This window comes from Drosophila arizonae, chromosome 4 (genome assembly GCF_054131065.1).
Source record: "Drosophila arizonae isolate 15081-1271.41 chromosome 4, UAZ_ARI_1.0, whole genome shotgun sequence".
Classification (NCBI taxonomy): Eukaryota; Metazoa; Arthropoda; class Insecta; order Diptera; family Drosophilidae; genus Drosophila; species Drosophila arizonae.
Window position 1 is genome coordinate 10,528,210 of NC_142924.1, and position 469,164 is coordinate 10,997,373.

At 40.6% G+C, this 469,164-nt stretch overlaps 59 protein-coding genes, 3 long non-coding RNA genes and 1 pseudogene across 145 annotated transcripts; 28 read left to right on the forward strand and 35 right to left on the reverse strand.

Annotated features, from left to right (window-relative positions):
* Nucleotides 1-18,316: 18,316 nt before the first annotated feature.
* On the reverse strand, nucleotides 18,317-20,908 carry LOC149269101 (uncharacterized). Its single transcript, XR_016269800.1, has 3 exons — nucleotides 20,345-20,908; nucleotides 19,354-19,750; nucleotides 18,317-18,633 (listed from the first exon to the last, which is right to left on the reverse strand). It is a non-coding gene; the product is annotated as an uncharacterized LOC149269101 (long non-coding RNA).
* Nucleotides 20,909-55,325: 34,417 nt separating this feature from the next.
* Nucleotides 55,326-57,145, reverse strand: LOC108612276 (mpv17-like protein). 2 transcript variants are annotated; one of them, XM_089469285.1, is made up of 4 exons: nucleotides 56,832-57,145; nucleotides 56,634-56,722; nucleotides 55,836-55,948; nucleotides 55,326-55,754 (listed from the first exon to the last, which is right to left on the reverse strand). In XM_089469285.1, the coding sequence occupies exons 1-4, from the start codon at nucleotides 56,961-56,963 to the stop codon at nucleotides 55,486-55,488; spliced, it is 603 nt and encodes a 200-aa protein (XP_089325411.1). In that variant the 5' UTR covers nucleotides 56,964-57,145; the 3' UTR covers nucleotides 55,326-55,485. The 2 variants fall into 2 exon arrangements, with proteins under 2 accessions (XP_089325411.1, XP_089325410.1); XM_089469284.1 differs by having other exon boundaries at nucleotides 56,634-56,725.
* A 900-nt stretch (nucleotides 57,146-58,045) lies between these two features.
* LOC108612277 (uncharacterized) lies at nucleotides 58,046-59,527 on the forward strand. The gene is made up of 2 exons (XM_018005152.2): nucleotides 58,046-58,736; nucleotides 58,818-59,527. Exons 1-2 carry the CDS (start codon nucleotides 58,219-58,221, stop codon nucleotides 59,374-59,376), a joined length of 1,077 nt encoding a protein of 358 aa, XP_017860641.2. The 5' UTR covers nucleotides 58,046-58,218; the 3' UTR covers nucleotides 59,377-59,527.
* A 61-nt stretch (nucleotides 59,528-59,588) lies between these two features.
* LOC149269102 (dynein light chain Tctex-type) lies at nucleotides 59,589-60,372 on the forward strand. The gene is made up of 2 exons (XM_089469288.1): nucleotides 59,589-60,023; nucleotides 60,091-60,372. The coding sequence occupies exons 1-2, from the start codon at nucleotides 59,726-59,728 to the stop codon at nucleotides 60,348-60,350; spliced, it is 558 nt and encodes a 185-aa protein (XP_089325414.1). The 5' UTR covers nucleotides 59,589-59,725; the 3' UTR covers nucleotides 60,351-60,372.
* A 91-nt stretch (nucleotides 60,373-60,463) lies between these two features.
* LOC108620330 (DDB1- and CUL4-associated factor 13) lies at nucleotides 60,464-62,129 on the forward strand. Its single transcript, XM_089469276.1, has 3 exons — nucleotides 60,464-60,684; nucleotides 60,743-61,457; nucleotides 61,512-62,129. Exons 1-3 carry the CDS (start codon nucleotides 60,615-60,617, stop codon nucleotides 62,062-62,064), a joined length of 1,338 nt encoding a protein of 445 aa, XP_089325402.1. The 5' UTR covers nucleotides 60,464-60,614; the 3' UTR covers nucleotides 62,065-62,129.
* A 95-nt stretch (nucleotides 62,130-62,224) lies between these two features.
* LOC108620329 (sugar transporter SWEET1) lies at nucleotides 62,225-64,891 on the forward strand. Its single transcript, XM_089469283.1, has 3 exons — nucleotides 62,225-62,564; nucleotides 63,898-64,303; nucleotides 64,376-64,891. The coding sequence occupies exons 1-3, from the start codon at nucleotides 62,395-62,397 to the stop codon at nucleotides 64,490-64,492; spliced, it is 693 nt and encodes a 230-aa protein (XP_089325409.1). The 5' UTR covers nucleotides 62,225-62,394; the 3' UTR covers nucleotides 64,493-64,891.
* LOC108620328 (deubiquitinase OTUD6B) lies at nucleotides 64,801-66,113 on the reverse strand. Its single transcript, XM_018017233.2, has one exon. It carries the CDS (start codon nucleotides 65,973-65,975, stop codon nucleotides 65,052-65,054), a length of 924 nt encoding a protein of 307 aa, XP_017872722.2. The 5' UTR covers nucleotides 65,976-66,113; the 3' UTR covers nucleotides 64,801-65,051.
* A 91-nt stretch (nucleotides 66,114-66,204) lies between these two features.
* On the reverse strand, nucleotides 66,205-68,731 carry LOC108620327 (uncharacterized). The gene is made up of 4 exons (XM_089469289.1): nucleotides 68,224-68,731; nucleotides 67,856-67,961; nucleotides 67,272-67,390; nucleotides 66,205-67,204 (listed from the first exon to the last, which is right to left on the reverse strand). Exons 1-4 carry the CDS (start codon nucleotides 68,273-68,275, stop codon nucleotides 66,939-66,941), a joined length of 543 nt encoding a protein of 180 aa, XP_089325415.1. The 5' UTR covers nucleotides 68,276-68,731; the 3' UTR covers nucleotides 66,205-66,938.
* Nucleotides 68,732-68,806: 75 nt separating this feature from the next.
* Nucleotides 68,807-69,553, forward strand: Z600 (protein). The gene has a single exon (XM_018017231.2). It carries the CDS (start codon nucleotides 69,187-69,189, stop codon nucleotides 69,451-69,453), a length of 267 nt encoding a protein of 88 aa, XP_017872720.2. The 5' UTR covers nucleotides 68,807-69,186; the 3' UTR covers nucleotides 69,454-69,553.
* Nucleotides 69,554-69,684: 131 nt separating this feature from the next.
* Nucleotides 69,685-70,744, forward strand: gdl (gonadal protein gdl). The gene is made up of 4 exons (XM_089469287.1): nucleotides 69,685-69,966; nucleotides 70,025-70,061; nucleotides 70,121-70,415; nucleotides 70,478-70,744. Exons 1-4 carry the CDS (start codon nucleotides 69,846-69,848, stop codon nucleotides 70,619-70,621), a joined length of 597 nt encoding a protein of 198 aa, XP_089325413.1. The 5' UTR covers nucleotides 69,685-69,845; the 3' UTR covers nucleotides 70,622-70,744.
* A 209-nt stretch (nucleotides 70,745-70,953) lies between these two features.
* Nucleotides 70,954-72,990, forward strand: MsrA (methionine sulfoxide reductase A). 5 transcript variants are annotated; one of them, XM_089469278.1, is made up of 4 exons: nucleotides 70,954-71,113; nucleotides 71,927-72,120; nucleotides 72,254-72,514; nucleotides 72,577-72,990. In XM_089469278.1, the coding sequence occupies exons 1-4, from the start codon at nucleotides 70,955-70,957 to the stop codon at nucleotides 72,809-72,811; spliced, it is 849 nt and encodes a 282-aa protein (XP_089325404.1). In that variant the 5' UTR covers nucleotide 70,954; the 3' UTR covers nucleotides 72,812-72,990. The 5 variants fall into 5 exon arrangements, with proteins under 5 accessions (XP_089325404.1, XP_089325405.1, XP_089325408.1 ...); XM_089469279.1 differs by having other exon boundaries at nucleotides 71,927-72,108; XM_089469282.1 differs by lacking the exon at nucleotides 70,954-71,113 and adding an exon at nucleotides 71,155-71,360 and having other exon boundaries at nucleotides 71,927-72,108.
* Nucleotides 71,926-76,270, reverse strand: LOC149269105 (uncharacterized). Its single transcript, XM_089469290.1, has one exon. The coding sequence runs from the start codon at nucleotides 76,199-76,201 to the stop codon at nucleotides 75,863-75,865; it is 339 nt and encodes a 112-aa protein (XP_089325416.1). The 5' UTR covers nucleotides 76,202-76,270; the 3' UTR covers nucleotides 71,926-75,862.
* Nucleotides 76,271-77,355: 1,085 nt separating this feature from the next.
* Nucleotides 77,356-78,438, reverse strand: mex1 (midgut expression 1). Its single transcript, XM_089467427.1, has 2 exons — nucleotides 78,109-78,438; nucleotides 77,356-77,647 (listed from the first exon to the last, which is right to left on the reverse strand). Exons 1-2 carry the CDS (start codon nucleotides 78,159-78,161, stop codon nucleotides 77,452-77,454), a joined length of 249 nt encoding a protein of 82 aa, XP_089323553.1. The 5' UTR covers nucleotides 78,162-78,438; the 3' UTR covers nucleotides 77,356-77,451.
* Nucleotides 78,329-79,599, reverse strand: LOC149269107 (uncharacterized). The gene is made up of 2 exons (XM_089467426.1): nucleotides 78,762-79,599; nucleotides 78,329-78,701 (listed from the first exon to the last, which is right to left on the reverse strand). Exons 1-2 carry the CDS (start codon nucleotides 78,827-78,829, stop codon nucleotides 78,506-78,508), a joined length of 264 nt encoding a protein of 87 aa, XP_089323552.1. The 5' UTR covers nucleotides 78,830-79,599; the 3' UTR covers nucleotides 78,329-78,505.
* An 801-nt stretch (nucleotides 79,600-80,400) lies between these two features.
* On the forward strand, nucleotides 80,401-84,143 carry yellow-k (L-dopachrome tautomerase yellow-k). Its single transcript, XM_018017436.2, has one exon. It carries the CDS (start codon nucleotides 80,401-80,403, stop codon nucleotides 81,448-81,450), a length of 1,050 nt encoding a protein of 349 aa, XP_017872925.2. The 3' UTR covers nucleotides 81,451-84,143.
* On the reverse strand, nucleotides 81,578-83,082 carry LOC149269108 (BAG family molecular chaperone regulator 2). Its single transcript, XM_089467408.1, has 4 exons — nucleotides 82,835-83,082; nucleotides 82,358-82,378; nucleotides 82,150-82,292; nucleotides 81,578-82,085 (listed from the first exon to the last, which is right to left on the reverse strand). The coding sequence occupies exons 1-4, from the start codon at nucleotides 83,080-83,082 to the stop codon at nucleotides 81,709-81,711; spliced, it is 789 nt and encodes a 262-aa protein (XP_089323534.1). The 3' UTR covers nucleotides 81,578-81,708.
* A 175-nt stretch (nucleotides 84,144-84,318) lies between the features above and the next one.
* LOC108612278 (putative chitinase 10) lies at nucleotides 84,319-85,358 on the reverse strand. Its single transcript, XM_089467407.1, has 2 exons — nucleotides 85,190-85,358; nucleotides 84,319-85,120 (listed from the first exon to the last, which is right to left on the reverse strand). The coding sequence occupies exons 1-2, from the start codon at nucleotides 85,212-85,214 to the stop codon at nucleotides 84,336-84,338; spliced, it is 810 nt and encodes a 269-aa protein (XP_089323533.1). The 5' UTR covers nucleotides 85,215-85,358; the 3' UTR covers nucleotides 84,319-84,335.
* A 1,225-nt stretch (nucleotides 85,359-86,583) lies between these two features.
* LOC108612279 (uncharacterized) lies at nucleotides 86,584-87,659 on the reverse strand. Its single transcript, XM_018005157.2, has 2 exons — nucleotides 86,935-87,659; nucleotides 86,584-86,875 (listed from the first exon to the last, which is right to left on the reverse strand). Exons 1-2 carry the CDS (start codon nucleotides 87,538-87,540, stop codon nucleotides 86,666-86,668), a joined length of 816 nt encoding a protein of 271 aa, XP_017860646.2. The 5' UTR covers nucleotides 87,541-87,659; the 3' UTR covers nucleotides 86,584-86,665.
* A 13-nt stretch (nucleotides 87,660-87,672) lies between these two features.
* Nucleotides 87,673-88,356, reverse strand: LOC149269109 (uncharacterized). Its single transcript, XM_089467422.1, has one exon. The coding sequence runs from the start codon at nucleotides 88,256-88,258 to the stop codon at nucleotides 87,710-87,712; it is 549 nt and encodes a 182-aa protein (XP_089323548.1). The 5' UTR covers nucleotides 88,259-88,356; the 3' UTR covers nucleotides 87,673-87,709.
* LOC149269110 (uncharacterized) lies at nucleotides 88,346-88,992 on the reverse strand. The gene has a single exon (XM_089467423.1). The coding sequence runs from the start codon at nucleotides 88,961-88,963 to the stop codon at nucleotides 88,445-88,447; it is 519 nt and encodes a 172-aa protein (XP_089323549.1). The 5' UTR covers nucleotides 88,964-88,992; the 3' UTR covers nucleotides 88,346-88,444.
* Nucleotides 88,993-89,332: 340 nt separating this feature from the next.
* Nucleotides 89,333-109,648, reverse strand: obst-H (obstructor-H). Of its 10 annotated transcripts, none has more exons than XM_089467417.1 (3): nucleotides 109,632-109,648; nucleotides 89,790-92,310; nucleotides 89,333-89,726 (listed from the first exon to the last, which is right to left on the reverse strand). In XM_089467417.1, the coding sequence occupies exons 2-3, from the start codon at nucleotides 90,351-90,353 to the stop codon at nucleotides 89,523-89,525; spliced, it is 768 nt and encodes a 255-aa protein (XP_089323543.1). In that variant the 5' UTR covers nucleotides 90,354-92,310; nucleotides 109,632-109,648; the 3' UTR covers nucleotides 89,333-89,522. The 10 variants fall into 10 exon arrangements, with proteins under 10 accessions (XP_089323543.1, XP_089323538.1, XP_089323535.1 ...); XM_089467412.1 differs by lacking the exon at nucleotides 109,632-109,648 and adding an exon at nucleotides 108,895-108,993; XM_089467409.1 differs by lacking the exon at nucleotides 109,632-109,648 and adding an exon at nucleotides 108,633-108,943.
* CrebA (Cyclic-AMP response element binding protein A) lies at nucleotides 97,239-114,661 on the forward strand. The gene is made up of 7 exons (XM_089467398.1): nucleotides 97,239-97,372; nucleotides 98,065-98,291; nucleotides 109,687-109,900; nucleotides 111,185-111,777; nucleotides 111,843-112,319; nucleotides 112,405-112,548; nucleotides 112,620-114,661. Exons 2-7 carry the CDS (start codon nucleotides 98,235-98,237, stop codon nucleotides 112,812-112,814), a joined length of 1,680 nt encoding a protein of 559 aa, XP_089323524.1. The 5' UTR covers nucleotides 97,239-97,372; nucleotides 98,065-98,234; the 3' UTR covers nucleotides 112,815-114,661.
* Nucleotides 114,662-114,782: 121 nt separating this feature from the next.
* On the forward strand, nucleotides 114,783-119,229 carry AGO2 (Argonaute 2). Its single transcript, XM_018007837.2, has 8 exons — nucleotides 114,783-115,058; nucleotides 115,143-115,184; nucleotides 115,558-116,480; nucleotides 116,545-117,240; nucleotides 117,309-117,662; nucleotides 117,727-118,386; nucleotides 118,447-118,817; nucleotides 118,892-119,229. The coding sequence occupies exons 1-8, from the start codon at nucleotides 115,043-115,045 to the stop codon at nucleotides 118,980-118,982; spliced, it is 3,153 nt and encodes a 1,050-aa protein (XP_017863326.2). The 5' UTR covers nucleotides 114,783-115,042; the 3' UTR covers nucleotides 118,983-119,229.
* LOC108613986 (T-cell immunomodulatory protein) lies at nucleotides 119,002-121,217 on the reverse strand. Its single transcript, XM_018007839.2, has 2 exons — nucleotides 121,031-121,217; nucleotides 119,002-120,867 (listed from the first exon to the last, which is right to left on the reverse strand). Exons 1-2 carry the CDS (start codon nucleotides 121,215-121,217, stop codon nucleotides 119,270-119,272), a joined length of 1,785 nt encoding a protein of 594 aa, XP_017863328.1. The 3' UTR covers nucleotides 119,002-119,269.
* Nucleotides 121,218-121,346: 129 nt separating this feature from the next.
* SCCRO (defective in cullin neddylation 1 domain containing SCCRO) lies at nucleotides 121,347-122,615 on the forward strand. The gene is made up of 2 exons (XM_018007840.2): nucleotides 121,347-121,488; nucleotides 121,714-122,615. Exons 1-2 carry the CDS (start codon nucleotides 121,486-121,488, stop codon nucleotides 122,554-122,556), a joined length of 846 nt encoding a protein of 281 aa, XP_017863329.1. The 5' UTR covers nucleotides 121,347-121,485; the 3' UTR covers nucleotides 122,557-122,615.
* A 218-nt stretch (nucleotides 122,616-122,833) lies between these two features.
* On the forward strand, nucleotides 122,834-132,249 carry dop (microtubule-associated serine/threonine (MAST) protein kinase dop). 9 transcript variants are annotated; one of them, XM_089467352.1, is made up of 11 exons: nucleotides 122,834-122,987; nucleotides 124,614-125,566; nucleotides 125,635-126,152; nucleotides 126,214-126,770; nucleotides 126,837-128,124; nucleotides 128,190-128,586; nucleotides 128,662-128,981; nucleotides 129,049-130,209; nucleotides 130,277-130,601; nucleotides 130,662-131,654; nucleotides 131,719-132,249. In XM_089467352.1, the coding sequence occupies exons 2-11, from the start codon at nucleotides 124,786-124,788 to the stop codon at nucleotides 131,886-131,888; spliced, it is 6,510 nt and encodes a 2,169-aa protein (XP_089323478.1). In that variant the 5' UTR covers nucleotides 122,834-122,987; nucleotides 124,614-124,785; the 3' UTR covers nucleotides 131,889-132,249. The 9 variants fall into 9 exon arrangements, with proteins under 9 accessions (XP_089323478.1, XP_089323479.1, XP_089323481.1 ...); XM_089467353.1 differs by having other exon boundaries at nucleotides 122,840-123,070; XM_089467355.1 differs by having other exon boundaries at nucleotides 122,840-123,070; nucleotides 124,617-125,566.
* Nucleotides 132,250-132,618: 369 nt separating this feature from the next.
* Nucleotides 132,619-134,637, forward strand: Ufsp2 (UFM1 specific peptidase 2). The gene is made up of 2 exons (XM_018007747.2): nucleotides 132,619-132,750; nucleotides 132,809-134,637. The coding sequence occupies exons 1-2, from the start codon at nucleotides 132,712-132,714 to the stop codon at nucleotides 134,606-134,608; spliced, it is 1,839 nt and encodes a 612-aa protein (XP_017863236.1). The 5' UTR covers nucleotides 132,619-132,711; the 3' UTR covers nucleotides 134,609-134,637.
* A 198-nt stretch (nucleotides 134,638-134,835) lies between these two features.
* On the reverse strand, nucleotides 134,836-136,760 carry mrn (general transcription factor IIH subunit 4 marionette). Its single transcript, XM_018007750.2, has 2 exons — nucleotides 136,265-136,760; nucleotides 134,836-136,202 (listed from the first exon to the last, which is right to left on the reverse strand). Exons 1-2 carry the CDS (start codon nucleotides 136,639-136,641, stop codon nucleotides 135,005-135,007), a joined length of 1,575 nt encoding a protein of 524 aa, XP_017863239.2. The 5' UTR covers nucleotides 136,642-136,760; the 3' UTR covers nucleotides 134,836-135,004.
* An 85-nt stretch (nucleotides 136,761-136,845) lies between these two features.
* On the forward strand, nucleotides 136,846-139,452 carry LOC108613937 (U3 small nucleolar RNA-associated protein 14 homolog A). The gene is made up of 2 exons (XM_018007746.2): nucleotides 136,846-137,382; nucleotides 137,439-139,452. Exons 1-2 carry the CDS (start codon nucleotides 136,987-136,989, stop codon nucleotides 139,347-139,349), a joined length of 2,307 nt encoding a protein of 768 aa, XP_017863235.1. The 5' UTR covers nucleotides 136,846-136,986; the 3' UTR covers nucleotides 139,350-139,452.
* An 896-nt stretch (nucleotides 139,453-140,348) lies between these two features.
* On the reverse strand, nucleotides 140,349-185,721 carry MYPT-75D (Myosin phosphatase targeting subunit 75D). Of its 16 annotated transcripts, none has more exons than XM_089467374.1 (9): nucleotides 185,619-185,721; nucleotides 184,400-184,534; nucleotides 147,249-147,917; nucleotides 143,077-143,782; nucleotides 142,871-142,996; nucleotides 142,730-142,805; nucleotides 142,542-142,662; nucleotides 141,954-142,459; nucleotides 140,349-141,241 (listed from the first exon to the last, which is right to left on the reverse strand). In XM_089467374.1, exons 3-9 carry the CDS (start codon nucleotides 147,392-147,394, stop codon nucleotides 140,610-140,612), a joined length of 2,313 nt encoding a protein of 770 aa, XP_089323500.1. In that variant the 5' UTR covers nucleotides 147,395-147,917; nucleotides 184,400-184,534; nucleotides 185,619-185,721; the 3' UTR covers nucleotides 140,349-140,609. The 16 variants fall into 16 exon arrangements, with proteins under 16 accessions (XP_089323500.1, XP_089323499.1, XP_089323496.1 ...); XM_089467373.1 differs by having other exon boundaries at nucleotides 185,602-185,705; XM_089467370.1 differs by having other exon boundaries at nucleotides 185,541-185,701.
* On the forward strand, nucleotides 178,958-179,751 carry LOC149269112 (uncharacterized). Its single transcript, XR_016269816.1, has 2 exons — nucleotides 178,958-179,223; nucleotides 179,650-179,751. It is a non-coding gene; the product is annotated as an uncharacterized LOC149269112 (long non-coding RNA).
* A 300-nt stretch (nucleotides 185,722-186,021) lies between the features above and the next one.
* Nucleotides 186,022-188,217, reverse strand: bora (aurora kinase A activator-like protein bora). Its single transcript, XM_018007748.2, has 2 exons — nucleotides 187,778-188,217; nucleotides 186,022-187,718 (listed from the first exon to the last, which is right to left on the reverse strand). The coding sequence occupies exons 1-2, from the start codon at nucleotides 188,083-188,085 to the stop codon at nucleotides 186,311-186,313; spliced, it is 1,716 nt and encodes a 571-aa protein (XP_017863237.1). The 5' UTR covers nucleotides 188,086-188,217; the 3' UTR covers nucleotides 186,022-186,310.
* Nucleotides 188,218-189,880: 1,663 nt separating this feature from the next.
* Nucleotides 189,881-191,776, forward strand: LOC149269113 (uncharacterized; annotated as a pseudogene).
* Nucleotides 191,777-192,204: 428 nt separating this feature from the next.
* On the forward strand, nucleotides 192,205-194,645 carry LOC108613940 (uncharacterized). Its single transcript, XM_018007749.2, has 2 exons — nucleotides 192,205-192,354; nucleotides 192,483-194,645. The coding sequence occupies exon 2, from the start codon at nucleotides 192,837-192,839 to the stop codon at nucleotides 194,511-194,513; it is 1,677 nt and encodes a 558-aa protein (XP_017863238.2). The 5' UTR covers nucleotides 192,205-192,354; nucleotides 192,483-192,836; the 3' UTR covers nucleotides 194,514-194,645.
* A 266-nt stretch (nucleotides 194,646-194,911) lies between these two features.
* chb (CLIP-associating protein) lies at nucleotides 194,912-202,296 on the forward strand. 5 transcript variants are annotated; one of them, XM_089467362.1, is made up of 3 exons: nucleotides 194,912-195,157; nucleotides 195,213-195,775; nucleotides 197,610-202,296. In XM_089467362.1, exon 3 carries the CDS (start codon nucleotides 197,671-197,673, stop codon nucleotides 202,147-202,149), a length of 4,479 nt encoding a protein of 1,492 aa, XP_089323488.1. In that variant the 5' UTR covers nucleotides 194,912-195,157; nucleotides 195,213-195,775; nucleotides 197,610-197,670; the 3' UTR covers nucleotides 202,150-202,296. The 5 variants fall into 5 exon arrangements, with proteins under 5 accessions (XP_089323488.1, XP_089323487.1, XP_089323490.1 ...); XM_089467361.1 differs by having other exon boundaries at nucleotides 194,913-195,775; XM_089467364.1 differs by lacking the exons at nucleotides 194,912-195,157; nucleotides 195,213-195,775 and adding an exon at nucleotides 196,429-196,555.
* A 1,674-nt stretch (nucleotides 202,297-203,970) lies between these two features.
* On the reverse strand, nucleotides 203,971-214,902 carry LOC108612283 (uncharacterized). 2 transcript variants are annotated; one of them, XM_089467388.1, is made up of 5 exons: nucleotides 214,305-214,902; nucleotides 210,684-211,991; nucleotides 206,388-206,653; nucleotides 205,157-205,531; nucleotides 203,971-204,657 (listed from the first exon to the last, which is right to left on the reverse strand). In XM_089467388.1, exons 2-5 carry the CDS (start codon nucleotides 211,759-211,761, stop codon nucleotides 204,199-204,201), a joined length of 2,178 nt encoding a protein of 725 aa, XP_089323514.1. In that variant the 5' UTR covers nucleotides 211,762-211,991; nucleotides 214,305-214,902; the 3' UTR covers nucleotides 203,971-204,198. The 2 variants fall into 2 exon arrangements, with proteins under 2 accessions (XP_089323514.1, XP_089323513.1); XM_089467387.1 differs by having other exon boundaries at nucleotides 205,157-205,534; nucleotides 214,305-214,818.
* A 1,178-nt stretch (nucleotides 214,903-216,080) lies between these two features.
* Nucleotides 216,081-218,124, reverse strand: park (E3 ubiquitin-protein ligase parkin). The gene is made up of 6 exons (XM_018006335.2): nucleotides 217,717-218,124; nucleotides 217,477-217,660; nucleotides 217,072-217,417; nucleotides 216,577-217,021; nucleotides 216,423-216,519; nucleotides 216,081-216,360 (listed from the first exon to the last, which is right to left on the reverse strand). Exons 1-6 carry the CDS (start codon nucleotides 217,969-217,971, stop codon nucleotides 216,251-216,253), a joined length of 1,437 nt encoding a protein of 478 aa, XP_017861824.1. The 5' UTR covers nucleotides 217,972-218,124; the 3' UTR covers nucleotides 216,081-216,250.
* A 155-nt stretch (nucleotides 218,125-218,279) lies between these two features.
* Targ3 (Terminal ADP-ribose protein glycohydrolase 3) lies at nucleotides 218,280-219,036 on the forward strand. Its single transcript, XM_018006353.2, has 3 exons — nucleotides 218,280-218,568; nucleotides 218,624-218,798; nucleotides 218,855-219,036. The coding sequence occupies exons 1-3, from the start codon at nucleotides 218,447-218,449 to the stop codon at nucleotides 219,008-219,010; spliced, it is 453 nt and encodes a 150-aa protein (XP_017861842.1). The 5' UTR covers nucleotides 218,280-218,446; the 3' UTR covers nucleotides 219,011-219,036.
* Nucleotides 218,947-225,633, reverse strand: Targ1 (Terminal ADP-ribose protein glycohydrolase 1). Of its 3 annotated transcripts, XM_089467419.1 has the most exons (4): nucleotides 225,489-225,630; nucleotides 224,568-224,597; nucleotides 219,274-219,614; nucleotides 218,947-219,212 (listed from the first exon to the last, which is right to left on the reverse strand). In XM_089467419.1, exons 1-4 carry the CDS (start codon nucleotides 225,523-225,525, stop codon nucleotides 219,054-219,056), a joined length of 567 nt encoding a protein of 188 aa, XP_089323545.1. In that variant the 5' UTR covers nucleotides 225,526-225,630; the 3' UTR covers nucleotides 218,947-219,053. The 3 variants fall into 3 exon arrangements, with proteins under 3 accessions (XP_089323545.1, XP_017861839.1, XP_017861841.2); XM_018006350.2 differs by lacking the exon at nucleotides 224,568-224,597 and having other exon boundaries at nucleotides 225,489-225,633; XM_018006352.2 differs by lacking the exons at nucleotides 224,568-224,597; nucleotides 225,489-225,630 and adding an exon at nucleotides 219,708-219,848.
* Nucleotides 219,812-225,630, reverse strand: Targ2 (Terminal ADP-ribose protein glycohydrolase 2). Of its 2 annotated transcripts, none has more exons than XM_089467402.1 (6): nucleotides 225,489-225,630; nucleotides 222,313-222,412; nucleotides 221,892-222,206; nucleotides 220,769-220,930; nucleotides 220,394-220,696; nucleotides 219,812-220,328 (listed from the first exon to the last, which is right to left on the reverse strand). In XM_089467402.1, exons 3-6 carry the CDS (start codon nucleotides 222,195-222,197, stop codon nucleotides 220,062-220,064), a joined length of 1,038 nt encoding a protein of 345 aa, XP_089323528.1. In that variant the 5' UTR covers nucleotides 222,198-222,206; nucleotides 222,313-222,412; nucleotides 225,489-225,630; the 3' UTR covers nucleotides 219,812-220,061. The 2 variants fall into 2 exon arrangements, with proteins under 2 accessions (XP_089323528.1, XP_089323529.1); XM_089467403.1 differs by lacking the exon at nucleotides 225,489-225,630 and adding an exon at nucleotides 224,568-224,597.
* Nucleotides 225,634-225,992: 359 nt separating the features above from the next.
* Nucleotides 225,993-231,102, forward strand: LOC108613107 (uncharacterized). Of its 2 annotated transcripts, none has more exons than XM_018006342.2 (3): nucleotides 225,993-226,185; nucleotides 229,674-230,623; nucleotides 230,699-231,102. In XM_018006342.2, exons 1-3 carry the CDS (start codon nucleotides 225,993-225,995, stop codon nucleotides 230,855-230,857), a joined length of 1,302 nt encoding a protein of 433 aa, XP_017861831.1. In that variant the 3' UTR covers nucleotides 230,858-231,102. The 2 variants fall into 2 exon arrangements, with proteins under 2 accessions (XP_017861831.1, XP_017861832.2); XM_018006343.2 differs by lacking the exon at nucleotides 225,993-226,185 and adding an exon at nucleotides 227,018-227,341.
* LOC108612284 (uncharacterized) lies at nucleotides 230,915-234,093 on the reverse strand. Its single transcript, XM_089467399.1, has 3 exons — nucleotides 233,780-234,093; nucleotides 232,536-233,411; nucleotides 230,915-232,476 (listed from the first exon to the last, which is right to left on the reverse strand). Exons 1-3 carry the CDS (start codon nucleotides 233,960-233,962, stop codon nucleotides 231,913-231,915), a joined length of 1,623 nt encoding a protein of 540 aa, XP_089323525.1. The 5' UTR covers nucleotides 233,963-234,093; the 3' UTR covers nucleotides 230,915-231,912.
* A 101-nt stretch (nucleotides 234,094-234,194) lies between these two features.
* On the forward strand, nucleotides 234,195-240,378 carry LOC108613114 (uncharacterized). Of its 7 annotated transcripts, none has more exons than XM_089467396.1 (10): nucleotides 234,195-234,719; nucleotides 235,686-235,800; nucleotides 235,993-236,139; nucleotides 236,213-236,379; nucleotides 236,597-236,977; nucleotides 237,354-237,607; nucleotides 237,675-237,880; nucleotides 238,146-238,672; nucleotides 239,416-239,550; nucleotides 239,613-240,378. In XM_089467396.1, exons 1-10 carry the CDS (start codon nucleotides 234,637-234,639, stop codon nucleotides 239,815-239,817), a joined length of 2,220 nt encoding a protein of 739 aa, XP_089323522.1. In that variant the 5' UTR covers nucleotides 234,195-234,636; the 3' UTR covers nucleotides 239,818-240,378. The 7 variants fall into 7 exon arrangements, with proteins under 7 accessions (XP_089323522.1, XP_089323516.1, XP_089323518.1 ...); XM_089467390.1 differs by having other exon boundaries at nucleotides 236,077-236,139; nucleotides 237,675-237,891; nucleotides 238,199-238,672; XM_089467389.1 differs by having other exon boundaries at nucleotides 234,196-234,719; nucleotides 237,675-237,891; nucleotides 238,199-238,672.
* On the reverse strand, nucleotides 240,133-240,886 carry Trmt112 (tRNA methyltransferase subunit 11-2). The gene is made up of 3 exons (XM_018006356.2): nucleotides 240,669-240,886; nucleotides 240,510-240,611; nucleotides 240,133-240,441 (listed from the first exon to the last, which is right to left on the reverse strand). Exons 1-3 carry the CDS (start codon nucleotides 240,744-240,746, stop codon nucleotides 240,247-240,249), a joined length of 375 nt encoding a protein of 124 aa, XP_017861845.1. The 5' UTR covers nucleotides 240,747-240,886; the 3' UTR covers nucleotides 240,133-240,246.
* Ilk (integrin linked kinase) lies at nucleotides 240,876-243,431 on the forward strand. Of its 2 annotated transcripts, XM_018006340.2 has the most exons (6): nucleotides 240,876-241,015; nucleotides 241,075-241,170; nucleotides 241,471-241,636; nucleotides 241,698-242,099; nucleotides 242,161-242,304; nucleotides 242,363-243,431. In XM_018006340.2, the coding sequence occupies exons 2-6, from the start codon at nucleotides 241,082-241,084 to the stop codon at nucleotides 242,921-242,923; spliced, it is 1,362 nt and encodes a 453-aa protein (XP_017861829.1). In that variant the 5' UTR covers nucleotides 240,876-241,015; nucleotides 241,075-241,081; the 3' UTR covers nucleotides 242,924-243,431. The 2 variants fall into 2 exon arrangements, with proteins under 2 accessions (XP_017861829.1, XP_017861828.1); XM_018006339.2 differs by having other exon boundaries at nucleotides 240,920-241,170.
* A 695-nt stretch (nucleotides 243,432-244,126) lies between these two features.
* Nucleotides 244,127-293,553, forward strand: Eip78C (Ecdysone-induced protein 78C). 2 transcript variants are annotated; one of them, XM_089467369.1, is made up of 7 exons: nucleotides 244,127-244,730; nucleotides 247,443-247,645; nucleotides 258,340-258,620; nucleotides 258,675-258,816; nucleotides 288,441-289,054; nucleotides 289,130-289,405; nucleotides 289,503-293,553. In XM_089467369.1, the coding sequence occupies exons 1-7, from the start codon at nucleotides 244,636-244,638 to the stop codon at nucleotides 289,878-289,880; spliced, it is 1,989 nt and encodes a 662-aa protein (XP_089323495.1). In that variant the 5' UTR covers nucleotides 244,127-244,635; the 3' UTR covers nucleotides 289,881-293,553. The 2 variants fall into 2 exon arrangements, with proteins under 2 accessions (XP_089323495.1, XP_089323494.1); XM_089467368.1 differs by lacking the exons at nucleotides 244,127-244,730; nucleotides 247,443-247,645 and adding an exon at nucleotides 252,912-254,213.
* LOC108612206 (chitin-binding domain protein cbd-1) lies at nucleotides 282,093-288,432 on the forward strand. Its single transcript, XM_089467420.1, has 2 exons — nucleotides 282,093-283,759; nucleotides 283,815-288,432. Exons 1-2 carry the CDS (start codon nucleotides 283,750-283,752, stop codon nucleotides 284,354-284,356), a joined length of 552 nt encoding a protein of 183 aa, XP_089323546.1. The 5' UTR covers nucleotides 282,093-283,749; the 3' UTR covers nucleotides 284,357-288,432.
* Nucleotides 292,305-293,616, reverse strand: LOC108613109 (inositol monophosphatase 1). Its single transcript, XM_018006348.2, has 4 exons — nucleotides 293,397-293,616; nucleotides 293,205-293,338; nucleotides 292,778-293,146; nucleotides 292,305-292,718 (listed from the first exon to the last, which is right to left on the reverse strand). Exons 1-4 carry the CDS (start codon nucleotides 293,463-293,465, stop codon nucleotides 292,454-292,456), a joined length of 837 nt encoding a protein of 278 aa, XP_017861837.1. The 5' UTR covers nucleotides 293,466-293,616; the 3' UTR covers nucleotides 292,305-292,453.
* A 223-nt stretch (nucleotides 293,617-293,839) lies between these two features.
* On the reverse strand, nucleotides 293,840-295,942 carry LOC108613103 (uncharacterized). The gene is made up of 3 exons (XM_018006334.2): nucleotides 294,802-295,942; nucleotides 294,360-294,731; nucleotides 293,840-294,295 (listed from the first exon to the last, which is right to left on the reverse strand). Exons 1-3 carry the CDS (start codon nucleotides 295,764-295,766, stop codon nucleotides 293,914-293,916), a joined length of 1,719 nt encoding a protein of 572 aa, XP_017861823.1. The 5' UTR covers nucleotides 295,767-295,942; the 3' UTR covers nucleotides 293,840-293,913.
* A 49-nt stretch (nucleotides 295,943-295,991) lies between these two features.
* On the reverse strand, nucleotides 295,992-297,082 carry LOC149269114 (inositol monophosphatase 2-like). Its single transcript, XM_089467404.1, has 3 exons — nucleotides 296,928-297,082; nucleotides 296,337-296,842; nucleotides 295,992-296,265 (listed from the first exon to the last, which is right to left on the reverse strand). The coding sequence occupies exons 1-3, from the start codon at nucleotides 297,072-297,074 to the stop codon at nucleotides 295,992-295,994; spliced, it is 927 nt and encodes a 308-aa protein (XP_089323530.1). The 5' UTR covers nucleotides 297,075-297,082.
* A 21-nt stretch (nucleotides 297,083-297,103) lies between these two features.
* LOC149269115 (inositol monophosphatase 1-like) lies at nucleotides 297,104-299,387 on the reverse strand. The gene is made up of 5 exons (XM_089467406.1): nucleotides 299,205-299,387; nucleotides 298,642-299,144; nucleotides 297,939-298,583; nucleotides 297,634-297,873; nucleotides 297,104-297,566 (listed from the first exon to the last, which is right to left on the reverse strand). The coding sequence occupies exons 1-3, from the start codon at nucleotides 299,316-299,318 to the stop codon at nucleotides 298,310-298,312; spliced, it is 891 nt and encodes a 296-aa protein (XP_089323532.1). The 5' UTR covers nucleotides 299,319-299,387; the 3' UTR covers nucleotides 297,104-297,566; nucleotides 297,634-297,873; nucleotides 297,939-298,309.
* A 142-nt stretch (nucleotides 299,388-299,529) lies between these two features.
* AcCoAS (acetyl coenzyme A synthase) lies at nucleotides 299,530-311,947 on the reverse strand. Of its 2 annotated transcripts, XM_089467397.1 has the most exons (7): nucleotides 310,891-311,030; nucleotides 302,994-303,143; nucleotides 302,075-302,813; nucleotides 301,853-302,007; nucleotides 301,611-301,779; nucleotides 301,360-301,549; nucleotides 299,530-301,300 (listed from the first exon to the last, which is right to left on the reverse strand). In XM_089467397.1, exons 3-7 carry the CDS (start codon nucleotides 302,684-302,686, stop codon nucleotides 300,852-300,854), a joined length of 1,575 nt encoding a protein of 524 aa, XP_089323523.1. In that variant the 5' UTR covers nucleotides 302,687-302,813; nucleotides 302,994-303,143; nucleotides 310,891-311,030; the 3' UTR covers nucleotides 299,530-300,851. The 2 variants fall into 2 exon arrangements, with proteins under 2 accessions (XP_089323523.1, XP_017861818.1); XM_018006329.2 differs by lacking the exon at nucleotides 302,994-303,143 and having other exon boundaries at nucleotides 310,891-311,947.
* Nucleotides 311,948-312,090: 143 nt separating this feature from the next.
* ppl (glycine cleavage system H protein, mitochondrial) lies at nucleotides 312,091-313,130 on the reverse strand. Its single transcript, XM_089467424.1, has 3 exons — nucleotides 312,823-313,130; nucleotides 312,432-312,710; nucleotides 312,091-312,369 (listed from the first exon to the last, which is right to left on the reverse strand). Exons 1-3 carry the CDS (start codon nucleotides 312,938-312,940, stop codon nucleotides 312,269-312,271), a joined length of 498 nt encoding a protein of 165 aa, XP_089323550.1. The 5' UTR covers nucleotides 312,941-313,130; the 3' UTR covers nucleotides 312,091-312,268.
* Nucleotides 313,131-313,628: 498 nt separating this feature from the next.
* LOC108612286 (uncharacterized) lies at nucleotides 313,629-317,976 on the reverse strand. Its single transcript, XM_089467401.1, has 6 exons — nucleotides 317,662-317,976; nucleotides 317,509-317,602; nucleotides 316,882-317,170; nucleotides 315,588-315,919; nucleotides 314,301-314,380; nucleotides 313,629-314,241 (listed from the first exon to the last, which is right to left on the reverse strand). Exons 1-6 carry the CDS (start codon nucleotides 317,712-317,714, stop codon nucleotides 313,920-313,922), a joined length of 1,170 nt encoding a protein of 389 aa, XP_089323527.1. The 5' UTR covers nucleotides 317,715-317,976; the 3' UTR covers nucleotides 313,629-313,919.
* Nucleotides 317,977-318,580: 604 nt separating this feature from the next.
* Nucleotides 318,581-322,651, forward strand: pzg (putzig). 2 transcript variants are annotated; one of them, XM_089467367.1, is made up of 3 exons: nucleotides 318,581-319,532; nucleotides 319,667-322,064; nucleotides 322,134-322,651. In XM_089467367.1, exons 1-2 carry the CDS (start codon nucleotides 319,016-319,018, stop codon nucleotides 322,003-322,005), a joined length of 2,856 nt encoding a protein of 951 aa, XP_089323493.1. In that variant the 5' UTR covers nucleotides 318,581-319,015; the 3' UTR covers nucleotides 322,006-322,064; nucleotides 322,134-322,651. The 2 variants fall into 2 exon arrangements, with proteins under 2 accessions (XP_089323493.1, XP_089323492.1); XM_089467366.1 differs by having other exon boundaries at nucleotides 318,582-319,604.
* Nucleotides 322,652-324,905: 2,254 nt separating this feature from the next.
* Cpr78Ca (Cuticular protein 78Ca) lies at nucleotides 324,906-325,949 on the reverse strand. Its single transcript, XM_089467425.1, has 2 exons — nucleotides 325,734-325,949; nucleotides 324,906-325,672 (listed from the first exon to the last, which is right to left on the reverse strand). Exons 1-2 carry the CDS (start codon nucleotides 325,770-325,772, stop codon nucleotides 325,316-325,318), a joined length of 396 nt encoding a protein of 131 aa, XP_089323551.1. The 5' UTR covers nucleotides 325,773-325,949; the 3' UTR covers nucleotides 324,906-325,315.
* A 2,073-nt stretch (nucleotides 325,950-328,022) lies between these two features.
* On the forward strand, nucleotides 328,023-331,229 carry Cpr78Cb (Cuticular protein 78Cb). Of its 2 annotated transcripts, XM_089467689.1 has the most exons (3): nucleotides 328,023-328,599; nucleotides 328,818-329,628; nucleotides 329,720-331,229. In XM_089467689.1, exons 2-3 carry the CDS (start codon nucleotides 329,617-329,619, stop codon nucleotides 330,128-330,130), a joined length of 423 nt encoding a protein of 140 aa, XP_089323815.1. In that variant the 5' UTR covers nucleotides 328,023-328,599; nucleotides 328,818-329,616; the 3' UTR covers nucleotides 330,131-331,229. The 2 variants fall into 2 exon arrangements, with proteins under 2 accessions (XP_089323815.1, XP_089323814.1); XM_089467688.1 differs by having other exon boundaries at nucleotides 328,023-329,628.
* A 730-nt stretch (nucleotides 331,230-331,959) lies between these two features.
* On the forward strand, nucleotides 331,960-339,160 carry LOC108620363 (uncharacterized). 5 transcript variants are annotated; one of them, XM_089469207.1, is made up of 10 exons: nucleotides 331,960-332,105; nucleotides 332,487-332,736; nucleotides 333,590-334,390; nucleotides 334,455-334,577; nucleotides 334,632-335,591; nucleotides 336,150-337,121; nucleotides 337,202-338,163; nucleotides 338,228-338,330; nucleotides 338,396-338,568; nucleotides 338,898-339,160. In XM_089469207.1, exons 2-10 carry the CDS (start codon nucleotides 332,682-332,684, stop codon nucleotides 339,009-339,011), a joined length of 4,263 nt encoding a protein of 1,420 aa, XP_089325333.1. In that variant the 5' UTR covers nucleotides 331,960-332,105; nucleotides 332,487-332,681; the 3' UTR covers nucleotides 339,012-339,160. The 5 variants fall into 5 exon arrangements, with proteins under 5 accessions (XP_089325333.1, XP_089325330.1, XP_089325334.1 ...); XM_089469204.1 differs by having other exon boundaries at nucleotides 334,632-337,121; XM_089469208.1 differs by lacking the exon at nucleotides 338,396-338,568.
* A 410-nt stretch (nucleotides 339,161-339,570) lies between these two features.
* LOC149269118 (uncharacterized) lies at nucleotides 339,571-340,612 on the reverse strand. Its single transcript, XR_016270136.1, has 2 exons — nucleotides 340,262-340,612; nucleotides 339,571-340,182 (listed from the first exon to the last, which is right to left on the reverse strand). It is a non-coding gene; the product is annotated as an uncharacterized LOC149269118 (long non-coding RNA).
* Nucleotides 340,613-340,704: 92 nt separating this feature from the next.
* On the forward strand, nucleotides 340,705-344,185 carry Hn (phenylalanine hydroxylase). The gene is made up of 5 exons (XM_018006341.2): nucleotides 340,705-340,872; nucleotides 342,370-343,042; nucleotides 343,251-343,513; nucleotides 343,598-343,827; nucleotides 343,893-344,185. The coding sequence occupies exons 1-5, from the start codon at nucleotides 340,843-340,845 to the stop codon at nucleotides 344,053-344,055; spliced, it is 1,359 nt and encodes a 452-aa protein (XP_017861830.1). The 5' UTR covers nucleotides 340,705-340,842; the 3' UTR covers nucleotides 344,056-344,185.
* Clk (circadian locomoter output cycles kaput protein Clock) lies at nucleotides 344,156-358,998 on the reverse strand. Of its 5 annotated transcripts, XM_089469219.1 has the most exons (9): nucleotides 358,111-358,998; nucleotides 352,256-352,581; nucleotides 351,800-352,140; nucleotides 348,663-348,823; nucleotides 348,399-348,580; nucleotides 348,120-348,336; nucleotides 347,722-348,060; nucleotides 347,073-347,659; nucleotides 344,156-347,004 (listed from the first exon to the last, which is right to left on the reverse strand). In XM_089469219.1, exons 3-9 carry the CDS (start codon nucleotides 351,835-351,837, stop codon nucleotides 345,391-345,393), a joined length of 3,138 nt encoding a protein of 1,045 aa, XP_089325345.1. In that variant the 5' UTR covers nucleotides 351,838-352,140; nucleotides 352,256-352,581; nucleotides 358,111-358,998; the 3' UTR covers nucleotides 344,156-345,390. The 5 variants fall into 5 exon arrangements, with proteins under 5 accessions (XP_089325345.1, XP_089325342.1, XP_089325344.1 ...); XM_089469216.1 differs by lacking the exon at nucleotides 352,256-352,581; XM_089469218.1 differs by lacking the exon at nucleotides 352,256-352,581 and having other exon boundaries at nucleotides 358,086-358,998.
* A 2,423-nt stretch (nucleotides 358,999-361,421) lies between these two features.
* LOC108612289 (LON peptidase N-terminal domain and RING finger protein 2) lies at nucleotides 361,422-393,955 on the reverse strand. Its single transcript, XM_089469221.1, has 7 exons — nucleotides 391,079-393,955; nucleotides 383,499-385,197; nucleotides 365,390-365,508; nucleotides 365,190-365,327; nucleotides 364,632-365,133; nucleotides 363,438-364,324; nucleotides 361,422-363,364 (listed from the first exon to the last, which is right to left on the reverse strand). The coding sequence occupies exons 2-7, from the start codon at nucleotides 384,655-384,657 to the stop codon at nucleotides 363,110-363,112; spliced, it is 3,060 nt and encodes a 1,019-aa protein (XP_089325347.1). The 5' UTR covers nucleotides 384,658-385,197; nucleotides 391,079-393,955; the 3' UTR covers nucleotides 361,422-363,109.
* Nucleotides 393,956-394,102: 147 nt separating this feature from the next.
* On the reverse strand, nucleotides 394,103-457,171 carry Pdp1 (PAR bZIP family member Pdp1). 19 transcript variants are annotated; one of them, XM_089469225.1, is made up of 8 exons: nucleotides 453,320-457,171; nucleotides 421,237-430,139; nucleotides 419,093-420,669; nucleotides 403,274-403,315; nucleotides 401,354-401,499; nucleotides 400,172-400,397; nucleotides 399,423-399,679; nucleotides 394,103-399,359 (listed from the first exon to the last, which is right to left on the reverse strand). In XM_089469225.1, exons 3-8 carry the CDS (start codon nucleotides 420,426-420,428, stop codon nucleotides 399,273-399,275), a joined length of 2,094 nt encoding a protein of 697 aa, XP_089325351.1. In that variant the 5' UTR covers nucleotides 420,429-420,669; nucleotides 421,237-430,139; nucleotides 453,320-457,171; the 3' UTR covers nucleotides 394,103-399,272. The 19 variants fall into 19 exon arrangements, with proteins under 19 accessions (XP_089325351.1, XP_089325350.1, XP_089325349.1 ...); XM_089469224.1 differs by having other exon boundaries at nucleotides 401,345-401,499; nucleotides 421,586-430,139; nucleotides 453,320-457,163; XM_089469223.1 differs by having other exon boundaries at nucleotides 401,345-401,499; nucleotides 419,093-420,646; nucleotides 453,320-457,163.
* Between the last annotated feature and the right edge of the window lie 11,993 nt (nucleotides 457,172-469,164).

Here is a 469,164-nt window from a genome sequence, read left to right on the forward strand (position 1 = left end):
CCGAATATTAGCGTTATTTCTAACGCGCCGCGTCTGCTGAAAGCAGCACAACAACAGTTTGCCTCAACCTAGATGCCAGATAACGAAAATAATAAAGAACTGTAGTAAAAATAAAGACAGAACCTTTCAGATCTCCGACCGAAGATAGCCAAGTAAATTTATTTATCATGCAAATGTGACAAACCAGGCAAAAACCAAATTTGAAAGACCAACTGACAGACAGAGAGAGAGAGAGAGTGACATGAGACCGCCCAGGCATTCCACAACTGTCAGAGTAGCGGTTCTATCAGTCAGTACGTCAGTCCATCAGTCAGTCGTTCATGCATTCATGCATTACTTTAGTCGAGTCAGTTGAAGCGTGATTCGTACCGCGAGATGTTTATATCAAAGTGCTTCGCTTGTTAACTTTTTTAAATAACAGCGAGCAAAAGTAGATCTGAACAAAATTGGAGAGGGTTTGACCTGAAAATATCATGTAGAAGCAGTCAGTTCTTCTACTTCTACTTCTTATAGCTATCCCATATTTTTGGATAGTGATATATGATTTAATGAATTAAAATGAAAGTTCCATAGACTTAGAAAGAAAGTTTTGATAAATATTACTGATTGCAACTATCCTATAATCAAAGATATCATATCGATTATTCATGATGAATATAATTTAGCAACAGCGATGACATAACTATATAAAATATTATATTGAAATATCAGTATCGATACCATTATCATTTCACCTCTTTTAATTTGTAATTCTAGTCTATAGATAACTACCATTATCATTAATCGGCTAAAATCGATAACTTTGTGAACAACAAAGCTGATTAAATTTATAAGGAATGGCAATGGATAAATGAGATGACTAAATTAAGCAATCGCCACAAGTGCCAATAATCGATTAGATCGATAAATACTTTTCAAATTAATCGAATATAGAAATTTTGTCGAGTTTTATATAGGATAGATGCCTATGATTTTCAATATGTCTATGTTTTCTGTTTTCTCTCTACTCCCTATGGCCATTTCACTATTTACAGGGTATAATTAAGAAGCAGCAGCAGAAGGCGGCCCCAGCAGCCCAGCGCTGAGCATACAAAAGCTAAAATGTGGAGCAGAGCAAACTGAAAGTAAAAGCGTCGACAGACTGAGGACTTGCCACACGCAAGTTGCAAGTTGCAAGTAGCAAGTTGAAGCTGAAGCAGAAGATCAAGCTGTAGTTGCTGCTGCTGCTGCTGCTGCTGTTGCCCGTGGCCAGAATTGTCAGACGGAGCAGCAGCCAGGGTGCAGTTTAAATTGAAACCCAGAAGGGAAAAACAAACTGGAATATTTAATGTGTTATGCAAAAATGCGTTCACCGTTCAACGTACTCGGGGGAGTTGCATGGGAGTGGCATGGCAAGTGGTAGCTGCAGCAGGAGGCAACATCAACAGCAGCAGCAGCAGCAGCACTACCAGCAATACGTTTAAAATAACAGCAGTCAGCAACAACAACAATGCCCCGCAACATACAAAAGCAACAACAAACAAGTTGATAGCAATGCAAGCACTGCTGTCAGCGAGGTGGCTTTGACAAGTAGTTGGAAGTTGAGATAAGCGTAAACTACGACCTTATGATAAGCAAATGGAAATTGTAAGAGCTTCATTCACAAAACTTTCATTTGTCACTGCAACACAATTGCAAAGAGTACTAAAGACGTTTTAATATTTTTAGATTTTTTTTTTTTTTTTTTTTTTTTTTTTTTTGTAAAGATTTAGTGAGGAGTTGCTGTCTATGCTTCTTTATCAGCTAGTGCTGATGCGACTGCTCTTTCCAAAACCTCTTTCTAGGCTCTAAGAATATATTTTTTTTTTTATTGATTTACAGATAATTCGAAAGTAGTTAATCTCAGAACATTTAAAACTCTGCAATCCTTTAGTGCCCTATCTATAATTTCTACTTCATGCTCAAGCCAAATGCTACGCTCCTCATATCTCTACTCTATTTGCATACCCTATAAACTCCTACAATAACTTGTCCAACTCTTCATGCCACCCTCGTTACAATTACAATTGGGCTGTCACAGTTTCGGCAGCTCTATCAGTCACTTTTGTGCGCCTGTTGCCCAAACAGCTGCAGATCCACATTTGTATACCCATTAGCCAGGGCAAGCAGAACTCATCAAGCTGCTTCATAGGATACTCAAAATCAACTCAGCTACTCTATACTAGATATACCAGAATACATATGTGTGTATATAGGTAAACTGAAATGCAAGTGATTAACTTTGTTTACAGGGTATCGTGCGGCAGTTTGTTTGTAGTTTTAGCAGCTGAAACAACAACAGAACTTCAGACAACAATCACGTGGGACTCGTTGAACAAGGCAAACACACGCACACACAAATACAATCACACACATACATACATACACATGCACACTATATTCCCCTGTCCCTGCTGCATTAATAATTCACATGCAAAATTGGAAATAACTGATGGATGCCGTCAAAAAATGTTGCGCCACACTCAGCCCACTCAGCCCACTTTGCCTCAATTGCAAAAGAAATTGGGAAAAAAAAATGAGAAAGAACAAAATTTTTAAAATAAAGAGCGGCTTGTGGGCGTGGCAAGCAGCACATAGCTGACATTAATAAATCGATGTATGAAATTCCAGTTGCAGCAGATCCCAGACTAGCTGCAACAGCCGGCGGGTCACTTTAGGCCGCCCATTTGACAAAAGCATGCCACAACACACACACACACAAACACACACACACTCACTACTCACATGCACACATTTTTAATTAATTTCATGCAATTTGTACGAGTCTAGGCACATGGCTGGGCGCTGGGTGTGGCGGGGCGGGGCGGGGCAGCTGCAGAGCTGTGCAATTTGCCCGGGTTAAGCCGATAAGTGCATTTTTAATGTAACCCAATGAATTTTCTATTACATTTTAATTTAAAATAACAAAAAGCGCAAAGAATGAGAGAGAAAGAGAGAGAGAGGGAGACGAACAGCAGGAATAAAAGGGATAGCAGCAGACGGTCTGGTCGGTCGCGCTTTTTGGTCAACGTAATTTGATTAAAGATTTAGATTAATCGTTTTTATTGAGATTTAATGGCAAATAAATCTCTTTGCGCCAACGCATTTCCACAGCTGCAAATCAATCATGTCGGAAAGTTTGCACTCGATTTTCCACTTTTTGCCATGTTGATTGAGTAGAATGGAACAAAAAGTAAAGGGAAACGCAAATAAGAGCAACTATCCATTAGGCTAAATGCTTTGGTTTGAGCCTTGCAAACAAGTTCCAGCTCAAAGTGAATTAGTTAATGAACGAAACGAGTGAAAAATCATTACAGTTTTAAATTTAAATAATGGCTACTCGAATATAATTATAATAATAAAATAGGAGTCAAAGCTGCCTTCAGCTATACAGACAAATCTCTATGTTTTCTTTCATTGACTTTATCAACTTTTATTTGGGTTAATTTTTTGGCAGACTTAAAGTCACTTTGAATGAGTTTTCATTATTGTTTTATTGACTTTTATTTTTAATTAATAATTAAGTTTACTTTTCTATATAATTGATGCACAATATTTTCATATATCAGCTCAACTTTTCCCAAATGAATTTCTCTATATTTCTCCACAGCTTTCAACGCATCAAAATGCAGCTGCTTTTGTTATACAATTCGCATTGCTTCTTCTTGATGATGAAAAATGTAATATATACGCATTCTGGTTAAGATGCGATTGATGTATATCTGCATAAAGGTTATCTTTGCTGGGCACTTGGAAAATTTCGCCGTATCTGGGCACCAATCAAAAATTTGCCTGCGTGTTATTACCGATTCATAAAAATCACACTTAACTGCTGCTGCTGCTGCTCCTGCTGTTACTCCTACTCCTACTCCTACTGCTGCTGTTGCTCCTCCTCCTGCTGCCGATTCAATACGTATTTCTTTTGCTTTTGGCGCCGCTTTGACTGCAAAAACAAATTCATCAAAAAATGCGTATACTTCATTTACGGCTAAACAATTTTTATAACCAATTTTTACGAGATGGCGCAACATCAACAGCAACAACAACAACAACAACAACAACAGCAGCAAGCATAACAAAAAATGATGTAAATTTTTTTTAAAAACGCCAACTTGTTTACAAATAAATAGCCTGGGTTTTTCGTGCAAATATTAGAGGAGCGCGCGTTCCAAAGCGGAAACAGCTAAGCAAAGTCAACAGAAGCAGAACGAAAACAAAAGCAAACGCAAAAACAAAAGAAGCAAATGAAAGAAGAACAAAAATAAGTGAAATTTTAATCCGAGCGAAATGGCAACACTCGACTACAGTGGAGCCTCGACTGGAGACTTGCCCCCTGCCTAAACAGATTTATCTCGCTTAATTTACCGTTATTTGGGCATCAGCTTTGCCAAGGTGCGCGGGGCAAAGGCAAGCGAAAACGAAAACAAAATGTATATAAAAATAAACCTTCGCATGGCCCATAAAATTTCATTAGCGTCATATTTTCAAATAATTTTCTCTTCTTACTGCTGTGCGCTGCCTCTCGTACCGTGACCCGACTGACTGTACCGCCCGAGCCTCCCGATCTACCTCTATTATAGAGTGTCCCTCGAGTCGTTCGCCTGTTGAATTGTTGCGGCTGAGTGGGCGTGCGCCAAGGTATAATCATAATTTGAAATTGCTCATTCGAATCTTAGATTGGATTAAGTGCGAATTAGAACATCAATAAGGAGATGGAGATGTAGGCGACGACGGAGACGGAGACGACGGTGAAGGCGAAGGAGGTGAAGGAGGCGAAAGCGTAACGCAACACTGACGACAATGCGGCAAAAAGGGATCAAAGCGGATTTGCCAACACATATTTATTGTGCGCTATGGAGAGAGGCAATAGGTGTAAATGTGATAAACTGTCTGAGTGTGTGTGTGTGTGTGTGTGTGTGTGCAGCAAGGTGTTCAAGCAGGCGACTTAATGAGCGCTGACTATTAACTCCAAATGCGATGGTTGAAATTATGCAGCATGGAAATATGAAATATCCTAGCTTATTAAATTGAAATAACAGGATATGCCAGAATTCAAATGAGAGAGATATGCTGTATTCCAGAAGGAACTAAATGTTGCTAAAAGTTTACATTGAGTAAAAAAAAAAATAGAGAATTGATACAGGGTATATACATATAAATTACAGTCATTTATCAATTATATTGAATATACATATATCATATCATATATTAGCATTCATAAAATATATTAGATATTAACAGTTATTTATTATATTATCCACTATTTATCAATTCACGAACTCTCACTAAATACAGGGTATTTCAACGTATTGTAACAAACAAAAATAGATTTGCTGCTGCACTTCATAAAGCTTCAACTCCAACACCTCTCTCCCTCTGTGTCTCGCTCTCTCGCGCCTCCCTGCCCCGCTCTCGGCCTAACAATTAAAATGTTTGAAATTCTAAAAGCAAAAGCTGTGAAACTTTTTTAGCTCATCAAGCTGGAAACATGCGACAAAAGCCGCTGGGCAGTGCCCACACAGAAGTTGGATACACTCGCCGTCCCTCCCCCTCTCACTCTGTTATCAAAAAATGTTTGGAGCGAAAAGTTTGGGCAACGGCATTACGCACATTGACAGCAGCACAAGCCTTTGGGCAGCATTCGGGATAACATAATGCAGCTGGCTCCAGCTGAGACAGTCAACTAACAAATTATCTCTGCATGTGTGCATCACTCAAATGTCTACAACTCTAACACGCTCTACCTTTCCCTCTCCCTCCCTCTCTCTGCCCATCTCTGTGTGTGTGCGCGGGGGCGTAGAGCTGGAACTGATGCCATCTCAAGCATGTGGTCAACAGCAACAACAACAACAATGATGCTGATGATGAAGGCAAAGCCATCAGCTCAACGCTGTTGTCTGGGAAATTAAGAACAATCCCGAGCAATTTCCGGTACGAGAAACTCGAATATTGTTCAGCTTTTAGGTCTGTTCAGTTCTGTCAGGGCAAAACTTTATAGTTTTTAATGCCCTGCAGCGATTAGATGAACGGAAGTCGTTTGAAGCCAAGTCCTTACTAGATTGTATTTATTTTTGATGACATTTCTCGATAATGAATCAATGTTGTAGGGTATCGGAGATAAAGTCAATTGCATTTCTTTAGAATTACATAAATTAAGTTTTAGCTTAGGCTTAATATATATTTGAAATACTTTATAAACTCTTTACAGATTCAGTATGAGACTATTCGATAATATATCGATAATCCATTGAGTTACCCTATGCAATCTTAAATCACAAATCACTACCTATCATGCATATCGAAGTAGTACTTAAATTCAAAGATTTTTATTAATTCACTAATTAAACTCATTTCAAACGTTTCACTACATATTCTTCTCTTCTTCCTCTTAAGGGACAAAGCCTTACTCTCATTTTATTTTACATGTCAATGTCCACTCCCAAGTCTCTACTTGACTTCATTTTACATTCCTTATGTTACTTCAGCTATTATGCCATTATCGATAACAAATCGATCAAATATAAGCCCATCTACCATCTTCCCTCGCCATTGTACCGCATTTGCATGTCGTCTAGGCTCAGGCTCTGCATATGTCTCTTGGGCTCTGGCAAATTTCAATCCAACCTACTCAGTTCTGTGCGCAAGCTTTGAGCTGATTTATTTTTCATTCAAAGTTAATTTATTAGAAAATAGCTAGTGAAGTTATTATCTAACCGAAGACCATATCAGCAGCAGCAGCAGCAGCAGGAGTAACAGCATTGGGTCTTAGCCTAAAGCCCGGCAAACATTTTGCGACAGACTTTAAATGAAGTAGAAACTCCCAGCCATAAAATTACGCGCATCGTTAGTGACAATTTGCACCGGACGACAGCATAGACAAAGCCGTAAAGGCCGGACACTGCCAGTAGAAAGAGACGGAGAGGAGTGAGAGAGTGAGAGAAGGAGAGGGAGCGAGACTAAGCTATGTAAATTAAGGCGCATAGCTGTATAATGTGTAAAATCTTTGCTGCAGAAACTTACTTAAATTTGTTCAATTCATTTAATTTAGTTGAGAGGCCGGCATTGTCCTTGATGGAGCAAAAGTCAAGGGTATGGCTACGCCCCAAAAAAAGAAAAGCTTTAAATTACCAAAGCGCACAGCGAGAGAGGATGAGAGAGAGAGACAGAGACAGAGACAGAGATAGATAGATATATACCTATAATGAATTCAATGATTTTATTGACTTTTGTGTTGTAATTTATTAGTTGGAATTCGTAGCTAGCCACGCCTACTTGGCGCATGAGTGGGCGTTTGCCTTGGGTTTTTGGCAACGCTGGCTATTTGTGTCTGCTTCTTGGAATTTTTTTTCTCCTTTTTGGCAGAGCTAAAGAAATTAATTAACCCAACACTGAACGCAGAGCCCAAGGAGCCGCTGCAGCCAGCACTCAATGCCACCTTTGACCTTTTTCTCTCTGGTTGTTGTTGTTGGCAACCTCAAGAGAGACACCTCACCGCCCTTGCCCCACCCTCCACGTGGCCCAAACGACCTTGTGTGCTTTCTAAAGCAAAACATGTGTCGTCATCTTCTCTCCCATCTCAATCAAATGCTGCAGCTGCCGCAATCAACTTGAAAGGGGCACAAAATATATTCAACACAAATAAAATCTCTACCCCTCTCTCTCTCTCTCTCTCACTCTTTAGCTAAGTATATAAATTAATTGAAATTCTTTGACAAACAAAATGTAATTAGCTTTGCAGACGTCGAGCGCGTTTTTCGATTTGCGGTTAGGAGAGCTCAATTTGTGTAAACAGCAGGTAATATTTGATAATGGACGCAACATTTTGATTGAATGCGTTCCAGGCAAAAGCAAACAAGAGCTCGACTCTGAGGTCTAACTAAATATTTATCAAATTGAACTTGAGGGCATCTCTTTGCTACAAATTTAAGACAAAATAAATCTAAATGCTTAACTAGTTTCTTTGGCTAGTTTATCAAATCGATTCATATACCGTAGCCAAGTCAAAGTCAACTGCCATTTTAGTAAGCACTTTGGCAAATAGATATTGATGTTCGATGTTGTTGTGCCCACCCCACGCCTCCTGATGGATTTACCCAACATATACATATATCGCCGTAATCTGCAGTGCATTTGCCACACCTTGGCACCTTGACAATTTGTTCGACAACTCAACTCGCTCGAGTTGTAAACAAAACCGAAAAAAAGGGTAAATCGCTAACATGCAATGCACATTTCTCAAATAGTCGCTGGCAAGCAACATCACGAAAGCATTACCCACTAATATACCAGCAGAGATGCACACACAGACAGACACAGATACAAGTGCACCTATAGAAATAGAGATACAGATACTGAACAGAAGCACAAACAGATACAGATACAGATATAAAGTTGTAATTTAAGAAGAGCGTGCACAAATTTCCATTTGACGTAACTGAGAAATGCACTTTTAAGCTACTGCTGCTACTCCTTCTGCTGTTGCTGCTCCTGCTGCTACTCCTGCTGCTGCTGCTGTCTTTAACTGCAGTAATCCGTCAGCAGCGTCTGTTTGGTTTTGTATCAATTCTCAATGCCAACACAAATGCCAAATACTTCAGTTGACAACGAATTGAAAGTACCCTTAAATATGTTTATAATATATTTTAAGAATATTATTACTAATTTTTAAGTATTAAAGAAAAAGTTTTTATTTTTTATGAAATTTCTTTACTTTTTTATTTTTCACTTTTTTAATATTTTTTGATAAATATTCCTGTTTTAATGCTTAAATAATCATTTTTAGATTCAAAAAAAAAAAAAATGTAATAATTGTGTAACATATTTTTTAAATATTTTTTAAATATTTTTTAAATATTTGTTTTCGTATGTTTAAATCTGCGTGTTGTTTTTTTATTTTATTTTATATTAAAATTTAAATGTTTCCATTTTTTTATATATTTCATTAAAATATATATTTTTTCTCCTAATTTTGTATGTATACAAATTACTTCCTAGACTTTACTAAAACAACAAATCTTCAAAACTCAGACAGAGCAACTAAGTTCTTATATAAATTTTGGCCTTGAATGAAGCACAACTTAACTTAATCCTCATGCTCGCTAATTCTAAGCGCAATAGAGCATATTAGTTTTATAAAAAAATAAAAATAAAAATAATAATAAAAAATTAAAATATATGAATGATCTTTTATACCAAAGGACCTGTAAGTTGAATATCATAAATTGTAATATTCCATCTCAAGTGTGATATAAATTAAAATAGAACCCATTCTCTACAGTAAAATAAAGCTTGGATTTGATATTAAATATAGAATTAATATCAAGGCTTACTTCTTAAAATAAACGCGCATTAGACAGTCTGTTATACCCTTGACAACGTAGTTTTTTGGGTCTTGGCAAGCTGTCAGACAACTGACGCCTGGACGTATGCAATGTTTTTTATTTGTTTTACCTTGCCTCTGCTCTGCTATCACATTTGTGACTTTGACTGAATTGCAGCACACATGAAGTTAGAGCTGCGTGGCAAACTTTGCACTGGCTTTAGCTACTTTTTTACTCTGAATGCTACTAACAACAGTTACTTAGGATTAGTGCATAGCGCAGAGCGCAACTAAAAGCAAACGCCATAGCACGTAGTAAGCCGAAAAATCCAAGTGCAAATTCCAAGACACACACACACAGAGAGAGACATAGACAGAGAGATGACTGAGGGAGAGAGAGCGAGAGCAAAGTAGAGAGCGTCCCTTGATATATGCGTCTTTGTATTCGTTGCCGCATGTCTGAGTACATAACCAATAGCAACAGCAACAGGCAGAGATGGCGTAAGGCAGGCAGGTGGAAAAGCAGCACCTGCAGCGTTGACCTCAGCATCGACAGCTGGAGCAACAAGCAGCACTTAACAAATGGTAAAAGCATCAACAAGCTTCCGCATCCGCAACGGAACGCGCTGCCAACGCAAAGGCACAGATAAAATGTCTTAGCTGCTGCCTCACCTGCCTCTCACTCTCTCTCTCTCTCTCTCTCTCTCGCTCTCTCTCTCACTCTGGCTCACTCTCGCTCTGTGCTCTGTTGTTGAGCGATTATGCCAAGGAGCTGTTGCCGGTTGCAGCCACTTGAATGGCGTAGAGCACGTGTAAAGCGTTTGGAGTGCGTCGGTATGGGATTAGATGACGAGCACAGAGCTAAGTGGGCACCAAGCAGGTGGAATGCGAGTGTGAACTAGCCGCCCAGGCGACAAGCCGACACACACTCGCATTCATTGTAAAATTATGTGTCACAGTGTGTCTGTGCGTGTGTGTGTGGGCAGGGAAGAACGGAATGCGAGTCTTTCATATGACACAAGCTATGCACTGTGATATGTTTGCTGGTGATAAAACATGAACAAGACATGCAGATATTTTGCTGAAATATGAATATGAGAAATATGGTTTGTCGATAAGGAAATTATACTGAAATATTGGTTCAACTAAGGACTAAGCTGCAGAGCAAAATCAAATCTTTATACAAGACTAACATTTTGTGCCTATCATAGCAAATATATATAGTTCAAGTTAAAAACTTTTGATTGAAATACTCTACATATATTTAATTAATTATTATGATACTATTCATATTAATATTATTTTGTATTATTATTAGCATTTTCACATTTGTCTCTTACTAGCTTTGTATTGAAATAACAATTTCCAATTAACTTAATTGTCGAGTCAACACTTTAAATAAACAACACTTGTGCAACACTTGAGTAAACCATTTCCGACACACTTGTCGCCTGGCAAGAGCTTAATTTTTTTTACCCCGCTCAAGTGCAAGTCAAAGCGTGTGATGTGAACTTTACACTAAGCACAAGAAGCAAAGAGAACGGCAAACGACGACAAATAGAAACTGGCGCAAAACAAAGCGCACCAAAAGCACCGTTAAAATGCTCGCGTTTTGTTTTGTTATGTAATGCATGTTTATGGTTGCTCATCATTAATTTGTCGATGAAACTTATGGCAATATTCCCAGGCAATGTTTGTTCAAGCTGAGAGCTTTTTTGAGCATGTGTGAGTGTGTGGGTGTGCGTGTGGGTGTGTGCAAATTTTTAGTAGCATTTGGCGCTTTTCTGGGTGCGTGTTATTGTTTGCCAAAGTTTTTGCATATTATCAACGGCAGCAGCAGCAGCAGCAGCAGCAGCAGCAGCAGCAAAAGCAACTGAATGCGTTCATAAAATAATGTAATCTGTTTAAAAACAAACATGTCCTGAGCAATTTCGCGAGGCTAGGGACATATTAAAATGGTACTGGCTGCCGCCACCTAAGAAAACAAAGTGGAGAGCGTCAGCCAAAGAGCCGTTAACAAGAGTAAGTTGACAAGAAAACAGAGGAGAAACAACAAAAACCAACAACAACAACAAATACAGCAGCAACACGAACGTTGAGTAGAAGTCGACTGGATGATAACCTGTAATCGTTACTTAGGAGCTTTGTGTGCCACACTTACGCATACTCTTATACGCACACTCTTATATCAGCTTGAGTGTTGAGTATGGCAATCTAGATTAGAATGAAGCTAATGCTTCTTATTATACATACACACATACATACAATTCCATTTACCATAATACTCTCTATTGCACACTTTCGCTACGTACAGGGTATGACGCACCCAACTCAAGCGAAGTTACTCGCCTGCCTGGTGGAAACAAATTTTATGCCAAGATAAGTAAGACAACGACTGCGACTGCGACTGCGACTGCGACGGCAACGGCAACGGCAGATAAGAACTTTGCTGCTTCGGCTGCTGCAATTTTAGCGAAGCTCGCGTCAAACTTTGCGAAAATTCATGATGAAAACTAAAAGTATACGACGCGAGGCAACGGCAGACGTGCAGGAGGGCACTGACAACGGTGAGCGCGTTTGCTATGGCTGCCCAGAAATTTGAGCGCCTGGCGACCAGCACTCAACGACTGGTTATTGACAACCTATTAAAGAGATAACTGAGCGCACTATTAAATCAAAACAGCTCCACAGCGAGTAGAGAAGGCGGAGTGAAACGAAATAATTGTAGTGTCATATATTTGCTGTGGAAAATACAAGTTGAACTGTTTATAAGAGATTTCCCTGTCTGACAGCTGTAAATGAACAGAGTGCCATAGCAAGCAGAGAACGAATGCGAATAGCTCTGCGTATGATCGCTGTCTGTTGCTGAAAAATATAAGTTGTGTTTAGATTTTTATAAGAGTTGCTGGCATTGGTATACTAGTATTATGAGATTTTAGAAGAGTATCGCTAGATACTCTGAGTGGCATTCGTATACTGCTCTTATATGCACACAATCATACTAAAAGAGCAAATGACAATAACTGTCATACTTTCGAGCTTCTTTTATAGATTTTATAAGAGTTGCCATTACTGATATTTTAAGCATGCTGTTGCTCACTCTTAGAAAGAAACAGTGAGTGAAGGAATGGAGGGAAATGAATTCAAGTGTCTATTCGCTTTATAAGAGTGCAAGTCATTTGGAATTCATTGGAATATCGTTATCGTAAGTGATGCATATTCAAATTCAAATTTAATGCAATGCAAAATGCAGTTTGACATTGACTAAGAGACAATTATAGCTTAGCAGCCACTTTGCTAATGCAATTACATTTCAAGTAGCCGAGCATTTCACTTACAATTCATATCCCACACTCGGCGCAAACAATAAGCTCTTTGTTGCAACATTGGCATAGACATGTCTCTGCAGACCCACTCCTGCTCCTCCCCCTGCTCTTGCCCCTGCTTCTGCTGAAGTTAACTCTTCCGTGCAGCTTTGTTGAAGCGTAACAGTAAGCAAGAAGCTTCCTAGCTGCTTGCCACTACTTAAAATATGAGCACCCATTTCCTCTGGTCAAGCAATTGAAAATGATTTGGGGCAGCAACAGCAACAGCAACAACAAAGAGGCAGAAGCAGAATCAACGACGACAAAGTCAAAACAGACAGAATTTGTCCGAAAATTTGCTGTGAACAAGCTGAGGACAAAGTGCTGCACATCGCCAGGCAAAAAGGATTACGTCAAGCATATGTATTATATGGGTGGGTGAGTGGCCCCAAATCCATGCCGACCCGGCAAACTTATACGTTTGCCGTCCCTGGCTGACTTGAAGGACACGAACTGGAGGAGCGCACACAGATTTCAATTTTGCGATACGAATTCGATGGCAATTGTCCTGGCCATCCCCGAAGCTTCCTAATATGACATTTGAAGTGATTTTTATGTGAATCTAGCTGCTGTTGCTCGAGGGCTTCTCCAGCTTTCCGTTTTTTTTTTCTCGCTTTTTTACGACCAGCGATTGTCCGGCGGACGCGTGTGTGTGTGTGTGTGTGTTTGCAATACTCATGCTATGCGAAGCGCGATAGAGACAAAGACCACCCAAACAAAGTAGACAAAAAAAAAACAACAACAACAAAAAAACACCCTTGAAAATTTCTAATCTCTTAATGGATGACAATCTGCGTTTTAAATGGTTTGCACGAGTCCTGGCCAAAATGGAGCCCCATCAAAAATAAAACTAATTCCATCAGAGAGCGAGACAGAGACAGAGACATAGCGCGGGAGAAGGATAGAGAGGGAGAGGGAATGCAACGTGGCCATTGTTTGGCTAATGAAAGAACGCTGTTCTGGCAAGTTTTTAAAGGATTTCATTTGATATATATGTATGGAGACAGCCAGAGAGAGAGAGAGGAAAAAATGGGCGAGAGAGTGAGAGAGAGAGCAAGAAAAATGATTTGGAAAATTGACATAACATGTCAGAGCTAATCACACGCTTCGCTGCGAGTCAGTTAGACATTCACTCAGTCAGTCAGTGAGCGAGTCAGCCAGTGAGGCAGTTCATAAATCATTGTGTCTATAATCAGTAAATAAATCTCGCGTAGTTGTCAAATATTTATGTTGATGGGTCCCGCAAGCTGAGGCAACTAATCAAATTATGTAACGAAAACCTCAAAGGCGCAGGCTTTCTCGCTCTTAGCCTCTTCAACATGAAAGGCATCTTTGGCATCTGCGGGCCTGCCTGAGCCGGAGCAGCGCCAGCCACCAGACATGCTGGCGACACAAACATGTCATCGATGCTGCGCCCTGGGTAATGGGGACTACGCACATCGTATGCCACTTCAATGCCCGCAGGATAATCTTGAATAATAAAGCGAACAGAACAGACCAGCCCAACCCAGCCCAGCCAGGCGGCAAGCAAACTGAGATTTCGATTCGCATGCGAATAGAGATGGCAATCGGAATCGATAGTTAAATAGTTGCAGTAGTAGCTAGATATACAAAGAAGTGGAATGATCTTTAATAGTTTTTAATACATATTGTATATATACACATATATAATGTATAAAAAAAATATATATATACATATATGTATTTGAAATAAAAAGGTACAATATGTATTCTTGCTATAAAATTTAATTTATTCTTATTAAAACATGACCTAAACATACTAGTGGAAGTCTAATACTAATACTGATAACTCTAATAATGCTCTTATAATAAATCTTATACTAGCTTATAACCTAATGGAGGCGTCTCCAAAATGAAACTCTCAATTTTTTATCATTTGTTTAGCATTTATTTACACAAATACATACATGCACGTATAAACATACAGCTCACACATACTTGTGCATTCGTGAACTCTTATAATACTCTTATAATAAATCGTATACTATTCCATATCTTAATGGTTGCCTCTCCCAAATGAACATTTGCTTAGCATTCATCTATACACACATACACATACACATACAGCTCACACATATTTGTGCATTCGTGAACTATCGTGATATTATAATCGCAACTATCAATCGGCTGTGCAATCACGAGTGCTTTAAAATGCAGAGATCTAAGAGCAGCGACTGCGACAGCGACTCCAACAAATAGAATTCAACACACTCAACACAGCGGAGTCGCACTCACTCACACACACACTTCGCAGACTCACTCAACCAGTCGCACTGCCTAGCCTTGTCTCGCTCACACCCGTGTAGGTAAGGACTAACTGTTTTTACACGTCTATGCGCCATTTTGTATGTCGACGCGCCATTTGAATATTTAACAGCAAGCAAAGCCGAGCTCGTCTAGCTTTATATCTATATATGGGCTCTATAGAACTGTCTGTCTCTCTGTCTCTATGTTTGTCTCTCTGTTGTGTCTGACTGTTTGGTCGCTTTTTAATTATAGCTTTTAAATGCCACCATCCTAACGTGTATTTTATTTATTTCACAGCTGCGGGTGGCTCATCAAACAATGTGCCGGAAAAACGCGTCATGTTGTGGGCGTGGCGTGGCGTGGCATGGGACGAATGGAGCAGCATTGGCTGTATGCAAACTTCCGTTTCCGCTACGCTAACCCCAAACCCAAGCCCCCATATATCTATATCGCCCTGTGGCCCGCCATGTGGGAGCGAACGCTAAAATTACTCGGGCGCTTTTAATTTGATATGCAAATACAGCAAAAACGAAAGCAAAGTCGGCAAAGGTTGATGTGATGGAAATGTGAAAAGTGAAATGCAGACACGGGACCCAACCGGGCGCCCAACCAGACTCCCAATCAAACACCCAGCCAGACACCCAATCAACCCAGCTGCCAGCTGCAATCCTTCAGCTGTGGCAAAACCCAATTGCGATGCCAACACGTTCTCTATTTGCAGTTCAAAGACTCAAATGAAGTGCGGCAAGTGGTACAGGCCTCACTATCACTACCAATTACAGGGTATGGGTAATGAAAAAGAATCTAACATGATGCCACAGCTCCCGCTACCACACTCCCTCCTGCTGCTGTTGCTGATGATGAGCTGGATGATGGCAAAGCATATAGCAAATGCCAGTTTGCCAATGATGGCCATGGCTGCCATAACGGAAGCCAAAGAGACGCCTGGCGTTGCCACGTTTCTTCTTCTCTTTTTTTACGAGGTGGCTAAAAGTTGGCGATAGTCTAAGCTGACTTATCCGTTGCCAGGGCAATTAAAAATGTGAAGCTTTAACTGCGTCCCAAGCTGTTGATAGGCCCTTAAGTCGACAAGAAATCGTCGAGCGTCGAGCGTCGGTCGTCGGTCATTGAGAGTAGAGCGCGCCAAAATCCAACGGAAGTGAACTCAGCTCAGCCGCAACCCAAACCCAACCCAACCCAACCCTCAACTGTTATGCCTTTTTATAGTCGGCATAAAGTGGGCACTAAAAAGGCTGTGAAGGAAACTGTGGCAGTTGTGAGAACTAGGAAACTATCTACAAGTTCAAAGAAAACCCATGAAGTTTTCATTTAGAAACAATTGAAATTTCAATTAAACATGTGAAGAGGCTCTGAAGCAAACTGAGAGAATTACGAGAGTTGAACAAACTCGGAACATATAAGACTCTTCAGCTATGTCTAGCCAAGCAATCTTATGTTAGAAATTCAATAAGCTGGGCTAAAATGCTGTGAAGAAATTGAATTTATTTACAAGAAATTATTAATTGGCCAATTCTATAACAAAAGAGCTGAGGTCCACATATTTAATAAAAATTCATATATATTTGTTTTTATTGATTTATTTATTTATTTATTTTTTTTTTTTTTTTTTGTGAGGTATCCAATGAAACTTATTTATATTCAATTAAATAATTTATTATACTATATACTAGCCATTCTCTCTGTTTAACCGTCAATAAATGCTCTCTAACTAAGCAATTATTATATACTTAAAAGTATACTAAATATAATATAATTACTAGAGCTTTTCACATTATACAATAAATATTGCATAATTTTCTAAAACTTGTGCTCTGCCAAATTCAAATTATCTATTTAAAATGGTCAAATATTTAAGTGGTTCAAAAGTATTGCCTTTCACATCAACCCACTCGAAATCTGTTTCTGGTTTCAAATCAAAGTTTCCATGCATTGAACAGCCACCCCATGTGCATGTGCATAATCAAGTGTCGGCTCTGATCCGCTGGCCTAATCGTGTTGACACCCGGAATGTCAATTGCCCACGCCCCACGGCTAAACTAAATGTAACTCGATACCATTTTTTCATGGATGCGCGCATTTATCGAAAAGGAGCCAACGAATTAATCGACACACGCTCCGCACTAATCGCTTTATGAATGCAGCGCACAGGCTAACGAATGCCTAACTGATGAGATGTGCAGGCCACGTGCAGCAGCCGCATTCCACCGTGCCCTGCCCACTCGGCAGAGGTGGCAGCAGCATCATCAGCAGCATCGCAATCGCTGTGCACTCAATCACATGCCGGAAATCAAACGAAGCGGATATCCGTTCAAATGGTCGCTGGGCTAGCCGCAATGTGAAATCGAAAGTCCGCTGATTAAAACTCGACTCCAGCAGCGGCAACACCGTCATCATCGTCATCGTGATGAGCATCATAATGAACATCAATAGTCGCCATCGTGTCGTCGGCTTTTCCGGAAATTTATGCATGTCAATCAGCAAATTAAGCGTGTAGCACGTCCACAGCATCATCATCATCTTCTACAGCTTCTACTGCTGCTTCTTCTTCTTCTTGCTCATCATTGCGTCACATTTTTAACTGTTATGGAAAGCGTTCTCTGCAACATTCAAGTTAACTTCAAACATTTATTGCATTCTGAAGCTGTTGTTGTCCGTAGATATTTCGTATTCCGTATTTTTTTCTTCAGTTTTATTACCCGGACTCGCCAGACTAAAGTCCGGCGCCAGCTTCCCCATAAACAGAGAGAGCGACAGGGTTAGAGGGGTGGAGGTAAAGAACAGACATACATATACACACATCCAAATACATATATGTATGTATGTGTGCTGCCCGATCCCCAACAACTGCCTGACAGAGGCCACACCCAACCACCCTGACCAACTCCTGGCTCCATCTTCCGCTCCCGCCTCCTGTCTGTCTGACCCCTTCGCTGCTCTCGCTAACCCTTTCTACAAGTTCGCACTTTTAGTCGCACGTAAGTTGAAAGTAAAAGCAATAAAAAATACAAATAAAATTTGGGACTACTGCAAACGCTTTCTCGTCTCCACAAAGACAAAGTCCAACTGTCAACTCGCTTTGCATGTGTGAGAGGCCATCGCTAGAGATGGGCGTGTGAGGCGTTAGGGAGTTGACATGGCAACTATGTGAAAATTGCATGTTCCAGTTGTCAATGGTAACAGCTTAAGGGATTCTGAAACTATTTCAAATACATATGCATCTAATATAATAATTTGGAAATACTTATGATATTATTGTTTTCCTTCCTCTTTCTTTTTTCCTCGCCTAATAATTTATATATCTTAAAACTTACTTCATTTCGCTCTATGTTTATCTCTTTCTCTCGCATTTCTAATACAACAAACTCATCCTCTGTTAGACTCACCTCGACTCTCTTGTTTAGGCATATAAAATCCATAACTCTTACACCATCCACATAAAAAAATCTATTGGAAACTTTCATCACAGGCACAGGCATCATCACAAAAAATCTGCCTATCTATCGGCTCACGAACTATGCCCATCTCAAATTCGATTGCTCCGCAAGTGTTTTCTTCGCATAGTTGGCCGCTTTTATTGTTTATTCGTTTTCGATAAGGCAACGGAAATTGCAAAGGACCCCACTTTGACGTTCATTGGGTTTCCTGAAACAGAAATGAATTAAAGCCAGATAGTTGAGACAGATAGACAGACAGAGATAGGCAGATAGAGTGAAACATGGAGAGACACACAGAGAGAGAGAGAGAGAGAGAGAGAGAGAGAGAGAGAGAGAGAGAGAGAGAGAGAGAGAGGGAGAGAGACAGCATTGAAATGAAAAGAAAAACAAAGTGCGTAAAACTGACAAAATTTTCTTTTCTTTCTTTTTGTTGTTTTGAACGATTCGTGTTTTCGGGGCAAAGCGATATTTGAGCTGGCTCTTTGATAGGCTTTTGTGAACTTTCTGATTTGGCAAACAATTAGAGAACCCTTGAGCTGCAAGCAGAAGTGGAAATAATGAAAATATTGTACTTCGACTAGAGCAGCAGCAAAAATGCTCAGATTGAAAGCAAATACGTAAATGTGGGAAAAGGTATTCCTGCTCAGGCCGTTTTCACAGCGTATTTATTGGACTCTTCATGCTAGGGCAAAGACATGGAAGCCTTTGAGAAGAATTGCGATTAAATGAGACAAAAGGCAATTTAGTTTGAATGCGAAACAACAAAGCTTACAAATTCAAAGGCTTTATATATAAAGCTGTGGCTAGTAGCGACATTTCTCTCTATTCCTGTCCTTCTCTCTCTCTGTCTCTCTCTCTCTCCCCCTCTCTCTCTCTCTCTCTCTCTCTCTCTCTCTCTCTCTCTTAATCCCTCGTTCACTCTGCTTACCTCTCTTCCTTCATTCTCTTTCACTCACAGTCTTCATCCATTTCTATCTCATTCTTTCTCTCTCTCTCTCTCTATGCATCTCTATTACTCATTCTGTCTATCTCACTCTTTCTTTCGCTTGCTCCCCTTTTCTTCACTATTCTTCAATCTTCTCTTTCACTCAATTTCACACTACCATTCTCATTCTCGCCCTTGCAGTCTCTCTTTCTCTTTCCTTCTTCCCATGAATCGTCACATAACTGTCAGCATAGTCCTGGCACTGGTCCCGCCACAAGGACATTCATTAACTGGCATAGCGAACGGCCCATTGAGGGGCAAAATGCTGTTGCATAACGCTAATTACGCATTTTGTAACCATTTCTAAACGCTCCCAACGCATGCTGCATGGCTCCTGCCACTGGCCAACCAGGCGTATGAAAAAAAAAGAAACAGGTACAACAGAAAACGAGCAAAACTCTTTACACTGAACTGGCGACAGACGACAGAGCACAGAGGACGGAGGACAGACGATGTGGCGACTTTGTAACATGAAAATCGCCAGGACAACAGCACGCGACGTTGCCACCTGCCTGACTGGCAACCAGACGCACCACCCAGCCAAGCAGCCAAGCAGCCAGCCAGCCAGTTTGCAGTGTGCCGCACACCTGACTTTATAGCCTGCGCAGCAGAGAATTTGTGCTGCATAGACACAGAGTATTCGGAAAATTGGTTGCAGCACAAGCGCCTGACGACTGTCTGCCTGCCATTATCCAAACGAATGCGAAACCAAATTCCTGGCAGAGGAGAAACATGCAACGCATGCTGCGTGACGCTGTGACTGCGACCTCTAGCTGTGACTGGGAACTGTGACTGGGTAGCGGCCGGCGAATGCCTTCAGGCTGGCAGTCGAGGCATGCAGCAGACAAAGCCTCACGTGCCACGCACATGTTGCAAGTTGCGAAGCATCTAATCCTATTTCAGCATATACATATAGTAGCCCGATGAGACTCACTTAGTCATTTATCTCTTAGCTTCTCCATTTACCACTCATTGCTGCTAAAGGGTATCTCTGCGTCTACACCACTTTGAGCAGTTCCATTCGGCGTCTCTCTTTTTTTGCTGTCGCCCGCCCAGTTGAAGTAGTGTAATTGAAAAATTCTAGGAAAGTCAAGTCCAAAGTGAGAGTGACAGCCGGGCAGGCGGAACGGAAGGCGTCTCCAAAGTTACGCTGCAGAAAATGCGCCAATGTGCGTGAAGGAAGGTGGCGCCATCCAGCGGCAGGCAGCGGTGCAGTGAAACATGGCCAAGTTGCAAGTCAACTCAACGGAGCACAGGCGCTGCCTGAGTATTTTCTGTTGCCTGTTTTAAACGCTTGGCAACAACGATTCCCATTTCATGGCACATTATTTTGCGGCTTTTGTTTCGTCTGCGCTTCCAATAGCTATCTGTCTCTGTGTGTGTGTGCGTGTGTGTTCCAGGCACGTGCCTGGGCAATTTTGTCTGGCTTTGCCTTCACATACTATAATATGAAACAAAACTTGGCGTATTTCTAATGCTTATTTATGAAAATTGTGTCTATGAAATAAATATACAAAATAAATAATATTTAGTTTTTATTCTCTTTATGGAAAGGCGAAACGTGCAAACTAAATACAATATTCCACTCTGGAATGCAAATGCTGAGCTTCCATTCGATTTGCAGGCAACACTCTATAGAAATCAATTTAATTAAAAGAAATTCGAACTTTTTCCAGCTTTTAAACAAAATGCACTAAAACAAGCCGAGCTTATTCAATGAGTCAAAAAATAAAGCAACCATGTTAAAACAACTCCTAAACACGTATTGACCATTCCACCATTCCACCATTCCGCTCATTGCGCTCATTCCTATCCACCCATTCCACGCCGCCCCTTTTGAAACTGCAAGACAAAAGCATCCAATTTGCAATATGAACTCTAACTCTGTTATTCCATTTGAGAGCCTAACAAACCACACACACACACACAGAGAGACACACAAGAACTCTCACACTCACACACACGTGAGTCATGACCTGCTGCTCCAACTTTAAATTAGCTGATTAACTAAATAGTAAAACAAGCTGGAAACGTACAGGCGCAACGAAGTGAGCGTGAAGGCATGAGTCAGTGAAAGAGAGAGTAAGAGAGACAGACAGAGCAACAGATTTCTACTACGTAGATTTTGTCTGCAACGGCCACTTCCAACAGCAACAGCAACAACAACAGCAACGACTGCAGGAACACCGAACGGAGGCAATCACAAAATACCGAAAATAATATTTTTTAGCGCTTCGCTGCATAAAACAAAACAAGCTACCTAAAAATAAATAAAATAAAAAAATGCCAGGCAAAACAAAAAGAAACAAAAGTGAAGGGAACGAAATAAACAAAACAAAACATTGGCTGGCTAAAAAATCAGCAGCTCAACAAACAGAAGAAAAAAGAGCGAGGCAGGAGTGAAATAACGGAGCAACTGCAGCAAAACTGTAACCAGGCTGGGCAAATGAAAAACGTATTTTATCTTTCCACTGGCGAGGCGAATGAGCAGCGCAAAAGGCAGCAAGAGCAGGAGCAGCAGCAGCAGCCGCTACCGCGAAAGCTCCAGCAGCAAGATGATAAAAGAGTAGACCATTTATCAAAAAATACTCACAGCGCCCAGCGAACGAACGAGCGAACGACCACCAAAAATATATGAACGCACACTGGTGCATTAATTGCTAAAAATAAACAACGCCCCAATGACGAAGCGAAAAAAATGAATGGCTACACACATTGCCTCCACTTAGGCTGACGCTGTCATGCTGAATGCGAAGTCGCCTGGCTGCCTAATTTGCGTATTGCTTTTTGCGCCATGCTAATTGAGGTTGCACTCTTGTTATACCCGTTGCCACACTGTGCGCTGCGGCGTCTCTAGCAACGGCTGTTCGCTGTCTATGCCCTTTAGCTCTGACTTTTATGTTTTCGCCGCGCAGATATAAAAATACAAAACTAACTCACACACACACACACGCACAACGAGCAGTCGAGAATGAGCGACAGAGAGTACGAGAGGCGGAAAGATAGCGGTACGTGTGCGGAACCAGGTATTGATACCCTTGCAACGCAAGTTAGAGCCAGTGTTGCCGAAACTTTTTCAGCAAAAGTAGCAAAATCGAAGGCTGAAAGTAGCTAAAAGTAGCCAACTTTCTTCTAAAATAGCTGAAAAAGTAGCAAAAAAGAAAACAGTGCCGTTTTTTTTTTCATAAAAAGTCAACTTTATTAATTTAATTATTATATCTCATCTATGACCACCAACTCGTCATTTTCACCATTGTCGCTTTTATAATTTGCCTTTTTAAGGTAGTTGGGTGGAACGCTATACTCATAGAAAAAAAAAAAAAATAATTCTAGATAAAAAAAAGTTATCGGATGAGTTATCGAAAAAATATGATGCATGCCAAATTTCAGCTGCGATGATTCCTTCTGCCCGTTACATACTTTTTCACAAAACCATTCCCATTTTCAATGGGTTCAGGGTATAAAAACTGATAAGAAATGAAATTTGCATAACATTTTAGAAAGCTTACCTATTATATATATATATTTGAAAATAGCCAGATTTGTAGCTAATAGCTGTTTGAAAATTTGTGTAGCAATCGGACTCAAGAAGTAGCCAGATCTAGCTACAAAATAGCTGATTCGGCAACACTGGTTAGAGCTTAGAAGTCTTCAGCGTATAAGAGTCTTCCCGCCAGACTTTATAAGAGATGTAAATGCCAGTGCGAAATAGACAGAAATGTAATTTACTACTCTTGAACATATAGTAAATTATATAAATATTAAAATTTAAAGTCAATAATAATATAAATTATAAGTACTACACATTTATTGATAAACTGTCTCCAAGAGTTGTTTTAGTGCATAATCTCATATGAGCAATTTATAGGGTATTTCAGCTGTGACTCTTCGCTGATAGCATCTTCCACATTCTTATTACATATTTTTTCGCTATGGCCGAGCCAAAATATTTTGTACGCTCAGAAAAATAACAGTAAATGTGGCTTGCTAACATTTTTGGTGAAGAGCGTGTGGCGAGAGAGAGAGGATGGTAGGGAGAGACGAAGCAAAGCCGGGATAAAATAAAGCAAAATATGAAATGAATGAATTTTTGTTACCCACTGACACGATTTATTTACGAGTGTCCTGGCATTGTACGTATATGTTTCCAACATGTGTAGTCTAAGCTATTGCCTGATTGTAGTTGTTGTTGCTGCTGTTGTTGTTTCTCTTCGCAACAACAATAACAATTTTTTATTATCCCTTCTATAGCGTTGCCCGCACTGTGTACATCATTATACAACAATTGAAATGTTGTTTGGCGTCGCCTCGCCTCAGATTGCGGCGACGACGGCAACGAATGGCGCCCCCTATAGGCGAGGGGGAATTCCATTGAAGTTCTGGGCTTTAGCCAGAGCTTGACGAAAAGCACTGTCAAAGCAGCCAGGGGGAGTAATACAGGAACTTTGCCAAAAAAAAAAGTATATACACACACAGAGGCGGCTTTTTCAATTACCAGCAAAATATACGAGTTCTGCCTGTTGTCATGACCTTTGGCGAAGTTCCACATGTGGATTTGGATTTGCTTGGTGGGCGAGCATGGGCTGGAGCCAGGTCAGAAGTCTGCGCGTTAGGTGATATATATTAAAAATTTATGATACACACGACTTGGCCACTTTCCTAATAAGGAATTAGTTTGATAAACAGCACAACAACGAAATGTACTCTCATTTATTACATTTTCCTTGGTCTTATCGAGAATAGATAACCGAACTCCGTATAAATATAGCTGGCCACTGAGATGAATTCGCGGAAGTCACTTGGAATTGATAAAGTTAGCAACAGAAAGTGCAAAGTTGTGGTATTAATATGAAATGTTTCCAGGAATAAAGATTCCTCAGCTCCTGGATGAAAAATAACAATGAAATCTCTCATATCCCAAAAATATTCTCAACTCTTTGCTATTCACATTCTAATTCAAAAACCCTAACTACACACAAGCTTCCCACCTTAACATATTTTCCGACTCGTCTGCTTCGGAAACATTCGTTAAAATTCAAACAGCAAAATTGACGAAACATAAAAAGTTAATTTAAGTTTCACTTACAAATGGAAATGAAACAGAAACGAAATGAAATCCATAGACAGTCCGTACTCAAAAACAGTGCCCAATCATCTAGAGCAGGGTGACCCAAAATAAATAATACACAAAAAAACAACAACGAGAACAAAAAGATGAAGAAAATGGAACTAACAAACATGATGCGGATCCAGACGCCTCGTCTGGCGTGCTGAAAAGGGTTGCAAACTGTCTCTCTGCGTCTCTCTCCCACTCCCAGTGGCTCGCTCCGACTGCCGCCTAATAGATTCCGCATAAATTTATGCGCCCCTTTTTCTGAAATATGAGCCCGTCGAGTTCACGACATTTGTTTAGACAGCAAAAGTTGCGACATGGGCGGGTTCTGGGGGCTGGCGGGGTTTCATGTTTTTCATCCATCTATTTGCACAAAATTAAACACCCGACGCGTAAAGCAAATAAGTTTCTCTGTGCTGAGCCAAACAATTATCCCTTGTACAAATTCATTTGCCGCACTATTGTCTCTTGTAATTAACACGCCCAGCGACGAATGAAAATCCGATTTCTGATAACTGCTCCCAGATAACACCGACGGCGTGAGCGAGAAGGAGACGGCGAGCGAGAGAGGCGATCGTTACTTTCGGCTGCTTTACGGCTTTGGCATAATTGCGACGTCATTGTCGAGTTGTCAGAAATTGCGAATTTCACAAGCTGCGAGCCAAAAAGGCGAATTTAGTTATAAAAAGCAAATTGCGTTCGCAAATTAGTTGCCATTTAAGAAGCCAGCCATCGTTGTCAAGAGCAAAGCCATAAACATGAAGTAGCAGAAAAAAAGTCTACACGCTCAACGAATGAGATGTACTCTTCTTACATTTGTGTGAGTTATTGGAAAGACGGATGCATAAGCTCTCGAATAGGAAATCACGTAAGCTGAAAAGAGATATGATCAAAATTAGTATTTGCATGTGTGCAAGAGAGACAAATAGCTGAACTGAGCTCCTCCATGTTCAATTCGTAAAAGTATAGGATGGCTGCCTAAGTTGCTTAAGAGAAATGAGTGTCAACAAATTACATCTCTCATTGCCTTATTTTCGATCTACACTGATGAGTGCAAGAGTGGGAGAGAGACAAAAAGCGAACTCTCTTTGTGTAAGAATACGTATGCATAAGTGGGAATAAGGCGAACTATGTGTATGTGTATATGCAAGATGGGAATACAAAGAGTATAATATAAGACCATGAATAAATTGAACATAATCTAATATAAGAGCAACAAACAGACTGGCAAAGCTATATTACCCGCTTTCCTTGCGACTGTTATAAAAACTGCACTCGAGACGGTAAAATTCTTTGAGCAGTTTTCGTTGTCGGGGCAACAATGTGACGAGACCATAAAATTTTGATTTGACAAATGCATGTTTGAGCGCATGCAAGCGGGGGCGGGAACGAGCAAAGGAATTTGTAGATAAAGGATCTGGGAATTGAGTGAGCTACCTGCCTTTTGAGTTTTTTGAGTTGTAAACAAAGTTTGTCGCGTTCTACGCGTTGCAAAAAGTTAGCAGTTAATGCGACAAAAGGGATTTACGTAGCAAAGTTTTGCGGCATTGCGCAATGCAATCTGCAGTAGCCGCAACCACAGCAGCAGCAGTGGCAGCCTCTTCCAGTGCCTCTGCCTCTACCTCTGCCACTTTCCCCCTTTGGTATATTAGCTGAGGCAAAGGCTCTTGTCAAGAGCTGCTGCACATGTTGAGGACTTCGCTGACAAGCGTGGCTTGGGAAGCGGCAACACCCTCAGCAGAATAAAGAAAACGCACGCACGTCACGCCGTCGGCTTTGGCGCACTGCAAGGCCCCAAGGCTGTGAGGCAAGTGGAGCGGCGTTTGCCACGTATGCTCGATTCCTCGTGCGCCTTACAAAAGCCACATTGTGCTGCTTTAATGAAATGAATGGCCTAAAGGATGGCGTCCTCAATTGAGAACTTTGCACGTTTCCAACGTTGCAACAATCAAAAATTAAAGCTGCTCTAAGATGCAGATGCACAGCTCCAGCTATGCCGCAAAGCACACATGACCTACAATCAATCAAAGCAGGCTATGATAATAAAGCGGAAATTTGCTTTCAATTGACTCATCAATTTGGCTATGCATTTTTCATATTTCCATTAAGTACTTGAGGTGCTTGGAAAGTTGAGAGAGAGCGCGTATAAGAGTTATAATGTATGCCAAATACAGTGGACAGAGCAGTGCAGCTATATATGACTCCTTTAATATGCAGCAAGTAAGCGTGGGGGAGAGAGAATAGGAAAAGCAAACAAATCATTTTTTAGGCTGTGCAATTCTCTCTGTAATTTCATTGGTCACAATTCAAGCAAGCCTGTAATAGTCCCTCTTGCGCTCAATTTTTTGTGTTTTATTGAAAGACAATAAATATATATGTTGCATACTTTCAGGTCGATGCAAAAGTTTCATTGTATACACTTGTAATTCTACTACATTTTAAGCTCTAAACTTTACACAGTTTTCTATAGGATAACTACTTTAGCTAAGTACCCTTTTATGTGTGCTTAAACGGCTGTTAATTATAATTTTAAAACAAAGTTTAATCAGTATGCACTGCCATTACAAAACTTTGAATTAATTTTATTACAACTCTCAGGAGTTACGTTGGAAAATCTACGTGGCTTAGCTGCAAATGTCTAGACTTTGCTTGTTTATGATTTTACCTTTATGACTCGCCGCAAGTCGAAGACAGCTAACGGTTAAGTTGCGTGCAACGCTCAAAACTTCCCTCAAATATATATATATACATATATATATATAACTCTATAGAGCCCAATTTCCCGCACTACCACACGCAGAGCTCTGGCCAACAATGCGCTTTGACTGCGCCTTGCTAAATTTATAACTATGCGCTTTTTATTATTATTATATTCGCTCTTTCTTTTACTTGCTGTTGCCTTTTATTAAAAACAGTCAACAGCAACAACAACAACAACAACAACATGGAATGGCCAAAGCTAAAAGGCAAGTAAGCCACAAAGTAGAAAAGCAAAATGCCAACTCCTTGCCAAGAATGAGAAATCGCAAAACAGAGCAGAGCAGAAGAAGAAGAAGCAGAAGTCCTCACGCAGCGGAGTTTAAGTGGCACAGGAGCTGCTCCCCTTATAATATTTTTGCATACGTATTGCAAAAAATAAAAAATAAACCCATTTTATATGCATATCTCTTTCTCCCTCTCTCTCTGTTTCTATCTTTCTCTCTCGTTCTCTTTGCGCGTCACGAATTGTTTTCCTTTGTTTTTTTTTTTTTTCTTTCTTTTTTTTCATTTCTTTCTTTTTTTGGAGTCTTGGAACGAATGACTTTGCATTCTGTGACAAATTAAGTTGGCAGCAAATAAGAAATTTTTATATACCCTCGCAATGAGTGAAATTTTTAGCAATTGCTCTATAAAGACTTAAATGGTTCATTACCAAGCAGCAAGCTGCATTATAGCTCACATTCAAGCATGGTCCATAATTACGGGCAAACAACTTTTGACTTTTAATGCCATCGACTTATTGACTCCTTTTACTGGCAGCATTTCATTTGCCTTTTGTCTGTGTAGAGCTAAGCAAGAGTGTGTTTTGATGCAAGAGCTCTGAGTGGAAAAATACATTCATTAATGCTACTCTCATTTAATATTCCTTCTAGTCGTGATACTTGTATACCCTATTTTCTTTTTCTAAATCTCTCTTTGTTCTTGTGCCAGTCTATTTGTTTATCGTTCCATCAATATATTTATGTATCTATACTACTTTCTATTTCTATCTCTATCTCGCTTTACAATCCCATCTCACTCTCTCTCTCTCTCTCTCTCTCTCTCTGCCCCTGTCAATTTTCTGAGTCTCTCTACGCAATTCTCATATTGTCAAATATATATTTTTTCAAATTATTAAACTTTTTCCATTTACAATATTATTTTATAAAATGTATTAAATTGTTTAATGACCCATTTGAAGCTCATTAAACTTTTAGCTTTTTAAAATTCCATTTTATTCCCTCACTTATTTCGTACTTCACACAAAATTTGCACAAATTAGACGTCACAAAAGGAAAAAAAAAAAAAACAAAAAACAAAAAAACAAAATGTTATCGTGCACTTTTACCCGAAAAAGTTGTAAGATTTTAATCAAATTTGCCAAAGTGTGTCTAAATTGGCAAACATTGAGAGCAGCTCACCCCTCCATATCTGAGTTAACCGAATTCGCTCTCGGCCCCCTCTCTCTCCCCACGCTTCTCTTTCTTACTCTGGGGACCCCCTTTGCATATGTCGTAATTTGCGCCAGCCAATTTGCATGAACTGCACACACACACACACACCTATATACGCTCGTGTGTGTGGGTATTCGCTTTTTTCTTGGCCTTAGCCTTTGCCTTTGAACTTTGATCAAATTTTAACCCCTCCGCGAAACGCTCGCCGTGCGCTCTGCCAACTTTTTGCAGCTGCGAGAAAAATGATAAGATGACAGCATATGAAGCAGCAGCAGCAGAAGCAGCAACAACAAAAACAACATCAGTAGCAGCTACGAAAAAAATGGCATCACATTTTTTTTTTAATATTTCGGGGCAGACAGTTGGTAAACAGCAGCCAAGTGGGCAAGCGCGTCTGACGAAGTTTTTTATGAAAGGGGTAGGGGAAGGAGCGAGGGAGAGGGAGAGGGAGAGAATGAAGGCAGCACCTGGCTGAAAATTCTTGCGGCAGAAAACACAAATTTAGACGTGCCAAACATGCGGGGTAAAAGGGTGGAGAGAGGGATACAAATACAGATAGTGTGTCTGAGTAAGTGAGAGTGGGACAGAGAGAGAGAGAGAGCGTGGGGTATATGAACACCTAGCTGCTGTATGCGACACGTAGCCTTTGGCATTGGCCTCTCTAATGAGCGAACACTTTGAGAACACGCCTTGGCAATGAAATTGTGTGTGTGTGTGTGTGTGTGTGTGTGAAGGTGTGTGTATGTGAAAGTATGTAAAAGGTAATGCTGATGCAGCTGAAACTTGCGTGGAAAAAAAGTTGCTGTCTAGCTAGTTAGCTAGACTAGCACAGACACCAAATGAGCAATGCAATGACTCAATTTTGGCTAGAATAAAGAAGGAATGTTGTAATGCAATAAAGAGAAAAGGAGAGAGAGAGAGGGCGAGACAGAGAGGGAGGTAGATAGAGAGCGTAAATATGATATCTGCAGGGCTCAATTTCAATTGAAATGAGAGCAAAAGCTGTTGACAATGAATGCTCATCAGTTGGTCAGAATTCTAGCTAGAAAAGGCATTGACATAGCTCCAAGGCTTGTTTGTCAAATCAAGCATATTTCTACATATATAAAGAACTATATATGTATCATTGCCAGACAAGTCTCTGCTCAGAGAACTGAGCTCTATTTGCTAATACGCTTTCAATCGAAAACAGTGCTCACTTTATTAATCTTTCCAAGAATAGGAAGCCTTGGAATCTTACCAGGCTAGCTACAAGTTCAATTCGACAATCGCATAGGACAACAGTGCTTGATAGGTCAGTATCAATATAGGCTTTTGAGAAATGAAAACAGCAACTGAAACTTGGAATCGTCTGTTCCTCACTTCATTTTCAGTTGGGCAAAACTCTATGAACTGAGCCTTAGTTCATGCTCAATTCAATAAGCGAACATGCATACCAATACAAACACAAAAGAATTTTGGTTACGATCAGTTGGTGAAAGAGCTCGGGAATACCCGATGCATTCGGTTGCTCTCTGAGTTTGTTTTGTTTTAAGTGTGAGTGTGAGGCAATTCTTCAAGTATTGGATTAAAGAAAGGCAGCTCAGCTCAAGCTGTAATAATAATTTTGTAACTGATTAAATCTAGCTACTAAAAACCTGGCCACATATAATGTATTAGATAACTATATCCACACATATATGTATATACAAATAGAAATATATAATTGTAGCATTACCTTTAATATATGCATAGATTTATATGTGCCAACAGTCACTTAACAGCCTAAAGGCTTCACTCTGTTAAATAAACCAAAACTTTAATTGGTTTTCCGCATTTCGAACCCTATTTTAAATATATTCCGTACACAAATGCGTTAGCATTACCAATAAAGCTTCAAGTGCCAGCTGTCACACGTAGCTCCAACCCAACTTGCAATGCTCTACCAATCCCCCTTTCCAGCACTTTTTCACTCTTCCTCTTCCTCTCCCTCTCCCTCTCTCTCTATATATATAACGCATAAATAATAAGGCAGCTGTCCAATATTCAATTTAAACTTCAATTTCGTAACAAGACCAAAAATCGATGAAATTACTTTTACCATAGCAATCTATATACATATAGACATACATACACATATACGTACCTACATACATATATAATTGCAAAAGCAAATCGCCAAAAACGCCAGAGCCCGGCTTTAGCCCATTAGCGCTTAACGAGCAAAAGGCTTGGGCTCTAAGCCCCCAGCTCGCAGCGGCTGTTGATTGGCTTTATAAACAAAAGTTTTTTGTAGTCATTCGGAATGCTCTACTCATCAAAAATTAATGCAAAAATAAATAATAAAATAATACACCGTTAAATAATCCGAAAACCAACACCATTAATAAAGTGCAAACGCGGGCAGCAGGAGGCGGAACGTCGGGCATCGAACGCCGGACTTGGGAGGAAAGGACGTAGCTCGCGAGCCAGCCACTCGCCAACACAATGAAATATTGGCAAATAAAACGATTTTGACGCTGAATTTAAAACAAGTGGCACGTAGCAGACGAAGCGCCAGGACGAGGCGGCAGCACGAGGCGCAGGACAAAGTGCGAGCAGGAAATGCGAGAAGCAACCCCCGAAAAAACACAAGCCTCAAATTCAAAATCGCATTTATTATACTTACATTCCAATGGAGTGGAGTAAGGGTGCAGGAGGGGTAGCGGTAGCTGGAGCTGAAGCAGGAGCTGGAGCAGGAGCAGGAGCAGGAGCAGGCGGCGGTGGACTGTGCACAGTGCCGTGCGTTTGTCAAATATTTATTCTTTGGATTGGATCGCTGGATTTACTTATTAGCATGCGCGCGCGCGCGAGCTGAAGACCGACCCCAAGGACCAAGGACCAGCCACGGAGGACCAAGCGCGCCAGGACGCTAACGAATATAAGTGCAGACACTCCAACTCGATGTCTGTCTGTCTGTCTGTCTGGCAGCGGAAGGGCCACTCGCCGGGCACGGAAATAGGCTAAAGAGCGCGTGAAAAAGTGCGCCAGGTAGTCGAGACACCTGAAGTGTTTGACGTGCCAGGACACTCGCAAGGATGCGATGTGATGCGCTGTCAATCGTCGCTGACACAAGCCAAAATCAATTGTGGAAGGGCAGCAAAATTACCAATTAGTTAAATGGCAAAATGACTGAGAGCTGGAGCATGAGTTGGAGTACGAAGAGTGTGAGAGAGAGAGAGAGGGAGAGTGCTGCAGGTCTTGTGCCTGGGTGTCAGCATTCGCTGGCATTTGTCGTTCAACTCGAGCTCAATGCTTATTTAATTATGGAAGCATCTGTGCGCGTTGCAGGTTGCTTTGATTTCACGCTCCTCTGCGCATTTTCCACATGCCCCTCTGACACACCTCCACACTCTTGCGCCTTATTTGGTTTGCCCTTCACTTGGGGGTTTGGATTTTTTGCCTTTCTTTTGCTTCCGTCTTATTCGCGTTTGGTTCGTTAATTTCATTGTTTTCGCATAATTTTCTGAGAATTCCTGAAGGATCCCTTCGTGTGAAACAAAATATGGCAAAAATAAGAAGTATATACATTTTTCAAATGGAAATCCCTTTAAATTTGCTGATTAAATTAAATCATTTTTAGTTTACGTTGGATATGAATCGAAAATTAAAATTTAATTATATGTGAAATGCTAAATAAATGAAATTAATATAAGCTAATTTGTAAATTAACATTAACTAAAATGTCAAGTAACATGACGCTAACATAAAATCAATTATAAAGTGCTTAAATTAACATTATTGCAATTGGGAAGTTTAATGATCTGATACATAAACTATTTTCCTAAAGTGTATTATATATTATTATATTTTTGATATCCTCAAGTTTATGATAATATGATATTAACATGATGTCAGCACAAAACTAGAATTATGAAACAAGAAACAATTTCAACTTAACCTCTCATTGTTGATTGTGATATCTGTTAACTTTTTATTCATAACTCCTTAATTCATTTTTTTATTTTTTATTTTGATATAATCATCTGTTATCATCTATCATATTTTGACCATTTTCTCATTAAAATTACTTAAACACAACTTAACCTCACTTGGGCAGGCAACTTAACCTTACTTTAATGAGCAATTCATTGCGTTTCTTTTAATTTATATATACTTATTTACTCGCTCATTCATCAATGTCAACGAAATCTTCACGATTAGCGCTTTAAACGCGCAGAGGAAAAGCAGGAAAAGTCAAAGACAACGCGACAGGCAAATTAAATTTTCCCAACTGACACCTCAATTCAATTGCATAGTGAAAGTACCGTTAGGCAGCCACCCAACCCCGCCCAGCACAACGCAGACAATGGCATATTTTGATATACTATATGTCAGGTGAGATCAAGGGCAGGTATTTGATTTGTTATGTGGCTGGCATGATTGACACAATGCCTTGCGTAATTCTCAATTCAATGTCAATCAAAGGCGCTTAAGACGTTAACTCAGCAGCGTCTCGAGTCTGCGGGAGATGGATAGATTAGGGTTAGGGTTAGGCATCGTCTGCAGATATCTCCCGAGCCCAATTTCCATGGGTTTTTCTTGGCAAATTTTTGACACAGGTTGGCGGAGCGCCTTTAACTAACGCACAGCCGTTGGTAATTTGTTAAAGCGTTTCTTAGCGGATGTCACGTGCGTGTTCCCCACTCCAGTCCCCTCCTCAAATAAACCTCATGTATATAGTGGGGCCGTCGAACGCTAGGGGGCGCCAGCGCATTAAAATCAACGTCGCGACGTTTCAGGACGATTTGACACGTTGATTGATCCGCTCATTGGCGCACAAAATGAAACCCAAATGTCCTGACTAAACTCCCGACACTGCGCCAAATCTGCATGAGCTGCCTGCTGCCACGCCCAGCTTCCTAAAGACCCCACCGCGCCACCACTGCTCCCGCCACATCCTCGTCGTTACGTCTACGATGTGGCATTAAACAAAGTAACAACTTCATGCAGCAAGCAGTATGGGAAAAAAAACAGTGATATGACCATTGCAGCATGACTAACAGATACCCTGTAATGTAATTTATATGGATGTAATTCATGTAAATGAGCTGATGTGGAAAGCTCATGATTGAGATATCCTTTATATAAAATATTAGAGATTGCATACCCTGTAAATTGTTTGCTTCTGATTATTCCTATCATAACTCAGCTTCTGTATCATAATATTTGCCCATCTGCCTTCATTCAATATTCCTTTCCTCAATAGTACAGGGTACTAAAATGCCATCACTATCGGCGAAATGTCTTTTTTCCAGCTCTGCCTAATTTAAAGGGCGTGCCAGCAAAAACCACACGCAAAAAAATGCTTGCAAAAATTCCGCAAAGTCGCGTCATGTGCAAAAATTATAGGGTAATTAACGACGAGCAAGAAACGAAGCAGCAGCAGCAGCAACAACAAGAAAAACCGTACAAAAAAGCGCAGCCAGACATTGGGTTGACTAAACGATTTCAGGAACTGGGAGCGTGCAAATATTGGACTTATCGCTGGCTCTGCATGTCCGGATAATTAATAGATAAATGATATAGAATGGCATGGCTTATGGCATGCCGTGCCATGGCAAGCCAATCAATTGGAGAGCATTCGACACTTTAAGCACATACAAAATTCCTTGAATACATTTCTGGAAAATAATCAACATGAAGTAGGGGCGCATGTAAGAGAGCAGGTAAGGTTAGCTGTGTGTACAACAGAATTTAGACTCCAATATGAATAGCTAGAAATTGATAATTTGAGTATTTTTTCGTTGGAATTCTCATGAACCAAATTTAAGGTTTATAGACTATTACTTTCTGTTTGATTAACAACTGAATAGGAAATTAAAGTTCTTGGGTTAACTTTATACTGAAGATTCTAGTATTGTTTATTCTTGTTTGGTCTGCTTAATGGTAAATTCTATCTCTCCATCTACTCCGTCCACCACTCCCCATCCACCTCTCTATCTCTCTCTCTCTCTCTCTCTCTCTCTCTCTCTCTCTCTCTCTCTCTCTGCCTGTCTATCTGACACTACTTAGCATTCTTTGACTCCTCATCTCTTTGCCTCTTCCACTTGATTTCCTTTCTCTATCAGCTCATACCTGATTCTTCCATTCTACTTTTAATATTTATATAAAAAGTCAGTTCTCCTGCTTCTTAGAAAAACTTTCACCTGTATAAATACAAATAAATACATTCATATACCCACACACATATATATATATTATATATATAAGAATGTGTGTGCTTAATACGAAATCCCACATATTTATTCGCATATAAATAATAATAATAAATATATGTAAAGCCGATGCAGATCAAATTCATTTTCATATTTTGACTTTACAGCAGCTGTGTTTATTTCGACATTTTCAATATTTGCCTCGATGTGTCGCTCAATGGAATACGAATACGAAACTTCGACATATTTGGAAAACAATAACAATGCCCATACACATAAACACACCCACACCCACATGCAGAGAGAGAGAGAGAGAGAGAGAGGCTGGAAAATCAAAACAGATGCGTTGCCAAGCACAAATTGAAAATTAGTCGGAAAAGAGGAACGAACGAACGCTTAATGCAACGAGTGCCTGGCTGGCTGACTGGCTGGTTGGCAGTTTTAAATAGGCTTTCATTACACAACCAATTGACAGTCACATGCCACAAACAAAACCAGCTACACACACACAGGCACACTCACACCCATTATGGCCAAAGCTGAGACGAAAACGCGGCTAACCACAGCTGCATCGACAACAGAAAAATTGGTTCATGCGAGCATTGTTAAAATATTGCAATCCATTTAGATCTAACTGGCTAACACACTATATCTCTCTCGCTCTCTCTCTCTCTCTCGCTCTCGCTATCTGCTTGTGGCCAAAAGAGTTGCCAAAAATGAACTTTGTCAATTAATTGTTCAGCTTTGCTATCGAATGCCCAATATTAAAATGCGAATTTCCAGCCCACCAAATGCACTGTACATGTATGCATGCGCGTGCATGCGTGTGTGTGTGTGTGTAAATTAGCAATGTAAATATACCAATTTAAAATGCCGTACAATAAATATGAATACAAAAGCGTCGCACAGAACAAAAACAAAAAAAAAAGAAAACAAACGACGATATCAGCGGCAAATAATTGAATTTACCCACAGTAAAACAACGCGTGGGCCAAAGCCCGCAGCAACACACACACCCACACACAGACACAATGAAACCTACAGACACACTCACACATAGACAATTGTACACTCTGGCAAATAGACAGACAGACAAATAGACAAGCCAACATATTGTGTGCCTTTGTACGAATCTAATAAACCGAATACTGCATTCGCATATATGTAGAGTTATATGCGCGAACACACACACACACACACATGCACACACACATGTACACATATACATATATGCAAAAATAACTTCAGCGTGTGTGGCGCTGTCTGTGTATTTGCATATATATGCGTGTGCCTCGCTTATGGATAAAAACACTAGACAACATGCGGCTCAACTCTGGAAACTATTTGAGAAAAATGTATGAAAAATTATAAGCAGGATTTTATATATCCTTAATATATAGAAAGTTAACTGATCTATAGTGAGATTCGGATATTTAAATTATTACTGATAGATATATGTGCCTACCATTCGATATGATATATTATATAGAAAAATTTATAGGATATATACATGTACGAATAATTTGCATGTATTTTGACATATAAATATGTATGCTTCTATGTTTGTATGTATATGCATCCTTCTAGCTTAACACGCATGCATGCATGTCTTTAGGTATGTAAGTATGCATGTTGGCATACATTTGTGTATGTATGTGTGTATGTATTTATATACATACATTTCAACTAGATTTCCATATATGCATATATAAATGCATACACGAATATAGGCATACATATGCAGGCATGCATGCATGTTAATCCCTTTCATACACTTCCAACTGCAGCTCTGAACTTATGCATTTATTATGTTGTCTAGTGTAATATTTAAGGGAGCGTTTGATTATGCCAGCTATAGAGCCAATACTCATGAAATATTGAAAAGCTGCGGGTCCGGGGCAGGTATGTGGGTGTGGCCACGGCAAGAGGCGTAAGTGTAGGGGTGTGTGTATAAGTGTGTGCGTGTGTGTGTGCGTGTCACGCGGCGCACACGAATGATGAAATATGCATGAAATTGACTTTTATGCCAAGCTAAAATCACGGCATCTGCATAGACGAGCCAAAATCCCCTCAGCTGGCGGGAAGGAGGAGCGGACGAAACCCCAAACATTGTTGTTTTGGGGTTATGTAACTTTAATTGAAATGTAAACTGTAAGCCGCACGCGACTCAAATGAGTAAAGCGACATTTTAATGTGCCAAACAATGGATCCTGCCCACAGTTAACGAGCAGCGAAAGCGACCCCCAATAAATGGTCCATTTTAAATAGCATTTATATACACATACACACACACACACACAGACGCATATGAGTATGTGTTTTGTTTTTTCACATGTTAGCGCATTTTAATTGCGTCAAAAAGTCAAATGAATATGCGAATGGTTCAAAAATGGTTAAGCACTGGCCAACATAGGCCACATTATGCATAAACATATCAATGTGTTTATGGCTCTGCTGCCCTCCCCTGGCTGCATAATGAATATGAAATGAGACCAGGCCTAATAATGTTAAATATATGCATTTTTTGCACTCTGCTGTGAAACAGTTAGCATGCGACTGTTTAAGCAATTTGTAGTTTTAAAGTGTTTAGTGAAATGTGACAGCAAGGAAACATATTTGGATTTATATTGTGTATATAAGAGAGTATAATTTATATATATTTGAGTAAAATGAGAAAGACTGAGATTCTACGAAATTGTTTTATACAGAATAACTCAGGTGATCGCTCTCTAATCTCATTCTATCCTAGCTAACTTGAGTTTCAGATTCTCTGGTGCAATAAATGAAGATTTGAGAATTGATATTTAGCATGAGCATAAACAATTCAAGATATATGTAATATATATGTATATGTAATAATATATTTACGTCCATTCGAAAAGTGTTAAGTCGAAAATACTATATCTTTAATTGATAACTTAAGATATATATACATAAGAACAACATCTTTGTTCATTTTGGATATGGCGATGCTGAACATACTACATTTATCTTCTAGAGATATTCTGCTAAACCTAAAACATTAAAAGCTTGAGTAACTATTGGCTCTCTCTTGAGATCTATCAAAGGAGTTTCAACAAAAACAAGTATTATGTAAGCATTTATACTGCATCCACTAAGATAGCAAAACAGGCCCTTCAAATCACTATAAATATCTAAAATATTTCATATAACAATTCCATGCCACTTCATTTGCTGCAACTCCAAAACCTTTGTAGAACCTATTAAGCCTGATGCAGAGCTATAACATTTTCACAAGCTGCTGCTGATCTCTGTTATCTTATATAAAATTTGAAATATAAGTCAACTTAAGGCACACTTTATATGCATACATATGCACATATAAATATGTATATGCAGTGTAATATATTGTTATATACATATACTTATGTGCTGAAAAAGTTGCAAGCCTGCTGCATACGGCCCGAAACAATGTCGCCTGTGTCGTAGCTGTTGCTGTTGTCGCCGCTAGATAATAAATGACCGGCCATTAAATTGCAATTAAAAGCTCATATGTGCACATAAACTTTACGCCAGGCAGCCCAAACAGACGTCGACAGACGCGGACGCAGGGACAGACAGAGAGACAGAGAGACAGAGTCAGACAGACAGACAGACCCAAACCGAGAATTTGCCTATAGCCCACGGACGAACGCATTATAATGAAAGCCAGAAGCATTCGCTAGCAGGATAATAGCCCGTATAATAGTAAATTTAACAGTTGGCTTGCTCCAGCCATTTTCCACTGCAGGAGCTCAGTGCTCAATAGTCAGCAGGTCGCACAACTGGTAAACAAATTACGCGCCAGCCAACCGCCCACCACCCACCGTCCCTCGCCCAAGGCCTCAGCACAGCTCTCAAACCCAAGCAAAGGCAAAAATCCCATGCCAAATGGCCATTCGGCTACTTTTCTTACATAATTGACATAACGTATACGTAATATGCAACCGCCTGGGCGCACAGCCTACTAGAGAGTGTGTGTGTGAGTGTGTATGTGTGTGTGTGTGTGTGTGTGTGTGTAGTCAATTAGAAAATGTGCATTGTACATAATTAAGATTTATACACACACATTGAACAACAGTCAATGCGAACAGTATTCGTATATCTGCATAGCAAAGTGACCAGATAGTATTTTAGGTCTGGCCACAATGAAATGCAAAAGCCCCTGCAGGGCATGCGAATATGTATATAGATAAGCGGTATATAGTTGGTAACACACATTAGTGTGTGCTGTAATCATAAATATACATATATATTATCATAAAATAATAAGGATACACCTCCCCTTACTATACCTTAACTCTCCTGACTAACAAAAGGAAATTAAACTCAAATACAGAAATATATTCTTAATCAGATTATAATAAAATAGAACAATTTTATCTTATATACAATACGTCAAAGAAAGTATTAATATACGCTGCCGATATCGATATTTATCGATAAACTGAGACTTCAGCATATATCCGAATAGCCAGCGCTGCTCAATCAAGTACAGGGTATCCCAGCTAGGAAAAATGGAACGCTTAGCGCATTTTGCGAACGCCACCGACTGGATGCAAATTTCCATTAGCCATGCAAACGCAAAACTAGCCGCCATTTATCTGTCCAACTAGGCGGGCTGTGGAGCCAGCAGCGGATAGTCATCGGCCTGGCAATAGTTAAAATTTACTGCCCAGTTACCAAACAGCAAGTGCAGAGGCAGAGGCAGAGGCAAAGTCAGCGGCAGCGGCAGCAACAGCAACAGCAAGTTGCAAGTTGGCAATATGCATACGCATTTTATGCGATGCAGCAAACGACGCGACGTCGCAGCAGAGAATGCAGAATGGAGAATGGGGCCATTTTAATGGAAATTTTTATTGAAAGCCAACAAAGCGCTCAATGGCCCAGCTAATGGCGTTAGTTGGCCAACTAGAGGAACCACACTAAAGTAGCTTAAAACTTCGAATGAAAGCAGCGGCATCACTCCCTCTCTCTCTCTCTCTCTCTCTCTTCATCTCTCTATCTTTCCTTTCTTCTTCTCTTTCCTTAGCTTTCAGATAAAGCGTTGCAATAATTTTCATGAATATATTATAAATATGCTTTGTAGCTAACTGTGACAGAGAACTAGCTGAAAGCATAAGGAATGCGTTATCGATCAGATGCTTTATATTCTTATATAATTAAATGCTTAATATGTACATAAGTAGTACTTATATATTGCCAAATAAAACACGTTCATATTTATAAATGATTTATTCAGTAGATTTAGTTAAGGGAAAATATTAACCGATGAAAAGTAGCAATTCGAATCAAAACGATATGATTTACAAATACTAATTTTTACACAACAAACTTAGCAAAATGATTAATCGATAACAAAGCAGTATAACTGAATCATTCTGCTAAAATAAAGCTATATATAATTATACAGCACGAACTCATCAATACTTTCTGATTGACTTGGTTTTACAAAAAATCGATTAATCGATACCAACCTACTAGGTAAAATACTGATACATTTAAAAAATATTACTAATAAATTATTATAATTTTTTATAATGTACTAAACAATTCAATTAACTCCACTCATTAAAATCAGGAAACAATTTATCGATATATATACCATATCATACCAGTTAGCTACTAGCTTCTATTTATTTCTTCATTATACTATATTCCACTTACCCTTCTTACGGAACAAAAAAACCCATGAAGCGATAACAGAATACACTTCAACTCAAACTTTCGATAAATATATTGAATAGCTACGTTAAACTTCATGAAGCAATTTCCAGCATACTTAACGGTAAATTTATAGAATATGAACGTTAAAAACTGTAAGTATATTTAACATTGCCCTTTATAACTTACTCAAGAAAAATCGCATTTTCAAAGAACTTGAAGCTAAATGGAATTTCATAGTATCTCCGTTTCTTGCCTCCTGGTAAAGAGCTCTCTGCATACATATTTATTAAAAAGTGCCTTTGTGTCTTTGAGCACAGCAGGAGGAAGGACAAAAGGAATGCAGCCAATAACGTTATCGTTTCCATTATTATTATAATTTTTTCTTTTTTTTTCACAATTCATTGCCAAGGGCCAAACAAATAGCTTGAGCGTTGAGTGGAGCAAAATTATTTGCTGCTCGTAATTACATGGAAATGTGCACGCATTAAAAATTAATAACTAACTGCCGCTGCGCCCACAATGCTGTGGGAGTGGCAAACAAACAAATATCAATAAAACAACAAAAGCAAAAGCAAAAAAAAAAAAAAAAAAAAAAAAAAACAAGCGTAGGAGACGAGACGCAGATTTAATAAAGTGTATGAAAGGAAAAGAGGCAACAAAGGCGACTTATTAAGTATACGCCGTGGCGGACAGACAGACAGAAAATAATGGCGCATACATATTGAAATTTTAATCGCAGATTATGTAAACTTTAAATTTATGAAAAATATGCAGAGGTTTAAATATTTCTTTAAATGAGTAATATATATATAAACTATTAATAGATACAATGAGCAATTTAAATTAATGAAAGCTTAAGTGTTCGATAGAGAACTTTGGTCAATGAGTTTTATTACTATATTTGGTTCTCTTTATTGCGTCACTCTATCTTCTTTTAACTACATCTCTTCGGTTTTATTTTGTACTCTTCTTTGCTGCTGATCTTACATCTCTGTTGAGTTCTTTCTTCTTCCCTTATTCATCTTTTCTCTTTAGGTCTCTTCTCTCCTATCTGTTCTATCTTGCTTTATATGTATTGTCTCTTTTCCCTATTCTAATCGCTTTCAGTACGCCACACTATTGCCTCTTTTATTTTTCTTATCTCGCTGATCTCCTTTGCTATTTCGACTTTGCTTCTTCTTCTTCCATCTGACATCCACCCACTTTCTCACTCCGATTTCCCGTCTCGTCTCTTCTTTTTCCTCAATTCACTGCAGTCTTTCCAGTTTATTCTCATATAAATTATCTAGTCTCTCTACTCTCACCTTTCTTCTCTCAGATCTGTTTTCTCTGCTCTCACCTCTCTTTTCTCATCTTTGTGTTCCCATCTATATTCACTTTTTACTCATCTCCCTTCCCTCTCATTTTCCCCTCATTGTGTCTCCGGTTGTCCTTTATCGTTCAAGCGATTGCAGTGAAACATTATCTCTTAATTTGATGATATGCAATATTTCGCCTTAAAAGTTATTAAATAAATTGCAAATATTTAAGCCCGAATATTCGGGCGCAAAAAGACATTCAATGCTAGTACCAAATAAACAGAACCAGAAAACAAAGCAGAGTGCAGAGCAAAAAAAAAAGAAAGCATTCCAAGTGAGCGCTCAGCCCACAGCCCCATTCAAAAATATTGCACAATTTCCATAAATCGCAAAGGGCGAAGAGAGAGCGAGCGAGCGAGAGAGAGAGAGAGGAGAAAAAGAGAAAAACTCTTTTTATCGATGAGCAAAGGCAAAATGCAGAAGCGAAAGCCTCACCAATAACAAAAGGCAGGCAAACTGCTGTTAAACTGTTGTTTAAACGCATTGCCAGTGGGAGCGGAGCAGGAGGCGGGAGGGGCAGGGGTAGGGCAGGCCATGGCAGAGGGGCGCAGAGTGAGGGCAACTGCAAATTGGAGGAGTTTTGTGGCCCATTGTGAGACGACGCCGGCACAGGAACCACAAGCCGCACACCCACAACGCAGCACTCAGGCCACAACAGCCACACACACACACACACGTACTCACACATGGCTAGCAATGTATTGGGTATTGTAAAATCCCTTTGATTTTTTGCCGCACCGTTGCAAACAGCAATTTGGCAAATCCTTTCACAATCAAAATCAACCGCAGATGAAATTTTCCCCAAAAATTGCTAGGCAAAAAGGGCGTGAGTTTGAACTGCGTTTGCGGCGCTCCATAACTGCGCCCATATGCCCGACGAAGATTAAATACACTAGCGAGATAAACGAAGCCAATTACACTAAGCTCATCTGGGCCACAATTCCATTTGCAACAGTTTCAAGCGCTCTTAGCCAAGCCGAAATCAGCTGGAGGACTCTAAACTTTATCGATATATAGATATATATTCATCAGTTTGTTACGAAATGATATTAGCTTTGTGCCAAGGGTATTTGAGCCAGGTTTTTCTTTCAGCATTTTCCGGCTGCACTCCAAAAATCATTCGACAGTTAAACGAAAAATTAGCGTTAAGTGTTGCGTTGCCTCAGAGTTTGGCTCTTGACGTGGCTGTCGTTCATTTTACCTGTACAGGTGCTTAAGCATTTTACGAGCAACTGTATTCAATTGGGAACTGCAGCTGCCAGACCCTGACAGCCTGACTGCCTGCATTACGCATACGCCGCGTGTTAACTGCGCTTAAAAGTCAGGCCAATAAGTTGCAGCTTGTAAATTGCCTCATCTCGTTGACTTGTTGTTGTTTTTGTTGTTGTTGTTGTTGTTGCTGCTGCTGTTGCTGTTTGTGTAATGAAAACTTTTACAACGCCATATGCAGGCTATTAAATAACAGCTCACACACAGACACGGACACACACACGCACACACACTCAGACGCACACGCACACGCACATGCCTTGAAATATGCAATCAAGCTCATTTATACTCATTAAGCGCTTATGTGCAAAGCGCATATAAGAAGAACAAAATGCACAGGAGAGGATGAGCATGATAGAGGGGATACATATACACATACATATATGAGACTAAAAGAGTATATGAGAAGAAGAAGATTGGGACGAGAAGAAGATGTGAAATACTTATAGCATAGTTCATAAAACATATATAGGAAAGGGCATAAAATATAAGAAAGCGAAAAGAGTTTATGTGCAGCTTAATAGCTAAAGTTGCTGCAAAGCAAAAGATTCAGACATCGTTAAGATCTAAGAGATGAGATTAAATAAGGAAGACTACGAGATATGATGAAAGGGCTAAGAGTTATAGGTAAGAGGTAAGAAGAGAGCTAAGACAGTTATAGACTTCACGCTAAGGGAATTCCACGTAATTATCATATCAATATTTTATTTTTAATTTTAATAAATTCTAGTATATATATAATAAATAACATAACATATATAAATAATAACATATAAACAATTTTTAATTTTTATTTCATAATTTAAGAATAATTCCACACAATTTCTTTATTATAAAAATATTAATATAACAAGAAACGCCATTTAATATGTATTCACTTATAAACAGAAAATAAATGACCGCCCCATCAATGAGTTAGGGCCCCTCGCCATATGGCGAACGTCCCTGTTGAACGGCGAAGCGATGCGATGCGTGTGCGTATTTTTCATTCTCTCCCTCTCTCTCTCTCTCTCTCTCTCTCTATGCCCGCTCTGATGCTTAACTCGACTTGCCTGCTAATCTGTTTCTGATGTCTTCCAGAAGGGGAAGCTGCGTGCGCCTTAACGTAGGCAACAGTTTGTGTTTTTTTTTTTTTACTTTTACTTCATAGACTGTGCTCGGTAGCTGCTCAGTCTGCTCGGTTGAGTCTTGGGCTCTATATGCTGATTACTTTGCTGCTGCAGCTATTTGGTATATGAATTTACTGCCTTACTGCTTGCTGCAGCGCACCAGCTTAAGTAATTAACAAATTAAAATATGTATGCGATAGAGGAATATTCTCAGCTCTCCACTCTGTTCCGGGCAGTGCTGCAGCTCGTTGACAAGGGTTGACTAAAGGGTGAAGACTTAAGGCAGCACTTGCATAAAAGGAGCACCGACGACTTAAAAGCATTTCAGCTTAGCATTGCCATTAACAATGTTACGTATACGCACTGTGATCTTTGGTAAAGAAGATGAGGCAAAGATAGTGTATGTCATGGGCAGAGAATATATAGTTGGATTAATATTATAAATTTGAATTTGTGGTAATTTCAATTTGAATTTGTGGTAATTTCAATATGCATTTAAGTCAGCTGCATATGTAGTCTATATATTGGATGATAGCTATACTACCCTGATGATGATGAGGTGATCAGCTGTCGGCCTCATATAATCAGTTATATTTATATATAAAATTCTTTATTATTTTGTTAACCTCACTAATTTTATTTTAAGCAAAATAAATCGATAAAAGTTCGATAAATATAGAAATCAATTAAGAATCAATAAATATTTGGTGATTACGATAAAATCTAGTCACGATAACAAAACTCAATAAAAGTTACTATATTCGACAAATTTTTAATTAATGCTCGATAGATACTCGATAACACAGCGAACGGAAATCGGTCGAAATTTTAATGTTGTATAAGCAATCAATAAAAATCAATTATTGTTACTTTCAACAACATTCGATAACTGTTAAAATAATATTCGATTAATTATATACAACTTATTCACCACCATTCATTATTCATGACAATTTATGCATAGAAAAGTCAACAACTTTAATAGCAATTTATCGAGGAAATATTCAAAACATTTCCATGAAAATGGCGCAATTTACACACGTTTAGCGACAGCTGCTAGCTTATAATAGTTTCTGGCCAATTCTGGAAATGTCAATGCCGTGTCTGTAACCGAAGCGACTGGCCAAAGCCAGTGGCATCGCATCAACAAAAGCCCCATAAATAATTTCGTTGGCAATTCAATTTCCAGCTAAATGCCGGCGTCACATTTGACAGAGTGTTGGAGTTATGCCTCAGCGAACACCCTCTTGGCCAATTTGGTAGTGGCAACTGTTGCAAAATGCGCACTTTTCACACCCGGGGCCGCAAATAGTATTTAGTGTGTGCCTGTGTGTGTGTGTGTGTGTGCTGGCAAATCGCATAAATCATACGCCCAGTTGTACACGAAGGATACTCGAATACTTGGATACTTGGATACTTGGGGCGTTAATTGTAAATAAATAACATATTAAAATTTCCAGTCAATAAGTTTAAGCCGTAATTAAAAGTAATAATGTGCACAGCAATACGAAGAAAACGTTCGGTCGACTTCAGTACCTGCTGGCAGGATGCCGAGCAACCAGTCAGCCAGCCAGCCAGCAGCCAGGACCTGCGAGAATTGCCCCTGCTGCTTCAGCTGTTGCTGCCAACGGCAGGCGTCGCAAACTTTTGCGAAAAAGGTCAATTAAACTGCATTAAGTTTAATAACTTTTGTGCAAACGAACGAACGAACGAACGAACGTTTCGTTCGAACGTACTGGCGCACTGTTACCATGTATCTGCAGAGCCAGCCCATTCCTGCCCCGCCCAGCACAGCCAGCCCAGCCCAGCCCAGCCCCGACCATATTAAAACGAAGGCAAAGGCTTTTGGCCAGCGGATTATGTACAAAACAGACATAGGGGTCCACAAAAAGAGAGAACACGCTACGAGTAGAACGCAACATATTGTGCGGCTGGCCACACGCAGCGTCGACAGCAACAATAACAAGTTAGACGGGCCATGCACAGCTATAGGGATACCCCGTGTTAGATAGAGAACAGAGATATATAGGATCTCTATGTATGTATGTATATGGAAAAGAGTATTTATAAGCAGCTCAAGTATGATACCTTATAAATTGCTTAGTTTCTCTAACTCGTTTTTCTTCCTTGCTTAGAATGATATACTCTGAGAGAGAGACTTAAGAAGACCTGACTCTCTCAATACCTCTCTGTTTTTGTTTTTCACACTCTCTTTTTCTCTGCAGTATCATTTATGTCTTTCTTTCTATCACGTTCTCCCGTACTCAGACGTAGGCCCTCTGTTTCTCTCCCTTGTTCACTATCTACTTGTTTCTTTCCTTCGTTGCCTGTTCTTCTTTCAGCCACTATCTCTCTCTCACTCCCGACTTTTTTCTTCTGCTTAGATTCAACGTCTTACGCTTTACGTTCTTTACCTTTATCTCTATATCAATTTTCCCAGTCGATCTCTCCCTCTCTCTCCCTCGATCTACCTCTCTCTTTGTTTCTCTCTTTCCATGTGATTCTTTTTCTGTAACCTCTGCACCTGTCTCTGTCTCTATGTCTATCCCTTTCTCTGTCTCTGTCTCTATGTCTATCCCTTTCTCTGTCTCTGTATCTCTCTCTTTCTCTACCTATTTTTCTTTCTGTAGCCTCACTGTTTTCATCTCGCCTTTTTTTGGCTCTCTTTATCTATCTTTTTCTTTCATCACTACCAGCTCTGCCTCTGTCTCTTCCGCTCTCTTTCTCTCTCTCTCTCTCTCTCTCTCTCTCTCTCTCTCTCTCTGATTTCATATCACTCAACCTATTCTCACAGCAAAAACTACATTATAAACTGCTTATGCAATTCAGAGGCTAAACCGATAACATCTACGGGTAAACACGATGATTCATTTTACGGCATCCGCATTCAGCTCTCCGTTTTTTTGCTGCACAGCTTTATTATACCCCTTTGACCTTGGTGCTACTTGCTGGGTATAGCAATAACATACATAGGTAGCAACACCTGTTTATGGTTTTTCGGCACAGCATTTTACAACTGCCAGGCCAAGGGAAGGATGCTCACAAACACACACACGCACACACACAAAGAGAGAGAGAGACAGAGAATGGTCGTCTGTTGTGTCGTTTGGTCGAGGCCAAAAGTTTTCGTAGCCAACTAATTTTTTCCTGTCAACTGCACAGACGACAACAAAAAAGCAAAAGGCGATGGCGACAGCGACAACGGCGTCTTGGCGGGAAACTCGCCAAAAAAGAAGCCAACAGGGCCAAAGAGCGAAAGAGAGGGAAGACAGGGCCAGAGCAGAGCTGAAGGTGAAATTAAATGTAAGCAGCGCAGGATATACGAAGGATGTGCATGTCTTGGCTCTTGCGTGCGTGTGTGTGTGTGGGTGTCTGTGTGTGTGTGTGCGTTGCCATTTGCTTACGCCTGATTATGCGTTTGCATGCACATAAAGGCAAAAGTCAAACAGGAGACACACTTCCTCGCCAGACCAACAGCAAACAGCAAACAGCAAACAACAAGCAAACAGCAGCCGTTCGTTCGCTTTGGCTACCTTTTTTTATTATCATTATTTTTATTTTTTATTTATTTACGTGCGCTTTTGATGGGCTTGACAGCAGGTGTTTGCTCTGTATGTGTGCGTGAACAAATTTGATGGCATTTTATGCCATTGCAGATCAGCTCAAAAACTGCCGACCAAGCTAGCCCCTGCCCCAGCCGTGCCATAAAAATAATGCGAACTTGGGAGCTTGCGTGCCGCTCAGCCCCCATCGCATCCTCCAGCTGCTCCAGCGAGTGTCTTGCTTCTTTCGCCAGTTCATTTGCAGCACATAATATGTATGAGGCGCTTGTGTCATGCAATCTTCGAGGCTTTCAATTGTATGCAAACCTAATCATGTTTAGGGGCAGTTAAGGCAGAGAGAGGCAGAGAGAGGAGAGCAGTCAGGAGGGTCTATTCCTTCAGTTAGTTTGTCATAATATATGATTATCTAGTATAATAATAGGTCCATGTATCATCATATATTTATATATATATATAAAAAAAGGAAATATAGGGGACGAGAGAGAAAAAAGAGAGAAAACTATACGGAATGAGAGATAGGCAATGTAATATATAACATATAAATATACATATATATAAAAAAAAATTTTTTTTTCTAGTCTTTCATTTTCCTTCTCTGTAACTCTGTCTTTATATATTTTTTGCTTTCTCTATCTCCTATTCTTAATGTATCCCTCTCTCTCTCTCTCTCTCTTTGTGTCGATCTTACATTCTCTCTCTCTCTCTCTGCTCTGGCTCAACTTCTGTTGCTGTCTCTCTCCCTCTATATCTCCTTTTCGCGCTCTATCTCTCTCTACCTCTCTATCTCTCTAGCTCTCTGTCTCTTTCACTCATTCTCTCTTACTCACTCTCTATCTTTCATTTAATGCCCGTCCAATTAATTTATATTTCCATATATTCAAGTTCTTCCACTAAAAAACTTCCCACTTTGTACATTATTTTATGTTTCAGTTGTTGTTGTTATACCCTGAACCCATTGAAAATGGGAAATCAGGGTATAATGGTTTTGTTAAAAGTATGTAACAGGCAGAAGGAGGCGTGGCAGACCCCACAAAGTATATATATTCTTGATCAGGGCGACGAGCTGAGTCGATTTGGCCCTGTCCGTCTGTCTGTCCGTCCGTCCGTCCGTCCGTCCGTCCGTCCGTCCGTCCGTATGTATGAACGCGTCGATTTCAGAAGATATAAGAGCTAGAGACTTCAAATTTTTTTTTAAATGTCCGTAATTACAGCGCGCATATCAAGTTTATCATTAAAAATCGATAACTCATCCCGATCTTTTTTTATCGATAAAAAACCTTATCGAAAACCAGTTATAAAATTATATCTTCTACACCCTTATTGCTAGAGTCTCCAAATTTTTAATGTATTCTTATATGCAATTTATACAATTTCGGTTTTTGTTAAAATTTACCCCCCATCCTTAAATTCACCCCCTCACCATCACTTTTGTAAAACGCGTATTTCAAATACTAGAGACTTGAGCATTGGAATATACACACATATTCACCATATGATTACGCTCTAAAAGTTTCATTAAGATCGTATGTCTACAAAAGAAATTATTTAACAAATAAATTCTCATAATATTGCCCACACTGCACTATGGGGAATTTTGCCGTTTTTCGGGTATTTAGTCATTTTTGCGAAGTATGAAAATTTATAATTTTTTTATGTTAACATCTTAATAAAACTCCAAACTTTAAGGTACTGTACCCAAAATGTTGAATAACAGTCCACTGTTAAGCCTAACAGCTGTTAAAGTCAGCTGTTATCTTCGAAAAGCATTTGCCTTCAGCTTACAATTTGTGTTAGCCGATTTTCAAATCATCGTTATTCAATGACCAGACATTATTTTTGAGAAATTTAAAAAGGATATGAATTTTTAGGGCTTCTACTATGCGTTGGCTTAAAAACCAATTGATGTTTGAACTTATTTTAATCATTTATTGTATAATTAGCAAATGTTGTCAAATTTCATTTCTTGTAAATAAAATTACACTTTGCAAAGACATATAAAACAGCCACAAGGGCGCACCAGTGTAATTCTAATTGCATGTTATAGAGTAATCAATTGGGATCTTAGTGCCTTTGTCTCAATGTGCACTTTTGCGCACAACCGGCGCAAATCAATTTTTAGCAGGTGACTATGAGATGACCTGTGTGATATTTGGCTCAATGAAAAAGGCAACTATAACCAAGAAATAGTAATTTAGATTTTTTTTAAGGCAAAACTAAATAAGACTAATATTGATTCAACTTATTAATGATATTAAAAAAGCAAAAGCCGCTTTTTTGCCAAAATATAAATGCCAAATGGAAGAAATGCAGCAGGAACAAAAACTAGCTGAGAACTATGAATGACTGCCTATGATAGCAAATGTTTATAAAATAATTGTTCATTTGAGGCAAATTATGGAAAATACTGTTCATCCTGTAGGCATTTTTGGCAAGGCAGCTTTTAATTTGCACAACCAGGTCTATAAATCAGACTAATTTCATCACGCATAGAAGGATAGCAGAATCCATAATTTCGCTGATGGTTGATAAAGCAATGGATACATCTGATCAGATTATTTCTTCAGCAAATCTTTAGAAACGAGTTTGAAAGCATATAGGTCGCTGTCTAATGAAGTTGTACGTCTTGTATTATGTAAAGTTGAAGGCACAATAAAATCAGTTGAAGAACCCGAATTTTTTCAGCGGATCAATATTTCTGGCTGATCTGGAACTCGAAACTGAAGAAAACTAATTTCGATTTTATGAAAGTTCGACTGTTTTCAATTAAAATTATTATTTTAAAGTATAAATAAGCAAAATTCTTAAAAAAAAAAAAAAATTTTTAATACAAAATTTTAATTAATTTTTTTTGGGTGGGCGGTGACACGCCCATTTTTCTAAAATATATTTCTGATGGTATACATATTAACAATACAAAAACCGGATCAAAAAATCTGGCTTAGTTTTCAAGTTATTAATTAATACCCGATAATTTGGATTTTTCCCCATAGTGCACTGCAGCGCAGCCCAAGCGCAGTCGCTGCTTACTGCGCAGTTAGCAGAGCGCAGGCTTATGCGTGCTTATGGATGCATGTGTATGTATGTGTGCATAAAAGAAGTGCAGAATGATTAGAATATCAGCTTGGAGGGTTCAGGGTATCTCCTAGTCGAGCAGTCTCGACTGGAGCTTTCTTACTTGTTTTCTTTTAATAATTTGTAGAGCGCCCACTCGAATGCATTTCGAATTGGCGTTGCCAACTCTCGCGGTCGGTGCTTTAATAGGTGTCATGCCAACAGTTATCCGCTTTTATTTGCTTTCCATTCTTTTGTTTTCACATTTCGGTGTCTTTTCTTTAATTATGAATACACAGTCCCACACTCAGGCACACACACCCATACACGCGCACACTTACACTCACACTTGTTATGGCCATTGGCCCATCAAATTGTCTGCAAGGTAACAGAGTATTAAGAATTTTTCAGCGGCAGCAGTTTTTTGACCAGCCCAACGAGAGTATGAGAAAGAGAGAGAGAGAGGGGGGAGAGAGACAGGAAGTGGCAGCTGGGCGGCGGAGGGGCGTGGCTCTATGGCAACGCAAGCCGCTTAACGCAACCAACTGCCAAATGTAAATATACTCCAACCCCAAGTAAAGACCAGCAACAACAGCATGGTATGAAAAAAAAATACTTATACTATATAAAACTTTCTTAATAATACAAAAATAAAAATAACAAAAAATACGTTCATTCAAGGCGCAGCAGAGCCGCAAGCGGAATGCGCATTGTTTTCAGCTTTTCGGCAGCAAAAGCAACAACAACAAGTGGGTAAATTCAGAACGGAACTGGGCAACTGGGAGCTGGGAGCAGGAGGCGACAAGGCAGCGCCGAGCACAGCGCAGCGCGGGATGCGGCGCGGCTTGAGGAACTTAAAAACTTTGGCCATATCCCGCAGCTATGAACAACAGCAATCAATTTTCACATGCCGGCGAACAAATGTGCCGCAACGGGCGGCCCATCAGCCCTGACTGCGACTCCAACTCTGGCGAGGATGGCGAGGATGGTGGGGTGGTAAGTTGGCCACCCTGCCTGCCACTGGGTATTTTTTTAAATTATAATGCGGCAGCGTGTGCGCGTGTGAAAATGCCGTCATGGCCATCATCAAACTGGGCAAACACACTGGACACCAGTCCTGTCCAGGCCAGTCCTGTCCAGGCGAGTTCTGTCCAAGCCAGTTCTAGCCCAACACACACACATATATTTACCAAGCGCTTCACATTACGTCCAGTTCCATCAAATCAGTGCGGACACGCCCACGCACACCACTCAAACGCCTCCATCGTGAGCGCGTCGCTGATTAATTTCTCGTTTTTGCGCCATTTTCTATTTGTCTTGGTCTTGGTAATTACAACAAGTTCCCTCGCACAAGATAAACACAGCATCTGGAGCAGCGGCAGTGGCAGTGGCAGCATCCGTGGCAGCAGCAGCATCAGTAACATCTGCCAGAGCCAACAGCCAGAAGCTGCCCCGGCGAGAAGTGATTCGCAGCTGGGTGAATGCTTCCGGTAATTGAATCAAATGAAGCAGCATTAGTAAGTATTAGCTTCTTATGCAGCCAGCCGCCGCTACACATTGCATAACTCTGTTTGTTTTTTTCTAAATTAATTTTTAATTTAATAAACGTGTTTAGAGAGCGCCGGCCAGCGAGCGATACGGAGCTCGACGTGAGCTAGTTTACCCGCAGCAGACGCCAAGGGGCGGAACGGCAAAAGAATTGAGCGTGTGTATATAATATATATATACATATAAATATACCATGTTATAGGACTTGATTGGCTGAGAGATGCTCTGTAAATGTGTAGGAAATTGTGAAAAATATTGAGTTTGTTTAAGAGTCCAAAAATAGTTACAGAGTCTTATAAACAACTTTGATTAACTTTGATCCTATATAGGATGTTAGCGACCGAGCCTAATCAACTTTAGTTTATGCGTGGCATGCTTGGCTCAGAGATCTGTTCTAATCTGCTCTGATCTGCTCTGTTATTATATATATGGGGATATTACTCAAAATTGAAACAAATATTGCAGCTGCTATGCTTTCAATGTTATTCAAATTCTCTATATATTCCACTCTTCTAGCTCACATACAGCACATTTACAGGGTATTAGAAAAATTTTATTTTTTTAAGTTCTCTAGACAAAAGCTTGCTAAAGTAACGTTGACTTAGCTCTGAGTAAACTTAAACATTTCTTTTTATTATAATTGTTTAACGGACTTCATTAATATAAGCAAAAAGTTGGTAAAACCTGCGCAAAACTTTTTTATGCCTCAGCAGATATATATATTATTCAGAAACTAAGTTAAAGAATGTAAATTGCACAGCGGACACTTAACTAGCTAAAAATAAAATATTATGTCGACTTAAGCCTAATTTGAAAATCTTAAAAAAACAAAAGACACAAAACAGAATTTCTTTTTTTTTTAAGATATCCATTTAGCTATTATTACGTCTAATAAACCTTATGACAATGTAATACCCTAATGCTGGTCTATGCTGGGACTTAAAAGTATATGAAGTACATAAATAGACGACGAGTTCGGCGGCTAGCAGGGGGCGTGGCAGGCAGGCAGGCAATTTCAGTTGGTCAGCAGATTTTCGCTGGTTCGCGAAGCCCAAAAAAAAAAAAAAAAGTAAAGAAAAAATGAGAGAGAAAGAGACAGAAAAACGAAAATAAAAGTAAAGCAACACAGCACAAAGCGCATCGGGCAGCAGAGGACATAGAGAGAAGGAATACGTTTTCCAAGATAAACGGAAACAAGCCAAGATGGAATTAATTTTCCGCTTTGAACAAACAAGCGGATGTAAATAAAAAGCGAACCAGCGAACGTTTTCTGCGTCAAAGTGAAAGCGCAGGGGGCGGGGCAGAGCAGGAAGCGCACCCAAAGGAGACCAAAGTAGACGGGCAGCCGCAATGGCTTAGACATACCTTACCGCCCACTGCCCCACCGCCCCCTCCTACAGCTGCTGCTGCTGGTGTTTTTGTTTTTGTTTTTCGTGAAGCTGTTTAGGCGCGCGCGTCTGCCAAGTTTTGGTCCACAGCGAGAGGCTGGCCCAAGTTATGTGCTGTTAATGACTGTACAAGAAGTTTAATTGTATGCCCAGCCTTAAGCCGAGCGAGTAGAAAGATGGGGCGATACAGATAGGCGCGACAGCAGGAGGGAGTGAGAGCGACAAGGCTGAAGAAAGGCGTGTGGTCGAGGCAGTGGGACAGAGTAGAGGGAATAGTGGACACACACACACACACATAGACAAATGCCTATTGACAAATTGCAATTTAAATAGACAGCAATAAGTTAAACAGACGCACATGGACATAGAGCAATTGGGGGAATATATGAGACAGGCATAAAGCACGCAACGTCTAATTAGTTTAGCTGCTCAGGCGATAGATGAAGATACAGCGCTAATAGAGATGGACGATAGTTTGACAATCGCTTGGGCATTTAAGTGAGCGCGCGAAGTGAGCAAGAGATGGTGGATAAATGAAATCTCGTAAATAGAATAGTATGTACATAAGTATGTGTAAAAAAGAGGGCAGAGACTGCAAATTTTGAAATATTGTATGTAACGACAAGCCTTCTAAGACGATTTGTGCAGTATGTAAATGTATTAAGATAATATATAAAAATATATGTATAAAAATATTTTAATATTTAAAAGTATACTTAACATATAAACAATAAATAATAATAAAATATTTGTATTATTATTATTATTATAAAATAATTTTATTATTATTATTATTTGATTTATTTTTTTTATTTATTTATTATTATTTTTTTTATATATATATATTACAAATAATAATTTATTTATTTTATTTTGCATTATTTTACATAAATACGCCCCCGTTTATCTCAATATATTATTGAACACTCAAAGATAAACTTTACATTTCCACAATTCCATTTTTGACATCCATTCATCACTTCCCAATTGCCTCTCCACTTGCCAGCTCACCCTGCGATAGTTTTAAAGTGTCATCCCTAGCTGATAAATGCATTAGGACACTATTTTTGTGGCTAACTTACTTACATGTATATATTATATTATATTCTATTCTATCCTCTATTCCCTTCCATTCCATTCCATACGATGCTAGCAGAGGGCAGAGCCGGCATCGTTTCTCTTGCTGTTGTTGTTTGTGTACCAAATATTGATGAAACATTTACGCACATACGCACACAATTAAACACGTTTACTCACGCAGCACACACACACACACACACAAACACATAAATAGAGAGAGTGATGAGCACACATATACACGCAGACTGATAGACATGTATACATACATACACACATAAGTAGTAATTGATGGGTTTCCTTTTATAACAACATCAATCATACGCACTGTGCTGCCCAGGTCAAATAATACATTTGTACGATTGTATATATGCATAAGTATGCGTGTAAACGTGCATGTATATAGCATTTGGAATGTATTTATTTGGCAAAGCATCTTCGCACTATATCAAATATACATATACATATATATCAAAATATAATCATATACATACATATATATATCTACGCTTCTGCATGTGTGTTAAGCTACTATCTAATCCAATCACGCCTAGACATTCTTGTTACTGTTGCTTGATTGTTGTCGCTGCTGTTGTTGTTGTTGTTGTTGTTGTTGCTGTTGTGGTCAGATTCTGTCGCTTTATGTAGCACAGTATGTTTACCCAAATCATGCCGCATATTCCCATATAGATAATACGAAATCGTGGCGCTATAAACATAAAATTCAAAGCTTGAGCCGGCAGCCAGAATATACAGGATCGGAAAAATGTAGGCACGAATTTTTCACGCAACTCCGCAAAGGGGTCCTCGGCGCCCTCCATCAGAGACATGCCTAGAATAAGAAACGGAAAAGAGAGAGGGATATGTATGTATGTAAACTCAACTATATTGCCATAAAAGCTCTGATTCCTACCCGTATAAAATATTGTCAGACAATAGGGTGTCAACACAAACTGGTCCAATAACAATTTTTTGATAATAGTTGATCTCAGTGTACCCGGAAATGTGCCATCTAGCCATTTGTACCTAAGATATACACATATAACACTAATTATTAAAACGCAAGCGAAACACAGGGAATATTATATACAGTGTGAAATGACAAGCAATTATGTTAATAGAGTGCTCTGTTTAAGTGTTACTTTGTACCATATACACATATACATATACATATACTGTATGTGCATATATATTCGTGAAGTTCGACGCTTTGTGTTTCATTTTGTTTGTAGTATGTCTGTGTATGTGTGTGTGGCTTTTATCCGACACTTACATATCTGGTGGATTAACGTGCACATATGCCTCGTTTGATGGTGCGTAGCGTGCTTGCTTGGAGCTTTATGCACAAAAGCTTTGCGCTCTTGCCGGTGCTGCTTAAGAGAGAAAGAATGAAAGAGTGATACCAAAAAGAACACAGAGAGAGCAACTGTGAGAGAGAGTGCATATGTGTGTGCGTTCTTCGACGTCCATACACGTGCTGGACGAAATGTAAATTGTAAACAAATTGATAAAAAGAATTGAAAGAAGCGACAAAACAAACTCATGCGACTTTTACCGTTACAAGAATGAATGAATATATAAGTATGCGTGTGTGTGTGTCAATTAAGATGCCTGGCACCCATACACATGTGTTAATATTATTATGCTATGCGAGTGTGTGAGTGTTTAGTTTTATACATATTTATTTATTTGTGGAGTGAGGGGCACGAACCAAGCGTATAGCGATGGGGCATAGAGAATGGTACCCATTACAGCATAGCGTCCTACAGTTGCATAATCGATATCCTCACGCTGCTCCGGCTGCTGCAAGACACATAAACACGTAAATCAAATTAGCCCCTGCTACTGCAATTAATTGCACTTATTCATATGCATACATATATACATACATATATGCATTGCCACTTACCGCCAGCCAGCGCTTGGAGACATATTGCTGTGAGAACTCGGCAGCCACATAGAGACTGCCATAGATGGCGCTGTTGGTTACGAAGGGATGGCGTCTGAATGCGCTTCGGGCGCTGGCAATGAGGCGTGACATTGTCTGGACAACTAATGGAAGCACCACAGCAACAACAACAACAGCAGCAGCAGCAACAACAAGTTCAAGTTTTGATTTATATAGATTTAATTAACAATTCCAATTGTATGTGCCTTGCCCGTGCAAGAGAGACAGCTGCCAGCGCCGTCAAAGCTTCGCAACAGAATGAAGCTCGCTGCTTCGGCTCAGCTGTTACAAAAGCTATGCCAACTGAAGAGAGCGAATCAACTTAGCTCGGCTTATCAGCATAATGACGTGAGAGCAAGTGAGCGTGAGAGAGCGCACTTTGGATATACGATTTTCCGGTTGTGTTTGATAAGCTTTATTTGTGCGCTACAACTGCAGCATAAATGAAATACATGAGATACATAGATGCAAATTGAGTTTGGCGAAAATTATTATTTACGCTTTGAGCTCAATTGTTTACCGTAGCTATAAAATAATAGTTGCAGGGCGAACAAATATTTTACTATCTGTGCATATGATTCCACTAGAGATAAGATTTGTTCATTAAAACTGTCATTTATTTATGAAGAGTGCTCATTAAACTAAATGGCAACAGAAGCGTATAAATGGAAACACCTGAACAAGAGATAAGCCAGATAAAAGAAATAGATTATTACGGGAGGTCTTAGATAATTTTGCAGGTGGATAATATAATAACAAATGTGATTTTTTTAATTTGATAGGAAGTGGATTAGGAACCAGTCTTAAATTAAGATTAAAAAATCCTTACCTACCATACAAATCCGCTTCCTTTGATCAAAAACTTCATCAATCAGCACGTCGGCTCTTGCCTTTACCATTTCAATCAAGGACACACACAAAAAACTTTTAACCATAAAAATGCAATAAGTGTACTTGCTAACTGTACCAGAACAGTCTACCCTATTCTGCCTATGACTTTCCCATTGCCTTTGCCTTGTGCTAACGGCAATTCACGCACGACTAACAAGCGACTGCAGCAAAACTTTGATTGAGTGCCAAAGGGAACTGTTTGTTGGGTGAGAGGTGCTAAAAACTGAAACCAATTTAAAAAGTTGGCCTAACCATATGGAGAGGGAGCCAGAGAGAGGCAGTGTGGAGCAGAGAGAAGGGAAGCCTTGGTTAAGCAAGCGGCGACAAGGCAGTCAAAGCTAACAGCACAACACAACAACAACAACTACTACTAAACAACTCGACTAAATATACCAACAGCAACAACAACAACTAATTTGCACACACGACAAACACTCGAACACTTCACATAGCAAGAATGAACTTTGGTGCATTGGCCAGAAGTCTCAGCCACAGTCTAAGACTCAGCCTGGGCTCTAAGAAGCGGCTCAGTGAGGCGCCCACAGAGAAGGACGTCTCCGAGGTATTGACGCCGTCAGTGAGCAACAGCAGCGATTCCAAAGAGGTGGAACAATTGAAAAGGGAACATCTCAACCAGACCGTCGCTCAGCTCAATGAGAGACGACAGCCGTATAGGGAAACAGTTGAGCTAATACTCGATAAGGTGAGCGAGTTGGAGCACACATTGTATGAGGATCAGCAGCAGGAGTTCAAGCTGCGCATGGCCTTGGAGCGTCAGACGGAGCGCATACACGAGCTCAACTTCTCGCTGGACACCGAAAAGCAGCGCAATGAGCGACTCGTGCAGCTGCTGCGCGGCGTCGACAGCGACTCCTGTAGCGAAAGTGAGCCGGAGTCGCAGCTGCTGAGCGGCATACGGTTTGACTCCAAGGGCGATCTCTATGGCTCCATAAGTCCAATGCTAATGCAACAGCGGTAAGGAGTAGCTAGTTGAAGGCCTTCCACTATAATGGAAGTTCATCTATATATACAACTCTCAACTCGATCTCTTTGCAGCTACGATGAGCTGCATTCGTCGCATCGTCAAGCCCATCGGCTGCTGGCCAAGAAAGATAAAACCATTAAGATGCTCAGGTGCGATCTGGAGGTGTTGCGCGGCAAATACGATTCCATATGCGCGGATTATCGCAACGAGCATCGACGTTTGAATGCGCTATACACACGCTATTTGCACCTGCAGCAGAAGAAGAAGCAGCAGGTATTCATACTCAAGGAGACGTTGGGCTACGCCAGCGATTGTATTCTGTACGCTCAACAGACCATTGATGGCTGCTCTAGAGGATTTCCTATTGATCCGCAGAATTTGCATAATTTCAATCAGAATTTTGAGTTCTTTATGCGTTCGCTGCGCAGCTGTTGCTGTCGTCGCCGATTGCTGGAGCTGCAACAGGAGCAGGGAGTCCAATTGGAGCAGCTGCAGCAAGAGCAGGAATGGCAACAGGACGAAGAGCAGCAGCAGGAGTTGTCCAAACAAGAGACGACGACCAATTGCCAACCGCAGCTGGAACAGCCAAAGCAAAAGCGTCGAAGCCATCGAAAACGTGAAAAGTATTGAAAATGTTTAGGAATTTCGCAGTTAGTTTCTTACTTTTCATAGTTATCTTAAAAGTTTTAGGAAACCTTGCAGAAAACTTAAAAAAAAAAAAATAGTTAAGTTTAGCAAGAAAATGTAAAATAATAAAAATATATAAATTTGTAAACGTAAACACAGAACATTTTTAGCGAATTTCTTTAATTGTTTTTTATATGTTTTCAGAAAGATTCAAAGTTAAGTTGAAAGAAATGAAATTTATTTCACATAGAAACTGAGAGGAGCTCAGTGATCGTTGTGTTGCTCATCAGAATGGGTCGACACTGAAAAAAATAGGACAGCAAATCTCTTGCATTATACTATCGAAGGAGAAATGTCGTCAATTAATAAAAAGTCGCCAAAGGGGTCCACTGTTCGGGCAACAGCTGGGGAAAAATCTCGTTCGTCCAATCGCGGATCAGATAAAAAGGCCGATGGCTCAGAAGTATCAACTATGCCGGCACCAGTGCTGAATGAGTCCGAATCCGATTCGGAGAGGCATTCGGAAGCACAGCCGGCTACAGATGTTACTATTTATAATGCTTACGATATGGGACCCGCTTTCGGTTGCAAGTTCCCAGTGCCATTCATACGATTTATGGTTGAGCGTGTGATGAGCGAGAAACTAAAAGGTAGGTGTGAAGTAAGGCATCTATTTGAAGCAAACTTTGTTTAATTTTACTTTAAATACCCTGTCAGGTAAAGTCTATCAAATCGACACTGCCGCCAAACTGACGCGCGATGTAGCTGATGGTGTGAATTTGAAAATGAAAGGCTTCTGTCTGCAACACCGTTACAAGCACGTGGTGAATGTCTGCTTATATCAGCAGACAGGTGCTGGTTTCTTCTATGGCTTTCGTGCAGTATGGGATACGCTTTCCGATGATTATATTAGTATGTCCATTGATGTGGGCTCCTTCATTTGCATTGTCTCCGTGTTTGGGTGTTATCAGTATTGAATTAAACTACGCACAACATTAACACCTGTTGCATTGTTCAAATTTATTTGCCCGCGCGCCGAATAACAGCTGTGGCAAAGTATATCGATATACAGTGCGCAAGTTAACAGCTTAACAGCTGTGAATCGACCACTATGCTTATCGATATATCGTTTTATTTTATGACCATATCTAACTAAGTGCGCACATGTTTTGGTGTTTTGTTGCTACTTTTTAAATAAATAAAGCATTAATTGACTGAATTCTATTGATGCTAATCACAGTATGAAAGTGAAAATGATAAGCCGCAACCCGGACAACTATGTCCGGGAAACCAAACTGCAGCAACATAAAAGTAAGATATTAGACAACTGTTGACTATGTATGTACATTAACTAGCTAACAAATTGCAGTTCCACGTAATTACGATCCTGCTCTGCATCCCATGGAGGGTCCTCGGGAATATGTGCGCGCCCTGAATGCCACCAAGTTGGATCGTGTGTTTGCCAAGCCGTTCCTTTGCAATTTGAGTGGTCATCGCGATGGCGTCGCATGCTTTGGCAAGCACCCCAAGCTGCTGTCCACGCTGGCCACCGGCGCCTACGATGGCGAGGTTCGCATTTGGGATCTGGCCAATCGCACTAGCCAGCGCAGCTTTGTGGCTCACGATGGCTTTGTACGTGGCATTGCGTATGCACGGAACGGCGAACGTTTGTTCACTGTGGGCGATGACAAGACGATCAAGGTGTGGAAAACCGAGGCACCGGATGTAGGCGAGGAGGAGGAACCGGTTAATACAATACTGAGTCGTCACATATTGCATGGCATTTCGCACAATCGCAAAGACAACAGCTTCGCCACCTGCGGCGAGGTCTGCGCCATTTGGGATGAACAGCACAACGATCCCATTAAGACTCTGAAATGGGGCGTCGACACGCTGCACACCATTTCCTACAATCCGGTGGAGACAAATGTGCTGGCGTGCTGTGCTAGCGATCGCAGCATCATTTTATACGATCAGCGTGAGGCGCTGCCGCTGCGCAAAGTTGTCCTGACCATGAAGAGCAACAAACTGGCCTGGAATCCCATGGAGGCCTTCAACTTTACCGTGGCCAACGAGGATTGCAAGTAAGCAGAGTCAATTACTAGATAGAAATTTATAACCAACAATCGCCATTTCAGTCTCTACAGCTTTGATACGCGCAAACTGCAGTCGCCTCTTAAGGTGCACTTCGATCATGTCTCGGCTGTCACGGATGTGGACTATGCGCCCACGGGCAAAGAGTTTGTCTCGGGTAGTTACGATAAGACTGTACGCCTCTATAATGCACATCTCAGCCACTCCCGTGACATTTATCACACTAAGCGAATGCAGCATGTGGTCTGCGTTGCCTGGTCACTGGACAATCGTTACATTTTCTCCGGCTCGGATGAAATGAATGTGCGCATGTGGAAGGCGAATGCGTCAGAGAAACTGGGCGTGATACGTCCCCGCGAACGGACCAACTTCAACTACCAGGAGGCACTCAAGGAGAAGTATGCAGCTCATCCACAAATCAAACGAATTGCACGTCATCGACAGGTGCCGCGTCATGTGATGAATGCACAGCGGAAGATGCGTGCGGTCAAGGAGAAGGAGCTGGTCAAGGAGGCCAATATACGCAAGCACTCGAAAAAGGGCAAAGTGCCCTTTGTCAGCGAGAAGAAGAAGCATGTCATTCGCGAAGATGTTTAATAATTGTAGATATTTTAGTTTTAACGTACAATATATAAATATACAATTCAAATTGCTACACACAATCGATAAATGCTTCTAGTGCCAGCGATAACGATACCAACATACAATTATTTAGCTCATTTCTGTTTATAAAAGGCTGCCATCTCCAGCCCTAGGTGCCAGTTGTAGAGTCAGTTGTTACGGCAGCGGCAATCCGTTTTGTTTGGTCGTTAGATTTTTGTTTCGTTTTGATTATTTCGCACATTTGTTTATAAACCTGCCCCAGCCAGTGCCTGCGCGTAGAACAAGTTTTCCTTAGAACATAACTACACAGCTGCGTGAAGCAAAATGGATGCACTTAGCGACTTATTGGCACCGCACAGTGAAACCATCGGTAAAATAGCCGGCACAATAACTACACTACAATTTCTATCCGGCATAGCGCTTTTAAATGATATACGCAAAAAGGGCAGCAGCGATATTTATCCCATTGGACCATTTCTAGGCGGTATAGTGCTGTAAGTGCTATAATTCTCAACAAACCATAAACAAAATAGTGCAATTTCACGCTCAACTGCACACAAACACATACAGAAACTAACATTAGAACACTAATATAGATAGACAAAAAAGTAGCATTTGCAGCTGTGTGTAATTGATTAAATTTTTTGAATTGTCGCCATGACGGTGCCAAATGGGTTAGAGAACGAGTGACATATGTGAGAGGTGGGAGTAGCGTAGTTCAAGGGTAAATCGAAAGGCTGCTTATATACATATATGTAGCTCGATTGAGCGGTCAATGACAATTGACGGTTACATAAAATAAACCCTCCGTCTAATTTCCCAATTAGAATTTCTTGACATTTTGAAACAATTCTCTAGTTGGACACATTCAAATCTCTTATCGCTTTAAGGGTACACCACGTACATCTTATCTACAAATACATAAGTGTAATATATAGGCGCTTCTTAATATGCGATAGACGGCATTTGGGAGAGTCGTTTCTGATTGTCTAAAGCTCCAGCTTAGCTAATCAGTGAGCTGGACAAGCCCAGTTGCTCGCAAATGTCGAGCTCGCCCACTACACGTGCTGCTTTTCCTTAATGAAATTGAAAATGCAAATGCGAAATGGGGCCAAGTGCTAAGCAACACGCGAGAATTTCCGCTAGATGCAACAGTTGCGTGTTCCTATACAACTACCTGAGTTGTTTTTTGTTTGAGGGGGGTGGACAGGTGGGCATAAAAGTGCTTTTTTGACTTGAGCCTTTCGTAAAGCTACGTGTTGAGCTTACTAGGTTGAGACTATAAAGATTTACTGATTTTGATAAAGTAGTTGGTTTAGTTTATATGGAGACTTAACTTGCTTTAATAATATTAATAATGTAGTACAATTTAGTCTGGCTAAGCTGAATACACACATTTTATTATTTTTTATTTTTATATATATATAAATGGGATTGGAAATAATAAACAAAATAAAGGGATATTAAATGGTAATCAAAAGGAATAGTTTTATATATATTTATATTAAAGAACTTTCATAGGAAATGGCTAAGTACCCGGCAATTATTATAGGGCACGTATTGTTAATGACTTCAGAAAAGCTTATCTTAAATCTTATCTATAAACTACCACATTCAATTTCAATAATTGCCTAGACTCAACATAGATTATTTTTGTGAAATTCTAATGGGACTACTGAACTTATAAATAACTATAGATACATATATGTATTTTATAATTGCTATATATTTATTGCTATATATATATTGCTATATATTTCAATCATACATTCATAGTATACACAGATTTCCATAGTGACATTGCCTCTTTGATCCTCTCACCCATAGAACCGTGCTCAGCTTAAAGTTGGGTCAGATTATGGGCGATCAGCCCATGATCAATGTGAATGTCATCGGCTTTGCGATCAACTCGATATTCCTGGTTGGCTTCTATTACTATGCCTCGAGCGAGAACAAATCCAAGATCTGGATCAAAATTGGCTATGCCTCACTGTTCCTGATGGCCTGCATAGCCTATGCCAACTTCGAGGATCCCAAGCTAATTGAGTTCCGCCTGGGCATGTTGATCACATCGATACTCGTCTGGCTAGTTGGCTCACCGCTGCTCAATTTGCCCGACATCATCAAGAAGAAGAGCACGGAGGGCATGCCCTTTCCCATCATCTTTGCCGGACAGCTGGTTGCCACTGCCTGGACCTTGTATGCAGTGTCCATACGCAATCATGTCATGGTGGTAAGTGCCCCGACTTATTCGATAGAGTCCAAAGATCTCTCTTTAAACTTCATGTCTATTCTAATTTTGTAGTATCAGAATTTGTTCCTGTGGGTCTTGGGTGGCATCCAGCTGGTGATGTTCATGATCTATCCCAGCACACCTGCCAAGAAGCCCGCTGCCAAGTCCGAGAAGAAGAAGGAGAAATAAATAACTCAACTACAAGTACCTAAATTAAATGAATTAAGAAAGCCAAGGAAGGCATCTGGCGTCCCTAACATCATCTAGAATTTTCGACTTAACTAATTATTCCAGTTTCGAACTCAAACGCTTCTAGTACAATTTTGACTTAACAATAATCAGGCAGGGTTCCATCTAATAATAATAATTAGCTAAGCTTCTACTCAGCAAATTCAAGTGTTGTACATATTCGATTTCTGATTACATTTTGTATTAATTATGATTATAAGCTATAAAAACTGGATCAGAATTTACATACTTATATAAATAGAGAAAGATATTTGAAATGCCTATTACTCTTCTTGTAAAGTAAACTAATTTAATGGTTATTTTTAAATAAATAACATTTGTACAAAATGTATGAAACTATTTGCAAATTTTGACAATAATTCAAATCTTCCAAATGCATATTTATATATAGTATATATGTCTATATATATATAGTAATATCAAGATATTAATTCAATAAACCATAAACATGTTGCAATTCATTTGGATTTTGTTTAATTTCGATGCTGAGCTCTTAGTGCTACTCCTCCTCCACTGGAATCGTGGAGTTGTAATGGGCGCCTAGTTGGTAAATATGGCGATGATAGCAAACGACTAGTGGCGCTCCGCCGAACTCCTCCTGGCCCAGCTGCGTCGAGGGGCCCTCGGCTTGGATGACCTCAATGGGCACACGCAGCAGCGAGGAGAGCGCCTTTAGCTCGATGTGCCCACCCCAAGCATGGGTGTTGGCTATGTCCTGGCAGTAGGCTTCAAATTGTTCATCAGTGAGAAGATCTCCTGTATCCGGATGGGTCATATAGCAAATGAGATCATCCTTGTGGGCGCGCACATAGTTGGCCGTCTCGGTTCGCAGCTCCTGGACACTGTGCTCGGGCAACGCGTGCTGCCGCAGCTGATGGCGTATCGCATTGTAGAGACAGTCACCATCTGAGAGTATCATGTGGAGCGCCAGCTGGCGATCTTGCAACTTAGCTGTGATTTGCTGCAGTTCAATTTGCTTGGGCGACAACACTTTGGCGGCGTCTTGCATAGCCTGGTGTATTTCCTGCGCGCGATCGCGTGCCTCTTTCTCCTTTTTGTTGCGACGCTTTTGAGCCTTGGACACGCGCTGTTGTGTTGGCTGGACAACATCCTCCTCCTCGTTACCGCTGTCCACCGCTGGCAATTTTTCAGCTGCTGGCTCGCTGGCAGCTGGAGCTGTTGCTACTGCTGCAGTGGCATCTTGGAGCTCCGTCTTTTGACGCTGCTCCAGCTCTCCTTCCAGGCGGGCCATCTCCTCAAGAAACTCTTTGCGTTTGCTTTTATTGTTCTTTGGTGCATTTTTCTTCATGGCCTGCAGCTTGGCTTGCAGCTCCTTGCGCTCCCGACGATGACGACTAGCCACATCCTCTAGCGTGGCCTCGCCCAGTCGAGCCTCCAATTCACCAATTGCTTCGCACGACATTTTCTTCAAATTTCAATAATATAGAAATGGATGTGTGCGGTGGCTCTCAGCTGTTCTCCTAACGATGACACAAAATGCTCAATGTTAACGCAACAGTGCTCATCGTAACGCAGCGCTGTGGCTTAATAGAATCGCCACTGTTAACGCCTGACGTTTCTCCCACAGAATTTAACAGACTGTAAATTCAAATTGAACAGTTCTTGTTTCCCATATTAATCAACAGCCAAGATTTTAACGGATTTTTATATTGCACTTATGCATCTATTTTAATTTTACAATCATTTCAATATAAACAATTTTAGATACACTTGTATTTTGTGCTCATTCTTAGGGTCAAGTTCATTTTCGCCATTTCAATTTGCCTTATTTAAGTATACTAGGAAAAATTTGTTTCCTATTGTAGTAACTAGTGTGATATATATTTAACATTTAAATGGTTTTCATATTATGTACCTACAATAAAACATATTTTGCTCGGCAAGTGTCAGGTGTGAGCTCAAAATATAGAATTGAATAATTCTAAAAGCTTTTCGTTGAACATGCTGTATACTTTTAAATTGAAAGCTGTTTAATGACCAGAGACGACTATTAACATATTTATCTCCTATATATGTATATGTATGTATCTATGTCTGTTGTATAACAAAAACTTAAAAAATCAATCTTAGTTTATATATGAAAGAATCATACAATGACTTTTGTATCGAATTATTTACACGGCCAACGACTGATACGATCTTTAAATTTATATTATATACTTAAGGAAGGGACAAAGAAAACTGCGGGACTTATCAAATTGCCATTTCAAACGGCTAATCTAGAATTGCAAAAATGGCCTCTTATCCGCTATTTAAATCTTTATATCTAATGTGAATTTGATTTGCAGTCGAAATTAGATGTAAAAATAATAGAAACGGAAGCACCGACTACTAAATTAACGTAACCCAGCGGCCAATCATCAGTCTATAGGCTTTTGGTAATGTTGTGGAACAAGCGACGTCCCCACCAAGACTCCAAATCGAATGGCTTGAAATCGTTTAGGGCTGGACTTGGAGGCTCTACCCAAACGGCTGGCGCTGCCGATGCCGACACAGGTGTATTGGCTATAATGCTATCCACTGGACTGGGTGTGGCCAAAGTAGAGGCGCTATTATTATTAGCATCGGCCTTACCATCGAGTTTCACTGTGCTGGAATCATACGGGTTTTGTGCGACCAGAATGTTCCACGCTGCAATAGCAGACGAGACATTGAAATTGACGAATAATAAACTAGAAAATTAAATGATGTTGCTTACAATCGTTTATGTAGCGTATTATCTCCTCGTGTTGCGGTGTTATCACTTCATCCTCAATGAGCTTTGTGGGCGCAATGCGCTTCGAAGCGAAGCTCTGTTGAAATACCGGACGCGGTATGCTAATAAATTCAAATAGAAATACGTTACATTAACATAAGAATAAGAAGATGCACTAACACGTGCATGTGCACAAGTTAAAATAAGAATAAGCAACAACCAACACACACACTCACTTAAGTTGAGTACTTAGGCAAACATACGTCACGCACATGGCGACTACGAAAATAAATCTCGTAATGGAAAATCTTTTGACAAAGCACTTTTGTGACGTAACGGGCAGAAAATGGCAGACAAAAGTCAATGTATCTCTGCTAGCAATAACCGAAACTGACCCACGTGTTGTGGGCTAGCCGGTTACTCTGGTTACTCAATTAACATGCTCCTGTTATATACAAAGGTCGACCTATTCGATGTTTTTTTGTGATAAAACGAATGATTTGAGATAAGCCACAGTGCAGCGCACATCGTTTGCATAAGCCACACACACAGTCACACACAAAAACACACGAACATCGCTCACTTACTTCTTGTTCTTCTCGGGACTGTTGAGATCAAAGTTGTTGCTGATGCTCCCATGCTTCTTGCCGCTCTCCTTAATGCTCTCGAACTTTTCAAAGTTTTGCGGCAGACCTGTGGGCATTCGTTTTGTTTGTTATTGTTTGAATGTAAATTTGGTTTACCGGCAAAAAGTACAAAACAAAAGGCAAAGAGCGCGAGCGTAAGCTAGCGCCTGTGAGAGCGCTCTGCGGGAGAGTTTAGCAGCGCTGCCTCTGTCGGCAGCGGCGGCACGTTGTGACATAACAGCAACACTTTTTGCAGGCGGTCGCCTTTCCCGTAGGGTTTATTGTACTTTTTACACCATTTACATATATTTCTTGTACAATTTACTTACCGCGTCGAGTTTTAGCAACAATTTTGCTAGGTCCCTTGTTTACTGTGTACATGTCAATTTTATGAAACTAATTTTTAATTATTATTATTTTCTGTTGGCCAACGATAATTCTCTTTATCTGATTTCTGCTTATGTTTATTTATTCGAGTATGTTCCTTTCTTTCTAGAAAATCATATGATTTGAGAAATTTTTTTAAAATCCAACTGTTGACAAGTTGCTCTCTTTTCAGTTGTTTTTGTTTTTCTGCGTTCTGCTGTCTAATTTCAAATTCATCTTCTCGTGGAAGCAATTACACAATATTCACAGTTAGCTTTGACTTTTATATCGATCGAAGTATTTGGCTAGTTGTTGCTGTTTTTGTTATCGCTTTCGCTATTGCTATTGATTTACTATTGTCCAAATCAATTGTTTGCATTAATTGTCAATGCTGAATTATTACTATTGCCAATTGAATGCTGAAGGGTTACCGACTGCCTTCACCGTTCGCGTAACAGAATTCTAATGAATCCCCCCACACTGCAATGGCAGTTCACACTGTGCTCTGACACACAAACACAGAGGCGCGCACACTCACTCACACACACACACGTGCACTTGAATTTCGAAAACATATGGTGCGCTGCCAGAGCCAGTGTGTACACGCCAGATGGTGAATTGTAAATTATTACCTGCTTCATTTTAAACTCATCAAACGGAGATTAGGCGCCTTTCATTGGAAATCATAAAATAATACTCAGTGTCCATTACTGTTACCTGTTAACACTTACACTAATCACAGACAGCTGCATCGATAGTTCTCTGAAAATTTGCACAACTTTATGACAGTCTATCAAATTTGCGTGGACGTCTACCGTATATAAAAGTCGGGATAAAATATTTGGAAATCTAGTTGCAAGGCAGCATCCGTCAACAGCGCGTAGACAGAGTCAGCAAATAAACGCAGACAAAACTAACGTTTAAACATGGCAAACATTGAGACAAATCTAATTCTACAGCGTCTGAACAGTCTGAAAATTGTCGAAACGCCAAAGCAGACGCAACGTGGTGATAACGGAAAACGCGAATGTTACTCGGAGGACTTTAAGTCTCATGTACCAGCTACACCCTGTTCTGGCGCAGTTGGATTTTTAACGGAGCTGAAGAAGCGACGAAAAGTCAAACTGAATCGTGTCTACAGCTATGAGACCGACCAACACTTTGTAAAAGCACGCAAATCGCTTAATTTTTAACACAATGAAATCGTATGGATGTAATCTGTAGAATTAATCATAATTGATTATAAATCAATATTTTTACCAAACCAAAACAAATATATTCTTTTTTTTTTAATCGTTTGTGATTTATTTCAATATGAACTACATTTTGTCTAGCATTAGGTCTCTAAAACTTTTAGCTGACTCCAATAAAAATTGCAACTAAATAATTTAAATTTAGATTTAGTTAACCTTTTCGATATACATGGGAATCGACATTCAGTCGAAAAACAGCTGGGGCTGCACTCACGCTGATGCAGCCCTGGCAAACAGCTGTCTGACTTTGATAATTGAATTGCTATTGCAGCTAGCTGAATAAGTGAACTTTTAAACTAGATTTATAATAATTAGCATTACCTGAAATAATAATGGATGACGTTCCAATGGAAAATGAAACGAACTCCAACAGCAGCGAAGCGTCTAATGCAACAGCGAATCAGCAGCAACATCCTACGCCAGAATTCTTACAACGAAAAATCTATTTTCTAAGTATGTTTCTTTGCTTTTCGCATATTTTCATATGTTTTAACTCATTGAATTATTTTAGTGGATCAGCTTAAAGAAATGCATTCTGAACTGCCAGAGTGAGTAAATGCAATTGTCAACTATTAAAAAATTGAGAGAGATTAAGATTTTTAATCAGGACCTTGCAGACACGAATATCCTACGACCTGCTCACCGAACTGGCAAATTGTGTTTTGAATGAAAGCATTTTCGATATAGTTAAAGCGCTCATGGAATTGCAACATGTAACGGAGAAGCACTTGATACAGATGCGTGCACAAGTGGAGAATGAATACGAAATCGAGGTGGCGGATTGGCGTGGCAAAATCAAAGATCCAGAGGAGTTGCAACACATACTGGGGCTTATGAAAATCAAGCATACGAAAAAACTATTGGAAACAGACAAGAAAATAATCGAAGTGTTAGATCAGAAGGTTAGTTGCAATAATACTTTACTCCCTCAATAAAAGTTAACACTGTTTTATTAATCATTTAGGTTTTCGACCAGCAATCTATGCTGCAAAAAGCGGGAGTGCCTGGCTTTTACAACACGCAGAATCCCAAGGAAATCAAAATTCAAATGTTTCTACTAGATTTCATTTTACGCCTAAGTCTGCTGAAATTCGAGCCGAACAAATAACAAACAGCCCAAACTTAATTAAATACAAGACTGTCCCAATGTCGTTAATTAACTTAATACCAATGACAAAATACTATTTTTATATATGAATAAAATTACGCGTAGCTAAATATTTAAAAATCACTGTAAAAGTTTTCTTTATTGCAAGCTTACGCTATTTGAGCTTTACAACAAGTATGTGAAAGCTTTGCTATTGAGCGCACGCTCATCTAGATTAACCGCATGCTCGAATGTTGCCAGCAACACTTTTACCAGCTCTCCCGCTCTCACTCACACTCACTCCCCTTCTCGTTGGACAAGTGTGTGGCAGGCATGTTATCAAGATAGTATTAAATGCTCTCATCGCCTGCGTATAAATTGAGTAGCGTCTTGCTGAAAGTCAACAGTTGCGCGCATTTCTTTAAGCAAAGCACTACAAATTTTCTTAATAAAAAAAGAAACATGTCGCTGACCATCACCAAAGATGTTTCCACTCCTGAACTCAAGGATTTGGTAAGCAAACGGGATGAACAAAGTGCTGTTCCAAGTGCCACAAGTCCAAATATCATGTTAGGGCGCGCAAAAATTTAAATTCAAATACAATTTAATTTCCGAGTGCTTTGAACTTTTGCCAAGGCCAATACAGCAATTTTTCGAGCTTCTATTGTCGCATTGTTATGGCCAGCTTTAGTTGCCGCACAAGCAGCGAAGAATTAGCAACAGCCGAAAAATGTTTGCTCGCCTCTTTCGTAATTTCAAAGCAAGTATAAAGTGATTCAAAGCAAAAATTAATTAGTATTCAAATTGAATGCCTTGCTGTGAAAATGGAATATTAATTCTATTAGTTTTACTACTACAGATTACTGCGCGTAACTTTCGATTTTATTCACTATAACTATTTTCGCTGCCTACATTGGCACTGACCTTGAGTCGTCGCTGCAGCGGCGCATCTGTGACGTCACAGCCGCAGCCAGCAAACAGCTGCTCTCTGCTCCGTCACTGCCGCCCGCTCTCAAACAGCTGAGCGGCGTGCGCCTGAGAGAGACGCTAATACATATCAAAAAGCAGTGAAAATGTAAAGAGCGTGAGCACAGTTATTTCAGTTGTCGGCAGAGCGCAGTTTGTGCTAAAGAACTTCAAAAAGCGACGTGCTGAAAGTTTCTACAGCAAAATCTCAACTTTCGTGCACAATGCGCTGTGTGACTGGCTTGGGCTACGGCCTCACCTTCCTGTTTTTGGTGCGCTGGCTGTTCGCAGTGCAATGAACTCTTCAGGCTTTAAGTCATCAACTAAATATCTTTCTTTATTTCTGTCTCTTTCCAACAGAGCACTGTGCGCAATGAGCAGAAGGAGCTGAATCTCTCGCCCGTTCATCACGTGAATGTGAGCTATGCCACGGCGACATTTGGCATGGGCTGCTTCTGGGGCGCCGAGTCGCTGTATGGAGCCACGCGTGGAGTGCTGCGCACCACTGTCGGCTATGCCGGCGGCAGCTCCGACTTGCCAACGTACCGTAAAATGTAAGCACTGTGAAATAGGACATCAATTGGGCTAACAAATATCTATCATTCTCTCCCTCTCTCTCCCTTGCCATCTGTGCCTTGCCTCTTCTTGATAACGCTTATTGCTTACTAACCGCTAAACTTTATGCAGGGGTGATCACACGGAAGTTTTGGAAATTGACTATGATCCATCGGTGATTAGCTTCAAAGAGCTGCTGCATCTGTTCTGGAACAACCATGAGTACGGCCTAACCAAGCCCATGAAACGCCAGTATGCCTCGCTCATACTCTACCACGATGATGAGCAGAAGGAGATAGCTGAAGCCTCCAAGTTGGAGGAGCAGGAGCGTCGCCTGCCTGAGATCATAACCACGGACATTGCGCCCAAGCTGAACTTTTTCCCAGCTGAGGCGTAAGTTCACTTAACTATCCTTCATCAATATAAATAATATATATTTTTGTTTGTCCGTATAGATACCATCAGAAATATAGACTACAAGGACACAAGGATCTGGCTGCATCGCTCAATCTTAATCCAGAACTGCTGCAGACCAGCTACGTGGCCACCAAGCTGAACGGTTATCTGGCCGGCGTGGGCGGCATCGAGCAATTTAAATCGGAGGTGGACACCATGGGACTGACGCCCACTCAGCGACAGTACTGCAACTACCATATTGAGCAGAACGAGGGCCAGGGTCTCTACTGCTGACCGGGTTACATAGATGTTAAGCGTAAATCTTATACTTAAGGGGGTTCATATGCTAATAGTCTTGAATAATGTCCTTGAATATCCTGTTTTCCAGTTTTGTGTAGCGCAAAACATGTATTACTTAGTGCCTAGAAAAACTTATTGATAATAATAATAAATATAAATACATATATAAATGATTTTATACACATTTTTCATTACTCAAAGTAAAGCGAAGATCTGATATTACAGTTGAAATTCAATATATATGTATATGTGGAGTTTTTTCGGTGAATTTGGGGTGGGCTAATTAAATAAATGCAATTTGATAGAAGTAGTGGACTATATCAATAGCCTAGATCTTGCGAAAATGCTTATTCACCGATTTGTAGTAAACATTCCACTTACAAATATGCTATTCACGTTCATAAATGTGAATCAAATGACTAGCATTTTATGATATATAATATATACCAAATGTTATAAAATCTGAATAGTCATCGGAAATTAGATTAGAAAACTGTTATGGGTTTTATGAATGCAACTTTTAGGGCACTTTGGCTTGTGCTAAATATAAAGATTGTTGGGTCATATAATGTCAGGCCACAGCTGTAAAGTTACCATATCCATAAAGCTCATTCGTAACCTATTTTATGGTAGTTTTACATGGATATATCAAGTGATGCACCAGTCAAATATTGTTCTTGATTAACCATTAAAGATTTAGCAGTACACATGCATTTTATATAATATTAGCCGTGATTGACGTCTGAATCCATAAACTGATATACTAAATCCATAAAGAAGAGTTGGGTTCATATAGATAGATATAGATAGAACCCAACTTTATTGTCACTTTTCTCTTTAAAGTCAAACAAGACTCAGTTATCTTAGCTAGATGTTTAATATACTCCTAAGATATCTTAGCTAGAGATTTAGTACAGTTCATTAGAGATAAGACATAACCTATATAAAAAGTTCGGCGAATGACCTTATTCCAAGCGTATACGTTTTTAATGAAGGAGAAGTATATGGAACTTAATAAAACAATATATTAACATATACACATATATAGGATATATAAATCTTGCAAATGGAAATAAATAAAATAAATATAATCTTATATCTTTATTAAGTCCATGCCTGATAGTTCCTAAAGCATCATAGTACTACATATTAGCCGTATACAAGTGCAAACCGATGGCCCATTGATCAAGTTCATCAAACAGTCGCGACACACGCCGTCTCAATGCACGCCCCACACACACCCAGAGAGGCAGAGCTTTCACACATGTAACATACACACATACATGAGTGTGTCAAGTCGACGCTCTCATCACACACATACACAAACAGTCATCAAATACATTTGCTGACCCTCCCCCCTAGATGGCGCTCTCTTGTTCCTCTATACATGGCTCTGTCTAGCGCGTCAGCCGGCCGCGTGTCTCATTGATGATAAAGTCAAAAGCGAATTCCCAGCGAAACTCTGAAATGTTTTTTGTTTACAGGGAATGGCACGATTTAAAATGAACTTCGTTAAATGATTTCAACATGTTCTTGCACATAGATTTAGCTCAAATTTAATACAGCCATAGAGTTGGCTGCGAAGTATCTAATTTTTTATGAATCATTAAAATCGGAGCAGGCAGTGGGGAGCTATAAACTTTTGCGATTTTAGGCAATTAATATAAAGTAAGATGTACAAATTTTGGATATATGATAGATGAAGGTCTATTGTAGCTACATACCAAATTTGAGCTAAATCGAAGCACTGGTTCGACGTCGGGGATTTTTACAAAAATTTGTGTTATGAGCTTTTCTGCAGAGTTCCGGCTCCTCACAAGATGCGAGGTAAGACATTCTGTTTGTGTATATTTATATACATATGTATGAATACTACTATGGACACAGATTGTAGATTGCTATACGTTAGGGAATCTGTGCAGAGTGCACAGCTCAGCTTTGTAGACTTGACGAATCATGTTGCTGATAGGGGTCAAGCGGGGCTTCCGTCTTAGCTGCAATCAAAATGATTTGCATAAAGTTTTATTAAATGCGTGATATGATTCTTATATAAGTTTTATTTGTGTTCATAAAGAAATCGAACTAACTGGCTGATAAGCGCTCCAATAAAATCTATTAAAATATTTGTGAAAGTCACGCAGCTGATAAAATGCTATCTAGAATTGGTGCAGTGAACTGACTCAAGGATTGCCAAAAATCGAGTTTTCAAGTGAAGGCAATCTAAGGAACCGCCGAGAGATAAAGATCAAGAAAGCTAATCTGGTGACTTAGCATAGCTAAATGAACGCTTAGACATGACTTTCGTCAAATCCTGTCATAAAAGAGGGAATTAAGGACTTAGAGAGATTTTGAGATCGGTGTAGATTCAGGTAAATGTACTATAATAACATCCAAGGCCACGACTTCTCTCTTTTTTCCAATTCTTATCAAACATTTTTATTAAGGCTAGATGAATTAAATGTTAATCAACAAACAGAGGGAGCATTGCTCCAAGCACTCACCTTAAATTGCTGTCAATTGGGCTGAAGATAGAATGGATGATAAAAGCAGGCTATTATCAAATATAATAATCTATGATATTATATATACATATAATATAAAAATCAAAGTGAGGTCTTGCACTTGAATTCCATCAGCTCACTATACATATATATATGTTATGATATCATAACATAGCATATACATACATATATAATAGATATATGTATAATCTCATAACCCTCTGCTGCCACTAAGCTCTCACTCATCAGAGCCCAACCATTTCTTTAGCTTTTCATGCGCTTCCAATCAGCTCAGCAATTTTCTCTCAGTGCACAGAAAACAATCAAAAGCTTTTGAAAGCTTTGATTTTTATAATTTTGTCTTAGGTTTTTGTATTAACTGTATTTGAAATCACCAATTGCATACTTAGCAGAACTTAGTTGACTAAATCTTAAAAAGTAGAGCATAAAATAGGGAAGCACTGCAATCGATCGCCAAATCGATTGCTTGATATATCGATCACATCAGCAGTAATTCAATGGAATTTTCCGCTCGTCGTCCCACTCAAATTCTCATTGTGAGGCGTCGCGTTGGCTTCTTCTGCCCAGCCTCCCAGCGCTGACGACGCAGACGCAGCAGCTCCTCGCCCTGCCGCTCCTTGCGCAACTCCTTCGAGCTGGGCGACAGATCCGTGGTCTTGGGCAAACGGCGATAGATGACGAAGTCGTCCTCCGTTTCCGTGGCAAACAAATTCTGTTTACGTATGCGCACTAGGCGCTTCGGTGTGGCTGTCAATGGCGCCTCGTTCTCTGTCACGTGCTCCTCCTTGCTGGTGTCCAGCACCAGATCCTTGAACATATCGTCTATGGCAGTGTAATACAAGGTGGCGTTGGAGCTGGACATGGCTGCAAGAACCTGACGCTTGGCTGGCAAACAGTGAACTGTGATTGATTCCGAGACGAGTCTCGAGACGCTGTTGCACCTAAAAATCCATGTTCAACCCTCGATTCTTTATTTTTTTCGACTACCTGACCAGCTCAGCCTAGACAAAGGCTAAATTTGTTTACCTAACAGCTGCTCACAGATGAGGGTAAGCCAGCGGGTCATTTATGCTCTCTCGCTCACTCTCATAGGTATTTCCGAATACAATTGAGGTTATACCAGCGGGATGTCTGCACTTTCTCTTTCTTATTCTCTCCCTCGATCTCTCTCTCTCTCTCTGTACTCCACCCTCTAGAAATACCCTCATAAATGAGGTTATTCCTACGACTCGTCATAAACATAGTATTCTTCCCTTTCCCTCTCTCAAGACATTCCCTCTGGAACTCACTTCCTGAGGGTTTGCCTAATTGCTTTTGCGATTTGAAAGATTTGCACTTCAACAATTTCTATCAATTTTAGAAGTGTTATAAATGCTAGTTCAGATTCGCTATATACCCAGATTCCCATGAATCTTACAGTAACAAAGCCTTGTTTTTATTGAGCTCCCACTCTCTAGGAATACCCTTATAAATAAGGTTAAAGCTATGATTCGTCATAATATCCAGAGTATTATCGCTCTCTCGACCTCAAGGAATTCCCTAATCAACACATTGCCTAGTTGCTTTTGCAACTATTACAAATTTTGAGGGGGTCATAAATTATGATTCAGAGAAGCTATATACCAATATCCATATAAATCTGATCATAAAAACTTTAAACTTTAAAAAATGTATCTATGTATATAAAATCTAGTTTACTTTCAGTTCCGTTTCATGATCTCTGCCGCACTCTTATATTAGTGTATTACGTAGGTCTTGTATAGTTTGCTAATTTGTGGTAATGTCTAATTGCTTTTCCAATAAAAATATATGTCACTTCCTATGAATCACTTAGCGTGTTATGGCAATGCTTATCTGACATGCAAAGCGAGCCAATCAAAGGCCCAGCCCGTTAGCAAAAAAAACCCCATATATATGAGCTATACCAACGATTCTGGCTCAAAAAGCGCAACAATATTGTTGATAAGGCCAGAAACCAATAATGATTAGATTATGTCCATGAGTGAAATGAAAGAAGTTGTTGTTGTTATCTTTTTATCGTTTTTTATTCGTCAACTAATTTAACTTATATTATAAATTCTTTGGGCGTTTTTTTTTTCTATATTATTAATTTTAGTATTCCCTACTAAAGTAATCGCGTATGCTTCTCTTCACAATGGGCAGCATTTTCTGGAGCTGCTTCTGTTTATCATCGTTACTGTCCTTGTTGTAGTAGACAGTGAAGTAGACGATCAATCCAATTATCACCAGGAGCACAATGAACGAGCAAATGATGCTCATTAGCATTTTAAAAGCGCACGAACAGCAGCTAGAGGAAAGAGGAAGAACAGCATTAGAAATTTATGTTTGAGTGGGTTAAGATTTAGATAAATATGTATGACAAATTTATGAAGTTTGATTATTAAATACTATGGAGTTTTTTGTAACCTCAAGCTTATCTGACTTTATTTATAGACACACATATCTTCTTTCCTATACTAACTACTGACTAACAAACTCATTAAAAGTAAGTAATTAATCCGAACTAGTCTATAGACTATAGAGTTCTGAATAAAGATTCTAAATCTAACCAAAACTTAAAAGCTCCAATGTATATATGTACTTGTATACCCTTAGAAGGTAGTAGCTATAGAGAATGTAACATGTCTATGTTCTTTTCGTCACCTGAATAAATATGCAAATGCCACTCACACCTATATTGTTCTGGTGATCGCCTGAGTCACAATTGTGAAATATATAGTATATACTATATAAATCTGAAAAACTTACCAGCAAACCACTTTGCCGGGGCACTTGAGGCATTCACACAGAGCGTTGCACATTTTCTATTTGTTTTCCGTTCACGTAGGCCCGTCAAAAAAAGATATATACAAGTATATCTATATATATATATTTCTCTGTATATAGTATATATTTATATATACACCGATTTTAACGATCCGTCGAGGGCCAAAACAAAATAACAACTGAAACGCACGATGTCGACAAGTCAAGTGGTAGCAGTTAGGCGTGAAAAGCTTTAATCATATCGGGGCACAATAGAAACACACACGCACACAGATAAGACGATAATGGTTAATCAGTGACCCAGCCTAACGGAAAAAAGCTTTCCAATGTGATAGAACTCGCTATTCCAGAAATCGTGGAGTTGTGAGTGTGCTCAAAGCTATGTGGCAACGGTATAATTGAGGGCCGTTAGATTGGCCCCAGCAATGTTGTCGCCTTGTTGCACTTCAGGTGGATTATAGGCCATGCGCAGGAACTTCGTCAAACCAAATATGGCCAAGCTCCCAGTAGTACAGAGGACTACTAATATCCAGACCACCCGACTGATAGCCAGCACAACTATCAGCTCAACAATGCTGCGAATATAAGTAGACATTAGATTATAATTAATATATTCTAATCGGCGTTCAGCTCACCCCAGAAAAAGTAAACAGAAACTTCGCGCTAGCAGATGCGATGTGTTCAGAACACAACGCAAACACATCGCAGTTAAAGTAGTTATGTTTCGGGTAATAAATGTATTACAAAAAAAAAAAAAAAAAAATCAATAAATTTTTAGCCTACATATTCAAAAATTTTCATGTGATTAATGTGGCATTGAATTATGTTCTTAGGAAAACTCTGGAAATAAACAAATGAATTGCGATGATTAATTGGTTAGACCATCACAGATAAGATTGCAATGAAGTACAACATCGAAATATTATATATAGGTAATATAGAGAGAGATACATAGAGAGAGAATTTTTTTGTACACACAAATAATATTTGGGGATCTACAAAAGCCCGGGAAACTTTTATCGCCAATAGCAAATAGAGCGCACGGGCAACTGGCTTGATTGCGTCAAAAGTTTGAAGAATAATTCAAATTGCTTTCGATTAGATATGAGCTTCATGACTGGTGCGCATAAATCAGGTGTGGTATATGATAAAAATAGAACAGTCATTAGGTTAGTAAATACAAGAGACTTGGGCTCGTGCTTCAAATATGCATAAAAGATGATAAGAGATAAGCATTTGTTTAAAGGAAATTAAGTTACGATAGCAAGACATTGCTAAATATAATAGAAAATAAGGTTATGATAAGAGGATATTTGAAAATATAATAGAATATACGGCTGGATTAGCTCTTTAATAGGTCTACGACCTAAGATTCTAGTAACATCCGAAAGGTTAAACTATATAAAACAAATTAATAATTAATTAAAACTAAAAGTAAAATTATATTTATATTATTTATATTATATATGAAATATATATAATTCTTTCATACACTCAACTTCAATAGAATTTGTGTTGCCAACAATTCGAAGCGATTTTTAATATATAAAAATATCTCACATATGGCCTAAAAGCGCTTCTGTTTGCCTGCCTCTGTATGACATTACAATTTAAAAATAATAATAATATATATAATAAGCTATTTATATAGAATATCAGTATATAACAGGTGGCTTATCTCTCCAATAAATTTATAATTTAATAGATGCCCTGTCAATAAGGAATGATAATGCCACTTGAAATGAGTCAGTGTCGATTGATGAAAAATTTCCGTATCTTAAAAATACGTAAACAGTATTGTCTTAGCAGTCCGTGAAGCACCGATGATTTAATACTCTACACCAAAAATACATTGCTTCAAATCGAGTTTCGCTCTAGATTTAATCAAACTTCGAACATGCTGTTTCCTTGGCAATTAGTTACTCAAGCTAAAACTCAATTATCAGATCATGTTTTCTACATATAGTCTCATACATAACTGTATATATCATGTCAACACATAACGACTGATCTATTTATACTGCTATTACAAATTTCATATTGGTATATTGGCTTTTTTGTGTGTTTTTTTTTTCGTTGGTCGAAATCGCCGGTTGCGCCGTCTTATTTAATTTGTCGGCTGACACACGATATGCCAAATGCTGAGCTAGACAAATTTGACGAATTTCTTAAACTGCCTTGACTTGGCCAATTTCCATGCCATTTTCATTTCCATTTACAACGTAAGCAATGGCCTGCTTAGCATAGTTCCAGTTGCAGTCCGCTCGCTATACAATGGACACACAAGCGCGGCTCCGTCTGTACTTAATACTAGGTTTGCTATTGAAGACAGCCAGCTCTGCAGGCTGGTCAATGTCGGAGGCGGGTCTCAACGACTCCAGCTATAATGTGCGTCACTTGTCCACACACTTTGCGCGCGTTTTTCTCAGTGTAAGCGTGGAACACAATGATTTCCCTACACTGATCGAGGCACAGTGGCCCGTCTCCTACTTGCCCATGCGCACAGCCATCTACCCCAACAGCGAAGTCCATGCAAACAGAGGACAGCTCGAGTCGGACTGCACGCGTCTGCAACAAGCGCATTGGTCGCAGGTGGATAGCTTAAGTCGGCTGTGGGTCATGGACGTGGGCTGGACCAACAGCGAGTGTCCGCCCAAGCTGTTCGTCTTCGATTTGATCAGGAACAATGCGGAGTTGCTGCGTATCGATTGTGGCCAGCACATTGACATCAATGCCTCTGAGAGCTTAGTAGTGCACCTGGGACCCAAGGCAAGCAACTGCGAACTGGAACGTCATATTTTCTTCATATCGGACGGTCAACCGCATATCGTGGCCTACGATATACTGGAGCAAACCTGGCATCGGCGCGAGCTGAAAAGCAACAAATATGAAAATATGAGTCAAACGTTTCCCATCAAACCAATTGACTTTACCTTTGGGCTGCAGGGCGAGCTGCTCGTCTCTGATCAAGATGGTGTGCTCTACAGCTCCACTAAAAGACTTCAATTGGAGGGCTCCATACCCGACTCCAACTCCAACTCAAACTCGTTGCACATACAAGTAACGCGACTGGGCAACTTGTTGGGTCCCAGTCGAAGCATGATAGTGGACTACTTCGGAGCGCTCTTCTATGTGATGCCCAAATTTGGCGCCGTTGTGCGTTGTGCTCAGCTGTCAAATTTAACCGCCGAGGGCAATGAAATTATATACCTAACTTCCAAAAATATACAGCAAATATTCTTTGGTATAGAAGGCTCCGTCTGGGTGCTAAGCGATCGTGTATTAAAGCCACAGGACATTTGTTATCCGGGCATATTAAATTAAGTTATCTTTAAAATAAGTAAAAAGTGAATGAAACTAACGGCATTTGCTCAGCTGTTTATGTTTATATGAACGGGATTCTTATCGATTGTTGACTGGTCAGACAATAAACATCGATAAGATGCATAACCATTTCAGATTCGATTTATTTGCGTGTCGGCATATTGTTTATATATTTTTTTGCAAATTTTGTTTTGGTTTATATCGTTATTGCCTATTAACATAATTTATATTGGCGGCATATTTGTAGCTAGTAATAAGTTAATCGGTAACAGTTTGCTTATTCAGATAGCCCATTAGAGCCTGCAAACGTTTCTTGATGTTCTTCTGATCGTCAAGAGTGCAGCCGAGAAGAGCACTTTCAAATTTCTTATCAATTGGCCCCACATCCGATTCAAGCACAGTTCCCATACGTCCGTTCGGATCCATTGAGCTGCTGCAGCAGGCATTTAAATACAGCTGACAACGTTGCCGCCCGATAACTGGGTCACCCATTTTTATCATTGTGTCAATTAAGGCATTAATCTGGCTGAGCGAGTCCTCCTGTGACGCATCCCTCACGGTGCGCACATTCAGATCTACAGTGGCCAGGCGTGCACTAACGCGCTGAATATATAAAATAATCTCTTCACGCTCTCCTGTAAACAGAAAATAGATTGGTATTATTTTCCTATAATACTCAATTCTCAATTGACTGTTTACCTTCGCTCATGTTTTGGAGCAACTCATTGCTCTTGATGAGATCCATGGACATTAGGAGATAGTCCTTCTTCTCCTGTAAATTCAGAGCATCCTTACGAAACTTCTCCACGCGCATATCCAATTGATCTAGTATTGTAACAAATCTATAAAGCAAGATATCACATTATTATCCACAAATTTCTACACATAATTATGTTTATGGTTTTACCGTTCATTTGCATTGAAAGGTCTGCCCAATGTTATTAAATGTTGATGTTGTGGTTGGTTATATGAAAAGAGAGAAGCAAAGTTATTGTTAAATGTTAGATTGTCAGCTTATAGAGAAACTTAATGATACTTATCGAGGCACTCACACAAAGCTCTTTTTGGGCATTGTGTGGGCGACAATCGAATTCAAATTTGGTCTACCACCGCTCTTATATATATATTAATAATATTATATATTAATAATATTATCATAAGACATTACCAAATATGCATCAAATACAAAAATAAATAAATAAGCTATTATCGTTCTACGTAAGCTGAATTAACTTAGAGCAGCACCGCGAAAATTTACGATAGATAACAACAAAAGACGACAAATAAAAAATAAAAAAAATTTTAAATTTAAATCGAGGGTTTCTGTTGTTGTGTTGACTAGAAGTAGATTTGTTTTGTTTTGTATGTAGTTTGGAATAACAACCTGTCCAGCGCTTTACTGTCGTCGACCAGTCCATAGGAGACGTTCCCGGTACCGCTCGAAACGCCCAGGGATGTAGAAGCCGCTGCATCCGCATGCAAGCCTTGCAAATAATCAAAATTCATCGATGACTCCGAATGGTAAACGTGTGACGAGAATGCGCTGCTGTTGCTGTTATTGAGTTGATTATCGATATCGTTGTTTTGATGGTGCTCCTGCATGCCAAGTGCAATGGGAGCATCAATATCCATTTCCTGCGGCTGATCCAGTGTGCCACTGAAAACTGCTTTAGCCGCTCGGCTACACTGCCAGAGCGAACTGTACGGGGAACAAACTTAAAAGCTGTTCGACGATACTTCACTTCTTCACTCCTTTAGTCCCGCACTTCAACACTTTCGCTCTCTTGCTCACGCTGTTACAGTTTCAAAGTTCCGGCCTTTTCAGTACAACTCGATCGGCACTTTGGCTATTTTTTGGAATGTGTTAAGCTTTTTTTTTTATCGAGTGTGTGGGTTTGTTGTAGCTGTTGTTGCTGTTTTTAGGCTTCTAATATTGTTTATACTATAGCGACTCACACAAGCACGCACTCACGCACTGGCACGCACGCATACACATACACTCACCAGCTGCTGCAAGAAGAGAGCAAAGAGAACGTTTATTAAGTAAGTTTTAATTACCTATCGATTTGCAAGTTGCTAATATATGCGCCTGTCCATTCAGGTGAGCGCGTATATTGCTCATCATTTTCATCTTCATTATTATCGCCGGTGTCATAATTCACATTCGGCTGGGTGGCCAGCCGAGGCTCATCGCAGCGTCGGCGTTTTCGAAATATCCCTAAGAAATTCTCCAGCATACCTCTTTTATTCTCTAACACGCACACAAAAACGCACACATAGACAAACAAGTAAACAACTAAAATTAACACTGATTTTGTTTTGATTTAATTGTTTGCAATTCAATGGCTAAAAAGATGTTTGTAGAACTTTCCAGCAGCATCTGGGTATCGCGCTCTGAAATTTTATTTCGTTGAAGAATAATAGCTGAAAGAATTTACCTGAAGCGTTTTAGCTGTTACCAAGTAAACTACTTAATTTTATAGTATTGATTCGGCTTTCAAGCGAGAATTTTCAATAAAATTGCTTCGTTCCTGTTTACTGTGTTGCTTGCCGTAAATGTTGTGTGCTGAGTTTTCGTAAGAACATATTTAAGCCATGCTGTTCCGATTTAATTTAACTTGTTACTTCTTGGTTTTACTATTCATTTATTTGCTGTATCTTATTTTACTGCGCTTCACAATTTAACATTTTTCTTTTTTTAACAAAAAAAATGGTATAAACAAGGGTCAGGTTAAAAACAGTGTGACCGTCTCATCGAATGTTCTGGTATTTTGGATGGCATGACATCACGACGATTAATCGATTTGACAGTTCAGATACTTAGTATCGATTAAATTCTACCGATACGGTCACTCTTTTGCGTTCGATATTGATTTACTTATGAGCTAATGGCGCGGAAAATTTAAATCTCGCACGCACAGCGCCGTGCGCGACCATTGACAGGATTTGGTTATCACATCGAAGAAGTAGTAGAACGGGCACTGCTGCAACGTAGCATGACCTTTGACACAATAAATGAAGAATTCACAGCGCTGCATATGCGGATATAGATGCTGTCCATAGGCAGGGCAATGCAATAGCTCACTCGTAATATCACTTGGTGGCCTCACGGGCAGTGTATTCACTTCTAAGGTACATTTCGCCCGCTCTGGCAGATCACATTTGGCTGTCACTGCATTCCAATGCAACTCCTCACTGCACTCCTGCAGTATCGCCTGTCCGTAGTAGCAGATGTAATACTTACTACAACTAGACGAGCTGCCCACATAGACGATGTGATCATTGCCCGCCTGCGGCGTTAAGGTAGCACAATACTTGGCCGCATCTGTGATCATGCTATTGAGATTCTGCTCATTGTTTGTGGGAGGAATGACAATATCCTGGTTCGTCTTATTCTGGCATCCGGCATTGGCGGCCGTATCGCAAATTTTGTTCAGCTTATTGTAGAACATATTTGACGGGCACGAGGCGAGCACGGCGTCTCCATTGTCCTGGCAGAGATAGAACAGCCGACAGTCATCCGGATGCTCCACAAAGCTGCCACTCGCCTGATTCCTACACAGTCCCAAAGAACTTTGCCTTATGCTAACCGAATTCGTGGGTTTTCGTATGCTCCAATGACTTCTCGCGGCCGTCAAACACGAAAGCAGCAACAGCATCCACAATTTGTCTAAGAGAAAAGAAAGGAAGAAAGTTGTAGTTTAGATATTGGAATTGTGAGAGAAATTTCAGGATCAACCTAGGAATTTGCTAATATACTCCATGGCTTTGATCCAATGTGTGTCAGGCTTCAGTAGACCTCAATTTTATTCTAATTTCGTAATGCGCCAAGAACTTGGCATATATTGCGAGCTCATAGCATCAATATCAGAAAATTAAAATTTTTCCATATCGTGTCAAAGTTTCGATAAGGCCTTCAACCAATACATTCGCTGCCGCCACCAAAATATTTCTGCACTATTTTTTGCCACACAATCGATCGACATGTTGATTCCCGACATGAAGCACATTGCTACGCGGCACGTTATTAATTCTACAAATGTCGATCCGAGAAGACACAAGACCCAATACAAACATCAACTAGAGATTAGCTGAAATAGATTGCGTCTTGCTACAGTAAAACTTCAATTAATTATGTTGATGTGCTGTTGCTGCTGTTGCTGGAAGAAAGACAACACACGATTGTCCTTGGGTTAGAGGCGTCTCATATCGGTCAATCGGAGCTTTATCTTTCTCTAGCGAAAACATATAGATAGCTGGCCCATTTCCAATATCTGAATTTCCTACACGCAGTGATAAAAATGCGGATGTGCGACCTTGAATGAACCCGTGATAAACTGAAAAATGTCTAGGATGGCGAAATACCAGGTGATCTTACCCAAAGTTAAACGTAGATTTCTGGCAACTTTTTATCACGCGTTGTTGGCAATGATTCATAGCTTTGAGGTGATCTCTCAATAACATGTTCTACAAAGTAGATATATGGGTAACTGTGGTTGGGAATTTCCCTTGCTCTAATTGAATTTATCAGAAAAAATTCGTGTAAACTAATTGAACATAGCTGATCAAGGATTTAACTTAGAGTTAAGTTCTACCAAGAAACTGATGTTGCCCTAAATAAGAACAATAAAAAGAACATGCTTACAAAAATTGCTTTAAATTAGTTGTAGATATTTAATAAACTGTTACAAACACATTTATAAATATGATGTGATTTTTTAACTTTCTTCTAGAAGCTAACTGATCTCTCTATTCTTTCTTTGTAAACATAAACAATAGATTAGATTTTTGTCAGAAGAATAGAATGTTCTCTTAAATATTTTTTGCTGATATCTTATCATGTTTTTTACATGTAGTAAGTTTTTTGACTCTACTAGAGAACGGAAGTGATGTTATGTATAATAAGAATATAACCGAAGGAACGCACAATACTCATGAATCATCATAGATAATGCATTTTAGGTTATTTTCGAGAACTTTAAAAGGAAAAGTAAGTGAGTGACCTTCAATTGGGTATCGTAAATTTAGTAATTTTCCTTTTCAACCAAAAGTACCATCAATATCTTTTAATATATTTCCACCGAAGCTAAGCCAAACCCCCATACAAGACCCCAATGCATTATCCTAGACCCACAAGAGGCAAGCGATTTTTCAGGGTAACATTTATATTTAAAGAATTTTCTATAAAACTTAAATTAGAGTTTTAGTTTATAAATTAGATCAGGAGACTCTGACGTCCAAAGCACTTGGCTTGTGCGATCGCCACACAGGAGCGCTTCTCATAGTCCCAGCCATAGAAGAAGGGGCACTGCTGCAGCATCAGGAAGCCGTTGCGGCAGTAGTAGAAGTAGTTGCAGTTGTCCGGATGCGGATAGATGTCCACGGTGTGCTGCTTGCACTGCTCGCGCACGCTGATCGTGGAGCGCTAAGAAGAAGACATTGATATGGTATATAGATAGATAGGGTATATGTCCACACACTCACCATGCAATTGACCACCTCGGCCTTGTCGCACTTGGCCGTGTGCACATTGAAGTGCAGCATGGCGGCACAGGTCATGGGCAGGGGCTTGCCGTGATAGCAAATGAAGTACTCCGTGCAGGATTTGTCGTGGGCCAGCAGCACGATCTGGTGGGTGTTGTCGGTCGGTGGGCATTCGCTGGCCACCAGGGTGACGACCTGCTGGCTGCTGGCACTGCTCGCCGCTGTGGACGCTGGCGCAGCGGCTGTCACAGTCTCCGAGCTCACATCGAGGGCAGTCGAGGCTGTGGTCACTGTTTGCGTGACAGTCACAGTCGCGACGGGCAATTCAGTGACTGTGATCTGTTGCACTTCGTTGGTCTGCAGGGGCAGGCCCGTGCGACAGTCCACCTCCTCCATGGGCTCGCACATGGCCAGGTGGGCATTGAAGTAGTCGTTCTCCTCGGGGCACTCGCCCTCGAACGAATCCTCGCCGCTGCAGTAGATGAAGTGGGTGCAGCTCTTGTTGGAGGCAATGAAGTTGTTGCGGTTGCTCTCATCGCACTCCTCAAAGACGTCCGCCGCCGCCAGGCCAAGGGCGGCCAGCAGGAATAATAATAGACATGACATCACGTTGATGCTGTTCCGCTCTGAGAGGTAGTCAAGGGTAGACTAAACGCCGCAGCTGCCGCGAGAGACGATTTTAAAGCGAAACCCCAGCATAAAATCGAGGCTTATCAGAAACTCATTTACGCTCTGCGCTTGTCATGCAAAAAACTGAACGCTTTTATTAGTACTCTTACAATTGATAAGACTTTGAGCTAATGCACTGCTGCTGGGCCGCGCTGAAGTGGAAATGCTGCGGGCACTGCTGCAGCAGCAGATAGCCGGCCAAGCACTGATAGTAATAGTTATCGTTCGCTGGATATGGATAGACGCCATTTTGAGCGCTGCTCTTGCAGATCGCTTGAAGATTGCCTGCAGTTGTGGTGCGAGTGGTGCTAGTAGTGGGAGTGGTGCGAGTGGTGCTGCTATGTGTAGTCGATGGTGGGGGCTCTGTAATCCCGCTGCTGCTAGCAGTTGACTCTGTTAACAACGTCGTAGTCCTCAAGGTCGTCTGCTCCGTCTCCTGCTCCGGCTCCTCCACGTTGTCATAGCAAACGACGGGCTCGGAGCAATCGCCATTGCAGTAGTAGGAGTCATCGCCATTGCAGTAGACATACTCGCTGCACTCCAGATTGGGGTTGGGTATGCGCCGTATGATGACGCCCTCGCATTCCTGCAGGAACACCGCCTGCGCCCACTCCAAGGACCACAGGCAGCTCAATGCCAAAAGAAGCTGCAACATAAAACGAATTGCGTTTCGCAACTGGCTAACAGCCGAGCTGGCACCGCCTGCTTTATAGTAGTAGCCCCAGTGCCTTAGATAAGGTGATTAGCTCACTGTTTTATTTTGTATTAATTGCTGTCATAATTGCCAATTAAAAGAACAACAGAAGCATCGAGAAATTGCCACAGGTGACAAGTGAGAGTCTTAATTGAAACATGTTCGCGGCAGCTGATCCGCGATGCGTCCGCTGCACGTGCCGAGCTGCTCGCTGTAGGCATAGCCAATGGGACACTGCTCCACAACCAGATAGCCATCCACGCAGTAGTAGTAGTAATTGCAATTACCCGGATACGCGTACTTCTGCGTCACACCGCGCCGGCACAGCCTGCGCACATCGGTGCCGGGTGCTGCAGTTGTGGTAGTGCTGGTAGTGCTGCTCGTGATGCTGGTAGTGCTGCTGTAGCTGTCAGTGTACTCAGTACTCGCATCATTCCCATCACAGGTATAGCTCAAGTCGCACAAATCCTCGCTGTCGCAGAACTGGGAGCTGTCCTCGTCGCAGTAGATCAGGCTGTGATTGCAGCTGGGGCGCGGATTGTTGATGTAGGTGCCGGCTTCGATGCCATTGCATTCGGGGAAATCATCGGCTGCGATGAGCCAAACGCTGCCCAGCCACAGGGCAACGATCAACGTTCGGATGTCAATGCCTAAAGATTTGCCCATTGTGTGCGACAATTCCCCACCTGTGCTTAGCCCTTTATATGTGGCCCCATCACAGATTGCCCGCTAAATTAGTTGTATTTAATTAGCCGGGTCATGTTCCTGCAACTTATCAATGGAGCTCTGAGCGCTTATCAGCTGGAAAGTTTCGGCATGTAACCCTACATACATACATACATACATAGATGTCTTCAGCCGTTACACTGTGCAGCAAGTTTGCAGTTTAAGAGGTTAACAAGGGATTCCAAGTTTTTAGATTTCATTTCAGCTTTCACTTTAATAAATCCATGTACATATATGATAATTTGATATCTTCTTTATATAATTTTTGTTCAAATTAAAAAAAAAAAATTTTAAATAATAATATTCATGTTGAGTGAAACTTAGGGCTTTATTAAAGGTTCACAAAACTTAAGCTAAATGCTTTTACTTAACTATAATTAAAGGGTATTTAACTTGTTCAGTCAAAAAAAGTTTTGCCTCGTTGAACAGTGTACATTTTTTGGGTTTTTCTTTTAAGATAAAGTTCTTGGTAATAATGTTGCCCAAGATTCCTAGGGCACTACGCACGCCTGGCATTGCCGTAGCACTTGGCCACGTTCAGCTGGACGCAGCTGCGCCGCTCAATGTCCCAGCCATAGTAGAAGGGGCACTGCTGCAGCGTCAGGAAGCCCTTGATGCAGTAGTAGAAGTAGCTGCACTTGTCCGGATGCGGAAAGAAGTCCGTCATGTGCGGCAGGCACTTGTGGGGGGCAAACTGGTCCAGCTGCAATGGAGATGCGATTAGTCAGGCCGCGAAAAGGTAGAGCCAGAGCTCTGCGAGACTTACAGGACACTGGGCGTTCTCGGGCAGATCGCACTGCCCCGTCTTGGCGTTGAAGTGCAGCTGGTTGGTGCACTGCATCTGCATGGCGTGGCCGTGATAGCAGAGGTAGTAGTCCGTGCAGGAGTCGTTGCTGGCCATGAAGATCACCTGGGTGGGATCGTCGGTGATCGGGCAGCTCGGCTTGACGACGGGCGCCGCCTGCACCACCTCCACCTGTGTGGGCGTTTCCATGGTGGGCGGCGTGGGATCTACGGCCGGTGTTTCCGGCTCATCGGTTTCCTCCTCCTCCTCCTCCTCCGTGGAGGGCTCGTCCACTTCGTCCAGAAAACACTTGACATTCTCTGCATCATCACAGGTGCCCGATTCCGGATCAAAGTATTGCCCGTCCTCACATTCACCCAAGATGGAATCATCGCCATTGCAGTAGACATACGACTGACAGTTCTGCCAGCTGGCGACGAAGCTCTCCGCCTCCGAATCGGCGCACTCCTCAAAGACTTCGCCCCACACACAGCCCAGGCAGGCGAGGACCACGACGGCGATACTATATAGGCACGTTCTATGCATCTCGTTTGATTGATCGATCGATCTCAACTATGTTATGCTAACTGAGCTCCGCTTGCAGCGATTGCCTCGATTTTATGGCCAAAACACATTTTGGCCCGAACATGCATTTCTTTTTAGCCTAATTGAATGCTCTGCTTATCAGCATGGCCTCAAAAAATCAAAAAATCAAAAAAAAAAATCACAGAATCAGAAATCAGAAATCAGTTTGCATGATTCACTAACTATCTATATGACATTATGTCATCGATTGACATTACATCTGTTTTGAGTGAGGGTGAGGGTGAGGGGGGAGCAGGCGATTGGTCCATACAGACTCTTCAAGTAGAAACACTCTCCGTTGTTTACATAAGACCAAACTATGCTTCTTCTGCTTCTGCTTCTGCTTCTTCTTTTAATTAATATTCAATATATGCTCGCCAAGTGTTTTCAGTCCTCTGCTTCTTCTTCTCTTTCGTCTTCGCTGGCCAAAGCCAAAAGCGTGAAATGAAAGAAATCATTGACCTCAACACAGCGAAGCATTTTGGCCGTATTTTGCTTATGTCGGTAGCCCGAAGACCAAAACGTGCCCCAACTTGTATATATGTATATATATATATATATTGTATATATGTATATAGGTATAAAGGTATATAATACATATGATGAAATATATATAGTTATTTCGGTACAGGTGCCTCGAGGGCTTTTACGTTTCTTTGAGAGCTTTAAGCCCTTAAGATATTTATCAGTGGTTCGGTTTATGGTTTGCAGGAATTGCCCATTACAGCGGTTCAATGTGTCCAAGAGCTTATTTACTTTATATTTCTTTCATTTGATTAGGACTCATTATTTTCATATACGTATGTATAAACAGAAATGCGTGACTTGAACCGGTTCGGCTTACACTTTTGGCAAATACTTTTTGTTAGCTCTGATACAGAGCTTAAACGATTCGAATCTGATTTAAGTTTCTTTAGATCCTTCGATATATATTTACAAAGATTCATTTATAAGTCAAGGCTGCATCAAATCTGGTTGCTTATTAACTTAAATATTCCAGAGCAAGCTTTTTAAAGATTATATATACATACTATACATATTTATACATATATATACATATATATATATACATATTTATACATATCTACAAAAATAAACTTGATTTCAAACTGTGAAAGTTCTTGTATTTAGTCTACGGTAAACTTAAGCTGAAATTCATTCAATTATTTTCTGGTTTCACTTCACATTGAATCATAAACCGTTTCAATGCGATTTCATGTAGCTAAAGGGCATCTAAAATTCGTTCAGTTTGCATCGAACTTTCTCGCTCTTCCCGCTGTTCGCTGTGATATAAATCACACAATTATGTGAATAGCTTTTTTTTTGCACCATCATGGGAGCAGGCCAAATACCATTCGAGTGGATGGCATATTGTTTTCAATACCCTACCAGCGAGCAGATGGGGTATATGTGCGATATGCAAATGAGTAAGGGAAGAGAGGGAGCTGGGGAGAGAGAGAGAGCGAGATAGTGAGGGAGAGAGATAGAGAGAGAGGGAGAGAGATGAAGAGAGAGAGAGAAAGAAAAGAACTTAACATTGTAATAATTTAACAAAATTAACAAAATATTAAGAAATCTTGTTTACCAGCTCTGATCGATCCACTTCGTAAACTTCAACATCTCTAAATGAATTACGATCTACTAAGATCTATAAACTCAGCTTAGTCTATAAAATTGATAGAGGCCGTTATGTGGCAGGGTATTACCCAGTCGAGCGCATCCACTTGATGCATTGCTGCTGCTTTTATTTTTGATTTCATTCTAAATTTGCACAAAATCTAATTTATTGTCAAGCATTTGGCCAATACGATAAGACAAGACCGTCTGCCTGCCTGCCTGGCCTGGCCTGGCCGGGCCGGGCGGTAGTTGATCGGTGGCTCTTGCTGCTCCGTTAGCTGACTTTATCACCTTTGTGCACCTGTAAGGCAAACAGAAATTAAAAATGAAGTCATGAGAGAGATGGAGAGAGAGGGGGAGAGGGTAAGACCTTTATATGTGTATTGCACGTGTAGTGATATTTGTTTAAACAAGTGCGAACGTAACCAATTTTGTTTCATAGATCGACGCTATGTACACATACATAAATATATTTACTTTTTATAAAATGCACTGACAGATCGGACAAAAGACACGATCGAGCCAACACAAAAGGCTGATCAATGCATGCGCTTTGTGGACTCAGTTGTAAAAGTCGACGGAGTCGGCAAAACGTCTACCGAGATCTGTTTATATGTTTACACACACAGACAGCAGGTATAAGGTGTACGTGTGTGTGTGTGTGCCATAGATGGATCGATCAGTGAACTGCATGTTTAATTTACAATACACATGTACATTTATTTACAAGCATGTGTTAATTTCATTGTACAGCTTGTACAAGACATTTATATTAAGACTGAAAACGAGCGTATGTGTGTGTATTATATATCCATATATATATATATATATATCTTTCTATATATATATTACCTAGCTGTTGACAATGACTATGACTTTAGAGCGAGTCCTGAGGGAGCCGAATAAAAAATGTCATTGTGTTCATAATGAAGTCATGGCTTATTATATGGAATGTATTAACAAAAGATCGGGAAACAGAACTGATCGAGAGACTAATAGACGAAGATGAAATGCTCTGCCAGGTTGGAGTAGATATGACAAATGTATCAAGATAAACAAAGAAATACAAGACAATTTAGAGAACAGAAGAAATATCGTAGCTCACGAGTTGACGAAGATTAAATACCCTATTATCTAATAGATAGATTAACTATATTTAACACACCTACTACAAGCAAAAACAGACATACGAAATTCACTAGAAGTTTTTAAAGAAGAGATCAGTAAAAATTGATCGGAATGTTAAATGGATGTAGATTGAATACACTGCTATCTAAATGATATATAGGGTGTATAAATAGTAAATGCTAAATATGAATTAAATAGAAGAAGCATAAATACCTATAAATAGCTGGTAATTATCGGAGAATAGCAATCGGCGAACAATTAGATTAAGATTGAATACCATACAATACATGCCGATAAACAGATATAAATATGACAAGCAAACATGGAATAAATAGTAGAACATGTAAATAATGTATTTATATATATAGAAAATGCAAATAAATTTTATATTGTTAACAAATTATCACGTAAAGAAGATCATAAATGAAAGGTTCCGTAAGGGAAGATCGTAAATCTAGCAGATGATGATCAAATATATAGTGTATATATACATATATGTATATAGAAGACAGTAAAGGTTAGTAGCTAAGCAAGGCACAATAAGAAGAAGAAGAAACAGGGAATGATTATCTATAAATGAGGCCCGTACAACCTAATAGCCCGCATATTTCTCTCAGCTCAGGGTAGCTTGAAGGCTCTTTGAAAGCATGTCAGTTGGTCAAATGAAGAACAATATGTGTTTGGGTCAAGGAAAAGAACTCAACTAAGAGAACTTATATAAAGAGATGTAGAATGAGCAAACTAACACAGAGTACTCATAGAGTGAGGTAAATGAAATGGGAATTTTTACTTTAAGGAATTTTGAATTTTGACTATGCTAATTTCTTATATTGCTGCGAATTAAAAGATATAGCTAAAATACCCAAAAATACATAGTCAAGAGATTAGGCTCTCTGCAGACAATGACAAACTATGTCAAATTTATAAAGCCCAAATTTTGTTTATTAATTTTTGTTTTCTTTTGAATTTTGTTATTTATTTTTTTTATTATTTTTTTTTTTTTTTAGCAAAAACTGAAGATAAAGTCTCCAAATCTTTATGAATCGTTATACTTAGTAGGCCAAAGCAATAGCTTTTATTAGTATTTCGGTAGGTTTTCCTTAGAGATCGTAAGTGTATCTAAAGGCAGATAAACATGCGTAAATACAAACATATTTTTAGCTGCTTGACATATGTTTCTTGTTTTTATTCTTTAGTATCATCAAATATTACACAAAAAACAAGAAAGAAAAATGAAAAAGCTGCAGACACAGCTGCGTTTCAATGCAACTAATTATAGGCATTGAACAGCAAAAGGTATTGTTTAAATAAATTTTCCATTTCAATTTCGATTTCAGTTCCAGAACTCGAAAAGAAGTCTCGAGTAATATGAAAACTAGATAGGTTTATCAGCTAAGTGGGCGCTGGCATTATCTTTGCGCCAGGTTGATCTATAGCTTCCTCAACAATTTTTGGCAAACTAATGAGGTTTTTCCCATGAACTGACATTTGTCGCCCGCAGCGAATAGGTAATGAAGGCACGGCTCGTAAATCAGCTGTCCTGCGAACCTTTTTGTGAGCCTCATTAGCTGTGGCTCACTTAGGAGATATGATAATTTCATATAATAAATATAATTATAAGCGAAGTCATATCAGCAGCACAAAAAACAATTAAAGAAAAATCAATTTCTATAACAATTCTTATAGATCGACAAATTGTTTTTCTAACTATCATCAAGGAAGTCATTAAATTATCACATTTTTTCTTCAATTTGGCATTTAAATCTAATCTAAATAAAAAGTTTATTTATTTTAGTTTTGTTTTTATTTAATTTTGTTGCTGTTGAATAAGTGAAGTACAGATTAAAATGTTGCTGCAGATAAACAACATGCGAATCGCAGTAAGCGGCAGACCAACAGACACCGACGGCCGCGGCGACACCTAAATTGCAACAACAATAACAACAACAGATACTGTATGTACGTAATGTATCTTGTTTTCCAGTGAAACCCAAAGGCAGATACACACATATACATATAATCTCAAACACTCATATACACACCCATATATCTACGGCTTTTTGTTGTGATTCACAAATCAAATAATATAAAATAATAATAAAGACTTGAGCGCTGCGCGAAAAATATTTGTGCCAGCCAAAGACTGTGTCTCTCGCACACACACACACACACACACATGCACACGCACAGAGAGACACACGCCCTCTCTTTTTTATGCATGCTTGTCTATACTATATAACTGTAAAATCCACTTGAAGCGCCAGCGCACGATCAGCAAATTGAGAAGAGAACGCGCGCGCGAGCGCACAAAGAGAGTTAGTTAGTTTGCTAGAGAAGAGCGTAATCAGCGAATGAGCGAACAAGCAAACGAAAAGGCGTGTGAAGAGCGCAAAAAATAATTTGATGTGTTTTTGTTGTTGTTTTTGGTTTTCGATTTGCTTTTTTAGGGGCGGTGTTGGGCCTCTGGCTGGGTTCGGGTTCGGTTCGGACTGGCAGCTATGCGGGTTCAAATGCGGCCAGCATGACGAATTATTACAGACATACATACATACTCACGCATACATATTTGCAGCTATAAAATGAAATTATATATGTAGACTCACGAATACAATGCACATTCTCAATGATTCGCGTCTGCATGTACTTACATAGCTCTGTGTGCGTGTGTGTGTACGTTAAATATTAAAAGATCTCTGGGCGGCTGGCGTCTTGCCCGAGCTATCAAAGCTCATTGATCTGGGCTAACGTCGACGCTCGGTTTGTGTGCTGCGCAGCGCTGCTTTGCTCTGCTCTGCGCCTGCCTAGGCACCAGGCTATATTTCCCGCACCCGGGAGAGGGGGACTTTTTAATTTTTGGTTATTTTCTCGTGCGATAATCACGAACAGGCGACCGGTTTTAGCTTGTAAGCCTGGCCAACAATTCGATATACATATGGGCTTTAGCTTTGTTCAAATACACAACAAAATTTGTAGCCAAAGCTCTCAATACGTAAGTATATACATATGTGCATATGTACATTTGTATGTATGTGTGTACGTACGTAAGTACGTATTTATATGTACATATGCATGTCTGTATGTGTATTTGTGCATACAAATGTATGTATGTGTATTGAGGCTCTGCCTCTCCATATGTATTACACAAGCATTTGTGAAAACGTCGTCGCCATCGCCGTCGTCATCATCGCTGTATCTGTGCCTGGCTTTAAACCGGATCTTTGGTTTGAAAGTACATTCACTTTATGCCACTGCTGTTGCTTCTGCTGCTGTCGCTGGCGTTGACGCTGACGTCGCTGCAGCCGGGCTAGGCAAACAGCCTTCAAATGACAAAAGCTAGCCAACTCGCTATGGCTTGGCTTGACTTGACTTGGCTTGGCTAACTGGCTAGCTGACTGGCTTGGCCAGCTAGACGTCGGCTGCACATGCGCATAGTTCAAATAACTTGGTCAAGTTGACAAGATCAGCAGCAGCATTTGCTGCAGGCGTCGCAGTCGACGTCGCAGCAGCCACAACCACAGCGCAAAGTGTTGCCAAGCGGCAGCGACGAAGCCGGCCACAGCGCTAGAGAGCTGCAGAGTGCGCTAGAGCATGAGGGGGGAAAACCAAATCAAATACCAACAACAACAAAAAAGAGTCTATAATAAAAAAAAAAAAAAACAGGTTAACAAATGTTGCCGCAACAGCCAACAGCAGCAGCAGCAGCTCCAGTGGCAGCTAACGTCAACGTCGGAAGAAACTTGTTTTGTTTTTTCCTATAAGTCTTGCCTTGACGTCAAAGCCGGCTTACGACGACGATGACGACGGCGACGGCGACGAGCGACGCCTGCTTACATTCACTTTACAATGAGCAAAGAGCGTGAAAGTTAAACTAAGAGAGCGGCGCAGCAAGTAAGCAAGCAAGCAAGCCGGCAACCGGCATTGTCAACGGCAACAATGTGAGCGCGGTTGAGGGAGCTAGCGAATGTACGTTAAGTCATTCACAGCGCTCTTTTGCTTCACTGTGTGTGTGTATGTCTGTGAGAGAGAGAGCGTATCTGCGACGACGACGTCGGCGATGACTGCGGCTGCTGCTGGCAGTTCGTTCGCATTCACAAGAATTTCACCGACATTTAGTTTAGTACCGTTTTTGGCTGCAGTCGCACTACGGACAATATTCTAATTGTGCTAACCAATCATACATGTAGATATACATACATATATACAAATCTATATATGTGTATGTGCGCATTGTATAAGTATGTAAATAGAAGCATACACAATTCAATTAAAATAGCGGCAACAGTTAATGATATTAACTACACATTTTAAATGTTATTATACATGGCCAACGCCAGCCATATGGAAAACGAAATCAAAATCAAAATCGAAATGCAAATGGAAATGGAAATGGAAATGTGCTGCTGTACCAAACACAAAAATTAAAATCATTAAATCTAAATACACACAACTACAAATAATCATTAACAACAATTTACTATGGAAATCTAGTGAAAATCGAATGTGTTTTGATTAAATGCTACACAATTTATAATTACAATAAATCTAAAAATAAAAAAAATAGAATAAATAAAAGCCAACAAAAGAAAATCCCCTGCAAAACGCGTGCAACAAGTTAAATCCAGCTACAAGTTGTAAACCAAGTTAGAACTACACTCACACATACACAGACGCGTACACAAATACTCGCTCGCTCAATACACACACACACACACACGAACACACATAGACTTTAACAATGTCAAGTGAAAACATTCTTTGGAAGCAACAGGTTTCGCCCTAATAAGTGTTATAAAGACGCGCGTCCAGAATTGCTGTCGACTTTAGCCAGAAATCTTTATATGTATAAACACAAACACACATATATCTATATATATAACATAGTTAATGAATTTATCAGTAATATACACCGATATACATACATATACAGTGTTTAAATACAAAGCAGAAATTGGGGAAAATAGAAAATAAGAATTTGTGTGACTGCAACCAGTTGGAACGAAAGTCGAACAAAAAATATATACATATAAAATAAAAGAAAAAACCTGAAAAGTTCTTAGAGCGCGAAATAGAAAAGAGACGAAAGAGCAAAACCTCAATATGGATTCGTTTTACGATGGCGACCTCAAAGATATATGGGACTCCGATTTAGATCCGGTAAGCGAAATGTCCAAAGCTTTATCAGCTTTTTTATATTTCATAATCAGATACGATAAGCAAACGATTTTAAATAATAGTCAGATATACATACAAACATATGTACATACATATATGTATATGTACGTACTACTTGAGTTGTTTACATAACTTTAAACTGTAGTAATAAAAATGTAAACCTCTTGACATTTGAAAAATTGTTATGTCGTCATGAAATTGCATTAACAAATCTTTTTTGAGTGAAAAAAGCTAAATTTTTTAATGGTATGCAGCTGGAAAATCTCGCAGCACTTCATGAGTATCACAGAGAGAGGTGGCAGTTAGAGAAAATTATTAAGAATATCAAGTACATACTTGCTGCTGATCCCTAAATATACTAAGTAGTTAAAGGTTTAGCTGAAATCTAGATACCAATATATGAGAATCATATAGAGAGGCAATTTGCGTAAATTGTATTCAGCGTCATTCGCGCCTAATCAATTAGTGTAATAATATTCAGGTTTAGCAGCTGGAAACTGTGCTACCAATACTGAGAATCGCATAGAGAGATCATTAACAATACGTCAGAGTTGCTAATCTAATACCCAAAACTTGTGCAGCTAGAAAACGTGCTTACATACAGAGGTAACATTAAAATTGCGTCCAGTTTGATTTGCCCTTTCCAAATACAGAATGATCTTCGAGCCTGCATATTAAACAGTTTCTATACTTAAAGACCTGACAAAACACACACACATACACACAGAGACAGAAACCCGTCTAATAAAACCACCTAATAAAACTGTCTGCCCGTCTGTCTCTCCGGCCGTGTGTCTCTCTAAAGTGCTGAGTTCAGAGTCTTGGACAGTCACCTGGCTAAAGGCAAATCTAATCGAGTCCCACTATATCGGGCCCTAGCTATAATATACGACAGCGCACGCAGCTCGCTGATCGATACACTATTATTATTATTTGAATTTGATTTCGAATGGGAACGTGCCAAAATTGAAACAAAACGAATGTCTTGATATGATATGATATGATATATATATGGCCTGGTATACTAGGCTAGGCAAGGCAACGCTCCAAGGTTTCTCAAGATATCTCAGCTATTCTCTTGCCTTAGCATCAGAGCAAACAAATAATGCTTTAGTGATTTCTTATGTTCAAAAAGCAATAACAACAACAACCACAACAAATATCATTTACATGGGGAAGGGCGATAAGGGGCTAGGTACATAGGTAGCACTATTTCTGCTTTTACGAAAGTGTCTCTGATAATGATAATTGAAGTTTTCCAAGAAATTAAAAAACAAAATGTCTAAAGAAATTTATCATTTAGCGAGCGAGCAAAAATATCATTTCTTACCACTTGTAGTTCGAATATAATGAAATATATATGTGAATGTGTACGTGTGTGTGTGTGTGTGTGTGTATTCTTCTGCTCTTCGTTGAGCCTCATTTGTGGAGGCCTGCTTATCGCTGCGGAAACAGTAATGAATACATGTCGCCGGCCGAGGAAGCGTACATTTATGAGTACTACGACTGACTACAAGACTCCAAACCTAAAAGAATCTATTACGGCATACATACACACAGAGAGCGAGAGAGGGAGAGAGAGACGGCGTCTGTGTGAGAGGGCGGGAGCTGAGGCGCTGCAGTGATAAGACGAACTGCTGCTATCAGCTGCCCCAAATGCAAAGTAACTAATGACTTTTTTTCTGTTATTTCTTCTGCTTCTATTCAACTGCACTTTAAACTGACAAAAACGTCCGACCGTGAGTGTCATTAAAGCCGGGAGATAATGCAGCACAGTACGAAATAGGCTCATGCTAAAAAAAAGCAAGTACAGAGGACAGTGAAAGACTAACAAATACCCTAAAGACCATATAGAGCTAGCACGAAACGGAGAAAGTTTCCAAGGAACTATTCCTGACTATGGTGGGTTCTCTGGTCCAAATTGAATGACTGTTGCTCTTTCAATGTACGAGATATGTTAAAATTGGATTGATGTGCAGAAGAATCTATGAAACGACCTTGAAAATCAGCTTCTATGATGTAGCAGATCATACACTCTGGCTTATTGACATCTTAGATCGAAAAGGTTAGATTAGGCGTCACGAAAATATACAATAGGTAGATATACCTGTTGCATTCCCTTGAATGCTGCCAATATACCCCATTACAAATCACCACGCTTGCAGAGTATAAAGACAATCTAAAACACAAACAAATTCCCGGGGAAAACGCGCGTGCAGTTTTTTCCCGCCGTAAGCAGAACGCCGTTGTGAAGACCCGGGGCGTGCGCCCTCGATTACGTCAGAGACTGCAATAGGCACACACGCACATACAGATATGCATGGGTTTGTGTGCGTGTGTGTTGGTTTGTGTACTATGTCTAAGGCACAATAAATATTTATAATATATTGGCCCATACGGGACCCCCATTTGAACTTCACTTTTGGCATTATTTCTATAAAAATTTCTATAAAATTTAAATTATCATCGTCTCAAGTTGACGTTGAAAATTTTGTTGCCCGCTTTTTGGCCATGTCATATCAAAAATCTTATCACAGGCCCATTTTGTAACCAAAAAAAAGCAAAAGGAGCCAAGTGTGAGATAAGGCCAGAAATAGTTTTGATTACGCGAATACAATAAATAAGAAAATGGGATATATATATATATATATATACATGTGTATATGTTTGTATTTGTATAGTAAATAAAGCTGCATTGGGACTTTTCCGCATGTTAAGTGGCTAAAACAACAACAACAACAAAATAAGTCCAGATAATCCACCTCGTCGGAATTACTTGGCAATAAAAGTGAAAACAAGAAAAATTAACAATGAAATTCCAGAAATATTGTTTTTATTTTTGTTTTGTTTTTACTTTTAACACTTTATTGAGATTCGCTCGACTAGGGTTCATCAGCGCAATCTGTCAATAGACTGCGCGAAGGGGAAAAACCCCCTTTGGGGATTATCATTTCTGCTTGATTGAAGTGCTCGCTTATCAGAGCTGTCAGTAACTGATCGTATTCTAGTATACACACACATAGAGATTACTTCCAGTATTATTGAATAATTAGAAATATTCTGAAAAAATAATTAGCATTCTTAGTAATTACGAGACAAAATACTAAGTTAACTCGAAGTGATTTTTAAAGGTAAAACAGAAACTAGTTAAATAAATTAAATTTTTTATTTTGAATGCTATCTAAAATTGAAATAAAGAGTTGACAATTTTTGTATTTACAAATTGACTTTAAATAATATAATAAAACAAATATAGATTTATTAAATAAGTATATGCAAAATTATATTATAATTAAAGTAAATATTTAAAATTAAAATGAAATCAAAATCGAACTAAACAAAAATGGTACATACATAAATAGTAATAAATATACGTACAGATGTGTAAAAATCTGACTATGTGATAAATTATTTCATAGTGGGCTCTATCTTTAAACCCAAGCGGAACTCTAAAAAAATAGTTTTTAATTTAACTAAACAACTTTTTGGATATTGTTAGACGAAAGTTGCTTCCTTTCAAAAACTTTGGAGCACATAATGCCCATGCCCATGCCCATGCGCGTAATTCATTATAGTGGTCCACTGTTGCTTGCATTGTATTGCGAGTTGTATTGATAAGGACTTAGACATATTGCTGCTGGATGCTAAAACGAAATTCTATTTTAACATTTCGTTCAACGATAAGGCCGTACATGTGTTGCTTGGAAACAAAAACGTTACGCTAGACAGCATTCCAAATTAATCTTATATATGAATATACATTCATGTATATGAAGATATGGATGTAGATGTAGGCGTAGATGCATACATACATTGTACTAGACTCTTTAGACATAGACGAATGCTACTACAAAAGGGTTGGTCACTTCTATGGAAAGTGGTACCATAGGTACTATATAACATATAATGTATAGCTTATATATACAGAAATTTATTATTTTAGGGCAATTTATGCTAGAGTCTGTTGTTAAATAATGCTGACAAGATAAAGATTGTAAAGACTGTTTATCGACTGTTAATACTTAATACTTAAATAATTAAATAATTGAATAGCTCAAGATTTGTTATCCATTGTTTGTCTAGTGAGTCGCACTGATTGCCCGTCTGTTCTATAAAACGGTAAAACCATTAAGATATTTTCATTTATCGAGCGTTCACCTTATGAATCACATTAACGGCTGTTCTCAATAAGAAACCAATAGAAACTAACTGTAGATATTTAAATAAAGGTATTCTGATAGTGCTCCTATTGAATCAAATATACTCCCTCAGTTTTCTACGCAAGAGCTCTGTAAGACTAGATTATCTATAGGATAGGGAACGAAACTATCTGCTTATCTATATTAAATATAGTAACTTGGCCGAACTTAGCTGCCTTTAAGGTCAGGTTTCAGCTCATTTAACAAATAAGAAATGAAAGAAATTTCGAGTTGAAAGCACAGTTGCAGCCAAAATCTACAAAGAAGAAGAAAATACTAAGTGAAGACGTTTCAGCATTCAATTAGCCAAGACTAGACTTGGTCTACAATTTCTTCCTCATTTTCTTAGCTTTTTTTTTTGACATTTTTTGGTAACATGCAGAAATAAAAACTAAAGAAATACAGAAAAATTATTACCTTGGCTTGACGAAAGCTTACAGCCAACAGAAAAAAGGCAATCGCCTTCACAAAAGAATGCTGACAAAAAAAAAAAAAAAAGTAGTAGAAGAAGAAGACAAAAAGCTGAAGCACAGACGAAAACTGTGAAGTTTTTTTTCATAAACCGTTGAGCGGGGCAAAATTGGTAAGACCAAAAGTCAAGTCGAGAAGAAAATTGCAGCATTAACAAACAAGTTCAAGTTAATAAGTCAGCAAGTTTATTTAAACACAGAGCTTACCATTATTTATATACATACAAACAATTATAATTGTTGTGTGTGTTTTTGATACAACTTTCGCTGATATAAGCAAAAAGATGGTAACAAATTTTTGCTAGCTCTATGAGCGTATATAATAATATTAACCATTTCATTTGACACCCTTAACGGAAACAGCAGCAACAACAACAGCAAGAGCCAAGAAAGAACAGTTAACAAATGCATGCATATAACGAGGCATGTGTGTGTGTGTGTGTGTCTGCGCGCGTTTGAGGTTATGTTGAGTTTTCTAACGGCTTAGTGCAGCGCGCCGCTATTTTAAATGCATACGAGAACCCACAAAACTGAAAAACGTGCTTGGCAACAGTGGCTCAAGAGACGGTTTGTTCAGCATATTTGAATAACTAGTTCGAGCTATGTATGTGCTCTGTGTGTGTCTGAGTATGAGTGTGTGCACGATACTTTCAATATGGCATAAAACTCAACTTTATATACATACTTGTATTTATGTGTATGTGAGTAAGTTTGTGCCTGTGTGTGCGTGTGTATTGCTTAACTTTGACATTTCCAATGAGCGTTGCAATCTGCAAAAACAGGTTAAAAAATCCAAAGCGAATGCCAAAAATAACAAAAGACATGCGATGATGGCAAAAGTGCAAATTTTGTGGCTTGTTTTGTGGCACATTTCTATGAAAAAAGTTCAAACATATGGCAAAAGCGCGCATAATTAAATTTGTATACACACATCAACACAAACACACAGGCACATATGCTGGCACATGCACATTTATAGTATCATCGTATTACAGTTAGAAAGAGAGTGTGCACAGCAAGAGAACGAGAGAGGACTCCCCCCACATCATTCATTGAGTCAACTTTCGCGTCCATTCATGCGAATTTTACACGCGCTGCGCAGTGCAGGATGCGCATTGCACAATTTACCGTTGTTGCTGTTGTTGTTGCTGCTGTTGCGTCTGGTAATGTTGTTGCCGCTGCTCGCTTTTCTGCTCTCTTTTCGTGCTCCGAGTGCAAAGAGCACAAGGCAGCCTGCTCTTAAGTCCATATGCTTACGATTTTCGTATGTGGGCGGCCGGCAGGCAGGCGACCAGCTGTTTAGTTTACTCTTGACGTCAATGTCAGAGCAGAGCAAGGAGTTGGCAGGCTCTGTGTGAATTATTCATAGATTGAATTTACAATACAAGCTGCTCGACTAGGTGGTAGGAGCGGATGTGCGGGGGGCTGTGTGTTGGAGGCGGTGGCAGTCTGTCTGACTATGTCGTGGGCGGCACCATATTGTTTTGTCTCCAATGTGCGTTAATGAAGTGTTATACGATAAGTGTAACACAGCAAGCGATGGCAACAAGTTGTGCAACAGTTGACGCTTATTACAGGGTGAAAATGGCATGTAAGGCGATATGTAGGGTTCATTAGCTATGTCAGCCAGTTGGCGAGGACTCAAGGGAACAGTTAAACAAGAAAAGGAAATTGTTATCGCAGCTTATGTATACTATTTCGAATATGCGAATTATATGAAGAATATTACTAACTGTAAATAGCTTGACACGAGGGTAGTGCGAGAAGTTTTATATTTTGAAAGTAATATATGTATGTACATAATTCATCTAAGCATTTATTTAAAAAAAAAGTTATAAAACTAAATGTAATTTGCATGCAAAAGAAGTCGGAAGTGTTACTATTTATGGGACCATTATATAAAGCCCATCGCAATTAGTAATTAGTTTCTGGAATTGAGCTTATCGCAACATTTTACCGTTTTCCCACAACATCAAGCCAATCGACAATGCTTATTGAAGTGAGTCATTCAACAATATTGATGATCCTAAGTGAGTCACCCTGTGTGTTTGCTAACACAAAGCTCACTTGATCAATTGGTTTTTTGGCGTTGATCTACATAAATTTGCTTCCGTCTTATTGGCTATCGATGTTTGAATTATTTATTTATTTATTGCTATTTCGCCCCTGCGTTTTTTCTGTTTTGTGAATGGCGTCAAAGTCAACCGCTTTAGCCACTTGTGTAGAGTATAGAGCAACCGCAATGCCGCAACATGCGATTAGGAGGACCCCACCGAAATGGTGGTGGCCATGGCTACTGGCTGGAGTCTTCACGCGTGGGTTGTGCGCCCATTCGCAACTTTCACAACATTTCCGTTTTGCGAATATTTTTGTTGTCGGAATTGTGGGGAATTGGTTAACTGGCGGGTGGCTTTTACGTCAGGGGCGCCTTACTGCTTGCGTACATTTCTCTTTACAAACAGACGCACACACAAACATACACGCACAGCTATATGTATGTGTTTGCCATTTGATAAGGTTAAACCCGCATAGGACGCACGCCCACGCCATATCGCACTAATTGTTGTTGTTCTTGTTGTATTTACTATTAATATAACAATTTGGTTATATTTATAATACGGTAAAAAAAATATCGTCACTTATGTGACTGATAATTGTTGCCAATTCGGATCCCATAGGGGTTGCCCGTGCGGCGTCAACTGTCCTAGAGAAGGTCAGCTGCCTTGTCGATAACAATCGTGCATATGCTATTTATCGATCATTATGTAAGCGTAAGCAAATTAAAAGCATCGATCATTTGGCGCTAGTTAATTAACATAGCCAAAAATAAACCATGCAAAAATATGTAAACAAAAAGAAGAAAAAAACTAATAAATAAATTTCGAAATTTATTTTTTGCAACATTAATTTGCAACAATAGCATTTGAAAGGCAATCAACAAACTTCGGCCAGGGTTGCCTTTTAGCATTCTTCTACTGTTTCGTCCACTTTCTTTTTGGGCCACTTTACATTTACCAATTACCATTTACCACGCTCTTTTCGACTGCCAGCGAAACAGGCAAAAGTCGAAACCAAAGCGCAAGCCAAAGCGTAGCAATTTTTCAAGTTAAAAAGCATTTTTGAATTGTGGGAGCACCTTTCACTTTACGCCGATGATCAACATCATGATGATGTTGATGAAGAAGAAGAAGAAGAAGAAGAGGAAGAAGAAGAAGTAGCAAGCAGCAGTAGTAGTAGCAACAGAAAGACGGTGAGACAGACAAGCATTAAAATTGAAAAGAAATAAAGAGCAGCTAAAAATGCTGTGCACAACACACAAAGCAAACCGATACATACATACATATGTCAGTTAAGTATGTGTGTGTGTGCCTACAAACATAAGTACACATGTACACAGACAGGCATACACTCACACAAGTGCATTTTTATAAATGTGAAAGGTTTTCGCTTGCTGCAACATTATTTAATCAATCCAATTTGTGGAGCAAGCGAAAAAAAACCAAATCGAAATATATATAATGACATACATATAGACAATACGAAACTAAAAAAAGAAGAAAGACAGAAAAAAAACTATAACCAGTTTAATTATTTTATGAAATTGTATTTTGTTGCTTTGGTTTTTTTTTTTTTTTTCATTTCTTTTTGTCATTTACACCCTTCTTGCTTTGCCTGAAACTACGAACAAAAAAAAAAAAAAAACAACAAAAAAAATCAGAAAAATAAATTTAAATAAAATTGTATAATGGATCGAATGCGATATGCTAATGTCTACCAGATAAGTATGTATTTACATACATACACATATGTGTGTACAAATGTATGTGTATATCTTAAATCCAAAAACCCTACGGCGGCTCATTTAGAGTTTTGTATTTGAATAGATTTGGAAACGTTGAAAATGTGGAAAACGTTCTCATTAAATGCATACGTCGCGTTGCACGTGTGTGCAACAGGTGCTCATTTGCATCGATTGTGGTTTGCCACCGATAGCCAAGCGTACAATCGATATATGAATCTGTGTGATGATCATTAGATGCTTAAGCTATTGCTTAAGCGCTTTTTGCGGCTTAAGTGTCCGCTGAACACTCGAGGGCAGGTAGCACTTGACTTCACCTTTCATCGAACCTGAAGACAGCGAGAGAGACAAAGAAAAGATCACATGAAACCTGCAGCAAACGAACTGTTCACCGATGCTCCACATCTTTGATTTGTTCGTAACTTGGCCCCCAGCGCCGCTTTGCTACGATCTACAGCATCAACAACAGCAAAAGCAACAGCAACAGCTGGGAAGCAGGGGGCATCGTGAAATGCCTGTGAGCATTTATTTTTTGCTGTCTCTTGGCTTTCTTTCATCATCAAGCTCCCCACAATATCTCTTTGTATATGTGTCTCTGTCTGTGTGTGTTTATGTTGCCCGTTTTGGTAACATTTTTCAAGAATTGCTAATTCTCAACAATTCCAAGGTTCGTTGAACTCATCATAAACATACACAAACACACATACATGCATATATACGCTAAAGGCACGCACAGCACACACACATACACACTAACACAGTTGTACACTTTATTTACGCTTCTCTGCTGCCGCTGCTACTTTGCCGATTCTTGGCCGCTGCAGAGAGTCGGCTAAAATATGGAGAAAGCACTTGTGCAGGGATATACAAACAAACGTATGTACATGCAAACGAGGGTGGATCATAAAATGTGGCTTGCGAAAACATTCCGTAGCTTTTCTTCTCTATGCCAGTGTGTCTCTCTATATTGGAATGCAATTATGTAGTTCAAGTCGAGAGTCATCGCCATTACATTGAGTTATCGATGCAGGTCTCATCACGAGCCGCATTTACGATCACCAAATGTCATCGCAATTGCACGTCACGTTCGCTAGTGTCGTTAATGCTCGAATACTTTTAAAGCCACCCTCGCGCATACCAGTGAATGCCTTTACATGCATAAGTATACATTTGTATGTATGTTTGTATGTACATAAGGCATATACAATGCACGCGTGCAAACGGTAATCAATGTTTAAGTTTATATGCCGAGTACGAATAAGTGGTAAGCTTGAAAGAAGACCCACACAGACAGACAGCGCAGAGAGAAAGAGTAAGAGACGAATAGGAGAGAGAGAGAGAGAGAGAGAGAGAGAGAGTGAGATTCATACCTGTAGCGGCACGCAAGCCGGCTGACACACAGGCACACGCACACACACACACACTCATGCATGTATGTATGGCAGTGCCCGCGACGACGACGTTCCCTTTTCTTATGGCCAAAACTGGATTTCCCATTTGAGTGTGGCTTAGAATGTGAGCATTTTTTGTCGAGGCAAAAAAATATATATTTTACATACTAATGGGCTTTTAAAGCCAAGCGTAATTACATGCACTTTTTATCATGCTACAATCACACATACATACATACGAATATGTGTATAGTTACAAAAACAATTGACACATACATACACTTACTCTCATGCAGAAAGTGTCGCATTTATATGGGTCAACAATTTATGGCCGTAGATTTGTTTACAGCAATTAAGTAAATTCAAAATGTCTTGCTTTTATTCTACATACACACACATACATGCAAATGTATATGTATCTCTAAGAGCGTTTATTTTGTCAAAAACTGGCACATTGAGATTACATCATCGCGGCCAATTTCGCATTCTGGATATTTTTATATTTTGGGAGTAGAAGAAGAAGCAAACTTGTTCCTGGCCAGCGGCAGACAACAAACAAACACTTGTTGCAAATCGCATTTGATGATGAGCATCCAGCTCTCGACATGCACATGGCTGTTATTCAAGGTTGTTTGGTTTTTTGCGACTAATCGCACTCACGGCACCATAAAATGCGATCCATTTAAATTTAATTTATTAATCTGTTACACATTTTTTGTATTTTACTTTTTCCATTAGCTTTTTGCAAGTGTCGCAAAATTGGCGATGAGAGGCGAGCAAAAATTGCTTGTAGAGTTTCATCGTTATCGATGGTTGTGTCCAAAGGACATGCAAAAGAGATAGAGAGAGAACGATAACAGCTAAAAGCTTATCGAAATGTCTGACAGAAAGGCGCACTTTTTAAGTAGTTTGCCAACGTTGACATAAATTTAAAAGAATATCGAAACAAAATTTCAATGCCCTGTCCACTTCAGTTCTTATGGATTGATAAAGCTTAAATTACTTTTATTTTGATTTTGTTTGAATCTATGAGAATTTCAAGGGTACGATAGTGCCGCCGTCGCCTTTGATAAGATTGACAAACAAAAATACAAATACAGACTTCGTAGACGTATGCAAGGCTGCCCATCTTTAAATTTGTATGTATGTGAATATGTGTATGTATATAATTTTAAAAATATTGTACTTATTATTATTGTACTGAGCTATCTGCATGAGTCGTATATCTGTATCGCTGCGTTTTTGGTTTTACGTGTGCCAGCATTTCGTGCGAATCGCTTTTTAAATTATTTTCAGGGTATTTGTTGTTGTATTCTTGTTTGCACAAATAAATGTATAAATATGTATTTGTATATATGTATATATTTCCACTTTTGTTCCTAAGTTATATAAGCGTGCGCGCTATCGCCGTGCAACACGACTGCGACTCCCCATGCCGTGTTTTTCATTCATTTACTAATTACCTTTGCTATTGTTTTTTCTTTTTTTCTGCTGCTCTTGCTGCGTTTTTTTTTACAGACGGAATCCTTGAAAATTAGCAGTGATCATGATATGCACGATTGGTTTTACGATCGTGATGTCAAGGATCCAGCTGTCATACTGCACGATAAGCTCATCTCCGATGCGCTGCTCAATGGCACGGGACCAATCAAAACGGAGCATTCCTACAGTCTCAACAGCGATGGTGATTCCCTGCCCGATTCACCAAAAAGCCTGCAGGCCAAAATCGATGGTATGTATTTGTTATCGATATCGCATTGGGATGGGGATTTCTGTTTAATGTATAAAAAGAAGAAGAATAAAGCAATAGATACTATCGATTATTTGGGATAACGGTTGAGTTAACGTTTTCTTGAGCTTTTCACGCTGTGGCTGTGTGGCTCTAGAGCCAAGACAAATACAGTTGCCAGTTGGTGGCTCTATTGTGAATTTAGGCCATGTACATAGTGAACGACAAAACATGACAACAACAACAAAAACACAGTTGAGCAGCTTCTGTGTTTTATTTTACTTTATTTTTTAACTGTAGCGGTAGCATTTAGCAATTTAACGCAGTACTCGTGCATGAAGTTTTGTACTTTGACGCGATATCAGTTATTGTTGTTGGTAATATTCCCGTATATATATTTGTATGTATGTATATGGGCGCAGGGTATATATAATTGCTGTTGGCCTGTTTTTTTTTTCTCTCTTAATTTTTATTATTTGTAATTTTATGGAAACTGTACAGCAACTGTGTAAATAAAATTAAAATTTATTAAAAAGAAGAGAACAACGTAACTGAAAAAACAATAGAACATTCATAGCTAGTATTAAATGCAAACACAAGTGGCATGCCACAAGCAGCTGCTGACGCGCGCGTATGCCTTCAGCTCGTTGATCCAAGTAGATCCAATGTTTGGATCTGTTTGCATAGTTACAGAGAACAATATCAAATAATTGTATAATATTTGCCAACTAGGCCAAGCCATAACAGAAGGCGAAATTCAATAAATTTAGGTTGCTCAGCAAAATATTTGTTCAGATATTATTTGATTTAACTTGTGATTAAAATACAAACGTAAGGTGCAAAGGCAAAATGTTGAATGTAGTTTTCCACTTGTGACATTAGAGGAATTTAAGAAAACCAGTAAAAAAGAATAGAATAGAATGAATAGTTCTTAAGTAGTAGACTCAATTTAAAATACATAATTTCATAATTGACATCAAATTTGTTGCCTTAGGTTATCTTGCTATCCAGATGAAATGATCTATTCAATTGTTCTACAATTCCCAATGCAATTTCGAAAGTTTTCACTAATCGGTTCTTCATAGTCTGTTCTGTTAGTCATGCCTTATGCAAATATGTTTTCAGTCTTAGTCTGATGCATTCACATTTTGCAGATGTTATTTTATCAAGTTGGCATAGAGAAAAATATGGTTTTTCTTTCCCAGTTCCCCCAGTTCCCTTAATTGTGGCAGACCTTTGATTCATGTGGAAAATTGTTAAGTGTTTTTACTGCTCATTCCTTTGCAGATATGGATGACGAGTGCTACTCTGGCAACAGTCGCATCACCATCGATCCCAAATGCCTAACACTACACCCGCCCGCAAGAAACAGTCGCAGCAGCGCCATGCTGAGCAGCACGAGTGGAGCCATCGCCAGTGCGAGCTCCGCATTGAGCACAGCCATCACAGAGTTGGCGGCGGCGAGCACAGCGCGAGCCACTGAGCTGAACCACCAGCACCAGCAACAGCAGCAACATCAGCAGCAGCAGCTCCACCAGCACCACCAGCCACAGCAGCACCAGCTTCAGCACCAACACGGCCAGAGCAGCAGCAGCAGCAGCAATGGGATGCACGTGACGCTGGAGCACTTTCAACTACCTCAACACTTGGCGGATATGTACGATGACAACGATTGCAGCTCGTCGGTGTCGTCGGCCAGAGAGGGCAGCATATCGCCGGACATCTGCTCGGATATTGAAATCGACGAGGCGATCATCAAGGATGAACCCATGTCGCCCGACTCCAGCTGCCCCGCCAGTCCAAACTCACAGAACAGCAGCGCCCAGCAGCTGAGCCTCAACCTGGCCAATTTACAATCGGAGCTGCTCTTCGACCAAAAGGTGAGACAGTTTACGAAAAAAGTCCCAAGTCGAGATCAAATTAATTCCTTTTCCTTTGCTTTCAGCATGGTGGCCTTTTGTTGGCCGCCAGCAGCCAGAGCCTTATCAAATCGCAGCAACAGCAGCAGCAGCAGCAGCAGCAGCAGCTCTTGCTTGGCCAGAGCAGCCAGAGTCTGATGCTGCCCAAGATCGCCATCAAGAGCGAAAAGCAAAGCAATGCCAGCAGCAACAACAGCAACAGCAACAGCAGCAGCAGCAGCAGCTCGGGAAAGTCACACGCCTATGGCATACCCCTTACGCCGCCCTCGTCGCTGCCCAGCGATGACTCCGAGGGCAATTTGTCGCCGGAGCATTTGTTTGCTCCACTATCGCCAAATGCCTCGACGGCTACCACCAGCGAAGTGGCGCAGACTTCAAGTGCGCGACGAACGTCGGCGGCTATGACACGAGCGGCGAGCAACAGCAGCAATGGAGGCGCCACCAGCAATGCCACGCCATCGACGAGGCAGCCCATACACACGCCTCTCATCAGCTCCCAGCCAGTAAGATAATTCGATCACCTATGCCACTATTGGATACTTATACAACTCTCTCTTCTCTCTCTCTCTCTCTCTCTCTCGCCCACAGAAAGGCTCTACGGGCACCCTATTGCTGACAGAGGAGGAGAAGCGCACGCTGCTGGCAGAGGGCTATCCCATACCACAGAAGCTGCCGCTAACCAAAGCCGAAGAGAAATCGCTTAAGAAAATACGACGCAAAATTAAAAATAAGGTGGGAATTTCACTAAAACCCCATATACTTTATTATAGATCGATAGTTAAATATTTTGCAACTCTTTTTAGATCTCTGCTCAGGAAAGTCGTCGTAAGAAGAAAGAGTATATGGATCAGCTGGAACGGCGTGTGGAAATTCTGGTTACTGAGAATCATGATTACAAGAAGCGCCTCGAGTCACTGGAGGATACCAATGCCAATCTACTTAGTCAGCTGCACAAACTGCAGGCCCTAGTTAGCAAGCACAATGTGAAAAAGTCCTAAGCCTGGATCGCAATGCGGTTCAAGTTTCGCCTGCCTGCCCGAGAGATATTTTATTTTACTTTAACGATTATTTCGATTCTTTTTTGTTTTTGTTTTCGTTTTTTATTAAGAATTTATCAGTTTATTGGCTTTTTCAGTTAGCACAAAGCAAACGCAAAAAAACATTCCCCCATTTTAAAGAAAAATTCAAATCCCAACCTCAACAACTCTTAGGAGTTATCAGTCCATAATGCCCATAACTGAGAAACATATATATATATATATATATATATATATATATATATATATATATATATATATATATATATATATATATATATATATATATATATATATATGTATATCGATAATTATCGATGATTAGCTACTTATAGTTTGTATTCTATATTATTATGATTAGTCATGCATTCCTGTTATATAAACTAATATTTGATAAATAGAACGTAGGCAAGATAAGCTCAAACATGTAGACTAGCCTCTAAATAGAAGCTACATAAAAACTAAAAGAAAAACTATTACACACACACACAACCAAAAAGGAAAATCGCAACCGGCATGAGCTCTAAAGGAACATTTGATTCGATTCTATTGGATTGAAGAGCGACACATATATATTATGTTTTAATAATGAATGCTTGAATGGTACGAGCTACTTTCAAAGCTGTTTCCCAAAAAACAATACTAATGAAAATTGAGGAAATAATAGTAAAACAGTTTTCGAATTTCATTTTGCAAGACTTTTGTTCCTTTATACGATATTTCTCAAAAAAAAAAAAAAAAAAAAAAAATATCAAATCTAAGCTAAAGCAAAATGTTTTATAGAAAATCTGTTCGAACGACAAACAATTCCATATATGAATTATAATTTTATGTAGTACATTTATATATGTATAACTATCTATATACATACATATATATATATATATTTGTAGTGAATATTTAACGAACTATGTCTTTATGCAGCATTTAAGAATACTTTTTTTTCGTTTACCAGATTGAAAAAATGCTTTCGATATTTCCGAGCCAATTATAAAAAAAGTAGTAGATGAAGATAATGAAAATATTGTTTGTTAAGTTTTAATTTAATTTAAGTGCATTACCACAACTACAACGACGACGACAACAATATGATTTACTTTGCAGCAAAGATTTTTGTTTGATTTATTATGATTTACAATTTGAATTTAAACATTTTATAGTGCAATTTTTTGGCATACCCTAAATATTTCTTGTTTTTAAACCAACAATCAATTATTAATTAATTATATTATAAATATTTGTATGAGTCATTTTTAGTTTTTAAAGTTAGTTGAATTTAGCACATGAATACGACGAAAGGCAAAACAAATCAATATGATGAAGGTTTACTTAAGCGGAAAATTTGTCACGTTTTATTGATTTCCTATCTGAGAAGATTCATATATATTGTATAATTACTTTAGCTATTTTAATGTACATAAATCACATGAGGACGAAGTTGTGCAATTGTTAGTAAAATTTTTATAAAAAAAACTAAAGAGAAAAACAAAAATCTAGACAAAATTAACAATTTGAAACAAAAGTTACATTTGTGCAATGGAAAAATTTGATTCGAATGCGTTGAAGCAAATTGAGAAATGCAAAATATATTTACACAAATATATGTATACACAAATGATATATGCATGATATATTTATATATAATGTGTACATATATAAATATGACCATACGTTATTTTTGGCTATAACATTTTTAGCGCATACAAAAGAAAAAAAATATATAATAAAAAAAATTGTAAAACATTTAATTGGGCAAAGTAAAAGTGCAATTCCAAATAAATTTGATGCAACCATAACGACAACAAAAACTTGTGTAATTTTACTTTAATGGGCTCATAAAAATGTTTGTATCTACTCCACACAGCCGAGAAAGGGAAAAAGAGGAAACGGAGTAGTCTTTGCAAACAATGTTAGATAATTATAATTTCTGATAAAAAATGCAATTCAAATTCCCGCTTTGCTTTTAAATTAAAGTATCGTAAGAATAAATCGATAGACAATACTACAGTAACAGCTCTGAGCTATCGATATATTATGGAAAGCAATACTTTTTAGGTCTGCAACATTTACTGTGCCAGCAACATTTGAGCAGTGCTCGATAACGCAAGTTATAAGAAAGACAGACGAAACTAAGCAAGGAAGCAGTGAAGCAGAACAAAGTAAAACATCAGAACTGTTTAACATTTAATATGGGAAAGAAAAACAGTACGTGCAGTCAATAATGCGATATGTATTGATAGCAATACACTCAAGTGCTATTAAGTTATATATATGTAATTTTATTTTCAGAATATAAGAAGGAAGAACCAGCTCCAGCGCAACAGCAACAAGGTAAGTTATTGAAAATTGTGAAATGCATTGCGATGTGCGTATGTGTGCATGTGTGTGTAACTATTTTGCGGTATATGTTCATTGTGTATGTGTGTTTGTGTAATTGTATATACTCGAAACATACATGTATGTATGCATTTATATGCAATAAGTCTAGAAGTTGCGTATTACTTTATTTTATATGTGGGGGAATAACACGATTATATTTTCTCTTGTACACCTACCAGACCTGCCATTAAGGCTACATTGTTATCAGAAAATTTTATTCGCGTTATCAGAATATGGATTGAAACGCAAGGGGAATCACAAAACTTGAACACAACAAACACGTCATCGGTAATTGAATTTCTTTAACAATCGTATTCAATTTTAGCTGCTGCAGATTCTGGACCTGGAGAGAGCACATCTCGGCTGCAAGCTGGTGATACAAGAGGGCCAGGACCACAACGTTCCAATCAGCCCGCACAGGGTAGTGGGCATCAGCGTCCTGCTAGCGCTCAACCATCGCAATATCGGCCGCAGCAGGCAGGACAACAAGAGCAAGGCTGGAGTAGGGCTGGCCCATCGGGTGCCCAGCAGCAAGGTGGTAATCAGAGTGGTCCGCCAAAACGCCCGCAAGGCGGACAACAAGAGCAAGGCTGGAGTAGGGCTGGCCCATCGGGTGCCCAGCAGCAAGGTGGTAATCAGAGTGGTCCGCCAAGACGCCCGCAAGGCGGACAACAAGAGCAAGGCTGGAGTAGGGCTGGCCCATCGGGTGCCCAGCAGCAAGGTGGTAATCAGAGTGGTCCGCCAAGACGCCCGCAAGGCGGACAACAAGAGCAAGGCTGGAGTAGGGCTGGCCCATCGGGTGCCCAGCAGCAGGGTGGTAATCAGAGTGGTCCGCCAAAACGCCCGCAAGGCGGACAACAAGATGGACCTCAAAGTGGCTATCAGCAGCGCGGCCCACCAGGCGGCCAACAGCAGCGTGGTCCTCCGGGCCGACAAGGGGGCTATGACCAGCGATCACAGGCTGGCGCCATGGGCCCGCCTCTGCCCCAAACAGGCAACATCAAACGTGGCACTCTGGGTCGCGCTGGTTTTGTGGACATCAACTATTTGGATGTGGACATCTCGAAGATGCCAGATATTGCCTATCACTATGATGTCTCTATTGTACCCGAACGTCCAAAGAAATTCTATCGCAACGCCTTCGAAGAGTTCCGCACAAAGCATTTGAATAACGCCATTGCCGCCTTTGATGGACGCAAGTCGTGCTACAGCGTGGACAAGCTCCAAAATACAACCGGCGAAGTGCAGGCAAGCGAAAACTATAGCTTTTATCTGATCCATTTATTTGACTACCCAACTTGTTTTTGTACAGGTTGTAGATCGTCATGGCCGCACTGTCCGCTATACATTGACCATCAAGGAGACGGATAATTCGGAGGTGGAGCTCAGCTCACTCCGCAGCTATATGAATGATAAGATTTATGACAAGCCGATGCGTGCACTGCAGTGTCTGGAGGTGGTGCTTGCCGCGCCATGCCATTCGACTGCCATACGTGCGGGTCGCTCATTCTTCAAGAACTCTAACGACGGCGAGCGTTACGAGCTTGGAGACGGCTATGAGGCTTTGGTTGGACTGTATCAGAGCTTTGTGCTGGGCGATAGGCCATTTGTGAATGTCGATGTCTCACACAAATCGTTTCCAATCGCTATGCCTATGATTGAGTACCTAGAGCGCTTCGCGCTTAGGTCAAAAATAAATCCACAATCAATACTGGGCAACACTTATCAGTTAATGAACTTCATAAAGGGCATTAATATCGTGTACGAGGCACCGGCCAGCTTTGCGACTGCACCGCGCGTCTACAAAGTGAACGGACTGTCACCACAGCCAGCCAACGAGCAAAAATTCAAACTGGACGACAAAACGATGACCGTCAGTGAATACTTTCGTTCACGCAATTACAATTTGAAATATCCCAAGCTGCATTGTCTCCACGTGGGCCCACCAGCAAAGAACATCTACTTGCCCATTGAACTATGCCGCATCGAGGAGGGACAGGCCCTAAATGTGAGTAATATAATGAAAACACACCCTGACATCCATCGAAATATATTTATCCTCTATTGACAATGCAGCGCAAGGATGGCGCAAATCAGGTTTCAGAAATGATACGCTTTGCAGCCACATCAACCGACGAGCGCAAGAAAAAAATCATGGATCTATTGAAATACTTTCATCACAATGCTGATCTGACTATCAGTCGATTTGGTATACGCATCAGCTCTGATTTTATTACGGTGAATAGTCGCCTGCTGACTGCGCCGCAGCTGGAGTACAGGAATAGTAAATTCGCATTTCCCTCAAACGGAGCATGGCGCATGGACAAATGTCAATTTTTAAAGCCAACGCCAAAGGCTCATAAGTGGGCCATACTCCACTGCGAGGGAGCACGTCTGCTCTATAACAAAGTTTGCGAATTCGAGAAAATGGTGAGAGTAGTCTCGGAGTAATGCCTGCAGCATTTACACACATAATCATATATATATTCTGTAGGTTGTTAACCAATGTAACGATGTGAATGTTAGCTTGGAGCCCAGAGCAGAGATTCGTACTTTCAAAGACGAACGCAACTTGGATGATCATTTCAAGGAGCTGAAACTCAATCGATTTGATTTAGTCTTTGTTATCATACCATCACGGGGAGCCACCTATGAAGTCATCAAGCAAAAAGCCGAACTGCAACATGGCATATTGACACAGTGCATCAAGCACAATAATGTGGACCGTCGTCTCAATGCACAGTTGGTTGGAAACATTCTTTTGAAGGTCAATTCCAAGCTCAACGGCATCAATCACAAGCTCAAGGATGATCCACGTACACAGCTCACGAATGTCATGTATTTGGGTGCCGATGTCACTCATCCTTCACCGGATCAACGCGATATACCCAGTGTGGTGGGTGTGGCCGCATCACACGACGCTTACGGCGGCTCATTCAACATGCAATATAGATTGCAATGCGGGGCCGGCGGCAGAGCAGCCGAGGAAATATTAGACATGGAGTCCATTGTAACGGAACACTTGCGTGTGTACAAAGAGCATCAGAAGCGCTATCCGGACCATATAATATATTATCGTGACGGCGTCAGCGATGGCCAATTCATGAAGATCAAGAACATTGAACTGAAGGGCATTTACGTGGCTTGCACCAAGGTTAAGCTCCTATTGGTTTAAAGTTGTCGACAAAGTTAAAGCTATTCTCTTGGTTTCCAGTTGGGCATTAAGCCAAAGATGTGCTGCATTATTGTGGTGAAGCGTCATCATACTCGATTCTTTCCAAAGGGGCAGCCGCATCCAAGAAATAAATTCAACAACGTTGAGCCCGGCACTGTAGTCGACCGCACCATTGTTCACCCGAACGAGATGCAATTCTTCATGGTCAGCCATCAGTCCATTCAGGGCACTGCGAAGCCCACACGCTACAACGTTATTGAGAACACGGGCAACCTAGATATTGATCTATTGCAGCAATTGACCTACAATTTGTGCCACATGTTTCCACGTTGCAATCGCTCCGTCTCATACCCAGCTCCAGCCTATTTGGCTCACTTGGCTGCAGCACGAGGACGCGTCTACATCTATGGGTGAGCAGCACAATAGATTTCAGACATGCTCATGTCACTAATTGTACTGTTTATTTCTTGATATTTAATGACAGATCTCGTCTATGCCGCTCGCCAGAGGAGGAATATAAACGCCGTCTGATTGTGCCCGATTTTCTGAAAACGAATCCCATGTATTTCGTTTAAAAAAAAACAAATTATCATATAAAATAACTCCCAAAAATATGCGTTATATTCATTGAATTTTCTTTTTATTTTATCACATTTTTTAAACTATATAAATTACATGCATAATCAGTTTTAAATAGAAGCAACTGTCTATGCGTAACTTGTTTTGTAATAATTAAAACAACTCTGGTTTGTGAAGCTATGTTAACAAATTAAAGAGATTATATATAAAATAATAAAGCGACTGCAATTGGTTCAATCGGAATTGCTAATATTGTTTTCTCTTTTTTTTTTTGCACTGCTTTTTACATCGCATCAAAATGGAATCTATGTGACTCTTGCAAGCGCTCCTGCCTGTCTTCGCGCTTCTCCTTAACATACAGAACCAATATGATGAGCACAATCACGAGACAAGTGCCGCCCAATGCGACAACGCTCATCAGGATCAGTTTGCTGGGCGTGACGAAGAGCAGCGCCTTCCAGTGCTGTGGCTGATCGAGCGGCTTAGGCACCACTATGATCTGCGAGTTGGGTATGAGCTGTGTCCAGCTGTGCCACTTGCCATAGAGACCCACGACCAGCTGATCTACAAAGTTGGGCGTGCGACCGAGGCCGAAGCACGTGTAGGGCAGCTGGAGCGCAAAATAGGATGATTGAGGAAGTTGGACACTGCTGCCACTTTGCTGATCGCCATCCTGCGTGGTTGTGTTGTACGTGATGATCGGACCAGGCAGATTGCTGCCATACGTGCGCTTCTTTCGACCCAACGGCGTGCGCAGTGTGGGATTTAGGACATTCACCAAACCAGTCAACACAATCACCTTCACGAAGTTGGCGTCGTAGTCGAGGGTGTTGCGGAACGCAAGTGGACGATAATTGCCATTCTGCTGCTTCTCCATAAGTATCACATCCAGCACACCATCCTGGTAGAAGTCATAGAAGGCACCAGCTACTGTATTATTGCCCATGGGCGCCAAAGCTGTCCAGTGCACTTCGAAGGTGCGCTTGAATTTCTTGCTGCACGTCTTGCAGGCGACATTCTCTAGGAGGAACGTTTGCATCACAGGCTTTGCCACACTCAACGGTTGAAGGGTGACAAGCAAATCGGGATAGCCATCAAGATTGAAGTCACCACTGCGGGCAGTGATGGTCTTCAAATACACATCTTTCGGGTCTGGCGGTACAAATCCCCAAGTTACGCCATGCGGATCCTTGAAGTTCACATGGACATCGTAGAACATGTGTCCATCGTGCACAAATATTGTCGAATTTTTGCAATTTTCCTGCACGCAAAACGGTACGACAATATTTTGCACGCCACGTAGCTCGAAGTCCATGAAAACTGCTTGGCCCACAACGTAGTCGTTAGAGCCCACCAGCTCGTAGGTGATGGAATTCTGATAGCTAAAGTTCTCCTGACCATCTTTCTCATTGATCCCATACCAAATCTCATAGGAGGTCTTCGTTTGTAGAAACAAATCAGCCAGATAATCGCCATTTAAATCCAAATATGCATTCGCGTTCGGGATGATCAGAGTTTGAGCTGTGCCCCCAGTGGGCATGGCTTGATGCACGACCTTTGGTGGCTCCCGTTTGCTATTAAAGATCCAGAAACTGCGCGTATCATTCGGATCTAATCCATACAGATCAATGATCATATCTCGATTGAAGTCGAGAGCCATTGCCTCGCCCTTTGTTTGGATAACGGGTTTTTTTGAACAATTCAACATTGTGGTGTTGCCCCAACTGATATAGACGTCATAGATATTCTTGCTTCTCTCCACATTGACCATAACATCCATCAAGGCATCGCCATCAAAGTCTCCAGGTGTAACGCTTACAATCCTTCTGTCATTAAAGTTGCAGAAAGGACCCAGACGCAATAGTGGTTCCGTATCAGCTCCTGTTGAGCATAATAATTATCAGACATTCATTAAGTTCAAGAATAATTTACTATAACATATTTCATTTATAAGAGCATCATCTATGGCATTGAGAATTTTCACAAATGATTAAACACAATTATATTACTTTCATAACTCTCAAATTGTGTAGCATATACGCACCATATAATATTTGTAGAATTTTTCTGTCATCTTGAATGACGAATATGTCAGTAAGTTCATCGGAATTAAAGTCACCAAAAGCTGCCACAACACCTTCCTTAACATTCCCAAACACAATATTTGTGATATCACTGGCGTGGATTACGGCTGCATAGAGCAGCACCAGAACCAGACATTGGGAATGCATCTGGTTGATTTTCCCTAATTTTACACTAAGGATTTGCGTCTGCTATTGTGTTTTTTTCTTATTATCTTTTGTTGTTGGTCTCTGAAAATCAATACTGAGTCAGATGTAAATTATCGATAGACATTAAAGTGTTGCCACTTGCGGTGCTGCCAAATCTTTACGAATAAATCGATACATAAGGCATCTCTGGGTTTCGACGTTCGGAACATCAACGCAGAGAAAACTTTGTTAATAACTAGTAAATAATAACAAATACAATATATAAACCATGGTAAGTACATAGCACAATGCTTGACTATAAATTTAGTCTCATTATTTGTGCATTTCAATGCAGACAAATGTTGTTTGTTTTTGTTTGCTGCTGCTTCTTCTAGCGGAGAAGCGCCAGCGCACGCACAAATTGTAGTTGGTGTATTTATGCAATTCGCATTTACATCAAATCTGTGTGAATGTATTGGTGGTTGACTAACAATATTCATATTGTTTATTTTTGCAGAACAAGCTAAAGTCAAGCCAGCATCGTGACAAGGTGAAGAAATTTATCTCACTAACACAGACAGGCGAACAGACAGCCATTTTCTGCCTGCAACAGAATGATTGGAAAATGGATTTGGCCAGCGATAACTATTTTCAGAATCCTGAATACTATTATCGTGAGCTCGATCGCAAGCGTATCGAGCAGCTATTTATGCGCTATCGCGACCCAACTGATGCCCAGAAGATCAGCTCATCGGGTGTCATAAAATTTCTTGAGGATCTGGAATTAAGTCCTGACTCCAAACTTGTGCTCATCATTGCCTGGAAATTCCACGCAGAGGTGCAGTGCGAGTTCTCGCGGGATGAGTTTATTAATGGCATGTGTGACTTGGGCATAGACAGCATAGAGAAGCTCAAGTCGAAATTGCCATTGCTGGAACAGGAATTGAATGATGCTGGCAAATTTAAGGATTTTTATCATTTCACTTTTAACTATGCAAAGGATCCGGGCCAAAAGGGCATTGATCTGGACATGGCCATTGCGTATTGGTGTATTGTGCTCAGCGATCGTTTTAAATTCTTGGGCATCTGGTGCAAGTTCCTCGAAGAGAAACACAAACGTGCAATTTCAAGGGACACTTGGAATTTGCTGCTGGATTTCGCCACCAACATCGATGATCGGATGAGCAACTATGACGCGGAGGGCGCTTGGCCCGTGCTAATTGACGATTTCGTCGAATGGTGTCAGGAGAACAACCACCTTGCCACAGATCAGACGCAGCCCACGCAGCAATCAACGTCCCAGAAGAACATATCAAGCGCTTACCAGACTTCGCATAGTACAAATATGAATTATGGCTAACGATTGTTGCTTTATGTATACATATATTCTCATTAATTATAATTTTTTTTTGCTTTTTATTCGGATTATTTTAAATAATGAAGATAATAAGCAATGCGAGTTAATTTACAATAACACTTCGATAAAAGGAAAGTAAATAAAATTAGTAAATGTAACCAGCAAATATTCATCTTAGAAGCTGTATTTAAGGCCGATACAATATTCAAGAGTATATCGATATGCAGCTTATCGATTTAATTTTCTGGTCTATCATCCCCAACTTTGTGTAGTTAGTGTGACCGTAACGTGCAAAAGACAATTGATATTGTAACAACGATTTTTCGTCGCTCTGGTCGCCTATTAGAGAATCTGCAACTATTTTATAGTTTGTTATAGCTTTGCGTGCGCTGCACGTAAGTGTGCGAATCCGCTATACTTGCAGCGTATATCATGTAATGTGCAAAAATTATACAAAGTGCATGTAACGTGTGTAACAATCAATTGTTGCCCCACACTCCCTGTGGTGTGTATGAGTGTGAGTGTGACCAAGAGTGCGTGTCTGTGCGTTTGTTTGCCTGTGTGCGTAAAAGGCAGCCAGTGGGCGGCTCATAAGGAGTCTACACCAATCATCACACACGCACACACAGTCAACGATAAGGATGTATTTGCCTTGCCGCTGGCACTGAGCTAGGTGTGGAGCACTCGGCGCTGAATGACAAATGTATGTGTCATTATCATTGTTGTGTTGCTGCTGTTGGGGCCTCTGAACGCAATTAAGTTGATTTTTGTGTTTCTATTGTGCGTCAAAATCCTTTAAATAGAACCCCCATCGAGAGCTGCCCTTGGCGGTTTAAGCAACCACTTGACAAATAATAAAACGAATTAAATTATCATGCGAATAAAATCCAAACAGATATACAGTGAACCTATACAAATACACACACACGAACACACGTATGCAAATGCAGAGGCAGACTTGTGTATATATGTATATGTATATGTATATGTGTGTGTAAATAAGTGGCACTAAACATATAAAAATAAATAAAAAAAAAAACAAACCACAACACTTAACTGATAACCGCAGAGCCAGCCGTCGACGTCGTGACTACGACAACTAGCGACGCACGATCGGCGCTACACGCTCTGTTTGTATATATTGTACATATGCCCAACTTGAGTTCCCCTACATCAAGGCCTAGCAGTTAACCCCACCCCATTGTAATTTCAACGGTAAACGTCGCCCATTCGATTTTAAGAACCATATTTATGAATACAAATATGTGCATCAATTTAATTTGTAAGCTGACTTTTATCACAGCACAGTGTACACTCGTAAAGAAGAACCTTCACAAGCTAGTAAACTGCAGATAATAAAACAGCCATTTGCACATACATATATATATATATATATATATATATGTACGATTTTGATAGTAAAAAAACTGTTTTGTTTTTATTTTTTTATTGCAATCTTAATCAAATAATAATACGAGTCTGTTTTTAATAAAATAAAAACTTTTTATTATATACATATGCGTATATATGTATGTACATATATGCCATGTATGTATGTTGTTAAGTTTTTATGCTGTTTTTTCATTCAATTTGAGCCTTACTTTATATAAAGTCGGTAAAGTCGGTTTATGACTTTTTTTTTTGTTTTGTGATAAGCTATAGAATTGAATAAATAATTTGCAACACGATTTCTTGCCTTGCACTTGTTAATTTTTAATTCAATAAAGATAAAAATAGCAACATGTACGAAGACTTCGTTAGCATACTGTATAGAGACAGACATACATATATGTACATATATATTTGTGATCACTTTTTTAGCAGGTGAACTATTTTATATGTACCATATACAAATACGTATGTATATATGTATTTATTTATAATGAAATTTTCATTGACGTGTGTGAAAATGAAAATTCAACAAAATTGTATTTCGATTTTTTGTTTGCCTGCGCGTGTGTATGTATATGTCTGAGTATATGTGTTTATTGTAGCAATTGCCAGTGCCTGGGGCAGCGTTGTCAGCTCCATGCTAATTATTGTTTTTTGGTTATTTACAGCAGCCACAGAAGTAGCAGCAGCAGCAGCAGCAGTAGTTGTATCAGCGGCAGCAGCAACAGCAGCCGCCATGCCAAGCCACAGCGAAAGCAACTTTAGCAACAACAGCAGCAACATCAACAATAACAACATGCAAGTCGTATAAGTACGCTGAGCAACCAACGCGTTAACATCATGAGCCGCCAGGAGAGCTTGGCTTCCAAGTCGTCGTCGATGGCAACAGAAGCGGCAGCAGCAGCAGCAGCAACATCAACAGCCTCATCAAAATCAACAGAAGCAGCAGCAGCAGCAGCAACAGCAGCATCAACTGCAGCAACAACAACTGCGAGTACAGCATGCATCAAGATATCAACATCAACACCACAAAAACGAGATGAGTCCACGCAGGAGCAACAGCAAGCGTTCATTGATCGTAGCTTGGCCAGTGAGATTGGTGCAAACGATGCCAGCGCGATATGCGATTCGTCCATCAACAGCAGCTGCAGTGACGCCAGTCCCGTGGCCAAGCGGCAGCTAAACTCTGCCAATTTATCGCGCATACGTCCGCAGTCCAGTTACTCGGCGCGTGTGCTGATTTTCGAGGACTCGGATCACGATGCAGCCGTTGCGGCTGCGGCGAGTGCGAATGCGAATGCTTTGACGCACGCTCATTCGACCAACACCGCCGATGCCAGCAGCGGCGTTGAATTGCTGCCTGCCTCGCCGGCCAAGCTGGGTGCCAATTGCAATGACAGCACCACCAACAGCAACAGCAACAACAACAGCAACAGCAATAGCAACAACAATAGCAACAGCAATAATGGCTCCTCACTAATACGCAATCTCAATTTAACCAAAAGCTCGTCGGGCGGCCTCTCGGGCAGCTCTAGCTCGCTACACTCGCGCGGCTATACGGCGCTGCTGCGCAAGATCTCCTATCAGCAGCATACGAACTCCCTTCGGGCTGCCGGCAGCGGTAAGAGTTGTCTCCCCCTTTCCCAAGCTCCCCTATAGCTCATTAATATTATAATTTGGGTTTTATAGAAGCGTCTAATTTGTTGCGTATGCGCCATTCCTCGCTGGGCAAATCTGCGCCATGCCTGACTGGTAATTACTTTCGCCATGAACTCAGCTGCGGTGGTCCAGGTGTTGGAGCAGTGTCCGCCGCCGCAGGAGGCGCGGGGTGTATGAATTCAACAGCTCCTGGTCTGAATATCTCACGCTCTGGCAGTGGCATTGCCCTGTCCAAGCACCATCATTTGCATGGCGTGGTCATGCGCGGCTCCACTTCGGGTGCTGGCAGCAGTGGATCGAGCGGTGTGGCTCATCATCGCTTGAGTCTGGTCACCAATGCTGCTGCCATGGCTGGTAGCTCACGCGCCCATTCGCCATATTCGGCTAGCCCGGCGGATAGTCCGCGCCTCAATTCGCCCATGCCGTTCGCATTTGCGCCCATCAAACGCATCGCCTCTTGTCGCGGCGTTGCCGATGGCAGACGTTGGTCGGTGGCATCGTTGCCGTCCTCCGGCTATGGCACAACGCCAGGCAGCTCTAATTTATCGGTAAATATCGAATTCGATGTTATTAATTAAATAGCCTCATGCCATTCGTTTTCCTGTGTAGTCGCAATGCTCCAGTCAGGAGGCGTTAAATCATTTGCCGCACAATTTGCCGCCTGGTCACGAGGATGCAGCCGCAGTGGCAGCTGGTGCCTGCTGTGCGGAACACTTGAAGCAGCATTGCCCTAAGCATTGTGCATTGTTGCTCGCTGCGCATAAGCCGCAACAACAGCAGCAGCAGCCGCAGCATGCACCAAAGCTCGCACAGCTGCAGCCACAGCCATTGAAACCACCGATCGCATGCATTAACTGTTGCGCCGATTTGAGCGTCGCCTGCAGCGGCAATGCTAATGCCAATGCTAACGCCGCTAATGCAGCTAATGCATCGACCGCGTCAATGCCGAGCGGTCGCATGTCGCCCTGTTTTCGGCCACGCTCACGTTCGCTGTCCAGTCCATCCCGTTCGCCCATTGTGGACAATGAGATAGCTGTGATGAATACGCTGTATAAGGAACGCTTCCCCAAGGCCACCCAGCAAATGGAGGAGCGTCTGAAGCACTTCATCAACGAGAACAAAAGTCTTGCGTGCAATAGTTTTCGTGACTCTCAGCCCATTGTGCGGTAGGTTTTTATTTGATTTAACAATTTAATAAATGTCAGAAATATTATTTGTTTACATTTTTGTAGCTTTGTACACCATCAAGTGTTGGAAATGGCTCGGGATTGTCTGCACAAATCGGAGGCTAAGTTGATTACGTCACAGTACTTCTACGAGCTGAGCGAGAATCTGGAGCGTCTGTTACTGGAGACCAAGGAGAAGTCCCCGGAGGCGGCTGCCGAGTTGAGTGGCGTTATCAAAAAGTTGCTGTTGATCATATCGCGGCCAGCGCGTTTGTTGGAATGTCTCGAATTCGATCCGCAAGAGTTTTACGAGCTGCTCGAGGCAGCCGAGGGCCATGCGAAGGCCATGCCTGTCATTAAGGCGGATATACCGCAGTACATTATACACAAGCTCGGCCTCAATCGTGATCCCATTGCGGAACTGCAGCAAGAGCTGCGCGAGACGCAGCAAATGTGCTCGGAGCAGGTGACGGCTGGCGGAGACAAGTTGCTCGATACGCAGCCAGCTGCCGGTGCACTGCTCCTCAACTCACCCTTGACCTGTGCGGCCAAGCAGCTGAGCAATCTCACATTGGACGGCGTAACATTGGAGACAGGTAATTCGGGTGGCAGTGGCACCTGTACGCCACAACCGAAATTACCGCAGCAGCCGCCACAGACGCCGGTAGGCTGTGATAACCAACCGACGCCCAGCTTTGCATTGTCCATTAGCCAGCTGAACACGCCAGCAGCTACTGCAGAGACAACTGCTGCACAACAGCAGCAGCAGCAACAACAACAACAACTGCAGCAGCAGCAGCAGCAACAACAACAACCGCTGCCGCATGAAAACGACTTCGAAATTGCCAAGCTGATCTCAAATGGTGCCTATGGCGCCGTCTATCTGGTTAAGCACAAGACAACGCGCCAGCGCTTCGCAATGAAGAAGATCAACAAGAATAATCTCATATTGCGCAATCAGGTGGAGCAGGTGTTCGCCGAGCGTGACATACTGTCGTTTGCCGACAATCCTTTTGTGGTTAGCATGTACTGCTCCTTTGAGACCAAGAAGCATCTCTGCCTGGTCATGGAGTACGTGGAGGGCGGTGACTGTGGCACGTTGCTCAAGAACATTGGCCCGCTGCCCGCTGACATGGCGCGCTTTTATTTCGCCGAAACAGTATTAGCCGTGGAGTATCTGCATAGCTATGGCATTGTCCATCGAGATCTCAAACCGGACAACTTATTAATCACGGCCCTTGGTCACATTAAGCTCACCGATTTCGGACTCTCCAAAATGGGTCTTATGTCGCTGGCCACCAATCTGTATGAAGGCTATATTGATTCAGAGACGCGACAATTTTCCGATAAGCAGGTATATGCAGATTCACAAATACATATATATTGACAGATATTTAAAGCTATTCTCCTCCTCTGCAGGTCTATGGCACTCCAGAGTATATAGCACCTGAGGTAATTTTGCGACAGGGCTATGGCAAGCCCGTCGACTGGTGGTCCATGGGCATAATATTGTATGAGTTTCTCATTGGCTGTGTGCCGTTCTTCGGCGAGACCGCCGAGGAGCTGTTTGCGCACACCGTCAACGATGACATCGAGTGGCCGGACAGCGAGGATTGGCCCGTGCAGGCGGAGGCAAAGGATATAATATCACAGTTGCTGCAGCAGAATCCGCGGGATCGCTTAGGCAGTCAGATTGGTGCTCTGGAAGTGAAGGAGCACGTTTATTTCCAGGGCATGGATTGGAACTCGCTGCTCCGCCAAAAGGCAGAGTTTGTGCCGCAGCTGTCGCACGAGGATGATACCAGCTACTTTGATAGTGAGTTGATTGCTTCTGTATTCTAGAGCTTTGTTCCTTTCATAGTATATTAATTACTTGTCCTCACTTCATTAGCACGCATGGATCGCTACAATCACGATTTGGCCGGCGACGATACCGATGACACCGACGATACGCCAGTGTTTGGTAGCTTCAATTCCTATACGCCGCAGTATCGTAAGCAGCATTACAGCTGGTCTCGCCATGCGACGGCGTCGACAACGGACAGCTCCAAAACCACGCCAACAACATTGCCGTCGCGTGCACAGGAAAATGCGACAGCAACAGCGACTATGGCCGGCACAGGAGTAATGCCCAAACAGATGCCTACAGCTGCAAGCCAGGAGGGCGTGGTCAATAAGTTCTTGAACACGCCGCAGTTGCGTAAGCTGGATGTAAGTAGCTAAAAAGGAATATTTGCTTCTCGTACCATCGATATATACATCTGTCTTTCACTTGCAGCTCTCATCCAGTTGTCTGAAGGTACCCTCCACGCCGGACAGCGAATTTTTGCCGGAACTGTTGCATAACGTCACCATTGGCAATGATGCTGAGCTGCGCATGCTCAAGCATTATTTACAGCAGCCAACGCCGGCGGCTGTGCGTCTCAATCAGCGCCACAGTATGCCACCGAATACAACGACCATCATAAGCACTCCGGCCACACCGCCGCCATCGACTCTGTCGTCCACAGCGACGCCGCAACCAACCAGCGTGGGCAGCATTTCTCGCAGTACGCCGGAGAGTTCGCAAACGGATAGCGATGATTTTTCACCGCAGATCAATCGCAAACGTAAGGGAGTTTGTGCGCGTGATATTTTGCCACGATTCTCCATCTCCATTGAGGATGAAACCATCAGCGCGGGCAGCTCCTCCACGGAGAACATGAATCTACGCGAGCAATCGCCACTGGCGCTGCAACACCAGCCCAAGTCTATGGACAGCAGCAGTGGACCCAATTCGTATGGGGCCAAGCATCATCGTTCACGTTCGATTGTAAAATCAGCTTCGGCCCTGGGGCTGTCGCTAATGTCCTCGTTCGACAACACGCAATTGGCGGCTCAGCTGTGTGGCATTCAGTCACCAGGCAGCGCTGGTGGTGGCGGCAATGGCTCGAGCACTGCTAGTTCAAGGGACACATCGCCTTGTCGCGAGCTGTCGCCGCTGGTGACGAATCTTAAACCGCCCATCATAATACGACGCGGACCACGTGGCTTTGGCTTCACTGTACACACTATACGCGTCTATTATGGCGACACCGATTTCTATACCATGCACCATTTGGTCATGGCCGTGGACGAGGGCAGTCCCGCTTTTGAGGCAGGACTCCGACCCGCCGATCTCATTACGCATGTCAACGGCGAGCCCATCCAGGGTCTATTCCACACGCAGGTGCTGCAGCTATTGCTGAGTGGCGGTGAGCATGTGACACTGCGTGCCACGCCTCTGGAGCACACAAGCATACAGAGCGGTGGTCGCAAGCGTGACCTCATGCAGAGCAAGCTGGCCAAGAAGGGCGTCAATCGCCAGAAGAAGCAGACGAAGCGCGAGCACGACAAGAAACGTAAGACGTCGCTGTTCCGGCGCATAAGCAGCAAGCGAGCAAATGCCGAAATGCAACAGGTGAGTGAAATGTGGGCAAAGAGATTATCAGATTATATATTCTTTATGTTATTCATTCTGTTCGTAGTACTCGGCGGGCACCAGTTCACCCACCACACCCTCTGCGCGCAATTTGTCGCCGTTGGACTCGTCGTATCACAGTAGCTGCTGTCAGTCGGCGGCTAACTCATCTTCGCAGTCCACTTCGCCTTCATCCTCGTCCCCCAACACGCCCACCGGTTCGAGTGGGGGCAATGGCGCAGGCAATGGCAACGGAGCCAAGTCTATTGCTGCACTACCCGTGACAGCTCTGAGTGTGCAGCTTCCGTTGCCCCCGGCCAGTCCAGTTGTGTTGTTGCCGCATGTGGGCGCCGTTGTGGGCAATAGTGCCACATCCGTGGGCAATGTGCCTGGTTAGTTCTTATATAATACTGCTATTATCAACTGATATTAACCATCAATTTCCTATTTAGTTTCACCCACGGGTGTTGTACAGCAGCTGTATCAGCGCCCTTCTACTTTGCATGGTCTTAAGCACAAGCTACATGCTGCATCCAGTGGCGCTGCTGGCTCAACTGCCAGTGGTTCCGCTGGCAGCGGCCTAAAGACTCTTCACACATCGAGCAGCAATGCGTTGCCCAATCGCCGCAAGTCTGTGGGTCACATACCGCTGTCGCCTTTAGCGCGAACACCGTCTCCGTCGCCTTTGCCATCGTCGCCCACTCGCTCGCCATCACCGTTGGCCTTTCCTCTGGTGGGTCATCAGCCTGGCGCATCCAATACCACGCAGTCGTATAGTCCAGGCAGCACACTGCCCACGCTGCAGGCGGCCGTGAGTGCTACCACCAAGAAGGCTGGCTTTGCACGCACTAAATCCGCTGAGCCCAGTTCGCCGTTGCTGCGACGCGCTCTGTCACCAGATCGACTGCATCCACGCAGCGCTGAGACAAAAATTTCGCCACTTTGCTGCTCGCCGCCCATTAAACAGCAAACGCAACACCATCAGCATCAGCGCGTCGTGGCAGCCACTTGGCGACCGGCTGGAGGCGCTGGTGTTGCACCTGGAGCACAGCAGCCACAGCAGCAGCAGCAGCCACAACAACAACAGCAGCCTCAACAACAACAACAACTACAACAGTTGAGCAGCATTAGCAGCACTGAGGAATCTCACAGGCAAACGAGCTCAACAACAGCTATAGCGTCAGCTGGTGGCACAGCCACAGCTTCAGTTGATAATCAAGCAACGAACAACATAGCCATAGGGAGCAACAGCTGTGAGCTCTTGCCACGCATTGCCGAAGAGAAGGATTCGCCCACTAGCACACAAGACAGTAGCAGTGCATCGGAGATATTTTTGCCAGCCATTGAGGAGCATGGGGAGAGCGAGACGTCGTCACCGTCACAGACACTAGAAAAGCCATTATCAAAAACCGATCATTCGGACAAGGCCAGGAAAGCTGAACTGGGTAAGTTTATCTTATAATGAAGATGTACTTGACGTATCACTGATTTAATTTCTAATTACATTAGGCAAAATCAGTACATCTAAGAAATCTTCGATTACAACGACTAGGCCATTAAGCGCCAGTGATTTTCGTAAGGAGTCAGCAACAGCAACAACATCATCAATAACAGGCAAGGGATCTGTAGCTTCGCCAACAACAACGGATGCAACTTTGGCTGCCAAGCAAAAGAAGTAGCGCCACAGAACTGGATGTTTTTGTTTTAACTTTAATATTTAGCTTATCTAAATGTTCAACCTAAAATATTAACAAAACTAAAGGAACGAAACGTAAGAGCAGTGAGCAATAACTAGCGACAAATTGAATTGATAAATGTATTCATGGGATTGTGTATTGTGTTGGCAAGCTCGAATGCCGATTTTGTGCAGAAACATATTTAAATAAGAAAAACAAGAAAGAAAAAATAATAGAAAATTGTGAAGAATATAGTAGTGTGTAGTATCTCGTAACTTACAAAATTCTTAATACAAATTGTAAATTAGTAAACAAAAAACTTGCAAAATATTCCAATTAAAAGGCGAATGTATTAGGAATGTAATGGCGGCAGCATGCAATTATCAATATTGTATTTGTATATAAATGTATAACATTGATAGAATTAAAGTCTTGTAAGGAAAAAGGAAAAGCCCAAGAAAACGGCTCGAGCTGGTAACGGCGTACTAAAAAGTAATGATAAAATGCGTAAATAACAAAAAAAACCGCTTGCTTGGTTAAAATTATTCAAGCCTTTTTTGCAAATCTATAATCTTTGCCGATATCAATATATATATATATATATTGTATTAAATAAATGTTATATGTGTGTGTATTCAAATGCTTCAAAACAAATATTTGAATGTCGATGTTGAGTGCGGTTACTGCAGTACGGTCACACTACTGTCGATTAAATGGTCTACATGCAGTTCACAGTCGATAACATATCTACGTCTATCGATGACATACTTGCCAGCTGTGCAGTTTGTACGTAAATACTAAAAATTCACGCCTAGTTTTCTGAAAAATGCTTCCCAAATTGAGAATATCTGCTTTTCTTCTCAAGGTAAGCTATTTATATGTATGCTTATGATCTCTGTGTGATTTTTTAATGTATTTTGAAGCGACTGGAGCGCGTTAAGCTGCAATGCAGTGGTTGTTTATACGGCGTATTTTATGGAGAGAGCACTTTGCTGCTATTGAGCTTTAACGTTGAGTCAAGTGTGGGTCAACTGAACTATGAACAAATACAGCACAAATTCCCAGCCGAACTGGATTTATGTGGTTTAGTCAAATTTGGGGACTGCACTGATACAGAAGCTCACCTTAACGAGATCATCTCATCGGTGGACATAACGGACAACCCGATCCTGCTTCAATGTCAACTGGGCACACTTGTGGGATTGCGTGCATCCTTTTTTATACATGGCAAACTGGAGAATGTGCCGTTTGAAGTCGTGGAAGCCGCGCAGCTGTACAACGACTTCTGTTTCACACGATTAAAGTGTGGTTTCTTCTTGCACACACTGCCCACGCCGGAGGCTATAGCCAAGGAGATGCACGCGCTCCGGAAGCGTGTGGCCGATGGCAATCTGGTCTTCAACGTGGCACAAACTAAAATCTATGTGAGCAGCAACAGTGGCATACAGCATCAGAGCTTCAACTGCGATTCACTCATTGAATCGTTAATCGCTGAGATTCCCACTCCGACAGAAGCTGCTAGCGGCGACAAGAAAAAGAAAGCTGCCGCACCCGATTTGGCCAAGTATTATGGCGCTGTTGGCTGTGCTTACGATGTGATCAATATTGATGTATTACGCTCACGCACACGCGATTTTGGAGCTGGGGATTCCCTGCCATATCCAGCATTGAGTGTGTGCATCACGAATGAGGATTCCGTTAAGCAAGAGGTGCCCTTGGAACTGGAAGCAATGGCCATACTCTGCAAGAAGACAAAGCTGCTGCGTTTGTACGATGTGCTTATAGAGAGCATATGCCGGTCGTTGCGCCTCTTTGAGCAATGCCTTATTGAACGACTTACTGAGCAGGAGACAACGTCGGAGGTTAAGCTGCTGACGCCACGCACTTATCATTTTTATCCACAGGAATTTGGGCATTTTTTGAGCTGTGCCTATCTGGAGCAACTGGGCGATGATGAGCCTAGTGTGCAGGAGAAGCGCAAACGACTCCATCGGCAATTCGCATTGCCTGCCACGCGACCCTACTTCAGACGGGCTAACCAGTGTCGCTTCCAAGATGAAATAGATGCTGTTGATTCGGCGACCTGGACACCGTTGCTTAATACGCACCTGGGAGTACGGCCCAGTGGCGTGACCGATGGCAAAGAATACCTGGTAAATGGGAACTATCATTACTATCACTATTTGCAACAGCAGGTGCAGGACAAGGGTTGGGGCTGTGCCTACCGTTCGCTGCAAACGATTTGCTCCTGGTTCCTGCTGCAGGGCTACACTGAACGTCCGATACCCACTCACCTGGAGATCCAGGAATATTTGCACAAAATTAACGACAAGCCGGCCTCTTTTGTTGGCTCGTCACAGTGGATTGGTTCCACAGAGCTGAGCATGTGTTTGCAGGGATTCCTCAATGTGGACTCGAAGATATTGCATGTGGCATCTGGTGCCGAGCTCTCGACAATTGCCTCAGAGCTGGCCATGCATTTCCAAACGCAGGGCACACCTGTTATGATCGGGGGCGGAGTGCTCGCACACACAATAATCGGCGTGGATTACTGTGTGCAGACGGGCCAGGCAAAGTTCTTGATACTCGATCCCCATTATACTGGGCCCGATGATCTGGCCACCATACAGATTAAGGGCTGGTGTGGGTGGAAGGGCTTGGACTTTTGGGATAAGAAGAGCTACTATAATCTCTGTATGCCGCAGCGTCCGATTTTATATTAAACGTTCCAATTTTGCATTTAAAAAATGAATATTTCCCAAGCTTTAATGTTTCGTAATGTTGAATGATTTTAGTGTAATTTATTATTATTATATATATATATGCTCGTAAACATATATATAATTTGTATAAACTGGATTAGTCGATGTTGAATTAAATTCCCAGCTAAATTCAAGCTTACCCAGTCAAACCTGTAGCTTAATTATGTATATGTTTATATGTGTATATATAGATTTTGATAGAGGTATTCCATTTTATTATTGAATGTGCCCGCAGCTGTCCTGGATAACAATTTGGATTTGTGCTTGTTACAAAGGGCAACTATGCTTGCAGACGCGCACTTAGCTTATTTGTAAAATTAAATGATTTGCTTAAATACGAAGTATAATTGTTTGGTGCTAGCCGGCGCTCTTTGAGTACTTCTTCCAATAGCGCTTGACATCGTCATGGCCATTCTTTTGCACGACCATGGTCCGGGTGCGCTCGTTTTGCCAGACCAACACATTCTGGGATTGGGCGTAGTCGCGCAGCGTTACGAAGTCATTCTGAGAGAGGAACTGATTGTAGACAACTCCCTCGGTGTAAGTGAAACGATTGCGTTCCATCTCCCACAGTTTGATTTGGTCCACGACGGTGGGTGGCAGGCAGGATTTTGATTGAATTGCAGATTCAACCAATTTCATGTTGGGATGTGCATACTGCTCCAAATAGCTGACTATTTGCTCGGCCGTAATGCCGCCTCGCAGCGCTTGACGCACAGAGTCTCGGGTGAGCACGCCCACCACGAGATTGGGAAATCGATAGAGCAACTCGGTGAAAAGGCCCAGCACAGCGACCTGCAACTGGGAGTCTGTGTAGGCATATACGCGATAGTTGGTCTCCACCACAATGTAGCCTCGCTCCTGCATGCGCTCTTCATCCACCGAAATGGATGCTTCTGCTGCTTCCTTGTTAGTTACATTTAACGCTAGTCGCGTGGGATAAAAGCGATGCTCTTTGCGTTTCCTTTGAAATACCAGACCGAACTCCCGCAGGTGCTGGAGAAACATCAGCATCTGCTTGTTCATGCCCTCAGAGCTGTAGTCGCGCCCCAGCGTAGAGAAGCTCAATTGAAAGAGCATTGACAGACACTCGGCCAAGACCAGGCCACGTTCCTGGCACGTATCTAAATACTGCAGCATGAAATGCCAGACCTGGGCTCGTGTGTCCAGCAGCAAGAACTGAAATCCTTGACGTGTGATGGTAATGCCCTCCCGCTCATCGCGCTTCATAAGATTAGCATGGAGTAGAATGCGTACGGCATCTGGACTGATGGCTTCAGTTTCGGTGTTACTTCGATTTCCCGTACCCACCATATAATGGAGCACACAACGCCACCGAGACATGGCATATGCGTCAAGGAATGCAACATCCCGTGGCTTGGAGTCCCTCTCGAGCGAATTGGTAATTGCCCAGGGCTTTCCCCCACCCAACAACACTTGGCGCACGCTCTTCTTAAATGTGGGGGATAGCTCCCAGGCAGCTAGTCCACCTGGTATGGCTGTCACACGCCAAACAGATAAGGCAGACAAGCAGTTGGTTGCCTCCAGTTGTTCCCTGGGAACAAAGGAGAGTAAATTCTGAATTGGTTCTGAGCAACAATTGTGTTCTTTACTTACTTGGCCACACGTTGGGCGCCCCATGAGCTGACAACGGCCTGTGGTACGGGTTGGTCAACGAATAGTATACGAATCACAAATTGTCTTGCAATTTCAGGCAACTCGCGGAAGACAGCTAGGCAAATGGGTGGATAACTGTAGAGCTTCTCCAATGATTCAGGTGTCTGGCGGGTGCGCAGATATTCCTGAAAGTTCTTGCACTCCAGGTTCTCGGGGCTCTGCACCAGAAGTGGAGTTGCAGCGCTGGTGCTCGCATGACGGCCGGATTTTGTATCGGCCATGGAACGATGCGCCCGTATTTGTTTAACTATTTCGCGTCTGTGTGTTATCGTGCCGCTAATCGATTTCTTGTCATTTAACTTTGATACACAATACATGGAGATATCGAGGTAGTGATGGTATCGTAATTAATATGTAAAATATTCTGATATGAGAGACTAAAAATGGAATATTCCAAATAATCTTAATGCTACAGGATGGTTATCAATCAAGGCAATTGTATTTATATTATCAAAATAACTGTGCGAAATATGTCAATCTCAATTTAACAGTTTACTCAACTAGCATACTTTTGAATAGAACAATATCGATAGTTTTCCATTGTGAATACGTTTGCTTGATGACAAACAGCTGATTCTGTCACCGCGTGTTTCGTAAAACAGCTCGGTTTAAATTTAATTTTTAAATAATAATAATAATAATTTTTGCCTTCCTTATCCAATATGAGTGACGATGAAGAACAGTATGATCCAATTGCACATAAAAAGCTTCTGCAGGCCGTTAGTAGCCTAGGCAATGTGCAGCATATCGGCAAATCTACACGCGACGAGCGCCAGCCAGAACAGAATGAGTTTCAGTTGTTCAAGAGTGCCAATGCAACAGAACACGCAGCTAAGGCCGTGGGTGTGAATGATTTGGTTCAAATCTTGCGCACTTCCAAGCACATTGAAACAGGCAAGAAGCTGAAAAATGTGCACAGCACTAAAAAGGTCCTTCAGAAGCCACTGGAGAAGCCGGTTGCTGATCGCATCAAGCGAACAATTGGCTACGAAGGTGTTAAGAAGAAACTTGCACGCTGGGATGCTGTCGTGGCTAAACAGCGCTCTGCCGAAACTCAGGTGAGATGAGATGATATAGATATGGTACAAAACTAAAGGCAGACGATTTGTTGCAGATATTTCCCATACCATCGGAAACGATTTACGTAAATACAGCGGCCCATTCAAACGCCATTAAGACGAGCATTAAATCCGAGCTAGGCAAAGAACTTCAAGCGAGCATTAAGAAGCTGAATGACTTACGCAAGGCACAGGTTGGGGACAACACTGATGAGCAGGAATTGGCACAAGAGGAAGAGAGGTTGTTGGCCCAAAAGCTAACTCGTGATGAGCTCCACGCACGACGTCGTGAGCTGGCCTATTTAAGAATGCGCGAGTCTCAGAAGTCGGCTAAGGCTCGCATGCAAAATAAGATAAAATCCAAGAAATATCATAAGCTGCTGAAGCGCCAAAAGATATTAGAGCAAGTAAAGCAATTTGAAATACTGAAGAAGACCAATCCGGAGGCTGCCCTGGAAAAACTAAATGCTTTGGAGAAGAATCGGTTGCTAGAACGCGCAAGTTTGCGGCACAAAAACACGGGCACTTGGGCCAAGAATCTACAGATGCGCGCCAAATACGATAAAGAGGTGCGCAAAGATCTTGCCGAACAATTGGCTGTGAGTCGCCAGTTGACGGAAAAGAAAGTGGATACGGATAGCGAGCATGAAGAGCAGACCACAGCCAAAATAGAAACAAATGTCGACGAGTCGATCGTCGATCCGTTCAATCCGTGGATGACATTGAAACAAACTGAAAATGATGAACCCAAAGCTGAAGAAGGAGAGGTCAGCTGGCGAAAGTATTGGACAGAGCGTAATCAAAATGAAAAACTGCTAACTGATCATAATGCTGAAGTGGAACAGGTCAAACGTGAGAAGCGGCAGCAGACTACGCAACCCATAAAAGAGTCACCAAAAAAGAAGAAACCCAAGATTTTTATGGAAAATGGTTGGCAAGTTGAGGAAGTTGAGGAAGTTGAGGAAGCTAATGAAGCTCCAGCTAAAACTAAAACATTGGATGAAATATTCCATGCTCAAAAGGATAATTTAAACAATCACTTAATCCATAAGTTAAATAATCTAAAAAGGCAAGCAGCATTGCTGAAAAGGCTGTCAAAAAAATCGAAGAAGCCGAAGATGAAACATGATGCACTGAAAAACTTAAAGGATTTAACATTCAAGAAGACTAAGCAACGTGTGGAAATCGATGAGCCACTCAATCAAGATGAAGTGGAACCTAAACAAGCCGTAAAAGCTATAGAAGCTGTTAACGATTTGCCAAAATCGAAAGAAGAAAAGAATTCAACAGCTGAAGTGGCAGATATTGATCCCGACAAGGTGATCTCCATAACATGGAAACAAAAAATGCGCCTCACTGATGTTGTAAACGATGCTTTGGCTGACGACGATGCAGCCGAATTCGATGAAGCCGATCCTCTGGCCGAGCGCCAAATGCTAATTAGTGAGGCCTTTGAGGATGATGATATTGTAGCTGATTTTAACAAGGATAAGAAAGAGGACTCGGAAGTAAAGAACAATGAACTTCAGTTGGCAATGCCAGGCTGGGGCTGTTGGGGAGGCAATGGCATATCCGAAAAGGTATTGGAAAGACGCAACAAGCGACTGCTTCTCAAGTTGGCAGAGCCCGAGAAGCGTCGCGATGACAACAAGGACAATGTCTATATAAATGAGGCGAGCAACAAACAAGCGCGCGCCCATCGCGTCTCAAGCATACCATTTCCATTCAAATCTCTGGCCGATTATGAAGCCAGCATTCGTACGCCTATTGGACGCGAGTTTGTGCCTGAAACAGCTTTCCGTATGCTCACACGTCCAGCGGTCATTACGCGCAAGGGTCAAGTTATTGAGCCCATGGATGAGAGCGAGCTGGTCAAGCCCGATCGTCGTCTGCGTCATGTGGTGGACAAGAGGATTAAACGCCAGGAGGAGCAGGCAGAGAAGGCTAAGCGTCTATTGGTAGACTAATTAGATGTAAAACATATTATAAATCTAGAATAATAAATGGAGTTTGGAGTTGTACTGTAAACACCTAAATATAAAAGAAAAACACAAATATTTTTTATTTTGACATTTCAGTTTTTTTTTTCTTTCTTTTTTGTTTTCGTTTTTTCAATTGTTTATTTTACAAAATTTTGCCTTGGACTAAATTAATCAAAGAAAGTCTCATTGCTAAATTGCGCGTTGTTTGCTTCTTTAACTGGAATTTCGTATACATACATACATCAATATACTACATATGTATATATGTTAAAAATTGTATAAATTATTTGTTTAAATAATACAATTTAACAATAAACTAAAATTCACATCACGCAGCGCAAAGAAAGTTTTGCAAATACCTAATTTAGTTCAAACAATTTATATTTATATAAACAAATTTAGTTCATTTTTTATTATTATAATTATTTTCAATTGGAAGTTGAATTTGTTTGACATTTAGATGTATAATGTACACACATTTATATAATATATGAAATGTTTAATTGTTTATTTTTAAATTGCTTGTTGGCAATTTGTCTATTGCTTTTTATTATTATTATTATTATTATTTTTGATTTCCATTTCATGTAGCTACAATTGCGCTAAGAGCATATGTTTTATTATTATCTTTATTTATATATTTATATGTATATTGTTTTTTATACTTTTGCATAATACTTTGCCTTTTTTATTTATTTTTTAAGCAAAAGTTAAAGAACTAGAAAAAAACAAAAGTTCTTAACATTAAAAACTACTTAACATCAAGTTTTGGGTTTACTTTCAATTTCGGTTCAATTTGTTGTGTTTGTTTATTATTTTTTGCGCTGTATTTATTTGCTGAACCTAAATCGTGTATATATATACATATATATACTTTACATGTATCGTATATTTGCTGGCTTAGGAAAATGCCACGACTTTGAGTCGTTTTCTTGTTTTCAGTTTAGTCAAATATGGAGCTCATAGAATTTTAATGTTTTGAACTGTTTGTTTTTTGTTTTCTTTTGTTTTTGTTTTTCTACTAAAATGCTAATAAAAGACACTTTTTGCCAGGCATTTCAAAATTGCTAATTTGTTTGTTTGATTTTTCTCTCTTTTCCCGCCCCCCATTTTCACACACACACATACATACATACATACAAAAACCAGACATTCTTTCTCTAAACTTTTACAGTTTGTTGGTAAGCTTAACCGGCTGGCAATTCATTGCAATAATACCCTGTTATCCGCTGCTGCATCGGCCGCCTACATTAGCACACAGCATTTGCGACTGGAGCTCGTGCTGTCGCTGACCACGTCGCCAGTGTTGCCACAGAACTTGTTAACCGAATTGGCGTTACCAGATGTGGCCACTGGCGCAGCTGACTCAAAGTCCAATAAGCTGGGACTCATTGCGCCCAATCCCAGTGGCTGCGTAGCGATCGGAACGGCGGCCATGTTGTTGTTGTTGTTGGCGCTGCTCGTGTTGTTGTTATTGTTGTTGTGATTAACCGTAGTGGCGGCTCCTAAAACAGAACCATTAGTTGTTGTTGTTATTGATGTAGCAGTGCTTGCATTAGCACCACTAGCGCCAACACTTGTGGATGAAAGCTCGAAATTGTTAAGCACATTGGCGGTGCGCGACAGCGAACGTTGCTTTTTCAAATTTGACAAAGTAACGGCACCCGCATCCATAGCAACATAGTGCTGAGAAGCATGTTGCTGGCAATGTTGCTGTTGCTGCTGCTGATGTTGCTGAAGCAGCAGCGCATGTTGCTGCAATTGCTGTTGATGTTGCTGCAGATGTTGCTGAGGATGTTGCTGCGAATGCTGCTGCGAATGTTGCTGCGGATGTTGCTGGCTATGCTGTTCTTGCTGATGATGCGTGCTGTTTGTGTCTACATGAGTTTGGGTTGTGTTGTGGGTGGTTTGGGTGGTTGGTTGGTTTATTTGTTGATGATGATGCAGGCAGGCAGACGACACAAAACGAGCGCAACGAGTCGAACACAAAAACAAAAAAAAAAAACATAAAATCACAAGCAAATGTTATTTAACTTTTTTTAACTTTCTTTTATATATAAAGCTAATGTCTTAGAACGAATTGTGTATACCCTGTAATTGTTATAGAGAGTAGTAGCTCAAGCTGTGTAATGTGCTGACTATGAAAGTACAATAAATAAGATTTTTTTTGCAAGCATTACCACTACGCTAATACCCCGTAGAGCTATATGATATATTAATATAATGTTAAGTTGTATATGATTTTTCTTTTTTTGCATTGCAATACCGATACACTAATACCCTTTAAAGCTAAATAATACGTTAACATACATTACAGTTAGTTACTCTTCTACAATATATACATTTTGTAGAGCATGCCGTAGTCGTGTTAGCCTAACTATTAGCTTGATTTTTGCCTTGACTTGCGTTTAAGTAGAGTCGTTAAACAAACATTAGACAGCGACATTTGACACAGGGGAGAAGCATTTAAGCGGCGATGCTTGATTGGAGCAAGCTGTGACTATGTGGGTGTGTGTGTATGTGTGAGTGTGCAGGTGTTGTATGTGTCTGTGTGCTTCTTTTTACGTAGCTAATGTTTATATTACTCACCTACTAGCACAGTGACCTGCACGTTGATCTTGCCGTTGTTCGCCGCCTTGGACGACTGAATCTGCAGCGCCTCAGCACTGGCCGCCGTGCCCTGGTCCGTCAATATGACCGCTGCGGCAGAGGTGGCGCGCTGCAGTTCGCCGCCGCCGGCGCCCGGATCGCCCGCCTTGAGCAGCTGCTCGTCGTTCTCGCGTCCGTCGGGCGGACGACGCGGCAGATAGGAATGTGTCGTTGTGAGTGTTATGTTGTCCACGGCATCCGCGGACTTGGAGTGCGACAGGCTGGCCGTCGAGGGCCGTTTCTCGGAGCTATTAATGTTATTGTTGTTGTTGTTATTGGTCGTGTGATAGGCATAGCCATTGGGCAGATCAGCGGCAGCTGTGGCCGCCGTGGTGCCGGAATCGGTCGCCTCCTGTGCCTGCAGACGCAGGCGAGCCTCCTCCACAGCATCCTTTTTGGTTGTAAGCGTTTTGTCGCGCAGGCTGGTGCGACGCACCGATTGGGCTCTAAGCAGAGAAAGAGAGAGAGAGGGAGTAACGATATTATACATACATATATCTAGATTTTATATATGTTGCTATAGCCTACCTGGTATTGTTGCTCTGCGAGCGCCGAACGCGCCTTCGTTGCGCCTCCGCCAGTCGTTTGCTCTCCTGTTCCGTCTTCAGCTGCTCGATGCGTTCACGTATCTCCGGATCCTCACAGATATCTGAAATAGTTGTTTGACATATTAAGTATATATATATGTAGGATTGGGGAGAGGCTTCTCAGCTTACCTGAAGGCGTTTCATCGTCTTTGTTGCGCACATTCAAATCAGCACCACATTGCGCCAGCATCTCCAGAACTTCCAGCTGTGAGAATAATGAGAAACAGGTTAAGGTAAGATAATTCCATATTCCATAAGCACCCCACTTACATGTCCCCAACATGCTGCTGCGTGCACAGGCGTCCACAGATCCTTGTCCATGGCATCCACATTGACGTGCTGCTCCAGCAAGAACTCCACGACGCGCACATAGCCATTGGCAGAAGCTATGTGCAGCTGCAAGAGAGAGAGAGGGAGAGAGAGAGAGAGAGGGATTGTCAGCATTCTTTTCATTCAGTTTGTTTCCTCTCACTCACCGGCGTGGCGCCTTGATAGTCTGGCTCCTCGAGATCCCCACCGGTGCGCGCCAGCTCCATTAGGTCCTTGAGCATGAGACGCTCCGTGGAGGAGCGCGTCTCGTCGATGAGCTCCTGGGTGACGCCCCGTTGCGCCATCTCGCCCTCAATGAAGTCCAGGGTGTTCTCATCGTCGCACAGATCATACGGCATATTGCCATCCGTGTTGACGGCCAACAGATTGGCATTGTGCCGTATGAGTATGCGCACCAGCTCCAAATGGCCGCAGGTGGCCGCCGCATGTAGAGGCGTCCATTTATCACTGTCCTGCGCATCCACATTGGCGCCATAGTCGAGCAGCAGCCGCAGCATGTCCACGTTGTTGTCGATGCAGCACTGATGCAGCGCCGTCAGGCCATCCTCGTTGGCCGCATCTGGTGTGATGCCATTCTGCAGCAGTGCCGCCACCTCGGGCATGTCGTTCCGCGACGCCGCCTCCAATAGCACCACGCTATTTTCGAACGATATGTGCCGCCTGCCACTGACCGTGCCCGAGCCATTGGCATTCCGAAAATGATGTGTGGTATCGCCCGAGCCGCCGTTCAGGACGGTGCCGGCGCTGTTGCTGCCGCTGCTGCCTCCGCTGCCCGTCTGGCCCTTGGCTCGCTGCAGCTTGAGCCACTCCTTCTCCTTCTGCCTGGCCAGCTTCAGCTGCTGAGCGCGCCTCCTGCAAAATGGAAGCTGCGTTAGTCTGCAAACTATTTTTATGGGCTACGCTTAAGTGGATTTATAAATGTTTAATTGGTTTCATATTTATTTGCTCTAATGCGATTACAACTACACGTATCTCGCACTCTCTCTCCCTCTAGACCCAATCAAAACTTGGTCTACAACTTTTCATTTCTTACTTGGAAGTTCGCATTGCTCTCGCCCCGCTCGCAGTCAAAGTTCAAATAGTGTGAGATTTGTCCTAAACAGATTTTAACTACATCGAGCGTGCGTGACTTTGTTCGTTGGCCTTGGGCCAAATGGAGAGATCATTAAACGCTCTTGATAGCAATTTCAAATTTCGAACTTCACATGCTTCCTATTCGCAAATAGAAAACAGTTTAAGCAGCCGTTTTAAAGCGTTCAATTAGCAAACTCTGTTAAAGTTCAGTCCAGCTTCTGGTTTATTGGACAACAGATTCGACTGTTTCTAGTGAACCTTGCTTCTATCGCAAAACTATTTAGACTGTTCTATTTTGGTTCTCTGAAAACCATTCTCCATAAAATTTATAAAGCTTCATCTGCTTCTGTTAATTATTTAATTGCTATGTAACTTTTAGGTGCGTTCAATTTCAAAGTAAATTTTCTGGAATTTAATGAATCAGGATTTCAAGCTTCCGAACTAAATTGCATAGTACATTTACACTTTTTAGCCGTGATGGCTAACATGGCCGATTCATTCATTCAACAGCGTAACGAAAGTGAAAACTTTACATTTTTATTTATATGCAAAGCTTTAATTATAGAGCACAGCATGAAGCTAATGACTGAGTAAACCATATCGAATGCTGTTGATTAATATTTATACAAATTTATTATTATTATTATTATTATTATTATATTACATTTGTTTTTTTATTTTTTCATGTTCATTTCCTTTCATTATTATTTTTATTATTAAATATTTCATATTATTTATTAAACAATTCTTATGATTTTTTTTGTTTATATTTATTTCTTTTAATAAATGATGTGATGTTTTTTATATTTGCAGTTTTTTTTTCTTTTATCTAATATATATTTTTTTTAATAAATGACATTTTTAAATATTTCTATATGTATATAATTTTGTATTTAAATTTAATTTTATTTATTTCTTTTAATAAATAACTTCTGTGATTTTTTATATTTGTGGTTTATTGTATATACTATAATTAGACTCATTCACGAAAGTGAAATGAGTATATTGGTTTTGTGCAATGTCCGTCTTGCTGTCCGTCCGTCTGTCCGTCTGTCCGTCTGTCCGTCTGTCCGTATGAACGCAATCTATTTCGGCGCTATTGAAGCTAGAGACTTGAAATTTGGAACACATACTCGTGTATATCTCCGATTTATAAAGTGTTAAAATTTTCCCGATCCGCCCACTAGGGGCGTGGCAAATCGGAAAATGCATTTTCCGATATACCAGAAATCATGTTTGTTGAAGAGCTAGAAAGCTGAAATTTGGTATGTAGGTCCGCGCCAACCACCCAAGATCACAAGCTATGGCGGATATATCTCCGCCCATTAGGGGCGTGGCAAATCGGACAAAACTGTATCTCCTAAAGTTATAAACCTAGAATGCTGAAATTTTGCACGTAAGCTAATGTTTTAATTCTATGAAGATGGGTGAAAAAACTATATATCTACGTCCCTTAGGGGCGTGGCAAATCGGACCTGAAGATATAGTGATTTTTCGAATTCTGCTATATTTTAGGCACTATTGATGCTAGAGATCTGAAATTTGGTATATATACGCGGGTTGATCACCCAAGTCCAACGAGCTATGGTAGATATATGTCCGCCCATAGGGGGCGTGGCAAACCGCAAAAGTTTATATCTCCTACAATTTAAGAGCTAGAAGCTTCAAATTTGGATAGTTAAGTTACTGGTAGCCTCCTCTATCGATGCCCCAAAAATAATTTTTAAGCCTCTTTAGGGGCGTGGCATATCGAAAAATACCCTGTAATTTTCACATTTTTTGAGCGTAAGAATTCAAATTTTGCATTTAGGTAACCGGTTACTCGTTCTAAGAACTGGCTAAAATTGAGGAGTCGACGGCCACTAGGGGCGTGGCAATCGGCATTTACAGTGCCCGTATCGCGACATTTATATGCGTCAGCCATCTATTTATGCATTTGTACATATAAATAAGCTTAATAGATATTCATAATACAAAAGGAAACATTTTTATGAATTTAAAAAAATTTAAAAGAAGCTAAAATAACAAAAATTTGCAATTTACAAAAAAGTGTTTTCCGCGGGATTTGAACTCGCACCCAACCCAAACAGCATGTTTGTCAAAATAGCTAAAATAATGGTCGTCGGCGCTTCAGCCTACAGCACCACCGCGTCGTTTCGATCAATAGAAGTTAAAACGAAATCACATTATTGTTATGACGCCACATAGCAAAGAAAAGCCAGAGTGGTGGCTGGAAATTCAAAAACAATGCAAAGACAAATCAATCGCAACGAGATTCTTAGAATATGCTAGAGTACGCATTTATGTGTGCATACATACACACATACAAATGAGCGCGTGTATAAGGCTGGAATGCTTGATGCTATGCGTGCAGACTTACATATATACATATGTATGTATTTGCATATACGTATTTGAGGGCTATTTAAGAAGAAACAAATTTAAACTTATAAAATTATTCGACTAAGAAAATGAAAAGTATTAAGTGCCATTCAGTCAAGCTCGCACCTTCCCAATAAAATATCTATTTTATAAAAAACGAAAAATGTATGAAAAAAAAAAAAAAAAAAACATAGTAGAGGTTCGAACCTCCCTACTCTAACGTTACTTGCGTCGCCCTTAGCACCCGCGCCATTGCTTTGCTCGAGCACTCAGCTGCTAAAATAGAATAGCTTAATAAGAGAGCGTCATCAGACAAAACTACAGTAACGGCTAGAAAGTCCAGAAATCAATCGAAATTCTAAGAATGTGAGAAAAGGCGCGCTTCTGTCTGTACGCATAGAATAGACGATGAGTGTGTGCACATGTATAGTAAAATCGCGCTGATCTGCTGCTAGCTTGAAGCCGGTATCCAATATATGGATATAAATACATGTATATTATTAAAAGTCAAAATTGTATAAATTATATACATATGCATGTAATTTGAATGCAATTATGCAATGATCATAGCAATAGCTATCGATGATTTTCCCATTTTAAATGGGATCATGCCCTGTTTTTTGTTGCGCACTAGACTTGAAAATTGCACTATATACTCTGGTTGACAGCGTTTGGGCTGTGAATGAGTCTTCTGCAATCGGTATCGCCCGACTGCAACGTTCTTACTTGTTTTTATATACATTTCTTTTTTAAATATTTCTATATTTATTAATTTTTATATTTTATTTCCATATATAATTTTGTATATATAATTTTTCATTTAATTTAATCAGAGTTTCCTTTGCTCCATTTATGTACTTACAGTCTGGCCAGTTGGAGTCTCTCGTGCGTGGGCAGACTCTCCACCGTCTGCATCTCGGCCACCAGGTCGGCGTGCTCCATTTTGAGCTGCTTTGTGTAGTTGGCATCCTCCTGACTTTTGCGCTGTATCAAAATGCCTTTGATCATCTTGACGTGGCCTGCTGGAGCTGAGCTGATGTTGATATGTTGTAGAATATAGTAGTAGTGTTAGTTAGTTATTCACACACACTTGGCAACTCTGGCCAAGGGTTGTTGTAGTTGCTGCTCTTGTTATCGTGCTTGTTGTTGTTGTTGCTGCTGTTCGTCTTCTGCGTCGTCTGCATGTAAATTGTAATTTGCATTTTTGAGTTTAAATCTCGTTTGTAGAGTGTCGCCTGTGGTTAGGTATTTTGTTTGTTATCATTGGCGCAGCTGTTGCTGCTGCCACTGCCACTGCCACTGATGCTGCTGCTGCTGCTGCTGCATCTATTATTATTAATAACAATATTATTGTTATTATTCTGTTGATTGCAGTTGTCGATGTTGCTGCAACGTCGACGCAGCCGAGGCAGCTCTCATGGCAGCAGCGCGTCCACAACTGTTGGCACCTTGCAATTTCACTTCTTAGCACCTCTGCGTTCGCTTTTGCCTCACACTTCTACAAACTTTTCAAACTTCTACAGCTGCCTGCCTGCAAGAGAAAAGCAGAAAGAGAAAGAGAGAGTTAGAGAAAAAACCAAGTTAAGTCACAAATCATAAAAAGTAACCCACGCAATTGATTAGTCCCACAGGAGGCTTAAAAATAAGTTCTCTCTAGCATATTTCCCAATAGTGCCCATTGCCCACACGAGCCAATTGTTTGTTAGACTCTCAGCACAATAAAGGTAAGTAAACAGGTTATAATAAGGCTATATATATATGTTTGTATATATACTTTCATTCACAGTCAGAAACTTCTGTAAGGTAGGTTCCTCCTTCTGTCTGTTTGATTCCTTCTATTTCCCTCTAGTCTAATTTCATTCTTAGCATACACAAGAAAGGAGCTATATGTCTTGTTATCGTTTAATATATAAACATAAACATAAATATAATAATATATACTACTACAACAACCTATTACAATTCTTATTAATAATAATATAATATTAATAATATAATATTCCTTCTAAAAAAAAATCCAGAGGAGAAGCACCGAACGTCTAGGCAGCAGCAGGTCAGAAATACGACTGAAAGTTGCCTTGCTGTTGGGTCGACCTTATATAGGTGTCAAAAGTTCACTCAAAATACAGACAAATTCAAGAGCGGAATGAGTGGAATTTTAGGCACGATCAGCAATGAGCAGAACGAATAACTCTCTTGGGAATACTAATGGAATGGAACTAGAGTAGAGGAAACTGGAAATGGACGGAAATCGAGCAAATAAATAGTAATAATGTTTCTAATAATGAAGATCATAAAATACATATAATAATAATAATAATAGCTGATAATAATAAAATTAAAAGTAATAATAATAGCATTGAAGATAAAAAAATATAATAAAATTTATATTTATAATAATAATAGTAATAATTATAATAATAATAATGATAATGAATATATTGATAGTGTTTCATACAAATAACATGAAGATAATCATGACAATAGTTATGCATATAGTTATGTTAAGGACAGTTGCTTTCATGATACGCTCTATACGCCGTATGCCATAACACTTTAATTGCATTTGCGTTATGTAGTTTTATTTTAAAATACTTGAAGTTGGTAGCTCGGGTTAACTGGCTAAAATGCGTAAGGCCAAAATCCAATTGCATGATAAAGTTTCGTTGGTCAGAAGAGTAAGCAAGATAAATTGATGCTGGCAGCAGTGCAGACACAGCAGATTGACAAGGGGAGTGAAGAGGGTGTGAGACAGAGAGAGAGAGAGACAGTGAAAATGAGAGCCAGAGGAGTAGCCGCAGCAACAGTCGAGGCAATTGTGCTAATGGAAAAGCTATCAACTAGCGCACAAACTGACAAACTAGACACATTTCGCTTTATATTTGTGTTTTGCCTTTTTGTTTTGTTTTTGTTTTTGCTTTTCTGGATGCGCTGAAGTGTATGAATAATGTCAGTGTGTTAGTCCTGCGAGTGCCTCGTCTCCATGTCCTTGCCAACTGAAGTGGTTCAATAGCCAACAAAACGAAGTTTTGGCAACACCAACAGCAGCAGCAGCAGCAGCAGCAGCAGCAGGAGCAGGAGCAGCAGGCGCTGAGGCATGTCGAGTTCATTTGAGTTGAAGATGAGCTCTGATGCGACGTTAGCTTCATTGCCACATCGCATCGCATCGCGTTGCCTCGCGTCGCCTCATGTTGCACGTGGCAAAGAGCATTTTTAAATGAACACAGCTGCTGCAAAGCCCTTTTAAAGAACTTCCAATGCTGCACACTGAGTCACTCATTTGCTATGCCCTCTCATTGGGGATACCTGTGCAAGGCCTTAAATAAACTGTCAAGAGTGTGTGTGTGTGTGCTGTGTGCCTCTGTGTGTGTGAGTAGGGATTAGTTATAAGCATAGCTGCTTGCAGCACTACATAAACTTCACAAATGTAAATAAAATTTCCATTCAGTTGTCCTAGCAAATATTTTTCTGCTCGGATATAATCTGCTCATAAAAGTTGCCATGAAAAAAATAAAAAGTTTAAAAGTTGATAAACATTCTTGATACATTTTTTATGTACTACATTTGAATAAAATACTAGTATAGGGTTTTAACTCTAAGCTTCACAAAACTTGCATGAACTTTTTCATAAATGACGCTCTTCTATGTGCTTCTCAAATATGCACGAATAGCGCTTTAATTTACCTAATGGAATGCTATAAAAATGTTGACTAAAGTTTTTTAAATATACTTAAACTTTAACGCTCCTCTATGTGATTCTCATGAATTCAGTCAGGTCTTTCATTTTGACTATTGTTCAATAAATTGTAATTGAATATTTTTTCTTGCTATTAAGCATTTGTCTCTAGAATTTCATTCAACATCCGTCTATTCCCTTCTATTTGATTCGGATGGCATTCAAGTAGGCTTCACAGGAGTCTCACTTTGGTGTTTTGGAATGTTCAATAATTTGTACTCGCTGACTGACTAGCTGCTTTTCCCATTCAATGAAACTGTCCTTCTATGCGCTTCTCAAACATATCGAATTACAGCCTTGTTCCCTTGTTCTATTGGAATGTGACTAGAAAAAGTTTTTGTTGTTTTGCTGCTGCAGTAGTACGTGTGTCATTAGAATTAAATTATATTGCGCTTCTATGCGATTCTCATTACAGCACGCAGCTTCCATCGCATGCTAAATGAGCGTGTTGTTTTTTTTTCTCCTCCTTTTTTTCGCAGCTGAACAACTACCGTTTGCCCGTTTGATTGATATCTAGAGCTCAACTCATTAAAAGTCAGCTATATCTCTGGGGACTCGTCTGAGTCTCGTTTGTGTATGCCGCATGTGGCAGACTCCCTTGGCGCGTGCATTGCCGCATTGTGTGGACTGTTGCCAGCACGTTGAAGTTTGCCCGTTAAACGCAAAACAAACTCGAAATTGGCACAAAAAACACCTGTGACCCTTTTTCTTCTGCTGTTGCTGTTGTTGTTGTAGTTTTCCTTGTGTGTGCCGCAGGAGACGTGCAGGGAGGGAGGGGCGAAACGTGGCGGACAATCAGCACTCGAATTTAATTTGCATGGCCAGCCATCAGCCAGAGCTACAGCTACAGCTACAGCTACTGCGAGTCCCTGTGGCAGCTCCCTTTGCGAGCTCCAACTCAGCTTGACTCACGTGCGCTCGCTTTTATTTGATTTTGATTTCATTTTTTGGGGCACACAGCAGGCAGCAACACCAACAACAGCAACCTGAGTAACAAACAACAACAATGAACTATAATTTACGTTGCCCTGCATTGCTGTGGCACAGTTTTTGGACTCCTCGCTGCCACAGAGACCCCTGTGCCAGCCCCTCCTCCACCTTCTTCTCCTCCTCCTGCTGCTGCTTATGCTTCTGCTTTTACTTCTGCTGCTGCTTTTAAGGAAGGCAACAATAACAATAGACCTACGCTTGGCCTCGCCAACGTCGTCGCCTCTTGGGCCAACGCTTAAAACTAACATCCTTAGCCCCACTTGCCACTTCCCACCTCCCGCCTCCTGCTCGCTTGCCAAACACATCAGCTTCGTGCTTCCTCCTGCTCTCATTTGCATTCTCATTGCGCTTCTCATCCTTATGCCAGACGGGTGCTAATGCACTCAATGCAAGCACATAATTCGCTGTCCTCGAGAGGCGGAGAGGCTGAGTGGCATGCAACACTTGTAAGCCACCAAGAGCTGGCCAAAGCCAAGCCACCGACAGCCCATCCACCGTTACACCGACTAAGCAAGGTTCTGATATTAAGTTATAATGAAAATGAACTGTAAAATGGGAGAATGCGAAAATTACGAATAAAATTATTAGGTGAGTTAAAGAAGATCTAGAGCTAGATACAGCGATAAGGAAGAAGAAGCTAAGACGAAAGGCAAGTTGAGTGTGTGATATGAGGACGGGGCGGGGTAAGAATGGGATGTGAGTATACATTTGATGGAAGAGTTCAATATGATGTGGATATAGGTAGAAGTTTTTAATAGAACTGGAAGAGAATAGGAGGAGAAAAGAAAACAGAGAGCTGGAGGAATATATAATTACATACAATAATTATAGTTAAGAGTTTATACTATATTCCTAAATCATTTACTGTTTAGGTATTTCTAATGGCACCTAAGTCTAGTTTAATATAATTTCATCATTTCATATACTCTAGTAATAATATATAGCCAGCTTTATTCAGCAATTTATTTGAATATATTTCACGTGATATTGTTTCTTTTCGTTGCTGTTTGCTGTTTCCACTGTGCCTCAGCTATAAGGGCACTCATTAGAGGGTCTTTCGCTGGAGATCTGATTTAAAGCTGCGACAGCAACGCCTGAGGATATATTGTATGTTTTTTTAACCGCTAGTTGTGGCCGTGCCCACTTGCCATTGTTTTTGTTGTAGCTGTTGCTGATGCTGGACTCATGTTGCACATTGCGCCTGTCGAGAGGCATTCAGCTTAGTGCGTCCCGTCCGTCCACTCGTCCGTCCGTTTGTCCGTGCCCTAGAGCAGGTCATCCTGGGCGCCGTCATCGTCACTTGCCTTGATGTTGAGGCCACTTAGTTTGAATTAAGCTTGAAGAGTTTTTCTGACATTTCTTCTTCCACTTTCGCTTTCGCTTTCGGCTTCGCTTTTTTATGTTTTATCTTAATGTCTTCCTTTCATAAGTTATTTGCTTATGGCTTACGTTATTTGGCTGTTGCATAAATCTACAGCTCAAGCAGCAGCAATATTAATAACTTAAGAAGCCAACGCACGCACAGGCATGTCACACACACACAAACACACACACTCGGCATGTGGGTGGGGGGTGGTAGAGCACATAACAAGGAAGCTGCCTGTTGGCTGACCAACTGAAAACACGCATACGCCCTGATGTACGAGAATGACTTGCCTTGAATATTTTCGGCATTCGATAGTTGCTGCAGCTGCCGGCTGTTGCTGCTTGCCACAATTTGTGGCAGGAGTATGTGCCCCCCTTTTGTATTGATAGACAACAAACATGCAGCAAGCTGCACACATAAATGGAAATTGTATCACAGTATCCTTGCTGGACCCCCCAGACCCCCGGCAACTACTTTCAATTCAATCGACCTTCGTCCAACTGCCACACGAGTGGACGAGCTGCCAAGGCTTATCGAGATGTCTCTAATTACGAGTTATAAGTTATTGCCATAGCATATTAAATGCAATAAATGCCTGTCATAACAGATTTCCAGCATTCTCCTAGTTCATTGAAATAGATTTGTTTATAGAAGAGATAAAATAGATTGCTTAGCCCCTTGGGAGCAGAGCGGTAAATACAGCTATAGACAATGCTCACTCAATTTATATTTATGTTTATTGCTGAATAAACATTATTATTTGGCTATTTCACACTGAGTGGGCAATGAAAATTATTATTAACAGTTCTATTCTTTATTTAGCTTTAAACTATTTATAAAATCATCTGGCAGTAGGTAAATCGCGAATTGCTGCTACGAGTAATGAATTAATTAACATGTTCTTATATGCTAATCGTTTACATGTTAACGAGCCGATTGTACATACCCCTTTAAGATACCCTATCATTAAGAGATTAATCACACTTTCTTGCCTTTTACATGCCGGCGACTCTTCCTTCCACTACTCTCTGCCTCTCTCTGTTCCTCTACTAGGCAAGCATTTGCTTCACACTCTCGCTCTATTCTGCCTACTCACACTCAGGGCGTGCCTTTTGCTTGCCTTTTACATATATACGACTCACTTGCTATCTCCCTCTCACGCGCCAAGCTCATATTAGGCAGCAGCAACAACAATGACTGAAAAATTTGCCATCGCTTGCGTTGCTGATTTCGACTGGCTGCTCTCCCCTCTCCCTCTCCCTCTCTCAGATAATGTATTTACGTTGCCGATGTGCTCATTTATGCCCATGCCATCCCTAAAAGTCAACTGTTCCACAACTGTTGGCATACAATTTAGCAGCCGTTTTGGTCATCTCCTTTTCAAAATTGAGTAAAACGTGTTAGGATCGCAACAGCACTGCCTGATGACAGACAGACACACGCACAAGCACACATACAAACACAATTACGCCCACACACACAGCGTGTGCTGACATTGTTATTGCTGTTGCTGTTGTTGTTGTTATCGCTGTCTTCCTTTTGGTGTTGTCATTGTCACTGGCTTTAAGCTGTGTCCATCATTTAAGTTGCTCTTGTTGTTGTTGTTGTTTTCATATGCTTAACGAATGTTTTTTTTAAAGCCATGAGTTAATTTCTGTGCGCTTTTCATTAAAACCGCGCCTGCTCTATCACTCTGTCTCTCTTTTTCTTTCCGTCTTTTCGCTCGCTCACACTAATTTGCGCCCGCTTGCCTTTTCGTTTTGCTTGCCGAGCACCTGCAGCGCCATCTAGCGTTCAATTGTTTGCGTATCGGTTTAATTATTGCCTTGCGCCCCTTTTTTCTCTCCTTTGCCACCCGCTACTTGCTCATTTATTTATATTCACGCCCACGGCTCATTTTCATTTGACCCACTGACAAGTGGCAACACCTACTGCTTGGCCATGGCTATGGCTATGGCTATATGTCTACCTGCCCCCCACCCTTGCTCCCCTGTGGTTTCATTCGTCCAGCTGGCTCGTGTCTTTTGTATTTTAAATTGCTGTTCCTGTTCACATTTTTGTCGCGCTGCTCTTTATTATTGTTTTTGCCGCTGTTGCTATTCTTGTTGTTGTTGTTGTTAGTGTGCGTGGCTGCATTTATTTATGTGAGCGCAAAGAGGAAAATTGTGTCGTCGCTTTTCGCAGGTGAAATATTTTTAATTAAAAAAAAAATCTTTTATTTAAGCGTCTGTCAGACAACGCCAAATGCATTATATTCTCTCACTCAGTCTCTCGCTCCCACTCTTTCTCTCGTTCTGCTTTTGTCATTCAGATTTGGCTTTGGATTATGTGGCATTAACTATATCTGAAGCAACACAAACAATTAAACTTTGTGTGCCAGAGGCAATTTGCTGAAATATTTCCTCAAATTATATATGTCTATATATACTATAGTTTAACTTATTTTACATACATCAAAAACTTATTTTTATTTTGTCTGGAATTTGTTTCAGTTGACATTCAAAAAAACGTATTTTCCTTAATTTTCTTTTAGTTTTAGTTATTTGTCTCGCATTTGCCGTTAGTAATTTATTGTTTGTTTTTCAGTTCGTTTGCTTTTGTTTCATTTTATTTTTATAGAGCTATTAATATATTACTTGTGTGCTTTTCGCTTAGGTCAGGTAGTTGGGCAATGAATTGTTTCGTATTCGAACATTTTAAAATAAATATATTTGGCTATATACTATATAATCTATCGGATTATAAAGATATTTGAAAATTTAAATAAAAAACCTATAAAAATATAAAAGAAAATTGCTTTGGCAATAAAAATTTAAGTATTTCACATACGGGAATTTATTGAGCTATGTGATTTATAAATATTTAAAAACATAATTCGTTTCTGTTCAAATTGACTAGATAAATTTTATCGAATATTTAAGCTCTTTACGTATTTTTTACCCATTGAAAACAGGAAATCCAGGTTTTGCTGTATTTATATGTAGTTATTTTATTCTCCTCTACTATTTATTCTCTACACTACTCTCTCTCATCTATTCTAAATACTCAGCTCTACCTTTAGTTAACTTTTCATTACCCACTTCAGTTCATTTTAACCACTTTTCCGTCTGCTCAATTGCCATCGCTTTGCCAGCTCCATTATATTCGTAATGCCCAATTTAATTATACTCATTCACGAAAGTGAATCAGTATATTGGTTTTGTGCAATGTCCGTCTTGCTGTCCGTCCGTCTGTCCGTCTGTCCGTCTGTCCGTCCGTCCGTCTGTCCGTCTGTCCGTATGAACGCAATCTATTTCGGCGCTATTGAAGCTAGAGACTTGAAATTTGGAACACATACTCGTGTATATCTCCGATTTATAAAGTGTTAAAATTTTCCCGATCCGCCCACTAGGGGCGTGGCAAATCGGAAAATGCATTTTCCGATATACCAGAAATCATGTTTGTTGAAGAGCTAGAAAGCTGAAACTTGGTATGTAGGTCCGCGTTGACCACCCAAGATCACGAGCTATGGCGGATATATCTACGCCCATTGGGGGCGTGGCAAATCGGATAAAACTGTATCTCCTAAAGTTGTAAACCTAGAATGCTGAAATTTTGCACGTCAGCTAATGGTATGATTCTATAAAGTCTGAAGATAAATTATAAGTCTACGCCCGTTGGGGGCGTGGCAAATCGGACCTGAAGATATAGTGATTTTTTAAATTCTCCTATATTTTGGACACTATTGATGGCAGAGACCTCAAATTTTGTATATATACTCGGACTGATCACCCAAGACCAAAAAGTTTTGTCGGATATATGTCCGCCCACAGGGGGCGTGGCAAACCGCAAAAGTTTATATCTCCTAAAGTATAATAGCTAGAAGCTTCAAATTTGGATAGTTGAGTTACTGGTAGCCTCCTCTATCGATTCCCCAAAAATAATTTTTACGCCTCTTTAGGGGCGTGGCATATCGAAAAATACCCTGTAATTTTCACATTTTTTTAGGGTAAGCATTCAAACTTTGCAGTTAGGGTAACGTTATCTCTTTCTAAAAACTGACCAAAAATGAGGTGTCTACGCCCAGTTGGGGCGTGGCAAATCGGAAAAACCTGTATATTCTACAGTATTAGAACGAAACTTAACTACTAAATTGTTGATGGGATGTGAATGAGTATTCCGCAGTCGGTAACGCCCGACTGCAACGTTCTTACTTGTTTTCAATTTTACTACATGTAAAATTTCATTGCATTATATTTAATGCTAGATTCGTATATGTATATGCATGCTCATACATGTGCCAGATAAAATATGTGTATTAGCCAAGTTTCCATCTGCTCAGCTGCATTTACAATAAGCCAAAGAACTTATTGCTTCCACTCGAGTATTTTCAGCTTTATGCTATTTGCTATTTGCTTCCTCTTTCGCTTCTTCTGCTTTTATCATGCCAGCTAATGCTGTTTGCTTGTCGGGGAATCCCCATCAAGTTTTTTTTTTTTTTTTTTTTTTTTTTTTTTTGTTGCCCGCTTGGAGCACTTTAAATTGTGATATTCGAGTGAAAATGTTTTCGCTTATATTTAGTTATTGTTGCACTGTACGCCAAAAATATTTCTGTGGCCCACCTGAAAAACCCTGCCCCATGTTGCCCATATATCTGCGCTCCACTTTTTAACAAGGTTAGCGAGACACACACACATACACACACATGCTTTGGGGAACCAAATTTATGTTACAAAATTTTGCTGTTGCTGCTGTTTTTTTTTTTCCTTTTTCGTTTTTGGTCATTTGCAATATGCGCGCCATTTAATGGAGCTCTACGTAGCCCTAGACCCCAGTGTCCCGCCCCCTAACTTTATCACCCCACCACTGCACTTACTTATTCTGGGGCTATTTGCGAAATGGTGTCAAACGGATATGCATGTTGATTTAATTTGCACCTTCGCTTAAACGCTCGGACGGACGGACGCAGCAGTAGCCGTAGCCGTAGCCATAGCAGAGGCGGAGGCAGTGGCAGAGGCAGAGGCAAAGCAACAGCAAATTATTTCTAGCGAGTAAATTAGACTGCTCTAGATTGGCTCGATCCGTAAAGCCCGAGCCACAAACAGCAGTGCGCTATATATCAAATATGCATGTCCTGTGCGAAAATCAACGCCAGCTAATTGCGCGATTTTTATCACCCAACAAACGAGGTCGTGTGCGCTTGGCCCCAAAATGAAATCAGCGAGAATCCGAAATTGGGGGCATGCTATACCCAGGAGATATCCTGGAATTATGACAAGACAAATGAGCTAAATATATACTATATGCTAGTCAAAACGAAACTATACTATGTATGCACCTAATAAATACCCTGTAGTGCTGACATTGTCGTAAACCATATGAACCGGCAAGCGAACTGGAGTGCATATACATATATCATATCATATACCTCATATATAAAATGTATAACAATCTATATATATGTATATATTTTTTTAAATATTAATATACGTTACAAAAAAAAATGTATTTTTTTACACATACCCCGGAATGTTATTAGATTTAATAAGAGAGTTCTATACAAACATAAATAAACAATCAAAATGGTATCAATATATATATCATAATTTTCTGAAAAATACCCTGTAATTATGATAAAACACTTTGTCATCGTTAAGCACTTTTGCTCTATTAATGTACGTAATTATTAAGGTCTATATGAAATTATATAGAGTTATTTATAGCCATGCTACATACACATACCCTGTAATTATGATATATAGATTGCACTCTATTAATCTTGTTGTAAGCTATATATTTACATTTACCATTGCCATCATAATAAACATTCATTTCTGTTAATCGATTTACTGCCCACATTTTCCCATTACAGGGTATACAATGGCATCATTTTTTTTTTAGTTTCTTCTTCTTTATTTGCTTGGTCTTTCGTTCTTTGGTGCTAGCGCTGATTAATTAATTTGCTTTTGTGCAAAGCGAACGATTTATCTCGTCGCGTATACGTAATATATGTTCCACGTTGCGTATGAGTAATGAGCCCAACTAAATTTAAGCACCTCGCTTTGGCCCTGTCATTGGCACTGGGCTTGGCAAGCAAGTTTATTATTATTAAATACGGTTCTCTGCCTTCGGAACTCCTGCAGGACACGGCACGTGTCCGAATGCCGCTATTTATTTATTTAGTGGCTTAATAATTGAGCACGTGATCTTATAAATGTTATGGCTTCGCATAATCCGGCACTCTTCATATATATATACGCTCATTTCATTGTCTTTCCCGCTGTCTCTCTTTCTCTCTCTTTGCTGGCTGCCTCCGTCACTTTCTCATTTCCGGTAACCATTTGAGCACGTAATTGGCTTTTGGGAGTACACAGAACGAACAAATTTGTATTAAATGTAGGTACTGAGCGAGCGAGTCAGTTCCTGTGTGTGTGTGTGTGTGTGAGTCCCGCACACAAAAAAGGGGTTTACGGGCAGCTTATGTGCGCTTAATACGTACAGCAGACCCGGAATGCCACCGACCACGGGCCCAATTGCGAGGCGACAAGGCTTGAAGCGCAACGGCACGTAGCGCCCAGACTGAATGCTATAAATGGCAGGCATTCGACTCGCATAGCTGTGGGCAAGGGCAGCTCCACTGTAACCACCCCGCCCACGCCGCCGCACACGCCCCAATTGGCATAGACCAACTCCGGGGGCGTTCAACTCCACTTGCCTGCCCATAATTGGATACTGTGTTAATATTTTTAGTAATAATCGAAAGCAAACAGAAGCTGAAACAGTTCAACTTAAGTTGGGGCATTTCATTTTAAAGGGAATTTATTTAATTGCTGCTTTTTGAGGGTAAGCTCATTATGATAGCGGAAATTGCAAAAAGAGAGATATATATTTTTAGCTGAGATGTAAAAGATATTGCCATAGGCATTACACACATTTGGGTCAGGGTAAAGCAGGTACTTAGAACTCAATTTTGCTATTTTTAATAACACGTTCTTTGACAGATAAGTCAAGAGATATGATTACAGACTTAAGAGTATGTTTTTGCTAATCAACTTTATTTATTTAAAGAAATTGAGCCCCCATTATAAGGAAACACCCTTTACCCTCTTCTCTTTTGATTTCGATGTAAGAGCCAATTCCAAGAGTTTTTAGCTAATGTCTCTTGAATTCTTAGAATATTTTTTGAAAAATTAAAGAGGCAAACGTTCATTTAAGTACGACTGACACGTCGCAGTCATTTTTTAATGCAGCCTCGCACAAAGTGTCAAAAATTTCGTTTATTGACATTGTGTGACGTGACTGGAAGAAAGTTAAGTGAAGTTCAGTGGCATTTGGGGCGTGTCATTAGGGTATATGAGTTCGCTTAGCACTCTAGACGAGCTGCCTTTATAAGTCCAGAAATAGCTGATGATCTAATCATTTAAGCTAAGCTAAAATTAGTATAAATCCCCAACACTAATACAACTTCATTCATTCATTACTATTTATAAACTCATCAGAGTCATAACACTATATATTCCGCACATCTGTACCCTAAAAATTTCCATTAAGAAAAAACCAGCCATAAAACTATTCTATTATTTATCCTATATTTGCTACGCCTGCAATTACATTCATTTGCGGTACGTTTCTGTGTGGGGTTTACCCTGTGTTTATGTAATAAACAATATTTATATCTGTTATCATCGATAACTATTTGCATATAACTGCGGTATATAACGCGCTTATCTTTCTCTTTATTTATGCATGACTATGTGCGATTATATATCCCACAAAATGTGCTGAGTCCAATATCTTGGTTGAGTGCTCCGGATTTGCTGTATTTTTAAAGTGGATTCCTTTGAATCGTTTATTCGCTTACCTTCTATTTTGGCTTAACGAGCTCTTTTTTGGCCACATAAAAATGGCTATCAACCAGGCGGCAACAAAAACGACTTGGCCAGCAACAAAAACTTGGCGCTGCACCACATGTGCTCCACCCAAACCTGGGCTCTAGTCCAACCTAGACCTGCACCCTGGCCGACAACCGTTGCTCGACATTCCACTTCGGTCGATGCTACGAAATGTCCTTTAATTTATTATGCATAAAAATCTAACTGCAGAGGAGTTCGACTTGATTGGCTTTTGTTATCTATCAGTGTTATCGATTAATCGATAATATGCAAATATGATGCGGCTGCTATGAAAATCACAAATCTCTTACTGCTATTGTAGTTTCCTAGGGGTATATGTTGTATAGCATATAAAATTTATCGATTAATCGATAGCGAAGTGCAAAAGAAAATATAGTTTTCTAATTTTCTAGTATTATATGATTTTTTGTTTGTTTATGAAACATAACTATTGTGCGATAACATAATTAGAATATACATATTAATTATATAGGGTATATCTTAGCCCATATTCTTTGCTATTGCATCTTTTTCTTGGTTTTCGATTTATTTCCCTTCCTTCCTCTTTTTTTTTTGGCGATTCCTTGTTATCAAACCTGTGCTTCTATTTCCTATACCCCGTCTTCTTCTTCTTCTTCTTCCTTTGTCACCTCCCTACCCTTTCCACTCATTTTGCTGTTATTCATGTCGTCAACATTTCTGCTTTGAGCTCTTAAATATACTTAGATACACGAGCCTACACACAAAAGCTGATGGGCATGAGTAAGCATGTGTGTGTGTGTGTGCGTGTTTTGTGTGTGTTTCTGCTTTAAAGGCCTTCACGCACACTTCGACAATTTCCAGTTCCAGTTTGAGTTCCGTTAGCGCCTCCGTACGTACAATGCACTAAAATAACTGTAAATAACAATTTGCAAGTGGGTGCAAAAGAGGAAACACATGCTCAATTGTTGAGGCGTGCCAGACGGAGACAAACAGAGCCTAAGCCAACGGCAGCGGCAGAGTGAGCGAGAGCGGCAGCGGGAGAGCCAAAGCATATGTGTGAGTGAGAGAGAGAGAGAGTGAGAGTGAGAGCGGATGAGTCTATAAAACTGCAAGGATGCAGCAATAAAATGTTGGCGTTGAAATGGCAAACAGGAAAAAAAAATATAACACTGAAGCGATGGCGGCGATTTAAGCGTTGACGCTGACGACAACCGCAGGCAACCAGCAGCAGGCAGCGGGTGCTTCAGTGGGCGGCAGTAGTGGGTGCAGGAGCGGAGGCTAGGTGGATGAATCTGCTGGCCATATGTGCAGCCCGCTTGAACGGCGCCTTGGCCAAAAGCGGGTCGTTACGTTGACAACACCCAACAATTGTGGTGTAGTGTGACCCACATTTGAGGCGTGTCGTGTGGCCCTTAGAGCCATGCCCCATGCACCATCCTCCTCCTACCGATCCAATTGCCAACACCCCCAACAGCCTACCGATGGCATGTCTTCAGCCTTTATATTGAAATTGAAAAATTTTTTTCTCACTCTGCTCTGTTTTCAATAAGCCGGCAAAAACAATGAGAAGACAGAGAGAGGGAGTCCTAAAGGCAGAGAGAAGCGACTCCAAAAGAGGTTCGCTTCGCACACAATTCGAGTGCAAAGTGTTTGAGTGAGATTATGAAACTCAAATAAATTTAGTGGAACTAACTTTTGCAACAAAAAAAAAACTTTTATTCATAAGCCCTAAGACACTTTTCTGTGTCGAACATAAATTTGGGCACTACTTGGGGGAACTGGCCAAACTTTATGTAAATTAAGCAGCTTTTGTTGAAATGAGTGTGGAATGATGATGTGCATAATGAAATGTATAAATAGACTTCTGGGTACTTTTGGGCACTATATTCAGTGAACATTTTTTTGATTGGCAAGGTCATTGGAGCAGGTCTCGTTTTTCTCTAAGCTTTAAAGGTATTGCTATGATGCTCTTCAGATCTACTATATATATCTCAGTTAGATATATATACAGGTCTATATAAGTAATTAACGCGTCATAATCTTAATTCATATCACCCTACTAAGGTCTTTGAAGAATAATAGAATATGAGCTTTCATTTGATATTCTAGGAATTCTAAAGCCGCTTACGAAAACATATAGAAAACGAATTCATATTTACTTATTTATTGACAAAATATGTAACACGCAAAGTGTCATTGGAGGACGCATCAATAATGCTTTAAAATAAATTATTTATAAATGCCAATCATAAAATCGAATAAATAAATAACAGAACAATAAATACAAACTAATTGTTGTGTAAAGGTAGTAAAAATATGTATATTCCCAATAGTCGGGTAGAAGCGACTGCATAATACACGCTCTACAGTGGACCAATACCAATACCAATTACCTATCGATATCTATCGATACTTAATGCCACGAGAGAGTGTAATCTATAACAATCTTATCTTAGCTCTTTGCTTCACTAATTGTATAATTGATATCAAAAGTCAAGTTGTTGCACACAACTAATATGCCCTTTACACTATGTAGGCGAGTACAATAAATGCCAGAAAAATATTTTTGCTGGCAATGCAGAGTAAATTACATTCCGTTTGGCAAATATAAAAAGCATTTACAAATTCCTGACACTTATTTAATATATTTTATATACTTCAGCTTAGAATTTGCTTACAAATAAATATATTTAAACATATACATATATACATATATATTTATATATATTTAAATATACATATATTTATGTATATGACTTTAAGTCTTTATTTGTAGACATTTTGTGGGTCTGTGGCTAGGCCTTTGAGTGGCTTAAAGTGGATTAATTTAAAGCGTTTTATTTGTTTATTGTTCTTGTTGCTGTTGTTATTTCTGCTGTTGTTTGTGCGATGTTGCGGCTGCTGTGGCATCACTTGATAAATGAGTTTTCCATGCGCAGAATTTGCCATTTTACGCAAAAATGATTGCCCGTGTGTGTGCCTGTGTATGTGTGTGTGTGTGTGAGCTTTTACACTTGAATAGCTTGCCGCTGCAGTCTGCTTAAATGTATACATATATAAATATGTATATATATATGTATATGTAAATATGTGCTCTTGCCAAAAAGTTTTGCATCATAAAAATCGGAATGTGAAATTGAGTAAAAAATAAAAAAAGCTGAAGTGAAAAGATTTTCGTCTTGCTACCAAGTTTTCTTGCCTGGATTATGGCTGGCCTTATCGGCTGTCAATTGGTTATACGAGATTGGCTTATTGATCATCGCTGGCGCTGTCACTTGATATGCAGCGTTCATAAGCGATAAACGATATATATCTATATATAAATATTGAGTCTACTTCTATATATATATATATATTGCAAAAGTTAAGTAGCTCGACTCATATTAGACTTGACTTAATGGGCAGACATATATACTATATGTGCACATACATACATATATCTATATAATTTCGGCTATTTTCTGACTCACACACACAGATAGAGAGAGCGAGAGAGTGACATGATTCTGAGCTTCCTTTAGGCCTGGCGCACACATGAGTTATTAATTAAGTTTTACGTTTGAATGCATTTAAGCTGCCCTTGAGGAGTCGCCAACTGCGTCTCCTGCTTCAAAATAGTTGGCGAGCCTCAACAAACTTAATTAATGGGCTCAAATTTGTATTTGTCTATTTCAGAAAGGCTAAATTTAGGGTTATCTGAGTTTGGTCAGATACAAATTAGGCTTAATTATGTCAATTTGGCTAGAACGCTTTAAGTTGTTGTTTTACTAAGACTTGTTGCATTGAGCTTTAATCAGTTGTGTAAGCACATAAACAATGGCAAACTAAGCTTTAAGCTAACTGCTTAGAATGTAACAAATTTATTAAAGCAGCTTTAATGTAAGTTAATGGAGTCTAAACTTCAATTAAAATCTATTATGCTGAAGCCCAACAATTAAGTTGTTTTTCATATTGAAAAAGTTGTCACTTATATGAACTTTAAATTCTAAGCCTGAAAAGGCTTTAACGTCATTGAATTAAATTATTATAAAACATAAGGCTTTAAATCGTTTTCAATTCCATAATTGATAAACAATTGAGTTATAAGCTTTAATGAGTTGATATGTTAAGCTTATATAAGCGGAAGCTTTAATGACTTAATATGTATAAAATTTATACAATATAAGTTTAAGCTCTACAAATATTATTTAACAGGCTTCCGACTATGTATTATTAGAAATTGATATATGAAAAATAAACTGATATATGAAATAAGTGCACTGAAATTCACTAAATTTTATTTATAACTATTGTGAATACTCAGCTTTCAGCTTAACTCTGTTCACTGAAATGTTTTACTTAATTGACTTGAAGCTTGAGCGTGAAGTTTAACCCGTTAATTAAGCTTTCAAATTGATTGACAAACTTAATTCAGCTTTAATTTTAGCAAAGTTTCTCTTAGGCAATACAATTACTGTTCAGGCTGTGTGAATTACAGATTGTTCAAGATTAATCCGCTCTTAATCGGCTCTCGGCTTCAATGTGAGAACACGTGTTGCTTTTATCAAAGCCATTTATTTTGAATGCAAAGCTGGCTTTCATTTAAATAACATTATTAGGGGCCTAGCTCGGCGCAGGTTGAAGGATGTGCTTCAGTTATTTGGCAAATCCGCATCGGGAATCCAGTTTATAGCACGTAGCGCCATAAAGTATGCTACATAAAATTCTCCTTCGGCTTGCTTCTGGCCTGTTGCCTGTTCGCTGTCGGCTTAAAAGCACTGCCTAAGCTGATCTACATAAATTTAACACAGCTAATTAGCGAAGCCCACAAAAAATTACGTCGCTACGCAAAAGTAGAAATCTCTTTGAATCTAAGCAAGGCGAGGCCATCGACCAAGGAGAAGGAGGAGAGGCATTTGCATAATGCCAGCCAAAGCAAACAAAAAAGTCAGCAATATGCAAAATAACTAAGAGCAGGAGAGAGGGTGAGCCAGAGAGAGGAAGAGCGAGGCCTATGGACAGCACTCATCAAATACAAATACATACAAATTTATATATATTTGTCTAAGCAGAGCGCTCTAAAAAAAAAAACAAAAAAAAGGATAAGCAATTGCTTAAAGCCTTTAAAGCTGACAGCTGGCCAACACAAATGGGGTCAACAAATTGGCAACAGATTAGCCAAAAAGACGAAAAAACGTAAAGCAGCACCGACAGCAGCGCCATTTGTGTGCCCATTTGTGGCCATCAAATTGCAACAACCGGAAACTGTCCCCGAAACTCTGTATCACAGCGCGCAATGTGTTTCCGCTTGGCCAACAGAGCAAACCAAAGCAGAGCCGAGCAGAGCAAAGCGAAAAAAACGCGCCAAATTTGTTAAGGGAAATTGTGACAGCAGTCTCTGCTGGCATCCACAACATCCCCACCTTGACCACCGGCTTATCCTGTCGATAGACATCTTTAAAGCTTTGCTTCGCAAATTTACCTGCTGCAAGCCTTGAGGCGACCCGTAATCAATAAGTGGCCCATAAATTTTGTGAGCTGTCAGCAGAAGTTGTCATTGTTGGTGTTGTTGTCTGGTGGCTGTTGTTGTTGTTGCTGTTGCTGTTGCTGTTAGTTATTGGTCACATGTGAATGATGAGTGCTTGGCACTTACAGCCAGTCACCAATACCAATACTCGCCCAATCTACGCCCACACGCATAGTCAATTGAAAACTAACAAAAAAAAAAAAACTTTGAGGCATAATTGACTGCTGAATACTCGCTCAAATTGTAAAAAAAAAAAAATTAATAAATAATTAAATAGTTTTAATACAATTTTCAAATCTTTTAACCTCAAGAGAGAAATAAAAAATATTTCACAGAACTTCAAGTTTTAAGCAGCAAAACAATATTTAAAATATATTAAACTAGAATAATTGCGTGCCAGGTATTATAAAGCATTCTACCTTACAAAATACCCTGTAAAAAAAATACAAAAACAAATATACTTCCTTGATTATAGACAGGCAGTTCAGCTCAACAAAAAACACTTGCTCAAGCTAAACTTCCAAGCTCTACGGCTGTCAAGAATATATATTTTATGTCAATTTGCCACGCCCCCAGTGGACACAAATCTAAGCAGTCTCTCAGCAGAGCTTATGCTGTAGGCTCTACAGCTGTCAAGCAGATATCTCGCAGCAGAGCCTATCTACCGTATATATCCAATTTTGAAAACATTTACCCGAAAGCCAATATACTCTTATCAAGACATCAACTATTGGCAACATAAAATGTTGGCCCTTTTGCTCTGTTGATTTTAAGCTAGTTTTTTGTTTGGCTTTGGTTTTTGGCAATTTCGCCTCGTTTTATTTATTGTTGTTGTGGCCAATTGGTTTCTGCAATATCTTTTTCATTTGGCTGGCATTTGCGACAAAAGCAAACACACTTAAAACTTTGCAATCAACTGAGACAAGTTCCAGCAAATGGAAGACTATAAAAATAAGAACCAAAGTGAAAACGAAAACTTTCAATGCGTAAATTAATTAAGGAAATTTTGATGAGAAACTTTCATGAGAACAAGCCTAAATCAAAGACAAATAAAATCAATGAAGGCAAAATGCAATTGTGGGGAGAGAACGACTAGAAAATGCCCCAAATTGGGGGAGAGATAAATGATTCTTGAAGCAATTGAAGCATGAAAGCATGATAGTAAAATGTATTTTAATATTAATATTTCTTAACATATTAATTTATACTCATAGAAAATATGTTTAAGATAATGCGGAGATAGAATGTCACAGGATACTCTGTAAACAGATCTGAGGCACAAAAACTATTTCAAACTAATCAAAACATTTGAACGTTAAGCAATGAATAATTCAATTTGTATGCTACCTAAAATGTATATCTATATAAATAATAGGCATAAAAAAACTTTAGCCTCGCGAGAAAAATAAAACACATTTCTAATAGCTTAAGGTGTGCCACTTAAGAATTTCTTGACGATAAGAAGCAAAACAGTTGAAAACAAAATGCTTAAATTAAGTTAAAGTAAAGTTAATCTAGAGTGATTGGCTAAAGGATACCCTGTATTGTAAACATATCCTTTAAAAATTCCAGCAAATATTCATAAATGAAATGTAAAAATGAACTCGAAAATTCATGCCCTATGCAAACTCATCTTTACAATTTTATTTTTGTCCATGGCAAAAAATATCTCTCTGAATATATTGCAGCAGCAGTATGCATTAAATAAATCAAAAATTAATTAAAATGTCAACAAAAAATTAAAATATGAGCAGCGGCTACAAATAACAGTAAATAATTATATTCTGTCGCTTTTTCATACTCATTCACGAAAGTGAATCGTTCGTATATTGGGCTTGTCCCATGTCCGTCCTGCTGTCCGTCTGTTTGTATGAATGCAAACCAGTTCGACGTAAATTGGAAAATGGATCTGATAGAGTTTAAGCTGTTAATAGGTACTCTGCAGTCGGTAAAGCCCGACTGCAATGTTCTAATTGGGTTTTAAACCAAATTATTGTGTTTATTAACTGGTATTATTTCACATTATTAGATTAGCTAGAAAACATATTTAATTTAATTATATTTATAGGCAAACAAAATGTACATATGTTTTATTTTCATAAGTATAAAGATAAACAACTATTAAATATTATTGTTATTCAAATCATGAAGTTGTATTTTACCTGTAAATAATATTATTGTTTTAAATAGTTTTTATTTTGGTTTGTGTTTTTTGTATATATTTTTTATCTGTAATCAAAACACTTTAGTTGCTAAACTACATTTTTATAAAATATAGTCATATGTTGCGCGTTTGCCTGTCCAAAGATTCAACAATCTATCTTGTATATATTTGTTGTTGACTTTTTTTTACCGTTTTTGCTTATCTTAGACGGCCGCGTATATCACGTGAAGAGCAACAACAACAACAGGAACAACAACAACTATACCAACAAAGTAGAAATGAACAAAGCACAGAAAAAATTTACAATTGAATTTTTACTACTTTTTTTGCGGTATTTTTCTTTGGGGTTTTTATTATTATTTTTTCCTTCTACTTTGTTGTTGTTGCTGTTTTTGTTTTTTGCTAATAATTTCAAATTGTTTGCCGCGTGCGCCGCCTTATCGACATTGATTTGTTGTTGTTGTTGTTGTTGCTCGAGTTGCTTTTGTTGTTATTATCGCTGTTGTTGCTTTATCTATTTGTTGTGTTCCTCGCCCGCTTGGCATTTACATTTTCATATTTGTCTCATATATTTTGCCAGCCTTGTGACACAAATCAACTGAATATTGCCCAAACAAATGGCAAATGACAAATGTGCAAATAGTAGCAAAAGGCAAATGACGATTGACTGGCACGCGGCGTATACGTAATACAAATTGAAGCGACTCAACACACACCAAAAAGAACGCGCTTCGAATAATTCTTTACCCCGACTCGCTTAACTTTTACGTAGCCGCTGGCGCACACAACGTAATGCACACACACACACACATCGACTGAGACAGAGACGGAGAGCGCGAAACGGCGTCGTCTGCCGTTTGTCCAATTGGAAGCGTCCGTTTTGTAGCTACCGCTGCAGCCACAGAACTGAAACTGAACGCAGTCGAAGCACTTGAAACATGGCCAAGCGCTGAACAGCCAAAGCCGTGGCCAAAATGCCGCAGCGTCGTTTTGCAGTCGTCGACGGCGGCAGCAGCAGCGACGGCGGCAAAGTCTCGTTGCCAATGGGCAATGGCAGTCGTCCGAGGACTGGAGTGGGCGCGGGGAGGAGGTGCTGGCCGCCAGTCTAGCTATGAATGAGTGAATGCCAACTGACAAGTGGGCGGCAAGTGTCAGACTGCGAGCGAAGATACCAGAATGAGTGAGTGAGTGAGTGAGCGAGTGCATACGAGAGAGCCGCAAAAGAAGAGAGCGCCACGAACGTAGCCGAAGTTGAAAACATCGCATATTCTATGTTCTCGGACACTGTCGCCAGGAACAGTAAAAAGAGCTTGAATTTCTTGAGCGCTCATTTGAGCTAGCAGATATTTATATTAATTCTTTGAAATTTAATTAACTGCAATTATTATATTAATTATATTATATTTAATAACAATTATATATTTAATAAATTTGCTTTTATAACATTTATGGCTGGGTATTATTTACTGGCTTCTTTAGCAAATTTGCACCACTGTGCGTATATGCAATTCGTTGCACTGATTGATAGCGTTGCGAATATTTTGCGTGGGCAACCGGCAGACGAAATGCGTTACTCTCTTTGCAATTGCGCTCTGCCTCTCTCATGCTCTCTCACACAGACGGGCACACACTGTTTGCTCTCTTACTCTGTCGCTCTTGAAGGCGCCAAGAAACAGCTGCTTTATGTTTATTTGTTTGTTTGTTTGCCTTTGCTGTACCGTTGCGCTGTCAAGACGTCTACGTCGCCGTCTATATCCAAGTAGCTAAGCCTTGTCTTCGCCTTCGACTTGTACTACTCAATTGCTGTCATAGTTCTTAGCGTGCCCCGCCCGACGCCCTCTTGTTGTTCGTTCGTCTCCTTTAACTGCCTGCCGCCACATCAACTTTTATGGCCTTCAAATTGTTTCCAAAACGCTGCCCCACCATACCACACTGCGCCACACCACCCAGCCCCGCCCAGCGGGAGGCGGTCGTCTGTGCAGCGCAGTTCGCCGGCTGGCAGCATTATCAATTGCCGCCGCCCACGCTAAAAGATTTGCTCCATTTCATTTCACTCTGTGCCATTTGCAGTCTGTTTTGTTTTGCTTTCTTGTGTTTTGTTTATCATTTACCGTTTGCTGCACATATATATAGATATATATGTGTGTGTATATGTATGTATATGTGCGCAGTTAAGGGACAGGTGCTCCTAGCACAACCTGCACGCCATTCTTCTACTGGTTTTTCTTGACTCTACCTTGCGCGCTATCACCTGCCATTGTTGTCTCTCTGTTTGGCCAGCATTTAGTTCACGGAGCAGACGGTAACTAGTTTTGCATCTCTTGTTGCCATTTGCCATTTGCCATTTGCCAGTTTCCATTTGCCGGCAGAGTTGTGGCAAAAGTTTACCTAAATTCTGCGCATCGTTTTCATTGTTTACATTTAGCTTGGTTCCGTTATTTATTTGCTTTTCCCAACAGATATTTGCCCTCTGCTGCTACTTTCAGCTGTTCTTTGCCGTTGGGTTTCCCCCTTTTTCCCGCCAGCTCCATTGTTAGACTAGGGTGAATTTTTTATGGCGCGTTGAGTGGCGCTTTGTTAAACAAATTTGTGGTTTCTGATAAACAACACCTAAGAAACGCATGAAAAATATATGAGATGGCATATGCGATCCGATAGGCGACATATCGATTATGATGGGAAGCGAATATTATATTAAAAGAGGATAATGATTGAACCCAAAATACAGGGTATATTTTAGTGCATTGATTTTTCAATTTTCTATAGGCTCGTATATTTATATTTTTATCTAGCCTTTAAGGGTGCAATCTATTATTATTATATATAGCAATGGGGTTTTTCCCGTTTACCCACTTTTTGCTATAATCATTTGATTCGTGATAAGCCTCGTCGCAATATTGTGTAATTTAATTAATAGAGTATTTCAAAGTTTATGTGCAGCTGAGCGCCTTTTTATGATATTGTCTTACGACTGCATTTCAGGCTGGCGGATGATAAGGAAATGTTCGTTTTCTTTTCATTTCGTTCATTTTTGTTTCTTTTATCAAAATCCGTGTGTTAAGTGCTTCAATGACTGCGCAAATTGCAATGACTGAATTTCATAGTTCATAATTTTCGCCATGCGCAGCTATTGGATATTCCAAATGTAATTGGATTTTCCTGTTGGAGCGGGCAAAAGCTAAAGGTTACAAATAATGTAAAGCTCTTAAATTTTAGACAAGTGTTGTAGAGCTGAGTAAATATGGCAACTATTTGAAGAACCTTATTTATAAGATCATATTTTATAAATCGTACAGCTATAGAACTTTAAAGTAAAGTTTATTCCCACTGCTATTGCCAACTGCCTTGCCATTATCAATGAAGCATAATCTACAAATTGTTTATATTATTTATGATTCCTTAAGTTTTTCACACACGCGCTTATCATTGGAATTTTATGTTATTATTATTATATATTTTTTGTGTGCTTATGTTTAATCTAAAAGACTTATTTGAAGTACAAATTTCATGAATCATGAGTGGAAGATTTTTTTGGGAAATTGTTATAGAATTTATATGTTTTTTTCATATTTACTTTTAAAAGTAGTAGTAAGAATTAAAATCGGTTAAATTTTATACCGAAAGCCTTTCCGATTTTTATCTGATTTGTAAAATGCTACTATTACAACTGCTACTATTTTAAGTCTACTGCTAATATTTTTACTACTATTACAACTTCTGCAACAGATTTTGCTACTATTTTTTTACTTTTATTATAACTACTGCTGCTAATTTTACTACTATTACAACTTTTGCAAAAACTACTACTTTTACTACTGTTTCGACTACTTTTACTACTACTATTTGAAGATACTACTATTATAACTTCCATGACTACCTCCACTACATTTGCATTTGAAATAGATTTTATTGTTCTCAAACATTTTGATTTAAATTACAGTCAAAATTCGAATTCTTCCTTAAATTCAATGCCAAAATGGCAGCAGTTTTGACTAGGAGAGGGGAGTTATGAATGTCGCAAATTAAGGAAAATCACCCTTGGCTCAAATCCCTAGAGTCAACATTGCAGAGCACTTAAATTGCTATTCAGCTGCATTGCTCGAGGTCCTTAAACTTTGCCCATGCACACAATTTCATTGCACTGCAGCGTCAGATTTAACGATGCTCTTGGCTCACAAATTGTCCAGAAATCGATTTACTTCAGCCTCATATGCCAATTGCTGCATACTCAATTCAGTTAAACAAGCAGCAAAGATTAATTTTCGCCTAGTTCAGGCTACTAATAAATCGCATCCTGTTCCGCCTAGCCAGATGCAGACACACGCAGATTGCTTATCAAATTGCGAAACCCATTAAAGGTGTATGCGTTGCGTGTGTGTGTGTGAGAGTGAGTGTGTATGTGTGTGTGTGTATGATTGCAAAATTTGCCCAAAATCTTTGGAGCGCAACATGTCGCATTGTTCCACTTTGTAGCTGCTGCTACAGTTGCTGTCTCTCTCACTCATACGCACACTCACACTCACACCCTACCTCACTCTCTCTTTTTGACCCTCTCTCTCTATCTCTCCTTCCTCCTCCTTACATGCGGCAGCTGGCCACCCATCAAGGCGTCTGCCATTGCCAGAGGACAGGCGTTTCACTTTGGTTTCCTCTACAGGCAACTTTGTCGCTGTTGTTACTCTTGTTGTTGTTGTTATTGTTGGTGTTGTTGCCGCAGCATCTCTGTTGTGCGTGGCTTTTTATGTTTTTCTTTTTTATTGTTTTTTTGTTTTTTGCCGCCATTACATTGTTTTCCTTTTGTTTAGCGGCGGTTTTTAGTTGTTACCCCGCTGCCCAGAGTTTAGCCACACTTCTCAAACATTCTCTCTATACCTAACCCAGTCTCTTGTCATCTACTTGACTATGCAGCTGGGCAGAAAACTTTGACTCTAAGCCCATTCAGTTAGGGTATCAATGCAAGGTACAATACATTCAGACAATGGCTTTGTTGAAGTGCGAACAAATTGCTGCGGAGTCTGTGTGGAAGCAGACATTGTTCGCTTATGTTATGCTTGGCTAAGCTCAAGAGTTAGATAAATGAGAGAAATGTTAATGAAAAGGGCTAATGTTAACGTAAGGCGAGGTGATAACAATAATTATAATGATAAAGCAAAGGTTAAGGACAACGATTAGGATAGAGATAATGGCATTTTTATTTGAATGATAATGATAATAATATTAGAGATAATAATAAGGAATATATATAAAATAATGACCATTACAATGGCCATTACAATGACAATCATAATGATGATGCCAATGCCAATGACAATGACAATAACAATGACAATGATAATGATAATGATAATGACAATCAAAATAATCATAATTAATACCCATGCGTATAATGACAATTGGAATAACAATAATAATGATGATGATAATAGTTAATAAATTTATAATAACAATGATCATGATAATACTACTAAAGACAATATTATATTTCTAATCATATTTATCACGATTGTAAATTTGGTATAAACTCTCGTACTCCATTTGAATTTAAGATATAAAAGGGTATTCCCTCCTCGTCATGCTGTTGGATAAACTCATTTAATTGAAATTGTTTATTTTGGCGCCAAGTTTTAGTACGTTTTTGGCAACAATGTTGCCAGTTAGCAGTGTGCGAAGTCTGTGGGTCTGAGGGAGACGGATGTTTTGCGGGGGTGCCAAATGCCGTGTGGAATGTGAAGTCCTAAAGTGTGAAGCAGTTACATGGGAAAATATTTGTACACGCAGGATATGCAAAAATATGCTGAGTACATGAACAGGTGACGCTGATGGCGATGATGCCGTTGTTGATGTTTGGAATGATGGCCATCATGATGATAAAGGCATTGCTAGAGCACGCCCTTTGTCTGCGCTTATGAATAGTTGGGGAAAATTTGTTGTGGCACGCGCTGGAAAATCGCTGTGCAAGCGTTTTTTTTTTTCTTTTTTTTTTTTTGCTGTGTTTCTTAGTGTGCGTGACTGAGTTAGTTGGGCAGCAAAAAAGTTTTCTAACTCCCAACACACTCTCTGTGAACTTTGAGCAAACTCTCAGCGATGGATTTTTAATTGCATTTTTCGGCAACTTTTCGTATGATTTTTTTTTTTTTTTTTTAAAGCCCAGTGGATCCCAAGCGATTTTTGGACAGACTTAACGTATGCATAGCGGACAGCATTTTTTCCACAAGCGAGTTTATTAAAGAAGTTAAGTAAATAATTGTGCGGCTTTTATACGCACAGATATTTGTTGAAAAAACTTTAATTGTTTTTTAATTTTTTATTTTCTTGTTTTTTGTATAGTGTGTCACATGCGTTTTTAATTGAATTTCATTTGGTGCTTTTATTGAAATTGCATTTTTAATGTTCGTTTTTTGCGGCATGAATAATAGAATAGAATTCTCGTTAGTCGCTCGGCAAATTGTTGATTCAATCTAAATATTTAATTATGTGCTTTACGACTGCCACTGGAAAAGGACCAACAAATGCGACAGCGGGAGCCACTGGAACGGACGACAACTGTTGACATTTGAATGACATTGAAAGGGCTTCGAATTGAGCAAAAAAGTTGCGTTTTTTAATAGGTCAAGAGCTCTTAACGCGAATTGCGGTTGGTATTCGAAATGGAAACCTTTGTAAACCAAAGGCATAAATGAAAAGGAACCTAAGTAAACAAATAAACGAAAAGAAATTCAATTAAATTATTAAATATGTGGAAAGAGCAAAATTGTGCGTCGCAAAGTATTTGAGAAAAGTCGAGAAACCCCCATAGTTTATCTTTATATAAAGATCAGAATCTATCATGTATGTTCCACATGGCTTAGGCACACTTTTCATATATTGGGATACACAAATCAGATTACAATAGACATACATTCCACATATGTTCCACATGGGCTCTACACAAAATGGTACATATGCAATATAACATGAAATCAAATACACCCATTTATATTACACAAATTAACATACGTTCCACATATGCTCCACATGGATTCCACAGCTTGTACATGCACTGCATCAAGAGATCAAGCCGTGCCTCTGCGTTGACAAATTGATTACACATACGTTCCACACACCATCCACAGCTTAAATCACAAATATCATATTGTTCAAAAGGTTTCTTTGAAGCCAGCCGCAACAATTGACACACATTCCACCCACAACCCACAAACTGTCTAGAAAGTGGAGAATAGAATTGATGAATCGATCTTCACAGCTGCCCAGAAAATGCTTCAATTTGCGTTCAAGTATGAATTTCTGAAGCACTCATCCAATTATTATTGTGCTCATTATTGGAAGCTGACCTCAATAGCAGTTTGAGCTACAATTTGTGGCACCAGATACAACTGGCCAGCTAACTGGCCAATAACTTTTAGCCTGACTCTTCAAGTAGAACTTTTCTTAACAACATTTGTTGCACGTTGCTCTGGTTGTTGCTATTGCAATAAGCTAACTAAAGCCATACGCCCGACCGCCCGCCCGCTCATTAATCAAACTTTTGCTCTTTTGTTCAATATTCCTTCTTTTCCGCGTTTTGTTATTTTCTATTTCTTTGGCTCTTGTTGTTTGTTATTATTATTATTGTTACGCTCATAAAGTTTTTAGCCCGAGGGCCGCAAGCCCAGTTGATGACCCCACACGCAATGCCTCTTTTGACCAGTCATGTGTCCCGCCTCTCTTCCTCACACTCTCACTCTCTCGCTTGTCTCTCTCTCCCTCTCTTTTATTCTCTCTATTGCTGTCTGTGCATATTTCGCTTGGCATATCAGTTAACGTTTTTTGTTTGACTTTGTGATTTGGCGATATGACGCAAAGCAAAAAGACTGTCAACAAAAAGCGTCTGAACTGAATAGAATTTTATATTTTCTTCTGCCTGAATTTAACGTTTAACTGTTTAAGCCATAAAAAGTGGCATATGAGCCATTTGACTATTCAAAAAAGAATAAGACTAATGATATATTCAATTTGTTCAATACACTTTTAACAAGTTTTGCATATTAAAATATTTTTTATAGGGTATGCTCTGCTTCTTCTCCTCTATCTCTAATAACTTTTTTTTTTGTATTCTTTGTCACGTCAGTTAAAACAAAAGGCTGTCTGTTCATTTTTGCCAGTTTTTCATGAGTTTTATTTTATATTTTTTGTTGAACATGCGAGACACTCGATTATTGGATAGCTTAACGCAATTTGACGCAATATTGAAAAGCGAAAAATAAATAAATAAAATACTTTAGCCAGCACGTAGAAATAAAGCGTTTTATCTGGAAATGTCATAATCGTCATGCGACAAATACCGGAAGGCAGTAAATGACCGTAACATAGTTCCACAGATAAAACGAAGAAATCGTAGAGTCTAACGATTGTAGAATAATTGCGGAGAGCTACGTGCATAGATATTAGGCAATAAAACAAAACCTGATAATGGAATATCAAATATGCAATGTTACAGAGTTTCGCAAACTATTTATGATATTGAAATACGCCTTACGGATCTTCTATAATATAGTAAATAAATAATTAATCGATATTTCAGATAGGTTCCACAAGCGAAATTCTTTCGTATAAAATATTTTTTAAATGAACTAATGCAGTTCATAATTCATGATTCATATTGTATTTATATGTTATGTTCCACAACCGATAGGTCTGTTTGAAAAGGATAAGTATGTTCCACTTGTGATCCACAATTGGGCAACTTCATATAATATTCCATATGGAATCTAATATGGAAATAAGTTCCACACGGGATCCACATAGAGTCTACGCGTATTATATGTAACCGAAAGTGACATCTGATCAATTCATTTATGTAGACATGAATACATTAAATACCATCCACATATGTACTAGTTTCTAGCAATATATAAAGCATTAACTTGGACTTCTTTGTTCTTCGAGTAAATTCATGAAAGTGCATACCACTTCATACAGGGAAGTATTGCTATTTAGAAATCATAAACAGTAACAATAACAACAGTAAAACGCAATCGATTGTCCCACACAACGTCAATGTTACCCACTGAGAAAAGCAATGCCAACTACAACAACAACATCAACAACAAAAACAACGACACCAACAACAATTCAAATCAACTTGTTTCTGATTAGATCATTCGAGCAAAAATATCAGTCAAGTTGCGTCAGGCCCGTTATGAAGAAGGTAGCGGAGGAGGAGGAGTAGGCGAAAAGCCGAAGGTGGAGCAGGGGTCGGTGTGGCCGGGGCCAGCTTATGGGGCAGTTGCCTCGTACCGGGCAGCGTCAAGTTAACCTGCTGCGGGTGCGATAATTAACTGAAATAGACCCGTGACTGCCAGCGAACAGAAACGAGCAACCGAACGGCAACAATAAAAAACAATAACAAAAAGCAATTCCAAATAGAAGTATTGCTCTATAATATGCTACAGCTGCACACACAGAGACAGAGAGAGAGAGAGAGAGAGAGAGAGAGAGAGAGAGAGAGAGAGAGAGAGAGAGAGAGAGAGAGGGAGAGTGGAGGAGTGGGAGAGAGGGAGAGAGGGTGCTGAGTAGTGTTCCATTTGTAAAGCTAGTTAAAAGAATTGTTAACGGGAAAAGCTCATAAAAAAGGAAGGCAAAACTTCAAGAGGCTGTCAAAAAAACTTTCCTTTGCTAAAAAGAAAATTATTATGAAAATACCCTGTGAAATAGACGAATGCAACAAGTCTGTAGCATACGCCTATGCATTCTTTTAAAAAAATAAAAATTAGTTGAGGATAGAAGAAAACTCTAAATTAAAGTCTAAATTCTGAGTTAAAATCCATTAAATAATTTTAAAAATAAATAAATAGATGGTATATATAACCAATGTGTGTCCTCTATCGTCATTCTAGATCTAGTTTTCATATCTAAACAAACTTCTGCTAATTACAGGGTATATGCTCTGCCTACAATTTATCTACTCCAACGGCGCAGGGTATATACTCTTGCGTATACTTCGTCAACTCGTCAACTTAGTTTCAAAAGAGTACTTCCACTTAGTTAAATAAAATATATACATATACTTCTATAAGAACGTCAGCAACGTACACCTGTAGACCGCATTTTGTATGGCTCAGTCCAGAGCACTTTCAATAGGCCACGATGCGGATGGATGGTGAGTAGCTAGCTATGTAGCTGTTAATGGCATTAAAGGCTCGCAGCATTGAAATGAAATGAAATTCTTTTGCGGTCTAAATTATTTGTATGTATGTATGTGTGTGTATATAGAAATTTGCAACAGTTTGCTGGCCAATTTAATGGTCAACAACTAAATTGGCTGCGAGTGGAAATTGTGCAGCCAGGCAAATTGTTAATTGGGTTTGAGATTCGCAAAGGAAACGCGTTCGATTTCAATGCGAGCGCACAGATTGCCCAAAAACTGTGGAATGTGGACGTGTGAATGTGTGCGTGTGCGTGCATGTGTGTGTGTGTGCGTTGGTGTGTGCTGCTGTGCATTGGTGTTTGAATTTCGGTTGTCCTAGACCGCAATACACACACACACACACACACACACACACACACACACACACACACGCATGCAGAGGCAAACAGTTTACGTTTGCCACTAATTGGCCATTAAATTGTTATAAATTTAATGCTGTTGGTTTTTCCGTGTTGTCGTTTGCCTCTGAGCCAATTAGTCACATAAATGCCACCGATCTCAATTTATATATTTCATTGGCAACACGTGTTACCCCTTTTTTTCAATGAACTCGGCTTATTTGTTCTTTTGAAAGAAGAAGCAGCCAACTTGTTGAAGCATTACTTTTAATATGATTAATGCCTTATTATAAATCCCATTTAGTTATGCTTTTTGTTTGCATAGGCACTTGTTCTTTTATACTAAAACTAGATATCGATAACAATCAATTATCTATTGCGTAGAAATGCGAATGGTATGTAGCAGTTGACATTTTAATATTCGCTGCATATGGTCACACCTTTTTTTTATTACAACAATGCATCAAAATGCCGATAAGCATTTGTTTTCTTATAAAATCCATTTGAACATACTTTTCTTTTGTATGCAAATTTCGCAACATATAATTTAAGTTGTTTCTATAAAAAATTGTATTTTTTGGGTTTATTTTAGTTCTTTATGCTAGTCTAAATTCAAGTCTAATAATGTAGATTTTGTTAAAGTTTCCTGATTAGCTATTTACTCAATAGATATCAGCTGATAATTGAACTGTTATTGTGTAAGTTTTCACAAGAAACCGTTATGTGTAAATACAAAAGTGAAAATGTATAAAAAAAACTATTCATCACTGCTGTTAGTTAAATAAATATAAACAATATTACAATTGATCTGTGCGTTTGTAGACTTTTGTACTTACAAACTGTCAAAGTAAATAAATAATTATATAGTTAAATAAACACACAAAAACAAATGGTAAAGAGTTAAGTCATATGAAAAAATGAACATATAACAATATAAATAATAAATAAATTATATAAATATATTTAACAGCTTTATATTCATATTTATATATATATATTTTTTTTTAAGTATAAGATCTGTTGTCAATTGCTTTTGCCATTAACTTATTTGGCTTGCATTTGCGGCTTACTTATGAAACCCCCTGAAAACATAATTCACAACAACTTTCAGAAGTTTTTTTTAGCCTTCGCAAAGCGCCCAAAGCCCAAGCCAAAAAAAAAAAAAAAAAAAAAAAACAAATAACTTTCGAGCTATTTAGCTAGCAATTAAAACGGCAAATGAACTTTCAACTCGACTGGGAGGAAATAAAATATGAAAAGAAAAATCGGAAAATAGCAAAAACAAAAACGGCAAACAAATTTCAAACTAAACCAAGCCAAAGAAAGTAAACAAACAAAACAGAATGCAAAAAGACAAACACGCGAAGCTAACGAAAAGGAAAAACACAAAGAAGAAGAAGAAGACGAAACAGCAGCAGAAGCCATCGTAGAATTAGCCACAAATTGGTAAACAAAAGCACAATTGTTATTGTCTAGCGTGTAAAAAGGAGGCGTGGCCAATGTGACACCCACAAAAATGTTCAAATAGAAAACTTTTTGTTTTCCCAACAATTTTGTTTTTTTCTATTATTTTCAGTTGGCTGCGAAAACGCAGAACAATGCGAGCTGAGAACTAAAAACTGAAACTGGCACAAAACAAATGCACACAAAATAATTTGCTTTTTCTTCTTCTATTTTTGCTTAAGATAATAAGCCAGGCCAAAGGCCGATCCAGTTAGCAAAAACCAAAAATAATGCAAAAAAAACTCTTAAAGAAAACGCTATAAAAACTCTAAGCCAGGTCGTGGTAACTACAAAGGTGTTAGCGATGGACAAATAATTGGCAGAGATGAAAGCGTGACTAATAGGAGATGGTAAGGGAGAAAGACAGTGGGAGGGAGAGGGAGAAAGAGGTAGAAGCGCATTGGAGTTTATGTGCGATTTGAATGTACTGGAATTCCATAAATAAAATATGAAATGTAGAAAGAAAGAAGAAAATTGAATTAGATTTGTCTAGCTGATACCGAATGATAAAAGGGAGCAAGCGAACGAGTGGGGAGGGAAGAGAGGGCGAGGGCTGCACAGAGATAGGAACGTAGAGAGAGAGAGAGAGAGAGAGAGTCGCACGCAGGACGTAGGGAGAGTCAGATGAAAGAGTAGACTTAAAAAGTGAGAAACTTAAATGCAATTTGAGATATATGGAATATATAAAATATATACGAAGAAGCTTTTCAATTTTGTATAATAATAATTTATATATTATTAAGTCCTAACTATATCTTTATTTCAATTGAATTTCTTCATGTCAAATTTAACTCAATTTAAGTTAAGTGCAACACACAATAAATTAGATTCTCAGTACTTTGTCGTGTAACCTGTTTTCCATCTCTATGGCAAGCACAAAGTGAACTTACAATAGCTTCATTATATCAGCTTTCATCCGACATCCCTTGGCGATCCCCCTCGCCCTATAGCGCCCCTTCCGCCGTGGCTCTAAATGCCCGTCATCAGATTTGGGCAAATAATTCACATGGCACTAATTGAATTAGTTGACTGACTTTTGAGGTTGATGCGGCTACAGCTGCTGCTGCTGCTGCTGCTGCTGCTGCTGCAGATGATGCTGCTAGTGATGATGATGTAGCAGCTGTTGTTGCAGTCACTAATGCTGCTGGGCGCCAAGGGAAATTTACCGTTACACGCAATGAACTCACAAAATAATGTAAAGTGAACAGTTAACAAGTTGTACTCGAAATAAGTTTGCCAAGTTCACTTTTGCTCTATTTAATCAGCTCAAACTTTTTTTGTTTTTGTGTGTTTTCAGCTCATTAATAGCAAAAGTCAAGACCTTGTTTCCGTTTCATCTGGTTAAACGTCTGGAGCTGGTGTCAGAGTGCGAAGGGCTTCTCCACTTTGCTCTCGTTTGCAATGTCTGAGAGAATTGTCAACAGATTTGTAACGATTCAACCAATTAACCTTTTGTTTTCGATCTCTTACGAAAGTTTGTAGAGTGACGGTTGCTCGTACTCTGCGGTAAGTATATAGAAATATGGGTAAACCTTATATTACTCGTTTAGCTATACATTTATTGTATGCAATTGTTTACTCTCTCGCTCCCTCTCTCTCTCTCTCTCTCTCTTTCTCTGCGTCTCTCTCTCTCTCTTTCTCTGTCTATTTTTCCCTCCATTTAATTGTCTCTTTCTCTATGATATATGTACATTTAAGCCTTATATTTTTCCTTTAGCGAAATGTTCAACCTAATAACTCTTGATTTCCATGGTAAGTGCATTAAATATTCGACAATCTGTCATATTTCTGCCCATATTTTCAGCATTGTTCTGCTCAACTTTTGGCTGGCGAGCACAGCTGTTGCCGCCAGACTAATAAACAGCTGTCTAAGGCGCCTCCTTGCACGCATTCCACAGCATTGAATTACAAAGGCAACCCGAAACGGAATGCCCAACATGTTTATAGTGTACATTACTACACATACACACACACACATGCCCGAATATTTATGTGTAAGCAAATGAACAGCAGTTGGCACCTCTAGAGCAAATATGGTTTTCATTAGGAAATTTTTATATTTCACTCAACTAAAAAGCCAATAAAAATGAGAGAGTCATAAAAATGTAGGCACGTTTATATGGCCAGCACTGTATTAGGGGCGAGTCCTTGACTGTCAATGCCCGGCAATTAAATCGTAACTGAGCTGTCGCCGTGATTAACTTAGACAAAAGGCAGCTTGATTAGTGAACGGTTCGATGTCAGCCAGGTAAATAAAATATTTAAGCAAATTACGTCAAGAGAAGCAAAAGATTTGCAAATCAATGCAAACAACTGGACAAGCAACATGTGTGGAAGAGGAAGACACAAACTGAGCGAGGAGAGAGAGGTGGTGGTAGAAGCTGAATAAGAAACTGAAAGCAAAAGCTTTTGTGATATTAATTAAGCAAATTTACGTTGAAAGATGTCAGTGTGCCACAAGGATGCAAAAACGTGTTTTGATTTTATATATTAGAAATTGAATTTGTATATATGTATATGCAAAGAAACAGGAAAAACAAGTAGACGATCGAGTGCTGAGCAGCCAAAACGAATTGCAAATGCTCTTGATTTAAGCAATTGGTATTCCAATTAGAGAGTGTGCAAGCTTATTTTTAACAGGATCATAAATGAGTTGGAATAACGTTATTGGAATGTAATACATATTTAAGTATTGGTGAACTATCGAACAGAAATGTAAATAAACAGCATTCCTATTAGCTTGCTTCCATTGGAAAGCTCAGCATTATAGAAACTAATGGGATTCATGGAATGTAATGTTTTCAGGTTTCCTAACATTGTTAGGAAATGTTGATTAACATTAACCCCAATTAGTGAGAATGACAGCAGTAAACAAATGTTAAGCATGCTTTGCATATGCTCCAATTGGATTGCTACTGTCGGAATTTTATGTACTGAAATTTAGAGCAGAAAAAGTTAGCAAAACTTTAAAAAGTTAAAATGTCTAGTCAATATACCCCATTTAATCTAGGGTATGCATATTTATAGACATATTCAGCTAGCTGGCTGGAGCAAATGTTTAATGAAAGTGCAGCAGCAGCTGGCAACAAGTTGCACGCATGCGCATTAGAGCGAGACAATGAGGCGGAGTGAAAGAGTCAAAGTGAGAGAGAGTCTGAGAGGGAGAGGCAGAGACAGAGGCACAGACGATAGTAGATAGACAATGTGCATATGGCAATGCTTTAGAATTTTACTAGCTGTTGTTGTTATTGCTGTTGTTGTTCTTGTTCAGTTTCATGATTTCATGTAACCGGTTTTTCGGGTACAACAGCATCAACAAGTTGCGACTCCCATGAGAGCAGCCTTTGCTGCTGCTGCTGCGGCCGCAATGGCTGCAACTTGGGTTCATTGTTTACACAGACATAGCTGTTATAGCAGTTTTGTTGTTTATTATTGTTGTTGTTATTATTCTTCGCGTTGTCGTTGTTGTTGTTGTTATTGTATATGTGCTTTACTCTTTGTTTGCTACCTACTTACTTACGTGCCAGCCTATCTAACTGCGCTCCCCTTTGCCGCTCCTTCTCTTGGTTTAATTACATTTTTTTCATTTCTGTTTTTCTTTTTTTTTTTCAACGAAACCACTTCACATATAACGGAAGTTGTACAAAAGCCGCAAGAGAGACCGGCTAAAAAAATAAAATAAATAATAAAAGGAATGAAAGACAGAGGAGTAAAGAAGGCAAAATAATATGGCCTGGCCAGAGCTGAGAAGTTGCCACAAGCGTGTGTCACACACAGGCAACGCGGCTCAAAGGGTCAAAATGTGTTCAGCTACGAGTTTAAGGTTTAAGGCCAAAACCGTTCAATTCTTTCGAAACTGGAAACTTTCAGAAGAAGAATATACTTCAATTTTAGGTGATGTGTTGCTATTTGTTATTTGTTTTTAAATTTGTATCAAAATGTTTTACTTTATTTATATTTTTGTTTGACAATACCCAATCAGCATATATACATATTGGTTTAATTGTGGAGGAGCTTAACAGTGATAAACCTGTGAAAACTGTTAATGATCCTAGCTTTCAAAATGTTACAGCTAGAAATATTCCAAAGTCCAACAGTTCCAATAAGAGAAGCTTAATAACATGGCTTTTGTCTGTTTTCTGATTTTTGTCGGCCTTTAAAGTTTACGCATTTGCCAGTGCTTACTACAATTGAAAGTCAATTTATATTATGTTTTTGAACGATTTGTCTACTTGAAATTGAATTCAAGGATTCGCGTAACACTGAACGCAGTTTGCATAATTTAGGAAAGTATTTCTATGGCTAAGCTTAAAAACTAGATTAAACAGGTAATTTATATACTTATAGTGCGCATTTGATATAAAAGCTTACCTCAATAACAAGTTAGAGCAACAAGTGACATTGACGCTGACGCCTGCTATTGTTGTTGTTGCAGTTAGATTCAATGTTGCATTCAATCAAAAAATATAATAAAAAAATCGCTCACACACATACACATAGATCACGCTGCAATTGTAGAAAATTGTATTTATTATATGAACACGTTGAGCACTTTCACGGCGCACAAAAAACAATTAATTGACTAGATTTTTTATTTCTTCTCTGCTTTATGCAGTTTGCCTATCAACAGCTGGCAGGCTGCACACATTTATTTTTCTTCTTCTTTTTTTTTTTTTTTTTTTTTTTTTGCACACTTTGGCGAGACAACCATAAAAAACTTTCGCTCAAAAACGGATGCAGCAGGCGGCTTCCAATAGGATTTGGCTTAACAGTGAGTGAACGAGAGAAAGACGAGAGGGGGATCTGTTAACAGTCTAACTGGTTTCTTGTAACAGGAATTCCAGTGTTTTCAGTGTTGCCAAATACATATATGGCATTTCATTTTATTCCATTTCATATCATTTCATTAAAGAAATAGCACACTAAAGAATTTATATCCGGTAATTTATACAATTTCATTTGCTGTTTTTTATTTATTTTTTTACCTGACACATTTACGCTTTCGCATGCTGTCGGCGTTCTAATTTATTTGTTGGCCTATAAAAATAAACATATTTTGTGTATTTCGTTGAATTGATTTTTCTTTTTGCACTTTCTTTGCTTGCAAGAAGTGATCTTTCTCTCTCTGCTTCCCTCTCTCTCTTTCGCCTATTTATAACAACTCACGCATACCACACACACACACGTGCGCGCATAGATGCCGCTACTCACACACATAGATGCCGACACTCACACATCGAAATAGCCAAAAAGCAGCCAAACGTAGCAAACTACAACAACAAAAACACAATACACAGGTGAAAATTAGTGCAGCAATTTTCGTAGTTTGTCTTAACTAAAGTCGCCCTTGTTGTTATTTTTGCTGCTGTTTGCTGATATTACAATATTTTTGCATGCGTACCACGATTAAATGCATTAAACAGCAAACGCGTATAAATTAAATGCAAACACGCATGAACTCAATATTTTTCGGTTTATTTATTAATTTCATTGTTTCCAATATTTCGCTTACAATTTTTTATTTATATTGCCAAAACATATATTCAGTTGGTAATTTTTGACTTCTCACTCACTTCCACGCGTTACATACCGACACGTTAACAGTTCGGCGGCAAAACAACAACTAACTTATTAATATTTGTTCTTTCGCATTATCTCTGCAAAATGTTTGAAAGAAAACTGTGAATTGTGCTCTCTCTATAATTGTTATCGTTTTACTGTTACTCTACTGTTAAACTCAAATTGGTTATGTTAATGTTTAAGTGATCTGTTACAGCACTGACCACTGTTCTTTAGTCAGTGGTTACAGCTAACATGATCTGCTGCCGGCTGTTAACTGACAAATCATTTTAAATGTTTGGCGGAGTTAGCTGTTTTTATATGAATTAAAATTTTTTAATAGCAATTTGTTATATTTTGTAGCAACACGAAATGTCTTTTGGCTGTTGCTATATTACCTGTCTGGAGAAAATTTCAAATTTAAAATAAAATACTATTTTTTAAATTGTATTTATTTGTAAGAAATAGAAATGTGATTAAAAAATACAATTAATATGAAATTGCAAACGATGACAACTTATTTAACTAGTTTGGCAACTACATGGACAAAAGTTATTTAAATTTTCTAAATAAGTTCACACACAAAATTAATAAAAAATGAACTAAACATGAACATGAAAGGCCTTGGGTATATACGGTGGGCTACATTGCAGTTCAGACTGATCCTTAACTAAATCAAGACAAGGGTTATTGCAATACGATTTCGACTTCATACGATTAATGTCAGGAGCGTGTCGAAGGCGTTGAGCAACAGACCATTGATACATCTAACGAAGTACTGGGCAGTTCCTGGGAACAGGCGAAATTCGAGGTGCTGTTCGTCTCATTGAATCCGCTGTCTGTGCGATAGAAGCCAGTGCGAGGTGCTGCATCTGCAATGTTCTCAACTTGCGGTGCCTCGACTTTGTCCGCCTGTTGCTCGGGCTCCACATCGTCTAGTAGATTTGCACCGAAGGATTGCGATAAGTTCTTTCTGTTAGCAGAGCGTCGTCGACAATGACGTGGCGTATCCGAATTGGAGCTGCAATTGAAGCTTTGCGTGGACAGCTGTGATAATTGCATGCCGTCTGTGTCGGCATCCTCGTCCTCATCTGTATCAAAGTCCACCTCTGTTGTTTCATCATTATCTTGCTCCACCAGCAGATTTGCCTGTTCCAGTACTGAAACATTGGGAAATTGCTTGATGCTATTCATATGCAGACGGCTCACACGCTGATTGATGCTGCTATCTGTTGAGTACTCTAGGGCCATCGGCGAGGAACTGCGATCGGGCGTAAATTTGCAAGCGGTTCGTGCCGTGGTCGTCAGCTCAGAGAGGGTCACGTGCTCGCTGCTGTTGCTGCTTTTGCTCCTGTGTAGGCGCCGGCTCAAATGCTCCGATGGAGCAATTGGCGAGGGCAGTTCCACTAGTTCTTGCAGCAGCTGTTTGCGCCTGCGCCCGCTACTTTCACCGGTGCCATCGTCCGGTGTGCCAGGTGGCAGACCGCAGAGATTCCTAATTGGCGATAGGCAACCAAAGCTACTTGAACCCTCACCGGCAGAATCAGAGAGGCGGCCAGCAATCACGGTCTGTTTGGCATGAGGACTGGATCCGACCATCTGGGCATGCTGCTCATCTCCCGAGTGTAGCTGCTCCTGATCGCGCTCCCCTAGCACAATGATATTTTGCAAATCAAAGAGCTTGCGACGCATAGAGCTGTTGAACATGTCCCCGCCGCTAGATGACTTACGCAGCTGGGAACCCGCCAAGTGGGGCTGCAAATAAGGACGCAGTGCCTCCTCCAGTGCCTTGGGCAGCACAGGAGGCAAACTGAGTTCCGTCTGCACCTCGCAGTCCCGAGAACGCTTGGATTTGTTCGATATGGGCGTATTCGCATTGATTTCGTTAAGTATTATGCGATGCTTGCGCAGCGGACAGTCCACGGGGCTTGGCACTATATGCGATTCCTTGAAAAAGGTGCTAATAGCCAATTGTGCCTTGGATTCCTGTTCGGGATCCGGCGAGTCATGAAATTGGGTCTCATGCGGCTCCACATCCGCGGGCTTCAGCTGGGACACCTCTTCGATGTCCCACTCGAATTGCGTGGAGGAGAGCTGTGGAGTGCGCGAACGACACTGAAAGAGTGAGGGACTAGGAAGAGCAATCAATTATTGAGAACTGAGCATAAATTCGTCCACTCACACACTCACCTGGCTATCAATGGTAAATGCAGACGCTCTGCCAGAGCGCCCTCAAAAGGATTTCGCACCTTCTGTAGTCGTTTGGGTGGCGGTGTGCACACCGTGCCGTGCAATTGGGGGCTGCACTTTGATTTATTCGATTTGCCGCCATTCGTAGGCGTTGCAGACGCCGCGGCTATAAAATGGTTGCTGCTGCTGATGCCGCTATTGCTGCTGCTTCGTCTGCCACTCGCTGTTACACGGCATTTGAGCTCATTTAAGCTGGCATAGCATCGCGTCTTGAGTGCTTGCGGCGTACTCACCTCATCTGTGTACATTTTTATTGACAAATATATTGAATAATTTTGGTTCTATTTGATTGAAAATTTATACAATTTTTCTTGCACCGCTGCCTGATGCAGGCAGCTGTCAGTATATTTCAAATGCGACAGTGCTGTAAAACGATTGCAAGCATTTATCGATAACGCCAGCTCAGACGTTGGCTGTTTGAATGGCAGAGCGCCAAACAAACTTAACAAAAAATTCTCATTTGTTTATATTGATAAATATATTAATTTAAGTAAAATTCTATTCATTTTAATGCTAAAACTTTGCAGGACTCCATTGCCTATGAATTACATTGGGTTTTATTCAAATGTTCACACTTCTCAAAAACCATTCGCCCAGAAAAGTGGAATAGTCGTGCATACGCACGTACTTCCTAGGGAATCCTTTGAAGGCCAATTGACGATGCCAGTGAAATGAGTGAAGATATTGTAATAAGTCAGAAATAAAATATGTTAAAAATATTTAAGTGGCTAAAATCAACAAAGTATGTTAATATTTAGTGATATTTGTTAGTAAGAATTGTTAATCGCTAAATGTTATCGTTATCGTAATTAAATGTAATCATTTTTCACAGCTGATAAATCGGCGCAGTTTTCAAAAAACGATTTGAGATACTTCAGTACTCTGTTAAAAGATTGTTTAACCTATCCAAAGAGCAGGATTTACTTTTAAGAAAGGGAACCGAAATATATAATTCCAATAACAATGTGTTTTGTTTTTCAGTTAGTTAATTAGTGATAATATTGTTAAAGAAAGCGTCACACTAATAACTTTACATAACTCACCATTACCATTAACCATAGAACATTACTCAATTTTGAACTTTGCTGTGAATTGTTGCCAACTATAGAGTATACTATTCTATACATATAGAATAAACTAATCAGATATACATAGTTTATATATTTTTTTTCTAGCGCACTTTGAACCTCCCTATCAATTAAAATGATTTACTCAACGTGCTAAAATTCAAATTTGATTCCGTATTGATGTATGTACCTTGTCCTTACTTTCCCAGGCTGATGGGAACGAAGCAAATATAAGCCCTTATTCTATATTCTAAATCTATTATTAATCTTAAGTTCAAATTGGTTAAGCCGAATTCAAAAATTCTCGATTAACTAAATATTATGTAAATTTATCGTGCGACTAATTTATTTAAGTTTTATTCGTACTCAATCTACAAATCCGGCTTTAATTCACAATTCACACTGAGCGAAAATCAGATGTCAAATACGAAATTTCCATTCATAAACTACATGTTTATTTATTTATTTATTTTTTTTTTAAGGTTTGGTAGCAAGCAATTAAAACAACATTTTTATTTACACGTTATTTTATATTCTTAAAAAAATACATCAAATTTAAGTAATAAAATGTGGTAGCTAACCGAAATAAACTGATTTTATTATTTTTGCTTTAGTTTTTTTTAACTGTGTGTTTAGGTTTTGTCGAAAAAGAAGATGCGCCGACTGAAAGATACCCTGACATCTTCACCTAGTTGCTGAAATTATTGGTAAATCATAAACATTTGCTCTTGCTCACATCATCACGAGCGCCATCTATCGTTCAGTTTATGCAGATCGACTTAGATCTTGCATAACTTCCCTTCTAGTTGTATGCAAAACGCATACATGATAACTATATGAAATTTTTATAGGGTATATATACCCTATATGTTAACCCTTCACTCTGAGTGCCTTAATTTCTATTTTCAAATTTAACGAATTTAACGCTTTTTTAACAATTGTTTGGGATCGTTAAATTACTAAATTAGGCAAAAAAAAAAAACTAACAAGGGCGAAACTCACTGACCAATTTGTTATAAAAGCGGCAGTCGAGGCAGCTGCTCGAGCAGATGAATCTGGCTACAGGTGTAAAGATATATTATTACCTGATTCAATAGTTTAATCTGAACGATCTCAACATGTGCGGCATCTTAGCCATATTCTCGGCGAACGGAGAAGCGATTGGAGCAACAAATTTTCAGGGCAGCGAGCACAGTTTGCGGGAGTTGGCCTATCGGCAGAGTGGGAAGCAACGGCATCGTGGACCCGATGACACGGGCGTCCTGGTTATAGAGGAGCAGGGCGTAGCCTTGGTGCATGAACGGCTGGCGGTCATTGGCGTGGGGACGGGCCATCAGCCGCAGGTGTCGCAGGACGGCAACATTGCCCTGATTGCCAACGGCGAGATCTACAACTATGTGGAGCTGGCCAAGCAGATTGGCAAACGCTTGCCCGGCTATCGGCCCAGGAGCGATTGCAATGTGATCATCGAGCTGTACGAGGAGCACGGCCAGGAGTTGCTCCAGCACATCACAGGCATGTTCAGCTTTGTGCTCTACGATCGTCGCAGACGTCAGCTGCTGGTGGCCCGCGATCCCTATGGCATTATTCCTCTCTACATGGGCCAAGATGCCCAGGGCAACTTGTGGTTCGCCTCGGAAATGAAATGCCTGATGGGCGTGTGCGAGCGATTGCAGATCTTCCCACCTGGCCATCTGGCAGCGGGCACAGTGCAGCAGATCCAGCCCGTGCGCTACCACAATCCCAGCTGGCGCCAGTTGACGCCCACGCGGCCGGTGAGTCTTCAAGAGCTGCGCCACCAACTGGAGCTGGCTGTGCGCTCGCATTTGCAGTGTGACGTGCCCTTTGGAGCGCTGCTCTCAGGTGGCGTGGACTCCAGCCTGATAGCTTCGATAGCTGCCAAGATCATGAGGGAACGGGACGCTAACTACAAGCTGCGCACCTTCTCGGTGGGCATGCCTGGCTCGCCAGACTTCGAGCATGCACGCCTGGTGGCCCAGCACATTGGCAGCCAGCACACGGAGATCAGCTTCACGGTGGAGGACTGCCTGGATGGGCTGCGCGATCTGATCTATCACCTGGAATCATACGATATAGCCACTGTGCGCTGCAGCCTGCCCATGTTCTACCTGGCCCGCCATGTGAAGAGCACCGGCATCAAGATGATCCTCTCGGGCGAGGGCGCAGACGAGATCTTTGGTGGGTATCTCTACTTCCACAAGGCGCCCAACTACGATCAGTTCCATGAGGAAATGGTCACGATCTGCGAGCGGCTGCATGTCTCCGATATATTGCGTGCCAACAAGGTGACCATGTCCAAGGGACTGGAGCTGCGTGTGCCCTTCCTGGATACCCAGCTGGTAAACCATGTGATGAGCATACGTCCGCAGGACAAGATTCCAGGTGCTCTTAATGAGTTTGCGGGGGAACGAAAGTGGCGCATTGAAAAGTTTGTGCTGCGCGAAGCCTTCGCTGGAGATTATTTGCCAGATGCTGTGCTCTGGCGCCAGAAGGAACAGTTCTCGGATGGCGTGGGCTACGCCCTCATCGACGCCCTGCCAGATTTTGCGGCTCGTCATGTGACCGATGCACAGCTCCAAGCGGCAGAGCAACGTTTTCCCATCAATCCGCCCAAGACTAAGGAGGCCTACTACTATCGCTGCATCTTCGAGGAACAGTTTCCTGGCAAGGCAGCTGCCAACACTGTGGCGAAGTGGACGCCACGCCAGGATTGGGGTTGTCCAGAAGATCCGTCAGGGCGGGCACAGGCGGCCCATAATCAGGCCTATGGCAAGTGTTAAATATTTGTATTAATTGTTTTCCATTTTTCAATACATAGTTGTTTAAAATAAAAATAACAATTCGAAAAATATCAATATATAAACTAATTCTAAATTTCTTAAGAGCATCAATAAATATGTTTATAATTTTTTCCCAAAAGAATAATCTACAATTAATAGTGAGCTTTCACACGCGAAAAACAATTGCTCTTGAACCTGACTGAACCGAATCAATTGATTAGAAAACGAATGCAAATTAAAAACAATTATTTAATTTCCGCCCCACTTTTGCATTGTGTTTCGCACGTGCATTCAATAAATTGAAATACATATAATTCAATTAAGCTGGTCAGTGTTTTGATAAGAGTGAAGAGAGGCGGAGGAGAGATGGAGAGCGATAGAATACATTGTCAAAAGACTAAGTAGGTTAAAAGCATTAATAGTGGCACTCGCACTGTTAGCTAACAGCCCTTGTTTGACGTCACATTTTCGGCCTGTGCTCTTTCCGAACCACTAACAAGAGTTAGTGTCTCAGCTGAAGCGCGTTAACAGTGGCTGATGTAATAGTGAGCCACAATTGAGAGATGATAAACATCAATAGTGATAAATTATCTTTCTCATCTTCTATTTTTAATAAAAAGCACAGGATTTAGATGTGATTGCAGTAGATGTAAGTAACAGTTATATATATTAATGCACCTTAAACGTATTCTGCTTTTGAATATTTCAGAAGTTAGACAATTAAACATTATTGAGATAAAAGTTGGTAAACTCTTTCCATTAATTACTCGTTTGCAGCTCCTACATATTATATATAAAAGAAATGATTGACCATTTTTATGGTACTTGCTATTGAAATTTGAAATAATATTTACGGACTTGCTTTCGAACACTTGCTGGATCTGTGCTTAAGTGCTCGCCAATTAATTTTCAGCTGTGCTAACAGAACTGTTAGTTAACATTGAAAGGTACGAAGCTCTTCTGAAATTGTGCTCTTTTAACAGTCGACTGATGCAATCATCGAACTCTATAAATCATGCGAATTGAACGAACTATTCCGTTAGTTGAATTTGAGCAGCGTTAGTGGACGGGCGTTTGGCAAGAGATATTACATAACGTGGACCGAGTAACGGTAAATTAAATTTGAGAATCATGTGTGGCATATTTGCAATATTCTTCAGCGATGGATCGCCCATAGAGGCACAGTGTTTGGATGGCTGCAAGTATAGTCTTCGCGAGTTGGCCTATAGGCAGAGTGGCAGACAGCGACATCGTGGACCCGACTCGACAGGCGTCCAGATTATACCAGAACACGGAGTGGCCATGGTCCACGAGCGACTGCGCATTGTGGGAGTCGAATTGGGCGACCAGCCATTTGTGTCGGATGATGGCAATCTATTGCTGGTGGCCAACGGTGAGATCTACAACTATCTAGAACTATCTGCACAGATAGCGAAAAGACGTGGCGGCTATAAGCCAAAGAGTGACTGCCACGTCATATTGGAACTGTATCAAGATTACGGCGAAGAGCTGCTGCAGCACATCACGGGCATGTTCGCGTTTGCATTGTACGACAAGACCACCAAGGAGGTGTTGATGGCACGTGATCCCTTTGGTATTATACCCATGTACATTGGCGAGGATGCCAAGGGCAACATATGGGTGGCCTCCGAGATGAAATGCCTGACTGCCTGCTGCGAGAAGTTGGAGACATTTACGCCGGGTGAGGCGCGCTACGGACGAGTGGGCAATATGCATCGCTGGCGACACTTCGAGCAGCCCTGGATGAAGCAGATTCCCAGTTTGCCCTGCGACTTGTCGCTGCTGAGGACCAGCTTGGAGTCCGCCGTGCGCACCCATCTGCAGTGCGATGTTCACTTTGGCGCGCTGCTCTCTGGCGGCGTCGACTCTAGTCTGATAGCATCGATTGCCACCAAGATTATGCGTGAGACCAATCCGGACTACAGACTGAAGACCTTCTCGGTGGGCCTCAGAGATGCACCGGACTTTGAGGCAGCTCGACAAGTGGCCAAGTACATAGACAGTGACCACACGGAGCTCGTCTTTGAGATTGAGGATGCACTGGACGGCATCCGGGACATTGTCTATCATCTGGAAACCTACGATGTGACGACTGTCAGATGCAGCCTGCCTATGCTGCTGCTGGCCCGTTACATTAAGAGCACCGGCATCAAGATGATCCTCTCTGGCGAGGGCGCAGATGAGATCTTTGGCGGATATCTCTACTTTCACAAGGCGCCTAGCTATGAGCAATTCCACGAGGAGCTGGTGAAGCGTGTACAGCAACTGCATTTGTCCGACTGCTTGCGCGCCAATAAAGTGTCCATGGCGAAGGGCGTGGAGCTACGTGTGCCCTTCCTGGACACGGAGTTCGTCAACTATGTGATGAACATACGGCCACAAGATAAGATTCCTGGGCCCCTTAACCAATTCAATGACGAGCAGAAGTCCAGGCTGGAGAAATTTGTGTTGCGCGCTGCTTTTGCCGAGGACTATTTGCCGGATTCAGTGCTCTGGCGCCAGAAAGAACAGTTTTCGGATGGCGTCGGCTATGAATGGATCAATAGCATCCGCCGCGTAGCCACAAGCCACGTGGACGATGCGGAGTTTGCGGCAGCTGCCGAGAGATATCCATACAACACGCCAACGACAAAGGAAGCATACTACTATCGCACTATCTTTGAGCAACACTTTCCTGGAGATGCAGCAGCTCGGACAGTGGTGCGATGGGTGCCACGCCTTGATTGGGGCTGCCCAGAAGATCCATCGGGCAGGGCACAGGCGGTTCACCAGAATTGTACAAAGTAATAAAAGACTGAATAGCTTAAGTTGCATACAACTGAATCCGAGAAATCAAAAGTAATTTGATCGCAAAAGTAAATGAATTCTATACACACAGTGGGCTGAAGAAAAAATAAATAAATACAAGAGAAAAAATTCCACGTTGCATTTTCACTTTTATTTATTATCATACAGACCCACTCCAGCTTTATTAGCGTATCGTTTTACATATCATTTGTTGCTGACCCAGCTGTCTTTCCTCCAACATTTATTGTATACTTATCAAATGGTAAACATCACTGAGATTAAATATATGCGCTATTTGCATAAAAAAGAAATGCTGCCAGACTGTTAAAAATAGGTATATTTACAGTCTACTATCGATATACAGTCGTATTTTTACGTTGCAGCCCTGTAAATGAAATCGATGTGACAGCTCGTATCGATTTATGGCAACAACCGATGAGCAAGAAGAGGCAATTTTTCGCAACGCGCAACAAAATCGGTATTAAATTGATGTAAAAAGTGTGAAAAGAATTTAATGAATAGGCTAACTAACAAGCAAACATTGAAAATGTGCAACAAAATGTGATGTTTGTCAAATCGAACAACCGCAACGCGGACAAATTGCGAGTGCAAATCTGACCCATGAGCAATGAGAGAGGAAGAGAGTAAGAGAACACACACAGGCAAACAGCGCGTCACTGAAAAAGTTCACGAATTCAGCCAACAGCAGCAGCAGCAGACGAGACTTTGAAGACGTTGGAATTTGTGTTGAACCCGCGGCAGCCCGACGGCGCTGCGACTGCGACGGCGACGAACACCTCTGGCAGTCAGCAATAACGGTAGAACGAGAAAGAGAGCAGCGATATTGCAACAACAACAAATGACATTTTAACGTGTTAAAGTGAAACTGCGAGCAACAACAACAACAATAACAATAATAATAATAATAGAAATAAAGAAGTGGGTGAGCGGAGGCAACAATAAGAGCAAAACTGTGATCTCTCATCTGGCAATTGTTCAATTGGCTGTGCTTGAAACGATATAGAATTTATTTAATACCCGTATTTGTGTGCATTACAAATTATTTGTTCAATTTCCAACTGGAAAATCAATTTTGAACATTGCCCAAGGCGGCCAACAAGCACCAGCAGCAACAGCAGTTGTTGTTGATGCTGTTGTTGCTGTTGCTGGCGTCAGACCCAACCCAAAACAAAAAATTGAGCGTAAAACGAAGAGAGGGAGCCGAAGAAGAAGAAGCAGCAGCAGCCGGATTTGCAAATAAAGTAAGTATTTATTTAGGCATGTGTGTGAGAGAGTGAGAGGAGGAGTGTGCGTATCTGTGAGCGTGTTAAAAAAAGATCATGCAACTATTTGGCCAAGACACGCATTCACATTCGCACTCGCACTCGCCTCCGCTTCCGTTTGTTTTATTTTTTTATTTCGCTTTTCATGTGACATTTAAATTTAACAAATTCGCCCTCGGCCAGTCCAATTGGAACAGCTGCTGCTTGTTTTTCAAAACTAACAGCGTGGCCGCTGCCTTTAATCGACTAGCCCTATCTTATCGTCTAGTTAGAGTTGCAAAAGTTCTAAAAAAGTTGGTCGTTACGAAAGCTACGCCCAGCGCTTTATAAAAATTTCAGTTGCTGTTGCTGTTATTTTATTATAAATAGAAAATTGCGTATGCAATGCTAATTTGTTGCTTGTTTGCTTAAAGCTCTCTCTGTGTCCGTCTCTCTCGCTTCCTCTCATGAGCAAACAAGTCGCTGTTGTTGCTTAGTAATTGTCGACACACTCTTCTACCTCTACAACTTGCTGTTGGCTGTCATATTATCTCATTTAGCTATTTCCATAAATATGTTGTTTCTTTTTGTTACGCCGTGTCGTTGTTTTTGTTGCGGTCTCTCTCTCTCTCTCTCACTGTCTATAGACGGCTTGACGTCGACGTCGCTGCCGCTGGCGCTGCAGCTATTAACTGCGACGCTCGTCGTTTACCGTTTATGTCGCTTCCGTAACCAGAGTCAGTAACAGCTGAAGCAGCGGCAGCGCCGCAACCTTTTTGGGTTATTATTGTTTATAGTTTTTATTTTTGTAGTTTTTGGACACTTAACTGCCTATCCAACTATAACTACAACTACTCACCCATCCACCCACAAATCGAGCAGCACTCCTCGTCCGTCACGCTCAACGCGGTGAGATGATTCATGTTTGTGCACAACGACGACGTAACAACGCCCCGCTTACACCTACTACTCCCACCACCCCCGTCCCACGCCTCCTCTGCACTGTCATTCCAGCGTACTACCATCTGCCAGTATGTCCATGCCCGTGCTCATTCTTCCACCCGCACAGCCATTCACCTACTTTTCGCAGCCCAAACACTGACTTCATTTCTCACACACACACCCATGCACACAAATACACACGCGCACATGCACGCACACTCACGCATACTCAGGCACATGGATAAACACATAAATTGTTGCCCATTTTGCACGTTTGTGCGACTGTTGCTTGCGCTTCTTCTTCTTTTTCGTGTTACGGTCGCAGCAGCTGCTTCTTCTTCTTCTTCTTCTTCTGCATTTAATGTGCGCGCGCGCAGTTTACAGTTTGAATTGCGCGCTTCATTTGAAGTTGTTATTTTAGTATTTCTTCATTAATAACTATTATTGCTAATTATTAATCAACCGGATGCTTTGACCTCCAGTGAATTCAATCCATAATTTGAAGAGTAATTAGAATCTATTTTTGGGTTTTGTCAAAACTTAAGTAGATTTTTATGTTATTGTTTTTTGAAAATTTTATTATTTAGCTTTGTCAAAATTGTTGCAGATTTTTATAGTTCTTTGATATAGTGTTTGTTTACCTTTAATTAATTAACTAACTGAACAAATTAGCAGTCTGCAATTATTTTGATATTTTATTTAGGGCGAGGCGAAAGTGAACCAATCTATTTATATATTACCATTGACATTCGTTTGCTCATGCATTTCATCTGCTCAAATTACATTGACCTGCATTGCAACGTGCCACAGAGTCGTGTGGCATAAATATTTAATACAATTTGCTCAAGCCAAAAGCTAAAATCAATTTGATGTCCATTCACTTCTATTGCAGGTGCAACACTCGACACACACACACACGTTCACACTGTTATAAAGAGAGAGAGAGAGGGAAAATGGCGTACCGCAAGCCAAGCGATTTGGATGGCTTCATTCAACAGATGCCCAAGGCGGATATGCGCGTCAAGGTCCAATTGGCTGAGGATCTGGTGACATTCCTCAGCGATGACACCAATTCAATTGTGTGCACAGACATGGGCTTCCTCATTGACAACCTGATGCCCTGGCTGACGGGCAGCCACTTCAAGATCGCACAAAAGTCACTCGAGGCCTTCTCGGAGCTGATCAAGCGTCTGGGCTCCGACTTCAATGCGTATACGGCCACAGTGCTGCCCCATGTGATCGATCGTCTGGGCGACAGTCGAGACACTGTGCGCGAGAAGGCGCAGCTGCTGCTGCGCGATCTCATGGAGCACAAAGTTCAGTCGCCCCAGACGCTAATTGACAAACTGGCCGTCACCTGCTTCAAGCACAAGAATGCCAAAGTGCGCGAGGAGTTCCTGCAGACAATTGTGAATGCGCTCAACGAGTACGGCACCCAGCAGCTCAGCGTGCGGGTGTACATAGCGCCGGTGTGTGCCCTGCTCGGTGATCCCACGGTGAATGTGCGGGAGGCGGCCATACAGACGCTCGTGGAGATCTATAAGCATGTGGGCGATCGCCTGCGACCGGATTTGCGGCGCATTGAAGATATGCCTGCCTCGAAGCTGGCGCTGCTCGAGCAGAAGTTCGATCAGGTGAAGCTGGAGGGGCTGCTGCTGCCCTCGGCGCTGCGCAATGGCACCAATGGCAGCGGTCTGGACGAGGGGGACAACATCTCTGTGCGGGAGCGACCCACAAAGATTGTGAAACGACAGCTACACTCGGCCTCGTCGATGCAGCGCCAGAAGCCCACTACGAACGATGTGGCCGGCGATGCGGGCGCCGTGACCATGGAGATATTCGAGGCCAGCTTTGAGCAGGTGCCGCAATTGACTATATTCCATGCCAAGGACATGGATGACATATACAAGCAAATCCTAGTTATCATAAGCGATAAGAATGCCGACTGGGAGAAGCGCGTGGATGCCTTCAAGAAGGTGCGCGCTCTGCTGATGCTCAACTATCAGGCGCAGCAGCAATTTATGACTGTGCAGCTGAAGGAGTTATCTCTGGCCTTCCTGGACGTTCTGAAGGAGGAGCTGCGCTCGCAGGTGATCAGGGAGGCGTGCATCACCATTGCGTACATGTCCAAGACGTTGCGCAACAAACTGGACTCCTTCTGCTGGAGCATACTGGAGCAGCTGATACAGCTGATCCAGAACTCGGCAAAGGTGATTGCATCGGCCTCCACGCTGGCCCTCAAATATATCATCAAATATACGCACGCGCCGAAGCTGCTGAAGATCTACTTGGAGACGTTACAGCAGTCCAAGTCAAAGGACATCCGCTCAACGCTCTGCGAGCTGATGGTGCTGCTCTTCGAGGAGTGGCAAACGAAATCACTGGAACGACACGCCATCATTCTGCGCGACACGCTCAAGAAGTCCATTGGCGACGCGGACAGCGAGGCGCGCCGCCATTCCCGACTCGCCTACTGGGCATTCCGTCGTCACTTTCCCGATCTGGCGGATCAGATCTATGGCAGTCTGGACATAGCTGCGCAGCGGGCACTGGAACGGGAGCGTGACGGTGGCAGCACCAGCTCCAACGGTGGCGTCCAGCAGCGCCCGGTGGCACCGTCACGCATTGGACGCAGCACCACGAACTCGCTGCAGAAGGCCACGCCCAGTATGCGCTCCATCTCCGCCGTGGACACGGCGGCGGCACAGCGCGCCAAGGCACGGGCCCAATACACGCTCTACTCGAGGCAGAAGAAACCCGCGGTGGCTGTCACGAACAGCAATCTGCATGCTGGATCGGCAACATCGAGCTCAGCGAGCGGCGGCTCGTTGCCCCGGCCACGCCTCAATTCCAACAGCGGCCACCAGAACGTCTCGCCGGGCACGGTGACGCCCACCACACGGATCGGACGCACACGGGCTGGCGTCTCTCAATCCCAGCCCGGATCGCGTTCTACGTCGCCGAGCACCAAGCTGCGAGATCATTATGGCATGGGCGGTTACTTCAGGGGCGGTGCCACGGGGGCCATACCCAAAAAGGCATCCGGCATACCGCGCAGCACCGCCAGCTCCAGAGAGACGAGTCCCAGTCGCTTGGGCGGTGGAGGTGGGCTGATGAAGCGCAGCATCTACTCGACCAGCTCCAGTGCGCGGCGAACACCCGAACGCAATAATCCCGTTCGCACCACAGCTGCGTCCCGTCTGCTGGCCCAATCCCGCGAAGCAGAACTCTCGCTGGGAGGAGGGAGCGGCGGCAACCCGGGAGATGGCGATATTCCCGACTATGTGTCCGGCGACTTTATGCGCAGCGGCGGCATCCGTATGGGACGCAAGCTGCTGGGCCGCGATGAATCGGACGATATTGATTCGGAGGCGAGCTCAGTGTGCTCGGAGCGTTCCTTTGACTCGAGCTATACGCGCGGCAACAACTCCATGTCGAACTATTCGCTGAGCGGCTCACGGAATCGGCTGGATTGGAACACCCAGCGGGCGCCCTTCGACGATATTGAGACAATTATCCAATACTGCGCCTCCACGCACTGGGGCGAGCGCAAGGACGGCCTGATCAGTCTCACCCAGTATCTGGCCGACGGCAAGGAGCTGACGCAACAGCAGCTGCAATGCGTCCTGGACATGTTTCGCAAAATGTTTATGGACACGCACACTAAAGTCTACTCTTTGTTTTTAGATACGGTCACTGAGTTGATTCTGGTGCACGCACCCGAGCTCCACGACTGGCTGTTCATACTGCTGACGCGGCTGTTCAATAAGCTGGGCACCGATCTGCTCAACTCGATGCACAGCAAGATCTGGAAGACTCTGCAGGTGGTCCACGAATACTTCCCGACGCAGCTGCAGCTCAAGGAGCTGTTCCGCATCATTTCGGACAACACACAGACGCCGACGACAAAGACACGCATCGCCATTCTGCGCTTCCTGGCCGAGCTGGTCAACACGTACGGCAAGAGCAGCGACTTTCCCAGCGATCAGAACCAGAGCTGTGAGCGCACCATCCTGAAGCTCGCCCAAATGGCGGGCGATCACAAGTCGATGGAGCTGCGCTCGCAGGCACGGCAATGCCTGGTGGCGCTCTACAATTTGAATACGCCGCAAATGACGAAGATGCTGGCGGCATTGCCCAAGGGCTACCAGGATACGGCACGGCTGTGCATCCAATCGAATATACGGCGGCAGAGCAGCGGCGCCAACTCGCCGAGCAGCTCGCCGCTGAGCAGCAGCAGCCCGAAGCCGCTGCAGAGTCCGAGTGTTGGTCCCTTCTCCTCGCTCAATATGCACATGAATTCTAGTCCGCGCTCACGCCAATCGTCTGTGGAGCAGGAGGTGAACTATAGCTTCTCCGAGCTGGAGGTGCAGCACAATATACAAAAGACCTCCGAGGAGATACGCTCCTGCTTCGCGGGCGGCCAATACCAATCGCTCGCGCCCAATGGCTACAACGGACACCATCTGCAATTCGCCATGGATCAGCAGCAGCAGCATCAGCAATCCGGTCGAGATCTGACAGCGCAGCAGGACTCGCTGTCATCGAATTCGAAAACCCAATCGTCGGCCAACACCACGCAATCGAATACGCCGGAATCGGCCACGATGCGACTGGACACAACAGCTCCGCCAGCTCAGCCACCGTCAAAGATTTCGCTGCTCGTTGCGGAGAACGGGGAGCTGATACTGCCGGGCAATCTGCTCGAGAGCGAGGTGATGCGCGTCGCCCTGACGCTCAACAAGGACCAGCCCGTGGAGCAGCTGCAGACGGCGCTGACCAATCTGGGCATCTGCATACGGGGCGGCAACTGCGAGCTGCCCAACAAGCATTTCAAGTCGATAATGCGAATGCTACTGCACATGCTCGAGGCGGAGCATACGGATGTGATCATCGCTGGCCTGCACGTGCTCAGCAAGATTGTGCGCAGCGACAAGATGCGGCACAATTGGCTGAACTTCCTCGAGCTGATCCTGCTGAAGATCATGAACTGCTATCAGCACAGCAAGGAGGCGCTGCGCGAAATAGATACGATGATACCGCGAATAGCGCCGGCTCTGCCCCTGGATCTCACCATTAACATTGTGAATCCGGTGATTGCGACGGGCGCCTTTCCAGCCAATCTGTGCGCCATCAAAATTCTGCTCGAGGTAACCGAACAGCACGGCACCGAGATAACAGATGCCCACCTGGACACAGTGTTTCCGAATCTGGCCCGATCCGCCGACGATCTGCAGTCGATGGTGCGCAAGGCGGCGGTCTTCTGCATTGTCAAGCTGTATCTAGTGCTCGGCGAGGAGAAGCTCAAGCCGAAGCTCGCGGTGATGAATCCCAGCAAAGTGCGCCTACTCAACGTGTACATTGAGAAGCAGCGCAACTCCAACTCGGCCGGTGGCTCCACCAAGAACTCCTCGGCGGCATCGTCCTCATGATTGCGAGCCAACATCCAAAGCTCACACACACACACGAACACCACACACAAAGACACGTCGTCTCTTAGCTTATGCAAAAAGTGAAGAAAGAAAGAAAACTTAAAAAATAAAAGAAAAAACGATACATATAAACTAAAACACAATTGATGATATATATATATATTAAAAAAAAAAAAAAAAACGATATAAATCACACACTAATTAATTTATAAACTTAATTATTACTGATGGATGAGCAACATCGTCATCAGCATCAAGGCAATAATGCTAACAAATTCAATAATTGTGTAATTGTTTATTACGATTAAAAAAAGAAAACAAAAACTGGCAAAGACAAAAACAAAATCGAAAACAAAACAGAACAAACTATTTATATACTTCAAAGAAAACTAAAAAGAGAGAAACTTGTAGCCAACTCGTAACAGTCTCCCAACACACACACACACACTTACATTGTAACCAGTTTTCTTGCAGCTTTTCTTCTATTTCGTTTATATATATAAATAATGAGTCACTTAATCATATATGATTTCCTTTAGTTCTTAAGTCTTTAAGCAAACACCTAAATATTTTTTCTCTTTTTAATTTCCGCTCAACTCGAAGAAAGCAACTACAAAAAACTAATTTACACAATTTTCTGCTGTTTTTACAAGAAAAACTATTTTTGTAATTATTTAATAAAACAACAAAAAACTACACACTTCTAGGTTATGTAATAATATTTATAAATTAATTAAATCAATAAAAATAAAAACAAAACCGTTAAAAATAAAAACAAGACATGCAAAAAATAAAAACATTAAAAACGCTCCCAAAATATATAAATCAATTCGTTTGGCTTTTATTATAGTAATAAAAAATTCAATTCTTTTCTAATTTGATTCTTGATTTATTTTGTTTTTTTCTCATAAAATTTAAACGTTCAAATATTTGTTTTATTTACACAAGGACTTAAAATTAACTACATGTATATATAATTTTTTTATTTTTATTTTTTTTTTTTGTTTTTTCTTTTTTTTAAACCTTGAAAATATTTGTCATAAAATTTCAACACTACGAAGTTTTTGTTCTCATTTTATTATAATTTTTTTGTGTGAATAATTTTTTAATTAACAACTAATATTGTTTTTATTTAATGATTTGACTAAAAACATTTTTGAATGTTTTATCGATGTGTTATTTTTTTTCTTTTTTTTAGATTTGGATTTGTTTTTAATTCATTACTTTTTGTTGGGCCCTTTTGAAACCTGAACTGGTTTTTTATACATTAAAACTGATAAAAATTTGTCAAAAATCTAAAATCGTTTTTTTCTTTTCTATAATGTAACTAAATTAAGGCACTTAAATCGAAATAAAATTAAAAAATAAAAACTGTTTAGCAATTGAAATTGGAGAAGTACAAAAGGAAAATGAAGAAAATCAAGTTGAAATATTTAGTGCTTTGCTTTAACTAATTACAAATTAAAATTAAAAACTTGAATTAAGTACCGTTGTAATATGTATTGTTGTATATATACCATATATATATTATATAACTAACAAAATGTAAAAGTCGTTTCATTTTTGTCGCATCAAAGTTCTTTTCAATGGCACATCTTTCACTAATTATAATTAATTACGCAGAGAAATTGCTTAGAAACGAAAACGAGAGAACGAAATGCATTGCTCTACGAGTATGTACAGTGGGACAATTCGGTTGCTCCAATGGCAAACATTTTGTGTGTTCATTCAACATTCAACTACTTAACGCTTAACGCTTACTTATCAATTTACATTTTGGCCTTGTTTGTTTATTTTTTTTACTGTTTTTCGTTTTTTTACTTTATTTGTTATATGAATTTTGCACGCAATCAACGCCAGCAATGCCCGACAATAAAATACTCTACAATCTGTTCCGGGCGGGGCATTGCCGTATTTTGACCGAAAAAGGCACACACAGAGAGAATTTCTTTTCTTTAAATGACAAAACGACAAGGTTATCCATATATGCATATATATATACTCTATATATATATATATTTTTTTTTTTCTTTTTTTTTGTGAGCTCTTTCAGTAGCCATTGCAGCGTATCTCGTTGTAGCGCGCTCTGCTCGCCGCACTGTAGGCCGCATAGCCGTATCGCTCATACGCCGCATAGTCCGCCGCATAGTAGGGATACAGCTGGCCACGCATACGACTGCGCGGCATTTGACTGTGACCGTGGTGACCGGGACTCGGATAGCCATAGCCATGCTGCTCCTCGTATGGCCAATAGCCGTGCATGTTGCCACCAATTGGGGCATCGTAGTAGCTGTTGCCCATGTTGCTGCCATAGTTGCTGTTGTTGTTGGTGCAATTGCTGTTGTTGCTGCTGATGCTGCTGCTGCTGATGTTGCTGCTGTAACTTGCTGCGTATTCCTCGGCCAGTCGCTCGACTAGACTCTCGGGCGTTTGCAGAAAACGCTCAGAGAAGCGCCCGATTTCGGTGGAGCCGAACGCCTGCTGAAAGCCAGGCAAAGGCTTGATATCCTGTGAGGAAACAATATCGAATCAATTGCTGTGTGAATTTAGCTGTAAGCGTTCTTGTTGTTCGCCTGGTATATACCCTACACACAATGCAACATACAATATCAATCGATGATTATATCCTAATTACTTTTGAAACTGAGCTTTGCACAGGGTGTTCAGGCATGAACAATAAAATATGGATGGGTAGATTTCGATAGGATTAGCAATATGTAACAGAATTCTATGATTAAGAGAAGAAACGAGAGACAACTATTGTTGGTTGTTACATTTCATTTTCATAAATATACTAAAAACTTCTCTTATCAAAAAATAATTTCGAAATAAAAAATGTAAAAAATCGAATTATGTTATTATTTTAGTAGAAACTTAGTCAAGCAATTTTTAGCAAGAAATTTTCAAAGCTAGTTGCTGCTGCTTGAGGTAGGGGTATTCATGTTTTTCAAAAGCCATTTCTTTATCTTCAGTGTGTGTGCGTGTGTGTGTGCGTGTTTGGTCTCACCCTTATTTGTTCGCGCACTGTGGCCTCCATGGCTTCTACATGCTCCGTTTCCGTTTCCGTTTCCCGTTTGCTCGCCTTGCGTTTTGATTTCTTGCTCGGTATGAGATCGCATTCGATTATGCGGTTGTTGTTGTTGATGTTTGTGTTGCTGTTATTGTTGTTGTTGCTGTTGCGATTTTTGGCACTGCGCCTGCTGCTCAGCGGTGGCTGATGCTGCTGCTGCTGCTGCTGCAGCAGGGGCGCCAGCGCAGGTGGCACAGCTGAGAGGCCATAGCCGACGGGCGAGTTCTGCGGCGCGGGCGGCGTGCGTGACCGTCTCGATGCCGGGCTCCAGTTGTGCGTAGCTCCCGCTGCTGTTGCTGCTGTTGGCAGCTGCTGCTGTAAACAGAACAAGCAAAAAAAATAAAAATCGATTTAGTTTGCAGTTGCAGCACAAAAAGTTGTTACGCTCAAGTGGCGGGCACTTGAAACTTGCCAGCAAAGGTGCCCTGTGAGGCGCGTGCTCATAGCTTGTGTTGTCAAGCAACCCAACCCCGGCAACTCCGCCCAGCCAGCCCACCGCCAAGCACAACAGCAGCAGCCCATTGAAGTTCACCCAAAAATCAATAGGCGCCCGCTTTTGCTGCTGCTGCTGCTGCTGCTGCAGAGGCACCCTGTAGTAAGGCTTCCGGCTAGCTAGCGCGCTCTGTCAAGGAGCTGCGCTTCATGAGTCACCCTGTTCGAAGGCTTTCGGCTTGTGTGCCGCTCTCTTTACTTGCGCACGCTCACTTTTGCGCACTCTCATTCGCTAGTGCGCTCGCTCTCTGTTGTCTGTCTGGTGTCGCTCTCTGCCTAGAAAGCCGGTCGATGGAGCTAAACGCATTTCGCTTTTGGTCTTCTCTTTTGAGTCGGCTGCTGCGGCGGCTGCTGCTGCTGCGCTGCTTCGGCTGCTGCTGTTGTAACGGGGCATCATTGTAGTCTGTCATTATCAGTCTGCCGTTACATTGCTTCTGATTCTTCTTCCACTCCTTTTTTGTTGCTTTGCCCTAATTTGTCATGGCAGCTGCGTGGCGCTGCGTTGCCTAATTGAGCTGCTGCTGATGCTGCTGCTGCTGCCGCTGCCGCTGTTGGCGCTGCTGTCACCTGTCTGTTGCTTAATTAGACAAGTCAGATGCCCCCTGCTATCACTGCCTCCCCCTGCTACATCCCCCTTCCGACTGCAGTTTTAATTTGTAATTTTGCGCCAACTTACCCCGACTGCATCGTCGTTGATTTGATTAGCTGCTGACTGCTGCTCCCCAATATCTTGTGGCGCTGTTGTTGCTGCTGTTGGTGTTGTTAGTGTTGTTGCTGTTGTCTGCTTGTTGGGCTTCGCCAAATTGATTTCCGCACGGTTCACAACATCCGGCTGCTCCGCAAGGCCCGCCTTATCAGTATCATTCACAATAGGCGGCGACGCTGACGCTGACGTCGATGACGACGTGGGAGTGGACGTCGCTGCCGTCGTGCTTATGTCATCTGGAAAATTGGCAAAAAAAAGGCGCCCGCCCAGGCAGGCAACGTGTATTAAATAAAAATCAATAAAGATTGCCTTCCCACCATTTTTTTTATTATATTTTTCGCATATTATTTTTGAGGCGTTTTGTAATTATTTTGTCATGCGTGCTGGCGGCTATCAAGGGTTAAAAAGACAAAGGTTCAGTCAGGTTGACCAGCGCGAGAGAGCCGCAGCTTTCGTGGCTGCTGTTGTTGTTTTTTATTTCGCACTCGCTTATCAAATTTGTTTTATTTATATTTATTTTTTTCTAACGGGGTAGCTAAGAGAGTAAAGCTCGGTCAGAGAGAGCGAGAGAGTGTGAGATTGAGAGCGAGGGAGTGTGTGTGTGTAACCGACACATCAACATGCACTTGTTGAACGTGTCAAACACATACACACACACACGTTCACTCGCATTCGTCTGTTAGTTGGCATGTAAAAATTTATAGCATACTTTTCAGCGCATGCGACTGGGCTCGCATTGTTTACGTATCTGCTGTTGTGGCCAGCGCGACGAGTCGCGATATTCGATTTGAATTGTTGTTGTTGCTATTGTTGTTGTTGCTATTGTAATGGTATTCACGTCAAATAAATCAATTATAATCAATTTAAAGGCTGATAATAGCGCGCGGGTGCGAGCATATTAGCTTAATAATAGCTGATTGAATAACTATATTACTTTATTAATCTTTTATTATCATTAGCTCGCGCATATATTTTATTTGAAGCTCTATACATTTTTTTTAAAATATAATAATAATAATATAATGTATATTGTTATATAATTGAATAAACAATAAATAAGACACTAAAGAATTTATAGAATATATATCATTTTAATGATCAAAAATATAAAAATAATGTTTTATTAACATTTTATTTACTTAGTTTCAATCGAAGATCATGTCTATAGAACATTTTGGGCTTTCAACTAAGACAATGTTATTAACGCAATGACAATAATTCAATGAATTAAATAAATTAATTTTATTAATCATAATTCCTTTTATACATTTTAGTTAGTTGGTAAATGATTTCAGTTGATTATAAGAATCTTATTTCTATATATAAATGTGAAATATTTGATATAGGAGTTTAATTTTAAAAAACTGTTATTTTTTTAGATTTTTTTAGAGCTCTTGCAGATGAAGCAGCTCTTGGTCTCTCTGCTCTGCTCATTTTAAATCATATTCCATATCTAAGCTATATAATCTCTATCCACACTACTCTTAGCATAAGCTTTCAGCTTATTGCGCATCCTTTGCTGCTGCTGTTTTTTTTTCCCCGTACTACAGTTGACTTGTCATAACGGACATTGATTTTTGCGTCAATGCTGGGTACCTCTACAGCAAATATTGCATGAACAGCCCCCATGTTCCAGGGTGTCTCTTCTTTATATGTATGTGTTTGTGTGCGTGTGTCTGTGCGTTTGTCTCTGTGTGTGTTGGGCAAACAGCAAGCGGCTACAAATAACCCACCACATTGCGTTGTAAAGTTCATTTACATGCTCCGCTGTGATGACATTTCACGCACACACCCTCAAATAATATTTGTGCATGTGTCTGTGTGTGTAAGTTGAGCGCCCATTGATAAGCAATGGCCATGCCCACAAGTCTCGTTTGCATTAGGAAATATTTAGGGAAAGCTGTCAAACTGTGGAGTTAGGGTCACCGAGCGAGTGTGTGTGTGCGTGTGTGTGAGTGTGATGCTCCCTTGCACTATGGGTCAAACGCCCGATTTTTTGGAATAAAGTCTTATTTTCAAGTTGAAAAAATGTACAAAATTTTAATGCGAATCCATTAGGAATACGCTATATGTAAATGTTAGATACTCAGAATTTTAACAGAGGCGCGATCTGCTAACAAAACTGCTGTTAAACCGAGCTGTTATGCATGACACGCATTTATCAGTTTTGTAAAAACTTTATATGAATTTCAATCGCCAATTGAAATAAAAATAATGGCAATTAGATCAAAATTTGTGGTGGAAAATATAGAATCGGGCTTGTTCTTTGTTTTTACGTGTTTGTATTGTCCAAAATCTTTATGTGATGTGAAGTTTTGAGTAAGTCAAAAAGCTGCTTTTGACATCATTTAAAAAAAAAATTGTTGTCTTTGATAAGAGAAAACTTGTGTTTGTAGCATTTTGTAGCGATGAATTTACGCCCATATTATAAAATATTCAATTCCGAGCTATGACCTATAAGTTCAACGTGCACTTTTGCGCACTTTTTACGCAATTTCATTTTTCAGCAACTAACCTCGTCGCAGGTGAGGAAGAGGAAATAAGCCTGTTCGAAAGGCAGGACACTTCAAATTTTGAGGTTTATGGCATGCTAGCTTCAGATAATGAAGAATACGCTGATTAACAATAAAACAGATATATTTTAATGTTATTTGTGCTTAAAATCATAAAATATAACCTTTTATTCATTGAAAAAGATTTTTCTCAACTTCTACATATAAAAACTATATGATATAGTTAACCGATTTTGATAATTTTTTTACAGGGTCATTGAAACATAAAAACACATCTAATATGTGAATTTGGTGTAAATTACTTAAAAAGCTAAAAAGTTGGGACATCTAATAATATGAAAGAGGGGCGATACCACGCCCATTTTTTCATCACAAATGCGTGTTGCAAACAAAAGTCAAATGCAAAAAAACAAATTGAATTATCTTTACTGATTTAAAAGTTATTAATTAATTCCAAAAAATCGGGCGTTTGACCCATAGTGCCTTGCACGCTTAACACCTTCCTTCCACTTGCCATCGTTCAACTGTGTGTGTGACGCGACATCAGCCAAGTTAACTTATTGATTCGCCAAACACGCCTCCGCCAAAAAGTCAAATCAGAATCAGCTCATCAAAGGGGAGAGCCAAAGCCCCACGAGCCCCACTGCCAGTGCCTTGCGTGCCTAAATAGACAGCTAATTTTCAAGTCCTTTAAAGCAACATGACGTAGGCTCGTCACAGTTAACAGCGAACAGTCGACAGCCGACAGAGCCCACGCCACCTTGTGCTAAGTCGTTGCGACAGGAAGCGGAAGCATTTGAGCAGTTAACCAACGCTGATTGGTTGAGTGTTTGCAAAATGTCGACTCTGCTCTACTCTCTCTTCTCTGCTCAGCCCTATACTTTCCTTTCGTCTACACAACTGCTCAACTGACCGTCATATCGTGTCAAATGGCTGCCTGACGGACAGTTGCTGCCACGGCTGCTGATGAGGCTGACGGCAGAGCGTTGATGGCGACTCAAATGGACGCTCTTTGCATTCATTTGCATGCAAAATCAAGTATACGCAGTGGCTTGGCTTACAAGCAATGGACAGCCGGCACAGTGGAAACTCTGCCCAGCTTGCCATTTATAATTGAATAGAAAATGTGATGTGAAAAGTTATGTATAATATGTGCTTTTAGTTCCAGTTTGATTAAGCAAGTTTTAGTTGCTTAATTGAGTTATTAAAAGTTTGTTAAATACTCAAAAATGTTAAAGGTCGCACTCTCTCACTCTCGATTTGTTCTTTTAGCTGTAGCTGGTGCTCAAATTCCTCTTTAATATATACATAAGCTAGGCTTTTCTGCGAAGTTTACATTCATACATGCAAGCATTAACAGATACTCCTCCTCCTTTTTTACCTCTCCCTCTCTATCTCTCTCTCTCTTATTTGATCGTATTCTGTTAGCACTGGCATTCAAATTCTGCCACACTCTTATATTCACGTCAGACTCTCTTTGACTTAACAGTTTTGCTGTTAACTTACGCTGTTAACTGCCTATGCCTATGCCTATTTTAACAGCAAGTATTCAATTTTAACAGCAGACCACAGTGCATAAAATACGTTGAATGATTTACACTGCTGCTTCGGCTGCTTTAACTGCAATTGGGAGGGCTTAAATGCTTGTTACATAATCTAGTCTGACATATGTTTGCATAAATTTTCAATCATTGCGCCGCCCCCTGCATAATTATACATTAAATGGAGCGTAATGCAAATGCTGACAACTTACCGGGCATATCGACAACAGCTGCTGCCTCCAAATGCTGCTGCTGATGTTGTTGTTGCTGCTGCTGTTGTTGCTGCTGCTGTTGTTGCTGCTGCTGTTGTTGCTGCTGCTGCTGTTGCTGCTGTTGTTGTTCTTCTTCGTAGTCTCGCCCATCGGCTGGACAATGATAGGACACACAGGATGCGGACTCCACGGACATATTCACTGGATACTCGCCGCTGTAGACGGGCGTGCTCTGGCTGCTGTCGCTACGTGCTCGTGTGCTGCAATTGCTTATGCCGCTATCGGTGCCGGTGGCACTGATCAGTGGAGGCGATGTGGTTAACCTTTGGCTGGGTGAAGTTGCCTCCGCTTCGTGCTCCAGCTTGATTTGCTCGGGTTGCAGCTCCTCGAGCTTGGGTTGTTGCTGTTGCTGCTGTTGTTGCTGTTGTAATTGCATCTGTTGCTGTTGCTGATGCTGCTCTGTGTAGTTGCGTAATGGCTCCAAGTAGTTGGGCGGCAACACTGTGCGATTCGGTGCCGGCGTCGTTGAACGTCCGGGAGTTGTATAGTGCGTGGGCGTGGCTGGCTGATACGCGGCAAAGACGCGTGCCTGACCAAAGGCGGAAGCACTGTAAGGCGCAGGCGTTGGCTGCTCATAGCTGCTGCTGCTGCTCAGGTGTTGCTGGTGCTGCTGAAGCTGATGTTGGTGCTGATGTTGCTGCTGCTGGTGGAGCTGCTGCTGCTGATAGGCATGTTGCGCATGTGGGCGAGGCGGATAGTGTAGCACACTGGAAGGGATCAGCTGCTGGCCAGCGGGCGTGAACATGCTCGCATGATGATGCTGATGCGGCGACGGCTGACTGTAGTGGGGCGAGGCGTAGGGCGCATAGCGATAATAGCTGGACATATAAGAGGCGGAGCCAGGAGCGGGGCCCGGACTGGAGCAGCCATAGCCATAGCCATAGGGATTGTAGGCGCCGCCATAGCCGCCGCGATAACCAGGTGCTGCATAGTGAGACATGGCCTGAGCTTGGGCCTGGGTCTGAGCCTGAGCCGGGTGCAGTTGCTCGTAGTAGCCGGCGGCGTATCTGTCCGACATGTTGGCCAGCTGTGTGTGTCCTTGCAGCTTAGTGGCGCCGCTCGTGCAACAGCCACACTAACACTAACAACGGCAAAGTTGACTGCCCCGTTCCTTTAGCAGTTGCTGGGCCGGCCATATTGCCAATGCCGGGGCTATCCAATTACATGAGTCTCTTATTGATTTTATACTCGACTGACGTGTGCCCTGTCCTTTTGCTGTCTGCCTTGCTGTTCAGTCCTTAAAGGCGCCTGCAAGCAAGAATAAAACGTGTAAAATGTTAGCCTGCACTTAAAGCTTAAATATTTCATTGGTCGGTGTCGGAGTCAGAGTTGGGGTTAGGCGTCCGTCGTTAATTTGCTCAGCTCACATGCGTCCACAATTCAATTAATGTTAAACAATAACATTTAATGCTCATTTCACAAGACAATAAAGCTGCAGGATATGTCATATGTGTACGGCATAATGAGACAGCGCTCTAACATCAGAAGCTGCTGCCAAATTGGCATTAAATGGAGCCAATGGCCAAGCAAGTCTATGGAGAGTCTGTAAGAGCGGGCGCTCTGAAGTATGCAATGAATATTTAGGTAAATTTCACTTGAATTGGTGACTTTTCCTTGGTATTTGCTTAAAAATGATCGGACTGTTATAATTTGTTTTGCATTTTGTATTAGCAGATAACAGAATGTTAACTTTTTGCATCTGTCGAGCTAAGTTTTAAGCATCAGAAACAGACGTTTTACTTTTAGGGGAGACAAAGTAATTAACAGAAATTTGCAAATGCAAGCTAGAAATGTGTAATTTAAGTATTTGGCATAAATGTGGCTTGCATTGATGAATGGGAAGAAGAAGACAAAGATAGATGATGGGATGAATGCTTGTTTAGCTGTTAAGGATGATTGGGCAGCTGCTGTGCAACAGCAACGGCAATAACAACAAATGGCTACTTAACATAGCAAGCTAACCACGCACTGTGTGTGTGTGGATGAGAGAGAGAGGGAGAGAGTCTGCGTGTGTGTTTGTGCACTAAGATGAATGCATGAAAACCGCAAAGCATTTTGGTCTCACGCAAACCGTTAATGAGCCACAAAAGTGCATACAGCCTGACAGAGAAAGAGAGACAGAGTGCAAGAGAGAGCGCAAGGGAATATTAAGTAGGTGGCTGGTTGGTCGAAGCGATACCAGCACTGTGAAGCTGTGTGTAATGACTGACTCATGCCACTTATTGAATAGGTCCAATATCTTCTCTTTTATATGTATTTAAACCTAAAACCAATAACTGAAACAATGGCTACATTGGCATTATGATGCACTGGGTGTGTCAACTTATTGATTCGGTGACTTTGAAGATGTCCTGCTGGCTGGCGGCAAAAAGAAATTAGCAAAACAGCCAAAGTAGAGGCGGAGAGAGTGGAGTGGGGGCAACAGAGCAGCAACTCTATTAGCAGACACTCACACACATGCACACACGCGCGCCCATGCAGAATAACATAATCAATGTAAATGTAAACAAGCGCCGCTAAAAGCTGAGAGAGCAGAGCAAGGCAAAAGAGAGCACACAGCCGGCAGAGAGCGCAAGAGCCAATTGAAACGGGTTATGTTAAGTGCGTGTGTCAAGCTGTAAAACTGTAAAAAAGAAACGAAAAGAACTGTAACTGAAATGAGCCTCGCAAATGTGTTGAGCAACTGCAATGGGGTCTTAGGTGCCAAGTAGTTCGCTCTCGCTCGCACTCTCTCCACGCTCATGCGTTGCAAGTGAACAGCAGGAAACGGAAGCTGTATGGCATGAGATGCTGCCTGTGAGCATATACATACCTATGTATGTATGTTTGTGTGTGGGCCGCGTACTGCTTTGGGACAACAGCAACAGCCGCCCAGTTCTAGCGCATATAAATCAATAAAAACAAACGGAGGAGCAGCAGCAGCGGCAGCGACAGCGACAGCGACAGCAGCAGCCACGCCGAATCGAGTCGAGCTGTTTGCCTGCCTGCCTGCTCAGCGCAGCTTTATTAATGCTTTGCTATGCTCTCCACTTTTTTAACAGTTTCCCAGTTGTTGCCAAGCTCTGATGCTAGTGGTGTACACAGGCAAGTACAAGTATGTACTCACACATACACATACTAGCGTACGCATATGTAGTAATTGTTACGTTGACGTCGCTTCGTATACGTCACGATATGCGAGCGCACTTGAGCTAGCAAATATTGACAGTACCCGAATGTATGTTGCAGTGTTTTTTTTTTTTTTTTTTTAAATGCAATTTTAACTGAGAGCTGCGTATGGCTGCGAGTGTGTGCGTGCATCTGCTGTTGCTAATGCATTACTGTTTTGTTGTTGTTATTGATGCTTTTCGATAATTGGGGCAAGTGCGTGAACGAGCGCAAGCTTTGAATGTGTGAAAAAATGCAGCATAGGATATGGAGCAGCGAAGCTGGAAGAGCTGTTTTAAAAAATAATAATTATTTTAAAAATTACTAATATTTCTTAAAATATATCAAAAATAATTTAAATGGAAAGAAAAAATTGAGTATACTTTAGTATAAAGTATGTATATATAAACTTACTGAAAAATTCACTTGAAACTAATTGATTGACAAAAAGTTTATTTATTTTTTAATAAATGATTTCACTTTTTGTTTTTAATTATGAAATGACAGTTTTTTATCTTTTCAATTCAAAATACCGTTATATTTAGAGTGTTGCATACGAATTCAAAATACTTATATATTGTGAATACTCAAGAGCTCTCTCATGCATTGGCACTCTTCGCACTCTCGGAGCACAAAAATCGAAGAGAGGCAAACGATCAAACGGTAAACACTCGTAGACAAATTCGCGTTCGTATTCAGCTTCACATGTACACATACACAAGCAAATACACACTCGAATTCACATGGGCATTGCCAAGTGGCGGTAGCGGTGCCGACTGTTTAACCCTTGAATGTAAATGCGTTACGTATGCGCTGCGTGTACGACGCGCGCCAAAGTCCAACGTAGACTGAAATGCGATACGGCTGGCGCGCTACCATTTATACACTGGCTGCCAGCCTCAGCAGTATTGCCATCGTACCCCCGAAATATAAAGAAGCAAAGCTGGCAAAAGACGGCGGCGAAAAAGCAGCGAAACGACACCAACATAGAAAGGGGGAAGAAGCAATAGCAATAGCGAAAAGAAGCGAGGAAAAGGCAACAACAACAGCAACAAAGAATCGGCCCAACCGCTGTGCTGCACTGGGAACCCAGCGCAAACTGTGTGACCCGATTCGATGGGCAACCTGCCCACACACACGCGCTGCTTACGGGGCGAGCGAGCGAGTGAGCTTTTGCTGAGGCCGCATTAGGGAGAGAGTGAAGGAGGCAATGGGCAACGGGCAACGGGCAAGACCGAGTGCGAGAGAGCGCGCATTTGGCAATTGCAATGGGGCGAAAGCGCTCTCTCGCGCAAATGTCATTTGTAAATTCACTTACTTTGCTTACGAAATTAGAGCACAAAACAGAAACCGAACAAAAACAGAGCGAGCCAAAACAAAAACTAGGAAACACCACACACACACATGCAAACAAAATGCGCACGAGAAGGTGACCGAGTAGAAAGAGAGCGAGTGCGCAGCCAAATACCTAGCGCCCGGGGGGTTTCCCTGGTTCAGTGCTAGTCATGTTATCAATGGGTATGTATGCGGCTGCTTTATTGATGTTACCAGAGACGATAAAAACTATAGCGCATTTTAGGGGGCATACAGTACTGGCGGCATAACAACATTAAGTCGATAACAGCTTATGTATTTAAATAAATGCCGGAAAAAATGCAAACATACATAGTCATTCACATAGTCACACATACATATGTAGATATACACGGTCAATACGCGCCATTATTATTGATTAAATCCGGGAGAGAGCTGGAGCGAGCTCTTACTGCTACCTAACTGTACGAGGCGCTCTCTCGCAGTCTCACTCTCTCCAGATGCACGTGCTGTGTTTTGCGGTTTTTACAGTCAACAGCAAAGCCACCAGAAATATTGTGGGCGACAGCCTTACAGAGGTTAAGCAGCAAAGCAAAAAAAAAAAACGTAAACAAAGCGTGCGCACGCAACGCCATAATACAGTGGGGTAGGGTGCTGCAGATGGATGGTGAAATACCCAGTTAGACGCAGCTAGTCAAGGGTGTTTTTGTTATTGATTCGCTAGACGGCATACAGGGTGTGAAGGTAAAGGCGATAACTGGCAAAGAAAGTAAAATGAATGAATAAAAAAGATGATACTTATATGGCTATACTTATAATATAATATATATTACACTCTACATAGTTCGAATTACACATATGTATATCACAATATAATTGGTCTATAACTTTTACAATTTTATTTGCCACTTGGTGGAGGACTACAGATTAACCTACACATGCACTTTTCTTTTAAATAACTTTGAACAGTCTTCAAATACAGCCAGCAGATGTAGAACATGAATAAAAACAATTAACAAAGTTTGTCCTCAAGACAAAACATACTCTTAGCCAAACCAGTGGGCGCCCATGCAGTCCCGCGTCCATTCTGTTTGACAGACCCAACACCATTCGAAGCCGCAGCCGGCGCGTGTGCAGACCATGTGCATGCAGCCACCTGGAAGGAGTGTAAGGAAGGCTTACCGAACACTGTTGTAAAAGTCATAATCTGCAACTTACCATCCCGCTCTGTGGGCGTGCGACATTTCGGGCAGGGTTTGGTGCTCACTTTGATTGTTACATTGCTGGCCTCCTCCCAACGAGCTTCAGCAGCACGCTGTGAGATATACAATACAAGGATTATACAAGCACTTGTAAGGCAGTAGTTACTCACATTCGGGTCGACAGTGTATTCACAAGAATTGGAAGCAGCCCCGCTGGTTCCCTCTGGCAGGCATTCGCCAATGTGATAGCCTTGCAGGCAATTGCGACAGAAGACATAGCCACAGCCATTCTGACAGGTCACCTTGCGGCAGTCGGGCTCGACAAGCAAGCCCATGCCACAGCCTGGCTGCGGGCAGAGCACGCCACCGGCCTGCAGCACAAACTCTTCGGTGGCAAAGCGTTGGTAGCGTTCATACTCCTCCCGGGAGAGCAGCTTAAAGTGATGAATCTCCTCAATGAAGGAATGCTCACAGCCAGCAGGACAGGGCAGTGTGTAGCCAAAGTCAGGATGCGGCATGAACTGGCGTTCGCTAAGACGTGAGCGACAATAGTCGCGGAAGCAATCGATACAGGTGACGTGCTGTGAGGCGCAGGGAAAGACCAGTACGGTTTCACTGCAAAGAGGCCGGTAAGAGTGACATCTAAGAGCTGATGTAGTACTCACCTCACCTCCGTACAGGCTAGACACGGCACATTTTTAATGTTGTTCTTAATTAGATTTAAGGGCACAGCGAAATCCTTTTCACCGCCCGAGACATGCTCGGCGCACTTGAAGTAGAACTCGGCAAAGGGCGGATCACCCGCCTCGTTGTCCACACACGCAATTTCAAGACTCTCGCAGTGGCCGGGTATGCGACGCGGCTTGAGCACATCATCCCAGCACTCGGGATCCCGATGCACTGTGAAGGCGCCGCCTTTGCATAGAGAGCATCTCACACGCAGTTTGCCCTTGCAGAGTTTATTGCATTGGCCGCAGTGGACAAAGAAGTGCGCCTTGGCACGCGCCCGCTCTGCGAAGGTGCGTGAGAGGTAAACAGTGCTCAGTTAGCTAAATGCACCTGTTGCTCACCCTCGTCGGTGATGTTTAAACGCTCCTCGCTCTCCAGCTGCAAGTCGAGCAACGTTTCATTTAACGGTTTTGACGGCTCCTCCGGACTTGACTCCTCCTCCATTAGGGCGCTGGCCTTGCGCTCACGCACAGACGGACGCAAACGAATGGCGTGCAGCACGCTCTGCTGCCCAAGATCACATTGCTGCAATTAAAATTCATAATATATTGTTCTGTTATTCTATTGCACCTCACACCTACCTCGATGGTTGTGGCATCGCTAAGCTCTTTGCCAGCAAATATAATTTTCACTTCGTCTGGCTGCAGACCCAGCTGCGGCGCCACCAGCTCCTTGACGTTTTTGATGTCCCACTGCGGTTCCAAGTTCACGGACAGCGTGCGACCCGTATTGGTTTTCACGTAAATGCTTAGCGTGTGCGTTAATTTGCCCCCAATTTGCAGCAGCTCCAGCATTTTGCGTACAAAAGCGGCAATAAAATTAAAAATGAAACTCATTTAACAACCCAAAGGCAAACTTTAATTTACATTATCTAAATTGCACCTTTAATTTTGTTATCAAACACTGGTATTTTTTTTTTGGTATTATATCACAGCTGTGATTAAATACTACTGGTATCGCAAGGTATTTTTTTGTATTTGTTATTGAACTATAAATTTAATATGCATTATGTATTTGAATAAATTATTTTTACACATATTATTATAATATATATTCATTTATTTCTGCTTTCAGTTGCAATCTGCCAATAATCCATTCAATTGGAACAGTTACCAGCTTGCAGCTGCTACCCCACCTTTTATTACTTTTCAACACTTACCCATTCTGCAAAACCAATTCATCAGCTGTTTTGTTTATTCTACCGTTCTTGCCATTCGCATGTCAAGATTCGTCTAGCGCTTTCGCGCGGCAATATTTGGAAATCGACTTGAATGATTTTATTCTAATGGAAGCCTAAAGCTGAGTGTGACTATGTCAGATTTCAAACTGAGAGAAGTCAATGGTGACTTATTTTCGGCAGGTCCCGAATATTCCATGTGTCATTGCGTCGCCGCCGATCTGCGCATGGGCAAGGGCATTGCCGTCAAGTTTCGGTAAGTTTATTTAGCGAATTTCTATTGCTCTGAATTTCAATAATTTTTTTTACAGTAATAAATTTGGAAAAGTAGCTGAATTGCAAAAGCAAAATGTTAAACCTGGTGGCGTGGCTATACTGAGAGATAATGGACGCTACGTTTACTATTTAATAACGAAGCTGAGCAGCTGGGGCAAACCCACCTATGAGCTGCTCCACAGCTCCCTAAGTGCCATGCAACAGCATATGGTAAGAGCTCTGCTGTTATATGTTATAGCAAATATAGCAGTTTTCGTCTTCAACAGGCTGCACATAATGTTACCAAGTTGGCTCTGCCAAGGATTGGCTGCGGCCTGGACGGTCTTCGCTGGAGTAAAGTACGAGAAATGCTGGTAGAGATATTTCAATCGAATTCTATTGAATTGAAAGTCTATAATTATGCACCACCATCAAATAAATAGAGGAACTAGAGTTTGTGAACAATAAATTTAAGAATTGATTCAATTATTGGGTTTCCTGTGGCGGCACGAAGTTGTAAGCCGTAATTTCCACATCCTCGCGCTGGAAGACATCGTTGATAATGGCTTTCACTTTGTCCCACTGCAGGCCATCAATGCCACAGCCGATGCGCGGTATGGCCAGCTTATGAACGTCATTCTTGGCCTGCGGGCAAGTAGATGAAAGATTACATATCTCATATGAATATTGATAAGGACTTGCTTACCATGTGATCGCGCATCTTCTCCAGCGATGACTGCAACGTCTCGTATGTGGGCAGCGCCCAGCTCTGCGACTTGGTCACCAAATAGTAGATGTAACGCTCGTCATCCTTCAGCAATGCCAGCTCCCCGGCGCGCGCCTTCTGTGCCTCCAGCTCGTCCACTTTGCCGTAGATCTCCTTGAATTTGACCGCTATGCCCGCACCCATGGCCAGGTCAGCGCCCACGCAATGGGCCAGCGAGTGAGTCTTCGGGGCCGAGAAGAGATCTCCATCCACCTCGTTGAACTGGAAGCCAGTCATGCTCCGCACAAACGAACGATGAAAGGCGTTACGAATCTCTGCAACTTTAAGAGAAGACATTTTCGTATTTAATTATTTTCCTTTCGGAGAGTGAAAAGTCGAGCAATTGATACTGAGAGCCTCAGGCAAGAACTGACCTGTCAACCAATTACACAGCCTTATATATACATGTAGAGACAGTTGAATCATGGCCTACTAAATAGAATATTTGTAAACTCTATTAATCATGCTGTAAAACACATTTTCTTCGTTTAAAGCCAGCTTCAGGCGTTGTCTTTTTATTTGCTGTCAATATATTATGTATGTATGTATGTATGTATTGCATATAAATATTCGTAAAATAAATGTAATTTTCTTGTGCTAAGAACTAGTTATAAGTAACGGTGCATTTGGTGCCCTGCAACCCATGCAAACCCATTTCGAATGTTATAAATTAAGAATTACATATAGTATATATATATACAAAGAAATCCCATATATCCAACTGCCACTCAGAAGGGCGTCTTCTCCCTGTGTAGCGAGTTTCGCGAGGAGCTGACGCTGCGCGGCAGCTGCATGAGCTTCATGTGGCTGCAGGTGGGACAGATCACCTTGATGGTATCGCGCTCCATGCTGGGCGGCTGATAGAAGAAGGCAATGATGTCTACGCCATCACGCACGAACACCAGCTCCAGCAGGCTGCGCACGCGCAGCCAATCCAAACGATCGATGCCACAGCCCAGACGTGGAATGGCCAGTTTAGTGACCAGATGCTCACGCTGAGGATTGGAATTACAGTTTGGCTAATAGTCATTCATTTATGGCATGGTCTAAGCTAGATTACCATGTGTTCCCGCATGGCCAGCAGCGCATAGTAGAGCGCCGTGTAGGTGCACTTCTCGTGTGCCCGTTCCTTGGTCACCAGATTGTAGATGTACCGTCCGTCCTGCTCCAGCACGGCCACGTTGCCCGTGTGCCGCTGCTGGCGCTTCAGCTCGTCCACCTGGCCGAATTTGCAGCGGAACTGCAAGTTGATACCGGCGCACATGGCAAAGTCCGCGCTCACCGAGTGCACCAGAGCGAAGTCTTCCGGTGCGCTAAACAAGTTGCCCTTCGCCTCGGTTATCTGACACTTTGGCGCGGCCAGCTGGAAAGGCAAGAGACATGTGAATATACATACATATATACATACATATATCTGTATTCATTCTCCACTCACCTCTCTGGTTATGTCGTCATGCTCGCAGATCATGATCTCAATGGGATACTCACTGTGAGCGAATATCTGCTGCATGATGCGCTTCACTTGCTTCCACTGGAGGCCTTCGCTGTCGCCGCAGCAAATCCGCGGCATCGCCACTTTGGTGATTTCATGATTCCGCTGCGGTGCGTGATTGACAAAAATTTGTTTGACTTTGATTAATTAACATATGCGTGACGCGGCCTGTGTCTCGCTCGCTCTCTCTATAAATACTTCTGTTTACATATTTATGATGCCAACAAATTAACTGTAAATTAACGAGATGCTGTGCAAACACAGTTGTGTGGCATGGCCATTGCCGACTCTTGCATGCCCTAACTGAACTACAAGAATTTTAGAATACTATTGGGAAGACAGAATACCCAAGTTACTAGATTTTTGATTATCATAATTGGATTTGTAGACTTTTTTCTGGTAGATTATACTATAGATAAAATTTTTTCTTTGTCTTCTCTCACTTCTCAGTTTAGATTTCACTCTGGCTTGTTTTTCTTATCCAAGATCTTTATATATCTTTCTTCATACGTGCTACTCTTTTAATATTTTTCAAGGTATGCATATATCTGATCTCATCTTTTCTATCTCTTTCTCTCCCTACCTTTCTGTCTCTTTTGCTCTTCATCAATGGTTTAATCTACATTTATTTTAGTACATCTCATTTGACTTTTTCTTCATTTTTCTTATACTCATTCTCACTCTCAAAACAGATCTTCCATTATTCTTATCTATTCTACATATGTTTCTCTAAGCCCTTTTAATGAATGTATTCCCATATTTACATACATATGTATCTATGTTGTTCACTAATCAGCTAACTAATCTAATAATACCTATGTACGTATATTAATGCTATTGTTTATTATCACTTTCCTCTCTCTCTCTCTCTCTCTCTCTCTCTCTCTCTCTCTCTCTTTCATATAGGCAGCTTATCTATTATCATTCGGTATCATTCCCTCACTCTGTACTCAACATGGAACTAAATAAATCTACTTCTCTTTCTCCCTCTTCAACTCATTGCCTCTCTTTTACTCCCACACTCACATTGGCCTTTCCCCTTCCCACTCGCACTCGCCAGCCTTACCATATGCTCTCGCATGCATATCAACGCCGCTTGGACATCGTCGTAGCTGCTGCCGGCATAGAGATTGGCCTTGGTCACCAAATAGTAGACGAATCGAGCATTATGCTCGAGCACGACGCAGTTGCCGCTGGTGACGCGACGCCGTCGCAGTTCGTCCACGTCCCCGTAGATGAGGGCGAACTGCCAGGCGAGGGAGCCGCGGACCGCCGTGAAGGAAGAGTCGACGGCATGGGCCAGGGCATAGTGCTGCGGTGCCTGGAACAGATCCAGTTTCGACTCGACGATTTTCACGTTCATGTTGGCCATTTCGGTTAGCTGCAATTAAGTGCAATTATTTTTTGTTTTTTGCTGGCTTCCGCTCAATGCCAATACAGCGACGAACAACAACTGAAATTGTATTTTAAGTATTTTAAGTACTCACCCGGAAAGTTTCGCAAGGCCAAATCGAATGCCCGATTCACAAATGAAAAACTTTTGTACGATTTTTTCCGTTCTTGCTTTTTCTTTTTTGGCAACGAAAGCTGAACGAACCGAAAGAAACAACAACAACAACAACAACAACAAAGCAATTAGCGGCGAGTCGTCGATTAGTTTTGTTTAGAGCAAAGAGTTAGCAGCCGTTAGTTAGTAGCTTGTCTTAAAATATGTTTCGGTTTCTATTTTGCTTCTGTCTTCTGTCTACCTCTGTCTCTCTCTCTCTCTCTCTCTCTCTCTCTCTCTGCTACTGCTGGAGCGTGCTGATTATTTATCAATTTGGACGCACAGCTTGCGTCTGTTTCGACCGGCGTTCTGCAGCGAAATGCGCTCAACGAAATCAACACGAAAGCGGCACCAAAACAAGAGAACGTTGCAGCCGAGCTTGAGCGACTGCATGATACACGCTCAGCGCGGGCGAGGCTTGGGCTGCTCAGCGCGAAACGCCTTCAATTTGACTCATGCTCATGAGTTGTCTTGCCTTAAGTGCAGCTCAGATCGATCTGATCAATCTCTGAATCATTCGTGCACTGAATGCAATGTGATTCAGTCTGGTTCTGGAACCAAATGAAAGACAATAGAAACTTTAAGTTTCTCTGATATGCCACGCCCTCAATAGGTACATAATGGCCATTTTATTTGACAAATTTTGTTCTTCAAGTAAGGCTTTAGGGTTTTTATGCACCCATTTGCCAAGGCTATTGTCAATGTAGTTAGGGAACTTCTGATAGGGTCTGTGGAGTAGCTTAGCCACATTCCAAGTTTTAGGCTGCTAGCTGTAAAACTTTGGAGGGTACAGCTGAGTAACTCTCTTGCCACGCCTACAGTAGAGATCTTAAAATCTATAAGAATTTAACATATGTTGATTTTTGATAAAAAATAACTTAGATATATAAATGTAAGCGTAAGTGGTTGAAGTATGATGTAAAACTATTTTTTGTTAATTTTGTAGATTTAATTGTTTTAAAATGTTGAATAAAAAAAAAATAAATAAATAAATAAATAAAGTCTTTATATTTAAAAGTTAAATTATTTAACATTTTGTTATGTCGCCTATAATTTATATTTTATATATGCCAGGTTTCTCAAATAAACTTGAGCTGTTGTCTATCAAACTTCAAGCCCTTCAAAGGCTGAAACATGTCTGTAAATACCCGTTACGTAATACATAATCCAAATAACAAATCTGAACACTAAAATATACGTAGTTTCACATCTATCTCTCTCTCTCTCTCTCTCTATCCCTCACACATCCAACGATATCCATTATCAAACACACATTCCTCACAACCAATATGCCCTTTTTCTGACTGCTTGCACAAGCATAAATATGTGGCGAGACAGAGACAGCAATAGAGCAGCTGGAGGCAATGCTAAAGCCCAGCTTGGAGCCCCCAGAGTCGGCCCCAATTTGTGGCTTTTGGATGTCAACTCTGACTCAGCAGTTGGTTCTACAAAATGCCATCATGTTGCTGATGATGACATATGATTACACACACACACACACACACACTCCCTGATAGGTCTGAGCATGTCTGTGCGTGTTTGTTATCGTTTGTTTGTTTTGTTAGCATTTGCTGTTAATTTATTGTTTATGTGCCGCAGGCAATTGCCCAAATATGAAAACAAAAAAAAAAAATCAACTTGAGTTTGTCGGAAAAATCTTTGGCCCTATGGCCCATTGAATCAAGCTAGCCGAATATTGATAGCGCGCACCTGTACGCTGCCCGCGTAGGCGAATCTCCTACAACGGTAATCGCTGCCAGTTGAGTAATTAAATAGTAAATAAACGAGGAATGTGGTGGGGAGTGTACGACTGCTATATACCCAGCAGTTGAGAAAGCACGGTAGAAATGCCATTCGAATTAGATTCTAATTGACAGCGAGTCAGAGAGCGCCATCTATTGCGCATTTTGTGCAACTGTTTTAATTGCATTTCCTATATCTCTCCCACTCAGGGAAATTAGCTTCGGTTATGAATGCAATATCTTAATGAAAATTTCAGAGTGTTGTAATGACATCAGAGTGTCTACTAATTGAAATACCTTTCCATATTTACATTTTGTTTGGAATGGTTTGAGACACACTTAATTGAATATATTGAAAAGCTTTACTACGGTATAAATGGAGAATATGGAATTTTTAGACATTATACCCTATTCCAAAGTTACAGGGTATTATAAATAAAATCAACTCACATACCGTTCAAAATTTGCTGTTGCTGCTTGAATACTAAAATAGAAATGTGACTTAAATTATAATAATTTTTGCGCATAGCTGGTGAAAACAAATACATATTAACATATACACACACTTGGGCAGAGAAACACACAAAGCATACAAATTACCATATTAAGCTAAAGCGGCAACAACAACAACAATAGCAACAGCAACAACAACAAATTTGTTGAAAAGATTTAACTTTCAAACTTTACTTTTGGCGGGTAGCTCTTACGATACTGGTTTGTGTCTTGGCTAAGCGCGCCTTTTACAGCACTGGACGCGCAATGTAAACAAATGAAATGTGCTTCACCTTAAAGCAATTAACTTTACAATCAACTATAAGTGTATTTATGTTTCCTTTGCTTGTCGTAGCTAATTTATATATTATATTTAGTGTTAATTGTTAGTGAATGCACACGCCTCTTCTCAACTGTGCTCAAGGCCACAAATTTTGCTTGCGCTCTCCACTTGGTCTGTCTCTCTCGCACTCTCCCGCTCTTTCGCCTGCTTCTACGCATTTCTACGCATGGCGCGAGCTGATTTCTTTGTATATGAATTTAAATTTCACTTTTATTCAATTGAGCTAATCGCGGCAGAGCTTGAGGCACCGTGTGGAAACGGGCGATAGGCGACGACGTCGACGAGAACGTCTCCAACTCAGTTCACGGCAGTTCAACTTGGCGCTCCGACGGAACACGACGAGGCGCACAAATATAAATCAAATAGAATCTCTCTAAAGATTCGCATTTTCACACTGATTTGCTGTTGTCGTTGTCGCTGTTCTTGTTGTTGTTAAGTTGCACATTTTTGTTAACATTTATTTGTTGTAGTAGTAATTACGTAAAACTAGCTGCTTGCGTGCAGTTGTTAATAATTCGTTTGTAAATAATTATACTTTACGTAGTATTTGTGTAGTTAATTGTCGTGCTAAAATCATTCGAAGCTTTCCGTTTGCTTGGGCAATTCGCCGCTAATCGCGTTTAATCTCCCAACGACGAAGAGGAATCGAAACGACTGAAGAAGACGCGCTTAAAAAACGTTCTGAAACAGACGCAGCTAAGAGAATAACTAAAAAGTGCAAGGCGAAAGGCAAAACGAAACTTGAGAGCAACAACACAAGCAGCAGCAGCATTAGTAGCAGAGCTGCTCGCAGAGACGCTAGCGTTGACGCCGACGTCAGCTGTTTTGGTCTCGTTACGTATTCGCTGATTTGTATAGACTTGTTATTGTTGCTTTACGCGTCTCTCTTTTTGCGTTCTACGTAGCGCTCAACTAGTTTTGTGCTTTTGGGGTTTAGTTGTTGTTACGGCGGCGTATTCGACTCGTTGGTATTGTTGTTGCCATTCCTGATTTGTTTTTAGCACTTTAGAACGTTTTCGTTTCGTTTTTGCCATATTCGCTGCAATGACATCGTTGACATTGTGCTGCTCGCGTCGTGCGGTCGCTGCCAACGCCTACGTCAGCATCAATCGGCGGTCTATTCAAACACTTCAAAGGCGCCAACAACAGCAGCAGCAGCAGCAGCAGCAACAACAACAACAGCATTGTAGGCGTTACAGCGCAGCTGCAGCGCCTAAAATCAATGCAAATCTGGGCGGTAAGTGGAATATATTATTCTAATTTATTATTCTAATTACGCGTGCAATTCTTTATTATCTATGCGCTATGTTTTATATGCCTATCTTTAGCTTCCCTTTACTTTATAATTGACGCTCAGCTGACAGTTGTTTGTGCATGAAATCAGCTGTTCCTTATAGATATTTTGCTTGAGATATAATACCTGAGCTGTTGTTATTTAATGCTACCCACGTGTAATCAATGAAATTTTGTTTATTACTCATAAACCCAGAGAATTTGTATGAACAACTTTTTAAAAATTTTTTTTTTATCGTTTTTTCTATTTATACAATTTAAAAATGTTTACCCTGTGAAGTTTTATATTCTATCGTTTATAAATGTTTAGTCAATTTATAAGTTTCTAGTAAAATGGATAGCGTCTTAGGAATTGTATGACAATGTTTATGGAGCTGTATAAAACTTACAAAAAAAGGTCTAATATAAATACAAAATTTGAAATATTTGAAAATCTATAGACTATTTTGAAAAGTAGAAAAGTAATACACGAAGAGTCACGCTATTTTCTACGCCATTTGAATTACGATCGATAACAAAATCAAGTGCTCAATATGTCCAATAATGGATCATATCACATTTATATCAATATATACTATATAATATTCAATATTCATTTATTTCATTTCAATTGTCTACTCCTCCATTGCTCCAATTAGTGTTCCACTTCGCTCACTTGACTAATGAGAATTTGATTGTCTAATTGAAAGCACATTCAACACTCGAAACACTTTATGTGCTGCCCCGAAAAAAAAACACTCGTTTAGCCCCAATTAAGAGTCGAAACAATGTTCTATACGAATCGAAATAGGCGTTGACAAATGGCAAACATTTAATATTATTTCTTATAAATATATTTTTATATTTTATTTATAAATCTATATAATTAAAAAAAATTTTTTTTGGCTGATTTCTGTTGTTCTGTCCAAATTCAACGTTAAAATGTGCAATGCAAAATTTGAAGTGATTTAATGTGTAAAGTGCAGCCAGTGTTGGTAAAGACGCAACAATGGCGCCCGACAATTTGACCAATGAGAGATGTGCAAAAGCCAGTGCTGTAAAACACGCACAGAGTATATCACTGATAAAGAGGCCGACACGCTTGGCGCTATTCCGAATCGGTTAGTAAGGTTATCGGACAGATATATACATACATATATACATATTTATGTCTGTGTATATTTGTTTGCATTATTTCGTATTGCTTAAGCTGCACGACTTTATTGTGCTCAAGCGACTTATCAAATTTCGCTTTCATTATCGCATATTCAATGGCTGGGCGGGGGCGTGGCACTTGTCAAGAGCTTAGCAACACATTAGGTGACATATTTTGTTAAGGCTGTACTGTAAGTACTGTAATACCGTAAGTTCCGTCATCCCATAATCAATGAATCGAACACATTTATCAACCCATCCATCAGTTGTTATTTGTCTCGTAATTAATTCATCCATGGGCTGCCAGTGTGGGCGCCCTATTCAAATGGATACCAAGTGAAGTTCAAGGTCATTAACAACAAGCCAACAGCAACAACAACAAAACACAAATGCTCACACAGCCCACATCAGACACGAGCGATGGCAGCAGCAGCAGCAGCAGCAACAGACTTGAACAATTCAAAATAAAACTGGAAATACAAACATACAAACACATAGCTTAATAATAAATATTTGGCCATACACACGCACACATATATGTATATGTGTATGTTCGCTTGTAGCTGTAGTAGTTGTAGTTGTTGCTGTGCTGCGAGCCCCCAGCGAAATAAGTTGCTAGAGGCAAATAGAAAGCGACTAGGCGACAAAGCAAATACACTCTCTGTTTCTGGAATGAGTCTAGACTCTAGAGATAGCTATAAGTATATAGTATATACTACTACTACTAGTAGTAGGTATATAGTAGTAGTAGTATATAGTAGTATAATATTATTTATGTAGGTAGTCTCATCCTATGCTGTTAGTTTAGTTAAAATTTCGAGTCTTCCTTTTGCTTTATTCTGATTAGAAATTTGAATTATTTTTTAATTAATATTATTTTATACATGAACTTTATAAAATACATATTTTTTAGATCAATATATAGAACATAAATAAATTTATGTGCATATTTTTATTTTCATTGATTTTTATTTATGCTGAAATTACTTTTTACATAACCCTTAGTTATCATATATATTTTAAATTCATATTTTTTTTTACATAAGGTATTTTTTATATTACTTAATTTATGTTTAAAAATCAATTTTTTTCTATAATTGTTTCTTATTATTATATCATAATTTTTTTTTTTATATTTATAATTTAATCAATTGTATAGGCATCTTGTTTATATGCCAATTATTTAATTTATATATTTTTTTTATATTCACAAGTCAAAAAATAATTATTCATATATTTATTATAAATCTATAATTTTGTGTATACAAAAGTTTAGTTTTTATATAAAAATTTGCAGATTTTATATAGTTGATTGATTTTTTATTTTATAATTTATATTCTTTATAGTTTTTTGTCTTGTAAAAAGTATTTTAATTTAAAATACATGTATGAGAATATCATACCATATATTTTCTTTGTTTTATGCCTGGCTCAAAGTCCGGTTTTAAGAAGAGATTGCCAACCCGGGAAGAATATATATAGAATATATATGTTATAGGTACATTTTAAAGCAGGTTTGCTTTATATATTATTTTCTTATTAGAATCGCTTACTTTGAAAGCTGCTCGAAAACAATATTTGACTAGTCTCTCGCTAAATATGCATATGTAAATTTGATAGGCTTCACTTAGACTGTAAATGTATTTACACACATATGTTGTATCGTAATACCCAACAGTTCAATATAATAAAGCTCTATAGTCCATTCATGTGTAACACATTTCGTGACATATTTCACTAACTTAATGAGAATTTATAAAAAGAAAACATTATTCGTGTGCTGCATAATAAACTAGCCAAACATACATACATATATACATACATATATCTTTATGATACATATATCAATACAGAATATCGAGACACACACACACATACTTACACAACTGATAAGTCTATGCATATATGTATGTACACGCGCCTCTCTAGCAATTTCGGGCTTTGCCAAAATACAAAAAAAAAAAAAACAAAAACAAAGTAAATAAACAACAACAAATGGAAGCTACGATAAAGAGTGAGCTCTTTACCTACCGCCGTCCCCCCTCTCACTCTATCTCTCTGCCTCATTCATACTCACTCTCGCGCTCTCTGTCCCACCAGAGATCGTTGTATTGGTGAGCATTAGCTTAATTATCAGACCGGCTGCTTATGGTGCCTTAGGGTTAACCATTAGTCGCTTGCCTGTCTCGCATCTGGAAGCAACACGTCGTCTCCTGGCGCTCGCCTCTTGACTTTGGATCCAAGTCCAGTTCCCAAATTCAATTTCGTTTTCGATTTCGATTTGCTAATATTTTACAGTGCTGTTCGGCTTATCGCGTATGATGTCGAGTACGTGTCAGAAACTGGTGAAGGTGGAGGAGTCGCGCCGCTTCATGATCGACTGCTTCAAGGCCGTCAATGTGCCCGAGGAGCATGCGAAGGCTCAGGCCGATCTGCTGGTGGCCGCCGATCACCGAGGTCACTTCAGCCACGGCATGAACCGGCTGGAGATGTACATCAATGATCTGGCCATCAATTCCACGGATGGCGCTGCCGTGCCCGTGGTGCTGAAGGAGACGCCGGCCACGGCTTGGGTGGACGGATGCAACGGGCTGGGCGCTGTCGTTGGCAACTTCTGCATGGATCTGGCCATCAAGAAGGCCAAGAATGTGGGCGTTGGCTGGGTCTGTGCCAAGGGCAGCAACCACTACGGCATGGCCGGCTGGTATGCCCTGCGCGCCATGGAGAGCGGCCTGGTGGGCATGTCCATGACCAATACATCGCCGCTGATGGCACCCACCAATGCCAAGGAGGCGGCGCTGGGCACCAATCCGCTCTCGCTGGGCGCCAACGGCTGTGGCCAGGATCACTTCCTGCTGGACATGGCCACCACAGCCGTGGCCGTGGGCAAGATTGAGATCCAGATGCGCAAGGACGCCGCCCTGCCCGATGGCTGGGCCCAGGATCCCGAGGGCAACGTCACCAACGACGCCAAGCTGGCCTTCGAAACGGGCTGCCTCTGCCCCCTGGGCGGCACTGAGTTGACCTCCGGCTACAAGGGCTACGGCCTGGGTGCCATGGTGGACATCCTGTCCGGTGTCATGTCCGGCGCCAACTACGCCACGCACGTCCGCAAATGGACCCACACGGGCGCCAACTCGGCCGCCGATCTGGGCCAGGTCTTCATCGCCGTCGATCCGAACAGCTTTGCGCCCCAGTTCGAGGAGCGCATGAGTGACTTTAACTCCATTCTGCGCAGCACTAAACCGGTGAGAACTGCAGCTGGAAGTGCTTCCAGTTAGAGACTAACTAAATTCTCCTTCTCCCCTCCCCCCACCCCACAGACGAATCCTGAGAAGCCCGTCCTGCTCGCCGGCGACAAGGAGCAGAATAACATTAAGGCTGTTGACCAGGCCGGCGGCATTCAGTATCTGGAGAACCAGCTCAAGACCTGCGCCGCCCTAGCCGAACGCCTCAAGGTCCAGCCCCTGAGGTTCATCTGAATCGAGAAATCATATCGAGCACAACCCTTATCAAAATAACACTTTTTACATATGACGTGAATTAAATTTGCTTTTGCATTTGTCTTGACCAAAGGATTTGATTAGTGCCTAAGTTCCTCGAGTACAGTTTACTTTTTATATACACATTATATATATACGTATGTTATATATCAGGCCTAGCCTCCTGATACATGGATATTATTGATCGATCGATTGAGAGCTAATAAAAAACTGCCTAAACTGAATTGAATTCATGTTCATACTTATTTCATTTGAATAAGTAATTGTTGGATTGCCTTGATGCTTATGATATACACACGCACATAAACACATACATATATGATATCAATAAAGTATCTGTAAACTGTTTGAATAACTGTGTCTTTTACTCCTAACGTAATATTCACTTGAATAACTGAATTAATGGGGATATAAATATATATGATATGTGTATAGTATAACTAGCCTGACTGAACTAGATTTGCACTGCTATTTCACTATATAAATTCACTCAAAGAAGTGAATTTACATTTATGATATATAACTAACATAACTCTACTAGATTTGCACTGATATTTTTCTATAAATTCACCTGAATAAGTGAATTTATAACTGACATATACCTAACAATTTAATAATTTATATCTGAACTGCCTGTCCTTGATTTTCATTCTATTTTCACCTAACAAAATATTCACTTGAATGAGCGAGTTGATGCATATAAATATCTAGGATAAGAAAAAATTTACTCTTATCTCTACTAGATCTCCAATGTTAATTCACTTTATAAATTCACCTGAAATATTCACTTAAATAAGTGAATTGATTCAGTCTGATATGTCTGATATGTCTAATATTCTAATGGAAGTTTGCTTCCATATATAACTACTTAAACTCATCTAACTGATCTTTCAGTCACATCTCAATCAATTTAAAAAAACATAAGAAAAACTAATAAATTCTGCTACCCGACTTTCGAGTTTTTCTTTCGTTAGCTTTGCCAACTACTAAGCTGCCTATAAATATACTAGGTATGTATATCTTCTAGCTCTAGTTCACTTTTCCTCCGTCTTCTTTGGATTATGCAGACTGCATTGGCTGGTATGCAGGATCAATTTGATGGTGTTCATCGCCTCCCGCTGGGCATCCCGCCCGGCTGTGGCCGACTCGCGCTTGATGCGCAGCTTCTGGAAACGGCATTGGGTGTCGAAGAGCAGCGGCACCTTCTTCATGCACGGACTAACGATCATGGCGGCGCGCAGCTCCTCGGCATTGTCCGTCTTGCTCATGGACTTGATGAAGTCGATGTGGCGCTGATTCTCTTCGGTCAGCTTGCGCTTCTCCTCCAGCAGCAGCATGTTCTGGGCCTGGGCCATGGCCTGCTGGCGCCAGAAGTTCTTCAGGCTCTTGTTCAACATGACCAGATCCTCCTCGTTTAGGTCCACGTGCTTCTTAATGTCCAGCGTTTGCAGCGTGAAATCGTCATCGACCGGGCCCACATCGATGGGCTCGACCACCTCGCCGCCCACAATGATTTTCTCGGACTCCGTTTGCAGCTTGCGACAGGTGATGGACAGGGCGAGCAGCAGCTCGCCGCTCTTCACGATCTTCTCGAATTTCTATGGAGCAGAGGCGTCGAATGAGGTTGCGAGTCTGTGATGCCGAGTGGCGACTGTACCTTGGTCAACTCGTAGCACTCAGTGCTGAGTATGCGCAGCTTCTCGTGCGTTGTGATGCGATCGGCATGCATGCGATCCTCGATCTTCTTGCGCACATTCGAGAAGTACTCGAACTCCAGGCGCAGATCGTTGATCGTCGCATTATTCTCCGTCTCGACGCGCAGCGTGTCCTGCTGAATCTCGTGCAGCATTCCGATGTACTTCACCTCGTCCTGGTTCAGCTTCTTGGTGTCCTCCACGAACTGCTGCTGGCGCTCGGTGAGCATCCGAATGCGCTCGTATTTGTGCACATCCAGATCGGTGCTGTGGAGTGCATCGACGAACTCGGTCAGCTGGCGCTGCATTTGGTTCATCTTGTTGACCACCTGGTCGCGTATATCGAAGCGACGTGCGATGTTCTTGTTCACGTAGTCGTCGCGCTGCTCCTGGTAGATCTGGTAGTCCTCCTTGAGCTGATCGCGCGTGTAGAGGTTCGAGGCGTGGATGATATTCTCGCTGTTCTGGTGCATCGCGTCCACCTCCTCGGTGCGCAGGTGCACCTCGTCGTAGAACTCCTTGAGCAGATCCTCCGCCTGCTGCTCGTACATGTGCTTGTTGCACTCCAGCATGGCGTGGTAGCACTCGCCGATGTGATCGATCAGCTCCACGGTGCGGCCAAAATTACGAGCATGCTGCTCGTTGGTGTGCGCCAGATCGGCGACCAGCATATTGATGCGATCGTTCTTGTTCTCAAGAATGCGCTCGGCGTTTTCTCCCCACTGCAGCAGCTCTTGTCGCAACTCAATCAACTTGATTTGCTCAGCTATGGCGTTCCATTCCTCCATGCCGCGCAGATCCATGCGCTTGCCAATCTCCAGCTCAGTACGCAAGCCATGCTACGGGGGAAGGCGATTCTTTAGAGTAGTTCAGAAAGAGAGACAAAGACAAAGAGAGAGAGAGAGAGAGAGGGAGTGGAAGAAAACTGAGAGGGACTGAAAGTGGAATAGAAAAAGACCGAGACGATAGGATCAGGTGGAAGTGTGACAGAGAGCGAGAGATAGAGAGAGAGAGAGAGAGAGAGAGGGAGAGAGAGAGAGAGAGAGAGAGAGAGAGAGAGAGAAAGAAGAAGAGTAGAAGGTAATTGGGAGAGAAGGAAGAGAGAGAAGAAAATTTAAAGATATAGCTAAGATATTCAGGGAGAGACAGAACGAAAAAAAGAGACAGAGAGAGGGAGAGAGATGTCTTGCAGCTCTACTCTACTTACGCGCAAAATCAACATTTGCTCCTCCATTTTCTTCTTGCGCGCTGCTTCTTTCTTCATCTGCTTCTTTTCGGCTCTGGTCGGCCCCTTGGGCTTTTGCTGCTCCTCTGCCATTTCGTCCAGTGTATCCTGCAGATACGTGTCTGTGATACGCGTAATGCGCACTTCCGGCGTATACACCGACATTTTGTTGGCCTCTCAATAAATATATTTTGCCCAAAAAGTTCGATATGAAGTTTCAAGTATTTGATTGTGCTATGTTTGTTAATATACTGAAAATTTGGTGTCAGCTCACACTTCAGGTGGCAGTCAAAGCAAAGCTCAGCCACAGCCGTTACATTCGGAGCGTTAACCAACACTGCAGCGCGACTGGAGCTTGGCGCCAAAGTGAAAAGCTCGCTCCCGCGCAGCATCTCGGCGAGCGGGCCAAGTCAGTAGACGTTGAAAGCTGGCCAAGCGCGGTTCGTTCGTTGGAAAAGCGGCAAGGACGAAAAATCCTGGCACTAACGGCACGCCGTGTCTGTCTCTCAGTGTGTGTGTGTGTGTTTGCGTGTTTTGGTTTTTTTTTTTACCCGGCTGCGCCTTGTAAACAAAAATAACTGTGCTTGTTGTGTCTGTGTGCGAGCGACGGAGCGTGCTAGTGTGCGACGTTTCGGTGGTGGTTAACAACCCCCAGCAACGATAGGAACAACAACAATAGCTACAACAGCTACAACAACTACAAAGCTCGTAGTGGCAAGGGCAAATCCAGCAAAGTTTTCGGGGTTGCAGACAGTTGGCAAACAAGCTGCGAATATCCGTTTAAATAGCCATAAATATTCAACAAAAATAAAATCGAAAAAAAAGCATAAAATTCAAATATGAGCGATGCAGGCGGTACGAATGGCTATCAAAAGATGCCGCCCGGTTGGGACTGCAAATATGATCAAACGACGGGCAACTGGTAAGCAACAGCAACCGCAACAGCAAAAGCAACTGAAAATGCATAAAGCAAACGTCATAAATATTTATGCATGCACACAGAGAAATGAGAAATGAAATTGCATTGAAATGTGAGCTGAGGGCTGAGGGCTGTAGGCGGCAAATTTCCATTGCATGCTTTCAGGCGGCGCCTATTAAAGCTGTGCTCGGGTGTAGCATGACAGCCGTTGGGGAAAGTTGATTGCTGTGAATTTTATTAAATGTCAAGTGACTGTGAAGTATATATATATATATTTTATATACATTTTTGATAGCCCAGCGGTTGGAAGGCCTGCTAACGTGTCTGTCTACTTGGCCAAAGGCAAACTGTAAAAATTCCATTGCATACTTTTAGGCAGTGCTTGAAATCTGCCTGATGTAACTTTTGCTGTTGTTCTCTAGCGTTGTCTTGACGTGCTATTCATTATGCCAAGCACAACACTTGATGTCAATTGGCCTCATTGTCGCATAAACTGTGTCACTTCCGCCTTATGGGGGCTTCACTCCAACTTGTGAGCTACTTGCTCCTCTTTGCTCTCTGCTCTCACATTTGTTTGCCTTGGCTCTGTGTGCAATTAAGCAGCGACTGTCATACGTTAAATTCAAGTGTGCACTTGTCAGGAGTCCCATGTCATCTCGTCTCATTTCGTCTTGTCTCGTCTCTCGCAATCACAGCCCCCGATTAGCTGTCAAATGTGAGTTGCTGCTGCTGCCATTTGGCAGCTACTTGGCACGTGTCGCTGTTTAGGTCTCGTCGTACCCTTTACCTTTACCTTTACCTTTGCCGTTACCCAGAGCATTTTCCCCAAATGTACCATCATTGAGAAATTCACCACCAGCACCAGCCGAACCGGAGGCCGGCCCCGTGCCGTTGCCGGCAATCAACCCTTGTGTGCTAGCATTTTATGGCCTTTGATTTGCAGTTTTTGCCATTTTTATGTCGTTGCAGCTATTACATAAACTATCTGACCAAGGCTATGCAGCTGGAGGATCCGCGCGCCGGACGCAGCAGCTACAAACAGTTGCAAAACGAACGCTGCTCCACAGAGTCCATAGCTCTGCAGGTGAGCTCATTCAATGCAGTTTCAGAGTGTATTCGAAAGCTATCACGTTTTTATAGCATACTTTTACGCGCTGCATAAAAGTTGTAAAATTCATTGCATACTTTTGAGTGTTACATGAAATGTTTTATGCAATTTTGTATTGTTTTGCATTATTTGGTTTTTCCGTTTCTCCTCTCATTTTGTCATTTGTAGCCCCTGGCGCAGCACTCCCATCACAGCTCTCCCTTCCATGTGGTACATCCCAGCAACAATCTAACCGCCGTGCGTGCCTTCCAGGAGCGCGCCTTACACAATCTGTCGACGAGTCCGTTGCTCTCCGCCTCGTCGCGCGGACAACTGGTGGGCACTAGCTAAACAGTTAAATGCGGGCGCTTTCTATAGCTTTCTGTGTTGTCTCTTATCTCTGCCACAGGAGCTCTCTTCGCCTCTGCCTGTGCAGCGTGCCCGCTTGCCCTCCAACATGTCGCGTCGTTCCACCATTCAGGAGACCTCGTTCAGCGATACCCAGGCCGTGGTCACCAAGATACAGAACATGTTTCCCACAGCCGATGAGAATCATATACGGCTATTGCTGAAGCGGTAAGCCGAGAATATAGTATATATGTATATATTATATACTTTATATATTAATATCATTATTGCTAAAGTAATTCCTTGCTAATCTATGCATATGTTTATGTGTATTTATGTCTTCTCACACGCTGCTGCTTAATGCACCCACACACACACACACACTATCTCCCTATCTCTGTCTCTCTCTCTCTTTCTCACTTATACACCCGCTTACTAACGCCAGCTATTACAATCGCGAGGCTGTCGTCATCAGCGCTTTGCAGGTGGAAAAGCATCCCGTTACCATGCCTGGTCCATTCGTCACGCCTCCCGCCCAGCGTCACTTGTTCCACAGCAATTCCGCTTTCTATATGACACCACCGGCGCGCCGCCTGGACATGGGCGCTAGTCGGGCAACGGTTACATCACGCACGGCCAGTCCCCTGCCCGGCGGCCGCTTCGGTAGTCTCATGAGCATGCAAAGCGGACACCAGCCCACAGGAGCAGCGGGACCGGCTGGAGTTGGAGCTGGAGTCGGAGTCGGAGTGGGGGCTGTGGGTGTGCATGGCTCGCCGCAGTGGCGCAGCTCACCGAAGCCCCACTCCTCGCCCAAAATGAAATTGAGGTGCGATTTGGCCAGAGATTGAGCCGTAATTGCATGCCAATGCCAAATGCAATTAGCTAATGGCAAAAGCGAGCTCAATGTTGTAATTAGCCAAGGGCAAATGGAAAAATGGAACGAGTTTATTTGAATGGGAATCTGAACTTTAAGTTAATATTTATTTGTCTGAATTTGAATTTTGTTTAACTTTAAAATATATATTTTCTATCGCTTTACTTAGCTTTACTAAAGCTTAACATTCTATAAATCTTAGCTCTACTTTTTATTGCTCGTTCTCTTATGATTCCTTATGTAATTTAATTTAACTTTTAATTCTTTTACAATATTTACTCAATATTTATTTTTAATTTAAAATAATAGAAATTTTCCCCCACTTCAGATACATGAAGAACATATTCCCCAAGGCGGATGAGATGCTGCTGCTGGACATCCTGGCCAATGCGGACAACAATGTGCAGTTCGCCTCGGAGAAGCTGATCTCGCTGGGCTATGTCAAGCGGGACATGCAGCAGCCACACAGACCCAACAATCGACCGCCGCAGCTGGAGTCGGAGCAGCAAGCGGGCCAGGAGCAGGCGGTGCAGCATATACCGCTGCGGCCCAAGGAGTACACAGCCGAGCAGAAGGCAGAGAGTGAGTGGCTTTAGTTAGTGCTTCCCCTGCTTCCAACTCAACTCACTCTATTCCATCCCCCTTCCAGTGGAGTCACAGCTCAAGCAGAAGTATCCGAACATAGCTGAGCGCATCATTTTGATGGCCTTGGAGTCGGTGAACTATGCCGAGGATCGGGCCACGCAAATCCTGCAAATCGTGCAGGATGAGGATGAGCAACGCAACCAGAAGCAAACGCTGAGCAAATCTCAGCCTGCTGCAAGTGAAATGAAGCTGAAGGTGGATCAAGTGGATGCCACACACAGGTGCGTAACAGCTAGCTGTTGCTATATACACATACATATATATAGCTATATAGACACCTATCCAAACCCTTGGGTCTGCCTTTACTGCCGCTGCTGCTGCTGCTGCTGCTTTATTCGTTTTGTTAATCGATTGCCCATTTTCTTTGTAAAACTTTGTTGCTGCCTCAACCACCAACAACAAACAAACAAACAAATAAACACCTTTGCTTGCTTGCTGCCACGCCCCCACCACATCGCCATCAACATCAACATCATCATCGTCATCGTCATCATCATTGCCATTCTCTGCATTATCATCAATGAGCAGCAGCAAGCCACATAAGCAACATCGCCATTTGCCATCCATCAATGTCATCACACCCTCCACGGCCACCACACAGATCATCCTGAGCCATGAGCAAACGCCGGAGCAGGTGCCAAACGAAGCTGCCTTCCAGCCGGAGTCGGAGCCGAAGGCTGACACAACTGCCTGCCAGCCGCAGACTACGTCTGCTTCCAGCATTTCCGGTGCATCCACGCACTCGTATGCCTCGCCTCCACAGTCGCCCACGCGTCCCAACTATGAACGTTTGACCACCAAGGGCATGCTAGCGCGTTCCAGCTGCTACAACAACAGCAACAACAATAGTAATGGCAACAACAATAATAACAACAACCACAACAACAACAGCATCAGCAGCTATGCCTCGTATAGCACATCGATGGGATCCTCGTCTGTTTCGGCCAGCTCCATAGTGAAGGCATTCGAAAGTCGCGCGCGCACCAAAACCGATTCACTGAAGTATGCCTGCCCGTTTAACCGTTTGCCGTTGACTTTGTACAGTTGTGCATGTTTATTCTTAGCTAGCCTTGCTGCATGTTTATTGAGTTAACTTTTATTCAACTCTATTTGTTTGTTTGTTTTTGTTTTTTTGGCATGTTAGAATTCATTAACCCAATACCAATATGTGTATATGCGAGGGTAGTATGAAAAATTTGCGAACTGAAGGTGAAATTAATACAAAATTTATTGAAAAACTAAAAAGGATAATAAAAAAAAAAATAATAATATTAATTATGTTTTAAATAAAATTATATTAAAAGAATTTTATTATTATTCAAATTATACCTTTAGTAAAATTATAAAATTATTTTTATGAATTGTTTAAAAAATTTTAGATAATATTTTAATCTATAATAAACGAGATGAAGAAAAAGTTGAATGAATTATAAAATGTTAACTGAAAACTAAATTAAATTTCTTATATAAATCTGTTAAATCAAAGAATAAAATTATAGATGACAAACCTTAATATTAATTTAATATATTAAATTTTTAAATTAAAGTAAAGTGTAATATTAAAATTAATTTATAACAAAAATGACACTATGATGATTGAAAAATAATATTATAAATTAAAACTTTATTTATTGGAACTTAAAATTTCATTTAGATATATAATTTATTAGTCAGTTCGCTAATTTTTCATTTATATATAAATTGCACTTTAAGCATAAATATAAATTCTTTTTTGTCTCTCACAGACAACGACAGCATTCTTCCCAGCTGGACAATGAACAACATTTGGAATCGGGTGAATTTCAATCGCTAATCGAACGAATGGCAACACTGGGAGCCAATCCACAGCTAGCCAAGGGAGCCGATGAGAATCTCTTGCTGTAAGTCTACCAGAAATCTATAAATTGAATATCATTTATCAATATTATTTTCGATTAAACAGCGCCGACTATGTCACTTGGAATGGACCAAACACAACGCTCTGTCAGAAGCAAACACCACGGGGTCCAGATGTTGGCCTCATAGGCGGAGAACGTGGCTATAAGGCAGTTGGTCGAAATGGGGAGCTCTGCAAAGGCCCCAATAAGGAGCTGAGCAAAGGGAGCATCTATGCGCGCAGCAAAGGCGCCAACATCAAATGCAATTAGTATAAGCCTGGCAGAGATTCTTCACGTGCCAAAAAATAACCAAGAAGCTCTCGAACTTGACTTCAACTACAATTTGCTCCCGATGTGTTCCCTATATACGCGATACATATTCCATTTATATACAGATATATATATAGATCATACGTACATATGTCTTTTCCATGCACTTACAAATTCCATCCACAAATCCAATTGATTATTTTTTGGTGTTCGTATTGAAAACTTTTTGCAGCTTAAAATATACTATAAAACGATATTTAAAAACTCACTTAAAATGGCTTTATTATTGTTAATATTTATTAATATATGTAAATATATTTTTAAAATTATTTATTTACTTTTTATATTTATATATATAAACTTTGTATTACTTATTACATGGACTTTTATTATGTATTGTATTTTTTATTTATTTCTATTTGCATCGAGCTAAACTTCGTCCTCGTTTAGCAGCATATTGGGTATTCCATCGGTTATTGGAAACACGCGGCCCGTTTCGGGACATTCCAACTGTCCCTCTAGCACATCGATTTCGAAGAGTAGATGATGCAGCCGCTGTAACAGCTGTTCGTCCTCTGCCACATTGTCGGGCTGCGCTGCTGGAATGTCGTCTGCTAGTTCCGCCTAAAAGAGAATTTGCAGATTAGTCAAGGAATTTCACTCAAGAGATTGCAAATGTATTCTCCACTCACCACCTGCGCGGCGCTATAAACCGCTGACCAATCCAGTTTAGGTAGCAACCGCTCTATAAATACCGGATTGAATTCACTTTCAATTACATCCTTTTTGTTAATCTGCGCAAAAGATTAAAGCTCGTGAAACAATCAATAGCAGGTAATCCAACAACTCACCGTTAGCTTCAATGGATAGCCCACTTTGACGCCCTTGATGGCCATCGAAGTTAAAAAATTATATGTGCTTAGTTTCATAGTGCGGCTTTAATACTTTTGAGATATAACAATAAATGCTTTACAGTTTAAATATATACAAAAACGCACGTTTTAAGCATTCACTGGGCAACGCGTGCACAACAGCTGTTTTTTCGTCGCTTGCCGGTCACATTGTGCAGAATATCGATAGAAATTGTTTGTTCCCAGAATGTTATCGCTGCATTCAAGCAATGTGACCAGCCAGCAGCACAATAATAGAGCCAGAGCAACAACTGCTGCAATTTTACGATTTTTAAACGTTTCTAAATGTAAATAAAGTGCAAATTGTGCTCCAAACATTATTAAAGCATATAATATACATTTGTAGTGCAATTATGGAGGATATTTTTCACTGGTGCCGCGAGGGCAACTCAATTCAAGTGCGCCTCTGGCTGGATGAGACCGAGCATGACATGAATTTGGGGTAAAAGCGAGTTAAAAGTGTTTAAGATTAGTGCAAATCTAACAAATTGAGCATAAAATATGCTTACTTGTGCATAAAATGTAATAAATGCTTGCAAATTGCCATATTGGGCAATAGTCGCCAACCAATTGGAGCGTGACGTCATGACTTATTCTTGTGTTGTGTAAACAAGTTGCACACATACAATGAGACGAAAATATGTGCGTGTGTGTATATAAGTGCGTCACTCTTACGCTCTGCCTTTGCCGCTCTCGCTCTCGCTCTTGCTCTCACTCTCTCCCTGCATATTTGTTTTTGCAGCGATGATCACGGCTTTAGTCCGCTGCATTGGGTCGCCAAGGAGGGGCATGCGAAGCTCGTGGAGACTCTGCTGCAGCGCGGCGCTCGTGTGAATGCCACGAACATGGGCGATGACATTCCCCTGCATCTGGCCGCCGCCCACGGACATCGTGAAGTAGTGCAAATGGTGAGTTCTTAAATACCCTTTAATAATTTATATTGATTGATTGAATCTAATTTTGATGTAGTTGCTGCGCGAGCGCTCGGACGTCAATGCTGTGAACGAGCATGGGAATACTCCGCTGCACTATGCCTGTTTCTGGGGCTATGACATGATCTGCGAGGATCTATTGAACGCGGGCGCTCTGGTCAGCATTGCCAACAAGGACGGTCACACAGCTATAGACAAGGCCAAGCCCAGTTTGGGCAAGCGTATACAAGATCTGGCCGAGAAGAGTGGCCAGGAGCTGAAGATCATCAGCTTCAAGGAGCAGAGCTGGATGGGCATGAAGACGCGCTCACGCGATGCTACTCTATCGCGCTTTAAGGGCATCAGCTTGGGAGATTTGGACTTGCACACAAAGATTGCAGTGACGCCCTCTGGTGAAACGTGGCGTGGTCGTTGGCAAAAGAACGATGTTGTAGCCAAGGTGGGTAGAAACTAAATGCTGAATGGCATTGATCTTTATTTGAAATTTGTATGATTAACAGATTCTCGCATTGCGTCAATGCACTTCACGCATTTCGCGTGACTTTAATGAGGAGTTTCCCAAGCTGCGCATTTTCTCGCATCCCAATATTTTGCCCATCATTGGCGCCTGCAATTCGCCTCCTAATTTGGTGGTAATCAGTCAGGTAGGTCATATCAAATACCACATCATTCAGTCCCATATAAACCCACTTTCCTTTCCAGTTCATGCCACGTTCGTCGCTTTTCAATTTGCTGCATGGCGCATCGGGCGTTGTCGTGGACACCAGCCAGGCCGTGAGATTCGCCTTGGATATTGCACGTGGCATGGCCTATTTGCACTCCCTGGAGCGTATAATACCCACATATCATCTGAACAGTCACCACGTGATGATCGACGATGATTTGACGGCACGCATTAACATGGGTGATGCAAAGTTTTCGTTCCAGGAGAAGGGTCGAATCTATCAGCCTGCTTGGATGTCGCCGGAAGCGCTGCAACGTAAGCCGGCCGACCGCAACTGGGAGGCGTCCGATATGTGGAGCTTTGCGCTGGTTATCTGGGAGCTGACCACTCGCGAGGTGCCTTTCGCCGAATGGTCGCCCATGGAGTGTGGCATGAAAATTGCACTGGAAGGATTGCGTGTCAAAATTCCGCCAGGTACTTCGTCGCATATGGCGAAGCTCATATCGATCTGTATGAACGAGGATCCGGGCAAGCGACCCAAGTTCGATATGGTTGTGCCAATTCTAGAGAAGATGAACTCCAGCGCAGTCAAGGCTTAGAGGGAAAACCCACGAAATTACCAAGCCAAAATGTGCCTGTTTACAAAAGTGTGTGTAGCTAAAAAATGATAACAAAATGGAGCCACAGGAAGTGCTTCCACGATGTGTTTTGCCAACTAATTATAATAACAATTTTTTTTTTGTTAAATTACTCAAAACTTAACTGAATCTAACCGAGTGCCTTAAAAACTTACGGAACATTTACGCCATTTTGAAAATGTCTACAGGTAATAAGAAGCTTTTAAGTTTTCTATTGTGTTCAATGTGTCTCCCTTTTTCTACTCTTTCCCTTTTACACGGTGTGCAGTAGTTTGTGTTTCGTGCTGCTCACGTTTTATGTTCTTATGAATTTCGATGGTAATGCTTGGACAGTGCTCGATTTTGTATTTTGTTTTAAGTTCATATATACATACACACAATTAACAGTTAAGCTTCTAAACGTACGTATTTATACAGCATATATATTTGTTACTAATGATTAAACGAAATTTGTGTACCTACAAACGAATTTGAAAAAATGCTGTTTGATTCTCACGACAGCTTCTGCCGCTAAAATGCAAAACAACGAAAGCTTTCTTTGAGTGTGTGTGTGAGTGTATATGGTGTGTAGTCAGCGTGAGCAAAACGGCCCTGACCTGATTTCCATTATGTGCACGCCATTCTGCAGCGCGTGGGCAGCGCAGCAGCAGAGCAATGCAGCGAAAAAGAGAGCGAGAGCAAAGATGAGAGCCGGCGTAAGCGCGCAGCTGTGAGAGCGCACTACTTTTTGAGTTTTATGCAAAAGCAGGTAGATTCACATGTATAAAAATAATATTGACTTGTGGTAAATTTAAATATGTATTAAATATTAATGAAAATCGACTAATAGCAGACAAATGATAGCACTTGGTGCTGTGGTTAGCTCGGAAGTCTTACGGCAATTTTCGCCGCTCTCTTTTCGCCGTCTTCGCCCTGTCGGCTTGGCTGTAGGTCTCTCTGTTTATGTTTTTGCGGCACCGTTATATACTTGAAGTTGCTGCTGTGCCGAAGCGGCTGCTGTTGTTGTTGTTATTGTAGCGGCGAGCTTAAACCATGTGATTGTTTTGCTAGCTCGCTCTTCGTTCAACGGCATATCCTGTGCCCGCATGTGTGCGTGCGTGTATGTGTGTGTGTGCCGCTGCAGCTTTAAAAACTTTTGCTGCATTTTGTTGTCGTCGTCGCCATCATCATCGTCGCTGTCGCTGTCGTCGTGCTTTTCGGCCCAGAGGCTGGTCGCTCGGTCTCCAAACGGCAGCGGGCAACAACGCTGCAGTGTCCAAAAGCCGATTTACAGTTTTATATGCCAGTTATGAGTGCAACCAACAAACAGCGACCGCATTTCCGCAATGGCGAATGTGTGCACAAAAACCAAACGCAGTGAATCACTCCAATTTCGCCAAAGATAATAATTAACAGTAAAAATACAGAACTTTGCTTAAGAAAAGAAAACTAAATTTCGCTGCAGTCGCAAGCTAAACGAAATCGCCGCAGTGAAAGTGAAAAAAAATGGAAAAAATTGATGGCATCTTTTAGGCGCAGCGCATAAAAGATTCACCCCCGATTTTTTGGATACTTGCGGTCGTTTCAGTTGTTGTTGTTGTTGTTGTTGGACGCCCACCTCCCACAGCAGCTGTTTAAATGTATTTGAGTGCTTGCAACCAACAGCGGCCAGCCCCCTTGAGGGCCGGCAATCCATGGAGTATTCAAACTCTAAATGTTTGAATCATAACGAGCCAATACAAGAGCAATCACGGCAGCAGCAGCAGCAGCAAAGCGAACAGCAAAGCAGGCAAGTGTTATTTATATATATATATATATTTATATTTATATATGGGTTTATGCATATGTATGTTGCATGTGCCCCATTTTAATGGCCACACCTGAGCTGAGCACAGTTTTTATGCTCTATAGTTTTGTGTATTTTTTTAATTAACCAAACAATCGCCCAGGCACGAGTGTGGCATGTGGCAAGTCCTTTGTGTCGCAGTCACATAATTTTGAAAACTTTTCAACAACCAGGAGCTGATGTGGCTGCTGTCGTTGCTGCTGCTGCAGCTGCTCCTCATCATCATTCATTTGGCTGACGAGTGAGCCACTAACCTACATCCTGCCCCACAACATGGCGCTGCTATTGTTGTTAGCCGGCATGCCACGCCCACTTGCACAATGCTAGTTGTGCGGGTGTTGATAAGCGAGAAAATGTGAAAAGTGGCAGCAGCAGCAGCAGCATCAGCCGAGAACGAGATGCCTCGAAATAAACGTTGCCAGGCCGTCGCATAACAAATGATGAGATTGTGCCGATTCGCTGCTAAAGCCGTTTGCCCCATCTCTATGCATAAATCAAAAGTTCAATTTTGCACATTTCAGCAGCAGAGCAAAGAGAAAACACACACATACACACACACAGACAGAGATGGATAGGCTCCTTGGCAGCAACTAAAACGCCACATGGGCAAATATTTCACTTCTGCTTTCGAGCAGCGCATCGAAAAGCGAAAATATTGTGACAACATCAGCAACAACAACAACAACGGCAGCAACAACAACAAGAAGAACAAGAAAAATCTCTAGTTTGAGTGCTTGTTGGGACGCTGCACTTGTGTGAAGTGCATAACAACGTGGAAATATTGTAAAAGCAAACTACACGATAGTCTGAGGAAGAGAGACAGAGAGCCAGAGAGAGAGAGAGATATACACAGTGACAGAGATAGATAGAGAGGGGGCATTGGTTGGGACAGCAGGCAATGCCAAATGCTTGGGCTACAAAGCAAAATGCAATAAAGCTCAGCGACGGCATAGAACACATCAAACGTGCTACATGCGACATGGGGCATGCCGCAGCTGCCGGAGTGTCACATCCTGCCGAGCTGACCATGCAAACAGTATGCATATTGATTTTTGAAGTGCTATGAGTTGATCAAGAGGCATATGCATTGAGCGAGAAACTAAAGCATAAAAGATTTTTAGAAATTAAAATGAAATTAATATAAAATATTTGTCGAAGAATTCGAAATTATCTAATTGATTTATTCGCTCGACTTGTCTAATAGCTACAGGGTATTTTCGTAGTCAGTCCTAAACAACTGTTTGTTCTTGTTTTTGGCTGCTGTCAAATGCAAAGGATGCCACAAAGCGAGTCGGCTTGTGGCTGCCCGTTTGACTAGAGTTGCCAACGTTCGGCTGTGGCCACAACTGCACTGCGCACAGAAGTAAGCTAAGGGTTAGAAGCCTAGAAGGCAGCATACTGTGCGTATACGTCATGTGCGAGGAGTTAGTTTGAAAGAGAAGTAAATGTGGAAATATATAGATGGATGTATTGTAGTTATAAGATAGAGACAACTATTGACATTAGTTAAGCTATTTCGACAATACGAGTAAAGCAAACCGTTGCTTAGGAATAGGAGCTCCAATTTAACTCAAACTAGGCAATCCCCTTAAAATGAAGAGTTCTTGCCATGGCAAATTAAACAGATAGATATTGATTAGTAAACGTAAAAGGCATTCAATTGGAATTGCAAAACAATTTATGCAAGCTTGCTAATTTCTATAATTTATGCAGGGTCAACAATGCGTATACGTAATGTAAGAGTTCTGACTATTAAAGCGAGGGAATTGTATATGAAATATTAAATAGATAAGCATGAGGAAGGATTAGCATGATATACATATAGCAATTACAGGTTTTTTATTCAGAATTGATGTACAGTAGAAAACTAAATGCAGCAGCGTATACGTAATGTGAGAGTTCTCATAGGGGGAGGCAACAATTTACGAGTACTGAGAGGCCTAAATATCCAGAGTTCATACTAAACACAAAAATATAAGTTTGCGTAAGCCTACCTAATTGGTAGATTAAAATTCCCCAACAACCTAGAAAACTATAAGAGAAAACAACTCAACTTTAAGAGCCTTAAGCTAAAGCTGAACAAGAATTCAACTTTCCACAGCCAACTTTCAAGTTCTATTTAAATCCTCTCTTTGGCCATTTATTTTGCTGCTCGAGCTCGACAGAAACTATCGATCAAAGTGGTGCCTCAAGTGTGGTGCAGTGTGGTTGTGGCTGTGGCTGATATTCAATAAATTCTCTCTCCTTCGAGGGAAATGGCAAATGGAAAATGGCCAATTACGTGGCATAACGAGCCAACTGGAAGAAGAGCAAGCAAAAGTATGCCACTCCATGCAGAGATGGGGTGGGTTGGGTTAGGGAGCTGTGCTTGATATCTAACCCTTCGATAGCAGCAATAACAGCAACAACAACAAGAACAGCTATTCTGACTGGCCACTTTTCCAATCAATTACGTGTGGTGGGGCCTTTGCTGCGAGCCAATTGACAAAACGATAACAATTTCGCGTTGGCTCCATAGGTCAATTGATTGCGCTTAAGCGACGGCATTCCACTTAATTTGACATTGAATATATATATTTTTTTAGCATATAAGCTTAACTCTCTCTCTCTCTCTCTTTATCTCATGCTCTGTCTCTCTCTCTCTCTCTGTTTCAGGCTACCCTTGCTCAACGGCTATTTCCCAGCAGTTAAGGAAACGACAGAAAGCGCAACTGCAACTGCACCTGGCCAGAGTCAACGTTGCCCCAATACACCGCCCACAACGCCCAGCAGTCCGTTCCGAGAGCCGCCTCAGAGCCCCTCGGATGGTCAAACCTCGTCGCTGAGCTCGCATTCGGCTTCCAGTGACATATTGTTGGGTAAGTCCCAAATGCGCTTATTTTAATTAATGTGCCTATTGTCATAGTGGAACTTAAGAAATACTCTTGCTTAACTTTATGTAACTTCTTATAACTCTATAACTTTATAAAATGTGAGCAAGGGGAACTTTGTGAGGGATTTCTATTAACAGAATTTATAATGAGTGTGCATAAAGTCTATTGATTTATATCAAGTAAAGATATTATGACAATGCTAAAAATCTTTCATAAATCTCTAAATTTATATATACTTTAAAAAATATCTATAATTCTCTCTCTTTAATTCTTTAATACCAATGGCTTTTCTATTGTTGGCATTATCTGATCTTAATTATTCGATATTATAATTTTTTTTTTTTTTTTTTTTTTTTTTTTTTATATTTTAATTAAAACTATTCCGATTTTACCAATATACCCTGCCTAACAAACACACTCTATGCAAGGGTATTATAAACGTTTGTTAGATTTTGCTTGCAAATCTTCTTATTTTTCTTGGGCTTTTTTTCCCCCTTTCCTGTGCGCTTTGGTTCTGTTATTTATAGCTGCCCGGTTTTCCCTCACGAAACAGATCATGACCCAGGAAAGGAACGCCAACTACAACAGCAACATCAACAACAACAACAACAGCAACACATGAAATCGCAACATTTTATTGAGGTTGCTGACATTCAGGCAAACGTTGCACATGCCTCTACTCATGCCACCCGCCCAGCCCCAGCCCCAGCCACGCCCCTCTACAGCCTCCTGCCAACTGTGCTCCAAAATGTCTTTTGGGCTGCGCTTTTGGGTTTTTGGGGGCTTCAGTTTGGGTTTCGTTTTCGGTTTCGGCTGCGCTGCCAACGCCAGATAAACAGCCGCTGCAGCAGCCGGAGGGTGTGCCACAAGCAACGTTGTGTGCCACATGGCCCATGTGTGGCAGCTGCTGCTGTAGCTGTTGCCTTTCTGTGTGTGACATTTATATGGATTTCGTATGCCATGCCATGCGACGGTGAATTGTGGCACGAACTGCAGGCAGTTGTCTCTACTCCTGCTGCGGCTGCTGCTGCTGTTGCTGTTTTAGATGGCTATCCCCTTGAGGATCCTGCTGCCAGGCATGTTGCAGCCACATAAATGGCCTGCCAGTAGCTGTGATAAGTGTCTCAAAGGCAAAATGTCTTTAATCGATTTGTCTTGACTGAAAAGAGAATTATTTGCATCATTTCAGCTGCAATGTGCACATAAATCAAAAAGAAGATGTAAAAACAAAAAAAAATATTCAATTTGTTAAAATAATATTATATTTTGATAAAATTTTTTAAAATTTACAATATCAATTTTTATATGAATTTAATTTAAAAAATTGTATTTGTAAAATTCATATTATTATTATTATAATTATTATTATTTTTTTTTATCTTTGGTACTTTGGTATAATTTTCAATATTATTTATGATTTCTACTAATCAAACGTCTTGAGGTGATTTTCCCAAAAGTATGCTATAATATTGGATCTATAATTGCTTAGAAAATAGATGAAAAGCATGACAAACTGTTACAGCTAACTGAAGTTGGCCGGGGCACCCAAATGGGCAAAGTTAATATAAACTATGATCACAAAAGGGTTTCTGGAGTCTCTCGTATGTCTTACATATAGTAAAAAAAAAACCGTACATATAAGAAAATATATATTTATGTGAGACATAAGTAATACAATTTATTTTTAGCTCTTGTAGATTTGGTATATTTATAGACTTTCTATAGAAATTCTATTAAAAATGGTATGTATCTATTTAATATATATTCTATTTAAAGAAGGTTGGCAGCTATGCCAAAACATCGCCGTAAGACGAGCATTAAGTTCTTAATTACTTTAAATTCCGCTGATAGACCAAGCACAGATCAAAGTGGCTCTTCCTACATCTTAGCCCAACTAAAAGCCAATTAATTCATGCTTCAAGTGTTAATTTACTGCGCCTACTCGAGAACTTGTTTACAGCTTTTTAAGCTATCATATCAGCGCAGCTCCAAGCAGCAACAAGAACAAGCGCCATCTAGTCAACAGCAACAACAACAAGAACAACAGCAACGACAACAGCGACAACAAATACAGAAGCTATGGAAAAATATGTGCAAAGTAAACAAGAATTTAAGAATCTAGCAGCAGGGGCATAATAATGAGCAAATAAATAAAACTAAACGCATTTGCGCCACTTTGTTGCTGTTGTTGTTGTTGTTGTTGTTGCTGTTGCTGCTGCCCGTGACGTTGCTCAAGTCATTGAACTTAGAGACAAGCAAATAAAAACGCAAAAATAAAAATAATAAAAATGAGTAGCAGCAGCAGCAGCAGCAGCAGCAGCAGCAGCAGCAGCAGCAGTCGACGTCGCGTTGATAAGTGAAATGCAATGGGCGCATGCCAGCAATGGGCATGGTCATATTGGCATAGGCAATGGGCACAGCAACAGCAACATCAGCAGCAACAACAACAACAGCAACAGCAGGCCACGTGGTTGCGGCGAAGAGGGCGACCCGCTTCAAATAACTCTCACTCAATGCACACACACATCAACACACACACGCATACACGCACACACACTCTCTCGCACGCCGTTTCGCACTCTCTCGCAGTTACACTCACAGCGATTACACAATCTTCGCCTGCAGCCAGCAGCGGCAGCAGCTGCGCCAACAAGCGGCATTTTCATTTTTCTCTTCCTGGTTCGTTGGCGTCGCCGTCGACGTTGACGTCGCGTGTCTTATGGCGTCGTCGTCGTCGTCGTCGTCGTGTGTGTGTGTGTGTTTGTTTGTTTGCAAAGATCAGGTTTTATCAGGCAAATGCAATCGAACATGTTACGATTGTTGGGGGCGGTCGGCGGTCGGGCAACGCGTCGGGCGTTTGCTTCGGCTCTAGCACGAAGCATTCCCGTTGCGCCCGTCTGCGCGCGTTCTTCGCCTCGTTGACTTTTCGCTTTCGATCCTCGCTGCCTTTGCTGTTTCTTGTTATTTACAGTTTCTGCTGCTTTCGCTGCCGTTGGAAAAATAGCTAAACTAGCCGCAGTTGCGGCCGACGCCGTTTTGCCACACGCTGATCATTGACTTTCGTTGCTTCTCTTTTGTGCCAGGCATTCGTCATGGAAAATGTGTGAGGCGGTTGCGCCATGGCGACCGTTGCGAAATGTGGAAAACTCTGCGCGCACAGCACTTGGCTGACTTTTTGTTTCCCCTATTTATTTTGTTTTGCGCTTCCTTTTGCGTTTTGATGGGTGCGTGAAGGAGGTAAATAGTGAAGTTACAGAGACAGCAAGATTAGGGCTTGAAGTGGCAAACCTATAGACTTTGATGATATTTGGATAATATTTTAAATTATTTATTAATTTATCCTAACTTAGTGCTCCAGTTAGATAGTTGTTTTAATTCGAATTTTCTAAATATACATACAAATATATATATAGATACATACATATTTACAATCAACATAAACTAGTTTGTGCCTTCTTTGCACTTCCAGTAATTATGTAGACTCAAATTCTCACTCATTTGCAACTGTTTCCTTTGCGCTCTGTCTCTCTCTATCTCTTTCGTCTAAAAAGTTCTTTCCGCTATGTTGCGGGCGTCCGCGCACTGCTCAAAATCTTTTGGCACCAAAACTTGTTTGCCACTTTCTACTGCATAGCCACAAAAACAACAACAAGAACAGCAGCACCAGCAGCAGCAGCAACAACAACTACGTCGAGTGCAATATTTTTTCACTTCCGCATTGTAGAACTCCCGCTCGTTCGCTGCGCTCTTGCTCTCTCCCTCTGGCACGCTCAAAAGACGCGAAAGGTTCTTTGACTCTGCTGCTCTCTCCTGCCATTTTGCTTACGCTCTCTCTTTGAGTCAATGTCTGTGTGCCTCTCTCTGTCATGCTCTCACGCGATATTGCAAACTTTGTAACGGTTCTCTTCTCTAGGCCCGTTGCCGTTCGCTGTGTGTGTGAAATTGATCTTGAGAGAAAGAAGTGTGTGCACTTGAAGTGAACGTCAACATCGACGGCGACGCTGACGTCGGCGTTGGCGTTGGCGTTGCTGCTGCTTCTGCTGCCCACGGGCAATAGAAATTGAAAATAGCAACCAGGAACCGAGTGGCCCCAGCAAATGGAAAAGTGCAACAACAACAAACAGCGAGAGTGCCAATGCGTGTTGCTGTTGTTGTTGTTGTTCTTGTTGCAGATTAGAAAGATAGAGAAGCAGTTCCCAGCTCCCACTTCTCCTGTTCCATCTGCCGATGCTACTCTGCCGCTCCTCTGCTTCTGAGTCAGCCTGGTGCCCAGTGCGGCGGTCGCTCAAACGGCGCTAGAAAAGTTTTTCCTACTCCATGCAACCACACACACATACACACGCTCGCACTTACACATACATGCTATTTTCCTACTCTTTTCACACACACACATACGCACGCGCCTTCTTCTTATTCTTGTTCTTTTCTTGTGCTCCGTCGCTGCCGCCGTCGTCGCCGTTGCCGTTGCCGTCGCCGTCGTCGTCGTCGTTGTTGTCGTTGTCGTAGGTTCTGCAGTTCTGCAGTTTGGTTTGAATTTCTGTTGCGCATTTGGAGCGCTGCGAAGTTGGCGCTTGGATCTCGTCGAGACGAGAGTTTTGTACGCGCGATCGCACATTTTCACAATTTCCATTTGGCATTTTCCTAAACGCTGTTACGTCGTCGTCGTCGTCGTCATCGTCGCCGCCGCCGTTGTCGCGCTCTCTCCCCCTCACTCATACACACACTCTGTCTTTATCTCTCTCTCTCTCTCTCTCCCTCTCTTTCTTACTCAGTTTCTCTTTCTCAATTTGTTTAATTAGTGAACGCGTCCTGCTTATCCAACTGTCGAGATCTATGGATACTTATCGAACAGTTCCAACAACGGGTTTAACAAACATGGAAGTGATTCGAAAATTATATTGATGAAAATTGAAAATCAATTTTAAGCTTGTGTGAAAGTGAAGTGTGAAAATTGTTTAGCTCTTAAGCATATGTTTAACAAATAAGTGCAAGATATATGAAGAAATATATTAAAATTTTTAGAGATGTTTTAAATTGAAAAATATAGATAGAATGCAAATAAGAAGTAATAGATAGCTAAAAATAGGGCTCAGGCTGATCTAATATTTGATGACTAAAAATATTATAATAATAATCTAAAACGTATTTTGAGAATCGCAAAGAAGAGTTTGTTTATTAAATTTGTGAAATATTTAAAATTAAAACATAAAAGCAAATTACAAGTTTTAGGTTTTTACAAATTTTCTTTTAGGTATATACAAAGTTTTGGACTAAATGTGTCATTTATCTGAATATAATTAAGATCATATCAAAATATTGTTGAACTGTGTAACAAGTGAAAAAGAAAATGCAAATGTTGCTTGAATCGAATTCAATTTGCGAGATGATGTTGTTGAAGATAATGGATGCGAATGCGAATGCAGCGACGCCAGCAACATGGATGTATACCAAATAGAGCTGGAGGCACAGGCACAATTACGCTCCCAACTGCTGATCGATACTGCGGTCAAGAATCTGGGGCAGCCAGTGACACGCCCACACCAGCAGCAACAGCAGCAGCAGCAGCAGCAGCAGCAGCAATTGCAGCAGGACACCAGCAATATTGCTGATTTGGAGGCAGAGCAGGAACTGCAGCAGGCGGACGACGACGAGGACGACGAAGAGGAGGAGGAGGAGGAGCAGGCGGAGGCGGAGGCGTACGGAGAAGACGAAGAGGAGCTGCAACAACAGGAGGACGACGAGGTAGTTGACGACGAGCAGGAGGAGGACGAATTGGAGGAAGACAACGAAGCATTGCCAGAAGTCGGTTTCGATGCAAATTCGGATTTCAATTTGCATTTCTTTGACACGCCCGAGGATTCATCGACGCAAGGCGCCTTCAGCGAAGCGGGCAGCCTAGACACCGAGCCAGAGGACGAACAAGAACAGCACCAGTTGCAGCAACAGCAGACACAGCAGCAACAGCTAACATCAGCAGCAACAGCAACAGCAACAGCAGCAGTCGTAGCTGACCCAGCACAGGAGCTAGAACATTGTTTGAGTGCCATCGAAGCAGATCCGCTTCAATTGCTGCAGTGCGACAGCTTCTATAGTGCCACGCCAGCAACAGTTGCTGCCGCAGCACCAGCAACAGCTGCAGCCGGAGCAGCAGCAGCAACAGCAGCACACCAGAGCTGCACGGCTTTGAGCAATGGTGGAGGTGCTCTGTACGCCATCAGCAGTGTGCATCAGTTTGGTCCCGCCAGCAACAGTTGCAGCTCGGCCGGGGCACATTCCTCGCCAGACAGCGGACGCAGCAGCGGCTGCAGCTCCAGCTCCAGCTCGGCCAACGTCTCATCCTCATCCTCATCCTCATCGTCGGCATCCAGTGGTGAGCTCTACAATCGTTCAACCCTACTCAATGCCAGCCATCAGCAACATCAGCATCAGCAACAGCAGCAGCAGCAGCACCCACAGCTACAGCAGCAACACAACGGCCATTCAGCAGCAACATCCTCGCCAGCGATCAGCTCCACGTCGGCAACTGTTGCGCATTTGAGCAAAGGACACACAGGTATGCCACAGCCAGACAGCGTGTCACGTCTCTCTTCCTGGTTGCAACTGCAACTGCAGCGGCAACAGCAACGGCAACCAGCAACAATTGCTGCCTTGGCTCGTGTTTATCTCTTCTTTCCTCTTTCCATCTTTGCGTTGCGGAAACTATTAAAGTGCAGCATGGAAAATGTGAAAATGAATGTAATTCGCTTCTCTTCTGCTTCTTCTTTATCTTCTGGTTGTTGTTGTTGCTGTTGTTGTTTTCACAGCCAGGAAAATTGGCTTTCATGTCAATGCTGTTGCTGCAATTGAAAGCCATAGCAAAATGGTTTTCATTTTCATAAATGACTTTCAAATTGCATTTGCCCATTGCTCAGCTGCAATTAATTTGATTGCCGCAAACATTTTAATTTAGTTGAATTGGGCCTCGCTTCGCACCAAATCAATTTTGCGGAAGTAAACGAGTTGCAGGTAGTGAAATGATTTTGAAGTTGCAAAAGTATTGAATAATTTTTTATTATTATGTGTGAGCAGAGTTATATGGGTGAGTTTACTAGGAAAATGTTGTGGTCAGATTAACTGGCCTACCAGTTTCTGGAATTTACGCCTTGATACCAAAGAAATAGGTTTATGTTTACATAAATGTTATGGTTGATATCGTAGGATTGTTTTTTGTTTCAATTCTGATTTCGTTTTACAAATTTTTTCATTGAATCTAAATAAATCTAAATTTCTGTAATATATTGGATAAATATCTAAAAATATTCTGATATTCTCTCACTCTCTCTCTCTCACATAATCTTTCTATTTATTTTGTATATAAGTACATTTTCTGCTAAACATTTTTTTTTTTTTTTTTGAAATATATCCTGCGATTGTGATTGTCCTACAAATTATGTTAGCTTTACATTAACATCATTAACATCAACATTAACATTAACATTAACATTAACATTAACACATTTACATTTTTGAATTTAGTGGCTAGAGATAGATCAGGATATAGCGGTAAGGGGCTGCTTGTCTGTCTGTCCGTACAATCCATATGGGCTTTGGTTAAAATGCAAATCGCCTGATGAAAATAAAAGAACATGATCAAATATTAATAAGTTAGGAAGTTTGCTGAAAAAAAGAAATCAACTAAATTTAAATAAATAAATGTAATTCTTATTGAAACGAGTTTATGTCAAAAGTTAACTCAGACCAAAATGTTGAGCTTAAAACTGTTTAAGCATATTTCTAGGACTTCAGCCATAAGGAATATGATCATAAAGCCCAACATATATAGCTATATTTATACATATGTACTTCTCTATCTAAACTTTATATAGCTATATCTTTCTCGAAACTTGCAATGGAATCTTTAGACTCTAAAAGAGTTAGCTCCGTTTGCCAAAGGAAACTTGTGCGCGCGCTTTCTAATTGACCGCAGTTGTTTTTGTTGCAGTTGTTACTGTTGATGTTGCTGTTGCTGTTGCACTTGCATTTAAGCAATTGTCAGGATTTATTTGCAGCATTTAATTGCCGCAATTAGCAAGGCGGCAAAAGAAACTCAATTGCAGTTGAAGTGGCGGCTGCGGCCCTGTCAAATCCCGTTGCTCTTGTCGTTTGGCATTATTCAACTGCGCGCTCCCCCCTGGCCCCTTTGAAGTGATTTTCCAAGTATTCAATCAGTTTGCCTTCCACTTTGCGTCTTTTATCGCTGAATGCAAAGAAGACGAAAAATAGGGAAAATAAATACAAAATTATGAACTGCTCGCTTGCCACTGTCTGGCAACGCGGAAATGCCAAGCGGCAGCTGCCCCTGGCCCTGCCACGGCCCCTGCCCACAATACGCCCCTTCTCCTCACCCTTCCGCCCGGCCCAGCAACAATGGCATCTAAATTGTCAACTCACAAAGGCGGCCAAGTGATTTGCATTTGAACGCAGCGCGAAAATGAAGCGACAGCAGCAGCAGCTGAAGCAGCAGCAACAACAGCAGCAGCAACAGCAACAGCAGCAGCAGCAACTGAAGCAGCAGCAGCAACAGCAACAGCAGCAGCAACAACAACAGCCGCAGCAGTTGCAGTTGCAGCATTTGTGGCAGCAGCAGCAACAGCAACAATTGCCACTTGAATTTCCTTTGCCGTTGACATTTTCCAGTCAGCCCCCGTCTCGGCCCGCCGCTCTGCCACTCTTAGCTGAAAATTCAATTTGCAATCGCACAAGCCCGTAACACTGGGGCATATGCCCCACACAAGCCCCAGCCCAACCCCTACTCCTCTCAGCCCCTGCCCCTGCCCCTGCTCCTGCTCTTGCGTCCAGTTGGCAGTGCGTCGCTCGTTGGCGCGTGCAAGCTGCACATTAATTTCATTTCATTTTGCTTCGCATTTCGAGGTGTGGCAATGCCGATTGCTGCAACAACAACAACAACAGCAGCAGCAGCAGCAGCAGCGGTGGCGGCAACAACTGCAGCAGCAACTGCAATTCACAGTTCAAACTCCGCGCTTAGTTCATTTGCCTTTTTCTTTGCATTAGAAAAAGGCAAATTGAAATGAAATGCCAAGAAGCCAGCAGAGTTTCTCGAGTTGTTGTTGTTGTTGTTGTTGCCTCTTGTCTGCCTCAATTTTTCCTGTGCAATTTGCATTGCAAATTTTCGGCGCTTGCAGTGGAAATTTGTGTGCGGCTTGTTGAAGAGTTTTCCTCCTGCTGCAATTGCTGCTGCTTCAGTTGCTGCTGCTGCTGCTGCTTCAGTTGCTGCTGCTCTTGTGTAGGTGGCTCTGTCTGTGGCGTATACGTGATTTTTTGGCATTTTTGCTTATCGCACATTCAAGCAGCCATCAGCATTGTTGTTGCCGAAGCTGCTGAAGCTGCTGCAGTTTCTGAAGTTGAAGTTGAATGCACTTTTGTAGCTGCTGCTCGCATTTGAATTTGAATTTGAGTTTTTAGTTTGATTGCTGCCTGTCTATTTGCTGCAATTACGTTCACTTAATGCATTTCGGAGTCTGTTGTTGCAGGCGCAAAACTAACAAGAATTTGGCCGAGAAGCGGCTGAAGAGAACTTGAAAAGTTGTAAAGTTGTTTAATAAACATGTAAGGCATACCTGACTAGTGAATACCCTAAACTCTGCGCTGAGCTGCAGTTTCATTCTCAGCTTACTTTCCATAGACATGCAAATATATACGTGCACCAACACACACACACACACACACACATATACACACACACACATATGTGATAACTTCTGAGTAACAATTCATCTGAAGTCTCCTTAAATTTGGAATTACGAGCAAAGGTTCGAAGATACCGAAATATATATTAAATTAATTTACTCATTATTAATTAACACAAATAAATAAATGTATAAATATATAAACCAAGCTATTAATATAAAATTAAATAAATAAAAAAATATTATGATAATTAAATTAAAAAAATTAATAAACATTAAAATAAATGAATAAATAAATGAATTATATATGAAATATTTTTTTTAATTATTAAAAATAAATAAACATAAAATTATTATAATAAAAAATTTGAAATATTCATACAAACGTTTATTAAAAATAAATATATGCAAATATTTTACAAAAAATGAATGAGTATAAAAAATAAATTACAATGAAATAAATAAAAGGCAAATGTGCATATATATACTAAATTAATTTGCTACAAATTAATGAATATATATTTACATATAGCCAAATAACTTTAACGGAATATTAAAATTAAAAATTAAAAACATTACTCAAATTAAAATAGATATACTAAATATTTACTTACTTGGCTCCTATATGTATGTGGCACATTCAATTTTGCAAGTCCTTCACTCTGTGCGGCTTAACTGTGGCAAATGCCAACCCGATATTGCCCCAATCGTGCTGTCCATTAATATAATTTGTTTGCACCTGAATTCAAATGCCGTTAGAGCAGATAGCCACCCACAGGCAGCACTGGAGCTGGGCCACTCGATTGACAGCAGCAACGCGCAGGCTGTCAGCGTTTGTCACTGACAAATGGGGCGAGAGTGGGGCGAGAGTGGGACGAGAGTGGGGCTAGAGATATGGAGCAGGCGATAGTCGATTGACGCCAGCTCATTTGGCCAAGTGGCGTATGAGTAATGTGGCAAGGAGCTAACAGCAAATGCACTTTGTCATTGCAGAGCAACACTCACAGCAACAGCAACAGCAGCAACAGCAACAGCAGCAGCAGCAGCACCAACAGCAACACTCGCAACAACAACAGCTGCAACAGCAGCACGCTCAGCAGCAGCAACAGCAATTTGGCATTGTTGACTCTAGCAACGGCAGCAGCAACAGCAATCACAACAACAACAACAACAACGGCAACGGCGTCTCCTCAAAGTCGTTTGTGCCGTGCAAAGTTTGTGGCGACAAGGCTTCGGGCTATCATTACGGCGTAACCTCCTGCGAGGGTTGCAAGGTAAGTTGCACATTTCTATCAAAGAGACCTCATTAAAACTCTCTCATGTTGCAGGGCTTCTTTCGGCGCAGCATACAAAAGCAGATTGAATATCGCTGCCTGAGGGACGGCAAGTGCCTCGTGATCCGGCTCAATCGCAATCGCTGTCAGTACTGCCGCTTCAAGAAATGCCTCTCGGCTGGCATGAGTCGCGACTGTAAGTACCCCAGCAACTAAGCATAGCCATAGACTAGCCGAAAGTGAATGTCAGCGCGAACAGCTTTATTAGCCAACTGTGCTGCGATCATTGATAATGTCTGCCCCAAAAGATCGGGAGGCTTAGATAAAACAGTCGATGGCGACTTGGCCTAGCACTCAGTGGGAGCTTTGGCTAGATTGTCGAGCTAAATGTTGTTGAGCTAAACTGGATTATGTTTACGATGCATTTTCTCATAATATATGGTGATTTAATTGAGCTGTAAATTGAGTGAGAAATCGATATAGAGATAGAGATATAGCGATACACAGACATTATGTCTATTTCAATTTATCGATCTATAAAATGTATTTTAGTATTCGGTTCGATTTGCGCTCAGCTTTGTTTACTCAAATTTTATAGACTGCATTAAATTTGTCAATTTTTATATTTAATAACACTAATATTTTTTTCAATGATATTCATTATAAAATATGTACAAATTAACATTTGAAAAGCTTATTTTGATAAATTAATATTGAATGAAGTTCGGATTTAGTTTTATGTGAATATATTCAGATAAATGTCCAAGCTGAACATGCAAATGAAATTACGTTTCTATATATTTGTAGATAAAAAAATGCATTCATTCTTTATTATAATATATGTATATATAAATTCTGATTTTTTCTACTGTAAGAATTTACTTTTGGCTAAGCAATTTTTGAGGCTAATCTCGCTTAATCGAAATTTTGTTTTATCTGAAGGAATATTTAATCTTTTTGGAACTTTTCTTTCCATTGATATAAGAGCTTTCCTCTTTTCCTCTCTCTTACTCTCCCTCTCGCTATCTCGCCCACTAAAAACTCAGCAACACCATTTTTCATCGCTTGAGAATCGCATAGCAAGGCCCACGGCAACAAATTGCTTGCTGTTAACACAGCAACTCTCAACAACATAATCCATAGCATTTCCTGGCTTGTCGTTGCTAATAAAACTTTAATCTAACCCCGAAAATCTCATTCACTCAATGCGATGATCGTCGTTGACTTGGCTAACAAGCTACACGGCCAGCAGCAACAGCATAGACATATTGTGGCATAGGTGGGTGTACTTCCCGGTTAACTTCACACACACACACGCACTCACACACACACACAGGGCAATTGCACCGAAAGGAGCCTGGAAAAAAAGCAAATTAGTTTTTATGAAGCTTGTCAGAGTGAAATGTTGCTGCGAGCTGCAATGTTGCTCGTTGTTGTAGTTGTTGTCGTTGTTGTTGCGCTTAAATGCAATTTATTTGATGTTGCACAATTAATTGCCTAAAATAAGGTGGGAGTATGGCAAGGGGCAGGAATAGGAGTGGGGGCGGGGGCAGAGGCGGAATTGCGACTTTGTTGCATGCTCAGTGGGTGTGCGAAGAGACAATTGTGGTTGTTGTTGTTGCTGTTGCTGTTGTTGGCCGTTGTCACTGCGAATCGGAATCGCTGTTGCTGCTTGCAACATTTATTAGTCGCCCTGCAACATTTGTTGCCATGTTTTATGGCTCGCGTTCGCTGAGCAAAGATTTTCTTCAATTTTGCCCACGCCAAGGAGGCAGAGCCAGCCCACACACAACCAGTCACACACCGAGAAAGAGATAGATATATTCATGTTTGCTTTTTCCAAATTGTTGCAGCTTCCTCAATCCTTGCAACGTGCAGCAGAGGCTGCATATGAAAACGTTTCAATAATTCACTCAAATTGCTTTTGTGGCAGCTTGTGATTGCTGTTGTTGTAGCTGTAGCTGTAGCTGTAGCTGCAACAGTTGCTGTTGTTGCTGGGCGTTTTGATTCGTTTGGCCTGTTGTTTAATTAAGCTCTTGGCCTGGCTTTGGCGAGTTTATGGCAATGTCAGCTCTGCCAATCGTACGCCGTGAGAGAATTTCCAATTAACTTTGCAATTTTCATTGCGATCCACAAAAATGGGAAACGAATAACTCTCAAATTATTTAACAGGAAATTTTTGGTTGCTTTTGTTTTTCTCGTTTTTTGGGTCATGCAAAGCTGCCCCTAAATGCAATTATGCTCGTAGCGGGCGTGGCACGCTTTTGTTGCAACTGCTGCAGGAGCTGCCACGCTCAAAGTGCAATGACACGGGCTAAAAGTGGAGCAAGTTTCTGATTTACAGAGCTGCCATGGGGCAATGCCAGCATTATGTAAGCTAATAACAGACCTCGATCTGCACTTGAGTCTAGATGTCCATTTAGATTGAGAGAGAGTTTTAACAAGCTTTTCATTTATGTGACTTGGAGGCATTCGTTCTTTGCGTTTTACATGATGTGCTCTACTTTTTCCTTTCTGCTTTGAAAAATGAAAAATGATCAAAGAAAATGACAAATTCAAGCTATAGCTCAATTGGTTCCATCAAATTTGTTGTTAAAAGGTAAATTTTAGCATGAAAATTTTTAATGTTAGCTTCTATTATCATTTATACTTTATATATATTCCAAAATAATCAATATTTAATATTTATAATCAATAATCTTTTACTCATATATTCTCTAATAACAATTCAAGCTTAGCTTAATAAGATTTTATTCAAGTCAACTACAGCTTATGCTTGGATTAATATATGTATAGATCATCATTTGCTAATTTATTCTTTAAAAACAATTCAAGCTTAGTTTAAAGAGACTTTAAAAGCTTATACCTAGATTCAAATCTTAAATATTATTAGGCTGTGCTTAGAGCCCAAAGCTTTTTTTATAAATCTATTATAGATAAGTCAGCTGCACTCCCAAATTTCTGCTTCTGCTCTCTTATGTGCCCGAATTTAATTTCAGCAACTGTCATTAGAGTTTTAATTTTGCCGCTGCCTCGCAATTGGGTCAGAGTTCACGGGCCACAAAAGTTTGCCCCATTTTGTATGGCAGCTGCCGCAATGCGAATTCTGCGCTAATTTAATTTTGCGTATTTTGTTGCTGCAGGACTAGAGGCAGCGACGATTGGAATACGTGGCGTATGCGTGTTTTCTCAGCGCTGTCAATCGAAATGCAATTAAAATGCCAAATATTTGTGGGCCAGCAAAATAGCAACTAGGCCCACAGTGCCAAATGTCTTGGCTTGGGAATGGGTACAAAGTTGTCGCCCGCGGCAACAGCAACAACGACAACAACAACAGCAGCAGCAGCAACAGCCAAGGCGACATAGTAACATAGAACAGCTCGACATCGAGTCTGACTCCAATTGTAGTCAATTTGAAAGCAAACTATCAAATGTCAGCAACACACGGAGAGATCTGCTCTGTCGCGCTTGTTGGATGACTCTTTGAACAGCCAAAAAAAAAAAAAAGACAAGCTGTTGCTGCTGTTGCTCTTGTTGTTGATGCTGCTGCTGCTGCGTCTGCGCAGCTTAAGACAAACAGCGGAGCTTTTGAGAGACGAAATTGTAATTGTGGCTTTAAACTGGGTCAGCTGCCAGTTCTAGACGAATGCGAATTGTTATTGCTGCTGCTGCTGCTGCTGCCGTTGTTGTTGTTGTTGTTGTTACTATGGTTTGTTGGCCCATTGTTGTTGTGCACTCGTGTTTTTTTTATTCATTTTCTGGCCGACAATTGCTGTGCTTTGTTTGCCTGGCTACATTAAAGCGCAACAGCAAACACCTTTTGCCATTGTTTTCAGCTAAATCCAATTGTTTGAACTTTTTCTACAACTTCCATTTGCCAATTGAAATTGAAAGAGAGAGAGGAGAGAAAGAGAGAGCCAGAGAGTGAGAGAGGGAGTGAAACTGAAACAAAAAGTAAATCATTCAGTCTATTTGAGCGGTTTTTGGGGCGTTATTTGTATGGCTTTTATGATGGAATTATGGCCAAGAGCTTGCCAAGCTGTCCATAAAATGGATTAATATGCTCGTTAATGTCAGTTTGAGTGCTAAATTTATGTAGAGTCCAGCAAATGTATCTATTCTTAATAGGCATCAGTTCTGAAATAGATCTAGCCTTTCCAGAAGGTGGATAAGCATCAATTTTATACTGATTCTGTTATATCGTGAAGAAGATATGGTTAAAAGAGAATGAAACAAGATATTTTACCATGATAAAGTTGAACTGATGCAGAGTAAGCTTGAAAATCAATTTTGTTTTTTAATATATATAAATATAGGTATAAATATAGGTATTTATCAATTCAAGATGTAAATGTTATTTCTTTGAGCAGTGGGATGGTGAAAAGTTACGATGAATTTCGTATTCAACTTGAGTTTACGTACAGGGTATCTGCCAGTCGGGTTAGTCGTTATTAGTAAGCATAAAAGATTTATATCCATTGACTTAGCTTAACCAGTTTATCATATTTGACCATCCAGACATATTCAATAAAATCAATGATTAATCGCATCGATATTTATCGATATCTCGGAAGTTCTTACCATTCAAAGCACTTTGAATTGCCGCCTTTTATCCGGTTCCACCTAAAACCTTATTACATTTTACTTCACACCTAATCTGGCTGGGCATTAGCTTCTGCTCTCAACTCTGCCTGGTCGCTCACTCAGGTGTGTTGCCGTGTTCAATGACTCCACAGAGCAGATTACAAAATGTTATTGCTTCTGCTTTGCACTTCCTTTACATTCTTCCCGCGCCTTTCACTTTCAGTTGCACTCACTTCCGCTGCTGCTGCTGCTGTTGTTGTTGCTGTTGCTGCTGTTCTGTCATCTCTTTCCAGTCAGCAGTCGCCGAGTCAGCAGCAGCAAAGTCCAATGCACGCAATTTTTATGACTTTTCGGCACAAAACGAGCTGCAAACAGCAACAAAGACGATCGAGAAAATAAAAATATATTCATTTTTCGTGAGTTGCTGCCGAAATATCATTTAAATTTTAATTATGTATTTAAAATGTGTTGCTGTTGCTGTTGTTGTTGTTGTTGTTGCTGGTGTGTGCTTTATTTATAAACATTTAGCATTTCAAATAAATGCGCGATTAATCGCTGCTGACAATTTGGCATGAGATGTGAAAAGTTCAGTCAACACAGCAAACAACAGCAGCAGCAACAACAACATCGACGGCAACAACAGCAACACCTGTTGCAGTTGTTGCAACATTCTAACTGCTTAATTGCTGTTGCTAGTTTATGCAATCTACATGAGCAACACTTTGTCATTGTTGGCTGTTGCTAACGTCCATTGCCTCTCGCCTCTCGCCTCTCGCCTTTCTCCTCTCGGCTGTTGCTGCTGTTGTTACGCATGCGCGCGTCTGGCAGCAACATCGCAATTAGACGCGCTCGTTTGCTGCACTTTGCCAGCAATTGTTGTTGCTGTTGTTGGCTATTTGTTGTTGAATTAACACATTGTCGCTACGCAAAACAAATTCGCAAGAAAAGTGCCAGAATAAACAAACGAGCGACGTCAACAACAGATTCTTTTTTCCCTTTTTCTTTTTTGGGGCTGACAAAAGAGCTCGAAGCACATAAAAAATAAATGCAAAAAATACAAATTATAATAATAACAATTGTGAACTGCAGCACAAAAGTTCAATGCACAAAAATTTGTGGCAAACTTTTGTAATTGAGTTGGCAGCAGCAACAGTTGCTGTTGTTGTTCAATGACTAATCGTATTTACTGGCTGGCCAAAAAAATAAATTCTTGTTATCTGCTGCTGCTGCTGGTGCTGTAAAATTTGCACATTTCTGCATCAATTGCAAATTTATTTGCCCAAGAAACAGCAGAGCGAAATGAGTCAGCGGGTGGCATTCAAGGCAGGTCGTTTGCATTTGCCTGTCTGCTGTAACTTTCCACGCGGCGTATGCGTAATTTTTTGCTTGAATAGTCAAAAAGCCAAAATAAAATATAAAAATGCCACAGAACAGTTTGAAAATTGTGTTCAAATTGTGGCGCAGCAATTGTCATTGTTTGATAAATGAGTTGCTTTCACACCTGAAACGGAGCTGCTTTATGGCTGGGCATCGCTGCTGCGGGGGCTGTGAATGTGAGTGCTCTGAGAGTGTGACCTGAGAGCGATGGAATAGATTAGCATTTTGAAAAGAGACAGAGAGGGAATGAGAAAGAAAGAGAGAGAGAGAGAGAGAGAGTGCTTAGTTGAAGTTTTCTAAATGAACTTAAATGTATATATATAGTTTCAATTAGACTTTTTAGAGGTTAAGAGAGAGAGAAAGAGAGAGAGAGAGCCATAGATATAAAGAAAGGAAAATATTTATAGAGAGGGACAGATTGAAAAGAAAGAAAGATGTCAAATCTATTTAGATTTAATTTCTGCTTACAGAAATTATGGAAGAGGAAGCGATTAAGAAGTTAATTTAGAGTGAATTGAACCTTGTTCACCTACTCTTCTTCTACATCAACATAAATTAAAACATATAAGTGACAATTAAAAATAATTTATATTTTTTGGGAAATCAGGGTATAATGGTTTTTTATATTTTTAGTTATATATACAAAAAATAATATTATAAACTATTTCAACAGCAATTGAACATTTCTTTCCTCATTCACAAAATATGTGCATTCTATATTATTTTACACAATTGTATGCACATTTTTAGTAAGACATATATAAACTAGAATATCAAAAGCTATTCAAGCAGCAGCTATACATCCTTTTCTCTTGCCCTGCGTCCCACATTTACCACCTATATGAACGCAATTTCCACTCGACTCAACATCTTTAGCACCTGTACAAATTGTAAGTGCAACTATCTAATGCCAATTAATGGCAAAAAGTCAAGCAACAACAAAATATCGCCCACGCACACTCACACACACACACACGCACTCGGCGCGACTGCTGCAGATGATTGCAGTTTGACTTTGCACCCAGACAGAGTTGTTGTTGCTGTTGCTGTTGTTGCTGCTGCTGCTGGCAGTAAGACAAAGACAGCTGCAGCTGCAATGGGCGAGCGTTGACTTCTAAATGTCAATCAGAGTAAACCAAGTAGTGAGAGCCCCGCTCGGTGGCGCTGTCAACGCGCGTTGCATACTAAATTTCCTTAGTAAATATTATAAAGAGAAGAGGAAGAGGAAGAGTAAGAGAAGAAGAAGAGGAAAATGCGAAGCACTTCAACTAAATGCAGCAAACACAACAAACACAACAAATCACTGCGAAAAGCGGAGAATGAATAAAATAAGTTTATAAAATTAGCCAAGGCACTTGAGTGTGTTGTTGTTGTTGTTGTTGCAGTCATTGTTGTCGCGTCTAGTGCAAAAATAAATGATTATGATGCGCTGCCATTCGCCATGCACATATAAATATATGCTGTTGCGTATACTTAATAGTTGACGACTCATCGTAGCAGCAGCAGCAGCAGCAACAGCAACACAAACAACAACAGCAGCAACAACATAAAGTACATTGACAATTGCACCCGCTTGGCTAGGTTCATTGAACTGCACTTTAGCAACGTGACGGGCGTTGCACGCATTTTTCTTGACGCTTCCGCGATTCTGCTGGACTTTTATCAGCTTTGATAAAGCTGCCAATTGCAACAGTTGCTGCTGCTGCTGTTGCTGCTGCTGTTGTTGCTCCTCCTGCTGCTGCCACTTCACGCGTCGTTTGCTGTCGCTGAAGACGCCACCCGGAAAACATTACGCATTTCCATTATGCAGCCAAAAGTGATTGCAACATTATGCGAAATCATAAATTGACCAAAGCGAGTTGCAGCTGCTTCAACTGCTGCTGCTGCTGCTGCTGCTGTTGCTGGCGGGTAGCAGCAATCAGCAGCTCTTGTTGCTGGTGACAGCTTCTGGTTGTGCAAAGTTTAAGTGAAAAACTTAGATAAATACGTTAGTTGGCTTAAAGTATCTATTGTCATCCAAAGTTACCAAAGACTTTTATGCAGACAATGCTAATGGGAGTTGCTGTTGAGTTGACCGAGCTGATGAGATGATGGAGATAATTAGAATTCTTATTTTGCATCTCTCTTTCTCTTCTCTTTCATTTGTTAGGCAGTTTGATATAAAAGCTGTAAATACAGTTTAACATCTGAATGGAAGTCTTTAGCCTAAAGGCTATAAATTGAGATTGAGTAAGTTTGCTATGTATAGAATAGGAGTAGACCAATGGACCAATGACTGAATGGAATATTTCGAGTAATTATACATAATATATTATTTATAAATAAAAATATATTTATTATATATACATATTACATATATGAATCTATAAACCTATAAATTTCTATATGCAGCTTCTTATATTAAAAAGGGACTATAGGAGTAAGCAACAGCTCGTATATAAGAAAAAATAATAATAGTAATAATAATAATCATAATAATAAGAAAAGCATCACTCAAATAGAAAATGTTGCTTAAGCACCTTAAAAAAATTTAATAAATATATTTCACATTTTTATAAGAGCTATAATTTTAAGTATTTTTTAAGCCGAACTGCCCTCTCTTAAGCCAGTTTCTCAAGACACTATCAAAGACTCAATCAGGAATTCCCTAAATAACAAAATAGTCACAGTATACACACAATGTAATGAACTTACAATTCATGCACATATTTTACAAATGCTTCATCTACTTTATTGCAATTTTATTTGGGTCTCAAAATTGCAGCGCAGCATGCATTAGCTGAGCTGCCGCGAGTCTTATTCAATGCAAAGCAAATGCAAAGCACTTGAGCTGCACTTTGGGTGTCTGTTTAATTGCAACAAATTTACGAGCGTCTGAGTGCAACAAAGCCAAAGACAGAGACAACAAGCAGGCAAACAGACAGACAGACGGACAGACGGACAAACAGGCAAATCAAAAGATTTGCACACAGATCAAAGTGCGGGCAAACGCAGCAGAGCCAGAAGAGCGGAAAGGCAAACGGAGCATTTAAGTTATGCGGTTGCACATGCAACAAAAATGAGGAAGCAAACTGCAAAATGCAACTGCAACGGCAACGCCAACGGCAGCGACAGCAGCAGAAGCAGCAGCAGAGCAACTGCAAATGCAGGCAGCGCTGATTGCAACAGCAACAATTGTTGCTGCTGTTGCTGCTGCTGCTGCTGCTGTTTTTGTTGTTGCTGCTGCTGTTGTTGTTGTTGCTGCTGCTGCTGTTGTTGGCGGCCAACGCATGAATCAGTGAAGCGTTTGATTTTTACCAGAAATACGAATAAAACACCCAACAAGCAACTACACTAGCAACAATTGCTGCTGCTGTTGTTGTTGCTGTTGTTGTTGCTGTTGTTGTTGCTGTTGTTGTTGCTGTTGTTGTTGCTGCTGGCTAACAACCTCAACCTCAGCTTTGGCCAGTTGCCTGCCTGTCTTCAATTAACACGCCGCTTCGTTAAGTGAGGCTGCTGTTGCTGTTGTTGTTGTTGTTGCTGCTGCTGTTGTGTGGCATTTCCCTTTAGCAGCAGAGACAGGGAGTGAGAGAGCGAGAGCGAGATGGAGAGGGAGAATGCGTTGACCTTTTGCGTGCGCTCTCAAGTGTGGCCGCGGCGGCAACTTTGACAGGCGCTCGTTGAAAACACCTCGGAGCCGTCGCAGCGGCTCTGGCCACATGCGGCAAGCGGCATGGCCCAAGCATTGAACGTTTTGATTTAACTGCTTAATCAAGTGAAGCCGCAGCTAAAGCTGAAGCCGAAGCTGAAGCCGAAGCTGAAGTTGAAGTTGATGTTGAAGCTGATGATGTTGCATGTTAAATTGTTGCTCGAACTGCTGGCAGCTGTGTCATAAGCACACAGCACCCCACGATGATGAAGATCATTTGCGGTCGTGATCGATGACTCTTTTCCTGCTGCTGCTGCTGCTGCTGCTCCGTTGCAAGTGTTGCAAGTTGCTACTAAATTAAATCAAAGCTGGCAGCGTGCTTAAACGTGCCTGACATGCCGCAGCGCTAAGGAAATCAACACTTGAGACTCATTCCCCAGCTGCAACCTGACCGCTCCTGCCTCCTGCTGGCCGTGCCCCCCGCCACTGCAGTTGCCCCTTTTTGGTGTTGCATGTTGTGCGTGCTGCAAATTAGTTGCTGGGGCTTGTGCATCGAATAACGGTCGGGCGACCATGTTTAGCAACAATTTCAACCAGCAATTAGATTCGAAAACAATGGGCGTGGCTGGGCCTGCAGGGCTTGCGGCATGGAGCATGGGTCATGGGGCGAGAGGCGTGGTGCCTTGGCACCATTCGTTGCAAAACTGCATTCAAATGTTACAATTTCAATTTCAACGAAATACATCAAAAATGTATGTTTTGTGGCAACTGTACTTTTGCTAAATGAATCTACATCTATTAGATACTTTTGCCTGTTCTATAGCGAAATCCGTTTTTTTCTCTCTCTCTCTCTCTCTCTCTCTTTCCATGTAAGATACACACCATCCTACATCTTTCACATATCATTTCAATTTGTAGATACATCGCTAATTCCCCATCAGATGCTCAGATACGCCTTTCAGCCTGCAGCTACATAACTAATTCCACATGGCTTACATAAGTTTTCGCCGTCATTTTATCAGTTCAATTAAGATTTCTTTCAATTTTCCATTACATCTGTTTCATGACTGGCGGAAATAGTAAAAGTTTTTCATTTTTGTTTCGGCTGCTCAAAAAGAAAAAATTGGCAACGGAACATTGTCGAACGATTTATCCTGTTTCCTTGAGGCAGCAACTTGATCAAAGAAATGCATTCAAAGCGTACAGAGCTGGCATGAAAAGTTACTTCCTTATTGCCAATACCCACACACTCACACACACAAACATGCATTCGTAGAGGCAGAGAAGGCGAAAGAGACGTATCTAAGCCGTCATCTAAATCAAGGCTTATGTAACTGCCAAGCAGTCGCCATGTTCAGTTTTTGTTTGTACCTTTTTTGCCTTCTGCTGGTATTGCAAATTGTAAGACGTGCCGCTGGCCACGTTGCCAAATGTGCAGCAGTCGCAGTCGCAGTCGCAGTCACAAGCAGTCGCAGCTTCAAAATGTAAATGCAAATGCATCTAACACCGGTTGTGCAGCTTTTTGTTGCAATCTCACGGATGCAGCACACACAAATCTCGTTACTCAATTTCAATTGGTTTGCAGTCGCTGTCGAAGTCGACGGTGGCGTCGACATCGACGTCGCGGCCAACTGCAGTGCTTCCTGCTGCATTCGAAAGTTCTGCAAGCTGAAAAACTCGCTCTCCGAGTCTCTCTCTCTCTCGCTCGCTCTCTCAATGGGTGCCCTGCACGGCAGCTTTGACTGGCTACCAGACGCTCTCTCGCTCCCATGCTGCTGTTTGCACTTCTTTGTTTTGCTTCTCATATTCTTGTAGCTGCTGCTGCGACGCTCGCTGCGGCTGCTGCCGCTGCTGCTGGTGTAAAAGCTTTGCGTCGACGTTCGCCGCGCAGCAGCGGCCGCTTTTCGTTCGCGTCGCTTCGCTGTCGTTCGTTAGCTCGTTTACAGTTGTCTCTCGTTGCTTCAAGCGCGCGGCACGCGAACGCTCCCCGAAAAGCGAACACAACAAACGCTGCTCGCAGCTCGAATTCGCGTTCGTTTTGTGTATTTATCAAAAAATAACAAGAAGAAGAAGTAGAAGAAGTAGAAGAAGCAGCAGCAGTAGTAGCAAAAATTGTAACTTATAAAGTGCGTTAAGCCGTTCAATACACAAACACACGCACGAATTCACGCACACACTTGCAGCAATTGATGCGTCGTCCCAGAGCCTGGCCACAGTGTGTTGCATAAATTGCTCGCGGGCATTGTGATTTGAATTTCAAAATCAAGTTGAAGTTGCGGCCACCCGCCGCTGTTGCCGCCGCTGCAGCAGCACTCTCCCTCTCTGCGTGTGAGTGCGTTAGTGGCTGTGTGTGCGTGGAGGAAGAGGCAGCCAGAGTTCCCCAATTCCAGCTGCGAAGTGACAGTGAAAAAAAGAAACGTCACAAGAGGTAAAAAGGAAAATACATATACAAAAAATACAAAAAAAAAAGTAAAAAGAAAAAAATCAAAATCCAAAAGCAGAGCAGAGTGAAATTAAAGCAGCTGAGCGGCGCAAACTGTTGCCCTTAAGTGAAGTTTCTGAAATCAACACACGAGACAACAACAACAACAAACAATACAAAAATTAACAAAAAAAAGCCAACGAACGCAGCTTCAAAAACTACAACAACAACAACAATAAAATTGAGGCGAATTGGCAGCGCCTATTTTTGGATAGCAGCCGCATGAAGCTTGCGGCAGGAGCTGCTCCCAATTGAATGGTAAATTGAATTCTTCTTTCGCATTTCCTTTCTACACTCTCCACTCCACGCACTCTCTCTCTCTCTCTCGCTCTCTCCACTCTCCATGCGCTGCCTCTTGCTCTCATAATAAATAATTCAGTCTTCCAGAGCGTATGCTTAATATTAATATAATCATCAAAAATCAACAAACACACACACACATACACAGCTTTAACTCCTTCACTCTCTCACACTCGCACACACACACACTTGCGCAGGTTCATTCACTTACAGCAGCAACAACAAAAAGGCCTGCCACTTCCTGTCTGTTGCTTTGTTATTGGTGTTGCTGCTGCATTTTACTTCCTACATTTTCCGTACCAAAAAAAAAAAGTTAAAGAAATATTGAAAATACAAAAAAAAAAGAGTAAATAAAAAACTGGTTTAGTTCAACACTCCGCGACTATTGCAAAACTGGTTGCAATTATTGATGATGCTGCTGCTGTTGCTTTGATTTTACTGCTGCTGCTGCTGCTGCTGCTGCTGCTGTGCTGCTCCTGCTGCTGGTTTGGCCAATTGATTTGTGCCCAGTTAGAGCCGCTTGGCATTTGCATTCCGGTTTAGGGCGCATCTTCAGCACTAATCAGAGCCGGAAACATAAAAATTGCCAGTCTCCTGCTCGCTGCCCGCAGCCTGCTGCCTGCTGCCTGTTGCCTTCTTCAAATGTCCAAGCTATGAAAATTGCTAACTACCTGGCCAACAGGTGCAACAGCAGCGGCAGCAGCGACAGCCGAGACAATCAGTTGCAATCATAGAAGGATAGCCAGGCGACTAGTTGCAGCTGCTGCTGCTGCAGCCACGTTTCGTAATCCCTGTGCAACAAATCAAATTATGAATAGATGCTAAGGTGCTAAGATGCTACGACTATTAGATACTCTGTAGACTGTAAAAATGTAAGTAGAATTAGCGAGGGAGTGAGAGGGAGAGACATAGCCAAATACTCAGATGTGGAATTTGTAGAAGATAGTAAGTTAATAAAATAATATTTATAATAATAATTTAAAAATTAAAAAAAAAAAAACAGAAGAAATTCTGTTATTGAAATTATTTAGTTTATTTATAGTTTAAATGAACTGATTTTCTTATTTATATAAATGCTTCCCTGTCTAGTGCATCTGTCAAGTGTATCTTACTTATCACTCCATGCAATATGCTCCACCAGTTGCTGCTAGTTTTCCAGGGAATCTGGCCGCAGAGCTATGAATAAATTAGCCTCCATTATGTTCTACACATGTAGATCGTTTAACCAACGAATATTCACATTAAATAGTTGACAAATTGGCAACAAAAATTGCAAATACACACACACATACACAGTGTGTCTCACTCTCTCTCTCTCTCTCTCGCACACATACACACGCAATGCCGCACTTGCCGTCAAAAAGTTTGTTTGCTCAGTTCATTAACATCTAAATTCGTCCTTGTACGGCCGAGTCAACACAGCAAACAGCAGAAAAAACAGCAACAACAAAATACGAGCCAAAGCAAATTGCAAACATAAATAAATAAATTATTTGCAACAACAAGAAACGGCAAAAAAGGGGCAGCCGCAGTTAGGGCGAGGTGGAGCTTGGAATGTGACCCAAGGATATCCAACGACACGTGCCTCTAGCAAATCTGACGAAAATGAATGTTTCTTTATGTGTATGTATGTGTGTGTGTGAGTCTCTAGGTACCACTGTAGTCGAAGCTGCAGATATAGAGCGAAGCATTGATATCAGTGTATATTATATGAGTATCTGTATCTTCATGTGAGTTGTTATCCATCTATTAATAGCACAAAATGTGAGCATGTATGTGGTGCATCGGTGTATCTTTATCTGTGTGCAGCCATATGTATCTTTATCTCTGTATCGGAGTAGCTTCGTGTGTAGCTGTAGCTGCAGCATTAGACATCTACATCTATCTAGATATAAATCTGCAACAAAGTATCTATCTTTTAGTAGCTTTAGATGTATCTTTATTACCTCTACCTATAAATATATGAATGTATGTATATTTTTATGAATATGCAGATATTGTTGTATCTTTATAGTCATCATTAGATTTGTATATACTATGCAATTTAAATGTATCTGTATATATTTAGGTTTGTTTATTTGTATCTATAGCCGTGCCATTTTATTTATATAGTCTAAATATCTTCAACATAATGTTATATGTTGCCAACATTAGAATTTCAACTTTTATCTATCTATTAGCAGATATATCTTTAGCTCTGTATATCTTCATTAAGTCCATATCTATATATGTTTATATTTATATGTGCATGCATCTGCAACTCTACTTAGTATCTATGCTAACTGCAGTTGCCGTATCGATATAGACCTCTACGACCACAGCATTTGCATCTATATCTTTATCTGTATCTTAATATAAATAGCTTTACGTACATCTATATCTACAATTTCTCTTTGTATATAGTGTGTATGTGCATATATGCAACTGATTCTTTATCTATTGGTTTTTTGGCTTTATCGACAAACTCAAACGCCTCACCTGTGCTGCCCTGCCCCGCCCTGCCCCTATTAGCTGACTGGCTATGTGACTCTGTTCGACTGTCTGACTAGCTGGCTGTGTGTATCTGCGAATATGCCAGAAAGCAACTCAGCTAAAGCTGCTCATAAATAATCAACATCATTGTCGTCATGATGATCATCGCGTAATCATCATAGAGCAGACTGGCAGCCAGTCGAGCCAAACGTTTAGCTCGCAACGGTATTCGTTGTAAAAACGCGGCCAATAAACTGAATGCGGTGCGGTTCAAGGTTTGGCCAAAGCCAAAACGAAACTAAAGCAACAACAATACCAACAACGACAACAACAACAACAATAGCAACAAACAAAGGCGAACACAACCCAACGAACGACGGGCGCGCGCGCCACAGCCAAATGAATAACAATTAAATCTCACAAAAGGCATGAAATCATCTGCCTGAGCGCTAAAGACTAGCAAAGCGAAAAAAAAAAAACAGAAACATGGTATAAAGCTACAAAATCTAGCACAAAGTCGAGCTGTAGTTAATGTGTATCCATGAGATACTTCTAGCTGCAAGCTCCAAGCTCAGTGACCAAAACAGTCATTGCTCCAGTCTCCACAGTCTCCATAGTCTCCACGCTCTCCACTCGACAGTCTACAATCTACTCCCATCTAAAGACTGTCTTAAAAACTTACCGTTAAACTCAACTCAAGTTGGCCCATTAACAGTTAAGCGGGCCAATTACCCAGTCCCAGCATAATTGCCTAAGAAAGAGACAGAGAGAGAGAGAGAGAGAGAGCATTTGGTATGGGATCGTTGCTCCAGCCAATGATTGCAGCTTGTCAATCAGCTGTTCTTCGATTGGGGATGAAATGCCCCTGCGTGCCGCAGTTCTATGGCTGCTTGACTGGCTCCGCTCTGTTGCTGTGCCGTCTGCTTCTGCTTCTTCTACCTCATACACACACACACACACACACACATACTTTATTACAAAATTGACCCACATATTTGTTGTTGTTTACTACACACACACACACATATGTATATTTCGCGCGAGTGGCCATTATACAGCTACTTTCTGTGTGTTATTTATTCATTATTATTGTTATTATTATTTTCATTATTGTTTTAGTTTTAGCTTTTTTATTTTTGTTGGCTCACATTTTTGTCTGCTCGTTCGCTTTAATCGCCAATTTTCGCTGTCTTTGCTTTGCTGCCCAGTTTTCTTTCGGTTCACATGGCAGAAAAAAAAAAATCGACAAAAACAAAAACTGTTGAAGTGTGTTTCATTTCGTGACATTAATGAACTTATATGGGCTGGACAATTTAGATTTGATGTGTCAACACTCGGGCGTGTGTGTGTGTGTGCGTGTGTGTCTCACATAATTGTATTGATTATGTGTCAGTGTTGGTAAAGGGTGTGGCAATTAATTGGCAAACATCATTTAACGACCAAAAACAAAGAAATACTTTCAAGCTAATGCAACATATTTCGAATATCATATTTTAGCATTCATTTAACATTCTGTTAGACATTTAAACAGTTCTTAGTAGATCATTGGTATCTTAGCATTACATATTTTATGTTAAATTGCAAACACTCACTCAATAGTTCTCTATAAATATATGTATATATGGATCTATATCAGTAAAGGTACTTGAGTATCTTAAGCCACACAAAATGTCTTTAATAACATTATGTTAACGCTAACATCATATAACAGCAAAGGTACGCTAATAATATAATACATATACAAATGTATATATTCTCTAGACAGCATTCTCCATATAACATTATGTAGTTAACATAATGCAAGCATAAATGACACTCTATGTAAAGTATTTCTGGAATATCTCTCTCCACTTAACATTTCGTTATGACATATTTAACCAATAAATTAGTATTCTTTTATTGTTCCAACAGCTTCTATAACAATAGCAGAATAACAAAAAGCTTTTAATTTGATATTTTCTTGCCCATTAGTAGTCCATAATAAACAATACATATTTATATATATAAAAAAAAAAAAAAAAACATTCTTAAAAATTTGTGAAGCGTATTAGAGTCGTGGCCCGCACCAGCCACTCATTATAATTGACATTTTTGGGCCAAGAATATACCGCAAACTGTTTCAGTTTTGGCTTCACGATGCTTTGTTTCTTCTTGTTGTCATGCTCGGCTGCAGATACAAAGAAAACAGCTATAGATACAGATACAGATACAGATACAGATGCAGTTAGCCAAGAATGACCTCCAAATTGAATGGAATCCAAATGCCAGTGAGTTGAAGTAAAGGAGAGGGAGTGAGATAGAGGCAGAGAGAGAGAGAGAGAGAGGGAGGGACACCTCCAACCCTCTAGAATGTGTGGCAAGGTGCAGGCGAGCATAACCACAGCAACCGCAGCTCGAATGATAATTACAATCGACCTGATGATCATTGCTGATAATGGCGATGATTAAGTAACAGAGCTCATGAGTGCAGCGCAAAATGTGTGTGTTTAAGAAGTGCAAGAGCTGTGCATGTGTGTGCATGTGTGTGTGTGAAAGCTTTGTGTTGTGGCTGTCATAGACGAGCGCCGACAAACCATTCAAGGTGCCAAACAGAACAGAACAGAACAGAGCAGAGCAGGGGAGAGTCGACTGCACCAAGGGACAGTAAGGTCAGCCATGAGGTAGAGCCTCAAAAGTAACTGCAACTGCCAAAAAGAAAGAGGTAAAACAAGGTATTGATGTTGCCTTGACTTGAGGCGCTCTGCGCTCCTTTGCTTTAATGCGCATTTTATTGCAAAATGTATTAAAATGTGACACAGGTGGTGATTGGAGTGAATTAGTAAGTGGCACGGGTGGGGCGGGCTTTGGGGCCATAAGCGAGGTTTAAGTGGACAGGTAGTTGAGGCCAATGACGGCCCGTTGATGGGCCTGTTAAATGCTGTTGATGGCCGTTGCTGCTGCTGTTGTTGCTGTTGTTGATGAGACATGCGATAAAACTAAATATAGGTGTTGGTGTTGTTGGGGCTAAGGCTGCTGCTGCTGCTGCTGCTTGGCTAATGACTGTGCCCAAAAATGCAGAAGACAAGTTTAAAGTAGGTTAAATGCTGTCTGTTAGCTAGCGGAAAGTTGCTTTCGTGCTTTTTAACTTGAGAAAATTTAACACAAATATAAACCGAGCGATGTTGGCACCGTAAAAACTGAGAGACAACAAAAGCCATTGTCGAAGACGGGTTGTAATGCACAAAGAAATGGATGTGAGTCGAGACTCTGTAATAGAGTTGAGCGAACCTCAGGGCAGGTATATGAGAAATATCCTCCAGACAGAGGGGCCTTATCACTAAGTTTTGATTAAACTCTTTCACAGTTGAACTCATTTCTATTCAAATCTCTCACACCATTAATCTCTTCCTCTCTCGCTCTCTCTCTGTCCTTCTCTCTCGCTATTCTGTTCTTCTCTCTCTCAGTCTACTGCTCTTTCCCTTTCAGTCTCCTGCTATTTTACAATATCTACTGCTGTGCTAAGTCCCAGTGACAGACTCCATTTCACATACACACTGCCTCTCTCTACAATTCTCATCATCATGTATCTTGGTGTTGCGACGATTTCTGCTACCTATACATGCATAAACAAAGTAACCTCTACTCTTAACCCAACTCTTCATACATCACATCGTTACCTCCGCACTATATAAATTTTTAAAGTCCTGCTGCGCTTTGGTCGCTGCCTCTGCTGGCAGTGCGAAGTGGCAAGCCCTTAAGCTAATGTGTGCCCATTTTGCATTTATGCGTAACTGCGCTTATGCCACGCCTCAGCTCATTAGCAAACGCCAGACGCGAGGGGGCGCAGAAGGTGGTTTAACAAAGGAAGCTGAGTGAGGGTAGGCGGAGGGGGCCGAAGCACTTGGCAACTGCAGCTTTCTAGAGCTGCGGCTACGGCTACAGCTGCGGCTGCGGCTGCGACAGCGACTGCATCTGCAATTTTCACTTGCACTTTGCTGCCGGCAGTTGAGTTAATTTTATTTGCAAAATAAAGCGAAACAAACTTTAAATGGAGTCAAATGCCAATACACACACACGCACGCACACACACTCAGGAAAAGGGAAAGGAGGAAGAGGAGACGAGGAGCCGAGCAGAGGCCAGACGTCTGCAGAACAAAGATTGCACACACAGCAGCAACAACAACAACAACAGAAACAGCAGCAGCAGCAAAAGCAACAAAACGAACAAAAAAGTTCAAACGCCAGACAAGGATGCACCAAAGTGCAAAGGCAGAGAGCAAGCGACCAACGACCGAACGAACGAGCGAATGAGGCGAAGAGAGAGGGGCAAAAAAAACGGCAAAGCACTCGACGCAGCAGACGACGACGGCAACGTTTGCTGAGCCAGAGCCAGAGCCAAAGCCAGAGCCAGTGCTTTGAAAGCGGAAAGCAAAAAGGATTGAACGAAGAGAGTGTGAGCGAGAGGCAGTGAGAGTGAGACAGAGGCGGGTGCAGTCAAAACAGCAGGAGGCAATGGCGACGCACGTGAAGACGCAGCAAAGCATACGCACAAGCACACGCACACACACACACACACACACGTACACACACACAGGCAAACGACTGAAACAAGAACAAGTGCATTGACACTTTATAGCGATGACGACGCGACGCGACGCCTGCAAAGGGTGAAGCACCAGTGCGACGACGCTGGCAGCGCTGCATTTTGATAGCAGCGCGCTGTAAATATGCAAAAGAAGAAGCAAGAACAGAACGAGATGTGAGAAGGGATCGGAGCACACACACAGCTGATCAGCCAGGGCGAGCGACAGAGACAGAGACAGAGGCAGACACAGGGAGAGCATGGGCAAAGGGTGTGAGGGAGATGCAAAAGGGAGAGGGCATGCCCAAAAACTGGCGATCGTTGCACTGTGCTCAGCAACAACAACTACAACAACAACAACAGCAAGAGTTTTTGTTTTTGTTTGCGAAGCTTTGGGCTGGAGCCGGTAGCTGATTATGAGATTGCAAAACGAGTCGCTCATTATGAGCTGGTTCATAATGTTTGTTTGCCCCACGATGACGTTGCCAAACAGCGAAAGCGCCCAGCAAAAAAAAAAAAAAGTCAAGAACGAAATGCGAACAGCAACAACAACAACAAAGATCACTGACGACGAGACGACGATCAACGACGACGTTTATAGTTCAACGCTCCGTCTGGGCGTGCTCCCTGCTGGCATCGTTAGCCATTGGCCAGTGCCCCAGAGACGCTGCGCTTGTCTTTGGGGGTCTCCTTGCAGAGGAAGAAATCACTCAGTCGCCGCCGCTGCTGCTGCTGCTGCTGCTGCTGTTTGCTGCTGCTGCAATTCTTCCATTGTCGGTCATTGATCGTGCGTGCTCATAATGAAGCCAACGACTCTCGTTGACTCTTCCATTAACTACACGACCTGATCATGTTGTGATCTTATTATGGTGACAGACAGAGAACTCAATAGAATGAGAGAGATAGCGAAAGGGAGAGAGGCATACGCAATCATAAATCATAAAGATCTCTAGCTGCTGGCTCTGCTGGTTCATAAGTATTAACTTAGCCGAAGGCATTAATCAGAATTTGATGTATTACTCAGAGAATTTAGTGATCATTTTATGGTGACACAATGATTAGGAATGGAAGATCAGGGGAGTGAGAGAGATAATCATTAATATTAACTTAAACGAAAAAAAAAAAACTTTCTATAATGAACTCAGCTTCTTATTCATCGATCTAGGCTAAGCTCTCGCCTTGGGCATTTTATGATATTCAACAAATTATTTGATGATCTGAATCAAAAGAAGAAGACTTTAGCATTCAGCTCAAGCAATAAAAAGCCTGAGAAATGATGCGTTAACTAGTCTGGTCTGGCAACTATTGTTGGCCAGTACTCTGATAACTATGCTGATCCCGAAACTCAACAGTTTATAAAACGCTGTCGTGCATTCGTAATAAAACTGCGCTTGATCGCCGCTAAATGATCAATTGCGAGTGCTTGGGTTGGCTACTCGTGTTGATCTTGCCATGATGATCCGCCCAATGACCGATCGCTACTGAGATAAACTAGACTGATCTCAGCCATTTCATCTCGAAGCACAGCAATCACAGCTGATCGTAAACGGTTCTCGTGAATCTGTAATAAAAACTGCGCTAGATCGCTGATGGATCATGGGAGCTACTCGTCTTTTCTCCTTGTTGTGATCTGTGCAGTCAGCGAGCTACACCCACGCCCTGGCAAGCGATCGGACAGCTACTGCCTCGGCGAGATCATTGATCTTACCTACTTGGCGCTGCTAATTTGTATTATTAATTCAATCAATCACAGCCCGAACGCACCCTAACAACGATCCAATCGCAGCATGGATCGACAGCAGCTGCCAGCGAGCATTGATCTCGCATACATACATATACGTATGCCTATACCTATACCTATATCTATGTATATGTATATATCGTCTCGTCTTGGTTATACTCTCGAACGATTGGCATTTCACAAATGCGGCGCGTTCTAGTTTCTCGCTGTCGATGCGAATTCTTGTTGATTCTTGGCTGATTCGCATTTCGTCTTGGCTAATTTAATTGTTTGCCTTTTCATTAAAGCGGGATGTGGGCCCATGGCAACATTTATAGAACAAGCACCAGTCTCCTCTCTCTCTCTCTATCTCTCTATCTATCTCTCTCACACACACACCTCTTGGTCAGCATTTAATTCGCTAATTGCCAATGCGCCCAGTGCTTATCAAATTGGAGCATCGCTTCGCTATTTGTTTTTTCTTTTTCGTTTTTTTTTTTTTTTTTTGGCTACCGTCTGATGTCTTAGAACTGGCGTTGTTTGTTTTAATTTAGCTACACATTTTAGTTCAAATATTTGATAAGCAGACGGGGCGAGGTGAGGCCAAGCAAGGTGAGGTGAGGCGCATCGAATCTGATATTTGCGTAACTCGCGGCATTACTCATGCGCCCCGTTAGCCGCGCTTCCGCTCAACCAAAATGCTTTTCTAATTATTTGCAATACAGTTTCAGCGATATATCTTTATATCTAATCAACATTCATGGCTAATTTATTTGACGTTTCTCGTTTTTTGTTTTTGGCTAAAATTTAATTTGAATGCGAGCTTAAAATATAAAACCGAGTTCAATAAACGCTTAATGAGGCTTTGTGTAGGCGGTGCTAAAAAAAAACATTCAAAATTATTACTTTTTTATTGAACTTTGCACTGAGCAAGGTTTTTTGGAATTTTTTTTATAGATAAGCGATTAAGCCTTATCTGTATTAGATAATAATAGAGAATCCGAAAATAATATAGATAAAATATATTACTTTTCTGGCTATTCCTAGGAATAACTCTAGAGAATATCTACATGGAGGGTAGATGAAGGGATGGACGGACAGAGGGAAAGAAAGACAGACAGTTATGTAGTCTCTCTCTCTGTTCACTCAAAATCGATTCGATTTTCAAACTTTTAAGTTGAATTTCGATGCACTTGGTAGTTCCTGCCCGATTTCCAGGTAGAGCTCGCTAACTGTTGTTCAGTTAAACGTCCCTTAGACAAGCTCAAAGCATATCGAATGGCAACAGTATGTAAGCTGCCCTCAATGCTTGTATCTATGGAACATTCCTGATTGCAGCGCCGAAGTGGGGCACACACAGTCTCTAATGTGGCAAAGAGGAAAGCAGAGTGTGGCAGGAGGCGGGAGCGGGCGACAGATACAGAGACAGAGACAACTTGACACCCGCTGCTGTTGCAGTTGCTTGATGGCAACACGCCTCCGCATTGGAGCCAAAGTGAATGCAACTTTTAAACACCTCCCCAGGGAGCTGGCAGCAGAGCAGAGGCAGAGACAGAGGCAGAGACAGTGGCAGAGACAGTGGCAGAGGCGGAGGCGGGGGCAGGCAGGAGGCGAGCGCTCCAACGTCAGCCAACTGTATTTTTTATCTAATTAGGTAGTCAAAATATACACACAAAAAAGAGACAGCTTAATGCTTAGGCTAGCGAGTGTGTGTGTGTGTGTGTGTGTGTGTGTAATCTAAACTGTGTCACTAAACAAAAAAACAAAATCCGAGCGCAGCAGAGAGAAGGGAAGAGGCAGACAGCAGCCGCTGCTCAGCCCAGAAAATTGTGTCAAACAGATAAAAACTTTGAATGGAGATGAGACGGAAGCGAGGCGTAGCAGCCAGTGGGACGAGCCACGCCCTCTTTTTGATGGGCGGGTAGGCGGGAGGGGGGCAGGCAGTTATGATTATAACCTCAATTCTAGGAGAAAACTGGCCCGAAAATTGTAGAGCATTTGAATAATTTTGAACAAGAATGCAATAAAGCAACACAAAAAGAAGTAAATGAAACGAGTGCGAGAAAGAAAGAGAGAGAGAGAGAGAGAGAGAGGGAGAGGGAGAGAGAGAGAGAGTAAAGCGGCTAAAAGCCAGTGTACAAAGTAGGCGGCGTTGATTTAAATGGCACCCAAAAAGTCAGCAACGAAACGAGAGGGCAAACAGACAGCAAGACAGCGAAAGAGGGAGAAAGAGACGGTGAGCGAGGAGGGGAACAGAGACAGAGACAGAGAGGAGATGGACAACTATTCAAATTGAGGTCATTCATCCCGCTTCGTTGAACGCGCTTAAGTGAATTATACATGTGAGTGTGTATATGTGAGTGTGTGTATGTGTGTGTGTAAGTGCGTGTGTGTGTGTGTATCTGATAGATACATAGATAGACAGATGAAGAGGCATAGGTTACCCGTGCAATAGTTATGTGATGTGATGTGTCGCCAACTTGTGAATGGGGCATTAGAGTGGGGACATCTATTTATCCGTCTGTCCGTCTGTCCCTCCGTCCGTTCATCCGTCCCTCCGTCAGTCAGCTCAGCTTTTCTATAGAAAACGCCACTCAACCCATATCTATTTTGGGTGAAAGCCTTTCTCCATGGCAGCTAAGCGGCTTAGCTTTTTTTCGATTCTTTTGGGGTTTTGCATGCCAGCAGCGAGGCATGAAAACATAATGAAAACACGTTAATTGCTGACAATTTGTGCGTTTATCTAAGCATTTAAATATGATTGACTAACTGATTGACTGATTGGCTGAGTGACTGAATGACTGACTGACTGATTAATTGAGTTTGGAACAACTGAAGACAGATCGTACAACGCCCCCAAAATCAAACTTTGATATCATCATCATCATCATCATCATCATCATCATCATCGCCATCATCATCATCATCATCATCGCCATCATCATTGCCATCATCATCATCATCACCCATTGCACGCACTTTGTATATATGTATATAAAACTGTTCAATTTATATTCAATTTTAGACTTCTCTCTCCCTCTCTCGCTCTCTCTTTCCCTCTCCCTCTCTCGCTATGCTCTGTCTCTAACTCTTTTGGTTCGTCGTTTCATTTGCTTTTCATATGGGAGTAGGTCAGTTCAAAATTTGCATATGCCTTGACTGATTTTCGTTTTTGATTTCTTGCTGATTTTTTTATTCATATTCGTTTCGTTTCGTTTCGCGTCCCGCTTTGCCTTTTGCTGCCACGCCCAGTTGCATTTATTGCCTGATTTGGGCAACCTCTGCCTCTGCCCCCACCCCGCACGTGCCGTGCGACGCAACTAAGGCGATTACCTTTCAGACCCGACGGCAATTTGTTTTGGCTTTTGTTGCCAAATTTTTGCATATTTCTTTCTTTATCTTTTTGGCTCGAGTGCGTGGGACTCACCTTTTGACACTCGCAATACGTTTATGCAAAGAGATCGCCTTCACATTTGTTGTAAGTGACCTGAAACGGAGCACGGATGAAAGCGAATCAGTGTTTTAGCGTATTCAATTCTTAAAGCTGATGAAAGTGGAGCTCAGAGCCAATAAATATTTCAAGCAATCAATAATAGACGAAAGTCTAATCAGATATTGGCTTATTAAAGGGGATCCTATGACATAAATAGACAGCAAATGAATGGCTTAATAAATTTGTTGTGCTTAAAGATATATAAAAGAATAGACAGAGACGGAGAGAGTGATCTATCGATCTATCGAACAACTTATCGATTCTTGAACTTCCCCTAACCAAGTCAGCTCTTCTCTCTACCTCCACGAACTCGGCTATACAAATACTCGATGAGCACTATCACTGTAAACTATTTGAATCGGAGTCTTAGCAGGTCAAGAGTTGAGTCAACAAGCCCTATCATCTATCTATCTATCTATCTAATCTATGAGTTCAGCTATAGCTAAACTCCTATAAAATGTCTCGGGCAGTGCGCGATCCGTTAACAGTTAAGATTCTTTCGTGTGCTGAAAATGCAGCCAGGTAAAGTGTTCGAGTGTCATCTAAGTTTCCACTGAAAGAGTTTTTCCTTTCAAAGTTCTTCAGTTGTGCCTCCTGCTGCTGCTCCTGCTGGGCTCTGGCCAGGCTCTTGGCGAGCTCGGCTGCACCTCGGATGGCTTTTGCTTTTGCACGGGCCATCAGGAGGGTGACCTGGTGCCGGATTGCACAGATTGCAGAGCCTACTACAGGTGCGGCGCCGATAACATCAAGCATGAGCTCTGCCCACCTGCGCTCATCTTCGATATCCAGCAGCTCGCCTGTGTGCCTGGCAAGTGTCCACGCTCGGACGGCGAGTGCGCCATTCCCAATGTGACTACTACACCTACACCTACACCTACGCTCACACCTACACCTACACTTCCTCATCCTGCACCACCTAGCAACTGCCTGCAGCAGGAGGTGGAGTGCAGCTTCCATGGCCAGATTCTTCCACATGCCGAGCATTGTCGCTTCTTCTGGACCTGCGTGGAGGATTGCCCAGTGTTGGGATTCTGTGAGCTGGGCAAATGGTTTGACCGCCAGAAATTCGTCTGTGACTTTCCCAATAATGTCCAAAACTGTCCCGTGGGCAGGGACTGAAACTGCAATAGGCAACTGCAGCAGCAACACTGGCGGCAATCGCAGCAACAACAATAGCAACAGCTGAGACAACAATAACAATAACAAGCAACAGCAACAACAGCAATAACAAAAGCAACACCAGCAGCAGCAGCAACAATCGCAGCAGCAACTACATTGACATGAACAACTTTAACAGCAACAACAACAACAACATAGCGTTAATATACACAAATTGCTTGACACAATTTTTATTTGCCAGTGGTGGGGGGCGTGGCAGCTGCTCTTTGTGGCTATTTTTTTATTAATTTTTTTTTTTTTTTTTTCATTTTTATTTTTTATTTGTCTGTTACTATTGCTACTTACTGTTGGTGTTGTTGCTGCCTTCGCTGCTGTTGTTGCTGCAAATTTAGCACGCAACTAACAATTTTAGCTGCTCCAGAAACAACAACAACAACAACAATAGATATATGGACACACCTTGAGGCAAAAGAAACGAGAACTGATACAGAAATTATGAAATTTGAAATACCCTAACTTTTCAGCAAATACAGCAGAAGAAAGCTTAAATAGAATTTTACACTGCAAATATGAAAAATGATAACAAAAGATTTGCTTATTTTTATATACAAATATCCAGAATATAGCCTATATTTGTATAGATTATCAGAAAACTTTTCTTGTATACTTTCATATCAATATATAATTAAGATTTTATACCCAAATATATATGCTTGCATCACAATTTTGATTTATATAATTAAAGCGTTTCATGCAAGAGATTTATAGCTCATAATAGTTTCACTTCAGCTATCAATACAAAGCTCAAAAATCTGCTAGAAATGGACTAGATTTCAGTTAGAGGCCCCAGCTGTGTGAGCTACCTTAAGCTGTTCGCAGCAACATGCATAGAGAAGAGCAGCAACAGCAGCAGCAACAGCAACAGCAGCAACAGCAACTGCAGCAACAGCAACAACAATAATAAAATATAACAAACTTTCACCCAAGCCGCAGCATTTTGGACAATTTCGTAACTGGGTAAACAGACACACATACACACTCACACACACACACCTATAAATGTGCTTGCAAATGTGGAGTGCATAAAGTGCAGCACGGCGACAGCAGCGACAGGTGAATGAACGACCTCAAACGAGGTCAGCAACAACTGCGGGCCAAATTATGCCGGCGGATTGCAGAGTGGGGCAGCGGGCAACGAGTCGACGGGCGTTAGTGTGGGGCGAGGGCCCGGAAACGTTGGGGCTGGAGCCCATTCATGCGCACAATAAACCCAAAAAAAAAGTAGAGGAAAAATCAACTATATGCAGTATGATTATGTGAATGCGACGTTTCTGTTGTTGTTGTTGTTGTTGTTGTTGTTGTTGTTGTTGTTGTTCAGCAGTTGATGGCTGCTTGGCTGGCAGTTGGCTTCGGTTACAGCTCGAGCTTCGCATGCTAATAGCCGTAGAGTGAACAGCCGGTCAACAGCAGCAGCAGCCGTGGCAGAGGCAGAGGCAGCACCGACAGCGGCCCCACATTTGGATGACCCAAATCCTGAGCAGGCAAATGGATGGCCAAATGGAGGAGGCTGTGAAACAAGTTTTGCCTACACACAGCTGCCTCTGCCTGCCTCCCTCCCTCTCTCTCTCTCTCTCTCTCTCTCACCCTCTCTCTTTCTCTCACGCTCTGTTGGGTCATTTGGCTGCTCTAAATCACTTAAGATGCTTTTAGCAGGAAAAGAAGTTTAGGCTTAGTCTTATTTATGTGACTCCACTTTGGCCTCGCTGCCTGCTCCATCTCTCTTTCTCTCTCTCTCTCTCTCTCTCTCTCTCTCTCACTCGGTGCATAATGGATGATGTTGACCTGCACAGTTGTCGAGCTGCCAGCGAGTGGGCGCTTGAAGAGGCCTCAGTGTGGCTGGCCAAGTGGGTGGCTGGTGGCAGGTGGCAAGTGGCAGGCAACATAACAACAGCAACAACAGTAAAAATGTGGAGCAGCCTGTCTACGTTGGCCACTATTCAATGGCCAATTCTGTAGATTATCGCTGCGCCAAATACAACAACAAATTATTTACCTGAGCTCTATTTGAGTGCGGCATTTCGTTTAGTTACAATTTTATGATTTAGGTTGTTTAGGTAAACTCGATTTAAACTTAAATTTTACATTAAATGGGTATAAAAGAAGCGAAATATTTTCTTTGAATTGCTATATTACTTTGCAATAAATATTATGTTTATTTTATTTATTTAAAATTTACATGAGAAAATTTGGTATAAAATATTTTTAATTTTATGCTGTCATATTTAATGATTTTTTTTTGTAGACATTAAATTTTACCACACAAAAAGATTTGATTTCGAATTTCTCTGAAATTTATTTACCTGATGAAACTTAACCCGAATTTTCTGCACGAGTTCAATTGCCCATTTAGTCGAGTTTATTTGCAAATTAATTATAAATATGCTGTGATACTTAGCTGCTGCACACTTCAGTCCATTCAGCTGTTCCACTTATTGGCGGGTATAAAGTGGCTCCGCATACCCTTGAGATAGAGTCAATAAGAAGATATACACAAAATATCTGCACAATGGCAACAATAACAGCAACAATCGACGAGCGCTGGGCAAACAAATCGTGCAGCAGCCAAAATGAGCTGCTAATTGAAGACACCTTAGAAATCATCGAAAATAAACAGAGCATAGCTGAGCAGAGCGGAGAAGAGTAGGGCAGAGCAGAGCAGAGCAGAGTAGGGCAGCGCCCGCCACTTGCAATTAGCAGAGTTGAAGGTGGGCCTACACAATGTGCAGCTGGCTGCGTCTTGTTATTATGTCATAATTAATTTACGAGCTGTGACAATTAACGAGATGAGCGGCCGATGCATCGTGACAAGGCCAGTCGCAGAGCCAAACAGGCAACAGATGTGGGTCAATGTGTTGGCCAATTTGGAGCGTACGATCGAGCTTTTCCACACGTTCACAACTTTTCCGGGCGCACGCGGCGTATGCGCAATTTTCTATCAGCTCAGCTTGAGCAAGCTCTTTGGCCCACTCAGCGCTCTGACCAATTTGCACAACTCGCACGCCATTTCGTCATAAGTGCACACACATAAATACGACTATCTACAAGATACAAATGTATCTCGTGTACTGTCTGCGGCTGTTGCTGTTGATGTTGCTGAAACTGACGCCGCTGGCTTTTGCTGCGAATACCACGAACGCAGCCACAAGACAAAGCGAAAAGCAACAACAAAAATCAGTTGCCGACAGTTTTTTATAAATATATATATTGAGCACAGTGGGTCAATGTCCCACTGATAAAGTGAACGCCAGTTGCTGCTGCTCCAGTTGCTGCTGGTGGCAGCTGCGACGTCGCTTGCCAAAAGGCAAATGCGATTTTAATTAATAAAATATGCTGTGTATCTCTGGTTGCACAAAAGAAATTTCACGTTTTATATGTTTTTTGCAATTTGTTTCGTTCGCTGTGCTGAAAACTGAGCTAATGAACATTTTCATATTAAGATATTTTATTTGCAGCAACATCATTTAATTTTGCTCGCTGCCAAATTATATTTGTAGTACATATTTTCTAGTTGAGATGGCACAAGAATTTCGTAGCCCATTTGCTACAGTCGACGCGTGTGTGTGCGTGTGTGTGTCGCTGCCTAAGATTTATGCGTGTGCCAGATTTTATTGTGTGACATTTCTGGCTAAGATTTAAATTTAAATTGCTTTTAGAAACTAATAAATAGGTTGATATGTTTTCTGACGCAAAACAACCAACTGGGCTGCCATGCTCGCCGAATAACAAATTACACTAATTTTGTTTATCAGCTAATTATGCTTGTGGGTGGAAGATTTTATAAATAAAGCGATTATATTTAATATGTACGCTCAAAAGTATGCTTCAATTTTATAACACGACATATGATGGCTGCTATTCGCGTGTGGAAATTTAATGCTGCATACTTTTGCGCGCATGCAAATTACATTTTGGTGCATACTTTGCGGCTGCTTTGATTAATATTCCATTTGAATTGCAAACGTAACCGACAACTCACACTCACTCTCTCTCTCTCTCTCTCTCTCTCTCGCTTTCATTCTTGCAGCTGTGCGTTATGGTCGCGTACCGAAGCGTTCACGTGAGCTGAACGGTGCAGCAGCAGCAGCAGTCGCCGCAACTGCCTCAGCAGCCAGCGGCGCGCCTCTGAATGTGGATGAAACCAGTGCCAATAATTTGCATACAAATCTAATACAACAGCAGCAGCAGCATCAACAACAGCAGCAACAGCAGCAGCCGCATGCGAGCAGCGTGCGCGTAAATACCCCAAGTACACCACAAACGCCACAAATGTGTTCGATAGCCTCGTCGCCATCGGAGCTGGGCGGTTGCAATAGTAGTGCCAACAACAACAACAATAACAACAACAGCAGCAGCAGCAACAACAACAGCAGCAGTAATGCAACAGCTGTAGTGGTGGGCAGCCATCATCAGCAATTGGTTAACATGGGCAGCAGCAGCGATATGGCCATGACCCAGGTGGGCGTGGGCATGTGCCATCCCTCGATCGATCATCACGACGGCCTCGCCGGCACAGCCAACGAGCTGACTGTCTACGATGTGATCATGTGCGTCTCGCAGGCGCATCGACTCAACTGCTCCTACACCGAGGAGCTGACACGTGAACTGATGCGGCGACCCGTCACAGTGCCCCAGAACGGCGTAAGCATGCGAGATCTGGTAATCTGCGAAAACAACTACAACTAATCGAGTGTATGTATATTCATTGCTTTACAGATTGTCACCACCGTGGCCGAGAGTCTGGAGTTCCAAAAGATTTGGCTGTGGCAACAGTTCTCGGCGCGCGTGACGCCCGGCGTGCAGCGCATTGTGGAGTTCGCTAAACGCGTACCTGGCTTCTGTGATTTCACCCAGGACGACCAACTGATACTCATCAAGCTGGGCTTCTTCGAGGTGTGGCTAACCCATGTCGCGCGCTTGATCAACGATACGACGCTGACGCTGGACGACGGCGCCTATCTGACACGACAGCAGCTCGAGATACTCTACGATGTGAGTGTGCACTCTCCCTGTCTCTCTCTCCCCCTCTACTTATAGTCCCCTTGCCTTTCCACACCTCTAATTGAATTTATCTTTCTCACCTCTGCAGTCGGACTTTGTGAACGCCCTGCTGAACTTTGCCAACACACTGAACGCCTATGGGCTGAGCGACACAGAGATTGGTCTCTTCTCGGCCATGGTGCTGCTGGCATCGGATCGGGCGGGCCTCAGCGAGCCCAAGGTAATCGCAAGGGCGCGCGAGCTGGTGGCCGAGGCGCTGCGTGTGCAGATACTCAGATCGAGGGCCGGGTCGACGCAGGCGCTGCAGCTGATGCCGGCGCTGGAGGCTAAAATACCGGAGCTGCGCTCGCTGGGCGCCAAGCACTTCTCACACTTAGACTGGCTGCGAATGAACTGGACCAAGCTGCGTCTGCCGCCGCTCTTTGCCGAAATCTTCGACATACCCAAGGCGGACGACGAGCTGTAGAAGTTGGAGCAACGGCTCTGTGAACTGTACGTTTAGGTTATATAATATAGGCGTTAAACGACGATGAAGAAGAAGAAGAAGAACAAGATAGAGGATGCAAACAACTCTGCAAGAATTCATAATATGAAAGGACAAACGTAAACCATTCTAACAGATACAAGATACAATTTACCAGATACAAGATACAAGCTACAAGATACATAGTTAACTACAACTACAACTACAACTACGACTACAACTATAAAGTTATGCATTAAATATTTAGCAATATTAAAGCCGTTCGCAAACATTTTTAGCCAGACATCCACACAGATACACACACCCACACCCACACACAGCTGCAATGATAGACTTTGAGATACTTTTGGTTTCCTTTGTTACTTCTGCTTGAGCTCTTAGCCGTACATCTCCCATGCGCAACATCAAGTTTTATTTATTTCATTGATCAAGCTCATCAAATCATGCACGATTATCCTAGGTAATCCTGAAACTCCACTCCCCCAACTCACTCAACCCAATTTATCTTTTCAAAAAGCAAAAACAAAACTGAACAAAAAATTAAGAAAATCTCGACTGAAGTTCGAAAAGTACTGTTTACATCTTTTTATTTAATTAATTAATAATAATTCTTATTGTATAATTAAACAACTACTTATATATACATATATATATATCAAATATATACAATCTATATATACTATGTAAACCTAGTGGTATCTAGCGTAGTTCAAGCAAAAAGACCCAAAATATTTTCTTTGCTCGTTTTTATTTTTATTGTAAATAAATTTTAAACTAATTTTTAACAATTTCATTATTATTTCTTTAAGTTAAGCTACATGAAGCTCTAGCTTGGATTGTGTGAGAAGCGATGGCAATAATCGATTATCGATCAGCGATCATCGATCACCGATCATCGATTATCGATCATTGGAAACGTGTTCATATTGATTTTAACAAAACCGATTTATATATCGCCTAATCTTAAGTGCTTCATTTGTATAACTTGGAACAATCAAAATGATTTGATGAATTTTTTGAATAGATTGGTGCTAAATTTTTCCTCTCTGTGTATTACGTTTCAAAATCGAGTACATATGTATGTTAGAACATGACTTCAAACCTTTAAAGCTCTTCTTTAATTGTTGAATTTATATAGAAAAGATTTTGTAGAAATTAAAAAACGAAAAACATAATATAGCGGGAGCTGCGCTTCAGATCTAAGGGCGTGGCAACCAGTTTAATGCTCCATGTGTACCTTTCGCTTACTGAACTAGAATATCAATAAATATATATATATGTATGTATGTGTTTGTGTCTGCAAGTATCGAAAGTTCTTAACTAAACTAAATTGTTCTAGCTGCAGATCCCAGAAGTTCAGTGAAATATCCCTGTGAATGTAGCATTAATACTTGATTTAATTAAAATACATAACTAAAATGATATAAATATACATACGTATACATATATAAATACATATATGTATAACATATAGATGCAATTTTTTACCTACTGTAGCTTTGATTACATTTTTGAATAATGTGTCAAATTTTAAATGATATTTACGATTAGCAACTACATTCATTACATCAATTACTCCACTACAAAATATAAATAATAATAAAAAGCAAAATATGAAATATAAACTCGACAACAAAATTTCAAAGAGAACAAAATGTCAACTTCCTATTCCTTTCTCTTTCCCTCTTGCTAGCTAGTGTAAGTACCCAAAGGAAAGTTAAATCAGATATCTAAATATATGTGCATATATGATCATATCATATATATCTATATCGCTTTTCTAAAGACCATTTGGCGATTAGATTCAAGCTTAAAAAAATCTGTAAAGCGAGAGATATATATATAAATATATATGTATATGTCAGCCCAATATACTAAACTTCTATATCTGATATATCTGATCTAATAGTTATAATAAGCCACAACTTTTCTGTCTACATGCCATACAAAACAAAATTGCTATCAGCTAAAGCATATGCAAAATCATATACTACACATATGTATATTGCTATGCATACTGTTGTTTCCATTTTATATTCATATATACATGTGCATATTTGTATATGAAATGGAAGCCACAGTATGCATAGCAATAGGCAACAGCAAGTAGATAAGAGTACGTCATAGCAAAATGATATATAAATAATAATTAAAAAAGCAAAAACAAGCGCCGCAAAATGTAATAAAATTACAGAAAAAAAAGTACTTGAAAAGCAAACAAACAAACGTCTTTGAATAAACAGATAGTTATACAATTCTATACAGACTTTCATATGTATATATAGATAAGATGAAATGACTGACTAGCCTTAACTATATCAATATATAATGAGTTCAATCTGTGGTTGTTCCCTTAAACTAGTCGCTTATATATTTCATAGAAAACGGATTCACTGACAGTCGGACTTAAGTATATATCTGTAGATCAACAGGTTTATTTCGATTAACAATGGAATTGCCTTAAGGTACTTTTTTAATAGTAATCAAATGCTATTTGGTTAGGCTTCAGGAGCAGATGTCTTGTTGAGTTCTCCCATTGACTGATAGATTCCGAACTAATCATCTCTTGGCAGGGGCTGGTATTGTGTCAGCACCTTGGCCAGATCTTGGGCTAGCTGCGGTGTGGCAGCGGCCAGAACACGGCGTGACATGATATCAAAGTCCCCGCCAGCTGGATCGATGACAACGCCGCCTGCCTCGCGCACAATCAAGTCACCGGCGCAGACGTCCCAGGCATGAATGCCGAACTCGTAGTTGGCATCAGCAGCGCCAAGAGCCACCATGGCCATGTTCAGAGCAGCAGAGCCTAACGCGCGCAAGCTAAATGAACAGAGGAATCATTGAGCTTGCTAGCTAGCATTTATAAGCTGTCAACTAACCCATGAACTTGTTTGGCCATTTTGGCAAAGTTCTCATTGACCACTTTCATCTTCTCTTCATCGCGCGAGGTGCCGAATTCGCTGGTGACGAGCGCCTTGCTTAGCTCCCGCTGTCCACTGGCCTGGATGCGGCGTCCATTGTAGTAGGCGCCTTGGCCACGGCGTGCCGTGAAGCGCTGCTCCAGCATGGGATTGTAGATAATGCCAATTTCGGTGACCTTATTCACCTTGAGGCCCACGGAAATGCAGGAGTGCGGAAAGGCGTGCACAAAGTTCATGGTGCCGTCGACGGGATCGATAATCCAGGTTGGCTCATCGGTCAGCTTGTTGACTGCGCCACCGGAGCTGCTCTCCTCCTCGCCAATGAATCTGTAATGCGAATTTTATGTTAGGCATTGGCATTTACATTTGAAATGATGGCGCCGACTTGTGATCCGGAAAATGCTGGCGAATGCCGTCCATGATTAGCTTCTCCACAGCCTGATCGGTTTCTGTGACCAAATCAATATCACCGGATTTGCACACAAACTCCTGACGCGTCTCATTGTTTCGCGCAATCAACTAAATGAAAACTCCTTTCTTCAATTATTTTCCAATCAAGGCGTGGCAAAAGACTTACCCGACCGGCCTCTGTTACCAGATTATTAATAATTTCAAAGCATTTGCCCAAGTCTACGCTGTCCGCCATTCTACGCCTGCTTTTTTACGTGTATTTGACGAATGAGTTTGCTTAATTAAATTACGTTTGCGCTCAGCGAATGTGAAAAGTTTCAAAATGCTGACAGCAAACAGCTGTTTGACCAGGGCTGCCAAATGATTGCAAAAATGTATATTGGCAAAAAATTGACCTGTGCTGCCAGATGATTGCAAAAAGAATGAATATTGGCAAGTAGAGACAACATTGAGGTTGTGGTGCGGCGAGACTCACAAATCGCTATCGTCGTCAGTCGATTATTCATTAGGTGTATGAAATTCAAATGACACAAATATCAACTGCAAATTAACAATATAAGACTAACTTAATTAATCAATTTAGTTTAGTTCAAATGAAAACAAGTAAAATTAACGTATTTTCCGTTCTGCAATATTTACTTGATTACATGAATTTTGATGAAATAAATTATTAAGGATTTCGATTACTGAGCATTATGGTATGCTGTCGCCCTAGAACCATCTGATTCTAACTCATCACTTGAGTCGGAAAATTCTGTCTGTGCACTAAAATCCCTTGTTAGGGGTTGCGAGGCCAGTGACTCATCGTCTCTTGGTGTCGGATAATCCTGTACTAGTTCGACAGATAGTGCCATTGCTAGTGGCCTGCTGGAAGCTCCTAGAACGCGACGTGACATAATATCAATTGAACCGCCAGCCGGATCTATTACCGAGCCGCCTGCCTCTGTGATCAAGATACTTCCAGCAACCATATCCCAGACGTGAAGGCCAAAAAAGTAAAAGGCATCTGAGGCACCAGAAGCGACCATTGCCATGCCCACGCCCGAAGACCCAATGGTGCGCAACCTTAAAAAAATGCACTCAAATAAGTGAAAGATCGTTAAACGTGGAACTTAGCAGTTAGACTTACGCTTGTGTCTTCCTGATAAGCCGCTTGGCATTTTCCATGGCTCCTGAGGTTCGGTTTTCGCTCATATCAGAGTTGTACTCCTGGAGCACCAGCGCACTGTTGACTTTATCCTGGCCGCTGACTCGGATTGGCATATCATTGAGTTGAGTACCTTCGCCATGGCGCGCCGCATAAAACTCGCCTAAGGCCGGATTATATACAATGCCAAAGGCCGTTTCCTTATTCATAATCAGCGCAAGGGTGATGCAGTAGTAGGGAAAGCCATGAGCGTGGTTCATGACACCGTCAATTGGGTTGATGACCCACGTCAGCTCATTGGTGAGCATCACTTTCTGGGAAGACGACCTAGCTACCACTCCCGCACTGATGATCCTGTGTGGGAAAAATGGGAGAACAGATCGAGGAAATTATGTAGAAATGAAAATCATAATCTTCCTCTTACTTGTGCTCTGGATAAGCATCTTTAATTCCTTTGGTTATCCTTTCCTCAATATCGCTGGATGTTTGCGCGATGGTATTCCTTTCATTGTCCTTATTGCCACCCCCAGTCCGCGCCTTACTGGCCGACAAGGCAATGGCACCCGCCTTCCTGACTAACGAAACAGCCAATTCATACATTTCATCCATTTCCTGCTTAGACTTCTTCTGAGCTGACGAGCCTCCCACGAATGGTACTATTGCTGGTGCTGCTATTGGAGCTGGTGGTGGTGGTGATGGTGCTGCTGGTGGTGGTGGTGGTGGTTGGGATGGTGTGTTTTCATAGAGCAGGCCCGAGGTGTTTGTTGTCTTTGATGCATACTGCTTCGATGGATCGAAAGTAATATCCGTATTGCAAGTCTTGGTTACTCCCTCGCTCTTTTCTTTGGGGCATTTGTGCGCCACAGCTTGGACTGGAGGTGGATTGTAAACGGTGATCGTTTGAGGCGTCTCGTGAGCTGCTTCGACTCGAGATGCTTCCTCTTGTAGTCGTGTTGGCGACGTCTTTCCTACCGGCTCCTCAGCCGGCTTAACAGGCGCGGCAGGGACTTGATTCGTGTCCACCGTCGACTTTTCCGGCGTGGGAGTATTAAAGACGGAGATGTGCTGAACTCGCTCCACATCATCCACTGGAGGCTTTTCGGGCGACGCTGATTCATTGTTGGGGACTTGTTGAACTCGTTCCACCTTATGTTGGCTCGGGGTTGCAGAGACTCCCTTTGGGGTTGTCGTTTTGCCTGCTGGCATTGACACACGCCTATGCTGGGAGCGTTGGTTCTTCAGCTCGTGCACCCGCGGATCCAGAGCGGTCGCCTCATGACCCTCGAGCCCATAGCTTGTGGCAGCATTCTCCGGCTTTTCCGCGGCCGTCTCTGTGTTCCTCAATGGTCTGGATTGGTCATTCGGGTCGGTCTTCTTGTCATCGGCCATGGCAATTAATTGAATGACTGCTTCTGATCTACCAACTGCCTCTAGGGAGTTGCATGCTCGTCAACAAGTGCTCAGCCTGGCCCGGATTGCAGTACGTATTTATGTATGTATATATCTATATAAATAATATAGATACATATATGTTGGTGTATGTGTGAGAATGCCTAAACAGAGCTGCCAAACTCAAACAACAATTTCACACTTTGATGTGTGACCCCATGCCATCTAAGGCTCATCATCTCTTTTGTGATATATCTGGCTGTCGGCCAGCAGCTGGACCATTTGGCAGCCCAGCTCGGGCGTTGCAGTGGCCAGGACACGCCTGGACATGATATCGAGCTCGCCTCCCGCTGGATCCATGACTGCGCCGCCTGCTTCGCGCACGAGCAGAGCGCCCGCTGCCACATCCCAGCAATGTGGCAAGAACTCGACGTAGGCATCGGCCGCACCCATGGCCACCAGGCACAGATCCATGACAGCAGAGCCCGTGCTGCGTAGGCTGCGGGCGGAAATCTGATGAGAGTGCAGTTGGGAGAGAGAGAGAGAGAGCGAGATTGATAGATTATTTACGTTTGTGCCTTGCAAAAAAGGTTGACACTCATGGCCCAGAGCGTGTCCTTGTGCTGGGCTTCCATATTGGAGGCGTGCATCTCGTGCAGGACCAGTGAGCGCCGCAGCTCCTTCTGCCCGCTTGTGCGTACCTGGCGGCCATTCAAGTAGCAGCCGCACTTCCGACGAGCTGTCAGCTTGAGCTGCAGTGTGGGGCAATAGCATATCGCGAGCTCTGGCTGCCTGTTCAGCCAGAGGGCCACGGAGATGCAGTTGTAGGGACAGCCATGCACAAAGTTGACGGTGCCATCAATGGGATCTATGATCCAGGTGGGCTGATTGGTCAGCTGGCGTCCCGTGGCGGGGTCGGAGGTGCCCTCCTCCCCAATGTAGACATGATCGGGAAACTCTCGCCGCAAGCCGCTCACCAGCAAATCCTCGATCTGACGGTCTGTGACTGTGACCAGATCCTGATTATTCGCTTTGGTTTCAAAGACGCGGATCTCTTTATTTGCCTCGTTCAGAAGCTAGCAGAAGGAATAGCTTTATGCCAGCTGAACATGTCTACATACATATATGTCCCCTACTCTCCCCTCTCCCACTCCCTCTTACCTCTGCCGCCTGATCGACCAGCGCACAGCTGGTTTTGGCACATTTGTCAACATCCACTTTCCACTTTACCTTACAGCTGGCAGTCGAGCAACACTTGGTCGACCCGTTGCCCCGCCGCAACAGCTGTTGCCATGCCAATCTATACATATTTAAGCAATAGTCTGTATTGTGAAAAATTTGTAAAATAAAAACCGTTTACTGATTTAAATTAATATGCCTGCTACAAGTAGGAAGTTTGGCAAATCCATATTCGGCCCGTCATATCCGTGTGGTCAGTAGTGCTGACCTGGTAAGCGTGGATCTGCAGCTGCCCATTTGTGTTTAGACTTCTCAGCACGTCTCTCATTCTTTTTTACAGTACTGGGTTGGTCGGAATACGGCTCACGACTCGTTACTTTGATAGAGCCCCTGCGCTCCACGATCTGGAGCTCAGGGTGCATCCGTTTAAGTAATGCTAGAAGCTGATCTGTCCACCTCCTCATTGAATAGGACAGCAGCATATGCGCCTTGTGGTCCTGGTTCAAAAACAGTATTGCCGTGCCCACGTGCCACGCCTGGCAGCCAAGCTCGTATAGGCCCGACTTAATCTCCCATGGCTTCTTACATCTGATCAAATATTTTCTGCCCAGCCTACGCAATCTAGTGATCGATAGGAATTGTCTTTTACTGCTCTCTCAATCGAATTCAAGTCCAATTGAAGACTTACTCTTGGGCATTTTTCATCACCTCGTCGATAGATTCGAGTTCCTCGGCGCCTAAGTTCATCGTATTTTGTACATCTATGCCATTGCTTTGTGTGTTCGAGTCCGAAGCGACCTCATGCTGGAATAGGTTTGCCAGCACTCCCAATGAATTGCCCCAGTCGCCTGGAAGCTGATTACGAGTCGACCCGATGTTTGGAGTGGCTGCAGCCTTAAACGAATTCCCTTTTATTTCGCTCCTGAACCTGAACGAGCATGAGCATGAGCTTTCGATTAGCATACCATGACCTCTGCATGAGCATCTACTCACTTGTTCAATGGGTATGTCTTCGATATACTATCAACCAGTCTGCGACTCCGATCTGAACTCATCGACGCCAAGCTCGCGTGGCTGTGCATCCCCTTCAGACGCCATGTTCCCTGATTGAATGGCCTTTTCAGTGGTAAGCGGCATTTGTCAGATGCAATAGCATTGAGTTTGCTCATTAAGTGAGGCATACGGTTGGCGACTGTGGCAAGCAGACCACGGCTGCTGCTCATTGCCGAAACTCTCCTACTAATGCTCTGCATCTGCCTGTTTTAACACACTTCAAAATTTGAAATGAAAATTTTTATTCCAAATGCCGAACTGGTCCCAATCTGATCTGAAGCCTACTCATGCATATGTTTACATTTTCCAGTCTACTGCGTCTCATCGTCTCGGGGAGTGGGAAACAGTTGCTTTATCAGGGGCACAATTTGGTAGGCTAGCTCGGGCGTGGCCGCTGCCAGCATGCGCCGTGCATAAATGTCGAAGGGACCGCCGCAGGGATCGATCACAATGCCGCCCGCCTCCTGCACCATTGGCACGCCTGCAGCCCAATCCCAGACGTGGGAGCCGAAGTGAAGATAGGCGTCACAGGCTCCCACAGCCACCTGGGTCAGATTGAGCGCGGTTGAGCCCATGGTGCGTATGCTAAGGATGAGTCCATTCGGATCAACTGCGGCTCTGAAAACCCTCAATCTCCACTCACCCATGCGCTGTGGGCCCCAGCCTGAAGATATTCTTCAAGCTCACGTTATCAACATCTTCGTGGTTCTTGATGGAGCACTCCATATAGACGAGCGAGTTCTTCAGCTCCCGCTGCCCGCTGACCCGCATCGGCTGTCCATTGAAGCGAACCCCCTTGCCGAGTTGCGTGACGTAGCTTTGCCTCAGCATGGGATTCTCTATCCATCCTAGTACGCTTTTCTTCTCCACGTACAAAGCAATCGAGGTGCAGAAATTGGGAAATCCGTGCACAAAGTTAGTTGTGCCATCGATGGGATCAATGATCCAGGTGGGCGCATCCGTGAGCACCCAGTTCTTGGCTGTTCCCTCTGTGCCCTCCTCGGCAATGATCTCGTGGTCGGGAAACACCTCTCTGATGCCTCTGACCAGCAAACGCTCTACATCCCGGTCCGACTTAGTGACCAGATCGCGCTCATGTGCCTTTGTCGTGTACTCCGGCTTCTGTTCTTGAGCCCGCATCATGATCTGCAGATATATCGCATGGAAAACACTGATATGGCATGGCTATACCAGTGAACTTCCTACCTTGCTCGCATCCTTGGCCAGCTCCGAGACTAGTCTGCAAGCCAGATCGACATCTACCTGAGAGAATTGTCTACTCAAGCAAGGAATTGGCAAAGTTCTTAGAAGGGCTTGCATTTTCACAATGGATCAATGGAGAATTGAGAGAATTTTGGCTAATTTAGATATTTTAGAATCAATTTCCAATAAAGAAGTTTAAGTCCAGGCTCTCTTCCTGTCCAGCCGGGGCCGGGAGCTTCAAATTCGATTCTCACTGCGCAACTCTCTGAAGGACCTCGAGCGAGGTCTCTTGCTTACTTAGATTAGAGAACTCGAAATTGCATTGAAACACATTGAAACAATAAACTTTATTATACACATACATGTATATATGATTCGATAAATATATATATATATTAAATATGTATGTACATCATATATATCAGGGTTAGATAATGTGAGTTCGTTTCGCATCGACACACGCTCTAAAGCTAATCAACTTTATACAATCGGGTAGGGCCGCTGCTGGGACGACCCTCCATTTAGATTAAGAAGCACTACGTTCCATTCAAATCTCTTTCGACTCTCTCGCCCAACGTTGATAACTATAAATAACAAATACTTACTATGGTCTGTTTGCCTGATTCTTCAGTTGCGATAGATAGCTCTGAGCATCGGGGCAAACTCGACTAACAATGGCATATATGTATAAGTATATATGCTATATAATTCAAATATTTTATATAAATTTTGAGTTTAGCAGCAGTTTCGTTCAATGATATGTTTTTGTTGCGGTTAGTCTTCATTCGACTTTATAGCGTAGACGATATTTATATGTAAATATGTATATCAAATAAATATATATGTATATAGGAATGCTGATAAGCTTTATGCAACACTGATATGTTTCGTTCCCAATCTTAAAAGCTAACAAACGTTTCGAACGTCTAGTAAATGTCAACACAAATATATATCTAATATTAAATATATATATATGTATATATATATCTATGATCCGGACTTACGTGTTCCTCACTGAGCTAGGCTGGTGCTGTAAGCGACTGGAGATCGAACTCAACTTAAAATATATAAAATAGTGTGAAGAACTACAAGACCAAATCAAAATAGTGTAAATCGTGTGTTGTTTTTTGTAAATGGATATTACTGGAATCGTGTATATATTTTGTTATATCAATTCTACTAAAAATACATACATAATCAATATATAATTAAATTTGTATCACAACGAATTTAGCAAAAACTTAATCTAAGACTACAACAAAGAAACAAAAGAACTGGAAAAATGTGCGTGCTCAGTGTATAATATTAACTACAGAATATAAGGACACATACGATATAGAACCAGGAATCCATATATATATAGAAATATATATATAGAAAATAACGAGTGCATTTCGCATTTGTATCCAAGTGCATGATGAACCATTACTTACGCACACAGCTTACGAACTAAGTGGAATCTGTAAGCCCGGCTAGCAGGAGGCGGGCGGGGGCCAACAGTTAAACGTTAAACATAGATAATATGGGGGAGGAGATTTACAAGATTCATGTGGTAAGAAGCTGATCAACTGTTAGCCTATAGCTAGGTAAAGGTCTACAGGGCAGCAAGGTCATTCGATAAGCGAAGAGTAACTGCATCAATGGGTCCGTCTACTTGGCCTCTACGGGCCGATTGGCGAACAGCTGCTCCACAATCTGTTCGTCGGCCAGCGTGGACGTGTCGCCCACGTTGCGATCGTTGACGGCGATCTTGCGCAGCACACGGCGCATAATCTTGCCGGAGCGTGTCTTGGGCAAGCCTGGCGCATTTTGTATAACATCTGGCATGGCAAAGGGTCCGATCCGGTCGCGTACCATCTTCTTCAGATCGGCGATCAATTTTTGGTCGAACGTCTCGTTTTCATTGGGCGTGATAAAGCAGTAGAGGCATTCACCCTTGACCGGATGGGGGCGAGACACCACAGCCGATTCGGCAACACGCGGATGTTCCGTGAGCACAGACTCCACCTCGGCCGTGGACATCAGATGGCCAGAGACATTCAACATGTCGTCCACACGACCAGTGATCCACAAATAGCCATCGGCATCACGACGTGCACCTGCAAAAAGAAGATTAGTTAGCTATTTATATATGGATAGAGGATATAGTTCAACGCACCATCGCCAGTGCAATAGTAGCCTGGGAACTTGGAGAAGTAGGTGTCCTCGAAACGCTCATGATTGTTGTACAGCGTGCGCATCATGCCCGGCCAGGGCTGCGAGAATACCAGGTAACCCTCGCCCTCGCCCTTAATCTCGATGCCGCACTCATCCAGCAGAGTCGGCTTGACGCCAAAGAACGGAAAAGACTACGAAAATGAAATCGTATTACAAAATGGCCTATTCATTCACATCTAATGATTCGCTTACCGCAGAGCCTGGTTTCATGGGCGTGGCTCCAGGCAGTGGCGTTATGACATGCCCACCAGTTTCCGTCTGCCAGAATGTATCCACAATGGAGCACTGCTCCTTGCCAATGTAGCGATAGTACCATAGCCAAGCCTCTGGATTGATGGGCTCACCAACGCTGCCCAAGACCCTAAAGCGAGAGATAGAGATAGAGAGAGGCGCATTAGCTTTACAATCGACTTGGGTTAGCCAGGTAAACCTACTTGAGTCCACTCAGATTGTGCTTGAGCACTGGCGCCTCGCCGAACTTCATGAGCGCGCGTATGGCCGTGGGCGCCGTATAGAACTGGGTGACCTTGTACTTGTCAATGACGCTCCAGTAGCGATCGTTGCCCGGGAAGAAGGGCGTGCCCTCGAACTGCAAGCAAAGCAATAGTAAAGTTAGTGAATTGACTAAGCAATGGCGCGCTAATTGCAGTACGCACGATAATGGAGGTGGCGCCATTGGCCAGTGGTCCGTAGACAACGTAGGTGTGTCCAGTGATCCAGCCCACGTCGGCAGTGCACCAGTAGATGTCGCCGGGCTTGTAGTCAAAGACGATCTTGAACGTGGTGGCCGCGTAGAGCAGGTAGCCAGCCGTGGTATGGAGCACGCCTTTGGGCTTGCCCGTGGAGCCGCTCGTGTAGAGCATGAATAAGGGATCCTCGGCATCCATCCACTCTGGATAGCAGGCGGGCTCCTTATCCTCCATCTCCTCGTGCCACCAGTAGTCGCGATCATCGGTCCACGGTATGTCCTGGTCCACATGATTGTCCTGGCAGGGCGTCACGCGCTTCAGATGCGACACCACAATGCACTTCTCCACGGAGTGGCCCATCTCCTCCACCTTCTCCAACGCCGTGTCGCACAAAGCCTTCAGGTAGAGCGGTTTCTCGCCACGCCAAGCCCCATCGGCCGTGATCAGCAGCTTGGCCTTGCAATCGAACATGCGCTCCGCCAAGGAATCCGACGAGAATCCGGCAAACACAATCGAGTGCACGGCACCGATGCGAGCACAAGCCAACATCGCAATGGGCAGCTCCAGAATCATGGGCATATAAATGGAGACGCGATCACCTTTCTGAATGCCATGATCCTTCAGCACATTGGCGAAGCGGCAGACCTCCTCCAGCAGCTTGCGGTAGGTGAGACCACGCGAATAGTCATCCGGGTGATTGCCCTCCCTGCAAGATAATGAGAAATAAATGCGGAAATTAATAATATATCCATTTTGGCAATCTGCCCAGCCAGAAGAGAAAGAGAAAAAGAAAGGGAGAGAGAGGAAGAGAGACGCTGTCTGTCTCTAGAGAGCTACGTGGATACCTATTTAAACACCCACGCAGCACCTCAATTGGATCACTTACTGCAATTTGATGCTTCCTAATTGTCGCTAGCTATTTCATTTGAATTTGCAACATAATTTGATGATTTGATAAGCTGCGTGCCTCCGCTGCCCTCGCCCCGCCCCTAGTTGCTAGCCGAGCTGCGCCTTTTCCTCTATAAAATGCCTTTTCCTGTAATAAAATGAACCTCTATTATCTTTGAGTTCTGGACAGCGAATGCTCTCCGTATTTTATTCAAATAAAGTCTTAGCCTAAAGTACATAAAGTTTACATAAAGAATTCTGTCGCTTATAGCAGCGGCAGAATGGGAGTATATAACATGCTGTATGTGTGTGTATATATGTTTGTATGCATATGCAGAAGGCATATACATTTAGCGTTTAAGCTGCGGCGTGGACAAGAGCGTAACAATGCTTACGTTGCAGATCCCACGCTGCAGGCCAGTCTATACATAAGTGACCGATCATATTACGGCGCTTATGTATAGCTGTTATAATATAAGTAAAGCAACAAAGTGTTGCTATGTTGTGAGCATGATACTCTTACTTATATTTTGGGCATATGTCAACTTCATATATTGTATACACTACAATACTGTGAGCATATGCTTATATGACATACAACATACTACACCTCCCTTTTTTTTAAAAAATAACGTAATATAATGTAGTTATTTAAAATAAAAATTATTTTTAATTTTTTTTTTATATATGTGCTATGTTGTATTCTTAAAACAAAATATTGTATATTTTTTTTATTTTAATTTTTTTTTAATATATTTTTTTTTTTTTATTTTCTTTTAACATAAATTTTTTTTTTTATTTTTTTAGCAATTAAAAAGAATTTTTGTTTTTAATTCTTTTTGTTTCTTTTTTTTTATAAAAAAATACAATATATAAAAAAATTTTTTTTTTCTGATTGTTTTTTCTATATAACGTATAACCACATATAAAAAAAAATTCAATGCATTTTAAAAAAATTGACTCCATTGTTCAAGAAATGATGGCATTAGTAAAATGATAATTATTATGAATTTTGTTTTTATTCATTTTGATTACCTTAAATTGGTTGATCAGACCAATTTTATGTCTTAATTTATTTTTCGAAACTGTCTGGTGGTTTTGTGCAGTAGACGTCATATCGTCTATCTTTAAGTATTCGCACAAGTCATATGTTGTTTTATACTCTGTTTCTGTGTCCATAATGAACGTCTTCATTGGACAATGTTTCAGAACAAAAGTTTTGAATATTGCTTGGCAACAGTTGTTGCACTTTTATTTGCAATTTTCGATAGTAGAATTATCATGTATTGTAAACAGTATCGCTTCTCGATCGTTATTAATTATTATTTGGGTCACCGGCTTGAGTAGCGCTACTCTGAAATATATTATTGCCCATATTATTAAAAGAATCTGTTGAAACTAGTTCAAAGATCTTTTGCACGGTGCCTCTTGTGTTGCTGATTATATATACACCGGCTTGTCATGCAAGCCTTTGGAAAATCTGACCTAAGTCGAGAATTCCATTGGAGTACAAAATCGCTAACATCAATTCTTGCTATAATTCCTTCATGTTTCTAAAAACATGTCGATTTGTTATATGCAAGGCCACTACTATTCATATTTCGTCATTAAAAATGACGTTGGGCTTAGAAGCGTTTGTTAAGAGATTGCACAAGCAAATCTTCTTGAACATGTCCTGCAGGATTTTTATGTTTACTTGCCTGGTAGTGACTTCAGGACTTTTATAAAATTTTTTGTCTTTGCCAGTTGAGAATCTTAGTCGCCTTTTACGACAAGCGTCTCTCACTGTGGTTGTATTCTAAAGTCCCGCGACCACACGGGTGTGTCTAAGCAGGTTTTAGTTACATTTTAAATTATTAAAGATTTGTATGTTGGATGTTATATATCCATTATATGTTGCCAACACAAAACAGGTAATAAGTTCAAGGCTGAAATCGACAACAGGTGATAAGTTCAAGGCTGAAATCGACAATATGGAGTCAGCAAGAACATAAAATTTCAAATGAAAAAGGGTCATAATGAAGTTGTGTAAATATAAATCAGATCAAATTTATAGTTTTTTTTTTTTTGTAATTAAAAAAAAAAATTAGTGTATACCCTTTCATTTCTTGAACAAACATAAAAAATTATTATTTATATTATTTATATATATGTATATATATATATATATATATATATATATATATATATATATATATATATATATATATATATATATATATATATATATTTTTTTTTTTTTTTTTTTTTTTTTTTTTTTTTTTTTAGTTATTTTCTTGTTCCTACTCGACCAACGCAGTGGTCTTCCTGTCTAAAATTTGCATGGCTTTACGGGCCATGCGCTATACCGAGCAACGCAATCGTCGCTCAGTAGTACAATTTTACAATTTATAATTAAAACTAAATTTTATATCTTAATATATATTATTATAGTCTATAACGTTGCGCGCTCTGAGTAGCGCTGTCGGTTCACATGATCCTGTTGTAGGGCTGGGCGTGGCCGGTGCAGGTCCTTGCACAGGCTTTTTCTGCATTAAATTGGCCCAGCTTGGCGCGCTGGGCGTGGCCGGTGCTGGTCTTCGCACAGGCTTTTTTTTTTTATATTTATAGTTGATTATGTCCGTTGTTGCTGCGGCTCATTGTTGTTGTTGTCATTTGATTCGGGGGCCGAGCTTGGCGCGCTGGGCGTGGCCGGTGCTGGTCTTCGCACAGGCTTCTATATTTATAGATGATTGTTGCTGATGTTGCTGCTGCTGCTGTTGTTGTTGTTGTTGTTGTTGTTGTTATTCAGTTTCTGTTGTTGCTTTAGCAGTTGCTGCTGTTGTTGTTGCTGCTGCTGCTGCTGCTGTAGTTGTTGCTGCTGCTGCTGCTGTTGTTGTTGTTATTGTTATTCAGTTTCTGTTGTTGCTTTAGCAGTTGCTGCTGTAGTTGTTGCTGCTGCTGCTGCTGTAGTTGTTGTTGCTGCTGCTGCTGTTGTTGTTGTTATTGTTACTGTTGCTGTTGCTCTTGTTGCGCTATTGCGCTGCTGTTGCTGCTGTTGTTGTTGTCGATTAGATATATTGTGTTTGCGACTTATTTGAAAATCTTGCCCTGGTTGAATTTACGGCCATCATTGTCCACCGAGAACAGCCCAAAGGTATGCAGCCACATAACACTTATAGTTTTTAAAAACAGGCACTTGAGTGACACTTGTCACGGTCGCCATGTAATAAAATGAACCTCTATTATCTTTGAGTTCTGGACAGCGAATGCTCTCCGTATTTTATTCAAATAAAGTCTTAGCCTAAAGTACATAAAGTTTACATAAAGAATTCTGTCGCTTATAGCAGCGGCAGAATGGGAGTATATAACATGCTGTATGTGTGTGTATATATGTTTGTATGCATATGCAGAAGGCATATACATTTAGCGTTTAAGCTGCGGCGTGGACAAGAGCGTAACAATGCTTACGTTGCAGATCCCACGCTGCAGGCCAGTCTATACATAAGTGACCGATCATATTACGGCGCTTATGTATAGCTGTTATAATATAAGTAAAGCAACAAAGTGTTGCTATGTTGTGAGCATGATACTCTTACTTATATTTTGGGCATATGTCAACTTCATATATTGTATACACTACAATACTGTGAGCATATGCTTATATGACATACAACATACTACAATTTCTTTGATTCTCAACCTGGCAACAAAAGCCAATAACCGACCACAAAAAGAGACAGCTGCATAGCCTACTTATGCACTGCATGTGTATATACATAAATGTACATGTGTATATCGTATGTATATAATATTCAACAGTCTGCAATTTAAGTATACGTACGGCACTAAAATCTTGACTGCAAAGAGATAATACTCTATACGATTATAAATAATTATAAATTGATGATACCTAGAAACTATATTGCAAAGCAATAACAAAACAAAACATATGAAACTATACCCAAAAGAGAATATGACTAACAACTATTTCCCATTTTTCTGCGAAACAAATTTTCTTTTACGAAAACAATAAATAGCACTCATAAGATAATTTTGGTCAGAGATAATTTCTCATTATTTATAAATATTTAACTTATCTAAATTTATGCTTTATCAACCATTAGAATTGGCTATCCATTAATCATTGGATATATTATATATTTGTAAAATATTTAAATTTTTTAAGTTATCTTTAATAGAGTTCCAGTCTTTAACTTAATCAAGACAACCCAACTAAAAAATATAAATAAGTATAATTTTAAACATATTTCTAGCCCGAAACCTGTTGTTAATCAATATACTTTTAGAGCACACTGTTATCCATTCAATTGTCTGAGTAGAATTAATTGCACCCAAATACAAAATGCATAAATTTAACAACAGAACGCAATGCACAATCGATTATAAAATCGTGACGTATATATGCATATATATATATATCCACATTATAGTAGATTTGCTCAAGGACAAGCGGCAATAGAGAAAGCTACTCGAACCTCTATGGTTACGGGTCTTGGTCTAGGTCAACAGTCATAGTGCTAGACGTCGCGACGTGCAGTAGAACACAAAGCCCAAACGAAATAACCGTTTAAATGACTCAAATGTCATACAAAAGCTGTAAATCAGTGACTAAATATTAATAATGGAGGTGGGGGAGGTAGTATCCCATCGCTTTGTCATATCGAACGATAAGAGTCAGAAAATAATTCAGGAAATAAATAAGTTAGTTGATCGCAATCATGACGTATAAAATGCTATTTTAGCACACCTATCATCGGCAGTCCGGTACAAAGTACACTTTTTCCTCGTATATGCTATGACTTGGCCTATATACATATGTGGATGTCCGATAGCCACTACTGAAACCTAGCGAAATAATTTTCAACGCATGTGAAATGGTATTTAATTAGTAAGATGTTAAAAATATATCGCAAACAAAAACAATAAAATCTGCTTGATAAACTGCGAGCGGCAACAACAACAACAACAGTATGATTAATAACAGCGACTGTTAAAGCTAACAGCGCTGTTACGTTAGCCTGTGCTTAAATCAAGGCCAAGCTCTCTCCCGCTCCCATATCTATGCTCACTCTCTGTGTAGTTTAGCAAGCACTTAATACATCACATTACTTCGACCCTTGTCAAACTGTTGTGAGCATTCTCTGCAAATGACTAATTATGAGTGTTAGCCCGTCGGTCTATGGCGCGATATTTTCAATGTTTGCGCCGAAGTGCTTTTCATTTTTCATAAGCAACTGTTGCGCTCCCCTTGTCGCTGGACTATCTTCCAGCTAATCAATTACTAGCTAGTCATGCACATTGCCTGGAAACCAATTGAAAGACGGCAACAGCTCATGATCTTGACCGACGTCGGGGCCATTCATTGGCAGCAGACAGACGCGTGGCCCACCTCGCTTATCGCAAATTCAAAATTTATAAAAAAAAATCGCATATTTTGTATTGGGAAGAATCGCATGCAGGCAAGTAGAATCATGTGAGGAGCTGTGGCAGCCGGCAACAGCAACAACAACAGCAACAATAATAAAAGTAATCTTGGCGTAAGCAGCTGTTGATTCGCGTGTCTGAAATCTAAACAAAAACAAAACACTAAAGAGGCATAATACAAATCGTATCGAATGTTTTCATTTGTTGTTGGCGTGAAGAATTTCAAGTTAGCTTTTTCTCGCTTGGATTCTATTCTGTTTAGCCTGTGAATGAAAGGTTAGCCGGTCTGCCCTACAGTTTGGTAGAAACATCGTATGATTTTTGACAAGCCAACGCAGTTATCAGATGCTAAATTATGCAAACTGTTTTTAATGTCCAAGCATTTTGTTTATGTGATAAAAAGAGCGTAGGGGGGGGAAGTGTGTAGATTGGAGTGTAGAGTACACAGAGGGTTTTCCACTATAAATGGGGGCACATCAACAATTTGATACCAATTACAAATGCGCACTGTTGCGAAAAGTGATAACAAAACGTGGGCGAAAGGGGACAAAAGCAAACAGCAAACACACATACATACGTATGTGTGTATGATTGCCCAATTAATGTTGTTGCTGTTGCTGTGACTGTTGTGCTTGCCCTTTCGCTTGCTCTTCAGTTTATGTCAGCACTAACACAACATTTTCGTTTCTTTTACACACGCACACACTCATACACGCGCACTTTTTAGCCGGTTTAGCGCATGTGTGAATGCCTACGAATTCTCTCTATGTGATTGTGATTGGCTGTGAGTAATCGGACGATGTGATCGCGTGATTTTTGTGGGCCGCACAGTGCTGCCAAAACTGTGAGTAGGAAGCGTTGTGACCTGCAGTACGGAGGCTGCGCTTTGAAGTTCGCCCTGTATCTTTAAACTTTTGACACTGGCATTGTTTCTCGCTCTACGTTTACCTCCTCCTTCTGTGTTTCGCTACTTGTCCATTGCCAGACGTTGTGACACACATTAAGGCGCGAAATATTTGATTTGAGTTGATTCGATTTTGTATTGTTTTGTTGCGCTCGCATCGAATTTAATTTGAATAAACAATTTGAGCGCCTTGTGCTAATCGCCCGCTTATATAAAACTGACAATACCAATGGCCACACGTGTGCATGTATTGAAACCTAATATTATATATTTTATGGCAGACTAAATGTTGAAAGAAACAAAAAAGATTTTGCTTTGGTTTTTAACTTTATTGCTTTGTCTGAGTATTATCTATACTTTTCCCTCTATTTTGTTGTTGTTAATTGTTGGTTATTACGCGTTTTATCTTATCTCACCGATGAGCGTATGTATTTTGGATTTGAGCCTTATGTTTTCAGACACATTCCCAGTTTGACCTTGCCAAGCTCTGCTCCACCAATGTCTGTATGTATATCTGTATGTACCTGATTTCCTATGCTCTATAAATATCAATTACGATTTGCATTTCTTTTCGCACGCGTCTGCGGAACTACGTTGAACTCATTGATAACCCGAGATTAGAAAAAATTAACATTAGTTAAATATTTTTTAATTTTTTCTTAAGTCGGGATTGATTTGAACTTTCTGAACGATAACCTGCAAGACATAAAATATTCCACAAAAATATGAAAAAGAAAAACAAACGGAAAAGACGCAATAAGACGTAATCGATTGCGATCTAAGAGCACTAGTCACTTTTGAAGAACTCTCGAATCAGTTGTAGCACCTGATTCAGTAATTAGGCATTGATAAAATACAAAATAAATCAATTTGATTACAAATCGAAACGATGGGAAACTTTCATATTACGTCTAGATTGTATTTCAATGGATTTTTTTTTTTTTTTTTTTTTTCTTTTGAAGTATTTATGTACACTCAAGGCAAGAGTGTTAAATATTTGAAGAAAACTAAGTAAACATGGAGAAGAAAACTAATAAACTTTGCAATTTACAACTCAAATATTATATACTACATACAATATCGATATACATACTATATATGTATGTACCTGCGCGCAGAGCTCTGGCATTGACCTTCCCAAGAAGTAGGCGCTGTAGTTGCTTTAACTAATCAAATCACTCTATTCAGTCAGCTGTCAACTCGTAAAGAGCTCTGTCGTTGAAAAAGAAACTGAGTGAAGGAGAGAGTAAGAGACGACCTGAGGCAAAGTTACGGTTACTCCGTCGCTGCTCTGCCGCTGCCGCTGCCGCTGCCTCTGCCTAAGTTAAGGGCGAACATCTGTTCGCTTCGTCTCGTGCCTGCGCACTGCAAGCGAATCAAGGGTAGGTAAAGGCAGGAGGCGACTGAAACAACGATGGGTGGCAGGCAGCACTTGGCCTACGTCACGAGCGCGTTTCGTAATAGCAAAAGCATGAATAAAAAAATCAATACGTAATTATCCTTTACGTTTACTTTTGTTTTCATGCGACCAGGCCAATGGGCAAACATTTGTTTTCAAACTTACCAATAGTAGGCTATTTGATCGCCTAGGCCGTTGCGAACATTTCGATCGAGCAGATTGTAGCAAATATTGGTCGAGGCGCCCTCCATCCATTTGATGGAGATGGGTCCTTTGGAGATATTGAAATTGTATTGCATGAATTTGGAGGGATCCGCTGGCGTCTCCCAGTGAAATTGTTTCGCTACGCGAGACCAAAACTCAGCGGGATTGTCCAAGGACTCCTTGTAGAATTTCGTGTACTCGTCAAAGCTGGATATGTAGGCATTACGGCTAATCGCCGGATTCGGATTGAATATTGATTTTTCCGTTGGCATTTTGCGTCTGTTGTATCTTTTGCTCCACTTGGTAGGCTCTGCGAATCTATGACAATTATCCTTTGCTCATGCAACTTGTCACTGTGCCCTTTGTAATAACTGTCACTTTGTTTGGCCCTTGACTAGCAATGTGTGCGTGTGACCGTGTCTCAGCTTGTATATATGTTTATATATATATATTTGTATGTTTGTGTTTGTGTGTGTGTGTGAGAGAGTTTGTTCCACTACTACCCGCAGCGCACGACTTCTTGTACCGCACGGTCCGAGTTCAATTTGAGCACTGAGCATAGCGCTCGCCCGATATCAAGCTTTTTGCCATGCCGAGAGCTTTCGCCCGGTGAGCTTTTAGCGCGCGCGCGAGAACCTTTCTCGCGCCGTCAAGTTCAAAATAGGCAAGCTTATCAGCATCTGTGTTTTGTGGACTGACACTGACAGACGCTCGACCTGCCCATCAGTTCCTTATCACCGCATAACGGTACGTACTTTGGTACGTACGTACATTTCCACGCCTGGCTTAAGGGTGTGTGATTTGCCTTTGCTGATCTAGTGCGTCGTCTGCCGCTGAACGTAATCAGGTGATAATCGCAGCCTCAGCAACACATCTTGTTACTTACATGCTGCCGCTGCAGCGGCCATTTCCGCTGAGCCAACGCCACGCTGTTTGGCAATGATCTAACATTGAGTGGATTTTGAGTGGTTCTTTGATAAGAGCCCACTCAAAATCCACTGAGAGCGCACACCGTTACTCTCGCTCTCACTCACATTGTTGTTCTCGGTTCGACTGTCTTATCAGTCACAGCCGTAGTGATTCCATGGGGGGGAGCTGCGATGTTGTGGAGCAGCAATGTTGAGGTGCCACCCGTAGGTCACTTTGTGATTGCGATTGTGATTGTTTCAAGTGTAATATTTGGCTATTCAGTTTATTCTTAGAGCGTAACGAAATCCAATTTGTGGATATTTGTGTATTTGGTATGTGGATGATGAGAGTTGTGTGTTTCAGGCAGATTGTGAATTATGTATGTGTTTACAACGTATGTTTTATCTGAGTGCAATCATTCCATAGCTGACTAGTGATCGGCACTGTTGCTAAGAAAGTCTTTGTACTCCTCCTCAGTCATGAGTTTCTTTATTTCCGCGGCATCTTTGATCTCCACCTTGAACAGCCAACCTAAGAAATATTGTTTGTTAGTGGGGCGAATATTGTAACCGAGATTATGATGAACATCTCACCTTTCTCGTAGCAACTGCTGTTGACCAAGGCTGGTGTATTCTCGACATCGCCATTCTTTTCCGTCACCTTGCCGCTGACGGGCGAGTAAACCTCGCTGGCCGCCTTAACGCTCTCGAGAGCACCACATTCATCGTCCTTCTTCAGTTCGGTACCCGGTTCGGGCAGCTGGGCAAACACAACATCTCCTAATGCTTCCTGTGCGTAGCTGGATATGCCCACAATAGCTTTGTTATCATCTACCATTTCAACCCATTCATGTTTGTCTGTGAAGCGTCGCTCTGTAAGTTAGAATGCCTATTAATACCTGTTGTGTTTACAGCTGACTCGCTACCAGTGGTTCTCAAACCGTTGTTGTTTCTTTCATGTGATTGCATAAATCCATTTTCTTACCATTGTCGAGGATGCAGCTGACATGGAAACTGCGCCACTGTGCTGCCGCAAGAGGCATGGCACGCACCTGACGAGCCATCTGTACACCAACACGAGCGAATTTTGTTATGAAAACCATTTTCGTGTGAAAATTCTTAAATGGGAATATTTATATATACAATTGTATTTTCTCTACGATTTTCACCGGCACGTTATGGCCCGAGCACGTTTCAAAATGAAATGAGCTGTATTCAGACAGCGTACTACGTTTTACGCTCAACAACAACGATTTAAGTCAAAATCTGTCATCAAATTCGACCGGCTTATCAATAATATGAATTATTTTTGTGAACTTTCGATTGACCTGCGTTCGATGGCTGGGCTCGAACTGCGCAACGCAAGCGCGAAAATGAGCAACGTAAGCGCATAATGCTCGTTATTTTATGAGCATTTAGTATCTTTGCAACGCTGTTAGAGTAATCGATAAGTTTTCAAATGTGGCGTAAAATTTAAATTTTAATAAATAAGTTTTAACTTTTTGTCTAGCATTAAAAACGAAGCAACATATGCTGTAAAAAGCCAAGGGTATCAATATTATGTATAGCCTTAGAATATTTTGCATATTAGCAGTGAATCTAGAATAATCGAATGCATTTTTCTTTTAGCGCTAAATTCAAAATTGCAAAAATAGATCACGGAATTATTAAATTATTAAATGACGTTGCACAATCTCCACAAAATCGTTGCTGGGGTGCATGATTCAATAGACCGGACATTTTTTACATTAGTTCGTCCTCTTATCAGCAGTGGAATAAAAATCAAACACATTTAATTATACTGTGTGTGCAAATAAGTATAAATATGTATATATTGTAAATATTGTATTCACAGATAATGATATATATACATCTATTGTTAGTTGGACGTAAATAAATAGAACATAATACTCTGATAAAAACTACAATTGGCGCCAAGTATATTTTGTCTTACTTAATTTTAGCTGCTTTACTTCTTTGTTGGCTTTACTTGTGTAACGTCGCCGGTTGGCGGCGGGGGCGGGGCGTTAAATATTTGAGAATTATATGGATTACTTTAGGTGGAAATGCCTTGGCACACATTTAGTACTGATTGCGACGCAGTATGCCATTGGGATTGGGACTGGGCTGTGGCGAATAGTCGGGCATGGGGAAACCAGTGGAGGCCATGACGATTGTCTCCTGGACAGGTCCCTGCGAGGACTGTCGCAGAGGTCGGTTGTTCGGGCTCGGCGCCGGATACTGCTGGAAGGCATCAATGCTGCGGAAGCGGCGATCCATCAGATTCGCATCACGGGACATATGAGCAGCACGAACAATGGCCTCCTCGTTCACCTCAATGGTCTCCGCCGTGGAGCGAGTCTCCGGCATGTAGGCATCATTGGTATATGCCTGCACCTCCAATCTGTTTAAATAAAGAGTATACTTAGAGAAAGAGGACTTTGAATCATAAGGCTAACTTACTTCTCTTCTTCGTAGGCGCGAATCGGTGGTCTGCTGCTGAGTATATCGTTGGAGTCTTTGCGTGGCATGAAGAGTGTGTCCTGTAATGCACAGAAATGAATTTGGTTATGGGGAATGTGAAGAGAATATAGGAAAAATATATACATGAAAAAATACACAGAGATATGTTTAGAACATAAATTGGCTTTCTAATAAATAATTTATTATAAATATTTCCTCTATTATTCTTCTAAGTATTTCCTTCAAGTATTTCCTTCAAGTATTTCCTTCAAGCATTTCCTTCAAGCATTTCCTCCTGCATTTCAACGAAGTATTTCCTGTCAGTATTTCTTTTACGTTATTCTTCAAAGTATTTCCTGTTAGTTATTTTCGTAAGTAATTCACAAAGGTATTTCTTTTAAGTATTCCTACTAAGTATTTCCTCTATATGTTTCCTTTAAGTGTTTCCATTCTTCCAAGTATTTCTTCTAAGTACTTCCTCTAAGTATTTAAGGCTTAGTTAAACGTTCATTAAATATTTACACACACTTCACTTCACTTGACTGCACTGCACGATTGACCCCCACCAGGCCTAGGCGACTGAAGAAATGCTGAAGCTGCTGCCCTTTATATAGGGCGACCTTCACTTAATCACCGAGTCGCTCTCAAATGTTGAGCCCGACACCAGAAGTCGTTGAGGTCGTAGAAGTCGTTGTAGTCGGGCCTTGAGTGACCAATGGGAGGCCTCTCTGCTGAGTCAGAGAGTGCCTAGCTTCGTTCTACTTGACTATAAATACCAACTGAGTATTGGTGATACACATAGACAACTTCGTGTCTTGCCTTTGGTAGGCAGACAAGCAGAGAGACAGATTGGGAGAGAGACAGGGAGAGGCATAAATGCATACAGGTATATACAGAGTTTTGTAACTCTCAGCTTTAGTCGCGCCGCTCCTATTAAAATTAGAGAGATGATGTGAGAGCGCTCTCAAGAGAATTGCATGATTACAGGGTATATTGGCAGTTGCTTCAAAACAGGCTCATTATTATTATATTTATCAGCGTGTGCGGGTAAGCCATTTTATCGACTACTGGACACTGCCGACTGATAAGCTGCTGGGTACGTAGTATATGCGCAGAACTCTAACTATAGACGTGTCGTAGGCGCACGGCGTAGTCATCGAAAGAATTTGTCGCTTACATACCACACAAGAGGGTGCCATGTCTGCATAGCTCATTGATCTTAGTAGCTGATTTATGGCAGCCCAATTACAAGACCTATGCGCCGCTGAGTCAGATGATGTCACTTACCGAACTGTCCTTATCTTGGGAAATTTGCGCAGCTCGTGCCAGAAGATAGCTGAGCAAATACACATTGATCAGCCACATGATGAAGCCCTTGAACGCGATCAGCATCATTGAGATGGCTGCCACGCCCCCAGCAACGAGCTGCGGCGCATTGGGATCCACGTAACCGGAATTGATGCTGTTCGCATTGAACTCGGACGCCCGCGCATGGAAGCGGCTAAAGTCAACGCCGAAGATGACGCCGGCCACCAGGTCCATGGCACAGATCGAGCCCACAAAGAAGGCCCAGCTGTAGATCACGCTCAACGTCTGCTGCACACTGTCCTTGTTCAGGGCTGAAAATGAATGAACAAAAATGAAAATTATAATTGAGCAAATCAGTTCTGAGCTCATCTATCAAGTGGACAATTAGTATAGTAATCACTGATGGGTGACATCAAATACTTGACTTTGACAAGGAATACATATATCCCCAGCTAGCAATGTGTGTGTGTGTGTGGTTTATTTTATGCCTAATCAGGAAAGTGTGAAGAAGAAACCTCATCGTTTATTACACAACCACACAAATATCAAATACAACGAAATAAAATGACAAACAAACCAATCGTTTACCTTCCTACGTTCTAGTATACCCTGTATAAATAGTGGCACCGAAGAGGGTATATCACTGTCATATTAAAAGATATGCGCATAGATTGTACATTATAAGTCCAAAGGGAACTCTCTGAACTTCCTGAACTCTCTTATTTCTTTCGGACTTTTCGTATATCATATATTATATGATGTGACTGTAATAAAATGTCGAAATAACAAATGATAAGCCAGGGGAATAGCACTGTTCTCATATTTAGGTATATAAATTTAAATGACCAGAGTTAAATACTTAATATAGAATAATTGTAAAGAATAAACTATAACGAAAAATTGCTCACATTAAAAGGAAACTGGGACATAAGAATGAGAAACTTGTAAACTTTTGTCGACTCTGAGATGAAGGGTATTTCTTAGTCACGCTCTCTCTAAGCTGTAGCAGTCATATTTGTTAGTAACGGGGCTTTTGATTTTATCTTTGGGCTAAGCTGCCCGAACATAAAAATGTTATTGAAATGACGTTAGATAGTGATAAAAGTAAATTTAACTTTATTGAAATGCCGCGCCACATGAATCACCCGAAGCAACGAAATTGCAATTTCCGTCAGCGATGTTTTAATTTTAGTCAATATCAAAAGATGAAGATATACAAATATGATATATATATATATATATATGTATATTCGAAAGGGATGGCTTAACTCACCTGTCAAGAGCAGAATGGACACAATGAACCAGCAGGCGGATAGGCCAAGGTACACGCAGTCCCAGACGAGCAGCTGTGTGGGATCGAAGACGGTATCAACGCTGTCGATCAAGGTACGATTGTAGTTCTGGTAGGCTTCCAGGGACATCTTGCAGCTGCCATGGAAGTAGACATCGAAGAAGATGACCTTCACGAAGTTGCCATAGTTCATGGTCTCCGCGATGTAAATGTTGCAGCTATATGCAATGATTGCAGTTATCGTCAGGCCTATCCATATGACAGCTTGCACCTGTAATGAGCAGAGTGAGACAGAGAGGTGAGAGAGTGAGGTAGTGAGAGAGGAGAGCAGCTTGTTTGTTGACACACGTCAATGGGGCATTATGTAGCTTAGTTTTTGTGTGCAGTTGAGTGAATCAGTTTTCGATAACGGCTGTGATTGATTAGCCGCAGCTGATCACTTGGAAAATATGTGCTTCGTGCTTGATAGCTCCTCAATTCAGGTACAAAATTGAAACTGTGAAAGCTGTTGCTGTGAGTGCAGCAGCTGGCCCATAGATGTCGCTCTTATCGAATGCTGGAATGAGGTCAAACCGAGATAAAAACGTTCATGTTGCATCAGTTACTCACCACGCCGAGAGCACCTGCCCAGTTAGCCCAGGTTTTCAGGGAATCAAAGTTCTTAATGCCCGTGGATGGACGCCCGTACATCGTGACTGATTGCCTATAATAAATGTCCGCACAATAATTATTCGCACAATCGACGTTAGCGAGGTGCTTTACACAACTAAATCAGCCGGACGCGTTGAATGGAAATCGTTGCGAGCCCGTAACATGGGCCAATTAATTTTAGCGCTTTTCAATTTGTTTTTGCAGCTCGCTTAGTTTTCGATAACACTTTGAATAACAACAACAACAACAACAGCAACACAGTGCAACAATAACAACAGCAGCGGCAACAATCTGAACTGGCCAATAAAGAACTGTCTGAGCACACTTTTATTTTCGAATGTTCGACTTTATACGCTGAAATGCGTTCGCTTTTCGTATCGTTTGCCAACTGAAAATACGTCTTTTTGGTTACGGGTACCGTTACCAAATTATATATACACTATATATATGTGTATACCATTATTATTATTATCGGTGAACGGAGGTTACTGATAACGCTAGCCTCAATATTGCCAAACACCGTATCTCTTGCCCCGCATTTACCACACTTGCCATTCGCATAAACTGTTATTCCGGTGCGCAAAATCGTGGGGAACATATATAACAAATCGCTGTGGAATCTTATCGGCCCATTAGGAATGTTCATATTGTAAAGATATTTGTCAGCCAAAAATTTTAAATTGCAGCATAGGCGAAACAGTTTTGAATATCGCGCGCATTTAGCGACATCTACAGTTAGCTGGCAGTACTAAAAGTCGTACGACAACTCCAACGCGTGTTTTTTGAACATGCATAATTTACTCAGCCATAGAAATAATATGTAAACATAAATTTTATTTTTTAAATAAATATTTTATTTAAATTCAAAGAATATTTTTCATACTTTACAACCTCAAATATTATTTAAATACGATTTACAATCTTGCCTGATGCGCAATACACGTCAATTGATGTTGGACGTTGTTGTCGGAGCGTGTATGCCCACCAACACGGCCGCCATTTCCTCTTTGTGTAATAGAGACGGCCGACTATCGCATCGGCATGAAACAGGCCGCATGCGTGCGCTGAAGCGAGACAACAACATTGTGTGATGCAGCTCATGAGCATTTAACCCTAAATAATACTCTAGTCTATCTAGACTTAAGTACAGTCGAAAGTGACGCCGCGGTATACAAACTTTATTGAAAACCTAAACAAATTGTTGTCCGCTCGCCGAACAACAAACACGACAGGAAAAAAGAATATAGCAATTGCTCAAAGTGCATATTGTGAAGTGCTTGATACAGTGCTCGCCTCAGATAATAAATGTGTTGGTGAATGCGGCGGTTTTTAAAAAGAAAAAAGAAGAGTAAAATAAAAAAAAGAAGTTAAGAAACATATACTAGAATCATAGCCAGCGAGATCCACACACAACGACAGACACACACGCGCGACACAGACACATTACACACACGCGGCGTATATAATGAACAATCAACTAAACCCGGCCACCTACCGCAAATTCAATAATTTGCTGAGCAGCGGCGCAGTAACCGTCACCGGTCCCGGTCAGCCACGCATATTGAAGACGACGCGCCTTACGACGCCCGCATCGAGCGTAGCAACGCAGCAGCAGCAAAGCATGATGGACTCGGATGCAGCAGCACGCTGTTACGTCTGTGACGAGCCTCTGCTGGCCAGCCAAACGCAGACGGCTGTTACGGATATGTGCACCACGCACACCTCCACCAAATTTCCGAATAAGCTGGCCCAGCTGGTGGGAGAGGGCTTCTTAGTGATTGTATGTAATGAGGATTTCGTTTGCTCGCGCTGCACCAATCTGGTCAACTACTTTGATCGGCTGGAGAACGATGTGGAGCGCGTAAAGGCGAATCTGTTGAACTTGCTAAACAAAAAGTATGGCATCCATGAGGATAGCGGCGGCAGTCATGCAGACGCCGCCAGTCCTCCGCTCAAGATGCAAAAGATGGCCAGTGGCGCAGGTAATCGATCGTTGGAGGAGGCTGGAAGTGGGGAAATGCTGCGCCAGCGCAAACTAGTGCAGCAGGCGCCAGGTGAGCAACTGAGCGCCTGGTCACATACTAGTCGGTGTTATTAACATAATTCTCTCTTGCAGCCTCGCAGCAACTGAAGCTGGCCGCTGGTGGACAAGGTGGCGCTGTAGCCAGCACAAATCCAGTGCAGCGTAAGGCGACAAAGATCTACAAGTGTACGTCGTGCGATTACAAGACCTCGGATATGCGTCTGTTTAACACCCACTACGAGACCTGCAAGCAGCAGACGTTCCAGTGCAAGACCTGCCGCAAGATCTTCCCTCACTTCGGTGCCATGAAGCAGCACATGGTCCGGGATCATAATACGGCCATGGACAACACGTGCGCGATGTGCCACATCAATTTCGTGAACGAGGCCAGCCTGCGCAAGCACATGGAAACCAATCATGCCACAAATGTTCTGGTCACCAGCACTACAACCATACCGGCAGCTGCGGCGCCTGTGACAGCGGCAGCTGCTGCTGCTGCGGCTGCGGCTGGCGTCACCGAGTCCATTGGCGCCTCCGGCTCAGCTCTGTATACATGCAATCACTGTCAGTTCAAGTCGACCGACAAGGGCGTCTTCGATGAGCACATGCGCAAACACATCAGCGGCAAGCCGAAGCCCTTCAAGTGCCGCCTCTGCTCGCAGCGATTCGAGACACGCGAAGCGGCCACCATTCATGCCAAGCAGCATCAGACGAGCTACTTCAAGTGTGGCCAGTGCGCCATGACGTTCCCCAAGCGCGAGCTGCTGGTCAAGCACGTCGAGCTGCATCAGGCTGAGAAGCTGAATGCCGCCAGCGGCGGCAGCCAGAACTTGAACACCCAGAAGCTGCTGCAGGAGACAATTGATGAGGCGCTCAGCGATAGCGTGCCGGCCCAGGGAGGCGGCACTGTTGTGGCCAGTGCCGGTGAGGCTGAGAATAACATTCGATTCTTCTCGTGCAGCATCTGCTCGCTGACCTTCATCCAGGAGACGTACTACAATCACCACATGGAGACGCATAGGCGCGACAAGAAGGGCTCAGCTGCCGGCGGCGGCACCACAGCCCTCAACTCGGCAGCGACAGCGCTGCTCAGCGATGAGCCGGGAGATTCGGGCTCTGGCGCCAAGGAAGAGCTCAACGAGCAGAATGCCGAGGCGGACATTGAGAGTCTGTTCGAGAAGTTGCATTCGGATAAGAACGATAGCGAAAAGAGCGGTAAGAATGAGATGGTCATCACCTCGCAGGAGGGCAGCGGCGGGATCACGTTCAACATAACCATACCGCAAGTGGATGCCAGCGGCGAGCAGGCCGAGAAACATTCGCCAAACTCGCAGGCGCCCGTTTCGGTGAGCATCGACATGCCCGTGCTGGACCAGGCCGAGGAGGAGGAGTCTCAGTCCCAAGGCAGCAACGACAACAAAGCAGCTGACGGCGGCAAATCGAATGCAGCGCCCGTCTCGATGCCCAGCCTGGACGATGACAATGAGGCAGCGGCCGCCGGGGCAGCGGACACAACTGACGGCAATGCGGCCAGCAGCGGAAAGGCGAGCGAGAAGAGCGGTGCCAAAGCTGACCAATCATCAGCTAAGGAGAAGTCCAAGGAGGCCGAACAATCTGGCAACGCGGAGAGTGACGCTGATAAGCGAGAGTCCGCCGAGACAACAACGGCCGAGCAGGCAGCCGAGTCGGAGGCAGCAGCCAACGAAGCTGCCGAAGCAGAGGCAGCTGCCTCAGCTGAGGGTGAGGCGGCCGAAGGATCCGGCGGCGAGCAACAGGTGGCCATGGAGCTGGATGAGGCCATGCAAGCCCAGGTGGATGGCGGCCAGATCAAGTTCATTGTCAATGAGAACGGACACCTACTTCAGCTGGACAACCACATATTGACCGATGCGGATGGTAATCAGATCATAGTACAAGACCCGGAGCAAATTCAGCAGCTGCTCCAAAGCGTGGGCGTCCTGCAATCGGGCGAGGGGCTCGAGGGCGAGACGCTGCAGATGATGACTGATGGCAGTGGCCAGATGGTGCTCGTCCATGGCGACAACAACGAGCAGCAGCTGATCGATGCATCGCTCCTGAACTCCGAGGGCCAGATTATCATACAGCAGGGCCAGGATGGTGAGGAGGGTCCTCACGTCATCAGCGAGGATGGCACACGCATACCCGTCTCCGTCTCCTACACTGAGGATGGCCAGCCCATTGTCCAGGTGCAACAGCAGGTGCTGGAGGCAGCGCAAGCGAACGCCGAAGAAAAGGAAGCCGCAGCCGCAGCCGCAGCCCAGGAGGAGGCTGGCCAGGAGACGCAAACAAGCGAATCGGTGACAGTGACCACCTCGGCTGCCGCGGTTACCACTAGCACGGCCAGCAGTAGCACCGGTGGCACCGCTGGCTTCTTTGCGCTGGAAGAGTTTGCCGAAACGAAAACGGACTAGGATTGGCTCTAGGAGCGGGGCCGCCAACACTATCCAATCCTGGCAAGCGATGAGGACTGGTAAGTGAAGACCTTATCCAATATCCAATTGAAATGGGTTTTGCTAATGAGGATTTCTTCTTCTTTTAGGTTTTGAGCGATAAAAACCAAAACAATTGCTAAATCGAGGTCTGACAAAACTCTCGGCCCAACATCCGAAATATACAGACTCACACACACACACACACACACACACAAGACAACGCAACACATCCGCATTTTAAATACGCATACACACACTCACACACACATTTATACAATTATATTATGTATTAACACTCCACTTGACTACAACAACAACAACATCTGTAATCAAGGTCGATTCAGACTATTATTGCAATCGAAGCTCGAGAATTGGCCCCGTTAACTGGAATTGGCAATTGGTTTTTGGCTGGATTTGGCTGAGAACGTGTTAGGCTTAGTTTAAGCATAGACAACCACAGCAACAACAAATGCAAACATAAACTATAAAATGTAAAAAAACCCAAAAAAAAAATGCATAGATTATTACAACAGAAGCTTGAATTATAATTAATATACAAAATCAAGAAAGCGATTATAAAATATAAAAACTAAATAAAAAGAAAGAAAAGAAATTATACAACAAATGCTGTCCTAAACTAGTTCATAATGCAAATAGCTGTACATCAGCTAATGCCAAGCTTAGCTGACTAATAGATCGGCTCATGAATGATAAGCACACACACACACACATATCTATATGTGAATGTATTGTATGACAAATGTAAAGACATCCGATTGTGTATGAGAAAACAACAACAGAAGAACACAGAAAAAGCTTGTTTTATATATATTTTTCGCATTTCGCTTTCAAGTGTTTGGAATTTAATTTGCATGTAGATGCAGATCAAGCATTTGCGAAGCCATATAAATATATAATTGGTATCATTCATATATAGTGGATGTTGATAGATCCTAAGTTTGAAATTCAATCAAAGTGTAACGTGCATTGAACCCAACTCGACTTGGACTTGATTGGGGTTTCGTATAGACTCGCATATGCATATCGAGCCATGATCGAGTCTTTTGTTTCGATAATTGCGAATAGTCGACAGCTGTTTGAGTGCTTGTAAATTGAACACCGTTTATTTGGCTTTGTTTTCAGCGCTGATAAAGTTGTAGCTGACATTGAAATTTGATTTTTAGTGGCTCCGTCCGCTGTTTAGGCCACTTTTATTGCTTTGCTCGGGGCAATAAATCTTCAGATTGTTGGTAGTAAAGCTTGAATGTCCAATCTTGCAACCGGCTTGGCTCGTGCACGCTTCGATACCCTAGCTGGATATTGAAGGGGAATAAAGGAATTAGACTTATAGGAATGGTTAGTAAGAGGAGTTCTTAATGTAGTCTGAAATTCAAATTATTCGACATTTTTCTTAAGTCCCAAAAATGTCAAACTGAGGATAGCATGAAGGAAAAATCCAAAGATAATGACGGGAGAATCCGAAGAAATGACCTAATGAGAAAATAGTTCAAATTCAGTATTAATTAATTAATAACGGCCGTGGTAGTGTCAAGTCGATATGCCCGACTTAATTAAAGCTTGTTATGTATATCTGGTAGTCTAATATACCCGATCCTTAATTATATGCAAATGTATATTTATAAATAAACGAGAATTTTATATATAAGATATAAATAACGAGAAATCCACTAGTCGGGCATACCCCACTAGAACTCCAACACAAACAGTGAGCTGTCTCCGTGCCGTTTGTTTTATATTCAAGCCTGTTGAACTACAAAAATATATACTGGGTAAATTAATGGATAATTTATATTACTTTTTCTTTGAGTTATTTATGTATTATTATTACTTTTGGAAATCAATTCCCGTTATGCTTTATCTCTGCTTAAATTTAGCCATCTATTGATTTATGTGCAGCTAAACAGAATCAACATTTGGACCACTCACCGAGCTGCTTAAATTCATTTCAAGCAAAGTCAAGGACGTGCCCTGAGTGGAATTACACCGTTGCAACAGTAACATCTTTAAGCTGATGTTGTTGTTGTTGTAGGTCGGTTTGAGATGAAAAGCTCGATTTGTGAGCTGTGCTTGGTTTATTTGTGCTCTTACATAATCTATGGCTTCAAGAGTCGGTCAATATTATGCAACGGCCTCAATTAGCCCAAATCGCCATGCAAATGCCATCAATATATATATATATATATATTTATTTATTTATTTTTCTGCCTCTTCTGTTTAGCGTTACGAATCGAAAGTCGTTCTAAAGGTTGTTCGACTTGCCATTTTGGTAAAACGAAAAATTGAAGATGTAAATGTGTCAGCTATTTATCTAATGTATGTTAATTGAATGTTATTAATTGATGCTTTTAATGTGCACATTAATCAGTTGCTAAATGAAGTCATTTAATTAAAAGTCTTTTGGATTATCAGCCAAAGCGATATTTATCAAAGTTGAGATATATTTGCTCTATATGTACATATGTATATATGTATATTCATCTTAAGTAAAGGAGGCCCTAAATGAACCCTAGATGTTTCGGTTCATATTCGGACGAGACAGCGTGACTAAAGCATTCAGTATTATATATATAAATTGCCTAATTTCATTGAATATTAAGTTAATTTATCTTTTAGAGAATTATAATTAAAAGTTATGTTGCTCTCTTTTAAGTATATGTATATTATTTTTCTTTTTGAGTTCATCGCCTAACATATTTTTGATAGTCTGCAGCTGCTAGGCAACAGGTTTCAGTTCTCTATAACCATAAAAAAGTCTGGAAGGTGTATGATGCATTTTAAATGTTATATATAAAGAGTAAAAATATTTAATTTTTGACTTTATAAGCGTTCAGATATATGTCGAATACATTAAATATTGAAATTAAGTCAGCGACGTCATTTGAAAATGTTAATATCAAATTACGCCACATATGCAAGCCTCTGTATGCCTCCTGGCAGCACTTTCGTTTTCAATAGAAGAGGTTCTCGGCTTAAGAGACAAGGTTAAGTAGTCCGCTGATGGAATGAATAAAGAATTTTTTATATGTATATACATATATATTTGTTTTTGTATGTACATATATTTATTTTTCTGTTTCACTCAAAACGTTATTCCCGATTTGCATTTAATATCCATAAACATCAATTTCACATTTCAATCGTCTGCTCGCTACAGATATTATAATAATAATATTAACAATAATGCGTTCTTATCTCCCTCGCTGACAGTCGCGCAATTTATCTAGATCTGCTATATATAAATCTAATATATGTATATGTTCAGGATTCACTACCAACGCCTCGATAGCACCTCGTCTACGGTTGGATGCGTGCGTATGTATTCCAGCTGTCGCTCTAGGTGCTTGATGGCGTGATCTCCGCTCGGCTGGTAGCCGTTCTCGTCGGCCACATAGGTGAAGGTTATGGGTAGGCCCTCCTTGGATACGTACTGGACCACGCCCACGGCGCCAGCCTCGTTGCCCGCGCCCTTGGTGGTGATGCCATTGGAGGTCTGGAATTCGAATTGGTAGTTTCCCTTCGCATCTGGCGGCTGATTGTTGTAGTAGATGGTATGGGGCGTGGGAGGGCGTGCGGCACAGCTGGCAAAGAGGAGGAGCAGGAACAGGAGCAGCTGCAGCAGCCGAGCCTGTGGCAGGAATTTGGTTGAGCAGTGTGATCTAAAAACCAAGTCGAAACAACGCACAAACCTTGACAAACTGGCGTCGATTTTGATAACTGGAATGCATTATTGAACGCGCCAAATAACAGTAAATATATATATATGTATATATAGATGTGTACGGACGTTGATCTGAATGTGATCTGAACAGCGATTGCGTTGCGCGATCCGTGTGATACGAAAGTTAATATGAAACTGTGATAAGCTCATCTGGCAAATGTTTCAAGAAGCTTTCGCTTAATTTTAATTCAACCAAAATTCTCTGAGCGCGCAGAGTCATAGCGGAACCTCAAGCATTCAGTTCTAACTCATTATTAGCAGCTCTACAAACGAAACGCGTAACGGTGCAACCGAGACATGACGAACTGCGAATATACTCTCAGATAAATTTCCTTTGAATAAATAATAAAGATCTGTGATCGATAGCATCAAAGATCGTAATCGATCCTCCAATTTGTATTTCAACAGTCTATACATTTTAAGAAGCCTCGGCACTCGATTGATGAAGTAGTGAATTTTCATGAATGGAACTGATTAATGAATCTCTCATCTTACACTTTCAATTGTGTATCTATCTCTCAGAGATATGTAGCTAATTGATATACATACGATCTGATTTATGCTTATTCGCGTACATATATTTTATAAAAACATGCTAACTGCTGGAGAAAGGGTATATCAAGTCACAGACTCCCCTGAGTTATGGATGATACACCGCTGGCTAATTTAATAATATTCTAAATAAAATTATAAGCATTGAGTTTATATAATGCATAGCTGAATATTTATGATGACAAAGCGTTCAATATTTATGGCTATAACTGATAAACACTTAGGATCGTTGACATAGTATTTGGTGGGCGCATGTAGATCTCTGAAAATTGGTAGGTGTGCCGCACATTGGTTCAAAACCTGTTTATAAAGTGTCGTAATTATATATAATAAAATTATAAATGATCTTGAAAAAATATTTATTTAATTGAGAAACTCTGTAAATTAGGGTATAAAAGTGCTAATTTGACAAGAAAATAAGAGAACTGGTCTATCACAGCTGCTCGTACTTCGAAATAAATCTCGAATGCAATTAAAGAACATGCACGTTAAATGTTAAAGGTAGATTTATTTTGTCTGTATTTGCTACTGAGATATTTCGCGCTCGCCTTATCGGATAGAAAACATCTGTTTTGTGGCATTTGAGAAATGCCGCCTCTTTATATGCCTAACACGAATATCTTTGGCATGGCCTAATGAACATAAATTATGGCCGAATTGAGCCGATTCGAGAATAATTGACACATTCAATGAACCCTAAACTGGTTCCGAAGCCACATTCAACGCGGCAAACACTTTGAACTCTGATGCATTTCAGAAAGCTGGCTTCAATGTGCAGCATCCAATGGAACTCAAGGTATGCAGCTCGACCTAGACCTTGCACGACTTGACCACACCCAATCAAACACATACAAGCACAAACAAAGGTAGAGAAATCAATCCATTCCATATGCATAACAGTTCCCACACACCGCTCGGTCGCATCGCTCAAGGCGTTAAAAATCAATCAGCGCATCGATCCATTAATTATAAAGAGCTCTGCGACATTTGCCATTGATATTCAAGACACCCAATGAAGATGTGAAAATAAATGATTTGCTATCAAATTGGAATACATTGAGATGGCACAAAATGATATGATATAAAAAAAAAATTAGCTGAATTGAATGGAATGGAACAAAGCGAGCTGAAATTGATATTAAGTAATATCAAATGAAATTAAAGTAAATTAATTAAACAATAAATTATAAATTTAAATTAAAGCAAGAAATTAAAAAATTAATATAAAAAATTTATATACATAAAAAATAAACAAAATATTTTAAAAGAAAAATAAAAAAATATTTAAAAAATTGCAAACAAATTACTATTGAAATTGTGTTAAAAAAGGTGTCGAAAAAAGGTGTTGCTTCATGGGCATTCTCATTAATAGCATTAGCTCAGCCTGAGAGAACCTCATGAGTCTCTTAGCTCAATATAGTATAAATATATATAATTAATATAAAATTCGATTCGAATTGAGTTGCTGCTGCTACTGCTCGCTGCTCAGAGTTTAGGCGAAATATAAATTTATCAAGCACCTGATCTACAAGTATTTAGTATTTACTAAAGTAAGCACACATTTATATATACATTTATATTATTGCGTAGCTTTCGGTTTCATTTATAGTGGCTCAATTAGCATAACTGGCAAGTCAGCCCAAACGATCGATCAAGCGATTGATCGAATCAGCCCAAAGTTCTTCACATCATTTCTAGAATCAGTCGTTGATTGGCTTTGAAGTCGTTTAGAACTCAGCTGGTGGGCCCATTAACGGGCCGATACGGAACTAACGAAATACCGCATTAAAGATTTCATTTTCAATTCTATTTAACGTGTTATCTCATGCTGTGTGTGTGCGTGACTGTCTGACTCTGATTTTTATCAGATTTTATAGTTTTAATATCGGTTCTGCATCGGATTGGCATTCACAAATGGCATCTGACGTCTGCCAGAAGATGATTTTTTATAGGTTTAATCATAAATGTGGGCGATCGACAGCTTCCGTATTGTCGCGTCATATTTGTCCACAAGTTATGTGCGCAAATTAATAAACACTTGTTAATTGGATTAAGCTGCAAAAGGCGAGAACAATGCGTGGCCTTTGGCGTGACCAAAGCTAATTAATGTGAGGCCAAAGTCAGGCATTAAGTTGAGGTACAGGATGTGCAGAGAACTATTTATGACTTATCTGCGTGGAATATATAGCTTGAGTGCAATGCAACGGCTTAAACTCTTCTCCTATGCCAGTCTGAAAAGCGAGTTAAGATTATGAAGACGACAGAGAATTAAGAGGCTATTTGTGAGTTGTTTCTGTATAATATATCTGTTAATTATTGCAGCTTGGAGTGATTGTATATATGTATATATCATATAAATGCTCATTTTAGAAAATATTGTTTTATAACATTAAATCTCATTTGGATTTGAGGGATTGATGAAACTTTCCCACATAAGCAATAGGAGATTATTATATATATATAGCATTTCAAAATGAGTTTTTATATGCAAAATTTCCAGTCTTTTAGTAGAACTATCGACGGAACAGCATCTGCCATATACCAAAAAGTTGATTGGGAGACTCTTTCAGCGTTTAGATAAGAGATAAGAGATATGTAGTTCTTGGGGCTTGATAACCTTCTGTAAGTATAAAGAACAGCATTTACAGCATTTGTTATCTGAAACATAAAAATATGACCAACATTATAAATGAATACATTTTATTACCCAAACTGGTTGGCCTAACCATATACATATGTGTCGGAGTTGATTGGCCTAAACAGTAATAATGCAAATGAAATGGCATTCTTTCGGATATATTCATATTCGTTTCGGAACTAAGAATCGAAGAACTGGAACTAACATGAAGTGCAGTCATAAATTAATGTGGTTAGCTAAACAAACAGAGTGTTGGCTATTAGCGCGGAAATGGATGAATGGCCATCGTGGAATGAAGCGACAAGCGACACGACTCCAAGCCAATCGGAGGCAGTCCAAGCCAAGCCGAGCCAGGCCAGACCAAGCCACGACTGAGCAACAATAGAGTCGTGCTTTGTTTGTTTATGTTTATTGATTGTTCAGCTTCTTCGCTCATCGATGACTAGGCTAGATATAACACTACCTATAAAGTGGGTAAGACGCGCTCGCAGAGGCCGCAGTAGGTTGGCTAACTTTGAACCTCGCAGAGCTCGGATCGCGTCCATCGTCGCGCTGTGTGAAAACGAATAACCGAACGAATTTGGATTAACTAGAGATAATTATATATTATAATTTATCAAATTTACAAGTGTTTGTCCACTGTGTGCCACGCTCGGCAGATATGCGAAATTTTGTAAGCCCCAACACGACCTTGTGCTAGCCACGCGATCCAGTTCGATCCACTTTGCTGATCCACCTCTTTCCCCTCTCTGTGTCTCACGCAGCTGTTGATCACTTGGCTGTGCCTGGCGCTGCTCGGGAGTCAGCTGGACGCCAGACTGGTGCGAGTGCGTCGCATACGCCGTCTGGTGGGCCAGAGCGAACGCTATGCCCAGATTACGGACTATCGGGTCTCGCCCCTGGACGAGCAGGGCATCTTCAAGTTCGCCTTCAAGACCAGCAACGGCATCAATGTGCAGACAGCGGGCAGTGCCCTGGAGACCATTGGCATCTTTAGCTACACCTCGCCGGAGGGCGTGCCCATCGAGACGCGCTACATAGCCGATGAGCTCGGCTTCCATGTGGTGGGCAAGCACCTGCCCCGGCCGCCGCCCACGCCCAGCTACATTCTGCGCGCCCTGGAGTACATACGCACCCACAACGAGGATGGCAGCCCGAAGGCCCCAACACTGTGAAACACGTCGTAGCTCTTAATCATTCAGAAGAAGGCTGATATTACCGTGTAGTAACCTGCTAATATCTACTGTTAGTTCTCGTATAGCTTCTAGATCGTGTCACCTGTTATAAATCATCTGCTCCTTCACACACCTTCATCTAAATATAGCTCCAAAAATATAATCAAATTACACAAAATCTTTTGCGTGTTTCAGTTTTGGTCTGATGACCCCAACAAATCAGCTCTTGTTACGAGATTAGCCATAAAAGCTGTTAATATGATAATCAAATCAGCTTTTTTTTATGTTATTAATATTAATGCTCCTACTCAGAAATCGAAAATGAGATTCTGTTTCGATTGACTTTACAGTTCTTTCCGGGTACTAAAGTAGTCAGTGGTTATAATGGAATGATATGTGGTCTTTGATTGCTTTGAAATATTTGTCAAACTAGTTAGCACCGCGGGCTTATCGCGAGCCATGAAGCGTGTCTTCTAGTCTTAATTATCGGCTAATTCTTATTTTTTGGGGGATAAATCATATTATTAGCAAAGGCTTATCTTGCATACATAATTAGTTTATTTTTAAATTCGCAAATCTCTTGAGTTTTTTTTTTTAAAGCAAAGACTTGAATCGCACAGTAAGAGAGAGGGGAAAAGAGAGAGAGAAAGAGAGAGAGAACATATGGAGAGCGAGTACAGATAGATGGAGAGGGGCATTGGAGTACAGCTAGAGGGAGCGCAACTAGAGGGAGCATTGCTAGAGGGAGCACAAGAAGAATGAACACAGGTAGAAGCAGCATATGAAGAGCGAGCATTGGTTAAACGATACAAGTAGAGCCCTATTAGACTGAGGGGGAAGATTAAACGGCATAGCCGCTCCCCATATTCAGGTATTGCTTTTATTACGTATGACTATAGAATACATTCAAAAAATTTAACATATCTCTTTGCCAACCAATAAAAATAATTTACCATGAGTAATAAAGTTTATCCTCTTGTTTTATATAGCATCCACTTTAGCGTTTCTCTATTTTCTTAGAATTTTCTTTAATTATGGAAATCGAATAAAATATGTCGTAAGAAACAATTCCCTTGTTTAAGACACAAATACCACAAGATTTAAGTTTTATCCGCTTGTTTGATTAATATGTCTTCAACAAATACATTTACATATACACTATATATACATATATATTTAATATTAATTTTTAATTGTACTTTTCACTTTTTAGTAGAATAAACATGCAAATTTACCCTCTAGATTGCTTTCACTATGTATTTTAAATTATTCATTAACTCATTCATTATTCATTATTCAATATCTCACTCAACGCAAGGAGCTAATGAGATTTTAAGATTAGTCTATAGCCTCTTTAAATTGACATTAATCAAACTCATTCACATTGTAAGTTTCCTTTCAGCAAATGGAGAAATGCAGAAGTTAACTAACCTATGTATTCATGAACAACTTTGAGGATTATCACGTCGACCTCAGGTAATCCTGAAACATGTTTTTACTATCCACAAATTCTTTACATTTAATGAGAGACTATATATATATACTATGTCTCCATTATCAAGGTGCACAGGTAATAGTTTTTTTTTTCACTATATTCCCAATTTCTGAAAATATGAATTGCATTTAGTGAGCTGCAACGCCATCAAGTTCATTGCGAGCATCTTTGACCCGCCTCCTTGGCATCGGGCCACAGAGAGAACTCATCAATTTCTCAAGCATTCGCAATGATCATTGTGATGGCCGATGATAATCATACTTTCAGCCGCTGATCATGATGATGAAGATGTTCTTAAAAATAGGAAGACGACGTCGTCGTTCTCCCTGTGGACGACCACGACACTTGTGCAGAGCTCTCGCGCTAATTTGCTTTATGATAGGCATGAAAGATCAGCATAAATATATCTTTTTGGAGACAAATTTCTTGGCTTCCCTTGCGACGAGTCAGTCAGTCTTGCCTTGGCGCTTGTGGGGAACGGTGCGTTGTCTTCTCTTGCAGCAAGTCCTTGGATATCGTTTAACTAGCCGATATCATCAAGTGCAATATATATCCTATAGATCTCTGCATCTATCTATATATATATATATTTCCTAGTGCTGTTATTGGAAGTTCCTATCGAGTTTGTTGACAGATGTCGGCGATTGATTTATAGTTATCATATAGTTTGGTGAATAATGTGGAGTGTTCTTATCGCGTTGACAAATGTGGAAAAAAGTTTTTAGTTTCTCCTGTACCGCTGTGCCGCTCTATGAATCGAATCTACATATATGCAGATGAAGTGATGCTGTGCTATTTATAAAGCCGCCTTAATCTTAATGGATTTTTATACCGTCTACCTATACACATCTATATTTTCAGCCTGCGCTCGCTTTCCAAAATGTTCTGAAAGAAAACTAAAAATTAATTAATGGCTTGTTATTTTTAAAAGACAAAAAAAAAAAAGAAAGGAAAAGCTGGGAAATCAAGTTTCGAGTGTGCAAAGGTGGCAAACAAAATAGTTTCGATCGAACACATCTACATATATAATACTAGATTATAATCCGAGGCGTCAAAATGCCGCGAGCACATTTTGCTTTATGTCTGCTCGGCTGCATTGCACTCTCTGGAGGTAAGTGGGCGTAAGCCTAGGCAAATATCCATCATAAAGATCTCAAATATGACAGCTCGAAAGCCTTTCCGCTGTACATTTCTTCGCACAGTGATAAATAATTTAGGTATATTTTGAAATTTATATGAAAGTGTGGCCAGGGAAACTTGTAACCTTTTCCTAATGGCTCATAAAGATATCCACATGTGACCATAAAAACCATTTGCTCTAACATTCATGAGTAAGAACCGAATACACGAGGTTAGTCACAGAAGATGTCCGAACTATATTTTATTATGCCATTGGTTCTCTACTATAAAGTCGTAAATTGTTCTTACCCCGCTCGTGGTTGTATAGATATACATATCTCTATATAATATATATCTATATATATTTAGATATCTGTTCACCTTTTTTATGATATCGTGATACATATAGGTGAGATCTAGTTCAACATATTGATGATTCATGGCCAGTTTGTCGCTGGCCCATACGTCTTTAGCGTTATGAGAGTCCCCTTAGCCCAACAAATAGGTCTCTCCACTTAATTACCGGCCGGAATTTACAAACTATAAACATAAATGCGCATCGTAAATTTCAGTGGAGATAAAAATAAACAGAAGCATAATAAAAATTGTTTTAGCAAAGCTTGGGAAGAGCTCTTCGTAATGCTCTATAAAGAAATTTGTAGAACTATCAGAGCGATCGTTGAGCTAATAGTTTGACTATCATATTAATATTCAAATCATATAATTTAATAATAATTTCCATAAGAAGTCTATTTAACTATCAGCGCGATGGCTATGCTAATAGCTTGAGCTCGTTTTGATATTAAAGTCATGAGACTTACTCGAATTTTGGTAATCGTCGACAGTTGCGCACGCTGTCTATGAGGACTGCAAGACGCCGCCGCCGGTGGATCATGCTCGGGCTGAGCTGTACGAGGACGGGGACATCAACACGGCCGTTTACAGCTGCTCTAGAGGCTATGTGATTGAGGGCCCCACTGAGCTGATTTGCAATGTGACAACGGAGGAGTGGCAGGGCGATCCGCCCTACTGCTCGCCAATATTCCACGATGACGAATACTACGACGAATACGAAACGATCGATGAGAAGGATCTGGAAAACGATTCAGCTGAGGGTGAGGATCCCGTGGCGCCACCACCGCCACCGCCACCAGTAGAGAAGGCGGAGCAAGAGCAGCTAGAGGAGCTGGAGGCGATAGATGAGGACGACGAGGATGAGGAGGACGAGGAGGCATCATTGACGCCGCAACGGCAACCTCAGCCATTGGCTGAAGTGGAGGCCATTGGTGAGTCAACGGCTCCTGCCCAAGCCCCAGCTGGACTCGAGCCAACAATTGTGGTGCACGTGGACGAGCCACAGCCAGAAGAAGCGGTGCAACCAGAGCCAGAGCTGCAGGCAGAGCCAAAAGCAGAAGTTCATCCTGTTGCCGGAGGTGCTGCTCCTGTTACCGATATCAATATTGTCGTAGAGCCTACGGAGGATCCCTTCACACCACGTCTCCTGGACGAGAACTGCGGCGAGGATCGCGGAGGCTGTGCCCACAAGTGTGAGCGCCTGCTCTTCCCTGGCGAGAACGAGCCAAGACTGAAGTGCAGCTGCAACGAGGGCTACACGCTGGATCCCCAGGATTATGCAACCTGTCATGGTGGGTCACTATCTCCCCCTCCCTCTCGCCCCCCTTGTCTACATTGTGTACTTCTCCCTTGCAGACATCGATGAGTGCTTGGAGTCGAATGGCGGCTGTACCGAGATCTGCAATAATCTGCCCGGCACGCATGAGTGCGCCTGCAGGAAGGGCTACCAGATCAAAGAGTCCGACGGCAGCTGCGAGGGTGAGTGAATACCAAGACTACCATTGCCCAGAGTCTCAGCATCTTTCTCCTCAGATATCGACGAGTGCGCACAGCCGGAGGTGAAGGCGGAGTGCAATAATGCCTGTGAGAATACGCCGGGCTCCTATCGCTGTGTTATACCCCTGGACACCAAGCAGGAGGCTGTGGAGGAGCCAGAGGAGACGGAGCAGGGCAAGCCTGTTGAGGAGCCAGCTGTGCAGAAGCCCAGCTGCAATGCAGGATTCGTGCTCTCGCAGGATGGCAAGGAGTGCCAGGACATCAATGAGTGCGAGATCGTCGTGGAGGACAATGAGAACGCGGATCATGTGCCGCATCGCATCTGCCAGCAGCTGTGCGAGAATACGATTGGCTCCTATCGCTGCAGCTGCCGCGAGGGCTTCCACCTGCAGGAGGACGGCAGCAGCTGCGTGCGCGATGGCTGCGACGACTTGGACAATCCGCAGCTGAGTCGCAGGCGCTGTGCCCATGAGTGCGAGGATCTGCCCAGTGGCGGCTACGCTTGCCGCTGCCCCGATGGCTATAGGCTGGCCGAGGATCTGCACAGCTGCGAGGTGCTGGAGACGGTGTGCAGCCGGGAGCAGGGGCACGAGCGCTGCCGGCCGGGCAGCTGCGTGGCCAACGAGGCCAACGGCACCTTCAGCTGCCTCTGCCCGCCGGGCTATGCCAGCGACGTGTACAGCTGCCAGGATCTGGACGAGTGTGCCCTGGGCACGCACAAGTGCAGCCACGACTGCTTCAACACGGCCGGCGGCTATCAGTGCCTGTGCCCGCGCGGCATGTCGCTGCAGGAGCCGGAGGGCCATACCTGCGTGGCGCCCGACCCCTGCGCCTTCAACAACAACGGCTGCGAGCAGCTCTGCCTGAGCGCCGACGGCGGCGCCTGCACCTGCAGCAAGGGCTACGTCCTCAGCGCCGACCAGAAGAGCTGCCAGGATGTGGACGAGTGCGCCGTCAACAATGGCAACTGCCAGCAGCTCTGCCGCAACCTGCCAGGTGCGTATGAGTGTGTGTGTGCCGCCGGCTACGAGCCCCTCCAGGCGGAGGGCCTCGTTGGCTACTGCTTCGACATTGACGAATGCGCCAGCAACACGCACAGCTGCGCCTCGAGCATGCGTTGCGAGAACCTCAATGGCTCCTACACCTGCCTCTGCGAGCCAGGCTATGCCTTGGGCATCCCAGCTCAATCATCATTAACAACTACATCTGCATCATCATCTGCATCAATTGCTTTGCCCGCTTGCTTGGACATTGACGAGTGCTCCATGTCCAATGCCAACTGCTCGCATTTCTGCATCAATCTGCCGGGCAGCTTTCAGTGCGCCTGTCCTCTGGGCTTCAGCCTGGCGGCGGATGGCCGCAGCTGCCAGGATGACGACGAGTGCCAGCTGGAGAATGGACAGTGCTCGCAGCTCTGCTTGAATCAGCCTGGGGGCTTTGCTTGCGCCTGCCAGCCCGGCTTTCAGCTGGCGCCCGATGGCTTCGCCTGCCTGGACATCGACGAGTGCGCTGTGGACTTTGGTAATTGCAGCAGCATTTGCATTAATCTTCTAGGTGGGCACGCCTGCGCCTGCGAGCGGGGCTACGAGCTGCAGCCCGACGGACAGACCTGCCAGGATGTGGACGAGTGCGCCGGCCTGCTCTCCGGCGGCTGCACCCACGAGTGCATCAACAAGCCGGGCAGCTACGAGTGCGGCTGTCCGCTGGGCTACCTGCTGCAGGAGGACGAGCGCAGCTGCCGACCTGCCCCAGTGGGCTGTCCGCCCGGTTCACGTCAGACGGAGCAGGGCTGCCAGCCAATCGAATGCGCCGTTGGCCTCCTGCTGGGCGCCGATGGCAGCTGCGTGGACATTGACGAGTGTCGCCTGAACAACGGCGGCTGCTCCCACACCTGCCGCAACACCCAGGGCTCCTACCAGTGCGCCTGCCCGGTTGGCTACCAGCTGGCGGCCAATGCGCGCGACTGCCAGGACGTGGATGAGTGCGCCCGGGACAACGGCGGCTGCGAGGGCAGCTGCATCAATGAGCCAGGCAGCTTCAGGTGCGAGTGTGAGCCGGGCAAGCGTTTGTCCTTCGACGAGCGCAGCTGCTATGAGGTGCCCGCTATCGAACCGAGAGTAGCGCCATTCCCCCTGACTCCTAGAGCGCCTGTTGCTCCCGCTGCTCCTGCTGCACCACCTGCTCCACCAGTGATGCCTGTGCGACCGCTGCCCACGCTGCGTCCGGTCACATTCTTGGAGCCCACCGTCGCCCCAGCTGTCGCCAGTGCCCCGCTGCCTCCCCTGCCCACTCTGTCCATTCAGCCCGCTCAGCCCTTGCCCAGCTTCCAGGTGAGAGACCAGTGCCAGCGCTTCCAGGCGCCGGCCAATGGCCAGGCCCACTGCAACCGGTATCGCCACAAGCGCAAGCTCTTCTACAACACGCGCTGCAAGGTGCGCTGCAATCCGGGCTACCAGCTGATCGGCTCCGAGATTCGCAGCTGCGGCGCCTCCGGCAACTGGGAGGGGCAGGAGAACAAGTGCGTGCGTGAGTATCAGAAATTGGACACAAACACTTTCAGCTGCCTCCTAATCTCTCCCTGTCTCTCTCTCTCTCTCGTCCTGCAGCTGTCTCGCAACCACGTCTCTGGCCTTCTATAGCCACGTCCCGTGCCCAATCCGCCTGTCCAGCGCTGCCAACGCCACGCAACGGCGTCATCTCGCCCGCCAGCTGCACCCTAGGCCCCTCCAGCTTCGGCTCCATCTGCCTGCTGCGCTGCAACATGGGCTACGTGCAGGTCGGCCCAATGTCCACCACTTGCTTCAATGGCTGGTCGCTGGGTCCGCTGGAGTGCAAGCCCTTGGACTCGAACTTCTTTGGCACCCAGTTGAGCACGCAGATGCAATCGCCCTGGCAGCAGCAGGCCTTCAATCTGCCGCAGCATCCGGCATTCAGGCCGCCTCAAGCGATTCAGCGGCTGCCCGCCCGACCCTACATCAGGTGCCCCGAGAACGTGGTCATCCTGCTCGGTCCACTGCAAAGCAGAGCTCATGTCATACTCCAGCGTCCGGCCACGAATGTGGACTACCGCCATGTGGTCGCCTTTCCGGCCTGGGCCAAGCAGCTGGAGGCCCATCTGCCCGCCGGCACGCACAAGATCGTCTACAGGGCGCACGATCCGGCCACAGCACTGAACGTGGCCTGCCAGACCATCATAACCATCAAGCGGGCATCGGCTCCCAATGCGTTGCCCTCCCAGTTCCCCAGCTTCAGGCCAGCTGCCATGTCAGCCTATCGACCCGCGCCCTTGCCCCAGTTTTCATCCGGCTCGCTTCCTGCGAGACCTTACGCTCATCTCACTGATGCTCGCTCCGAGAGCCTGATTGCCCAGCCACCGGCTGAGCCAATCCCAGTTACATCTTCAGCTACGCGTCCTGCCGAGAGCACTCGCATCGATCTGGGCTCCTCCTCGTCCCGCTTCTGTCCGCCTTCCTTCGAAGTGCATCTGAAGGAGAACCAGAATCTGCGCTCCGTCGTCTGGGAGGAGCCTCGCTTTGAGGGCAAGCTACTGAAGATCTACAAGTCATCCGTGAGCATGAAATGAAATCAATTCAATTGTAGAGTATGCTTATTCGACTCGACTCCATTCACAGTTCCCTGGCGCTCTGTTCGGCAGGGGCGACCACGACATCCGCTACGAGGCCACCACCACGGATGGCCGTACGCAGCAATGCAGCTTCCAGATACGTGTGAAAGGTAGGTTAACCGTAGTCAAGTGCAGTGGATAGATAAATATATTGATGTCTGTAATGCGTATGTAGTTGCTGCACCAACTCCCCCGCCCGCCCACGCCGAGATTAGCTACCCCGATCCGGACCTATCCGCTGCTCCCGCTGCCCTCACCCAGCCCTCGCACAGCAGCCTCTTTGCTGGCCACGAGTCATTCGTAGTCTGCCCCGGCAAGGAGCCAGTCAAAGTGACCTCCAGCCAATTCGTAAGTTCAATTGCGAGCAACTGCATCCAAGATCACGCCCGCAGCCAAAGCTTCTACTAACTGTAATGCGATAGGGCCCCTGAAGGTTTGGCTAGCTACCAATGCTAACACCTACATGGGTTTCTCTATCTGTATCTATTGCCAAGTTTGCATCTCTGTATCTGAATCTTTAGCTTGGCATGATATATAGATACATATTATATTGCTATCTCAATTTGTCTTCCAATTCTATCTCTGTTTAACATCTGATAGTATTTATATATTTATCCATCTTAAATTCTCTGTCAATCGATCTCTCTCTTTTTCTCTCTATTCGTATTTTTATCTAGGTCGATCTGCCCGTGGGCTGCACTCTCAAGAACGTGCGCCCGCAAACGTCAGGCAAGACGCATCTGAAACGCGGCATCCTCACCTCGCTCAGGCGTCGTTATAATCATTTCTAATATAATTAATTATAATTTTTTTTTATTTATTCTTTTATATTATAATGAGCATTTGTAAAATTACATGCATTTCTTATGTCTATTTTTTATGCAATTTATTTTTGTATAACTTTCATGTGTAATTTAAATAAATACTTATATGACATGCACTTTTCTTTGATTCAAATAAATTGGAAATTTTACGGAAATATTTTAGTCTTCATTTGTAATTATCAGAAGGTCGAAATTGTATTCGAAGCAAGAATCACAGCTTCTTTGTCTTTCATTTGTGATAACTTAACTTTACATCACGAAGCTTTAAGCTTCCCAAAAGCCCCGTTCTCCAAATACGCTGATAGCTCAAAAATTCGGTTTGTGTAAATTTGATGACATATTGCATCAGATTTCTGGGAATTAAAGCGAACCACAAAAAACTCTTAAATGTTGACCTTGTGACGCCGCGGAATGCATTGCTGCATAATCTAACACAGCGAGCGCGATAGAGATAGTGATAGAGATGGAGGCAGAAAAGTACCTAAAATATGATGGCTTTCATCATGGTACATGGTACACATGGTGCTTTAGGTACAAATATTTCCTGGGCTTTATTTTATTATTTAAATAAATGCTATATTCTAAATAAATAAATAAATTAAATATTTTACAAAATTAAAAATATAAAAGTATGTTATATATACAATACAATTTGTTGTATATATATGTATATATATTTATAAATTTATTATTATTTTAATCTGATTTTACCTATACTTAATATTGTTAAAAATAAATGAATTAAAAAAATAAATTGCTATTTTTTATTATGTAAGAAAATAGTTCCTTTTAATTAATATTTATAGTTAATGATAGCAATAAAATTTAATTTCCAGTCAAAAGTCAAAGCTTTGCATTTTCTTATTGGATTCTGGTACAAGCACACTCAAATGCGGCGCCAAAGCTGAGTACTGCAGTCTGCAGATGCGTTCCACAAAACACGATCCACACACACAAACGAACGAAAAGGCGGCCTCGTTGATTGAATGAAAGCTGATTTTTTGCACACTTTGCCAGTTTGTTGGGGCAGTTGGGCGGGTCAGCAATCGTTGTTGTTGCTGCTCACTTGATAAGCAGCTACATGTCTGTGTGTGTGTGCGTGTGCCAGTTGCTGAGAAACCTAAGACAGGTTGCCGAGCTAATCAAAATATTATTGTGGAACTCAAACTAGAGCTGTGTTTTTAGAAAGCTTCGCGCGCATTTTAAACTTTATTTACCTCCAATAATTGAGCAGAAATGCCGTTGAACTTGTTTGGCTAGAACTTGTCATTAGAATATTGATTATTGAGTTTAAATATTGTTTTTTTTTTTTTTTTTCTTTTATATCATTTTTTTTAGCCCATAAATTTTTTTTTTTATTTTTGCAAAAATTGAACTATTAAAAATACCCCAAGCAGCGCATATTCCATGATAAGAATTATGTTCCACTAGCACATAGTACTCACGCGCTCATATAGACAACTTAATGATCTATACGAAGACGCCAGCTCAGCTGATAACCCTGCGATGTGGATGCTCTGCTCTGTTCTGTTCTGCTCCGCTCTGATCTCCGATCGCCCTCTCCGTACTCAGTTTTGGTTGTTATTGTTGATATTATTGTTGACAGAGATTAGCCACTCTGGCTACTGTGCGAGTCTATAAAAGCGCCTGAATAACTCAAAAGCCAAATCAGTTTTAACTCGTGTGTTTTGCGGTGCGTTTGCCTCAGTTTCGTTTCGTTTCGTTTCGTTCCGCTTCGCTCCGTTCCGTTCCGTTTCGCTAATAAGCTACAGTTTTTTGGTCAATCGAGTCGTACAATATGTACCAACGACAAGTTTCCTTCGATAAGGTTCGTACACTACGCAATTCCTCTACTATATATAGACTCAATATAAAAAGTGAAAATCATTTCAAATTAAATCGTAAATAATTAGTTGACGCAAAGTGATCAAAATATATGACAAACAAATGCAGAGCATTCACTATAATTGAATTTAATTGAATTATCAAAGTTCAAATTAGTCAAAGCAATAGAAGTTTTTTTGTAGATCAAGCTAATCTCTAAGTAATCTCTTGTAATTATTTATTAATAATATAATAATTTTGAATTGATAATCTGGGTTCAAATTCTTGTCTTAGACAAAGGCTTTAGTTCTTAGTGTTAAATTATTAAAATTATATATGTTTATTAGAAAATTATATAGGTTTATTAGATTTTTAAATGCGATTAATTTAATAGGTGTACAGGTATATTTATATAATCTTAAATATATGTGAAGAGTTTCTAAACCAGCTTTTAAAGAAATTTAAATTCTGAACAAAATTTAATGAATATTTATAAATATTTGAGAGAGAACAATATTGAATACTTTAGAACTAGTTTCTATGGGATATTAAAATTAGAAAAACAAATTGGTATTTAATGAATATATGTATATATGCACAAGTATAAATACATTTTTGTTTGAAAAAGGACAACAAAAGTTCTACAGTGAATTTCACAATCTAAAATTCAACATGATTTGAATTAATCGAGCTTATATGGGATATATAGAAACTTATGATGATTAGCTACTGAAATAATATAGCAGAAAAAGCGAACTTGGAATACTGTGAATGAATATATAAATAAATTATGATTTGACTAAATTTTGAAAGCAGATTCCTTAAGAACTTGTATAGGATATCCTATGTATGCCATTGCTAGATTTTTTTTTGCTTAAATAGATTAATGTCAGAGAACAGTTAATGTTTCTTGAAGCTAAACTTGGCTAAAGACCTAATTGCGCCTAAGTTCTCGCTCAGAGTTCAGTCTAAGCAAATCTCTAAAATGATGTCAAGATTCTTACATTGTAATATTCATCAAGAATCAAGTCTCAGCTTAATGTAGCTATAAAAAGAATATATCTATGCATATATATGTGCTCAATATAAAGCCAGTTTAAGGCTTTGGCCCTGCAGTCGAGCATTGCGGTTAGAATGGAAACCTTCGATATGCATCAAGCCAGATCATGGTTTGATGTTAACCTTTGTAACCCGAGCGAAAAAAAAAATTATAAAAAAATAAAAAGCAACAAAACAATGCCATAAAATTTCCCTGACGTTAATATCTGTTTGCAATGCCCAAGACGCATCTAACATATACATACGCGTATACATATACAAATATATACATATATGAATAGAGAATGCAATAATATAGAACATTAGTTTTGATTGATTGATGGACACTTCTGCTGATGCCTAACTGATAGCCTAGTCAGACTATTATGCAAATGGATTAGTCTAGGAATTGATAAGAGCTCGTATTAACTGCTTCGCTTTGTTGTTGTTGTTGCTGTTGTAGCCAACGCGCATTGAGGACTCCGCGTACATAGCGGAGGGCGTGGACATGCGGGAGGCGAAGAACACCTGCCTGCTCTTCTCGCCCAAGGACTCGTCCCTTTCCAGCGGCGCCCTGGCCAATACCCTGGCCATTTTCAAGAAGCACGACATCAACCTGCTGCACATCGAGTCGCGCTCGTCGCTCCGTGTGCCCGGCTACGAGTTCTTTGTGGAGTGCGACGGCAAGTCCGGTGCCCTGGGCAAGGCCATTGAGGATGTGAAGGAGCAGTGCAGCTACTTCAACATCATCTCGCGCGACTACAAGGACAATGCCACGGCAGTGCCTTGGTTTCCACGCCGTATACGCGATCTGGATCGCTTCGCCAATCAGATCCTGAGCTACGGCGCCGAGCTGGACGCCGATCATCCCGGCTTCACAGATCCCGAGTACCGCAAGCGCCGCAAATACTTTGCGGACATCGCCTACAACTACAAGCACGGCGAGCAGCTGCCCCACGTGGACTACACCAAGGAGGAGATCGAGACCTGGGGCATCATCTTCCGCAATCTGACCAAGCTCTACAAGACGCACGCCTGCCGCGAATACAATCACGTCTTTCCCCTGCTCGTCGACAATTGCGGCTTTCGCGAGGATAACATTCCCCAGCTGGAGGATGTGTCCAACTTCTTGAGGGGTAAGTCGAGCTCTGAATATATTCCAGGTCTGATGAATGAGCTATAGATCGAGCTGCTCTGATTCTAATCTCTGTAAGAGAAAGAGACTTGATGTTTGATATTCCCTTAGGACAAATTGATATATATTTTCATCTCTCTCTCTCCCTCTCTCTTTATATGTATATCTTTTATGTAGTCTTTTATTAAACTACGATTCCTCTTTGCCAGATTGCACGGGCTTCACTCTGCGTCCTGTGGCTGGTTTGCTCAGCTCTCGGGATTTCCTTGCGGGCCTGGCCTTCCGCGTCTTCCACTCCACCCAGTATATTAGGCATCCCAGCAAGCCCATGTACACACCCGAGCCGGATGTCTGCCACGAGCTGTTGGGCCATGTGCCGCTCTTCGCTGATCCAGCCTTTGCGCAGTTCTGCCAGGAGATTGGCTTGGCCTCTCTAGGAGCGCCCGATGACTACATTGAGAAGCTATCCACGGTAAGTTGGCACGCTTACTTCCCCCTTCCCCCTTCCCCCTTCTCTTTCTCACACTCCCTCTCTAATTAACTGTGATTCATGCAGATCTTCTGGTTTACTGTCGAGTACGGCCTGTGCCGTCAGGAGGGCGAGCTGAAGGCCTTTGGCGCTGGTCTGCTCTCGTCCTACGGCGAGCTGGAGTACTGCCTGACGGACAAGCCGCAGCTGAAGGACTTTGAGCCGGAGGTGACGGGCGTTACCAAATATCCCATTACACAATTCCAGCCGCTTTACTATGTGGCCGACAGCTTCGAGAATGCCAAAGAGAAGACCATGTGAGTTGGGATCATATTAATGATAGTTACTTCGATTTCGATCTCAAATTTCAATTTACTTGCAGTAAATTTGCCAACTCCATTCCCCGCCCCTTCGGCGTGCGCTACAATGCCTACACACAGAGCGTGGAGGTGCTCGACTCCAAGCATCAAATCTCCAATCTGATGAACAACATCAATGCCGAGTTCCAAATACTTCAGAATGCGATTGTCAAGCTGCGCGTTTAGATTGCGAATTTTAGGTATAAGAAATCCCCACTCTCTCTAAATATATATGTACCTATGCTACTCTATAACCATATACATATGTATGAAAACGTATAATATACTCTTCTTTTTCACCTCTTGTTTATTACAACACGTGTGTTTGAATTATTGATCTATACTATATACATATAGTTTATATAGAGTTATCTACACATATCTTCAAGAATTATGGAATACAATTATATACAGGCTTAGGGGGAGTTTTTAACTAGTTTGTATAGGCATGTACAGGTAGTAATTACAACTAATTGAAAGCCAATTCATATGGATGCATATAAATATACAAATATGCTATATAAATATATTTATTTATGATTTAGGCTCTTTGCATTTGGCTCTTTATCAGCTACCATAGAATGGGAATGTGAATAGGTTAAATATACATGAATATATCCAATACAAAGTAAGAAAAGAAATCATAACTGCAACAGATTTTAATACAGTTAAAGCTCTGTTTATCTATAGATTCTATATATGTATATAACAGAACTTGAAGTTGTCAAATAATAAGAACAAAAAATAATGTTTTTTGTTGTTGTTTTTGTTTAATATTTGAATATGTTCACAGCAAATAATTCAGTTGCAATCTCAACCTGAGTTTTCGACTTATCAACTAGATATGTATATCGTTAGCTTAAAACGAGACGCAGTCTTTATAAATAATATATATGTACATATATATACACTTGTATGTATGTATATTCCAGATATATATGTATAGCGGAATGATATGGTATTTGTAAGTTTTCTTTTGTTTTAGTTGCTTTTGACTATATGTACATGGAAATGTATGTGTGTGTGTATGTTATTCTGAGAGATCCCTTGTGTGCGGCATTGGCACTTACTGGTTTAATTGCAAACGTTGGGCTGTTCTTTTTTTGTTTTATCTATAACGATCTTTCACTAAACTAAAGCTAAAACTCAACTTTTGAGAACTTGAGCCTACAGTACGAATAATATAAAGCTTATATATAGAATATACATCAATATTTATATGTATACAGATTTAGAGTGAATTAAGGATTAGCGCAATACTCAGTCTGTTGAGATCTACAACTAGTTGTGGCTATTGTCTATGTACGCTAAAGAGAGAGCCGTGTGCCGTAGGACTTAGAGACGATTTATATAATACAGCTGCCTAGATAACTAAATATCTATATATCATATATCTGTTAGCTATATATATATATATATATATATATATATATATATATATATATATATTTATGTCTTTGTTTATGGCTAAGTTTTAAGGAATTTCGGTTGGTCAGCTCAGCCAGGCCACGCCCACTTGCACTATTGACTACTGTTCGCAGTGTGGGGGGAGCTGAACAGACTTTGTGTTGCCTCCTGCCCGATTGGATATGGCAGGATCTCCAGATCGTTTGCCAGCTGACTCTGGGTCGAGCTGCCAAAGGGATTTGCAGCAAAGAAGTTGCTTTGTTGTTGCTGCTGCTGTTGCGTCTGCAACAGTTGCTGCGCCACTACAGGCTGCGGCTGCAACAGTTGCTGCTGCTGCTGTTGCTGTTGCTGCTGTTGCTGCTGCTGTTGCTGCTGCTGATTGCTGCTGGTGCTGCGCATCAACTTATTGTCCTCGCTGTGCGTCTCGGAGCCGTCGTCGCTGATGCCCATGTGAAAGTTGAGCGAGGCGCCCGACTCGGTGGCCATTTGCATGTAGGAGAGCAGCGAGTCTTCATTTGTGTTCTCTGGAGCATTCGAGTTGTTGTTGTTGTTAGTGTTGGAGTTGCTGTTGTTGCTGTTGCCATTATTGTTGCTGTTGCTGTTGCTATTGCTGGCGTTGTTGGCATTGTTGTTGTTGCCGCTGGCGTTGGCATTGCTGTTGGCATTGCTGCTGTTGAGCTGATTCAGCGACTGCAGCGGCGACAGATTGAGGAAGGCATCGATGTCCTCAATATCCTCCCGCGACAATATGTTGTTCTGGCTGTGCTGTTGCAGCTGCAACTGCTGCTGCTGCTGCTGCTGTTGCTGTTGCTGTTGAGTCTGGCTCTGTTGCAGCTGCAGCTGTTGCTGACTCTGCTGCGGCTGCTGCTGCTGCAGGCTGTGATTGTGCTGCTGCTGATTGTGCAGATTCTGCTGCTGCTGCATCATCATCTGCTGGTCCTGCTGATTGAGCATCTGCTCCGAGTTCAAAGCGAAGCCATACTGATTGAACTGAGGCTCCACAGCATTGCTGCCGCTGAAGTTGAAGTTGCGCTGCACATGGTTGCCGGCAGAGTTGCCCTCGACGGCGGCAGCAGCAACGGCCATGTTGCTGGCAGCGAAGCCCATGGGCATCATGGGCTGCAGGTAGGTGTAGCGCGCCAGCAACAGTTGCTCGGAGACAATGCGCAGCTCGTTCTGCTGCTGCATGATCAGCTTCTGCAGCTCGTCGTGCTTGCGCTGCAGCTGATCCTGCAGCTGGCTCTGCGTGGAGGTCATGACAACGGCGCCCGGCAGCAGCTCCGACTGCGTCTGCATGGGCAACGGCGACAGGACTGGCGCCACAGGAAACGGCGCCATCACCGGCTGCATGGGTATGGCTGCGAGGTACTGCGGTGGCTCCAGGAAGCTGGGCGCCACCAGCTGGGGACTGGTCAGCGGATAGCTGGACTGTGGAAACTGGCAGGCGTTGCTCGTGACAATCTGGGTGGTTGCCAACGGCATGGGCAGGATTTTGGGCGCAGCAGTGCCCTGCTGCAGCTGCAACTGTTGCTGGTGCAAATGGTGCTGGGTGAGCTGTTGATGCTGCAACTGTTGCTGCTGCTGCTGCTGAGAGTGTGAGTTTTGCTGCTGCTGCTGCTGTTGTTGTTGTTGCTGCTGCTGCTGCGGATGCTGTTGCTGATGCTGCTGTTGTTGCTGCTGCTGCTGCTGCCGTTGCTGCTGATGATGCGAACGATGCCGCTGACTTTGCTGCAGGTAGAGGAACAGAGATAGAGATAGAGATAGCGCCATAAGCCAGGTGAAATCTGTTTGCTTACCGAGCTGACATGCGTCATCAGCGACTGGCGACTGATCACAGAATCTGCGGACATGGAGGTGGAGTCGGACTCGTTGCCTCTGTTGTAGAAGTAGCACTTGCGCTTGGCTTTCGGCGAGATGCCCGTGGAGCTGATGTTGCCGTAGCTGGAAGCGGGCCGCGAGGTCTTCACCGAGTTCAGCTGGCAGGTGCTGGCAGCAGGAGCCGCGCCCGTCGACCACATGGGCGACGAGTCGACAGTGGGCGACGTGGCGGCTGCCACCTCGTTGCTCAGGCTGGCCAGCGTATTGCCGAGCAGCGCGCTGTCCAGATTCTGGTTGCCCAGCTCAAAGTCGCGCAGCGTGGTCGTCGCCGAGGCGCACTTGCTGCTGCTGGAGGAGTTGAGGGGCTTGGTGGGCTTCTGTCGCTCCTTGTGGCTCTGCTTGATGACCTCCGCATGGCTGACCACCTTGTGCGTGCACACCACATAGTCCGGCTTCGAATTGTACTGGTGGTAGCTCACATAGTAGTCCGTCTGCAGCCAAATCCACTGCTGGCCCTTGGTCAGGAAGCGGTAGTAGCAGGACTTGCCCTCGCCCGTCTGGCGTACTGAGGGAGAGAGAGTTGGGGATTAGAGTTTGACTTAACTGCTGGATCTTCCCTCTGCTTACACTCTTCGTGGCAGGCCACAATGCTGTCCAGGTCGTCGAAGTGATAGTAGTCATAGCCCGAGGTGCCCAGCACCTCGAAGGGCATGTACCCGATAATGGGCGGCGCCCGATGGTCGAGGAAGAGGAACTTCCACTCCATGCTGTGCTTCGAGGTGAACTCGTTGCTGGTGGGATCGATGATGCTCATCTCGCGTATCAGCTGCGGTGTCTGTATGCGTCCCGTGCCCACAAACACCAGCTTCCTGTCCAGCTCAACGCCCGGATGCTGCTGGAAGATGCGCGGCAACGTCAGCTGACTGCTGTTGCTCGGGCTGTCCGAGTGGGCGCTGGTGTCGTTGCCTATAGAGAAGAGCTTAGTTTAAGTAACTCGGCTCGAATGCGACTGCTCGACTACCTACGAAAGTAGCCCACGAATTTGACCAGCTCATAGGAGTTGGCATCGACTTTCTCCAGGCCGCCGCGCTTCAGATGCGTGTAGAAGGTAATCTGGTTGCTGGCGCTGATGTCCGTCTGGCGGGGCTCGATGACGGGCGTGGGATTCAAGAAGATGTTCAGCAAGGCCTCGTGATCCATTTCGTAGGCCAGATCATAGATGCTCATGTTGTACAGGTCATGCTGAAGGGACAGAGAATAGAGGTGAATTTTGGTTTTCCCTTTGCTTAGGTGGCGCCACCTACCGGCAAGTAGCCCAGCTGCGAGGTAATGCTCTCCGACGCATAGAATATGGAGCCCATGCTGCTAAACACCATCATGAAGCCATCCAGAGACTCCAGCATCAGGTGCGTGAACTCGTCATTTGTGAGAAACGTGGGCTTCCATTCCGGCTGGATCTCAAAGACCTTCGATCTGTCCGTCGCCTCTGCATAGGACAAAAACGAAAAGGAAAAGACATTTTCAATAGATTTTCCATTTGATTTTCATCTTCATTGCCAAGTCCTTACCATTGTGATTCTTTAGGAATGCTATTGTGGATTTGAGCACTGTGGATTTGTCCATTTTGCGATTCGACGTGGTTATCAATGCACTCAAATCGTTCACCAGCGAATTGAACTGATCCCGGCGCTTCTTCTCGCTCAAATTGCGGGACTTTCTGCAAAGAAGACTTCGGGTTAACCAAAGAGAACGATGTTAAGATTAACTATATATGATAACGGCAAATCATAAAAGGGGAGGGCAGGGAGGCATACTGAGATTAGCTCAACTGTAAAAGGATTCCCATGAGTAGCCAACCCCCGCACACACACACTGACGCACACATGGAACAGCTGCTCACCTTTGGCCCACGTGTGTGGTGCGCTTGATGCTTTGTCTGGCGTTTATTAGACAAATCCGCCCACATGCTCTCACACACATGCTTAGGCAATTGATATGAGTGGGTGGAGTGGGGTGGTGTGGGTTGGGTTGGTGTGGGCTGCATTTGGTTGCGTAGCGGTAACTGTGCCTGTGACTCTGAATCTGACTGTGTCTGAGACTGTATCTGAGGCTGTGGGCGGGGTTTCTCTTTCTCTATTTTTTGTGTGTGTCAGTTCTATTGTCGCTTTGCATTCGTTGCGCTAGAGCAAACATTTTTGGGCATCGAGTTTTGCATTTGACATTTGCGTGTCAATAAAATGAGACGCATACAGAGCAACTTATGAAGCAATGCAATGGGAATGAGTCAGTGAGCGAGAGACATAGAGAGAGAGAGAGAGAGAGAGAGAGAGAGAGAGAAAGCTAGCTATCTAGTTGTTTATGTCAATTCCTGGAATTGGAACCCATTGAGCAAGAGAGGACAAGAAAAAGCCAACAGGATAGCTCATGCCACAGCATGCAGTTACCTTGGCTTAGTCAGTTCTTATTCACTCGGTTAGTCTATTAAACGGATTTAGATACAATTTACTTCTTTGCTTTTTGTTTATCAGCAGGAATTTGTCGTGTTAGCTAATCGGAAAATTTCAGTTTTCCGCTTAAACGTTCCCTTGATAAGTTCGTGTGAATTATGAATACCTTTGAGTATATACTACTCTTATTTTTTATATATAATATAGATATGTCTGTACCTTAAATATCTGCCTTTTTGTTTATTATATATACAATTCACATCTATTTATCTTTTACATTTGTCTTTCACATATTCAATTTTCTTCATACACATCTTCTAGATATCCATCCATTACCTATCCTCAACTTCACAAACACATAAATATAATTTTCAGTTATGATATTTCCTTATCTCTTAATGTATGTATGTCAATATATACAATATTTATAAATATTGTTATATAAAATTTAATATGCATGTATATATTATATTTATTTGTTTATCAAGCAATTTCTTTCATAATTTGCAGCTCAACAAAATTTTTCGGAAATATGAATTCTCAAAGCAATTTTCATTAACCGCAGACCAGTCGAAAGACATTTCCTGCATGAAAGAGAGGGAAAGAGAGAGAGAGACTGAGAGAAAGAGAGCGAGCGAGGCACTATATAAGTTTTGTATATGTTATGTTTGTTACTCTTATTTTTTGCATTTCCCTACATATTTATATTCATATAACCTAATTCTTGGCTGTCTGCCTCGGCCTCTGCTCACCGCTTCCCCTTCTCGTTGCTCTAGAGTTACTAATTTGATATTTATTTGATTGCAAGACAAGCTCAGCGCGCTTACATAGTATTATACAATATCCAAGACAAGAAGACAATTATTATCAAACATAATTACAATATATATATAATAAACCTATATATATTTTTATATAAAGAGAAACACATAACGCATTCGGTGAATGTCCAAAAAACAAATAACGCTCAAATTTCAGTTAATTAAAGTTCGGAATTGGACTTTACTTCGCTTTCGATTATTAAAGGTGTCTATTACCTGGACAAAGTGTGCACAAAATTTGCCAACTAAGCCAGTTTTTTCGTCTGTGTTTTAGTCTTTTGCCGTGGAACGGGGCCAGAAGGGTGGGAAAAGGCAGCTCTTGCCGATTATGACATAGCAAACATATAACCAGAAACGAAACAAAATGAATTAACAAACATTTCAGGCTGCTCAACTTATGCAAAATTTCATTTAGGTCTGATAATGTTTGGAAATACTGGAAATTATAAAAGAACTTATAGTAATAATAATAAGTCAGTTAGCTAAGAAGTAAAAAATAATTGAAGTAAACGATATATCTGTGAAATTCTTTGAAAATCTAAAAATGGAGATATAAAGAAGGCTGCCTGAAGAGCAATGATAAAATGTCCCTATTCGAACTAAAAATATGTTACATTCGCAAAAGTTCTCTTCTTTATATATAGAAGAACCGTCTTTAGGGTAATCCTACATTTTTTTTAAATGTCACTAAAAAACATGTTGGCTAAACTTTGGCTTCTTGTCCTTTCAAATATCTTTCATCCATTGTTTTTTTTTTTTTTTTTTTTTTTTTTTTTTACAATAAAAACTTAAAGTTTAAAAAATAATTTATTTCATAATGCCTAAAACAAAAAATTTTTTTTTTATTATATTTATATTATATTATTTTATACATTTATATATATTATATATTATAATATATATAAAATACATATAAGCATAATATTGATCATTTTATATTTTGTATAACAACATTTGGTTCTTTCTCGAAATGTCTTGAACAATTTAGTATATCCCAAAATATCAATATACTCGTATACCTAAAAGAGAACTGTCAAATCTTGTGTAACTTCGCTATTACTATAAATAGAATCACACTTTTTTCGGTTATATCCAAATATATGAAGTATAATGGAGTGGAATTGCCTTAAAAAATAATATCATACATAAGCAGAAGAATTTATAAATTGAAGCTTTCACGTAAAGCTTCTCATGCAAAGCTTTTTCTACAGAGTATTCTAGTTTTGGCGTTACACAAATAATTATGCCCACTTGTTTCTGTTGCACTTTGTTGTGTTTTTCCCTCAGTTGTTGTTGTTTCTGTTTTGTCTACGTCTTTAAATCATAACTGTCAATTGCAGTGCGGCCCACCCACAGCAGTCTTGTGATGTAGCTCACATGAATGCATATGTATGTACATATGTATATGATTTTTTATAATATATATTTATTACCCACCTTTTCGTGTCATCCTTATCATCGCTTTCGTCGTCCATTTTCGTATTTATTAGATAATCCACTTCCAGATTGTTGTTAAATACTTTTTATATATTTTTAAATTAAATTACGAAATGCAAGGAACAAAAAAAAACACAAACACCTTTGCACTAAACTTTTGTTCAGTCCACAATTTAAATATTTACATAGTTCTTTTTTTTTTTTTTTTTTTTGATTTCTTTAAATTTCTTTATTGAATTTGAATTTTCCGTTTAGGTGACATTCACACGGCAGCTGAGTTCCATTTGTTTAAATATTTCACACATTTTGTAAGTATTCTTTATTTTTCAGTTAGCTTTGAGCTGTTGGAAATTTAAAACAATTTTATTTTGTTAACTTTGATATACTTTAATGAATTTGTTTTCAATATTTGATTTTTTTATTTTAGTATTTTTTAATGCGCTGAATTTCGCGTACCGTCAGCAACAAGTGCAGTTGAACATCTACTGCTGGTCTTTCAATGAATATTAGCTCTCGACACAATGCGCACACACATACACATACACTCTCGTACACACACACATACATCTGGGCATTGTACACAGCGTTATGCTGTTGGCAGCAGCCGCATCATCCTTCATCAAGAAATTTCCTTTGCTGCTGTCGCTGCTGCTGCTGCTGCTGCAATTACGTAACTCTCTGCTGCGCCTGCGCATATGTTCAGCAGTTAGTGCCCTGTGCCCAATGGGCAGCGGCCGAGCGCCAATCATTGCAGCCGTGGCAGATGCTGCACTTTGCAACCCCTAAAAAGTATGCTACGTTATTTTGCGCCTGTTACTAAATGCGACAGCGAATGCCATAACAACCTTTTAAATGAACTGTTGTTGTATGAGTGTAGAGACAGACTATATGAATGTGTGTGTGTGTGTGAGTGTGGGTATAGCAGCTGCTAACCAAATGCCAACCAATTGGCTGCGTTTGCCCGTGCCTTGCACACATATTGCATAATCATGCGTGTGTATGAATGCGCGTCTGTATCGGTGTGCGTGTGTGTGACACTACATTTTCCACCAAATGATATATATATATATACCGTATATATTGAATGCTAATGGCTTAAGTCAACTGCTCGCGCTTTTTAGCATCTGCAGCATAACAATCGTTTGCTTAATTGCAAAATATTGCTGGGGCTTCGAGCTGAGTAAAACTTTCACTGCTTTCAGTGTGTGTGTGTGTGTGTGTGTGTGTGTGTGTGGTTGTGTGCCGTTGGCCAAAAGAAAATGTCAAAGAAAAGGTGTTGCTGTTGCGAAGTCGTTTTTGCATTTGCCAGGCTTTGCAGCTGGCCAAGTTGTTGCCTTAATTAAAAGCGTTGCCGGCGAACGGCTTTAAACAGCTGAAAACAAGCGGCTTAAAACGCACTCACACACACGCAACTGTCTGTGTATCTGTGTGTGTGTGTGCGTGTGTTGGCTGCTGCTGTTTAATTAATCCGTTTAGCCATTTGTCCGGCCAAGCATTTAACGAATCATAATTTCCCACATGTATTCAACAGTTGCAGCACAACAAACGTTTTAAATACACATCAAAGCCAACAACGCCGACAGCTTTTGCCCACCTCCGCCTCCAGCTCCACCTGGGCGACAGGTAAGTTCTTGTTGTTGCAAGTGTTGGCTGGTTAACCCTAAGTAGCAATCATTGCTGTTGTTTTTGTTGTTGCGGCTCTAGCAACTGGTTGGGTTCAGCTTACGTGCTGTGTGGTTTTGCCCAGCTTTAAAAAAAAATACACACACACACACACACACAAAATTGTTACCGCTGATAATTGCCAACGTGTTGTTTAATAGCTCGAATTGCAATTAGTGCGGTTTGTTGCCTGCCAATGGCCAATTGACTAAGAGAAGGCTGAGACTGGGACAGAGGGAGTGGCTGAAGATTACATAGAAAGCGGGTGAGTGTGGTGCATAGGTCAAGGAAACTAAAGCTCAAATTTGACAACTATGTAGGCAAATGATTGATATGACTGAATGATCTAGTTTGTGAGCTGAAAGAGCTGCAGATGCAGTTGGGGAGAGAAGAAGAATGGTAGAATGGAAAACGACAGGCAAGTAAATAGAAAGATATATAGAGACAGACAGAAAGAGAGAAAAAGAAACAGAGAGGAATTCAGCAACACAGATGATTATATAGAAAATACACATCTATATGAGAGAGAGAAAGAAGGAACAAATTAAACTGCTAACTCAAATTGAATGTCAGCAAACAACCATATAAATGTTACATCATATAAATGTTACTGCATCAACTCAATGAGGCATACAGTTTAAACTTGCCTATAAATAGAGTAAACCCAACACAGAAGCTATTCACATTTCATTCGCCTTCACCTTAACAAGAAAATTGCATAATAAATCTAGCCAAATGCAGAGCTTAAGCTAAACAAATAAATAGTTAGAAGAGCTTGCGACAGCTGAGTGTCTCCCGCTCCCACCCCCATTAGACAACATTTTGTTGTTGCTATTATACTATGCTCAGTTGGCATTGATAAACGTTTTGTATTTGTTTTTGATGTTGTTGTTCCTTTGCCTCTTTTGCAATGCGGAAGCAGAGAGCTTGCAAAGCCGGTTGCCAACTACAGCCGCAAGATCGTTGACTGACCTACTCATGCCAGAAAGCTTTCTGTTTTGCCGAGCCGCGCTCACTACGTTCTGCGCTCTCTGCTCTAGGCTCTCTGCTCTCTCACACGCTTGCATTAGAACGCGTGCTCTCACTGGCTTTCTGTTGCTCGCTCTAGCACGTGTGCTACGTCTGCCTACGTCGCTCACTCGCTCACACGCTGGCAGCGAACGTCATTTGATTGCATTTCTAAAGCTTCGCTCAGTGCGCAAATTATCGCATAGTTGCTCTACCGCTGTATTAGTGTTTGACTGTGGTTGTGTGTGTTTGCTTGTGACAGTGTTTGATTTCTTTGTCAGTGAACTTGAGCTTTTGCTGGCTGCGCTAATTGCATTGCGATTACAGCATAGTGTCACTGTGTGTGTCTGTGTGGCAGCGTGTGTGTCTGTGTTTGTGTATGTTGTGGATGATAATGCCGCCCTGCCAGCACCCACAGCACTTTTGCAGTGTTTTGTTTTGCTGCGTTCCGCCTTTTTTCTGCCAAAGCTTTGCGACTTTTGTAATATTTTTTGTTTCGCTCGCACATACACACATATTCAATTACAAACTGCCTTTCTCTCTTCCTCTCTCTCTCACACTCGACATCTCAATTGTGGACGCTCTTCTGCTTGTTGCTGTTGTTGTTTTAAACTTGACTTAATTAAATTTTTCCTATTTTTTTATTTTTATCTTTTGCCAATTGTCTGTCATTCATTGATTTGCCAGCTTTCTCCACATACATATACAATATCTATACATTTTTTGTTTTCTTTTTCGGCCTAGACATAATAGCTAAGGGCTTTTTCATTTCATGCACGCGCTGATCTCTGCTCGCTCAGATAATTTCCATGTGAAGCTGCTTACCGACTTATAGACAAGTCTAGATATGTATTATATATATTTGATACTATATTTTATTATAATCTATTGAAATCAGTCGGCGTGTTTCTCATAGTTAATCGAGCGTTTGTTAGACACTTCATCTCCACTTTTGATGCGGATGCAGCTCGAGTACTTTTGGCTTAAACGGCATTCACTTTATATCGTTTTTTTTTTACTTTACTTTTTTTTAAGTCATCATTAATAATAGTATAACGATGATTTTTAAGAATAATATTTATATTATACTTTTAAAGCAAACACATCAAGTAGAAAACTTTAATTTGTCAAGCGATTTTAAATTTATTAATTGTTTTGTTTATTATTTTTATTTAATTATTTGTTTAAATATATTTATATTAAATTTAAATTCAAATTTTTATTTTTGATTTATTTAATATTAAATAAATATTTATTTAAACATATACAAAATTCTATATAATATATATATATTTTTTTAAATATATGCATATATAAATTTTAAGTTTATATTTATTACTTTTTTTCGCCATAATAATTACTAAATATTTTCTAGTATTTTTTTTCTAGCTTTATGACGCATTCAGCCAGTTGGCCATTAGCTACAAATTATTAAAAGCCGGTCGAATGTTTATTTTTACTTAAAAAATATACATATATGTATGCATGTAAATACATATATATTTATATATGATTATTCATAGTTAAATATTTTAACACAGCTTTAAAAACATATCTAACTCTATATTGATCAATATTGATTGAGAGCCACCAAAATGCTTGAAGATTGTTAGATCGCTGCAGACAAATTGCATTTTAATGCTATGCAGTGAACATAGTTAATTATATATACATACATACATATATGTATATAAGAAGAGAAAGAGGAGATTTGATTACTTGCTCTCTCGCTCACACTGAGTAGTTGTAACATATTTGTTTATTATTTGCTAGTTGTCAATTAAAATGATTTTACGCTGGCATTTTAGCTGCCTGCCGCATGATCGTACACACACACACACACACACACACACAGTTACACTCAGAAGCACTAGTGCAGAATGCACACGCGCACTCACACTGCGAAGCGCATGAGGTAAAACACACACACACATACCTACACACTCACACACACACACATAAGCTGACATTCACTCAGTGAGACAGTCGACTCAAACGCTGACGATGACGTTTCAAAATAATAAAAGTAAAGTAAAATAAAGACGCTGCTCAAACCATCGACAAGGCGCTCCCTCCCTAAACAACAAAATAAATAAAATACAAATAAAACCGAGTATCCAAAAACCGCAAACGCGGCGGCTCAATCGCATCAAACTAAACGACTCTGACAGTGAATTTAATTTCAAATAAAAATTGAAATAATAAACAAACCGAAAATTAATAATAACGTTTGAAAATTATTAGAAAAAATTATTCAATGCGTGTGATTTAAAAATTTAAATTTAAAAATATTTCGGTGCACAATTTTTTGTAGTGTAAAGTTTGGGGAAAAAAATAAATAAATAAAATTTGATATATTAAAAATTATTCAAATTAAAATTATTATAGACAAAAAAAATATACATGTAAGTGCTTTAACAAATTTTAAATTTCAATATATTTTTTTTTTAGCTAAAAACTAAAAGTTGATTAGCCAAACCCTATAATAAGTTGCAGGTTTTCTGTAAGTGCAGGCCTGTTGCCAGTGTTGCATAACGTTCTATTAGTTTTTTCTCAATATTTGTTTGTCCAGTCGCAATTTTTTCGCCGTTCGTTTTAAGCCGCCATTTAGCGCGCTCTCACCTTTGGGCACGACATACGTCAAACACTTTTGGTTGAATGCACTCTAGATTAGCTCTCATTGAATTCTCTCTGATTTCTCTACTTATCTGTTTGTTCTCGTGCCCCCACCCGGGTCTAACTATTCACCAAATAGTTAAGTTCCTCATTTGATAGAAACTATTTTTGTTTTATTTGTATTGCTGCGTTTGTTTAGTATTTATATTTAGTATTTTATTTTATTTTTCTTTTCCACTTTATATTTTATAAATATTTATTGCTAATTTCACATATATTTTATTTATTATTGTTAAATAACCTCACACAGGAATATATATATATATACATTTCACATTGAATACTTTCTTGAAATTTTTTATTGATTCAGCATTTTTGTTTTAAATATTTTAAGATTACATAATATAAAATCTTATTTGTTTACTTAAAATTCAACAGCCAAGCGTGTAGAATTTAATTTATAGTTTTAAAACATTATGTTTTAGCAAACTTTATGTTTTATCAAACTTTATGTTTTAGCAAACTTTAAATATCTCTGCTTTTATTATATATTTTCTTCTTTTATTTATAATATTTTTAAAGTATTTTCTTTTATTTATTTTTTTTTTTTAGCAAATTTGAAAATTTTTTCGGTTTTATCATATATTTTTTATGTTTTCAAGCACTTTTTTGGTGTTGGTAATTTGATTATAGGATTATTTATTTGTTTTTTGTTTTCAAGCACATTTTTTTTTTGTTTTTTGTTTTTTGGAAATTTGAGCAAACACCAAAAGTCGCGCAGGAAGCAAACTAAAACAGCGACTCACACATATAAGCACCCTGCGCACACACACAAACACGTTGATCAGGCGAGCTAAAAACGTATTTACGATCGAGTTACAGCTGTTTAGTAGTCCGTTAGACACAACGATTAGAATAGAGCGAATGCATTGCTAAACGAGTTATAATGCAGATATATATCCACACACACACACACACACACACACACATATGTATATACATATATAAATATAGCCAAGTATTACGTTTGGGCCCTCGCTGTGGCGCCTCTGAAGTGTATGTGAACGAATGAAGCGAGAGAGAGAGACGCGTTGTTGGGGCTCGTTGTCGCTGCGCGTGTCAAAATCTAACTGAAAGAAAAAGGCCCCAAAAACCGCTGCCGACACGAGAATTGCAATTTCTAAGCTGCGACGCGCTCACAAATGAAAAGACAACAACAATTAGCTGAGTGTGTGTATATGTGTGTGTGTGTGTGTGGATAAGCGTCGAGCGAGCACAAAATGCAACGAAATGCAACCAAATTGCGAGCGAACAACAACAACAGCGAAACGTTCTCAGCACACACACAAACACAGTCACTCTCTCGCTTACACACACACACACGCAAGGCGCTTTAGCCGGCACTCGCTGCTGGCACACGGCGCGTATACGCGATATGCGCCAGCACGTTCTCTGCCTTAGCGCTGATGAGCGTGTCGGCCCGGCTATTATTTAATATTACAACTGCGCGCTCTCGCCCTCTCTCTCTCTCACACGATCGTGGACAGCGCTGCCTGGTTGCCTTTTGCTTTATCTCTGACATTTACAGCTGCATTAACAGTTATCAGGCAGGCGCAGGGTAGTCTCACATGCAAATGGTTGGCGCAAGGACGCACGCCACGCGGGTTGTAGCATGCCACCATAGATAAGCATACGTTTATTGAACTCTCTCTCACTCTCCCTTCTCTCTCTCTCTCTCTCTCTCTCTCTCTCTCATCCTCTTCCTACTACCCCTCTTCCGGCTCAGTTCAAGGTCCACCGGGTCTTGTTGCCGATCTTGGCGTAGGTTAAGGCAGACGGAAGTCTCTAATTATCATGCGCTGCCATTGGCATTAACAGAGTAATCATACCCTTTGCCTTCGAGTCAGACGGCAAGCATATTTATTCAGTAAACGTGCAACGGACTTAATTCCAGTTTAATTGTTAATTAATTATAATGCATATATTTCTATTTATAAAACAAAATCTGAGTAGAGCTATACAATAAAAATTACTAAACAGTTAGATAAAGCAGATGAAGAAGAGGGAAGAGAAGTGAAGAAAAATATCAGAGAGAGAGAGAGAGAAAGGGCGTGAGAGAGAAAATAAAGAAAAAAATACAAAGAGAACGAAAAAGAGAGAGAAAATAGAGGGCAAATGAGAGAAAGAGATTTTCTTTTTTGGAAAAAAAAATAAAAATCACGGACAAAGCAGGATAAAGGGTAGATAAACTGGGAAGGAAAAAAGGAAAGGGAAAGAAAAGACAGTGAAGTATGTATAATGACAGAGAGAGACCCATAGAGTGATTGGAGAAAGAGAGACAAAGCTAAAGTATACATAAAATCGACAGATACAATTCTACTGAGGCAGAGAGAGAGAGAGAGAGAGACAGGCGAGGATCTCAAAGAAACAACTAAACAATTTGATGAATACATTTATATAATTAATTCATAAATCAATTATTTAAGATAATAATCTTGTACTCTGAACTTTAGGAAACTGATATATCACAAAACTATTGAAACACAATATGAATTCTTCATTCTTGCAAGTAAAATACTCCCGATTATATTTATGCTCTCTAAGAGCATCCATAAGTCATTCACTGGAGCCTCGCAGCATCTTCATTCCGTTATCTTTTGCGTATGCAAATGAGCGCTATGAATATTTCATAAACGAAGCTGCGAAGCTCACACAGATATAGACGCAAAAGAGCTGACATCCAAAATTCGGAGAAGAAACATTGAAATAACCTTAAAAACGGATTCGTAACTTGGGATAGATATGCGTACTTTGTAAACTTTTTTTTTTTTTTTTTGGCATATCAAATGATCGATGCAAATGCGACTTGAAAGTTTCATCAATCAGCATTTTGATCAGATTTGGACTCTATATATTTCGTATTTATAATATGCTGAAGTAATAGTTGCGATTTGCATATTGCACAGCGGAATTTCGTTTATCGAGTTTTATTGGGGTTTATGCAAGACAGGATATATTGAGATTGTATATAGTGCAGTGCCCATATATATATATATATATATATATATATCGGAGCAAGTGTTAAATATTTATGGACCGTAGCCCGGCAAATCGTATGCCTTGCATTTCAGCACTATCAATGCTTCTACTAGCTGGCTTTTCCATTTTCTCGTAGCGTTGAACTCCAAAGTCGAAGGCTAGATGCCAGATGCTAAGTGCTACATAGGCGAATGCATTGCAATATCATTAAACCCAAAAAGAATAACAAAAACAAGCCAGAATTGTGCAACGAGGCGTAACGGACAGCATAATACTCGCTTACGGCACGACAGGGCAACAGAAATTGATAAGGAATTTGATTGATTTTCCGACATTCGATATTATATGGATCTATTTATAGGATATTTGTTTGTAGAGAAGAATTATATAATTGAAGGGCAGTTGTAAAATTATTGTAGTTAATATATGCTGCAAGAGAGATCGAAAATCATTCCAAGAAACTCTAATAACTGTAACTTCCATTGTTTTACGACTAGCGTGTAAATTTGGATCTATTAATAGAGAACTTTTCTACTGATAATGGTACAATGCTTTCAAGGCAGAACTATCTGTCAATAACATGCCAACCTCTGGTATTTCCTCAGTTCTTTTCCATCTCTCCCATCTCTAGGGCAACATAACTATGATAACTTCTTTTATTCTATATTATAACATATATTCTAGATATTGCAAAAAGAATATATGTAATAATTGCCAATTTGTTGAGTTCATACTGGATGAGTTAAATAAAGTGTTGTTTTAAGACGAGAGTACGCAGGATAAGTACTTCCAAATTTAATTTGAATTTATTTACAATTAAGTTCATATATATTAATAAAAAATTTCTAAAAGCGCAAAGCCAATATACCCCTTCCAGTTGCTGAGCTCACGAGCATACAAACTCTTAAGACTGCTTCGGGGAGTCTGGAGAAATGAGTATATATAACATATATATCCCACATTTCAAGACGGCAACCTCAATAACAACAACAGAGATTACATAAAGCCAATATACTCCGCCCACTTCATCTAACGGGCAGGAAAAGAAAAGTTGAAGCAAAACTGTACAATTTTGTGACTTGGCGAATGTGAAAAGTTTTTTTTTCCTATTTAGTCGATTTCTTAAAAAAAAAAAACCTAAGAAACGCGAATTAAAAATCAATTGAATTTTTTATCATTTATATATCGAAGATATTCTTTTTATTTGTATTTTTGTTGTTATTTTCTCTTTTTTTCGTTTATAAATTAGACACAAAAAACGTTTACAAATTATGTTTGAAATTTCTTTTCGTTTTGCTGTTTTTTTTTTTTTTTTTTAGATTTTTTTCTTTTTTTTTTCTAAATTTTAGATTGTATAAAATTACATAGCTAGGTGCTAAATGTGTGTGTGTGTATTAAAATTAAATTCGTGATCGTATAAGAAGAAGATGCTTGTCTATGCTCGTTTATAAGGCGTAAATTTAACAAAGTCCTAACTATATACAAGTACCATTATATATGTATGTATATATATATACATATTTGTAGTTAAATGAGCTGACTGGCAAAGCAAATTGTTGTTTTTAAAATTCATTTGCTTTACAAATACAAAAACAGAAGAGCAGAAAAGAAAAAAAAAAAAAACAATTTAAATGAGGCATGAGGCATTGGCTTAAAGCTAATTAAATTAGTTTAATTACTATTTAAAGTTTGTCGTGTGTGTGTGTGTGTGTTTGGGTGTTATGTTTATAGGAATGCGGACTTTAGATACAGATACAGATATAGATAAAGTATATATGCATATACATACATACATATATATATATATATACATATACATACATATATATATATATATATATATATAAGCATTTATAAGAATATATAACTTGAATATAGTTTAACAAAGAGAGAGATAGAGAGAGAGATAGAAAGAGGAGAAAGAGGGACACAGTTTGTGTGAAAGAGACATCTATAGAGTTTACTTAGAAAGGAAATCTAAAGCCAAATCGTTTGCAAAAGGAAAAACATGAAATTCTACCTACACGCTCTTCCTCTTCTTCTGCTGCTTATTATTATTTTCTATTTTTATCGTTTTTAGTTTTTGTTTATATATATATATATAGAGTATATAACAAAGAAAAAATAGGTTTGCAGATTGTCTTATAGTTCCAGCCGCTTAGTCTAGGAAAAAAAAACATAGAATTTAAGAAAAAAAAAAAAAAAAAAACTCTCAAGGAGTTTTCTCTGCTTTTTTTTTCTCCTCTTCATTCATTTCAAAAAAGTTTTCTTGGCCTTTACATAGTTTTGGTATTTCCCTTTAAAAAATTTGTGTTGTAGAAACCATGAGTTGTTGTTATTCTTGTTGTTGTTGTTAAAGTTACTTTTTTGCTGCAGAGAATTCAATCTAGTTTACAGTTTTAGTTGATTTTGGAATGTGTTTTTAGTTTGCTTTTTTTTTACAACGGTTTCAACAAGTTACATATGGGGTGGCTCTCTAGATTGTTAGGGGCGCGACTTTTGATTGTATGTGTAGTATATATATACTCGTATATGTATATACAGATATATGGATAGTTATATAGTACTATATATGTATTGTAAATCTCTCTCATTTGCTACACACATCGAGTTCAACGTTTACACACATTTAGTTTACAGTATTTATAGCTACAGTTGCTTAACATTGCTAGTTAACAGTTACAGTTATAGTTAAAGTTAACAGCTAAAAGCTAATAGCTAACAGTTACAGTTACAGTTACAGTTGCTACTGATAATTTGGTTCTGCTAAGTTAAATATATATATAGATCTATATATACCTTTTCGTTTTGGCCCCTAGGATAACAGTTAAAGTGTAATACGAATGGCTTTTAGACACAGAATTTGCTTTTACACATTGAGAAACGCTTCAGACACCCGACTACGGCTACAACCTAGCGCTATTCACATACATATACCATCTATATATAACTAAAGCTAGATCTATGATTCGAGGGGCTGCTGCACTACACGAGCAGCTCCTCGTCTGTGTGTGGCTCGGCGTACAGGCAGCACTCGTCGCCGTTGGCTGCCCCCTCATCGACGGCCACCTGCTCCTCGCAGTCCAGGCTGAGATCATCGTGCGGCTGCAGCTGCGACTGCGACTGCGGCGTCTGCTGCTGCTGCTGCGGCTGCCGCTGCCTGAGCTCGCGCAGCCAGTCGAGCGTCTTGTCTATGGCACGCAGACGTTTCATCAGCGACGTCGTGGCCAAGATGTCCACCTGATAGGCGAGAGCGAGAGAGAATGGGAATTAGTTGAAGGAAAATGGAAATTCTCCGCCAATTTGCACTCACCTTCAGCTGCTGGGAGAGCGGCAGCAGCGCGATGATCCACCAGGCCCAGGCGGGTCCGTCAGTGATCAGCTCCCAGCTGTGCTCGAGCGGCGGCATTTGGCCATAGCTCTGGAGGATCTCGTGCTTCTGCTCGCTGCTCAGACTCTCGAACCAGACAATGGCCTTGGCCAGCACCAGGGACTGGAGCGTGGCCAGCGACTGCACCTGATCGATGGCAATCGGCTCGTCGTAGATGTACTCCACCTTGGCCGTCTCATAGCCATCCTTTTCGCTGCGCGCCAAGATCTTGAAGCGCTTGCAGCCAATGGTGCTCAGTATGGAGCAGCCGTCGCCCAGCAGCACACAGTCCCTGATATCCAGAATGGTGCCCACGTCATAGTAGCGCGACTTGCCGTTGTGCGGCTGGACGATGCCGAACGTCTTGTCGCCGGACTCGAGGGCCCGTCGCACCATCAAGCGATAGCGCGGATCGCAGACGAACAGCGGACAGGGCACCGAGGGGAAGGCGGCGGTGCATATGAATACGGGCACCGACGGCTCCTGGTCGATCTCCTGTCGAAATCTGGTTTCGTAGTGGTCTGGAATGAATCGTTTCATTGCGGCTTCTAGGAATTTCGTAACTGGCCGCTTGGCCAGCGCAAAGGGTACTGGCGAGGATGAGCCCTGATACAGATTATTGACATTTAGTTCCACAAGTGGTGACATGCACAATGGACACGAGGAGTTGTAATCCATGCAACGATCCAAGCATACCAGACAGTAGGTGTGTCCACACGGCGTCACCACCGGCTTCCACAGCGTGCGACAGCAGAGCACGCAGTCGAAATCGCTGGCATCAATCAGCTGACTGCCCACCGACACCTGTCGCTGCTCCGAGCTATCCAATTCTGTAGTAGAGAACGAGAGAGAGAGAGAGAAAGAGAGAGGGAGAAAGAAGGAGAGAGTGAGGTTTGATTAGAATTAAAACTTAATATGAATCGCTTTTTCACATACTGAATTCGTATTAAATAGTTGATATATTTAGTATTTTACAAATACCAAAAACTAATTTTGTTAGTATTAAAAAATATATATATTAGGTTAATTCCTAACGTTCTCATTCATCAAATACTTAAATTTATTCCACCTATTTTCATTTCTATACCTTTTGGTATTTTTCTTGGTATTTTTAGTAATTTTTGGTAATTAACTCACTTCTCAGTCGCTGCAGCTCCTGCTGCGTGCGTTCCAGGACGTCGCTGACCAAACGACTGCAGCGTCCCGTCTCGACCGTCGCGGCTGGCGTCAACTGCGCTGCCTGCGCCGCTGCCCATTTTCTGCGGCAATGCTTGCGACTGGCACGACGACGCGCCTGCAGCTCGAACTGCTTGGCGCTGTGCAGCTGATCGTACACCTGGCGCGGATCGATGTAGTCGAGCGCGCTGGGAAACAGAAAGTCGCCGTCCATGGCCGCTGCCTCCACCACCTCCTCCTCGTCGTCCATGATGTAGTTGTCGTAGTGCTGCTGCTCGCAGCTCAGACTGAAGTCGTCCTCCACATCGTCCAGGTGCACATGGTGATGATGCTGTTTCCTGCGGCGACGCAGCTGTTCCCAGAGCAGAGTGTACGGCGCTTTGCTGCGCTGCTGCTGCTGCGCAGCCAGCGAGGGCAGAGAATCACGACTCTTGGGCGTTTGAGCCAAAAGACGTTGCAGAATCTGAAAGAAAGAACTGCAATTAATTAACTGTAAACAGAATAGAGTTGTGGACTCACCTTGGCGAGATCATGTTGAAAGATTTCCGAATTGCTGAGATTTGTATTTCTGTCCAGGCAAATGGCCAAGAAGCCATTGAGCAACGCCTCCTCCAAGCGACCCAAGCCGCTCAGGGCCAAGGCACGCAGATAGTGAGCCTGCAAGGGAGAGTTGAATATGAGCAACTGTAGCGAGTGATCACTGTAGTGGGTGGTCTTACCTTGGCTGAAGTGCAGCGCGTTCTGAGCGCATTCTCAATGTCCGCCAGGGAGCTCTGATAGTGGCTCAGCTTCAATAGGACCTCAGCGCGCAAGCAGAGACTCTTAAAGTTGCTCGGCACTAGAAAGAAGAAGCGAAAGAAACTATTAGAGAAATTCATAAACAAAAACTTGTATGCTAATTGTTGCTTAATGGGCGCCAACTAATGAAAATTCAAACGAAATCGCGCACTTAATGTCAAACGGCTAGAAAATTAAAACGAACATGAAAATGAAAATGTCAAAATCTGACAACGTTTTTGGAGACGATCGCTTGCCAAGCAAATGCAAATATATATATATCTACATAAACACTCACACACACACACACAATATACATCTATATCTATAAAAGAAACCAAGCAAAAACACCCACCCCGCCACCCAACTAGCCGAAATAGCAAATTTTACAATTAGTTTGCTGTCGCCGCTGACGTTGACGTTGACGTTCACAGCGCTGCTGCCGTCAAAGCACGGCACGCGCCTGTTAACTAACATTAGTTACACTATTACACTATTAGCATGTTGCCAGCATTGTTAGCACATGAAATGTTGCGAGCTGTGCTACTGTTAGCTTAACATTCATTTGAATAATGCCAGCAACATGTTGCGCCCGCACTTAACAGCGCTCTAGAAAGGCGCACTGCTCCCACACACCCAGCAGCGCGTTAACATTATAAGAGTAAATTCATGTTGGCGCTCTTCAACCAACGGATGCGCGCTCTTGTGCTGTTAACTGTTAAGAGCCACAAGGCTGAGGCATCTGTTAAAAAACGCGATTATGTAGCCTAACATTACGCAACATAAAAACAGCGCTACGTAGATATCAATATATGTGTGAGTGTGTTTGTTAGCCCCCTACTTGCGGTTGTTGTTGTTGTTATTGCAGTTGTTATACAAAATGTTGCAAAAAAAAAGTGATTACATATCAGACAATATCCAAAATGCAGGCTGCAGCTCATCGCCAGCTTCAGCAAAGATTTGCATTTTGATGTTGTTACAACATTGAATATGTTGCTTGTTGTTGTTGCTGTGGTCCAAGTGTTATTCATGTTTTTGATTATGTAAAACACGCATTCGAAATGTTTGTCAATATTTTCCTTTTTTTTTCTGCCCCAAATTGATGTCAAGTATTTGTCTGTCTCTCCCTCTCCCTCTCTCTCTCTCTCTCTGTCTTACACTCTTTGCCCATGTGCGTGTGTAGGTGTTTAGGTGATAATAGCTAGCTAGATAAGACCAGGTAAATTGAGGATGTGAGCTGGGGCTAAGTGTGCTTGCGCTATGCGAATTATGCAAAAAGCAATTTGGCCTACGTTGACAACCAATTAGATAACGCTTATAGATTGATGTATATATTACGATCGAGAATTGTTTAACTTTCCATGAATGTGGCAAGCAATAACAGTTAGTTAACAATATTCACTTTAAATTTATTTAAAAGCGGTTACTTTCAGCTTGAAATTTTACATTAGCTAAATGTATTAGATTCCTTACATTAATTGATCAATCATAACGTTGGTAAAAATATAGTTAATTGAAAAACTATTTTCTTACAAGGAACTTAGCGCAAAAAAGATTGAAATCTATATAATTTGCAGGACTATACAAAATATTAACTTATATAAATTTTCCCTTAAATAAGTTTCACTTTCTCGCTTTGAAACTTGTAGACAACTAAATTGCTTAAGGCCTAATTGACTTGTTATGTAACAAGAATTATGCTACCAGAAAAGCCTCAAGAACATAACTGGAACAAGTAAAATCATGTTTCAGCTAAATAAATGAAAAGTTCTATATAGCAAGACGAATGCAGGCAGCACGCAATATATATAGATATAAATATATATACTATGCATATATACATATATCTCATTGCTAAGGCTGCCGACTTCCCGTTCGATATAGTCAGCATGCTTATAAACGTAATTGCCTTCAACAACAACAACAACAACAAAACAACTCGAGCAAAAATTCAATTAAAATGCAAAAGGCAGCATTGCGCCTCTTGTTGCTCTCGCTGTTGCTGTTGTTGTAGTTGTTGTTGTTGTCAATTTGCACTTATTAGAGAATTTAACGCTAGCCAAGCACATAGCATACCATAGAGAGATAAAGACAGAGAGAGAGAGAGAGAGAGAGAGAGAGAGAGAGAGAGGAAGGCCATGGCGACTCCCTCGCATCCTACGCTTGATCATTTTTCCGTAACGCTGCAGACAATTTAAGCCCAACTGTTGATAAATTGCATTTGGCTGCAAGATAGTCGAGCTATATATATAAATAATATATATGTATGATGTAGTTGCAATCTGCATATACATACACACACACATATCAAATAGATATGTGTGTGTGTGTGTTCTCTTGGCCGCATTGAAATCAGATTTCGTCACGTACATTAAAAATGATTTTGCGAATTGCGAATTTCGCTTTATTCTCGCTGATTGCATAAGTAGCGCAGCAGCAACAGCAACAACAACAACAGCAACAGCAACAGCAGCAGCAACAGCAACAACAAAAATATGTAGATTAAATTAAATTTTATTACAAATCATACAGTTGCAACAAAGTTGCTTCGTTCTTCTTCTTCTCATCTCCCATTCTCGACTTCCGCTTTGGCGGCTTCTTTGCTTCGTTGGCTCAACTGTGCTTAGAAACTTGCCCACAATTGTTTGCCTAGATCAGCGTACTAAATGCGCTATATGTCTCAAAACTTAATTGTGCACAATGCGAAAAAGAAACACGAGCACATAAAAAATGGGAAAAAAGCGTCGTTAAACAATTTGCTAAAAATAAATGTTGCGTATACGCCGCATGCTCCCGTCGCCGCCGACTGCTGGGCACAGGCTTTGATTATGCTCTGTGCAAATACACACAATGCAAATACACGCACACACACACATATCTATGGGGAGACTAGACACACACACACACACGCACAGTTGGTTCATTATGTAAAGCCCACTGAGGGAAATAAAACGCGCAAAGCTGGAGCCAAACTGACCCAAATACCAACAAAAACTGAATGCCCATTAAATTGCGCCACAAGTATAAATGTGTGTGTGTGAGTGTGTGTGTGTGTGTAGTGTCTCTGTGTGTGCTTTAAGGGGGCTGCTTGTTAAGGGCGCTAACTTGATGCTGCGAGCAACAGCAAACAGACAAAAGACAAAGCAGCTGCAGGGTATTCAAATTACAATTCTTGTTGTTGTTGCTGTTGTTGTAGCTACTGCTATTTGCTGTGTTTGAGTTGCTATGTAATCAAATATAGTTAAGAATATATATATGTATATATGCTTTATATAAGTCTGCCTAGCTAAAACTTACTTTACAGCTTAGAAGTCGAACGGAATTTAATAAAAGTAAACAAAGCCAATATAACCTTTGCGCTTTAGACCTCAACTATGACTATAAAATATATAAACAAAATAACTAGCTAACAGATTAGCACATAAATCTAAATACAAATGCTTGCCAAATGCCGTTTCCTGCTCAATCCTGTGTTGATTAAAGCACACGATAAATAATAAATAAGAATGCAGACATTAAAAGCTAATCTCTACAGAAAGAGTGAAAGAAAGAGAATCATTAAGTAAGTGACAAAGACAAAGCGAGCGACAGAGAGAGAGAGAGAGGGAGGGAGAGTTACGCTTTAATGCCGTTTTGGCATTGGCATTGGCATTATACTAAAAGCAGGAAGCAAAACGCTTTGTTAGCGCTGCGCGGCTCGACTCGGCTCGGCTCGACTATTAAACGTTTCATTTGCCACAGAATTGCAAGAGTTCATTAATTATGCTTGTCTTTCCTTTCCGCTCTCCCTCTCTCTCTAGAGACAGTGCGAACATTGTGAAATTGTTCAAATGCAACAACATTTTAATTATTTCACTGACAGGCGATTGCACTTGAAATGCAATGCGAATGGCTGCACAGCGCGCGGCACACGCGGCGTATGCGTAATTCGTATATCTATTATATAATAATATATCTATTATATAATATATATCTATAATGCACTGTATATTTAGACATTCTTATCTATGCATTACACACATTTCACCTGACATTGGCCAGGAGGAAATGCATCAAATAATTCGATCTATATATAAACATGAAATGACAATGAATTTTCGTGCTTCGCTGCTCGATTTTCATGACATTCTCAGAGCTCCCATTTTCCATGATTTTCATGTTTTGGGGGGCAACAAAAAAAAAAACAGAAGAAATCTTTGAGCACATTTTTCTACTATCGTTTGCGTCATTTCTTTCGGCTGTGCGGGCGTGGCCAACGCCCACGAACAGGCGGCTCAAATGTCAAAGTGAACAAAAAATGCAAAAAAAAGAAGAAGAAGAAGAAAGCAAATAAATAGAAAAAAACTGTGATACCAGCTCAAATGCCCCTGGGCAGCTAAGACTCAGCTATAGACTCGTAATATATATATAAAATAATTTTAATAATTATATTTGTATTTACAATTTATATTATGATTTGTTCTCATTATCATTTTCTTCTCTCTCTCTTTCTTTTTATTTGCATTCGAATTATTATTATTCAAATCATCATCAGCATTAAAAATTTGCTTTCTCTTTCTCCTTAACTTTCGGTTTTTTTTTTTCTTTAGCGTATTTTAACTTCGCTCATCTCCAGCTCTTAGCGCCGCGGTAATATTCTCGTTTGGCTTTATCGAAGCGTAAAGATTCTATCTGCGGCCAAATGTCAATTTAACGCCTGCGGGTTCAAGCCAAGGTCAACGGGCAGCAGCGAGAAGTTGCTCTAAACGCTGCTCAATAGAGGAGCGGAGAGACGGAACTAGGAAAGCTGAATCTGATTTGCGTCTGCGTTTTCCACAGGTGATTGACCGACCCACACTCGGGCGGCGCCAACTGTCGGCTGCTTTTCATGAATTTCCATTTTGTTTTGCGACGCAATTTTATTCAACAACAACAACAACAGCAGCAACAACAACAACAACTGGTTGCGGGGGCTGCAACATTGCGTATGCGTCATTTGGCAACGACCACAGCAGCTACAGGCAAAATCAAATAGACATACGAGCAGGCACACACACGCACACACACATACGCACACGCACACAGTCTCACAGCAGCACAGTTAAACTCCAAGCTGAGCTAAAAATCATTTCAAGGTAAGCCAAACAAATAAGCCAAAAGAAACAACAACAGCAACAAAACAAACAAGTAGCAGTGCTCCAGTGGGCAGTAGCAGGCTAAGAGATACCCTGCTGGCAATACAATTGGCTATATCACAGAGATGATAATACACAACCTAATCAATGAAATTAGCTTTGCAATCAACATAAGTCTAATTAGACTAATTAGCACTAATATCATTCATCAGCAAAATTATTATTTATAATTAAGCATTTCTTCTTAATTAATAAGTTGTGCGTAGTTAAATTAACATTATAATTATAATCATGAGCATTGCAAAGATTATTATGATTGACATTTTTAATATCAATATCATTATCATTATCATAATCATTATCATTTTCAATACTGCATAATTTATTACCCGAAAGCTGCTCTTGGCCTTGGCTAACATACATTCCGAAACAGTCAATATACCCCATATTGACTCATTTTAGCTTCAGTTGCGTGGTATTGAAACAATCTCCCAATAAATGTTATATAAGCGAGTTGTTGCTCAGCCAGCCGCAACCTTCAAGCAATTCAGAGCGTTAACAACAACAGCAACAGTAACAACAGTAACAGCAGCAGCAACAACAACAACAACAACAATAACCGACAACAATTTACACACGCAAATTAAAAATATGAATTTAGATTTCTTTGCTTGTAAACACAAATTGCAAATTTCAAATTGCACTCAAAATCCAAACTAAAACAGAAATCCACGAAAAATTTGCAAATAAATTTTGTTGCAAACTGTTCAAATTTGCAACTAACTGTAAAATGTTAGCATTGAATAAATAACTCGCTTTTTATGAGGCGCAGAGCACAAATTTTCAGCTGGAAAATGAGCGTGCAAAAGCAACAGAAATTGCTTCAATGAGCAGCAACGTTGGCGTCGAAGTCGGCGGCGACGTCGACAGCGCAGCAGCGAACTGTGTTCAAGGTCAAGCAGGCTAGGCAAAAGAGTTGCGGCAGAGTTACACGCAAAGAAAACGGAGTGGAGTTGCTGCTGAATCGTATTAAAATTGAGAAAGCGGTATTTTTTTTTAAGTAATTAAAAGTTAAAATATAGATAAATCTTAATTTTTTGTGAATTTTACAATTTTAAATAATATTTAATCAAAATTATTATTACTATTATTATTTTAATTAAAATAAGCAGGCAGAGAAATATTTAGTTTAGTTTTACAATTTTATATAATGTTTGCTTGAGTTTTTATTGATTTTTATTGTTGTTAAATATTGCTTTAGGTATAAAATACTTTAACAAACTTTATCAAGTTTAACTGTGTAATTGCAATTGTTATTTTGTTTATTTGTCATGCATTATTTGTAACATATATATCCGTTTTTAGCAACAAGTTTAAGCTTGACATATTTTTCATTTTATTTTGTTGTAACTTTATTTTCTCACTTTTCATATTTGTTTCGAATAGCCTCGACTGGCTTAGCCCCCCTCCTTTTCTGTCAGTGCAGCCGTTAGTCTTGGTCATTTGTTTCTCTATTGCGTTGGCTTCCTCTTTATACAAATATATATACATATATATTTATTTTATTTTATTTTCTTGTGCAACTTGTGCGAGGCATTAGATAGAGTTCAGTTGTTTTTATGGGCATTTTTACTGCATGTTGTTTTGTTTCCATTCTGCTGCCTCCTCTTAGATAGTTGTAAAAGCTAAAACATTGTGTGCAGTCGAGTGTTCTTGTTGTTGTTGTCGCTGTTGTTGCTAAAATCTAGCTGCTTATGCAGTTGTGACAACAAATGGCAAAAGACCAGCAAGTCGACAGCTGCAAAGCCCCCACGCGCAACAAACAACAAGAAACAGCAACAACAACATTTCAAGTGGACTTCGCTGATTAGCAATAAAACAGGCCACGCCCACAATGGCCTTTTGTATCAAGTTGCATATGCAGAATGTAAAATAAAGACATACCAAAGGGAAATATATATAGATGTATGCATATATAGTAGAAAATCATTTAAAACTATAGCAGACTCTAAAAATTATTTAATTATTTTTGTTCTTCGTGCTCCTAATTTCCTTTTTGTAGAGTATTTGGGTTCGTCTTATCGCATTTTGTTTGCATTGCGGCGCCTTTGTTGTGGGCAACACACTGGCGCAGCGCATTAGCCTGGTGCGCTGAGATATGGCCGCGCTAGCCGCAGTAACTTCTACCACAAGCCACAATTTCCCCAGGCCCCAAGCCCCCCTCGCACGACTGTTAGTTATGCCATATGTTGTATATTGACTTTGCGCAGGCATTTGCCATATGTTGCTGTTGACATTTGATAAATGTTCTATGTGCGTGTGTTGCCGACACACACATACAGCGACACATGCACAGAGAGCGAGACACAGCTACACTTCCACTTCCGGACCGTGGTCAGGCATTTTTGACGCGCAGTTAATTGATTTCTGAGACCCCCAGTCGAACAACAACAAAGAACTGTCGACACATATGCGCAATAATCCACTTAAACTACCAACAGCAAGAGCAGAAGGGGAGAGGAGACGGCGTAGGTTCTTTGATTCTGTCTATTTTTAATGTTGAATTATTTTTGGGCAGCTGCACAGACTTAAACGACAGCTCAAGAGAACGCGAGCAACGCTCTTGCGCTCGCTTATGTAACACTCTACAGAGACGCGAACAGCCCCTAACAGAAGCCAAAAGAGACGCAACGAAAATCGACAACAACAACTGAAGTGACACTAAAACCGGCTTTTTATGCAAAGCTGCCAAAAAAAAAGGAAGCAAAAAGAAATAGTGAGTCGACGAGGGCAGGCAAGTTAGGCAAAAGCATTGCGTGAGCGTAAGCTTGTGCAACAACAGCTACCACCGCTGTGAGAGCGATAGAGCCAAGCGAAGAGTGCAGCCGAAATGAGATGTATGCCAGAGCAACACAGCAACAGTGGTTAATGTGAGAGCGGCAGAGGCGCACGAAGAGTGCAACTGGGACGAAATGTCTGCTTAAGCAACACAGCAACAGGGCCAAAGAGCGCGATTGCTGCAAGAGAGCGCATAATATTAAGAGCGGGAGAGCGAAGGAGTGAGCTTCGAGTGAAGTGGCGCAAGCTTGGCTTATGTCAAAATTTGACAGTTGCTCTGCTGGCGCTCTTTGTTACTGCGGCCAAAAAAGTATGTCAAAGTCAAACGTCGCTGTCGCAGCTGGCGCCGGCATCGCAGTCAGCGCTGACGCTCAGTTACTAAACATTGCCTTTGTTGTTGCTTTTGTTTGCTGCTGCCGCTGCCGACGTCATTTTTATTATGTTTGTTTGGTAAGTGGAGCTCTGGTTATGTAAGCCCAGCAGCAAGCAGCAGACAGCAGCCAACTGTTGGCCATCGTCGCCGTCGCCGTCGTCGTCATCGTCAGTTTTTTTCATTTCTTGCTCATTCGTTACGTTAAGCATAAGCCTAAGCTCGCCCGCTTGCCAGCCACCCGCTCTCCTCGCGTTCATGTCTTAGCCTTTTGTCTTTTTCACGCCGTTGTTTTTCAGTCCGTCGCCCCTGCAGCTGTCCCGTTTTAGCTCATTTGTTTGTTGCCAATTTCAACGCTTGACTTTTGCGTCGGCGGCGACTGAAAATTAAATCGTGATTTGTAAATGCGCTCAATTTTTCGTCTCGCTTGCCTTTTGAGAGCAGCAGCAGCCGGGGGCGTGGGGCGGGGGTCAGCAACAACAGCAGTGAATTTGGCAATTTTGTAATAAGTTTTTTTTTTCTTTCTTTCGTCTGTGTGGCGATTAAATAATCAACAATGTGGCAACGCGGCAACAGGCGAATGGGGCTGAAAAGTGATTGTTGATATCTTGTGTCATTCTCCAGTGTTGTATAATTGGCGTTTATTGCGACGTTTCAGTTACTGCTGCTGCTCCCGTTGCTGCTTCAGAGTTCTTTAAACAAAGTTGTTTTTGCAGAGCTGAACTAATTAGCTTTTTGCTATAGTCAGCGCCTTTTAGCCGAGCTGTGATGTAATAAGACAAGTAGACATATATGCATTTACATATGTATGTGTATGTGTGTGTGTGCTTATGGAAGTTATTGCTGCTTGTTCTCAATGAATACGTAACGCACTTTGTCAGCCCCCCTTTTTCTGTCAAGCTAAAAGCTTCTTTTTCATTTAATTTGCCGCACTGAGTACTTTCCTTGCCTGGCCTACCTTTCTCTTCTTCTTCTTCTAGCAACCACCTGATATTCTAGCGGCAACTGTTGCATAACTTGCGGCGTATGTGTGCGTGTGCGTGTTTGTTCAACTGTGTGTGTTCTCTTTGATAGCTCATTTTGTATGGCAAATTGAAATGCTACGCCTTCGTTTTGTTTTGGTTTTGTAATTTTTTATGACTGAACTTTGCCAGTGCTGAACAAGCTGCACTTTGAACTCGCCTTTGGCTGGGCGCCTTGTGTTTGTTAAGCTGGGTAAATGGAAATGGAAATGCAAATGCCAAAAGCTTTGCGATTGCCCAACAGATTGATAGGGCAGCGAACCTGGTCTAATAATGCCTTAAGCCAGATCTGAGTTAAGCACTTTGTTGGCTCGTGTCTATTACTCAATAATAGATATACATACAAATCTGCTTGTCTGTGTGTGTGTGTATGTAAAAGGCAAATTGCAATAGTCGCTGATTGCCGTTAAATCGCTTACAGTTACAGCAGCGATAAAGCGAACATGAGCAGCAGCAGCAACAATAACAAGCAGCTGCATACGGCCCGCCATTTGCTTTGCGAGCTACGTTCTATGACATAACTGTAATTCAAACTCGCGAGAGCCAAGCACAGTGAACGGTCAAAGAGAGCGACCAACAGCCACAGAGCAACTGTATGTATGTGTGTGTGTGTGTGTAAGAGACGGAGAGGTAGCGCGCTCATAGTCTGTGTGAGCGAGCGACTTACTTTTGATTTTTTTTCTGCTGCCGTTTGCCGTTGCTGCAATTGAATAATCCAATGTTGTTGTTGCTGTTGCTGTCGTGTTTTGTTTACAAATGTTGAAAGTGAATTTTCAATTGCAATTCACAATTCACAGTAGAATATTACTTAATAAACTTAATAACAAGTGAGTCACAGCGTGAGCGTTGCCAGACTGTCGCAATGCTTGTGGCTTGCCACTCCTTCAGCTCAATTTTGTTTTTGTTTTTGGCGAATGAGGACAACATTAGCTGCTGTCGTTGTTGCAGCTGCAGCAACTTCAGCCAATTGCCTCGCTCATTATGCAATAAACAAATATTTGACTGCAGTTCCATAATGTGGCTGCCATTTAGTTTCAATTAAGACATTCCGCATGCCACATGCCAAATGCCTCATTATGCAGTCATGGTAAATACTATTTGTTTTAAGAACTGGATATAACCGATATGTATATATCTCTCGTTTCCTCTCACTCTCCCTCGCTTCCCTCTCTCCCTCCCTCTCCCTCACTTTTTGTGCCTCTGCTGTTGGCCTTTAATATGCTGCCGATGGCAAATTCTGTTGATTTTTATGGCTTATTTCGGTGTCGATGAGTTATGGCCAGTTTATCATGGCGTTCTTTTATTACTATTATTGTTTGTATTATTATTATATTATTATCATTATGCATTGCCCGCTGGTTACGACTTCCCGCTGGCATTATCTGATGTGCATAACAGGCGGCGCGTTACGAAACGAAATGACTTTTCCGTATCAAGAATCTTGTATAATGCCAAGGCAATTCGATATGCCCCGTAAGGCGGAAAGCACAGGGTCTATCAATTTATACTAGCAGTTACATAAAGCAGAATGATAAATATGTGATCGAAATTTATGGTATTTATTGGAAATAATACTAAATTTGTCATAGAATAGTTTTTTTTTCTTCTTTACTTTCATTTACTAACTCAAGTCGCAGCCACGCCCAATTCTATAACAAACAAAACGCATAAATATTTCAGCTAAACAATTTCTGGGCCACAAGTCTCATTTGAATAGAGGAAAATAAAAACGAATTTGTTCTATGCATTGAACGCTGCGAAAGAAAGTGCAGAAAAATGTGCGCTGGCATTTCAGCAATGTGCACCAGACGCGAACAATGCAGCAAGCAGGAGGAGGGGGAGAGGGAGGTGGAGGAGGAGGGGCAGCAGGAGCGGGGCAGAGGGTGAGAGAGTGGGGCTAACATCGAAACTGAAAGCCAAAAGGCGCCGCATGCCACAGCGCAAGTATCTGCGAAATAGACGCCGGGAATGCCGGCAATGCAAGATGCGAAGCCCGCGCACGAACCGCACATCAAATAAATCAATTCAAAGAACAAAATTAACACAGCTTTATACTAGATGCGTTAAGAGATATGAATATAGAGATATATATCCATATATATGTATATATGTAGAAAGAGATATATGGCTAAGGCTTTGAAGAGTGCAGGCAACTGGCTTTGCTTCAAGGCCAAGTCAATTTGTGGGTCGTTAAACTTTCGCCAAGTCTCTTGACTCTCACCCCATCTCTCTCTCTCTCTCTCTCTCTCACTCTGTCCTGCTCTCTTTCTCTGTCTGCCTTTCACTTAGCAGGCCTTTGTTCGCTTTCACAAAGACTTTTTTATACATAGAACTCAACTGCGCATTAGGTAAGCAAAAATCCGTAAAAGCACCTGCCACGCCTCCGTCTAATAGCCCGCCTTCGTCTGTGTTACTAATTAAAAGCAAAAGCCAAAAACAAAAACAAATGTTAATTAGTGCACTCCGTCAATTGGTTTTTTGGAAGGTTTAGAGACCTCTCTAGTAGTATTATATCCGATCCGAATCAGCTGTTTACTCAGCTGACGACAGCCAGAGAGTCACATGGATGAGCACACATACAAATGCACATACTAATATACTATGGCTGATAGCGCCACGATTATCGGGCATGACATGTATTTGGGTTATGGCTGTATCACCACAACGATAACCAAAAGAAAAACACACACCCGAGTTCAGAGTACGCCCTTGAGATGTTCATGCAATTGGGTGCGCAATTAGGCAGACACAATTGAAAGTGCAATGATATTGTTTGCTTGTCGTTTCATTGTTTTTGTCACTGGCTTATCAAGCGTGAGTGAGTGAGAAGCGCAAAGAGAGGCGGTCAAGTTCAGGGCTGCGCTGCTTATCAGCTGAGAATTCGTACAGAGTTTTGCAGGTGAATTATTTTTGAATACAAGTGATAAACAAATTGTGATTGAGTCATCATTATGAAAAGCGCATAGAGAGGTGCTCAGGTTGAAGGTTAAGAGTTTATCACCATTGATTCATGTGAACAACAATACATTAGTGAGTAAGCATGTTGCTGCGAGAGTCTTGATCTCTATAAATAGGCTATAAATATCATTCTAAGAATGCAGAAGCTTAGGTCAACAATCTTACTATCAGCACATACATACATATATATTAGCTGTAGTAAATTGGTATAAAATTTTATTCTATTCAGACACTTGAAACTATGAGAAGTGCAAAGAGAGGTGAACAGTCTGAAACTTTAGCTGCAACTAGGAGAGGAGGCCTTTCTTCTCTACAAGTACTCTTATGAGAATCGCAAAGAAAGGAACATACGCTTAGTTTATCCTTCACCCTATGTTAGTTCCTTGTATAACTCCCATTCTCACTCATAAATATCGCATATGAGTAAGAGAGACACTTCCGGTAGTTTTTCCATATTTATACAATATTTCCTAGAACCACTCACAATTATGTCAAATATTCAATGTATATCGAATCAACTCAGTAATTAGCAAACATTTGCCTAATGAATGCGTCATCATTCGGTTTTTCCTCAGAATTCGTGTGACCTCATTAGCCCAAATGAGTGCCACGGCGAGTACGAATATCATTTGAGTTTAGCCGCTAATTAAATGCGGCCCACATTAAAGCCATAACAAAAAGAAGCACACACATACACACATACAAATTCAACTATGGTCAGGTGGCACAGCAGAGGGGCTGGTTTGCCTACGGGCTGCCACACAATGATTGCACGGCACGTGCTAAATTCTTTCGGACATTTTCACATTTCACATTTAATGCACATTTCGGTCAGTCCACAGCACACGCCATCAAATTATACGATCTGCGATATATATCTTTATATATCACATATATAGTAGGTACTAGGTAGTATATATGTGGTGTGTGTGCATAAATTACCAGGGAGCTGCGTGCAGAAACCACTAAAAGGCCAAACATGCCACCGCGTTGCATGATATGTGGGCATTTCCACAGCCAGCTGCAGCAGCACACCACAGTGGACAGCGAGCTGCCACACGAGTCGTGTGGCAGGAGTCGAGTCGCACTGGAGTCACAGTCGAGTCCTTGCGACTGTTAAACAACTCTTTCCACTCAGCACAAGTCGGGCTGTCAAATGCTAGAGCAATGCCCTGTAGTTGCTTTCAAGTTGGGTATGGCAGACTAGGTTAGGTAAAAGCTTTTAATTGATATAGCTACGTTGATATTGATATTACAGTTTTTTTTTTTTTTTTTTTTTTTTTTTTTTTTGCTGAGAAGTTTTAGCAAGCTTAGTTTAATGAGCTGAGCGTACTTTAAAAATTTATTAATTAACTTTAACAGCGAATGGAATACTCCATTTATATTTTATATAACTTTTTTATGTTCCCCAAAAATAGATTCTTGTTGGAATACCCCAAATATAAAATTAATTTGGAAGTAATAAAAATCACACTAACTTTATGGCCTTCCTCTTTTTATTCAATTCACTCCAGAAATACCCTTTAGTATACCTATAATTCCTTCCAAATTTCTCATTTTCCAGCGCATCTGTTAGTCGTTCACTACTCTAGCTTTAAAGCACTTTTGTATTTTTTTTTTTTTGTTGTGTGCTCAGTCGTGGTTGTAATTGCAAATTCGCCATGCCACATGTGGCACACGAGCATGTTGCATGAGGTCGACGACAATATTAGCCAGCTCAGCTAGGTGTGGGTGTGTGTGTGTGTGTAGGTGTAGGGTGTTGGTAATCTTCTTCATGTCTGGCACGTGTTGTGGCTCATTTAGTGCCTGAATGTTAAGTGGCTCATTCAAAAGGCAGAAAGCAAACACTTCTTACTGTTGCCGCAGTGGCAAGTGGAGCTGCTTGCATTTGTTGCCCTTGGCCAAGTGGCCACAGCGATCTGGCAACGCTGCCTGGTTTGTTTTTGTGTGATTTGTAGTTTGATTTGCGGCTAATTGACTTTGACTTTTGGCTTCGACTAAACGCAATGACGCAGCATTTTGCTTGTGTTTTCTTCTCTGTTTCTGCTGTTTATCAACAACAAAGATTATTAGCTTGTATTAAATTTCTTTTATATTTTGTTGTTCATTCTTTGACTAATTTTTATCAGCGCAAAAGTCAATAACTGATAGTGAGGGGAACTCAAGAAATGTGGAAAAAAAATACATACATATATATACAATGCTTAAAAATAGCAATATATATATATATATGTGTGTATGTGTGCGTGTATTTTACGTGTGTTTAGCAACGTTTTGCTATTAATTATATTTCATGCTGCCTGCATTTTCAGTTCAGTTAAACAGAAAATTTTTATGGCTCGCGCGGCGATGCGTCAGCATTTGAGTTGTCCAAATCAACGCATTTGAATCACTGCCGTTGACTTGGCCAGCAACAACAACTACAGCAACAACAACAGCTCCAGCTAGAACAACACTCACTCTGATAACAACAATTATGAAAGCAACACGAGTTTCTCAGTTGAGCTATCGTTGTTTTTTTGGTTTCAGTTTTTTGTTATTTGTGTGGGCGACAAACCGTAAAAGTCACGCAATAACCCTCAGCACAGCCCACGCCCCAGCTAGGTGCTCACCTGCGCGCAGCACCTGCAGCTGGCATTTTTCGATCCTGTATCTTGATTATGGAAACACCCACTTAATATTTAGACATTGTTATTAGGCAATAGGCCTTAGGCACTTGGCATGAGGCATGAGGCCAAAACAAAAAAAGGCAATCACTTAAATAAATACAATATTATTACATGATCTATTGGAGTATGGGCATAGGCGTTATAATTGGAATATATGTGTTAATATATAGTGGAGATGGCTACTGTTCTTATTGCCTCTATAAGGGGTGAGTCTGAAGTTGGCTAACATTTGATAGATCGTATATCAATATATCAGTTGAGTTCTTAAGGCAGAAGTTAGCTTTAAGTCGATTGAAGACTTATACTAGTCAATATATATCCCAATATACATCACATACATATATATCACAGTTATAAACATCACTTATATACAGTCAACATAAACTTTAAGTGTTATTTGTTTATCTTTATGCTATTCATATTTGAAGTGTCTTCATCAACAAATCCAAAGTTCTTGACTGCTTTTCACCTTTTCGCTCTTATTCTCTTTCAGCAAACAACTCGACCTCAAATTGGATAAATACTCAAATATTGAATATTGAATTTGTCAAAAAAAAAAAAAGTCTTCTATATGCAGATCAAGGCAAATATTTACCCAAGCTCAAAATATTTAAAAAAAAATCAACAATGCGAATTTAAAAGAAGACATTTTCCCTAAGAAATGGGGGCAATATATAGATATACATAGATTCATCTATCTATTTCCTAGCTGGATATTTCCAGGTAGAGCACTATAATTCTAATGTGATTTAGTTGTATTTTATACCACAATTATTATACTAATATTAAACTTTAATTTAATAATTTTCCTTCTCATTATTTGCCATTATTATCTTTGTCTTTGACATATTATATTTTATTTATATTTATTGCTTTTCATCTATTGCGTTCCAAAATATTGCTTGTTTATCATGAATTATGAATTACTCATTATCTAATCAATTTTCTTTTGTCGTGATCTAAAAATATTATGTGTGCCAAATCTATTTGACTTTAGCTATTATTAACTTGTACTTTTGTTTATCTCTTCTGCTTTTTATCTGTTCTCCCATCTACTCACAATCTATTTTCATTTACATCTCAGATTTACCTCCCCTCTGGCTCTTCTTCTTCCATTTTAATTGATCTGCTTAATTTTTGGTTCAATTGTGTGAAAATTGCCCATCAGCTGTTGCCTGCCACATCGCTGCGATTTCCTTTCATATTCTACCGACACACACACGCCCCACCGCCTCCGCTGCCACTACACCGCTAAACGTTTCATCTGGCATCTGCCATCCAGTCAAGTGGCTCGCCGCTTGGTTTCTTTCTCTGCTCAAACTTGTTTGATGGATTTCTAAGTGCGTGGATCGACGTGATTTTTCAGAAAAAATAACAAGAAAATTGAAAATAGAATCAATTTAAAAGCACACAAAAAATGGAAAAGAAATGAGCAGAAAATTAGGTAGAAAAAAAAACCCAAAAACAAAAACATAAAAAAATCTTTGGCCAACTATTTGTGGAGCTGATGTGGAGGTGGCCAAAAGTGTCGCCAATGATTAATTAGCTATTGGTTGTTGTTGCTTCAGTTGTTGTCGTTGTTGTTGCTGTTGTCTACGTGCGACTGGGAAAATCCTCGCAAACGCGTTGACTCAACGCGTCAATTATTCAAGCACAGTGCCAGGCAGCAGTATCTGTCCGCAATATAATCTCCAAAATGGAGTGTTGTCAAAGCAATTCAAAAGTCTAAGATTTTATTAAAGATGTTGTTGATGTTGTTATTGTTGCTGTTGATGTTGCTGTTGCCCCTGTTGGCCCTTAAGTGCAGAATTTAATTTGGTATGTCGTATGCTTGGCAAATGTCCCAAATGATATGTCACCTCATTTTCGCTTGGAATTTTCCTAGTAAATATTTAATAGACGAGTCCTTGGCATACAGAAGAAGGGCAGAGCAAACGAAAGAAACAGAGAGAGAGAGAGAGCGAGAGAGGAGTAACCGTAAAGTCAACAACACAATTAGAGCAACCACAGTCAACAGCAACAACAATAAGAGTTGACAAATGATGCCAGCAGCTCGAGCGCTTCTGTTGACACGCATCACGCATACGAACTGTGGGCCAGGCTTGGCTTGGCCTAGGCCAGGCCAGGGCCTCGCTGCACTGCACTAAATGAGTTGGTGGCTATTTATGTGTATGTGTGTGTGTGTGGACGTGAGGCTTTTCCTTTGAAAAACCTGTTGCGTAGTTTTGCTGCTGACGTCAGCAACAGCATTTAGCTGCAGCTCTCTCTCTCTCTCTCTCACTCTCTCTCTCTTACTCTCTCCCTCCCACTCTCTGTGCGTGTGTTTACATCCTTTTATTGATTTTTCAAGTAAATCATCAAAAGATATTAATTTGACGCTACACTGAGCGAAAAGTTGTGACAGTTGAGCAACTTTTGTTTTTTAACTCTTTAGGCCCTGCATATGACCGATCAATAATGTATTAATAGTTTATTACCTTTTGATATTTATATGCTACACTTAGCAAAAGTTTCGGAGAAGAAAACTTACTAATTATACATGAATCAGTGTTTACTGTAGGTGTGGTTTTATATAGCATTGTCGAAAGACATTTATAGAACTGGAAAAAACCAGATGCGACAGATAAATATTTGAGCAAAGGTATAAATACGGTGACATAAAATAGCATATCAGCTATATATATTGCATATGCTATATATATTGAACTGAAGATAAGCTACATATGTGCTATACAACAGCTTGTCTCTAACGTTATCTAATATATAATATATACTATATATTTTTTAGACCACTTCACAGCTGTTATTTCACAGTGTTATATAAAAGGACGTTATCTTGTTCTTAGATTTTTAAATTTGACTAAAAGTCTCTCAGTGTACAGCAAAGCTAATGCTAAAAAATTGACATTGACCTGACCTGATTTCGATTTTGTATGCTTAACCTGGGCCTGGACCAACAAATATGTATACTATGTATTTCAGATATTTCAATGATTATTTAGAGACAGTTCTTAATCAAATATGATATCGGAATTGAGTGGAATTCTTAAGATATAGGGAAACACTTGAATTGAACTCACCTTTCTCTAGGCTGGCATTGCAGAACTTGAGGGCATCGTCGAGTCGGTTGAGATGCATGCAGCTGGTCGCCTTCTCGATGATCTTCTTGGCCTGCAGCTCGGGACCCCACCACTTCTCCACCAGGTGCCTGATGAGGACATCCGGCATGAACTTCATGGCCGTGGTCACGCCCAGCGCATAGCCGCCGCCCATGCCGGCGACCAGCGCCGAGGCCGAGCTGCTCGAGGCCATTGTTGTGGTGGCTGTGGCTGTGGTGGACGCCACCGTGGTGGTGGTCACTGTGGTGGGTGCCGCCATCGACAGACGCAATCCGAGGCCATGCTGAAAGCTACCTCCACTTGGAGCAGGAGGCAAACCCGTCATGAAACGCAGCGAAGAGCTGGCCGAGTGAGTTGAGCTGATGCTGCTGATGGCGCCGCCACTCGCAGTGGCGCTGGTGCTGGTGGTGCTGGTGAGTGCCACGCCCTGCGGCATGCGCTCGGCGCTGCGCGGAAACTTGATGTGGCAAATGTTGCACTGGGTGATCGTCTCGCAGCACTGGCCACAAAACGTGTGGCCGCAGTTCGTGGTCACCGGACTGCGCAGCAGATCCGAGCAGAGCGGACAGAGCAGTGGATCGTAATCCTCACCCAAGACCGGACTGGGCACACGCAATTCCCGCGTGTCCAGCAGATCCTGTTCCGCCTCCAGGTCCAGGCCCAAACCCAGCGCCGTCCACTGCAGCAGCTCCTGATACTGAGCCTTCAGTCGCGACTCACGTGTGGCCGAGCTGCCCAGCTGCCTGATGTGCGCCGTCAAGGCGCTGGCCAACGAGGACAGCTTGTCCAACGGCACATGGCCGTCCTGCTGTCCACTGGCTATCAGTTCGTAGACATTAAAAGCCTGTGGCAGATTGCCCGATTGCGCAAAGGACTCGCCAATCAAATAGGATAGCTCCAGTGAGCTCGACTTGCCATTGCTGTTGTTGTTATTGTTGTTGCTGTTGTTGTGGAGCAGCACCTGCATAGAGCTGGATAAAGGCTGATGTTGCAGATGTTGCTGCTGCTGCAGCTGTTGTTGTTGCTGCTGCTGCTGCTGTTGATTCTCCTTGCGCATTGCCTTCAGCGCGCGTTTGTTGGACAACGAGGGCTTCATGCAGTAGCCCTGGGAGAGCGGCATCCTGACAGCTGTTGCTGCTGCTATTGTTGTTGTTGTTGTTGCTGCTGCTGCACTGCTGCTCGTAGGTGAGCGTTGTCACGTATTCAACGACGTCGACGTCAACGCGACGTCGCAGTATCTGGCGTTGCTTTTCAACAGTTTTGACTTATTTTTGTTATATTTCTTTTTCTCTTTTGTTTTTGCACAGTTTTATTTTAAAATTAAATATGCGTTTATATTTTCTTTCTTTTTCATGCACTTCACATTGGCTGCTGGTCGATGGCAACGACTTTTGAGCTCTACATATCAGCTCCAAAAATATCACTCAATTAATTTAAATTTTTGTTGTATATATTTATATATGCCATGTACATATATATTAATTTATAATTTTAGTTATATTTATTTTTATTTTTTGTTTGAGAGCGAAGACGCGTGCGTTGCCCTTCGCAGTTTGGCAGTCACTGGAGTTGCTGATTTGTTGCTGCGGCTGCCACTGCTGCTGCTGCTGTTGGTGTTGGTGTTGGGTCAGCGGAAGCGACGACGCGTTCGATTGAGCATCTGAAAACAGAAGACGAGACGAGAAATCAAATCGACGCTGAGTGTGTGAGTGTAGGAATTTTACGTAACATATATAAAATGCCGTTTTGCCTGATTCTGCCTACATCGCCAGCTTTTGATTCTGTTTTATAATTCAAACACACACACACACATGCACAAACATACGCGAAGAGCGCGCAGCCAAAGAGCGCCATCCACACACACTCACACTTGTTCACTCACGCTCTCGCTCTCTGGCATCTAAACTCTTTCTCTTCGATTCAATTTTCGTTTTATTGCCTGCCCATTTCATGACAGCGGCAACAACTACAACAAAAACAACAGCAGCAGAATAAAGAATTGCCGTATCTATTACTCAACCAGTGCACAGTTCATACTAACTGCCATTACTTGCATCTCTCTATTACTTGCGCACTCTCTTGCACTCTCTATCACTCTCTCTTGGCGCAGTGACGTGACATTTGTCGCGTATGCTGTTAATTGACTGGCCTAAAATTCTGAGCTTTGCAGCCCACTTTTTAAGACTTTGGCGCGTTACATAAACGGTCAACGAACTTGCCGCAAAGAGCAGCAGCTGCCTCTGGAACTAGAAACTCATACTTTGTGCATTTGAATGTGTGTGCGTATGATTAATGCTTCTACGATTATTTTCTCTGATATGGTACTTAATTTCAATTGCCTGCGGGCCAATGGGCCAGCCAGTCAGCCAGCGCACATGTTGTTACATAATATTATGAAAATTAACACTGAATCACAAAGCAAACTGACGCGGACGCTGGCGCAAGTAACGAAATCAAAATCAGAAACGTCGACAGACCCACACGCACGCACACCAGCATACGCACGTACACAAAAACAAAGTGGAACGTTCTCGCAGTATGGGGAACAACAACGGCAACAGTGTTAAACGCGCTCTTAGCAGACACACAGCTGCTGCTGTTCTCACGTTCTCTCCCACGCTCTCTTACGCTCTTCAGAACTGTTCTCAGGGCCTAAGAGCGGCTATTTGTGTCTGTGGTGGATGTGTGCGTGTGTTTGTGTTGTGTTTTTCTGCTGCTTCTGTTATGTGCGCACGTTTTTTTCTTGAGAACGTTCAGTATTTGTATCTTGAAGATAAACAATGCCGGCACAACACACCAATACAAACACACACATATATGCGCTATCTGTGAACTGCGCGTCGTGGCCATTGGCAACGCTCGAATGTTTTTGGTTTTGTTATGTAAACAATATAATATTTTTTTACTTTTTTGTGTTATAATTTGTTTACATCTTACACACACACATTTATGTATAATCAGGCGTAGATAAACAGCCAGAGGTACATTTTCAGCACAAAGCGAAATCAAAGTGTGCCAAAAAGAAAATTGCGTGCAAATAAAAATGTTGATTTCTAGTCTCAAACTTTTTTTTTCATCATTTCATTTTTGTATTTTTTCGTGAATCGTATGATTATGTACGCCCAGTTGTTGGCCCAGTTGCTTTAGCCAACAAATATTATTTGTATTCTTTTTTTTTTTTTTTTTTTTTTTTTTTTTTTTTGTTGGTTCTGGTTCTTTTGCATAAATGTTGTTGTTAAGTAATGCTGAAAAACATTGTCTATGCTATATTGGTAGTTAGCCAAGAATCAAGATATAACAAACAACAACAACCATAAAGAAACATTGTATATATTTGTGGCCTGCCACGAAGGTTCTTATACATATTTTTATTTATATCAATTTGATTCCGCTGCGCCAACAATAGAAACAATGAATTTGAATGATTTTCAGATGAGAACAATGCTTCACAAATGTATCAAAATAATAAAGAAGGATTTTCGAAATGAAAATTTGTGAAATATGCTGAGCTGTGCCAGAAGACTTTTCAACTAGATACTGAAATACTTAATGAATGAATAATTGATTGCATAATGAGACTGTCTTCTATTTGCCTTATATTAGTTACAGAAACAAACTACAATCATGTTTCCATATCATTCATGAGAGTTTTACGAATATTAAAATTTGTTATAGTTTCCTATTATTATTCATATTACTCGTCAGACAGAAAGCGTTAACCGGCACTGTTTGTTTGCCCATTGTCTGCATGCAATTCCCATTGGGTTAAAGTTCAGTCTGTTTCACACTCATCTAGCAAGCAGCAACAGCTGTTCGATATGATTTATAGTGCAGACGGTGCTCCAATGAATTCCCATTGCGAAATATCTATTTTTGCTATTATTATCAAAATATATACATATACATATATATTTTCTATATATGCAGCTTTATCTCCACTTACAAACGACCTTCAAATACTTCAGACTGTGCGTCTGGCCATTTAGCAAACACTCAAGGGAAACGCTTCACATATATTTTAGTATATATACTTATGTCGATATACCTATATGTATGCATGTATTAAAACAACTGGCACTTCGTAACATCTATTAGGCCGATACTCAACATGTGTCGCGTTTGCTGTTAGTAAAAGTTAGCGAACAGCTCGCGCCTTTGACTCTTAAGATTAAAGCCTTTTGCGTAAGTTAACAACAAATTATGTATACGACGCGTAATAGGCGCACGTGTATCTAGATGCAATCGCTAGCCTCACCCTCTCTATCTGTCTCTCTGTCACTCTCGCTCTCAGATTGCTTCGCTTTTAGTGTTGCATAACTAAGAGTACTGATAAACATTTCTAAATTAACTGATTGTTGTTGTTGTCGTATGGGCATATGAGCTGATATATGCAAGCATACAGTTATTATATATAGCGAGACTATATATACACATATATATATATATATTATATCATCTGCGTTCTGTCTTATGCAATGTCAATCATGTTTTTGCGATTGCATTTATCGTCGTCGCCTGTTGTCGCCGAGTTGTCAGAGCAATTGGCGACAAAGACTGGAACGGGGACTGGAACGCTAGACTGGAACTGAGAGCCGCGACACAGTAAAAGAGAGAGAGAGAGAGAGAGAGGCAGCTGCATAGACGGCGACGGCAAGCGAGACAAAAACCAATTACAATGACGACGTCAACAGCTTTTGTTAAGTATACCCTGGATTTGAGCGCAGCTTCTAAAAGGGTATTATAATTGAGTTGAACTAAATGACTTTTGATTATATTATATGTAGAAATTGCCTTAGTTATAGGCAACTATAATATAAAGAATTCCTAATTCTAAGTCCCATTATATTATCAATATTCATTAAGGCAATCGCTCCTATTAAAGCAAAACTATTCAGAATAATTCAGAAATGGCCTAACCTATATGCCCTATATGAACAATTATGTAATATAGCTAAATGAAATGAAAATGAATGAATTTGATCCCTGATCAATTTTGCTTTAGAGAAAGATAACAAATAGACAGCTAGACTGACTGAAATTGATTAGACTTTCTCACTATTGCATACAAATATGGCCTTATCAGCGATCAGTATATGAAATATATTGCCAAGACTCAGTTGTAGATGTATATTTTGCATCTGCTACAATTTAATATTTCCAGGGTATTTACTAGTCCTGTTCTACGCATATGAACTATGCCATTTGCTGGCACTTATTATTACTTAAGTCAATTGTTGCGGGTGGCGACAAGAAATTTGCCCTGAAATGCAATGTCAAATGCAAATGCGGCGAAAGGTTTACCCAAACCCCGCCCACACACACTCAGCTAACTCCACAAGTGTGTATGTGCGTGTGCGTGTGTGTGTGAAAGGCATAAAACTTTTGGGCCTAATGAAATTACATAATTGCTGTGATTGCCATTCAATAAACACGAACTGCGAGCTGCGAGCTGCGCACAATTCAAAGTGTTATGAAATCGCCTTCGAACTTATTATACAATTTTCATAAGCATTTTTCCTAGCTGCGTTGCTGTTGTTGTTGCTATTGCTGCTGCTGCTGCTGCTTGTTGCTGTGTGTGATTTCTGCTTTGATATTTGTTTTATTGGCTTTTCATTTGGTTTTTTACGGCGCGTTTTATGGCCACAATAAACGCCATCGCACAGCAGACGAAAAGAGACAGAAGAGGGCGAAAATAATTATTGACTTGGGGGGAAAAACATTCTATTTTCCATTTCTTTTTTTTTTTTTTTTTTTTTTTTTTGTTTCTCCACATTTGTCACACGATTACATAATGAAATTTACTTCAAATTCTGACTAATTGTCGTAAGCCATTTGCATTTATATAAGGGCCAATTGGCCAATTGTGACTCATTCGCCTTTTGCCTTTCTGCTGTTTTTCCCCACTTTCTGGCTCTTTGCATTTGGCCTTTTTGCATAATATCGAAGGAAATATTTTGCTTGCAATGTTCAGTTAAAGGTTTTACGGCTTAACAGTTTACAGTTTGTGAGAGCCCAGCCGTCGTTGTTTCAGCTGTTGTTGTTGTTGTTGTTGTTCGGTCGCATAATGCGTCGCGTGTCGTAACGTCAGCGTCAGCGCCAGCGACAACAAAGACGTCAGCGTCAAACGACGCGTTGGGGCGACAAACGCTGCTCGCGTCACGTAAACTGCAGCCGGCAAACGTTGCCCCCAGATGAGTTGCGAGAGAGAAGGGGCGAACGAGGGCTTGGGGGTGGAAGCAAAAGCTAATGGGTCCGTTAATTTGACAAGCGTTTCGCTGCTGCAAATAATGCTGTTGTTGTTGTTGCTAATGCTGCTGCTGCAGAAATTTGTTGCATTTCCATCAACTTGAAGCGTGAAAAACAACGAAGCAAGCACCAAAGTGGTTAAATAATATAATTAAAAATCTTAATAACCATTTAGAGTGCGCCATAAAATAGTTTACGGAAATTGTACCTAATTGCCCTAATTTTTAATTATAATAATTATTTTAATTTGCAAATGAGCGCAAGCTTCTAAAATTTAAACTAGCTATTATAAATGAATACAATCAAAAATAATTTATATAAATATATGAAATTAATACATGTATACGAAAAAATTATTAATAAACAAATATAATATAATATATTAAACTAAATGCATTTTTAATAAGTTAATAAATTTTAAATTTTAAAAATTCTAAATGTTTTGTATTTTTATTAAAGCAATAATTTGCTCCAAATGTTATATATTCAATATTTCTTTCCCTTTCTATTAGTTTCACATAATAAACATGTATTATAGCACGTTTTTCATTTTAATCTATTGTAAATTGGCATTTAATTATTTTGTAACAAAATTACATCATTTGATTTAAATAAATAGCGATATTCACATATATATTTATATTTTTATCAAGTAGTATTATTCAGACTTTGCTTTTTATCACAAATTAAATATAAATTATTATCAAGTGCGGCCAATTTGATTTGCCAGAACGTCAACAACAACACGTAGAACAACAACAGCGACAGCACTTGGCGCAAACAAAAACAGAAAACCGCTTAGTAATGCCTTTAAAAATATGGCAACACGTAAGCGGCGCAAAATGGAACTCGCCCGCCACCCCCAGACTCTCTTACGCTCTCTTCCTCACTCTAACAGCGCGCTGCAGCGCATTTTGTTTTCACACTCAATTCGGAGAAACAGCAACGACAACGACAACAACAACGAAAGTGAAAAACCGTTTTTCTTCTGCTGCTCACAGCTGCTGCTGGCGTTGCCTCTATTTCTGCTGCTTCTGCTACTGTTATTCAAAGAGCAAATGCAACTAAGTTGAGCGCGCGTTCATTCACATTGCATATACACACACACAGAGTGACACACGCACACAGAGCAGACGGCGTGTGGCCTGATGTCGTAACATAGACAGAAAAGACAAAGAGAGACCACTGAGTGCGCGTGTAAGCACTGCGGCTGCTGTGCATGCGTGCTCTCTCTCTCTCTCTCTCTCTCTCTCTACCTCTCTTAGCGCCATTCTCTCTTTGATATTTTAATTTACCTGTCGCACTGACAACTGCTGATTCTGCTGTTGCGGCGGCTGCTGCTACTGCGGTTGCTTCTTCTTCTTCGTCTCGTTTTTACTTGTACTGCACGACCGCGCCTCCTGTCTGAGCAGACACACACACGCACAGACACTCTCACGCACGTACGCACACACAATAAATTCTTTTGTGTCAAAATTTATTGCCACACGCGAGACAACAACAAAACAGTGCAAAAAATACTTAGCTCAATTTCTTAATTTCTTTTTATAATTTTTCTATATTTTTCCTTTTTTACTAATGATTTTGTTGTGTCTTTACTCGAGGCGTGCGCGTAACTTCTGCCTTTGCTTTTTTTCTTTGCCTTTTTGTTTTGTAAGAACCCAACAACTCGGCTTTACGTAACCCACAGACGGGTTTTACACATAACGCGCGGAGCAAACAAATACGTTTTGTTTTTTCCTCTTCCTTTTCTTGTTGCTTGGGATTAACTGATTTTAAAATTTATGCTTAGCGAATTGAGCATAGACACACATATATATGCAAACACACGTACACGCACACACAGTTGCATATAATAACGACAAAAGCACTGCTGGTTACGTTGACAAAATAACGACGCGTTGACGTTGTTTTGTAATGCGCTTACGTTACGGTTACGGTTACGATTACGCGACGAGCGGAGAGGGCGCCAGCTGTGTGTGTGTGTAGGGCAACGTGTTCGAATGCTGCTCGTAAGCGCGCGAGCGCTAACTAATTTTTGCTGTACTTGCCACGGCCGCTGTTCGACAGCAAATGAAGGCATTGAGTGCTAACCGCGAACAAACGGAGCAACCGAGCGAGCCCCGGCGCACAACATAACAGCAGCAGCGCCAGCAGCAGAGGCAGCGGGGTCTCTTTCGTGCTCGCTCTCTGGCACACACACATAAACATATACGTTGTCATGCGATTATGTCACAGCTCTCTTAGACATTCGACAGCGCTGTTACGTCATCAATTCGGAGCTCTCTTCAAGTGAGCATAGCCCAAATGTTATTTTTGTTGTTGTAATTTGCTGGTACTGCTTGAAATTTGCCGGCAAAACGTCAATTGTCAAACGAGAGGACGCTAAACTAAGGCGGTCGCTGAAAGACAGTGAAAGAGAGCGAAGTGTTGTGTAGAGGGACGTTGGATTGCCGGTTGGTGTTATGTTAACGCCCACACAAGCTCATCATTTATATCGCATGTTACTGTGCTTCCGGCGCCACTCAACGAAAGAGAGGCAAGAAAATGCAAACAAGAAAAATGTATAAAATTGCTGCTATTTGTTTCATAAGTTTTGTCATTTAACGTACATTACGTATGCGACGCTTTGACCTCATTTGCCGATCATAAAGAGAGACACCAAACGAACAGCAGAGGCAGGCAGCAACAACGAAAGTTACAGCAATAACAACAACAGCTATGTTAAACTGCAGCATTTGCAGCGCAGTCAAGCAGAGACTCTACATTCACTCACATTCATTTCAAGCTCAAGTTCAACGTTGTCCAACGTTGACGTAGACGCTGGCGCGCACGCTAACTGCGGCGTCAACTTGCTGCATATTTCCAGTTTAACGTTTGATGTTGTTATTAACATTTTAAGTGCCTGTTTTATGTTGTTATTGCAATTACTTTTTTTTTTTTCGTAATTTGGTAATATGTATGAATGTGTGTGAATGTGTATACATAACCACATATGGACTCCATGTGTTAACATTGCTCGCATTTGTTTGCAACATTTGCCACGCATGTTTCATCATAGGAAGTAATCGAACAACAGGTTGTTGTTGTTAGCTTAATCAACGGAAATTGTTTGGGAATTTGTGAAATAAAAAAAATTGAGGAAATTCGTAAGCGTTTTGAATAAGTTAATGGCGATTGGTAGGCGTGTCGCTGTTCATATTTGGTAATTTGTAGTTTTGTTGGCTCTCGTTTGAATTAATTTCAGTGACGAGCAGCTTGGCAACATTGCTGCACGCGTCAAGGTCTCGGCAACAGAAGCTGGCGCTTTTGCAGCTGCCCGTTATGCAACACCGAACTGACCCCAGCAACAATGCACAAAACAACACGAAAGAAAAACAAAACCGAAAACCATAAATTAACTTTAGCGAAACGCTGTCAAGGTTAACCTTGAAAATTTGACGGAATTCTGTTAAGTTAACATAGTCTGCTTTTAGGACGCTGTAAACAGCGAGTACAAAGGCGAAGGCCCGCGCTCGCTGCTTGCTTAACTGCAATAGCTGCCAAGTAGACAGCAGAAAGAGAGGGCACTTAGCAGAGCAATGCTGTTCAATGACAGCAGTTAATAAGATCTTAATTTATACTTAACAGTGCTGGAAGAAATGCAGCCATTTTAACAGCGCAGAGCTCTGTTTGGTTGATAAAAGGCACAAGCTAAAAAGTAGGCAACCGAAAATGATCAGGAGAAGGAAGAATAAAATTATACATTCATTATAAAAACCAATTAAAATATATATTAAAAATAAAAAATTAATACTTTATATTAATACACTTAATTTATGTCTTACTTTTATAAATAAGAACACTCTTGATTTTTTTGCATTTATCGTTTCAAAATTTGTATCTAAACCTTTATTGTTTTTTCTTTTTTTGCATATTTTTTTTGCAGTTTTTAAATTAAAAACATATATGCCACGCCTTCAAAATTAATAGCTATAAACTAATTCAACATTATTGAAATATTGTCAAACTATGAAAAACTATTCGAAAAATCAGTGAAAAATATTTGAAAAATAAGAAAACATATATATTACATTTGGAGACGAGTATAAAAAGTTAACATAATTAATTACTTTTTCCCTTTTAGTTTTTTTTTTTTTTTTTCAATTACAAATTAAACTAATATATCTGCAGCATTTTTTGTTTTGGTTTTTTTTTTTTTTCGAGCACTTGTGTTTAGTTTGTTAGCTTTTTTTTTGTATTTCCTCTCTCTCTTTTACTCTGCTTTCTTCTTTTTTGTATGTATATCTAGGTACATGTTAGTGTCCTTGCATAGGCTGTTTTTTTTTTTTTTTTTTTTTTAGTTTTTACTTTACTTTATTTATTTTTTTAGTTTCGCTGGCAACAACAACTAGGCGCAGTTTTTTTTTTTTTTTTAAATTTAGATTTTAGTTTTTATTTCTATTTTGTTTTTTTAATTTACTTTTGCATTGCTCTCTATATATGCTTTTTTTATTATTTTAATTTTTAGTTTTTGTTACTAATACAAACGCTTTACAAATTGTTAGTTCTAGATTACTTTTAGCTGTTTTTACTTTTATGCCTTTTATTTATGTTCTGCTTCTTCTGTTCTTTCAGCTCACTTTCGTATATAAAAATTATTTGCATTCGCCCAAAAATTCTCAAAATTAAAGGCTCTACAAAACGCAGCTTTATCTATGTGTCAGTGTGTGTGTGTGTATGTATGGGTATCCTTTAACTCTTGTTTAATTTAAGCCAGTTTTTAGTTTCTTTTATTTTTGCAACAACTAACAATTTTTTTTTAAAGTATTTTTTTCTACTTTTTTATTTATGGTATTTTATGCTTATTGATCTTTAAAATTCAACAACGTTTTCTTTTTTTTTATGTAAGAATATATATAAGTATTTATGTGTATATATTATATAATGTATATATAATATAATATATATATGTATATAGCGGTTTAATATGTTCGACTCTCTCGCTCGTAACCCTTAGATAGATGTAATATCTATTCAATATTATACAAACTTATATATATGAATAGGTATTACATCTATCTAGAGGATGTTATTTTTTTTTTAGCTGTTTCTCTTTTGCTTTGCACTGCAACAATTTGTGTCTTTAGTTACTATTTTTAACCCTGCCTACGATTACGATTATGCAATGGCTTCATTGCTCTATTATTTATGTACTATATGTATAGAGCATTTAGAGCATATATAATATATATATATGCTAAGTATTGTAAGTATATATATATATAATATAATATATATAAAAAATCATCTGCTACAATATTGAATTTATCTACAAAAAAGTTTCAACTAATTATAATTATATAATAACATGCTGCTCCATACATATATATGTATATATAAATTAAACATAATTTCGTTATTTGTTTAGTATTTTTCTTTTACTTTCAGTTTTATCGTCTTGTGTTTGTTGCTAAAGTCTACAATTTGTTACGGAACATTCTTATCAGAAATATTAATACATATTCATCATCATCATCATCATCATCTTCTTCTTCGGCTTCCTCTTCCTGCATCATTTTCGTTTTTCATTTAAAAACCTAATGTTTCAATCACTAACAAAATAAATCTTGGAGCCTACAACAAACTCGTTGCATAAAAACTTTGTGTATAATTTTATCATCATCTTTATCGTTTTTATCTTATATTTTTCTATTTTTTGCGAATCGCCTTAGTTCATTTACTTAGCCCCCGCTGCGACTGAGTCTACGACCTGGCAACTCAAACAGTGCGTCAAAAAATACACTAACAATTGTTTCAATTATACATAAGCAGAAGCTGAACCAAATTGTTAACAAGAAAAAGAAATTAAAGTAATTATTTAATGAAGTTATTAATCTATCATAATTTACCAGAAATATTTTGCATTCATTAAATTATATTTATTTGACTGCCCAAATGCTTGCTCTATATTAAATTAAACAAATGAAAAAAAGCTTTAATCTCCCCGAATTTTATCTGGCGCCCAAAAGTATGCTACAATTTTAATAAGCTGAATTTAGCTGCCTAAGCATTAGCCGGACTTAAGCTCAAAAATAACTAGAACTAGAAATAATAATAGACAAAATTTAATGAAAAAGCAAAATCTAATTGATATATAAACGATTCTTTCAATTCTATTTAAAGCACCCTAATATTGACCCTTCAATTTTAAGCAAAACTCAGATATATATAGAGTATTTAACTACTTTGTTTTTTCTCTGCAAATCTAACTCAAATATTAAATATAGTATTGCACTATTTTATTATTTATCCGGGCTGTTCACACTTTAATCATGGGCTAGCAGTCGCACTAACAGTCGCTGGGGGCTACGCACTTAATGTTTATAATTTTCATTATGTTTTTGTTCTATGTTTTTCACCTCTATGCGCATTTTGTATCTTAGACATAAATATTTTTATATAAATATAACACGACTTTTGTTTAAACTATATATATGTATATATAGCTGTATATATATAGATATATATATATATTTATGTATAGTACAAATATATGTAGCAATTGCTTAGTTTGTGGAGTTAATCGAAATACACTACTATAGTTTATCGTTATCGTTATCGTATATAATATCTGTGTAACTTTACAAAACAACCGAAGCTCAAAACTTTGACTCAACTTTTTCTTTATTTGCCACGATACAAATGTTCTACAATGTATTTTAGGTTTTTCTGTTTTCTCTCCTTCTCCCCTTCTTGTCTCTCTAGGTGGTTTCTTAGCAGTGCAAAAGGCTTTATTTGTTTAAGGTTAGGATAAATCGTCGTATTAGTGGGTGTTTTAGGATTCGATTGTTGGAAGTTTGTCTGGACTAAACGCTGGGTGCAACTCGCTCTAGAATTATCTCTATAAATTGTTAGCTAGGTAAACATATGAGATAAACGCGTTTATCTATCAAATGTTATGCGGCCTGTCGTTAGGGTTAGGTTCGGTATTTACTCTTGAGATCCTTGCATTATATATATCTTTATATATATAGATTATTTTATATTTAGATCAGTTTAGGTAAAAACAGAAAACATAAACAAAAATAAAAATTTTGAAATTATTTTTGTAAGCATTTTTATTATCATTTTCATCTCTCTCTCTCTCTGTTTTGCTTTCTCTTTTGCTTTGCTTTTTGTTTTTGCTTTTTCACGTTTAAAAAATAAATAAAACGTCTTAAATTTTAATTGCATAAAAAATAGAATTTTCAAATGAAATTTTCGTGTTTTTTTTTTTTTCCTTTTTTTTTTTGTATAAAATTTTATTTGATTTTTCTTAGATTTTCAGTTGTTGTTTTTCTTTTTGGGGTTTTTCTCGTTTTTCTTGTTTTTTGTTTATTTGTTAGGCTTAGTTTAGCTAGGTTTGCAGGTAAATGTAACTCAATGTTTAACAAATAAAAATAAAACTTAACTTAAAAACTGTAAACAGTAATAATCATAGTAATAATAATCATAATCATAATCATAATCATAGTAATAATAATGATATTATATTATAGATCATAATATATAATTGTATTAAGATTTAAGATCTTTGCAAAATCACACCAAACAAATTATTAATTAATTAAAAAACAAAAAATATATATAATGTTGCATATATGTGTACATATATGTTGAATTGTGAAAGGTTTGGGTAGAAAATAGGGCTAAGGGCTAGAGGTTGGTTTGAAAAGTTGTGAAGCATTTGCTCAGCAATTGTCTATATCCAACAAAAAAAAAAAGAAGATATATATGTTTGAATAGCATTGCAAAACTGTGAAAGCTTTAGAAGCTAGTGTAGTGCGAGGGCAGCTAGACAAGTTGTCAAGCCTATGAATTCATTAAATTATAGAAATAATAAAATATATATGCATATATTTAAAAGTCTCGAATGACGATAATGATGCGAATTTGAGATAGTTAGAGGGTGGTTTGAAAAGTTGTCAAGCATAGCTGACATTTAACTTTATACAAAATATATATTATTAAATACAGAATTCTCTAACTGATGAAGTCTAATAAATGACGAGGGTGGTCAGAAAAGTTGTATAGCATATCATATCAACAGACTGTATGCTAAGAAAGTATGAAATATAATATATATGCATATATAGAAACACTTGAATGTTGCATAATGAAAAGCGTTACATGGAGGGTGGTTTGAAAAGTTCTAAGGCTGTAAAAAAATATATATGTATTTATATATATTAAATTGCAAATCTTCATGAACTGTCAATTGTCAATGCGAAATGTTAGAAAGCGGTTCGAGGGTGGTTAGAAAACTTATAAAGCATATCTCGCAGCTCTGACTATATGCGCGCTGAGTTATTCAATTCTGCTGCTGCTTCTTCTGCTACTTCGTCTAGTTTCATTATCAACAAATAACAAAGGGAAACTATCAAATAATAGGTTTACCATAATCAAATTTATGATATATAGTTCATATATGTATATATAAGTGTATGTGTGTGTGTGTGTAAATATATATAAGAAAAATCATAGTTCGCTTAGTCTAACAGTTGCCGTTCGCATTTCCACGAGGCAACTGAGGAGGGAAGTTCTTTTGCTCATTTCTAAATGGTTCTGCTTCTTCATCTTCTTTATTTAATAACATTATATATATTTTAGATTTTTTTTTTTGGGTTTTAGATTTTTTGTTTTCTTGAGTCAATTTGTAGAATAGGCAACGAAATTATTTACATATGCACGATTTATGTGTGTTTGTTTTTTTCTTTTTAGGAAAGCAAAACAAAATTAATTAACTAACAAAACTTAACAAAGTATAAAAGAAAACTAGATATTGATGTGTTATCGATAGATATATGTATATATGTATCTATGTATATCGGCTTCTATTTGCTCGCTAAAAACTAATAACAAAAGATGTTTTTTTTTTTTGTATTAAAAATTAACAAATTTAGTTAATAAGGGCTTCCATATTTATCTCATTAACAGGTTATCGATAGTTTTTTATCAAGAGAATTTCCTTTTTTTTTTTTTTTTTCCTTCGCTACACTAAAAATTTAAGTTACATTTGTTGTTTCTCTTTTTGTTTCTTTTTTAGTTATTTTTGCATTTAGTTTTACGTTAAGTTTAAAATAAATATCCGCTGCTTACAAATGTGTGTGTGTATAGGTGTGTGTAGATGTGTGAGTTTACTTAATATAATATATATATTATTATTATATATATATATATATATATATATATATATATATATATATATATATATATATAGCTTGCTATACATGTTAATGCATGTATAAATTGTTTTTCTCTTGTTTAGTTTAGGTTTTTCTCATTTTGTCTCTTTACTAAAAGTTATTATAGCATAATTTTTATCGTTTTTATCATTTATCGATAGACAGGTTTAATATTATTAGTATTATTATTCATTATAATGTAATTGTTGATGTGGTATTTCGTATCGCTCAAAGTCACATTTTCTTTCATATATTATATATTTTATTTGTTATATAATTTTCATTACACATCCTGGAATTTCGATAGACGTGCACGCAAGTCCATGTTCTCCTGTTTTAGCTGCTCGACCTCCTGATGTAACGTGGCATTCTGCAATAGTGAGAATAATTGTTATCGATTGCCGTTGATTTATCGATTTGTCCGGCTACTCACTTCCTTTTCCAAATAGCGTGCACGCATCGCAATCTGGTTCTCCTTCTGGCGACGTGCATCTCTGGACCGTTTGGCAGCGATGTTGTTCTTTCGTCGTCGGGCCCAGTATTTGTCGTCCTTGAGCTCATCTGGAACAAATTGTTTGCGTGACTTTTTAATCATCGGCTGCGGTTTGAGCTCTTCGTCGGAGAATGCTCTGGTGCGCGGATCAAAGTCCCGCCCCGACGATGCGAATGAAAATGCTGGAATATCAAATACTAAATGTTAACAATGTTTTTCACAGACTGTTCGTGCTATATTCTTAATTAAATCAAATACAAAATGGACTCACTTTCAGATCGAAAACGAAACAGTAAATGAAAAACCAAAGAAGAGGAACGATTTATAACAACAAATCACGAAAACTCAAATTGACAACAATTTGCCTTGATATTCGCACAAATTGGAATGAAATCAGCCTTTAACATTTAGCATTTGATAAGACATGAGCAAAAACATTTTCTATTTCATATTTTCTTAAATGCATAACTTATATGTGGTATATATAGAGATATATGTGGTACATTTATATATATTTAGAAAAATTATATAGTTATATATTAAATAGATTCGATAGTTAAAGAGGCGCAATGTCCATTCCATTTGTGTTTTTTTTTTTTTTAAATATATTTTGAGTAACATAATTTTAAGTTAATTAAGATGATCATTCTCTCTCCTTCTGTTACGCCCATTGTGTATGCAATACTCACTTGATTCGGCCGGCGATGGCGGATTTAGCGTATCGGGACTAATGCAATCCGATGGCGATGGCGATCGCTCGCGCTTTGTGGTTATGTGCCCCAGACCCAGGGACAGGCCAGCTGCATGGCTCAGGGAATCGGATCGATGGCCGAGACCGCCGGCATGGCCCAAATGGGTGCCCGGCAGGCCGTCGGGTATATTGTTCTCCGACAAGAACTCGTCCAAGTCCGCATACTGCATACGAAAAATAATTGTTTACATTGATTGTCTCTCAACGGTCACACAGCAGTCGAAACAGTAACAATAAAATTTAACAACACTGCAAGATAATTGTTTGCTTGTGTGGTGTTTAATTACCAATTGCCAAGTCAATTACTTTTTGCACTAGTCAATTACTTTCATTATAATGACATTTTATATGCATTAGTGGCATGTATATTATGAAATTACTATAAATGTGCTCCTAACTATACATAATTACTGAGTAATTACATTATTTTAGAGCAAGTACTTATATCGAAAAAGCGTAATATTCGCAAATATTTTTAATATATTGAGCAGAGATGTTTAAATTTAATTAAATTTAATTAGTTTAGTAAATAAAACGATATCTCTTAAGAATGCATGGATCAAGCATAATTACTGAATAAATTAGCCGAAGATGTTTATTTCCTTTTAATATTTAGTATTAAAATGTAATGAAAATTCAATTATATTTATCATTTAGATCCGATTTGACAAAAGTTCATATTATAAGTAATTAAACGACATACTGAAGTAATTAAATAAACTAAAATGAATAATGATCATACATCTGTCACAATTTTCTAGTTATCAAAAGTAATTGCATTGGTAATTGAAATGTAATTAAGAATTGCATGTAATAACTACAGCAATTGTGTTGAATAGTGTATTTTGTATTAGTCAATAGTTGCTATGGAGGACATAAACTGTACAGTATTTAATAAATACCATAAATATATATATATACAAAATGATGAGAATGCAATTCTCGCACTACGTTAAGCACCAAGACTCGGGTTAATCTGTGTGTGTGTAGGTGTGTGTGTGTGTGTGTGTGCACTGTTTCGGTTGCAATTTTTTGTGTGTTTCGGGAAAGTTGGGTTTGGGGTGTAGTAAAACAGACGCAGCCACTACGCAGCGATGATAATGATACTAACTTGTGTTACCTTGAGGTCCGCATCGTAGGGCAAGGTTTTGTCCCACAGATTGGGCCCGAGAAATGCGGTTTGCGCCTCAACATTCCAGATGTCGCCCTCCTCTTTGTATTTGTCATCCGGACAGATGATTTCTTTGCTATTCGATGTGGATTTGCCTGCAATAAGAAAGTCCATTATAATATTGGGCTCATTATGGAGAATATAGTTAAGTTCTTCAATGCTAACCAAGGACAAATTGCACATTATTACAAACTATTATTAATCATAGACAGACAACTACAACTACAACGACAACGCCAAATGGCGAATGGCGAATGGCGAATGGCACTGATAACGCTTAGGTGCTTAGGTATTTTTGTTTTTCCACTAATTTCTAGAGTAGTTTTTATTATTTTTATTTTTGCAATTGTCAAGTGCATAGAGTGAATTGATAAGGGCCTGAGCACTACTTGGGCAGCTGTCAGGCTGTAAAGTGGGTCAACATGGCGTATACTAAATGCGTGATATTATATGATTTCAAATGAAATGTATAACAGATATGAATATGTATAAAGCTGGACAATTCTTTTGGCAAACAAATCAATACAAAATCAATTTCCGCATTCGCTTTGGCTAACGGCAAACAAAACGCAAAGAAATGGCCAAACAGCAAGGCGTTAGAGCGAGACAAACAATGCCAACAACAGAGGAAGCAGCTGAAGCAGCGCAAACTAAAGCCAACAACGTCGACTGCGCAGCCAGCGGCAGCAAAAAGCGAAAGTGAAATTTCAGCTTTCAACTGATTTTTATCGCCGCCTCGCTCAGCCAGCGACGCACTCAAACAAAAAGCTTCGCTCAATTGACGCTGCGCAGGCGCAACTGAGCGTGCTTTTGCCGCTACTGCGCAGCCAGCTGCGCTGCTACTGTCACTGTTAAACGGCGACGCGCTCTTTTGATTTCTTGCACATTTTACAGCCAAACGAGTTTCAAGCGAAGTCTGCGCCGATGCTGTCGGCAGAAACCAGTTGCCATCGTCGCCGTCGTCGTCGTCGTCGTCGTTATTTGGTTGTTGTTGTTCATTTTCGTTTTTTGGTTTCGCTTGCATTAGTTTCCGCTTTCTTATTCACTCTCACTTTCATTTGCGAGGTTTTTACTGTTGTTGTAACTGTTGCTTTTTAGGCGAATTACCAACTATTGCGAAATTTTATGCGACGACAACGAAGACGACGGCAGCGACGGCGACGGCGACCACATTTCTGGTCTGTGGCAGTGAAGTAATATTTTCTTTTATTTTTCTTTCCATTGCTTTTCTTTACGTTTGCCGCTGGCAGCGAAGCGTATGTAAGTGAAAAGTGCGCCAATGTTTGTTTGTTGCATGTGAATTGTGAAGTAATAGCAACAAATGCAAACACACACACGCACGCACACATTCACTGGCATGCACACTCAGGCAAAATTAGGACTTGCCAATCTGCATGCGGGCTGGCAACATGGCGTATTTGGCTTTTTAATTAGGCATTTGTATTTGATTTCATTTGTTGGCCTCTGTTGTTTACTTTGCGCTGTTAACTCTAGGATTTATTGTTGGGAAATTTGCTGGTTCGTTGTTAGTTTTGCTTAACTGATGCGGGCTTTTTATTATTAGACAAGAAAAAAGTAAATCAACAGATGATAAATGAAGTTGGCTGAAAGGTTTAACGGGTATTGGGATCTATGTGAGAAAACATATACATACATACATATTATGGAATTTATGGGCAAATGACATAAAACTGAGAACGTAAAGCAAGGCAAACAAGACAAGCAAAAATCTAATACATTTACAACTTTCGCAAGTCATAGGAAACGAAAGAATGCAAACAAAACATAACGTATGACAACATTTGTATGCTGTAAACAAAAGAGAACAAAACAAAAATATAAAACGAAAAAAAAAACTTAAAAAATTACCGTTTGCTTTGCAAATAAAACCCAAAAATGGAGATTTCCTGCCTGTAAAAACAGAAGAAGAATGAGAGATAGAAAGAAGTGCAAAATACATAATATACAACTAAAGTGAAACGGAACGAAATGAAACACAAACATAATGAAATACTAAATGAAACAATGAAACAACATTTTGAGCAACGAATAAGAGCAGAAATTTATATATGTATGAGTGCGATAATGTTAAGTGTCTCCCTGTCACTTTCACTGTTGCAGCAGCAGGAGAGCACGAGCCGACGGGAGAGGAAGGGAGATAGCGAAGGAGTTGCAGAATTTGGTGCACGGCTTAACGAAACGCATTGAAATGCATAAATAAAAGCTCGGGCATGACAACCAATGGCAGAGACAATATACATATGTATGCGTGTATCGCGCTGTCACTTTCACTGCTGCAGTTGATAAAGCGCCGAAGGAGCTGGGCAAGGGCAACGAGAGCAAGAGAGAGAAAGGGAGACAGGGCAGGCAGAGCAGGAGCAGCAGAATCTGGCGCACGGTTTATTTTTAGCACAGCCAACGACTTCGGCTGAGCGTCGGCTTTGATCGTTCGTTCGGCTTTGGCATTGGCTCCGTTTCGTTTACAGTTTCTCTTGCCAATTTAAGTGGGTCAACTGTGCGTCGCCGCGCTGCTTCTGTTGCTGTTGTTGTTGTTATTATTGTAGTCACCATTGTTGTTGTTTCTCTTTTATTTTATGTTTATTTATTTATTTATTTTTTTTTTGGGTATTTTGGTGGCCCAGTCACAAAGCGAGCTATTTTTTGTAGCCCTTTTTTGGGCATTTTTGTTGTAGTTTCTCGTTTGTAATTAAAATAATTTGCATAATTTTCGTGACTCTTTTTTGCATTTGGTTTCCGCTGCGATTATTTTATAATTTATTTATTTTTTTTCGGGTTTGCTTTTTTTTTATCACTTTCATTAGAAACGCGCGCCCAGGCCTACGACAACAAAATTTATAGCGTTTTTTTTAGGTGAAAATAAAGCGCTTTTTATACCCTGAACCCATTGAAAATGGGAAATCAGGGTATAATGGTTTTGTGAAAAAGTATGTAACGGGCAGAAGGAGGCGTGGCAGACCCCACAAAGTATATATATTCTTGATCAGCGCGATGAGCTGAGTCGATATAGCCCTGTCCGTCTGTCCGTCCGTCCGTCCGTCCGTCCGTCCGTCCGTCCGTCCGTCCGTCCGTCCGTCCGTCCGTCCGTCCGTATGAGTGCGTCGATCTCAGAAGTTACAAGAGCTAGAGAGCTGAAATTTGGCATGCATACTCGTGTGTACCATACGCAGTACGAGTTTGCTTTATTTTTTCGATAAATCATCCGATAACTTTTTTATCGAGAATAATCGAAAAATTGATTTTGTTTTTTCAGCCTCATTAGAATACTATTAAACCTGGAGACTTCAAATTTGCGTTGTATATGAAGTTAATGGATACAAAGATTTTGTAATTTACAGATTTTGGATACCACGCCCCCTTCGCCCCCAATTTGTAAAAAACGCATTTCAAATACTAGGGACTTGTGCTTTCGAATGTACATACATTTGAACATTATGATTACCCTCTGAAAGTTTCATGAAGATCGTACGTCTACAAAAGAAATTATTTGACAAATAAATTCTCATAATATTGCCCACACTGCAGCGCAGCCCAAGCGCAGTCGCTGCTTACTGCGCAGCTAGCGCAGGCTTATGCGTGCGTGTGGATGTATGTGTATGTATGTTTGTATAAAAGAAGTGCAGAATGATTAGAATATCAGCTTGGAGGGTTCAGGGTATCTCCTAGTCGAGCAGTCTCGACTGGAGCTTTCTTACTTGTTTTGGGCATAATTTGTTGGTGTTTCGTGTGCGTCGTTTTCTGCTATTATTATTATTATTAATATTATTTCTATAAATTGTTAGCCTATGGCCTAGGCCTTTGTTGTGCTAATGGACGAGTTGGTCACAATTTTTAGTGGACTTTGATGTAGGTTTTTTTATTTTTTTTTTTTATTTTAATGGCACTTTAAACTTTCACTTTTGCTGTTTCCATTTAGTATGAAGCAGAGTTTTTTTTATGTTCATATTTGCGTATTTTTAAGTGGAGCTTTGACAAAATGGAAGGTTTTTAGCACAAAAGGCCATAATAGAGTTTTATATTTGAGAGACTTTTTGCAGTTATCACATGTCATATAATATACCCCGAACTGTACAATTAGTAAAACAAACAGAAGCATAGAAGTACCTCCTCTTATATTAATTAAAAGTTTCAAATTATTCACTTTAAGCATATACTTAAGCAATTAAATTCCCATCCAAAGTCCTGTCTGAAAAACAAAAATTCCCAGCTATAAATTTAACATTCAGTTAGCTTTAACTTGATATCGATCGCACATCCGTTTCGAGGCAATAAAAGCCTCTGCCCTAGCAGCCGGCCCTCGGCCCGCTCTCCCTCCAGCTGAACTGCATTTTAAGCATGGTGCGCATTAAAATGAAAGTGAGAGTAAAACCTCCTGCAAGCAGCAGCAACAACAACAATAACGACAGTGCAAACAAGTCAACTGAGCGGATGAACAGCAAAGATAAAAATAAAAACTCCCGAAAAGCCCAACCAAATTGAATGAAAACCAGTTCTCACCAACAACAATAGCAAAGAAAGCAAGAAAGAGAGCGAGAGAGGTGACAATAGCTGCCTGCTAACGAGAAATACACATATGTACATACATGCATACGTATGCGCAACGGCATTCTAAACGAAAAAGTAGAACAAAAGCGAGACACCGAAGACCCCTGACATTGACATCCAAGTGAAGTAACATAGTGCGAATAGAAGCATGTTTGGCAGTCATAGCAGTTTTTCAGCTAGATCAGCTGAAATGGCTTGTAGAATACAATGTTTACGGCTGAGCACTGTTGTTGTTGTTGCTTTTTATTTTACAGCTAGTTTTGTAGCTATCTCGCAAATGTTATGCAATGCAAGCGTTTTTTTTGTTTTTGCTGTTTTGCCGCTTTGCTTCGAGTCCAGCTCAACAATTGAGGCAGCTTATTCGGCACGTATGTGTATGTATGTATGTATGTTGTTGCTGTCGCAGTCGCAGTCGCAGTCGCTGCTGCTGCATGCACGCCCCTTTCACCTGTTTCGACGGCGCAGTCGGCGTCGCCGTCAACTTTGCTGTTGGCGCATGCGTTGCGTCGATGGCGCAATTGCGGTAATTTTTACTGCAATGTTGTTGTTGCTTTTTTCTGCTCTTTTCTTGTTGTTGCTGTTGTTGTTGTTGCTTTCGTATATTACATGGCACTCGTTTATGGCTCCGTTGGCTCTTGTTTTGTTTGACTGCCTTTTGCTGAAGTGCAGAAAGTGTAACACTTTCGATTGTTGTGCCGTCTCTAGTTGTTGTTGTTGTTATTGTAACTGTGATTGTTGTTGTTGCTGTCTGTGTTGTGCATTGCATTCATTCCGCATTCGCGCTCATTTGCATAGCGCTGGCTTTTTTTATGTAGCACTTTTTATGTTTAATTTGTGTTGAATTTTTTTTTTTTTTTTTTTTTTGCTTGCTTTAATTTACCTTCTTTTATTTTTACGGTGTATCAAATTAATTATGTGTGGGAAAATGTGTTGGCCATTTTTTTTCCATTTTATTTCCGGGTTTCGTTAGCAAGAAAAGTTAAGCTCAGTCGGCCTACCAGTTGGTTTGTCACTCTTTGGTTAAGTTTTTAATTGGTTTTGGCCAACATTTGTCTGCTTTTATTTCTGCAGAGATGAACTGTGAAATTTTCGTGGCTAAGTGTAATTTTTGTAACGGTTTTTCGATTAATCAACGCTTTCTTTTGCTTTTATAAATGTCCAATTTCATTGCTGTTTTTTTTAATGACTGAAAAATGCTTGAATATATAAAGATTTAGTTATGAAAACTATAATTTTGTCATATCTGGAATCCTTTGGAAGTTATCCTCGTGCTTCATCATATATAATTTTCCCTATATGTCAACATCAATATATATTCCTCTAATTTTCCCTATATATCAATATCAATATATATTCGTCTATCACTTTCAATTGTTTGAGAATTACATAGAAAGGCTTTGCCTAAAAGTGACTTTTCCTTAACTCTCTGCCCCATTTAACGTTCACTCAATTAGAGAGCTCCTTTTGAACACTTATTTCCTCTATTATAAATGCCAAATTTGTGTTGATAAACGCCAAAAGCGTAGCTAAAACCTATTTTGCAATAGTTTAATTGGAAAACTGGAAAAACTGTAATGCAGCGAAAGTGAAAATATCGCTAACAACACTTCACGCCACGCCCAACGACTTGGTAACATATTTCCAACAGACACACCAAGATAGGCTTAGCAAGAAAGAGAGATGCATATCTCTATCCCTCTCTCTCTCTCTCTTTCTGTCTCCCCCTTAACATTAGCCGCAATTTGTTGAAAGAAAGCCGTCGTGCAGTTAATTAGCTAAAATAAGGAAGCAGACAATAATGTTAATCATAGCTGTTCATATCGCGAGCGAGCTATAAAAAATATCTATGTATATAGAGATGCCATAAAAAATATATAAAACAGACACCGAAACCCAAATAGCTAACAAAATTGGCTACAGGTATGCGGCGAAGGGGCGTGCCAGCTGTAAATTAAAACGTAATCAAAAGAAATAGCAGAAGAAGAAGAGAAACAATAACAACAATAACAACAACAACAACAACAGAAGCAAACGAAATTCAATCAACGCGAGAGCCTTAACAAAAAAGTGCTTCTGGTCTTTTTTAGCAAAGACAACAACAACAAAGACGACGAAGGAGAAGGAGACGGAAAAGGAGAAGAAGACAAACACGAAGACAGGCGCGACGACGTGTGAAACAGTGGCAATTAAAATATTGCTCATACGCCGCGTGTGTTGCTCGCACTTTCACTGATATTTCTTTGCCGTCTTCGTCGTCGTCGTCGTCTTCTTCTTCTTCTTCATTTACTGCGCTCGTTTCTCACCTAAACACTAAACGTTGCACGTTTTTACAGTTGATCCGCTGACCGCACGATTGCGCAACAGCAGCAGCAGCAACAGCAATTGTTGCCACTGCACGGCAGCAACAATTGCTGCCAGCAATCAGTTTGCCTGGCTGCAAGACGAGTAGCCCGTGTTTTGCCTTTTTGATTGAAGTAACTGTAATAAACGTCGCCAGTGTCGGTATCTGGGTGAGTGTGTGACAGCAGCGACTGCGCCGTCGACGCCGGCGTCGCTCAGCTCGGCCAATTTGCGAATTTGTCATGTCTGCTGGCACATGCGCAAAATGCATTTCAAATTGTTTTGTTGGATAAACGTTTCGTTTCGTGGCCAACAGCACGCAAAGGAACCTGTCGACCAGCCCCGACTCAAGCCCAAGCTCAAGCTCCGCGCGATTGGGCCAACAGCAAAATAATAGCTCGATGAGTCAATTGGCTAACACCGTTGCGATAACGGCTAGAAATTGTAGAAGAAGAGGAGCGCGATAGAACACTGAACGTGTTTCAGCCAGAAACAGAGGCAAGGCAGCAAAATAATTCATTGCGGGTTTAGGGTAACCAAGTTGGACGTAAGACCAGCATTATGGGAAGATATATATATATATATATATATATATATATATATATTACTATTGAGATTTTAATAGAAATGCATATATAAAAGTATTAAAAAATGTATTGAAAAAAGCATTAAAAAAATAAGAATAATTTTTAAATAGTTTATAATCTAGAATATTACAGAAAATTTAGAAATTTTAATGAACTTCCGAAAAAAACAAAATAAAATAAATAATATCTAAATATAATAAATAAAATATTAATAAAGAATTATTGTGAAATTATTAGAAAAAATAGATGTATGCATTTTTATTATTTTATTATTATTATTATTATTTTTTTTTTTTTATTTTAAATTTTAAGTGATTTAGAAAAGTGAAAATATTTATATATTGAAAAATAAAAATTAAATTAAATTAAATTAAAAATAAATAAATAAATATGTATAAAACATTTTTTATATATTTTATTATGTATATTTTAGGAACGACTTAAAAATTTCTAAAAATTCAAATAATTTAAAATTAGCGCAAAAAATTAAAAACTTTCAAAACATTTTATACATTTTTGGTATGGATAAAATGATGCAGTGACATTTGATGTTTCCCAAAAAGCAGAAGCGCCACACAAATGTTGTTGCCAAGAGACAACAAAGAAAAAAATATATATAAGAAATAACTAAAAACTAAAAAAAATTAAATAAAATGCCAAGAAAAAATATCAAAAAACGAAGACGAAAGAAAGAAATGAATTTAAAAACTGCCGAAAAAAAGTGAAAGTTCATTTTTGTGATGTTGCTCAGGCGGCGTCGCAGTCGCTGAGCAGCTGCCGCTGACGCTAACAGCGACGACGACTTTGACTTCGTCGCAGTCGTCGACTCAATGAAAGTAAAAACGCATTTTGGGCAGTCGAAAATAAAACAACTAGAGTTAAATAAATATTGCTGGACATTTATTAATTATGCGACAAAGTTGCAGAAAGAGCGAAAGAGAAAGAGAGGGAGAGAGAGGGGGGAGGCAGAGGTCAGGGGAGTTGCTCCTTTGTTGCGATTGTTTGGGCCGCAAAAGCCGGACTTCTATCTTGGCCATAAAGCGGCGATAACAAAAGGCCGCAGCTGCCGATCGACTGGACTTTTGCTAAGCCAAATGAAACAAAAGTTGACTTTTTGGACAGATAAACAGATATCATATGTATATATGCATGTATGTGTGTGTGTATATGAAACGAAAGTTGTCTGTTGTTGCGGCCCTTGCGGGGGCCAAAAACTGAAAGCAAAAGTGATTGTGGAACTCAAGTGACTCTGTCTTTGTGTGTGTGTGTGTGTGTGTGTGTGTGTGGAGAGTGTCAAAAGGTTTAGTTGAAAGTTGAGACTCTTGACTCAAAGCTCACCGCCCCAGTGGCAGCACATGCGGAAATGGCTGGAAAATGGGAAAATGTCAGCGCACCGCAATGAACCCATAGAGCAGCATTAAGGAAATATGTACGCCCGTCAGACAATCGATTTAAGCTGACTTTGACACCTAATCAGGGTCATTAGTGGGCGATAATTAGTCGAGCATGCTATCAAATGTGGCCAGAGCAGGAAGAGGCTAAAAAACAATAACAAGGTTACGAAATAAGGCTATAAGTAGAGCAAGCTAGAAGCAGTAGTAGAGAGCAAGAGAATTGGGAAGCCAAGCTAGACATCGGCAACTTTATTCTTCTCCATTAGCAACATGTTGCCAGAGTAAAGCTCTAAGTCTTAGCAGCAATATTTAACATTTTTATTATGCTTACTTATATTTAGCATTGAAGCAACATGTTGCCAGCTAAAAAAAGGAGCAAATCTTAGCAGCAAGTTGCTCTACCGACTCAGCTACTCAATTTATAAGGAAGTTGCCTGCTTGCTTGAGAATCATACTTAAGATTATTTCTCCGCAACATGTATCTCAACAATGTCTTCACAGCATGTTGCTAAAAAATACACAGCTCAATTTCTTGCATTTTGAAGCTCATCTTAAATAAACCAGGCAAATAAACCCAGCTACAATTACCCAAACAAACCCAGAGCTTAGCCTTAGAAAATTCTGGAAGAATTTTAGGCTAACTTAAAATAGCAACATGTAGCTGAACGATGGCAGTGCAGCATGTCCTAACTGCAACATGTTGCTTTGCTTTGGCAACTTTTTCAATGCACTTAAATAACCTTTGGTAATTGCCCGCAAATCTTTCCATATTCAACAGCAACATTCACTTAGAATGCACTTTGCTGCAACATGTGACTAAGCCAGCCTTAGCAACATTCTGTAAGAATTTGCTCATGTTGCTTATACAGCTCGGCAGCATGTGCCTAAGCAGGAATACTGCACAAACAGCAACAAGTTGCTATCGTGCTTAACTGTTTATCTATAGAAATTATAAGATGTTGCTGGAATCATACCATTTAAATAGTTTGCATGTTGCTTCCACAGCTGCTGCACCTGAAATTGTGTCCAGCGGTTGTTCTCGTCGCCATTGTTGTTGTTGCTATTGTTGTTGTTATTGTTGCTGGTGTTGTTGTTGTTGTTATTGCTGGTGTTGGTGTTGTTGTTGTTGTTGCTGTTGCCATTGATGACGCCCACGAGACTGTTGACCAAGCTATTCTCATGCGCCTGTTGCTGCTGTGCCACAGCGGCGGCGGTGTTCACAGTGGGCGTGGCCGTTGCAAGATTTGCATTTGGTGTTGCTGGATTGTTGTTGTTGTTGGTATTGGAGGTGTGATTATTGATGATGATATTGAGATTGTTGTGGTTGAGTATAGTGTTGTTGTTGTTATTGTTGTTGCTGGCAACATGCTGCAGATTGTTGCTGAGATTGTTGGCAGCAACGGCAACAACAGCAGCCGCTGCATTCACATTGACATGTGCCAAATGTTGCAAGTGATGTTGCAACAGTTGCGTGGGCGGCGGCAATGCACCGTTGGCAACATTGCCCGAGTTGCCAGTGTTGCCAGCGTTGTTATTGTTATTGTTGTTGTTGGTGCCGCCATTGCTAAGATTGTTCAGCAGCTGCTGATGTTGCATGCTGTTGCGCAGCAAATTGTTGCCAGCCTGGCTGACGTTGCTGTTGTTGTTGTTGCAGGGTACATTGTTGCCAGTGAGATTCGCATTGCTGTTGTTGTTGTTCGTGTTGCCAGCCAGCAAATGGGGCAAATTGTGGACCACCTGCAGCGGCAGGCTGCTCAACGGTGGCAATGTTGTTCCTTGCGACATGTTGCCCAGCATTTGTTGCTGTTGTTGCTGCTGTTGTTGTTGCTGCTGCTGCTGCTGCAGTAACTGCAGCTGATTCTGTTGATGCTGCAAAACATTATGGGTTTGTTGTTGCTGCTGATGCTGCTGTTGCTGTTGTTGTTGCTGCAGCGCCAAAGGTGGCGGCGGCATTTGATAGTCCATTCTCATTGTTGCCAGTTTAACGGTTTTTTTTTGTTTATTTATTTATTTTTAATTTAATTTTTTTTTTTTTTTTGCTAGTTATTGTCTATTGCTAAGTTGCTATGTTGTTTTTGTTTCATAAGCTAAAGACGTGCTGCAACATTGTTGCTAGCAATGCTGCTGCTGCTGCGCTGTTTGAATTGTTTTTATTGCACAAAGCAAAAATAAAATATAAAGAAAGGTGGAAAATTGTAATTGGAACTAAATTTCAAAGCGGACACGCTTGAAAATATAAAACAATATAAATTTATAAATATGTATACAAGAAAAAAAATAAAACAAACAATATTTAAGCTTTTTATCACACGCGCGTCGCAGTCGCAGTCGCTAGATGTTCTAACTGCGACAGCAAGCGCAGCTTTGAGAGAGCTTACAGAATTTCTGAGCGCGTCACGCTAAATATACAACAGCAAAACTCTTCTCAATTCGCTTTTGTGCATGCTCAATTGTAGACGCTTCTGCCGCAGCGCGGCGCTGCCTTTGCCTACGCTATTCCTATTGCTATTGCTATAGCTGTTGTTTTTAATTTTTGTTATTTTTTTTCGCTTTGTGCTCTGCCTTTTTTTCTTTCTATTATTATGATGTGTGTGTGTGTGTGTGTGTGTGTGTGTGTGCTCGCTTTGTTGTTGTTGTCAACTATTTCGCGTACTTATTGGCGCTGCGACTGGGCTTTGGCTTTGGCTGCCGTTTAAAGGGGTTCTCGCAGCCGTCGTCGCCGTTGCCGTCGCAGTCGCCGTTTGTATGAGAAAAGTTTGACCTTGAATGAGTAGCGCAAAAAAAAAATAACAACAAATGTTGCTATGCGCTTTTTGCTATTTATTTGTTTATGGGTTGTGGGGGTTGTGGTGCAGGCTTGATGTGTTTTTATATTTTTAATAAATATTAATTCTAATTTATTGTTTATATTTATTTTGCATTAATTTATATTTATATTCATTTTAATGCACTTGGTATCACTGTGTAACTAGCTTAATTTATTTAAATATATATATATATTTATTTATTTATTTTTGCTTTTGCTGCAAAGTTTATTAGGTAGATTTTTTAATTAACACTGCACTACAAGGCATAGTTTTCCCATTTTCACTGCATTTCCTTGTGCATTTTATTATATTTATATTTTCCTTTTTTATACATATTTATACATTATATTTTTATATGATATATATCCAATCCTTTGGCCGTTGCTGTTGCCGTTGCCGTTGCCGAAAAAACGAAAGTTCACAAGTTCGCACGAATTCGAAAGCAGCCGCAGAGGCGCAGAGACGTTGACACGCGCGTCGCTGTTGTCGTCGTCGTCGTCGAGGAAGGGGAAGAGTAGGGGCTTTTTTTGGGGGGAACTATTAAGACTCGCTTTTTTTTGTATTTTTGTTTGTCGTCTGTCTGCTAGTCTGCCTGCTGCGCTGTGCTGTATGAAGCCGTGAACCGAACCGGTGCCGCCGGACTGCAAACGTTGAGTGAACGCGCGCGCTGTGCGCCTCTTGCAACGCAGCTCAGATCGGCTCCAAAAAAAACACAACAAAACAAAAGCACAACGAAAAACTGCCCCACGCAGCAAGCGCCAAAGCCAAATGTTAACGGCGACTGCGCAGCCAACGTCGAAGCCAAACTTGAAACCGAAAGCAAATATAAGCGACAGTCTCAGCCACAGCGACGTCTGCTGCTCTCACTCATTCACATACACTTACACACACTCACTCATTGCCTCTTTCTCTCTCTCTTTCGCTCGCTCGCTGGCTGGGGCGCACGCTCGCTCTCGCTGACTATTTTACATTGCAGCGTATTTTGCGCATTCCACTGTTTACTTTCTTTCGCGCAGCCTGCGCCAAAGTTCGTAAAAAGCTGTCGCTACGCTTCGCATGAGCTGCGCTGTCGCCAACGACTGCATGCGGAAGCGATGCTTGTTTTACATTTTTCGCACTCACACAGATACACACAGCAGCGAGGCAGCGCGTCGGCAGCGCGATGCCAGCGTCGACTGCGCTGCTTGCTGCCTTTAGTTTGAGTGACTTAAAAGCTTTTTCGCCTGCAAATGCTTTGAGTGCGCTTTCGATGTGTGCCTCTTCCCACAGCCCACGGCACACAGCACACATCGAACACACGACCATTTAATACAACAATGTGATAACAATAACAAGCTTACCCATGACAATAAACACTCGACTCTACAAAATGCGGTAAACGATGAACGAGCTTAAGCTAAATGCAGTCCTCAGTCACGTTTGGGACCCAATCGCTACATTCAACACAAAGCCATGCCACAATTTGATGCTTACCTGCAATGAGAGCAATAAAAAATTGTTTCAAATTAATAAATATGAAAAGTTGACAGCAATACAGAATGCTGAAATGAAATTTATGTACATAGGGGTAATTTCACTCAAAGGCCACCCACGGCGACTAAAAAAGCCTGCCGCTCCCATTGCCATTTACAGCACCCGCAGCCAGCCCATTTCCCCATTTTCTGGCATTGGCATTGACAGTGGGCAGTCTCCCCTCCGTCTGCCCTTCACCCTGCTTCTCCTTCTCCTTCTCCCACTCCCATGGCGCATTTCACATTTCGTAGTCACAGTCGCATTCGAAATTCGTCTCAGTTGCAGCGCTCCCTCTGCCCACACAGCAACAGTAGCTGCAACAACAACAACCACAGCAGTGGAACTGGCTGTCTTTAAAAGGTCATTTGTTGTTGAAATTTTCACTGAAACAACGAATCCAAATGAGCTGCTACGACTGTGTGATGCTCTGTGTGGAATTGGAACAAAAGGAAGAGCTTAAAGGTGCTCAGTGGCCCTCAGTGGCTTTCAAACTATATAGAGTTGTTGCTCTTAAGCTAATGTGTTGTAAACCTATGACTGCTAAACTGCACGTCTTTCACAGTGGCTCCAAAGCTGTGCTCTCTCTACTCTCCTGTCGACTCTCAAACTGTGACTGTATGTCCATCTGCATAGTAACTCACAAACTGTAACTGTTTTGCTCAGCAGTGACGCCAAAACTGTGTTACTTTGCATTTCGAGCTGCACAGAACATAAGAATGTCATCAATATACCCCATTAGCTTTAGCTTCTAGAGTATTTAAGGTAGAAAAACAACAACAACTGCAAACAAAACATAAATGAAATAAAACGAATTCGATTGTTTGCAATAAACTTGAAAAAATTTCACCCGAGCAGCGCGAAACAAAAAACCGAAAAACTGAAGCTGACATGGAAATCGAAACCGAATCCGAACCCAAAAACCGTATCATATCATATACCGTGTACGAATATCGTATCGTATTAGCTTGTAGCGTAACGTACGAAATTGCTCTTCAGCTTACGTTTTCGATCGTATTCGAGTGAGCAATGCATTAATGATGATGATAGACAGTTGGAGGTGGGTCACAAATGCAAATGCAAATGTTTTGCTGAAATGCAATTTAGAGGGTGAGCCGCAAGGGTGCAAGTGTTGCACTGTGTGGGCAGCGGGAATGCACAAAACTTAATGATTTTTATGGGAAATGCAACTCAATTATAGTTATTGACTGAGCAAAGGCAGAGAGAGAGAGAGAGAGAGAGAGAGAGAGAGAGAGAGAGACAGAGAGAGAGAGAGATAGAGAGAGAGAGAGATAGAGAGAGAGAGAGATAGAGAGAGAGAGAGAGAAAGGTGTGACACCTATATAATTTGTCTCTAGTATAAAGCTAGCTGTACTCTATAATGTACTCTAGTCAATATAGTATATACTATCTACAGATCTACTGCTAGCCTAGTCGGCATCTGAGAAGAAGAAGAATCGCATTTCTTGCTAGCCCCTTTGTAGTATTTAATTTCACAGTAAACGCTAATTATCTAATACTTAAACTAATATTAATACAACAAATTTGAAATTTAATCTAATAATAAAAAGGCTTTAGTATTTTCATTATAAATATTTGTCCAGACATTTCTGTCTGGACAAATTTCGTAACATTTTTCTATTTTGACATTGTCCATATATTTTCGGTCAAACATTTTCAGATTTAGGGATCACTTCAGTCAGCTTTTGCAGGGTATTTGACAAACATTTTGTGCGGCCTTTGGCATGGCAAAAAACATATTCAATAAACATTTCATAATCGTAATTTTCCATAATTTATTTCCATTTAATCAGCTTTGGCATATGGAAAAGCGCATTTGAGGCCATTTTCAATTCTGGCTTCATTTTTTTTTTTTAGTTCAAAATCTAATCAAAGCGAATGGATTTTGGCCAAAAAGAGAAGAGAACAGGCTCAAAGGTTGACCTCGCTACCAAAATGGGAAAATGGAAAATGGAACCGCGCATTGGTCAAAGAAAAGCGCGCGATGTGTGTGTGTGTGAGTGTGTGTTTGAATGATGGATAGCATTTGATGCCATTTGTCAATTGAATTGCAGCTTGCACTGCTTCTTCTTGTTGTTGTGGCTAATCAGCTGATGCGCTGCAGAGACAGCTCACAGTTTGACCCCATTCGTGGGCCAGCCTAGCTCCAATTGTAGCATATAGTAGAGCCGTTAAGCAGCCATTGCGAAAAGCTGTGCTAATTTCCACTTGATTTATTGTAAATCGTAAATTTCACAACTTGTCAAACAATTTTCCAGCACAAAATGCAAGTGTGAAATGATAATTTGCATGCGAAACGAGTGTGAAATCAATGTGCGTGGGAGGGAGAGGAGGAGTGTGGGAGAGAGAGAGAAGAATAAGGGCATGCACAGATAGGGATATACATATGAATTACTCATAAGTGGGATGAGTGAGAGAGAGACAGAGAAAGGGAGGAGTAGAGGGAGAGAGAGAGAAAGAGAGATCGGTAAGGGCAGACAGAGATTGTAATGCAATAAATACAGACACGGCTAGATAATACCCTATATATGTATGGATAAAACTTGTTTGAATAGAAGAAAGACAGAGACAGAGACAAAGAGAGAGATAGAAAGATAGAGAGAAAGAGATCGAATAGTAGATACTGATAAAAACGTGTAAGTTGATTGAGTAAAGATTAAAATGTATTAAGCAACGAGCGAGAGAGGTTGAATTATAGACTCGCAGAGGTGTACAGATAGTATTCGGGGTACTCTGGACTTTTCCGTTTCTATACGTTATTTCATTGTAATTTTATGTTCCATTCAATTCCATTCAATTTCCATAAATGCCTTATATACCTCACTTCAACCCGTTTCTAATTGCCATAGGGTATTGCGACTGCTTGCCGTAGGTCGTAACTTATCAAATGATAAGTCAAATATTACAACAACAACAGCAACAGCACAACGACAACAACAACAATAACAGCGACGAAATAGCGTAAAAATCGAGCTGCAAAATGCAAACGAAGCGCAAAAGCAAAGTTTTGTGCGCATATTAATTAAGTTTTTATTGCGATAGGCAGGGAATGACGCAGACAGCGCAGGCAGCTAGCAAAGGAGTGAGCGAGAGAGAGAGAGGGAGATCGCCAGCCACACACACAAACACATACACAAGCAGCTCACGTGTGCGCTGCAAGCTTTTTCGACATTCAAGATTCAACAGCAAACAGATAGCAGATGAGTGAGAGAAACAGAGAACGAGAGAGGGAGAGAGGGAGAGAGAGAGTGAGAGTGCATGAAGGAGATGGCTAGATTTCAGTAAGCAGAGCAGGTGATTTGAATAATTAGAGTGAGGCTGGGCTGAACAATTTATGTAAATGCTAATAATAATAATCATTCATTTATCATAAATATTTTGTCATCAATTGTGACTAGGCACAACTCATTAGAAATTATCTATCGATAGATATATATTTAAGTATGACAACATTTGTGTAATTCCATTTAGAAAGAGATAGTGCTGAATAGTCTATACTTATTTTTACAATATATAATATGAATTTAAGCTGGCAGCTCAGTTAAATATGTTTCATTATTGCTTACATTATGCGAATAACATTTTATGTTAAGCAGCTGTTAGCAAAATAAACATCCTGTATATGGGAATTGTAAGAAAATACTGAGACAAGCAATTTGAAATTTGCGTAAAAAAAAAAAAAATTTATTCTATGAAAAAAAAAAAATAAATAAAAATGAGAGAACATTCAATTAAAAATAATAGCATAATAAAATTTTTTTAAATATTTTATTTTTTTGCTACGAGTTTATGTCTATGTTATTATTGCTTTTTAAGTACGATCGACTTAAGAATTTCAATTCTGCCTATGATCATAAAACGTAGCTTAATTGAATTTTAATTAGGAGTTAAAATATTTTGTTAATACATAAATCTATATAACCAAAACGCCACAGTGAAGAAGAAGAGTTGAGTGGGAATTTGAGCTGTATTTAAGTTTTTTTTGATTGAGAGATATGTATATACGTTATACTTTGAGAATACGTCCAGTTAACAGCTGACTAAGAGCAAGACTTACTAGTTAGACTTACTAGTATTGTAAATGTGTAGAAGCAACTGTTAATAACATTTTCTCAGCTGAAATTAACAGCTGCTATTGCTAGTCAAATTTAAGTCAAATCTGCTTAAAGCAGCATTAACTTAACAGCTACAGATAATTCCCCTTTGCGCTCTTAACAGCTGTCGATCAATGTTAATAGACAGATTAGAGCTGCACTTTAACATTGCTGTTAACAGCTTCTGCTCTATTTGTAATCTAATAGACTTTGTAATGGAAAAACCCATTATTAAACAATATTCAGGTCTGCGCGAACTTGGCTACAGCTGAATAAATATTTTCTATTTTGCATTTGTTAACAACAAATTTACTTAAATACTTTATTTATGGTAATGTTTTTAGTATTTGCTGCTCTGGCTGCGAGGACCCACCTGAGCTGGATGGCTGAAAGCGAGCCTTCAGGCTGTTCAAATGGTTTTGATGCTCGTTGGCAATGACTGCAGCTGCCACAGCACTTGCCACGTGTTGCACTGCTGAGGCATTGCTGTTGTTGCTGCTGCTGCTGCTGCTGGTGTTGGTGTTGCTGCTGGAGTTGTTGTTGTTGCTGGTGCTGTGGTTATCAGCTGAGTTGTTGTTGCTGTTGTTGCCATTGCCTGTTGCTGTTGCCGCCGCAGCAGCAGCAGCCGCCGTTGCAGCAGCCGTTGCTGCAGCTGCTGCTGCTGCCGCTGCCGCCGCCTCGTTCGTCGAGCTTTGGGCCTCCATAAAGCTGTTGCTGCGCTGATGATAATGTGAGTTCTCCTGATAGATGCGCTGATAGCTGAGCGTTGGCAACGTCCACGAATTGTTGGTTTTGTAGTGGAAATTGCCGGTGCCAAAGATCGAGTGGGTGTTGGTGTTGGATGCTGCAGCGGCAACAGCTGCTGCGGAGGAGAGTGTGTGTGCCAGCTGAGCAGCATGATGTTGGTGCTGCTGCTGTTGCTGTTGTTGTTGTTGCTGCTGCTGCTGCTGCTGATGTTGATGTTGCTGGTGTAGCTGTTGCTGGTGCGGATGATGTGGATGCAAGTGCGGATTGTGTGCATGTGGATGATGTTGCTGAGGATGTTGCTGCTGATGCTGCAGTTGATGCTGCTGCTGTTGTTGTTGCTGCTGATGTTGCTGATGTACATGTTGCTGCTGCGCGTGATGTGAGTGTTGCTGCTGCTGCAATTGCTGTTGAGCTGCAGCCACGGCAGCAGCATGTTGCTGCTGTACATGATGCTGCTGCAGCTGCTGCTGTTGTTGTTGCTGCTGCTGTTGTTGCTGCTGCTGCTGTTGCTGATGATGATGATGATGCAGCACTGCTGTTTGCTGCTGCTGCAAGTTCCAGGCATTTGCTGCTGCTGCTGCGGCGGCTGCAGCTGCTGCTGCTGTTGTTGAAGAGCTGTTGCTGTTGCTGCTTTTGCCGGAATCATTGCTGCTGACGCTGCTGCGATGGTTGTCCATTGCTGCAGCCGTCGCGCCGGATAGACTGCCATCGTTTCCGCTGTCGCTGTTGCCGCCGCTGCTGCTGCTGCCGTTGTTGTTGGTGTTGTTGTTGTTGCTGCCGGTGCTGCTGCTGCTGCTACTGTTGTTGCTGTTGTTGGCACCCTTATTGCTGCTGCCGCTGCTGCTGTTGCCGGCTACAACTGCAGCCACCTGCGAGTTGAGCTGCTGAAAGTATTGCGAGAGCGTCGCATTTGCGTGCTCCTGGACAAAGAAGCCGGCGCACGAGTTTGTATCCGAAGACATTGTTCAACACTGTTTTCTTAACACTGGTTTAGCTTTGAGTTGCAGTTGACTTTGTTATTTTAATATCGCTTAAGTGGCGACGTCTTTGTGATCGGCGTGATTATATTTGCTGCACAGCAATGAAAACTTTGGCCAACTGCCTAAAGTTGTGCGCATCTTTCACTGTTTAACAACACTGTTATTTTAGTTTTTTTCCTTTTTTAGTTTAATTGTAATTTCTAAAATATGGCAAACATTTTTGCTTTCATACGGAAAGGCGATTATTAGTATTTTTCTTCTGGCTAATAAGTTTATGGTTAATGATCATGATAATTCTAATGATAATGAGCCTGCATAATGAGCTGTGTTTGAGGTGTTTCAGTTTGTTGTGAGCTTTCTTTAGTCTGATGAGCTGTGTTAAACTATTTTCATTTGCGGTTACGGCAAATGACGCAAGAAAGTTAGTTAATTTATGATAGATAGATATAGATTTTGTTTTAAAAATCTTCCTTTTTGCCTATTTTAATTGAAAAAGTCTAATTCGAATTTAGTTTGAATTTTTTTAAAATTCAAATATAAAATTTTAAAATTGTAAAAATTAAAGTTGAAGATTTAGCTATATGTAAATTAATTAAATTTAAAATTTTATTTTTAATTTAATTTTTTTATTTTAATAATATTTTTGTATTTATTTTAAAATAAATAATAATTATAAAAAATAATACAAATTTTTGTAAAATTACAATTTTTAATTTTTAATTTTCTCTTTTTTTTTAGTTTTATTTATTTATTTATTTTGTTTTTAATTTATTTTTGTTTTTATTAATACCTTTTTCTAATTTATTGATCTGTTTTATAAATTTTTGGCTTGCTGCTTTTGTTTTGTTGTTGTAATAATTAAAATTAAAATGAAACTGTTTGAAATTGGATCTGTAATTTTAGCACTGTTGCTTGCTTGCATATGCTACAGATAAATATATCTATAACAATATCTATTATATGTTTTCTATAATGATATTTGACACTAGAGCACAATCACTGTTCACATTTGTTCATTTTACTATAGATTTATATGTACTATATATGCACGAATATATATAGTATGCGATATATCAGTTGTAGATTTTGTTTGATTTGCTTTTCTATTTGCGTTGCACTTGCTTTCTAGAACTTTGCACCTTTGAAAAGCCTTTCTTTCGACTCAATGCGCAATTGTTGATTGCCTTAGGAATTTTACAGTTTTTGAATAAATATTTATTTTGATTAACATTGTGTATTCAATTTAGTTTGTTTGTATTTTTTATTATTTTATTATTATTTCAAATTATTATTTTTCTTCTATTTGGAAAATTCTTCACAGTTTTTCGCGTTAGAGTCGCACGCGCAGTTGAACGAGAACGATTTGGACATGAGAACGCGATGCGAACGAATGCCGGGCCACAGCCGTAGCCATGGCCGAGCCGCAGTCTCAGTCACAGTCTCAGTCGCTGCCCTTGCTAGCAGCGCTGCCAGTGCAGTCACTGCAGACGCTGGCAGCGCTGTTTGTCGCAAAACGCCTACAAGAGGCAAAAAAAAAAAAAAAAAAATCGGAGGAGAGGGAGAGAAAAAATAATAAAATAAAAGTGCCGCAACGTAAATTGCAATTTTCTGCAAGTAAGTTAAAAAATCCCTGACAGCAACTTACGTAAATAGTGAAGGGAGGCCCTTAAAGTTAATAAAAATATATAGAGAAATATATGCATACATACATCTGCACATATGTTTATATATCTCTCTCTAAGCCAACTGATAAATAGCGCAAAAAGCTAGTTCGCAAAAAGGTAATAATAAATAATTTCTATAAAAATAAATACAAACATTAGTGTCAACGGCAGCGCAGCGCGGCTGATGAAAATTCAGTAAGCGAGCAGCGCAGCGAACAGCGCTGCCAGCAGCGACAGCGACAGCGGCAGCGGCGACAAAGTCACGCGGATTCCAATATGACCCAAAGCCCAACGTCTAGCAAAGTTCTAAGCACGTGTTGTGAACACACCGGGACACACACACACACATGCACACACAAACACACACACAGGGCAGCTGAGACTGAGAGTCAGTTAAGCGCACACACACGCATTCACATGCCATACACATACATATGCACAGGCAGAGGCAGAGGCAGAGGCACATGCATATGCACACACAGGCAAACGTTGGCGCGCACGTTGAACGTTTCGTTGCATTTGGCATAGTTAAAGTAGCTAAACACACATGCACACACACAGCTACAAATATATGCAAGCTCTCGCTCTCTCGCTCTTACTCTCCCATACAGTTGGCAAAAATAAACAACAACAACAACAGCAGCAGCAGCAGCGGCGACCACCTCATAGACAAAAGCTGACCGCTGCAAGTCTTCCGTTTCCTGTTCTAATTGCTTTTCTCTCCCTCACTCTGTGTGTGTGTGTGTGTGTGTGTGTGTTTGTGCCACAAAAGTGATTAAAGTATCGATGACGATGGTGAGCTTCGAGCTTTGAGTGTGGCACGCGCACAAACAAATTAATTGGCTTGCAACACGTGACGTATGCGTAATTTCATGGAAAGATTCGTTTGCATCTGCTTGCTGGCTGGGGTTGCCTTGGCGACCTTTTTAAGCCCCAGGTGCAGCGTGATTCGAAGGGAAATAATTTCCATTATTTCCATCATTATTATTAGAAATTATATTAATTAAGCGCTGTACATAAAAAAGGTGATTTTATTTTTGCAAACAATTAAATGTTCAGTTAATTCGCCAATTTATCTACTTTTCTGGTAAATTCATTAGGGCTCTGAGCAAACGCTCGATTCGAGAAGTTTCGATTGTCTATCAATGATGTAAAAGCGTAGAATTATCTAGGCTTATGTACTACGTAAAGCTCTTAGAAACGAAAGAGAGAAACCTGAAGAAAAACTGTGATAGGGAGCACTGGAAATGGAACTCTCAAAGTGGAGCAATGAGAATTGGAGTAATGTATATATGAAGCAAAGGCAATGCCATTACTCTTAAGAAACTGAAAGCCCATTTCAAAAATTGTAAATTTAAACATTACAAAACTCTAAGTGGGGAATGCATATATATAAACAATATGAATATTCGTAGAGAAGGAATTGAGTAAATAAGTAAAAAGTGAAAAGTTCTTAAATATTATAATATCAACAAATGAAAATGAAATACCCGCAAAATAGTCAAATGGAAAATTTACAAAACATGATTAATTGAAAACAAATAATATAGAAATCTACAGACAATATATTGTGTAAAGTACGTTAATTAAAATATATAAATCGAACAAAAACAAATGGTTTCTTATTAATTAAACTAAAAATAGTATTGAATTCTTATCATTTAAATGAAGTGTAAATTTAAATGCTCGCATTTAAAAATATATGTTTGCATATGCCATAAATAGATTAACAACTATTTTTAAACAAATTGTGAACCCTTGCACTCGTTCACGCTGAGCTGAGCTTAAGCTTCGTCAAGCAGCTTAGCTGTTTCACATGTCAACAGACCATCTCTCTCCCTCTCTCTTTGCATTTCCCTCTTCCTCTCAGTCAATCAAATCCGAACGGTACGCATCTGGCAAACAAATCAAGCATACAACCCGTGATCCGTTTATTTCTGAATGCACAGCAACAAGTCGCAAATGTTCGTTGTTTGCCGAGTCTCCTGGCTGTGGGTCGTGCGTCTGCCAATAGCGCGCAGCGAAGCGTAAAGGATTCCCACAGCGTGCGCTGCCATTGGCGCAGCTGCTTCGTGTGCGTCGTTCGCCAATCAGAGCAACAGGCGCTGGCAACAGTTGCCAAACGATGCGTTGCTGTCAACGCCAGCGACGACGCGTCGGTGCCGACGGCGACAGCGACAGCGACAGCAGCAGCGGCTGCGACGCAAGCGAAGCGACAAACAGCTGCTGCGACGTCGTTTGTCGTCGCCGCATCGTTGTCAGGTTTTCTATTTGTTTTGCTGTCAGTTGCTGTGTTGTTGTACTATCACGTTTAGCTACCACGTGCGCCGGCCTCCGTTTTGCACATGTGTGTAAATGCGAGCGGGCAACTGTGTCCATATATGTGCGTATGTATGTGTGTAATCAAAAGCACACACACACACCCATATATATGTATATAAATACTTGCCTGCAGTACCGCAATGAATGAGCGTAGTCAAGCACAGTGAGCGAGCAGAGTGAGAGAATGAGCGCGCGCGAGAACAAAACAAACGCTCAAAATAGCAAAGAGGAAGAGCGCCGCAGCCTAGACGCTACGACAATACGAGAAGCAAGAAGAATAAGCAATGCACAAGCAATACGCTAGACGACTGCAGAGTTGTTGTTGTAATTGCTGTTATTATTATTTTCTTGCAGGCTAAAGCAATGCATCGCACACACACACACACATACAGCATGCCAATGCACAGCAGAAGCAGCCGCATCAATGACTCACACACACACACACACACGCACTCACATACTGAAAGTTTGACATGCAAGAAAGGGAATACGCAAAAATATCTGGAGAGTTGAGTTGAGTGAGACAAAGGAGAGCATAGCAGTTCACTCCATCTGACTCGCTCTCTCACACTTGCACTCCCCGCCTTTGAGCACTTAGCTGTTCCCTGTCAAAGTAAACAAAATAATTGTAACAATTACAAATGGGGGCGTGTCAATGAAGGGGAGGGCTAGGCAGTTAGCGCTTGTTTGCCTGCTGCCCATTGCTGTTTATTTATTATAATTTAAATTTTTTTGTTCATAGCCTAATTGAACACACACACACATACACATAGAGAAAGAGAGAGATAAACACACACAGTTGTATTTGCATTTGACGACTATTAATAGTTGCTGTCAGTCGTTATACACGTGCTTTACTGTACAGCCATTCGAGTGCTCTCAACTTGCAGCACTCGAACAATTATTTGAGATGTGCTTAAACGTAGTTTTTTTTTTTCATTTTGACAGTTGACCCAGTTGAAAGATATACTAGATAGTTATAGAGACTATATATCAAATGGGGCAGCTCGATATAGTAGAGTATTAAAGTACATAGTTTTAATGGGCAATTCGAATAGGCTTTTCAGCTTGTTAGTTAAGATACATACATATATACATAGTATATTCGTATTTATAAATGTTATATGTAAAACGATAACAATATGTTGTACATCCTTTATTTTAAACTCATTTTACTTTTATAGAGATGTATTTCCATAGCCCAAGCTCTACACATTTCTGTTGCCTCAACTGAAATTAACTGTTCTTAACTTATCTATTAGCATATATTTCAAAATTTGGCATAAACAAAAATACTAAATGATTTAGTCACTAGAACAACAAAACTAGAATCTATCAAAGTACCGTTAGAAACGTATAAAAATAGTCATATAAATAGCAAATGGAAGACGCGCATTCATATGGTAATCAATTGAGATGTCTGATGAGAAACGAAAATATATGATCAAAGCAAATGTTAAATCTTATCAGCAACCGGTTCCAGTCTACACACACAGACAGACACACCTTGAAAGAGTCAAAAAGAGAGAGTGACAGAAAACATAGCTAAACATACCAAAAGATATGATAACAAAAAGCCGGTGCAAAGTTGAAGTCAATTTGTAATCGGAACGGAAATCGATTTAAGTTATTTAATAAAAATAAAAATAAAATAAGTAATTGAAATTAAACTTGGCCCAGTCAGCGCTAAGCAATGCAGCCCCTGGCTTATTAACCTGTAGAAAATTTGAGCTTTAATTTGAAGCGCGCTAACTGAAAGGAAAAGAAGGCAAAGGAAAAGGAAACCGCAAATGGCAGTGCTGCTGACGTCGTTGACGGCGCATCGACACGCAGCGCCAACATGTGACACTGTGTGCGAGCCAGACGGAGAAGGAGAAACAGAGGCAGCGGAAGAAGCAGCGGCAGACGCAGAGCAAAACACGAAATTTCATTGCAATTTGTTGTCGTAGGCAACACAGCGCGGAAAAAAAAAAAAACAAAAGTGCAAAAAGAATTGAAATTAATTGCAATTGGCCGAAAGGGGGCGCTACACACGTGTTGCTGCGCGCGTTCTGACTTTTGTGTGCGGAGGGGAGAGCGTCTGTGGGATGCGCCAGACAAGCTGCCTACAGCATGAGAAAAAAAGAAAACATCAGCAGAGCAGCGGCAGAAGCAGCAGAGCGGAAGAGCGACAGGCGCGCGCTAACACGACAGACAGCAAAGCTTTGGAGCATCAGCTTTTACCGTTGATACGGCAAACTGCCAACAGAGGGCGCTGCAATTCGAAAGCTTTGCTGCTGCTGGTGCTGCTACTGCTGCTGCCAGTGTTGCTGGCGTGCACACATAAAAAAGTAGCATACAAAATAGTAGTAGCCGTACAAATTTGTTTATTTATCAAACAGCCATTTATCGATGCGTGCAGCAAAATCGATAAAAATTTCTTATCAGACAGTGATTTAATTAAACGAATATGTCCAATTGATTGATTGATACACAATGGCTGCCAGTTTAATTAAGCAAATATATCAAATAAATTAAAGACAAATAATCAACAAGCACACACAGAAATTTCATTCAAATTGGAATTGGAGTGAAAACATTTTTGGCTCTTAATTGTGCGTGTGTTCTCCCTGTCTCGCTCACTTTCGCGATCTTTTTCTCTTTCTCATTCTTTTCATCTCTGTGAAATGTTATAAATAAATCGTGTTAAAACATTTGCGTTTCATTCACAAAAAAACGACAAAAGTGCGAGCGAGACGGAGCACAGCCCATTGCCAGCTGCCAATTGTCGCCGTTAGATGGCGCCACACATACGCTATTCTGTTGTCCAGTCGGTTTGTCGGTTCATTTGAGTTAGATCCTACACAAACCGGTATTAACGACATTATTTATGCTCCAGCTGACAACCGGCAGCTTCCAGTGGAGATTATATCAAAATAATTGGCTTGCAAATACTAGCGGGGGATTTTCTAGTCGAGCCAGACAAAGCCGAAACAATTGCCTTCAATCAGCAAAGACTGCAAAGCTTTTGTTGTAAAACTTTTGCAATTTGTTGTTGTTATTCTCATGTTGAGGGCAAGGCAAATGGCGGAATGATTGACAGATGAACTAATTGACAGAGTGATGGGCTGACTGATTGACAGAATGACTAGCAGATTGAGTGACAGACTGGGTAATTGATTGACATATTGACCAAGGAATGATTGTGTGAATGACAAACTGATAGGAAAATAGATTGACTGAGAATTGACATTTTAGCTGAATGAAAGACTGATTGAGCGATTGACAAACTCTACTGATTAAAATATTAACTGATAGTCAGATTGATTGATCGATTGAACTTTTGACTTAAGGAATATTTGATTGATTGACCAATGATGATGAGAGAGATTAATTATATTAATTATTTCCTTAATTTTAAAACTTTATGTCCCAGAAGTCGCGATGTAAGAGAAATGCAAGTCAAAGAAAAGTGAGGTAAAACTTTTCATAGAAAACTTTGCGCTGAAAGTTTTCTTTTTCCATGCTAAAGTTTTCTTTTCTTTTCTCTAAGTTTATTCTTCTTTGCTCCGTTTTACGATATTCGTTTTAATTCTTTTCGCTTTTCCTGCTATTCAAAGTTTTTCTTTTTTCTATTTGTTTCCGCATTGACGTATTAAATCAACTATTTAAATATATATTTACCTAAAATAAAAAAAGAAAATATTAGCACGAGCAACATTTTCAGCCTTACGCTTTGTGCGTCATTCGTAAACGTTGGCAATTGTTTTTTTTTTTTACACCAGCATTATAATGCTAAAGAACTTCGGCAAAAATTTGGCGGCGTCTTTCATATTGGCCACAGTTTCTAGTGATTTATTTAGTCGAGCATAAATTTCAGACATTTTAGATATATGTACATATTGATGAGTCCCCGAATAGAACTACACAAATATTTCCAATTTGTTGCCTCTAAGTACACACAGGAAAAGAACTGTTAACTCGACTAATTCCTCGAGCTTTTCAACAAAAATATTTGCGACACTTTTTTCCCTTTTCGTTTTACTTTGACAGTTCTAAAAATGTGTTAACAGCAAAAAAAAAGAAACATAAATAAAATCAAAGGCGCGTGTTAAATTTCAAATTTTCATGTAGCTCAAAATGTTGCAACTATTTCAAAAGCTAAACTAAAATTTGTGAAAATTACTTTGAAATGCCTAACGAATGACAAATGCCTTTTACCTCGGTTCTGAATGTTGAAGTGGGTATATAGGGTTACTGAATAATCCAAATAGTAGATATGATATGGAGGTATATATTCATTGCTGTTCAGAATGAAAAGTTGATTTTAGCTAGTGAAAGTTGATTGCTAATATGACGTATACTTAATATTAAGTAGCATAAGGAGTATTATTATTATTTTTTTTTTTTTCTTTTAAGGGCTTATGATACTTAAATGTTATTTAGAAAGTAAAAATTGAGTATGAATAGGCATATATATATTTTTTTAAATATTTTCTAGCACTTTTTAGCATTTATCACTTAGGTTCGGGTATTTTCTAGCAGATCATTCCGTTTTGTTTTTTGTTTCCGTTTCGAAATGGAAATTAACTCGAGCTGTTGCCCGAAATGATGTAACCGCGTTTTCTAATTGCCGTCGGGCACAGCTCGCATGTGAAACTACTTCGAACTGGCAATGCAGTCCCCCTTACCCAATACCCCAACAACAACAGCAACAACAACAATTGCAGCCCCCTTTTCAGCTAGAATCGCCGACAGCTCTGCATTTGTTCGGCTCGGTTCGACGGGCGTTAATTGAGCTGCTTATTGTTATTATTATTATGAATTGTGAATTGTCTGTTTTTTTATGGCTGTTAGAATTATTATTGTTGTTGTTGTTCTTACTGCTCTGCCTGTGTTAATTGAGCATGAGATATTTGCTAAGCTCATCCGAAAAAAGATCCCCCAGCGTATTAAATAATTTACTTGTCTTATTTCCCAAATTTTTTTTTTTAAACAACCTCAATGTAATTTTAATTTGCCAAATATAATTCGTAATGAAAATATAATTATATGAGAGTGAACAACAAATTAAATTTTATATTATAATCTATAATAATGTTTTATATAAATTTGTATATATTTCTATAAATTTTACAATTTTTAAATATAGCTTAAACGTAATTATGAACATTTATATAAATAATTTTACCTAATATAATTGTTTTAAACAAATTTGAAAAGCCCTGAGCGCAATAAATAAACAAACAAAATATTTAATTTACATTTAAAATATTAAAAAAATTTTTTTTTTTATATAAAAAAAAAATTTTTTTTTTAATATTTTCCTTTTTTTAATTCAAAAAGCTTTCTTTATTTATTTAGACTTTTAAGCTTTCGACTTTTGCTCACTTTTTCACTTACAATTAATTTCTACAATTTAAATTCACTTAAAAGTTTGTCCAAAAGTTTTCCCCCTGCCACCCCACTGGGATAAGCGTGTTTGGAAAACACTTTTCCTCTGGCACACTTATCAAATTAGTTGCAAAAAAAAAAATAGCAGAAAAATGTTGTTGTAGTCGAAAATATTTGTGCACATCTTGCACTTACACTTAATTAATGAAATTAAGACATGAATTGAATAGAATCTGCAAAATTTTTGGCATAGACTAGGGCAGATTGGGCGGCGAGTTCTACTCACCCACGTGCTGAGAATTCATAGGAGAAGCAAAAGGAATTTGAGACTCACCTGCAAAGAGAGCAAAACAAATAGAAATTCAATTAAATGCGAAATTTATAGAATATGCTAAAGATGCATGTGTTTCGGTCTGATGTGATTAGACTACGACTTGGACGTGGACGTAAGGGGTATATTGGCTTTCAGTTATATGAAGTTCAGATTAAGGTTTTTCTTGGGTTTTCTTTGGGTAGTTGTAATTACAGTTATAGAGTTGATATTAATAAGCTTAAGTAGAGAACGACCAAGAATATATTATAAATACTCCCATAACATAGCTCGAAATTTCTTCTCAGAGTATCACTAAAAGAATCTCCATATTTTCAGCACTCAATAAACCTTTAACAATAATAATGAATTATCAAAAAGTCTATACAGTAGAATATTTGAGAATTACTAAAATGCATTCAAGCTAAACCAAACTAATTGGAACGATTCCAAATGATTCAAAGAATTTTCACTGTTCCTACATCACGAACGAGTATTCGACAGTCGTTTATGCTTCGCAAACATTTCCGCTGCTCTTTTCTGTTATTTTCGACTATTTGGGCAATTAAAAGTACAAATCTAATAAGCAGAGTACACACAAAAATGCCCATAGAGCAGAAATTCGTTTGCTGCAGGTGTGAAGGGAGGCAGGTAAAGGTAGGCAGAGCAAGCAGGTGACTGAATTCATTAAGGAAAAACACAAAAGTCAGCATGTCAGCTAGCTAGAAAGAGATGTAGAGGGAGAGAGAGAACATCAAATCTCCCTGCCTTGCAATCATATATAAATTTGTGTGCCAAAAAAAAAAAGACGGAAAATAAGGAAAATTCAAACAACAAAGTGCAACGAGTGAAATTTTCATTTAGAAAATTGTCGCCAGTTTTGCTTTTTTTTTTTTTTTTTTTTTTTTTTTGACACTTTAGCTACTTGTTTTAATGGCCAAAATGTCTTGGGTTACTCTGACACCCACACAAAAGGCCAAAGCTAACTGCAGTTTTTATTGATTTAGCTGCAGTTAAAGCGAAGCATATACAGTTCGAAATATGTGTATATATGTGTGCATATATATAAACATAAAAGTCGGCTCATTAAGTATGCAAACATTTGCCCAGTTTACCTCTCTCCCTCTCTCCTATCTCTCTCTCTAACTTCCCTCAGCCAGCTGTCTATTTCGCATTACGCATACGCCCCATTTGCTCGCGTTTTACAAGTTGGCACCTTAGCCATACAAATTTGATGGATTCCATTGAAATGATCAAAGCCAAACAATATTGGCAAACAGCCGTTGCTTATTTGTGTATATATGATATATGAGATATTTATATGTATATGTATATACAGGTGTATATGATATTTGCCTATTATGCCACAGATATCGCTGCGATATTGTTTCTTATTTTATTTCCCATACGCAACTGTAAACACCTTTCTTTGTTTTGTTTAAATCAATTGATTTCTGTATTTATTACTGATTTTTCGGGATACGGTAAATGCTGCAAGTGCCTGCTATAAGAGTATTATTGACTTCTGTGTACCTCAAGTCTGAGGCAAGTTGATACCTTTAACTAGCTAGAGATCAAATGGCATGCTGTTTGGGTTTTCGAATACCCTGTAATTTATGGAAATAGGTATAATAGAATTAAACAGAATTACTGTTACTTAAGTGTATTTATGTTTAAACATCACAAAATGTGGCTGCAATGGAGCATTCTTTTCTCTTACTTTAGTTTTAAGGAATTGCTCGATAATTTAATATTTCTATTTTATATATAATTTATAATGAAAACATCTTTGTATTTATTATATATTATACAGTAGAATTTCGATAGCTCGAAATGGCAAGGGGATCAGTTTTTTTTTTTTTTTCGATTTACACAGAAATTCAAATTATCAAGAATTATTGAGAACGAATTTCTTGCAAGGGAATACCATTTTTTTTTTTTTTTATTTATTGCAATTTTTGAATTATCGAGATTCGACTGTAGTAAATATCAATGAATATTTTAACATATATTATACTATATACGCTACTCCAGTTGAGTAAAATTTAATATCATCTAGTATAATAAACCAATCACCCATTGTAGCTTCCTTTGCCATCAATACCCATTTAAACAGTTTGACTTAGTCTGCTCCATGCAAGTCCTTGAAGCAGTTTCAAGTCGAGCACAATCTCTATATAATATATATTCAACTTGTATGTATATTCAACTCTATATATATATATATATAGTCAACTTCGCTGTCAACTTTAATTGATTGGCATGCTCTTTTGGCTATCTACACATTCGAGTTGCTCTTGCATTAGCCAGCATTAGCTTAATTATAGCCGAGTTGATATTCATTCTCATTTCACGTTTAATTGACAACAATAACAATTTCGCCGTCCACTTACAATTCGCGCTCCCCCTGCCTCTCTCTCGCTCATTCTATCATTCTCTACTCGGTTTTCCTTTTCGCCCGCATTTTCCGGCCACTAACCGCAACTTAATTGAAACGAAAACCAAAAAATTTTAATGAAGCTGCCATCGCATTTTTATTTGCCGCGGCTGCTGAGCATTCTTTATCTTCATTCTGCATCTACTTATCTCTCCCTCTCTCACTCGGTCTATCTCTTCTTCCTTTTTTTTTTTCAGTTTTCTTTTTGCTCTATTGGCACTTTATTTGTGTTTTATATTTTATTTTTTTATTTTTTGGTACATTGTCGCCGCTGCAGTTGCTGCTTAAGTGTTTTTTATTTCAATGAAATGACTGTGGCTGCGCCTCACCGCTCCCGCTCTCCACCCCTCTCTCACTCTCTCTCTCTCTCTCCTCCTTCACCCACAGCCGTGAATCGACAACTACCGCTCGACGCTTTCATCAAATGCAAAGCATTCACAATTTCTTGTTGCCTTGCGCACACTTTTGTACACTTTATATATTTATACGTTTCAATTTGCACTTTGCGCGCATACCCTGTAATTCGAGAGTGCGTAGCATATAATGGACTGAGCGCACAGTTCATAGGAATTATAATACTTAATCTGTTTGTATTAATTGGCGACATTTAAAACTGGCCAAGGGGCAGAAATTTAGTTTGCTCTTCTGAGTAGCTCTCTCCCTCTCTTCTGTTCTTTGTAGGTATTTCTATCCTACTCTCTTTGTAATTACATTTATAATAATGCACCATATTTTTAGCTGTACTGAGAAATAACTCACTTGGTATACTTTTTCTCTCTTTATGCCTCTATAACTGATCGTTATACATATTTTCCCTTCTCGACCTTCCCCTCACGCCTAACTCCCTCAGCACCTTCCACTAGCTTTGCTCTCTGCATTGCTCACTTTCGTTGTGGAACATTCTCTCTCGCTCTCTCTCTCTCTCTTTCTTTATTTGTGTGTTTATATCTCTCTCTCTCTCTCTCTCTCTCTCTCTCTCATTGCTTCGTTCTTGCTAGTTTAAGGCATTCTCCTCCCATTTGCTCTATCTCTATCTCTCTCTTACTCTCTCTTTCTCTATATCATTCTCAGTCAGTCTCTCAGACACAGTCTCTATCTCTTAGTCTCTCTCACTCGGTCTCCCGCTTACTTTCTATTTTTTCATATATATATGTCACTTGTCTATCATCTCTATCTGTCTATCTGTCTCACACTCTCCTTCTCTCCCTTTCCCTTTCCCTCCCTCTTAACTTCTCTCCTTGAACAAGTCTTCAGCTTTTGCCTTCTGCCATTCTCTCTACCCTACACACATGCCCCTATATTTTACAGGGTATACCGCTTGTCGATCAGCAGCATTTCCTGCATTTAGCTTTTGCCATTTACCTTCTGCTGAGTGCAAGATGCATGTTCATTGCATTTGCTACACTTTTGTTTTTATAGTCATGTGCGTGTGACAGAGTTAGAGAGAGAGAGAGAGAGAGGCAGCGCCAGCAGGTGTGAGGGGGAAATGAAGAGGCAGACAGAGACAGAAAGATGGGTTAAGGGGGTTCTCACGCGGGTTAAACGCACCTCAATTTCAGCTATGCACGACTAATTATTGACAGGCGAAATGCCTTGGGAAACTACGCGATGCTCGCTTTATCTATTATGCTCTTAGTATATTTGCTGTTGTTGTTGTTGTTATTGTTGTTGTCGGTTGCTTTTATATTTTGATGGTAGATCTAACAAATTAAGTCAATTTTGGCAGCTGCTACAAAATTGTTGTTGTTAATGCAGTGTCTCATTCGCCTTGCCAGCCAAAGCACTTGGCTCTTGCCTTGCCTTGCCTTGCCTAGTCTTCGCTTCTGCCTAGACTAGACTGGCCTAGCCAGCGTGTTAATTGAATAAAAAGTGTAGCATGTGTAGCAGCAGCAGCAGCAGCAGCAGCAGATGGGGCTAGAGGGGCAGGGGACGTTAGGTGTGGCAAGATGTGTAAAAGAAAAACTTGGAGCAGAAGTGCAAGCTATGAAAATAGTTGAGAGCGCACGCTTTTGCCACTCAAGTGGCTAGGCAGCAGCACGTTGTTGTCATTGCTGTTGTTGTTGTTGTTGTTGTCGTCGTTGCTGTTGCCAGCTGCCCTAGCAGCAGCAACAACAACAACAAGTAGAGCAGTGCAGAGCACTTGTAGCTACTTGTAGCTACTGCAGCATCTAGCTGTATCTTGTATATCTCCTCTGTGTGTGTGTGTGTATATATAATAAACGCAAATTGACTAGCTCGAGGGAGATAGAGAGATAGAGAGAGAGAGAGATAGTGTAGACAGAGAGAAGCGGCGAGCGCAGGGCAGCTGGCAGCTCGTGACACTTTAATCTGCCGGATAAGGTAAATAGACAAAGTAGCGCATTAGATCACAAAATACACAGCGAGCTTTAGATGTTAGTTACAATGTTACTTGCTGTTGTTGTAGGTTGTTGTTGTTGTTGTTGTAGCTATTGTTGTTGCAGCTATTAAACAAGCAATGACTGACATTAGTTGTGGCTATGACCTAAGCCTCAGCTAATGCAGCAAATCATTTCCAACAAAAAGGTGTCACAATATTTATACGAACTTTGTGCTCATTATTTGTTTATTTTACTTCAACTTGCCAGTCATGATGGATTGGTACTGTATATTCATATATAATAGGCTATAAAAATATTAAAAAATTAAATACTACAAAGTGCAAAGAACAAGTAAAATCTATTTATATAGACTCTGTGCTTTAAGCAATTCAAATTAGAATTAGACTTCGAGTAGCAGCAAAAACATAATAACAGAGTTTAGTGAAGCTTGCTAACAGCATCATGTTAACATAATAAATACTTAACAGTAGTGCATTTGCCAGACTTGGGCATTTTCTATGCCTTTTCTATATAAAATATATATGATTTATAACAGTGTATAGCCCTTTCAATATATTTATTTACAATATTCCCCTTTTATTTTATAATACTATATATCCTCTATTAATTATCGTCACATCTTGAATTTCATCAATTTATTACACTTCCATTTTCACATCGAACTCAATACTTTCCATAACTCCACAGCTACAATAAATAACTATGTAGCTCCACATTGCGAGCAATCGAAAGGTCTTTGCTTATCAGCAAGACGACAGCGTCATTTTTCTTACCCTCTACCAATAGCAGGCGCTACTCGGGCAGGTAGCGTTATTTACAACCTCGGGCTGAGTAAACTATCCGCAAATGGTGTGAATAGTATGCCAACTACAAATGACCCCAATAAATTACACAACACACGAGTTCCACGAAACCCTACTCCTTCTCCGTTCTCTCCACCACCTCCGCCTCCCACGCCTTCTGCTAACCAGCTAAAGCTAACCCTATAAACGTGCGAAAAAAAACTGAGGCAAAACATTGTAGCCGAGAGATACGAACGGGTCAGTTGGACAGATTGTTGTCTCGCCTGGACATTGACTGCAAATACGAAAAAAAAATTGCTATAAAAACAACGAATGAATCACAATCAACGTACAGAGTTTATTTTCAAGTACAAATATAAATGACACGGTAGAGTTTTTGGGTAAACAAGAGTTTGGAATTTATCAAATTATATAGATAAATATAGAAGGTAGTTGAGGTAGAGTTTAAAAAGATTCTAACCAAACTTTTTATTTGTCATTTATTTGTTTATATATTAAGCTCGTTGGATATATTTTGACGTTTTCAGTTAATAGACATATTTACTATTATTTTATGTTATAGTTAAACAATCTATTTTATTTTAAATTATAACTTTCTGCAATGAAAGCTGGGCTCATATGGGGTTCTTTATATTATGTCTATCATAGAGTCGAATAGAACAACTATACCAAATTGCAGCAATTTCTACACACTAAAAGCTGAGTTCTTATAGACTACTTTTTGGCAAAACTGATTGATCAATATGATTCATGGTTATGTTAAATATATAGTCAATTTTAACAACCATACCAAGTTGCAACAATTTCTACCCATTCAAAGGCGAGTTCTCATAGGCTAATATTAGCATCTCTGCTGCTTTGGACCACAAAGTAATTTACTTGTGATATATTTAAGTCAACTGTTGCAACTGTACAAAAAGTGTGCGCATCTAAATTTATGAAGTGCATTTCATTTGATGATTTGTTTTATTTTCATCAAATTTCTGAGCAAATATGTTGTCATATTCATAAATGTTTGTTGTTGTTATTGTAGTTGTTGTTATTATTGTTGGCACTTCTACTTTCTATAATAACACGACCGGCTGACTAGCTGGTTGGCTGGTTTGGCTGGCCGTGCTTTCATTTTATAGACGAATTCTGTTTCGTTTTCATTTGCAGTCGCATTTATTGGCACCCCGCCAAGCAATCTCCACCTATTGTATAATATTCATATCGCAGTCAGATATAATGTATATGGCATGCATATAAATATATATCGAAATATATGCATAAATATATCTGTGTATATTGCTTTAATCAAGACAATAAAAATAAATACTACATAATATTTTATTGCTGTAAATTCCGCTTCATATTTAACGCTAAATTTTTTGTTTAGTATCTGGTATATTTTTAAATAGTATTCTTTTTTTTATGTTTGCTGTATATCATTTTGGTTTGGTGTTTTTATTTCAGTTGTTAATGTTTGTGTGAGATTTTTGCTCGTAAATTTAAATAATATTTCAAACTTGTTGTTGCTATTCTTAATTTTAATGGTATAGTTATTATCCCACATATATTTCTCACTCTTTCTGTCTGTGTGTGTGGATTAGGGTATACAACCAAAAGAGTGAACCACAAACAATAAATAAATACCGTTTGAGCGACAACTGTTAGCCGTGAATGGATCAAACTAGGTTGTATTTAAAATTTATGACCTGCCGCCTAATTTATTAGATGAATAACAATCAGAGCAAATACCCAGATTTAATGGTCACTAACAAGCTGTTTGCACAATAGATGTCATCAAAAATATTTAAAAGATGACATTTGACAGGAGTGCAGGAGAAGACATCGAGAGCGAGAACGAGAGCGAGAGAGACAGAGATAATTAACAGTGGCTATGTAAGAGTGACAAAAATATAAGAAATATATAGAACTGCAGCTACTGAAAGAAGCTTTCATAGAGCATGAATATTGAAGTGAGAGCGACAGACTGGCTGTTAATAGAACTCCTACAGAAGAGCGCAGTATAACAGAGCTACTGCTATATAACAGAATGATAGAACAAGACACGGAGCATGCAGGCTAACAGAAAGCTTCCCTAAACAGTGGACGCCAGCATTTTACTCTACACAGAACATATAGCATTTAACATAGAATAGTTAGCTATGATTAACATAAACATGCAAAATTTAATATGAACGATCTTAACATAATTGTATAAAGGATTGCACATAATGAGCAAATAAGCCATAACAGAGCCATTAATGTTAACTTAAAGGAATAATACAACAAGTGCCAAATGTAACATTGCATCAAGCAAATGAACGGCATTTAGCTTAGCTTAGTTCAAAAAAATATTCAAAGAGCATAATAAATTGGATTTTATTCGTGCTTAAGTCGCGCACACTGAATGCCAACCCAATTACAGTTCAAGGCGATGTTAAATAGCCAAAAAGAAAATAAAATAGAAGAAAATATGATGATGTGGTAAGCTTTTTCTCTTCTCTTGGTTGCCCCAGCAGCTTCTGTTTAAAGTTTGTGCACATTAATAAATGAAATGCCATTTGTTATACTCTGCTGCTGCTGTTGCTGTGGATGCTGGGGATGCTGCTGCAGCTGCTACATTTCCGTGGCCATTCATTTTGTCTGCTGCTATCTAATCAAACGGCCTTGAGCAGCAGCAGCAGCTTGTGTGCCTTTTTGGCCATGGTCTGAGCGTAGATTATTGTGGCATGCCACAAGCATACAGAGCGCACACAGATTTGCGAATGCGACAGAGATGGCAACTGTGAGTCCGACTGCAACTGCAACGACGGCTGAGGCAAATGTCAATGAGCCAAACGAAACGAAGCAAAAGCAAAGAAAATAAAGCCAAAAATGTGGCTAAATTTAATTTGTAAGGCGAACGACGAGCAATACCTTTCAAACAGGCGATGCTGTGGAAAAATACCAACAAGAAAAACAAACTAGAAAACAAAATCAGAAGAAGAAGCAATCGAACAAGAAGCAGAGCGAAAGCGAAATGCCAAAAGAAAAACAAATCGTTTGAAATTCGCACAAAAATTATGAGAGATGAATGACGTCTAAATGTTCTTGAAGGTTAAGACAAATGGCGCACGTTGACGCTAGCTTAAACAGCAAGGGGAGGGAAGAGGGGAAGAGAGGTGTGTGTGTGTGTGTGTGTGTAGAAGAGGCGTGGCAGGCTATAAGCTGTTGGGGCATGAGCGATTAGAAAAGGGGGAAGCGCAGCTGAAGAAACTTTAGTCAGCAGACAAAAAGTTAAATTTGTGCATAGCCAATTTAGGTAGACAGCTACACTGAGCGAAAAAGCGAGTGATAAAACGCATTTATATATGTTTCTAAATAAAAAATATGACAGACTTTCATTATAAGAATAAATATGATTTTTTATAAATTTTATATAAAGTCAAGAACAAAGCTAATTATGAAGTAATTTTAAAATAAAAATTTTATGTTTAATAAAATATTTATATATTATTTTTATTAAATTTCTATAAAAAAATAATCATAAAATATTTACATATTAATTGTTTTAAATTTTTTTAATGAATTTTTTCCGTTCTTTTCATGGAAACCACTAAGACTACACTGAAAAAGTTTTCATATAAACAAGCACATGCATTTTTAAATTTTATATTTAATATTTAATATGCGGGGGTGGCTTGAAGACTTTACTATATTCAGCTAAGTTGCCAAGCTTAATTTATGATTTTTTTTTTTTTTGCTAGACTCGAAGTTTCTCTCTCTGTCTGCTTTCAATATATGACTCATAATTTGCCTCAAAGTGCTATTGCATTTCGGCCAACTCTTGCCTTGCAATTAGGCCAGCTAACTTCATTGGCCGACTCCTGGTCAACTTTAGTTGTCGACTCACCATTTCGCCTGGCAAACTCTGAATTGCAGTGAGCCGCTCTGTGGGCGGCGGCCAGCTCGCCCTATCGGCGCACAGCTGATGGCTAGGTAGCATTTTATAGTTTTGTGCATTGGTTTTGGCCCGCTGCCAAGGCGTCTGCCATCTTGATAAAGTGTTAGCCAAAAAATGTACGCCACATTAGTGGCAGACGACGACGGCGACAAAGACGGACGGAATGGCGTGAGAGGGGCCATGAGGGAAGCGGGGTGGCTGGGGTAGTGGGTGAGGTGGTTAGGTTTTCGCTGCTGCCAATACAAATACACAGACACACACATAGGCACAGTCAGCAGCAGCGACAGCAGCAGCAGCAGCAGCCAACAAATCCGTTTTGGCCATGTGTGAGTGTGTTTTACTTGAAGAAATAGAAATGTCATTTGACAAAACGAGCACGAGAAACCAACAACAACAGCAGCAACAATAACAACAACAAGAAGCTACGTTGCCAAAATGTCAAGCAAATGCAGCCGCAAACTAATTGCCAAGCGGCTAAAAGCAAATGAAAATCCAACTAACTTAATGAACCGCCCTTGCCCCCTCGCCGTGCTGCCCACTGCAGGAATTTACTGCACTGGATAAACTGTTTGTGCTATGGCCAAAAATACAAAAAAAAAAAAAAAAAAAAAACAGAGGCAACAGCAGGGGAAAAACATTCATTGCATATTTTATGAATACGCTCATAAATGTGTGTGCCTGCCCACCTGTACTCCAGCTACCTGTCCGTCTGTCCGTCTGTCTGTCTGCCTGTCACACTCATCAATTATGCAGGTTAGGCAACGAACGTCTAGAGCTTTGACAGGATATGGCCTCAGGATATAGCCAGCATTGGCAGCAAATTAGTGGCCATAAGCTAATGCATATTTGATACAGCCTAGCTGCTCATTGAAAGATAGTTAGATAGATTGATGTAGATGTAGATGTACAGGTAGCTACACATTTCTGCATAGACAGGTGAGCACTTGTATCTCTGCCTCGTGCCTTTCGCTTGAGCAAATGACATTTTGACAGCGCCAGATACTTGACACAAATGAGCTTTGAGCTAGGCACGCTCACAATGTGGAGCTATGTAAATGGAATATGAATAAAGCTCCGGGAAATCGATAAAAACAAAACACAAATAGTAAATCACAGCAACTGTTTGCAAATTATAAACAAATTGCTAAATTGTTTAGCTTGAGCGTATAGCTTGAAGTATAGCAAATTCTAAGTAGTTAAACTAGTTAAGAGACAATTGTTAATGAGAACGTCTAAGTGTTAAAATTCTTGGCTATATAAATGCATATAGAGAAAATATAACTTTTTAATTATTTATATACGAGTATATACAAAATCAATGTTTATTATTTATTTTTTTATTTATTTATTATTTTTTTTTTTTCGTTCTCCAATACATAAAATATTTAATTATTTTTATTATTATTTATTATTTATTATATATTGTTATATATTATTTATTTTTAAGCAACATTATTCAACTTTTTCAACTTTTTTATTGAGCTATTGCCATATATTTTAAAATGAAAAAAATAAAAAATAAACATTTTATCCTATGTACCTATATATAACATATACTTCTATTTCTATACATAATGAAATCAGAGAGACTACTGGAATCGTATTGCACTTTTCAGACCTTAGATAACTTCAAATAACTGTAACTACTGTTAACTGTAACTACTTTCCACTGGAAGAGCTTCTCATGAAACTCTACATATATCATCAATCAATAAATAAATAATCTCTTCAGTTTTCTCTATTGTTCTGCTATTTTCTGTCAACTTTCGCACACACATCTAATTTCCCTCTATACCAAAGTATATCTCTATCAATCTCTATTAAGTTCTTATAGCCATCTAAACCCATCTGTTCTTATGCAAATATCGCTCCATCGATCTCTCGCACTCAGCTTTAATAGCTGCCCTTTTTATACATAAATACCAAGACTCTATTCATAGACTTCCTGTTGCCCACACACACACACACACAGTCAATTTGAGTACATGCTCATATTTCATTTAAACAACGAAAAAAAATGGCTTTGTTTTGCTTTGGGCTAACAGCATAATCGTTTGTTTACAGCCTGCCATAATATACAAATCGCCGGCTCTCAATAAACTCTAGCCAGAGTAGCCACGCCCACAAAAAAAAACTAAAAACTGAAAACTGAAATACTCGAAAAAAGAAATATTTATAAAAACAAAAAGGGAAAATATACAAATTCGCAATGCTTGCAATTTCTGTAGGCAGTCGAAATTGATTTATGCGCACTTTAATCGTAAACACTATCCTATAAGCTACGAATACATATAGTATATATAGACAGACACATGCATGCATATGTATACTAATTTCCTCGACTTAATTGTTTGTATAAGAGATCCGCTTTGACAAATGAGCACAACATTTGTTATGAAATGTTTATTGTTATTTATTATTAGTTAGATGATATCGTTAGCTAGCTATCTCACTCGCACACACTCTCTTTTATAATTCCCGACTGCACATAATTCCAAGAAACTCTAATCGCTGGCATCGTAAAACACGAAGGCCGATTCGCATGATCTTTTATTGCAGCTAACGAAACCCTCTTCGAACTGCACTGCCTACGCCTCTGCCCGTGCACTATCAGCGTTAATTGAGCCCCTATATCAATCGATTTCCGGCGCTTAACGCAACAATTTTAATTTCATTAAAGGCTGCCTTTCTTCTTTGCGAATTTTCGTTTCGCAAACCGCCAAAAGAATGCCAAAAAATATATATGTATATATATATTGGCGTCGAGCATGCGAGACTATAAAGATATCCAGCAAGTCAATATTTTATGATTCTATTAAATTTCTATTTCTATGCTATTTGTGTTCAATATTTTTAGGGTTTATCTGACAACAGCCACACCCCTAACTACCTTTATCTCTTAGCTCATCGAGTCTATATCAATGGGGAGATCATCCATGTGTTTTTCTAGGGTATATAGAACTCGGTCTCAATTGATGCGTTTTAGCTAAGCAAAACTATTTTAAAACAATCGATTATTACGTCAGCAGCTAAACAAACGTAAATGCCTCAAATTAAGAAACAAATTATATACATATATATATATATGAAAAGAAAAGAAAAACTTATATATGTACGTCTGCATAAACATATATGAATATATCTATACAGTTATGTGTACATCAAAATATTTCATGTACCGACTCAAAATGCTATTGTACACAAAAATATTTGGCAATTAAAAAAGCCAAAAAGCAGGCAAAAGACACAAAGAGAAAAGAAGAAGAAGAGTATGAACAACAACAAGAAAATTAGAAGCCAACATGAAAATTGAAATGAAAATGAATTTTAAGGTAAATTTGCTGTGTGGGCGTGGAACATGAACAACAGACGCACATCAGAAGCAGCAGCAACAGCAGCAGCAGAGATAACGGACAGAGGGGGGAGGAGAGGCGTGGGGAATTTTTACATATTTGGAAGGGGGTCGCATTTGTTCCAAATTGCATTTAGCATGGTTGCTGCAACTGTTGTAATCGCTGCATTTAAATAGCTTAAAATTCATTTTTAGAATTTGCATTTCGAATATAGAAAATTTTACAACAATTCTTAAAAATTTGTTTATTTGCACAGACACACACACGCGAAAGCTTAGCATTATCATTATCATCAGCCTGACTATCAACATCATCATTATCATTATCAAGAGCAGCGACTGACGTCATTCGACTCGTGTGAGCTGTATGTACATAAATATATATATATATATATATATTTTGTTTTTTGTTTTTTTTTTGCTTCTCTTTTTGTATTCACATTAGACCTAAAGGTCGCCAGCTTGATTACGTTAAGGCGCCAAATAGTTTTATATATGTATGGGTATAGCCTGCACCTAGGGGTAGAAGGGACAGGAAGCGCTTGAGATGGCAAAACATAAATCGTTGAGCTTGGCAAAGCAATTATTAAATATATTAAGCATAATTGATAGATGACCATACATTCCTCAATTATCGATAACCAATAATAAATTATCTATTATTTATCGATAATTCGAAGCAATATATCTTATCTTCATATTAGACTAGTGTGTCAATAATAATAGCAAAGCAGCTTAACATTCTCGTTAATAATTGATCGATAACCGATTATAGCATATAACAGGGCACACACCTCCAAATCGATATGACCTCAACATATTTATAAATCAAATTACACAAATTTCCCATTCTCATATGTAAATAGCTAGTATTGCTATCCGATTACTGTATTTATCGATAATCACACACAGCGCAAATTTCCGTATGCATATTTAATGCTCCGTAATTGAAGCATGAGCAATACAAATAAATTTGTTTTTGATTTGCGGCCTTTTGTTGCGGCCGCAACGTGAGCAAATATTAGCCAGACAACGGTGCGTATACTTAATGCTCGCTCAGCCTTGAGCATGGGGAAATGCGACTGCGAAAACGTAAGATAGTACACAGATAGCAACAGCAGCAGCTTTTATTAAGATTAAGTGCTTTGTATCCTTAGACCCCACAAGCACACGTATGCGTATGAGTAATATTTACACATTCATACGCACAGTGGTACATGGCGTAACATAGTTAATCTCGTGCTTGTTTGTTGGGGCTATTAAATGTTACCGAATCTGTTACGTATTTGCAACTCTCAGCTTATTTTATCATCATCTCCTTGTTGTGCACTAATAAAACGCAACACTTGCTAAATAAAAAATTTGCACAACAAACAAGTTGAGCAAACGCGAAGGCAAACACGAGCAGAGCACGGCTAAACTAATTTGAGAATTTGCAAATCTTTCATGGCCGTTCAACTGAAGCTCGTGACGCGGCCAGGCACACATACACAATTTTCAATTACTTGAAAGAGAGTGAAAGATATGAAAGATGAGAGCAGAGATAATGGGAAAAAAACTTAGAATTTTTAAATTGTGTCTGGGTAAGCTGTGGCCAGAAATGGGCTAGCGATTTGTATATACTAAAACATTAATAGAAATCAATATTGCTTAGTATGTTAGACAATAATATTCTAGATTATTGCTACAATTTCTGCCAAAGAATAGAGAAAGTTAGTGGCAAAAGTAATAGCTAAAACTAAAAGCTAAACTAGAGCAATGAGCAACAATAGGCGATAGAAAACGACGCCTGGATAAAGTTTAAAAAATAAATATATATATATAGTAACCTATTCTCCGCCTCATCAACTCCATGCCCCGCCTAAAAGGTCCGCACAGCAAGGATATTTTAACGGACTGCCAAGTTGGTTAATAATTTAAACACGCGCTGCAAATCAAGCAAAATTTGCTTAATGTAGAGTAAAAGACAACGAGCGGGGGGAAATGGGAACGGTAATACATATTGTCAAGTCAAGCAAGTCAAAGCAGAAGCGTGTGATGGGCAATGAGTGTGAGTGTGTGTGTGTGTGTGTGTGTGTGTGTGTGTGTGTGTGTGTCGCACACGTAGAACGCTAACTTGGCTTAAGACGCTTCAAGTTGACTTACATTTGCACACACAGTTACAGAGTGTAAGTGTGAGTATAGGTGTGTAGGTGTGAGTGTACATGTGTGTGTATTGCCGGCACACAACAAGATAATAACAATTACACCAGCAGGCAAAGACAAGCAAACGGAGCTACTAAAACAAAAGCAAAGACAAACGCAAAAACAAAATCAAAGCCAAAAGCAAACGCAAAGGCGCTGCAGAGAGAGAGAGAGAGAGAGAGAGCGAGAGAGAGCGCGTGAGAGTGCCTAAGCTGCGCAGAACTCTACACGCCGTGTAGAGTTAGTCAACTATGTGAGTGCCTCTCTCTCACACACACTCTCTTATGTGTGTGTGTGTGGCGCTGTGTGTGGGCGTACTGCCTGGCTTTTCGAACATGTCCTTCGAATTTCCGGGTTTTGCTACTTTGACATTTGCAACATGCTGCCATGAGAGAGAGAGACGGAGAGAGCGAGCGAATGAGCACCGCCAAAGAGAGCGCGCACTGTGAGCGAGCGAGTGAGTGCGAAAGAGCGCGCACATGGCAGGCAAAAACATTCCAAAGCTGCCGCTGCCGCTGCTGCTGCTTCGGCTGCTGCTTCCTGTTTACAACCAACACATGTTGGGGCCCGACTTGGCTATGTGGGTCTGTGTGTCGTTCGCTTTAGCGTTGTCCTTTCGTGCCGGGCCAACACAGCCATTAAGAGTGTCGATTTCGGGTGGGCGGGTGTGTGAGAGTGAGGGTGCGGGCAGCGAGAGGGGCAGGAGCAGGGGAGACTGTGTGCTGCATGTATTGTATGACGGACGCAAAGTTCAACAAAAGTATTTCTTTTCGTTCCTCTTTCTGAGTTTCTTCTTTTTTTTTGCTTTTTTTTTTGTATTTTCGTCCATTGTATTTCGATTTTTGCAGGCATGTCCTTATTTATATATATATATATATATATATATTTTTTTTTTTTTTTTTTTTGCCAGATTTTTACGTGCTCGGTTTTTATGCTGCTTCTTGTTTTTGACGTCATGCGCAAACAAATGAAGTCAACATTATTTCATTTATGGATTTTATTATTAATGTTGATTTGATGTTGTTGTTGTTGCTATTATTGTTGTTTGCGTATTTTTAGTGCCCTTTTTGCTTACTGCTCAAAGGCTTTCGTGACTGTTTTCAACTTCCTGCCTCAGCTGCTTGCTGTTGTTGTTGTTGTTGCCGTTATTTCAGTTGTTGTTCATCATTTTGCCAACACAATTCCGGCGGCAACGCCTACGGTGCCTAAAACAACAACAACAACTACAACTACAACGGCAACAACACCAACGGCACAAATGCCAAAATCGTATTGCCTGCTTTCAGGCGCCGCCGCCAGCAGCGCACGTGTGTGTGTACGTGTGTGTGTCTCACTGCAAGCTTTTGGCTTGGTTTGGATTTAAGGCATAACCATATATACACACTCACACACACATACACATAGAAATATATATGTCTGCCTGCTGCTCGCTTTGTGGTATTTAACCTTAATTTGATTTTTTTCTTTTTTTTTTTTGCTTACGTTTCGTTATGTTTGTTGTTGTTGTTGTTGTTGCTGCTGCTGCCTTTTACAGGTAGCTCGTCCTTGCCCGGCGCGTGTGTGTAAGTACCCTGGCATGCCTTATTCCTTGTTGGCTTCCTTTTCAGCCTTTTGCGTTGCTGTTCTGGCTTTTTAAAGAGTTTGAGTTGCGGCATTGATTAAACAATTTGCTGCCAGGCCAAAAAAATGCAATAGAATCGTCTAACCAGCTGCTAGCTTCTTGTTGTTGTTGTTATTGTTGCTTTTAAAATAGCCGCATAAACAAATTGTTTGACCGCATTTTGTGACAACAAAACGATGCACAAACAACAAATGAGCATCAGCTGCTCTGCTTGACAAACGCACAGCATGCAAGTGCCACGCCCCACCCCAGCCCCCCTCAGCGACCGTTCCTGTATCACGCATGAAACATTTAGTTTATGAAAATATTTTTCACACTTTGTCAAATTAAATTTTGTTGTGCTTTTGTTTTCTTAGTTTTTTTTTTCTCAGATGAAAATATTGCGTATACGCAGCGTGAAACGCAAAATTTATATGCGAATATTTTTAATTCAATTAAATTTTGTGCACATTAAGAATGAAATATGTTTGTGTTAATAATTGTTAAAAAGTCATGGCCCAAAAGCTTTCAAAGTTAGCCTAGCCGTAGAAATAGAAAATTAAATGGGAAATTAGTTAATTTAGCGTAAATAACGTATATACGATTAATATACATATTGATGTCCGTTTTAATAAAAATAAATATTAATTCGTATTGGAATAAGATGTTCCAAGAATTTAATAAGCTTCAATGCGGCTCAAAAAAAATTCGCATACGCAACGTTAGACTAACAAATTTTATAGAAAATATATTCTATAAACTTTTATTTAATTTGCTTTGCTTTGCTTCAGTTTGCCTTTCGGCTCTTTATAACTGCCTTTACTGTAAAAAAAAACAAAAAAAAACTGTTATTTATGTGTTTTTAAACTTATTTTTTATGTCGAAATGGAAAAGTTTTTATGATTCGCTTTTTATGGCATAATTCTTAATGCAGTTTACTTGTTAAATAAGTTTTCAAATATGAAAACAAAACAGATATACATACATATATGTACATAGGGGTATATAAATAATTTACATATTTTACAAATATTTGCACAATGCAAAGGCAACGCACCCAACTTTCAGCACGTTTTCATGTGAAACGCCTCAGAATTTGCCAAGATTTCAAAATACAAAATTCCATTCAAGTGTTTGCTTAGCATTTCATACTCTACCCAAGGGTAATATAAACTTGTGATGGAATGTGTAAAGAATGTGGAGAAGTGTGAGAAAGAGAGAGACTAGAGACTAAAGACTAGAGACTAGAGACTAGAGACTAGAGACTAGAGACTAGAGACTAGAGACTAGAGACTAGAGACTAGAGACTAGAGACTAGAGACTAGAGACTAGAGACTAGAGACTAGAGACTAGAGACTAGAGACTAGAGACTAGAGACTAGAGACTAGAGACTAGAGACTAGAGACTAGAGACTAGAGACTAGAGACTAGAGACTAGAGACTAGAGACTAGAGACTAGAGACTAGAGACTAGAGACTAGAGACTAGAGACTAGAGACTAGAGTATATTTACATATCTCATTTTCTCAATCTCTCATTTTCAAACTTCTCCAGAGTATTTGCAATTCGTCTTGGCATCAATTTCCTCCCATTCTTGTCCACTTGGCCGTGTGAACATTGTAAAATTTTCAATTAAAACTTTTAATTGCCAAAGAGGCTGCAAAACTTTACCAAGTTCGCCGTTTCGATTTGGATTACAGCAACAACAACAACAACAACAAGAACAACAACTAGAGTTCGCAGGTAAACTTGCCTGCAACTGCACCGCTTGCAGCTTGCCACATGCCACACGCCGCATGCCGCATGCCCCACTCAAGCTATAGATACATCGTATCATGCTGCAACTTTCGAGTGCGCCACTTGCGCCATTTGTCAAGCTGTCTGTGCGCAAGTGTTGCAATTGCGGAATGCGAGGCTTATCAATGTGATGGACTATAAAAAACACACACACACACACGCACACATACAAACACGATTATGTCACAGCAAGTGAGCTATATAAATGGCAAATATGGGTGTATATGTCACATTTCTGATTAGCTGCTAATTTGCAATCAATATCAATACAACAACAACAACAACAACAACAAGAACAACTACTACTAGAACTACAACAATTCCTAATTGACAGCTGAAGTGGCCAAAGCCAACGATTTTGATTGGCAGCCAAACTATTTTTTTTTTTTTTTTATGATGACAGCAAACAAACTTTTCATATATCTAACCCGATATAGCTATACATATATACCCGATATTTTGCCTGCCAATTGCTGTGCCTTATGCATTATTAACATGCACATCGAATGACATTCGAACATGCCAAAACAACTGAAGAGAACACGCGAAAAGTTGGCTTTAAAATAAATTATGTATATTTGCATTCAACTGCTCATAGAGCTAGAAAATAAATATATGATATATGTATGTATATATGATATATCAATTCTGTGTCAGTAAAGATACGATATCACCTGCGCGTCTGACGCTAGACTTCAGTTTGTTTAAACATTATAAAAGTAAAGTACATAAAGAGATTTGAATGGAATTTAACCATGTCTAGCAAATATTTCAACATTTGCATGATTTGAGAATTTCATTTTAATGAGAAATTATTTTGCTTGGAAGAGTCTGTACAGGTTTCAACTTGAACTTGAAGATGGTAGCGAGAGAAGTTACAGTAAGAGCTCTAATGACTCATTAATTTTGGGATATGCATGTTGCATATTGATTTATTTATAACAGAACTAAATACTAGGTACTAAATACTAAAAACTAAATAAGCATTTATAATATTTTACGCTTCATCAAATATATTTTTAAAATATTAAATTTGAATTGCATTACAGATTTGGAACTTTAACATAATCAAATCATAATATATTAATTATTTATTTATAGCAAAAAAAAAAAAAAAAAACTTTCTCAAAAGAAAGTTAGCTGAACATATAGAAACAAGCTTAAGGATTTTTTTTTTTTTTTGCTACATTTTATAGTTTATTTATTATTATTATAGATTTTATCAAGAAAGTCAATAAACTAATCTAGAATCTATAAATGCCATTCGTTCAGTTGAACAACCTCCATTTAAGATCTAGATTGTTTCACTTTACCCCACTGCATTCCATTCCACGCTCAACCCATGCTTATCGCTGCTGATGCACTACAAATGATTTCAGCTGCTGCTCAATATCTCTCTAAGACAATTCTAGTATTCTCTTCTTGCTCTTCTCTACATTCCCACATTTCAAATTACAACTCAATCTCGTGTCTTATAGCCCACATCCTAATTCATGTTGCTCTCTCATTTTGTTCCACTATATTCCAACATTTCAAAAGTTCCACGACATTCCTATCAGAGCTATCAAAGCAATCACATGCCACTATATTCCATTCATTGAATCTGTCACAGTTCATTATATGCCCTGAAAATCTATGCTCTATCACACATTTAATGCCTGCTGCTGCCCCTCTCAAGCTCACTCTCCCTCATCCTTTCCCTTTCCCTCTCCCTCTGCCTTTCTCTATCAGACACTTTACAACTCAGTCTGTCAGCAGATTATTAAACTATCATAATCTAGTTGCCGCTGGCACTTAACGCGCCCTGCCTCTAGCTCAATTACAATCTTATCTGTATGCTCATGTAAGATTTACCAGCTCGCAGCTATCACAATTTGCCGCGCTGACCGCTTGCATCAAAAACCACCCCGCCACGTCCAACTCCCTGCCACACGTCTATTCGCCTGCTAACGTATCTGTAGACTAGCTTATCTGCGTGTATTTGTTGCTGTTGTTGTTGTATTTGTATATAACTAGCGTGTGCTTTGTACAAGTTCTTAATGCGGTAATCAAGCGCTTGTTAACACACGCGGCGTATGCGCAACGCTTCACGATAAGCGCTAGCCAAGTTAAAAAAAAAAAAACAGAAATTATGCTACAATAAATTTCACCCGGCCGTGAGTGCCGACGGAGCTGACGAGACGAGGACGGAGTGTGGGTAGAGGGGGAGTGGGGTACCATGGGGTATGCCCTGTTCGATTGCCGGGTTTCCGCTTATTGATTTATGGAACGAGACGCAGACGGTGTCGAATCGACTTGGCCGCGGTCAAAATGCAAAAACTAAAAATGCACAAAGCAAAGCAATTCTCTAGCCACCCAAAGCACCCACAACTACCCACAGTCCCCCAACACTCAGACAGTCATACAGCTACTCTTCATTATGCTGACCGATTATGACACTTTTTAATGGCATTTTCTCGTTTTGCCTTCTGCCATTTTTATGCTATCGATTATTCGGCCCGTTGCGAACGCCCTAACCAATGGGGCAGGGGTACAGTTTGTAGCAAAATATATACATATATATATAGCATACATATATACATCAAATATCAATTATTGCAGCAATATGCTTGAATTCTGATTAAATTGCGTGGAAAAACGGTAAAGTTGGGGTCACATTATTTAAAAATTGATATTCTGCCCTGCAATCTTTTGCCCACAGGCAAAACGGCCAAGAGAGTGGAAAATTGTGAGAATGCAGTTAAAGTTAAGCGACAGCTACGAAGTTGCCAAAAACTTTGCTTGGCCACAAGCCAAAGGGTTGACATTCCAATAAGAAGATTTTTTATTAACATATTTTCAAAGACTTTCACACTTTGGCCTGCACTTGAGCGAAACTGTGGGAAGCTAAGAAATTGATTAAAGATAACATAGATTTCGGAAACACATTTATAAGGATAAAGGATGAAGCAGAGCACGAATGAAAACTAAACTGTGTGTGATTTTCTTAGTATTAGAAAATAGTTTGTGAATCATGATGTATCTATTATTAGTCTTATATACACTATCCTTTACATCACATTTTTCTCTGTCTCTGTCAGACTTCTGCTCTCAGTCAATCAGTCTTTTTCTCTCTCTCTCTCTCTCATTTTCCCTGTCTCTGTTTCTCTATGTCCCTCTTGGAATCCAAATTTTTCTCACTCCTTCTCACTCTCTCTATAACTCTATCTATCATTCTCTCTCTATCTCACTCTATTTCTCTCTCACTCTCTCTCTCCCATTTTCCCTGTCTAAGCTTCTCTCTCTCTCTATCTCTCTCTGTCTTTATATCTTTGTCTATATATATATGTCTCTCCGTCTATCTCTTTCCTTCTCCCCACCTCTCACTCATCTTTTTCTCTCTCTCTCTCCTCCTCCTTTATAATCCAATTTTTCTCACTTCCTATCTGCTCTTCTCTCTCTTTCCCTCTCACCCCACATCAGTTCGACCTCCCTTGACTGATTCCCGCCAACTACCTTCAGTTGTCATTCGACCGACGCACGCTTTTCTAATTCATCGAATCACTTCATTTTCGAAAAAAAAAAAAAACAGTTCCATTAATTGTAAATGAAACTAAAAATGCCCTTGACGCTGTTGTCAAATGTTTCCATACACACACACGCACACACACACACTCACATACATAGAGAACGCTTATCTGGCTTATGGCCGGCGTTGTCACCTCGAACTTTGCTCCATGGTGCAGGTACTTTGCTGCTCCTGCGATTCCACGACAATTCTAATCAGCAAAATGTCGAACTCAGTGCCGCAATCAATATATATTTTTGATTTCCTATATTTTTTTATTTCTTGCCTTTTTTATTACTTTTTATTATATTCTTGGCCAAACTCAATTTCGTTGAGTTGTCATGCTTAAGAGTTTTTCCCATTTTCCGTCCCGGCCTCTAGCTCGCTTTGATTTATGACATGAAAATGTCACAGCACAAAAATTCTCTTTATGCTCGAGCATTATATATTTTATAGAAATTTTTAAGCGCATTAATATGGATTTATTATAATAGATTGGCTAGATAAGCTGGGCATATTTTCGAATACTCTGGAAAGTGTGAAATGAGAAAGGCAGGCTGAGTTTGGAGTTCACTTTGTAACGGAGTGCAGAAAATGGTGGCATGATGAATCGAAAGATGACAAAAGACAACGGCAGGAATAGAACAAATACCCTGTCATTTTGAGTGTCCTATACATTATATTTTATTGACGTTATTAGCTTAGCTGATAAGCTAATCTAAGATAAAATGTTAACAAATATTACTGCATATAAAATAGTGAAAAACAGGGTATTTCATAGTCTAGCATTTTCGTTTTTTCAAAATCTGAAAAATTCTTCGAGAAATGGACTTTAGTGTGTACTTCTCTATAGGGTATATGCTATGTCGATCTATATTAAGTGGAGTAATTTATTAAAATTTTTTAAATACCTAATAATCCCTTACATAGCACGATTTTCAAAATTTTTATAGCCTACTTCATATATATTAATATACAGGGTATCTCCCAGTCAACCACACAGCCTCTGCTCTATATTTGTTCAGAACTTTTGGCATTCATTCTGGCATTTCAACGACAAATTTCAAGTTTCAACTGCCTTAAATTAGCTGTGCTACAAAAAGTATCTTATAGATACCATTTCAAACAATTTGTATCTGTCAGATGTAATTGTGTATTTTATTTCTTTTTTTTTTTTCATGCATCTAAGACTTACCATTAATGCCGCTGATCAGTGGATAATTACCATCACGGCCGCCGATTAAGTTTTTTAAGCCAGTTTCGATCAGTGTTGGGGACGATCGCTCCCTGTCGCTCATTTTTTCATAAAAAATTTGTCAATTTTGTGATTATACACGAAATTTTACAAAAACAAGTTTTGTTTTGTTTTTAATATTATTTTAGGTAACTTTTGCGTATTATTTTCCGTGTAACTTTTTTATAGATGCTTCTTAATACGACTCACAACAATAATAATAATAATAATTGCTTAGTGTAAAAAACTTTAGTTTTTTACTTTATTTGATTTTGATTTATTTGCTTGTTTTGTTTTTTACTTGGATTTTTTTTTATTTATTTATTTATTTTTTTTTTTTGTAGTTGAAATCACAATGTAGAAAAAATGAATGTTTCCTTTTTCAATAATATTTATTTTTATATGCTAAATTCAATGTAAATGTTAAATATTGCACGTTAACGTTTCTTTATTGCTTGGCTAAATATGTTTGTTGTTGTTGTTGTTTATGTATATATATTTCTATATAGATATATATGTTTTTTATCTTTAAATTTATATTTTTTTGTTTTTAATGTGTATATATATATAATTATTTATGCTGCTCGCTATAAATAAAGGCACCGCGAATTCATTCAACAATTTGTTTGCGTTATGTTTTTCTTTCTTTATTTAATTATTTATGACTTTTTTCTTGCTCTTCTTCTCCTCTCTTTTTTTGTTGTTAACAATAACAGGCGTTTGGCAAATAACAATTAAATAATGTCCATAAAAAAAAAACAACACGAAACAAAATAAGTTTCTTGAAATCTAGTTGATCTGAAATTTGTAATTAATTATTTATTTATATTTGTTAAGCGTTTTAGTTGTAATTTGTTGCATTTGCTAATTGCGCTTTTTTGTGTGTGTTTTTTTTTTTTTTTTATTTATATATATTTATTTATTTGTAGCTTGCGTTCTTTCAAATGCCGTTGCGTTTGAATTGAATTTTCTTTCAGTTTTATTTTTTTATTTTTCCCGTTGACAGTTTCTCATGGCGTTGTTGTTGTAGAACGTTTAACGTTGCTGTAGGCTTTTCTTGTTTTATTTTAGCTATATTTTATTTAGCTTTTTTATTATTATTTTTTTTTTTTGTGTTGCTGTGGCACTAAAAATAAAATCAATTGCTTTGCTCTTCTTTATTTTTGTAGTATTTATTTTTTATTTTCTAGAGATGTGTTCTCTCGTGTTGCTGTTGTTGTATGTAGTTGGTATTTATTGTACAGTTATAAAGCACTAGTATGGCATAGTTAACAAACTTAATAAACAGTTAGGGTTGTGGGCCTTCACGGAAATCGGCGCCCGGCGTGCGACAAGGACAGCAAGTATTCTGTTTGAGCTTTGTCTGATCGAGCTGATGGTGGCGGTCGGTCGCTGGTGGGCGGTGGGTGTAGTATACCTACACTCACACACACGCGCGCACACTAGCTTTAGCACTTTGGCTCTTACACTCAAACACACGCGCGCGCGCACATACACACACGCAGGCACACGACAGGACACACACACGACGAGCCGAAAATCGATGAGAAATGTTGACAGCTCACCGACGCACACACACTAACACACGCACACACAGACTAGCAAAAATACACGCTGTATATGCTGTTGTTTTTTTTTTTTTGCCACGAATTGATTAAGGCGTTGGAAAACGCGCGCGTTTCTTTCGCGATTCGCTAGCTGTTTTGTTTTGTCCTTGTTGTGGTCAAATAATTTGGTGTAGCTGCTTCTATTGGTGTTGTTGTTAGAGCGCGTGGCGTGTATTTGTTTTTTTTCTTTTTGGTTATTGCTGCTGCTGCTGACGCTGCTGCTGCCGCTGCCTGACGACGACTGTTCGTTTTGTGCGGTCTTCGGGCGTTGTGGGTGTCGTCGACGTAGCCGCTGTCGCTGTCGCTGTCGTTCTGCCGCTGTAGCGCTGCCGCTGCCCGCTGCCTATGCTGACTGAGCGCGCATGTGACAAGAGCGAGACGCACAGTCACACACTCACACACACGCACGCAATTCGACAAATATAAGTGCACTTGGCTAGCGGTTTCGAAGTTCGTTGGGTCGCGTAGGATGCGGAAGCCGTTAAATCTCTACACAAATGAGCGCCGCTTTGGCTATAGCTTCCGTTGCAGCTAGGATGCACTCCGGAGAGCGAGAGTGAGAGCGCGTGGTGAGAGAGTGGGCAGAGAGTGCGCACGAGTCAGCTGATTTACCGTATTTATATGTGTGTGAGACTGTTGTGTTTCCTTTTTGCGTTTTTGTTGTTTGTTTTATTCGCCTTGCCAATGCTTGTTGTTGTTGTTGCTAATGCTGCTTCTTGTTGTTGTGGATTTTTGCACTATGAGCGCCCGCACAAATACACATATGAAAAGCTTACACACACACACACCCGCAGAGACAAGCACTGTTGTCGTCGTTGCTGCTGCTGTTGCCGTTGCCGATTGCTTTGGTTGTCAGGCCAAAAAAAAAAACACTTTTTTTTCGCCTTTTGCTTTTGTTACTAAATGTTCTTATTGGACACACGTGCTTCGTTAGTGGAACTTGATTTAATTTACTTTATTTCATGACTAATTTAGAAACATGTTTTGAAATGTCGTGAGTAATCAATTATTAATGAATACGGTTAAATTTTGCACATAGTTTTAGTTTTAATTTTTTTGCATTGAATATTCTTTGCCAATTTTTGTTGTTTGTATTTAATTTGCGTCCACACGGCTTTGGCTGTTCATCTGACTCTGACTGGGCACACGCGCTCGTTGCAAAGTGTACAAAAATCCGCTCGCTGCCAGCAATGGTAGCAGAGCCAGAGAGCGGCGCTGCTGTTAATGTGTGATTGTGTGTGAGAGAGAGCGCCCAACGGCTAAGGGCAAGCACAGGCACACACTCACACACTCAAATACAATACGTCGGCTATGCTCTGAAACGATACAGACACAGATACGCTACAACTTAGAAGCATGCTGACGCTTTGCCATGTGGCTGCCTCGCATGCTCCCTCTCTTCCAATTTCTGACGCTCTCGCGTTGCTGCTGCGGCTGCTATGGCATTTACTCACGCTCTCACCTCTCACGAGCGCTCAGTGTAGTGGCGCCGCGTGTTGTGCACATTTTGAACTTTTATTTTTGGCAACCATTTTTGTTTTCTCGTCGTTTCGTCGCGCGCGCAACTCAATATACGACGACCGGACCGACCAAGCGGCTGGCAACCGAAGCCGAAGCTTAGCTTAGCTGCCTCGACTCTCCCTCAAGTCGTACTTCGGCAGCTCTCCGATTGAATGTTCTTGTTGTTGTTTCTAATTGGTTCTATTTGCTCTTTGGGCTTTGGGCATTTTCCACTGTCTCAAAGTTCAATTTGATATTTATATGTGCGCGCCGCTCTCAAACGCTCGCCACCTTTCTCTCTGTCTCTCGCTCGCTCGCTGTATATCTATATATGTGTGTGTGTGTGTTGTCTCTCTTTGAGATCGCAGCCGGCACTCGTTCTGCCTGGCATTTTATTTATTTGTGTTATTTTAATTTACTCTGCTCGTACTATAGTTTTGCTATTACGTCAATGCGACGGCGGCGCTGACGTTTGTCTTTCCATTTGCATGTGTGTGTGCGCGAGTGTATTTGTAACTGTATAAGTAGTATCTGTGTGTGTTTTGGGCACTGCGGCAAGCGGCATTTGTTGTTCATTTCAATGTTTTTAGGTTTTTCTCTGATTTATCTGCCATACACGCGGTATGGTTTTTTTTCTGCCTTCTTTTTGTTGTTATTATTTCTAATATTTGTATTTGTGTGGCTGCTGCTCAGCGACTGCGACGCTGACGTCGCTGTAGCAGCGCTCACGTGAGTCGTTTTCATAGCTACAAAACTTTAAATGTGTGGAAATTTTTGTTGTTTTTTTTTTTTTTGCTTTTTTCAATTTTTATTATTTCGTTTGCATTTTGTTGTAATTGTGTATAAATAAATATACAACAGCAACACAACACGATTGCCAGCAGCAGAAGCAACCCCAATCCCTCCTCCCTCTGATCTACCACCTCCCGCCCACATCGCTCACACCCTTCATATATCGACCATATAAATATGTTTTGTGCAATTTGCCAACTGAAAATGAATTTGCAATTCACGAATTGACAAAACGCGTGCAATTAGAACTGTTGCTGTGGGAGTGGGCGTGGTCGTACCCATCAGCTTTTGTTAAGCCGCTAATGAGCAGAAGAAGGGAGGATAGAAAGTAGGCGGGGCGTGGTTCCATATCAAGTCAGCGAACATTTGTCGCAATCTCTATGTATGTATGTACATATAAATAGATAGATCTGATAGCTTTTGCTTCGTCATGGGTAGCCATAAAGCAAGTGAGGCTAGGACGTCATTTCAGATAAGCACATATTATAGATTAAAGATATGCCGAGTATATTACAAATTAACCAAAATTTCAAGTGTGGGTGAGTAACAGTAAGTAGAGCAGGGGCTTAAGTACATAGATATACATATGTAGTACGTTGATAATGTGAACAGATATAGCTATTACCTATCAAATAATTGTCTGACCACAAAGTTTCAAAGTCTTTCATATGTAGAAATTGTTAAGGAACTTGTGGAAAAATAATTAAGGTTTTTATATTCTTAGGAGACTATAAATTTGAGGTAATGTTATCAAATGATTTTTTGTAGGCAGGACGGATTAATTAATCCAGTCTTATCAGCGCATAGATCATACAAATTAATTATATTTATAAGTTAAATTTTATATTTTATTTTATTTATTAATATATTTAATCTTCTGTTTCATATCTGGTTCTTATCTAATTAAGCAACCCTTGTTAATGAACATTCCAAAATTTTGAAATTAATGTGAATTGATCGTTCAGTTAGATGAGAATTTCAACCTTCAACTCGCTCAACTACCACAAAGCGAACTAAATATAAAACGTATTTGCTCGAAATTATCTATTCGTATGATTTTTAGCTATTTTGGTTTCTGCCGCTGACTCATTCCACACAAACAGACAGGGACACACACACGCACAACCCGAAATATGCACAACTTAATACCCAAAATGTTGAGAGAGAAGAATATATAGAACTGTCCGGCTGTCCGCCTGTCCGCCTGTCATCATGTGACATTCTCTGTGAATGAAGGCAACTAGGAAATGGAATTGAAAATGGCAGCAACAGGAGGCAAAGGAGGTCGCTTTCAATATATCAGACATAGAGACAAGTTATATATACTATATATATGTATATATATACATATCCACTATATAGTCGTACAGCCAAAACGTGTTCAAGCGCAATAAATTATAAATGAGCCTCGAAGCGACGCAACTTTTGACTGTGCCCCATAGCCTCGTGGCAACCCCTGCCTGCGCCTTTGCCTTTTGCCACCTTTTCAAGAAGATCCAACAAAAGAATGACATCTCTATCTTTCACTCTCTCTGCGTGTATGTATGTGTGTGTGTATGAGTGTATGTTGGAACCAGCCAAAGCATTGCTTGACAAGATATTATAAAGAAAGATACATGAACTATACATAGTACGAACATATCTATGTCTGTGCATATCTTAGAATTCTTTGTATCTTTGTATCTATGTTTGATTGTTGCTGTGTATCTTTGTAACTATGTAAATCTTTGTAACTATGTATCTAGAAAAGTTTGTATCTTTGTTACTTTGTAGCCCTGCAAACTTCTACCTTCGTATCTTTACAACGTTGAAGACTTGTGTATCTGTATCTTCGTATCTGTGTATCTATGTCACTCTGTATCTTTATTACTTTGTAATTGTGTATCCTAAGAACATTTGTATCTCTCATTTATATACATATGTAGTTGTGCAGCTTACTATTTTTGCATTTAGGGATTTTTGCATCTTTGTATCTATATAGCTATGTATCAATATGTCTATGCATCTATGAATTTATGTATCTATGAATCTATAGACCTATGAATCTATGTATCTATGAGATACCTATGTATATGAGATACAAATGTATCTAAAGGATACAAATGTATCTATGAGATACATATGCATCTATGTGATACCAATGTATCTACATATGTATCTATGTATCTATGTATCTACGAGGTACATATGTATCTATTTTTTACGAGATACATATGGATCTATGTATCTACGAGATACATATGTATCTATGTATCTACGAGGTACATATGGATCTATGTATCTACGAGATACATATGGATCTATGTATCTACGAGATACTTATAGATCTATGTATCTACGAGATACATGTATACATGTATCAATGTATCTACGAGACACATATGCATATGGTATGATATATAGTAAAGGAATTCACTTACTATATACAGTACAATCAATATCTTTGTATCCTTGAATCTATTTCTTGAAAAGATCTTATACAGAAACTAGAAGAGACAACTAGTGCAATACACAACTATGTATATATATTGATAGCTATACTATACTATAGTACTACTCACAAACATATATATGTCTTTGTATTTATGGATCTATATTTGTATATATCTTGACAAAATATTACATAGAAGAACAAGCCAAAAAAAATACTTGAGCAATGTAGGGTACAAACATCTAGCTACATATATAGATATTTGTATATTTGTATCTATATCTCTGTATGTACTAGCTTAGCATTGTGGGAGATGAACGCCCGTCAACAATGTAGCTCTTGTCAAGGAACAATTCAGTCCGCTATAGATACACCCACATCCACACACCCACACACACACACACACACACACACATGCATGCATATACAGTTGGAACTTATTTGCTTTGGCATTTGGTATGTCGCAGCCAAAAGAAAATGTATTTGGACAACAACAAATTCTTCATTCGGTTCGGCTAAGCTCTTTTCTTTTTTTAGCAAATATTGTGCCTCTTATCAGACCAACTCGCCTGCATATCACTAAATAAACATGCGCTGAACACGACAGCCCAAAAAAAAAAAGCAACAAATAAAAAAAAAATTAAGAAAAAATAAAATAAAAACGTGTTTTTTTATTTAATTTAGTTTTTTGTTGAGTTTACCTTTAAAACGCACATCATGCGTTTTTTCGGTCTGGCTTCTTATCAAAATCATCAAAAAAAAAAAAAAAAAAAAATGAGGGAAACAAATAATAAAAAATTGCCTTGACTACGGGCATTTGGGCAAGCCTTAGACAGTTGCTCTTCCTAGTCTCACAATCTTTGAAAATAATATTTTACTATATATAGATGAAGGAGCCTTTAGAAATAGAACAAAGTTCAAATGCGATATAGTTAAGATCACATTAAGAACGTTGGGTGTTGTTAGTTTTAAACGTCTAGACATGTGTATGCAGGAGCCATTGGAAATGGAACACCGTTTGAATAAGACTATTTATGTTGCGTCATCGTGATAGGTGCCGATTGTTAGCAAATATAAAGTATAAAATCATAAAACTATAAACTGTGTACTCAGAAATTATAAAATCTAGATTTAGAGAGAGATCCATTAGTGTTATAGATATATCAAGAAAATTTTCCAACGCACAACTCGATTTGTGATCAATTACTCTACTTTTGCATTTACTTCCTTACTGTACATCATGATGTTATCTATTTGTGTTATACTCAAGTTTCGTATGGGCAAAGAAATTAACACAAAGCTGTCAGGTTAGCTAAACTCCTTTCCTATATAAACACACACACACAGTCACATACATATCTGATGCATTTGTTGGACTCTCTGTTTGCTTCTCTAATTTGCCACTGAGATTACAAACGTTCGTTCGCTCCGAGTGGCCTATTATCAGCTCTATCTATGTATGTATATATATATATATATGTGTGTATATATAAATCTGAACTACATTTTGCTCGATTTGAAATCTCGCACATTTATACGTAAAAGCAGCAACAATTTGTAGACGATGAAGGCAACTACAAATTAACGTACAAATGAATGACGGAATTAGTACGTGCTCTCTATCTATACGGGTCTATAGAGAAGGCCCCCCGATACACACAGACACACGCACACACGCATACACACGGATAGTGATCTTAAAGGGAGCAGTTGACTTGATGCTGCGCTTATTAGATCAATCAGTTTATATACCCGCTTTAGATCTACACAGTCCAGTTTTGTATTGGCCTAATTCATTAGCGCAGCTCTAATGAATTAATAACACCAAACTACGAGAAACGCGTTTTGTTCATAGTTTTTCCATTTTTTAGCACATTTGGTTTTTTAAAGCATATTTCAAATGACATTGCATCAGCTTTTAGAATCGAATCTATAGCACTTGAGTGCTGTTCAAAGTATCTCGTTTCGACATTTTATTGCTGTTCAATTGTTTCTTCATTAGGGATCGAAAGCAATTTTTGTATTTTATGATTATTTAATATGGAAACGGAATGATTTCCTAATGCTTAAAGTACAAAAGCAGTATACACTGAGCGAAAAAAATTACGCAGAGTATATAAATACAATATACATTGCCATATAATAATAGAAGATTATGCAAACTTAACTTAATGATATTTCTGATGAGAAATAATTACAAGTTTCGACTAGGGACGTAACTTTTGTATGCATAACTCAACTGAATTATTAATGCTTGAAGCTCTATCTATATGCCTTTCCTGTTTCGGGACACGCCTTTTACACACAAAATACGCCCTAATTGCAAGGCAAACAAAAGCAATTTTCAATTTCCTTAAGAAAAATGCCAAAAGCACAAAAGTTTGAGCAACATTTATAATACTAGTTGCACTACAAATACAAACAAGACACACATACACGCACACATGTACACATATGTATGCACACCCTGTAGAGCATGTCACGTGCACTAAAAAGCGCTTCTAGTGAAAGACAAACAAAAACACGCACGACTTAGGCTGTCAAATAAAGCAAAGGCAGAAGCAGAGGCAGAGGCAGCGACAGCGACAGAGGCAGAGACAGCAACAGATGCAACAGAAGAGACAGAGGCAAAAGCAGTAGCAAAGGCAAAGGCAGTAAAAGGGCAGAGGCAACGTCATTGGCAAAGGCAGCGACAGAGGCAGAGAAAGAAGCCGAAGCAGAATCAACTCCTATAAATCACACCAACGAAACAATATCCCGTTCGTCCTCTCTTCACTGTACTCTTTGCGCTGCTCAACTCGGCTCTCTTTGTACGCTGTCACCTCTAGCTTACTCACTCCCACTTGCGATCATTTATAAACTTCAGCGTGTCTGTTTTGGGCTGTCAGCCGCAAGGACAGCGCGCTGCTTAAAGCGTTTGCACTGCACAGGAAATGCCCCTAAACAAGGCACGCACACGCACACAGTCCTCTCTTTGTCTTTCTCTTTCACTCCCACTGATACACTCACTGGCCGCCGCCTTGGCTGCGTTTTTATTGACCTCCAAGTTGAGGGTAAAATGAAAAATGAAAAAACGAAAGAAACAATAGAAAAACACGCGAATTTGATTGAGCTTTTAGTTCCACCTATCTACCACCCACTGCCCCACCCCTTTGTCTACTTAATGGGCCATAGCTTTGGCTGCCTTCCGTTAATTGAATTAATTTTTTTTTTTTTTGTGTCTTTATCAAACGGCAAACAGAATTCATATCTATTGAATATTTCTGCCTTTAACTGAATGCGTGCGTGCGTGTGTGTGTCTGTCTGTGTGTGTGAAATGTAAATTCAATTAATATCTTGCGTGTGACAGTTTGATCTGCGTGTGCTAAGGCGCTCGAATGGGCGCGTCAGCGTCTACCATAAATCGTTCTATGCTTTAACCTTGAACTAAACCAATTTGAATATACGCAAAAATCGTATGTATATGTATGTATGTATGCATGCACATATATACATATACTTGTATATTCATATGTATATTCGCATCAAATAAGAATTTATTTAGATTTTCGTTTCTTTTATACCCTGTGTTAAGGGAATCGAATGAATGATGGTTATATAGATATGGATTGCATAGATATATATAGACAGATAAAAGGACTAGATGATAATAGTATTTGTATAGAATAATAGAATAACTATTAGTCTACCCTATAATGCGAAGAGATACAGCTTGCCTATGCATAATTTAAATTTAAGGAATAAGCCAATATTCTGATACCCTATAATATGTTAAACGTGAAGTGAAAGTGTGTAGCTTATATAAGTGTATTTCATTTATGTTTACTGTATATATAAAATCTATGGCACTTAAAATCATCAATAATTCTTCAACAGTCGATAACGATTATCAAGTTTTTCATTCATATCTTAGAGTTTATCTAGGTTATAGGGTAACTATTAGTCACACTCTGAGCCTTTGTTGTGCCCGTTTTAATTTTGTTGTACTTAGAAATTTCATTTGGCTACGTGTCGAAAAATCTCAACAATTTTTCAATTTACTGTCAAATCGACAATGACGAAGGCAGCGCCAAAAACTGTCAATTAACGTGTCCAGATTACAAGGCAAATGCGAGAGGGGCCGGTAAAGAGGCCAGGAGCGGGGCGGGGATGAAGAGGGTGGGTTGCTTTTAAAGGTAGAGAACTCGATATTGGGGCTTAACCGTTTGATGGATCACAATGGCAAAGCAATTCAAACAGAGACGCCGCAAAGTGTCAGTTACAAGAGTTCAAAGCGAAAAAAAAAACGCTTACATACCAAATTTTAAACATATTGCGTGTGGTGGGGGGGCCGAAAGAAAAACAGAAAATAGTGAGAATTTTCAACACGGAAAATGTATCGCATGGTCATACCCAGAAACTGTCAGCGTTGACACTCTGCTCACCTTTCACACGAACAAACACCACACACAAACACACACCCATACATCGGTGCAGACACATGTGAAATGGAGTCCTAGTGGCTCCTGCAGCGCCCAGGCACCCCCCACCCCTTGCAACTGCCAATGTCAATACATCAAAAAAGAAAGAGGAAAAAAATCCGACCAACCATGCGGGTCTCTCCAGTGGCACATTTTTCATCAGCTGCTGACACTTGGAGCAACAACAACAACAACGATAGCGGGCATCGCTGTCAGCGGCGACGTCGACGTCGGCGTCGCCGTTACCGTTGCGCGTAGAACATACATATGTAAGTGCAAGTGCTCAAGAAACAATTGAGAGTGCAGCGCATAAGCAAAAACAACAACAAAACAATAGCAAGCCAGCAGCCAATACAGTCTAGCGTAAGCAATAACAACAACAAGAACAATGAACAATAAAAACAACACACCACGTGGTTATTAAAGTTGGTTTTTCAATTAAACTTTTGCCGGCGCTTTATTATAAGGCACAGTGGTGCAAACTATGCCAAGCTGGTGCTGAAACAAATTGTAGCATAAATAGCTATTTGCTGCTTAGCTATCAGCATAATAATTTACATAATTATGTGTCTGCCTTGAATATAAATAAAAATAGAATTATATATTTAATATTGCATATTTAATATGCTGAAACTCTGTAGCCAGCAAGTAATTAACACATTTGCATACCCATCACACATTTTCAACTAACACTCTACCACGGTAACTCGCTTTGCTGTCAATCGTGTTTTACGACTCTCTCGCTCACTCACTCTAGCTTGGCCTTCTCTTTTGATTTGCTGCGTGCTAATTATGTATGTATGTATATATGTTTGTAAGTATGCAGGTTTTCGGTACATATGTACATATGTACGTCAGCTCGTACTCCGCCCTCTCATTCGCACTCTCTTTCTGTTTTGATGCCGCTCTCAAGCACCGGCTCTCTGCGCTCAGTTCTTTTCTGTTTACTTTATTGAATGCGAATGTAATGGCAAAGAAGAACTTACAATCTTAAACCATACAAACATATGCATATGTGTGGGTTTGCATCTGTGGGTAAATACAAATGTATGCATACGCCGTGACGTCTTTAATAAATAAAAGATGTATTGCATTGCAAATACAATATTTATGCATGCATTTATTTTGTATGTGTGTGTATGTATTACATGTACATACATATGTATGTCTATTAATTTGGCAAATTGATTGCTAGCAATTTATATGCGTGGCTGCTAGACGAAATGTACCGTTCATAGCTCATTATAATTTCAGTGAGCTAAACTAGATACAATCATAAATACATTCAAACATGTATGATTGGATGTGTGTATTTATGTTTGCGTAGGGTTTCACTCGTAAAGGGCCTGTCTGGCGTCTTGCTCTCTTTGACTCGCCGCTCTCTTATTTTGCCATTCTGTTTTGTGCCCCTGCTGCGTGGCAATGAACGATCATAAAGCAGCCGCAGCACGTGTTGATCAAATCAAAGCTGTGCTTGAACAGCCCCAAAACGCAGCCCATGTAGCGTAACCATTGCACTAATTACACACAAACATATACAATGGCATACAGACCACAGAATACATGTGTATGACATAATAATAATAATAATAATAATTATGCCGTTGTCGTTGTTGATGTTTTCATTCTGTTGTTGTTGCTGTACACGGCGCCGGGCGACGCGTCGCTTTTTCCATTAAAGCTTCCCCAAGTCCCGCATTTGCATTTACATTCACATTCGCATTCGCATTTCAGCTCAGTTTTGTTTCTGTTTTCTGTGCAGTTCTGTGGTTGCTTTTATTACAGACAAATTTGCATACATACATATAGTGGATGCGAGCGAGATAGACTGCTTATTACAGCATTTGATGCCGCTGCAGTTTTTTGTTGTTCTCTTGTTTTGTTATTGTTGCCATTTCTTATTGCACATTGACGTAATATCGGCTAGAAACAAGCTGAAACTGGACAATTGTTGGGGCTGCCCCTCAGCTCCTATTCAATTGGAGAATCGGCAAAAAATTTCAAGTACAGCTAAGCTCTAACTGTTTATTTATTCTCTTTTTCTGCTGAATTTGCAAATTACTGACTAAGCAATTGAAAGAAGCCAATTTCGCAGAGGGATTAGGTAAAATACTGAGATTATGCTTATTTGTTGACCATTAATCAAATAAATATCATTTCATAGCTGTCATCTATGCTTTAGCTGCTCAACGGCAACTGTACGACGCCAGCAGCTGAATGAAATGCGAGTGTGTGTCTATGTGTGTGCGTGCATGTGTTTTTATCACGCCACCAGGCTCCCATTCACTGTCCAAGCTGACCCCAGCGCCTGGCTCAATTCAATCTAAAATTTTCCAAAATGTGGCCAGACGCGTGCCAAGGTTTCAAAAATTTAATGACACGATTTGTGGTGCAGATTAAACGAAGACCCCAACATGAAGCCGAATTAATGGCACGCTTCTTGCGATTAAATTCTAATAAAAGCCGCGAGCTTGATCTTTGACCCACGTTCAGCTGCAAGCAGCTTGCAGCCGAAAAAAATACAAACAAAAATTTTAAATAACAACAAACGACAAATGATAACTTTTTCATGTTGAAGTGGGACAGACGAATGAGTGCCCGTCTAGCTAGATGTTATCAGAGCAAGTGAACGACTCGCTTCGGTCACGTCACAGTTATTCCAATACGACGGACCATGTGATCTGATTGGCAAAATTGAGAGGCAGCAGAAGAGAGCGCTGAAAGCACAGCAGTGTGAGAGCGACAGAGCAAGAGCGTGACTTAGCTAGCAAGCTTTTTTCTGTATTTTGTTTATGAGCTTTTGCATCGGCTTGGATGACTTTCTAAATGAGCTGCGCATGCTTTTTGCACTTTGAGCTGATATCAGTTGATAAGGAGGCGTGACCAAACAGCCTATACATACATGAGATTGTACTACAGAATGATGAATGACGTGCTTTGTACAGGTGTGTGTGTCCACACAGGTATATAATTAAAATGTGATGTCTATTCGACTCGTTTCGATTGCACAGCGCCACTTTTCATCATCCATTGCTCAAAATTCATTAAAAAAAAAAATACTAAATAATCATGAGGGTAAATATTTATAGTCGCGTGGTAACCTCGTCGCTAGGCCGTGATAACAAATCGTGACTCTTGCCTTATATTTATTTTTTATTTTTTTTTTTTTTTTAGAATTCTTTTTTTTTCTACAGACTTTAATTGTGGCGACAGTGTCGCCTATTTCATCAAAAGTCCAACGGTTAATAACTACTGCCCAATAGTTTATAAAGTTTATCGAGTTTTCGGGCGTCTTTCCATAATTAGTCTGATATCAAAGGCAATAAATACCGTCCGCATATCTATCAACAGGTGTATCCATCTGAGTTTTATAGTACGGCATTACAGAGTGGCCGTTTGTATTACAATGGGGCCCAAATAAACGGCATCTGGGCTAAGCTAATTAATATTTGTATTGTAAAAAATATGTATTTAATCATTTTCCCTGAACTAGTTAAACTCGTTACGAGCTACAGTAAAAACACGTTTCGGCGATCCAGTCACATTAATACCTGATTAACACTTGCGAATTGTTTTTCGTCACTGTGCGATTATTTCAAATTCGCCTTGAAATTTATTGAGCTCACAACGAAAGTTTACTGTACTGTTACAATTATTCTTTATTTTGCAATTAATATGGACAACTGGTGTCTTTCTGTCGCCCCCTGTCTCTCGTTTTATCTACTGTTCTATTTTAATATCCCATCCATATCATTATTTATTCACTGTTATTTGTTCAATTCGCCTAGGCGATATCAATTGGAAAAAAAGAAGGCAAAGTCAAATAATTTGTCACATGGTGTGGCGATTGGAGGCTTAACTCACAGACAGACAGACACATACACAAACACAGCTCTGAGAACGCCCGCTCTCGTAGACACACGCATACACAAACAAACTGAAATCTATTCACGCAATAGTCATGTATGTAAACAAAGCGGGCACACACACACACACACACACGTACAGCAGCACGCTGCACGTGTTTTATGTGTGGGGGGAAGAATGAAATAAATTGGCAAGCAGCGGCAGGCTGAATGAGTTGAGTTTTGTTTGGTTGTGGGAGGCGGCAGAACTCACCTCTTATTGATAAATCCATAATGTTCTCACGCTCTCTCTCCGCGCTACTACTGCGACTGCGGCTGCTGCTACTACGAATGCTACTCTCGGCAGACATTATGAATATTAATGCGCAAAAATAAAACCGAAACTGTTTCGCTCCAAGAGCAACAATAACTGCGTAGCAACAGGCACTTGTAACACAAATCAAAGCCGAAACACTTGTAAAATGAATAACAAATTATGAGCGCTACGATCACGCAAGAGAGCAGCGCTGCTGCTGCTCCGACGGGGTGGATTGGTCACGTGGTCGCCCTTGGGGAGATCGGTAGAGTGCTTTTATTTGTTTTTGCTGCCCCAACAACTGCCGGGGAGATAGAGCCTGCAGCAGTAACTCTAACGAAACGAAACACAAACAAAAAGAGATAGAGATAGATTGAGAGAGTGGCTGCCGATATACAGGTCCAATATCAACTCTGACCAGAATGCTCGGCAGCGCACGGCACACAGCTGTCGTCTCGCTCTCACCATTGCTGTATTATATAAGGCTTATGTAACTGAGAAACGACAAGGCATGCGCACGGGGCCACAGTGGGACACAAAAATAGCAACGCAAATGAGATTTTTGATGGGATTTGTGTGTATATATATGTATATATTTATACATATATGACTAATCTTGACGGTCGATCTGGCTATTTTTGGTTATGGCCCATCGACTAATGAGTTTTTAGCATCAGCTCAAATTGCAGCAGGATTTGAGGAATAGCAAAAATGCCATTTCTCGCTTTTTCTTGTTTACTACCAGTTGTAGAGTAATAGTTTCCAATTGGAACTCAGTTAGTTTCTTTGTTTCGTCATTTAAAAATAAATACCAATTACTCAATGCCGCACAATCAATTTGATTGGCAAGCTGTC

Bases quoted from the DNA above. Each gene is read 5' to 3' on its own strand.
- LOC108612276 (XM_089469284.1), bottom strand. From the start codon at position 56,963: ATGTCACGCCTCATTGCCAGCGCCCGAAGCGCATTCAGACGCCATCCC. The intron at 55,949-56,633 runs GTTCGTGCCCCT...TGTATATCTTAG, and splicing joins GCCCCATCGCTATACGCTTG to GTACAAATGGCTAGATGGCA. The intron at 55,755-55,835 runs GTAGGAATCAGA...TTCTTATTCTAG, and splicing joins TCTGACAATATTTTATACGG to GCATGTCTCTGATGGAGGGC.
- LOC108612277 (XM_018005152.2), top strand. From the start codon at position 58,219: ATGAACTTTGGTGCATTGGCCAGAAGTCTCAGCCACAGTCTAAGACTC. The intron at 58,737-58,817 runs GTAAGGAGTAGC...ATCTCTTTGCAG, and splicing joins CCAATGCTAATGCAACAGCG to CTACGATGAGCTGCATTCGT.
- LOC149269102 (XM_089469288.1), top strand. From the start codon at position 59,726: ATGTCGTCAATTAATAAAAAGTCGCCAAAGGGGTCCACTGTTCGGGCA. The intron at 60,024-60,090 runs GTAGGTGTGAAG...ATACCCTGTCAG, and splicing joins GATGAGCGAGAAACTAAAAG to GTAAAGTCTATCAAATCGAC.
- LOC108620330 (XM_089469276.1), top strand. From the start codon at position 60,615: ATGAAAGTGAAAATGATAAGCCGCAACCCGGACAACTATGTCCGGGAA. The intron at 60,685-60,742 runs GTAAGATATTAG...AACAAATTGCAG, and splicing joins CAAACTGCAGCAACATAAAA to TTCCACGTAATTACGATCCT. The intron at 61,458-61,511 runs GTAAGCAGAGTC...TCGCCATTTCAG, and splicing joins GTGGCCAACGAGGATTGCAA to TCTCTACAGCTTTGATACGC.
- LOC108620329 (XM_089469283.1), top strand. From the start codon at position 62,395: ATGGATGCACTTAGCGACTTATTGGCACCGCACAGTGAAACCATCGGT. The intron at 62,565-63,897 runs GTAAGTGCTATA...TCTCACCCATAG, and splicing joins TTTCTAGGCGGTATAGTGCT to AACCGTGCTCAGCTTAAAGT. The intron at 64,304-64,375 runs GTAAGTGCCCCG...CTAATTTTGTAG, and splicing joins TACGCAATCATGTCATGGTG to TATCAGAATTTGTTCCTGTG.
- LOC108620328 (XM_018017233.2), bottom strand. From the start codon at position 65,975: ATGTCGTGCGAAGCAATTGGTGAATTGGAGGCTCGACTGGGCGAGGCC.
- LOC108620327 (XM_089469289.1), bottom strand. From the start codon at position 68,275: ATGTACACAGTAAACAAGGGACCTAGCAAAATTGTTGCTAAAACTCGA. The intron at 67,962-68,223 runs GTAAGTAAATTG...GAATGCCCACAG, and splicing joins TGTTGCTAAAACTCGACGCG to GTCTGCCGCAAAACTTTGAA. The intron at 67,205-67,271 runs GTAAGCAACATC...CTGCTATTGCAG, and splicing joins AATACGCTACATAAACGATT to CGTGGAACATTCTGGTCGCA.
- Z600 (XM_018017231.2), top strand. From the start codon at position 69,187: ATGGCAAACATTGAGACAAATCTAATTCTACAGCGTCTGAACAGTCTG.
- gdl (XM_089469287.1), top strand. From the start codon at position 69,846: ATGGATGACGTTCCAATGGAAAATGAAACGAACTCCAACAGCAGCGAA. The intron at 70,062-70,120 runs GTGAGTAAATGC...ATTTTTAATCAG, and splicing joins ATGCATTCTGAACTGCCAGA to GACCTTGCAGACACGAATAT. The intron at 70,416-70,477 runs GTTAGTTGCAAT...TTAATCATTTAG, and splicing joins TCGAAGTGTTAGATCAGAAG to GTTTTCGACCAGCAATCTAT.
- MsrA (XM_089469278.1), top strand. From the start codon at position 70,955: ATGCTCTCATCGCCTGCGTATAAATTGAGTAGCGTCTTGCTGAAAGTC. The intron at 71,114-71,926 runs GTAAGCAAACGG...TCTTTCCAACAG, and splicing joins CTCCTGAACTCAAGGATTTG to AGCACTGTGCGCAATGAGCA. The intron at 72,121-72,253 runs GTAAGCACTGTG...AACTTTATGCAG, and splicing joins TTGCCAACGTACCGTAAAAT to GGGTGATCACACGGAAGTTT.
- LOC149269105 (XM_089469290.1), bottom strand. From the start codon at position 76,201: ATGTCCAGCTCCAACGCCACCTTGTATTACACTGCCATAGACGATATG.
- mex1 (XM_089467427.1), bottom strand. From the start codon at position 78,161: ATGTGCAACGCTCTGTGTGAATGCCTCAAGTGCCCCGGCAAAGTGGTT. The intron at 77,648-78,108 runs GTAAGTTTTTCA...TCTTTCCTCTAG, and splicing joins CCCGGCAAAGTGGTTTGCTG to CTGCTGTTCGTGCGCTTTTA.
- LOC149269107 (XM_089467426.1), bottom strand. From the start codon at position 78,829: ATGTGTTTGCGTTGTGTTCTGAACACATCGCATCTGCTAGCGCGAAGT. The intron at 78,702-78,761 runs GTGAGCTGAACG...TTATATTCGCAG, and splicing joins TTCTGTTTACTTTTTCTGGG to CATTGTTGAGCTGATAGTTG.
- yellow-k (XM_018017436.2), top strand. From the start codon at position 80,401: ATGGACACACAAGCGCGGCTCCGTCTGTACTTAATACTAGGTTTGCTA.
- LOC149269108 (XM_089467408.1), bottom strand. From the start codon at position 83,082: ATGGATATTGATGCTCCCATTGCACTTGGCATGCAGGAGCACCATCAA. The intron at 82,293-82,357 runs GTAAAACCATAA...CTTGCTTTATAG, and splicing joins CCTTTCAATGCAAATGAACG to ATTTGTTACAATACTAGATC. The intron at 82,086-82,149 runs GTAAACAGTCAA...TTCTGTTTACAG, and splicing joins GCTCCAAAACATGAGCGAAG to GAGAGCGTGAAGAGATTATT.
- LOC108612278 (XM_089467407.1), bottom strand. From the start codon at position 85,214: ATGGAGTATATTAGCAAATTCCTAG. The intron at 85,121-85,189 runs GTTGATCCTGAA...CTTTTCTCTTAG, and splicing joins GTATATTAGCAAATTCCTAG to ACAAATTGTGGATGCTGTTG.
- LOC108612279 (XM_018005157.2), bottom strand. From the start codon at position 87,540: ATGTCATGTCTATTATTATTCCTGCTGGCCGCCCTTGGCCTGGCGGCG. The intron at 86,876-86,934 runs GTGAGTGTGTGG...TCTTCTTCTTAG, and splicing joins CCGAGGTGGTCAATTGCATG to CGCTCCACGATCAGCGTGCG.
- LOC149269109 (XM_089467422.1), bottom strand. From the start codon at position 88,258: ATGTTGCAGCTTCTTTTGGCATTGAGCTGCCTGTGGTCCTTGGAGTGG.
- LOC149269110 (XM_089467423.1), bottom strand. From the start codon at position 88,963: ATGGGCAAATCTTTAGGCATTGACATCCGAACGTTGATCGTTGCCCTG.
- obst-H (XM_089467417.1), bottom strand. From the start codon at position 90,353: ATGCATAGAACGTGCCTATATAGTATCGCCGTCGTGGTCCTCGCCTGC. The intron at 89,727-89,789 runs GTAAGTCTCGCA...TCTCCATTGCAG, and splicing joins CCGAGAACGCCCAGTGTCCT to CTGGACCAGTTTGCCCCCCA.
- CrebA (XM_089467398.1), top strand. From the start codon at position 98,235: ATGGATTCGTTTTACGATGGCGACCTCAAAGATATATGGGACTCCGAT. The intron at 98,292-109,686 runs GTAAGCGAAATG...TTTTTTTTACAG, and splicing joins GGGACTCCGATTTAGATCCG to ACGGAATCCTTGAAAATTAG. The intron at 109,901-111,184 runs GTATGTATTTGT...ATTCCTTTGCAG, and splicing joins CCTGCAGGCCAAAATCGATG to ATATGGATGACGAGTGCTAC.
- AGO2 (XM_018007837.2), top strand. The intron at 117,663-117,726 runs GTGAGAGTAGTC...TATATTCTGTAG, and splicing joins TTTGCGAATTCGAGAAAATG to GTTGTTAACCAATGTAACGA. The intron at 118,818-118,891 runs GTGAGCAGCACA...ATTTAATGACAG, and splicing joins GGACGCGTCTACATCTATGG to ATCTCGTCTATGCCGCTCGC.
- LOC108613986 (XM_018007839.2), bottom strand. From the start codon at position 121,217: ATGCATTCCCAATGTCTGGTTCTGGTGCTGCTCTATGCAGCCGTAATC. The intron at 120,868-121,030 runs GTGCGTATATGC...TATGCTCAACAG, and splicing joins AATTCTACAAATATTATATG to GAGCTGATACGGAACCACTA.
- dop (XM_089467352.1), top strand. From the start codon at position 124,786: ATGAGCCGCCAGGAGAGCTTGGCTTCCAAGTCGTCGTCGATGGCAACA. The intron at 125,567-125,634 runs GTAAGAGTTGTC...TGGGTTTTATAG, and splicing joins CCTTCGGGCTGCCGGCAGCG to AAGCGTCTAATTTGTTGCGT. The intron at 130,602-130,661 runs GTTAGTTCTTAT...TTTCCTATTTAG, and splicing joins ATCCGTGGGCAATGTGCCTG to TTTCACCCACGGGTGTTGTA.
- Ufsp2 (XM_018007747.2), top strand. From the start codon at position 132,712: ATGCTTCCCAAATTGAGAATATCTGCTTTTCTTCTCAAG. The intron at 132,751-132,808 runs GTAAGCTATTTA...TGTATTTTGAAG, and splicing joins TATCTGCTTTTCTTCTCAAG to CGACTGGAGCGCGTTAAGCT.
- mrn (XM_018007750.2), bottom strand. From the start codon at position 136,641: ATGTATTGTGTATCAAAGTTAAATGACAAGAAATCGATTAGCGGCACG. The intron at 136,203-136,264 runs GTAAGTAAAGAA...CTTTGTTCCCAG, and splicing joins GGCGCCCAACGTGTGGCCAA to GGAACAACTGGAGGCAACCA.
- LOC108613937 (XM_018007746.2), top strand. From the start codon at position 136,987: ATGAGTGACGATGAAGAACAGTATGATCCAATTGCACATAAAAAGCTT. The intron at 137,383-137,438 runs GTGAGATGAGAT...GATTTGTTGCAG, and splicing joins AGCGCTCTGCCGAAACTCAG to ATATTTCCCATACCATCGGA.
- MYPT-75D (XM_089467374.1), bottom strand. From the start codon at position 147,394: ATGATCAAAGGCATTTTGATACAGCGCAAAAGTCAGGAGGATGCCAAC. The intron at 142,997-143,076 runs GTGAGTGAGAGG...TCTCTCTTGCAG, and splicing joins ACTATCAAGGCGCCACGCCG to CTGCACATAGCTTCTGCCAA. The intron at 142,663-142,729 runs GTAAGCTGAGAA...CAACTATTTCAG, and splicing joins AGACGATGAAACGCCTTCAG to ATATCTGTGAGGATCCGGAG.
- bora (XM_018007748.2), bottom strand. From the start codon at position 188,085: ATGTACACAGATGAGGTGAGTACGCCGCAAGCACTCAAGACGCGATGC. The intron at 187,719-187,777 runs GTGAGTGTGTGA...TGCTCTTCCTAG, and splicing joins CATTTACCATTGATAGCCAG to TCCCTCACTCTTTCAGTGTC.
- LOC108613940 (XM_018007749.2), top strand. From the start codon at position 192,837: ATGTGTGGCATATTTGCAATATTCTTCAGCGATGGATCGCCCATAGAG.
- chb (XM_089467362.1), top strand. From the start codon at position 197,671: ATGGCGTACCGCAAGCCAAGCGATTTGGATGGCTTCATTCAACAGATG.
- LOC108612283 (XM_089467387.1), bottom strand. From the start codon at position 211,761: ATGTCGGACAGATACGCCGCCGGCTACTACGAGCAACTGCACCCGGCT. The intron at 205,535-206,387 runs GTAAGTTGGCGC...TTCTGTTTACAG, and splicing joins TCAACGACGATGCAGTCGGG to CAGCAGCTGCCAACAGCAGC. The intron at 204,658-205,156 runs GTGAGACCAAAC...GTTTCCTCACAG, and splicing joins CAGTGCGCGAACAAATAAGG to GATATCAAGCCTTTGCCTGG.
- park (XM_018006335.2), bottom strand. From the start codon at position 217,971: ATGAGTTTCATTTTTAATTTTATTGCCGCTTTTGTACGCAAAATGCTG. The intron at 217,022-217,071 runs GTGAGTACTACA...GCCTCTTTGCAG, and splicing joins CTAGCCTGTACGGAGGTGAG to TGAAACCGTACTGGTCTTTC. The intron at 216,520-216,576 runs GTGAGTAACTAC...TATATCTCACAG, and splicing joins AATACACTGTCGACCCGAAT to CGTGCTGCTGAAGCTCGTTG.
- Targ3 (XM_018006353.2), top strand. From the start codon at position 218,447: ATGTCAGATTTCAAACTGAGAGAAGTCAATGGTGACTTATTTTCGGCA. The intron at 218,569-218,623 runs GTAAGTTTATTT...TTTTTTTTACAG, and splicing joins GGCATTGCCGTCAAGTTTCG to TAATAAATTTGGAAAAGTAG. The intron at 218,799-218,854 runs GTAAGAGCTCTG...CGTCTTCAACAG, and splicing joins GTGCCATGCAACAGCATATG to GCTGCACATAATGTTACCAA.
- Targ2 (XM_089467402.1), bottom strand. From the start codon at position 222,197: ATGGCCAACATGAACGTGAAAATCGTCGAGTCGAAACTGGATCTGTTC. The intron at 220,697-220,768 runs GTGAGTGGAGAA...TTGCCTTTCCAG, and splicing joins ATGACGACATAACCAGAGAG to CTGGCCGCGCCAAAGTGTCA. The intron at 220,329-220,393 runs GTAATCTAGCTT...TCCAATCCTCAG, and splicing joins TGGCCATGCGGGAACACATG to CGTGAGCATCTGGTCACTAA.
- Targ1 (XM_089467419.1), bottom strand. From the start codon at position 225,525: ATGATTTTAGCACGACAATTAACTACACAAATACTAC. The intron at 224,598-225,488 runs GTAAAGTATAAT...TTTCTATTTTAG, and splicing joins ATTAACTACACAAATACTAC to TATTCAAGCAGCAACAGCAA. The intron at 219,615-224,567 runs GTATGTGAGTTG...CTTCTCTTAAAG, and splicing joins GCAACAGCAAATTTTGAACG to TTGCAGAGATTCGTAACGCC.
- LOC108613107 (XM_018006342.2), top strand. From the start codon at position 225,993: ATGACATCGTTGACATTGTGCTGCTCGCGTCGTGCGGTCGCTGCCAAC. The intron at 226,186-229,673 runs GTAAGTGGAATA...AATATTTTACAG, and splicing joins AATCAATGCAAATCTGGGCG to TGCTGTTCGGCTTATCGCGT. The intron at 230,624-230,698 runs GTGAGAACTGCA...CCCACCCCACAG, and splicing joins TTCTGCGCAGCACTAAACCG to ACGAATCCTGAGAAGCCCGT.
- LOC108612284 (XM_089467399.1), bottom strand. From the start codon at position 233,962: ATGTCGGTGTATACGCCGGAAGTGCGCATTACGCGTATCACAGACACG. The intron at 233,412-233,779 runs GTAAGTAGAGTA...CTTCCCCCGTAG, and splicing joins AGCAAATGTTGATTTTGCGC to CATGGCTTGCGTACTGAGCT. The intron at 232,477-232,535 runs GTACAGTCGCCA...TCTGCTCCATAG, and splicing joins AGTGCTACGAGTTGACCAAG to AAATTCGAGAAGATCGTGAA.
- LOC108613114 (XM_089467396.1), top strand. From the start codon at position 234,637: ATGAGCGATGCAGGCGGTACGAATGGCTATCAAAAGATGCCGCCCGGT. The intron at 238,673-239,415 runs GTATGCCTGCCC...TGTCTCTCACAG, and splicing joins ACCAAAACCGATTCACTGAA to ACAACGACAGCATTCTTCCC. The intron at 239,551-239,612 runs GTAAGTCTACCA...TCGATTAAACAG, and splicing joins GCCGATGAGAATCTCTTGCT to CGCCGACTATGTCACTTGGA.
- Trmt112 (XM_018006356.2), bottom strand. From the start codon at position 240,746: ATGAAACTAAGCACATATAATTTTTTAACTTCGATGGCCATCAAGGGC. The intron at 240,612-240,668 runs GTGAGTTGTTGG...TCTTTTGCGCAG, and splicing joins GCTATCCATTGAAGCTAACG to ATTAACAAAAAGGATGTAAT. The intron at 240,442-240,509 runs GTGAGTGGAGAA...ATTCTCTTTTAG, and splicing joins TTTATAGCGCCGCGCAGGTG to GCGGAACTAGCAGACGACAT.
- Ilk (XM_018006340.2), top strand. From the start codon at position 241,082: ATGGAGGATATTTTTCACTGGTGCCGCGAGGGCAACTCAATTCAAGTG. The intron at 241,171-241,470 runs GTAAAAGCGAGT...TTGTTTTTGCAG, and splicing joins GAGCATGACATGAATTTGGG to CGATGATCACGGCTTTAGTC. The intron at 242,305-242,362 runs GTAGGTCATATC...TTTCCTTTCCAG, and splicing joins ATTTGGTGGTAATCAGTCAG to TTCATGCCACGTTCGTCGCT.
- Eip78C (XM_089467368.1), top strand. From the start codon at position 253,097: ATGGATGTATACCAAATAGAGCTGGAGGCACAGGCACAATTACGCTCC. The intron at 289,055-289,129 runs GTAAGCATGCGA...ATTGCTTTACAG, and splicing joins TCACAGTGCCCCAGAACGGC to ATTGTCACCACCGTGGCCGA. The intron at 289,406-289,502 runs GTGAGTGTGCAC...TCACCTCTGCAG, and splicing joins AGCTCGAGATACTCTACGAT to TCGGACTTTGTGAACGCCCT.
- LOC108613109 (XM_018006348.2), bottom strand. From the start codon at position 293,465: ATGGCGGACAGCGTAGACTTGGGCAAATGCTTTGAAATTATTAATAAT. The intron at 293,339-293,396 runs GTAAGTCTTTTG...GTTTTCATTTAG, and splicing joins TGGTAACAGAGGCCGGTCGG to TTGATTGCGCGAAACAATGA. The intron at 292,719-292,777 runs GTTAGTTGACAG...CTGTTCATTTAG, and splicing joins ATGGCCAAACAAGTTCATGG to CTTGCGCGCGTTAGGCTCTG.
- LOC108613103 (XM_018006334.2), bottom strand. From the start codon at position 295,766: ATGGCCGATGACAAGAAGACCGACCCGAATGACCAATCCAGACCATTG. The intron at 294,732-294,801 runs GTAAGAGGAAGA...TTTCCCACACAG, and splicing joins GATGCTTATCCAGAGCACAA to GATCATCAGTGCGGGAGTGG. The intron at 294,296-294,359 runs GTAAGTCTAACT...CATTTTTTTAAG, and splicing joins CTTATCAGGAAGACACAAGC to GTTGCGCACCATTGGGTCTT.
- LOC149269114 (XM_089467404.1), bottom strand. From the start codon at position 297,074: ATGTATAGATTGGCATGGCAACAGCTGTTGCGGCGGGGCAACGGGTCG. The intron at 296,843-296,927 runs GTAAGAGGGAGT...TCCTTCTGCTAG, and splicing joins TGGTCGATCAGGCGGCAGAG to CTTCTGAACGAGGCAAATAA. The intron at 296,266-296,336 runs GTAAATAATCTA...TTCCGCCCGCAG, and splicing joins CTTTTTTGCAAGGCACAAAC to CCTACGCAGCACGGGCTCTG.
- LOC149269115 (XM_089467406.1), bottom strand. From the start codon at position 299,318: ATGCAAGCCCTTCTAAGAACTTTGCCAATTCCTTGCTTGAGTAGACAA. The intron at 299,145-299,204 runs GTAGGAAGTTCA...ATATATCTGCAG, and splicing joins TGGCCAAGGATGCGAGCAAG to ATCATGATGCGGGCTCAAGA. The intron at 298,584-298,641 runs GTGAGTGGAGAT...ACTCATCCTTAG, and splicing joins CTGGGGCCCACAGCGCATGG to CATACGCACCATGGGCTCAA.
- AcCoAS (XM_018006329.2), bottom strand. From the start codon at position 311,201: ATGCCAACGGAAAAATCAATATTCAATCCGAATCCGGCGATTAGCCGT. The intron at 301,780-301,852 runs GTAGGTTTACCT...CTCTCGCTTTAG, and splicing joins CACAATCTGAGTGGACTCAA to GGTCTTGGGCAGCGTTGGTG. The intron at 301,550-301,610 runs GTAAGCGAATCA...TCATTTTCGTAG, and splicing joins CCATGAAACCAGGCTCTGCG to TCTTTTCCGTTCTTTGGCGT.
- ppl (XM_089467424.1), bottom strand. From the start codon at position 312,940: ATGGTTTTCATAACAAAATTCGCTCGTGTTGGTGTACAGATGGCTCGT. The intron at 312,711-312,822 runs GTAAGAAAATGG...TCTAACTTACAG, and splicing joins CAGCTGCATCCTCGACAATG to AGCGACGCTTCACAGACAAA. The intron at 312,370-312,431 runs GTGAGATGTTCA...AATATTTCTTAG, and splicing joins CAGCAGTTGCTACGAGAAAG to GTTGGCTGTTCAAGGTGGAG.
- LOC108612286 (XM_089467401.1), bottom strand. From the start codon at position 317,714: ATGTTACGGGCTCGCAACGATTTCCATTCAACGCGTCCGGCTGATTTA. The intron at 315,920-316,881 runs GTGAGTTAAGCC...ATTCATTTTCAG, and splicing joins GTCCATTCTGCTCTTGACAG to CCCTGAACAAGGACAGTGTG. The intron at 314,381-315,587 runs GTAAGTGACATC...TGTGCATTACAG, and splicing joins CCCAAGATAAGGACAGTTCG to GACACACTCTTCATGCCACG.
- pzg (XM_089467366.1), top strand. From the start codon at position 319,016: ATGAACAATCAACTAAACCCGGCCACCTACCGCAAATTCAATAATTTG. The intron at 319,605-319,666 runs GTGAGCAACTGA...TCTCTCTTGCAG, and splicing joins ACTAGTGCAGCAGGCGCCAG to CCTCGCAGCAACTGAAGCTG.
- Cpr78Ca (XM_089467425.1), bottom strand. From the start codon at position 325,772: ATGCATTCCAGTTATCAAAATCGACGCCAGTTTGTCAAG. The intron at 325,673-325,733 runs GTTTGTGCGTTG...TTCCTGCCACAG, and splicing joins ATCGACGCCAGTTTGTCAAG to GCTCGGCTGCTGCAGCTGCT.
- LOC108620363 (XM_089469204.1), top strand. From the start codon at position 332,682: ATGCCGCGAGCACATTTTGCTTTATGTCTGCTCGGCTGCATTGCACTC. The intron at 332,737-333,589 runs GTAAGTGGGCGT...AATCGTCGACAG, and splicing joins CTGCATTGCACTCTCTGGAG to TTGCGCACGCTGTCTATGAG. The intron at 338,164-338,227 runs GTGAGCATGAAA...CTCCATTCACAG, and splicing joins TGAAGATCTACAAGTCATCC to TTCCCTGGCGCTCTGTTCGG.
- Hn (XM_018006341.2), top strand. From the start codon at position 340,843: ATGTACCAACGACAAGTTTCCTTCGATAAG. The intron at 340,873-342,369 runs GTTCGTACACTA...TTGCTGTTGTAG, and splicing joins GACAAGTTTCCTTCGATAAG to CCAACGCGCATTGAGGACTC. The intron at 343,514-343,597 runs GTAAGTTGGCAC...TGATTCATGCAG, and splicing joins ACATTGAGAAGCTATCCACG to ATCTTCTGGTTTACTGTCGA.
- Clk (XM_089469216.1), bottom strand. From the start codon at position 351,837: ATGGACGACGAAAGCGATGATAAGGATGACACGAAAAG. The intron at 348,581-348,662 runs GTAAGGACTTGG...TGTCCTATGCAG, and splicing joins ATTCCTAAAGAATCACAATG to AGGCGACGGACAGATCGAAG. The intron at 348,061-348,119 runs GTAGGTAGTCGA...TCTTCTCTATAG, and splicing joins CAAATTCGTGGGCTACTTTC to GCAACGACACCAGCGCCCAC.
- LOC108612289 (XM_089469221.1), bottom strand. From the start codon at position 384,657: ATGCCGCTCTCCCAGGGCTACTGCATGAAGCCCTCGTTGTCCAACAAA. The intron at 365,509-383,498 runs GTGAGTTCAATT...TCTTCTTTCTAG, and splicing joins CAATGCCAGCCTAGAGAAAG to TGCCGAGCAACTTTAAGAGT. The intron at 363,365-363,437 runs GTGAGTGCAAAT...CTCGCCTATCAG, and splicing joins CGCTCTCCCAGCAGCTGAAG to GTGGACATCTTGGCCACGAC.
- Pdp1 (XM_089469224.1), bottom strand. From the start codon at position 420,428: ATGTCTTCGGATACAAACTCGTGCGCCGGCTTCTTTGTCCAGGAGCAC. The intron at 401,500-403,273 runs GTAATTTTTTAA...TTCTTATTGCAG, and splicing joins TTTTATTTGCAAAGCAAACG to GCAAATCCACATCGAATAGC. The intron at 399,680-400,171 runs GTGAGTATTGCA...GTTAACATTTAG, and splicing joins GCCATCGCCGGCCGAATCAA to TATTTGATATTCCAGCATTT.